This window comes from Suncus etruscus, chromosome 3 (genome assembly GCF_024139225.1).
Source record: "Suncus etruscus isolate mSunEtr1 chromosome 3, mSunEtr1.pri.cur, whole genome shotgun sequence".
Taxonomy (NCBI): Eukaryota; Metazoa; Chordata; class Mammalia; order Eulipotyphla; family Soricidae; genus Suncus; species Suncus etruscus.
This window is the reverse complement of record NC_064850.1, coordinates 59,906,397-60,435,003: the sequence shown is the minus strand read 5'-3', so window position 1 is coordinate 60,435,003 and position 528,607 is coordinate 59,906,397. Positions and strand designations below refer to the sequence as shown.

The window sequence follows — 528,607 nt, the reverse complement described above, 5'->3', positions numbered from 1 at the left end:
CACCTTAGACTCTTACCATTGATTCTTTGTATTTGTATATGAGACACGAAGAAAAGAATCAAAAGAGAGTCCCCTGCAAATAAATCCTGGAATTGCATAATAGAGTAGAATTTACAAAGGATGAATGAGAAGGGGGCTTCCATGTGTAGTATAATTCTTAACTTATAAAAACTTAAAGAACATCAAGACAGCACAGGAAATTAATAAACAAATTTATGCTTAATTACTCTAATTGCTCATATTTCTAACTATCCCTAACATAAGAATGTGTACGTAGCAAACTCCAACATGGAAGTGAAGTAAATAAAATAAATAAGTAAAAAAAATACAGTGATAGTTATCAGCATGCATATGTACTGTTAATATATGCGTTGTTCACTTTTACTTTTTAATTGTAGACATTGGCATTTACAATTTTACAATACTGTCAATGAGAGGGATTTATGCATACAATGCTCCCAAACTCCCCATGTCCATTTCCATCCACCATGGTTCAGGGATTTCCCCTATGGACCCCCCCCCCCACATCTCTCAAACACAGGGATCTTGATCGTTCCTTATTTATGGTTTTTATAGCCATGTTTATACCATTTTACTCTAGAAATGAGAGGTCTCAGTTCAATTCTGAGAACTATATTAAAAAAAAAAAAATTAGTGGCAGAGCCAGGAGTAAGACCTGGTCTCCAGTTGGTGTGCCTTCCAAACAAACAAATAAAAAATGTAGGGTCAAAGAGGTGGTATAGGTTAGGCACTCGCATATGATCGCCTTTTTTCATTTGAATTTTCTTGGCTTTTGGGCAAGATCTGACTGCATTCTGCGCTCAGGGATTTCTCCTGGCAGGGCTCATAGAACCTAATTTGAAGCCCTGGGTCCCATCCTAAGTTGGTAGTGACCAAAGCAAGCTTTCTGCCCGCCATGTTGGAGTTTGCTAAGTACCCATTCTTATGTTAGGGATAGTTAGAAATATGAGCAATTAGAGTAATCAGGCATGAATTTGTTTATTAATTTCCTGTGCTCTTTTGATGTTCTTTAATTAAGTTTTTATAAGTTAAGAATTGGAGAGCTCAGGCTCTCCAATTGATTTTTATAATTTAAGAAAATGCATGTTTTATCCACTAGATGGTGCGAATGCCCCATAAAAAAAATTAAGTAATCGGCCGGCAAATTTCCTGACACCCGCCAAGATTTGTTTTTGTTCTTGTTTTGGGGGTTTGGGAACCACACCTGATAGTGCTCAGGGGCTTTTTCTGGGCACTCAGGGATTAATCCTGTCGGCCTTGGGAGTTCATATGGGGTCTGAGGTCGAACCCCAGTAGTTATCAACAAAGCTAGTGTCCTACCCAATATACTACTGCTTGGGTTCTCTCCAAGTTTTTAATGTTTCTTTTTTTTTTTTTTTTTCTTAAGTTTTGAATTGTTTTCTTCTTTTTTTTTTTTTTCTTTTTATTTAAGCACCATGTTCTAAGTTCATGGATCTAAATAGAAATTTTCTGCTTAAGTAATTGTCACTTTCACAATTTAGAATTCATGGTATCCTGAACATAAAAAATAAATTAAGCCTCATAGGTAAATGCCAACAATGTGTATAAAGAACCATACATATAATAATTTTCCACTAATATATTAACATCTAAATCAACTTTGTTTTATTGTTTTATTCTGTGAGGAAAGTATATTACACTTTCATGTTTATTTATTTTTTATAAAGTTTTTTTTCTTTGCTTGCTTTTATATTTTTGATATTTTTGGGATGATCACAAAGTGTCTTTGCTCTGCACTACTTACTTACACTCCCCTTACTCCTTGCTCTGCACTTAGGGATCCTTTCAGTGGACTCAGGCACCATATGGGGTACAGGGCTTCCAATCTAGTTCTGCCACATACAAGGCTTCCAACTGTACTATTGCTTTGGTCCTTAAATTGTTTTTCTTAAAGAATATCTTGAAAGAAAAAGCAATTTATCCACAAAATATTAAAAGCAAGTAATCTATGTACAAAAAGAAAATTAGCCCATTTGAATGATTGCTTTTGTTTTATTCCAGATTATACATTTATTCCTCTAATTCTGGCCTCAATATTCCCCCTTTGCCTTTGTAGTCCTGTTTTGTTTGAATTTGTCAGAATTTTGAAATTTGTGGTAAATTAGGCCTTTGTGCAAATGAGCTTCCATCTCCCACACTTGTATCTCAGTCTTCTGGTGATTGGCTTAGTTTTAGCTTTCAGGTGCTGCTCAAATGCTCAAATTGAGTCACTGCGTAATTTCTGAAAGCAGCCCAGTCATGTCTCCCTACTCCATTATTATCTCATTTTATTCTTTGGTTCCTACTTTCTTTACTGTGTAGCACATGATTTACAACTGTTTTACTGATTTTTTTATATTTTACTAGGATTTCATCTATTCTCTCAAGATGTCAGCTGCCAAGAACAAGGATTATCTCTGTCTTATATTTTGCTATGTTTGTTGTAACCAGATCCTCTAAATATCCCCGCTTCACATCGGTTCTAATTTTCAGCATTTTAATTACAGGTATATTTACTATCCAATAGAATGCTTCTTTGAAATGTTTTGGGAACTACATTGGTGTAAGAAGGCTGCTACCATTCATTATATTACATTGAAAATATATTTAATATGCCTAGACCACTCCAAAATAAACAAAAAGTATACAAAATGGCACATAAAATCTAAAATACATGAGCACAAAGTGAAGGCCAGAATGATGTAATCATTACCAGGCACAAAGCATTTCTGGGAAAGGGACTTAGTACTCTCTGCTCTGAGTCCAATGGCCTCTGGAACAGCAGCTAATATGAACTCTGCTCTTCAGAAGCAAAAATCATTTTTTTTTTTTTTTTGGTTAGAGAAAATGTAGTATTGCCAGTCTTTTGGTGAAAATGATGTAACGTGACTCAGAGCATACAAAAGCAATAGATACCTTTATTATTAACCTGTGACATACCCGAATGCTTAAAGTAATCACTTACAATATTCTGTTACAGAAAGAATTCAGCACAGTTTGTGATTTGACTTTCAACTGCCCAAACTGACAAAGTTCAGTAACTTACATCCCCAATTATTTCTGACTAGGCAAAATAATTAGCTCACATAGTCAAATTGTTGGTCTGTCTTTAGATCATCAGCTTGAATTAAATTTGGCAGTTCTTGAAGAGGTAAGACAGGGAGCTTATGAAATAAGTAGCATTAAAGTATGTCCAAAAAATTTATAGGCATTTTGTGGGGGGGGGTTCTTTTTAAAAATCAATTAAAAATATCTAGTTCAGGTTCCAAGCTAATTATTAGTTAAGTTTTCTTGTGCCAAAGCCTTCTTGGGTTTACATTTTAAACTTTATCATATATATTTACATGAACACGTAAATGCCGACTAAAATTTAAAATTTTTAAATAGAATGACCTATATAGACATTTTATTATTTGGTCTGTTTTAAGAGTATTTTCTGTTTTAAGTTTTAAGTATTTAAGTGTATTTCCTGTTTTAAGAGTATTGAGCCTATGAAAAGGATCGAGGGGGAGAGGCTTTCTAAAAGACCGGAGAAGAGATGCTGATTTTAGAATGGGGTTGTGGTGTGACGACATATCTACTTTAAAGTAAGGTAAATGAATATTGTGTGCAATCATGTATCTCAATAAAGTAAAATAGTACAGCAGTGAAAAAGTAGAAATGAATTTAAACTATTAGTCAAGAATAGAAATATTTTATTTTAAGTTAAAGGTCAGAGTTTAAAAAACTTGATCAAAGTAAAATAAACATAGTTGATAATATTTTTTAAGAGAGTGTTGTGTGTGTATGTGCCCCCAGCACACAGGGCTGGGAATTGTACTAGAACATCATATAAGCACACACAGTATCAACTCTAGACATTCCTTATACTCAAACTTGATACTTTAATAAGTTTCCCACCTAATTATTACATTTCAAATCTTTGACATACAGCTATTTAATTATTTATTTATTCATTTTTACTTTTTTATTTTTATTTTGACCAAAGTGGATTACAAATCTTTCACAGTAATTTTTTAGGTACACAGTGACATTGAATCAGGGGCATTCCCACCACCAATGTTGTCCTCCCTCTACCCCTGTTCCCAGCATGCATCCCATATCCCCTTCCTTTCACCCCTGGGTTGCTAGTATAAGTGGTCCCCTCTGTGTCTAGCATGTTGTAGATTGGGTATCGATTGTTGTGAGGTGGAACAAGATGGTTCAAATTCTATGGTTCTATTTGAAGGAAAGAAAACAATAAAATAAAATGAGGCAAAAATCAAACAAGCAAAAAATGGGAGTTCTTCTAGAAGCTATACATATCAGATTAAGAGAAGGAAAAAGGGAAGAAAAACATAACAATACTAAAAAAATTTAAAAAATCAAACAAAAATATTTTACATGTCAATATATCTATAAATTTTTCAAAAATATTTTTAAGGGAAAGAAATTGTGATGACATATAAATTTAAGAAAGCCCTGGTATCTGAGAGTACAAGGTTAAGGCACTTGTTTTGCATGTGGCTAGCACTGGTTTGATCCCCTGCACCACATATTGTCCCTCAAGCATGACAAAAGTCAGCTCTGAGCACAAAATTAAGAGTAATCCTTGAACACAAAACCAGGAGTAAGCTCTGAGTACAATCAAGAGTGAACAGTACCACCTACCCCAAAATGTGTAAAATGAAAAATTGTAACATTTAAAATTCCATCATATATCTTGTCACCATATCATAGGTTTGACTTAATAATATAGATTTTGAAAACAGGACTTATTTTAATTTCGAATTTTAAAAACGGAAGTTTTGAAGGAACATTTCTAGAGTCACTTTTTGTCTACTATATTTCTGATTACAAGGTTTATGAAAAACTTCACTCTCAGCTCATATGTCAAAACACAAAAGCTCTAATAAGTTTTTTTTCCCCTTATGTTTTTTATAATTCTTTTGACATTTTTTGTGTTTTCTTTGAGACACTTTTATAACAGTTCTTTCATTTTAAGCTAAAATACATTACCTTTGAAAATCCTATAGTGCCCTTCTTCTGCACTTTTTTGATATTGATGATTATTAAAATAGACGTGGATAAAGAGCACTTCAGTTAAGTGAGCTTGGGATAAATTGGTTTGCAGAGTCTCACAGAATGGTGAAGAAGTTGGGAAGAAGTAGCAAAGACTAGAACATCAAGTATAGGGTATCTCAAGTGGATCTACTTACAAGTAGGCTCAAGCCTTATTGTTACTAACCTGAGCTTCATCTGAAGTTTGGAGTTTCTAAGCTAAGAATAATTTTATTAACACTCGAATAAATAAATTCAGATTTTATATGATTTGCAGTTCAGAAGAGCAATACATTGATTCCCAGATTATGCCTACACTTCAACTATGAGAATTTTGTTTTGACAGACAGTTCCCTCCATGCATTCACCATAGACATTTATTGTACATTCACTGTAGCACTTCATCCATCAGTCGCACTTATGTGAACAACATCATGCAGAATTATGTTGTCCAGCTTGTACACATCATTTCAATTCTACCTCCATCATTAATTTGCTGCTAAGTTATTATCAACTATAATGATTCACAGTGCATTGTAGTGAATAATATTATAGTTAACAGGCCCCAAAGTACATATTTTGGGTACTTAGATTCCACATAAACTTCAGATTGTTTAAATTTATTATATCATTGCAAGAAGCTTCAGAAAAAAAATGAAGACAATTGGGTTCCTCCATAAATTCAAGTCACTTTAGAGTAGTAAATAGCCACAATACTCCATCAAACATATGTGCGTGCATGCGTGCATATGTATGTGTGTGTGTGTGTGTGTGTGTGTATGTGTGTGTATTTTAGTGAAGCAGGGGAACAAAGAATTCTTACTTGTTATCCTGAAAATAAAACATAAAATTTTGGATTATCAATTGCTATCACATTTTTTGTGCATTAGATAATGATATAAAATACATCTAAGGTCTTATAAAAATATAATTCTTATTCATGCACAATTAATATATATTAATATATATACAGTTTTCTTATGGAACAGTTCTTTAGATCATTAATCTCTTATGCATTATTATAGAAACTAAAGGAAATTCTTTTTAAATTTTCCTTTTATTTTTCATTTTGGGCCCACACCAGCTATACTCAAGGATTATTCATTGTTCTTACTAAGGAATTTCTCCTGGGTGGGTTTCAGGGGACCATAAGGGCTGTCAGGGATTGATTATGGATTGGCTAGGTGGAAGGCAAACACCTTACCTGCTGCACTATTGCTTCAATAACTAAAAGACCTTTTTTTGTTGTTGTTTGTTTCTGGGCCACTCCCGGTGACGCTCAGGGGTTACTCCTGGCTATGGGCTCAGAAATTGCTCCTGGCTTTGGGGGACCATATGAGATGCCGTGGATAGAACCCAGGTCTGTCCCAGGTCAGCCACATGCAAGGCAAATGTCCTTCAGATGCCCTATCGCTCCAGCCCTAAAAGACATTTCTGACTCTTTAAATCTTTACAATTAGAAAATATTTATCTCCCCAAGGAAGTTAGTCAATGAGTATGTGGTGGACATGTTTTTGTAGAGTCTGCATGTAACTGAAATTCAAAGAAATACAATTTTTGGTTTGCATTTTAAAAAGCCTATTTGAAACTCCTGATCATTATATATTCTCGAAAGCAGAGATTCTGTGGCAAAATTGAAAATTTGTTATTGAAACTTTGTTCTATATAACTAAATGGATTATTAGAAGCCTGTAGCGACAACCCTAACTATGATCTTTCCCAAAATGGAAACTACAAGTAATGTTTTTCTACTACTAGAAATTTGATTTAGACAAAATATTGCATTAAAATCGTACTACTTGGTCTACAAAATATTTTTTAAAAAGAGGAAAAATAGGGCCTGGAGAGATAGCACAGCGGCGTTTGCCTTGCAAGCAGCCGATCCAGGACTAAAGGTGGTTGGTTCAAATCCCGGTGTCCCATATGGTCCCCCGTGCCTGCCAGGAGCTATTTCTGAGCAGACAGCCAGGAGTAACCCCTGAGCACCACCGGGTGTGGCCCAAATCCCCCCCCCTGAAAAAAAAGAAGAAGAAAAATAAATAATAATTTGGTTTAGAACTTATTTACTTATAGAGAATATTGTATATTTTGAGGAATATTTCATCTCAACAGGGCAGAAACAATTTTTGAAATGCTAAAGTGCCTTATCTATTTGAATAAAACAGTCTATTATGGTATTTCAAACTGTCTTCTCTATTCAAAACATTCAGTACTCATTATTTCTCAACTTTGTAATCCATGCAAAAGAAAAACAGAAAGAAATGGTCATTATATGTAATTTTTTCATTATCGAGGATACTCTATTTAGGAAAATTTGCCTTAACCATGGAAGGTTGATGGAATAGACTGACATTTCAAATTGACTTAATTATTTTAAGTGACGAACACTGGAAATTCAAGCTATTTTTTTTCTCCCAGCTTGTGCACTTAATATAATTTTGAAAAATCATAAGACTGATCCAAGAGTAGACTTGTACTTGATTTTTTTTTGGGGGGGGGGATGTTGTCAAATTTGTACCCATTCTCGCTATAATATGTATAATGATAGTAATGTCTAATTCACCTGCAGAATGGATATCACATTAACATGGATTAAATATGCATGTATTTAACAATGAAATAAAAGAAAAAATAACCAGTTCAGAATCAGGAATCATTTGTATAGACAAGGAACACTATTACTTGCTCTATATTGTATACTTTATAGCACCCAATTGTAACAATAATTTTGATTCTACTTTATAATCACTTAAACCATTAAATTTGTAATTAATTTTTTATTTTTAAATGAGGTAGAAATATAGCATCTTCTTTTCACTACCAACATTAACTACATTAATTTGAAGTGAACAATATGGTTAGTCAAATGTTCTAACCATACTTAAGGAAAGGCAAAGACAATTATATATAAACAAATGTTTGCTATGGTTTGAGCCACCATAAGTATCATTTTGGAGTGTTTTTTATTAATGCAGTACTCTTACCTTTACAAATTAACTATATATATTTATACAGGGAAATGTATAATTGGTTTTAAAGCTACTGGGCATAAGATTGATAGGCTAAAAATCAGGCAATAGTATATTAACTGAAAAAAGACTGTGTCAAACATTCCTAAAGACACTTGAAAAAGCCTTAAAAATATAAGGGATTTAACTTAAAATCTGCCCTTATTTTCTATATTGAAATGCTCTCAAAAACAGATGTTGTGTTATTTAGTCAAACTCCTGAATGCTTAAATATAAAGTATGAAACATAAAAGCAAAATTTACTGAGTTAGTAAATTTATAAGTGATAAGAAATACACTGGGTTGAAAACACCTATGTGATATATATGTGTATGTCATAAGGAGGCTCAATTTTCGTCAAGAAGAAACTTCTTAATTTATTTAAAAAATAAAATATTTAAATTTAATTTAGAATCTAGATTCTTATTGTTATCAGGAAAAAAACGCTGCATTTATATTGTTTTCACATAGCCCATTCTTCTGCATTGTCTCTTATTTACAAATGGAAAATTTCCTTTTCAACAACTTCTAATCCATGAAGAATTCATATATTCATGAAGAATTTGGAAAATTTTATATCTGTACTAGAAGAACATATTATAAGATTTTAAAACTTTTCTTGTTCAATTTATGTTCTGAATGTATCTACATTTGCCTATATTGAAATACCACTACATGGGCCTTTTGTAACCACTTTTGGTTAAAAAGAAAAGTTAATTTTATTTTATGATAATGACAAGAAAATGCATCACTCTGGTTGGCAAAATATTCATTAAAATATTTTTGTTCTTTTACAGTCGATAGTTATTCAAATAAACTACATTTTTAAAAAATTAAGTTTGTCTAAAGCTACATAATTAGCAACAGAACAGTAAATAAGTAGCATTTTCTAGACAAAGTTTGTATTACCACCGTGAAAGGAATCTTAATAACTTTTTTTTTTTTGTAATAGTTATAGGAGGAAAGGCTCTGTGGCACTCTTACCTTCTGCTACACAAACAGTCAACAATAGAAGCCAGACGATCTTTGGTGGTAATTTCATTTTTTGAATCTTTCAGGGCACATTTAATCGCTGATAGTTTTCACACCAGGTCAGATTCTCCTTTGCTAGATCAGGAAAGTACTGGCTCCGAAAGGAAACTGAAGCAGTTTGAGAATTAGAGGGATTACAGGATGCTCCGCCCATTAGAAACTTTAAAAAAAAAAAAAAAAAAACAGAAAAGAAAAGAAAGAAATCTACAGAACCAGGAGCAGTGCCATCGCACTGCCTCTGAAAGTTACTGCAGTGGCCAACTGCCAATTTGTTTGTGTAAACCTAGGCTTGAAGACTTTGAGAATCTGTTAGTTCTTGGGGTGTGAAAGCAAAAGCTGTTGATATTTCACAAACCCTCTGACTATTTAGACCTCTTCCTATCTATTGTGTTCAAACTCAGTACAATAATACAAGTTCTTTGAAAAATTATTTGCATAGCTAGGGGGTTAGGTAAGTCTTTCACAATCCAGACCCAGACAAAGAGAACACACCTTGTTAAGAATGCAGCACTGGCTAATTTGGTGAAAACATTTTCCTGCAGTTCATTCAATGGTCTTGTAAAGACTTAATTGCATAGGGAGTAAAGCAGAATAAAGAATTTCATAATTCAAAGTACCCCTCTCCCATGTAAATGCACATTTAAAATCACCATTGTGATTTAAAATTTTTAAATTTAAGCAAATTGACAGTAGTGTAACCATTGGGATAGTAAAGGGACAAATGAGGAACAGTTGCTGAGAAACTCTGTCCATACACACTGCCTTCCCCGCTATCTTCAACACTCTCTCTCTCTCTCTCTCTCTTCTCCTCTCTTCTCTCTCTCTCTCTCTCTCTCTCTCTCTCTCTCTCTCTCTCTCTCTCTCTCTCTCTCTCTCTCTCCAGGGTGTTACCTTTTTGATCCCTTAGAGTTGGGAATAGATTTATTTGGTTTTCTTCTTTATGAAAATAAAATAATAAGACTCATCACATCTTTAAAATATATAAAGATCAAAAGAATTAACATTTTAGTTGTTACGAACTCTCACTTAAAATTAGATCATTCAACAACACTGATGAGCATAACTCTAGGCTACTAATAACATTGCTGCACAATATTCTTATTTTTGTTTTGTTTAGGGCCCACATCTGTCAGTTCTCAGGGGTTCCTCCTGGCTCTACACTCAGGAATTGCTCCTGGCCAGGTTGAGGAAACTAAATAGGATATCAGGGGTCAAACCTCCACACCTCATAACCACCCTGTGTGCTGAATGCAAGGCAAATGCCCTACCCACTGTGAATCTCTCCAACCATTCCATTATTTTAATAAAGCATATTTTATTTATCTGGAGGTATTTTTACACACAATTGAATGATTTTTGGAGTGAATACAAACATTTCATGAAAATATTTATTAAAGATTTTGATGAACTCTCATTTCTGGTATTTACTAAGGAATAGAATATTAGGCCATAAAATCTAAGTGTCTTTAGGTACATGTATTAGGATATTCTGAATTTTTAGGTATAAGAAAATATTAGGTAGTGTTCTAAAAAATATTATAATAATTGACATTTCCATCAGAATTCTAGGAGTTGCACAATGCTCTTTGCAGGTGAGCACAAATTAGTGAATTTCTGTTTTTTAATATATATTTTCTGTTGCTAGTAAAGTTGAGCAATTTTCAAGTAGGATCTGGCCATTGCCATATCTTTGATGAAGGTATGTATTAAAATCTTTTGTAAATATTTTTTTCTATTAGTTGTCTGCCCTTTCTTTCATTATAGGAGTTTTTTTTTTTTTTTAAATATATCCTAGCTGTGGATACATTCTTGGACAGAAACATGTTTTCTTTTAGCCATAGGATATGTTTTGACTCAGTGTTGTATGTCTTTTAAATAAACAGAATTTCTTAATTTTAAAAATAAATGAGTTTTCCATTTTTGTCTTCTGGGATTAAAACATTATATGTTTTAATTTTAAGTATTTAAGTATTTAAGTATTTAAGTATTCCTGGCCTTGGCCCAAGACACGGTGATAATTCTTCTCTAAAATCTTTGTCTTCCCTTTCACATTTCATACTGAATTCAGCTTTTGTGTATGGTATAATACAGGGCTACATTTAAAAGCATTGAAAAAGATGACAATCAAAAAATCTTGTCCTATTTACTGGAAAAAATAATCATCTTTTTCCCATTGCACAACAACATAGTAGTTTTGGTCATAAATCAGGTGACTGAGTCTATGTCAATTCATTTCACTGACCTCTTCACTGAGCTTGTTGAATCTACTACCAGCAAGTGAAGTAGCCTTCCTATATACTTACTGTCATTCCCACCCTAATCTTACACACAAGAAATGACCCTTGACAGTTTCCAAATATTTAATCCACCCTAGACGTGTACAGGGTATTGCAAATCAGTAATTGTGAGTTTAACATAAATATCAAATTTCTTTTTTTAAGTCCTCCTCCCATCCCACCCTCCACCAGTCAAACTATCAAATTTCAATCAGATGTGCTAAAGCAATGACTGAACTATTTTTTCTTCATTAACTTTAGAAAATATTAAAATTGGAGTATATGAAGAGATATTCAAAACAATAATCAGAATCAATTGAAAAAATAGAGATATCATGTTTGTATCAAATGATTATTATACAAATTAATTTTTTTGTTTTTTATAATGTGCATTAAATTGATGACAACATTTTTATAATAATTTTTATTGTGACCAAAGAGTGAATAACAAATCTTTCACAGTAGTATTTAGGGTACATAGTGACAATAAATCAGAGCCATTCCCACCACCAGGGTTGTCCTCCCTCCCACCACCCCTTTTCCCAGCACATGTCCCATATCTTCCCTTTGTCCCCCAGAGTACTAGTGAAATTGTTCCCCTCTGTATACAGCTTGTTGTAGATAGGATATCAATTCTGTTGTTGACTTTAGGTTTGATTTTTAAGTCGGATCATTTTTTAATTCTACTCAATTTTCATATAGCTGTTTGGTCCTGGTTCATTTTTATTTTCCCCCACAAATATTTATAACATGGGAAAATTTATATATAATTTAAATTAAAATGTTAATAACATCTTTTCAAAACTTATTATTTGTTTTCAATGTTTCTTCTCAAGGAGCTCTGTCCAAAATACCTGGATTTTTTTTTCATTATAAGAGTGTTTGGTTCCAGGCATGTTATATGATCCCCAGTGCCTTCCAGAAGTATGTCCTGAGTGCAGGGCCAGGAGTATCTGTTGAGTACTGCTGGGTGTGTGGTCCAAAAACAAGCAAACAAAATCAGAATACAAATATCTGGCAATGATCAAGATCCATTTTACTATGAAATTTTTGCCGTAAAAATTTTTATGGTCCTAACAACATAGCATAAAGGACAATACTTGAAACCTCTGATGCTGGGGCTGGAGTGGTAGCCCAGCAGCAGGGCTTTTGCTTGCATGTGGACTACCCGGGATAGACCTGGTTAGATCTCTGGTATCCCATATTGTCCTCAAACCTGTCAGGAGTAACTCTGAGTGGAGAAGAAGGAGGAGGAGGAGGAGGAAGAGGAGGAGGAGGAGGAGGAGGAGGAGGAAGAGGAGGAGGAGGAGGAGGAGGAGGAGGAGGGGGGGGAGGAGGAGAACAGCCATATATTTAGAAGAGGAAAGAAGAAAGAAAGAAAGAAAGAAAGAAAGAGAGAGAGAGATAGAGAGAGAGAGAGAAAGACAGAAAGAAAGAAAGAAAGAAAGAAAGAAAGAAAGAAAGAAAGAAAGAAAGAAAGAAAGAAAGAAAGAAAGAAAGAAAGAAAGAAAGAAAGAAAGAAAGAAAGAAAGAAAGAAAGAAAGAAAGAAAGAAAGAAAGAAAGAAAGAAAGAAAGAAAGAAAGAAAGAAAAAAGAAATAAAAAGAAAGAAAGAAAAAGAAAAAAGAATGGAATCTGTGATGTCTTCTAAAACTATAAAAAATTGTTATTTGTTTGAGATGGACTCTCCTAATTTAAGAATTGAAACTTCCTCACAAGTTCTCTTACCATCTTTCCTCTTTGACTACATCAAAAGCCATGTTGAAAGAGCTCAATTTAATTAGAGCCTTCAGTCAAGGTCATCTTTTGGATTTATTTTAGAATATTTCCTCACTTTTATGAAAAGCCCTTTTATTCCATAATTTCTTTTTTTTTTTTTTTTGGTTTTTGGGCCACACCCGGTAACGCTCAGGGGTTACTCCTAGCTATGTGCTCAGAAGTTACTCCTGGCTTGGGGGACCATATGGGACACCGGGGGATCGAACCGCGGTCTGTCCAAGGCTGGCGCAGGCAAGGCAGGCACCTTACCTTTAGCGCCACTGCCCGGCCCCTCCATAATTTCTTTTATTCTCATTAGGAAGCTAGTAGTACTTCCTCCCAAGGGTAGACTGGTAGCATAATCCAATGTAATAATTTTCACAGAAATAAAATATGATTATTGTTCTTAATTCTAAATATTGTGAAGTAATTATAGCAAAGTGAATACACACATGGGTGTCCATTCTTATGTATTGCACATATTTCATTAGGTGCATTTCTAAAATTAGATCTCAAGTTCTTCAAATAATTAGTTCTTTAGAAGTTAGAAAAATGACAAATTTCCTTGATAACCTCTCCACATAACTTTGGTGTACCTACATGTCAAAGGCTTTAAAAAAAAAAACAAAACAAAACAAAAAAAACAGAGAAAATAGGGGCCGGTGAGGTGGCGCTAGAGGTGAGGTGTCTGCCTTGCAAGCGCTAGCCACGGAAGGACCGTGATTCGATCCCCCGGCGTCCCATATGGTCCCCCTAAGCCAGGGGCAATTTCTGAGTGCTTAGCCAGGAGTAACCCCTGAGCATCAAATGGGTGTGGCCCCCCAAAACCCAGAGAAAATAGAAATTTTTCTCTATCTATACAAACTGCCTCTTACTGCCCTCTTTTCTTTCCCAGTAGTTTAACCTTTCCTCTCCTTACTAGCAGTTAATTCCTCCAAAGTTTTCATTTTTCTGTAATTTTCTGATCAGCACCTTTTACTTAACATAATACATTCAGATTCATTCGGTTTTAGATTCATTTATTAAGTCTCTCCTTAATGTTGAGCAGCAGTTTGTTGAATGCTTGTATGATAATTTGTTTATTTATTTGCTTATTGAGAATATCTGAATAATTGTTAACAGTTTTTATTAGGACTTCTGTGCTGAGCTGTATGTATTAGCACCTATCAATCAATGTCCTAAAACAACAACAGCTTATGTAAACTCACTAGCATGTGAATATGTTCTCTAGCATGTAATGTTGTTAGGGAGTTAAAGCATTTTAATTGTTGTAAAAATCACTCTGATTTGCATTTCAAATCACACCATGATTGAAGATATGATTAAAATAAAACATAATTTATATTTATGCGTATATTGATCACTTCTGTTTATTTTCTGTAATGCACATTTATTATTTTGTCCATTTTTTTTCTAGGAGTCTGTACATCTCTGGGTTTTGATTTGCAAGGATTCTTTAAGAAATGACACCAAAAATGTGTACATTTTGTATCTCAGTTTCAATTTTTATCTTTTTGGAATCTTTTAACTTGAAAGTAATTTTAATATAGTTATTAATCTATAATCACAAATTATTTATTAGTACTTTGATAAACATTGTTTAATTTCTCTTTTTTTATTTTTTATTGTTTAACTTTTTTTTTGGTTTTTGGACCACACCCAGTGACGACGCTCAAGGGTTTTTCCTGGCTATGAGCTCTGAAATTGCTCCTGGCTTGGGGGACCATATGAGACAACGGGGTTTGAACCTGGTCCGTCCAGGGTCAGCTGCGTGCAAGGCAAACACTCTATCTCTGTGCTCTCTCTCTCCTTTCTTGTTTTTTTAAATAATTGACCTATATTATCTTTTTCATATTCTACTTTAACTGTAAATAGAATATATTGCTGTGGTAAGGTGAATGTTGGGTATTGTTTTTTTTTTATACTGTATGGAAAAATTCTGCATAAAGTTGAAATTACCTAGTTTTTGAAACTGTGATAAAATTTGTTCTAAAATAACCTGGATCTTGATTCTGTTGTCTGAGGTTTTTAACTACAGACTAAAATTTCTTCTTTATTTTGTCTTTTTCATTTGTTTTGTTTTGTTTTTTGGGGGGGGGTTACACCTGGCATCACTCAGGGATTACCTCTGCCTTTGCACTCAGAAATCGCTCCTGGCATGCTGGAAGGCCCATATTGGGATGCCGGGAATTGAATAGGGTCTGTCCTTTGTTGGCCACTTGCAAAGCAAATGCCCTATCGCTGGGCAACCTTCCCACCAGTACTTCGTATTTATTTATTTATTTATTTATTTATTTATTTATTTATTTGCAGTATCAGGGACTGAACTCAGAACCTCACGCATTCATAACAAGTGTGTTACCACTAAGTCAAATTCAAGCATGTAGAATCAAATTTCTTAATAGTTTTTGGGGAAATTATCAATTTCTTTTTTTTGATTCAGCTTGTCAATTTTGTTTATTTTTATACATTGTGTGTTATTCTTTATTTGCTTAGGTTTTGTGAAAAATAGTTGATCTTTCAAGATCCTTTATAATTTTCCATTATTTCATACCATTTTATTCTTATTTTTTTACTAATTCTTTTTCTACATTGCTTTAGTTCATTCAATTATTATTTAATTTTAGACCGTTTAGGTTGCAATATTTTTCTCAAAATTTAAGTTTTCTTTGTTTTAAATTTTTTAGAGTATAAAATGTATACTGTATTTAAGATATTTTAAAATATTATGGTCATGGAAAACTTTGGCCAGAACACTTTTTGTTGGCATAGAAAGCAAAAAAAGAAAAAAAAAAGGGAGGGCCCTGAGAGATAGCACAGCAGCGTTTGCCTTGCAAGCAGCCGATTCAGGACCAAAGGTGGTTGATTCAAATCCCGGTGTCCCATATGGTTCCCCGTGCCTGCCAGGAGCTATTTCTGAGCAGACAGCCAGGAGTAACCCCTGAGCACCGCCGGGTGTGGCCCAAAAAAAAAAAAAAAAAAAAAAAAAAAAGGGGGGGGGGGAGACATTAAATATGTCCTTTGAACTTTGTTATAAGTAAGACATAAATAACAAAAACGGAACTTGAAAGAGGGTGTTATGAAGCAAATGTTTATTGCTGATATTTTTTACAAGTTTGAAGAGACGAACAAGTTTTATGTTGGGATAGGTCTCTTGCTAATTTATAGTCTCAGTAAGGTCATCCCCTCTGCTTGAATTGATGCTTACCTATGCTTTGGGAAGCTGAAGGCCAGGAGATTGCTTTGCTATTTTAATTGTAAATTGATCACACTCTTGCATGATAATTGGCTTTAAGTCTGGTCATGTGTCATATTTCTGGTCCCTAAACTTTCCGAAGCTCATACTGAGATGCCCTGGAAGTGAAAAGTGGCCCTATGAAGAGGCAAAGGGGAAGTCACAGGGAAGCTAGTTGCCAGCAATGAGAATTTGGCAGCCCTGGGTCTTGCAGGGAGTGTTGACTGTCCATTTGGGGCTCAGGAGGAAGTAGAAAGTTATGTTCTCCACTAAAGACACCCATGCACTGTTGACATTACTTTTTGTGGTGAAAGTACCTTAGTCTAATTGAAGTTAAAGAGTACTATACAAAAAACTAATGAAACACTGGGCTTGACATCTCTGTCCTATGAGGATCATTTATGCTTTACAGAAACTATCTTATTTAAATAATTAGCCAATTGGAAGAAGAGTTCGGTATTTGTTTCTTCTTTTATTCTCTTTTCTTGTTTGAAACTTGATTTCTTAGGATTTAATGTGTCAGTAAAGATTAAGTCCAGGAAACCCCAAAATCTTTACCCGAGTCCCAATAAAAGCAGAATCCCATATGCTTCTCTCCCTTTCTCTGTCTGTCTTTACATCTGTCTCTGTTTCTGTTTTTGTCTCTATCTCTATCTCTTTTTCTTTTCCCTCCCTCTTGTGACCTCACTGTGACCCAAATGAGCAGCTTAATTTTGTGGTCTGGCAAATAATTAATGTCTATTTTTGTCAATTTTTTCCTGATGGTTGTTGTTATGGGCCTCTTGCCATCATCCCCAAAGCCTGAAGGGCAGATCCAATCATCAAATCATAGGCTAAAAAAGATTCAGACAAAACACTGGGCACCAAGCAAAGATCTAAATGCCAGATTTGGGTCCCACAGAGGGTGAAAAGAGTAGAAGAATCTGCTAGTCACTAAAGAAAAGCAAACAGGTCATTTAAAAGAACCATATTGGAAAAATAAAATTCTCATAATAAGATGCTTTAATTTTGTCTGCATTCTCATTTAGTTTACTCTTACATAAAAATCCTTAACATATTAACCAGGACACTTTAAATATGCTGTCTGGTAATTCCAATATTTGTGTCATGTCTGAGAATGGTTTGGACATTTGCTTTGTTCCTTCAAACTGTTTTTTGTTTCCTTTAATGTATTTTTGTCAGCTGTCAGACATGATATAACAGATAATCTCAGACAAAGTAAACAGGTATTATGCCAAGTGTTTATGATCTGATTAGGAGTTGAATTTTGTTTGATATTTTCTGAAATAGAGGTGACAGAGAATTCAAATTACTCTAGTTTTTGTTTCCCTTCTGAGTTTTGATCTTCCAAAAGGAGTTTGTATCCCACAAGGCAAATGCCTTATCTTGTGAATTATTTCTTAGGCCCTACATATTGCTTGAGTGAGATTATCTTTGCCCTTATTATGGGACATCAATTTGTAAAAAACCTTTTCACTAAGAGAGTTGGCTTTTATTACAGGCATATTTCTCAAGGATTCTTCTGCCTACCTTCTCCTAGAGATTAGAGAAGACTTTTCTTGAATCTTTATTGATAGAATCTGGTAATGAAGTAAAATACAAGTCTAGGTGTTCCCTACAAGACCATGGTTTCCAGAAAATTCTCACTTTTGTTTTTGACCATTCTTAGTCTCCAGAAATTTATCAGAATTATCCTAAACATTACAATAGATTATGGCTTTGTGACTATTCTTCAGTTATGAAGATCTATGATATTTTTTTTTTTATTTTAGGTCATACCAGGTGACATTTAGGGTTACTCCTGGCTATGTGCTCAGAAATCGCTCCCGGCTTGGGGGACGATATGGGACACAGAGGTTCATCCTAGGCTAGTGCAGGTAAGGCAGATGCCTTACTGCTTGTGCCACCGCTCCTGTCCCAAAGATCTATAATATTTTTGAATTTTCTGCTCTTGTGAGATCTCAGAATAATGAAAACTGAAAATTCTTCCTGAAATTTCTGTTGGATTTTTTTTTGTTTGTTTGTTTGTTTGAGTCACACTCAGTGGCGCTCAGAGGTTACTCCTAGTTCCTTGCTCAGGAATCGCTTCTTGCAAACTTCGGGGGATGGATCATATGGGATTCTGGGGATCAAATCCCAGTGGGCAACATGCAAAGTAAACACCCTCCCTGTTGTGCTCTGTACTTTAAGCCCCAAAAATCTAGTTCTTAATTGGATTGAAGCAACTTTATCATTTTTAGGGTATCATAATAGCAAAGAGTTAGGTCAGTTTGACTGAACTTAGTCTGAGAAAAATAAAACAAAGAGGCATTTGCCTTTTTTTTTTTAATATCCTGGGGATTGAACCCAGGCCTCACACATTCACACATGCAAAGCAAAGCAAGTACTCTAATTTGAGTTATATTCACAGTGAGAGACAAGACATTTGCTTTATGCCAACCTTCCTAGCATTAAGATTTTTTTCCTCCCGAAGCAGTTGCTTTAGACTTGACCCCAAGAATTCCCATTTCCTTGATTTGGGGAACTTTTCTTTGTTATTCTGTTTAGTTGTTGGGTTACTCCTGTTCAGCTCAGGGAACTATATGGGATGTTGGGGAATGAACCCAGGTTAGCTGTGTGCAATCCTTGCCTGCTGTCCCATCTCTGCACTCCTTTTTGGTAATAAATTATCCATTGTCGAGCTCACCTTCATTTACTGAAACTGATGTAGCCTTTAGCATCAGTCTGTCCTTTGAGAATTGTCATCATACTGAGACTTATAAGTTTATGGCCAATAAGACTATCTATATGCCTATGCCATGAAATCAGGAGCACTCTAAGGCCTGCTTCCAACCAGTTGATATTGAAGACATATAACTGTTAATGGTTTTACAACTGTTCAAGTTTTTTTCTCTCTAAATTGTCTATTTCTCCAATCTATCAGTAACAATTCTAGCAAGTATTTTATTCAGATTTTCAAATATATTAGCTTCATTTTATTTAGAATGCCTAGTTAAAAATCTCTGTAGCAACATTAAGGTACATGCTATTTAACATTGTTTGATTCTGTCTGTTTCCTTTTTAGTTATGAGTAGTCTTGAAAGAGATTTGTCCATTTCAAGGAAAGATTAGTTGTTTTAGAAAAATATCTTCTTGACATTAGTCATCTTTCATTCACAATGACATCATTTTGGGAGAGGCTTCCCAAGCAATGCCCAGGAAGTCAGGAATCCCTCCCAGTGATACTGATCCCAGTCAGACTGGATGGTTCAAACCACTTGCCAAGGCCTTCTGGAGCTCACCAGGGTCACATTGGCAGTGCTATAGTGATGGTAGCATGAGTGATGCACAGATTTGTATATGCAAGTAATGTACCCCTCATAACTGACCTATAGGCTTCATCTCTTTTTGCCATTTTCCTCTTCTATTTTTACTATATTTATTCTGCTGTGTTGAATTTCATAAAACAAATGATTTGGTCAGTATTTATTTTTATAAATGTTTTGCTCTACAATATCAATTTGCATAGATAATATTTATAAGTATAAAGAAGTTTATGTAGAAATCTGTATGAGTAAGGGTTGGTAAATGATAATACAGTAGATAGGACATTTACCTTGCATGGGTTCAATTCCTGTGTTTGGCTATCCATATGTTCCCCTGAGTACCTTCAAGAGAAATTTCTGAGTACAGAGCAAGGAGTAGCCACTGAACTTCTATAGATGTGGTCATAACAAAACAAAACAAAATAACGCAAAGCAAAATAATACCAATTTGTATGATAAATTTTGTGTGTTAACTTGTCTAGGTGAAGAAATGTCCAAATTTTGACTAAATTTATTTCAGAAAGAGTTTGTGAGGATGTTTTGGGGTGAAATTAGCGTTGAATTAGTATGTTATTATTTTGAGGGATTGATTGCACCCAGTGTGCACAGGGCTTACTCCTGGCTGTGTTCAGAGATCACCCCTGGTAATATTTGGGAGACCATATGTGGTGCCAGGGAGTAAACTCAGGTTGGTCGTGTGCAAGTCAAAGCACCTTATCCATTGTACTATCTCTTCCATAATAGAATTAATCTAAATTTTCTACTTGTAAGGGCTAGAAAGCTAGTACAAGAAATAGGGCATTTGCCTTGCATAAAGTTGACTTGGGTTTAATTCCCAGCAGGAGTAATTTCTGAGTTTAGAGTCAGAAGTAACCCCTGATCATTGCCTGGTGTGACTCAAACACACACACACACACACACACATACACACACACACACACACACACACACGACACTCAAACACACTATTTTTATTTTTAAATTCCTATTAGTTAATCATTTTATTATTAATTACTTGCTATTACACATTTTTCTTAGAAAAATATATTTTTTAAATATGGAACACTTCACAAATTTGCATGTCATCCTTGCGCAGGGGCCATGCTAATCTTATCTGTATCGTTCCAATTTTAGTATATGTGCTGCCGAAGCGAGCACCATTTTTCTTAGAAATTGAATAAAGTTTTCTATTTATTGTTCTCATTTTAACTTTCTCAAATCTATTGATCCATTTTATTGGTAATTTGTCTCTTATCTCAGTGTTATTAATTTATACCATAGTGTAAATTAACTTGTAACATCTGTTCAATATTCTTTGTTTTTTATTGTTATCTGTCCTGAAATATTCTAAACTATATTATTCAAGTATTATCTTATTTTTATTTTACATATTTTCTGTCTAGGACAGAGTAAATATATTGTATCATCTCTTTTATGCAGTATTCTCTTTAATTTGAATATTATAAGTTATTTATTCAAAATTATTTATACAGTTGATGATTTTAATATGTGAAATTCTTATATTGAATTTTTTGGTTTTGCTCACTCATTTTTCAAGACAAGATTTGTGTTTGATTATCATAGACAATATCACTTGTGATTGATTATCATAGACAACACTTTCTTGATATGTAGCAATACTGATGATCTACTGATTTTTGTTAAAGGGAAGAATTTCATTTGATTCAGATAGCTTGCAGAAGCTAATTTTCTGACATTACTCATTTTTATATACTTCAATGAGTATGTCTCCTTACTTGCTTAAAATGGTAGGTACAAATAAAATTAACACTCAGAAACCTAAAGTGATATTTTATTTTATTTAAATATATGTAAATGCAAACTAAAACCCAAATGTAACAAATATTTTATATATAATGTACATAATAATTAAACAAAATGTATATTTTGAACATATAACAACTTGTAATTATTTAAATTTTTTTTACATCAATTCTGCATTTATGTGAGGTGGCCATGCCCAGAGGAGTTCTGGGCTTACTCCTGGCTCTCAGAGATCCCTCCTGACTGAACTGTATGAAAATCAGGGGATTAAACCCAGATTGGCTGAGTTCAAGGTGAGTGCCTCACCTGTTGTACTATCCTCTGTCCCTCATGGTTCTGCTCATTTTTAATTTACACTTGGCGGTACTCAGAGTTAGTCCTGGCACTTTGCTTAGGAATCACTCCTGCCACATGCAAGGCAAATGTCTACCCTCTGTCCTATCACGTGTACCTATATATTTAAAAAATATAAATATTTCATACATAAATATAATATTTCATACATAAAAATATATGTATGACAGTACATGTTGTTTTGGCCACAAGATGTCAGTCATCTGAAATCTGGTTATTTACAGGACACAGAGAGGGTCAACTCACAAATAATTTGTTAAAGTTAAATAGTTTTTAAACTTTCTTTTGGAAGCTCAGAAGTCACTTGTGTTTTAGGCCTTTGCTCGCCTGGAGTCTCTTTTCATTACTTCTGGAAGCTGTTAGAGTTAACATATATTGTTTAGTTTTCAATTTTGCATTCAACTTCATAAGTTGATTTCTTTATTTTCCAATTTGAAGCTATCTGTCTAAGAGGATTTTTATTTTTATCATCAGTGCCTTGCAACTGCTTTTTCCTTGATATTGAGAGCTTAATTTTGATTTATTTTTTCACCTTTAATTTTATAGTTGATTTTATAAGACAGGTTCTTGGACTCTATTCCTTGATTCGGTACATGTTTATGAATTTACTTTTTTTATACTAAAATGTCAACTTGACTGCCAATAAAAAAATTTTGAGTCACGTTTCTTTTCCTTAAAGACTTTATAAGTATCAAATTATTTATAACATGATCATGTGAAAGCACCTAATATTATTCATATTTATTTTTGCAAGCTTTGATTACTGTATACACACAAAATTAAAAATTAAAGCTTTATTGTAAATAAAATTTTACATAGGCAAATGGAAGATAATATTAAGTTTATTTCTTTATAAATAATAATATATTGAGAGAAAAATCTTATAAAATTTCAATAATAAAATTTCTATCCAATTGTGTGAACAAATTAAAAATGAACTAAATTTCTTTACTGTGGGAATCAGTTATTTTACTCATGTAGATTTAATGTTGGGCTATTGTTTCATTTCTGTAAGCTTAATTTTTTTAACCTTAAAATCGGCTGCTATAATTGAGGTTAAAGAGATTCTACTTCTGAATTTTTCCATATTTAAGATGATAAAGCCATCATCATTTATGATACTGTACATTTATTATTAATAACATCTTCCATCATGATTTTAGACCCTAGTATTTACTAATAGTGTAAAGATCTTCCTATCTGTAAAGTAACTATCTGCTAATGGGACATATTATTTGTATCCTAATGCTCTGGGATATTCTTGTTATTATTATTTCTTCTGCTCTAATTAGGCCTTATCCCACATTCTTCCTGTTGTATCAAGCATCCTCATATTACTTTTGACTGAACTGCTGCCTTAGTTCTTTCTTCTAACAGACCTCTCTGTGTGATTCTGTTTGATTCATTGCTCCTTATTGTTTGTCACCTGACACTAGCATACTAGTAATGAACTTTTTGCCAGAATTTTTTTAAATTATCTTTATTTAAACACCGTGATAACAAATATGATTGTAATTGTATGATTTCAGTCATGTAAAGAACACCCCCCCCTTCACCAGTGCAACATTACCACCACCAGTGTCCCAAATCTCCCTCCTCCCCACACCAACCACACTTGTGTTGTCTTTCTTAATATAAATTAAATAGTCGTAGGGTTGGTGTGGGGATGGTGAGACCTTTCTGGGCTTGACCCGGCTCCCACAGCCCCTGTGGTCTGGCGGGTCTGAAGGTGGCAGGGTGAGTCAGAGAGATCACAAAGCAGTCAGATGAAGTTGCAGGAGTCAGCCAGCTTTATATCACAGTCCCTACCGCCATGTACACCTCCTCACATGGCCTCCATTCTCAGGCTTTTCCTCGCAGCTACTTCTCTACTCCTACTGGGCTCTCTAGGCCTCTGTTTCCCTTTCAGCTGCTTTTTACGAGGCTTCCTAACTGGCTTCCAGGATGACCAACTCCCTTTGGTGATGTTACTGCTGCTGCTTCCCCGATGATACTGAATTGTTGATGCTGAATCTGATGCTGATGCTGAATCTCTGTAATGATGATGGCTCTCTCTCCTGATACCTCTTCCAATGATGCCTATTTTCTCCTTCTCTCTCTAACTCTACTTCTTATCCTCTCTCTCCCCGCTGCAGACTCCTCTACCTGCCCATTCCAGGTGTGGGCAGTTCTGATCATTCAGGTAGGATAAATAAGAAGTTGGGGGAGGAAATATCCACATTCTCCACCTTTTTTTCTATTATTACAGAAGCATTATTGATAAGTTTATAACAGAGATAAAATTGAGATATAGGTATAAATGTATTATGTAAGATACAGAATATAACATAGCAATTGGGAAACAAGCACCAGGATAACTGAGAACTTTCAAAACTCTAAAATGCACACCGGGAGTGGGCAGGTAGAGGAGTCTGCATGGGGAGAGAAAGGGGATAAAAAGGAGAATTAGAGAGAGAAGTGGGGAAGAGGCATCAGGAGAGAGAGCCATCATCATCAGAGATACAGCAACAGATTCAGCATCAGCAACTCGGTATCATCAGAGAAGCAGCAGCAGGAACATCACCAGAGGGTGTTGGTCAGCCTGGAAGCCAGTTAGGAAGCCTGGTAAAAGCAGCTGAAAGGGAGACAGGCCTAGAGAGCTCAGTAGGAGTAGAGAAGTAGCTGCAAGGAAAAGCCTTAGTATGGAGGCCATATGAGGAGGTGTACATGGTGGCAGGGACTGTGAAATAAAGCTGGCTGACTTCTGCAACTTCATCTGACTGCTTTGTGAATCTCTTTACCCTCACCCTGCCACATTCAGACCTGCCAAATTAAAGGGGCTGTGGGAGCCGGGTCGAGCCCAGTAAGACCTCACACCAACCCTAGGACTATTTAATTTATATTAAGACAACACATTTGTACTCGAGACAGGCTTTCTACTTCCCTCATTCATTTACATTGTTAGGATAGTTTTCAATGTAGTTATTTCTCTAACTGCACTCACCACTCTTCGTGGTGAGCTTCATGTCATGAGCTGCACCTTCCTGCCCTCATCTCTTTTGTCTCTGAGAATTATTGCAAAATGTCTTTTATTTTTCTTAAAACCCATAGATGAGTGAGACTATTCTGTGTCTATCTCATTTTGCCAGAATTTTTAACATCAAGGAAAAACATGAAAGAAAGAAAATTTGACCAGATATTTAAAAACTAAGCTCAGTTATTATATTTGCAATGTGACTCAATTTTGACCCATGTTCTAAGTATTATAAAACCATGAAAAAGGATTTTTGAAATATTACCAGAGTAAAATCTATATGTCATGGAGAAATTGTGGTTATAGACAAGTTGAAACTTACCTCCTAGGAACACAACAGTATTGCTGATTTAGAAAAGTAGTTGAAAACTTCGCTTTGCGGAGTAGGCACCAGGACAGAGGTGAGCACACTGGCCTTCGCTGCTTTCTATACTTCCTCTATGATTTAATTTCCAGCACCACATGGTTTCCTGTGTCTTACTGCTTATAGCTATGAGGTTCTGGACCACAGCAAAGACCTTGATGGTCCCAACCGCAGGTCGAGATTCCTGACAATGTCAAGTCCAGACAACATGATGTTGTTAGGCCAATGCTCTGTGACCTGCCAGGCTGGTTGGTCAAGAATTGCTATTAAGTCTCTGGGGTCCCCTGCGTACATCGTTGGAATACTCCTCATCCACTCCCCTTCCAAATAATCCCTTCCAAAAAGAAAATCCTTTGGTGGTTAGGTCATTAATAAACATAGCATTTAGCTTTTTGATACTATACTGTGTAAATTGGTGATTTTCTTGAGGCTTAAATCCAAGTGGTATCATAGGGATTATAAACATAGAGGAAACAGAGTAACAAAAACAAAATTAGTATTGTTTCTTATGTTTTCTAAATCTAGATGAATGCCTGGTCAAAAATTTGATCCTAGTATTCTTAAATATCATGTATCACATTTTTTACATACTAACTAGTATTCCAGTGTATTTTGTGTTGATATTTGAGTAGGAAGTGGTGAACTTTCCTTTTAATTATTGATTTGGTTGTGACATTTCCAGATTGCTTTTTGCCATATCCTTATTTCTGCAACTGTAAAGTTTGCGTGGACCCAGTGTAAAAATTGCATTACTCATTTAGCTCTGTAGCACATGTTCAGATTGTTGCATCTGAACTCAATATGGTGCATATTTTTTTCCTTAGCATGTGAATATAATTTAAGATGCTGGCTTTATTTTAAATGCTTACATGATTTGGCTTCTAACTAAAGAATATTTAAATACTTTTCTGATTATCCACGTTTATTATTTCCACAGACGTTCAGAAGTGTTATTTATTTCTTTAAACTTACTATATTTATGTTGTTTCATTTGTTCTAAAGGTACATGTTTAATTTATCTCTTAAAAGGTAATCAAAGCTGTTCAGCCAGTTGTGTGAAATTTGAAAACCATAATTAAATTCATTAGTTGCTAAACAGAGAAGATGCGTTTATATTAAGGAAAAAAGTACTAAAAATAGGTATGCCGACATTTTGAAATAATACCAGTCTATGTGGTAGTTACCATTCTAAAATAGTCTGGTAGATTAATATATTTAATTTTCACAAAAGAAACACTAAATTTCCTAACTTATATATGTTGAAATTAATATATAGTGAATTAATTTGTGATCGTGGAGCCAATAAATATATCAGGATTTAAGTCCTAGCCACCAGATTCAGAACTTGAATGCTTGAGCACTATAGAAGATTATTTATCATTTTTCAGGATGGGTGGGCTGGAAACAATATGACATGATATGGGGGGGGTCAAATGATTAGGATGGGTTTTAGGTTAAGTTTGATCCACTTTTGGAACTCAGAGTCTTTACAGTAAAAGATTGCCCAAGATTAGATATGTGTGTGCACACATGTGTGCATGTTTAAGCATGCACCCATACACGAGGCAGAGATAGAGAGAAATTGAATATCAGCTTTTTTCAATTTTTTACTGTAAACATAGAGCACAAGGTCATGAAACAATAGCAAAATGAGATACTTTCTTTTTAAAAAGTGATAGCCACCCTAAAGTAATAAAAATCTCATTTAAAAAGCATTTGTACTTATCTGAGAACTGAAATCAGAATGTTTAACAGAGCTAAATAGTTGCTACCTTAATTTTCTTATTTTTTCTTTCAATTCCTGACATAAGCAGAAGATTCAACACAGGAAGTTTAGAGAAGAGATAGCACAGAGGGTAGGTTTTTTCGCCTTGCATGCGATCTACCTGGGTTCAATTCCTGGCATCCCATATTGTCCCTGAGCCTGTCAGGAGTAATTTCTGAGCTGAATCAAGATTAACACCTATGCTCTCAGCACTACTGAGTATGGCTAAAAACAAACAAACAAACAAACAAAAAGATTCAACATAATCTACATCCTCAATATTTTAATCTTATTTCATATAAAGTTACATTATAATTAATAAATATTATATTAATCATATATGGTATAAAATACACAGTAGTACCCAAAGTTTTAATCATTTGTATGTTTAACTTATATAAATCAAAGTGGTGAAGGGATACGAGACTACTATTTATTATCTTTAAGTGGTAGGTTATTGGAAGTCAGAATACAAATTTGGTAATAAAGGTGGCATTTTAATGTTTTCAATATAACTAAGATGCAAGCTCTATATGAATGGGGTCTGATCAGTCCTGTTTAGATTATAGAATGATGCCTGGGATAAAGTATACAATCAAAATCAAACTTTTTTGAGTTATTTTTATTAAAAATCTGAAAATAGGGCCAGAGCTTTCCTTGCATGTGGTGAAGACCAGTTTAATCACCCTGGCACCATCTATGATTTGCCAACAGTGGCCAGGACTGATCTTTATTTAAGCCTATACCCAGAGGAAGGCCTGAGCACCATTGGGTATGGCCCCACACCCAGAAATATAAAATGAAAAAGAAAATAAGAAGAGGTGAACTGAAAGTTAGTACAGAGAGTAAAATACTAGCCTGTTGAGTCCCTGGCCTTATACCACTTATACCATATATGATTCCACAAGCCCTTCTAGGAGTGATACCCAGTGCAAAGTGAGGAATAAACCTTGGTCACACCAGGGTATGAAAAAAGAACTGTTCACATAATTACCTAGGTTTTCAACTGACATTCTGGAATGTTGAGCTGCACATTGATAGTCTTAAATGTGTAAGTATGTAAACCTTGTGCATTTGTCTTACTTAGCTGAACTAAAAATATTTGAGTGTAATTTTTCCAGAACCTTATATTGAAGTTTAGTAAGCCCATCTTCCAGCAAATTTTTGGGGTTGTTTTCTTTGTTAGTTTTGGGTTTTATATTTGGGTACACATCCAGCAATACTCAGGGCTCACTCCTGGTTTAGAACTCAGAAATCGCTTTTGGTAGGATTTGGGGCATCATCTGTGATACCAGGAATTGAAGCTGATTCTGTCACATATAAGGCAAGTCTTAGTAACAAATAAAATGATTTTATTTACTTTTAAATACTATCATTATTTATCCCTCTATACTTAGACATTTATAAAGATGAAAAATGTGAATCTTGTATTGTTTTCCTAGTTTATTCACAATATATATTATGCAGTTTTTATCTGTTTATTATAGATCATAATCGGGGGCTCCTTAGTTTAAAATGTATGGATTTATAGCCTTTTTATTAGTAGATTAGAAATTTTTTTTGGTTTGTTTGGGTTTTTTTGTTTGTTTGGGGTTTTTTGTGGGGAGCACAACATGCTGTTGCTCAGGGATAACTCCTAGCTTTGCTCTCAACATTAATTCCTGGCAGGCTCAAGGACCCATATGGATGCCAGGAATTGAACTTGTGATGACCATGTGCAAGACAAACACACTACCCACTGTACTATTGCCCATTCTTCTGAGGCCTGAGCCAGGTCTTTATGACAATGTGCAGAGTGTAAGGTCCCTCTGCATTACAAGATTTGTGTGTTCCTATCTCCATTAGATAAGAACTTATTTGTATATATATAATATATTTGCATTTTAATGTGCCTATGCAAAAGAGGAACAATGCCACATGGCATTACTGGTGCATATGGGGACCACTGGAATAAGTCCAACAATCCTCGAAACTTGGTTCTAACATAAGCTCTAAACCAGAATATTCTACCAGAATTTCTTATTGAACAGATCACAAAGAGAAGAACAGACAAAACAGTGGGGGAAATTGTCACTCTATAAGAGAATATTCAGTAAGGATCATAGGTCTTAAGAGAATACATAAGATATTTAAAAGATATATACGATTGACACCTATTTTTTAAAAAATAATAAAACTGGTGATATGATAATTTTTAATAAACTTTTATTGTGAACAAAGTGCATTACAAATCTTTCACAGAATTATTTATGGTACATAATGACAATGATATGATCATTTTTTTAAAACAATAGTGACTAGGTGACTTTGGGTGGAATGGTGAGAAAGTGTTTTTTCTTGAAATGATAATGAAGCAAAGTAGTAGAATAGTAGCAGAGGAGGAAGGAGAATTTAGGGGAAAATAAACAAGGATGAAACATCCTTCAGGGGGAAAGCAAGTCCATTGAGACAGAAAGAGAAATTGATAAAACATTGTTACTAAAATGCTATTTGATAATTTAGGTTACGTTAGTAAATATACATTTTTATTATAACTAGCATTTTGTACTTAAGTGATATTATCTGAACCTATGTTTCCCCATATTTCAAATTTATAACCTTTTTCTCTTTGGTTTTGAGCTATATTCACTCATACACAGGGCTTTCTCCTGGCAGGCTTGAGAGACCATATGGATTGTCAGGGATCAAACCTGAGTTTGTGGTATACTAGGCCCATATTCTACCCACTGTACTATCATTCTGGTCTCATCAAATTTGTGTATCACTTATCTTCAGAATTATTGTAAATCACTTAATACATGAAATCTATTAGTTACATTGCAGTACTAAATGTTTATACTTATGTGTTCTTATATGTGTAATGTAACAAAGATGATACATTAATATCACACATGCAGCTTCTTATTTGACAGTAACTATCTATCTACTGCAAGTTATGGTGTTTCTGAAGCGCTATGTTGGAGCAATTATTACCTGCTCTAATAATTTTTATTATTATTATTTTTATTATTTTTATTATATCTTTATTTAAGCACCATGATTACAAACATGTTTATAGTTGGGTTTCAGTTATAAAAAATGAACACTCCCCTTAACTAGTGCCATCTTCCCACCACCAATGCCCCCATCTTCCTCCTTTCCCACACCCTGCCTGTATTCTAGACAGGCATTCTATTCTATTTCTCTCACTACCATTGTCATGATAGTTGTTAGTGTATTTAATTCTCTAACTGTTGTCACCACTGTCTGTAGTAAGCTTCATACCATGAGCCAGACCTTTCAGCCCTCATCTCTATTGTCTCTCTGTATTATTACAATAATCTTTTTTATTTTTATAAAAATCCATAGATAAGTGAAACGATTCTGTATCTTTCTCCCTCCTACTGACTTATTTCACTCAGCATAATAGTTACCATGTCCATCCATGTAAAGAAAAATTTCATGATTTCATTTTTCTGATGTCTGCGTAGTATTCCATTGTGTATATTCGTTAGCCACTCATCTGTTGTCGGGCATGTGGTTTGTTTCCAGACTCTGGATATTGTAAATAGTGCTGCAATGAATATAAGTATGCAGAAGGCCTTTTTGTATGGTGCTTTTGTGTTCCTAAGGTATAACCCTAAGAGTATTTTAGCTGGATCATATGGGAACTCAATTTCCAGTTTTTTTAAAAAACCTCCATATTGTTTTCCATAAAGGCTGGACTAGACAGCATTCCCACCAGCAGTGGATGAGAGTTCCTTTCTCCCAACATCCCTGCCAGCACTGAATATTCTTATTCTTTGTGATGAGTGACAGTCTCTATGGCATGAGATAGTACCTCATTGTTGTTTTGATTTGTATTTCCCTGATGATTAGTGAGGTGGAGGATTTTTTCAGGTTCCTTTTTGTCATTTGTATTTATGCTTTGAGAAGTGTCTGTTCATTTCTTCTCCCCATTTTTTGATGGGGTTAGGTTATTTTTCTGGTTAAGTTCTGTAAATACATTCTATATCTTAGATATTAGCTTCTTATATAATGGCTATTGAGTGAATAATTTCTCTCATTCTGTGGGTGGTGTTTGTATCCTAGTCACTATTTCCTTTGAGGTGCAGCGTAATATAGTCCATTTCAGCTTAATATAATTCCATTTGTTATCTCTGCTTCCACTTATTTGGACAGTGATGTCTCCTCCTTGAAGATGCCTTAGTCTCAATGTTATGGAGTGTTTTGCCTATGTGTTCTTCTATATACCTGATGGTTCTGGGTCTGAATCAAGGTCTTTAATCCATTTGGATTTAACCATTGTGCAATGTTAGATGGAGTTCCGAGTTCGCATTTTTGAATGTGGCTAACCACATTGAGTATTCAAAGAATGTTCCTCAGACATGCAGTCCATTAATCTTTTATAAAGGGTTAAGAAACACAAAATGGAGCAAGGAAAGCCTCTTCAACAAGTAAAGTTGGGACAACTGCTGTAAAAATTTAAATCTAACAAGGCTCTCTGTAGAGGGATGACCATGAAACAAATCCCCTTGAATATATCAATGAGCATTTTCAACATGAACAATATGAGAATTCAAAATTCTTAATTAGAACTGTATTTTTTCCAAACCCATGAGAGACTTTATCTAAAAGACTATATTTATATAACCTTTACATATATGTTTTTTTACATATATGTTTTAACTAATAGAAAAGTAATATGGGTATAACACCAGAATTGTAGGACAGGTTTCCAGGTTACTGAGCTGTGTTTAGTATCAAATCAATCTTCCTCATGCATAAAACCATAGTGCCAACAATCAAAAAAATAAATCATCTTACTTTTAGCCCTGTACTTTTTCTCCTCAAATACCTTTGAAGGACTTAGGAGCAAATAAGTAGAATTCGGTGCTCTCAATGCGAGAGGTGCTGAAGAAAAGGTGTGTTTAGTGAGAAGAGGGAAGGAGACATGAGAAAGGAGCACATTTTTATTAATATAATTAAATATTGTCTCCTGATAGATTTCTATTACATGATTTGCACATAGAATTTACCACTTAGATAAGTCTAGTTGTTTGTATTACCAAAAACCACTACAAATATTAGATAAATTGCATTAATTATTCATTTAACTCCCACACCTCTCTACACTTTATGTCTTCAAGGCAGCATTTCTGAATAGATACGGTATCAGCTTCTTCATTTTCTTTTTTTATAGTGTTGCTGAAATAAAGATTGTTCTGTTCATGTAGTTGAACATGTTTAAAATATAGGACAGGTTTTGTTAACAATTTTTGTTCCTGTAGAGAGAATACATTTTAGATTGAATCAGGGGTCACAGAATAACACCATTCAAGAGTATAGAGAAATATGTGTCTCTTTACAAGAGTAGAATTCCCCATGGCTTTGCTGCAGTCACTCTGACTCATCCCTAACCCCAGGCTTAGTTTGTGTGCTTGGTCTATGCACATCTCTTCTCTCACAAACCCAAGAATTGGGTGCATTGATCCTTCTTCATCTTTAGCAGTCACTTCTATATTCATGCCTCCCAATTTTGATAATCTGTCAGAATTTGCTTCCAAGTTTGAGATCCATATATTCAAACCATCTTAAATTCTCAATTTGACTTTTGACAAGTAGTACAACATGAAATTGCTTTGCAATTGTACTGAATGTTTTATTCCCATTTTATTAAGCATTTATCAATTTATCTCCAAATTCTGGGAAGTGTCATTGATTTTTCAGTCTTCATTAAATTTTCGAATCTCTCATTTTTTTATGTACTTTCAATACTGTCCTCTAAATTCTCTTTAAATCTGTTTTTTTTTTCACCTTTCCACCTACATTTATTTATTTTCATCTCTACAATTAATCTATTGTACCTAAAATCAATTTTCTCTTTCTTCTGTTCTTGCCTTCTCCACCAACCAGCTCTCACCACAGCTACCTTGGTAGTCACAATCATGAGCTGGGCTTTGGCACTTAAAACAATTCATCATTGTTTTCAATTTGAAACCCAAATTTCTTAGCATGGTAAACATGGTAAGAATGTGCTTAGCTTCCAGATGGCTTCTGTTGAAATGCAGGCAGCGTCTGCTGCCAGTTTTCCTCTTTCACTCTCTTTTTCTCCTCTACCTAAATACACCCTCACCCCCAGCTCAGACTACACAGTACTTCTACATTCATGGGGACTCTGCCATGCTTTTCTCACACATTTTATTTGTTTCTCTATGAGGTTTTTCTGCTTGCTTCACGTAGAGCATAAAAACTTTCAAAAGTTCAAATGACTTATAGCAAAGAAGTCATGATGTGAATTTGTATGGTAAGTTTTATAGCTTTTCTTGTCCTCCAAATTACCTATTCAATAGTACCCAATGAAACTAATTTTCAATAAAACCTAAGTCACACAGTCATGTGGTTAAAAACAGGAATGGGTAAGAAAGTCACTCCTGAATAAAGTAGCTTCTAGAAAGATTCTATTTCTGGGGCCGGGCGGTGGCGCTAAAGGTAAGGTGCCTGCCTTGCCAGCGCTGCCTTGGACGGACCGCGGTTCGATCCCCCGGTGTCCCATATGGTCCCCCAAGCCAGGAGCAACTTCTGAGCACATAGCCAGGAGTAACCCCTGAGCGTTACCGGGTGTGGCCCAAAAACCAAAAAAAAAAAAAAAAGATTCTATTTCTGACTGTTTTGCGTGTTCTATTCATTTTTTTTTTCGATAATTGGTATAACTGTTAGCTCTTCCATAAAATTTTCCCTAATGTTCTAAATCCAGGAAACTTATCAACACTAGTAAATAGCTCTGTAAACTCTCATATGCTAGGTTAGCTATTGATGGTCTTTTTCCTCAGACCTACTTTGTGCAGCACATTTGACTATGAGATGTTCAATCAGGAATAAACACTAAAAAGAAACACATTTCTTTATGTGCTTAATGATACTACCAAAAATGCATTTGGATTTTTTCATTTGGTTACTTCTACACATCTGAGGCATCTCTGAGTTGGGTCACCTAACACATAGAAAGTATACTCTCACTTTCAAAAAAAAAAGTCTAACTTTCAAAAAAAAGGTCTTACTTTCAGATAGGTTTTGTAGGGCTATGGACACTAGCATTAACAATTTAGAAAGACGGTCGAAAGTTTTATATGTAATAGATATTTTGAATGGGGAGTAAAAACTAATTTTTAATTATTCACAAACTATCAATAAATTGTTATTTAGTAAATAAAATCATTCATTACTAGTGGTAAATGGTATTTTTTGTTTAATTACTAGTTTAAAATTTTAATTTATGTATAAATATAATTTGTAATATTTTAAGAATTAATAATTAAAAAGCACATGACCAGCCAGATCACTGAAGCAACAACCGTGACCTACAGAGTTATACCACAGGACCTAAGCATCGAACACGTTTAACCAAACTAACATGCACTTGCTCTTATACCCTCCCTTCTCATTACTTGGTATTTTTGTTGTTGTTGTTGTTGTTTGATTGTTGGTTTGTTTTGTTTTTTCCTACTCTCTCTTCTTGTCTCCCTCTTCCTCCACTTTCTCCTCCTCACTATCATCAACTCAATCTATGTCAAATAAAAATCACCCCCTCTATAGGAAAGGAAAGCTGACATATAGGGCGCTGTGGACAATACTGCAAAGGGTAAACACCTATATAGATAGACCTCACTAACACAACAGTCAGTACTCGAGACACAAAACCTATACATATCCAAAAGTTGAACTATTAGTTTCCTTTTCTTACAAGTACTATACTTACCTATTTTTCTGTACTCAGCGCACCTCTTGCCCTCCTGACCTCTCTACATTAATATACACCTAAGCTAACTTCTATATGTTTATATGTGGGCAGGAGCACACAGAGATAGGAATACTCCTTAAGGAAAAAACCTAAACCACAAACAACTCATACCGATACCGATACCTTATATAACCCCTCCCATATACTATCCCCTCTCCCTCCCCCAGAAATTCGGCTATCCCTTCACCCCTCAATCCCACCCCCGACATCCCCACCACATTATAACTCTCCACCCTAAGTTCTTAATCCATTAGGCATCAAGACCGACCTCCTACCCCAACGAGCCAGTACCCAGTACACAAGTGAAGAGACACCCACCCAAACTCTCATCTCGTTCCTGGCAAGAAAATACAACCAACACCCCGACTGACCCATGCAGTGTGGCCCTCCTAATCACCTCTCCCGAATGTGGACTGTGGCTTGATACTGGAACTAGCTCCAAAGGACCCCCACTGCAAGAACTCTACCTAATACCTCCCTGCCTGGACCCCGCACTTCACAAGGAAATCTCAAAAGACAATGGGGAAGCCTGTACTTTTATCATAAATTATAAACCTATATAACACTACCACTTACCTTTACTTATGTAATCTCCTGTATCACTTTCTCCATTTTTCTTTGTTTTTTTTTCCTTCTCTTTTTTCTTTTTCTTTTTTATCCTTGTTAGTATTTTTCTTGTTTGTTTGTTTTTATTGTTTTAGTTTTTTTTTTTATTTGATTTGTTTTTGTTTCTTTTGGGTCACTCCTGGCGGCACTCGGAGGGTGCTCCTGGCTCTATGCACGGAGATCGACCCTGTTGGCACGTGGGACCATATGGGATGCCGGCATTTGAGCCACCATCCTTCTGCAGGAAGGACAGACGCCTTGTCTCCATGCTATCTCTCCCGGCCCCACTTTACTCCTTTAATTATGTCTTTTATTTAATCATTTTTTAAATAAACTTTTTTCTTTTAGATATGTGTGAGCATATATATTCCTAGTTTTTGTCAGGTGTCTGTTTTCTTCTTTCTCCACCCCCAAATCCACCAGCAGTATAATGTAGCACCACTTCTTCCTGCAAAGACATATTAAACAAAGGGGAAATTTTATGTGTACAAACAAGCTCTTATCTACTAGGGATTAGAACTCATACTTGTTTATAACACAGGGACATCTCCCACCCTGAATGTATGTTGTGTGGAAACAACTTAGACTCCAGGTAACTAGACACCGACCATCCAGCCTTGACTCCTGGACCCCAGACATAGAAACGACGTTGTTCTCCACAACAGCTCCAGGAACCCAATTCCCTAGAGCATGCATAATGCTGCCAACATGTGCCAGTGCTAAATTGATAACCTGACAACGAGGAAATGGGAACAACTTGATTTAAGAGCAAGTTGTCATTCCTCATCAGCCAAAGATAAGATAAAATCAGAAAACATGTCACCCTTTTGATCTGTGCAAAAGCCAAGACAGCTATATACAGATGACTGGATGTTACAACCAGGACGGGACAGTACACATCCAGGGACCAACAACAACAACAATAGCAACAAAAAGCTCTAGCCTAGCTTTTGGTCTACGATCTATTCAACAAACAAGAGCTCCAATTCCAGAGGTCTGACAAAGACAACCACAACTGAACGGGTCTTCCGGAAACATAATGAAAGACTTTATCCCAGGCTACATCCTTGAGCAACATAATGACCAAGACCACCAACTACAGAAGATGGATTAAAATGACACGGAAGAAATAGAACTGCTAGAACCACAAAGAAAGACTTCATTATAAGCTCCATTCCTTGAGCTGCACAGTCACCAAGATCTCTAGATACAGGGGTCTGATTTTACCATCTATGATGAAACAGAAGTCTTCCATACACCACGAAAGGCGAGAGCAAATGATCATGCAAGGAGTCTATAGTTAATTCCATGACAGTACACTTCAGGGGGGAGAAACCCTGTATCTCCTAGGCCAAGGGAATTTTCTCTATAATATCCCCAATAGTTACTGTGCCTATGCAGGGGGAAAAAGAAAAGAAAAAAAAAGCACTAAACAATCATTTTTCCACATATTTGTTTATCAATTGATCATTTTTTGACATCTTTATATTAAAGATTGAAGTTGAGTGAGATTGAAGTTGATGTCTCCAATATTATTTTATTTTATCTTATCTTTCTCTTTCTTTTTGCACTCCAGCATGAGCTGATTTCAGAACAGAGTGCTCGTCTTTATTGCTGTGGTGCTCACTGGATTTTTTTTTTTTTTTGGTTTTTGGGCCACACCCATTTGACTCTCAGGGGTCACTCCAGGCTATGCACTCAGAAATCGCCCCTGGCTTGGGGGGACCATATGGGACGCCGGGGTATCGAACTGCGGTCCCTCCTATGCTAGTGCTTGCAAGGCAGACACCTTACCTCTAGCGCCACCTTCCCTGCCCCAATAACTCACTGGATATTTAATTTGATATTTCTTTTCAGTATTGTGGTAGTGTTTCAATTGCCTTTATCACATCCTCTCTCAAACTGAGGTTGAAACCCTCTGGAAGGACTCTGTCTATTTTCAGCATATTTGACTTTTTTTTTTCTTATTTTGTACCCCAATCTATTGCTTTTCTTTCCTTCAAACAAAGTCATATAACTCGATTTATCTAGCTCCTCTTCTTAAATAGAGGGAGAGACAGGAGAGGGTACCAGGACCAAAGAGATATATGATCACTAATAGTGAGCTGGACAAAGAGGGGACCACCTACTCTAGCAGTTCAGGGGTGGGTGATGGTGGGGTATATGGGTTGCAGAAGGTGAACTGGGATGGGGGGAGGACAAATTTGGTGATGCGTATTCCCCTGATTCAATGTTAATATGTATCTAAAATACTACTGTGAAAGATATGTAAGCCATTATGATCAAAATAATTAAAAAATATAAACTACAAAAAAAAAAAGACGTAAATTGTCTCCAAAAATCTGTAAATATATATAAAGGGAAATGTTACCCTACCCCTATTTTTGTGTAAGCTTATCTACAAGAAAGACCCTCCCATTTTTTGGGGGGGTCTTGGGGAGGTTACAAAAGGTTTGACCTTGGGGGCTGAAGGAGACTTTGCATGGATGCAGGATGGAGGAGGAAGCAGGGGGAGATCTCTGAGGGACATGGTACAATGCAGGGCTGAATAGGAATCCAGCGTAAATGGTTATTATAGACCACACATGCTGGCCAGGGCAAATAAAGCTGGTATTTCCTGAAGCCTGCCTGCATGTGAGTTTTCTACCCACCGTGATCACCTCAGAACTGCCAGCTCAACAGGAGGTGGATACACGTGGTCCTGAACTGGAGAAGAAAGGCCTCCATCACCATCCACCTCCATCTAAGCCCATCTTAAGGGTTTAATGCAACATGGGAACAGAGGTCTTCCAATGATAAAGTTTCCATGTCTATATATTGCTCTATTTTAAGAAGCCCAAGTTAATCCTTTGTTTATTTTTTGGCCACACCTGGCAATGCTCAGGCATTACTCTATGCTATATGCTCATATCATTCTGGCCCAGGACAGTCCTTATTATGGATTACTTTAAACATTTTTCTTAAATTTGTGAGATTTTTTTTAACACCAATTTTTAAGAGAATTGATATGTCAGATAAAGAATGAGTCTTGGGATCGAAGATAGAATCCAGATGATCTCGTGGGCTAGTTAGAGTATTGTGTATCATTTGAGTTCTTCACTGTGAGTCTGTGTTTCTATCAGTTCAGTAGAATTTTATTTATATGTTTATTTTAATGTATTACCTTCCTCCTAAACTGGTATCTGTGAACTAGAAAGCCAATAGGGTAGTCACAAAAGTACAAGATTAGGATTTCAACTTGTGTAAAATGATCTAACTTTTTAGGAGCCTAATACTAGCTTGCTTTTCCACCTTCAATTTTTTTTTTTACAGTGCTTTGTTACTTGGGCTGTTACTAAAGTATAGTTTATATTTCTGACAAATATACAAAGGCAGGTCAATATAATGAATAAAAGAGTAAACTTCATAGCTTTTTTTTAAGTTCCAAAATATTAGCTCGTCTCTTTCTTTCTTCTCTTTCTTTCTATCTTTCTTTCTTTCTTTCTTCTTTCTTTCTTTCTTTCTTTCTTTCTTTCTTTCTTTCTTTCTTTCTTTCTTCTTTCTTTCTTTCTCTTCTTTTCTTTCTTTCCTTTCTTTCTTTCTTTTCTTCTTTCTTTCTTTCTTTCTTTCTTTCTTTCTTTCTTTCCTTTCTTGCTTTCTTTCTTGCTTTCTTTCTTGCTTTCTTTCTTGCTTTCTTTCTTGCTTTCTTTTCTTGCTTTCTTTCTTGCTTTCTTTCTTGCTTTCTTTCTTTCTTGCTTTCTTGCTTTCTTGCTTTCTTGCTTTCTTGCTTTCTTGCTTTCTTGCTTTCTTTCATTCTTTCTTTTTCTTTCTTTTCTTTCTTTCTTTCTTTCTTTCTTTCTTTCTTTCTTTCTTTCTTTCTTTCTTTCTTTCTTTCTTTCTTTCTTTTCTTTCTTTCTTTTTTCTTTCTTTCTTTCTTTTCTTTCTTTCTTTCTTTCTTTCTTTCTTTCTTTCTCTCTTTCGGTTTTTGGGCCACACCCGGCGATGCTCAGGGGTTACTCCTGGCTGTCTGCTCAGAAATAGCTCCGGCAGGCATGGGGAACCATATGGGACACCGGGATTCGAACCAACCACCTTTAGTCCTGGATCCGCTGCTTGCAAAGCAAACACCGCTGTGCTATCTCTCCTGGCCCAGCTCGTCTCTTTCTATCATCAAGTCCCCATACATCAACAATGTAGTTCATACAATTTTCTTATTTGGCAATGTGATTATAAAAATTCATGCAAAAAATTTATCCAAATACAAAACTCTGGATTTAAAAAGTGAAAAAGAATCCTAAATTTAGAAAACTTCACGCATCTTAACATGTTTGTTGAGATTTTGCTATTTTGAAAGCATTGAGTTTGCGAGATAAGCCAAAGGAAGGGAACAGTCCAGAAAAATGTGTAGCTAATCATACAGCAGACCAAAATATAGTAAGCACTGCAAGAAAAATACAGGAGTAAGAATGATTGAGAGAAAGTTCATAACTAATTGCAAGAATTGAAGCAGTTCTTATGCTTCTCAGATAAATCAGGGAAACTGGAACTTCTAGAGCGGTAGTGTAGTACTGGTCTATTCCCTCTGAATTTTTCAGATTGAGACCTCTTTCCATGTTCCATGTTCTTAGCTAATAACTTGTAATAATTTCTGAGAGCACCTCTAACTTTCTGAGTAGTTCTGCCCTATACAACTCACCTATGCCCTAAAATCACCCCCCCCCAAGTCACCTAAATAAGGCACTTAAACTATGGTATTGATTCTACTTGTTTTATTGCTTGCTCCCCCTCCTTCAGGCAGGTTGCAAAGGAATTTTGAGGGCTTAGTTCATTTGCAATGCCTTCTTTGAAACCCTGCCTTGAATACTACTTATGATATTTCTTATTTCCCAATCTCTTCTTTTTCTGTTGTTTAACTACCACATCTCCTAGTGTATCACTTTGATTAGAACCTTGGATCTCCAAACAAAGCACAAGGTTCGCAAGGGCATTGGCCATGACAGTTATCTTTGAGTGCTTCCACCAGCCTATAGTCTCTCAGACATCTGGAGTCTGCCTACATCCTGAAGAAAGCTCTTCTTGGTGGAAGAACAGAATTCAAAACGTACCAGGGCCGCTCTCAATAAACAGCGATAGAAACTAAAAATTGCATTCTGAGCTCAGGTACTCCTGTGACTGTGTGGCCTACTCAGAAAGCCAGCAGCACCAGGGAGCCCACCTGGCTGCTCCTTAGTAGTCACAGTCCAGTCCATTCCTCACTGTGTTTCCGCAACACTGTGTTCTCCCTGTCATCAATCACCTAAAGCCATTTCCCCTTTGCAGCCAGAAGCGGCCCATCTCTCTTCCTTTTGCAGGATCAGAGGTTTGCTACACCAGCGTTTTTCAACCACTGTGCCTCGGAACCCTAGTGTGCCGTGAGATATTGTCTGGTGTGTCGTGGGAAAAATTCCAGTTTCATCCGTCACATGCGGCTTCAGCACACAAATAAACCAAGCATTCGATTATTTAATAATATAGTAATTATAAAAAAATTCTTTGTCTTTATTTGATTCCTATGCAAGAGAATTACTTTATCATATAGTCAATATAGACACAGAGTTAAATTTTTTTAACATTTTCTAATGGTGGTGTGATCGTGATTGTTTTTCATGAAAAAAGTGTGCATTTGCATCAAAAGGTTGAAAAACACTGCGCTACACCTCTGCAGCGTTCACTTTGTGCAAAAGGAAAAGGGGGGGGGGGTGGATAAAAAAAGGACTTTCCTGGGCTGGGAGCGGGGATTCCCTCGGTTGGAATGTGCCATTTGCATTCCGCTCCCTGCGCTTAAGGGGGACTCCACCACGGAGCTTGGTGCCTCCCCGGGAACCCCCGGTGGCCAGGCGGGGTTGCCCCCCCGGCTACGGGGAAAGGAAAGGTCTGCAGCCCGGGACTCCGCTGCTCGCCCCATTGGTCATCCCCGGGACACCTCCGTGCCCGTCACTGCTATGCTAATGAGGGAGCATCCCATTGGCTCGGCCGTGACAGCCGCGGCGATGGACTAAAGCCGGGAGGAGAGTCGGGGCAGCCGGGTGGGTCGCGGAGCGAAGAAGCCCCGCGCGCTCCGCCTGGCTGGGCCCGGGGCTGCGCCCAAGGCTCACTCACCTGCGCGCGCCTCTGGAGCCCCAGCAGCCTTTGCTAAGTGTCCACCGAGGCCGCGCGCCCCGCCACCCTCGCGCCCCTCTTCCTAGGCACCGCGCGTCTTTCCCGGCCAAGTAACTTTTGCATTCCCGCCTCCCCCCCAGTCCCGGGGACCAGAGGCGGTGCCGAGCCTGGGGGCGGTTCCCTGGCATTGCCGATTCCCGGCGGAGCCAGACTTTTTTTGCTCCTGGGCTGGGTTTGCATCATCCCCAGCACACCCTCGGGGGGGACTGAAACTGCCCCCCCCCCACTCTGCAGCCTTAGTTTCCTGCTCCTAGGAGCCCCCTTCCCCTCTTAGGCCCACCATCTCTTGCTATCTATCCCTTGCTCGGTTGCTGCACCCCCCTCATTCCCTTTCCTCATTTCCCACCTATCCCCCACCCCTTTTCTCCCTCCTCTCCTTTTTGTTGATTGATGTATCCCATTCTTTGAGAGAGGATGGTGGATTTGGAGAGCGAAGTGCCCCCTCTGCCTCCCAGGTATAGGTTTCGGGATTTGCTGCTGGGGGATCAAGGATGGCAGAACGACGACAGGTGAGTGAGGGGGTGCAGGCGCTTCCAGAAATAGACTATTGGGAGACCGAACTGGGGGAAAGGAGTTAGGGGAGAAAAAAAAAAGGAGCCCGAGATGGGGTCTCTTAGTGTGGGGGAGGGATGCAAAGGACTCTTGTCTGTCTCTCCATTTTGACTAGAGAGCAATTTTGCAAAATCTCAGCAACTCTTTACCTTTTCACTTTCTTCTCCCTGGCGTGCATTCGTTGCATCTCTTTCGTGCTTGCTCTTTTGTCTCTCTCTGTGTTTTCCTGTGGCGTGTGTGATGCTGGGAGGAGAGGTAGGGCATGTCCAAATGGCACGCTATGACAGTGCCAGATGATTTTCATCCCCCCCCCTCCCGCCTTGGGTGTTGTTAACTAAATTCGAAAATGCATGCAAGTTAATTGAACAAGCACGTAAGAAACTTAAAATCCTCTGCACTTATTTACTTACCTCTTTTCAGTGTGGTTGATTAGATGTTCTGGGAATTTTAGGTTCTTGGAACATTTGGAGTTGCAGGTAGACAGTTGGTTTCAATAAGTAACAGGTAGTTAGGAGAAATAACATTTGCAATTGAAAAGACTTTGAATACATAACTGTCACATCAAATAATGGTGTTTGCATAGCATGAGCCAAACTTCATATTAATGCTTCAGATCCATCTAACTAATATGTGTTTCAAGCCCTGGAATATTTGCTGCTATCATCACTATATCTGTAGCATCATTGCATTGCTTCAACTTTAGAAATTTCTCCAGCTATCTTAATCTCGTTATTAAAAACAATGAACCACTTTGTTTCATTAAATCTAGTATTTTCTGGAACAGTCACATGATACATTTCCTTGTTTTAAAATAATGTATGTATAATAAACAAGGCTTCTAACTCAATTGAAATGTTTCTTTAAAGTTCAACTCTATATTAATGTTCTGCTTTAATTATATAAAAGCTCCATTATTCATTCCAGGAAAAAGATCTTCCCCATTCATAATAGGCTGATACCCTACTTTCCCCTCACTATCTTAAGTTCCCAATACAGATACCTTTATCTAAAACGGGGTTTTTTACCTTGCCATCAATTATGATTTTTTTTTTTTGGTCTTGTATTAGGAATTGAAAGGAGTTCTGGATGTTTTTTGTAGGTCAATATTTTAATTTACTGTTGTCATTTTGGGGAAATATGTATAGTGATTAATGATGATAAAAATAAATACAGATGAATTGTCATCTGTATTTTGTGGAAGTGCATACAAATTTATAAAATATGATAAAAATGAATATTATGTATTAGCTTAGATGACTTATCAAGTGTAGGGTCACACATATAATAATTGAATATAATTTGTTTTCCCAGGACATTGGAGTCATCATACAGAATAGAGATTTTTATTGTAGAAAGCATCTGATGGTTTGAATATATATTTCTATTTTTATAATTTGGTCTTGGTGATGAAAGTTTAAAACTCCTGATTATGATTGGGGGTTATTCCAATGATCTGTAGTAGAAGGACATCAGAACTTTGGTGATGTAACATATATTAAATGGAGGTGTGAAATTGTAACTCTAAAACATATACAATCCTATAAACCAGTAATACTTCAATTAAAAAATGGAAAAAACCCAACAACTTTCATTTAAAACTACCCAAATGACTTATTTCTTATTGAAGAGTATGTACAATGTTTTATTCATGTAATCCCTTATAAATTTGATTAAGGGGCCAGAGGTGTGGTGCTAGCGGTAAGGCCTTGCAAGCACTAGCCTAGTAGGATGGACTGTGGTTCGATCCTGTGGCATCTCATATGGTCCCCCAAGCCAGAAGCTATTTCGAAGTGCATAGCCAGGAGCAACTCCTGAGCATCACCAGGTGTGGCCCAGAAACAAAACAAAAACAAAACAAACAAAACATTTTCTGCTTCGATATTCTCTACCAGAGTGTACATTTATTTCCAAAAGTTTATAATAGCCATGTTTAACTTAAAACTCAGGCCATATTTAATATCAAATAAGTTGCATCCCAATAACTATATATCTGTTTTTTTTTTTAAGATTGACTAATTTTATGGCATCCTGGAAACTTATTATTTTTGGTTCCAGTGTTTTTATAGGATTTATTTGAAAAAAGTCTTTATTGTAGTGGGGACACTAATTTCAATATTTTGCTTATTTATTAGTTGGTGACCATGTTCAAGATATTGAACAATTCTTAGACACCATGAACTTATTTCTGTAAGGAATGCTCTTACACTTATTTGGCACTAAATTCATACTATACTAACCAAGTTCCATGTACCATATATGCATTTGTGTATGTATATATTACAGTAGGTATATACATGTACATAGAGGCATCTATATGTATTAAATGATGCTTTATATTATCACAGTCAGTCCTCATACAACCCTTGAACAGTGAGTGGGTAGTTATTTTTGGAAAAAAGAAACTAAGTTGCTGGCAAATTTAATTCTTGTCTTGTTACTTTATCCTATGGCACTTAAGATCGGTTTGTGACTCATATTTCTCAAGAAGCTTCTAAATCCTTTCTGATTAATTTCTTTGGATTTCTAAGAATAATTTTACAGTATGTAGCACAGTTTGGGTGCTTACCAGTGTCCCCGTTCTTTATATTTTCAATATACATTATTCAATATACAATAAAAAGGTTCAACCTTTTAATTTTCTTCAGAATACCAAATCAATGAGCATAAGTAAGCCATTCCCTTTATCTCTGAATATGGTCACGGGTTCTTTGTTCATTCTTTATTCTAAATATAATGACTCTTCTTCTTCTTCTTCTTCTTCTTCTTCTTCTTCTTCTTCTTCTTCTTCTTTCTTTTCTTCTTCTATTCTACTACTGCTACTACTTCTGCTTCTCTTCCTTCCCTTCCTACTTCTCTTTTTTCTTTTCCTTTCTTCTCTTCCTTCATTCTTTTCTTTTTCTTCTGCTTCTTCTCTTCCTTCTTCCTTCTCTTCATGCTTCTTTCTTTTTTTCTTCTGCTTCTTTCCTTCTCTTCCTATGTATCTTCATTCTTTTCTTCTCTTTTTCCTTCTTTTCTTCTCTGATTCTTCTCTGCCTTCATCCTTATTCTCTTCCTACTTCTCTTCTCTTCTGCTTCTTCTCCTCCTTTTCTTTTTCTTCTTCTTCCTCTTCCTCTTCTGCTTCTTCTCTTCCTACTTCTCTTCTTTCTTCTGCTGCTTCTTCACTTCCTTCTTCTTTTCCTATTTCTCTTCTCTTCCTTTCTTCTTCTGCTTCTTCTCTTTCTTCTTCTTTGTTCTTCCCTTCCTACTTCCCTTCCTTCTTATTTCTTCTTTTCCTCCTCCTCTTCTGTTTCTCTTCCTTCTCTTCCTACTTCTCTTTCTTCTTCTCTTCTTCTGCTTCTTATTTCTTCTTCTCCTCTTCTGCGTCTTCTCTTTCTTCTTTTCCTACTTATCTTCCTTTTGCATCTTCTCTTTCTTTTTTCTTCTTTTCTTTCTTCATCTCTTCCTTCTTTCTCCTTCTTCTTCTTTCTCCTCCTCCTCCTTGTGAATAAACCAGGTAGGGTGTATATTGTAAATTAAAAAAGTTTGTTTTCAGGTTTTATCCATATTCTCTAGGCTGTGGGAACACCCTCTTTCTGTGAGTTGTTTTCCCCCTAGTCCCAGGAGCACACAAGATTATCTTGGAAAATTGCTGCATAGTCACAGAAGTTGTTATAGAAATCTAAGCGTCCCAGATCCATTGTTAGCATCATTGGAAGTCTGTTTAGATTGTCTTATAAGACTAGGTTTAAGTGCCCACAGTGATAACTGGTTCAGTACCACAAACTTATTGACTTTCTTCCTCATTTCATGACTAGCATATTTTCCAAATCAATTTTCAATAAAGTAATAACTGCTTCTTAGGGAATTTGCAGTAAGATAGATTTAAGGTCAACTCTTAGAAACGATGGAAGAATTAGATGATGAAATTCTTAAAGAATTTAAGAATTTTCATTTATATCTTTTTAAGGCCTAGATGAAATAGAATGTGAAAATTTGGCATATAATAAATATTGGAAGAGATGTTTACAGAGGTCTCTTAGGTAGGCTCTCAGAATATAGGAAGTGGGTATTCCATACCTTAGATTTTCCTGTGAACTCAATTCACTTGAATTTATATTGTATGGCTTTTTATGAAAGATATATGCAATCACACAGGATGTACATGTCATATATAGAGTTGATTTATACATTTATACATATGTAGGCACATGAAATATATATGTACAGTATTTCATGTGTGTATGTCACCAGATTATCTTTATTCTCTTTACATAGTTTCCTCTCCTTTGATTTTGTTAGCTTTTCTAAATAGGAAGAGATCATAGCTAAACATAGCAGGACCAATAACTTAGCATATGATTTGCATTAGTTCTGTAAGACCATGAAATAAGTTTGAAAATTGCTAATGGAAATCTGCTTATGCTTTTAGAATGTCTTCTTCATATTTAATACACTTTACTTTTTGGTGTTTAGAATAAAAGAAAACTCTCATTCGAATAGTTAGCATAATATTTCTTTAATAGTCATTTATCCTTTGAGTTAATATTGCAATTAACGCTTTGTTATGAGTGTCATTCTGCTAGCTTTGGGTAGACCAGAAAGAGGAATATGCAATGGTGGTTGGTCAGGAGATAGATGTTCTATGTATAGTTAGAGGTCAATTTCCTTCTTGAATGTTGGTAGTACTGTTTATATTTTATGATGTCCTTGCAGAATTTCCATTTAAGGCTGTCAAGAGGATCTCGTATACCCTCTGCAGAAAGGATTTTGTTTGAAAATGAAGTAGCTGAAGTTATTAGACTAGAGATGACTCAACAAGTCATTATTTTTGTACTTATTATTTAGAATATTTATTGCTTTCCAAATTATGACTGAAATGGATTTCACTGAACTGATTTCATATGGAAGCTAGTCATAACATGTAGAACAGGTCCATTATTTTTAGCCTTAATACTTCTATGATTCATTAAATGTAAAGATTTAGAATACTCCCCTCAGTGTATGATTGAAAAAAATTCAGGTTTTAAGTACCTTCAGAAAGTAAGAACATGCCTGTCTCACCCTTCCTTCATCATGTCTTGAATCTGTGAAATTTAGAACACATGAGCTTTTGAAGGCGAGCTAGCAAAATTGCCCAAGAGAAATGGCCATTTATTTAATTAAAGCCATTACTGTTTTTAAAATCTGATCAGTTGTTTCAAATTCTGTAAATTAAAATAGTTCTTTTATTTTTATCTGTGACAATTAAAAGTAACTTGAGCGAGTTACCTATGCTTTGTAGAACTTAAAAACATTAGTGGATGTGAATAAAGTATATAGTTCAGTAGTTGAGGAGGAACTTATAAAATGGGAAAATCTTACAGTGGCTTTTGGGACTATAAAGTTAGGTATCATAGGATGCAAAAAATTTGGAAATTTTTGTATAACATATTTATTATTTACTAACTTTATCTTCTATTCTAAGTTCCGAATTTTTTTAAAAGGATGCAGTTCATCTAAGTACTTAACCTAACTTTGTAAGTTTAGATCAATAAACAACTTCTGAACTATTTTCAGTGTTATTGAAAAGAAAGAAATGCTATTTTAGTTCTTTAATTATATGGTAGATTTTGCAGTGCATATGCGATATCTATAAAATGATCTAAACTTTGTTAGAAGGAGAATCCAGATAATGCTGGATTTTTTTAAGCATTGTTTATTATTAATGGAAAATATTTAGGAAAATTGCTAATTACTGAAATAATTAAGAGTGCATCAAATGACTTTAGTTATATCTTGTAATATATAAAATTTACAAAAACATATTATTAAATAATTTTTCAATTAAAAATAAAAATGTTGCCATTAGTATTGTATGCAGAAATATGTGATTCATTCCTTTTGATCAGTTTTTATTTAGTTTATTTTCCAGCTTTAAAGAAGTAATTGTTAAGCATTGATGTATAAATAAAATGTATAGCATGATTGGTTTATAAGAATTTGACATTTTGATTCCATTTAGTTTTTCTTTGGTAGACTTACTCATGTGTGGTTATGCTTTACTTATATATAATTTGTATTATTAAACTGTTTTATTTTTCATGGGGAGTCACATTGTGCTCTGCCAGGCACCATTACAGGCAGTGCTGAATGGAGGATCATGTGGTGGAACAGTGGAACAGTGGAACATGGAACAGTGGCTGCAATATACAAAGTCCCAGGCAATCTTGTCCAGCCTTTTAAGACATTTTTCTGGTTGTGTTTTAACTTTTATAGTATATCTGTATGTAATATATTTGGGACCAGGAAAATTAGAATGTAATATTTTCATTTTCACATCATGTTCAGGGGAATAAATGTTCTATTTAACAGCTTCTCCAATATAACTGTAAGTTAGTCTTGAATTAATTTCATCAAAAATGTCTTAATATGCTTTTCTCTTCAGTAGTTCAACTTCTGCAAAGCTAAATTTAAAAGTAGTATGGAGATAATAGAAATGAAGGGAAAACACTATAGCATTCGTTACCATTGTTGGGCTAAACTAAAATTTCAACTGAAAATATAACTAGAAATTTAGCATTCATATGACCCAGAAATACTGCTTATAGGAATATACACTAGAGTCCAAAATACAATGTAAAAGAGGCATTTGCACTTCTACATTTATTGTAGCACTATGTACAATAGGAAGAATATGGAAAGAACCCAAATGTCCAATAACAGATGAGTGGCTAAAGAAACTGTGGGATATCTACACAGTGGAATACTATGCAGCTGTTAGGAAAATGAAGTCATGACATTTTCTTAAACATGGTAGACATGGAGAGTATCATACTGAGTGAAGTGAATTAGAGGGAGTGGGATAGACATGGAACGGGATATAATAGAAACACACTATGGTAATATTATCCAGAGACAGTAGAGACAGCCATGTGGACCATAAGTCCTATTAGGAAACTTGCCACAAGTAGCAGGAGAGTGCCATTAGGGCTGATAAGGGACCACTATGACAATGATACTTGGAAATGATAACTCTGGACAAGAACTGGGTTCTGAAAGGAAATAAATTGATATGCATAAATACCCAACCATAGTGTCTTTAAAAAGGGAGAGAGAGAAGAGAGAGGACAAAAGAGATAAAAAGGGAAAAGACAACAACAGGAGAGAGGATTTAGAGAGAGGAGAGAGAGAGAATGTTTGCCCCAGAGTCAGGTAGGAGTGGGGGGGGGGGGCGGAAACAGGAAACTGATGGCAGGAAATATGCACTGGTGAAGGATATTCTAAATTGTTTGACAGAAACTCAGCCATGAACAACTTTGTAACTGAAATAAAAAACTAAATTGTATTATGAAGAGCCTTGTAATCATTTAAATAAAGTAATTAAAAAGTAAAACTTATATTTACTTATATCATGCACTTGTTGCCAGTCCACATTTTTATTTTTTGCTGTTATTAAATATTTCTATTTTATTTTCATATTTAGTTCATCTTCTTTATTAAATTTTTTCTCATAAATCATTTTGCCATTGATGAGTCATTTGTTTTTATTATCATATTTATTTATTTTCAGTGAAGAGTTATGCACCATGCTTATTTAAGGTAGCTTTAAAAAATGAAGAAAAAAAGAAATATATTTTATAATGCAAGTTGACTTGTTGCTTTATACATTGATATTTTGAAAATTAAATTACCTTGGCTTTTTTTTTTCCTGAGTGTTGTTTAAGACCTTTGCTTTTCCTGAGTATTAAACTACAAGTTTCAGTTTTTTCTTTAAAAAGTCATCAAAACAGTAGATTATGACCCAGAAGACAATGACTTTTTATTCGTTGAAAAATCCTGCCTAGATAGGTATTTTTCTTTGAAAGGATTTTGAACAGTTCTTTTCAGAAATATCGTAGATATCAGTCAGCAATCAAGTTGATATTGAGGCGAAAAATCAACTTGGGGAAGAAGATGACAAGTCCAGGGTATTTCTGGAACACAGGCAAAAATCTGATACCTTGTATGAATTCCAATTTCGCTTTGTAGTGTTGTTACAAACTAAATGGGATGCGAGGTAAATTGGTGTCCCACCTCTCAGATTGTACAGCCAGGAGATAAATATGCTTAAACAGGGCCAGAAACTTCTTTCTGTTATCAGTGGGGGAGAAATGTGAGACTTGTGAAGTTGTAAGTAAATGACCACTTTTTTAGGATCAAATAATAAAAGTATATGCATTTCTATTTGATGTTTGCAGTTAAATTATGAAACATTGTTACGCTGCTACTTAATATAACCCATCTGAAACTGTATATGGAAATGTACCTTTATAAATAATGATGATTTCAAAAGATGTATTTCCTTCTAAATTAAGAAATCCAGAGACTCACCACCTACTAAGTTTACTTTCCCAAGAAAAATCACCTGATTTTTGTTGTCTGAAACAGTCATTATTATTTACAGCTTTCCTATTATGTGTAACATCACTACACTGTACTCTCATTCATTACAGACAAGGATTCCATAGGAGCTGAAGTTCCATTTATGTTCAGTATGGTGGCCTGTCCATTCAACTCTTTTTCATATACATTTAGCATCCTAGTTTGTCCCAGTGTGTGTTTATCCACAAAACTATATAGGTCTCTCCTATATATAGAGAGAGCAGTGACCATATCTGTGCTGTGTTACATAAGTAAAAGTCCCGTTTCCATGATGAAAAGAGCATTGTGTAAGGACTTCAGACTTTTAGTGTCTGATCGACTTAAGCAAAATAGTGAATTAGAAGTTTCTAATTTGGAGGGGGGGGGTATATCTGGATGTGCTCAGGAATCACTTCTGTTGGTTCAGAAGAACCATCTGGGATTCCAGGGATTGAATTTGACTTGGCTTGTGTGCAAGGCAAGTGCCCTGCCCACTATCCTATCATTCCAGTTTCTGATTTGATTTCTCAATAACTAAATGCAGCTAGAACAAAATGAATCTTCACTAAACCAAATATATTGTATAATTTTAACAAGAAGAGGAACATATGTGGAAAACTCATCATTTACATGTAGTAATTTAGTGATTCAGTAGTAATTGTTTTGGTGTTTCTACTTTCACTGGTAAGTGGAGATGTTTTTCGAGTTAGGAAATAAAGGAATCAGTTAAGAGACTGCCATGTTTTAGTTGACTGAGAAACAGGAAAAAATGCTCTGGGTATGGAGAGAGAAGAGGCGCCACAGAAATGAAGACTGAATTCAATGAGATTTCTCTTCATTCATTTTTTTGTGTAGATCATATTCTTTCTCTTTGGTGCCTCCCCTCTTTCATTTATTTATTTTTCTGGACAAATAGAAGCAGTGAAAAAAAAAACAAACTAAAGGACAAACTGTCAAGCTTGGTTGTTCTGTAGGGGACTGTGGTTAGCACCATAACTACCAATTCTTTGACTCTTCTCTTGTTTACAGTTTTAAATGGGCTTCTCTTGGCAACTGTGTTTTAGTCCTCTATGCATTTCTGTAGTTATGCCAAGGCTTTCAAGGGCGAGATTCATTTCCCTCTGTGTATGCATTGCTTGAACTCAATATTGTATTACGTCCAATTTTCACAGTATGTGAATATATGTAAGAAATGGACTTTTGCATGCAAAGCCAAAAAAAAAACAAAAACAAAAAAACCAAAAACGCAACCCAGTGAATCTGAAATAAAGAACTGTTTGTTCTTGGCTTTTTTTGTACTGGACTTTGCATAGAATCATAATGATGAATTGTTACTGCAAGAGCACACTTAACCCATCTTGTAGAACACTGTGTGAATAAGGATAAAAGCAGATTAACACATTTCAACCTCATTTAACTCCCTGTGGGGAAATTTGTAGACTGTCCACATATTGCAAACAACCAGTTATTAACAATGGGGCCAGATGTGTGGATTTAATAATGGACAACCTGCTGTCTTAGGTCCTTCAAACACTGAAATGTCACTTGATCCCCTAGGAGTCAGATAGGGGTGATCAGTTAGCAGCACAAGTACCATCACCCCATTGCTAGGCATTATGACAAAGACTTTAGTTCCTGACACTCCATGTGGTGATTACAATAGCAGATTATAGATGGAAGCTTTCCTATTTGCTACTTTCTTTCTATAAGACTTCATGTGTTATTTCACTGCAACAGAGAAGATGAAGCAAAAATGGATGGTGATATTGAAAATAGTAATTATCATAAAACAGTGAACTTCTAACAATGAGCTTAACCTATGTCATACATTTTTAATCATAAATGTGGATTATTATTTTTAATCTCCATGCCAATTTTGCAGAATTGGGTGGTTTTCCTCTTTTTACAGATGAAATCAAGAGACCTAAATATGATCATGTAATTGGCTTTCCTATATGTCTATGTATATATAAACACACATATATAATTATATAATTTTGGGGGGTTTGTTTTATTTTTGGGACACACCTGGTGGTGGTCAGAGTTTATTCCTGGCTTTGTCCCCTGAAATTACTTCTTGTGAGCTCAGGGGGAACTTTTGGGGTGCTAGAGATCACACCCAGGTTTGCTGCAATTCAAGGCAAATGCTTTTCCCTCTCATCTCCCAGGTCCTCTGGCTTTCCAAAACTTGAACTGTCCACCTACAAACATTTGTCAGTGTTAATCATCTTCTATTTCCCTCCTCATTTTTTAGGAGAAATTAAGGGGTTTCTAACTTAGATCCCACTTTCTAAAGAACTTGTATTGGTGTGAAATCCACTCTCCCCCTTTTTACACTATTATAGAGGTGGTAAGGAAAAAGCTTACTCTTGTTTTTTAAGTAAACTGACATATTGTTTGATGCAGGAATTATTACTTAACCTTACCTCTTAATAAGTGTTACATGTTATAGAGAATTTCATTGCCACACATAATAAACTAAATAAAAAATGACAGAACACACATGATACATGAGAAAATAAAATAAAATAGAATTGGGAGCCAGTCTGAATACTTTGAGTTTGTATGCAGTTACCAGAGATGGGTTATAAAATAAGCCAGAGCAAAAAAAGCCATGATCAGTCTCATGAAATGAGAGATAAAATGGTTCAGCAGAAATAGAGTTTTCTGCGGTATCTAAATTGAAAGGACATTGCTCCAGTATATCTTCATTAGGTTCAGCGTTTTCACCAACTCTCCTCTCAGAGAAGAATAGTAAGTTTCAAAAGAGTTTTATAACATTCTCACTGTCAGAGGCTGATGTAACTAGAGAGAGTTTTTCTTTTAAAGTAGGTCTACAGGAAACACATAAATGTATTTCAGATATATCTCATAGGATAAAAAAGGAACACCCGAGGTTACTGCTAGGATGTGAATTTTTCTTGTAATCTTTCTTAAAATAATTTTTTATATAGATGGGTTTAATTAGTAGGTAGGAATGTAAGGACTCTTGAATTACACCCTTTGTTGTAAACTTCAGGTAAAAATGTAGTTCATAGAGAATAGAATGGTCAATGCTTTATGGAGAATCTACAAGAATTCTAACCAGAACACAAACATAGAGTATGTTTTTTCCTGTCTCTTATAGATATTGGATTAATTCACTCAGTTTCTTTTTCCATACATGTCTAGAATAAAATAATACTATTTAACATTACAATTTGTATCACTAATTTAGGTGTTTAGATAGCCCTATCTATTTCTGTATACATCGATGGAGCTACATATTAAATATGATTATTGTAACTGACTGACTTCTGGTTGCTAAGTAATTGATATAAATAGCCTCAAACTAGAACATCTTTTCAATTTCTCCATCACCAACCAATATAACTCTAGCCTTTCATTTAAAAACTTTACAGTAATTCTGAACTTTTTTAAAGCTTATTATCCTAATTAGTTCTTGATCTTCATTGATTCTTATGTGGTTCTTATGTGATTTTATTTAAATTAGGAATCTTTACTCTACTGCTTCATTTTATAAGTTTTTACTATGCACCCCATCTCCAATAAAACTTCATGGTTAATATATGCTCCATCATCTATATATCTTTATCAGGATGCTCTTAACCCTGATCTCAACAAATAATATTTATATATTAAAAACTTATGCTATATCACTAATGGTTATTATGTGACATAAGTCACTTATTTCAATATTCAGTGTTCTTTATTAATTGATCCTTCTGTCATTCTTTCTAAATGACTGTTTGAAATTTAATCACTGTAGTCCTTTATCTAATTCCCACTCACCTAGCAATCCCATATCTATTCCATTACCTTTGCCAATATGGTGTTATGGTCTGTGGCTGTTCTTATAGTTTTTCTATTTATGTTAATCCTTCAAGATTGGATTCATAGCCAAGATAACTAATTGGCTGTTAAAATTTACAAGGAAATTTAATGTAATATTACATATTGTTTGAGGTAGAACATAACTTTCTAGGAAATAAAAACCATTGCCTTACATTTCATCATGGATTCTCCTACATTCTTTTTGTTGTTGTTTTTTTTTGTTTGTTTGTTGGTTGGTTGGTTGGTTTTTGGGTCACACCCGGCATTGCTCAGGGGTTACTCCTGGCTCTATACTCAGAAATTTCACTTGGCAGGCTCAGGGGGCCATATGGGTTGCCGGGATTCGGACCACTGACCTTCTGCCTGCAAGGCAAATGCTTTACCTCCATGCTATCTCTCCGGCCCCGGATTCTCTACATTCTTTAACATAAGTGGTTTGAGCAACCAGTGCCAAGAGTTTTAATCCTATACTATAAGGAAGATATAGAAATTCATAGCTATGAATATGTGTGTTCCATAATATGTATTATAACAAAGAATATAGGGTCATTTGGAGACTTTCCCCCAAATGGAAACAAAATATTTTTTTAAGAATTTTATTCTCAACCCATTGAGAATTCAAATCATTAAATTTGAAAATGCCTTTATCACATTGAATTTAATATTCAAGAGGTGCTTTCTTTCTGAAAATGGCAAGCAGAATGTGCTTCAGTCCATAATTCATACTGTGACAGTTCAAATGACTGTTAAAGTGAATTCTGGAAATTTACATAGAGAGTTGCTCCTTGGAAGCCATCAGTATGTTTGACAGCCAGCAGTGGCATTGTCTAAGGAATTTGTGGGGTTGCAAGTAATCAGCTGTATCTCTGGCTTAGTTCAGGAGTTTTAGACATACCTAACTGAGATGAACAGAAATTCCTTTTTGGAAGGGTAAAAATGTAGGTAAATGTTTTAAAAATTGATAAACAGTGCTTAAAGTAGTTTTAGATTTTACTTTTTGGAAAACTTTTCCATTAAAGATATTAAAAATTTTCTTTATATTAAATATGTGATTAGGTACCAGTAAACATTTAAACATGTTCCAGTTTTTTTTTTAAAAAGAAAACATCATTCTATGACATGTACTTTACTATTATTATTCTATTTACCAAGGTGCATTCTATCCTTTGTTTTTTCATATAAAGTGATAACTTTTGATAATTTCCTTTTTTTTTTTTGGTTTTTCGGGTCACACCCCTTTGATGCTCAGGGGTTACTCGGCTAAGCGCTCAGAAATTGCCCCTGGCTTGGGGGTACCATATGGGACGCCGGGGGATCGAACCACGGTCTCTCCTTGGCTAGCACTTGCAAGGCAGACACCTTACCTTTAGCACCACCTCACTGGCCTCTTTTGATAACTTTCATGTTTTTTGCTGTGTGTGTGTGTGTGTGTGTGTGTGTGTGTGTGTGTGTGTGTGTGACACCCAGCAGTGTTAAGTGGCTCTATACTCAGAGACCAATCCTAATGGGGCTTGGGGGCAACCATATGTAGTGTTGGAGATTGAACCCAGTTTGGCTCCATGCAACGTAAGCACCCTACTCACTATACTATATTTCTCTGGCCCTATGGGAGTGAATAAACTATTTTTTTGTACCAGGACAGGTAGGAGAGGTACACTATCTAGTCATTTTACTAAGTATATACAGTTAAATATGTGCTAAAACAGGACTAACTTAGATGTTCATTATGACATGTCTGAATTCATTCCTCTGTTAGCATATTATAATGTTTCCTTTTAGTAAACTCATATGATGATGTTAGTGGTTAGTTTCTCTGCACATCCCAAACTGGATTCAGGCTGGATTATGAGGTAGGATCATATTTGAGAATTGCTGAATGATACAATCCACACTCATACATATTGACTTTGATCTGTACTGGAATATAGATGAACAAACAGTAGCTGTCACATAAATTGCAATATGGTACAAAGTTCTGTACTGAAGGAGTAATAGAAATAAGTTCTTTGGAGAGTTCTAAAAAGTAAATGTTAGTTTTGGGATTCATGAATGAGAGGTTAAGATATTATGATAGCTTCCATAAGGCATATTTTTTGGAAGAAATATAGAAAATAAACCATACTGGGAACTATATATGATACATAATGGTCAGTTAGGTTATTAGTATTTTGGAAAGAAGACTGTAGAACTTACTTACCAGTTGAAAGAATTAGATTTTTTCTTTTTTTGGCAGACTATGAGGGTTGTCAGAAATTTAGTGTGAAGAAATGGCATGATCAGAATTATATCTTTAGTGGAGTTATTCTTTTAGGGACATGGAATGGTTTAGAAAAGAAAAACCAGGTAAATTTATTAAGCCATTTTAAGGCACTAAAAATGTAGAGCAGATGAAAATTGGCAAGAAAAATCAGTACAAAAACTTATTAACAAGATGAGAATGAACTGAGGTGAAGAATATCAATGTTGTAAAATGAGAAGACATGAAAAGAGGATTGATTTATGTTAAGCTTGTCATGTTCATTCCATGTGATTTGTGCTTTGTAGTTATAAACTGTAAGGGCAAACATACTTCTTCTTTTTCCTCATTTTTTTTTTAACCACAACTGATGATGCCTAGGGTTTATTCTTTGCACTCAGAAATCACTCTGGCAGTGCCCAGGAGATATTTGGGAAACTTAGGGCTAAGCCCAGGTCTTCTTCCTGCAAGGCAAATGCCCTTTTCACTGTGCTATTGCTTTGGCCCCAGGTCAAAAATTCTTATATCTAATATCTGTAATAGTAGCATCAATAATAATAACAATAATAATTACTCCTGTAAAATAATGTCTTGCAAAACATTCCAGAAAAGAGCTATTTATGATTCAATTATTCAAGGTTGTCTTGCACAGTTCATGTGCATTTACTTAAGTCCTTTAATATTTTAATCTGTCTCCTTAGTCCCCAAATTTTAATTAGGTGGTTTGTCTTTTAGTTGATACTTTACTTAAGTTTTTAAATATGCCACGTATAGTAAACTCTTATCAGAACTCATTGTGTATCTGTTTATTTCCAATGTAATTGTATGTATTTTGGTTTTGTTTTTATTTGATTTTTCTGTATAAAAACTTTTCAGTGCTCTACAACTTTATCTTTTAATCTTAATTTTTCTTTCTTTTGTTGTTAGAGGCTTGTTTCTAAAAGCATTCCTTATGCAAATATCAACAAATATTTTACTTAATTTATATTTTAGATATTTTATAGTTATGGTTCTGAAGTTAAGATTTTTAAATCCATTTTTAATTTATTTCTTTAAAATTTAAGATTTTATAGTACTGTTTTATTTCTTTGCTGTTGCTCTTCAGTGTTTGCAGAATCATTTATTGAAAGACTCACCTTTAATTATTTTATGGTTAGATGGCCAGAGACATAGTATAGGGAATAAGACATTTTCCTTGCATGTGACTGACCACTACAAGGATGAACTCTGGCCCTAGAGTCAGAAATAAGCCCCAGCCATGCTAAGTGTGCCCCTTTAAGTTTCTCTAAAAAAAAGAAGTTTAAAACAGCTCTTCATTTATTGATCTATTTTTATGGAGTTATATTTCATTTCACTTTGAATTTTTTTTTTATTTTTGGGCCACTTCCGATGATGCTCAGGGGATACTCCTGGCTCTGTACTCAGAAATCACTCCTGTTTGGGGAATCATATGGGACGCTGGGGAATAGAACCCGCTCTCGGTCAGCTGCATGCAAATGCCCTACTGCTGTGCCATTGCTCATGCCCCCATTCCACTTTGAATTTTATCTACTTGTTTTTACTATCTTTGAGTTTCATTAATTTTTCCCAGTTGCTTAAATATAAGGGTAAATTGTTTATTTGTGATTTTTCTTTTATAGTTTTGAAATGAAGGCTCCTAATACTAAATTACCTCTTTGTACTGTTCTTACTGAAAATATTCTGATAACTTGATTCCATTTTTTTTCCTCTGATGCTTTATTTTATGCTTTTATTTGGTTGACCTAGTGGTTGCTGAGAATTGTTTAGTATCCATGCACTTGAAATTTTATTAGCTTTTTTCTAGTGTTGATTTCTAGTTTTGTAGCATTGTCATCAGGAAATTTCTTTGCTTGATTACAGTCTTCATAAAATTATTGACACTTGTTTTGTGTCTCAACATATGGTCTCTCCTTGAAAACGTTTTGTGTGCCTTTGGAAAAAAATCAGATAACTCAGATATTTTGGGGTGAAATCTTCTATAAATGTCTATTAATTACATCTACTATTGTTTATAAGTGAAGGCTTTTAAATCTATTTTTATTTAATAGGTCAGACCAATTCTTGTATCTCATGTGGCAAAACCTCTTAAAGATAAACTATTATCAATTTTACTTTTGTATAAATAGTTAATAATGTACTTCAATGCTTTTAATTTTTATATATTAAGTAGTATCTTCTTTTTTTGGGGGGGGGGTTGGGCCACACCTGGCGTTGCTTAGGGGTTACTCCTGGCTGTAGTAGTATCTTCTTAGTAAACACTAAAATTCGAAATTACTCCTTTATACTATTTTTCTGCTATCTGATGTTTGCATTGCTGCACCTGTCCCTTTTTGACTTACCTTTGCTGATGAGATCATATTCCAGTCTTTCACTTAGAGTTTATGTTTGTGTTTGATGATATATTTTTTCCAAAAAGTTGGAAAGGGCAGTACTTCTAAGAAGTGTTCAGGAAATCTAGGGGTTCTACTGGTGATTCTCCTCCAACTGGATCATCTGTTCAGTGTAGTGGACTAAGGGAGCAGGGAGTTCAGGTTCTAATGACCCTAAGATAACTGACCATCACTTTGTGTTGGTGTGTATAGTGCTGAGCTCCTCCATGGCCACAGTAGAGGTGTTTGGGGGCCCTTCAGAGCTGCAGCTGGTAATGCTCCAGGGACCTTGTGGTTCCAGGAGTATAATTTAGATTAAGTGCATGTCCTAACAGCTGAACCAGGGATTTGTTTTCTTGATCCATTCTGTCACTTTTTTAGTTTGTGAGCTTCAGATTAAGATCTTTATATAAAATTATATTATTGGTTTCAGAGAAAGTACAATGAATAAGGAAGGTACTTTTCTTACAACCACCTGATTTAGGTCCCATCTCTGGCATCCCATATGGATGTATGGATCACCACTAGAATTGATTCCCAAGCCAGGAGTAACTCCTGCCTGTTTTCAGGTGTGGTCTCAAAATAAAACTAAACATTACTGAGTTTTTTTTCTATAAGTATTCAGGTAATGGTAGAAATACATACATTTTGTGCCATTTAAAATATTTTTAGATTTGTGATTTTTTATTTCATATTTTGTTCTCTGTACTTTAATATTGTATATTGCATTATAGTTGAATATCTTTATTAGATTCTTTTGGATTTCTTTCATAGATCTATTTTAAAGATATGTTTATGTTTGTATGTAAAGTTCTAGATGGGTTGCCAGTTAGGCGGATTGGTCTTATGTTAATATTTGGTTTTCTATTCATTTATCTTTTGTAGCCCTTTACTAATTTAGATGTATATCAGAGGGTATATAAATACTTGCCAGTGTACTGCTTTTTAGTTTATAAGATACCATTTATTATTAATCCAGGGCCAGTTTGATGGTGATAAATTGCTTTAATTTGTATTTGTTTGAAAAACTGCATCTTTCTTACAACTGTAGATGGTAATCTGTCAGGGTAAGTGTTCACTGTGGAAATATATATTTTTCAGAACTTTGGATATTTTCTGTTCTTCCTTTCTTCAAGTATTCCATAAAACCATTCATGGATAATATTATAGGGATTTCCTTGGATTCACCTTTGTCCAAGATGCTTATAGTATTCTGCATCTATTTTTAGTTCTGAATTCTTTCATTAGTTTTGAAGTGTGTTTGTGCAGGTTTATTTTGCTTAAAATGCTGTGTCTCTTTGGATGTTTAAGTTTCTTTCTAAAAGTTGGAGAAATTTTGGATCTTTCTTCAAATAAGACTTTTATCTCTTTATCTCTTCTACTGGGACCCCTCAAATGTAGAAAACTTTTCTCTTTAGTTGGTGGTGGAGGCATGCCCACCAGTGCTGAGGGATTATTCCTGAAGTGCTCAGGGGACCATATGGGGATCAAACCCTGATTTGGCAAAGTGCATGGCAAGCACCCTTCTTGTTGTATTATCTCTTCAGCCCTGATTGGGTGTTTTCCATTGCCATACTTTCCAACTCACCAATTAATAGCAACAATTTCTTGTTTCCATTAAACACTTTTATTTTTTATTCTCTAGCTGAGCTATGTGAATTAAAAAGATCTGCTATTTAAAGTGCTTTTTTTCTCTGACCTTCTTAGAATTTTCACTTCGTCCATTATTTTTCTTGTTTTATTTAATAATGTTAATACTATTAGAATTCTTGAAGGATAATGAAAACATAGGCCACCCCAGACACTACTAGCATCCAGTTCTAGCAAGATGAAATCTGGACCCTTCTTTATCTTTGTTTTCACAGCCACTTCTGGGTAACAGATTTTAAAGGTCTAGAGTCTGGTCGTACTCCATGGATCCTCCAGCATCTCTTTCCCAGTACTATAACAAGAGAACCATAGAGCAGAATCAAGGATTGTATAGAGCCTGTCTCACAGTGAGAGGTGAACAGGTGAGGGAAATGCTCAAGTTCAGAGTTGCCTTCAATAAAAAAGAGAAGATAAGAAAGTGCTGCCTCTCTTCTAGAGCATTGTAGAGTTTGGGTGTTGCAGACACTGGACAACAGGAAACTCAACAAAGGGGAAGGGTTGACAGTCCCAGTTGTAACCCCAGGCACAGAGGAAGCAGGTCTTTACATAAACTCAGGAATGTCTCTTCTGGGGAGACCATAAAGTACAGCTTCTTTCTTCAGTTCCCCAAGTTCCAGGGCCCTCCCAAAGAAAAGCTTGAACATCCCAAGGTGGCCCTAACCCACTGGGCAGTCTTGACACTAGTAGCTTGCAACTTGACATGAGCATGGTGAGAACGCGTTCTTGGCAGTTACTGCTCAATAGTTGTAGTTTTGTTGTTCATTTCTCTCTCTCATTCTCTCTCACTCACTCTCTCTCAATCAAGAAGGTGCTTCTTGAAATTTTTTAGAAAGGTATGAGGTAAAAGAAAGGGAGAAGTAGACATTTCAAAGAGAACATGGGCTTTTCCAAAGTGCAAATCAGTGAGCAAAGAAATATATAGGCAAATGAAATTTTTTTTCAAGGTAGAATGCGGGATTAAAGGGCAAGCCTAAGTTATTTTAATTATGTTAGAAATTAGGATAACATTTCAGTCTTAAGAAATAAAATGCTGTTAATACTTTTTCCTTGCTTATAACAGAAACATTATTTGGGCAATATTTTAAATATTTGGAAAACTGACTCTGGGTAAAGTTATATATAAAAATATACATACATAAATATTATTAAGAATATGTCCTGAGTGGGGCCTGACTGTGAAAAATTGTGAGTGCTGCCGGTGTGTGTCTGTCTACTATCCTGTTGCGTGAACCTCTTGGGAGTGGGCCAAAAAGAGGCTCCAGCAGAGCACGGCCGCTCCACCTCAATACATGGCCATGAACTCTTTCTAAGAAAAGAACACCATCGTAACAAAAAGAAAAAAATCACACTAAGAACTGTGCTGGATCACAGAAGCCCAGCATTTCTCTCCTGACTGTCATGCTCAGGCCTAAGATTTTATCCTGAGTGAGGCTTCATCCACGGAGGACTCCCCTCCCTTGGAGGCAAGTTGACCCATCCAGAAAGGGCGGAGTCAGAGGAGTGTGATGCCTGTATCATTTAGCCAATGAATACACCACAACACATAGAAAAACCCACAATACAAGTGTGACAATGGGGAAACAACGCAGGCCAGCATCAGGCATAGAGAATGAAGATGACAATTCTGATGACTAGATAATGACCAACCAACTAATCAACCTCTCAGATAGGACTTTAGACTAGCAATATGGAAGATGCTCAACAAACTCAAAGAAACCATGGATCGAGTTGAACAGAACACTAATAAGAACCAAGAAAATATGAAGACAGAAATCACAAAACTCCAAACTGAAATAACATGTCAACTAAAAGGCCTGAAAAAGTCAGTAAACGAAGTGAATGACAAAATAGTTAAGCTCTGGGACAGGGTATCAGAAGCTTAGAATAGACTTGTTGCTGTGGAAGATGAGATACATAACAATTCCATACAGCAGGAGAGATTGGGAAAAAAACTTAAAGCAAATGAACAAACAATGGAAAAATTAGTCAAAGAATGGGAACAGATGAAAATAGAAGTCTATGATAAGCTCAACAGAAACAACTTAAGAATCATTGGAATCACAGAGACCCAGGAAGAAAATTCCAGGAAGAATCAACGGTCAAGAACATCATTAAAGAGAAACTTCCAGAGCTACAGAATATATGTGATCAAATCCTGCATGCTCGAAAAGTACCAACCAAAAGAGACACCAGAGAAACTACCCCAAGACACATCCTAGTCACAATGATGAATCCCACAGATAGAGACAGAATTCAGAAAACAACAAGATCAAAAGGGGAAATTACATTCAAGCGAACATCCTTAAGATTTACAGCAGACCTGTCACCAGAAACACTCAAGGCCAGAAAGCAGTGGTGGGATACTGTAACAAGACTGAATGAAGTGAATGCTTTACCTAGAATACTGTATCCAGCAAAACTCACTTTCCGGTTTGACCCAAAAATACATGGTTTCACAGACAAAAAACAGCTCAGAAACTTTACAGACTCAAAACCAGTCTTAAGAGAAAAACTGAAAGACCTAATTTAAGACAAGACTAACAAAAAGACACACCAAATTTTGATATAAAGATGGCATTAAATCCCAGGACCATTCTTTTTCTCAACGTCAATGGACTAAATGCACCAGTTAAGAGACACAGAGTGGCTATATGGATCAAAAACTCAATCCAACCTTCTGCTGCCTACAAGAAACGCACCTGAATAGCCAGAACAAACATAGACTCAAAATAAAAGGCTGGAGAAAATTATTTAAGCAAACAACACCCATAAAAAAGCTGGAGTGGCCATACTAATATCAGATAATGCAAACTTTATAATCAGGAAGATTGTAAGGGACAAAGATGGACTTTTATATTAATCAAGGGGTATGTAGAGCAGGAAGAAATAACTCTCCTAAACATATATGCACCGAATGAGGGGCCAGCAAAATATTTAATACAACTGTTGATAAATCTGAAAGATAATATCAATAACAACACAATAATTGTTGGGAACCTCAACACGGCTTTGTCAACACTGGATAGGACAACCAGACTGAAATCCAAGAAGAATATACTGGACCTGAAAAGAGAAATGGGAGGAAGAGGCCTAGTGGATATATATAGGACAGTCAATCCCCAGAAACCTGGATACACATTCTTCTCCAATGTACATGGTACATTCTCCAGGATAGACTATATGCTGGCACATAAAACATACCTCCATAATATCAAGCGGATAGATATTTTGCAGACTACCTTCGCTGACCACAAGGCTCTGGAATTATTTGTGAATTCCAAAGGGACTCAGAAGAAAAACTTTAACACCTGGAAGTTAAACAACCTCATACTGAATAACCAGTGGGTCAGAGATGAAATCAAGGAGGGAATCAAAAGGTTCTTGGAAACAAATGACAATAAAGACACAAATTATCAGAATTTATGAGATACAGCAAAAGCAGTACTGAGAGGAAAATTTATAGCTTTGCAAGCACACATCAGGAAGGAAGAACGAGCTTACCTGAGTAGCTTAATGACACAGCTAATAGAACTAGAAAGTGCTCAAATAAAAGGACCCAAAAATAGGTAGACAGAAGGAAATAACAAAGCTGAGAGCAGAAATCAACGCAGTGGAAACCCAAAAAACAATCCGAAAGATCAACGAAAGCAGAAGTTGGTTCTTTGAAAAAATAAACAAGATTGATAGACCATTGGCAAAACTCACATAGCAAAAAAGAGAGAGAAACTTGATAATGCGTATTAGGAATGAAAAAGGAGAGATCACTAATGATATGGTAGAGATTCAAAGGGTAATCAGAAACTACTTTGAGAAACTCTATGCCACTAAAAATGAGTACCTGAAAGAAATGGATAAATTCTTGGACTATTATAATTTTCCACGGTTGAAGGAAGAGGATGTAGCATATCTAAATACTCCCATCACTATTGATGAAATTAAAACGGTAATCAAATGTCTGCCGAAAAACAAAAGCTCAGTCTCAGATGGATTCACTAATGAATTCTTTCAAACTTTCCAAGAGAAACTACTACCAATCCTGGCAAGACTCTTTCATGAAATTGAACAAACGGAAACACTTCCAAATAGCTTTTATGAAGCCAACATCACCTTGATAAATGTTATCCTCAATGGAGAAAAATTAAAAGCCTTCGTTCTAAATTCTGGCACAAGACAAGGCTGTCCTCTCTCACCACTCCTATTCAACATAGCACTGGAAGTACTTGCTATAGCAATTAGGTAAGAAAAAAATATCAAGGGAATCCAGATAGGAAAGGAAGAAGTCAAGCTCTCACTGTTTGCTGATGACATAATACTCTACTTTGAAAACCCTAAAGACTCTACCAAAAAGCTTCTAGAAACAATAGACTCATATAGCAAGGGGGCAGGCTACAAAATTAACACAAAAATAAATGGCCTTTCTATACACCAATAATAATAAAGAAAAAATGGACATTAAGAAAACAACCCCATTCACAATAGTGCCACACAAACTCAAATATCTTGGAATCAACTTGACTAAAAATGTGAAGGACCTATACAAAGAAAACTATAAAACTCTGCTCCAAGAAATAAGAGAGGACACACGGAAATAAAAACACATACCCTTCTCATGGATTGGCAGGATTAACATCATCAAAATGGCAATACTCCCCAAGGCATTATACATATTTAATGCTATCCCTCTAAAGATACCCATGACATTCTTCAAAGAAGTGGATCAGGCACTTTTGAAATTTGTTTGGAATAATAAACATCCTAGAATAGCTAAAGCAATTATTGGGAAAAAGAATATGGGAGGAATTACTTTCCCCAACTTTAAACTTTACTACAAAGCAATAGTTATCAAAACAGCATGGTATTGGAATAAGGACAAGCCCTCAGATCAGTGGAATAGGCTTGAATATTCAGAAAATGTTACCCAGACATACAATCACGTACTTTTTTTTTTATAAAGGAGCAGGAAATCCTAAATGGAACAGGGAAAGCCTCTTCAACAGTTGTGTTGGCACAACTGGCTAGCCATTTGCAAAAATTTGAACTTAGACCCCCAGCTAACATCATGTACGAAGGTAAAATCTAAATGGATTAAAGACCTCGATATCAGACCCGAAACCATATGATATATAGAACAACACATAGGCAAAACACTCCAGGACATTGAGACTACAGGCATATTCAAAGAGGAAACTGCACTCTCTAAGCAAGCAAAAGCAGAGATTAACAGATGGGAATATATTAAGCTGAGAAGCTTCTGCACCTCAAAGGAAATAGTGCCCAGGATACAAGAGCCACCCATTGAGTGGGAGAAACTGTTCACCCAATACCTATCAGATAAGGGGCTAATCTCCAAAATATACAAGGCACTGACAGAAATTTACAAGAAAAAAACATCTAATCCCATCAAAAAATGGGGAGAAGAAATGAACAGACACTTTGACAAAGAAGAAATACAAATGGCCAAAAGACACATGAAAAAGTGCTCCACATCACTAATCATCAGGGATATGCAAATCTAAACAACAATGAGATACCACCTCACACCACAGAGAATGGCACACATCACAAAGAATGAGAATAAACAGTGTTGGCGGGGATGTGGAGAGAAAGGAACTCTTATCCACTGCTGGTGGGAATGCCGTCTTGTTCAACTTTTATGGAAAGCGATATGGAGATTCCTCCCAAAACTGGAAATTGAGCTCCCATAGGATCCAGCTATACCACTCCTAGAAATATACCCTAGGAACACAAAAATACAATACAAAACCCCCTTCCTTACACCTACATTCATTGCAGCACTATTTACCATAGCAAGACTCTGGAAACAACCAAGAAGCCCTTCAACAAATGAATGGCTAAAGAAACTGTGGTACATATACACAATGGAATATTATGAAGCCGTTAGGAGAGATGAAATCATGAAATTTTTGTATACATGGATGTACACGGAATCTATTATGCTGAGTGAAATAGGTCAGAGATAGAGTAAAATGCAGAATGGTCTCACTCATCTATGGGTTTTAAGAAAAATGAAAGACATTCTTGCAATAATAATTTTCAAGCACAAGAGAGAAAAGAGCTGGAAGTTCCAGCTCGCCTCAGGAAGCTCACCACAAAGAGTGATGAGTTTAGTTAGAGAAATAACTACATTTTGAACTGTCCTAATAATGAGAATGTATGAGGGAAAATGAAAGCCTGTTTAGAGTACAGGCGGGTGTAGGGTGGGGAGGAGGGAGATTTGGGGCATTGGTGATGGGAATGTTGCACTGGTGATGGGTGGTGTTCTTTACATGACTGAAACCCAAACACAATCATGTATGTAATCAAGGTGTTTAAATAATATATATATATGAATATGTCCTACATTTCTTGATGTAGCTTGGAAAAATGTAGAATTTTGGTGACATGTGCTATCGTATTTTCATAAGTTTTGGATATTTTAGCAATATTATAGTAATTATGCTTTAGTGAAACAAAATCTGAGTAAAAGCACCATTTCCTTCATTACTTACAAACAAGTCTTTTGTTGCTCTATCAGCATTTATTAAATTCTGCAGTTGAGAGATTAAGGGAAAGACCCATGAAAATTATTTGGCTCTTAATTATAAGATATCATGGATAAAAGTGCATTTTAATCAATTATGGCTCATAAAAAGTATCCCTCATTTTAAAGTTAATAGTTTTCTGTTTCCTCCTGGATATGTAATTTTTGTTTTGTTTTGGGGCCACACTTGATGGCACTGCATGGGTTATTCCTGGCTCTGCACTCAGAAATTACTTCTGGCAGGCTCGGCCCCCCATATGGGAGATCGAATCCAGGTTGGCCACATGCAAGGCAAATGCCCTATCCACTGTGCTATCGCTCTGACACCCTTGGATATGTAATTTTTCTCTATTTTTTCATTTGACTTAAAAATGAAATGAACTAAATTTGTTGGCCATGGTTCTTCAAGTAACATGAAAATTTTATACTATTATTAATGTTTTAAAAAAGAATACTACAAGAAATGTGTTCTTTCTATTATTAACCAACAAAGGTGTCTAAGTTAATTTGTTAATTTCAGATTAGCTTAAACCCCAAGTGACTAAATTCTTAATAAATGATGAGTAATTCTAAAACTTTAAATTAGTCCTTTAAAAATCTTGAAAGACTTTGAACTAAATCGCAAAAGAAAAGTTGAGCACAACAGAGAAGTAAAGGGCTTGATTAATCTGCTTATTTTATAATTAAAATTTGAGGACAGGAGCTGTGGAGCAAGGTGTAAGGCATCTGTCTTGCATGTGCTAGCCTAGGAGGGACCGCTGTTCAATCCTCTGGCATCCCAGATGGTCCCCACGCCAGGGGCTATTTCTGAGCATATAGCCAGGAGTAACCCCTGAGTGTCACTGGGTGTGGCCCAAAAAACAAAAAGAAAAATAAAAAGAAAGAAAATAGAATTTGATATAGTTGGATTCAAATTTAATTTAAAATAATTTATTTGAATTTTATTGTTGTCTAAAGGATGATGTATTTCTGAACATGCTAATGATGTGAAAATAATTTTAAATGTATTTATATTATACTGAGATGGTCTCATTTCTTGGAACTAGAAAAATTAAAAGTCACCACTATTTATTATCCCTATCAAGTTATTGTTGAGGAACATAACACTAAAGCAGTTAAAGTATTAAGCACCTAAAATATAAAGTTCTGAACATCTAAATTATCCATTCAATTTTTATTGTGTGGATTACTAGGAATATGTCCAAGAAATTGAATTCATATATCTAATGACTGAGCAAATGTAAGATCTTTTTTTCTTTCAAGAAGGAAAATAATTTAAAAGTATTCCACTTTCTTTATTGCTGTTATTCATAAGTTGTCAATTAGTTTTGTACTTTTTCTTATGAGCATGATTTTGATTTAGCTTCCTTTTGTCACTAAATTGACTAATCAATATTTTTCATTTGGAAAATTAGCTTATTGGGTCAGATAAAATAATTGAGGAGATTTTCCGAGGTGTTTCCTGACTCAACTTTACAAGAAAACAACTTCACAAGAAAAAGAACTACCACATCAATAATGGGAAGAGATTAATGGAAGAGATAAATAAAAACTTTCTGAAAGAAAAAATATAGAATGGAAAAAGGTACATAAAAAAAGTGCCTATATCAATAATCACAATGTTCTGTTTTTTTTTCCTTCTGCCTGCCTACTTTGGGTTCATTTTGCTGCTCATTTTCCAGTTTCATAAGCTGTGTCATTAAGTTATTAATATTGGAATTATCTTCCTTTCAGATAAATGCTTGAAAAGCTGTAAAGTTTGCTCTTAATACAACTGTTTCTGTATCTCTCATGTTCTTATAAGTTGTCTGCTAAGGCACTCTTAACATTTCTTCTTTTAAAGCTAGTATATCCTTGTTATATTTTAACTTGGTTGATATATAAAGAGGTGACTGAGCGATGCTGAAGTCTCCCATTAGTATTGTGTTGATAATGATGTTTTCCTCAGGTCTATTAGTAGGTATTTTAAGTATTTTGCAGGCACCTCATTAGTTCATATGTTTATGATTGTGATTTAATTCCGATGTTCATATCCCTTGATTATTAAGAAATGGCCTTTTTTATCTTATAACCTTTTAAAGCCTGATCTATGTCAACTAATATTAATATGGCCACCCAGCCTTTTTAAGGGAGTTGTTTGATTGAAGGATTGTCTTCCAACCTTTGAGTTGAGTATATGTTTTCTATGACTATTCCAATGTGTTTCTTGCAGGCCACAAAATGTTTGACTCAGTTTTCTGATCTGTGTGTCTCTTAACTTGTGCATTTAATCCATTGGTGTTGAAAGAGATGATTGTCATTGTGCCATATTTCTCTAAAAGTTTGGTGTGTTTGTGGGATTTGTATTGCCCTACAGTTGACCCTTTAGAATGTCTTTTAAGGTTGGCTTTAAATCTGTAAAATTCCTAAACTATTGTTTATATGAGAAACTATGCATCCTTCCTTCAAAGCTCAAGGAAAATCTGGCTGGGTGAAGTATTTTTAGTGAGGCATTCACGTCATTTTGTTTTTCACTATATCCAATCACTGCCTTGAGCCCTGGAGGATGTTTGTGATAAATCTGCTGTAAATCTTAAGTTTGCCTTGCTGAGTCACTTCATGGGGTGTGGCCATGCTCATACGTGGTGGGTACCCAGAGACAATAGTGGTGAGGATTAGAAGGACCATGAGTCCATGGTAGGAAGCTTGACATAAGAGTGGTGGGTGCAGTCAGAGGAGAGAAGGATCTTCTGTGACAGTGCTAGTTGGAACAGACCACTGGACAAGAACTGGGTGCTGAGAAAGGATAAAGTGACATGCATGGCACCCCTTTCAACAATAGTGCAAACCACAATGTCAAAAAGAAAAGAGAGAGGGACAGAGAGCTAGAGAGAGAAAGAGAGAGAGAGAGAGAGAGAGAGAGAGAGAGAGAGGGAATATGTCTGCCCCAGAGAGAGATGGGGGGTGTTGTTTTCTTTAAATTAGTATTTATAATTTATAAAATAGTGTTGATGCATAATGACTGAATAAATGCATTGAATATTTTAAAGAAAACATTTTCTGATGCTGGCATTATTGTTAGTTTTTGCACATATTTTTTAGGACATAAACTTCAACATTTTTGTAAGGTGCCATTTTTAGACATTTGTAATGTCCATAATTCAGCTGTCATCTGTCAATTTATTATACATTAAATGTAATTTCAGTACGAGATCACCAAAATGAAATATTGTTTCAAAATAAAATGCAGGTCAGAATAATAAAATAAACTGGGGAATTTTATAAAAATACATTAAATATTGTTTGAACATAATTTGGTTTTATATGGGACTTAATTTTTTGTTCAGAAAAATTTTATACGCAAATGGAGGCAAATCACTTCTGACCAAAATACTCCAAGTTCCTCACTCCTGTCTTGAATCCCTGAAATGAGTCAGGGCACTGAATTCCTCAAACTAAATTAGCTTCAAATTCAGTATAAAGCCCTAATTCTAAAAAGAAGCAATATTCATTTCATGTCTCTCATTGTGAGAAAGGATCACAATGAAAATGCAGAAACATTCAAATTATTATATTTTAATTTGGTTAATTTTGAATGTGCCCAGGTCATATATAAAGATAAATTGTTGTACTTAATTCCTCTAAATTTAGTCAGAAAAAAGCTTCTGATAAATATTTTTTGTCTTTTACTTCCTCAGTATCTAGTGAAAACGATCTTCCTCTTAAAATTGAGCTCCTATATGATCCATCTATACCACTTCTAGGGTATATCCTAGGAACACAAAAATACAATTCAAAAATTCCTTCTTCACCCCTATATTTATTGCAGCACTATTTACCATAGCCAGACTCTGGAAACAACTAAGATGTCCTTCAACAAATGAATGGCTAAAGACACTGTGGCACATATACACAATGGAATATTAAGCAGCTGTCAGGAGAGATAAAGTCATGAAATTTTCCTATATGTGGATGTACATGGAATCTAGTATGTTTAGTGAAATAAGTCAGAGAGAGAGAGACACACAGAATAGTCTCAGTGATCTATGGGTTTTAAGAAAAATTAAAGACATTATTGTAATAATTCTCAGACAATACAGATGAGGTCAGAAGGACCGGCTCACCATATGAAGCTCACCTCAAAGAGTAGTGGTGCTGTTAGGGAAATAACTACACTAACAACTATCAGGACAATTTTAATACATAAAAAAAGTAAAATGCCTCTCTCAAATACAGGCAAGGATTGGGAAGAAGGAAGGGCCATTGGTGGTGGGAATGTTGCACTGGTGAAGGTGGGTGCTCTGTTTATGAATGAAACCCAACAACAATCATGCTTGTAATCATAGTGCTTAAATAAAGATTTTCTATATTAAAAACTGTTGTAAAACTCTGGAACCTAAACTAGATTTCCATGTCATGGATTACCATTTATGTGATCCTAGGCTAACGTATCACTAAGGTTTTATATCACTAATAGAACACGAAAAATGATTTTATATTATTTAAAATTAAGAGCATATATGTTCTTGCTTAGATACTTAATATGTTCTAAAATATATGTTCTACAAATAACTGTTTGAATTCTAATTCCTTTACAATAAATGAAGAGTATTTAAAAAGAAGTTTTAGCAAAATATACATGTACATAGTTCAAAAGCAGCTACTATTATAATAGAACACCACAACAAAGAAAACAACTGTACTGTTTCACCAACTTATTAGACCCTCTATAGCCCTTCAGTTTTTTTCAGTTTACTATATGTTATACATATTTCTTTGTTTAATTTTTTTTTAAAGTTTTAGGCTTTGACTTCCTATACTGGAAAGATGAGACAATAACAGTCTTATTATACCAGCATAATACAAACCTATTTCACACAGATATAGCCCAAAACTAGTCTAGATTTTTATGTAGGGAGCATCAAACTTTCTACAACTACGTCACCTTGAGCAGAAGTGGGAGCTACAGGATTGAGATTTAGTTTTTAATTGCTCATTATTATTATATATTATTCTGTCAAAAGTTTTATTTTCATAAAGCAGTTGATACACATATTAGTTACTCTGTTATTACAGGTATTTGCTTGAATGTTTACCTAAAATTGGGAAAAGAAAAAATGGATCACTTTACCAAGAAAGTGCTCTTCTTGGAAGAAATAGCTTAATAAACTTAAAATTTATGCTAGAAGGAAAGGAAATGATCACTGGTTGGAGTTTTTCCTCTCTGAATTTACATTTAGCAAGCTTTAAAACTGAATTGTAAACTAAGTACTACCTAGTGATTTAAATGGTTATAATTGCTGAATAATATAAGCATGTATATTTAAATATAGTCAAGAGTACTTTTCATTCAAGAGGCAGGCAATACAAGAAAATATAATAATAATGTTGAAGAAGTTATTAGTACCAGTTCCCATTTACTTTGTTTTTTAAAATTATATATTTATTCATACTTTGACTAGCAATCCTTACAAATGTTTTCTTGGGGTGGACTTGGGGTAGTGAGCAAGCATTCTAACTAATTCTTTGTAATAATATGTAGTTTATGCTGGTGTACTACTAACTCATATACCAAATGAATTTTAGTTGGAGTATTTTTCTAAAGAGTATAGGTCCTTAAGGAAGAAGAGATTTAAATAGAAAAGCCACTGAAATTTCTGTGATTTCATTGCATAAGCAGTGTAGAATATGTCTCCTTAGATAATTAGTTAAATACTCCAAATGTGTTTTTTTCCTTATAAAATGATAGTAAAGCCAAGAACATTAGCTTTCAAACAGCTATGCCTTGTTGATATTGCTCTCTTTTTCTGTATGCTAGTCTTGAGTTAATTAATCTTGGTGGGATTATAAAATGAGTTAGTTATGTCATTCTTCATTTGTGTTAAGTACTCATTGAAGACATATACGAAAAGATCCCCAAACATTGGCACATTCATTACAAGTAAAATAGTTAGCAACTCTTAGTTTTCAAACCTCGCCAAATTTAAATAACAAAACACAGATTAATAAGCTTTAGATGGTAAATGTATACATTTTAAAAATATTAAGAGCAATACACTTATTAAATTATGATCTACATAGTCATCACACATGTCATAGGCTATATAACTATAGCTTAAAATATTTTAGCATTGTTATTTTTACCTTTATAAATTCAATCAAAATTATCCAAACCAATTAATACTTTGAATAATGGTAGCTATGTTTTTTGGGTAGAGAAATTCTTTAAGGTTAGAGAATTTATAGGTATTATTTAGTTAAGAGATATATTTTCTGTGCACACTTTACTTCTGACTCATTATCCACAAAGCTATTGTGTTTTGTTTGTTTTTAAAAGAATGGTATTAAATAAAAAGGAAAAATATGTAGATACCATCTAGTTAAAATGACAATTACCCAAGCAGGTTATGGTAGGCCCAAGCATTTTGTATTTAAATGATGGTGTGGTGAGGAACTTAAGAGAGCCATCAGTAATTGTATATTGATACCTTATATGGATATTTTCCAAATATTTTATGTACTATACATATACACATAAGACAATATGAGTTTTGGGTGTTTGAAAATCTCTCTTTGATTAATATTTGTTATTTCACCATTTCTTCCATTTTGAAGAATAGCAAATTTCTTCTAGTTAAGCTCTCCTTGTCCTGTGATACCTTGATCAATGATTATGAAAAATGTTTAATGTACTTTTTTATAGTGGGCACTACATAACTTATATACTATGAAGATTGCCATGAGTGGATGAATCTTAAATTTTTTGGAAATTATTAAATATAAAGCATCATGTACTTGTTGAATACTCTGGAAGAAATAAACTGGGATATAACTATCTATCTATCTATCTATTTATCTATCTATCTATCTATCTGGGATATAACTATCTATCTACCTATCTATCTATCATCTATCTGCCTATTAATCATTTAATGAAAACTCTTGGTTTTAACCTGATGCCATCTTTTAAGAAGAAAGAAAAATATTTTTCCATATAGCATGGCTTTAAAATTTAGTATTCCTCAATCATAATTTTATTGATGCTAAAACATTCACATGAACTTTATATAACTGTAATATCTTATAAATTTTTCATATTTTTGGGAGGCCACACCCACTGACACTCTGGGGCTACTCCTGGAAATGCGCTCAGAAATCGCTCCTGGCTTGGGGAACTATATGGGACACGGGGGGATCTAACCACAGTCTGTCCTAGGCTAGTGTAGGCAAGGCAAACACCTTACTGCTCCACCCCACTGCTTTGGTATATATATACTGTATATATATATATGTATATATGTACACACATATATATACACAAATATATACATTATTAGGGATGAAGATAGCTTTGAATATAAGTAGACCAAATTTTTATTTAGATTACTTATTAAATAAATTATTCACAATATTAAAATGCTTATTTTGAGTAAAAGTAAATGATTAATTAATATATGGAGTTCTGCTTGAATTAGAGTCTAATCATAGATCTACTACTCTTATTACTGTACTCTATTAGTATCCAAAATTTCTGCACTTAGCTGATTTTTTTTCTTGTGTGTAGTTTTAAAATATTAAGCTTTCTCTTTTTTCATCTTTTTTTTCTCAGGAACTCTCAGGTTTTCTTGTATGGTCAATGCATTCTTATAAGTTCATAATCCTAGGATATTGTAGTTCTTTAAATGACTAGGAAATTAAGTAAAAGTACCCCATGCAAAAGCCATAAAAGAGAGTTAAAGGAATGAGTGGAGTGTGGAACATTTTAGGATATAAGTTTTTTGAAGGTGGCAGGATCATGTAGAAGGTGAAGGAAACATGTGCAGAGGTGCTGGCTGAGTCAGGAACATTTGAAGAATTGAAAAGAAAAGTTTAGAGAATATCAGGACTAATAATATAAGGTATGTAGTTGACAGATCTTGAAAGTGCTTATTCCTCTGTCAAATTTCTAGATTTTTCTGATTGTGATAAAGGAGAAAGACCAAATTATAGAATAATTCAAAGTGATAAGGGACCTGTCAAGAATTCTTCCTTTTTATGATAAGACATAAAAATTGGAACTAGTAGGGTAGGTTATGAGAGACATGCAAAATGGAGGTAATTTTTTTATTTGGAGTGCAATTTGGAAATTTATTTATGGTCAATGAGTGTTTCATAGAAACAGAAAAAAACACAATTGCCTTACATTTTGAGATTTTTATGAGTATTTTTTAACCCTGTGTGTGTATTTTTGGGGGTTGGAGTTATAGTACAGATTAGGTCAATTGTCTTACACATAGCTTTCTGTGTTTGATCCCAGCATCTTAATGGTTCCATGAGCCTGCTAGGTGTGATGTTTGAGTGTAGAGGTAGGAGTAGGCTCATGTGTGTCCCCAAAATAAAAATAAACAAAAAGAGTGTATATGTTGGTGTATGTAAGATGACATTCAGCAATTAACCCAAAACAAAGGTACTCCTCATCTTCCTCTTTTCTTAAAACCTTTCCTTTTGTTTTGTAAAATTTCACCTGGATTACTTGACTTTCTTTCTCCTACTAAATTGGGAATGGGTTAACAAGAAAGGGTAGTTTTGGCTTGGCACTCTCTGATAACTACAAGGCTAAAGTCACTGACTCCATGGTTCTTTCTTGACTTGCTTGGTTTATTAATCCTTCACCACTATCCTGCTTCTTCAGAACTCTTGTGAACTCTTCTTTAAAACAACTAGAGACGATTTATTTTACAGTTAGATATGTAAGTGTATGCATATCAACTAAACTAGATAAAATTCTGGGAGGAAAAGAGAGTATTCTTAAATCATGGTAAAGATGTGGACAGCCTAGATTAAAATCATTGAAATACAAATTTATAAATTAATTATGTTGCTATAAAAAAGCTTTCACTCATTCAATGAACAATTGTTGAGTTTACTAGATAGCACACATTAAAATAAGAATTATGCACTAAATGCCAGAAAGCAGTGGTGGGATATTGTGACAAGACTGAATGAAATGAATGCTTCACCTAGAATACTGTACCCAGCAAAACTCACTTTCCGGTTTGACGGAAGAATACATGGTTTCACAGACAAAAAACAGCTCAGAAACTTTACAGACTCAAAACCAGTCTTAAGAGAAAAACTGAAAGACCTAATCTAAGACAAGACTGACCAAAAGACACACCAAATTTCGATATAAAGATGGCATTAAATCCCAGGACAATTCTTTCTCTCAACGTCAATGGACTAAATGCACCAGTTAAGAGACACAGAGTGGCTAAATGGATCAAAAAACTCAATCCAACCTTCTGCTGCCTACAAGAAACGCACCTGAATAGTCAGAACAAACATAGACTCAAAATAAAAGGCTGGAGAAAAATTATCCAAGCAAACAACACCCATAAAAAAGCTGGAGTGGCCATACTAATATCAGATAATGCAAACTTTATACTCAGGAAGGTTGTAAGGGACAAAAATGACATTTTATATTAATCAAGGGGTATGTAGAGCAGGAAGAAATAACTCTCCTAAACATATATGCACCAAATGAGGGGCCAGCAAAATATTTAAAACAACTGTTGACAAATCTGAAAAACAATATCAATAACAACACAATAATTGTGGGGGACCTCAACACTGCTTTGTCAACACAGGATAGGTCAACCAGACTGAAACCCAACAAGAATATACTAGACCTGAGGAGAGAAATGGAAGAAAGAGGCCTAGTGGATATATATAGGACACTCCATCCCCAGAAACCTGGATACACATTCTTCTCCAATGTACATGGGACATTCTCCAGGATAGACTACATGCTGGCACATAAAACATACCTCCATAAGATCAAGAGGATAGAAATTTTGCAGACTACCTTCGCTGACCACAAGGCTCTGAAATTATTTGTGAATTCCAAAGGGACTCAGAAGAAAAACTTTAACACCTGGAAGTTAAACAGCCTCATACTCAATAACCAGTGGGTCCGAGATGAAATCAAGAAGGAAATCAAAAAGTTCCTGGAAACAAATGACAATAAAGACACAAACTATCAGAACTTATGGGACACAGCAAAAGCAGTAATGAGAGGAAAATTTATAGCTTTACAAGCACACATCAGGAAGGAAGAAGGAGCTTACCTGAGTAGCTTAATGACACAGCTAATAGAACTAGAAAGTACTCAACAAAAGGACCCAAAAATAGGAAGACAGAAGGAAATAACAAAGCTGAGAGCAGAAATCAACGCAGTGGAAACCCAAAAAACAATCCGAAAGATCAACGAAAGCAGAAGTTGGTTCTTCGAAAAAATAAACAAGATTGATAGACCACTGGCAAACCTAACAAAGAAAGAGAGAGAGAGAAACTTGATAATGCGTATTAGGAATGAAAAAGGAGAGATCACTACTGATATGACAGAGATTCAAAGGGTAATCAGAAACTACTTTGAAAAACTCTATGCCACTAAAAATGAGAACCTGGAAGAAATGGATAAATTCTTGGACTCTTATAATCTTCCACGGTTGAAAGAAGAGGATGTAGCATATCTAAACACCCCCATCACCATTGATGAAATAAAAATGGTAATCAAAAGTCTGCCCAAAAACAAAAGCCCAGGCCCAGATGGATTCACTAATGAATTCTATCAAACTTTCCAAGAGGAACTACTACCAATCCTGGCAAGACTCTTTCATGAAATTGAACAAGTGGAAACACTCCCAAATAGCTTTTATGAAGCCAACATCACCTTGATACCTAAACCAGACAGAGATGCTACGAAAAAAGAAAATTACAGACCAATATCGCTGATGAATGCAGATGCAAAGATCCTCAACAAAATCTTGGCAAATAGGATTCAATACCTCATTAAGAAGATCATCCACTACGATCAAGTAGGTTTCATCCCAGGAATGCAAGGATGGTTTAACATCCGTAAGTCTATCAACATAATACACAACATCAACAACAAGAAAAATAAAAACCACATGATTATATCAATAGATGCAGAGAAAGCATTTGACAAGGTCCAACACCCATTCTTGATCAAAACTCTCAGCAAGATGGGAATGGAAGGAACCTTTCTCAATATAGTTAAGGCCATCTACCACAAGCCAGTGGCAAATATTATCCTCAATGGAGAAAAACTAAAAGCCTTCCCTCTAAATTCTGGCACAAGACAAGGCTGTCCTCTCTCACCACTCCTATTCAACATAGCACTGGAAGTACTTGCTATAGCATTTGGCAAGAAAAAGATATCAAGGGAATCCAGATAGGAAAGGAAGAAGTCAAGCTCTCACTGTTTGCAGATGACATGATGCTCTACTTAGAAAACCCTAAAGACTCTACCAAAAAGCTTCTAGAAACAATAGACTCATATAGCAAGGTGGCAGGCTACAAAATTAACACACAAAAATCAATGGCCATTCTATACACCAATAGTAATAAGGAAGAAATAGACATTAAGAAAACAACCCCATTCACAATAGTGCCACACAAACTCAAATATCTTGGAATCAACTTGACTAAAAATGTGAAAGACCTATACAAAGAAAACTATAAAAGTCTGCTCCAAGAAATAAGAGAGGACACGCGGAAATGGAAACACATACCCTGCTCATGGATTGGCAGGATTAACATCATCAAAATGGCAATACTCCCCAAGGCGTTATACCGATTCAAAGCTATCCCTCTAAAGATACCTATGACATTCTTCAAAGAGGTAGATCAGGCACTTTTGAAATTTGTTTGGAACAATAAACACCCTAGAATAGCTAAAGCAATTATTGGGAAAAAGAATATGGGAGGAATTACTTTCCCCAACTTTAAACTTTACTACAAAGCAATAGTTATCAAAACAGCATGGTATTAGAATAAGGACAGACCCTCAGATCAGTGGAATAGGCTTGAATACTCAGAAAATGTTCCCCAGACATACAATCACCTAATTTTTGATAAAGGAGCAGGAAATCCTAAATGGAGCAAGGAAAGCCTCTTCAACAAGTGGTGTTGGCACAACTGGCTAGCCACTTGCAAAAAATTGAACTTAGACCCCCAGCTAACATCATGTACGAAGGTAAAATCCAAATGGATTAAAGACCTCGATATCCGACCCCAAACCATAAGATATATAGAACAACACATAGGCAAAACTCTCCAGCACATTTGAGACTTCAGGCATCTTCAAGGAGGAAACTGCACTCTCCAAGCAAGTGAAAACAGAGATTAACAGATGGGAATATATTAAGTTGAGAAGCTTCTGCACCTCAAAGGAAATAGTGCCCAGGATTCAAGAGCCACGCACTGAGTGGGAGAATCTATTCACCCAATACCCATCAGACAAAGGGCTAATCTCCAAAAATACAAGGCACTGACAGAAATTTACAAGAAAAAAACATCTAATCCCATCAAAAAATGGGGAGAAGAAATGAACAGACACTTTGACAAAGAAGAAATACAAATGGCCAAAAGACACATGAAGAAATGCTCCACATCACTAATCATCAGAGAGATGCAAATCAAAACAACAATGAGATACCACCTAACACCACAGAGAATGGCACACATCACAAAGAATGAGAACAAACAGTGCTGGCGGGGATGTGGAGAGAAAGGAACCCTTATCCACTGCTGGTGGGAATGCCGTCTAGTTCAACCTTTATGGAAAGCAATATGGAGATTCCTCCAAAAACTGGAAATCGAGCTCCCATACGATCCAGCTATACCACTCCTAGGAATATACCCTAAGAACACAAAAATATTTAGTTAAAATTTAGTTAAAATTTTAGTTAATATTTAGTTAAAATTATTTAGTTAAATAATCTTTTAACAGAAACTTTTTCAGGACTGAAGAGATAGCACAAAGAGCAGGGCACTTGCCTTGCATGCTGCTGACCCAGATTTGATCCCTGCTTTCTATATGGTCCTTCGATCACTGCCAGAAATGATTCCTGAATGCAGAATCAGGTATTGATGAGCATTGTTGATTGTTGCTTGCCAACCAAAAGAGAAAAAAATAATACAATTGATTTGTTTCACTATTTTATCTCTTCCTGAAATTCTTTTCTGACATGGAAAATGACACTCTAGAGATTATAAATAAAAATAATTTTACATTTAAGAAAGTAATTTCAAACAATTTAATAGATGAATATTTTAATTACAATTGTATTAGGTCTTTGACTCGTAAAATAATTCACACTATCTTTAAATAACTAAATACATAGTGGCTAAATGAGACGGACAGTGGGTTGGGGTGGGAAAAAGAAATGGGGAGACATTGGTGGTGGGGGAATAGTCAAGGTTGGTGTACATTCTATGACTGAAACACTAGTATAAATTTTTGTGAGCATGATGATTAAATGAAAAAACTACATAAATATACCCTAGGAACACAAAAATACAATACAAAAACCCCTTCCTTACACCTATATTCATGGCAGCACTATTTACCATAGCAAGACTCTGGAAACAACCAAGATGCCCTTCAACAGACGAATGGCTAAAGAAACTGTGGTACATATACACAATGGAATATTATGCAGCTGTCAGGAGGGATGAAGTCATGAAATTTTCCTATACATGGATGTACACAGAATCTATTATGCTGAGTGAAATAAGTCAGAGAGAGAAAAACGCAGAATGGTCTCACTCATCTATGGGTTTTAAGAAAAATGAAAGACATTCTTGCAATAATAAATTTCAGACACAAAAGAGAAAAGAGCTGGAAGTTCCAGCTCACCTCAGGAAGCTCACCACAAAGAGTGATGAGTTTAGTTAGAGAAATAACTACATTTTGAACTGTCCTAATATTGAGAATGTATGAGGGAAATGTAGAGCCTGTTTAGGGTACAGGAGGGGGTTGGGTGCGGAGGAGGGAGATTTGGGACTTGGGTGATGGGAATGTTGCACTGGTGATGGGTGATGTTCCTTTTATGACTGAAACCCAAACACAATCATGTATGTAATCAAGGTGTTTAAATAAAAAAAAAAGTTTGAGGACCCCTGGGGAAAAAAAATAAGAATTATGGGTACAACAATGAAGGATATACACCCTACTTCTTACAGTTGGCAATAAAATGTATTTCAGTGTCTGTACCATATCACATAAGTGTTGCTAAAATCTGCTTATAAGGCCATGATAATATTGGTTAAAATATTAAATTGAGAAAGTAATAGAATATATGGAATATATGAGACACAGTATTTTAATCTTTGGAATTCTTTTTTATTTTTGGTTTTTGTCACACCCAGCAGTGCTAAGGGGTTACTACTGGCTCTATGCTCAGAAATCACTTCTGGCCAGCTCAGGGGAACATATGGGATACGGGATTTAAACCACCGAACTTCTGTATGCAAGGCAAACACCTTACCTCCATGCTATCTCTCTGGCCCCAACCTTTGTAATTCTGTAATGTTTAAATAGAACACTTTCTGCTGATAGAAAGTGAATTTGGGGCCAGAGAGATAGGCTGTTGTATGTACTTTGCATGTGGTGACCCAGTTTGGATCTCTGGTACCAGATGGTCACTTGAGCACTCCTAGGAGTGACTCATAAACTCAACTCCTATGTCAATTTGAAATAATGGGATTCAAGAAGTACTTCCTATGACAAAACACTAAATATAGCAAACATTCTAGCTTTTCCATTTGCTCTGTTTGGTTAAAATAATTCCTGCCAGTATGGATAAGTTTGGGTTTTTTTTAGTAGACACATTTATTCTAAAGTTTTTCTGGAAAGGAAAAGTCTTCTGATAGTCAAAACAATTTTGAGAAAAACAATGTGGGAGAATTAGTCTTCTCAGTGTTAAGGTTTACTTACTATTTATCTATAGTATTTGTTTCTGGAGGAGGGATAGCCATAGAACTCAATAGAAACCCAGAATTCTACCCACACTTATATGACAAATTAGTCTTTTTAGAAGGAGTAAAAGCAGTCTAAAGGAGGAGGATTTTGTAAATAGCTTTTTCTTTCTTTCCTTTTTTATTACCTTTTTTTTATACTGCTGGAATGATTGGACCTCCATAATTTAAAACAATGAACCTTAAACGAAATCACTTACTTTAACAAAACAACTAAAAATGAGTCATACAATTAAATGCCAAACTTAAAGCACAAAACTATGCAGAAAAAAGCACAGGAGAAAATATTTGGAATCTGGAATAGGAAAATAGTTCTCAGACTGGACACCATATGAAAAATTCCTAAAAGAAACAATAGTGTTGTTCATCTAAATTCAGAACTTTGCTTCTAACTGTAAACATGTTAAAAACTAGTATATTTTCAAATTGTAATTGAACTGTGAACTTAACTTTTGTGTTAAATATAGAAAGGAATCTTAAAAGTCAACATAGAAAAAGAAAAACAATCTATTTAGAATATAAGCAGCACATATATGTCAATATATGCATGCAAATACACAGACTTCATTAAGGAGGATTAATGATGGTAATAACCAGACAACATAACATTAAATAATTTTGACCGTTAGAAAAATATATAATAAAATCATTTTTAAGGCACATTGAAATAACAAAGATATTCATTGGATTTCAAGCATACTATGTTTCAACACCAAGCCCTTCACCAGTGTCCACTTCCCTTTAGTAAGCCCCAAAGAAATATCTTTATACAACCCCCAGACTAACAGAAGTAATAAAAAAAGTGATAAGCTCTGGGGATCATATGGGATGCCAAGAATCAAACCCAGGACTATCTTGGATTGATCACATGCAAGGCAAACACCCTACTGCTGTGCTAACTCTCCAGCTCCAAACTGCTCTTTTTTTAAAAAAATGTATCTTTATTTAAACACCGTGATTGTAGTTGGGTTTCAGTCATAAAAAAGAACATCCGGGGTCAGAGCAGTGGCACAGATGGTAGGGCGCTTGCCTTGCATGCAGTAACATAGGACTGACCTCAGTTTGATCCCCTGGCATCCCATATGGTCCCCCAAGGCAGTGGCGATTTCTGAGCACATAGCCAGGAGTTACCCATGAGCATCACTGGGTGTGGCCCAAAACAAACAAACAAAAAAGAACATCTCCCTTCACCAATGCAAGATTCCCAACAAAGATATTCCCATCTCTCTCCCCCTCCACTTTGCCTATAGCCTGTATTCGAGACAGGCTTTCTACTTCAGTCACTCATTGACATAGTTATGATAGTTCTCAGTGTAGTTATTTCTCTAGCTGTATTCATCACTCTTTGTGGTGAGCTTCATATCATAAGCCAGTTCTTCGACCCTTATCTCTGGGAATTATTTCAATAATGTCTTTTATTTTTTTTAAAAACCATAGATGATTAGACTATCCTGTGTGTGTCTCTCTCTGACTTATTTCACTCAGCATAACAGAATCCATGTACATCCATGTACTGTATAGAAAAATTTCATGACTTCATCTCTTCTGATGGTTGCTGCACAATATGTGCTAAGAAAATGTTGTAACCTACTGTACTATTGCTCTGACCACAATTTTTTGTTTTAATATTGTGTGATAATATATATATATATGTTAGATTTTAATTCTGGATGGAAGACTGAATGAAAATGGACAATATTCAGCTAATCTTATTACTAATGAAAATTTCTATTCAAAACTTTGTAAAAAGACAATTATATGTATTACTGGACATATAGCTAATGCATGGTGTTAGCTGATTCCTGTCCTTCTAATGAAGGACATTTGATTTTAGATCTGATGTAGAATTTTTGAGAAAAAAATCAAACATGTTATTTTTTTTTAAGGCCACGCCTGGCCATGCTCAGAAGTTAGTACTGACTCTACACTCAGAAATTACTCCTGTTGGTGTTTGAGGAACCATACAGAATATCAGGATTGAACATGGGTTGTCCACATATAAATCAAATGCCCTATATGCTATACTGTTGCTTTGTTGCCCCAAACAAACATGTACATGCTGGCATACATATACATGCACAGACATAACTTTAGGAATTTTATTCTTTATCTTTACTGAGTTTTAAAGTTATCCCCCAAATCTTCCTGCTTAGTGTCTTTATTTTATGCTTAAAACTTAGTTATAATGGTCACCTTTTACTATGAAGACTGTCAAGGTTGCTGTTCAGAGTTGATTACAATAGTCTGGATCTCAGGAAAAGAAACATTTGCTTTCTATCCGTCACCTTAGGTCAGATTTGGTCAAGTGTCTATTTGTGCCTTGTGGTAAAGCAAAGCAAATCTCAAAATCTTCAACATTTTCAAAAGACAAAGCTTGCTATAGTTCAACAAATATTTAGTTTCTCAAGTTTCTTTTTCCTTCTTATTTCCATGCTTCTTTTATTTTATATTTCCATCTATCTAATCTGAGACAGTCGGTTTCTTCTCAGTTTATAACACTGTATTGAGTAGAATTTTAGGTTTAAGGTGTCTGAGAAAAAAATGAAACAATCTACACCAATGAACAATTGAAATCAAATGTCAGGCATACTTGTTTATAAATTCCTGCCTCAATTTATATCTCTCTGGACTATATTTGTCACTTATTCTATAAAATGTCATTTTACAAGATTTTAGTAAATTCCTTTTCTTTTTCTTTCTAACTTTTTTTTTGTATTTCATCTTTTTTTGAAAGCTTAAACCTTCCTATGTGAATGTATCATGGCTAACTAAAATTTTAAAACCCTATTTTTGGGGGGACAACATATATTTGGCTATGCTCAGAGCTCACTACTGGGTTTGTGCTCAGGGGCACTTCTTGTGGGGCTCACAAGAAAGACTGTGGATTAAACAAAGTTTGACTGTATATAAAATAAGAACCCTGCCTGCTGTTCTATCTTTGTTACCTAATTTTGGAATAATAACATTCATCCTCCTCAGAAAGAATTTGCATTTTATAATAGTAAATTCTTACCAGCTAACTCAACATTGTGGTAATAGTGACTTACATTGGTTGAAAGTTGGCAAAAGATAATGTTTTCTCACTGATGTTTCTTCTGTAGCCCATTTTGATTTACTCAGTAGTCACTCTTCTAACCTCTTAGAAGACCATTGTCAAAAGACTAAGATTAAGGACAGCTCAGTGGCTTACAAACATCTACCTTGCAAGCATGAGACCATGTGTTCAAACCACAGTACATTAATTTATTCCTGGTGATTCTGCTGTCATGAATTCCTGGTACCATAACAGGGTCTACAGTATCTAACACCTGGCCAGGTATATAGGTGTGTGTGTGAGCACCATACATGACAACTGAGTGATGCCTCACAAACAACTAAAATATGTGGTGTGAGCACTACCCACACCACATTGGAGTGCAATGCCCAGCAAGCATAGAAACGAGTACCAAATAGACCCTTGACAAGCATTGCAAGCAGATGTGCAAGCAACACAGTTAAATGTCTGTGATATCATCCCCTCTCCCCATAGATATGCCTGCAAGCACTGTTACTGAAGTGTGATTCCTGGTGTGTAACATGCCCAAGTGTGCAGATAGGCATCTTTGTACCCCAGTCGTTGCCACAACAGCAACAAAGGGATAGGAGGGGGAAAATACTTCATTTACACACATTGGGTGTTAATGTTGGTTGTGGGTGCTACTAAATGGGAAGAGGTAGCCCAAAACGCACACAGAGGGTACATCTCTTCTCCTGCTTGGTCCACCATAGCAATGCTGACGAAGGGCTGGAGGGGGGTGTCAAAACTCAGTAGCCTCTCATGAACTTGCCCATGGTGCTAACACTGTGCCAGCTCTTCAAAGGGAGCTGTTAAGCTTCATCTGAGAACCCCTTAATGTGCCGGGCAGAAGAGAACTCTATTGTGAATATTTTCAAAGATTGTGGTTAGACTCAGGTGATGTTATGGTTTTCTCAGGTAAAGGAAAACCAGCTCTGACTCCAGCTTAGGTTTCTCTGCTGCATTGCTTATTTTCACAGAAAATGAATTTCAGGTGATACATAGTGATACAGAGCAATTTTATTGGGAAAAAGAGGGAAGAGAGAACTCCATAAAATCTAAAAAGTCATGTTCTCTGGGCGGGAAGCAACCAATCCAGTTGAGTGCCTGAAGCTTTAATAGGCCTTTTCTGAGCTGTTTTGGTTGGACCTTCTGTGCAATAATGGGTCTTTGCTAGGGTATTTCAAGGAAAATATTTTGAATTAGGTGGTCTCTATTCAATCTTTTCAAGGGGCCTTATTTCCTCTATAAAAAATATTTTCTCTCAAGAGGTTCAGCCTGCTCTATTTTGTTTTGGTTTTGGGACCACACAGGGATTACTCAGGGATTACTCCTGATTCCACCCTTAGGAATCATTCTGCATGTTCAGAGAACTAGATGATATAAAGAATCAAACCCAGATGGGTTGTATGCAATGCAATGCCCTATCCACTGTACTATTTCTCTGGCTACTTAGCCTGCTATATTTGGACTGGTTTTATACAGTTTCATTAGCACTTTGTGAAAATTATTTCCAAAGGATTGATTTCTTACTACCAGTTTGGGCTTATAACAAGAACACATAGTATTTGTTTTATGAACTCTCAAAAATCATTGCTAAGACTTTTTAATAATACATGCTTTCATTGTTTAGATCTTCTTTCTTTCCTAGATACTGGGAAGCAGTCTTTTTCATTTGTGCTTATCATTAAGTCTTCACACCAACATGGACCACCTAGTTTGGGCTTTTGTATCTGAAAAGACCTTTCAGGCAGTTTTTCTGAAACATTGAGATAGTCTCTGAGGAGTCTTTGTATCAATTCCCAAGCATGGACAATCCTGGTTTACTTTTGGCTGTGAAATTGATTGTACTCAAAATATTTCTCTGCTATCCCTTCTTCTATAATCATCAAAAGTTGTCATTTTCTCTCTCACTAGAGAAAGAGATTAAAGGGTGAACACCATGTACCATTAACTTCTCAGCAGGACCTCATAGCTTGAAGTGAACTGAGCAGACAATGGAGTAATTTAGACTATTTCATTCATGGTTGGAATACATTATCTCTCAATTTCTGCTGCTCATTAAAAAAAATCTTTTAGGCATATTTTAATATCTGCACAATAAGGGCCATATTTTAGCATAGATGTACATTTCCAACACTATACACCATTTTCATAAAAAAATTAACAGGCTTTACTTTGTAAATTTTCAAGAATACAGATCATCCCTTCATCAACATCTCATTCCATAGGCCTGTTCCTTGAAAAAAAAATTCTGCATCTCTGGCAAAAACAGTTACTAAATCTCTGAAAATCTGATTCTCTAATTTGTAATTTTCTGGATTTGTGCCATTTGAAATCTTAACTTAATAGGCATAAGGACATGGATGACCTACTGATTACAGTTAAGTACTATATAGACAAAGATACTTTTGTCTGTACACTTTTGGAGGGCAATTGACCTGTGTCAATAAAAAAGAAAAAAAGACTCTTGAATATTCAAGACTATATCAAGTAAGACACTAACATTAGGTGGTGATGAGAATGGTTATAATATAGATATCAAATTATAATGATCTATATTTGAAAAAGGTTTTGCTATAAAGCAGTGTTTTACTATATATATCAATTAATTAAAAATAATTAGGACATTTAGTCACAGAAAAACAGATTTTTTGTTTAATTTAAATTTAAAATTTATTTTTTATTAAATTCTCTGATTCTTATGAATAACATATCGTATTGCTTAACTTTTTTATTAACTCTTCCTAGGATTGCTGTTCAAAAAAATAAAATCTCTTCTATCTTCTAAAAAATAGTTGAGGGCCTAGAGTGGTAGTGGAGTGACATCATTTGCAGGCATCATATATGGTCCCCTCTCTCTTCCTCTTATATTCTCCATGACTGATTTCAGAGTATAAGAACCAGTGATAAGTCAGCACAGCAGAGTATGGATCCTAAAACACTTAAGTGAAACGAAGAATTGTTAATTTCCTAGTTCACTGTTTATATAAAATTATTTTATTCAGGAGACTTTTAAAATTCTAACTTGGGCTTGCTGGGCTTCGGTGACTTTTACTTGGTCTTAACTTATTCAGTATTAACTGAAAGATTCCTCTCCTCTATGAGTAACCTTAAACATGATTAACTTGGCTTTTAGATTTCCTTTAATCTTAGCTCCTATCTTCCCCACTCATTGCCCCATAATCAAAATCTGAATTTTTTTTTAGTAGAAGCTTTTAGCAGTGTAAGAAATTACTGTCTTTTAATTTTCCACAAAATTTGGCTAATTTGGGTCAACGTGAACCCCAATGACTTAAGGCTGAATTGGCATCTATAACCCCAGGTCTGCTATTCTCTTCCTTCCCTCTGGGCAGCCCACTTTGCTTCCCTGTTGTTATCCCTTTGAATTAACTTCATTAGCAAAACGAATTCTGGGCCTCTTTTCCTTCTGTACTGTTTGCCATAAATAGCTAAAGCAGTAATTTGTTCCAAATGATCCTGAAAATAATGTTTCACTGGAATATATAAAACAGATTTAGTCAAATATTAAGGTACAGTTTTGTCCTAATGTGGTCACTGACTATTTGATAAATTTATATCTTTCTTAAAAATTCAAAGGATTGCCGTTTAAACACATCTTTATTGTAAAAACAGCATGCCCACTATCAAAGTAATTTGAAAGATAAATGAGAAAACAGGGAGTCATTTTTGAAAAATAGCAGCAGAACTACCAAATGTCAAAACATACATATTTTAAAAAAACACTTTAATTTTACTGTTTTTTTATTCAAAATTGCTGTAAAATTAATGAAACAGTATAGTCGTGAACTGATAGGAATAAGGGCTACAGAAAATTTAATATTTTGCCAGAAAAACTAAAATTTGAAATAAATATTTTAGAAATATAACAGACTACAAAATCAAATAAGTTTGCAAATATTTCAATAACTTAAGGCTTTAATCATAAAAAAACAATATAACTGAAATTATATTTCACTAGGGTAAAATATAAATTAATCTTAGGCAATCAATGAAAAGCAGAAAGTTTATCTCATTTATTCCCATTCTGAACTATCTTGTTATTTATTGGTGGGGGGGGGTGCATATTGGGTCACACAGCAAAATGCAGGGCTTTTTCCTGATTTTCAGGTTAGGGATGGCTTCCAGCAGTGCCTTGGGGGGCCTTATGCAGTGCTGTGGGTCATACTGGCTTAGCTACTTGCAAGGCAAAACCTTTAACCCCCATAATTTCTTTATAAAGTTGGGAGATTATCACAGTGGTATGGTCCAGACTGAGTACTTTGTAATCCAGACTGTCTTTCTGGTTTGTATAGGTTTGTATCTTTCTTTTGGGGGTGTGGGTCATATCCAGCAGCATTCAGGGGCTACTCCTGGCTCTATGCTCAGAAATCGCTCCTGGCAGGCTTGGGAGACCATATGGGATGCCGGGATTCAAACCATTGTCCTTCTGCATGCAAGGCAAGCGCCCTACCTTCATGTTATCTCTCCCGCTCCATAGTTTTATATCTCTTTGACCTACATTCAAGAAATATTTGCTATTAACTTCTATATGCCAAACTCTGGAGAGGAAAAAGAAAGCCTGCTCTAGCATATTATAAAAAACATTTTAATTTGTTTTAAATATGGATTGCGATTTTGTGAGGATTATAAAAGTACAGAGGCAGAATATTCAAACTCATTGTTTAAGGGTAACAAGTTTGAGGTTTGTTGTTTGTTAAAAATGGAGGATGTTTTCTTTGCTCTAATATGAACTCCTAAAAATGTGAATAAATCATAATCACATGAATTGGACCTCATGGCTAAAAGCATTGTTTTATAAATGGACTTAAAGTTCCATTAAAAGGAGGTATGGAAATTGAGAGAGGGTTAAATGTTGCTCAGCAGTTCCTATAATGTTCCCTGATATTCATTTTTCCTACACTTGCCTTTTGAATATCTCTTCACTTTCCTCCTTCATTATCTGATCTTTTAGTGAAGACATAAAATTTTCCAATTTAGATATAAGAAAGACACTTTCACTCAGGAGAGAACTCCCAAGTTCTTATATCTGTATTTAAGAAGCACAAATACAAACTGATGGCTCCTGACACAATTACAAGGTAACCAAACAGGGAGTGATCACAATCTAGACCCAGTCTTTTTCATTTCCTTTACAATCACATTCAGGTTTGTTATAATAATAGAGAACACTTTGAGAAGTTATTGCTTTTTGGGATTCAGTCTTATCATGGAGTTTATAGATACCTACCGTATTTTCCGGCGTATAAGACAACTGGGCGTATAAGACGACCCCCTAATTTTGCAGTTAAAACATAGGTTTAGGCCAATATTCGCTGTATCAGACAGAACGTTCCTGTGCTGCAATTGTATGTACTACAGTGAGCCAATCGCAACAAGCAAAGGTTCAAAGGTTATACTGTAAATAGACTTCCTCTCTGACTCTGGCCAATCTGAGCAGGCTTTTTACAGTGTAGATTCGGGTCCAGAACACTGTCTAATTTGCATGCATAAAAAGCCTGCTTGGATTACCTGAGTTAGAGAGGCGGTTGGAGCAACCTTGCAGTGATTGGTGCAGGATCGAGTTGGAAAATTCGTTTTGTGGCAATATTCAGACAATTTTCGTTGAGAAATTATTTTCAAGCATTCTCAGCAAGTGGAAGAGAGCATGTTACAAAGCAAGTTAAGTTTAAGAAATTTGTTTCCTGTAATTACAAAACTGCTAGAGAGGAAATGAGAATGTAGTTAGACTGTTTTATGGTGGCTGTGTTTATATCTAATTTTATAATTTACTTGTTGAGGAGATAATACAGTGCATCAGAAGCTTGCTTTGCAAATGGCCAATCAGGTTCAATTCCTGAGCGCCCACCAGATCCCATGAAGAAGATCATCAGGACAGCCAGAGATAGTCCACCATCTTCCCATAATTCTATAATTAATACTATGCAGTAGGATTTTTTTTACTAAAAATGATTTATATTATTTATCACATTTTTATTATAATTTTTATTTTGACCTAAGTAGATTAAATTTTTTTCACAGTAGTATTTTAGGTACATATATATATATATATATTGAATCGGGACATTCCCACCACCAATGTTGTCCTCCCTCCACCCCTGTTCCCAGAATGCATTCCATATCGCCCCTCCTGTGTCCCTCGGGCTGCTAGTATAAGTGGTCCCTTCCATGCCTCCTTTGTTGTAGACTGTGTATCGATTCTGTTGTAGTTGGCTTTGGATTTGGTGTTTAAGTCTGATCATTTTTTATTTCTACTCAATGTTCATACAACTGGTCTTTGTGCCCTCCATTATTTCCCCCTCAATTTGTGAGGCAGAACAAGATGGTTCAAGTTATGTGGTTCTGTTTGAAGGTAAGAAGAAAAGGAAAAAAAAAGAGGGGGTAAAAATTCAAACAAGCAAAAATTGGGAGGAGTCTTAGAGACTATAAAAATCAGTTTATGAAAAGAAAGGGAAAAAGGAATGAAAACATAACAATAATACAAAAAAAGAAACAGACCAAAAGAAACCAAAAACATAAAACCAAAAACCAAACCAACCAAACAAAAACCAAAAAGCTTTTTTTTTTTTCCTACTTTTTAAGTGTATGTTTGGGACTACAGCAGGTTGGGTTCTTGCCTTACATAAGGCTGCCCCAGGTTCACTCCCTGCACTCCACATGGTACCCTGAGAGCAGCAGGAATGATTCCTGAGTGCAGAGCTAGGAGTAATCCCTGAGCACTGAGAAATGTGTCCTCACTCTTCAAAATGAAGTAGATATCATATTAACATTGTGGGGGTTTTGTATTATTTATTTATGAATTGTATTATGTATTTTATTTGTGGACTTTCTATATACGTATTTTGCAAAATATTATTTCTAACATTTTAAATATATAGAACCTAGCAACATTTCTCTCTTGTTTTAGAAATAACTTGTAAAGAGCAGAGTACAAAATTTCATAATCTATTTCTGTATTTTCTATATTTTTCCCATAGCAGGTACTCATATTAAGTTGACATCTCTGTATAGCATTCATCTAGCACATTTTGCTATGGTAATAACTTACAATTTTCTTCATATAGTTAGAGAATATCCTTTATTTAGTTTGTGATTTGTCAGTTGGTGCAAGCATGATGAAATTATAAAAATAGTTTATTCATTTTGAAAACCCCCATTTAGATCTTATATTTTCCTTTGTCTATTTTTACATACACTATGTTAGTCTACCTTTATATTATTTCTTATCTGGCCATTGAATTCACTTCTTAAAATGTATGTTTATTTTTTCATCCACTTTGGTTACTCTTTTGTTTCTGTTTTAGGGTCACATCTAGATGTGCTCAAGGCTTATGCTTGACTCTGGGTTTAGGAAACCATATGTGATCCCTGGAATAGAATCTATCAACAACTGTCTATATAATCCAAATGTAATATCTCTCCAGCCTTTTTTGGTTATTCTTGCAAAATTGTTAAATTCCTTTTGATAAATATTATATTAATCACTTGTTTGCTCTTGGAGTACTATTTTTGGGCCACACACCAAATGCTCGGGGGTTATTACTGGCTATGCTCTCAGAAATTGCTCCTGGCTTGGGGAAACCATATGGAACACCAGGGGATCGAACCGCAATCTGTCCTAGGTTAGCCACAGGCAAAGCAAATGCCCTACTGCTTGCACCACTGCTCTGGCCCCTCTTTGGAGTAATTTTGTTTCGTGTTCCCATGTCTATTTCTATAGGGCAAATCTCAACTATGCAAGTCAGCATTTAAAGAATCATCAATTCTTATATCCACAAACTAGAATCATCTCACTCTAATGACTGTGTCCTTGACTATTTTATTATTTGCTGTATAAAAAGACCTTTGTTCATTACTTGAGCTGTATGAAATTTGACCTAAATATAGGGTCCTACTCCTTTGACAATAAAGATCTTTTGACTCAAATTATCAGTTCTTTTGCTGCCTACTCATTTTTATTTCTCTGTTGTGTTTTTTTTTTTTTTTTTAGTCAGTAGTTACTGAGATCCTAATGTGAAGGAAAACAATGTTTTAGTTGTTGGCATAAAACTGTAAACACAGAATCCATTATCTTGAAGTGATTGCATTTCAGACAACACAAATAATTATTAAAAAAAAACAAGCAAAACAATTACCTTGTAACTTTTTGATATCCAGAAACCATTACAGCAAACCAGCCATAGAAATTCTTCACCTGCTGTTGATTAGCAAAAGAATGGTGGTGGCTGGTTGTGGGGCTCTGGGAGAAAATTTGTTATACTCAAAAGAGAATAACAATAGCACAACAGAATTCACCCTTGAATAAATCTAACATTGCCTGCATTTCTCTTTTAGGCAGTTGGGAGGATGAGGAATTTAATGTAGGTTTAGGTTTAAAAGTTTTTGGAAGTTGTGTGGAAAGATATATAGCTTATAATAATCTTGATTTGAAATCCAAGTTTTAGACATTGGAAAGCTTTGAACATTGTGAATATTTGAAGAATCAAGACTCTATTCATTTTTATTTATTTATTCTCCACACACAAGGAAGTTGAAGAGCAAAAGTGAATTTAGATAAAATATATTGCATTCGATTTGTTTCCTGGACTATCGTTAAATTGAAAAGAAAATATTCTGTATATTGAGAAGATATTACAGAGGTAATACACTGGTGTTAACACTCAGGTTTGAATCCTGGCACCACAAATGGTCCCTTGAAGACTATCAGGATTGTTTCCTAAATAATTGCCAGGAGTAAGCCCTGAGCACAACTGGGTGTGGCTCAGAAATCAAAACAAGCAGCTGATCAACAGAAAAGAACCTTGAAGCTCTCATACTTTTTAAACAAGTAAATCTGCTTCTGGGAATCTACTCAAAATAAGAGTTAAGAACTTTGTACATGAAGGTCATCACTATTCACGCTGTTATTATAGTGTAATGTCAGAAATATTCTAAAATTCAAATATAAATATGTAACCTAAATGTTGAAAAATTTATGGGATATAAAAATTAGGTATTGGTGAGAGAGAGAGAAAGAGAGAGAGAGAAAGAGAGAGACAACAACAGAGACAGAGAAAGATAGAGAAAGATAAAGAGTAGAGTCAGTAGGGCTATTGCCTTGCCCACAAAGAGCTGGATTTGATCCCTGGCACCACTTTGATCCCTGAGCTCCTAGTCATAGCTGGATGTGGCCAACCTATCCCTCCCACCAAAAAAAAAAAAAAAAAAGAAAAAGGAAATAACCCAAGTTTTCAATGAGCGATGAATGGATAAATGTTATGTAATCATGGTGTTTAAATAAAGATAATTATAAAAAATATAATATTACTCAGAGATGAGAAAATCTTGTCTTTTGCTACAACATTGATTATGCTAAAGAAAATAGATCATTAGAAAGCTAAATACTGGCTAATTTCACTCTAAGAGGTATGTAAAGAAAAATTAGCAACATAAATCTTTAACAAGAACCAATGCTTAGATTGATCATATAGTTAAGGTTACCTGTAAAGGGGTGCAGAGGAATGGCCAGAGGGATTCTGAAGGATTATGGTGGGGTATAGTTGTAGTATGGTTGTAAATATGATATGATCATATTAATCCTTGAAACATATGAGCAAATATTAGTTTTTTGTAAGCCGTGTTATCTCGAAAACCAAAAACCAAAGCCCTCTAATTTAATGGTTTGACCATTGTTATCATTTGTTTTGGGGCCACATTTGGCCAAGCTCAGGTTTACTCTTGGCTCTGTGCTCAATGATCACTTCTAGCAGTGTTTAAAAGACCATCTGGGATGCCAGGAATCAAATTAGACCCATGCAAGTCAGCTTCCTGCTTGCTGTACTAGGATTGTTCAAACTAAAGAGAATTTTTAGTAAGTCATTCCCACTCCAAGGGAATTAGCTTTTTTGTCTACTTAACTCTTATTTAAGCATGATTTTTATATATATGTATTCATTTGTATGTAGTATTATAGCTCAATATATTATTAGTCTAATATCAAATATTAATGTATTGCCATATTTTATATAGTTGCATATTAAGTTGTTTTATATCTAGATATTTATAAACATATTTTTGTAAACTTAATCAACAAATTAAAAGCTTGCTCATTTAATAAACTTATTTTAGTCTTACTATATTTTCACAAAATAATTAAAAGTAAGTTTCTGCTCTAAAAGAAAACACAACTTAACCATCTAAAATATAAGTTAATAGAAAAATAGAGAATAAGGAAATGAAGATGAATTAATTTAATTTCAGCATTTTATTTTCTTATGCTAAGTCCAGAATTACTTGGTTTTTTTTTTTTCCTGTTTTCCTGGAATATCATTGACCAAGTGCTCGAAGGCATTTGAGATTCTGATAAGTTATACATTATTTGGCTGGTATCTTTGGTTTTAGAAATATTTTCCTTCTCATTGTTTGATAAAAATTGTAGACAAATAAAATGAAAAATAAAAAATGAAACCACAAACTTCATATAACCTAAGACCAATTAAAATTTATAAAATGATTAACTATGGTACTCTGTCTTATTTCTTAATGAAGAACTTGAAATGGAGCTTTACAAATTTAATAATGATATTTATTTTCACCTAGGAATGTATATAAATACTTTTTATGGTTTCTGAGACTCACATTTATTTTTTCTGAAATGACTAGGAAATGGAATGACTGTTGACACTAAAGACATTTTGTTGGTTGAATTCTATTACGATATTTTATAATTGGGAATAAAAATCAATCACTCACTCTATTATAATATCAGCTTGCAGTGAAAGAGTGCTTCTGGAAAGTGTTAGACATTACCCATTTGGCCAGGATGTCAATTTGTAACATTTTGATGACAACAAGGAGATAAAGTATTATAAAGCATTCTTGTATGATGGTGCAATATCTCACATTGGGCTGCTGAGGAAATAATTAGATTGCATTTCCCTTTCTTAAAAATTTTGAGGGTTTTTTTATTAAAAAAAGTCTATTTGGGAACAAAAGATTTATCCTTTATTAAAAAAAGTTTTTTTTATTATATCACTGTTATTTAACAGTTGTTTATAATATAGTTGTTTTAAGCGTTGACTATTCCAACAGCAGTGCCACCCCCAGTGTGACCTTCTCTCTAGCAGTGCCCCCAGTTTCCCACCCACAACCCCAGTCTGCCCCCTTGCAGACATAGAAAAATGTATTTTATGCTGTTGGTTGCAACACAAATGAAAATGAAATTATCCAAACTTAGAACATTAAAATGTCATAAGTGCTATATTGTACAATGACATTACTAAAATCATAGTCTGAGGATTTACTGGGCTAGTTGGTGCCAGTTGAGCCTTGTGTGTAAAATAATTTTCCACACACCATATTTTCAACCCTGGTTTATGGGTCTGATGCAGGGTATTTGCGAAGAATTAATAAATCAATTAATAAATCAAGCCAGTCAGGAGAGAATCATGGAGCTTCTCGCCTCTTGGTCTTTTTCTTTCTCTGTGCTCCAAGCCACACTGAAAATTTTTTATTCTACTAGAACAAATTCAACCAGGAGGAGAAAGGTCAAGTGAGAGATAAAAGTAACTATCCAGGTGGACTTTCACATTTCAAAGGGATAAGTAAAAAGGAAAGAGCAAGTTGTGAGGATGTCTTTGTTTTGGGAAAAAGTTGGGGTGAACTAACAATGGGTGTATTGCTGTTTAAGGCCATTGAGTTTGGTGGTCTTTTATTTAACTTTCCCATTAGGTTTGCTGTGATTCTACTGTGATGGCAGTCCTGTGAAATAGAGATGTCATGCATATGTGGCTGCATAATCTAGGAAATAGACATTTAGAATGATTGGTGGCTTGACAGTTGGTTGTGTGTGTGTGTGTGTGTGTGTGTGTGTGTGTGTGTTTGTTGATGGGTCATTTCTATGTTGGAGAGTGTCTGGAATGGCTGCGATGGCTGCAGGTTTATGTACTTTTAGGCAGAAAGGGAAATCTGCCCACCCTCATTCTGAAAGGCCCTCAAATTGTCAACCCAGCTTAAACTACCTAGGAAAATTCAGAGGCATCATGTTCTTTTCCAGATTAATTACAGAGCTGGACTGTTTTTCTGCTAGCAAGATGGTGTGAGCCAAAGATGTATTTTAAAATAGTAAACGTATAATTTAATGAAAAATAATGTACATAATTATTATCTTACTTTATTAAATTACCTAATCCAGGTCACAAATACTTCAGAAACATTAGAGTTTTAAAGTATCACTCATTTAAATAATTTCTAATTTTCTTTGTGGATACTTCTCATCACATTAGTAAGATTAGATAGAATTATGGTAAGTAAAATGGAATTATTTTGCTTTCTTTGTGTCTGCCAAAACAGATTGTAATTTTTAATATTTTACCCTATTTATTATTTTGTGAAGGTCACATTCCTGCTGTTTATTTATTTATTTTATGACTGTTTAATGAGATACTGTGATTAGCAAAGTTGTTCATAAGGAAATTGTTATAAGTATACAATGTTCAAAACCAACCCCATCACCTGTATCCTTTTCCCTCCACCAATGTTCCCAAGTTCTCTCTCACCCCCTGCAACTTAACCCTTTGGCAGACATGTAACAAGTTTATTTCATATTTTTCGTTACAATATAAGTTAAATGTAGACCAAATAGAATCATCTGAAAATAAATCAATAAAACTCACTGATTGATTACTATATATTTTTAACTTTTCTTAATCTAGTAGAAGACAACCATAACCACCGAGTTTGTTATAACTAGTGCCTCTTGCTGCCTAATTTCTCCTGTCCTTTAAAGGAGCTCCTTTAAGATTTTTACAAAATTAATTTTAAGACTATGATTTTCCTAAGTAGTTAAAGAATCTGTCCATGAAATCTGAAAGACATTCTGGTTGGATAGGGAATCTTGTGGAAGTGTTTATTTCTTTGGAATTTTGTACTATATTCTTACATATTATTTTGGCTGATAAAAGTCTCATTTGATAGATTTGCTGTTCAACTTATGGGTTTGCCTTTGTATAAATTTTTTTGATCATGTTGCTTTCAATATTTTGTCTCTATCTTTGTATTTTGTCATTCTGAATATAATGTGTCTTGACATTTTCCTAATTGGATCTAATTTTACTAGAACTATTTTTACTGGAGCCAGTAATCTTCAACTCTGGGAAATTCTTATTGATGATTTCTTTAACTATTGCTTTATTTTTTCATCACATTTACCTTCCTGTTCATCAGGGTCGCCAATGATTCTTATTTTTTTCTTGAACTTATTCAATAGTTCTCTACTATGCTACTTAATATTTTCCATCTTCTGTTGTTTTCTAGCAGTTTCTTCTTCATCTTGGAACTCTTCAGTCTTTTGCTCTCTTTATGTTACTCTGCTGTTCAGAGCTTCTGTTGAATTTTTTGGGGGGGTCACACCCAACATGCTCAGGGGTTACTCCTGGCTATGCATTCAGAAATCGCTCCTGGCTTGGGGTTCGGGATTATATGACATGCAGGGGTATTGAACTGCAGTCCATCCTAGATCAGACACATGCAAGGCAAATGCCTTACCACTGTGCCACTGCTCTGGCCCCGTATTGACTTATTTTTAATATCACCTACCATGTTCTTCATATCTGATGTAATTTTTTTTTTCCATTTAGACTTTCATGCTTTCTTGTACTTTGCTGACTATCTGTTCTATTGTTTCTTTGAGTTCATTGATAATCTTCACCATGGTGTAACTAAAGACATTGTCTAAGGATTTACTGAACTGGTAGTGTTCAGTGATATTGTTCTCACTCATTGACTTTGATGCACTCCTAAGTGTTTTCCAGATTGCTTCAGTGTTCATGCTGTGTTGGGATGAGTCTTTGTAAATTGGACCCCTGGATTAGGTTGACAGTATCTTTATTTATTTATGGTAAAGTGCAAATAGGTCAGGCAGGAACTTTGATGTGTGAACTTCTTATGGTGCAAGATCAGGTGTGGAGGCTGCTTGGATCCTGGAAGGAATTCCTTGTAGGAGATCTGGTAAGAATAGACTCTGTCTTCCAGTTTTGAATAAGGACAATGATGACAGCTAGAGACAAGCTTCAACTGGGACAGATAAACAGCAAGCAAAAGATCAGACAGAGCCTTTGTTGTGTTAAAGGCAATTCCTGATATGTTTGTTGTTCAGAGGCTGTTCCCAGTAGTGTTCAGGGGATTATGCAATGCTGGGGATTAAATCTGGTCCTCACACATGCAAAACTTGTGCTCAGTTAACTTCCTTACCCTTTCATCTATGTGTGTGTGTATGTGGACACAGAGTGTACTCAGGGTTTACTCCTGGGTTCTGGGACCATCTGTAGTGTGGTGGATTGAACATGCAAGACAAATGTCTCTTTGATCCTCTTACTTAATTTTCATCTTTTTTTCTTTCTCCATACAGAGATCTTGTTCAGTAAACTTTATAACAGGAATATTCACCTGGTTTATGAAAACTTTAATCTTGATTCTTTATCACCAAGTTGCTTGTTACAGTTTTATGAAGATGTTTACTAAGATCATTATATTCCCCAAGAAACGATCTAGGAATGTACTTGTTATGTTTTTACCTAACAATCACCTAAAATAACAATAAGTTGCAAATACTCTTAGAATAACTAAAAATATTATTTTATAATGATAGATATGCAAGCATTATTATTAATTATTATTATTATAGATTATAATAGCATTATCTATCTTTCTAAAACAGAGATGGATTTAACTTTTTAGGCAATATTTGAGGACACGCGGAAAATGCAAATTTATGATTTAAATGATACAACAATAAATTGATTTGCAGGGAAAAATTTGGTAATACCATTTTAAAGTTAGACCATGATCTGTTATCACTGGGGTAAAAATCTATTATTTTTTTTTAAAAAGTTCTATTTTATTATGTAAAGGTGAAAGATTAAAATTGGGTAAAATACCATAGATGATCTGAAAAGCAATGATAGGAATGAAAGTAAAATTAGTAAGAAGTTGAAATTCATTGTATTTATAAATATTTAGTATCTCTAAATGCATAGAAATAAGATATTTTGAAAACAGTGCCCTTTCTTATTCCATTCTGAACTCCCAAATATGTCTTCTATCTTTGCAACAATTAAAAAAGAACAACGATGAAAACAGAGAACTAAGTGAAAATTTCTCTTTATTATATAGAATAATGTGTATGAAAACTATATTTCAAAATCAGCAGATATCTAAACATCTTGGAGAAAGGTTGGATCACCATACTTTTAAAAGCTGATATTGTAGGTTTTATTCCCTCTTTTCAATTACCTATTTCTAAATAGAATCCATAGTGGATCTAGAAATAGATGTAATTAGGAGTGTGCGTCTGTGTGTGTGTGTGTGTGTGTGTGTGTGTGTGTGTGTGTGTGTAAGAGAGAGAGAGAGAAAGAGAGAGAGAGACTTCAGAACAACTCTAGGGTAGTAGAGAAACAAAAGAAATTCCTCATATTTAGGAGTCAGCCTCATCTGAATGAAGCAAATTGGGTTCTTCTCAATAAAACTGCTTTCTTGGGGCTGGAGAGATAGTATGGAGGTAGGGCATTTGCCTTGCATGCAGGAGGTGGTGGTTCTAATCCCGGCATCCCTTATGGTCCCCCTAGCCTGCCAGGAGCGATTTCTGAGCATAGAGCCAGGATTAACCACTGAGTGCTGATGGGTGTGACCCAAAAACCAAAACACACACACACACACACACACAACCCTGCTTTCTTATTTTTAGCACCCTAAAATCCCTAGTCCCCAGACTCCTAGTGACATACTGTCTAGTTTTTATCTAGTTTTACTTTCTGAAAACACTTCCAAATACCAAGAACCTCCAAAAACAAAAACAGCCTTTTTTTGCCTAGTGGATTTATTTAATTGCAAATTGATGAAAATTGCCCAACAGATGTTATGGATTTAAGATGGACTTAATGATCTCAGAGGGCATTTAAGCTTGAGTTAATTCCCATCAACCTTGAAAGTAGTTTAGCATACAATAGGCACTAATAGGGGACAGCTAAGTTTTACTTACCTCCTAAAGGCCTGACTCAGTCTTTTCACTTCTATGACAGCCCCTGGTGCCTGCCCATATAAACAAAGTCCTGTGAATGGAGAAAAAAAGGGACACTGTTGCAAATATCTGAAGTCACAAATCATGGATATAATTAATGGGAAGAGCTTCTTGTTTTGAGGGAAAAAAATATCATTAGGAACATAATCTTCCCTGGGTGCTTTCAGATTTTTCCAGAAATCTACAGGAATTTAATCTGAACAATGTTTCCTTTTTCACATCCTACTCACTTCATTTTTATTTTTTTAAGTCTGCACAACTTTTGATTCAGAGAATAGAAAAGCCATCTACCTGAAGGAAACAGAATCTCATTATAACTAGAAAAGAAATATCAGTGAGAAACAGAGAATGTTCAGGTTTTTGGTATTTGCTGAAGGCTTTATTTTAGTACCTCTCCAAGCAAACTATATTTTGAACCTATTTTTAAGCTCCTGTCCATGGATAAAATATGAATCTGATTATTTAAATTGATAAATGGTGTATATGTTTACACAAGAGATATGTTGCATAGAAAGTGTCGAGTCAAAACGCACTTGATTTTGATTATTTATTATAGGTCATAAAACAGAAGCTTTTTTATACATGATATAGGAATTCATGTTTTCTGACCAGTGATCACAAAATGTATCATGTTTAAAATATCCAGTACATTCTATTTTCTTACACATGGCACTTGAAGTAAAACACTTAAAGGAATCTAGGCAATCCAAATGTTTGATTTTTTCAAATGATTTTGCCAGGCTCTTTTGGGTTTAAATTTTATCTCTCACTCCTACTTGGAAAGTGCATAGATTTTGAAATGTAGTCTATTTGAGCAATGCTTTCTTTCTTCCTTTAAACTGGTAATAAGCATATGGGAGTAGGAATGAATTTGAGACAAGCTGTTGATTTCTAATGAATACTCAAAACATGTAAGGTATAATTTTTAACCATTTAGTGATAGTCTAAAATATATCAAAAGTTCAATAAATAAATATAAAGTCAGGGCTGAAGTAATAGTACAGTGGATAGGGCGCTTGTTTTGCAAGAGGCTAAACTAGCTTCAATCCCCAGCCCCATATATGATGCCCCACACCCTGCAGGAGTAAGCCCTGAGTACAGAGTGCAAGGTAAATCCTTAGTAATGCTGGGTGTAGACCCCCAAGAAAACATAGAAAAAAAAAGAAATATAAAGTCATTCTGATAATGAATTGAAAAGTGATATTGGGGGTATATTTATAATTGGGATTGTTATATTTTACATAGTCAAAGTTATATATTTAAAGAAGCAAACTATGAACCAAATAATGATATTGAATTCTCACAATGGCATAAAAATCTTATACATATTATTTCATCACTGTTTTATAATATTTTGGCTTGCTAACTTTTTGACATATAATTGGTAGTAATGAGTATAGATGCAAAGTACTTTTCATTCTATAGCGTTTACTCTAATATGGGAACCTGCTATCTGAAAGAATATATCTGTTGCTTTTTTATTCACAGGGTTTTTCAAGTGGGAGAAGAGTTTATATATTAAAATGAGAAAACTGGGGCCTGAGCGAAGGCTCACTAGTAGGGCATTTGCCTTGCACATACATGGCTGACCCAGGACGAACTGCTATTCCATCCTCAGGTGCCCCATATGGTCCCCCAAGCCAAGAGCGATTTCTGAGCACATAGTCAGGAATAACCCTTGAGCGTCACTGGGTGTGGCCCAAAAACAAAAACAAAGCCAAACAAACAAACAAAAAAGAAAAACTAGAAAACCATGAAAAGTAAAGAACTTCCATAATTATAAATTTTATTGAGTAATAGAAAAAATTATACTTCATCAGATCATAGACAGAGGAAATGTTTTAAAGAACTAAGACATCTTCCTTAAATGACTCAGTGCAGAGTGTGAAGCAAGTATTAAACTTCCACTGTTTTATTAATTATTAGTTCAATATTATATTTTAGAAATGGTCTAATTATTAAATGAGTAATTTGGTACTATGTCCATCCTTGGTATTTTAAAAAACAAACAAACAAACAAACAAACAAACAAACAGCATTTGTGGACCCACTCTCGACAGACTTAGAACATGCATTTTAGAAGACTATGGCTGTTGAAGAAACAATACTTTATATATTTTCCTGAACTTTAATGAAGAGGAATTTTTATATCCATCTTTTAAACTTAATATAAAATGGTGACTTTTAGTATCAATATATAAAAAACAATATTTTGGAGCTAGAGAGGTGGCTCAAGGAGTAAGGCGCCTGCATTGCCTGCGCTAACCTAAGACCAATTGACGGAGGTTTGATCCCGGGGCATCCCATATGGTCTCCCAAGCCAGGAGTAATTTCTGAAGGCATAGCCAGGAGTAACCCCTAAGGGTCACTGAGTATGGTCCCAAAACAAAAAACAAAACAAACAAACAAAAACAATATTTTAAATTCTTTTGTAAAATTATATATATATGAGAAATAATATGACACAGGGAAAAGCAAATAAGAAAATCCATTCAATAATTCATACATAACATTAACATAAATTCTATATCTATATCATAAACATATGTAGGTACAAATACAAAGATGTATGGGTAAAAAAGATATGAAAACTTTTTATGAAAGTGGAATTGATAGGTTGAAAGCATTAAAAGATATGTTTACAGGGGCCAGAGTGATAGCACAGTGTTAGGACATTTGCCTTGCAAGTGGATAATCCAGGACGGACCTTGGTTTGATCCCTGGCATCCCATATGGTCCCCAAGACAGGGGGGATTTCTCAGTGCATAGCCAGGAATAACCCCTGAGTGTCACGTGGTGTGGCCGCCCCCCAAAAAGAAAGAAAAATATAAGTTTACGAAAGAACGGTGGTTCAAATCCCTGCAACACATATGGTCCCCCGAGTCTGCCAGGAGAGATTTCTGAGAGTACAGCCATGAATAGCCCCTGAGCGCTGCCAGGTGTAACCCAAAAATCAAAAAAAAAAAAAAAAAGAAAAAAATTGAGTCTTCTAAAATGAATAAGCATTCTTAGATGGATATATTTTTAATTTAGCCACCTATTATATGTTCAATGACAAATAATAAAAGTCATATCAACACATTTCTTTAAGTTTTCCACAGTTTTTAAAAAGTGGAAATTTTTCTAATTACATTCTGCTTTGCAACATTTTTTAATAATCATGTAAACTAATTTATTTAGTTAATAGTTTGTACTTACCATAGTATCACTAACTTTAATTAGTAGTATTTTTTTGTATTGTTTTTTGGTTCACACTAGGTGATGCTCAGGGGTTACTCCTGGCTATGCTCTCAGAAATCCCTCCTGGGTTGGGGGACTACATAGGACTCTGGGGATTCGAACAGCGGTCTGTCCTAGGTTAGTGCATGGAAGGCAGATGCCCTACCTCTTGCGCCACCACTACAGTCCCAATTAGTAGTATTCTTAACTTTTTATTTTTATTTGTTTTGTGGACCCCTACTGACAGTGCTCAGGGCTTATTCCTAGTTCTCTTTCAGAAATTATTCCTGCAGGCTTGAAGGACCACATGGCATGCCAGGAATGAAACTTGGGTTAGTTGTATGTATGACAAATGCCTATCTGCTCTACTAACTCTCTCGCCCTTGAACTTTAATTTTGATTAAACTCTTTATTTTTTATTTTATTTTATTTATTTATTTTTTGGTTTTTCGGGCCACACCCATTTGATGCTCAAGGGTTACTCCTGGTTAAGCGCTCAGATGCCCCTGGCTTGGGAGGACCATATGGGACACCGGGGGTGAACCGCAGTCGCGATCTTTCCTTGGCTAGCGCTTGCAAGGCAGACACCTTACCTCTGGCGCCACCTTGCCGACCCCGTGATTAAACTCTTAAGTGCAAAAATGTCATCGAATATTTGTATTGTCTTTATAAAAAGCTAGAATGAGTAGATTTCTCTAATTATTGCATGTTAAAGTTGTTTTTCATCCAAAGTTCACATTACATAATTATAATTATATATTATAATTGCTTTGCTAGTCCTTGTTCTTTACTGCTATAGATAGTGCTGTGCTTCTAGATATTCTTTTCTAATTTTTGTTTGTTTGTTATTGGGCCACACCCAGTGACGCTCAGGTTTTACTCCTGGCTATGCGCTCAGAAATCACCTTTGGCTTGGGGGACCATATGGGATGCCGGGGGAGCGAACTGCTGTCCGTCCTAGACTAGTGCCAGCAAAGCAGATGCCTTACTGCTTTGTGCCACTGCTTCGGCTCCATAGGTATTATTTTCTTTTAATTAAAAAAAATGTAATTTGTTTTTTTGAATCATAATGGTGGTATTCAGTGTTTATTCCTGGCGCCATGTTCAGGGATCACTACTGACAGTGCTTGGGGTACCATATAAAGTACTGAGGGGGCTGGAGAGATAGCATGGAGGTAGGGCATTTGCCTTGCATGCAGAAGGACGATGGTTCAAATCCTGGCATCCCATATGGTCTCTGAGCCTGCCAGGAGCGATTTCTGAGCATAGAGCCGGAGTAACTCCTAAGCACTGCCGGGTGTGACCCAAAACCAAAAATAAAATAAAATAAAATAAAATAAAATAAAATAAAATAAAATAAAATACTGAGGATTGAATCAGTGTCTTCAGTGTGTAAAGCAAGCACCCTGTTCCTTAGCTCCTAAATATTATTTTCTTGGAGAAATCCAATCCTTCTATTTTAAGTATTTCATCCTTTGCTACTTTCCTGATCACAAGTTAAAAAGTCATTCTATGAAATGTAGTACCTTTCTTAGAGTATTTCTTTCTGTTGCTGTCAGCTTATTGTACATCATACACTTTTAATGATTACATTTTATTTTATCACTAATTTTACTTATTTTATTTTTGAGGAACTCTAATCTTTGTGTCCTAATATGTTCATTTTCATTTAAAGTGCTATGTTTTATAATATGTTAATTTATCACCCACTAGAAACTAATATTTGGTTTTTTATACTATCAGTGGCCTTTAAAAATTATTTATAATAGACTAACAGTTGTTTTGAGATATAGCCATAGAATAGAAGCAGATGTGTCTTATGGAACTCTTTAGTTATGCCAAGTGTTCGTCTTTAGGATATCTAAGTGATAAATTGTTTGACTGTTTTTGTTAAAAGACTAATATGTACCCCAAATGACAAATAGAATATTAGGCTCAGGCTTCCAAAATATAGTAATTCTTTTCCTTAAGAATATATGTGAAAGACAAATAAGCTTGTTTAAAATAGGCAAAGAATCTATGATAAAAGATGATCAATAAGAACAATTATTATTTTGTTATTTGTTTATTTGGTGCACCACACCTGTTGGTGTTAAGGACTTACTCCTCACTCTGCACTCAGGAATCACTCTTGGAGGTGCTCGGGGGCGATAGAGATTGCTGGGGATTGAACCTGGGTCTACCACATGCAAAGCAAGTGCCTTTCCCTAGTAGTATCTCTTTGGTCCCTAAGAAAACTATTGGTGAGGATCTCAGGAAGTTAAAATTCTTATTTATTTATGATGGGAATGTAAATGAGTGCAGCTGCATTTGGAAATCATTTGATAATTTCTCGAAAAAGGGAATATAGATTATCACATTACCCAACAAAGCTGCTAGAAGGTACAATGTAGAAAGTTGTACATGGATGTTTATAGTATCAATATTCAAGAAGACAAAAAATTGAAGCAAAACTAGTGTAACAGTGGATGAAATGATGGTAGATCAAGTGCTATATATCTATTCTAAGGAATGTTATTTTGCAATAAAGAAGTTTCAAAAATTGTTATGAGGCAGTACAGATGATTTCTTTTTAAAATTTTTTATTTTGACTAAAGTGAATTACAAATCTTTCACAGTAATATTTTAGGTACATAGTGACATTGAATCAGGGGCCTTCCCACCAACAATGTTGTCCTCCCTCCACCCCTTTGCATGCATCCCATATCTCTCTGGTTTGCTAGTATAAGTGGTCCCCTCTGTGTCTAGCATGTTGTAGATTGGGTTTCTATTCTGTTGTCATTGGCTTTGGATTTGGTGTTTAAGTCTGATCATTTTTTTAATTTCTACTTAATGTTCATATGACTGTTTGGTCTTGGTACCCTCCATTATTTCCTCCTCAGTTTGTGAGGTGAAACAAGATGACTCAAATTATGTGGTTCTGTTTGAAAGAAAGAAAAAAAATAAAATGGGGCAAAATCAAACAAGCATGATTCTTGAAAAGAAGCTATGCAAACAGAACTAGCTACAAAAGATGGCTGCTGGGATTCCATCCATACGCTCTATTAAGAATGAAAGAATCTAGAAAAACTCAAGTATTTCACTAATTGGACTCAGCAAAATGGGTTGCATGGAAAGCCAGCACTAAAAGGTGAATGGCTATTGTGTGTCTTTTGAGTATATAGTGTAATAAACTCTTAAATTGGATGATGGTTTGCACTCTGTTTAATAAGCTTAAAAGATCACTTGCTAAAATAAGTACATTACATGCCATTGAATCAAATAGCTGAATTATATTACAATAAAATTACTAAAAGAAAAAAACCCAAATGGAGTGCAGTCATGTTCCCAGGTTTGTTTTGGCATTCATCAGGCTAAGTAATTTCCTAGCCACATCCTGTTTTTCCAAGGTTGTGACTTGAACTTTCTCTTCCTTGTACTATTTTTATGTCCTTGATGATGTTCCACACACTTCCCCTCAACCCTGTTGATTCATGTCTGGGTAGTGGTGAAAAGCAGAGCCAAGTGGATAAGAGAGTCTTATACTTTTCAGTTTTTTGACAGCAATATAACCATATTCCTTTGTGCTTTTGTTTTATAGACAGTACATAACTATTTTCTCCCTTTCAAAGGCCTGTAGATTTCCAAAACCCTCTTTATGAAGTAAAATTTTATGCCCAGACAAGTTTTTAATGGTCATTGAAATTAGGGATGTGGTAAACATTTCATAAGTCAGAGAAATTATAACTTTTGTTAGGAGCAATAGAATCCATGGGGAAAATAAAAAATGTTATTTGAATCAAAGTACATATTTCCAAACTTACCAGATTTTGGAGAAATTTACTAGTCTTGATAGTTTTTTAAAATCCTTTACTGAGGGAGTAGTTTTCTCCCTTCTGTCCAGAAAAACATTCTGCAAAACTTGTTTAAACCCAAACATTTTATGTTTGTGAAATCAGTTATTATCTTTTGGACAACTGCTCATATTCTGAGAAAAATCACAGTTTTATCTCTTGGGAGACATTACTTCAGCTATAAAACAAATGTGGTAGTGTGTAATGTGACAAACTGCTAAGACTGTCAATGTACTTTAACACTGCTTGGGACATTCTTTCCAGTAAAGTATACCTAAAAACAAATCAAGATGAAAATCTCACTCAATGAAAATGTAAAGAACATATCCAAAAAGTGCTCAAATTATTGTAGTGTTTCTGACATTTAACAACATATGCTTTTAGACTGGTTACTTAGGAAAAATTGCATCCAGTTTCTAAAGAAAGTTCCTTAACTACCCTTTTTGCTTTTCCATATACAATCCAATTCACAAACAACTTACTTCTGTTATTTCCCTGAGTTATTATAATATTTTATATAAGATTTTCTATATATGTGTATGTCAAGACATATAGCAACAAATAATAGTAAATAGTTATATGCAGTCACATAGTATGCAAAATTATGAATAGTTAACAATTAATTAATTTAAAATTTCATGCTTTATACTAAATTATATTTAAACTTGTATTGTAAATTATATTGAAACTTGTATCAATAGAAAGAGAAGTGTAAAGTCAACATCATTTCATATTTCTGCTTTCATGCTGTTCTTGTTTCCAAAGTGAAAGTTAAGTTAGATTTTTTTTGTATATGCTTCAAAAATAGCCTATCAATCTGGAAGAAAAAATAGACATCTAGAAAAATATAAATATATGTATATTTTTTCTCTTTATATAAATGATAGTGACTACATAGGCTATTTTATACATTTTCTCATTTAATAAATTGTCTTTGTGTTATTATAACTTTCTCATTTTTATTTTAGATTTTCAACTGAACTCTTGCGTATGCATGCCTTACCTATTCTAATATTTTGAGGGGCATGCCCCGTGACGTTTAGGAATTACTCCTGCTCTTCACTCAGGAATCTTTTCTCATTGCTTGGGGGGCCATTATGGATACAGAGGAGCAAAGCGAGGTCAGCTATGTGTGAGGCAATTGCCCTATTTGCTGTACAATTGTTTCAAATTCAATGCCATGACCTATTGATATATACGTTTTGCTAAATATTCACGTCCCTGAATTTATCTGAGTGGTTTCATTTAAATAGCTTGCTTTTATTGTTGAAAAGTATTCTATGGAATATATGCACTGTAGTTACACCATATACCTATTGGATGACATCTGCACTGTTTCCATTTTGAGCTTTTACAAATGAACTGCTATGAGTAAGATTTGTTTGCAGCTTTTGTGTCAACATACATTTTCATTTTTCTAATATACTCATGTCATGGATGAAAGATGAATTAGTAGGTTGCACAATGTTCTCTTAATCGAATTTTAAAAAATAGTTTTTATTTTATTTTTTAAATTATTTTGAAATATCTTTAAGTATCACAATTACAAACATGCCACAATTACAAACATGCTTGTGGTGGGGTTTTAGTTATTAAAAAAGATTATCCGGTTTTCCTTAGACAATAAGATTTACAAAAGCTTTTGCCATAATGCTCAGGCATACAGTTTTTTCACCTTTAATTCCAACTCAAGTGATCTAATATTTGCACCAGTGATCCCAAATTTCTTGATACCCCTCAAACTGGGTCCCTGACAGATTCAATTTTAAATTTCTATTATCGTATTTGCCACCATATAAGACGACCCTTCAACCCCATGTTGACTTCCTAAAAGTCGGGAGTCATATTATATGCTGGTATACGGCATGCTAAAACTTGTTCCAGCTTCAGGGACGAGTGATCCGCACCCCTCTTACTTTTAAGAAGTAACTTACTTTTAAGACTTTTAGGAAGTTTTTCATGGGTTGAAGGGTCGTCTTATACGCCTGCAAATACGGTATTTGGGTCTTTGCTTTTAATAGTATTGGATCTGGTTTGGCAACACTGAGCTCAAGGGCCCTGTTCCTTGCCCCTATGCTATTCCCAGACTTTATCTCCTTGCTTCCTACTTTCATTTCTCTCTTTTGACTTCTGTTTTTCTAATCTAGAGCCAATATTTTGCCTTACTCAAATGTTTTTTATTTCCTGGATATGTTATTCTCTATTCCACAGATTAGTGGGATACTTTGTTTAAAAAAAAAAACAGGCAAACATTTTCTGACTCTTTTATTATTTATATTCCCATTAACAACATATAGTTATCCAGTTTTTCTAATTCTTTTTGTTTGTCTGCTTTGGTTTCTCTTGGAGCTACTACAGCAGTGTTCAAGGGTTTCTCCTGACACTTCGTTCAAGAATCGCTTGTAGCAGTGCATGAGGGGCCATATAGGATGCTGGGGATAGAACCTAGGTCAGTTGTGTGCAAAAAAAAAGTCCAGTTTTTCAAATTCTTGTATCACCAGTTACTTTTAAACATTATTGACCACTTTTTGACATGTGATGATTCTTCAAAGAGTGAAAAATTAGAAGTGAAATCAAGATACCTTATACTAATTTTAAAAGGTAGGTAAGGACTTTGTCTAGATTCTGTTCTGTTATTCAATATTTTCTTTTCCATTATAACATTACCATACAGATTTATCTTTGAGACATTAAAATGGTTATAAAAGTGATTTATTTTTGTTTTCCAATTTGACAAAATTTATAGTTCTGTGATTATACCGGAAGGAACTTTTGATAAATAGCACCTCATGAGAAGTTCACAAAGCATTTTACTGAAATTAAGTTTTAGTCTTCTGATTTTAGATTCTTTACAATTGCACTTTGTTCAAATGTTAATTCCTCTAGGATATTGTCAAGAGACAGATGGGAAGATGATCTACATATTAGATATAATTGTTTGGGAGCTACAAATTAAGCCATGAACCATTTATTTTTTAAATGCATAGCTTAACTCTAGATGAATTCCCTTTAAAATTAAAAAGTCAAAAACACTAGAGATAGTAAAATGGGTATAATGTTTGTATTTCACACAGTTGACCTGAATTAGATCCCTGACATCCCATATTGTCTTTCTAGTACTGGAAGGAGTAATTCCTGAGTGCAGAGCCAGTAGTAACTCCTGAGTACAGCACATGTGTCCTCCACAATATTAAAAAACAATATCTTTCAGGCTTACTACCAGGATATGTGTGTGTGTGTGTGTGTGTGTGTGTCTGTGTGTGTGTGTGTGTGTATTTTTGTTGGATATACGCTACACTCAGTGATGCCTTGGGCCTACTTCTGGATTTCTGTGCTCAGGTGTCACTTCTGGCTGTGCTCCGGACCATCTGTGATGTGAGGGATGAATTAAGTTGGTTGTATGTAAAACCATATAGTATTTCCCAGATACTAGAAATGATAATTTAAAAAATACCGCGTTAGGTAGGCATTAGTTCACTGTAAAAATTAGTTAAGCATTGAACATAATTTCAATAATAAATTTTAATATTTTTATAAGTTGCTGTGTGTGTCCCTGGAAACAGTTTTACAGTGGGCTAAAAAGATAGCTTGATGGGTTATAGTACATGCATTGTAGGTAGAATAACTGAGTTTTGTGGGTTTTTTTGCTATGAAAAATTATAAAATTTATTTTTAAAATTAGGAAATAAGCTAGATTTGATGAGTGAACTATTGTTTGACACACTAGGACATAGAATACTAGAAGAGAATGATTAAATTTTTTAAAAAAATAATATCTTTATTTAAGCATGGTTATAAACATGTTTGTAGTTGGATTCCAGTCAAAAATTAAAGCCTCCTTCACCAGTGTAATCTTCCTCCCACCAATGTCCCTAATCTCCCTCCTTCCCTACCTCCTGCCTGTATTCGAGACAGGTATTCTTTTTCTCTGACTCACTACCATTGTCATGATAGTTGTTAGTATACTTATTTTTTTTAACTAAACTCATCACTCTTTGTATTGAGCTTCATATTATGAGCTGGTCCTTCCAACCTTCATCTCTATTGTCTATGGGCATTATTAAGTAACATTTTTTATTTTTCTTAAAACCCATAGATGAGTGACGCTATTCTGTGTCTATCTCCCTCTGACTTATTTCACTGAGCATAATAGTTTCATTGTCCAATCATGTATAGAAAAATTTCATCACAGATGCCACATGTTCTCCTGAGTACCACTGGCATGACCTCTGAGCAGAATCAGGAGTAATCCTTAGCAAAACAAACACTTAAAAGTTTGACAGAGAAAATGATTGTGCTTACAAAACTTTATCACTTTGCATTATAAAGAAAAGTATTTCCTTGAACATTTGAATAGGTAGTATATTTTTATGAAAATAGTCACAGTACTTGTAATGGAATCTTTCACCCAGTCTTTAACCATTTTTATTCAAACACCTAGTCAATAAGCATTTTTTCTTAGTATCATGACATGAACTCCTCTTGTGTGAAATGGATTGAGTGTTCAGTGTATTTTCAGGTAATTTAAACAACTCAATCATAATATTAAATTTGCTTTTAAATGTAATAAAAGAAGTAATGGTAGAAGTATGGATAAATGCAGCAAGATCCAGGGATAAGCAAACATTTCTTATGATCAGACTAGGTAGGAATAATTTTACTATTTGAGTGTTATACTTTCAATTTTTATGACTATTCAATAGCTAAATTGCATAATACATACTATATAGTATCTATATTTTACATATAGTAAATATATACTTAGTATACATATTATATATCATAACACTTACTCATATGTTTTTTATTTGGGGGGCACATGGAATAATTCTAGTATCATTTGAGATACCAGAGATTAAATTGTGCAAGCCACATTAAAGGCAAACACACCATATGATCTCTCTCCAAGCTCTACATACCTTTCTATTTTTTTTCGTTTTGGGGCCACACCCATTGACACTCAGGGGTTACTCCTGACTATGTGCTCAGAAATCACTCCTGGTTTGGGGCACCATATGGGACATCATGGGATCAAACTGAGGTCCATCCTAGGTCAGTGCTTGCAAGGCAAATGCCCTACCACTTGCACCATCACTCTGGCTCCAGGCCCTACATACTTTTATGTAGGTGAGTGACATATTTGATTTTTAAGAAACTTTATATACTTTTTTTAAAAATAATATATTTAAGCACCTTGATTACAGACATGATTGAAATTTGGTTTCAGTCATATAAAGAATATCCCCCTTTATCAGTGCAATGTTCCCATCACCAATGCCCCCAATCTCCCTCCTCCTCCACCTCCTGTATTTGAGAAAGGCATTCTACTTCTCTCATTCATTGGCATTATCACCATAATTGTCAGTGTACCTATTTCTCTAACTGTACTCACCACTCTTTGTGGTGATCTTCATATTATGAGCCAGTCCTTCCAGCCCTCATCTCTATTGTCTCTGGCATTATTATAATATGTCTTTTATTTTTCTAAAAACCCATAGATAAGTGAGACTATTCTGTGTCTATCTCTTTCCCTCTGACTTATTTCACTCAGCATAATAGAGTCAATGTACATCCATGTATAGGAAAATTTCATGACTTCATCTCTCCTGATGGCCGCATAATATTCCATTGTGTATATGTATCAAGTTTCTTTAGCCATTCATCTGTTGAAGGGGATCTTGGTTGTTTTCAGAGCCTGGCTATTGTAAATACTGCTGCATGAATATAAATGTGAGGAAGGGATTTTTGTATTGTGTTTTTTGTGTTCCTAGGATATATCCCTAGGAGTGGTATAGCTGGATCATATGGGAACTCAATTTCCAGTTTTATTGTTTTTCATAAAGGTTGGACTAGATGGCATTCCCACCAGCAGTGAATAAGTGTTCTTTTTTCTTCCTATTCCTGCAGCACTGATTGTTCTTATTCTTTGTGATGTGTGCCAATCTCTTGAAGTGAGATGGTACCTCATTGTTGTTTAGATTTGCATCTCCCTGATGATTAGTGATGTGGAGCATTTTTCATCTGCCTTTTTGCCATTTGTATTTTTTCTTTGAGAACTTGTCTGTTCATTTTTTCTTCCCACTTTTTGATGGTGTTAGATGAAATTTTTTTTTAAGTTCAGTCAATACCTTGTAAATTTTTGATATTAGTCCCTTATCTGATGGGTATTGTGTGAATAGCTATTCTGTAGGTGGCTTTTGGATCCAAGGCACTATTTCCTTTGAAGTGCAGAAGCTTCTCAACTTAATATAGTCCCATCTGTTTATCTGTGTTTCCACTTTTCTGCAGAGTGTTTTCTCCTTGAAGATGCCTTTAGTCTCTGTCATGGAGTATTTTACCTACATATTGTTCTATATACCTGATGGTTCAGGTCTGATATCAAGGTCTTTAATCCATTTAAATTTGACTTTGTGCATAGTGTTGGATGGAGGTCTGCATTCACTTTTTTGCAAGTGGCTGACTTGTTGTCCCAACACCACTTATTGAAAAGACTTTCCTTGCTCCCTTTTGCATTTATTGCCCCTTTATCAAAAATTAATTGATTTCATATCTGGGGCACACTCTTTGAATAATCAAATTTATTCCCCTGATCTGAGGGTCTGTATTTATTCCAGCACCATGCTGTTTTAATGACTTTGGCTTTGTAATACAATTTAAAGTTGAGGAAAGTGATTCCTCCCATATTCCTTTTCCCAAGGGTCACTCTAGCTATTTGTAGGTGTTTATTGTTCCAAACACATTACAGGAGTGTTTGATCCACTTCTTTGAAGAATATCATCTGTATCTTTAAAGGGATTGCATTAAATCTGTACAATGCTTTGGGGAGAATTACCATTTTAATAATGTTTATACTACCAATCCATGAGCAAGGTATGCGTCTCCATTTTTGTGTGTCCTGTTTTATTTCTTTAAGCAAAGTTTTGTAGTTTTCTTTGTAAAAGTTGGCTTCAAGATATTTGAGATTTTGTTACAACAATGTGAATGAGAATATTATTTTAATGTCCATTTCTTCTCTATCATTATTGGGTCCAAGTAGGCCATTGATTTTGCATGTTAATTTTGTGGCTTTCCACTTTACTATATGAATCTATTGTTTTTAACTCTTTGGTAGAGTCTTTAGGGTTTAATAAATATAGTATCATGTCATCTGCAAACAGTGAGCTTGACTTCTTCTTTTTCCTATCTGGATGTCCTTGATATCTTTTTCTTGCCTAATAGCTATGGCAAGAACTTCCAGTACTATGTTGAAGAGGAGTGGTGAGAGAGGGTAGGCTTGTCTTGTGCCAGATTTTAGTGGAAAGGCTTTTAGTTTATCTCCTTTGAGAATAATATTTGTCATTGACTTGTAGTATATGGCCTTGACTATATTGAGAAAAGTTTCTTCCTTTCCCATCTTGATGAGAGTTTTTATCAAGAATGAATGTTGGATCTTATCAAATGCTTTCTCTGCATCTATTGATATGATCATATAGTTTTTATTTTTCTTTTGTTGATGTGGTGTATTATGTCAATTGATTTACATTTGTTAATCTATACTTGCATTCCTGGAATGAAACCTACCTGGTCATTGTGTATGACCTTCTTGATGAAACTTTGATCTTATTTGTTAAAATTTTGTTGAGGTTCTTTGCTTCTGTGTTCATCAGGGATATTGGTCTATAGTTTTCTTTTCCTTTTTCTTTCTTTCTTTCTTTCTTTCTTTCTTTCTTTCTTTCTTTCTTTCTTTCTTTCTTTCTTTCTTTCTTTCTTTCTTTCTTTCTTTCTTTCTTTCTTTCTTTCTTTCTTTCTTTCTTTCTTTCTTTCTTTCTTTCTTTTCTTTCTTTCTTTCTTTCTTTCTTTTCTTTCTTCTTTCTTTCTTTCTTTCTTTCTTTCTTTCTTTCTTTCTTTCTTTCTTTCTTTCTTCTTTCTTTCTTTCTTCTTTCTTTCTTTCTTTCTTTCTTTCTTTCTTTCTTTCTTTCTTTCTTTCTTTCTTTCTCTTTCTTTCTTTCTTTCTTCTTTCTTTCTTTCTTTCTTTCTTTCTTTCTTTCTTTCTTTCTTTCTTTCTTTCTTTCTTTCTTTCTGTCTGTCTGTCTATCTTTCTTTCTTTCTTCTTTCTTTCTTTACTTCTTTCTTTATTTATTTCTTTATTTATTTCTTTCTTTCTTTCTTTCTTTCTTTCTTTCTTTCTTTCTTTCTTTCTTTCTTTCTTTCTTTCTTTCTTTCTTTCTTTCTTTCTTTCTTTCTTTCTTTCTTTCTTTCTTTCTTTCTTTCTTTCTTTCTTTCTTTCTTTCTTTCTTTCTTTCTTTCTTTCTTTCTTTCTTTCTTTCTTTCTTTCTTTCTTTCTTTCTTTCTTTCTTTCTTTCTTTCTTTCTTTCTTTCTTTCTTTCTTTCTTTCTTTCTCAAAACCCCAAGCTATCAAACAAACAAACCAAAACAACAAAAATCTTATAGTTATTTTGAATATTTCCTTCTACTATCTACATTTAAAATATAAAGCCAAATAGGTGGGGGGAAATGATATAGTTGTTGCATAGTAGCTCTTCCTAGCTGAATTTTGTCTTTAGTGACTTTGTTCACATTAAATCATATGATGCAAAAGGACATTATAATCAGAATTATTCCTTTATATCACAGAATCAAAGAAATAGACACAACTCCAGTGGGTGATTTTGAATTGCTTATAGTACTCCCCCATGTTGTAGCTAATTGCCAGTCAAAGTCGAAAGAAAGAAGTTTTTGCTAGTTTTCACAAGGTAGACAGTTTGCTTGTTTGTTGTTCTCTCTTTGAAATGGTTCAATATAGTGACATTAGTATAGTTCTATCAAGTGCCTTTTCCCCTTTTTGCAGCCAACTTACTTTACATTGTTGAAAATTTGTAAGGACCATATTTTGTAGATTTTCAATTTTCTCTTATCTCCAACTTTGGCCCTTTTATCTAATGTTTTTAGAAACATAATGTTCTTTATATTTCTTTAAAATTAAAATATAAGATGAAACTATTCTCTTTATATATCTATTTGTATTTTATTCAGTTTGTAACAGCCTTTTTGGTATCTGCTTGCTTTCTCATTCCTCATCTGATAATCATGGCTGGGCATCGGTATTTCTTCATCAGCTCAAATAATTAGTCTCTGAAGTGTAGCAAATTTTATGTTAATAATCATTCTGTGACTTGCACATATTTATTGCCTGGAGTAAAATTTCAAAATGAGAAACTTTAAAGTAATGTACCTCACCAGTTGTGTACTTTATATGTAGAAATTGTGTCCCTTACAGACAAGATAAGAAATCAGTGCACTCCATAGACCAACAGTCTATTTATATTTTTCAAAGCATAAAATATATTGAAATGCTTGCTACTAGAGTCATTCAGTATTAAAATATGGACAATGATCAGCTACAATAGAAAATGTTTTGACATTTGTGGTTCTCTGAGGTAGTCCCAAGTATCCACCCAGTCTGTCATACTTTCCATTTGCCTGGAACAATTTGAGATTTAAGGATAGATATTAGACATTTTTTCCGAATTTGTAATGAAATATGACTTTCAATTAACAAAATCATATTTTGCAGCTAACCTTTCATGAGTAAAGAAACTCCTTGGTACCTAAAATTTTTACAAGTGGGGAAGTCATTGCTTTATCCTGCCTACTCAGTTTATTTACAATGTCAGTATCTTGGGTTTTTCATTATAGTTTGTATTTAAGTTTACAAATAAAATTAGGGTCTGTGTGGTGGTGCAGGTGGTAGGGCATTTGCTTGTATGCACTAACCTAGGACAGACCTCGGTATGATCCCCTGGTGTCCCATTTGGTCCTCTAAGCCAGAGGCGATTTCTGAGCACATAGCCAGGAGTAACCCGAATGTCACTGGGTATGAACCATAAACCAAAATAAATAAATAAATAATTGGCTTTATAAGTTTTGTGGAACATAGGTAATTTTTTTTGTTCACTGCTTTATAGAAGATGCCAAGATAATAAACTTTTGAATGAATAATAAATAGTCCTCTAAACAATTTGAGATGTCTCTTTCCACATGGATTGATTAAAAAATTGTTATATTTCTGATCTGGGAGTTAGATAGTCAAATCTTATTTGGCAGGTAGGTTGTCCAAGCAATCCTGAAGATGGAGGAATGATAAACATTTTGTTTCTCATTGTTCCTGGGAAATAAACTGCATCAAAAAGGCAAATGCATTTTGTTCTATAGGATTTGGTTCTTACATGTTCATGCTTCTTTCTGTATAACGATATTTTTCTGTTTACTTGATTACTATAGAGACTTAAAGCATTACTGCATTGAACTAGGAACCATGTGCTCTTTTGTAATTGAGATATAACTTTTGTATTTTACTAAGAGCCCTGAAAAGATTGGTAGTAGGTCTGAGCAGTACCTTAGTTGGATTGTGAAGCCTTTAATAATTACTTTAGCCACTAACTTGACAAATTCTTTTCATTTCATTATTTATTTAAACCTAGAAATAAAACAGTCAAATTCAGGTGTGAGATGGAAAGTGGTCTCTATGCATATTGGATATTTGAAAATTCACTTCCTTTTGAAGCTACTAATCTTTAGAGGGGATACATTTTAAATAATCAAAATATATGTTAGAGAAAAAAAAAGGTCCTAAGAGAAGAAGAGACAGTCAATAATCCAGATTCCTTATTTCATCATCATTTTTTTCAATTTCAAATTTATATTTCTCTTTATTTTATTTGATTATTTACATTTTTATTTTGTCACTGCAGTTTACAATGCTGTTAGTGGTAGTGTATCCATAGATCCAGTGTTCTAACACCACCAATAATAGTGTAAAAATAGTATAATAGTATAAAACATCCTTCCTCCACTGTTTGCCTCAAATTCATTCTTCACCCTACTTGGTAAATTCAGTTATTTTAACCATTGATATATAAGAGGAGCTCATTGTTTTGATTATTTGTCAAAACATATGAATAGAGTGATATTTTTACTGTATAAACATCCCCTTACACATGCAAAAGTTTAAACAGGTCTTGTTATACAGTTCAGCCAGAAAATCATTAAATATATTTAAAAGTTGATGGGGATGCATGATTGGAGATCTCATTTATTAATAAGTTTCTCATTTTTTATTTTTTGCTTAACCGATTTTAGATACATGGAACATTCTGGAAGATATGAGAAAACTCTAAAGTGAATGAATAAGAATCATGGACTTCAGGGTTATATGCGTCTTTTGACTTGTTTTTCTTCATATTTTTTCCCCTCTGGTTCATAGGATTCATAATGAGTTAGGTTTTGTGTTTAAACATGAGACTATAGTTGTCAATTCACTGTGTGTTTGGGAAATTTAAATGACGGTCCAAGTACACTGCTTGGATATAATACAAATTACCTTCTTTCCCTGTTTCTTGCTTGGCTACTGCTGGTGTTGATGGGAATTGAGACTGTTTAGTCAGAGTGGTTAGTTCCTGGCAGCATGTTGTGAGCCCAGACTCTGATGTTTTGGAAAGATGTTTCATGGGTTGCAGTAATAAATCAGAACACTTGCTGTTGAGCTTCATTCTCCATCACTGTGAAGTAAATATGAACATGTGACAAAGCATCTCTTTCTTCAGAATGGCAAACAATGGAAACAATCACATTTTGTTAATAAAGATACTCTTACACTGTGAGTAAAGGACGTTTCTTAACACATTTTAATATCTCAATGCAATACTTAATCAGAAAAAAAGTTAGTTCACAGGTAAGCTCAACCATGTACCACCAATCACCTTTTGATAGAACTTTAAAATATGAGGAAATGTTGCTTCAGCAGGCAGTTCTACACAGCTCCCAGCAACCATTTTAGTCAAATTACATTAAATTGCTGACATCAAGACATCTCTGATTACTTCATGGAGAGAGATTTGAGGACTGGCTGGTTAGTGATCCTGCTGAAATAATCACCAGGCTCTTGAGTTATTTTTGTTATTTCAATAAACTTACCACAAATCTATGTTTCTCAGAGGTAATGCTGTGAAGACTGATTGAAATGTGTGCTTGCTTTGTGGTACAATTTTGTTGGAACTTGTGTATCATAATGGTTACCAGAGTACAAGGTTAATAAATGTATAAGAAAAGAACCTCAGATCAACAGGTTTTCACCATGAGTTCTTATGTAGGTGCTTACATGTATTCCCATTTTATTCTCATTACTGTTAGAAGAAGGACTTGCTATCCCCATTTTACATACAGGAATTCAACAGTTACACCACAGTGAGACTCAACAGTTATAAAGCTTGAGTCATCCAGAGTTCTAAATGAAGGTGGTGGGGGTAAGTGTGTGTGTGTGTTTCTCAGTTTGCAGTTTTGCACATTAATGCTGTGTGTGTGTGTGTGTGTGTGTGTGTGTGTGTGTGTGTGTATGTGTGTGTGTCTCAGTTTGCAGTTTTGCAATTGAAGGCTGTGGTGGTGGTGGTGGTGGTGGTGGTGGTGGTGTGTGTGTGTGTGTGTGTATGTGTGTGTGTGTGTGTGTTTGCAGTTTTGCACAAGAAATCAGAGTCAAAAGTGCTTTTTTCAGTCAGGGTTATTGAGCAGCTTCTTGGTTCTTACTGAGTCAGCCAAGCTTTCTTTCCATGCTTCCATGCCACTTTTATTAGCCAGAGTTTAACATAAATCACCTGAGGGTCAGCGTTGATGTAATTAAGGGTACTTGTGCTAATTAACTCAGAAAAAAATGAAAGGCGAAAGTAAAGGGATTTTATGTGTATGATAACAGAAGGCTGTCTAGGAGCTGGGTTTGAAAATATTTGACTTTGATTTTTTTAATCCCCTCAATGTTTTAATCTTTAGAGTCCATCTTCCTATTAGGGTATTTGGCTCTGTGAAGCAGAGGATGGATGTCCTTTCCAAATGATGTTGGGAGAAAGGTGTGGGTCAGCTCGGTAATAAAGAAAATGCTTTTATTTTTGTATTTTTTTTAAATTTTTGTTTTGACCAAAGATTACAAATCTTTCACAGTAATTTTTTAGGTACATAGTGACATTGAATCAGGGGCATTCCCACCACCAATGTTGTCCTCCCTCCACCCCTGTTCCCAGCATGCATCCCATGTCCCCCTCCTTTACCACCCAGGTTGCTAGTATAAGTGGTCCCCTCTGTGTCTAGCATGTCTGATCATTTTTTTATTTCTACTTAATGTTCATACGACTGTCTGGTCTTGGTACCCTCCCTTATTTCCCCCTCAATTTGTGAGGGAAATAAGATGGTTCAAATTATGTGGTTCTGTTTGAAGAAAAGAAAAAAAAATGGGGCAAAAATCAAACAAGCAAAAAATGGGAGGAGACTTTCTAGACTCTGGAGGCTATAAATATCAGTTTAAGAGAAGAGAGGGGAAAAGGGAGAAACATTACAACACTAAAAAAAAAAATCAAACAAAAAACTTGAAAAGAACCACAGCAATAAAGATACCAACCACACCATAACCAAGGTCCTGAAATTAAAACAAAAAAACAAAAAAACAAAAAAACCCAAAAAACAAAAAACAAAACACAAAAGAAAAAACAAACCACACAAAAAAAGAAAACCAATGGGGGGGGGGAACAAACAACAAACAAAAATAATAGCAAAACCAAAAAAAGAAGTTAATTTGTGCTTCTCTCTCTCTCTCTCTCTCTCTCTCTCTCTCTCTCTCTCTCTCTCTCTCTCTCTCTCTCTCTCTCTCTCGCATAGGCTCTGTAAATATTAGGGAAACTAGAAAGGGAGTTCCCTTGGCCTAAGAGATACAGGGTTTCTTCGCCCTTGAAGTATACTGTCATGGGAATAACTACAGGCTCCATACATGTTTTTTTACGCTCCCCTTGGTCCTCTGCTGGTGTCTGGAAACTTTCTGCTCCATCATGGTTGATAAAATGCTTTTTAAGCTCTAAATATCAAAGTTCCTACAATGTATTTGAAGGAATGGAATTAATAACTTTTCCTCCCTCAAATAGTAAAAGTTACATTAGATAATAGGGTTTGTGAGCATTGCATAGGGATAAGGTAAAAAATTTATATCCTGGGGCAGGAGTAATAGCACAGGAGGCAGATCTGGGTTTGATCCCTAGCATCTCATAGGGTTACCCGAGCCTGCTAGAAGTTATTTCTGAGTGCAGAACCAGGAGTATACCCTGAGCTCTGCTGGGTGTGCTCCCCAAACAAACAACAAAAAATAAGAATTTATGTCCTGTCAAATTGATATTTACATAAATATTCGACCTTTTATGTATTTTTTTTTGGGGGTGGTCACATCAGGCAGCACTCAGGGGTTACTCCTGGCTCTATGCTCAGAAATCGCCCCTGGCAGGCACGGGGGGGCGGGGGGGACCATATGGGATGCCGGGATTCGAACTCCTGTCCTTCTGCATTCAAGGCAAATGCCCTACCTCCATACTATCTTTCCAGCCCCATAATGTATTCTTTTAAAGTTCCTTTCTGTACCTAATAAATTACCTGGTGAAGTTGACTGGACACTGGGCCTTAATTGACTGAGCTTACTAGCAAGTAGAAATGAGGACAGATCATAATGTTCCTTGTGGATCCACATTATTTTTAGTTTAGAGATAAGATGTGATTTTCAGCATAGTGTGTTCTAAAATGGCCTAATGTCACTAGAGGATAACTAACTGGATTTTATGACATTCAGAAAATTTTTTGTAAGGAATAGGCATTTGGGTCACCTCAACTGTGGTGTTATGCTTTGTGAAATTGTATCATTTGGTTCAAATGTTGTGTCTTATTTTGTTAGTGTTTTATTTTTATTAGAAAAGTTGTAGTATCTGATCACTTCGGGAAAGGTGGAAAATAATGATTAAATACCACTCAAAATTAAAATAAAATTATTCAGCAATGCTAACAACTTGGTATAAAATGATGAAAACATGCTTTTTAAAATCTATTTTGATATATAAGTATATATAATTATTATATACACAGATTCTCCACAAATACACACACTTATACATATATACTCATATATACATATATAAAATACACACATATATTGACTCTCCAGCAGTAATTAGGCTTCCTCTTGATTCTGTATGCTTGGGTTACTTCTGGTGGTTCTCAGAGGAATATATCTGGTTCTAGATATTAAAATTGGGTGAGCTGTTTGCAGAACAGTTGCCTTACCCATTTTAATCTCTCTCTGATCCCTGATACAAATTTCTTATAGAGCTCATATATTCTATATCTGAGTTACATACCAGAATTATTTTATTTTTAAGCATATAAACTTTACCTAGATAGGCTCAAACCACAGTGGGATTTGCTAACATATATCTTCGTTATTGCTTTTATATTATACATAGCTTGCTTTTCTTTCTATGTGAAAACATACTATTTTATATCTATAGATACTTCCCCCAATTTTTTAAACTTGATTTTTTATTATTTTATTGATTGGCTTTTCATGATTAAAGACTATCATGAATGAAGCTACAAAAATTCTAACTCATAACCCCCATATAATAGCAAATATCTTCCTAGTAACATCATTGTCTTCAATAAGGCAAGATTCATAATTTTGTAAATTAATGAATCATATTCATTTCTTTTCTTTACTACATTCTACAATCCCTGTTATATCTCATAAGAAATATCTTGACATTGTGTCTTTTGACATGTCAGCCATTTTAAAAGACAATATCTTGAAATTAACATTTAGTATGAATATTATTTTATTATATAAAACTTCTTATTTGAAATTTGATCAATCATACATCTCTGAATTATTAGAATTGCATGTTTAGTAGATGTGGTCTCGGTATCATGAGCTGTCCTGAGATAAGGTTCTGATTAAATTGTGTTTTCTAAAATATGCTTTTTATTTTGAGCAACATGCATCCTGACATAAAAAAAGATTCATAAAGATTTTTAGAAGCAAAGAAGAATGTTGTGACAACTTATTTTCTATTAATGAATGCACAGTGCTCTGCAAAATAATCATGTTAACCAGTACACTGGTCTTCCTGTATCATCAACATTTCCTTAATAGTCTGTCAAGCAATGTTGAATCAGAGATAGCATTAAAGAAATTAGAATCAGCTGCTGGAGCTGAAATGTTTACATTTTATAAAATCCTTCCAAAGTAATGGTAAAAACAAAGACTCCATTCTGTTGATCACACAACTGAATGAACAGAGTTTTGGCTTTAAACAAATCTATTTTTCTCCTGAATATCTGAGCAGAAGATCATAATGTCTCCAAAGCTAGTTCCTTGTGGATCCACATTTGTTCCTTTACCACGACTTCAGCCATCAATATCTGATTCACGAAAAAGGTACCGCAGGGTAAGATGTTTTAACACCAAGGGGCTGAATTGATAAAAACAGTGTTCAAATGTCTTTATTGATAGGGTGAAGCTGTTATTTTTTGCTCTTTTCTATTAATCCAAAGTAGTATTTTAGTAGTCCTTTATTTCAATGTATTCTATCTTGCATGTTTTAAATATATTTTCTTTAATGAGTAAAAGTTAGATGTTTCAGACAATTGTCTTAATGATATTTATTTTAGCAAGATTTTTAGATACTTTAGAATATTTTGGTCTAAAAAGTATATTCTACCTGACACGATTATCAAATCACTCTAATTTATATAATATGCCTTTGCTTAAATTATATTTTAAATAGAAGGTATTTGGAATGTCTTGAGCTTAGCATTTATTCTAAGAGAGTATTCACTCATATTAGTTTAAGATGCATATAAAAGCAATATATTTATGAGTTGAGTGCTTGTAAGGGTGAAATAGGAAATATATGGGCAATCTAAGGTCTAGTCATCCCTTACTTTCTGTATTCTACTAACTACAATAGCTTCTATTCATAATATACACTTGATTTCCATTCCTTTTGTTAGTATGTTTTAGGCCAGACTACCAGATGGTTATTACAAACACACTGATGTCACAGTCAAGGGAATACTTCTACCTAATGAGTAACCAGTTTTATTATTGACAGGCAGTTATGAAGCAGAAAGAAAGAAACTCCAACAAAATATAAATCTTTTCCCCATTACATTTTACATTTGTATGACCAACACTTAAAGGTTAAAGTCCTTAATTTTTAAATGGACATTGGTAAAGTAAATGTTTAGATGAATGAAGATTTCTTGCATTGCTTACTGACATTTTTTAATTACACCTTCTTTGGCTTGAACATGATTAGAAAATTAGAAGGTAGTGTAGGCCTTTTACATTGGACAGAAAAAAAAATGGTTACTCTCAGATAAGAGAGGAAAGAATCACATGTATTTTTATTTGATATTGAATTGGCAGTTCAGAATTTGCTGCTGTGCTCAGAGGAAAACAATAGAGTAATAAAACCAGTGGTATCTAAAGAATACTCTCAGCTTTTGTAAACATGTGGACTATAATGTTTAGAGGGTGAGATTTCACATCATCTAATTTTCCAGAAACATATCATACAGAATGTAAAGGATTTTTTGATGGATTAAGGCAGAACAGATGAACTGAACAAATTGAGGAACTGAAAATGGGACATAATATTTTGACATCAAAAACATACTCTGAAAATATGTATCTGTGGCATGGTTCTTCTATGGGATGAATTATGATAATTGTCACACTGTTGCCCATTATTGGTCAATGTCTTGTTCTTTCCCTAGAATGACTAGAAGCTCTTCACTAAAGAAGAGCTAAAATATGTAAATTAAAAGTAGTGGTGAAATACCAAGACAACTTTGTTTCATTAGTAAAAGCCATAATCTAAAAGTGGTTCATAGTTTACTTCAGGCTCTGTTCCTATGTGAGGAAAAAAACCCACCTCACTCCAAAGTACTTCTATACTGTGGGTGTTAGTTTTCTATCTATAAATAAAATTTAGCCATAAAGAATATCTTGTGTAGGAGTCCTTTTACTCATTTCTGTTTATAGCTAGTGTTTGTACATGGTAAAGAAATGGGGAAGTCATTCTTAAAAAGGACATTTTAATTTTTATAAGTTGTACTTTTGTTACATTCTGGCTTTTAGTAGTGACTTGGGAAGGCTTCCTAAGCCTTGTTCATTTGTACTAAAGACGACAATTCAGAATATTTGCAATATAACATTTGAAAAAATTATTTGCTTACCATGTACCAGGCAAATATTAGAATGGCAATATTTAGCTGGTACTTTAGTGGATTGATTAACATAATGTAAATGCATATGGGAAATCAACTTTTTTCCCACTGGTAATTGCAATTAAATTGAACTTTCATTTTTAGGCCACGTCCAGCAGTACTCTTGATATATGCTTGGCTCTGTTCACGGATCGTGACTAGACAGACTTAAGGGATCATAGAGTATGCCTAACATGAAAACAGGGTCAGATGTGTTTAAGCCAATATAACTCCTTGCTGGAATATCATTCTGGCCCCTTTGTCTTGTTTTATTAGTAATTTGGGATAATTTTACCTTTATTTCTTTTGTATCTATTTTTCTCATTTTCCTACTAAATAACTTGCACATCAATAGGACAAAAAGTTGGTGTGTATAATTTTTATAGATGTACAAATGAATACCATGCATGATTCTTGAACATTTTTTCTACCTTGAAATTAGAACTTTTAATCACAGTTGCTGAACCAGACCAATTAGAAAATAGGTTTAACATCTGCAAATTACAGTGAAAAATGAATTCATCTCGATGCCTTGTAGCATATTTTTCTGCATCGGAATTATGTTTCGTTATGTGCACCACCAACTTTGCTTCACATTAAAATAAATTGAAACTTTTTAAACTGGAACTTTACATTTTTATTTAAATGAAACTTTCTGAGTAATTAAGCATATATTTCTCATGCGCTAGAATATGTGCCATTTCAAAGAACACATGCTGTTTCATAAGCAGAATAATGTTTTTCTATTAATATTCTTACCCGTGAAAAAAATTGAAGCGGCTTTTAAAGTACTTGAAACTGTAAAGATAGTGGACTAATTTTTGTGAAATTTGTTAGCTTATTAATATCATTGATTTTTATGTTCCTTGTATTACAAGTAAAGGATAAGTTCTTACATGTGAATAATTCTGAATTTATTGTAGGTAATTTACCCAGCTTGATGATACTTGATATATTTATGTGTTGGCACATTTAAATCCACATTGTAATAACAAAAGGTAGATTTATCTAAACTAATAAACGGCCATCCTAAGTGCTCTGATGTCCACCTTTCCCCCATTAAAATATGACTTTTAGGGGCCGGAGCGGTGGCACAACAGTAGAGCATTTGCCTTGCACTCGCCTCACCTAGGACGGGCTGCGGTTCTATCCCTTGGCGTCCCATATGGTCCCCTAAACCAGGAGCGATTTCTGAGCTCATAACCTAGCCAGGAGTAACCCCTGAGTGTCACCTGAAAACAACAACAACAACAGCAACAACAACAACAACAACAATAAAAACCGCCTTTTAGTTTCTTCGCCAAGAGCTACTTTTTGACTTTAGGTTTATGAACTATCCCTGGCTCTGCTAAGGACTTTTTTTTTTGGCTCTTCACTCAGGAATCTTCTGTGGTGCCAGGGCTTGTACCCAGGACAATTGTGTGCAAGATAAGCACCTTGCCCTTTCTACTATTTGTCTGACCCATTAAGAACCATTGAAGATTGTACTGTAGAGTCATTACACTGAGGTCCAGGTAATAGGCAGTACAATGCAAAAAAGGTCAACATCTTCAGTGCTTTTGTTTTGCAAAACAAACAACAAGTAAGCATATTCTCAATCAGATCATCTAAGTTCTGACCAATAAGCAGATCAAGGGAAAATTTATTTTATATATTTTTAGATACTATATTCACAATTTATAAACATGTGTTAATCTTTGAGTTCTTTGGAGTTATAATTTTGACATGCATTCATATATGCAGTTCGTCCTCATCACAAGGTATCATTTATAAAGTATCTCTATATTCCAAATCAGCACTACCGAGCTGTGTAGGTAGGCAAGTATTAGTTTTCCACATTTCTCTAATCACATATTACCCTAACTGCCTTTTCTTATGTGTTTTTCTGTTTATACATGTCTTATTTAAAACAATGGTGCCAGAGTTACAATTTATGTTAAACTACACTCACATGAATGTATTAGTAATTTGACAAAATTTACAGATAGAAAATCTTTTTAATTAAACATAAATCAAGAAAGTTTTAATATTTTTCTTAATCCTAAAAATATAACTATTGATTTTGTTGGATTTCAGACTTACAACAATATCCCCAATAGCATGACTCTATAACTAAGCAACTTCTCTGCCCTTAAGTTTTTTTGTTTTTGTTTTTGGAGACTGCAGTAGTAGTATAGTAGGTAGAGTGCCTTGCACATAATACAACTTGGGTTTTAATCTGGTCACCCCATATGGATTCTGCAAGGTTGCCAGAAGTAATCTATGAATATAGAGCCAAGAGTAAGCACTGAGAACCACCAGATGTGGCCCCCAAACAAACAAAACATTGTTTTTGTTGGTGATTATTTATGAATTTGAATGTGCGTAGTTTTCCTTCTTTTCCAGAGCTTCATTATGGTCCACAGATGTGAATTTGACATTTTCCAGAGTGAACTCGCATACCGATTAGTGAATTTCTTCTTTCTTTTTCTGGGTGAACACAGAATTTACAGCCACAGCATGTTAAGTCTTCTCTAATATATTTTCTCCTTAAGAAACTTCACAGTATTTCACTTAGGAGTATTAAAGAACACCTCAGCATTGTCCTTGAGTACTATTCTCAATTGTGAAATCAACAAAAATTTGCAAAAGATTCATTATGCTAAGTAGTTCACAGAGAGACTCTTATTTCAAGTATGAGTGCTGAAGCAGAAAGGCCTTCATCTGGTTTAAATTGGTCCAACCTCAGCTGGGTATTTTTTTTTTCATGCATACATAATTGTGAAATCTCATTAGGTATTAACTTGGTCATTTGAAAGAAAGTCCTGCACTATTAATCATTCTTCAGTCACCAAACCAGTGAGTTATCTATATATCTATAATAATTGCTTTCTTGTTACATGATACCTGTAGTTCATGAAATGTATTAAGTGGAAATACAATTATTCTTGGGGTTTTCTGGTGTATTCCATGCCACCAAATTATTTTCTTTATATTCCCAAGTGTTTGTCTTTTCATTAACTCAACACTATCTTTTTCTTGGAGTCTTTGGGGTTTCCTTACATTTAATCTTGTTCTTTTACTATAATCTCTGTATTGATGTGGATTTCCAGAAACCACAAATTAGAAGCCAGGGAGATGTCTCAGTGGATTGGAGCACATTCTTTGTAGATGGAGTGTTGATTTTGATTCTCAGAATTGCCAGGAATTGCATTTGAGCACTCTGCCAGGAATAGGTCCTGAATACTGCCAATGTGGCCACAAAATAAGACATAACAAAAACCCACAAGTCTAACACATAATTCTGCTTAAATGGCTCCTCATGACCTTTTGTTGAAAGTTCACAATTAAACTCCTTAATGTGCATTACAGAGCTTACTTCCTTTTCATTATTGACCTTATCCACTTTCTGAATTCTAACTGTAATAATTAAAATAGATAAAATATGACTAAATTATTCTTAATAAAATATTTGAATATACAAAATTGAAGCCTGCCCTTTTCTAGTTCTCGAGAATCTGTGTTTCTCTTGAGCATAAATTTCTTCTTCTCACCTCACATTTCTCTATGTAAATTTCTTTAAATTCAAGGATTTATTTTAAAATAAAATTGAAATCTATCTTTGAATTAAATTGATTTTTTGTAAGGTAGGACTCAACATACAATTAAATCTAATTTGGTTTCATCTAATTAGTGATATATACATATAATGAAATTTTTGTAGCTAAGAACTACATTAGTAGGCCAATACCCACATATTAAGTGTAATAATTTCAATGTAGAAATGTATGAATGTAAAACTAATTTCAGTTTTAAATATTATTCATGATAATGTTATTGAGAGCAAAAGACCATGGAGATATTGCCTATCATGATAAATGTCATATATATGATTAAATAGTGACTTAATTTATCTACATAATTTAGCACCATATGTCAATAATGCACATTTAAAATACTGACTTTAAAGGATGGTGTTATCCTTTACTAGATATAGCATCTTATAAAATGGGTGTATATGTATATAGCAAGATGTTAGTTACAAGATATTTATTTACTTACCAATGTCTTTTGTGGACAATTTATACTGACAACACTTATTTACTTGTTTTTTTGATAATGTTTCTTTCTTTTTTTCTTGAAAGCCATCTTTTCTTTATCCTCAATGCATTGGTGTTTCTTCTATCAACTACCAAACCAAATCTTAAATTTGAGATTGAAGATGACCCAGGTCAACCCAATCAGAGAACATCATCGACTAATCTGTGTGTTTGGTGACAGATAAATGACATAGTCAAGTTGCCTGAAACCCTGTGAAAGTTTTATTGGAAATATAGTAAAAAAAATTGATTAGCTTGTAGCTCTTTCTTTCTGGACTTAATATGAACAGATGCAATTTCTAGAACAGTTGCAAATATCTTTCAACCTAAAAGAAACTCTGATGAAGTAAGAAAAGGGAAATAGAGAAAAAGAGGATATTAATGATACATTCTTGTTTTAAACCTCACAATCACCCCAATTTGTCACTTTGTATTTATCAGACATAATCCAGTTTTAATTTAAGATTATTTGAACAGGTTCTTTTTCTAGACAGCACATATCAAATAACAGAGACTTCAGGCATTTGCAGGTGATTTTAGAAGTCAAAGGGATAAACATATAAGCTTTAGTAACTTTCTTACTATATATGACTGACTCATGCATTATACCTTATTTTTGGCATGTGTACATCAATTCTTTTTCAGTAATATGGCACCTCTAATGATAATGTTTTTGTGTTCTTTTAGATTTTATAACTAGTTTGTAATAGGCCTGTCATTCACACACAGATAGACAATATAATATTGTTTTTTCACTTGAATATTTTTAAAGCATGTCAATGGATTAAAACAACTTATGGACAAACTAGTACAAAGATGTAGTTTTTAATATGAATGAAAGAATGAAATCTGGAGGGGACAGAGAGATAGTATTGTGGGTAGTACATCTGTGTCTTACATGCAGCTGATCTGGGTTTGATCCCTAGCATATTAAATGGTCTCCTGAGCAGTGCCAGAGAAATTCCTGAGTGCAAGGACTAACCATTGAGCACCAACAGTTGTGACCCCCCCCAAAGAAACATACAAGAAATGAAGTCTTCTTTGAAATAGAGTTGGAAGTACACTTCCAGCATAAACATTAGGTAAATATTTATAGAGGGTTTTTATTGTGGTATAATTTTAAACAAAACTGTAAATACTGGAATTTTTTTTTAAATGAAGGGTAACGGGGCTGGAGTGATAGCACAGCATTAGAGTATTTGCTTTGCATGTGGCTGACCAGAATGGACCTGGGTTCAATCACTGACGTCCCATATGGTCTCCCAAGCCAGGAGCAATTTCTGAGTGTATAGCTAGGAGTAACCCCCGAGCATCACTGGGCGTGGCCCCAAAACAAAACAAATTAAAAAAAATGAGGGGCAATATCAATTATTAGGTGGACAAGTTCTATTGCAATTTATTCTTCATTTTTTTACTCATTCTCTTAGCAGCCAGTCTTTAATTTCATGTCAACTTTCTTCTAATTCTAAGGAATTTTTTTATTAATGGTGAATCAATGCTCATTAATGCCATTAATGTTTATTAATAAAAATAAAATACGTTTATTTTCATAGATAAGTTCTATACAAGTGTGCATACTCTTATATTTTGTAATTGTCTTAAAAATGCAGAATGAAAACATGTTGACAGGAAGCTAGCATCTTTTTATTTAGAGTTGGGAGTTTTATGGTAGAGGTTCAAAGGCAGGACTCTGAGAGAGTAAAGGGGTTAAAGCTCTTCCTTGTCTTGAAGGTGGCAAACCTGGTTTGAGCCTCAGCACCACTTGTAGTTATGTGAGCATTGTCAGTATGTCCCTTAAGCCCAGGTTGAGAAGTAAGCCCTGACTACCACTGATGTGGCCATGAAAATATGAGAGAGAAAGGAAGAAAAAAGAATGAGAAAAAATTAAATAAAGAAAAGAAAGAAAAGCAGAAAGAAGAGAAAGAATTGAAGAAAATAAAGAAAGAGAAAGAAAGAAAAAAAGAAGAAAGAAAAGAAATAAAAAAGAAAGGTAGGAAGAAAAGAGAAAATCAGAAAGAAAGAAAAGGAAGAAAGAAAGAAAGAAAGAAAGAAAGAAAGAAAGAAAGAAAGAAAGAAAGAAAAAGGAAGAAAAAGGGCAAAAGTATGAAAAGAAAAAGAATGAAAGAAAAAAGGAAGAGGGAAAAAGAAAGAGAGAGGGAAAATGAAGAAGTGGCAAATTTTGAGTTCTACCAAAAAGTGTAGATTGTGAGAGTTCATGCTTTTGCTTTTGCTATAGCTGTCAATGATAGAGTAATCTTCTTCATCTCAAAGATGCTATAAAAGCTCTAAAGTAACAGTTCACAGTCCCTCTCCATGAATGGGACAATTATGGTGAATCAGATCTAGACTGTCTTCTCATGTTAAAATTTTAAAACTTCACAAATTTTTTTCCTTAACCAGAGATATAATAAAGCTCATGTTAATTAGATACAAAATCTCTAGATTCTAGAAAGGATAGACTAAGTGATTTATTGTGAGTTTTATTTATTTTTGAGAAAAACCTGATTAAAATTTGTATCCTTTTTGAAAATTTGTAGAAAACTTAAACTTATTTGGACCGAGGGCAATATTCCATGGCTCATTTCAAGGGCAAATTGTTTAATGATGTTTTAATGTTTAAAAATTCCAACAGAAGTAAATAAATAAAATATATTATTTTCTACTTCATGTAAATATAGAGAAGCATTTGTTAGAAACTGAAATATGTAAATTGACATTTAAGTGTTTTACATACAATTATTTTATGTTCAAGAAAATATTTAACTTTTTCACTTAGTATATATATATAATATATATATATTATGATCCTTTAGTTGTATTTATCAGTAATTGGCAAAAAATAAAAAAAAAACACACAATAAAATTTTTGAAAGAATCTTCAAGGAAAAACATTTGGATGGAAAATTTCCAACATAGGAAAAGCAATAATGGTAACTGATATCTTTGAGCGATTATTCAGATGAGACTGAAAAAAAAAACTTCTGGGTAAGAATTCCAAATAAATCTAAATATTAACATTGTAAAATGGAACGATGCAAACTTAGGACAATATTCTGAGAAAATTTATCATACAGCACATAATTTTGAGAGCTAAAAATAAAACAAACAAAAAACCCCACTTTTCTATAAAAAAAACTTGATTTGACATAGTAAATATATTGTACATCGGTAATATGTGTACCTGACACCTTTGTTAGGTTCTGAATACACCATTAGAATGAGCAGATTAGGCAGAATTTTTGCTTTACTAACTTTACAACCAAGAAAGCTATTACTAATAGTTTTGGAAGGACACACAGTCAAAACCATGCCCTTACATCAACTTTTGATGAGGCTTTTAGTCCAATGTTACTAATGATGCATTCCATCTGGTGGCTTCCTGTCTATTTCAGTCTAATTTTGCTCACTATTATTGCAAGGCAGTAGCTAAGCTATTTCTTTGCTCAGTGAGATTCTACTCCCTCAAAATGTAAATACACTACATTTCTGATATTTTTAATTGTGATATATTTTACAGTTGTGTATTTTCTATGAATCGTGGAATTAGTTATTTGATCTCCACTTTAAGAACACAGACCACGAAGGAAGCAATTCTTGGTCTGTAGAGATCATATAGGAGCTATATGAAGTTTTCCGTGCTTGTATTGGATCCCTGTCCCAGCCCTGGCACCTCATGTGAGCCCATGAGCATCTCTGGAGTGATCTCTGAGCATGGGCTATAAGTTGTCTACTGGGTGTGGCCCACCTGTCTAGTTCTGCCATCCCCCAAAGAAGCAATTCTGTTATACTGTGCTAAGTTCTATGATGAAAAGCATAGATATGTATTAAGTAGAGACATGTGCTAAGACTGTGGTAAAGAAGTTTCAGGTGTCATCAAATACAAGATCTAAGGAAGTAGAGCAAAAGCATTTCTAAAAGAAATGTGAAATAAATGCTAGCTTATTTTGAAGTCCTTAATGTCCCTGAGCCTGGCAGATCTTACTCTCCCAGCATTTTTCAGCTACCATGGGGGTAGGCGTGGCTTGGAAAGTTCAATGTGGGTGTCTGATGAAACAGTGCTACTGGGCCATACTGTGGCTAGTCAGCCACAGGTAAGACTTGAACTTTAATTGTATCTTGTATTGTCTCTCTGGCCAATCCTCCCTTCCCTTTTTAAAAAGTCCAGCTGGATCATTTTACTGAAGAGTAATGATCCACAGATTTGAAAGCCGGTAGCTTTTTAAAGAACTGAGTTTGAAGAAATAATGAGGACTTTTTATATGTTAGAGGATTCATATCATCCACAATAAACAAGAAGCCTGCAGTTTCGAATTAACAAATGTGCTCTTCCTTTTTTCAAGCAAGGTTATTTGGGAGTTTCTATTTCCCAGCAGAGATGCCAGATGGCAGGAGCCACAGATTGCCAGCCTTTGTGTGTTGGTCGTTGACAACTTGGGATGCTAACAGGGTGTGAGCAGTAACCACTGCTGAGAAAATTTTAATTTCTTACATATTAGTGAACATTCTTTATATCTTGGTATTGGGAATTTATAAAGAAAGGTTGATGACTACTTCTTAGTTATTGGGTCTTAAGAAAGCTCTAAAATTGGGTGTTGAAAGCTTTATTTTTCTTTAAAACATTTTAATATTTTTATAGAATTTCAGATGCCACCTTTGGAATTAATAGGGAGGTATAGTAGAGGTTCAGGGAAAATCAGCAGGTAGATTGAGTACCTCATTTCTCAGACAAAACGGGATGATGGAAAGAGGAAAGTGGGTGGTTATTTCCTATCCAATATTTTCCTCTGTGCCACTATACATCACTCACTAGGGATTCAATCTGTCAGTTTTTGCAGTTATATTTAATTAAAGGTCATGTCTTAGAATAGAAGACTTTGCACATTGCAGCGCGATCATTGGTGTGAAATATTTTGCAACTATCTTTGAAGATTGATACATGGATAGAGCTTACTTTGGGCTCAATATTTCTATTAATCGCTGCAAGTTTCCCTCACTTTGCTTTTCTGTGTCTTATATTAAAAATAAATTTTACCTTGAAGACATGGTTAAATGTAATTAGGTCATATTACTAATTAGTGGTGACTGAATAGTATTATAAAGAGTTTTCCTTTTCTTTGAATTCTACTAACAATCCTACTATTAGAGGATTCTAGAGAGTAATATTCATATTAAGTTAAATATTTATGCTTAAGTTGAAAGAGGAGTCAGGTAAAACTGCATGATTTTTATCCTGAGTACCAGATAAATGGATTTGATGTCAGTTCAGATTGAGAGAAAAAAGAAAATCAATTTAATTCAAAGATAGATTTCAATTTTATTTTAAAATAAATTTGTAACGTTTCGGTATATTTTATAACTAGAGGAGGAATATAAATCAAACAGGGTTATATCCTACCCCCCCTTACTTATTAAGTCTGTGGTCTCTGGAATTATACCACCTGGTGGTGGATACTCTATATTTCACTGACTATCTGTGTGGCTCTGGGTTAATATCTTTGTTCCCTGACCTACACAATGTAGCTAGATCTATTAATAGTAGCTTAAATGGTTTGTCTTGAAAATTAAATGGAACAGTACTCCTGATAATGTTATTGTCACTGTTTATACTTCTTTCTTTCTATTCAAGTTCTTTTTTTTCTGCCTTATTTCTACTTTTCAATTTTTACATTTATTGTGCTATCAGATGTACTTGCCAGTCACAAGCTATTTCATTCCTTTTTATTCCCTGAATCTACTATATTTTTGTTCATATTCTTTTGCTCCTTATTTGTAACTTTTTTTTTTCTTTTGGATTTTGGTTTTTGGGCCACATTTGGTGATGCTCAGGGATTACTCCTGCCTTGGGGGACCATAGAAGATACTGGGGATCTAAACAAGGTCCATCCTGGGTCAGTCACATGCAAGGCAATCGCTCTTCTGTTGCACTGGCCCCTTATTTGTAACTTTTTACACCAGGAAAAGATTTCCTTGCCCTTTTTTTTGTTGTTTTTCTTACCCAGACATGCCAATCCTATTCTTTAAGGATCCTCTAATTCTCCTTGTCTTAAACATTTAGTTTACTTATTTGGCAAAGCATGAAACATTTTTTTTCTCAGATTACACACTGGATTCCCTCTCATTTCTGTTCTTAAATAATTTTAAGAATTTTATTAAAAAGACTTTTATTATATTTTACTTTATTTTTCTCATTTCTTTTTTATTAATATCTTTAAACATCTTGATTACAAACATGATTGTAGTTGGGTTTCAGTCATGTAAAGAACAACCCCTTCACCTGTGCAACATTCCCACCACCAATGTCCCAAATCTCCCTCCTCCCCACCCCACCCCACCCCCAACTGTACTCTAGATAGGCTTTCCACTTCCCTCATTCATTCACATTGTTATGATAGCTATCTGTGTAGTTATTTCTCTAACTGCACTCACAACTCTTTCTAGTGAGCTTCATGTCGTGAGCTGGACCTTCCAGCCTTTCTCTTTTTGTCTCTGAGGATTATTGCCAAAATGTCTTTTATTTTTCTTAAAACCCATAGATGAGGGAGACGATTCTGTGTCTATCTCTCTCCTTCTGACTTATTTCACTCAACATAATAGATTCCATGTACATCCATGCATAGGAAAATTTTGTCATTTCATTTCTTTCGACAGCTGCATAATATTCCATTGTATATATGTACCACAGTTTCTTTAGTCATTCATCTGTTGAAGGGCATCATATTTAAGAATTTTAAATCCCTCTAGGTACCTAATTGTAGTAACTAGTTTGTGGAACATTCATTAGTTTATTGTGCATAGACTTTAATTTTATTCTTTCATTTCTTAATTTAGCAATAGATTAGTGGTATATTTTGATACTAATAGAAAACTATTAATTGTATTTATATATGGTTATATTTATTCTCATCTCTACCACCCTCACAAAGATTATCAATATCCTATTCTTTTGGTTCCTTCATTTTTAAAAAATATAGTTTAAAAATGTATGTATATCTCTAGTTATTTAGTTTTGAATACTTTTGAATTTGATTTGACAGAAAGTATGTGAATGATGGCATATTTCTATAATGGAAATTGCAGAAAAACTTAACTATGGCCATATGCCACATTCACCATTTCCAAATAAATTAGTATTTTGAGTTATTTTTGGTTTTTCCCTTTGCAGGTTTTTGAAATGCTTTTGTATTGTATCCTTATTATCTGCATAAGTATCTAGTATTTATCTAGAGTGGAATGTTTTACTTAAATTAAAAAAATTACGTTTTTAAAAATTGTTTACAAAAGCTGTTACATCTTTTAAAAACTGCCTCAAAAAATAAAAAAATACTCATGTGATTATCATTCTTTCCAACATTTGCCATTGTTATATTGCTTGTTTTTTCAATGAAATATTTATGAGATATGATGTTACAGTATTCTTATTTCCATATTTGTGTTATTTTGTCAATAATTTATTAACATTTATATATATTAATTTTGTATCAAAATATCTCCTGCCAGTTATGATTTTATTTATCTTTGGATTTAGTTTATCAATTGATCTATAAAATGGTGTTGAGATCATCATTTAAGTTTTAAAGAAGTGATTTATCAGGCAAACATTTTATACTTATTTTATGATTTTTTATGATTTTCTTTTTTTTCTACCTTAGATACCTTTTGACTATTCAAAGGTCTAAAAAATGTGCCCACCATTAATTTTTAGTAAAAGTTTAAAAGCTTTTTATTGTGTCTGGAGATTATTTAAGTAATATAACAATATATAGGTACAATTTCTATTGTATTTTTTTTTAAAATTTTCAATAAAGTTTGTTTAGTGTGTAGTTTGCCTTTTCTTTTCTTCTTCTTCTTCTTTTTTTTTTGAGGGGGGGGTCACACCAGCAGCGCTCAGGGGTTCCTCCTGGCTCTATGCTCAGAAATCGCCCCTGGCAGGCACAGGGGACCATAAGGGATGCTGGGATTCGAACCAATGACCTTCTGTGTGAAAGGCAAACGCCTTACCTCCATGCTATCTCTCCGGCTCTAGTTTGCCTTTTCTGGGGCCAGAAAAATAGGCAGGTAGGATGGTGTATTGCAAGCAGCCAACCCAGATCCATATTATCCCCTGAGCCTACCAAGGAGTACTTTCTGTGCACAGAGCCAGCTTCTTCTCTCCTGCCCCAGTCCCTACACCCAACCTGACTCTATGGCAGACAAATTTCTTCTCTGTCATTCTCTCTCTTTACCCCCTTTTTTTCTCCTTTTAGATTAGTAATAGGATTACTCAATCGGTATTAGCATATGATTATATCTCCTTTCAGCAGCCAGTTCTTGTCCAGAGTGATCATTTCCAACTCTAATTGTCATAATTAGAATAAGACCATAAATACAATAATTGAAGAACAATAAATGATCACATTGTCTATAACTAAAATTATTGAGTCATTGCACCCTGTATCTTTGCTCATCAACATAAAATCATAATAAATATCAGTATTTGTATCTAATATAGTTATATTTGCATTCCAAATATAAACACCTTCATATATATATATATATACATATACTTTTGTATGTACTTATAGTAACTGAGTTTTATTTCCAAAACGAACATTAACAAAAATTTTGTGTTTAAGAAACATAGAGAATGCAATTATAAGTCACCAAAATTAATCTATTTTCTTGTGAAATGTTACTAATGAAAGTATATAAAATGTCAAGCTTGGGGCTGGAGCAGTGGTGCAAGCGGTAAGGTGTTTGCCTTTGCCCGCACTAGCCTACGATGGGCCGAGGTTTAATCCTCAGGCGTCCTGTATGGTCCCCTAAGCCAGGAATGAATTCTGAGTGCATAGCCAGGAGTAACCGCTGAATGTCACCAGGTGTGGTCAAAATATATTAAGCTTAAGTAATTATAAAATTAATTAAATGAATACAAAGAAGTCAGGAAAATGCCTAAGGAGAAACTGTAGAATATTTAGAATGCAGAATCTAATATTTTAAGAGCAGTAGTAGGGTTCCTTTATTCGTTTTATACAGGCGCTATTCAAATTGTTGCTGTGTTGAATAATTTAGTTACCAGAAATTAGGAACTGACTGGAAGTGAAAAGGTACTTAGGTTTAGCTCAATAACCAAAGGGCAGAGATAAATAAACACTCTCTGTGCGGACCTGGTGTTTGCAGAGCTCTTTGGTAATATTTCACAAATGACCCAGAAATTTCCTAATAATTGAAACCCAACTTGATGACAGGAGCAACAGCCAAGTAAAATGCTAAAGGAAGGAAGTGGCTGTCCTCTGGGGAGGGAGTGGTTTATTGTTGATGTTCCCAGGGTTAGATTCATATGCATGAGAAACCAGGATTAAGAGACTTATAAATATTAGAATTTCAATCAATAAAATAAAGTTAGTGGCTGCATTTACCAAATGATAGCAATATTGTCAGTAGTACCTGCTTTTTGTAAGTATTCATTAGATCAGGAGTGGATCTAAATAAATATATTTCTATTGAAAAACATCAAAAACAATATAAACCCTTGGGGTTATGTGCCACAAAGTACAGATATCAAGATGGAATAAGAAAGTCTCTAAGGATTCATCTAACTACAAATTCGTTTTGCATTCTTAAATATTTATAAACTAAGGAAGAAAATGAAGCTGCTTTTATCTTGTCGGATACTTTTGATGCAGTATCATTCCTGTATCAGCTGTATGCAAGGCAAATGCCCTACTGCTGTGCATCTCTCTGGCCCCTGATGCAGAATCCTTAAGAAAATAATTTCAGGCTACACTAACTCTTTATTCAACATCTAACTAGTAATAGTTAACAAGTTCTAAGTAATAAATTAAGATATTAATGTTGGGGGCCAGAGAAATAGCATGGAGGTAAGGCATTTGCCTTTCATGCAGAGGTCATTGGTTCGAATCCTGGCATCCCATATGGTCCCCTGAGCCTGCCAGGAGCGATTTCTGAGCGTGGAGCCAGGAGTAACCCCTGAACACTGCTGGGTGTGACCCAAACCTAAAAAGTAAAATAAAATAAAATAAAATAAAAAATGATGTAAATGTTAACAGTTTAGATCGGTCTCTGAACTAAAGGAGCTTGAATTTTATTTTATTACTGTGACTGAGAATTGCTACTGTCATAGTAGAAAAATATGTGTCTATTTCTTAGGATTACAATAACAATATACTAGGTACCTAATAGATAAAAAGACATTTTTGACTTTCAATTCTGAAGAATAGAATTTTTTCTTTTTCTTTTTTATTTTCCAATTTGAATATCTAACTGGCTTTAAAATTCATTTTAATTTTTGATACTTTGATATTTGAGGAAATATGATTTGCATTACTAATATATTTATGCTTTGGCTACCACAAAAATACCATTATGTTTTCAACATTATACCTCGTTTTTTTTTTTTTTTTCATTATCTCACTCCTCTTAGTTCTGGTAATTCTACCTCTGTCTCTATGAGATCATCTTCACTTTACATCTGTGTCTACATTTTACTTTTATTAAGACTACAGTCATCCTGGACTAAGTGACCATCTTACTTTAGTATAAATTCATATTAAGTAACTATTTCTGCCATGACCCACTCCCAAATAAGTGCATACAATGAGGTATCAGGGCTTAGTACTTAATATTTCTTCTGTGAGATGTATTTCTTTCTATAATAAGTAGAGGAGCAATTTACAAGTGCATGTTACCTTGCAAGTTTTTGTAGATCTAAACCCAAATTAGTTAGTAGTGGAGATGAGTGAGAGTACCTAGGGACAGTTGATGGGAAGCTTATGTACATTCTTTCCTTAATCTTGATGCCAAAGACCCAGTAGGAAGATATTACCATTTCAATGCATTGGCAGAATGTTAGGTAAGAAGCTCTGAGAGATAAAAGTTTTACTAGGATTTGAGTATAAATTTTGCCTTCAAGAAGTAGATTTTCCAAAGGAAAATCAAGATTTAAAAATATAAAATCAAAAAGCTTAACTATATCCACTAGAACTACTCACTGAGTCTGGAATGTGCAGGGAGCTAGTTTCTCTTTGGAGACTCTGTGAGACATGTATAAAATGACAATGACCATATAAAAGACTCATGGGAGGCAGAAATGGAATGGAAGCAACTAGATACATTGAGATTATTTCTCTTAATAAGAACTTGTGGGCCCAGGGAGATAGCACAGCGGTGTTTGCCTTGCAAGCAGCCGATCCAGGACCAAAGGTGGTTGGTTCGAATCCCGGTGTCCCATATGGTCCCCCATGCCTGCCAGGAGCTATTTCTGAGCAGACAGCCAGGAGTAACCCCTGAGCACCGCCGGGTGTGGCCCAAAAACCAAAAAAAAAAAAAAAAAAAAAAAGAACTTGCAGCTTCTTTAAGCTACTATAGAGAATTTGTATAAAAGTTTGACCTCTACACAATGATGGTTAAAAGTAGTTCAGAAAACTTTGATTGTTGCTGAAAGAACTGTGCATTGGAAGTTCAGATCCAAAGTACTGATGGTGTTATTAAATAGTAAGTAAAATAAACATTAAAGTTACTGGATAAAGGAGGGAGATATGGGATACATGCTGGGAACAGGGGTAGAGGGAGGACAACACTGGTGGTGGGAATGCCCCTCATTCATTGTCACTATGTACCATAAATGATGCGAAGAAAAATTTGTAATGCACTTTGATCACAATAAAAGTTAAAAAAAATTTTTTTTTAAAATGGAGATTGAAAGGATAGTGATAAGGCACTTGCCTTGTATGCAGTTGACTCAGGTTTTCCCCCCACCAATATATGGTCTTCTTAATACTGCCAGGAGTAAATCCTGAGTTCAGAGTTAGGAGTAAACCCTGAGTGCTGCTAGTGGTATCCCCCAAAAAACAAACAAAAAAAAATTTAAGAATAAAAGAAACTCAGGCTTTCTGTTACTTATTTTTACTAAGATAAATTTATCATAATGACAGATTTAGAGGACAAAATAATTATGAAAATTAATATCAGGCCAATTATTATTGTTAGGAGAAATTGTGATGCTTTACAACCATAATATTTTTAATATTGTCCCAGAGCTTAGAAAATCTGGAGTTTTAAAATGTGCAATTGAAGATATTATAACAATACCAGGAAGATAGATATCAATCTGTAGTTTTAACTGTAAAAGAAATCTCCTAGAAAATAGAGAAAAATTAATTCAGAAATAAATACCTGAGTGGTTGGCAATTACAAAGATAATTGATCCTAGAATTAAGAAAATAAAAAGCTTAAAAGAAAAATAGCAGATAAATAAATTAAAATAGTAGTGTGCCATCAGCTTGATAGATGTAAGATAGATTTTGATAATACTCAGCATCCTGCATCTGCTGCAATTTTTAGAAAATTATAATATTTCATTCCTGGTGCCAACAATATAATTAATGCGAATGTACAAGAGATCTATTTTTCTAAGAACTCTCACCACAGGGAATCAGATGACAATACAACTGAAAGGCACTTGTTTTGCCTACAGCTGGGCCTCAGTTGAATTCTCAATATATTTGGTTCCTGAATTTTGCTAAGAGTTGCTTCTCAGAACAATCAGGAATGGCTCGTGAGCACTTTTGAGTGTGATCCCTTGTTCCATCCCCATCCCCAAAAGGATGGACCAGCAGGTAAGGTGCTTCCCTTGCCTGTGGCTAAGTGACTGTGTTTGATTCCTGATATCCCATATGGTCTTCTGAGAACTATTATGAATGGTCGGTCCCTAAGCACATATGCTAGGGTAAGTTTTGAACATTGCTGGGTATGGCCAAGTGTGGGCCATATTAAAAAATGTTGACCATTGTTGATTTTTTTTACTTCAAAAAGTACCATCTAATTAGTTTAATGAGAAAAGAAGAATGAATCCAAAAAGAAATATTGGAGCCTTACAAATGACATAGTTATTGAGACAACCCGGTAGACAATCATGAAAGTAAGTAATTGCATATAAAACAATTCAAATTGTTAGTATTTATAATATCAAATAATAATGTTAAAGCTCAAGGCAAGATATTTCTAAGTTGGTAACCAAAACAACAAATTATTTAGAAATGTTTCGCAGGAATATGTCGGACACAATAAAATAAAACATTAAAATACTGACAAACACAAAACAACATTATTAAGCAATGGGAAACCTATAGTAGAGATCACCTAGTAATGATTGCAGTTCCATAGATATTTTTTACCATTAATTGTATTTCTATTATAAGGAAGTAAATATAACTCAATTTTGAAAATTTTCCTTTATTTGGGGGGGGCATGGACTACCTAAACAGTACTTCTCTTAAATATAACTCAATTTTGAAAATTTTCCTTTATTTGGGGGGGCATGGACTACCTAAACAGTACTTCTCTCTCAGTGTTCTCAGTTAACCAAGCTGTGCCAAGGTCTCAGGATGCAGATATGCTTATGCCCTGCAGTTTCAGGACTATGTGGACCATGTCTGTGGTGCTTGGAAATTATTCAGGTCCACGCCCTGTGGTGCTCAAGAGGAATCCCAGGTTGCACCTGGTGCTGAGGCATAGAGCAGAGTTAACTGTTATTTCTCCAGCCTCCTTAAATTTTTCTTGAGTATCTATACAAATAAATAAATACAATAAATAAATAAATACAAATAAATGACATTGTTAATATGTATGTAGAAAGATATGACCTAAAGCATTATGCAAAATATACTGATTCTGTGGTCAAAAAAGATGATTTGAAGTAGAAGATGGAGGTAATTTTAAATAACTTTAAATGGAAGAGAGAAATCAGTTGAAAAGAAGAATGAATTGGAGGAAGAGAGTAAAGGAAGAAAATTGGAGGGAAAGAGACCAGAAAATAAGAAGAAGGTGAAAGAAAGAAAGGAAGGAAGGAATGAAGGAGGAATTAAAGAATAGAACAATAAATTAAATTGAAGGATGAAAGGCCATTTACTTATGGAAAATAATTATTTAAAGGATATTAAAAAAATTGAAAGCTAGAGAACAATATGTGCAACATTATTTTTGGGGGAAAGTTGTCATGATATCTATGACAAATTAAAGAATTTCTGTCCCTTAAGTTCTAAATCTGACACGCACTTCTGTATCAGAGTGAAGCAATATTTGTTTCATTTTTGCCTTAGTTTTTTTTTTTATTTTACCTTTCAATGTTTCGTATTTTCATTGAGATATTATGATTTCCAATACTATTAAAAACAGTTTCATTACATCCAGTGGACCAAGCATTGCAATACCCACCTCCTTCCCTCCCCTCAATAACTTCTACCCCTCTGCCACTGCTTGTTTTACTTTTCTGCTACTTTTTATTTACTCAGTTTTAAAGAACAGTATCCATGCTTTAATATCATTATGTTGATTGGTGATAATATTTGAGTTGTTACTGGATTAGCTATTTATTTATTCTTAGAATATTATAAGTAAAGGAGAATTTCAAATTAATTTTAAGAGTGATTTAACAAAATACAAAATTGTTCCTTCAAAAAATGTGTATTGGGGTGGGGACATGAAACAATTGCCTGCAAATAGTTACTCAACCTTTGGCACAATTTACTTTTTGGATCACAATCCAATTCCTGTTCACGGTGATTTTAGTTCTCAACTTTTTTAAATTCTGAAAATTAGAAAATTATTATGAGTGCTCCAATTTACTTATTTTATTTTCAGGGAGGGATGCTGGGGATTGAAACTAGGATCTCACACGCAGGCAAATGCTCAATCACTGAGCCCATCTCAGACTACTGACGTTTGTTATTGTACATCTTAACTTTCATTTTAAGCTAACAATTTCCGGCTTACTAAATTTGTTCCTAGAATAGGTAATTTATAGATCCTTTGCTATCTTGTACATGGCTTTAGATAATTTTATCTTATTTAAAAAATGCCACCTCTTAGGGCCAGATACTAGTAGCCATTTAAATGTCATGTAGGTGGAGAATCCAGATTCTGTCACTTTCACTCCCCCCACCCCTCCTGCAAATGCATCTGGGCTTATTGAATGCTATATATTATCTTATAAATGTATTCACAGTCTAAGAAAACTTATAGATAGCAAATCTACACAGCCTTTGCTGAATTATTTGGTTAACAGCCTTATGTTTCCTCAAATTTGCATTTGTAGCAATAGACAACTACTAATTTAACTTGGTATTTATTAATATAAAGTATATTACATTCATTTTATTTAAAACAGATTTTTTTTTCATTTGATAAACAAGGAAGACAAATGCAGCTTTGGGGGACCAAACTAGTAGAAACCTCTGTATATGTGTTCAGGTATGAGTGTCTTGGCTTTGGCCTGTGGGATCTTTCCTGGTGGTACTTGGAACCATAAGTGGAGGCAGAGGTTGAATTTATGTTGCATGTTAGGGAAGCATCTTAATACCTGGTCTTGACCTGGAATGTGTAGATTTTTGTATATGTGTGCATGTAGCGAGATATGTGCATACTCTCGTGTTGTTAGGCAATAGCACTGCAACTTTCATAGCTTCTTTCTAGAAAAATTTTCAATAAGTAGAGTATTTTTTTGTCTTTTTCTCCATTCTGCATGTAGCATGAAAATAATCCAGAAGAATAAAAAGAAAGTATATTTAAAAGTAATGTAGAGATTGAAAATATTTATGAATTAGAACCACAAAAGTATTTTGGGGGGGATTCACACTCACCGGTGCTTACTACTCCTCGGTTGGTGCTCAGAGACTATATTATGCTTAGGATCAATCCAGGTCTCCTGCATGAAAAGCATTTAATCCTTTGTTGAACAATTTCCTGGGACTGGAATATTTTATTTATTTTGTCTTTGGGGTGGGCACACCTAATGCTGGATCTGTGCTCAGGGTATACACTTAGAAATGCTTCAAGGGTTTCTCAAAGTAGTCTCTGATTGCCCTTTAAATCTCTGCAATATCTGTAGTGATCTCCCACTTTTCGTTTCTAATACGGGTTATCAAGTTTCTCTCACACTCTTTCTTTGTGAGTTTTGCTGATGATCTATCAATCTTGTTTAATTTTTCGAAGAACCAACTTCTGCTTTTGTTAATCTTTCGGATTGTTTCGGATCTTTTGGGTTTCCACTTCATTGATTTCTGCTCTAAGCTTTGTTATTTTCTTTTGTTTCCTTATTTTTGGTTCCTTTTGTTGATCATTTTCTAATTTTCTAAGCTGCGTCATTAAGCTATACAGGTATGCCCCTTCTTCCTTCCTGATGTGTGCTTGCAAAGCTATAAATTTTCCTCTCAGGACCGCTTTTGCTGTGTCCCATAGATTCTGATAGTTTGTGTCTTCATTGTCATTTGTTTCCTGGAAAGTTTTGATTTCCTCTTTGATTTTATCTCTGACCCACTGGTTGTCCTATTCATGGATGTACATGGAATCTATTAGGCTGAGTGAAATAAGTCAGAGGGAGAGAGATAGACACAGAATAGTATCACTCATCTATGGGTTTTAAGAAAAATAAAAGACATTTTGGCAATAATCCTCAGAGACAGAGAGGAGGGCTGGAAGGTCCAGCTCATGATATGAAGTTCACCACAAAGAGTGGTGAGTGCAGTTAAAGAAATAACTACACTGACAACTAAAAACAATGTGAATGAATGAGGGAAGTAGAAAGCCTGCATCAACTACAGGTGGGTGGAGAAGGAGGTGGAAGATTTGGGGCATTGGTGATGAGAATGTTGCACTGGTGAAGGGGAAAGGAGGGTGTTTTTTTATATGACTGAAACCCAACTACAATCATGTTTGTAATTAAATAATTACAATAATTTTATAAAATACAATTATTAAATACAATTAAATATAAAAACATTTATTAAATACAATTAAATATTAATACAATTAAATATAAATTAAATTATTAAATACAATTAGATAGTTTGTAATTAAATAATTAAATAAGTATATTTAAAAAAATGCTTCAAGGTTCATAGCACAGATACCAAACCAGATTCGAAACCACAGTAGAATGAAGCAACCTCCCTAACCTTTTGGTTCTGACAACTCTTTTGCTCTTTGAGAAGAGTTTAATTTTAAGTTTTATTAATGATTTTAAAAATTATATTAGACTATATATAGATATAGATATAGTAGTCAACATTTCTCTAATGCATGCATGTCTTTTATGTCAGTTGTTCTCTGATTTTATTTTCAATGCATAGTATTGTAATAAGGAACAAAATTACATAGATTAAACTGTCAATTTTTTGGTGACATTACAAAAAATAAAATTAAGTCTTTGTTTCTTTGTTGTTTGTATGAATATGAAAATGTTTTCTTTGTGGTATTCTATCTTATAATAAATGTATTTGAGACTATTTTAAATCTCAAAAGAAGATTATTAAGTAGTCCCCATGAACTAAACAAAATTTTATTCTCACATGGTCATTTGAAAATATTAATTATGACCTGACACTTGAGAGACAACTTTGTAGAATTTGCTAGGAAGCACATGTGGTTATTGGAATGTTACTGTTTTTTAGATTCTTATATTATTTCGTATGTATTAAGTTCATATTATTCAGCTCCATAGTTATTTTGTTTTATTCTAACTTATTTATGGTAATTTTTGCTTCTGCTTGCCATTAGTATTCCTTTACTAGACATGACTCTATTTCTATAGGCTTTTATGAATAAATAATACTATATCCCATTATCTTATGTCCCAATCATATTCTATGTGGAGTGAGGTCTATTGTTAATACTATATGTTTAGGTCTACCCTTTAAGATCATGGTGTAGCATACATTGAATAGATTTCTAATAAGGACTTATTATGTATGTTGGTTCTTATGATGAACAAAATCTAAAAAACACTTTCAAAATTATTTCAAGGACACATATTAAAGCATCTATATATTTGCTACTTTTTATGAGTAACTCATACAAATTTTAAAATTCACTGATAGAGAAAATTAATTGCACATGATAATTGAATTGATCATTTTTAAAAATTATAAAATATTTTCTTCTCTTCCTTCTCCATCTCCTCCTCCTTGTCCTTTATTTCTTTCTTTTCCTTCTCTACCTACTTCTGTTTCTTTCTACCACTTATCTATATACTTCTTTTACTTCTGATAGCACAGATATGATAGTGTTACCTTTTCTAGCTTTTGATGAAATAGTTGCTATTTTCCTCCCAGATGTTTCAATTTTCTTCCCTGTGTTGAGAATTTAAAGCATCTAACACATTAAATTAAATTATTTATTATATAGTCTCTAGACTAATTATGTTTTCTATTTTCAGGGTACAAGTTGAATTCTATATGAATGAAAACACATTTAAAGAGAGACTAAAGTTATTTTTTATCAAAAATCAGAGATCAAGTAAGTAATTTTATGTCTGTCTATATGTTTGTATGTATTTTTTTTTCTTTTTTTCTTTTTTCTTTCTTTTTTTTTTTTTTTTGGTATTTTGGGCCACACCCATTGACACTCAGGGGTTACTCCTGGCTATAAACTCAGAGATCGCTCCTGGCTTGGGGGCCATATGGGACATGGAAGATCGAACTGTTCTCTGTCCTAGGTTAGCCGCATGCATGGCAAACACTGTACTGCTGTGTCACTGCTCCGGCCCTTATTTGTGTGAAACTTTAACTAAAAATTCTGGCTCTACAATCTTTTTAAAAAGTAATTTTTATATGAAAATAGTAAAATGAGTAGGTTTATCTGCCATGTAAAGTTTAAAAAACGTAGATGTCTTATTTAGTAGTGGTAAGTTTTCATGAGTAGCTTGAATTCTCCAAATCATAAATCAATAGGTTCATTGCTGATGGGACACCCTGAAAGGGGAGAAATATGGAGGGAAAAATTAAATAAGTGTTCCCTTATTTTAATTCTGAAGGTCACTTAACATTTGTTTTGAGAAAACTCTGATGATTCTGATTTACCTAGTGGACAATACTTCCCTGATTTAGTGGACAAAAATACATTATTTTCCAATAATTCCTTATAGCAAAAAGTTATCTCAGGCTTTTTGTTTGTATCGTTTGTTTCATTTTTGGGCTACATCTATCCATGCTAGTGTTACTCTTGGCTGTAAAGCCAAGAATTATTTCTAGTGGTGCTCAAGTGACCATATAGGATGTTGGCGATTGGACTTTGGTTAGCTTCATGAACTGCAAGTACCTGCTGTACTAAAACTTTGGCCCAGTTTCTTGGATTTATGAAATCTATAGAGTTTTAACATCCTTGATTGTATATTTTGAACCGAGAAGTACAGTTACATTCAAGGTTTTAACATTCAAATGTTTTTTGTTATCTGACAAATTTTGAAAGCATTGGAAATGATGTGAAATTGATTTAATTGGAGTGGAGAGATGATAAGGGGTAATGTACTTGCCTTGTACATGACTGACCCATAAACAGAGTTCTATTTAAGTACCACATATAGTTCCCAGATTCTTTACAGGAGTTATGAAGTAAACCCTGATTCACAGTTGGTTCTAGCCCAAACACAACAATCAATCAATAAAAAAATATTTGGTATAGTCACTATCTTTGTCAAGTATGAGATGCTAATTTTCTCATTTAGCAAAAGTCCTTCAGCCATATATGCTATTTTAATTTGTTATTTTTTCATACTCAAGGTTTAAAGCTAATAACAATTGACACTTCTCTCACCTGTTTGTTTAGAATTTCAAAGGGAGTCTAACCACTAGATATTGTTGTACCATCTGAATAGACAATTTGCTTCATTTTCAGATTAACAATCAGAAGACAGGTTTGGTTCTCAGCTGTTTTCAGTAGTCAAATTTGAGTAGAAGGTCATTTGAAGAGCTTTGTTCCATAAAACTGGAAATTTCTTTCATGATTTAAAAGACATTAGGGAGAAATGATCCCATAATATGTAGCTAGCATTTTAATATAAAAACCTGGAGAAATATAACACTTAGATTTAATTTCTTCTTTTCTCTTATCTGCATGAAGTTTTTATTGTTAAAAAATATTCCCTCAATGAAGTCATGAAATTTTCCTATACATGGATGTACACGGAATCTATTATGCTGAGTGAAATGAGTCAGAGAGAGAGAGAGAGAGAAAAACGCAGAATGGTCTCACTCATCTATGGGTTTTAAGAAAATTGAAAGACCCCCTTGTAATAATAATTTTCAGACACAAAAGAGAAAAGAGCTGGAAGTTCCAGCTCACCTCAGGAAGCTCACCACAAAGAGTGATGAGTTTAGTTAGGGAAATAACTACATTTTGAACTGTCCTAATAATGAGAATGTATGAGGAAAATGGAGAGCCTGTCTAGAGTACAGGTGGGGGTCGGGTGGGGCGAAAGGAGACTTGGGACATTGGTGATGGGAATGTTGCACTGGTGATGGGTGGTGTTCTTTACATGACTGAAACCCAAACACAATCATGTATGTAATTAAGGTGTTTAAATAAATTAAAAAAAATATTCCCTCAAAAATATTCCCTCTTCATGTACTGATGAGTTAAAAAATGCCATTTCATTTCTAGATTTAACTAAATAGTAATGGTAAGACCTTTCCCCTGCTTCAGGTGATGCCTGATAATTGTAAGAAAAATCTTGTATCCTTTATAGCTTTAGCATAATTTTCTTAGTTTTAATTTTTTTTGAACCACTACTTATGTAGGACAAATTGCATAAACTGTTACTTCTACAGCTTTGAAGGCATATGCAAGGTATTGTGTATGCATGAAACTGCTATTGACAGTATTGTAAATAAAAGTAACAGGGAAGATTAAACAAGTAAAGATGCACACATCACAGTATTAATTGTCACAAAATTTTAAATGTTTCTTCTTTGGTTTTTAACTGGAGTTAGGTGCCTAAATTGAAAAGTGTGTGTGTATTCTGAACATGTACTATTATGATTGCTTGATAATGATGTAATTACTAATGAAATGCATAATGCACAATTACATATCTTACTCTATTTTTTCTATAATTAAATCTACAAATCATTCTGAGGATTCAAAACTTATAATTTTCCAGTCAGTTTGGAAGCAGCTAGATTTTCTAACTAGCTAAACAATTTTATAAATGATTAAATTCCTCAGTATATTTGAATCAGTCTTGAAGAGTCAAGATGGTTGTGGCTTTTAATATTCAAACTCTGAATTACTATTCTTATGTTAAATTTTACTGGCATTTGCCATTTTTGTATTCTGTCAATCTCAGTTTTCTTTTTAAATATTTAGCTGCTTAAAATTCATTTTTTAAAATAATTATATTTTTATGATGTGTTTGTCAACTAATTTCTAGTGGAAACCACATTTTTCTTGTTTCTTAAAGGTCTAAGAATACGTCTGTTCAATTTTTCTCTCAAATTATTAAGCTGCTTATTATATATAATCCGTGTACTACTAGAAAACCCTTCACAAGGAAATGAATGGTAAGTTACCTTTGTCTGACTAATACCCTTTATATTACTTTGAATAGCATTATAACTGTAAGGAATTTTTTTTATTTATTTATCCTGGTAGTTTTCATTGGTTTGTGAAAAATTGATCTGGCTTGCCATAAATACTTGAATATAATCCTTGAGGAGGTTCTATTATGTTTTCTTTCTTGGGGGTGGTAATACCCACAGTGCTGTTACTCTTGTCTCTGTGTTCAGGGATCACTCTTTGCCGTTCTAGGAACTAAGCCTCAAAGAGCATATGCAGTGCATAAGGGATTCTTTTTATACAGTCTATTTTATAGTTTTTCATTGATATATTTTAATTTTCTAAAACAAAAACTGGAATCCACCATAAAACTCTTTTTTAAGTAACTGTATTGGTCAGACTTGAATAATCCAAATGCTTGTCCTTTGGAGTATACATAGTATACTCCAAATAAAGTTTGCTCTACCATATAATACCTTCATTACTACTTTTAGATACTCTAGTGATTATTCTTGACTGAAAAAAATCTGCCTTTGACTGATGTGCATGTTTTCCTTAAATCTTATATTTATCTTATTTGAATCAGATGACATTTTTATATTTTTGCTTATTGTTCATTTTATTTTATATGTTTATATTTATTATAAATTTATTTATACTTATGTTATCAGAATATAAATATTTTATATTGTTTTATGATTAATACATTTTAAAATTATTTTCAAATCAGAAAAAAATAATATGCAACATTTTAAACGATTATTTTTAACTTGAGGTCTATCTTTATAACATAAAAAGAAAAATAAGGGGGCCCGGAGAGATAGCACAGAGGTGTTTGCCTTGCAAGCAGCCGATCCAAAGGTGGTTGGTTCGAATCCTGGTGTCCCATATGGTCCCCCGTGCCTGCCAGGAGCTATTTCTGAGCAGTCAGCCAGAAGTAACCCCTGAGCACCGCCGGGTGTGACCCAAAAAACCCAAAAAAAAACCCCCCAAAACAAAAACAAACAAACAAACAAACAAACAAGAAAGGATTAAAATAGAAAGAAAAGTGAGATGGGATTATGCATTTAAAAATTGGTTTCTTCTAGAGAAATAATGGAGGAATATGGATCAGGGCTTCCATTATAATGTTGATTGGGAGAGTGGTATAGCTATAAAACTAAAACGCAGACTAAATAACACCTAAAAATATGAGCTCTAAGCTGGAACCACCAAACTTTGTAATGTGACTGTTAAGGTGGCAGGCATGGGTATTTAAAGGGTCAGGTTGGAATGATTGAATTAGAGCAGTGGTGATGGTAGATTCACATTGGTGGTGGGATTAGTGTCAAAATATTTTACACCTAAAACTCAACTCTGAGTAACTTGTAAATCATGGTTTAACTCAGTAGAAAAAGATGATTTCTCCATCATGTTTTGTAAAATGATTTCATATGTATTGAAAGGTTTAGAAATGAATAAAAATTCACAAGTGACATATTATTATATTATAATTTGTTATAGTGAAAAACAATTTAGTGCTAAACAGTTATGGATAGCACACAATATCTTCATTCCATATCTGACACATACTAGCTATTTTTTTTAATAACTAAAAGCTATAGCTATAACAAGGAACATTCCCTACATTCTGAGAACTTCTTATAAAATGCTGTGTATTTTGATGCTCTTAATATATTTTAGTATCAGATTAGTTGCTTTTATTTTTTGTATATGTTTCCTTCAACATGCCCTTTATTCTATAATTCCCAATTTATACATAAAGAAACACAGTGCACTCATTTTCCCTCTGTGCTTTGAAACCCTCAAGAATAATACTTTTCACCTTATCTTTTTGTTTACTTCCTTGAAGGCAGTATGCTAAAACCTTCTAATCCCTCTAAATTCTGCTCTACTCTGCAGTTGGCTCCATTATTTACAATTTTACCTGGTTCTATATGCTGCATATGTGCTCTTCCCTCTTTCAATGAATGCCATCACCATGCTACCCACAGGCCCTGTTCTCCTCTCCTTCCACATTTCAGCAGATAACAACTCTTTTCTGATAGTTTTGAGTGCTCCCTTTTGACTTTGGAGTCTTTTTAGCTTATACTTTTCAGCACAATCAAAAACTCCCAGGAGTTCTCCTATTTCTCCTTTCAGACAGAGTACCTACAGTGACTTTTCTTTCATTCTATTTCTTTGGTACTATAATTTTTTATTATATCTTTCTTGCTTAATTTTTGGCCAATTTTATGATAGATCATCTTCTCTCATTGAGTTTGCCTGCTCAGTGAACTCTGTCTCTACTCTCCTTAATTTTTAATGTTTCCCAGTCAGATCTTGGCATGACAGTGCCCTGAATGTCAGAGCATTCTCATGATGTATATGAATTCCTTCTGTTTCTTGTGACTTTATCTTTTATCATTAACCTCCATCCAAATTGCTGTAGCCTCTCTGGGCTGTTTTCTCTGCTTCAGCACCCATCAGGTGCCTTCCTGGCTCCAGGTCTTCAAACCTGCTGTTTTCTCTGTCTGGTGTTTCTTCTGTCACTTTTTCCAGGTAACAGAAGGCACTTCCTCAGTGCTTTACTCGAAATTGTATTTTCAGGGATGCCTTCCTGAAACATTCTGTTTAGGATGATGTCTACACAGAAGATACCTGGGATACTTAAATTATTTTTTCTTTGAGTCTTCTTCATTAATTTCTTTTACAATGTACACATGTTATTTGCTTCTTTTGTTTTCTTTTTCTTTTTCTTTTCTTTTCTTTTATTATTATTATTATTATTATTATTATTATTATTATTATTATTATTATTTTGGTTTTTGGGCCACACCCGGCATTGCTCAGGGGTGACTCCTGGCTGTCTGCTCAGAAATAGCTCCTGGCAGGCACGGGGGACCATATGGGACACCAGGATTCGAACCAACCACCTTTGGTCCTGGATCGGCTGCTTGCAAGGCAAACACCACTGTGCTATCTCTCCGGGCCCTTTTGTTTTCTTTTATATATATATGTGTCTATTATATATGTATTACAAGGAATAAGTACTTTAGGGGAGATTACATTGTCTTCCTGGTCCTCAAAGCATGACACTTTAGGCCCCCAGTAGTTATGAGATGACTTCTGTGAATTCATCTAACATACCAGTTATATTTCAGTCCCAACCTTGGCATATTGCCTTTGATTTTATTGTTGCTTTAACTTCTTTATATATTGTTTATATATCTATAAACGTTTATAATTTTGCACTTATATACTGTTTATATATATATTCATTATATACTGTTTTCATGCCTTTGGCAATGTTTCTGAGGACATAACCAGGAGTAATCCCTAATAACTGCCAAGTGTGACCTAAAAATTAGTAAAATGTGCATGAAGGAGTATTTAAAATCATAAGACAAATTCTGATAAAATTCTTCTAAGGGTAAAGGACATGGGTGGTGAGAGAATAAAATTATATTATTTGAAAACATTAAGATAATAAAGATTCCTACAATTGACTCCTATTCCACATTAATAAAAATATTCACCCACAATTATAGAGGTAGACACTTGAAAAATCAGATTACTGCAATTAAACAACATAACAGATTACTCTGGCTCCATTTTGGATACAATGTTCTCTGTTTAGTTTTCATTGTCTATGCAGGACTGGTTAATGTAAAACAGAAGTAGCCTTAATGGGCACTGGCTCTATTTTAAAATAATGAGACTAATTGAGCAAAGAGATTTATTTAATTAGTGCTTTGACATACAAAAGCAACAGATATTTTGTGTTATTTTTCTTTATTTATTCTTTTAAGTCAACACTGATAAGAAAATGTGTGGTGGGCCCAGAGAGATAGCACAGTGGCGTTTGCCTTGCAAGCAGCCGATCCAGGACCAAAGATGGTTGGTTCGAATCCTGGTATTCCATATGGTCCCCCGTGCCTGCCAAGAGCTATTTCTGAACAAACAGCCAGGAGTAACCCCTGAGCACCGCCGGGTGTGGCCCAAAAACAAAAACAAAAACAAAAAAATAAAATGTGTGGTAAGTACAGACAAAAATATAGAAGAAAGAATTTTCCTTTTAATGTATGAAGACATGCACATGACAGATTCTGATGTCCACTCATTTATAGTAAATGATCCATTCTCAATGAAATCCCACTTCCAGCACAGTATTTATGAATTTTATTGAGAGATGAACCATCAACATTGACTCATTGCCTGTCTGAGCTTGCAGTGTTTCACTGTGAGGCAAATTCATGTGTCCTTATTCTATTTTAAGGATTGGTAAAGTTGGAGCTGAGGAGATAGTACAGCAGTAGGATGCTTGTGTTACATGTGCCTTTCTTGGGTTTGATTCGTGGCATCCCATATGGTTTTCTGAGCATTGGCAGGAGTAATTCCTGAGTGCAGAGCTAGGAGTAAGTCGTGAACACCACTGCGTGTGGTCTAAAATAAAAAAATAAACAAAAATAGTTGTTAGAGTGATTATTAGTTTTTAATATTAAATGATAAAGATCATGATAGATTTTTACTTGAAGTTGTTGCCGATATACTAAAAATATGTTCAGTGACATTTAATGATTAAAGATTTATTCTCCAGCGTAACCAGTATTCAAAAATAAATTGCATTTTGACAGTATCTCTAAAATATTTTAGCATCAATAAGAATGATATGTAATATAATGAAATACAGTACTATAATATAATAATATAATAATATTATATAAATAATTTCTGATGCATCATAGTTATGATATAAAGCAATAATGATCAAGCATGTAATATGAAAAATTAAAAAATACCCACAAACTCATACACCAAGTCAAACATATGTACTATAATATGGTAAGTATAACATTACATATAGGCATGCCATTTTCATTTTTATTGTGCACCTCTTTGCTATCTCAGAATGAGATTCCTGTACAACTAGCTGTGAGGAAGGAAAAGAAAACTTGGCACACTTACTTTTTTGAATTCTTAGTTAACAAATGACAAGTATCACCTTTGCATTTTCCACTCACATCTCATGTGAATTTTAGTCACATTATCATATTTAACACAAAGGCTGAGAGTTGCAGTCTTTGGCTGGCAAGAGGTCTTGCCTCATGTATTTGCCACAGAAGGGAGTGATGGATGCTAGCATAAAGTCACTGATGTCTCAGCCAACATATGCCAGATGGCATAACTCTTTAAGTCCATTCTTCACAAGAGTTTGCTAAGCCTTCTGATTATGACTTAATGGTCTCATTACACACAACAGTTTTCACAATTTTGTGTACTCCTTTTTCTTTCTTTTTTTCTTCATTCATTTATTTAGTTTTAATAATTCCATTCTCACTTTCCTGGAAACAAATGTATTATGATAAGCTATGTCAACTATGTGACACATGGTCTTTAAATAAAGTGACATATATATATATATATATATATATATATATATATATATATATATATTTTTTTTTTTTTTTTTCTGTTTTTGGGCCACACCTGGTGATGCTCAGGCATTACTCCTGGCTATGCACTCAGAAATTGCTCCTTGCTTGGGGGACCATATGGGATGCTGGTGATCCTACCACAATCTATCCTAAGTCAGTGCATGCAATGCAAATGCCCTACCACTTGTGCCACTGCTCTGGCCCAAGTGACTTATATTTTTAAAGGTTCATGCTTTCAAAGAATCAATGTATAGTTCTCTCTGCAGTACCACTTATTGGTCTAACCTGGTTGTAGTAATATCCATTGTTTTCAAATTATTCAGTCATTAAACAATCACCCTAGCAACATTAAGACTCCTCTCTATCCCATTTCTGATATCAAGACCAAGTTTTGTGCATTCCTGAAATGAAGTATTCCTTTTGAAGCATTATTGGGCTCAGTTCTCACTACTTGTTATGTCTCTACATTCAAGAGTCATTCTTGAGGATCACTAAAGGTGCAGGAAATAGTCCAGTTCAGCCTCTTGCAAGGCAAGTGCTTTGCCTAATATATTATTGTTCTGGCCCCTAGTGAGGGCACTAATAACACACTTTCCTGGCTGGACCTTGTGCCATTGCTAATCTCAGTGAAATACTGATATCAATCTTTGTTTGCAACTTGAGTTAATAACCCAAGGTCCTATTTTATGAATTGTATCCTCTCACACTGACACTATTACTTTCACATTTTGAGATATGAAAGTTTTATTCTTATGCTATATGTATTCACCCCTGACCTCACCTTACTTGCTAAGGTAGATCTAAGAGCTGTAGGTATACTATTAGGACATCACTAAGTGAATATGTTGTAAGAAGTGGCCAAGACTGCATGTCATCAACTTTCTATATTTTTATTCTGCCCTTTCTTCCATTGTTGAATATGGCTTTTTTAGACACTATAGTGAAGCTTTAAATAAAATTTTGTTTTGGTTCTGTGGATCAGACATCTTCCCTCTCCAGCCTGAACCACTTTCCTGACTTCGTCATAAAATTTATTTAATAAAAAAATCACATGTAAAATAACTCAAACATAACAGTTTTATTTTAATGTTTTATCTTGTTACTTTGAAAAACATCACATTATTTTTTCTCTAAATAATGACTTTTACATTATGAGTACATGTGGCAAGAATAAAAACAATGAGGATTAAATGAAATTGCAATACCTGAAAATAAATATTTTGAGTATTTGGCCAGCAACTTTAAAATCTTAATCTCTATATATAAGACAAAAAACATATATCTATATATTCAACTATAAGCCAACCCCAATGTTACCCTTAAAACTGGAAAAATGTAGTGACTGGCGTAAAAGCCAAGGTTGAAAATGCAGCAGCCACTGGTAAATTTCAAAATAAAAATATATACCCCAAACAATTACAATAGTTGAGGAATCAGTAGGTTAAATGTTTTTCAATATCCATTGCTAAAGAAAAATGGTAAACTAACAACAATAACTTTAAAACTTTAAATAAAGTGCAGAAAACCATAACAGAACAGGTAATCAAGTTAAATCACAAAGGTTAAAATCCTTTAAAACTGGATTTCTTCTCCTCCCCATCTGTATGCCCAAACAGAGTTTCAGCTGTATCTGATGTGAGGGTATCAGCTTAGACATTGTCATCATCACTGATTTTGCAGATATCATCATCACTGCTGTCGGTCTCATACAAAGCACAGAATATTGTGGGTGAAATAGTTCAATGGCATACAGTTCAGTTCAGCCGCCTACCTCTTCAGCTCAGCTGCTATTTGTGAACTGAGCTGAAGCACTGCCCGCTCCAGCAGACAGCAGAAGACAACATGCATTTGAATCCATGCCAGTGCACTTAGTCAAATAAACTGTATGACCAGAGTATAAGCCGAGTTCGGGTTTTTCCAGCACAAAATTTGTGCTTATACTCGAGTATATACTTCAATAACTTATTTAGAGAGATAGAAAAGGGAGATATATATTATTACAAGTAGTGTGTGTGTGTGTGTGTGTGTGTGTGTGTGTGTGTGTGTGAGACAAGGGGATGTTGTTTCTGGGCCACACCCAGTGGCACTCAGGGGTTACTCATATCCTGCATTCAGAAATCACTCCTCGTAGGATCTAGGTACCATATTATGGGGATGCTGGGATCAAACCCAGGTGGACCGTGTGCAAGGCAAATGCCTTAGTTGCTGTACTTTCGCTTTGGCCCCACAATGACAGTTTTCATGGCTTATTCTAGAGGACCTGCACTCAGGGATCATTTCTTATAGTATTTGTGGGACCATTTTCAGTGTCATGGATGGAATCCAAGTCTAAGCAAGCACCATAACCACTGTCATATCTCTCTGCCTCCATATATTTTTAAAATAGTTTTTAAAATAAAAAATTTTAAGTTACTTAACTTTTTAATTAAAATTTAGAATTAAAAAAAATTTTTTTAGTTTTTGGGCCACACCCAGTGACACTAAGGGGTTACTCCTGGCTATGCTCTCAAAAAATTGCTTTTGGCTTGGGTGGAGCATATAGGATGCTGGGGTTCGAACCAAGATCTTTCTTGGATCAGCCACGAGCAAGGCAAATGCCCTACCAATGTGCTATCGCTCTAGCCCCTAATATTTAATTATAAGGTTTCTGATGATGTATGATAATATTGATAGTATCAATATTTCTGCTTAATGCTTGCAATGCCATGGTACTCTTTACACTACCTAGAACTAATATGTCTCTACGACTGCTGAGAGGTCTCATCTCTATACACCTCTTTACAGCCTCTGTTTTCAGCTCTCATGGCAATATCTCCATGTTTGTTTCCATTGCTATTGCATATTTCCTTGATTTTTTCCCTTTATACTCCACATATGAGAGAAATTATTTAGTATTTGGTATTTTCCTTTGGACAACACCATCTAGTTCCATTTAAGTTAAAGTGAAATACAAAGTTTCAGTTTGTATTTCATTGAGCATATATCAGAATTTCCTTATGAATTTATCTGTTGTTGGTACTTGAAACATTTCCAGATCCTGGTTATTCTATACAGCACTGCAATGAACATAGAGCACACATTCATTTATCAGCTAAGTCTTTTGTGTTCTTGAGATAAACACCTAATTTAGGATTAATGGGTTATCTTGGTTACATATTGAAGTTTTTGAGGATCCTTCATATTATTTTCCATAAAGATTAAACCAGACGATAGTCTTATTAGGGCGGGTGAGGTGGCACTAGAGGTAAGGTGTCTGCCTTGCAAGTGCTAGCCAAGGAAGGACCGTGGTTAAATCCCCCGGCGTCCCATATGGTCCCCCCAAGCCAGGGGCAATTTCTGAGTGCTTAGCCAGGAGTAACCCCTGAGCAACAAATGGGTGTGGCCCAAAAAGAACAAAAAAACAAGACAGTCTTATTAATGTGAATAAAGGCTCCATTTCTACCACATATCTGCTGCACTGTTTTGGAGCTTTCTAATACAGATAATTTTTACTAATGTGAGCTGATATCACATAGGTTTTTTTTTTTGTTTGTTTTTGTTTTTGTTTTTGTTTTTGGGCCACACCCGGCGGTGCTCAGGGGTTACTCCTGGCTGTCTGCTCAGAAATAGCTCCTGGCAGATACAGGGGACCATATGGGGCACCAGGATTCGAACCAACCACCTTTGGTGCTGGATTGGCTGCTTGGAAGGCAAACGCCGCTGTGCTATCTCTCCGGACCCACATAGTTGTTTTTTAATAAAAATAACTTTTATTGTCTGTGATTTAACAAGTGACTTATACAGTTTTTCTGGCATTTAATGTTCCAATAGCAATCCTACCACCAGTCTCACTTTCCTTCCACTAGTGTTCCTAGTTTCTCACCCTTATTGTTACAACACAAAGACAAATGGAATTCTCAAAACTTAAATCAGTGTTAGTTTTATAAGAATTGTTCTATCTATTAATAGTGTTATTAAAGTCATTGTCTAAGGATTTACTGGACTATGATTGGTGCTAATTGATCCTTTTGTGTTTCTCTTTGGGCTCATTGAACTTGTTTATCTGCTATATAACTTTCCAATTAGACTTGCTGTGATCCTATGGGGATGATACTACTATTGCAATTTTGGGGCATCGCGTGGCTGCAAGGTCCAAGATCTATAAATCTGGAACAAATTTGGTGACTCTGTAGTATAATAACTTTAAATTGTCAGAGTGTTGGGTTGGATGTGGGCTACTGTGGTTTCACACAGAAAGGGAAATGCCGCCTGCCCCCATTCTAAGAAGACTCCAAAGTTTTGAGCCCAGACCAAATTGGATGATTGCTACCTGGCAGTCATCATTTTATTTGGATCTGAGTATCATTGTTATTTTGAGATGACTTTCTCTGATAATGAGTGATGATAAATACTTTTTTATTTATCTATTAACTATGTGTATATTTTTGAAGAAATGTCTATTCAACTATACTTTTAGGTGGAGTTGTTTGATGTTGTTATTTGTTACTGCTAATCTTGGATATTAGCCCTTTGTCAGATGTATCATGTGCAAATATTTCCTCCTTTCAGTAGTGTGCCTTTTGGTTTTAGCCAATGTTTCTTTTAGAAGCTATTTAATTTCGATATAATCCCATATGCTTATTTCAGTTCTTGTTTTGTTTTGCCAATGAGGTTGTCTCGCTAAAGATTTCTCTCATGTCAATATGGAGAGTTCTGCTAGTTTTTCTTGATAAATTTTATTTTTGGATTTCTATTTAATATGAAGGCCTTTAATCTATTTTAAAGTAACTTTATGTGTAAATGTGTATATATATATACATGTATATATGCATATTTGCATAAAATTAGACACCAGATTTTCTAGTGTGATTTATTGAAGAGGCTTTCTGTACTTCATTTGATGAAATATAACTTGTTGAAAATCAACCATCTTTGCATATGAGGGTTTGCCTATAAAATCTCATTTCTTTTCCATTGTTCTAAGGATCTGTTACAGATTCATACACATCATTTTTGTTAATGCCTTTAATCCCATTTATGGTATATTTTGTGGTTAATGAAAGTAATGCTATTTTAATTCTCTTAAGCAAGGTATTTAGTTATCTGCTATTTACTGATTTTAGAGAAATAATGTTGTAATATGTCTTCTTTGCACACGTTTTTTGTCCCTTTAAAACTCATTATAATCCATGGAATTGGAACTAAACACAACCTCTTTGCTTTGGACTTTAGAGTGATGCAGCTCAGACTCAGCATTCTTTTTTTATGATAATTTAATTTTATGATGGAGGTATATTAGCTTTGTGCTACAATTAATATGCTTTGTTCAATGTATTTATACAGTTTGGTGCTTACTAAATAGGTGAAGATGATGACCCTCAGTGGAGATATCACTTCCCATTAAAATTTATATAAGGAGTTTTGTAGCAAAGTTATAAGGGTTAGGAAGCCCAATTCATCTTTGTCTCCCTAAATTGTTTATTAAATTTTTATTTAAGTTTAAATATTCTTCTGTTTCAAGTACTGTATCTCAGACCTCAGACAGGGCAATAGTATTTTTTTTGGAATAACCGGCTTTTAATAAGTTAATATTAATGATCAAATTTCTCTTGAAATTGCTCAACCAGAGGCTGACTAGATAGGACAGCAAGTAAGGTACTTGTTTGTATGCAGGTGAACTGGGTTCCAGCTCTCCCACCCCACATACTATATATCTCCTGAGCAATATCAGGAATTATTCTTAAATGCAGAGCCAGGAGAAACTGCTAAGTATTGTTGGGTGTGCTTTTCCTACAAAATAAAATACAATAAAATAAATACAATAAAATACTCACAATTTTCTGATCTACTATTTATTTTTATATTTTCCATTTGCTATTACTTAATTATTTAGTAATTCAATACTATAAAAACTTTGCTATTTTTATTTATTTGTCAATGTACAAATCTCTATCACTCTACACTCTACAAATTCTATTTTGGGAGTTTTCTCAATGTCACTCATAATAGAAAAGGTATGTTTGAAAAGAATAGCTTTGCTAAACTCAGTAGCTATCTCTGCTTTTACTGATAGCATTCATTTGTTGTGACTAAATGTCTAGCCTAAATATGTGTACTCCAAAAAATTTGGAGTACCCTGGTGAGCACAGTAGACCTACTATTTTATCTTATAGAACTTGCTGCTTAGTGAGGATATAGATTTTGGAGAAGCATACTTGCAAACAAATATAAGGTGACGTGAAGAGAATGTGATAAAGAAAATTGATCTAAGAAATTTTCTCAGGAAAGAACCTAATACTAATGTTATGGACTCAGTTTATTTTCTTCCTGGACTTAAGTATTCTCTGAATGCCATGTTTAAAAGTGTGGTCTTTATCATAACAAAAGTGCAGTACCAGTGCACAGTGGGAGAGTGGAATCTAGAAGCAGTTAGAAATAATTGGGAAAATTTTGATTTGGAGAAAAAAATATAACAAAGGAGGTACAAGATGTCAGTTGCTCAATATTTGTAAATCCCAATGTGGACAAATTGTACTTCAACTTAAATTGGTTGTGTAAAAATATTATACCTATTTTTGAAATATAACAAAAAAGTTTGATTTATTAATGAATGAATTAATTGCAAAATAAAATTAGGACAGTATTTAAGATGGGTAAGCCAACAATGAAATTTTGAGCTAAAACATGGAATATCTGACAGAGCTCAGTTTCACCCAAAAAAAAAGTTAGTTGTTTTGGAATAATGAAATTTATTTAATCTTTAATCTTTCACATTAAATTACATTTTGTAATTATAGATTGTTGGGTATCTTATCTCTCTATCCAGATACTTTCTTTCAGGAGTCTTTAAAGTTTACAAGAATTTTTAAAACAAAAATTTTTTGAATTTTTTCCTCTTTATTATTTTTTAACATGCTACCAAAAAGAAAATGCCTTGAAGGTTTAAAAATATGCTTAATATTTTATGGGACGCCTCTCATATTTCATCACTCTGAAGATGAGTAGGTTTTGTACTGTTCTTTTTGTTTCTATGTTTCCTTATTTGCATTTCTGGCCCCCCCATGTCCACTATTTCTATCTTTTCCCTAGAATATATTGCTGTGAATGAATCTCATTTGAATAAAACGTACAACAAATTATGTAGATAAGAATAGGCTTTTAAGAATATAAAAGTATAACAGATACTTCTTTAGCATCTAAAAGAACAAGATTTTACAGCATTCATGTCTTGTTGCATAAATTTTTGTAACCTGTACTATAGGTATTTGGATAGTTTATTAACTATTTTATAAAAATTAAAATCTAAATAATCAGTTGCATAATAACATGAGTTATTAATGTTACCCCATATTATTTACATTTTTTGAAATTGTATATTATCACAATTTAAGAGCTCTAATGATAGTTACACAATAAAATTAAGAAAGAGTCCTTAGGTAAGTTTTCAATGGAGAATTGAAAGGATTTGCATTTTTCTAATCTGCCATTATCACTTTAAATTTTATTTATTATTAACATGATATTAAAATATGATTTACAGTTTTTATTTATAATAGATCAATTATAACTGGTTTTATAAAAATATCATCTGAAATAACATACTTTTGACTATTTTAATTTAAATTTCTATGTTAGAATTATTTATTTTAAATGTCAATAAAAATTTGAAATTTATCATTGCAGGAAATGAACACTGATGATGAGATTACTATTAGAACATTGTATGACTGAAACTCAACTATTAACTTTTCAACTCTACCTTATAGTGATATAATTAAAAAACTAAAATTTATGCACTTTTCATACTCTAAAAATTAATATCTTATCTTTTCATAGGTCTCATATCTTTTGGGGTGAATAGAAGTCTACCCTTATGGGGCTTACAGGTTAAGTACATTTTAATTTATCCTGTATATTTTGACTTATTCATATTTCACAAATAAGGCGGATAGAAACAATTGATATTAAAATAAGCTTTTTTAGTACTAAATAATCATGATATACATCTTGGTTAAATTTTTATTTTTTATTTGAGCCTTCGTTTTTCTTATGCATAGCTTCATTTATTTTTATTTTATTAATTTAGTCATCATGACTCTCTTTCCTTTTTTAATTTTGGTTATTCATTTGTTTGCTTAGTTTATGGGTCACACCTGGCTGTGCTCAGGGATTACTCCTAGCTCTGCCTCAGAAATTGCTCCAGGCAGACTCAGACATGCAATTCAAACATGCTACCTGCTGTGTTATTGCTCTGGCCCCAAGTCATTTGACTTTATATGCTGTTAATCCTAATATTTCAGACATATCCTGTTACTGTAACATACTCACCACCAGCATTTTTCCACCACTTTCCCTCTCACTTCCTGTCCCTCTTTAGCAAACTCAATCTGAACTCTACATTTTATCTTTTAATAATTTTCTCTTGATTGGGGCTAAATTTCACAAGGCTTTCAGGGTGTGCAGAAAGTCAAAATAAATTAATATTTTAAAGTATCACAAGTTCCCCAAACAACTCTCAGCATTTCTATTATATAATATTTGAAGATTAAAAACCCTCATGGCCATGCTTACTTATTTATCTTATTTTCTTAATGTTTGGACCATGGTAAAATCATGTATTATAATGTTCAAATGAATGAATGGCTCATACTACCAACAGTAAAAGTTTGGTCCTTAAGGAAATGCAGCTTTGTCAATATAGCAATAATTATGCCTGGCATCAAAAGTTTTGAGTAAAGATTCAAAAGATAGAGGAAGAGTAGACTATTTGAATAGGTTTTCCCCAGAGTCCTCTGCATCTGTTCTTTGTTCTTTCCTATAAATTTTCTATCTCACAAACTTTCTACAATTTCCCTTTCTCTTTTACTTTTATCTCCCACTGACAGGTACTTTGTATTTTCTATTATTTTTCTAAAGCATGTGAAGAATAGTGTCTTTTGATATAAAAATTACAATTTTAAATCTAGTTGAGATCAGAAGACAAGGAAAGACTCTGAAACTCAAAATGTAACTTAAAATACCTTGAGATGAAAGATTCTCTTCATATTTAAAATTATTATAATAGAAAATCTGTATATTGCACGCATCATATGGAATTATTTCAATTATGCATGTATTATTATTCCATCAGGAGTAAGATTTTATTCAGAATATTTTTATTTTATGAGTCAATTATAGTTTATGCTTTGATTTAAAGACTTAAATTCTGGAGCTGGATTGGTAGCACAGTGATAGGGCATTTGCCTTGCTCGCTGCTGACCCAGAATGGACACCGGTTCGATTCCCAGTATCCCATATGGTCCCCGAGCCAGGAGAGATTTCTAAGGCGCAAAGCCAGGAGTAACCCCTGAGCGCTCTGGGTGTGGCCCAAAGGACCCTCGCCCCGAAAAGATTTAAGTGCTATTTAACTGCAGTATTTTATTTTAATTTTGGGGTGTCTTTTCTGTCATACCCAGAAGTGCTCAGGGCTACTCATGGCAGTTCTTAGGGGACCATGAGGTTCTATAATAGAACTTAGGGCTCCATGTGCAGGGTATGTAGTTCACTGAGCTATCATTTTAGCTCACAAATCCAGCCTTTTAAGCTTTATACTATACGTATATATTATCTTTAAATGTGATATACAAATTAAAGGTATTATTCTGAATAGTTACATATTACCTTAAATACATATTTTAGTCTACTCAAGTTGTAGTTTATTTTGTCTAATAGTGATCATTAAAATTAATGATAATATTTTCAAGTAAGATTTTATGTAGTCTACAAATCAATTGTATCTGTAGAAAAACAAAGGTGATTTCAATTTAGTGGTCATGGAGAAAAGATGAAGAGATATGTAATTTTCCATCATAAAGCTTTCCTGCTTTTTATAGTTATAAACTTTATTTATATTTTTATATAATTGCATCTTGTTCTTAAATTTGAATATCTACTTAGATCAAAGTTTCCAGTTCTTCTAAGATAAATAAAAATATTCAAATTATAGTCTGTATGGCTTTATATTGTTTCAATCTGAAGAAATATTTGCAACTAATCGTACAGATTATCTGAGAGTTACTTCTTGTTTATATTAAGTTGTGTTTTTATGATCATACCCAGCAATGCTTAGGTATTAAGTACCTGAACTGGTACTTAGTAATTGCTCTGCAAGTGATCGAGGGACTAAGGAGTGTCAGGCACTGAACTTTGGCCTCTTGCACACAAAATATGTGCTTAGCCCTTTGAGCATCTCCCTGGATTGCTGATTTTAATTCTATTAATCTATGTAGAAGTTTTTAAATACTGAAAGTAAAATAATTTGGATATTTTTTCTAGTTGCAAGCAGTCTAATTATTCTAATACCACATATACATTTGAGGTCATAAATAAAATGTTTATTCAAGGTATATAAGAAACTATAAAAATCAAAGTCTGGAATCAAGGCAACTCTAAATAGAAGGTTTTTTATTTGTTTAGTTTGAATTGTTTTGGTCAGCACCTGGCTGTGCTCAGGGGTTATTTCTGGCTCTATTCAATTATGACTCTTTATGAGGTTTGGAAACCATATGTGGTGCCAGGGATTGAACCTAAACTGGCTACATGCAACTTGCTATAGTATCTCTTCATCTTTTTATTTTATTTTATTTTTTTGTTTTTGGTTACACTTGGCCATGTTTAGCTATTATTCCTGGATCTTCCCTCAGGAATCACTCTGCTGGGTTTGAGAGTCGAGATGGTTACCAGAGATCAAACCCTGATTGTTCACGTGTGAAGCAAATGCCCTACCCATTATACTATTGCTCCAGCTTTCTCTTCAACTTTTTAAATAAAGTTTGAAATGCACATAACACTTCTTATGTCATATATGTTTGTAGTACATGTCTATGTACTGACATGTACACACATAAGTATTCACATACATATGTAGTTAATATATTATCAATATATACTTGATATAATTTTTTTTAATATTCTTTATTATTCTTATTCTATAGTTATAACACTACTATTTTTTATTTTTAATTAAGATATGATTTATATTTTAGGTTTCAGTGGCACTGATAAGTCTGTTTGAAACAATTCTACTTGGTTATCTGAGTTATAAGGTAAGTTATTCTAATTAGAAATTTTCTGCTGATAAAACATATTACTATTATTTACTCAGTGTTATTCTATTTGTAATTTATATCCAAGGATAGTATAAACTCTTTTTTAAACTTGTTTACTTATTTTGGCCCTCTCTAAAGCTTTAGTAATGTAGTAATATTTTCCTTATGCTTTAAAAATACTTTATGTATTTCTATGAGGGAATTTGCCCATTATATGCATGCTTTTATAAAACAAGCAAATAAGACTGTCTTAATTCTGATTTTTCTTAATCTGTTTTATTGATTTGTAAAGAAAATTAAAGGCGAAAAATCTTGTCTTAGAAAATAGAAAGTATTTTAATTAATCCTCTTAGATTTGTTGAACTTTTGCTGGCTAACACAACTTAGTAAATATTTATTGAGCTCCTATTCAGTGAAGGATTCCACATTATACCCTGTATTTTTCTCAACAAATTAACAATCAGTGAGAATGTTAGGCAGGAAAAATTATAAAGATAACAGTTATAGCTTATTTGGTAAATAAATAATTAAACATAATAAATAATTTTAAAACTTTTGTTTTGAGCCACACACAGGATCTTAGGTTATAATCTTGGATTTTTACTCAAGGATCATTGCTTGTGGGACTCAGATCATATAGGATGCTGGGGATTGAACTCAGGTTGGCCACATGCAATGCAAATGCTCTACTGCTATCTTGTTTCAGCTCTTTGAAAACAGTTTGAGACAGTATCGTGAGTATCTATGTTTAGCAACAGAAAATGAAAAGTTTATGGAAGATATAAAACTTTAGATATTCTACTTTAGTTTAATCATAATTAGACTTTAGAAGTTTGGATTCAGGCTGTATATATAATGCAGGCTAAAGAAATATATTAAAGGCCATATATTTCATTATCACAGAATTTGCAATAGTAAAGGAAAACTGAGACAGATTTTCACTGAATTAAAGGTTTGGCTTAAGATAAATCATGAAGGTATAAACTAAAGAAATCAGTGGACAGACTAAGCTAGATGAGGGATAGAGAAAAATCTCAAATATCATTTTAGGTTTTTTTTTATTTAAACATATTGATTACATACATGATTGTGTTTGGGTTTCAGTCATGTAAAGAACACCACCCATCAACAGTGCAACATTCCCATCACCAATGTCCCAACTCTCCCTCCTCCCCACCCGACCCCCGCCTGTACTCTAAACAGGCTCTCCATTTCCCTCATACATTTTCATTATTAGGAAAGGTCAAAATGTAGTTATTTCTCTAACTAAACTCATCACTCTTTGTGGTGAGCTTCCTGTGGTGAGCTGGAAGTTCCAGCTCTTTTCTCTTTCGTGTCTGAAAATTATTATTCCAAGAATGTCTTTCATTTTTCTTAAAACCCATAGATGAGTGAGACCATTCTGCGTTTTTCTCTCTCTCTCTGACTTATTTTACTCAGCATAATAGATTCCATGTACATCCATGTATAGGAAAATTTCATGACTTCATCTCTCCTGACAGCTGCATAATATTCCATTGTGTATATGTACCACAGTTTCTTTAGCCATTCATTGTTGAAGGGCATCTTGGTTTTTTCCAGAGTCTTGCTATGGTAAATAGTGCTGCAATGAATATAGCTGTAAGGAAGGGGTTTTTGTACTGTATTTTTGTGTTCCTAGGGTATATTCCTAAGAGTGGTATAGATGGATCATATGGGAGCTCGATTTCCAGTTTTTGGAGGAATCTCCATATCGCTTTCCATAAAGGTTGAACTAGACGGCATTCCCACCAGCAGTGGATAAGACTTCCTTTTTCTCCACATCCCCGCCAACACTGTTTATTCTCATTCTTTGTGATGTGTGCCATTCTCTGTGGTGTGAGGTGGTATCTCATCGTTGTTTTGATTTGCATCTCCCTGATGATTAGTGATGTGGAGCACTTTTTCATGTGTCTTTTGGCCATTTGTATTTCCTCTTTGTCTAAGTGTCTGTTCATTTCTTCTCCCCATTTTTTGATGGGATTAGATGTTTTTTTCTTGTAAAGTTCTGTCAGTGCCTTGTATATTTTGGAGATAAGCCCCTTATCTGATGGGTATTGGGTGAATAGTTTCTCCCACTCAGTGGGTGGCTCTTGTATCCTGGGCACTATTTCCTTTGAGGTGCAGAAGCTTCTCAGCTTAATATATTCCCATCTGTTAATCTCTGCTTTCACTTGCTTGGAGAGTGCAGTTTCCTCCTTGAAGATGCCTTTAATGTCCTGTAGTGTCTTGCCTATGTGCTGTTCTATATATCTTATGGTTTTGGGGCTAATATCGAGGTCTTTAATCCATTTGGATTTTACCTTCGTACATGATGATAGCTGGGGGTCTAAGTTCAATTGTTTGCAAGCGGCTATCTAATTGTGCCAACACCACTTGTTGAAGAGGCTTTCCCTGCTCCATTTAGGGTTTCCTGCTCCTTTATCAAAAATTAGTTGATTGTATGTCTGGGGAACATTTTCTGAGTATTCAAGCCTATTCCACTGATTTGAGGGCCTGTCCTTATTCCAATACCATGCTGTTTTGATAACTATTGCTTTGTAGTACAGTTTAAAGTTGGGGGAAGTAATTCCTCCCATATTCTTTTTCCCAATGATTGCTTTTCGAGGGTGTTTATTGTTCCAAATGAATTTCAAAAGTGCCTGATCCACTTCTTTGAAGAATGTCATGGGTATCTTTAGAGGGATAGCATTAAATCTGTATAATGCCTTGGGGAGTATTGCCATTTTGATGATGTTAATCCTGCCAATCCACGAGCAGGGTATGCGTTTCCATTTCCACGTGTCCTCTCTTATTTCTTGAAGCAGAGTTTTATAGTTTTCTTTGTATAGGTCCTTCACATTTTTAGTCAAGTTGATTCCAAGATATTTGAGTTTGTGTGGCACTATTGTGAATGGGGTTGTTTTCTTAATGTCCATTTCTTCCTTATTACTATTGATGTATAGAAAGGCCATTGATTTTTGTGTGTTAATTTTGTAGCCTGCCACCTTGCTATATGAGTCTATTGTTTCTAGAAGCTTTTCCATAGAGTCTTTAGAGTTTTCTAAGTAGAGTATCATGTCATCTGCAAACAGTGAGAGCTTGATTTCTTCCTTTCCTACCTGGATTCTCTTGATAACTTTTTCTTGCCTAATCGCTATAGCAAGTACTTCCAGTGCTATGTTGAATAGGAGTGGTGAGAGAGGACAGCCTTTTCTTGTACCAGAATTTAGAGGGAAGGCTTTTAGTTTTTCTCCGTTGAGGATAATATTTGCCATTGGCTTGTGGTAGATGGCTTCAACTAGATTGAGAAAGGTTCCTTCCATTAGCATCTTGCTGAGAGTTTTGATCAAGAATGGGTGTTGGACCTTATCAAATGCTTTCTCTGCATCTTTTGATATGATCATGTGGTTTTTATTTTTCTTGTTATTGATGTTGTGTATGATGTTGATAGATTTACGGATGTTAAACCATCCTTGCATTCCTGGGATGAAACCTACTTGATTGTAGTGGATGATCTTCTTAATGAGGCATTGAATCCTATTTGCCAGGATTTTGTTGAGGATCTTTGCATCTGCATTCATCAGCGATATTGGTCTGTAATTTTCTTTTTTTGTAGCATCTCTGTCTGGTTTAGGTATCAAGGTGATGTTGGCTTCATAAAAGCTATTTGGAAGTGTTTCCGTTTGTTCAATTTTATGAAAGAGTTTTGCCAGGATTGGTAGTAGTTCCTCTTGGAAAGTTTGAAAGAATTCATTAGTGAATCCATCTGGGCCTGGGCTTTTCTTTTTCGGCAGACCTTTGATTACCATTTTAATTTCATCAATGGTGATGGGGGTGTTTAGATATGCTACATCCTCTTCCTTCAACCGTGGAAGATTATAAGAGTCCAAGAATTTATCCATTTCTTCCAGGTTCTCATTTTTAGTGGCGTAGAGTTTCTCAAAGTAGTTTCTGATGACACTTTGAATCTCTGTCATATCAGTAGTGATCTCTCCTTTTTCATTCCTAATACGAGTTATCAAGTTTCTCTCTCTCTCTCTTTCTTTGTTAGGTTTGCCAGTGGTTTATCAATCTTGTTTATTTTTTCAAAGAACCAACTTCTGCTTTCGTTGATCTTTCGGATTCTTTTTTGGGTTTCCACTTCATTGATTTCTGCTCTCAGCTTTGTTATTTTCTTCTGTCTCCCTATTTTTGGGTCCTTTTGTTGAGTACTTTCTAGTTCTATTAGCTGTGTCATTAAGCTATTTAGGTAAGCTCCTTCTTCCTTCCTTATGTGTGCTTCCAAATCTATAAATTTTCCTCTCATTACTGCTTTGGCTGTGTCCCATACGTTCTGATAGTTTGTGTCTTTATTGTCATTTGTCTCCAAGAACCTTTTGATTTCCTCCTTGATTTCATCTCGGACCCACTGGTTATTGAGTATGAGGCTGTTTAACTTCCAGGTGTTAAGGTTTTTCTTCTGAGTCCTTTTGGAATTCACAAATAATTTCAGAGCCTTGTGGTCAGCAAAGGTAGTCTGCAAAATTTCTATCCTCTTGATGTTATGGAGGTATGTTTTATGTGTCAGCATGTAGTCTATCCTGGAGAATGTCCCATGTACATTGGAGAAGAATGTGTATCCAGATTTCTGGGGATGGAGTGTCCTGTACATATCCACTAGGCCTCTTTCTTCCATTTTTCTCCTCAGGTCTAGTATATTTTTGTTGGGTTTCAGCCTGGTTGACCTATCTAGTGTTGACAAAGCCGTGTTAAGGTCCCCCACAATTATTGTGTTGTTATTGATATTGTTTTTCAGATTTGTCAACAGTTGTATTAAATATTTTGCTGGCCCCTTATTCAGTGCATATATGTTTAGGAGAGTTATTTCTTCCTGCTCTACATACCCCTTGATTAATATAAAATGTCCATCTTTGTCCCTTACAACCTTCCTGAGTATAAAGTTTGCATTATCTGATATTAGTATGGCCACTCCAGCTTTTTTATGGGTGTTGTTTGCTTGGATAATTTTTCTCCAGCCTTTTATTTTGAGTCTATGTTTGTTCTGACTATTCAGGTGCATTTCTTGTAGGCAGCAGAAGGTTGGATTGAGTTTTTTGATCCATTTAGCCACTCTGTGTCTCTTGACTGTTGCATTTAGTCCATTGACGTTGAGAGAAAGAATGGTCCTGGGATTTAATGCCATCTTTATATAGAAATTTGGTGTGTCTTTTGGTTGGTCTTGTCTTAAATTATGTCTTTCAGTTTTTCTCTTAAGACTGATTTTGTGTCTGTAAAGTTTCTGAGCTTCTTTTTGTCTGTGAAACCATGTATTCTTCCGTCAAACCGGAAAGTGAGTTTTGCTGGGTATAGTATTCTAGGTGAAGCATTCATTTCATTCAGTCTTATCACATTTTTCCACCACTGCTTTCTGGCATTGAGTGTTTCTGGTGACAGGTCTGCTGTAAATCTCAAGGATGTTTGCTTGAATGTAATTTCCCCTTTTGATCTTGCTGTTTTCAGAATTCTGTCTCTATCTGTGGGATTTGTCATTGTGACTAGGATGTGTCTCGGGGTGTTTATTCTGTGGTCTCTTTTGTTTGGTACTCTTTGAGCATGCAGGATTTGATCACCTATATTCTTTAGCTCTGGGAGTTTCTCTTTAATGATGTTCTTGACCGTTGATTCTTCCTGGGAATTTTCTTCCTGGGTCTCTGGGACTCCAATGATTCTTAAGTTGTTTCTGTTGATCTTCTAATAGACTTCTATTTTCATCTGTTCCCATTTTTTGACTAATTTTTCCATTGTCTGCTCATTTGCTTTAAGTTTTTTTTTCCAATCTCTCCTGCTGTATGGAATTGTTATGTATCTCATCTTCCACAGCACCAAGTCTATTCTCAGCTTCTGATACCCTGTCCCAGAGCTTATCCATTTTGTCATTCACTTCGTTTACTGACTTTTTCAGGCCTGTTAGTTGACATGTTATTTCAGTTTGGAGTTTTGTGATTTCTGTCTTCATATTTTCTTGGTTCTTATTAGTGTTCTGTTCAACTCGATCCATGGTTTCTTTGAGTTTGTTGAGCATCTTCCATATTGCTAGTCTAAAGTCCTATCTGAGAGGTTGATTAGTTGGTTGGTCATTATCTGGTCCTCAGAATTGTCATCTTCATTCTCTATGTCTGATGCTGGCCTGTGTTGTTTCCCCATTGTCACACTTGTATTGTGGGCTTTTCTACGTGTTGTGGTGGTATTCATTGGCTATATGATGTAGGCAGCACACTCCTCTGGCTCCTCCCTTCTGGATGGGCTGACTTGCCTCTGAGGGAGGGGAGTCCTCCATGGATGAAGCCTCACACTGGATCAAATCTTAGGCCTGAGCATGCAACAGAGAAGACAGTCCGGAGAGAAATGCTTGCTTCTGTGATATAGCACAGTTCTTAGTGTGATTTTTTCTTCTTCTTGTGATGGTGTTCTTTTCTTAGAAAGAGCGCACGGCTGCATATCGAAGCAGAGCGGCCATGCTCTGCTGGAGCCTCTTTTGCCCCACTCCCAAGGGTTTCACGCAAGAGGACAGTAGACAGACATTTACAGGTAGCACTCACAGTTGGGCCCCACTGGGCGGGTGTAGGTTCGTGGCTTTTTCCCACCTGATGTCCCAAACAGGGTAACCGGCTTCTGCGACAGTCTGCTGTTTTTTATGTTCTGGAGTCCTGCCCTGGAAATGGCCTACAAGAGAGCAAGTTTCTGGAGCCTCTTTTGCCCCACTCCCAAGATTTTCACGCAAGAGGACAGTAGACAGACATTTACAGGTAGCACTCACAGTTGGGCCCCACTGGGTGGGAGTAGATTCGTGGCTTTTCCCCGCCTGATGTCCCAAACAGGGCACCTGGCTTCTGCGACAGTCTGCCTCCTCATTTTAGGTTTTTTAGACTTTAAATAGTGGAGTATAAGGATAAAAATACGAAAACAACTGTTCCTATACAAAAAAAAGTAGCACAAATTAATTTTTTTTGTAATTGTTGTTGGTTTTTTTCCCTTTACTTTGCCTTTTTTTCTTTCTTTAATTTTTCCTGTGCTTTGATTCATCTTTATTTCGGGACCGTGGTTAGTGTTTGGTTGTTGTCTTTATTGCTTCAATGAATATGCTTTTATATTCTTTTCAGGATATTTTTGTTTTTGCTTTTGTTTTGGGTTTGATTTTTTGTATTATTTTTATGTTTTCCTTCCCTTTTCCCTTTCTTTTCTTAAACTGATTTTTATAGTCTACCGAAGGACTCCTCTTGTTTCTTGCTTGTTTGAATTTTTGCTCCTCCTTTTTTTTTCTTACCTTCAAACAGAACCACATAACTTGAACCATCTCATTCTGCCTCACAAATTGAGGGAAAAAATAATGGAGGGCAGTAAGACCAAACAGTCTTATGAACATTGAGTAGAAATAAAAAATGATCAGATTACACACCAAATTCAAAGCCAACTACAACAGAATTAATACCCAATCGACAACAAGCTAAACACAAAAGGGACCACTTGTACTAGCAGCCCGCAGGACAGAGGGGCATTATGGGATGCATGCTTGGAAGAAGGATGGAGGGAGGACAACACTGGTGGTAGGAATGCCCCTGATTCAATGTCACTATGTACCTAAAATACTACTGTGAAAGATTTGTAATCCACTTTGGTCAAAATAAAAATTATTATTAAAAATAATATACTCTTTTTTCACTAAGATAAATAAATAAAGATTTGATAAATGAATGAATAAAATAAATAAGAAAACTTATCAAAAATCAAATGGAGTCAATATAGATGACATAAAAATAATCTTGGAAATGCTTGTGGATAAACAGGAAGACACAGCACACAGACAATGAAAAGCTATAGATTGGAAGAAAGGCTCAAAGTGTTGGCATCATTTCACAGTGGTGAACAAAGGCTGTAAATTCATTAAGAATGGGCTAATGACCCAGGGAAAAGCTAGGATTCATGTTCATAAAGATACATTGAAGTGGGAGTTGTGAGTCTCACCAGTAAAGAAAGCAGTGTACCTCCAGAAGTGGTTTATATATCATGGGAAGTGAGAGAAGATAGTTTCAAGCAGGACACCTACTGCTTCACTCTCTACCCACCCAGGTCACCTTGGGCAGTGGAAATCTGATTCGATCTGATGAGAGTCTCTGTGGATCCACTGCATGGTACAGGCCTTGCTATCACCAGTCCCATGAGGCAATGGTAAAACTACATTTGGGTACCACTTGTTCTGCCTGACATGGGAAATGATCCCTGCAACAGATTTCTTAGGCATCTGTGGAACCCAGTTTGGAGAGTGGACTTGCTCTTTGTAGTAAAGTGAGCTCTAAATCTGACCAGATTCTTCGGGCCCACTGCCTTTTCTTATAGAAAACAATTGTAAATAGAGACAGGTAACGTAGTTAAAGACATTTATTAGGGAAAAGAGAGAGTGATGCATGCTCAAGGGACAGTATGGGATTCTGCAGTGTAAATTTTAATCAAAATTTACATCACAAGCAGGGATGCACAGGTGCATAATCCTATCCAGCATATCCAGAAGTAAGATGGCCTTTATTTCAGCATTGGGGCCTCTCCTCCCAGGGTAGCTCTGGATCTAGGATTCAACCTCTGAACAGTTTTCTGGATCAGGCTCTTTAAATGGATCAGTTGGCTCAAATGATTACACTGGTTTAAGTTCCAGACAATGTTCTTATCAGTATACAATACCAAGTCCTTTATCTCTGCAGGGAAGACATAAATAGGTAAAAAGAATGAAGAATCACGGCTTTTAGAAAAAATGAAATGATGAAATTTGCTGCCATGTGCATAGAACTGGGAAATATCTTTCTGAGTAATGTTATTCAGAAGGAGAGGAGTTTCTATCCTATGGGGTACAAATAAACAGAATAGGGGGATAACAGATGTCCAAAGGCAACAGAAATTGAGGAATTGTAATCAGTAGGAATTTAAGGTGGGCACAGGGAGGAGCTAGGCACCCTGGACAATGGTGGAGGGAAGAAGACAACTTGGAGGAGGATGTGGAGCTTGAATATTTCATGTATGAAATCCCACCACTAATAGTTTTTAAACCACAATACCCCAAAATTAAAAAAATGGGAAGTTACTAATTTCTATTTTACAAGTTATAAATTGTAGCAAATGTTATATTTTAGCAAAGTCTATATTTTGGAGGAACTCTTTTAACACAGTGATATGTTTGTGATTTTATTTATTATTTATTTTCATTATTCTTTTCTTTTTCTTGTTTTGAGGATTTTCCGAGCAATGCGTTAGGGTTGCACTTGGATCGGCACTCAGGAATTAGTCCTGGCAGTGCTCAGGGGGCCATCTGGGATTCCAGGGATTGAACCTGCATCTGCTGCTTGCAAAGCAAGCATCCTACCTACAGCAAAAAAGGGGATTAGAGTGATAGTAAGTAGGTAGGGATTTGAGAGAACTCTCATTAGGCTACTTTTAATCCTAAATATGATACAAAATCTCAATACAAGTGTGAAGTTCTTTACAAAAGATAATATCATTATCGAATAAAAATAATGTTAATGTTTTTTAAAGTTAGTAACATGAATAAACAAATGGCAAACTATAGAAATAAATGTAGGGGAGTTTTGAATATGCATGTACATTTTGTGTTTGTGAATTATGATGTTTCAAATATCTAAGTTAAAGGATGCCATGTGGATATATGTGAAGTATGTCAAGTTTAGTAAGAAACCAGAAAAGACCATTGAGATTAAAATTTAAGAGGTCATTTGCTATTTACCTGTAAGATTCCAGTTTCAAAGGGATCCAATTGGGAGTCAAAGGTGTTAACTGAAAAATATTGATTGACTGGGACATGTGTATGTGTATTAGAAATAAAATGAGATAGGGGAATTATCTTCTTGAGGAAAACATATGCATTGTGTGCAAAAGAAAGAAGAGAGAAAATCATGACTGAAGAAAGGATTATAGGATGTAAGTATAAACTGCAATAAAATTAAAGTTGAGGTTTGTTGATTAATTATGGACATATTCAACTCTCTTACAAGAGCATGGAACAGAAATGGCACCAGAAACAGTAATTTGAATTTAGAGAAATTCAAGGAGTGTAAAGAGAGGGAGTTGTTTATCTCTATACTATCCAGAAAGTATTAATTAGCTAAGTGGAAAACAGTATAGAGAACAAATGAAAATAAGATATATTTATATCTCATACATCTTAGTTCAAGTTTCCTGATATTCAAGTATATAATAACAATTAAATATGATTAAAATTATGTACTCAAAAATTAGACATATATATGTATGCATAAATGTCTTCCTCTAGTACAAAATATATAATGTAGTCAAAGTATTAATCTCCGTTTTTATGGTATTTGCTCCAAATTCTGATAAAAAGTAATGTAAAATCAACTTGATGCCTTGCTAATAGAATACTTAACCTTAGTTTAAAAATAATCTAAATGCCAATAATATGATAGATATTGCATTGCAATCAGTCTGACATGTATAAATACATTCTTCAATTTATAAAATGAAAGCAACAATACCCAGTAGAAAGAGCTATTCAAGTTAACAAATAAATATAATATAAAATAATGAATAGATAATATAGTTATTTCTTCATGATATTATTATTATGATCATCATAAATATTAGTGGTTCACTTAGATGAAGGACAGGTGAATGGTAGCTAAGTAGTAGGTGCTATAGAGAACAGAAAAGACAACTAGGATTTGCATAACACTGAAAGATTATGCTACTATTAATTACATACCTTTTTTCCTCATAATTAGTGAATATTTCTGAGAAATTCAACACATGGGAAAATAAAGATATTTAAATCACTAAATTAAAAGGTAATTAGTATAATCTATAAATAAGAAAATTTTGATAGCAGGACCTCAAATGAGCTTCTTTCTTTATGTTATATATAGTTTGCTTTTGGGGGCCACACCTGGTGACACTCAGGGGTTACCCTTGTTATGCATTTAGAAATAACTCCTGACTTGGGGGACCATATGGGATGCTGGGGGATCAAACCGTGGTCCATCCTAGGCTAGTGCAGGCGAGGTGGACACCTTACCGCTCTGTGCCACCCCTCTGGCCCTTCTTCATGTTATATTTTAAAATTATTTAAAAATATTTAAGCATTTATTAGTCTTTTATTTGTTTTAAATTATACATTTGATTTTAAATTTATTTCTATATAGAGATACATATATATTTATAGTCAATATCTAATATTAATATACTATATTATAAATATTTTCTAATTCTTGAGTTAACTATTCTAACCATTAAAATTAATTCTGACATTAAAATGAATCTTTAACAATAAGTATTTAAAATGTCAGGGAAAACTGAAGTTTTTTGAAAAGAAAAGGACATAAAGGCAAAACAACAAAAACTCCTTAAAATGTGCATGAAGTTAGCAAATCATTACTAAAAAATCTCTGACATTAGCTTTTTATCTTCTGCCATACCAGTAGTCGAGATCTGAACTTAAAGTCAACTTTCCATTCATGTTTATAGTCAAAGCAACCACAGTAATTGTCCATAACTATCTTTCTTTGCCATTAGGAATAGAACTCTATTTATATTCATACTGTCGGTAAATTGAAAAGAAACAAACTCTATTTTAACTCCAAGCCTCTACAACACAAAACAACTAACTTAGACTTTTTAAAATTTCCAATTCTTTTTCTTAGAATCACAAAAAGGAAAATAACAGGTTATTTAGATTTTTAATACCAGATGGGTTTATTTGGGGAAAGAACAAGGAGTGTGTGGTACGGAATTTTAGTTCTCCCATCTGGGCCAATGCCCTGAAAAACGGCAAATTTAGCAATGGTTTGAGATTCTATTTAGCAGTACAAGTAAGACTGCTAGCTGCTGTAACAATATCCTACATCCTTTGCCTGGCTCACAAATTCAAGGTTTTATCTCGAAGTGCTCATATGGCCAATACACACAGAAACTCAGGGGTACTCAAGGAACATTGAAACTCCCCAAATTCTTCATGGTCTTCAGTGATCTGACTTGCAATCCAGGTCTCCTGAGATCCACCTTCTGTGGAGATTCCATTTTCTCTTGAGGTAACCCCCTTGAGAATAAACTTCTATGCAAATACCATAGAGCTTCTTCTTAGGGTAGGCATCTTATTCGCTGAATACAATCAGTATTGTTATATCATATCATGTCTCATCCCTTTTCTTTAGTCCTCTCATTTTCAGTATGATTTAGGAATTTTCCAAATGCAACCTTTGTATTTGAGCCCAGATTCTTTTGGGCACCTTCTCTGACAGCCAGACTGGGAGATGAGAGAATCTCCCTATGAACAAATATTTTAGAATTACTTCCATTTATTCCCTTTTGCTCCACTCTCAACCAGGAAGGAGATGGAATCAAAAATAATCTACATGCCCATATATTTTAGCAACCCGGCAGAAGTTGTTTTCAACTTTGCATTGTAATGTTCTACATAATTAATATTTTAAACCTTTGGGATTTCAAGTAAAATGTAGCTTTCTCATTTAATATCTAGTAGTAAAGTAAAATAATTACAAAAGGATATGTGTGTGGTGGCAGATTTGCCTTTGATGTGAAGATCTAATAGAAGGAATTAGGTTTATTAGGAAGTTCATTGGTTCTTTTTCACTGGAAAACACAGAAGAAATTGTGACGTTTGGGGCCAGAGTGATGACGCAGCGGTAGAGCATGTTGCCTGTGTACGTGGGCTGATGCAGGATGAATTGCGGGTTTGATCCCGGCAATCCCTTATGATCCCCCAACCTAGGAGTGATTTCTGAGCACATAGGCAGTAGTAACACATGAACGTCACCAGGTGTGCCCCCCCAAAAAATTCAAAAATCAAAGAAATCCAAAGGAAGGAAGGAAGGAAGGAAGGAAGGAAGGAAGGAAGGAAGGAAGGAAGGAAGGAAGGAAGGAAGGAAGGAAGGAAGGAAGGAAGGAAGGAAGGGGAGGGAGGGAGGGAGGGAAGGGAGGGAGGGAGGGAGGGAGGAAGGAAGAATGAAGGAAGGAAGGAAGGAAGGAAGGAAGAATGAGAGGGCGGGAGGGAGGAGGAGGGAGGGATGGAAGGAAGGAAGGAAGGAAGGAGGAAGGAAGGAAGGAGGGAGGGAGGAAGGAAGAAAGGGAGGGAGGGAGGAAGGAAGGAGGGAGGGAAGGAAAGAAAGAAAGAAAGAAAGAAAGAAAGAAAGAAAGAAAGAAAAAGAAAGAAAGAGAAAAAGAAAAAAAAGAAAAGAAAGAAAGAAAGAAAGAAAGAAAGAGAAAAGAAGAAAAGAAAAGAAAGAAGAAAGAAAAAAAAGAAAAAGAAAGAAAGAAAAGAAGAAAAGAAGAAAGAAGAAAAAGGAAAGAAAGAAAGAAAGAAGAAAGAAGAGAAAGAAAGAAAAAGAAAGAGAAAGAAAGAAGAGAAAAAGAGAAAGAAAGAAAGAAAGAAAGAAAAAGAAAAGAAAGAAAGAAAGAAAAGAAAGAAAGAAGAAAGAAAGAAAGAAAGAAGAAAGAAAGAAAGAAAAAAGAAAGAAAGAAAGAAGAAGAAAGAAAGAAGAAAGAAGAAAGAAAGAAGAAAAGAGAAAGAAAGAAGAAAGAAAAGGAAAGAAGAAGAGAAAGAAAGAAGAAGAAAGAAAGAAAGAAAAAGAAAGAAAGAAGAAAGAAAAAGAAAGAAAAGAAAAAGAGAAGAGAAAGAAGGAAAAGAAAGAAAGAAAGAAAGAAGAAGAAAGAGAAGAAAATAAAATGTTGACGCTCTATTAATAGTAGGTTTAGGTCTGGTTTCCTGGTTGAGTGATCTCTCAGTTGTGTCAGTTGAGTCTGCACTTAATTTAAGTTTCTGATTTATTAGTAATCATATGCCACTGTAATAAACTTTCTGAAGTTAGTACTATTTTGTTAGAAATAAACTATTTTCATTTTCACACAAGACTACTGTATCTGGAATACCGTATCTGCATGGTGGGGGGGTCTAAGACCTGTTACCCAGTAGATTTCAGAGACCTCCTGGGCTACACATAGCAACTTCTGGGAGTACCAAATGGTGCTCAGTTTTGAACTGAGGCTACATGCACTTTCACTTAGTACTATCACCTCAATCTCTAAAGAAATATTACCTAAAAGTCAATAATAAACTTGTGATTTTGTATTTTTATATGTAAACTTATTTTAGTAACTTGCTAATGTGTACTTTTCTGCTAGATTATATATGACTCTTGCCTGTCTCTGGGTAATGTAATTCTGTAAAACTGACTTTCATTTTATCAATTCTTTCTTTAAAGGGAACATCTGGGAACAGATATTACGAATACCTTCATCTTGGAAATAATTAATTGCAGGTCCCTTTCATTATCTCAGTAAAGTCTTATGAGAATCTTCTTAATTTTAATAGACTCAATAAGGATTTAGTATCTAAATACTAATAATTAACAAAATTAATAAATTTTGACCATCTAGAATTATGGTAATAATATGTTAAGTATGTGAAATTAGATGATAATTGAATTGCAAAATGTTATAAATAGAAAGGATTTGAATATAATGACCAAAATAAAACTTTTTATAAATATATTTTTGAGGATTATGTTTACTGAGCATTGTCAGTATGATCTAAAACGACTAAAACATAAGCACTTTAATCTTCTTTTTTGAGGTGTGTAGACACCCTGTTTACTCAGGGATTAACCCTGGTTCTGTGCAAAGGAATTATTCCTGATGGGGGTCCAGAAACCATATTCAATTCTAGGATTGAATCTAGGTTTGGATTGCATGCAATGGAAGAGGGCCCGTCTACTGTACTGTTGCTTTGACTCCTAAATCACTCTATTCTTTGTCTAATTTGCAAATATTAAATAACAGGAAGCAAGTATTTAAAAGTTTCTCATAATGAGAATTTATCTTGTTTAACCATGCAATTTAATAATTTAAATCTCTCTTAAGAAAGGTTTTTCAACAGTCAATAGCAATTTGTTTCTTTATCTAAGTGTCATGGACTATAAATTTCACCATATTCATCTGCCATTTCATATGTAAGCAGCTAACCATTTTTGCATTGCAAAATTAGGTTTTAATTTTGATTGATATCATTCTCACAATGTATTTTGGGATTGTGTTTTCTGACAAGTTTAGGGTTTTCTTTTTAATTTTGAGACTAAGTGGAAACAAACTTTTTCTTCTTACAGTTAGTTTAATTTGCATGATTTATGTGGAAGAGCAAATTGGATTGGATTTAATGATATATTAAACATACTTCTAATTGAATGTAATTTTCCAATCTCACTGATAATATTTGAATCTCTAATAAAAAAGTAATTGATTATGCTATAAAAAGGCAAAAATCTTCTCTCCTTATCTATTCTGCTTCTCTAAGTTGCAGACAGATCATGGCTTTTTTAAACTGTCATATTATAAAAGTAATGATATAATTAGCAGTTAGGGTATATCAAAATGTAATGAAACATATTTTTCTGTATCTAACATTTTGTTATGTATTAATAAGTTAATAAAAAGATGTATATGGTTCTTGCATCTTCTTAATAAAATGAATATTAAGTACCTGGTCCCATTTTAAATCAGTATTTTATCTTTATTAACATTTTAATATTTTTTATTTCTTTTCAATTGGTTGATATTATTTCCTACTATTTTTTATTGAGGGAGTGGTTGGGCCACACCTGTTGGTGCTCAGGGATTATTTTTGGCTGGTGTACTCAGAAAATTGCTCAGGGGACCATCTGGATGCTGGGGGAATCAAACCAGGTTCAGTCCCAGGACGGCTGCATGCAAGGAAAACAACCTTATCTACTGTGCTATCAACTCCACTCACCCTATTTCCTACTTTGAAGTCAAAGTTCAGTTTCTATTTTGTTTTTCAGATATTCTGGCCTTCCTTAAGGAATTTGTTTGTCCTGTCTTCTTAATACTGTTGGCTTGCTAAAACATGCACTTGGAAAATATGATTGTAAGTATTAAAGTGAAATGTCAATGTATAAATACTTTTTAAATCCTTCATTATTTCTTATTTTTTTAAATTTTAGATTTAAAAAGAGAGAAAAAGATGGCTTGAGGTCTTAGTCACAATTCTTTTACTTTGATTTTTTTCCTACAAATATAACTCATTCTCTTGGAAATTTGACATAAATTTGTAAGTTCTTTTTTTTATAAACTCAAACTACATATAGTACCTTATTAAGCAGTTTTATTGCAATTCTGTTAAAATAAAAAAGAACTTTGTAAAATATTTTCAAAATGAATTGCTATTGAGTTTTTAATGCCTACATTAATTGATATGAAGTGGACAATCAGTTATATCCAAAATAAGAATGAAAAATTTTATTATTAAAAAGTCCATATTGCTGGAATAATATCTTTGTGAAGACTAATGAATTAATAAAACAGAATTAATAAATGAATTAAACAAATTAAATTAATAAATTAATAAAACAAAATGATTTAGATTTCTAAATATCACTAAACCAATGATGACTTTTATATTCATTGGTCAAATATAAAGTCTATTTTCATTTTATCATTAAAATAATATTTCCTTGGGGCCAGAGCAATGGTGCAGTGGTAGGGCATTTGCCTTGCATGCAGCTGAATAGGATAGACTGCAGTTCGATCTCTTGGCCTCTAGCACTTAATATGGTCTGCTAACTAATATCTTGAGTACATAAGCCTTGAGCAATTCCCAGATATGACCCACTCCCCATATAAATAAAATAAATATATAAAAATTCATTTTGAATTTATTTAAAAGAAAGAGGAACATACTTATACTTTCAATATTTTCAAAGTATTAGTGAGTCTAAAAATCATAACTTCCCGGAGAGGGCGATAGCACAGTGCTTGCCTTGCATGTGGCTGACCTAGGGTGGACCTGGGTTTGATCTCCAGAGTCCAATGTGGTCCTCCAAGCCAGGAATGATTTCTGAGCATTTAATCAGGAGTAACCCTTGAGGGTCACCACATGTGGCCCAAAAATTTCAAAAAAAATTCTTTCCTTGAAGGGACAGTGTTTGGCATAGTGGGTTGCAGGGTTTAAAGGATTTAGAAAGCAATCTTGACCATTGTTCTTAACTGTAGGTTGTCTCTTGTATCATATATATGAATCTCTAATATTTTGTAATGAAAAATCCCTGGTTTAAGATCATCCTTTTTATATTTAAGTGGATTGGTTGAGAGCAGGATAGTGGGGAGAAAGGGAATTGGAAAAGATACAGAAAGTCACCACAGTTGGGTCCGTTAATACAGCTGTTATGATACTTGCCTTTCATGCAACCAACCTGGGTTTAATCCCTGGCACACTATTTAACCCAAAGAGACTGCCAGATATGAGACAACATTATTACTTTTAGTATACTGATAAAATTGTTCTAGGTTCCAAATTTGTTTTAGCTTTAGATGATATATAAACAAAAATCATGGCAAATGCTTGACCAACATGAATATTTTTCCAAGAGTTGAATATGTTCAATACTCAGTATAACTTTTAAAAATTAACCAAATGAAATTTATCATCTAGAACTCCAATATTTTTGTGCTTATTTTTATAAACAGTATAATTTCATTAAATAAAATAATAAAGTTTCATTATTAAAACTACTTGATCCAAAATGGCTAAATTTTGCCTAATAAAAGCATGCTAAGGGGCCGGAGCAGTGGGACAAGCAGTAAGGTGTCTGCCTTGTGCGTGCTAGCGTAGGATGCATGGCGGTTCAATCCCCGGGCATTCCATATGGTCCCCAAACCCAGGACCGATATCTGAGTGCATAGCTAGCAGTAGCCCCTGACCGTCATCGGGTGTGGCTCCCCCCAAAATCACGTTTAAATTATCTGGTATCTATATAAATGACAGACTTATAGAAATGATTTAATGCTTAGGACTTTACTTACTATAACTATTATATGACAAAAATCAACAGTATAAAATTGAATCTAAATTATGCATTATTTGTGATCTAAATCCAGTGATCTAAATCTATGTTTAGATTTGTATATTTTCTAATGTTTTACTTTATTGATTCCTGTTCATTTCAAATTTTATTTAAAGCTTTAAGTTTCAACAGTAGAGCATGAGCTAAATAAGTTATCTTATTAACACTGAATCTCAATAAACCATTTATTTTTCTTCCTCTACATATAACCTTACCTACAACAAACTTTAAAAGTAAACTGATTAAAATTTCACCTGTCATTTCTTTATTTTTTATGACAAGTGTTTAGGGAGCAAAAATGTAACTGCTTAGTCACCAGTGAAAGAAGGACAAATAAATATAGAAATAATAGAAAAAAGGATTGTACATTAATATTGCAAGACACTAATTTTTCTCTAATTATTTTCATGGTTAGGAATTTATTCCAATAACTATAGCACGAATTAGCAGAGTTTAGCAAAGTAGGTCATCTAGGTTTTATGAGGTTTGAGATAGTTGGTACATTCCAGTATCTATGCAAATACACATATCACACTCCCCATCCTTTGGTCATCTGAAATTCTATTCGTGATTTTACTTAAATGTTTAGAAACATTCATTTACTTGGAAATTAGAATGAGACACTTAGAATTTAAACTATATTACAATATTGCTTACCAGAAATTTACAACAAATTGCATCAGAATTATGTTTTGAATGATCATTATCTGGGTTTTAATTGCTGGTTGTAAAGGTAAAAAGGATATAGAGAATCAACATTTTTTTATGTCAATGAGACTGAAGTTTTGACACTTGGCTCTGTCAAAATATAAAAACATAAGATTACATCTATCTTATTTATACATAGTAGATATACAGGGATTAGTTGATATTTATACATAGTAAGCTATGCAATGAATTTATTATGTATATTTAGTTCTCTCCAAAAATTTAAATATATGTTTATTGTATTATTTTAGAATGATCTACATAGAGCCATTCAGCGTACACAGTCTGCAATGTTTAACCAAGTTTTGATTTTGATATCAACGTTACTATGCCTTATCTTCACCTGGTAAGATTTTTTTTACAGCACTTTTACTATGTTTAATTTATTCATAGTTCCTAAGAGAAGCAGTATAATGAACTTCTTAAATTAATAGCTCACTAAAATAAATGAATCAATAAAAATTTGACTAGAATATAATGGATCACCCAGAGACATACAAGTGAAATCCTTCCTTCAGGCTTAACAAAAAAATAAAAAAAGAATTTACCGCTGAAAGCACACACATTGTTTGGTTTGGATATTTATTGCTTCCCTGACATTTTCCCAAATGCTGTAAACAAACAAATGACAAAATTGGTACTGCATGCCACAGTTGTCAAACAAGAAGTTTCCTTCAAGGCCCTGACACTGAGGTGACCTTATCTATTACAATCTTCAAATCAGAGACACCTTCCAGAAAGCTGTCATTTCTTCACCACCTCTCTGCTTTCTCCTTTCCTGTGCAGTCAGGCAGAAAGCAAGGGCAGCTCTCCTGACAGAGCAAGGCATTATCAGGCACTTTGCTTTATCACAGAAAATGCTTAGTTCCTCTTTCAAAAGGTTCCTTTTGACACTTACAAAGCAATCCAGTATGAAATGATACACTGTGCAGATTTTTGTAGATATTTAATTTGAGAAAAAGAGGCAAAAATACTAAACTCTGGTAGAATAGAAGATGCTTTATTTTTTGCTTAAGTCTGAAATAGTATGCATATTTGTGCTTTGACCTGGATTCGATATATTGTGAAAGAGAAAAGCTAATTAGGAAGTAATAAAATAAGAAAACTGCACCCATATATTAGCACCAGAGTGTGGTATAAATACAGCTATAGTTATAAGTATATATAAATATAGATTTGGATACAGAAGGTTGACTTTGCTTGAGTAGTATGACTAGTATTTCTAATAAGTGCATTCAGATAGTCTTAATATATACTTTTATATTTTAAAAAAGAACATACATTTAGAGATTTAATGTATTTAATTATGTATTTTTACAATTGAATTCATGATATTTTATCATTTGAATTGATTCACTTTCCATGTAGGTTTTATTGTCCATCTTGTAAAATGCCTGGTGATAAAGTAAAAAAAAAATGTTAACGTTATTTAAAGTCACTGAGAAGTCTTCATTTTAAATTATGACCTTGAATACTTAGAATTTTCTTCATTATATGATGGGAAAGTCTTTAAATTCCCTATATGAATTTTATATGGTTATATTTCAATTGCTGGAAATATTAAGCAAAATTAATAATTTCTGAATATTATGGAGAGCATTGAGTTAATTTTTGTAAAGAAGCTAAATATGGTCTATTTTTAGAAGACTTATAAGATAACATTTAATATCAAGATTATATTTAGTAGCTTATAAGATAACATTTAATAGTAGTTTATAGGATTAGTAAGCATTTATTTTATAGGCATACTCAAAATGCATCGTTTGAAGTAGGCTGTCCTTTTGCTACTACTTTCTGTCTCTGGACTTATTTCTTGGGTAGCTTAAATTTTGTTTTCAAAAGGAACAACTGGATACATTTCAGTACTCCTTATGCCAAAGGATGTGATAGAGCTAGAGAAAGATTTCTTATTCTTCAAAATGTATTTTCCTTTATTCAATATCTTCATTATTTTAATAATTAGCTTGACTATCTTAATTATTGTCTTTCTTACTTTTGTTATATTTCAATATAACATAAATATAATTCTCTAGAGACAATTGTATGGCACTTTTGACAGGAGTTAGGTGACATTGCAATTGCTACCAACATGTCTATTGAATTGATCTCTTAGCATGCAATTACTGCAATAGTAATATTTAGTTGTACAAGAGTAATATTTAGCTGTATAAAAGGTTACCATTTTAATCGTCTGTATACTAATAAATGTACATTAGTGTTTCAAAGTTAAATTAAGAATAGACAAAATGAGCTCTGATCTTTGTAGTTTGTTTAGTGCTAAATCATAAATCTAGAATGACCACCATAAATTTTTATCATGGTAAAAGGTAGATTAAGTTTTAGTCTAATTCACTACTAAAATGTCATTTGTATAGTGAGTCAGGGATTATGCATGCCTAGTAAACTCCCAATCTGGGTTTGATCCTTGGTGCCAAACTGTCTCTCTCACAAGCATTGGTTGTAGCCCTGGTTTTAGTTGTGACTGGATCCCTGGATACTGCTGTTGTGACTTAAGTAATTCCCAGCATCACAGAACCTAAACAGCACAGCATCCTTGAGTCCTCACTTTGACTCACTCATTCAGGCCCCCCAGAGCTCCTGGGAACCTCCTTGGCTTCCACTTCACACCATTTTTCTTAGACAATGTTATATTAGTTATAATATAAAAAGTATTTACAACAAGCTATATACAAAGAATACCTGTTACACTAGCAGTCTAGGGGGCAAAGGAGATAGGTATGTGCTGGAAACAGGGGTGGTGTGAGGACAACACTGGCTGTGGGAATGTCCCTAATTCACCGTCACTATGTACATTAAATATAACTGTGAAAGAGTCACAATAAAATCATTAAAATGAACTTTTTCAAGAATTATTTTCTATTCTGTAAAATATAAGCGTATGCAAAGGTATAATTATGTTATAAAGAGAGATGTCTAGGCCTATTAAATTTGTGCTATATAGTAAGAAAGTAAGGGGCACACACACGTATTTTTTTTTGCCATTTTCAAAACACATTTTCTATGTCCTAGTTTAAGATGCCTGCTATAGAGTTGCAACACTAGCCTCAAAGAAGCAAGATAAGACACAAAGCAAAATTTGCTTGAATAATTTCAAATGGAATTTGATCATGAATTTCCACATATCTGCATATGGGCTCTGTAGAAATGTTGGTTAACTGGTCATTAATAAGCATGTGCAGATATGGTACTTCATGGAAAAGGGAACTCTGGATATTGGGGGATAATAAGTACAATGATAATTTACTTGTACTGAGAAGTAAAAGTACATTTTAAAACTTAGCTGATGCCTTCTAAAATGTTTTTTAGTGAGTCGTTGATTTATAATATGTCTGGCAAAGGGCAAGACACTTAGTGTGATCTCTTCAAAATATTACTTTATTGATACTTCAAATTCTTATTTATATAATAAAATGTCTAGTTTTTTATAAAATATCTAGTTATAGTAACCTACCAACTATATGTAAATGTGCGTGCATATATTAATACATGCGTATAGATATACATACACTCTATACAGTTACATGTATATAGGTGTTATAAATTATGGCAAGATCAGTCTCAATTAATTGCTGTTATGTCATATCTTAGAGCAGTAAGTATTAATTTTTCTCCAAATTAAATTTTAATATGCACATTATAATTTAAGATCCTAATGATTCAGGAACTAATATTTGCTGAATTGCCTTTGTTATTCATGAATTTTGCAATCTTAAAATGATCTGTTTTGGGAAACTGCTATATCGTTTTAAAATGTATCTTCTCTTCATCATTATTAACATTACAAAGAGCTATCATTAAGCATCTGTCTTCAAAGACACATGCTCACTGCCAAACTGAAATAAATATTAAGCTGCTGACCCACGCTCTGTAGAGAATGTGCTCAGAATTGTTTTTCCTGTCATTGTAACGGAATTGGACCAATCTTTCAACACATTGGCTGTGTACCCCTCCTGATCAATAAAGCAGACTTCCAGGACAGCTGGGAATTGTGATTCAGCCTGTGTCTCTGTAACAAAGCAGAGTGAATGGGAACATCCGGGAATTAAGTATATGACTTTAAGTTAATTATTAACATAATCTAACCAATAGTAAGTACTTTAATTTATAATGCATTTGGTGCTTCTAATTTTACACTAGTAGACTTAGTTCACACATACTTAGTTTTAAACTTTTCATTTAACTTGATTGAATTTATATATATGCATATTTATTATCTGGATGTTTGATTTGTTTGGTTTGGTACCAGTTTTTCAGTCTATATGATAACTGAAGATTAGAAAGGCCAGAAAGATAATAGAGAGGGTATGGCACATTTTTTTAATGTTGCTGATCCAGATTCGCTGTTCTGTCATCTAATGTGGTCTTTTGAACACTGCCAGGAATGATCCTTGAACAAAGAGCCAAGAGTAAGCCCTAGCACCTCCAGTATGCCCCAAAAGAAAAGAAAAAAACAAAACAAAACAAAACCCCAAAGAAACTAAAAAAAGAACCAAAGTAATAGAGATAAAAACAGTAGCAGCTTTATTTGAAGAAATGACAACGAATAGTCTCTAGGCTCGAATTAGATTAGCACAAGTTGAAAAACAATTTGTTCTCATTACATTTTACATTAACTGGGTAGTCAGATTTTACATAGTGAAGTACATTCAGTTGAGAAAGAGAAATACTTATTTAAACAATAAATAATACTATTACACAAAAAATGGAGACATGTTGAACTAAAATTTGCTACCAAAATAGCTGTTTTGAAACGCAACAAAAGTGCACAGCTATTTTAAAACATGCAAATACTAACCTCAATCATTTTTTATTAATAATTTTTATTTTGACCAAAATGGATTACAAATTTTTCGCAGTAGTATTTTAGGTACATAGTGACATTGAATCAGGGGCATTCCCACCACCAATGTTGTCCTCCCTCCACCCGTTCCAAGAATGCATCCCATTATAGCCCCTCCTTTGCCCCCCATGGGATGCTAGTATAAGTGATCCCTTCTGAGTCTAGCTTGTTGTAGATTGGGTATCAATTCTATTTTAGTTGGCTTTGTATTTGGTGTTTAAGTTAATTTTTTTTTGTTTTTGTTTTTGTTTTTTTTGTTTTTGGGCCACACCGGCATTGCTCAGGGGTGACTCCTGGCTCTCTGCTCAGAAATAGCTCCTGGCAGGCACAGGGGACCATATGGGACACCGGGATTCGAACCAACCACATTAGGTTCTAGATTGGCTGCTTGCAAGGCAAACACCGCTGTGCTATCTCTCCGGGCCCTTAAGTTAAATTTTTATTTCTACTCAATGTTTATACGACTGTTTGGTCTTTGTGCCCTCCATTATTTCCCCCTCAATTTATGAGGCAGGACAAGATGGTTCAAGTTATGTGAGTCTATTTGAAGGTAAGGGAAAAAAAAAGAAAAAAGGAGGAGCAAAAATTCAAACAAGCAAAAAATTGGAGGAGTCCTTCTAGAAACTATATAAGTCAGTTTAAGAAAAGAAAGGGAAAAGGAAGGAAAACATAAAAATAATACAAAAAATCAACCCCCCACAAAACAAACAAAAAAACAAAGAGACAAAAAAACCCTGAAAAGTACCATAGCAATAAAGACAACAACCAAACACTAACCACTGTCCCAAAATAAAGGCGAATCAAAGCACAGTGGGAAAAAAAAAAAGGAAAAGAAAAAAAAAAACAAGCAACAACAATTACCAAAAAAATATTAATCTGTGTTATTTTTTTGCATAGGCACCGCAATATTTTTTCTATATTTATGTCATATGAATGTTTTGAATTGGGGCTGGAGTTATAATACAGCAGTAGGGCATTTGCCTTGCATGTGAATGACCCAGGACAGACTGGATTAGATGCCCAGTATCCTATATGGTTCTCCAATTCTGCTAGGAGTGACTTCTAAGCAGTAATCCATGAGCACCACCATGTAAAGGATGTTTTGAACACTTTATATCCATTAAGTAATTTAGTATTTAACAACCTATAGGTCAAATTCTAATAAATCATTCACTTTATTGCTGAAGAAGTTCATGATACAATATTTAAGAATATTACAATATTGGGCCCAGAGAGATAGCACAGCGGCATTTGCCTTGCAAGCAGCTGATCCAGTACCTAAGGTGGTTGGTTCGAATCCCGGTGTCCCATATGGTTCCCCGTGCTTACCAGGAGCTATTTCTGAGCAGGCAGCCAGGAGTCACCCCTGAGCACTGCTGGGTGTGGCCCAAAAACAAAACAAAAAAAAATTACAATATTACAAGGGGGCCAGATAATTAATTTTCAGGTAAATTTAGCAGATGAATCTTGCATGTTCCCAACCTTGGATTGTTTCTTGGAAGCCTATAGGGTCCACTAAACACTCATAAGTGAACCATAAGCAATTATAGATACAGTCTCCAAACAATAACAGGCAGCAACAACTAAAAGAACAACTAATTATGTCTTCTAAAAGAAATAAATATACTATCTACAAATGTTTAAGAATCTTATATATACATTCTCATGTAGATAAATAATTTCTGGAATATTATTCTTACATAACCAAAGAAAATATGTTTAAAATTTAAAATTTGTCAAATTCAAGCCAGCTCTGAATTATGAGGGTTATCTAGAATAATTTTAAGATATATAAAAGCCCAAACATATTATTAAGGATATATTATAAAAATAGTATAAAAATAAAGGGAAATAGTGGTTATTTGAAACTATAGTATATGCAATGGAAATCCATTTAATATGTCACTGGGAAATCTGCAGATATTTTCCAGTATTTTATTAGATGTATCCCTGCAAAGTTCAAAGACATACTCTTATTTTCTGTTACTCAGAAACCTTGGCACAGCTTTCCAATCTGTGGCAGGATGAAGGAGTGAGAAAGCTGAATAGATCCAATGACTTCTAACTTTTTTTGAAAGTTCTGGGAAAGTCTCTGTGACATTAAAGCAGTCAGTACAGTGAGACAAGTATAAATGCGATCAATTGACAATATTAAAATGAAAGCACTGAGAGACTGTCACTACCGAATATGTTTAATTGAAAATATTACTCTATGGCAATTAGGCCAATTCAGAATTAAAACTTAGGGAAAAAAGAATATGATAAGGGATGAGAAGAGATTATTCAGTGTAATTGTGACTCATATTCTCTGCTTCTTAAGAAATTATAATGTCCTAACAAGAATAATTCCTAATGCTTATTTCATATTTACCATCATTACCAAGCATTTTTATATTTTGTTAATTGTATTGATCGTTCAGTTTTGCAGTAGAAACCTTGTATGGCAGATACTGTTTTTCTTTTCAGAAGCAAATTGCTATGAAAAGTATAAACAAACAAAATATAATTTAACTAAAATGTACAACTAGTAAGAAGTAAAGCTCATATGGAAAATTGAATCTAAAGGCCACAGACTTAAACATTTTAGTGTAATTTGCTTGATTTTGAAGGACTTATTAACCTAGTTTATAAAAAATAATTAAAAATCAAATAAAGTTATAATGCTCACATTACAATTGTGAAATTTTAAAAGATGATTTAAAATAGGATTACAGGGGCTGGAGAGGTGACGCTAGAGGTAAGGTGTCTGCCTTGTACGTGCTAGCCAAGGAAGGACCGCAGTTCAATCCCTCGGTGTCCCATATGGTTCCCCCAAGCCTGGGGCAATTTCTGAGCGCTTAGCCAGGAGTAACCCCTGAGCATCAAATGGGTGTGGCCCAAAAACAAAAAAACAAAACAAAACTAAAATAGAATTACAGCTTAAAAATACAATAGGACAACTTTTTAATTTTATTGATATTATATAACTATAGAATATATTAGCAATTATAAAATAGATCATTTTGAAAGTTTATAGTTTTCATTTTTTATTTTTTGCAAAATTAAAAGAACATAAGTAAAATTACCACATACACATGAATTTAAATATTCAATTTATGTTCATTTTATCAACATTTCTATAACTTATTTATTTATAAACATGTACATGAGACAATTTCTTGTGTCAATTTGAATATAGTTTTTATGTTTGATTTATACCAACTTGCTGTGTCGTTTCAAATTTTATAATGTATATCTATTTTTGTGAGTTCTACAAGCATTACTCAGGAGACTGGGCATTACTACTGGCTATGTGGGCTGGAAAGGTTCAGAGATGTGACGGACTGTGGGTTAATGGTTGGACTAGTGGTACTGGGGAACAATACTAGGACCATGGTGCAAGAAAGTGAACCCTTTTTTGCAAGTGGCTAACCAGTTGTGCCAACACCACTTGCTGAAGAGTCTTTTCTTGCTCCATTTAAGATTTCTTGCTCCTTCATCAAAAACTAGGTGATTGTTTGGGAAACATTCTCTGTGTACTCAAGCCTATTCCACTCATCTGAGGGTTCGCCTTTATTCCAATACCATGCTGTTTTGATAACTATTGCTTGTAATACAGTTTAAAATTGGGGAAAGTAATGCCTCCCATAATCCTTTCCCCAAGGATTGCTTTAGCTATTCGAGGGTGTTTATTGTTTCAAATAAATTTTAGAAGTGTTTGATCCACTTCTTTGAAGAATGTCATGGGTATCTTTAGAGGGATCGCATTAAATCTGTATAATGCTTTGCGGAGTATTTTCATTTTAATATGTTAATCCTGCCAATCCATTGATCAGGGTATGTGTTTCCATTTCCCTTGTCCTCTCATTTCAGGGAGCAGGGTTTTATAGTTTTCTTTGTATAGGTCTTTCATGTCTTTAGTCAGGTTGACTCCAAAATATTTGAGTTTGTGTGGCACTAATGTGAATGGGGTTGTTTTCTGAATGTTCATTCCTTTCCTATCATTATTGGTCTATAAAAAGGCCATTAATTTCATGTGTTAATTTTGTAGCCTGCCACATTGCTATTTGAACCTATTGTTTCTAGAAGCTTTTTGGTAGAGCCTTTAGGATTTTCTAAGTAGAGTATCATGTCATCTGCAAACAATGAGAGCTTGACTTCTTCCTTTTCTATCTGGATACTCTTGATATCTTTTTCTTACCTAATTGCTATAGCAAGTACTTCAGATCCCTAGCTAACACCATGTATCAAGGTAAAATCCAAATGTATCATATCTGAAACCATAAGGTATATAAAACAACACGTAGGTAAAACACTCCATGACATTGAGTCTAAAGGCATCTTTAAGGAAGAAACAGCACTCTCCAAACTAGTGAAAGCAGAAATAAACAGATGGGACTATATTAAACTGAGAAGCTTCTGCACCTCAAAGGAAATAGTGCCCAGAATACAAGAGCCACCCACTGAATGGGAGAAACTATTCACCCAATACCCATCAGATAAGGGACTAATATCCAAATATACAAGGCGCTGGCGGAACTTTACAAGAAAAAAATTAACAGTCACTTTGTAAAAGAAGAAAAACAAATGTCCAAAAGTCACTTGAAAAGGTACTCTGCATCACTAATCATCAGGGAGATGCAAGTCAAAACAACTATGAGGTACCATCTCACGCCACTGAGATTGGCGCACATCACAAAGAATGTGAAAAAGCAGTGATGCGGGGGATGTGGAAAGATAGGAACTCTTATACACTGCTGGTGAGAATGCCATTTAGTCCAACTTTTATGGAAAGCTATATGAAGAATCCTCCAAAAACTGGAAATTGATCTCCCATACGATCCAGCTAGGGATATACCCTAGGAACACAAAAATACAATACAAAAATCCCTTCCTCACACCTATATTCATTGCAGCACTATTTACAATAGCTAGACTCTGGAAACAACCAAGATGTCCTTCAACAGATGAATGGCTAAAGAAAATGTGGTACATATACACAATGGAATATTATGCAGCCATCAGGAAAGATGAAGTCATGAAATTTCCCTATACATGGATGTACATGGAATCTAATATGCTGAGTGAAATAAGTCATAGGGCGAGAGATAGATGCAGACTAGTCTCACTCATCTATGGGTTTTAAGAAAAATGAAAGACATTTTTGCAATATTTTTCAGAGACAAAAGGGAGGAGGGCTGGTGACATGCAGCTCACCACAAAAAGTGATGAGTGCTGTTAGAGGAATAACTGCACTGAGAACTCCCCTAACAATGTGAATGAATGAGGGAAGTAGAAATCCTGTTTTGAATACAGGCAGGGGTGGGGTGGAGAGGAGGGAGATTTGGGACATTGGTGATGGGACTGTTGCATTGGTGAAGGGGCTGTTCTTTATATGACTGTAATCCAACTACAATCATATTTGTAATCATGTTGTTTAAATAAAGATGTTAATAAAAATGAAAATGAACTCAGGAATTTCTTAGTGCCAGATATGTGCTCCAGTCCTTTGAGCTATCTTCCCTTCTAAAAAACATGTATTACTCTAAAACAAAAAAAAAAGGAGTAGTGGAAGTTATTGTATGTACAGGAGATAAGATTAAATATTATTTAAGACAATGTGAAACATAATACATTGTATGTGCTTCTTGAAATTAATTTTTCAATCAAGTGATTGCCATGTTTTCTTTATCATTTTTATTGATATAAAATGATGCACTGATACTTTTTATGTAAAGACTGTTAATTGTTCTTTGATGCATGCATTATTCTAATGTCACACCCATAAGTGTGCCCACTTCCCTCCAGGGTACATAATAACAAGTCTTATCACCAAAGCGCAGGACACAATGAGGATAAGAATTGTCATTATGTACCCTGCTCCTAAGGAATCTCTTGAGGAATTAGGATAAATGTTTCTCTTTTCATTTCTTCTGGATTCTCACTCAGTGAAAGGATGTAAAGATGTACTCAGTGTGAGATGTGTCTATGTAAAGCTGTTGTGCAGTCACGTAAGTAATCCATTATGTGGTTTAAGGTACAAGCTGCATCAAGCAGAATATAGGCATGTGATGTGAATGGACACCTACAGACACAGCAGATGTTGCTTATGAAGGCTGCCAGGACCCCAGGTGAAAGAAAAATCAATCTTCTCTTGGGTTTAAAAAGACCCAAGAGGGCCGGAGAGATAGCATGGAGGTAAGGTGTTTGCCTTTCATGCAGGAGGTCATCGGTTCGAATCCCGGCGTCCCATATGGTCCCCAGTGCCTGCCAGGAGCAATTTCTGAGCCTGGAGCCAGGAATAACCCCTGAGCACTGCCGGGTGTGACCCAAAAACCACAAAAAAAAAAAAAAAGACCCAAGAGATATCATCCAGGAGATCAACTTCACCCTTCAAATGAACAAGCAAAATCTGTTGTTTGAAAGTGGGTCTGCAGAGAAGGCAGCCATAATGTAAAAACTTGAAGTTTTTGAAAAATCTAAATTCCCTTTCTTTTTTCTTCTATCTAATCTGTAAATATCAATTTCTAGATTACAGCTTTTCCATAAAATTTTGTCAATAGCTGTCTGGGTGTCTATGTTTTAGGCTTTTCAGTGTTTAAAGATTGTGATATACATAATTTACTCGATTTCTTTTCATGTTTTTGTTAGACTTTCATGAATATACAAACAAAAATTCAGGTTTTCTTTCCATTTTTTGTTTTTATGTCCAGCATCTTTTATAGAAAATGTTAGGTCTGAAAAATGTTTGCAATTGATAGAACATTCTAGAATAATAGTCCTATCAGTTGAAGATAAGTATATTCTAAGCTGAGCATGTTCAAGACATATATTTTAATAATGTTCCTTTAAATATCTCTCACAGTTAACTTTGGTGTGACATCACTGAAGGAACCTTTATAATCATAAGCTTCTATGCCAGAGTGTAATTTTAAGAGAACACTTGCTTCTGCCAGAGAAATAACTAGGCACTAAAATTTTACTGCATTTAAATTAAAAAGTCATACTACTTGAAATAATTTTATGAATCACATACACATACCACATATATAAGAACTTTCAGACAATCTTGGTTATAATTTTATCTCCATGTACTTAATTTATGCCTTGAATAATTTTCAGAATTTAATTTTAGAATTTATAAAAGGAGAACAATGATAATAAAATTATTGAATGGATCACTTCCTGTTTTGAGCTCAGAAACAATTTCAGTAACTACTAGAGAGAATACACATGCTATCAAGCATCCCCACCCCCATTTTGTTTTATTTTTGGGTCACACCCGGCCATCGTTCCAGCCCCTCTTCCCATCATTTTTTTTACTGTGTATTGCAGTTTGTTGTGTTGTCATCAGCTTCTGTATTTTCACTTTAGCTTCTTTTATTGAAAAAAATCCCTGAAAATTATGCTCATCATCTATTATTTTGAAGTAAAGAAAACATACACATGTATGTCAGGTTAGAAAAAAGTATGTCACTTTTGAGAAGTGGTAAATAGCAATTTATGTTGTTGCATACTCATAGTTTATGTTACAAATTGTTTTGCATAGCTAAAAGAATAATGCCAGGAAAATTAAATCTATCTTTAAAAAATATGAATAAAAAATCTTTTAAAAATATGAACTTCTTTAGCCTCTGGGCATAGAAATGAGATTAACAAGGTTGGGAGTAAGGCTTTGGAATGAGTTGATTAGAGGATTAAATGGGCAGTGATGTGGAGAGGAATATTGACACTTGTTGGTGGTCATAGTTTGATAAAAAAATATAATGCTCACACATTTTTACATGTATACTCTTGTAAACCAGTATTACTTCAATAAAATAGGTGAATAATGTATTATTGCTTCAAATCAGAATTTTTTTAAAAAAAATGTTAAATATCAATACAAACACCTAAAATTCAACTTTGTTAAATACAAAGTTACATGAGAACATTGGGTTTCAGGAAGATACTTTACAGGAAATGAAAATGATTATTTGGAAAAATTTAATTGATATTTATTCAATAAATACCAAAGTGCAAGTTACAGGGTGATTGGAATGCTAATGTCTGAATTACAAGCATGAAATCAAAGTGTTAGATGCTCTCAGCACAGAATGACATTACTAATTAAATTTTTCAAGTAACTGTGTACAGCAATGGGATTCAGAGGGAGTTCATAGATATTTAAGATTATTTATTTCTTCAATGTGAATTTTTTATTCTCTGAAACATTTTGTTCTACAAATCAGCATTTACCAGGTGGTGAAAGTTTAGTCTCAATATTTCTTTCATTCAAATTAATGTTTTTCTTATAAACCTTGCCAAAGCTTACAAAAACTTGAATAGCTAAATATGTAGTTAACATTTTAAAAGGATCAAAAATTAAAAGCACAGAGAAATTATTGATTAAAATGATGAAGAAATGGTTTTGTTAGCATACATAGAATCAGTTTAAATAAGAAAGTCAGTTATGATTTTTCAGGTTTTTTGTTTGGAGAGAAAAATGAATGTTTATATTTTAAATCATAAGTAAATGTTGATATTTTAGAAATGTTTTGGAATTGAGTAAGACTGAAATGATAATACTTAGCAATATTTTATAAAGAAACAACAAGCTTCACATCAAATCTTAACTGGAGTCCAACATTCTGTAGGATGTTATCTTTAAACTTAAAAAAATAGGGTGCTGAAAAGATATCACAATGGTAGGGTGTTTTCCTTGCACGCAAAAGATTCAGGACAGACAGTGGTTCAAATTCCGGCATCACATATGATCTCCCAAGCCTAACAGGGGCCATTTCTGAGCAAAGATCCAGGAGTGATCCCTGATCAGCACCAGGTGAGACCCAAAAAATAAAACAAAACAAATAAAAAACGACATTAAATATATACATATATTTAAAAATGTCTTTATTTAAGAACTGTGACTAAAAACATATTTGTAGTTGGATTTTAGTTATAAAAAAGAACAGCACAGTGCAACATTCATGCTGGCCCCATAAAATAGATATTTAAGTTAACATTTACTCTGTAAATTTAACATTTAAACTTTTTAAAAACTTACTATAAAGAGAGTATTTTAAAATCTTCATCTGCCCTCAATTGTTTTTCTATACAATTCACATCCACTGACTTTGGTAATCTTTTAGTATGTCATTATGAATTTCTTCAGTTTCTATGTTAATGACAATTATTGTCACCCCAAAGTAATTAAAAAGTTGCCTTTTTCTATAACTTTAAGAAGTTTATGGTCTTAAAATGATGGTAAAGTTATAAATTAGAATTATGAAATCCAGCATTGTATTCAGCATTTCTCATGAATTATTTTAATAACCAAATGTTCTATTACTTATTAAACATGAAAAAAAATTTAACTATATAGCTCTTATGAGAAGTGTTCATACTTTAAGAAAAAAGTCAAGCAGAGAGGATGCATTTGAGGTTTGTCTTTGGGAAAACTAAATAAGAGTGATATGTACAGGTCCAAGACAATCTGGAAAAGAACATGAAGCTTAAGAAATAGTCCATAAATTAACATCTAAGTGGAGATGCTGCATTCTTTAATATTTGGTTGTAATAGGCCAGAACTCGAAGTGGGATTGGGACTAGGCTCATATATTGTTAATTGAAAAAAATATGGCTGATTTTTAAAGGCAGGCAGTGTATTAGAAGGATGTCCCAGGAATAAACAATGTGTAATTTCAGAATAAAAATAAAGCTAAAAAAATATTAATGAAGCCACATAAGAACAATGGCACAATTCATTAGGAGACTAAATCTCTGTTTCACCTTTGTTTAGAATAGGTGGTAGACATGTAAAATAAAACCTAGTGTAAGTGCAAGGATTTGCTAAGAATATAACTGTATTTGAAGACTTTAATAAGGAATCATGTTACTAAAACATATCTAAGAATACTTTCTTTATGTTCTACTTCTCCCTCCATAGCACTTTCTATACCATCCTACCCAGATGGTTGTCTATTTTAAACAAGTCAATGTGAAAGTTTTTATAGTACTTTTTCTTTATAATGAATTATTTAGTTTTTTGGTTTTGGGGCCACACCCGGTGACACTTAGGGGTTACCCCTGACTATGCCCTCAGAATTTGCTTCTGGCTTGGAGGGCCATATGGGATGCCGGGGTATTTAACCACGGTCTGTCCTAGGTTAGTGCAGGCAAGGCAGACGCTCCACTTGCACCACCGCTCCAGCCCCACATAATAAATGATTTTAATCATGCTATCAAATCTATATTAAATTCATGTATCCTAAAACTCCACAAATGATATTGTTCTTTTCAGAAATTCCTTTTTTTTATAGTTTCGCAAACCATTATTATTGCCACAAAAGAAAATTCTCTAAATCATTCCATTTTATTATAATTTACCCCCTTTCTTGCCCCTATTTTTTACAAATGCATTTTAAACTGTTTTGATTCAATGGCTTAAATTTCATATTATCATTGTCTCCTTCAACACATTCATTGCTTAAATTAATGCTATATCTTACCCTAGGGTTATATTAACTTTCACCAACATTTTGTTATGCAAATATATAGAAAAATTTTATTATACTTAATAAGCTAGGTTCATTTACTTATTTAATATCTTCTTTATAGTTCTTGTTAACCCATAGGACTATATTTGCTATAAATTTTTGTTATAGCTTTACATGTGTTTTTGGTTTTTATTTTTAGATTCTTGGTTTGCTAGCAAACTGATTTTAGGATGTTCTAAATATCTCATTTGAATTTCATATGAGCCTGTTTCCTCTAGTGAGCTGACTGTGAAGGTGAAAAACTTCTTTCAATCCCCTGCTTTATAATTATCTTTTATATTGACAATTTAAGCACACTGTCTTCTTTCCTTCAAGCCAGATATCGCCCAAGTGCTTTAACTTTTTACCCTAGGATTTTCTGATTCATTTGTTTGCCTTTTGCTAAACCTTTTCTGTTCCCTAATTATAAATTCAAATAATCCCAGTGCTGAATAGCCACAAAGATTAAGTTAATGTATGTGATGACATTTTGTATATTACAAAGTACTATAAAACCAAGTATATTTCTTTTGCTGTTGTAGTGATTTGGAGGGGGCTTATTTCTAGCTTAGAAAAGATAAAATTCATCTGTTTGAACTTTATTTCTCACAGAACATATGCATATACAAGATTTTAGGGAGATTGGCAGTTAAAACAAATCTATTGGATTGAAAGATATCTTGGTTGTATAATGTAATTGCCATGTTAATTTAGTAAATTTGTAGCATTCTGAGTTTTATTTTGCTCATGTATAAAGTGGCAATAGAAAAAATATAATCTCAGAAAATGGTTTGGAGCAGCTTTTAAAAAGTATATAAATCTAGGTCATTATAAAAGAAATAAATGAAGTAATTAAATAGATATAAAATTAAAACTGCATATTAAATCTTAAGGAAGTGCTTATTCTGATTTGGGCTCTCTATGTTTTCCTTACCTTATATCTCCACTTACCTAGCTTAATTTTGTCAGCTCAGACAATACATTTATAATAAAAATTTTGTTGAAATTCAATCAAACATCCTTATCATTCTATTACAAATTTTATAATATTTTAGTTAGACTAATGTTATCAGGCATTTTTTGCCGTTATCAAGAAACTAGTGATTTTTTTACTTATCTAGAATAACCATGAAATAAATGGTATTTGTCTGAATAATTAATTGAAAATATGAAATGTTTAAAAATGATTGTGATTCACATATTCTAAAGGATGAACAATAATGATTCTTTACAGATTTATTTTCTCCTATACTAGCAGCACAAATCTTATATCAAAAAATTGTAGATGTTTACATTTCAGATAGGTCATAGTAAAAAACATTGATACATAAAAGAACCTTTGTCTCTTTATATTTCATAAGTAACTACAAATTTTTCACTTAAGAAAGCCAGTTTACATCAAATGAATAGAAAGGGAAGATATGTTTAATTAAGTAAGCTAAAAGAATAAATGCAGGATAGTATTCCTTATATGTGCTATTTAGAATAACTGTGTGAAGGAATACACTGGTTTAAATGTATTGTGAAGAACACTCTTGGCAAAAAAAAAATTAGTGGAAGAGGAAAAAGAGAAATATAAAATAATGGACATAGGGACCAAGAGAACACTTAGGTGCATTGGTGGTGTTAAGGGCAGAACTAAATATCCAAATCATGAAATCAACAACACTGAAATCTTGAGTCCCAAAAACTTTAACAGCCACAGTTACGATGGTGTCTGTTATGCTGGCAGGCTGCAGTGAGTTGAGGTGGTATTGGAAAGATTATAGGAATACTGGATAGGGAGGTTGAACATTGGTGGTGGGATTGGTGCTGAAAACCCAACTGTGAATACTTTGTTTTTTTTTTTTTTTTTTTTTTTTTGTGTGTGTGTGTGTTTTTGTGTTTTTTTTTTGTGTGTGTGTGAATACTTTGTAACTCACAATTTTTTAAATTAAAAAAATAATTAAAATCAACAATAAAACAACAAAACAGTTTATTCTAGATCTGGCTCCTCTTTTGTGAGACATTCATCCTAGCTAATGATAGATAATTTGCAACTTTTTCTCTGCCTTGTCAATTTGAGTTCCTTTTGCTACAGAGAAGGATTTAGAATACAGTGCCCAAATAAAGTTCTTCAAGATAACTGATTTATTTTCTTTCTTTTCTGTTTTAAAAGAAAACATCCATAATTTGAAAGTTTTTGTAAGAAGATTCACATTATTTGACTGAATGAAGTTGAGAGGCTAGGAAAAAAAGAAACAGAAAAGAAAGCAATTTTACAGAACCTGATATTTAGTTCAGTGGTAGAATACTTACCTTACATGTGTGGGCCTCCCCACATAATTAAATATACTATAACACACACACACACACACACACACATACTCACAAACACACACACATAACCCTTTATTGTTGCTGTCTTTTATGAGTAGTTTGATCTCTTCATCTAATTTTAACTCTTCCTCTCTTCTTTTTTGTTTCTTATTTTTTCCTTTTTTTTAATGAGAGGAGAGAGAGAGAGAAAGAGAGACAGAGAGAGAGACAGAGAGACAGAGAGACATCTCTGAGCAGGGAAGGAGAGAATCTAATTTTAATTCTTACTCTCTTAAACTTTTCCTTCAGAGATAAAAAAATTGCACCATATCTGCTTTTTTTCAACCAGTTTGTTATGCTTCTCTGTTCACCTAGAACTTTCCCAGAAGTGTTATCAAAACAGGATATTGGTTCATAGTCACTAAGAATGAGGATAAATACTAATTAGGATAATGTTTGTTAAATTAGGTTTTTAGCTGAATGGGTCTCTTGATGAATATAGGAAATAGCTTTCTTATATATTGCATTCTAAAAGTGCTAGATTTTTAGTAATACAAAATAAAAATTATTGGAAGGTGATATATTAATTTCAATACTCTAATCAGTGCATTAATAATCTGATATAGAAAGACTCTTATAATTATATAAATTGAAGGTATAGGAAAAAATGCTCTTGGGGTCATTGTAAATGCATATTAAGTTTTTGAGTCAGGAAAGAACTTGAGTTTTGAATGTGTCACTGACCTCCTGAAACTGCTCTTTGAACAGTATCATTGATCTGAAAACAGTTGTAATTTCCAATGAAAGAGGATTATTTACTGAGGATATAATTCTACAAAGATTCTCCAATAGTTGTCATCAGCATACAAGTAGTTAAATTCCCTATAATAGATAGATTTTTATAATGATCAATTAGACTAGTGCTAGAATACAATGGTAGAGTGCTTGCCTTGCATGTGGCTGACCAGGATTTGATCCCTTGCGTCCTCTATTGTCCCTGAGCATGGTCACATATCATTTTTAAATGCAGAGCCAGAAGTAAGCCCTGATTACATTCAGGAATGACCCCCAAACAAAAAGGTTCCAACTATATATCTCTCAGAGCATTAAAATATATGGATATATTTAGATATTACAAAATCCTAATTTATTAGTATGCTATATGAAAATAATAGTTCATTTAAATATCTTTTTAAAAATTTTTTGAATAAATTTTAATAGATTACATATAATGAAGGTAAATGTGCTATGATGACAATTTTAGCTCTGATGAGATAAAAGTTGTATCATTCCTTATTTGTATTCCATTTAAAACTGGGTTCAAGAAAGGGAGAAATAGCTGAAGAGATATAATTTGAGCAGAGTAACACTGGCTATAATCCCCAGCACTGCAGGTTTTCCTATATATTGAGCACTGTTGAGTGTAACCCCCAAAGTAAAAGAAAAATTGATTCAAGAAAATGATCTCATAGACTAAAAGTTTTATTATGAGAGTAATTGTTGCTGCTTACAATATAAAGTAGCATTTTGAGCACTATTAACATTTTTTTTGTTTGTTTTAAAGGCTAGTTAACTTTTCTTGTTTTGTTTTTGGGCCACACCTGGTGATGTTCAGGGTTTACTTCTGGCTATGCACTCAAAAATCACTCCTGGCTTGGGTGACCTATGGAGCGCCAAGAGATTGAACAGTGGTCTGTCCTAGACTAGCCTGGGCAAGGCAGACGCCATACCACTTGTGCCACTGCTCAGGCCCCAAGACTAGTTAACTTTATATAAATTTAGATAAAATGAAATCAAAGCTTTGTATTGTTTTTTACTTGATTTCCATACACTTTAGCTACATGCAGAATATTGGGGATTGGAAGTTATAAGTAAGATATTCTGATGCAAATAAAGTAGATAAGATAAGTATAAATTATCTTAAATTAATTCTCCTTTTATATCTTTTGTGCAAGGAACTGGATCCTTATTTTAATATATTCTTGCTCTCAAAATATTGTTTTTAATATAATAAATTAATTTTATACATATTTTACTCTTTATATCTTCATATCTTTAAATTTGTTCACTTCACTTTTAAGAACTGTATTGGGAAAATGAAATAAAATTAAAGCAAAAGAGTAAATTGCAGAGAGACAAAGGTTTATAAATTAAAAAATATTTTAGATTGAATTCAGTATTAGTAGCTTCTCTATGTTCATTTTTTCTTCTACTCAGTTTTAATTTCACTTGAATAATTTGCATAAATGAGCACCTTAAAGTTCCTTTTGTTTTCCAGTTTTGAGACTAAGATACTAATGTTAATGTAGTTTCTAATTGAGGAAGTAGTGAATTTTTAGGGTATCAACATAATTTTATTTATGAACTCAATGCTACTCAGTTTTCTTATGATTCATTCATTTTGCTGATGTGCATTTATTTATGTCTGCATGGTCCTCAGAAATATATAATTTCCTTGGTAATATATATATAAACTTATTTACAATTTATTCTTGTTTTTTTCTTTAGTTTGCTCTTTTTCCTTGCCTCTCTCCAAAGGTTGCTATATTTATAATGCTCTGTGGTAATACCTATTGTAGATGAGTTTTTTTTCCTTAATGTTAAATTATACTATATTTTATTTGCAACAAGTAGAAGTTAATTTGAACTGCTCATAATTTAATTCTGCTGCTGCTGAGATTGCCTCTTTTGTAAAGACAAAGTAAACTAATTTTCATTTTAGTAAATGAAAATATATAGGCAAGCAGTTTGGGGCTACACTACCTTTAGAGTTTGGATAGAACTGAGATCTTCTGCTTACAAAGCATGTGCATGGTCCATTGATTTATCTCTCCAGCCCATCCTTCATTTTTTTTGAAAATAAAAGCATACAAAGGGCACCTACATTCATGAAACTTATTCTAGTATTCTAATAGTAGGAAAGAAGCAAAGATATACATACTTGGGGTTATTGATATTATAAACTGATTAAGGCCAAAATAACCCACTCCCAGTATTAATGCCAGAAAAATTGTCTGAGAAATGATTTCTCTGTATAAAGATGTTATGAGCATATCTATAGGTAGGTGGAACATACCTGCAGATCTTCACATACAAAGCATGTATACACACATATGCTGTAAGCATATCTTTTTCTATAGCATATCGTTTTTATAGTTTATTAGTGATTTTTGATTTTTAATTGTTTTCCTCTAGTCATATTTATTAGCTCAATTTTCTGCAATCATTAATATTTAGAAAAACATTGCATATGCATCTTTTCCAAATTGAAATTCACAATGACTAATAAATTTGTAAAGGATTCAAATCACTAAATTGCTGGTTTTAAGAATCAAGATCTGTGTCAAAATCTGTAAGTGGGGCTAGAAATATTTTTCAAGAGATGTAGAAAGGAAAAATAATTTTTTTTGTTGTTTGTATGGTTGAATTTAAAAAATATTGTCAACAGGAACTTAACCCTTTTTGGAAATGTGGTTTTTAAGTCTTGAGTCTCCTTTAAGGTTATTTTTACTCTAATTTTATTTTTACTTAACTAGTGTTAGTCCCCTGAATTCTTCAGTGAATATTGCATTTTTATGTTTTTATATTTTCCTTGGAATTAGTCTTTCTTGCTCTATTTGCTGGCAGTACAGAAAAAAAAAACCTTTTTGATTTACAAAACGGATTAATAAGCATGTTATGTACAGAATTCAGTTTAAAATTTTTTTATGATACATCTTATGGTAGACAGAGATAAGCCTGATGTTTCAATGTTTCCTTCTCACGCTGTACAAGATTTTTAACCATTTTATTTTATTTTATTTTTAATTATATCCTTTATTTATAATGTACTCATTGTATCCTTAACATCTCCTATTCTGTTATATACCAAACAATGAATGAATCCTATAGATGTTGTCTCTTCTGGGTGATAAGTGAATTTATCAGGAGTGCTATTGGAGATGTTAGCACAGTAGGGAGGACACTTGCCTTGCGTGCAGCTGACCTAAGTTTGATCTCCAGCAGCTCACGAGGTTTTTGAGTGCACCAAGAGTAATTTCTGAGCAGAGCCAGGAGTAAGCTCCTGAGCACCGCTGAGTGGTTCAAAATTCCCCACACCAACCAAGTAAGAATTTATTAGGAGAGAAATGGTTTACGCAGAGTAAAGTAAGCTTGTTTGTTTAGTCAACCAACTAATTAATTATATTTATGGTAGTTCTCAGGGCACACTCCTGTGCTGCGCCCAGGGATAACTCCTGGTGGGGCTTGGGGAAAATATGCATAGCTGGGTCTCTAACCTGTGTTCTGACATGCAGGGCAAGCACCTTAGCCACTCACTGCACTATCTCTGAAGCCCAATTTTACCAAGAGTAAACTGGGCAGAGTGACACAAGCAGAGAGTAAGGCAAACAAAGGCAGACAGAGACAGATGGAGAGAGAGAGAGAGAGAGAGAGAGAGAGAGAGAGAGAGAGAGAGAGAGAGAGAGAGAGAGAGAGAGAGAGAAGAGAGTCTGACAGGCAAAAATATAGCAGAGAGCCTTAGCATTCTTTGGTGGAGAGAGAGAGAGAGAGAGAGAGAGAGAGAGAGAGAGAGAGAGAGAGAGAGAGAGAGAGAGAGAGAGAGAGAGAGAAGAGAGTCTGACAGGCAAAAATATAGCAGAGAGCCTTAGCATTCTTTGGTGGAGAGAGAGAGAGAGAGAGAGAGAGAGAGAGAGAGAGAGAGAGAGAGAGAGAGAGAGAGAGAGAGAGAGAGAAGAGAGTCTGACAGGCAAAAATATAGCAGAGAGCCTTAGCATTCTTTGGTGGAGTCTTTTGTGTGTGTCTGTGTCCTGCATAGGTTTGAAGTTTCTTCTTTCTCTGTCTGAACTCATAACTTATTCGGAGAGTGGATGAACATATTTGTAGCTAATGCAGGCAATTGAGCTGCAGAATTAAATGACAGTGGGGCCTCATCTATCTCCTGGGACAGTGATGTAGGTTTCTCTCAGTGGACTGTGCTAGCAGGAAGGTCTCTCCCTGTCGGGACTGTGAAATAGGCACATTAGTGAAGCCTGTTTTTTTTTAAATTATTATTTTGTTTTGTTTTGCTAGGGGGGTTTGCTAGTTGACATCAAACACCTCACTCATCACAACTACCTTAATTCCATCACTGCCAGGATTCTTGAAATTGTTTACCTTCTGCAATCCTTACTCCTTTGCAAGCCATCATCTCATGACAAGAAGGGAGACATGTGAAATGTAAATATGGGCACAGCACCACTTGCTTAATTGCTTAATGTTTGTTCAAGTTCTTTCATTTGACATGGTCTGTGAACACAGAGCTTCTTAGTGTGCTCCTCTGTTCCTGATCAAGCTGAAGATTTTTCCATTGTGTCAGTTCTCAACTCACATCTCTGATTTCTCCTGTACCTGGGAAACCTGTTTCTTTATCACAGTAACTCTTTTCCTCCCTACAGTGCTTTATTTTTGCTTCTCTGAAGAATCAAATCTTAGATTCATCTATATTTCTTTATCCTGTGTCCTGAATATTGTCACATTTTTATTGACACCTGACCCATCTGAAATTAAATTTCATTATGGGAAATCAGAGTACTGGGCTGGGATAGAATGGCGGTGACAGAACTCTCCTTTCCATATTTTTATAAGATGTGTTTATCAGATATCACTTTTAATCGTTGCATTAGACTCTCAGTTTTATCAAGGGGCCAGTGTGGTGACACAAAGGGTAAGGGCCTTGCCTTGCTGGCACTAGCCTAGGACAAACTGCGGTTCCATCTCCTGGAGTCTCTTATGGTCCCCCAAGCCTGGAGTGATTTCTGAGCTCATGGCCACGAATAACCCCTAAGCGTCACTGGTTGTGGCCCCAATCCCCCTCCAAATGCAGTTACACATTTTTTTTTAAATTCTATTGTTCCCCAAGTTAAAAAAATGTACATAGAATTATTGCACTTTACACTGGAACAGTTCTTAAGTAGGTTAACTAATAAGTATAATAAAAATGCTTTCTAAGTTCAACAGAATAAAAATATTATTACAGTCGTTTTAACTGAAGGTTCAAGAGAGGAAAAGCTTTAACAGTTTTCTAGAGAACAAGTATTAATAAATAAAAACATTTTCACCTTAAAAGAAATATAGATGATTAAGTGCCACATTATCTTGATAGCCACTGGTATCTCCACATTATTGTGTTTTAAATATATATAAATAACTACAATAGTGCTTCAACTGGTCATACTGATCTCTATTTTTCCCATATAGATTTAATTACTTAATACTTGAGTCTCCTAAAAAATGAACAATTATATTTTTGGCCACACCCTGTGACAATCAGAGGTTAATTCTGGCTATGTGCTAAGAAATCTCTCCTGACTTGTGGGACCATATGGGATGCCAGGGGATCGAACTGTGGTTGGTCCTAGGCTAGAGCGGGCAAGGCAGACACCTTACTATTTGAGCCTCCGCTCCAGCTCCTAAAAATGAACATTTATTGAACAAATTTATCATAGTATTTTTTGGGGGAAGGGTTAGGTCACACCCACGGCACTCAGGGTTTACGCCTGGCTCTGTGCCCAGAAATTGCCTCTGGCAGGCACGGGGGACCATACAGGATGCTGGGATTCAAACCACTGTCTGTCCTGGTTTGCCTACATGCAAGACAAATTTCCTACCACTGTGCATCTCTCAGGCCCCTATGATAGTATTTGATTCTCGACAATTCCATGTTATTAACTTTGACCAATATAAAAGTTTCCATCTTTTTGTTCATGGTTTAATTTATTCTAATTATTAATTAACCAACTCCATTATTGTTATTTATCCCAATTAACCACTTTATTTACGAGTTAATTTATTCTAATATAGTCTATCATCCTATTGCTTATTAATCTATGTTCCTCACAAATCACAGTGGGAAATATATTTACATTGAGACTCGATGCCTATTTATTAAAAATTATTTTGTATGAATACAAATTTATCACAGTACAATATATAACCTGAGGAATACAAGCAAAACAAAGCACTACAAGATTATATAGTTTATTAACTCTACTATAAAAAATAGCTGACTACATTTGCATACATTATTATAGAAATGGCCCATAGGCTGCTGAGTTTTAGTCATTTACAAAGTATTGTGTTTATGTAGTTAATGATAATAATATAAGAAATACAGGGCTGGAGCAATACCACAGTGGCAGGGCATTTGCCTTGCACATGGCCAATCCTGGACTGACCTGGGATCAATCTCCTGCATTCCATATGGACTCTTCAGTCTGCCAGGAGCAATTTCTGAGTGTAGATACAGGAGTAACCCCTCAGCGTTGCTGGGTGTGATCCAAAAAGAAAGAAAAATATATTAATATAATATTAAATATATTAAACTGATATCAGTGTAACTTTCTTCTCGTTGTTGCTTCTGTTTTTGGTGGCTTTCAGGGCTTACTCCTGGCTTTGAGCTCATAAATCATTCCTGGCAGCCTCTGGGAACCATATGGGATCAAACCCTGTTCTATTGCATGTGCAAGAAAAATGCCCTACCACTGTTCTATACCTATGGTCCCAGTGTAACTTCCTTAAGTGGACACAAATGGAATTTATTTAAATGAATTGTATAATGTGAGAAAAAAGCATTTATGTTTTAGGATTAGCTAATTCTATTACATTTCTTTTTTTTTTTTTAAATTTGTGGGGCACATCTGGATGTGCTCAAGAATTACTCTTGTCACTGCACTCAGAAATAACTCCTAGCAGGCTTTCAGGATCATAAAGTATTTCAAAGATGTAACCCTAGTTGGCTACTTGGTAGGATACCCACTGTATTATCTCTCTGGCACTAATTTAGACCATTTCTATTTCTATCTCTTATCTTAGAATATGTGCTGCCGAAGGCGAGCACATTTTCTATCTCTTATCTTGTTGAACCATCTTTTTTTTTTTTACTAATTTAGTGAAATGGAAAATAAGCAGAATTAAAAAAAATATAGTCAAGGTGGTAGCTTTTTGAATGGAGGTATATTAGTTAAAATTAAACTAAAGAATCAATACTTGTATTAAAGTATTTTTACCCTCAGAATTACTAAACATTAACTGCACTGTGTATTTATTACAAAATGGGTCAAAATCCTATTTTACTTCATTTGTGTATCTTTTTTACATTGGTGGTTAGTTTTTTGTCATTTATAATTATCTTTACTAGTAGTTACAGTATGTAAGTTAACAGATTAAAATAATTCTTAGTTTTTCTAAATAAAACTTGATATTCTCATTTCCATATGTTTGGTGTATTTGGTGAACTATGCTTCAAAATATAGTATGCTTAGTAGTATGCTTAGGAAAGAAAATATGACCTACTCTCTTAACTTCTTTATATTCAGGCTGATGAAGCTGCTTCTCTAATAATCATTAGGTCCTTTGAGAGTCTGCATTTTTAAACTGTGCTTTGTCAAAAATACTTGAAGTTCAGCTTTGTAGAAAGTCAATAAAGACCAAAGAATCATGAGTGAGGCATATGATGCTTGGACATCTATAAAAGTAAAGTATGCTAGGTCATGCCAAATTGGTATTTTCTGTCTTTAAAGCAGTAGTTAATTGAAATAAAGAATAGAGGTAGAGCACTTTAATTTTTTGCATTTGAAAATTTTTTGATCTGATCTCCAACAAAAAGCAAAAGAAAACTTTAAAGTTCCTCAATTCTTTCTAGGAGCAGGTAAACCGACACAATATAATTCAAATCACAAAGATGAAAAGCCATCCAAATCATTTCATCTTTCATTTAAACTGTAATTCTGAAATACTCAAAACATACACTGTCAGATAATAATTTTATATTTTAATCAACAAACCTCTAGTATTTGAGATAATCTGTCAAAATTAAAATGTTTGTAATATAGGTTTGGTTAATCAAATAGAAATTATTTCAAACTGCATTATTCCTACTGAATATGAACTCTTCGTATTGGGTTATTTATTTTACCCAAAACAAAGATCATTCCTGGTTTCTTTCATTTTCTGTTTGTTAACAACTTGTTTTCACCCTAAACAAAGATTGTCTTATATGTAAATTTACATTTTCTTATAAATTTACATTCTTATAAATTTACATTATCTTATATGTAAACAGAATCAGTCTCAGACCACCTTAAAGTGATGTCTATCCTTAATAAAACCTGGTAGTAGGTAAAAGGCTGCCAGACTACATGTGTTTCACCCTCAACCTCATTTGGATTATTTTATCCATGACCTTGATTTAGAGTCATTCACCTGGGCTAGTGAAATGGTGTGGGGGGTGATTTTATACTTTGAGAGTATCTAACAATTCCTGTGCTAGATAAAATATCCCCACAAAATGTCTCCATATATATTTTGTTGCAGAATGCTATGTACTTAATGTTTATTACCAAATAGAATATTTTAAGAATCATAAGCTGGTAGAAGCAGAGAAATACAGACCAAGATCACTTTAATAAATGACTGCTAAGATCCTATTATAATAAATTGCTAAGCTAAAATCAAAATGCATTTAAATGGAAAATGAAAGCAAAGCAAAACACTACCAACAAGTAAAAGAACACTAATTAAACATTAATTACCCCAAGGGTGGATGAAAGTGGGGTGACTTCTTATTTACATCGATTATTTGTCTTCTAATTGTAAGCTGATTAGTTTTTTGGATAGAAATTATTAGAACTGTAAAATGTATGCCATTAAATAGAGCTTAACTGAGTATAACAATGGTGTTTTATAAAACTCAAGTACATAATTCTGAAGGATTGTATAAGGATAATAATTCAACATGTTCAAAAATGGAAATTACTGTATCCACTTTACCTGCATTTTTATGTTATTCCTTACTTTGTAATTTTTTGAATAATTATTTTTTGTTTTTATTTTTTTTCTTTATTTTTTTCTTTATTTTTACTTTGTAATTTTGACTCTCTTGTGTCTATAGATTTTATTAGAAACAATGTTGAGGGCCCGGAGAGATAGCACAGCGGCGTTTGCCTTGCAAGCAGCCAATCCAGGACCAAAGGTGGTTGGTTCGAATCCTGGTGTCCCATATGGTCCCCCGTGCCTGCCAGGAGCTATTTCTGAGCAGACAGCCAGGAGTAACCCTGAGCACCGCCGGGTGTGGCCCAAAAACCAAAAAAAAAAAAAAAAGAAACAATGTTGATTGAAAAATTAGACAAAAATAATAAATGCCCCAGGACGAGAGATAATAGAAGAGAGAATAATAAGGTACTTGCCTTGCATGAGGCCTAACTGAGTTCAATCTCTGGTATTTCACATAGTCCCCTGAAAATGCCAGAAGTGATTCCTGAGTGCAGAGCCAGGAGTAACTTTTGAGCACTTCTGGCTGGGTATGACCCCAAACCCCACACTCCAAAATTAGAAGTCTCCAGATCTATATTTGGCTCATTAAGTTTTAATACTATAGTAAATTTCTTACATCCTTTGACTGTGAAAGTGTTTGGTGATATAAAATTCTCAAGGGTTTTCTCTGTTTCTAGAGTCTGTGTTGTTAGTAATTAGATCACCATGAGATATTTAGGGACATAATTTGGCTTATGCCACTGTTTGCTGTGTTCTGCATTGTATTCTGCATTTTATTTATTTATTTATTTATTTATTTTTAATTTTTTATTTTAATCAAAATATGGATTACATATCTTTCATTTTTAATCATATTTTAGATAACATGAATATAGTACTATAAAACTTACAGTATTTTTGTATACACGTTGCTATACTCCACCACCACTAAATTGCTTGTGAACCTCTACCACAGTTTTTGTCCTCTCTGATATAATTTTTATTCCTGCCACATTTAACCCCACTGTTTGTTAATTTGTTTTGTAATGCAAGGCCAGTGGTTTGTCCCTCTCTATTCCATAGATGAATGAAATCACTTGATGTTCATTCTTCTCTCTCTGAATTTTTTCTCTTTACCTGACCGCCTTTTATCAAGGTTGAAGGAAACTGTGAGGTTTTTGCATGGTTTTATTGGATACCTACTTTGATTTAGCAAAATTTGCCAATGTACTGTGCTATAAAATTCTTCAAGGGTTTTTATTCTGTAGCAATGACTTTAAAATAGGCATCTATAAATGAATATTCTTATAAAACTAAGTTTCATTAAGGAAGGAATGACTATAGGTCTGTTTTGAGAATTCAGTTTAAGTTCATTAACATATGACTATAATTATGCAAAAATACAAACGTTTGCACAGCATTGGTTGTTTCCTAGAGTGCAGTTATTTCTAAAAACTTATTAAAGCTATATAATATGTAAAATTTACAAGTTCCGAGAAATAAATACCTCCTTAGTAACATTAGTGGTATTTAGTATATTAAAAAATTAAAATCTATTTTAAAATTAATATTTACATCTGAAAATATTAAATTTTAATAATCAAGCTATGAGTTGTCATATAGATTAAGTCATTACAAAAATTATAAGTTAAATATCTTCATTCAAGTAATTTTAGTAACAAATGTTAAGTATTTAAATAAGTCAGCAACCTGATATTGACATTCTGGCCTAGAAATAGTGCTTGATCTTTGATCTTTAACTTCCTTTCTTTTTCTTTTTTTTTTTTTTTCAAGCCTTACTACATGACCAGGAAATAGCTGTTAGTTTCTGGAAATGACAACAGTGAACCTTCCAAAGGTCGACTCCTATCAGCAGGACTGTGCTTAGCTAAGGGATGGGTTGGGTTTGCCAATTGCCAAACTTTTCTTTCTGAAGTCCTCCAGGATTGCCCATATTTCTAGTTTTAATGCACTTGAAACTTGCAGGATCAAGAAAGGATTTGACAAAATTTGACTTATCAATTAAAGAATTATTTTTATACTTAATAACTTGGTTAGCAAATCCATAGCAAGGTGAAATGCCATTGTTTTACTAATTGACTTGTTTTTCTCTATTTCCTTGTGAGTTGTGTTTATAAACTTGTTTCTCAAATGAAATGTGAAGATTTTGTAAAATACAATCTATGCATCTCTTTCATCTTCATATTAGTATTATTTTCCCTTATCTTTTTTATTTGCCATCTCAATCTTATTTATGTGTCTGATTCTGTATTGTTATTTGCATCATAGTCAAACTTTTATTATTTTTCTTTTTCTAGTTTTTTTATTTTTAAAGATTTTATCTCAAAGTTCTTTCTACTACCCTTATGGTCGTGGCAAATTCCATTAGCTTTATTTTTATTTTATTTGAATAATAATTTTGCATGATAAATAATTATTAGTTGATGGGGCTCAAGATAAAAAATAACTAAAAATACAAAGTATTATTGACTGGAAGTTTTTAACCCCTAAGAACTGCAAATATATTATTACCTTACCTCCTAGTTTTGTTGTTTCTACTACAAATTTAATGATTGCCCAAGTTGGGATGCCATTGTACATTACAAAATTTTTCCTAGATATCTTTATGATTTTTCTTTACATTAACTTTCAATAATATTTTTATTTTATTTTTTAAATATCTTTATTTAAACAAATTCATTATAAATATAATTGTAGCTAGGTTTCAGTCATGCAAAGAATACCTCCCTTCACTAGTGCAACATTCCCATCACCAATGCTCAAATGTCCCTGCTCATCACCCCCACCCCCACTTGTACCTGAGACAGGCTTTCTACTTCTTCATTCATTCACATTGTTATGATAGTTGTCAGTGTAGTTATTTCTCTAACTGCACTCACCACTCTTTTTGGTGAGCTTTATATTATGAGCTGGACCTTCCAGCCCTGATCTATGTTGTCTCTGATATTTATTGCAAAAATGTCTTTTATTTTTCTTAAAACCCATAGATGAATGAGACTATTCTGCGTCTATCTCTCTCCCTCTGACTTATTTCACTCAGCATAATAAATTCCATGTACATCCATGTATAGGAAAATTTCATGACTTCTGATGACTGTTTAATATTCCATTTTGTATATGTACCACAGTTTGTTTAAACATTCATCTGTTGAAGGACATCTTGGTTGTTTCCAGAGTCTGGCTATTGTAAATAGTGCTGCAATGAATATAGGTTTAAGGCAGGGATTTTTGTATTGTATTTTTGTGTTCCAAGGGTATTTCCCTAGGAGTGGTATAGCTGGATCGAATGAGAGTTCAATTTCCAGTTCTTAGAGGAATCTTCATATCGCTTTCCATATAGGTTGGACTAGATGGCATTCTCACCAGCAGTATGAGTTCCTTTCTCTCCACATCCCCACCAGCACTGCTTGTTCTCATTCTTTGTGATGTGCACCAATCTCCATGGTGTGAGATGGTATCTCATAGTTGTTTTGATTTGCATCTCCCTGATGATTAGTGATGTTGAGCATTTTTTCATGTGCCTTTGGCCATTTGTATTTCTTCTTTGACGAATTGTCTGTTCAATTCTTCTCCCCATTTTTGTGATGGGATTAGATATTTTTCCTTGTAAAGTTCTGTCAATGCCTTGTATATTTTGGATATTAGCCCCTTATCTGATGTATATTGGGTGAATAGTTTCTCCCACACAGTGGGTGGCTCTTGTATCCTGGGCACTGCTCATGAATTGGCAGGATTAACATCATTAAAATGACAATTCTCCCCAAAGCATTGTACAGATTTAATGTAATCCCCCTAAAGATACCCATCATATTATTCAAAGAAGTGGATCAAACACTTCTGAAATTTATTTGGAACAATAAACACACACTAATAGCTAAAGTAATCCTTGGGAAAAGAAATATGAGAGGCCTTACTTTTCCTGATTTTAAACTGAACTACAAAGCAATGGTTATCAAAATGGCATAGTATTGGAATAAACACAGACCCTCAGATCAGTAAAATAGGCTTGAGTACTCAGAGAATGTTCCCAAGACATACAATCACCTAATTTTTGAAAAAATGGGCAAAAAGTCTTTAATGGAGCAAGGAAAACATCTTCAACAAGTGGTGTTGTCACAACTGGTTAGCCACTTGCAAAAAAGTGAACTCAGACCCCCAGCTAATACCATGTATGAAGTTAAAATCCAAATGGATTCAAAACCTTGATATCATTTCTAAAACCATAAGGTATGTAGAACAACATGTAGGTAAAACACTTCATGGCATTGAGACTAAAGGCATCTTTAAGGAGAAAACAGCACCCTCCAAACAAGTGGAAGTCAAGATAAATATATTCAAATATATTAAGCTGAGAAACTTCTGCACCTCAAAGAAACTTTCAATAATCTTATAATAGTAAATTATTGAATATATATACATATGTATATTGCATTTAGAAATGTGGGTATCCTACATGTTTTCTATATTTCTAAGGTTAGTTCTTTTCTTCAGTTTGAAAAGTTCTCAATTAATATTTCTTGAATAAGCACTTTGCTCCATGCTCTCTCTTTACCTCTGGTAGAACCATTAGTTTTGTGTTTCCTCTTCTAATGGAGTCTAATAATTCTCTTGAGGTTCCTTCATTTTCCCTAATTTATTTTTTCTCTTTTTCACATTAGTCATTAATAAAATTTTATCTTTTTTATTTTCACTTCTTTCCTTTGTAATATCGATACTATTAGCTATACTTTTTGTGAAGGTTTCATGTCATTGGTTTTCATAATCAGTAATTTCTGGGATATATTTCTAACTTTAATTTTTGGAGAACTCTTATCCTTCATTTTCTTATTTCATTTCAGTCTTAAGTGTATTATTGTACATTTAGTGTATCTGATTTATTTTCTCAGAATAGTAATTACAAATGTATTATCTATTATAATCTCAGTATATGTAGCATTAAATATTGGGGGTGTGATTTACAAGTATAATATGTTACATATGTGAGTTCCTCTGTTTTATCCCTGGCATGTATATTTCTATATTGTTTATAACTTTATTGTAACCTTATATTTACCATAAGTATGAGCAATTTCCTTATTTATTCTATTGCTAGATCTAATATTTTTAGCATTTTGCTTTAATTTTCTAATATGAGTTATTATGATTTAGATTTCAAGTTCTGTTCTGTTTTGTTTTTCTCTCTGTCTTGTTTTGAGGCCACATATGGCAGCAATATGGGGTTACTACTGGGTATGCACTCAGGAATTACTCCTTACTTGGTTAGGAACTACATGGGATACCAATAGTTAAACTCAGGTTGGCCATGTGCAATGCAAACTTGCTACCTAAATATTATTGCTGCAGCTCCCCCTTTCTGTTTTTTTTTTTCTTTATTTCTAGTGGGTGTGAAAAAGAAGAAAGGTATATTTGGCAGCTGTTATGTTTCAATCTCTACATCTAATGGGGCATCTTAGCTTAAGTTTGCAGTTCCTTTTTTCTGTATTAATATATATATATGTATATATGTGTATATATATAATCACTCTGTTCTCCATATCTATCTAACTGACTGTCCCTTTTCTACTAATTCATATCTATGACTGTTATTCTACATTACAAATATGACTGGCTCTCTCTATATGTACATTATGGTTGTTCCTTTATATCCACACCTGTTCTAGATCCACACCTGGTGTTCTAGATCTTTCTAGACTCAGCCATGGTTTCCTGCTGCCTCTGGATGACTATGGTAATGATCTTCACTAGAATTTCTGTGCTGTTTCTCACCTCACCTCACCTCACTGAACTGTGACACAGGCACCTGGAGGTGTAGGGAAGGATTGCAGTCACTTCCCCAAAATCAAAGCAAATATGCTGACAGAACTGGGGCTCAAGTCTAATCCCAATTTCCCATCTTGGTCTGGAACATGAATACTTCTTTATTCCATTACAAACTTGCTGGTAATCGTAATCTGAATTTTACTTGCCCAGCTTGGAATTCTGTTCTGCTGACAGAGCTGTTGGCTGTTGGCCAGCTGATGAACCCTGATCTCACAGTGGAGAAATCAAATAGAGGCTCAGCCTGATTTTCTCTGCTAATGTATAGTAATTAAACCTATGTCGTAAAAACCCAAATCACCTTTCCACCTTAGGGAGGAAGCTTACTGGGATCTTGTTCTTAGTGCCCTCAGAGTTTGACAGCCCCAGCTTTCAGAACAAAAGCAGTTTTGAAATTCGTTACTTATGGGGCCAGCGAGGTGGCACTAGAAGTAAGGTGTCTAACTGCAAGCGCTAGCCGAGGAAGGACTACGGTTTGATCCCCTGGCATCCCATATAGTCCCCCCAAGCCAGGGACAATTTCTAAGTGCTTAGCCAGGAGCAACCTCTGAGCATCAAATTGGTGTGGCCAAAAACAAACAAACAAAAAACAAAAAAAATGAAATTATTTACTTATAGTTACTGGATTTCCCATTTTTCTTGACGTCACCAGGAGCTTTGGGATATCCACCTTTGAGGACAGAAAAAATATGGATTGGTCAGCGATAAAGGACTAGAATTGATTGGAGGCATATCTTCTCGAAAGAATGATTCCTTGTCATATCCTATTATTCTTTGTTCTATATCCACATTACAAACTTTTGCAAATGTGACTGTCAGTCACAATACAATATTAAATTTGTTTACAAATAACAAAGATAACTATACATTTCCAACTAATGATTTTTGAAAAACAATTGCATTATTTTTTTCTCCTACTCTATTCAAGGTATAAGTTAAATATTTCAACTTGACTTGATATTTGACTAAAAGAAATTTTAAAAAATAGTTAGGAAAATATAACATGTTGATTATGAATGTATTATATTTGAGCATGTTCTTGGATTTACTTTACCAGATAAACTAAATTAAATGACATCTGAATATAAACACAAATAACAGTGAACTAAAATTCATCTATTATTTTGAAAAAAAAGGAGGCATTTTTGTGTAATAATGAATCTAAAGATAATTGTGCATGAAAGAAAATACAATCTATATTAAATTAGTTAATATCAAACTCAGATGCCAGCACCCCTATCTGCCTGTCTTCTGTGCTGTGCTCTATTTTCGGCCTGATTTCATCCTGTGTGTGGCTCATCTGAGGATGGCTCGCATTCCCTGGAGCCTTTCCTGGAGGCGAGTTTATAAGCCCAGAAAGGGTGGAGCCAGAGGAGCACTGCCAGCCGCACTGCTTCGCTTCCGGGCCATGCACATCATTTAGCCAATGAATACAACAACAACAGCACGTAGACAAACCCACAACACAAGTGTGACAATGGGGAAACAACGCAGGCCAGCGCCAGACATAGAGAATGAAGATGGCAACTCTGATGACTTGAACATGACCAACCAACTAGTCAGTCTCTCAGATAAGGAGTTTAGAGTCACAATATGGAAGATGTTCAAAGAACTCAAAGAAAGTATAGAAGAGAAGAGAAAGACAGTATATAAGAATTAAGAGAATATGAACATAGAAATCAGAAAACTCCAAACTGAAATTTCAGGTTAAACAACAGGACTGAAAAACTCAGTAGATGAATTGAAGAAAACATGGTTGAGCTTTCCCATGGGTTAACAGAGCTGAGGATAGAATTAGTACACTGGAAGATGAGTTGAATAACAATTCCATACAGCAGAAGAAATTGGAAAAAAGCCTCAAAGCAAATGATCAAACAATGGAAAAATTACTCAAAGAATGGGAACAGATGAAAATAGAAGTCTATGATAAGCTCAACAGAAACAACTTAAGAATCATTGGAGTCCCAGAGACCCAGGAAGAAAATCTCCAGGAAGAATCAACAGTCAAGAACATCATTAAAGAGAAACTACCAGAGCTAAAGAATACATGCGATCAAATCCTGCATGCCTGAAGAATACTAACTAAAAGAGACCACAGAAAAAACATCCCAAGACACATCCTAGTCACAATGATGAAACCCACAGATAGAGACAGAATTCTGAAAGCTGCAAGATCGAAAAGAGAAATTACATTCAAGGGAACATTCTTGATATTTACTGCAGACCTGTCACCGGAAACACTCAAGGCCAGAAGGCAGTGGTGGGACATAGTGACAAAACTCAATGAAATAAATGCTTCACCTAGAATACTGCACCCAGCAAAACTCACTTTCAGGTTTGAAGGAACAATACATGGTTTCACAGACAAACAACAGTTCAGAAACGTTACAGACTCAAAACCATTCTTAAAAGAAAAACTGAATGGCCTACTTTAAGACAAGACTGACCAACAGACACACCAAACTTCGATTTAAAGATGGCACTAACTCCCAGGACAATTCTTTCTCTCAATGTCAATGGACTAAATGCACCAGTTAAGAGACACAGAATGGCTAAATGAATCAAAAAACTCAATCCAACCTTCTGCTGCCTACAAGAAACGCACCTGAATAGTCAGAACAAACATAGACTCAAAATAAAAGGCTGGAGGAAAATCATCTAAGCAAACAACACACATAAAAAAGCTGGAGTGGCCATACTAATATCAGATGATGCAAACTTTATACTTAGGAAAGTGGTAAGGGACAAAGATGGACATTCTGTATTAATCAAGGGATACGTACAGCAGGAAGAAATCACTCTCCTAAACTTATATGAACTGAATGAGGGGCCAGCAAAATATTTAATAAAATTGTTGACAAATCTGAAAAATAATAGCAATAACAGCACAATAATTGTGGGAGACCTCAACACGGCATTGTCAACACTTGACAGGTCAACCAGACTGAAACCCAACAAGAATATACTAGACATGAAAAGAGAAATGGAAGAAAGAGGCCTAGTAGATATATACACAACACTCCACCCCCAGAAGCCCAGATACACAATCTTCTCTAATGTACATGGGACATTCTCCAGGATAGACTACATGCTAGCACATAAAACATACCTCCATAATATCGAGAGGATAAAAATTTTGCAGGCTACCTTCACTAACACAAGGCCCTGAAATTATATGTGAAGAACAAAGGGACACAGAAGAAAAACTTTAATACCTGGAAGTTAAACAGCCTCATACTGAATAACCAGTGGGTCCGAGATGAAATGAAAAGAGGAAATCAAAACCTTCCTAGAAAAAAATGACAATGGAGACACAAACTATCAGAACCTATGGGACACAGTAATAGCGGTACTGAGAGGTAAATTTATAGCTTTGCAAGCACATATCAGGAAAGAAGAAGGGGCATACTTGAATAGCTTAATGATGCAGCTCATATAATTAGAAAGTACTCAACAAAAGGACCCAAAAAATAGGGAGACAGAAGGAAATAACAAAGCTGAGAGCAGAAATTCATGAAGTGGAAACCCAAAAAACCATCCAAAAGATCAACGAAACCAGAAGTTGGTTCTTTGAAAAAATAAACAAGATTGATAGACCACTGGCAAAACTAACAAAGAAAGAGAGAGATAAACTTGATAACTCGTATTAGGAATAAAAAAGGAGAGATCACTACTGATATGGTAGAGATCCAAAGGGTAATCAGAAACTACTTTGAGAAACTCTATGCCACTAAAAATAAAAACCTGGAAGAAATGGATAAATTTTTGGACTCTTATAATCATTCACGGTTGAATGAAGAGGATGTAACATATCTAAACACACATCACTATTGAGGAAATTAAGAAAGTAATCAAATGTCTGCCCAAAAACAAAAGTCCAGGCCCAGATGGATTTACTAATGAATTCTTTTAAACCTTTCAAGAGGAACTTCTACCAATCATGGCAAGGCTCTTTCATGAAAATGAAAAAACAGGAACACTTCCAAATAAGCTTTTATGAAGCTAACATCACCTTTATACCTAAACCAGACAGAGATGTTACCAAAAAAGAAAATTAAAGACCAATATCCCTGATGAATACAGATGCAAAGATCCTTAACAAAATCCTGGCAAATAGGATTCAATGCCTCATTAAGATCATCCACTACAATCAAGTAGGTTTCATTCCAGGAATGCAAGGCTGGTTTAACATCTGAAAATCTATCAACAACATACATAACATCACATAATCATATCAATAGACACAGAGAAAGCATTCGATCAGGTTCAACACCCATTCTTGATCAAAACTCTCAGCAAGATGGGAATGGAAGGAACCTTTCTCAATATAGTTAAGGCCATCTACCACAATCCAGAGGCAAATATTGTCCTCAATGGAGAAAAACTGAAAGCCTTTCCTCTAAATTCTGGCACAAGACAAGGCTGTCCTCTCTCACCACTCCTATTCAACATAACACTGGAAGTTCTTGCTATAGCGATTAGGCAAGGAAAAGATATCAAAGTAATCCAGATAGGAATGGAAGAAGTCAAGCTCTCTCTGTTTGTAGATGACATGATACTCTACCTAGAAAACCCTAAAGTCTCTATGAAAAAGCTTCTAGAAACAATAGACTCATATAGCAAGGTGGCAGTCTATAAAATTAACACACAAAAATCAATGGCCTTTCTATACACCAATAGTAATAAGGAAGAAGTGGACATTATGAAAACAACCCCATTCACAATAGTGCCACACAAACTCCAATATCTTGGAATCAACTTGACTAAAAATGTGAAGGACCTATACAAAGAAAACTATAAAACTCTGCTCCAAAAAATAAGAGAGGACACACGAAATCGAAGCACATACCCTGCTCATGGATTGGCAGGATTAATATCATTAAAATGGCAGTAGTCCCCAAAGCATTGTACAGATTTAATGCTATCCCTCTAAAGATACCCATGACATTCTTCAAAGAAGTGGCTCAGGCACTTTTGAAATTCATATGGAACAATAAACACCCTAGAATAGCTATAGCAATCATTGGGAAAAAGAATATGGGAGGAATTACTTTCCCCAACTTTAAACTGTATTACAAAGCAATAGTTATCAAAACAGCATGGAATTGGAATAAAGAAGGCCCTCAGATCCGTGGAATAGGCTTGAACACTCAGAGAACATTCCCCAGACATACAATCACCTAATTTTTGATAAACGAGCAGGAAATCCTAAATGGAGCAGGGAAAGCCTCTTCAACAAGTGGTGTTGGCACAACTGGCTAGCTACTTGCAAAAAATTGAACTTAGACCCCCAACTAACTTCATGTACGAAGGTTAAATCCAAATGGATGAAAGACCTTGATATCAGACCTGAGACCTTATGATACATAGAACAACACGTAGATAAAACACGTTTAGACATTGAGGCTAAAATCATCTTCAAAGAGGAAACTTAACTCTCCAGCAAGTGAAAGCAGAGATTAACAGATGGGACTATATTAAACTGAGAAGCTTCTGCACCTCAAAAGAAATAGCACCCAGGATACAAGAGCCCTCCAACAGAGTGGGAGAAACTATTCACGCCATACCCATCAGACAAGGGGCTAATCTCCAAAATATACAAGGCATTGACAAAAATTTACATCTAATCCCATCAAAAAATGGGGAGAAGAATTGGACAGACACTTTGACAAAGAAGAAATACAGATGGTCAAAAGACACATGAAAACATGCTCGACATCACTAATCATCAGGGAGTGCAAATCAAAACAACTATGAGGTCACACCTCACACCACAGAGATTGATACACATCACAAAGAATGAGAACAAGCAGTTGTTTTCGGGGATGTGGAGAGAAAGGAACTCTTATACACTGCTGGTGGAAATGCCATCTAGTTCAACCTTTATGGAAAGCAATATGGAGATTCCTCCAAAAACTGGAAATCAAGCTCCCATACGACCCATCTATACCACTCCTAGGAATATACCTTAGGAACACAAAAATTCAATACAAAAATCCCTTCTTTACACCTATATTCATTGCATCACTATTTACCATAGCAAGACTCTGGAAACAGCCAAGATACCCTTCAACAGATGAATGGCTAAAGAAACTGTGGTACATATACATAATGGAATATTATGCAGCTGTCAGGAGAGATAAAAGTCTCTGCTGGCTTCAGTTTTTTTTGTATATTTTCCTACACATGGATGTACATGGAATCTATTATGCTGAGTAAAATAAGTCAGAGAGAGATAGAAAGATGCAGAATGGTCTCACTCATCTATGGGTTTTAAGAAAAATGAAAGACATTCTTGCAATAATAAATTTCAGACATGAAAGAGAGAAGACCTGGAAATTACAGCTCACCTCATGAAGCTCACCACAAACAGGGATGAGTTTAGTTTGAGAAATAACTACGTTTTTAACTATCCTAATAATGAGAATGTACAAGGGAAATAGAAAGCCTGTCTAGAGTACAGGCAGGGGTTGGGTGGGGAGGAGGGAGATTTGGGACATTGGTGATGGGAGTGTTGCACTGGTGTGGGTGGTGTTCTTTACATGACTGAAACCCAAACACAATGATGTATGTAATAAAGTTGTTTAAATAAAAAAATTAAAAAAATTAGTTAATATCTTATTAGCCTATCTTGATGCCGCAATTTTCATTTTCCTTCATCAAAGAAACAATTGTTTTTTGGATATATAGATTATAAAAAACAATCTGAAAATGTATTCAGTTCTAATGGCTAAAGAATAACTTAACATTTTATATCTTTATATCGATAGTATTGAAGTTGCTTTGTTTATAACAAAAATTAAATACAGTAAATAGTACTCAACATTCTTTTTATCCTGTAATAGACATTCTATAGTTATGATCAGGAAATGATGTTATGTCCATTAGTGTGAATCATCATAGTATAATCATTTTCTTTTCTTCAACTTTTCCATTCATATAATTGTACTTCTGCAGAGTGGAAGGACGACATAAGTCATTGTCCAACGGACTTTTAAGTTTAATTTTCTGTGTCAGTGAAGTACTTTTAAAGTCTCATTTTTGCTTACATGTATAAATATTCTAAGTTTACAATGAAACCTATAAGTACACGTTGCTGTAAGATTACTTTCTAAACCATTTTGACCTTTTAGGAATGTGATTATGTACTGAAATGTAAAACAGAAATAGAGGCAGAGGTTAATGTGAAAGTAACAAGCATCCAAAATCTAGAGTTATTATAGACAAGTATGTAGTACTGAGAGTCATTTGGGGAAGGCCTTCCCAAAGAATGCTTGGGAGACCCCAGTTTGCTTCTATTAATTCTTCAAATGTATCTGTGGTCCAGTGTGAGCACTGAGCAATAAAGAACTGATCACTCTGCGGTGCCTGGGATTTCCTTAGTTCCAGTGATGGTCTGGGGCCTCTCAGGTTGTACTGGAGGTATTCAGGGCATCCAGGGCTAAGGCAGTGGTGCTCAAGAAATTATACAGTGGTAGGGTTTGAATGATCGTTATCCAGAGCACTTCTACTATCTTTCTGGTCCCAAGAGTAATTTTTTCCTCCTAAAATATAGCAAGACACTTCAGAAGCTAGAGTCTTTAAAACAATTATATATTCTGTTTAACTAAACTTAGCATTGAGTATGTGACATTTCCTAACAGTGACATGACAGCATTTTATAAAAAAGCATTTTAAATAAAGAAATGCAATATATTTAATTTAGAAGTTCAATTTTAAAATGTGTTAATGCTATAAAAATATAGATATGAGACTAAATGTCTTATATATATTTAGATATTTATTTGATAGCATTGAATAAAAATTTTCAAGTAATTTACCTTGAATAATATATAAACAGGATTTTAATAATTGTGCCAATGAATTTCAGAACTCTAGATTTGACACTTACCATATTTAAGTATTACCGACTGAAGCAAATGCAGAGTTTATAATTACTAATTATTTGTTAGAGTAAAGCCTAATTTTTTATCGTATTTTAATATTTTGAGTAATATTGATTAAAGTATGGTGGAAAGTCAGCAAATTTATTGAGCATTATAGCCTTTTTGTTTTATTTATTTTTAATTTTTTTTTTTGGTTCTTTTTGGGCCACACCCGGTGGCGCTCAGGGGTTACTCCTGGCTATCTGCTCAGAAATAGCTCCTGGCAGGCACGGGGGACCATATGGGATGCCGGGATTCAAACCAACCACCTTTGGATTCTGGGTTGGCTGCTTGCAAGGCAAACACCACTGTGATATCTCTGTCCCCAGCCCTTTTGTTTTAGAAAGGAGTATCTCAACTTGTCAATTATTATAGATACCAGGGATATGGCAATTAATGGTTTTCTAGTTTTCCCTTTTTTCTTTCATAATTTAGTTTTATCTAAACAGCTAAAAAATGTGATAGTTTATATATGAGCTCTTTATATTTTGACCCTCGTTTATTCATTAAAATTATTTTTATGATAAAAATCATTTTTATGTGCTTAACAGCATTTTAGTGATATGGCAACATGAAGAGGAAAGTACTTTATTTTTACAGTGATTTCTGACAATGGGTCACAAATGAATTGAAAACAAATATAACCATATTTTTAAAGTTAAACAGCATTAAACAATTAAAGTGCCTACATTTCTCTATCTTTTTATTGTAAAGACAAGAATAATTCTTGAATGAATAATGAGGTAGCTATGAGGATATGTAGGGCAATTGGGTTCTTGAAAGAGGTGCATTCCCGGCATGTTGGTCACACTGAAAGAATGTCAGCAAAAGTACAGCCAAGTGAACTATAATAAAGAGTAAAAATAAGTTGTAGGGATATAGAAAACAGCCTGGGCAGTTTCTGTAAGGAAATCAAAGAAAAGTAGCTTTTGGTAGTGAAATAGTGACTCAGAAACTGTAGTTGAGAAATAGCATGACCTGACTTATTTTTTCACTGTGTAACTGGTATGTTTACTGTGGAGGCAGGAGTGACCATATTTATTGCAGTGTAGAGGCAAGTTGTGGAAAAAATAAAGATGACATGATTGGAGGCAAAATTAGAAATAATGAGTGTTAATTGAAGGTTCTGTTTCTATTTTGAAGCTAATAACTATTTTACTATTAATTTAACAGTACTATGAATTAAAATCAACTCATATAATTGACCATTGAAGCACATCCCCTGCTTTAAGAAAATAGCTTTTTAATAAAATAATTAATAAATCGTTTTTACATTTCTAATTATTTTGCCTAGGCTCTCTCATGTATAACTAAGCATTCAACCATTGAGTTATATCCAAACCCTACAATACAATTACTAGGGTTTGGATGTGGATTGTAAAATAAGAGATGAGTCAGAGTTAATGCCAGGATTGTGCCTTCATCATGAGGAAAGTTTTCTTTGGCATAACCAAATATTAAAGAATTTGGAAGGAAAAAAATGCAGGATAAAGGCTAGAATTAAATTTGGGCATGTTGATTTTGAGATTTCTATTAGAAATTCAAGGAAAAAATGGAGAAAGTTTTTGAGTGATGCTTGAAAGCTGATAGGTAATCTTAAAAGAAAAATCAGAACTCAAGGATTTTGTATTTTAGTAGGAACCAGATTATTTATACTGAGAATTATTAAACGGGAAGAACAAAATTTGACCTACAATTTCAAAGAATGCCTCTTTTCTTGTACTTTATATTTAAATATTCTCTTCCTTTCTGATGGGTGGAAGTAACAAAATGTAATGATTGTTTAAAATATTTTTTATTTAAATTGTGCGTATGAGAGTGGATGCTCAGCCCACTGTGGGATGCTTAAAAGATTCAAGGGAGTGTGAATAGCCTTGGGTCTAAGTAGAGGTGCTTTCTGTTTGATTAAAGAAGGGAAATTGCATGGAGATGTTGATTGATGTTTTTCTGAAAAGGGAGCAATTAGCCAAATAAGTTCCAGGATCTCTGAGTTAGAAGATAATGTGCTAATGTCAAGTATCTAAGCTATATTACAAAATTTTTCTCCATGATGGTGATTTAATGAGAAACCATTATGGTAGAACTATTAAACATCTGAGAATTCTAAATTCAGCACATTCACCTTCATTAGTCTCTTAAAAAAAACCTCTAAAAATTCTATGTGTAAATCGACCATGTAAGTTTGTGTAGAAGTCATTATTTTTTATTGAGTTAGAGAGCATTAGATTATACCTCACACTTTAGCTGTGATATCCATAAATATTTGAAAACACATAATTTACCATATCAAGTAGCATGGCATTTTACAAAAGGATTATAAAAATTGATTCTACATATTGATTCAACAATAGCTAGATCAGAGAACATCAATTTTTACAGACAATAGCATTGGTAGCATAATCATTTATATAATTTAGTAGACTTAGTAGATTGGCCACTCATATTGGACTCGACATAATTCTATGTATCCCAAATATCTTTTGCTATTTAATACTGCTCCCTCAGTGAAGGCTAGGAGGTGACCTAAAATCAATGATGTAAAAGAGAATTTTTATTATGTCCCCCCTATCTCTCATCTTGATAATTCAGGATATTCTCTGCTGGTTTCTTCTATATACTCTTTTGTCTCAGTCATATAGTGATCTGTCAAGAGTTGAGATGCCAAGGTGGCCTCCGTCTTATGTCCTGCACTCAGTATTGGGTGTACATTTGTTTTCCTTCAGTATAACTTGTCATTCTCCACTGACTGCAGAGTTGCAGAGCAGTTTTAAAGCACTAAGAGATTGAGAACAACATCTTCAGGCCTTGGCTTTTTAGCCCTCTCAGCATCACTTTTGTAATATAGTATAGGTCAATATATATCCTTCAGCCAAATGAGGGTCAAGACTACAAAGAAACTTACTTCACTTAGGAGCACATAAGAGCACTTCATTTACTTCACTTATTTCATGTCACATAACACAGAAAATTGTTACAAATGGGCCTGAGCATAGGAAGACATGTGTATTAGCAAGAATTAAAATAAACTTTCATACTCTGATTTAGAATTTTCTTAGTAATAATTCAATGACTTTTGTGAACCTGACATTGGTATATTTAGAATGTACTGAGACTATAAAAAGGGTCCTTTTGATTTTGTTTTATTAAAAGAAGAAATTAAAAAGGATATAGCACAATTGAAGACTTTACTAATGCTAAGTTGATATACATTTGAGCAAGGAAATGTACATCTTATCTGTGAACAGGGATTTACTTTTAATATATAGTTATGCAAACTAGTTAGCCTTCACATAATATTTGAGTCTTTAAAATGCATTCTTATTCTTCTTTACTCATATTTTCTATTGCAATACAAATTAATGCATAAATAATTTACATCTTCCAATAAATTTTATTTTAAAGAAAATGAAAAATTTCTTTCAAAGACAGGTCTATTGTTATCAAACAGTTATGTTCCGGGTTACATAAAGGTCCATCTGAATAGTCTTCTAACTAACTTGGCTGTTATAATACATAGGACCAGCTGCACAAACAAACTCATTTGAGTCAATTCATATGACCTGGCAGCTCACCCAAAATTCCTAATCATAGGGTGAGGGTAATTTTGTAGAAACATTTTTGAGACCTGAGGTTAAGAAAACAAGAAATAGAAACAAAGAGTAATATTTGCCTCAGAATATAATAATACAATTTGACTTATTGTTTTCTTTCTGAATATGTTACCTATCCTTTGACTTATACTCTGCCCTAAATGTTTTTTTTTAATTTTTTTTTTTTTATTTTTTTTTGGTTTTTGGGCCATACCAGGCGTTGCTCAGGGGTTACTCCTGGCTGTCTGCTCAGAAATAGCTCCTGGCAGGCACGGGGGACCATATGGGACATCGGGATTTGAACCAACCACCTTTGGTCCTGGATCAGCTGCTTGCAAGGCAAACACCGCTGTGCTATCTCTCCGGGCCCTGCCCAAAATATTTTTTAAAAAGTTCAGTATTAATATCTTGTAAGTTAAAAATCTAAGAACTAAGTATACCATCTTTAAAAATGTACAAAGAAATTTCTGAAATTAAATTTTATACTGTTTAACACTCTTCTTAATTAAACTGAATGTTTGTTGCCTGTAAAAGTTGGAATGATGCAACCCTCGGTGAGGGACCTCTGACCCGCGGGGGTGTGGGAATGAGGGTCACTAGTAATTTGTGGATTCACTCAAGTAGATCCGATCTGTGAAATAAACTTGAGAGGTTAGTAAGAAAGACCCTTAAGGCAACTCATGCTGTTCAAAAGGGGTTTATTGCCCGGGAGATCAGCTTTTAAAGGCAAAATATGTCATGGGGGGTGTTACAAGTTTCCACCAATTACAATTGCAAGCACTCATTAGCATAAGCTGGGGGTAGGTAATAGGGAGGGGTAAAGAGGTAGACCTGAGCACATGTTTGTACTGAAAGCATGAGTTTATACTGAAAGCACAAGATCCAAACAGGGTCTTATAAATTTTACTCAGCAAGCATAAATAAAACATCAGCTGTAAACACATTAATCTTTTGCTAACACAAAGGCAAGTTGCTCTATATGGGTAATTTTCTCTCTGGCTGGGTGTATTGGGCTGCTTTGAATTATTATAGTGTTTGTCTATTTCCTTTGTCCTCAGGGCATGGTGCCTCTGGTCACGTGGGTAACAAGGTCAGGGATTTCTGAGACACCCTTTTGTTTTAGGTTCCATCAGCTCGGCTCCCCACAGAATGAGTGTCCAAACTATAGTTATTCTGACATCTTTAAAGTATTCTAATTTATACTTCATAAAGTTTACTCATTTTATTTATGAATTCTAGTCCATTTTTAAATACCTGTAACATAGTCTTCTTTAGTCATCAGCAAAATCAAGTTTAGAATATTTATCATCCCATTATTAGTTCCTGGAACTAATTCTTCCTATTTTTTCTGAGCATTTTCTTTAAACAGAATTATGTAATATGAAGTAACTTACATATAACGTCCTTTACTCTTTATGCCATTTGTATGGTAACATGCATCATTACGGTTTTCTTTTTCTTACTAAGTAGAATTCTATTCGAAATTAATTTTATATGATATCTAGTATTCTTCCAATATTGTACTATATGTGTATTTTTATATTTATACTTTTTAAAATAGTAGTTGTAGTACTATGTTGGTTTTTGGAGGGCATACTCAGCAGTGTTCAGGGGTTACTCCAGTGATACACTCAGAATTTACTTATGAAAAACTCAGAAAACCATATGGGATTCCAGGGATCAAACACTGGATGGCTGCATGCAAGGCAAACAACCTATTCAGTGTACTATTGCTCTTGTCTTGTAGTGCTATTTTAACAACTATCTTGTGGACATATGTAAATTTTTATATTGTTATTTTATCAGACTTACAGTTTACTAAGGATAATTACTACACTTAGAGACTTTTGAGTCTTGGCAATTTTTAATCCCAACTCTATAATGTATGTGTGAAACACACATACATATGAAATATACACTTTATGTATATCTGTTTCTATTTATCCTTTTTGTAAGATTCCCCTTTTTTGCCTAGAGATATTATTTGAAAGGAAACCACTTAGAAATTTCTAATCTTTGTTTTTGGATGTGTATTCATAATATTGTATAAGTGACCTATGAAATGCAGTCTGTTCATTTTGAATGATGTTAAAATGGTCTTTAAGATTTTGTCTATAGTAATTGTCTATGATTTTTTCTAATAATAAAAATAACAGTATGTATGGTTGTTATAGAAACTTCTTAAAATAAACATTATACTTTACATTAAATATATCGCAAAGTAGCTTATTTCAGTTATTGAATGAATTTATAAAATGTGCTTTTGCCTTAAAAAAGACAAAGGGTAAGTACCATGAAAGGTCTAATATTAATGTACATTCATTTTATAGCATTTGTGGAATTCAACATCTGGAACGGATTGGAAAGAAGCTGAATCTCTTTGACTCCCTTTATTTCTGCATTGTGACCTTTTCTACTGTGGGTTTTGGGGATGTCACTCCTGAGACGTGGCCCTCTAAGCTTTTCGTAGTTGCTATGATTTGTGTTGCTCTTGTAGTTCTACCTATACAGGTAAACATAACCATATTCGATGCTATGTGTGTCTTATAAAATCAGAATTTCTATTTTTTATATAAATCAAATTATGGGGAGTTTTAATAAAGGACCAATATACTAACATAAGCTATTAATATATTGAATTATGTTATTAAAATTATCTCAGAAATATCCTTTCTTTCTAAACACTGCTATTTTTCCCATTTGTACTATAGCTCCTAGTTTATTTCATATTTTCAGGATATTTTTTAAACATAGATGTTTAAATATGTCACTTGTTTAATTATAGGAAATTAAAGCATAGAATTATAGATTAAGAAAGTAATTTTTAAAGTTGTATTTCATTCACTTTGAAAATAACTAAAAATTGGAAAGTGTGATAAAAAAATGAATACCCATTTTGGCCCACTGGAACAAGCAAAAAAATTGTGATACATTATGCATCATTTTGGAAAGTAAAGAGCTTCTGAAGGGACACATGAAATTTATTTAAAAATAAAAGTTATAGTTTTAGTTTTCTTATAATGACTTGTGTGCAAACAAAAACAATATGTTTAATACAAATGAAATTAGTATATTCCACTGTATATCATTTGACTACCATCTATCTACTTTTTATGGTCATACACATTCTCTTATTATCTAATTATGCCTACATTCCTTCATAACATACTTCCCAAATATCTTACACATCACTTGCATTTCAGCTACTATACAAATAGAATGTGACTTTATGTGTTGTGTGTTTCTTGTGTTGTATTGTTTGTTGTTGAACTTGACAGAAGCATGTGGAAGAAATGCCAAAAAGGGTTTTTTCTTTGACTCAGCACATGATATATTATAATGATATATTCCACTGTACATAGAAAAGCACAACTTTATCAGTTCTTATAATAATATAATAGGAAAATCATATTAATGTATTATCTAAGAGATTGAAACCCCTGGAAGGCATTATCATCAGCAGCAGCAATTTTATGAAAAGTCTAATGTAAAAGAGAACACAGATAAGTGTCCAGTAGTTTCCTCTAAGGATGAATATATGAAAGAATCAATTAATGTTTTGCATTGATTTTTATTTTCATGTCCAATGATTTTCATTTATATATGAAAAATGCATTTCAGTTTGAACAGCTGGCCTATTTATGGATGGAGAGACAGAAGTCAGGTGGAAATTACAGTCGTCACAGAGCTCAAACTGAAAAACACGTTGTTCTCTGTGTCAGCTCATTGAAAATTGATTTGCTTATGGATTTCTTAAATGAATTCTATGCTCACCCAAGACTACAGGTACATCTAAATAACATTATTCTATGTGCTGAATTCTTCCTGCTGATGTAGTTAGTTTCAATGTCAGCTAAATGATGGTGCAGCCTGTATTTTGGAGGATTTTTCTTTATTCATTCAGATTTAGAAAGAGTAAATGAAGAACTACAAATATAACCAGGAACATAGGAAAAATGCTGAAAGAATACGCAGTATTTTAAGTTTCCTTCTGGGTCTATGCAAAAAGACAGATGGAATTATGTGAATGCTACAAAGAGAGGTTTTCTTTGAATTAAGAGGATTACACTTTCTTCCCTCGGGTAAAGCATAAGTGGTATTTTTATGCAACAGTGGGATTTAACATAAGATAGAATAAAACAATATAAAAGTCACTTCAATATCATCTGCATAGTTCAGTTGCATAGTTCATTTATCCTTGCATTGTTCAGTTTTTTCAATATTGTTGATAAAAATATAGAATTCAGCAAGTTACATTTTTTCCTTTGGTTTCCTGGAGTATAACTAGGTCTTATTTTTAATAGCAATAAATAATTAAAAATTGGACAATAACTAAATAGAGAACATAAATTTAGAAAAATCTCTTCAGCTGACTATAAAGAGAAATTGCACTTATAATTAAATTCTCTTCTCTTGGTACTATGCTGATATATATTCATGTAGACTTCTACCTAAAACTTAAAATCTAGTCCAAACAGTAAAGAATTATTTTACTGTCTTGTAATTTTTACTTTTATAAATTTGTGTGAAGCTGGGGCCAGAATGATAGAACAACAATTAGAGTATTTGCCTTGTTCTCAGCTGACATGGGTTTGATCACCGGCATCCCATATGGTCCCCTAGCCTACCAGGAGTGATTTCTCAGGAGTAACCATTTAACAACACTGGGTATGGCTCAAAAAGCAAAACAAAGCAAATTTGTGTGAAGTTTGATGATATTGAGATCAAGATGGTACTAAATATGTTTAATGAACTTTTCTTTGTAATGATACTTTTATGAATGAATTTAGTATCATTAAAAAACTACACTAAAATTCCTATTTTAAATACTTGCATAATGCACTATTGCATTTTTTGCAGATTAATTTGAAAGTTTTAGTAACTCCATATTTGAAAAACATGATAGGGGTGGGGTTGTTCCACATCCAGTAGTGCTTAGGATTTATTCCTGATTCTATATTTATGGATCACTGTTGATGGTATTGGCAGACCATATGGGGTGCCAAAGATTGAACCAAATTTGGTCATATGCAAGGTAAGTGCCCTACTATTTCTCTCTCTCTCTCTCTCTCTCTCTCTCTCTCTCTCTCCTGCATTGTCTCCATAATATTTTTTAGTTTTATAAAAGGTTATTTCTCCTAAGTCATTTTTGATGTGCTCACTGTAATGCAAAAAGAAAATCTGTTAAAGTAAGTCTATATTTTAAACCCTAAATTTGACCTCTCAGTAATTTAAGTTGTCTAACATTAATATAGAGGATTATTAAAGTTCAAAAATTCCCAATATTTAAAAAATAATATTTTCTTTGGAAAGTGCCAAGGATAGATTTTGAAGAGAACTACAATAGGGTTTCCTCCTGGCTCTACGCTCACACATAACTCTGTGTCATGCAACCATATGCAGTAGCAAGGATCAAACTGGGGTGGCTCCATAAAAGGTATAGGCTTTATCACCTGAACTCTGGCCTAGATATATTTTAAAGTGAAAAAGTGATCAATGTGTATGAGAGACTATTAAGTTTTGTATAGGGAAGCACATTTGGCAGTAAATAAGGCTGACTCTTGGCACTGCATTCAGAGATCATTCCTGAAGGGGCTGGGGGCCAGATGGTATGCTGAAGGTTGAACCTGATTCAGTGGTTTTGAGAGGCAGTGCCCTACTATCACTCCAGCCCTGATTTTAGATATTTGATCTCTAACAGATACCTTATTATTTTTCCTCAAAGGAACACTATATTAAACTTTTTTGATATCATTTACATTTTTGCCAATATTTTAGATCTCATTCAGATATCCATCTGAAAAATTTTAGTTTCCTGTTTATAATGTTAGCTAAGATGTAAATGACCACTGTAATTTTATTCTAAAAGTAACACAATTAGGGGCTGGACTTGTGTTTCAAGGGACAGAACACGTGTCATGCATATGAGAAAACCTGTGTTTGGCTAATTATGACATGGCCTCCTTCTTCTATGTCCATCACTGTTGTATGTGGTTCTACTGTACCACTGGGCCAACCAACACTGGACCAAGCATTGCCAGAAGTGATTCTGCAATTAAAAAAAAATCAAATGGGGCCGGTGAGGTGGCGCTAGAGGTAAGGTGTCTGCCTTGCAAGTGCTAGCCAAGGAAGGACCGCGGTTCAATCCCCCGGCGTCCCATATGATCCACCCAAGCCAGGGGCGATTTCTGAGCGCTTAGCCAGGAGTAACCCCTGAGCATCAAACGGTGTGGCCCCCCCCAAAAAAACCAAACAAACAAAAAAATCAAACAAGTGAATAAACGTAACAAATTTAAGTATGAAATAACTTATATACTTTGCTCTAGAATGCAGTATTTTAGAAAATCTAAATTGTACTTGAAAACTTCCTTTGTAATTCTTAACTTGCTTAGTGGAAGTACTAATTACCCTTGCTTTATGGCACTAAAAAATACTGAGACAGGTCAAGAAAAAAGTATTAATATATGAAAGTGTCTGAGTCCCTCAGTTATGCATAGTACTGTCTACTAAGATTTAACATTGCTCAAGTTTTGAATGCAAGCTTTTATTTAGTAATAAGAACCTTTCAAGTTATTATATTTTGAAATGTCCATAAACATCTGCTTACACAACGTTAAACAAAGCTTGTTTTTGTGTCATTGCCCACTTTGTTTTGAAAAGGATTATTATGTAGTGATATTATGTCCAACGGAAATGGATGTGCAAGTTCGAAGGGTGCTACAGATTCCAATGTGGTCACAACGAGTTATCTACCTTCAAGGCTCAGCTCTTAAAGATCAGGATCTGCTGAGAGCCAAGTAGGTATCCCTCTCCATTTGTCTATCTTGCAATGCTTTGCATAATCTTACTTCCATCAAATTTGGCAATTTTCATTGTTGTAATATAAGTTTCAGTATTTTTCAATACAGCATTTTTGCCTAAGTCCTACTATTGGTTCAATTGAAAGGTTAAAACTATAGAATTAGTGTCTTTCTTCCTCTTTCTCCATGTGGTGCTGTGCAGCAGACCGTGTCCACAGCACACCAGAAGTATGACATGGTATAATTATTTCAAGCATTCACAGATGATTTATCCATTGTTAGAGTCTAAATCCCTGAATATTGTCTCCATGTCCCAAATAAAAATTCTTAACTTAAGCATGATATGAGATACTACAGAAGTTTGAATCTGGGTCAAAATTTTGAGGAATCTGTCTTTAACACTGTGTTATCTGTGGTCAGAGATGACAGAATCCTTGATGGACACATTGATCAGAAAGTTGGCCCATCATATTCTGATGCTCTCCTGTTGTTTATCTGTCGAGCAAGAAACTGAGAAGAGCTTTACTCTGCATCATTTGTGTTGCCCAGGAAGTATTCCATAAGAACAGAGGAAAATTGTGTTTGGAATGCTTAGGGATACCAGGGTATCAGGGCAATAGAAAATTATCCAGAGTTGTAGAAGCTAGACTAGAACCTAAGCAGAGATGGCTTTGTGACATGTTATTGATTGCTTTTAAAGACTTCTATGTGACTTCATGTATAGATTGAGTTGTCTTACATGCTTTGCTAGATTTTGAAATTTCCACTAAATTTCCCATTCCATCTTTTGTTGTTGTTGTTGTTGTTGTTTGTTTTGTTTTGTTTCTGGATAATGTGTGTATGTGTGTGTGGGAAGGATTTGGTTTGTCTCTGTATTTTTATGCGTTTTAGACATGCATTGCAGAAAACTGATTACAGAAAGAAGAAAACTCCAATTCCTTTGTGCTGCTTGATTCTGCAAGTAATGACAATTACTTGCAATAATTGTGCAAGTAATGACAATTATCCCATAAAAAGAAACTCTTGTCTTTGCTTTTGATTTATGTATAATTGGACAGTTTAGCTGAGACTTTTTCAATGATTTAACAAATTCTGAAACAAAAAGTCAAGAGGAATATTAGGATACTAAACAAGGAACAGAATTGGAATATTCAGTTGTTTAAGGACGATACCAGTATTTTGGTAGATGAAATACATAAGAAATGCCACTATATACATACATACATACATATAAGTTTAATGATAATATTTTTTCAGTATCTTAGTTTTGGGTGTTTGCTATTTTTTCCCCTCTACTCATGTTTAGAAGGGATAAAGAAATAGTGTTTCTGATATTTTTCAAGTTCAAGGTTATTGCCTTGCACATGGAAGACTCCAAATGAGTACTCCAAGAACTGATAGGAATGATCTGTGACATAGAGCCAAGATCAAGATCTTAGCATTTCTTGGTATTATTGTTTCCCTAACCAAACAACAAGAATTATTTCTTAGAATTTGGATTTATATGTTGCTTTATATGGGTCAGTTGTATACTTAATTTGTTGTGTAAGAATTTAATTCTTGACATATAGGAGTGAATAATGTTCATTTTATGTTCCACATAATTGATATAAGAAAGGTATTTTATCTAATTTGTCTAATATTAGTACTTAGCTATATATTATTTGGATTGATAACACTCACTAAAATATTAATAAAGTTTCATAGCAAAATAAATGACATGTAAAAAAGCATTCTTACATAGTAATGAAAAGCAAATTAGAGTGCGAAATTATAGAACAGAGGATAGGATGTTTGCCTTGTCAGTGCTCAACCAACTAAAATTTGATACCAGAATCACATATAATTGCCTTAATACCATACTTAAGCATGGTTAAGTGTGTCCTTAAAAACAATAAAACAGAGAAACAAACAAAAAAAAGCAATTGAATGAGAATGAGTGAGGGGAATAAGGAAATTATAATTTCAAAAACTGAGTAAAAATGTTTGAATGACAGAATCCATTTTACTGTTCATATCTTATCCTAACACTATACATCACATTAGAATTCAATATTAACAATACATTCTTCAGCACCATTACCCATACAAGCAGTAAGAACTACAGATTTGTTTCAAAGGTCAGTTTCATAAGTTTTGAACTGCTTGTGGGGGATGATGTTTAGATAATGTTATGCAATACTTACTATCTTAATAGCTGTGGTTCACATTTTTCAGTTATTTAATTTGGTCTACTTCCGTGGAATTTTAACTTTCATATCCATAGAATTGTAGGTATATTTAATAAGATTTAACTTATTATAATGAGCCAGAATGTTAAATAAATCAATTTTAAAATGTACATTTAAAATTTTTAGAACATTATTTAATCTGGCACCGATACATCTTTCCATATCACAATATCTAATATAGTTGAACTTTATCACAAGAGATAGAGATTTGTAACAGGATGCTATATCACCTCAAGAATGAAAGTATAGTAGAGATAACTTACCAGCCTGCATCCTCTGAATAACTGAAGCATTACAGTTAAACAAGTAATCAGTTATAATATAAAGAACAATTTAGGGATCCAATTAAACAATGCAAGTGAAGAGACACATTTTGACTTAACATTTTACTTCTGCCATTATCAAATATTGAATTATATAACTAACTTCAGGGCAAAAGATTATTTTATAGTCAACCAGTAATGATCTGCCAAAAATCTATGATTTTTTTTTTAAAGTTTGAAGTTACTTTGCCTGCATTGGACTAATCACTGGCTTTCTGTCTTTCCAACACAGCAACGATATTATAACATATGATTATTTTCTGCATTTTTAATTTGTATTTAGGATGGATGATGCTGAGGCCTGTTTCATTTTGAGCAGTCGTTGTGAAGTTGATAGAACATCATCTGTAAGTTTCTCAAATCTTTTTTTAATGATATAAAAAATAAATTGTCTCAGGTCTTTTAAATCTAAGATAAAATATTGTTGAACTTGAAATTTTGTTAAAAAGGAATAAAACCTTCTAAGTGATATTTGCCTTAAGATAAGAATAGCTGTATCATTGACTCTTATCCTCAAGTATTTTTTAAGTAATTTCTACTAATCCTTATGTTTGTATAAAAGGAACAAAATCAATGTAATCACTTACGTTACATAATTTTGTTAAAATTAACACAATTTTCTCGTCAAAAACAATGCAAATAGATAAAGCAGTTTGCCTTTCAATTACTTAGAGAATTAGTTAAATGATACGCACTTGTTTTGAGAAAATGTACAGTGGAATTGGATATCTGTGTATTCCAAAAGCATTGCCAAGTGATTCCTAAACAGATTTCAATTTGTTTATATGTTATTTATTTTATTCCAAGCCTAAAGTTCTAAAAATTATAAATAAGTTTTACAATTTATTAAATTATAAACTCTTATTTTTATAAAGTTTTGAAAATTGGAATGTTTTTAGTTTATTGGATTTCCTGTTCTGTTTGTATTTGAGGTGTTAGGCGTGGCATGTTCCAGCAGGCCTTGGGTGGTGGTGGTGGTAGGGGAATAGGGGGAAATTGGCTGGCTGGGTCATAGGTGGGAGAGATTAAACTGCAACATCATATATACTTCATATGCTCTGGTGTGGTTCTGGAATTATGTCCATAAGACATAATTTATACTATTAATAAAGCAGTATAAAAACATGGGTTCTGTCACTGAGCCCCATTCCTGCTTTTTAAAATAGCTTTTAAAAGTATTATTTTAACATCAACTAAGGTCATGTTATGAAGTACTCAAACTGCTAGAAACAGGTTGAAGTTTTTTGACTACACAAAAATAATCCAGCCTATCTCTCAGATTTTAGATATTCCAGCTCTCAAAATGTAATATGTTTCTGCTTAGCAGATTGGGTTGTCATGGTTGCCATTAGTTCTTGGGAAAACATTTTTAGGGGTCGGAGTGATAGTATAGCACCAATGTGCTTGTGATGCATACTTCTTGCCCAGGTTTGATCCCCAGCACCCTATACATCCCCCTACTCTACAGGTAGTTATACCTGAGCACAGAGCCCATAGTCAACTGTTGGTGTGTGTGGTGTGTGGTCCATACAAAACAAAACAAAAAAAAAAAAAAAGGAAAAGGGAAAAAATAGCATTTCCAGACCCCACAGTTCTCCATCAAATCATCTCAGATAGGCAGCTTCCCCTGTAGGGTGGATAAAGAAACTTGTGTATTTGGTACCTTAATTAATGAAAGTAGTGCCCAGTTTTCTAGGTGGGGATATAGACTGGAGCATGCCTGGTTTTTCAGGACATTTTCAGGAGAGGGTTTGGATGGAATTCATGGTGAGTGTTGACACAATGGCCAGGCAGACTATTGTTTGGTACTCGATCCTACACTATCTAAACCCTAAATCTAATAGAGTATACTCACCGGTTTTCCCATCGTGATGTGATCTCTGAAAGGGTCCTCGCTGTTGGGGCTCAGCAAGTGTCCTGCTTGGGGAGGCGGGGCAAACAGAGTGCTATGAGTAAAATATTTTCATCTGTTTTAACTAAAAAGCATAAGTCTTGAAAACATCAATCTGGTTTAACACAAACATCATTCTATCACAAAGATCACTGTTATAAAACATATTTACTCTCCACTACACTGCTATTTCATTACTCCATGTGTGCCTGAGCTGGAGCCCTTTTAGTCCCTTGGCTATTATCAGAAATTCATTACAGTCATCTTTTACCCTTTTCTGGAGTATCAATTAAAAATTATGTGTTAAAGGTCTTTGCCTTATTTGCACTCAAATTTACTGTGAATACCAGATTTTAAAACCAGATTTCCCAACTTTCTTTTAAGGAGACTGCTTAATTGTTCACCCACAAAACTCCAAAGTGTTTCTAGCACTAAAATACCTCACAGCATGACCTAATTGATAGTCTTAACAGAGGCTACTGGACATCAATCTAATAGGAGAGTTTACTTTATGCAAAGGCAGTATTTGGCCACAGATATTCAGAATAAGGCCAATTATAAGCCAGGGAACTAAGAAGCCTTGAACATTCCTTTTTCTGGCAGGCATTCTAGAACTTTAATTTTAGATTTCTTGTTGTCTAAGATTGCAAGACAATAAATTTAAAACAAATCTCCCAGATTGTAGTACATTTTTTCTGCAGTCCTAGCAAATGACTGATTTTGCAACTTGGCTGTCCAGCAGGATCTGCAATACAAGGTATGTACCTGTTGGGTGAACATTATTTAGAAAGATGCAGTGTCATTTAGAATCCCCTTTACAATATGAATTTGCAAACCTGAAAATTCAATTAATTAATCAAACTGCATACTCAATTAATTAATCAAACTGCATATTCAATTACCCTTTGAATCTCTGCAATATCTGTGGTGATCTCCTTTTTATTTCTAATTCAGTTTATCAAGTTTCTCTCTCTTCCTTTCTTTCTGAGTTTTGCCAGAGGTTTATCAATCTTGTTTATTTTTTCAAAAATCAGCTTTTGCTTTCATTTATCTTTTGGATTGATTTTTGGCTTTCCACTTCATTGATTTCTGCTCTAAACTTTGTTATTCCCTTCTGTCTACTTATATTCGTTCCTTTTGTTAATTATTTTCTAATTTTTATAAGCTGTGTCATTAAGCTATTCACATAGGTCCCTTTTTCCTTCCTGATGTGTGCTTGCAAAGCTATAAATTTTCCTCTTAGTACCGCTTTTACTATGTCCCATAAATTCTAATGATTTGTATCTTCATTGTCATTTGTTTGCAAGAATGTTTTGATTTCCTCTTTGATTTCATCTCTACCTACTGGTTGTTCAGTAGTAACTTATTTAATTTCCAGGTGTTAAAGTTTTTTTTCTGTGTCCCTTTGTAGTTCATGTTTAATTTCAGTGCCTTGTGATCAGAAAATGTAGTCTGCATGATTTCTATCCTTTTGATTTTATGGAGGTATGTTTTATGGTCCAACATGTGGTCTAACTTATGGTCCAACATGTGATCTATCCTGGAGAATGAACCATGTCCATTAGAATAGAATATATATCCAGGTTTCTGGAGATGGAGTGCCCTATATATCTACTAGTCCACTTTGTTCCATTTCTCTTTTCAGAGCTAGTACATTTCTGTTGGCTTTCAGTCCTGTTGACCTACCTAGGGGTGACAGGGAAGTGTTGAGGTCTCCCACTATTATTGTGTTGCTATTCATATCCTCTTTCAGATTTATCAACAATTGTATTAAATATTTTGTTGGTCCCTCATTGGGTACATACATGTTTAGGAGTGTGATTTCTTCCTGCTGTACATATCCCTTCATTAGTACAAAATGTCCATCATTGTCCCATACAACTTTTCTGAGTGTAAAGTTTGTGTCATCTGATATTAATATGGCCACCCCAGCTTTTTTAAGGGTGTGTTTGCTTGGACGGCTTCCTCCCGCCTTTAATTTTGAGTCCATATTTGTTCTGGCTATTCAGGTGTGTTTATTGTAAACAGCAGAAGGTTGGATTCATTTTTTTGATCCATTTAACCACCCTGTGTCTCTTAACTGGTGCGTTTAGCCCTATGACATTGAGAGAGATAATTTTCATGGGAATTAGTGCCATCTTTGTGTATAAGTTGGTGACTCTGTTTGTTGGTCTTGTCTTAAAGTAAACCTTTCAGCTTTTCTTTGAATGCTGAAATATATTGGAGTCCACTTAACGAAAGAGGTGAGGTACATATACAAAGAAAACTACAAAAGTCTCCTTCAAGGAATAAGAGTGTACACAAGAAAATGGAGACACATACCCTGCTCTTGGATTGGCAGGATTAATATCATTTAAACAGCAATACTCCAAAAAGCATTGTACAGAATTAATGCAATACCTCTAAAGATACCCATGACATTCTTAAAAGAAGTAGATTAAATACTCCTGAAATTCATAAGAACAATGAACATCCAGAGATAGATAAAGCAATACTTGGGAAAAGAAATATGGAGACATTGCTTTCCCCAATTTTAGATTGTATTACAAAGAAAAAGTTATTAAAACAGCATGGTATGGGGCCGGAGAGGTGGCAATAAAGGTAAGGTGTCTGCCTTGCAAGTGCTAGCCAAGGAAGGACCACAGTTTGATCCCCAGGCGTCCCATATGGTGCCCCCAAGCCAGGAACAATTTCTGAGCACTTAGCCGGGAGTAACACTGAGCATCAAACGGGTGTGCCCCCCCCCCAGAAAAACAAAATAAAACAGCATGGTATTGGAATAAAGACAGATCCTCAGATCAGTGGAATAGACTTGAGAATTCAGAGAATGTTCACCAGACATACAATCAACTAATCTTTGATAAAAGAGAAAGAAATCCTAAATGGAGCAAGGAAAGCCTCTTCAACAAGTGATGTTGGCACAACTGGTTAGCCACTTGCAAAAAAGCAAACTCAGACCCCCATCTAACACCATGCACAAAGGTCAAATCCAAATGTATTAAAAACCTAAAATCAGGCCTGAAGGTATATAGAACAACACATAGGTAAAACACTCCATGACATTGAGACTAAAGGCATCTTTAAGGAGGAAACAGCACTCTCCAAACAAGTGGAAGCAGAGATAAACAGATGGGAATATATTAAGTTGAGAAGCTTCTGCATCTCAACAAAAATAGTGCCTAGGATAGAAAAGCCACCCACAGAGTGGGAGAAACTATTCACCCAATACCCATCAGATAAGGGGTTAACATCTACAAAGTCCTGACAGAATTTAACAAGGAAAAAACCTAACCCCATCAAAAAATGGGGAGAATTAAAAAGTCATTTAATCAAAGGAGAAAGACAAATGGCCAAAAGGCACATAAAAAAATGCTCCACAATACTAATCATCAGGGAGATGCAAATCAAAACAACAATGAGGTACTGTCTCACAATAAAGGACTAGTACACGTCACAAAGAACAAGAACAATCAGTGATGGTGGGGATATGTAGAGAAAGGAACTCTTATTCACTGCTGATGGGAATACCACCTAGTCCAGCCTTTAAGGAAACAACCCCTTTCTCACACCTATATTCATAAGCAGAGCTATTTACAATAGCCAGACTCTGGAAACAACCAGATGCCCTTCAACAGGTGAATGTCTAAACAAACTATGGTATATATACACAATGGAGTATTAAGCAGCAGTCAGGAAAGATGAAGTCATAAAATTTTTCTATATGTTTTATACATTGAATTTATTATGCTAAGTGAAATAAATTAGAGGGTGAGAGATAAACAGAAATAGTCTCACTCATCTTTGGTTTTTAAGAAAAATTAAAGACATTATTGTAATAATTCCCTGAGACAATAGAAATGAGGCCTGGAAGGACCACTTACAATATGAAGCTCACCATAGAGGGTGGTGAGTGCAGTTAGGGAAATAATTACACTAACAATTGTTATGAAAATCTTAATGAATGAGAGAATTAGACATCCTGTCTTGAATACAGGCAGGAATTAGGAAGGAGGGTGGGGAGCATTGGTGGTAGAAATGTTTTACTGGTGAAGGTGTGTGTTCTGTTTATGACTGAAACCCAATACAATTATGCTTGTAATTATGGTGCTTAAATGAAGATTTTATATAAAAAAGAACAAAAATAACTGTACATTCTTCAATATAAGTTGACATATAGTGTTGAAACCACTATTAGATCAAGAGAATCAACAGGGAGGGTCAATTGGACTGACAATACTGACAATTGGACTGACAAAAAACAAAGGAGTTTTCCTTTGCTTAAAAGAGTGAATAAAAGGGGCCTGAGAGATAGCATGGAGATAGGGCGCTTGCCTTGCATACTGAAGGATGGTGGTTCTAACCTGGAATCCCATATGGTCCCCAAGCCTGCCAGGAGCGATTTCTGAGTACAGAGCCTGGAGTAACCCCTGAGCACTTCCAGGTGTGACCCAAAAATAAAAATAAAATAAAAAAATAAAAAAAAGAGCGAACAAAATTTTAAATTCAATTAATATAAACCCCCACATTGAATAAATAAGATTGGACACATTTACTTCTTTCCTTCCCATTAATTCCATGTGTAATTCTGAAAGTAATGCATAAATATTTTTTGATTTTCTAAGTACAAAATATTTTAGAATGCTTCTATTATAAATGTTTATTTAAGAAGAAGCATTTCAAGAATAATTTTCATTATTAAGCTTCATCTTGCAACATATTATGGCTATATCTATGCATACTTAAATCAAGATGATTTCTCATATGGAAACATAATTGTTTTAAAGCCTGCCTGGTTCAATTTTTTACAATTAGGTATGCTTTAAAATAAGTTTTTCAAAGTGTGGCTCTAAATCATTTTGTTAGATTTTGAAAAGGTTCCTTTGTATTATTTTCTTTGACAGTTAAATATTTAAATTTTTTGATTGCTCACTCTTTTGAACAATGCGTTTTTATCTATTAGTGCTGATGATGCAAAATAAAATAAATGGATTCCTTTGTTATTTTAATGACAGTTTTATAACCAGTCAAAATGCCACCACGCTGAGCTGTAGTTTGTGTACTCTCTTCCGGATTGTAGAGAAAGTGGGAGTTGTGAATAACAGCCAGATGAAACAGTAATAGGTATTTCAAGGGATTTTCTTTGGACTTAGTAATATTTTAAAAATAAATGCATTCTCCCATAAAATTTCATGTAATTTATTAAAGAATGGCGTGGTGTTCATGGATTTGAAAGTGCCACTTAGTACACTTTTTTATTCTTTATATTGAATGACCAAAATCATTTTGAAACCTCACTAAGTATAGATTCACTGAGCTCATAAATCATTTTCTAATGATTATAGACAAATTTTAATTAAAAAGAATGAAGCTTGGAATGCGTGATTTTTTAAAGAGAATACCCATTTATTCCCTTAAAATCACATTAGAATTATAATAGGGTAATAATAATAGTCCATAAATATGTTGAACTTTTATTTATATAGAAGATTTTAATCAATTTCTTACTGTTGGTATGCAAATTTTAGCTTGAAATTTAAAGTTGAATAAAAACAAAAAAAAAGGTAATCCAATGTTTTTGACATTCTGTGAATAGTTCACAGAGTCAAGTGTTTTGTGCATGTTTTGTTCTTTAATACAAGGCACCATTATTTTATAGAGGAGAAATACAAAGTTAGAGTTGTTATTAGATTTCTCAGAGTGGTAGATTCTGGATTTTATTCAGGTCACTCCAATTTCCACATGGTTTCTTTTGCATAAAAATGCTTCCCATCATGATGAAACCTTACTCTTCAGATGGGTCACAATTTGCAAATAAAAGTGTTTCTACTTGGTGAGCTTATCAAAATAAAATATTTGTATGTGTGTGTTTGACCATGAATTTTTTGTTCTACTATTTTATATCCAAGGTATGTTCCTTAAAATATACAATTTATGTCAAATCCATTAAATTACGTAGGATCTGTTTGTGATTTCAATTGGTGGGAAAATACTTTGTATTTCTCTCTTTCATCAGCCCTCCTGTACAATTTTACAGGATCAAAATTTGCCTTTTCGGGCCAAGGATGTGGCTTCCTAGTAAAGTTCCCATCTTGGATACATAAGATCATATGACATTTTTTTTTTGCAGAAGGAAATTTTGTCTAATTATATGTCTGTATACGTAGAAAGTTGAAAATGACCTGTAATCAAGATTTAAAAACACACCAAATGAGAAACTAAAAATATTTACTGAAACCAGCAAAAAGCAGGAAAAGAGGAATAAGAAAAAATGGGTGCATTGGAAAACAAATATCAAGATTAGTAGGGTCAAAGCCAACTATTTTGATAATATTAATTAAGAATGGATCAAAATAAATAACTAAAAGGCAAGGACCTTCATTCCAATGTAAGTAAAAGAAAAATTAAAAGAACAGAAATTAAAAGAGCAAATAATTTGTTGAAAGTCAGTTAATGACAAACTGATGAAATATTAATGTTTATTAAATGATACTTGGATTTACTCTGTTAAGGTGCAAAAGAAAATTTAAAAGAGAAGAACTGTTCATATTTTGGTACTTTTATAAGGATAAACCCATTAAGGAGGTAGTACTATTCTAAACTTTTTACCTTATAACAAAATATTAATTCTTTCAAGTATAAAATGAAAGACTAGAAGAATGTGAAAAAGGTACCATTGCTAGAAATTTTATTCTTTTTCTTTGAATAATTAATAGATTAAATTAAAATTAAAAATGGTATTAAAACTTGAATACCTTTTCAAAAACCAGATCAAGTTACTTTAATAATGTTAATACTGTTAGAATGCACATTCTTTTAAAATTTATGGTACACTCACAGAAATTGAATAGATTTTGAAGACAAAAATATAAAGAATTCAAAATTAATTAGAATAATTAAAATTATTTTCTGATTGTAGCAGAACTTAATCAGAAATCAAGACTATACATAATGTAACTATCTTACAACAAAAATGTTATATATAAAACAAACAAAATTCAGATATAGGAAATTACCCAAATATGACACCTATATACATATAAATTTATATAAATTGTATTTACTAGAGAAATTTCCATTTGTAAATATAACACCATTAACTCTGGCTTAAGAGGTAATGGATGCCTAAGTCAGAAACTTTTTTTTTTGGTTGTATTGACTCAACTTCTGGTAAAAGGCATTTCAGACTTATGTACTTAGTGATTCTTTAGAAGACGACTAATATTAAAGGGCCAGTGAAAGAATTTTTTTGTTTTGTTTTGTTTTGTTTTGGGGCCACACCCTTGACACTCAGGGGTTACTTTTGGCTTTGTGCTCAGAAATTGTTCCTGGCTTGGGGACCATATGGGACACCACCCTATTGCTGAGCTATCGCACTGGCCCTATAAGTCAGAAACTCTTAATGAAGCAAGCATTGGACTTAGATCTACTGACCAGCCTTCCTTTGCTTTTCCAGATAATATCCCAAAGCTGATCACCTTCTGTCTCATCATCTTCTTTTTTTGTTAGGTAAAAATGAACCTTGTTTTGATAGCTTGAGTCATTTTAGAGAGCTTTGTTTTTCCCCTAGAATCTCCTCTATACATGAATATATGAATTACTGTTTTTTTTTTAATCTTATGATAGTGTGGAGAGATCTCAGCTATTGAGCATAGCAGTAGATAGTGAAATATTTTTTTAATGTACAGTTGTAAAGATTTTTTTTTGCAGCTTTTTCTCATGCTGCTTCAAAGTTGACATGAAGAAATTACTGTCCAAGTGTTCAATGCTTGTTTGTATACTAAAGATTTCATATGTTCAAAAATGAATGATATAATCAAGAAGGAAATGAATGTTCTTGATATTTAAGTGAAAAATCAGTGGCATGGTAGAAATTTTCTCTAAGAGCTACAACATATAGATAAAGTCAAATGGACAAAATGGCTTTAGATTTTCCTTCAGTTTGATTTCATGTTAGGTTTCTTTGTAACTACTGGTTGTTATCACTTTTTCCATAGGCTAATGATTATAGACAACATTAATTAAAAATTTTTTTTACCAGGGGCTGAAGTGATAGCGAAGTGGTAGAACTTTTGCTTTGCGATGCGGCTGACTCAGGACAAACCTAGGTTCAATCCCAGGCATCCCATATGGTTCCCCAAGCCAGGCACGATTTCTGAGTGCATAGCCAGGAGTAGTAACCTCTGAGCATCACTAGGTGTGGCCCAAAAACCAAACCCCCCCAAAAATATTCTTTCCTTGTCCCTTTAATATTAGTCTTCTAAAGAATCACTAAGTATAAAAGTCTGAAATGCCCTTTTCCAGGACTTGGGCCCATCCTTTAGGTCACAGCAGTTAGCACATCTGTCTCTGTTTTCTATGCAACAGGGGTATCTGCTTTTAATAGGCAATTGGCAAAAGACAACCTTCTCAACTCATCCAGCTTTATTCTTCTCAGAATTAAAATTCTTCCAAATGTTTGTATCTGAGGAGTTGACTTCAAACTTTCTCTAGTAACAGTTTTAATTAATGTTCTCCCTAATTATTTAATTCTGTCTAGGCGAATTTTGAATTTGTCATGACACAGAATAAGGTGTGTAAGCCTATGGACTAGATATTTTTATTTAACATTAATTAAAATGATTAAATAATCTTAATTAATGTGTAATCTGTATTTAATAGTCATTGCCTTACAGGATTTTTGTGAGATGTCACATGTATGTGCTTACTAAAATTTATACTTTACCTATAATTGATTTTAGTTGTTACTAATAGTATTCTTATTTATCTTTTATTAAATATTTTTTATTTCATTTCCAAGAATTGTAAGAAAGCTTCAGGAGCAAAGAAAAATATTCAAGTTTTTGCAGAAATAGGTTGTAATATAGAAATTCATGTACTTAAATTTTCATCATTGCAAAATTTAACATCCAGAATGTAAATATCACAAGAGAAGCTTAGCTTTCAACAAGTCTTTAAGAGCACATCTTATGGTAGAGTGAAACATTTCTGTTATTTTATTTGCAAATAAAATGTCTCTAATGCATTTAGGCTTTGCTGTTTTCTTTTTAGTCTTTTTAATGATGGTTACTAACTAGTTCTAAAATCATCTTCTGTTTTAGTTTGTGCACCACAGCATTATGCCCAGCAGTGCCTGGGTTTTACTCAGGAATCACCCCTGTCCAGGCTCAGGGAAATTTAATATAGTAGGTTATGTGCAAGGAAAGAAAGTGCTTTAACCCCTATACTATCTTTCTGACTCTAATACTTACTTTTTATTTAATCCAGAAATATAATTTAGTAAATGCTTTACTGGTCATCTCTGGCCTCAGTTCATTATTTTCAAGAAAACTTGGTCCTTTTCCAAATCATTCCCTTTAGTATGCATTTGGATTTCTTAGTCAGTTTCCTATAGTAGTCAAATAAATAGAAAAACAATTGTTAAAAGAGAAGGAACCACAATGACAATAAGAGTTGGAAATGGTCACTCTGGCTAAGAACTGAGTGCTGAAAGGAAGTAGTTATCTGCATGATACCCCTTCAGTAATAGTATTGGAAACTACAGTGCTAAAATAGATAAATGGAAAAAGAGAGACAGACAGACAAAGAGAGTGTCTGTCATACAGACAACAGAGAGGTGCGAAGTGAGGAGAGGGCAAGAGGGAAACTGGGTACATTGGTGGTATGAAATATGCACTGGTAAAGGGAATGGGTGTTTGAACATTGAATAATAAACTCAATCATAGTGTTGTAACTATCTCATGATGATTCAATTATAATTTTATTAATTAAAAATTACCTATGAAACTATAAAATATAGATTAAAATGTTATTTTTGTATTCGCCTAAATCTTCATTTCTGATTGCTTTGATTCCTGAAGTATTAGCTTTAACCCTATTATTTGCCTTTGGCTGTAAGAAGTTTCTTTGCCTTCTAGTTATAGTATTATTTTCCTTGAAGGACATTTTTCTTAGATTTCATTGTATGAGAAGTTCATTGAAGAATTTGGTCTCAAATATTTCTTCTCTTTCTTATTTGAAAGTATAAGATGCTAATCCATTCTCACCTCATTTCTAGGATTTCTGATGAGTCTTTAGCTGTTTCCAAGTGAAAGCATTTAACTCAAGCTTTCAATAATTTAACTATGTTGTGCATATTTGGCATTTTTTATGCAGTGTAGGATTTGCTGAGTCTGTGGAACTTACAAATGTATTTGCTTTATAAACTGAGGGGTTAGTGTCAGAGAGATCATAAAGAGCTTAAAGGGCAGACCATACAAGTGTTGATCCTTGACTTACTGGTCATGCATGCAGTATTGCATGCATTTCAGGTGCAGTGCCAGAGAACCTGAGCCTGATAGGTTTGGCCCTGAAGGTATTCTAGCCCTGCCAATGTGCCCCTAGAGTTCCTTGAGTATCACCAGGGTGTCCTGAGTAACCCCTGCATTGTGGAGCTAGAGCAGCACTACCTCCTGTTTTCATGCATTGAACTGCTACCAGGTCATCTGAGAGTCTTCCTGGACAGGGCTACAATTTGAGAAGTCTCTGGTTATTATTCTTCCACTCATTTCTGTCCTATATTCTCTTTTATCTTTTTGAACATGTAATTGCATTACACAAGGCCTTTTTGTATTGTTTTTAAAGCCCCTGAACTTTGTTCCTCTCTCAATTCTTTTTATCTTTGTTTTACAAATTGGTTAAATCCATCTGATCTATGACCATGTTCATGACTTCTCTCCTGAATAATTTCTCTTTCAAAGTCAATGTAGATCTTTCCCCTCAGATGTTTCATTTAAAAAAATGAAAAATCTGTTACTCAAGTTTTATCATTAGCATGTTTTTATCTCATTGCATAAATAAAGCCATTGCTTTTAGTTCTAGTCTGCTAGTTGACTATTTAGATTAACTAGATGAGTGTCTCTCAGAGGGACGATACTAAAGTATTGCTTGGTATCAGAATTATCCAGGGAGAGTTGACAATATTAGCCTGATATATAATTGGGGATCCTTTTTTCCCCTTCAATAAAATACACATTTAGGGGGTTAGGGGGATGGAGGATGCCAAGTGGTTTCTTTTCCTGAAAGAAAATGGTTGTCTATGTTAGTCACAGAACATCTGATAGAAACTAATATCTACTGGAATCCATTTCCTGAAATTTTCTCCATTGAGCAATGTTGGAATTACTTATAGATATTATGTTAGGTTCTGCCTTCTTGCACTCTATTGTATTCTTCAAAGACCATAGATGCTCTCAAGTAGGTATACTTTGGATTGACTCAAGTGCCAATTCTATCAGGTGTGAGTGATTCACATTGCATTGAGATTTCTTTCTTTTTTTTTCCTGCCCCAAGCACATATATATAGCTTATGTTTCTAGTTTTGTTTCAATGGTGGTCTATAGGAATCTTTAAAGACTGTTAGCTCAGAGGTCACTGGGACCACACAAAGAGGTGGTGCTCAAGGGAACCAAGTGGTAGTGGAGATGGAACTTGGAAGCTTGGGCATAGTATGTGCTCTCCAATTTCTGTGGGGTCTCTGGCTCCCGCTTTGCAAATTTGTACACAAATGTTTTATTTCTCTTCTCTGCCTATCCCTTTTCAGGGTTTTGCCATTTTCCCAGAAAGATATTTAACACCCGTGCCTCAGTCATGATAACTTTTAAAATTAACCTTGTTGTGATTGGTGAGCCGGTAGGCAAACCTCACCTTCTTTAGGAATTTTGGTCTACTATTTGTTAACTTCCAAAGGACTTGACACTTATGAGCCATGAACATAAGCTTCTTTTTACCTTCGTATAAAGAGTAACTTGTATCTGCTTGTATGATTTAATCATTTTTCTTCTTTCCCTAACAGCATTTTGAAATAGAACTTCCTGTATTGATGTCAACATCTTATTGTCCACTTGAAATGAATCCAGTGTAACTAGGGAACTGAATTTAGATCATTATAGTTGAAGCAGATTTTAGAGCCACATATGAGTAATGACTGCTATATAAGAAGTGCTACTCTAGAATATGCATTGTTAGTTAATTGTGACCTATTTCCCTAATGATTTGCTTTATTTTTTAGTAATATAAGTATTTATTCAGGAACATTGTGTACAGTATTGCATGTTAAGCAGGGTTATCATTTCTTCTCAATTTTAGCATTATTTATTAAACATCCTTGATTTTATTTTACTGAAAATGATTGATCCCTTCAATGTGCACACACATCAAAATGCTTGCTGTTACTGCTATGTAAAATAGTAAATGTATTCTTTACTTGCACATTCACTTCAATCATTCCCTTTTACCAATATTAAATACTATATTAAAATTATTTTAAGGATCAATTTTTTTAAAGGAAAAGTCTGATTGTTGGGGTCAGAGAGGTGGCACTAGCCATAAGACATCAGTTTTGCATGAACTAGCCTATGATGGACCGTGGTTCGATCACCTGGTGTTCTTTATGGCCCCCCAAACCAGGAGCGATTTCTGAATGCATAGCCAGGAGTAATCCCTGAGCATCAGCAGCTGTGGCACAATAACCAGAAAAAAATAAAGTTTGATAACTATTTTAATAGTAAGTTATTGCAAACATATTTGTTTATACTGAAATTTTATGTCTTCTAACCAACAATAGTTTAATATGGAAATTATTTTTAAGCTTATCAAGAGATTTAATCTTCACCAGTGCAACATTCCCATCACCAATATCCCAAGTGATTTCTCTCTCTCTCTCTCTATATATATATATAAATCAAAAAAATAAGAAAAGATAAGACCTCCCAATGATTACCACAGGCTGTGTTCTTTACACTGACTATATGGAAAGAGGAGGTATAGTAAATGCACCCCATATACACCTCAACCCAGGCCCTTTGCCGGGTATGTATAGTGAATGGGGGGATAAAAAAAAAGAGACTTAATATTAACCTTTGGGTAGGTTTCTATATGCTAATAATTATCCTGTATGCTGATAATTGTCACTGACTGAACAAGATATGTTCTGACTGAACAAGATATTTCAAGATATTATTTGTAGAAATAATAAACACCTTTAAGCATAAGTTCTCACTTTGTATTTTTGTGTGCTTGATATTACAAGGTGAATGTGAATGTGACCATTTAAAAAACAAATTATTTATACTATGAATATTATAGATTTTTTAATTTATTTTGTGATACTGTGGTTTTGTTTTTATTATTTCAGGACCATCAAACAATTTTGAGAGCCTGGGCAGTAAAAGATTTTGCTCCAAATTGCCCTTTGTATGTCCAGATCTTAAAGCCTGAAAATAAATTCCATATCAAATTTGCTGGTAAGTTGCTGGCATGAAATACTGTGCCTCAAAAAATTCATTATGAGCATCATGTCTCTGAAATTAGTGCCAACATAATAATTTGTCACTGAATCTATCAAACTCAACATTTTTCTTTTTATTGGTTCTTGTAGAGTTTAATCACTTAAAAATAGAACAAGATAATGCTTGCTCATGAATTCAACTTTTTTTGTTGTTTGTTGCTTTTTGGGTCACACCCTTCAGTGCACAGGGATTACTCCTAGCTCTATGCTCAGAAGTTGCTCCTGGCAGGCTTGGGGGACCACATGGGATGCGGGATTCAAACTACGGTTTGTCCTGTGTTGGCCACTTTCAAAGCAAATGGTCTACCACTGTGCTCTCGCTCTGTCCCTGAGTTTAACTTTTTATATTATAAGGTGGTTTTATCAAATGAAGTTATGAGTAATTTAGGAAATCTAAATAAATGATCATTGCTAATGTCATGCTTTTTACAGATCCAGTACTTAAGTACTACATGCATATTTCTTTAAACTCATGTTTGTAAAACATGAATAATGCTTGTTACTGGTCAAAGCACATACAGCCTGTCATCCCATTCTTGAATTGCCTGCATTTCAGTTCTGGCTACATAATTTTTCTTCCTTTACTTTATGGGATTATCTCTTTTGTTCTCCACTCTTATGTTTCCTAAATAAAATGATTTAATTCAAAATAAATAAAACTCATTTAAAGTATGCAGGAAAACAACATAGTAAATGCATTAAAGTGTTTTAAATATATATAATTTGGGAGTAAGTTTTGAGAATTTGAAAAGAATATGGATGATTTTTTTTCCACAGAGGCAATGATTTTAAAGTAAATTATTCACAGGAGTTTTGGGTAACTGTTATGAAATTGAACAATAAAGAATATTTTGTTCTTTTTGCTGCTTTTCTCTTTGTTTTTCTTAAATGCTTTTGTAGAAATTGATTTTGATATAGACAGTAATTTATATATTTTTTCAAACATAGCAACTTTGTTTTCCATATTGTATTCTTCCAATATAGTTGAAGATTCAAAAGTCATTAAAATGTAATATAGTTTAACTGCATTAAAATTTAGCAAAGTATTTTCCTTCAGAGATGTTTTAAATGCATGTTTACTAAATTATATTGAATTAAAAATTATAAACATTCAAAATGTTAAAATAATTATGATATAATTATCACTTAATTTTCTCTTTATTGTTTGGCTTTGTTATTGATATTAGTGCTTTAAAATATATCAAAAAGTTATTGTAGGGGGCCAGAGTGATAGCACAGCTGGTAGTGCATTTGCCTTGCACGCCTCTGATCCATGTTTGATCTCTGTCATCCCGTTTGGTCCCAAAGCTCACCAGCAGTGATTTCTGAGTGTAGAACCAGGAGTAACCACTGAGTACTGCTGGGTGTGGCCCCCCAAAACAAACAACTTACTGTAATGACTCTGGTTAATTTTTATTATTTTCCAAATATATTAAAATTCTAATAATAAGCCTCTGATGTAACCCTATACTATGCCTTCAAAGAAGAATAAAATTAAGAAATACTTTAATTTCTTTAAAATGCCAGTGATATATTTGATATAGTTAATAATAGATTCAGCTCACTGAAATAGTTCACTTTCACTGCCAACAATTGCAAACTAAGTTTTGTATTCTTTCTCAATTTTTTTGCTATTAATAATTCTTTGAAGGAAAGAATACTTAAATATTTTAAACCGGGGCCGGGCGGTGGCGCTGGAGGTAAGGTGCCTGCCTTGCCTTCGCTAGCCTAGGACGGACCGCGGTTCGATCCCCCGGCGCCCCATATGGTCCCCCAAGAAGCCAGGAGCAACTTCTGAGCGCATAGCCAGGAGTAACCCCTGAGCGTCACAGGGTGTGGCCCAAAAACCAAAAAAAAAAAATATTTTAAACCAACAATTTACCTCACATGTCTTATTTATGGCACCTGCTGAAATTCCTTTTAATAATTTTCATAATCTTTTTATGGTTGAGAGTAAAAGCATCTCCAAGGAGCACTTCTTATATTATGAATAGTTGAAAGCATCCTTGTTTCATTAAAATCCCATATACTACAGTTTGTAATGATATGTGAGACTCAAAAAGTATAATATAATTTGAATTTCCGCATCAGATTAAATGTGCATAGGGAGTATATTGAAATGTCATTTAGTATGTGTGGCAAATTATCAAAATAATGGTTTCCACATAACCATGTGTATGTGTTTGTTAGTCTCTTTATATACCTTTTATAGTTTATTTCATGAAAATGTGAAATCTACTGCCCTATCTTTAAATACCGTGGCTTGACCAATGAATGTAATAAAATTTATATTGTATAGTCTTAGAAGCTATAAAATGAAACCCATAGTTTTAAAACATGAAAAAAACACCTAAAAATTTGATTTATAAATATGTAAAATATTTGAAAACAAAAACAATGTAGCACTATTACTTTATGTAAACTTATTATTTTTGAATTATTTCAAATGAAATGGCATAAGGCATTGTTAAAGTGTAAATGAATTGGTACCCTATTGTTTGAATTAATTATTATATGATCAGTTATAATTAAAATAGTCTTTTACGAATTGATCAGACTCGACTCACAGAATATCCATATGGACTAACATATGCTGTTATTCATATCCCCCAAAGAGGAAAGTAAAATTAGTAAACCTAGAACTAGATAGAAATAATGAAATCCTCAATAAAAACATACAATAAATAATGCCTGTGGGGCAAAAGTGGTAGCACAGTAGTAGGAATTTGCCTAGCACATGGATGACCCAGGAGAGATGTGAGTTCAACTTCCAGCATCCCATATGGGGCCCTGAGCCAGGAGCAATTTCTATTTTGAATAGTATCTTTATTTAAACACTATGATTACAAATATGATTGTATTTAGGTTTCAGTCATAAAAAAACCATTCCTTCACCATTGTAACATTCCCATCACCAATGCCCATCAACTCCATCCTACCCCAGCTCCTACCTATGTTTGAAACATGCTTTCTACTTCTCTCACTCATTGACATTGTCATCATAGTTGTCAGTGTTCCATATTTTCTGGCGTATAAGACGACCCTTCAACCCATAAAAACTTCCTAAAAGTCGGGAGTCATTTTATATGCCGATATACGGAATTCTGAAACTTATTCAGAGACTAGTGATCCGCCCTCCTCTTACTTTTAAGAATTAACTTACATTTAAGACTTTTAGGAAGTTATTCAGGGGTTTAAGGGTCATCTTATAAGCTGGAAAATACGGGTTATTTCTCTAACTGCACTCACCACTCTTTGTGGTGAGATTCATATCGTGAGCCAGCCTTCCAGCCCTCATCTCTATTGTCTTTGGGCATTATTACAATAATGTCTATTATTTTTGTTAAAATCCATAAATGAGTGAGAGTATTCTATCTCTCTCCCTCTGACTTATTTTAGTTCCCATGACCATACATGTATAGGAAAATTTTATGACTTTATCTTTCCTGATGGCTTCATAATATTTCATTGTGTATATACCACAGTTTCTTTAGCCAATCATCTGTTGAAGGCCGTCTTTTTTTTTCCCTTCAGATTCTGGCTATGTAAATAGCTCTGCAATGAATATAGGTTTTAGGAAGGGATTCTTGAATCGTAATTTTGTGTTCCTAGGGTATATTCCTAGGAGTGGTATAGCTAGATCATATAGGAGCTAAATTTCTAGTATTTTTGAGGAATCTCCATATTGTTTTTCATAAAGACTGGACTAGATGGCATTCCTACCAGCAGTGAATGAGAGTTCCTTTCTCTCAGGAGCAATTTCTGCATGCAGAGCCACGAGTAACCTTTGAGAGCTGCCGGGTGTGGCCCCAAAAACCAAAATAAGAAAAAAAAAAAAGAAAAAAGCCTGATATATAAACCCAAGTATACTGTAAATTAATGGGAGTCTAGTCAAATAAAAATATACTTCACAGTATAAAGTAAATTTAATTTTATAATAAGAAGCTAATTCCAAAATGATACTGCTCTCTCTCAAAGCTTCATTCTGTTATATATGAATTCTGTGGCTAGGCTAATTTACAATCTCTAAAGTTAAGTTTTTCAGTATAGAAAATGAGATAAGAGAAGGAATCACAATCACAATATTACACTGTTATAAATATAAACAGAATACCAGTAATTAGTATCTGTAAAGTTGGTGATTATTAATCTTGAGTGACTTATCCTATTTCTAACAAACCTGTATTATCTTTGTTTCTGAGAAATTGAGGTTATCCATAATTTTTTGCACATACTTTATTATATAAATAGTTTGTAGACATTTTCCAGAGAATTGAAAATAACAGTTTTTCTTTATTTATTTTATGGAACAAACATAAACTTGATAGAAAATATATTAATGATTGTATAATAAGTAATCATTAGAGGTCAAATTAAATAAAATAACTAAAAACAGGTATATTAGAATTATTCAGATAATGCATTTTAAAGATAATATATCTTCAAACTAAAATATTCCCAAGAAACATATGGATGGTCAACAGGAATATGAAGAAAATGCTAATAAAACAACATTGAAAGATCATTCATTTCTCACCAGTGAGAATTGCATATATAAAAAGTCTGTAAATTGCCAGTTTTAGTAGGTTTGTGGTGAGAAAGAAACCACATCCACTATTTGGGGGAATGTCCTCAGTTTTCATCATTAAATAGAGAAAATAGAATATAGAAATAACTCATAAATTTATTACCATATTTAGTACACTATTCAGGATATGTAAACACCCCAGATGGCCAACTACAAATGACTGGATCAGATCTTAGTTTATAGAAATATACAATAGAATACTCTGGCATTTTAAGAAAGAGCAAAATTATGCAGTTTGCTGCACCACGAATAGATCTAGAGGATATCATATTGATATCAGAAAGGGATAGATAGATTGATCTCTCTCATATTATATGTGAGATTTAAAGATGCATTGAAAGAATTAACAAGGGGCCAAAGACAACACAATGGGAAAACTGATCCACACCATTGAGTTAATGTTGTTTTTGGTTTGGGGGATTTGGAAGAGAGGTCTTTGATAAACAAAGAAGGTACACTGGTTATGGGTATGGTGATTGAATGATGTGCATAAGTAAACATTAACAGGATTGCAAATCATACTGGATATAGGATGTTCCTTAGTGTGGAATCAACTTTATAAGTTTACTATTGCTTTAGGTTCTAAGCTGCTTGTAATACTCTATATCAATGCATTGATTGTCACAACATATTTATTTGAAAATTGACTCTATTATGGATAACCACCTTTCAATTTAAAGGTCCCTTGTAGAGCTGAGTTTTCAAATTACTGTGCAATATTATTTTTTGTATGTTGCCATTAGTAATATGTCCCAAAACCAAAAGTAGATTATTGAATGAAGAAAATATCACCATTTAATGCAGATAAAAGAGACAAATTGGCACTGAGAGCTATCCAGTGGTCGGCAACCTTTTTTTTCAACTGAGCCAAATCTCGTCAAAACCATGATTGAAATTTATTTTGAGAGCTACACAGGGCGCGCACTGACAGAGGCTAGGAGCGGAGTCCTGACTCTTGGAGCTGCTGCCCGGCACACAGAAGAGCCAAATTAAAAGTGTGAGGAGCCAAATGTGGCTCGTCAGCCGCTGGTTGCCGATCACTTATCCTAAGACACTTCAGTTACTCATGACTGACCCAGGTTTGACTGCTATATGTCATATCCTTATATGACATCAATCATATATGTTTCCCTGAACCATCCAGGAATTAGTCAGTGGTGATCCCTAAGCATCACCAGATCTAGCTAACCACCCTTCTTCCAAAAGAGGAGGAAGAAAAAAAAAAGTTTGCTTTTGGGCCACACCCAGTGGTGCTCAGGGATGACTTGACTCTGAGTTTAGAGATCAAATCCAGCAGTGCATAAAACAAGAGCTCTAACCTCACTGCTATTGCTCCAACATCTCATTCAAATTTTTTATAAAGCTTCTTAACCTCTGACAAGTATTTACAGCCTAAACAAAAATATAACCTAAACAAAATATAATACTTATAACCAGAGAATTAGTAGAGAGATTAAGGTGCTTGTTTGCAAACCCTGTTTCTTTTCCTGGCTCTACTTATGATTCCCTGAGCAGAGCCAAGAGAGATCCTGAGCACAGTCAGGAATAAGCTCTGAGTATCACAAAGAAAAATGAAATATATGATTTACTAGAAGGTAAAATAGTTTATTAAAAATCATGACTAAATTTTACAGAATAAAAAGTTCTCCAATTAATCTATTGAATCTAAACAAGTTTTTGTTTATCTTCTGGAAGATGGAATTACTCAGAAAGTCAATAGAAAATTGAATCTGTGTTAGAAGATAAATTAATATCTGAATTCAGATCAATGTTTTATCATAACCACCACAAATTAAAGTGCTATATCATCTTTACTATTCTGTCTCTTTTTCTTTATTAACTAATATTCTTTCAATTATTATGTACTCTGAAAAAATGAGTTATTTTAACAGATATAAGGAGATATAAATTCAATTAAATTTTACCAATATAGGAATAAAGAATGTAAAAGTAAACTTGTAATGAATTTATCAATTTTATGAATTTTATTTTTCATGTTAGAATATATTTCCTGGGCCCGGAGAGATAGTACAGTGGCATTTGCGTTGCAAGCAGCCAATCCAGGACCTAAGGTGATTGGTTCGAATCCCGGTGTCCTATATGGTCCCCCGTGCCTGCCAGAGTAACTCCTGAGCACCTCCGGATGTGGCCCAAAAAAAACAAAACAAAACAAAACAAAAAGAATATATTTCCTAAGAATTGTAACTGCAAGTGAATTTGCATTACAATTCATGAATGAAAGCAAGAAACTAACTACTTCATAGTGAAATGTTAACTGAATGAAACACTTTCTCTTTCGCAATTGAAACATGCTGAGAAGAATGAATCATTCTAGAACAGTAGGAGTTAGTTTGGAGAATTTAAAAATATTTCAATTGTAATGCAAGTTACAATTGGTACAATATAGGTAGAAATAAATATGTGTCAACAGTTATTATTGATAATATTATCTAAAAATGGATTTTTATTCTATGCTTAATCATCATTAGGAAAAGAATTTTAAGATACATAATATCTTGGAGAAATTATTGATGAAAAGAATTTAAACAGGACTTATCTCAGTTTAACTATCAGGCATACATTTACTGGAATACCAAAATTCCTTTATTCTACTCCAAAACAAGAGTAGAGAATATTTTGAGTTTTATAAATATTGGAAATTATGTTAGCTGTTTTTAAATAACATATGTATGTGCAAGGTTTGAATTTCACCAAATGGCAAGATGTGAGTTTTCATGTTGAATAATCTCATTTACCATGTAATACCACCAAAGAAATCCTTTTAAATTTTATTCTAACTTAAGAACAGAAGGCTCCAAATGTCTGTTTTCTAAAGATAAAATGCCAAAATTAAAAAAAAAATCACCTTTTTTTAGATGGAAATCTTTCTTTTTGATTTTTCTTGTGGTGATCATCCAAAACCACCTAACAGAGGTAGCACAAATTGGAGAGTCTTCATGCCTGCTTTGGGACTGGGGAGTTTAATTAAGGGTCATAGCTAACTACCTAGCCTGACCCTTGGGAACATTGCTGGAAGTAGACCCTACAATAAACAACGACAACAACATAACCTTTTTTCTCACTTTTTTTTAATTTCAGAAAAATATCAAATGCAGACAATTTTAAAAATTATACAACGAAAATTGTATCCCATTTACATCCCACAGTTGTTACCATTTTCTCCATATTTATATAGTCATATCTGTATACCTCTAGAATCATTGCCATTTTCTGGAAAGTTACCTGCAGTAAATTAAAGGTTTCCAGGCTTCTGCAGGTTACTGCATTAAGCTGCAAGTCTGCCTGCGATTCAGCTGATGTTTGGCTGTAAGCCCCCCCCCCCCCCCCGAGACTGCCAGGTTCATGTGCTGCAAGCTGCAGGGGTCCAAGGCTACCGTGCCAGTGCCCAGTGCTGCAAGGCTTGCATAAGTCAATGGTGCCTGGTTGCCAGGTTGGGCTAAGACCCCACCCAGATGCACCAATTTGTAGCATTTGCCTGCTGGGACTGGTTGGGGAGATAGAAACAAAACCTTTTTATTCCTCCTGGAGTCTGGGCCTGCAACTTGTGGGTATTCTGAGACAGAGAAACAAAAATGAAAAAAAAATGAAAAAAAAATCACCAACTTGAGATGGCAGGGGGAAGGTAATAGTTCTGGGGATCAATAGAGAGAAATAGAGGGTTAGATACAAAGCAGGCAGTACCTCACCAATGCTTTATCTCCACTCCCCCTCCCTGCATGGACTGGACCAGAATGCACTTCTCTGGTTATTAACCTGTGCCCCCTTTCAAAGGTTCAAGTTTCCATTTTTATAAATGGCATGACAGGGGAATATGTCTAACGGTTTATCCAAGGGATGTGTCCAATTCCAACTGCCATTAAAAAACTAATATCTGTACACAAATACATTTCAGAATGCTTTCCTCAAGAAAGGATAATCTATATGCAACAAAACATTTTCCCTTGAAGAGGACTAAAATGATTCAATTGGCCCAGTATATAGACAAATGGCAATTGATCGAAGAATATTCATAAATGTATTTTGGAGTTTGTATTGAATAGTATTGAATCAAATAGTACTGAGTCAAAAATGTTTTTGCAATGTAATATATGTTAAAATTATTAAAATCAAATAAAATGGTATAATAAAAGGAGAAATATGATGATAAACTTTATGAGCATAACTTAATATATATACACATATGAATCATTATGTTTGTACATGTGAAACTATTATAAATTACCTCAGAAGATTTTTTTTAATTTTTTATTTTATTTTTTATTTTTTTATTTTTTTTTGGTTTTTTGGGTCACACCCGGCGGTGCTCAGGGGTTACTCCTGGCTGTCTGCTCAGAAATAGCTCCTGGCAGGCTCAGGGGACCATATGGGACACCGGGATTCGAACCAAACACCTTTGGTCCTGGATCGGCTGCTTGCAAGGCAAACACCGCTGTGCTATCTCTCCGGACCCAATTTTTTATTTTTAATTATGAGAACAAAGATGCAAAGAAAGAGGGCAAGGTAAAGTTACAGTGGTAGGACAATCACCCATAAACAGAATTCTCAGAAATCCCCTTGCTGATATCTGAACTTTGAACTTTCAGCCAAAGAACATTAAGAAAAATAAAACAGAACCCATGTACAATTACTTTGTTCCTCAAGTCCCCAGATTGTAATACATAATATTTCTTAGCAGCACACAAAGCAATCTAAAGCCATAAAACTTATGTAACTCCTTAAACATTGAAGGCAAAGTACTATTTTACATTTCTATGCACATGCATATTAGTTTAAGTTAACCTCAAAAGTTTAAGTGGGTTGTTTCTCTTAAGCATTAGAGTCAAAGGAGCACAGTAAAAACGGTGTTAGAGTGGCAATTATTGTTTGCAAAGGCCCATCAAAATATGAGGGACATGTAAAGGAAAAGCCTTGGCCTAAATACAAGGAAACCATATCCCTGAAGTTTCCTGACATAAGACCAACTCTAGGCTCCAGGCAAACTAGTTTGTCCAATCCAAGTCATTGGCTGTAATGCCATTACACTTTTATTTTTCACACAATTTCTGTTGTTGGTAGCATGTTTCTGTATTAAAGATCCTGGAATCTACATATCCTATATTGCAGTCAGGATGGTGCAGAGCGTCCTCTCGTTTCACCTCACAATTAAAGGGCAATGCAGAGAGCCCTGTTCTGTAAGCAGGTTGTTGTTGTTGTCAAGTCTTCTTAGTGTTAAGGAAAGTCTCTTTTGAGCAGGTCAATGTCAGAGCAGTGGTAGGGTCTTCCCTGGTAAAGGACTGCTTCCAGGTGTTGTTATATAAAACCTTGGATGTTTCATAGATAGCTTCCCTGGTTCAGGGGTGAATGGAGGATGCCCTTTCTTCTGAGGTCTGTGCCAGGTCATTATATCAATGTTCAGGGTGTAAGGTCCCATTGCACTACAAGATTTGTGTGTTCCGATCTCTATTAGATAAGAACTAATGTGCCTATGCAAACAAGGAACAATGCCACGTGGCATTATCAGCGCATGTGGGGGCCATAAGAACAAGTCCAACAATCCCCATGATATGGTTCAATCATAAGCATTAAACTGAGGGACTCTTTCACCAAAATTCCTTATTGAATAGCTCACAAAGAGAAGAAAAGATAAAAAGTGGGTAGAATCGTTATGTAAAAGAATACTTAGTAAGAGTTATAGCTGTCAAAGAAAATACACATAAAATATTCAAAAGACATATGTGTCCATTTTATGTCTTTTGAAATAGTTGGGGGTAGTTAAGTCCAATGCATGACTTTGGTCTGTGATTAGGACTGTGCAATACTGAAGTTAAAAAGAGTAAGTGTGGGGTACTGATGGTTGGGGGTGAGAGAGTTAAGGAGTAACAATGAGCTTTGTAGGGGTGTGCAAAAGTGCAGAATCTGTTGGGGCAGGAGGTCGGTCTTGGTGCCTAACAAGTTAAGAACTGAGCATAAAGAGGTTTAATTAAGGGGAAGATAATGAATCCAGATTGGGAGATGAGGGCGTAAAAGGGGCTCTGGTATGGGGGAGGGGCAATATATGAGAGGGGCTATATACATTGTATAGATGAATTGTTTATGAATTAGGCTTGGCCGTCAGAGAGGACCACTGTATAGGAAGTCACGTCTACATAAACACTGATTTTAGAGACCTATTTGAATGTTATCCTCCAAATCTAGGGCATTCCATTTTTTCTTTGTTTTTGTTTTGGGCCACATCCGTTTGACGCTCAGGGGTTACTCCTGGCTATGCACTCAGAAATTGCCCCTGGCTTGGAGGGACCATATGGGATGCCAGGGGATTGAACCGCGTCAGTCCTACGCTAGCGCTTGCAAGGCAGACACCTTACTTCTAGCACCACCTTCCTGACCCCCATTTCATTTTTTTTCCTAGAAACAATCAAGAATTAAGAACTTTTTTGGGTTAAGTTAAAAAGTATATATGTCGTGCAGGCACATTTGTGCTCACGCGCTTTTGAAAATGAATATTAGTAAGATAAGAACCCCTGAATATGAATATGCATATGACAGGAGTTTGTTTCCCCAACCCTCCCCCCAGGGCCTGATTTACCAGGCCTGGCCCTGAAGACCAGTCTTGAGTGGGGGGAATCCCCTGGAATAAGTGGTCAGCCCAGGGGGCCTATGGCTAACTGTCCTGCCCAGAGCCCCCAACATACCAGCTGAAGAGACACAGAAGTCCTGGCATGTGGAGTGTTCTGAGTGCAGCCCCTGCCTCTGTAGTTTGTGTATGCATAGGGAAGGGGTTTCTCTCCCCCACCCTACCCCCAAGGTCCAATTTACCAAGCTTGGCCCTGAAGACTAGTCTGGCTTGAGGGGGGGGGATCTCGGTCTCCTGGACTAAGTGGTCAGCCCAGGGGGCCTATGGCTTACTTACCTCAGATTTTTTTAAGCAAAATTACTTTTAAAATGTCTACGAATTTTTGAAATTTACTTCATAAATTTTAAGATTTATTGAAGTATAGTGAAACAAAAATATAAAGTTCTTACATAATGCTTAAATTATAGTTTCCAAGATATTATTATTATTATTATGTATATTTATAGTGACATTTAGCAAAAATGAGAACATTGATATCATTGTGTATTTTTTAAAGAGAAATGTATTTCCAAATTTTACACCCCCTAACAAAACACTCGTATTCTAACTTTCTGTTGTTGCAGCATTTAAACTTTTAATGAGTCTATTAAATAGCCAAAATGCTTTTTTGTTTATTCTTATGGCAGTTATTTCAATTGCCACTGAACATTAGGTATTTCAAGTCATTTTGCATGTTTAATGAACTTCAGGCATCTTTATGTTATTCTCCATTAATTTTATTATAAGTTGCATATTTTAACTCTATTTTATGATTTGGAAAACTAGAGCAGAACACTTCTTTGTAAAGTGTTTTATATATTATATCAATCTTAGATCAATGGTGTTTCATGTGTAAAGCAGTTTCTTGAGAACAGTGTTAGAAAGAAGACCAGAAATATCCTAAACTATGCTTATTTACTCATTTAAATATTTTATTGAATCCTATTGTGAGCAATTTGTTGCTTCGGCATGGGAATATAAAGATGAAAAAATGCACTGGTTGTTTATTTTAATGGCATAGTATCAGGTTTTCTCATTTTCTACCTCTATTATTAAAGGAATTCTTTACCTTTAATAACCAGTGAACCACAGGTTTTGATTTTCTGAACAAGAAAATGACTCCAATAGAGCCTGTTCATTTTACATTGAGCTTCAGTTGTAACATGATATAATCCACTTCAGCTACACTTCTCACTTTCATCTCTATTAAAACTCATGTTTGCAATAATAATTTAGTGTCACCAGATTTTACTTGGTAAATTCATCAGTTTAATTGCCCTATTTGAACATGTTCCTGATAAAATAGTCCTATCTCTGGATTTTTAATTTGGAAAAGTCTAATATCTTTTAATAATACAATTTTTTGGAAGCTAGGTAGTTTTATTTGAAATTTATTTAGCAATTTATTTGGCAATTTGTAGAGTTACAGCCCTTATGATGGGCTTTGATGGTGCTGGACACATGGAGGGACCTTTCTCTGCCATCCCAGGCCATGTGGCTCTGCAACCCCGGTTGCCAGTGGGTATCTGGGTTCAGCTGGGTTCAGGAAATCGGCGGGTATAGAACTCACTCACAGGCAGGCTTCCAGAGAGATAACATCATTATTGGCCCTGGCCATCACGTGTGTGGCCTATATCATAAACCTATTTAAGCATTTGCCATTCTTAGCTTGCTCTGCATCTTAACGTCTTTCATCCATGTCTCCTCCAACCTCCATGCTGGCTAATCCTCCCTTCAGTCAAAGGCCTTATATAACCTTCCCAAGACCACTAACAGGAATGGGCGGGTCTTGCAGGTAGTTACGTGTAAATCTGGGGTGGAGTCACAGCAATTTATTTAGAAATTTATTTAGCAAGTGAGATAGAAGTTTAAGGGAGAGTACAGACTTGACCAAGCCAGTATTACAGTTTTCACCCCAGAAGAATCCTACTAAAATAGGATGGTTAGCAAGTGGAGATGGCATATATTCTAATGGGATGATTATCTAAATAAGACATTATAAATGTGTTCTTGGAGTTTCTGTAGAGATCTAGAGGATTTTACTACTCTATGATGCAATTGAGAGGTGCTTTTTATTGGTTAAGATAAGGAAGATAGTTTTCCAGTGAAGACACGGACTGGTTTTGTTTTTCTAAAAAGAAAAGACCAAATATGTTTGGGAATCTTTGGTATACACTAAAACCACCTAAAATTATAATGGATAGAATTCTGTATTGAGTTCTGTCATTGTGAATTAACTTATATTAAAGCATTAGGATGTTATTGGAGAAGTGTTGCTATTAATGAATGGTATAGTGGATATATATAATTTTTAGAATATAATATGAGAACTGTAAGACAGAAAAGAGGGCTCTAAAATGACATCACAGTGTAATTATTTTGAAGCTACTGGAGTGTTCATATGAGGGATACTGAAAGATTGAATTAGAGTGGTGATAATGGAAACAGAGAGTGCAACATTTTCGTGCAGTCTGGACTTAATAATAAAAAGACTATGGGAAGTAAAGAATGTTGAAAAATCATTTAACCCCTGTAACTTTTATCTCTTTTGTATTTTTTCATTTACATGTGAGTTTTTTCACATTAGCTAATTAATTTCATTTTGTTTTCTTATAATAACTATCAAAGTCTAGTTTTTACCCAATGTTACTCACTAGACCTATTTTATCAAAATTTTAAAATATAGCAAATGTTTTTTAATATCTAATTTCTTTTTTAAGAAAATCAATGTTTTGCAAAATAATTTGTTACTTCGTTTTTCCATAGATTTACATTACATAATAATAAAAATCAGCCTATTTTATTCTTTTCTAAGGACATTTTATACACCTTAGGATTATTTCCAGTGTCAAAAAAGTTTGTACTTAGTGAGTATATAAACTACCAGATTTTAACTTATTTTCTTACTTTGAATATGTTCATGAGAAATTTTATTGGAGTTGAGTTGGGTGCTTGTTATGAGAAATTTGAGAATGACAGTAAGCAAGTACTTAGCAAGAAAAAAATGTATGGTTCAATTGCCTTAGGTATGTTGAAATAGTATACAATAGACCAAAAGTTTGCTTTGCACATGGCTAACCCTTGTTTGATCCCCAACACAATACATGATTTCTTGAGTACTGCCAGGACTCTGCATAGAATCAAGAGTAATCCCCAGGCATCTCTGGTGTGGACCCCATCCATAAATTATAAATATAATACATCATTCTCATTTTTCATTGTAAAAATTCAGAACCTAAGGAAACCAAATGCTAGAGAAGGATCTATAAATTAATAAACCATAATATAGAATAGTGAATTAAGGCGTCTAAAATTTTACTGGAGTACTTCACAAGCTCATGATTCAATCTCTCTTAGAGGGAAGCTCTTGATCAAGGCAGCTCTTGAGTAAATTTTTTTTTGGGGGGGGGAACATCCTGTGATGCTCAGGGGTTACTCCTGCCTATGAACTCATAAATTGCTCCTGGTTGGGGCACCATATGGGATGCCAGGATATCTAACTGTAATCTGTTCTAGGTTAGCATGTGCAAGCAAATGCCCGACTGCTTGTGCCACCATTTTGGACCCTTGAGTCAATTTTTGATCTTATATAAAACTTAGTAATTCTTAATCCTGTTTTGAGACATTTGAAAAAAAAAAAAGAATGATCATAGTGTAAATTCCTCTTGGTATCTTACTCTTACGACATGTTTTTAATTTTCAACTTTTAATACAGTATGTCTTGCATTACCTCTCTGTCTGGTGTCTCTGTCTGTTTGTCTGCTTGTCTCTCTCTTATCCAAATAACTTGATAAATAAGTACATATTAAGGCAAAGTTTTTTATTTATGTGAGACTTTGGAAAGTAAAGAATGAAAAATCAAAAGTGTGCCCTAAAGGTCTAATTAAATAGACAGGTAAGAACTCCTTCACAATATTATTGAAAGTTATGCTGATGCCTAAACTAGCTGCCATTGACTATGTCTAATGTCTATAAATGTGGCCATGTGTTCCCATTGTCTAGACAAATCGGGAAATTGCACTATCATTTCCTTATTAGGAAAGCAAACATGTAACTTATATAAGTGAAAAAAATTTGAGTTATTACCTATTCTGTAAAAGAAAATAAAACAACTTTGCCTTGAGACTATTGTAGCACACTGTCCTATTTTTCCAACACAAAGTTTAGAATTTTTACAAGTGGATATTAGTAATAAAATCCTGTATAAATGAGTTTCATTTTTTTCCTACTTAAACTCTATTGGTGTGGCAGAAAAATCACTCAATGGGCAAATTGTCACCCTAACTCATGTTTAAGTACCTCAAAATGGCCTTGATTAGAGTGACATTTTTTTTAATCAAAGCTCTCTTTTACTTTAATAGTTACAATTTGACATTTTTCTCATATCTTACTTCTTATATATGGGAAGCTAGGATGTTAAAATTTTCTGAAACATCTTTGTATTTATCTATTCACTAATTTATCCAAAAAATGGATATATTTTCCTTATCCTATTTTACTTTTAATAAAATTTCTCTACATACTAGCTTCACCTTCAACTAAAATTTCTTATTTGCCCTATGGTTTTAACAGTACTAATTTGCAAATGATTTTCTTTACTCCCCCAGGCCTGATCCCTCTTATAGCACCCACCTACACTTAACTTCCTTTATTCATCACAGTACTTTTATACTATTAATAAATTTAATGATCTTTCAAAACACCTTTGACTTTGTGACATAAATCATGTTAGTACAGCTAAACAATATGTGTATAAGTGACTTAAAAGTAATAAAATTGAGTTAATTTTACTCTATTCTCCCCAAACTCTTTCAGAGAAAATAATTTTCAAGCATTAGTTTAATTTGTAATTATATCAATCATTTACCTAGGTAGAAACAAAGTGTAAACCTAACGAGTTAAAGGAGAGAGAAAAGTCATTCATTTAAAAAAATGCATATGTAATACACAATAATGTACATGTATACATATATATAATTTAACATAAGAATTAAATATCATGATCTATAGATATATCACAGATGTAGGGTGTTTGCCTTGCATGCAGCCAACCCAGGACCAACTTGGATTTGATCCTCAGCATCCCATGTGATCCTCTGAGCCTGCTAGGAGCAATTTCTGAGCACAGAGCCAGGAGCAGTCCCTGAGCAATGCCGGATGTGGCCCAAAAAACAAACAAAAAAGAGTTAAATATAATTGTAATTACAATTTTACAAAGGAAATCCAGTAATTAAGCATAAACTGTCAGGAATTGGTATAGAAATAATATTTTTGGTGAGAACTTTAAAAAATTAGTTTTGAGGAAATGGTTTTCTGAAATTATTCAATAATACTATTCCTCATTACTATTCATTATTGTTACTTTTCACTATTATTATTATTATTATTAATAATGCTATGTTTTTCTGACTTGTTTAAAAGAAAGGAAGAATAGTTAAAATTTATTTTGTTTTAGCATGCAGAAAGCTTGATTTACATTTTTTGGATATTTAATAGCATTATAGGTTTCTTGGGGTGAGAAGGGAGTGTTTCTAAATAAATGATTCGGCTGGAAAACCCAGGATTCTCCTTCAATCTGGCTGTGCTTGTATTGCTACATATTTTTTAATAGTCTGAGCTAAATTCTGTGTATTTCACATACATTTTTATATTAAGAGATTCTATGAAATAGCAAAAGTTTCTGGTAAAGGCGCCACATGCAGAAAACCATACACAAACACGCACACATTCAGCTATCGGTTATTCTACTGATTAAAGAAGCAAGGTCAGCCTAATTTGACTTTAGATATTATCTTTTTATTCTTAAGAAAAGAAAAAGAAAGTTTTCTTAGCCATCAACATACTCACACTTCTAATCTAATCTAATATACAAATGTGTGATATTTTATAAAGCAATTTGTTCAGTCTATGCAATAAATTTATCCCCATAATTTTTTTTAATTTGCCCTAGTTTATATTTATGTTCAAAAACTCTTTCCTGCAAATATCTGATCTCTTTCAGTCAAAGAGAACGGGGACTAGATTGGTTTGGTGCACTTTCCAGGGTTGTTTATTGCTTTTCCATGAGCTGTTACCTAGCAACAGAATGGAAGAAGCTTGCTAGTACTTTAAAGCATACACAAGCTCAGAAAAATACCACGAGGCAGATTTTCAAAAATGTCTGACTTGATAAAATATAATTAACAATGCTACCTTTCATAATGTAAAAAGAACTTGAAAATATGAACTAATCTACCTATAGATTTTTTCTTGGATTATATAATATGCTTATCTTAAAATGATAAGAATAACAATAAAGGAAAGGGAAAGAAAAAGAAAATGAGAGGGAGGGAAGGAAAGAAGGAGGGAAGGAAGGAAGGAAGGAAGGAAGGAAGGAAGGAAGGAAGGAAGGAAGGAAGGAAGGAAGGAAGGAAGGAAGGAAGGAAGGAAGGAAGGAAGGAAGGAAGGAAGGAAGATAGTACAACAGTAAGGTGTTCATTCACTTTGTGTGCCCTGAATATTTGCTTGGACACTACCAGGAGAGTCAACATTTTCTTTGAGTTGGTCTTGGAGGTAATATTTAGGACTGGTGGCTGTCAATAGGGAACCATATGAGATGCTAGGGATGGGTTAACCAGTTTTGACCACATGAAGACAAGACTTTTAACACCTAGGCTATTTATTTGGCCCTTATTTACATTTTAAGTATAAAAATAAGCACGTTTGGAGCCAGCAAGTTAGTACAGCAGCTAAGTTGCTTCTTTTGCACACAGGCCTCCCTTGGTAATGATCCCTGGCACTTTATATGATTTCCCTTATGATTTTCACAAGGACTGATCCCTGAGCACAGAGATGAGATATGCCCTGAGCACCACCAACCATAAACTTCAAACTAAAAAATTAAAACTGAAAATAAATGTAAGACCAGTGAGACTGAGCTGTAAGAAATCTTTCATAGCCAGGGACATTCTGTTTAGTGCCAGTTGAACTTATGTCTTTATCAGTAAGCACAGAAAAGACAAATCTAAATCAAAAGGAGAAGACAGAATATTCAAAAGGACAAGAAGAAAATACAAGATGTCACAAATTTAATTTGGAAAAAGAAAATGCTGCCCTCAACAAGGGACGGCAATTGGAGGCTATAAAGAAATCATGGACAGATTTGATATTTGTCGCAGAGTTATCATTGTCCCTGTGTTCTTGCAACAATAAAAGAAGAAGCAGGAATGCATTTGGAAACAATTTTGGTTTACAAAAACACTTCAACGTTGACTAAAATTTAGTCATGTGATGGTATGCCTTGCACGTGACTAACAGAGGACTGAAAGCAGTTCAAATCTCAGCATCTCATATGGTTCCCCAAGCCTGCTGCCAGGGGTGATTACTTCTCAGGGGTGATTTCTGAGCTGAGCGTCATTGGATGTGACCCCCCAGAAAAAAACTAGGAACTGTCATTTGTATCCAGAAAGCCATGCAGTCAGATGAAACTTGGGCATGAATGGGGGAATCTAATAAACAGTTAGGATCTCTAGCTCCACATGAAGGTATTCATTCAATAAAATAAAAAATACTTCCAAAATACACTAGAAACAGACTTTTAAAATGCATTTAGATCGAAAACCAGAATATCTGGATAATTCAATATCACTAGTTATCTGGCAACACTCATTAATACATGGGGGCTAGAGGTAGTCAAGAAAATACGGTACTTGCCTTGCTTGCATGGAGTTTGCCCTGGTATAATCTCTAGCACCGCTGATGGCCCCCCAAGTACTAACAACTGGTTGTGTCCCAGGAACAAAAAATAAGAATTATGTATATCCCATATATAAATGTTATAGTCAAAACTGATAAGTATAATATTATGTTTTCAGGAGAAATGTGGAATGGGAGACTTAGGGCCTATAGGAGCCAGGGCAGGAATGGACTCCTGTGAGTTGTGCATTGTAAAGTCCCTGAAGTAAATTCTTTGATTTGAACCAAATACTGCAGAAGACAGTGCTTTGGTATCTTCTGGAACTGGAATCTTGAAGAGAACATTTGGACTTTATTGACCTGGTTGAGATGTCTTCCTGGGAGATTTATAAGGTCTCTGAATGATATCCTGCTATTTAGGGTACAGTTCACATTTTGGTATCACAATGTTCCTGATTCTTAGATTTTTTATTTATATAGGGCTTTAAGAATGCAATGTGCATGACCTCAGTTTACTCCCCATTACCACATAATCCCCTGAGCATTGCCATGAGGGATCCCAGGTGTAGCACCTGAACACTTCTGAGTGTGAACCAAAGAGAGAATATTAATTGAAAGCCAGTAGTGAGAATGGAAATAGGGAATGGAAGTGGGTTAAAGAGAGGACATTTTTTGTGCTACAATCATTAAACTTTGGCAGTTAAATTTCATCAGGAAGTTGAATGGCATATAAGTATGAAAGAACAATCTTGTTTAAATTCAGATTAGAGAATAGTGATTTGTTTCAAGATAAATTCTAGAAGGTAAATGGATTTGGGTTAGAGAGAAGAAATGTAAAACTATGATCAATTCTCCATTGGACATGGGTTTCAGTTTTCTGTAATGAATGCAAAAGAACTTTATTGTGTAGAATTTTCTATTGTATTCCTTTCCTGATGACAGTCAACCAGTGATCAATTAACCATATGTCCAATCATTTATCAACCATCCACTTCTTAAATATATATTTTCTGGGACTGGAATAATATACAGCAGATAGGGTTCTTGCCTTGCATATGATAAGCTGGGTATGATGCCCAGCATCTCATATGGTACTTCAGCCAGGAGTGATTCCTAAGTATAGAGCCAAAGAAACTCTTGAGCATGATAGTTTGATCTAAAAAAATAACAAAGTATACATTTGTTTTTCTTCTTGATAGAATTCCCAATAATCTTTGCAAAATGTATTGTCATTTCTCTAAGATTTCAATCTGAGCTAATTTCTTGTTGTACAATAAATATTTGTTAAAATAACAGAATCTTGTAATGAAACTCACAATAAATACAGCCATCTGTACATATACACTTAAAAATTAATATAATATTCTAATGGTAATAGTACAAGGAAGCAGAAAGAAAAACATATATTAAATATACCTGTATTTTAAGACATAGGTATTCATGTATAAATGCACATTAATACACAATGGAAAGAGAACACTAGTTACATATATTGCATATATACATATATTGCATATATTGCATATATATTGCATATATATATTGCATATATATATTGCATATTTTCAAAATTTCTGGTGCACATTTGACTTTAAAATATTCTAACCTTTGGTGTAAGTAAAAACATATTTTTTCTTAGATTATTTGTTTGGACCTTTGTCTTGAAATTAATGGTGCCCATATGTATTATTGTTATCTGATGATAGATAAAGCACTAACATTCTGTCCTGTTACTAAATTTTCACACACTGATCATACATTATCAAATTTCATTTTAAGAAATGCTGAGGCAATACTATTTTGGAAATACTTTGCATATTTCTCTACATAAAAAATTGGAATTAGAATTTTATTGCTTTTCCTGTGAAATATTAACTATTAAAATGAAGTATTTAAACATCCCTTAAAACCTTTGGGTGCATGGCTTGAATGTGCAAAGCCCTAAGCTCATATGCAGCAACACATGACCTCAGCATAGTTTGTAGTCTACCCTTGGAAGTCTCCAAGTAGGGATAGTTGATGCTCCCTAGCACGATTGAGCCTCAGGTAGCCCCATGTTGCCAGGCCCAAGGGCTAACTAGGTAGATTTAGTTTCATGGGAGTGGGGCCCCAGGCCCATGAGTATCAATTAGGAGTTCTCTACTTAAAAAAATGTTGTACAGGGGCCAGCGAGGTGGCGCTAGAGGTAAGGTATCTGCCTTGCAAGCACTAGCCAAGGAAAGGACCACGGTTCGATCCCCCAGCGTCCCATATGGTTCCCCCCAAGCCAGGGGCAATTTCTGAGCGCGTAGCCAGGAGTAACCCCTGAGCATCAAACGGGTGTGGCCCGAAAAACCAAAAAAAAAAATGTTGTACAAGACAAAATATTGGAAATGTTGAGACATTATATGCAGACTGTTGATTGATTTATTTTTAGTATGTCCTGAGATGTAATTATGGCATACACTGTTTTTTATAATGGTAAAAAATTTCAGGAAAAGAGAGAGAGAAAAAGTCATATTCAGATTCAAAATTTCAAAATAGCAGTAAGGTAAATAATTGTCAGAGACATTTACTGAACCACTTCCTGAGTACCCTTTCTATTTGTTTTTCACAAATTACATGGTGTTTGTTTTCATTTTATGGAGCTAGCTCATTTATAAATTTAACTTCTTTCTGAATTGTTTTGTGGCCAAGAATATTTATATTCATAGAAGTTTAAACATAGAAGTCTTTATTTCTGAGTCCAGCTATGTGTTTACTTGTGAAGGAAGGGTCTTTTCCAAAATAAAAAATATTTGAGTCACTTATTTAAATATAAATTTTGTTGACAGATGAATATTTGGCACAGGCTCCTTCTTTTCTATACACAATAATATATTTTATCAGAGTAAGATCTTTAGACAAGACCTGCACCCTGGTCTGTCAGCTCTCTAGTGTTCTAAACTATTGAATTTGATTTGCCTTTTATGTCTTTCCTGGTTAGACATGATCATTTTTTGAGCTTTAGGTCGTGAGATTAATAAATAATTAAAATTTAAGTTTATGGTGATCATAATTCCTATTGTTTGAAATTGTACTTGTTTGGGTTGGACAAATATCATCTACATCTTTTAACAATTTCTAAGACATAGAAAATTTAAATTCATAGAAATCTCATTAAGTCAGTGCTGTTTTAAATCAATATTATATTTCATATTCTAAACTTTTAGAACTAAACAATACTTCATATAGTCTGATTTATTTTTTAGGTTTCACTTAAAAACTCCTTACGTCTCACCTCATAATGATGAAACATAGAAAACTGAAATATTTTGCCAAAGGCTCCATTTTTTTGAAGCAAGAATTAGACACCCCCTTACACACATCCCCCTTTACCAACCACTCAACTCATAACTAATTTTATCTACTATAATAAAATTTATTCAGGCTAAAATACATGTGTTAAAATAGCTCAAAAGTGAATCTTGGGGCCAGAGAGAGAGCATGGAGGTAATGCCTTTGCCATGCATGCAGAAGGACGATGGTTTGAATTCCAGCATCCTGGAGTCTGCCAGGAGCAAATTCTGAGCGTAGACCCAGGAGTAACCCCTGAGTGCTGCCGGGTGTGACCCCCCCCCAATATGAGTAGATTGAATAGTTAATAATTTTCTTCTGTATTGAAATCAGTAATTTTCTTTATGTTTTGTTTTATTTTAAAATATCATTATTCCAAGGTAAATTGTTCTAATTTACCTATTTTATTTCCAACAGATCATGTTGTTTGTGAAGAAGAGTTTAAATATGCCATGTTAGCTTTAAACTGTATATGCCCCGCAACCTCTACACTTATTACATTACTGGTTCATACATCTAGAGGACAGTAAGTATATATTTTCTTTAATATAATACATTTGAATTATTAAAAAATAAGTGCACTCATATAATTTTAGAATATCTGCATGAGAGGATGCAGTGGTTTAAAGGCAGTTGCCTAGATTACTATTGCCTCAAAGTTTAATGATGAGAAGAAAAGAAATAGAGTGGGAAGGGAGAAAGACAAAATTGGGTGCAGTAGTTAAGTGGATTTAGGGACAGTGTTAGTATTAAGGAAGAACAGCGCCAAATTTGAAGGTCATTTATTTTATCTTTAAGTTTAAGTGTCTATGTCATTCTAGTAGTAGAGTGTATCACTCTGGAATTGTGGTTTCTATTTTTAGAATGCATTTCTAGCACCCACAACTTAAAAAATATTGTAGGGTGATAATTTTTAGTTTAAAATTATAAACAAATTTTTATCTTGGGTTTTTAACTTTAAAGCTTTATGTATGCACTTAATCAAAAATAATAGTGCTATTATAGAATGGTACATGTAATGTGCAAATCAGTCAATGTTGTATTGAAAATGTTTTAAAGTGTACATTAGAAGAAACTGATATCACCAAAACCTTTGGATTGTATTTGTCTTGACCAGGTTTTATAAATTTATAGGATGTTTATATTTGATCATGAAAACAAGTAAATATTGATACCACTCCTGTTTAACACCACAAATAATGACTTTAACATTATTTAAACATTATGATTTTAAAAGTTATTTGTAAATAATGCCTTTTATGGTTTTTACTTGGCAGTTACACAAAATGTACATCTTCAAAGCAAAGTCCACTTTGCTTTGTTTGAAAATCAAACCTAGTGAGGCTCAATCCCTGCACTCAGAAATTACTTTTCTATATGATAGGGGACCACCGTCAATGCTAGGAATTGAACCTGGGTTAGCTGTATACTATGTGCAAGGCAAGCACCACCTTATTTTACTCTCACTTGGCCAATAGGTTTACTTTTTATTACCATTTAAATTTAATAAATCAGTGACAATTATTTAAATGGGGGTGACAAATACAGTATAAAAGGAAAAGAAATTCTCTTTAAGTTAAATAATATTTGGAGTAAGTTTTAAGTGAGAAATAATAAATGCTTGGTAGTACTTAAAATACTTTTTACTATCTGCCTTCTGAGTATGTTTTTGCTCTTTGGAGATAGAATTTCCCAGTAAAAATTTGTTGAATTTTATAAATAAAATTATATTTTGTTATGTATCTTTATTAATGTAGTAGGATCACAAAAATTGTCTTTCTTTGAAGAAATATTTGGATTAGTAATAAAATTAAATGATATACTTATACAACTATATGAGAATTATTAGACACAACTCCAAGAAATTATCACATTTATAGTTGGTAAAGAAGCATAAGGCTTTTGTTCTGAGTATTATGGATTTGTTGTTGTACAAATGATATAATAGACTTATCAACATGAATACAAGTTATTAATCATAGACAAATTACTTTATCTAGCACCTAATTAACTTAACTTTTAATATTTTTTACTTGTATTTAATCTATTGAATCCTTTTAAGTTGCTGAATATGAGAATCTAAGACAAATATCTTAGATTGGGGAGTGTCTTCCCACTCTCCTCTTGTCTAAGATTTATGCAATTTAGATATATTTCTCTTTAGGCTCTCCCATAATTCCATAATGCTTTATTTTATCTTTTACTTTTTTTCATTTTTTATTCTTTTTGGATAATTTCATGCATTTTTGTCTTCTAGTACAGTAAAACATTCTTCTAGTTATGTGATTCTGTTGTTTGTTTTTTAATTTTGTTTTTAGTTCCCATAAAAACTCTATAGATCAGCAATATTTGATTGTAGCATCTTCAGACTTTCTCATTTCTTATTTGTTTTGACATGTTTTGACTACACTTTGTCCTCTGGTATTACCCCTGACTTGGTGCTCAGGAATGATTCCTTTTAAAAGTTGGGGCACCTTATCCAGTGCTCAGGATCAAACCCAGATTGGCTGTCTTCAAGGCAAGCACTTTACCTACATGTAAATGGCAATGCATTTTTAATAGTATACTTTATTGACTTGTATACTTTATTGACCTAATTAAGTTAGATGAATTTCAAACAATAATATATTCCAAAATTTCAATTCAAAAAAGTTTTATGTGTTTTGTTTAAATTAATAAAATGCAAACATGTTCTTTTATTCATTTATTATCTATTTATTGACTACATAGTGCATGATAAATTTATTGCATGTATTTTTGCAAGAACACTAATAGACAAACTCATACTATTATTATACTTTTATTATTCTGGGTAGACATCTAATATAACAATACAAAATAAGTAAAATATATAATATCCAAAGTATAATAATATCTGAAAATGAAAAGAGAGAGCTCTTTATGATACAAGGATATTAATGGTGATTTCTATTCATTGATACAGTCATACGTATCTTCAAAAAGGAATTAATATTTGAGCAATGACCTGCTACAGATAAGGGTTAGTAGATTTTTTTAGAAATTTTTTTGGCAGACGAATAAGCAAAGACTGAGTCTCAAGATCATTTGATGGTTTGATGAATAGCAAATAAACCAGTATAGTTAGAGCAGAGGCAAGGGAAAAATAGTAAAAAGGAAGAGCTGAGATAAAAGAAGCAACTGGGTTATGTAAGCTGTTTTAGGTAGTTAGATAGTTTGACTATCATTTTATATGAACATCATTAAAACACTTCGAGAAGAAGTGTAATGAAGTCTGAATAATGAGAGAAACAAACATATTAAATTGTTATTTAAACATAGGAAAGAAAACTACTCACTAAGAGTATAGAATAAATCTAGGCCAAAATTTAAGTTATGTTTTTGCAATTAAAATCATAAGATATATTGCATTGATAGATACACATTTTGAGACCATTGTTGTCAAGTTTGTTGAATTTTTGAATATGGGATAAATTTAAGTCAATTTTCAATAATTACATTGCAAAACCACAGAATATGATTTTGATTTACTACAAATAAAAACTACAGATATCTACAGAAAACTACATATATCTGGGTTATTTTAGCAATGGTTTCTTAACCTTATGACTAAGAATTAAAATGTAAAATTCTTGATATCTTCAAATTTTGTCCAAAATACAATCTAGATGTCTTTATTAAAAATGTAAATTTGCTTTGCTTTGACATATAAACACTATTTAAAAGCCACAAACCTGGATAAAGTTATCCCATGCTAGTGTTTTAAGGATTGCATCTTTTATACTAGATCAGTGGTCAGCAACCTTTCTTTTCAACTGAGCCAAATCTCGCCAAAACCACGATTGAAATTTATTTTGAGAGCCACACAGGGCGTGCACCGACAGAGGCTAGGAGCAGTCTTGACTTCTGGAGCGGCCACCAGGCACACAGAAGAGCCAAATCACAAGTGTAAAGAACCACATGTGGCTCGCGAGCCGCAGGTTGCCGACCACTGTGTAACTAGATCAACATGGGTAGACGATAGATCTCTCATTTCTATATAACTTTATATTAATTGAATAATATTCTATGCACATAAAATACATTTGCTTTTAGTTTATGTAAGAGACAATTTTCAGGTATCAGAATAGATTATTTGAAGATAAAGCAGATGGTACTGGAAAGATAGAACAGCGAGTAGTGTATGCACTTGGCTGTGTTCAATCCTGGCATCCCATCCTGAGCCTCCTAGGAGTAATTCTTGAGAGAAGAGCCAGGAATAATATTTGATCATTGCTTAGTGGGGTTTCCCCCATCACAAAAATAGTCAAAACATGCACCTGGAACAATACATTGTATTTATGATTAAATAGAAAAATCACACTGATGTTCCAGATCGATAGCAAATTAAAAATAAAAGCCTCCCTTACTGTAAAATATTATGTTTTACTTTGTTTGAATGTATTTAAATAAAATAACATATGTGTATTTCCAAAGCAATAAAATGTGAAGTGTATATATTTTCTATGACTAATTTTTGAATAATTTTAAAATACAGAATGGAATATATTTTAAAATTAATCTAATACATAAAATGCCAGACATTTCACTATCAAGATCTAGTCATAAAATATTTTAAAGGTAAAAAAAAAGTGTTAAAGGCGATCGAAAATATCATTTGTCTACATTAAAGTCTCATCTGACAATTCCAATGCAGAAACTATCATAAAAATGATGCAAATAGGGGCCCGAGTGGTGGCACAAGCCGTAGTGTCTGCCTTGCCCGTGCTAGCCTAGGACAGACCACAGTTGTTAACATATTCAAAAATTGAAAGTACATAATTACTATATGTTCAAATATTATTTCTGGTTTTCAAACCAAAAGAGCTTCAGTGTAAAATAATTGATTTATAACATACAGACATATTTTAAGAAACTTAGGGGAATGAAAAAACATCTGAGACTTGACAGTGCTACATTCTGTAAGTTCATTTTAGAAGTAAGGGAGATGCAAAGTTGCTTTTACATTCTAGCAGCATCAATTTTAAAAAGTTGTAATTTGGGAAATATGTTCCTCAGGGGTGGTTGTTTCATAAGAAGCCCTTTATTAACTTACTGGGAAAGTATGTTATTTTCATCAATGGGCTCTGGAAACTACACATCTGGGCACTTCTGCAATGCCTTTTGCAAAATGAAAATGAACTTATGAGCACTCACTCGTTTGTACCTTTGTTTCAGAGTAATTGGTATCTTTAAAAATAGAATATCTTTATTCAAGGTTGATGCCCTAACTTGCAAAATGTTATCATTGTTTTTACCAAGTAAGAAAGATCTGTAAAATATAGAAAGATAGTCTAATTCAGCTTTTCAAATGAACTTTATAATTGGGTATTTAAACTGAAATGAAATTTAGTTTCAAAGAATTTTTTCATGAAAGGCTGCTAAATAGTTTTGTGAAATCTGCAATACATCAATAAAAATGCAATAAGTAAAATTGTTGTGTGATTAATTTGGATGCCGGCTATGTAAACAGTGGTTCTGCCATTTTATGCAGTTTCCAAATTTGTATACTAAGATACAATTAATAATGCTTTGTGAATGAATGGCATTGCTTTTTCTGGAGATCAAATTATATACTCAAGTTGGGAAACTTTGGATTGAATATTATTGTAATGATCTGACTTTAAACAATCTTTAACTTAAAACTAAGTTTAGGCTTCATAAAAGTTATGAAATTAGTAGTAGTGTTCTCACATTTATTTTATATTTTAAACAGTCACTAAGAAATTACAGTTATTCTTGTCTGCATTTTAGGTACACAATGTCTTAATTCCAATCCCTTCATGGTCCACTTTTCTCCAGCAATACCCCTCTATTATTTGCTTTCAAACAGTATGCTTGTATACATAAAAAAAAAATGTTTGCAGTGTGATTTAAAATACTGTATGGATTTCCTACATACTACCTACCTTTCAGCACCACTTCTTTCTCCAAAGTCATTTCCCCTCTATCATCCCTTGTAGTATTCTCCAGCCATCTCAATGGTCTTGTTTCCTACTGAACAGTAGTTCTCATTTCTTTCTTTTCATTGTCCTTGTTTAGTCAGTTATTTCATCATTATTTTTCCTTATATTCTACATATAGAAGAGATCATTCTCTGGGTTCCTTCAATAAAGCAAATTTCATGGAATTAGCTTTTCTTGTTTTAATTTTTCTTTTATTAATTTATATTTTTATTTAAACACCATTCACGGGGCTGGCAAGGTGGTGCTAGAGGTAAGAGCGCCTTGCAAGCGCTAGCCAAGGAAGGACCCCGGTTCTATCCCCCAGGAGTAATCCCTGAGCATCAAACGGGTGTGGCCCGAAAAACCAAAAACCAAAACAAAACAAAAAACCATTGTTACAAGGTTTTTCATGCCATAGTTTTTTACACAGATAAATTTTTATTATTGGGTTAAAGTCAAAAATGTATAACAATTTCACCATTGCACATTTCCCGCCAAAAATAAAGTTTCCCCTCTTACCCTCCCTGATGCCCTTTTCTCTCGCCCCCCTTTCCCACCTACTTCTGAGGAAGGCATTTTACTTCTCTCTCTTTTCTTTTTTGACATTGTGGTTTGCACTATTGCTAATGAAGGGGTGCCATGAATGCACTCAGAAATCGCCTCCGGCTTTAGGGAACCATATGGCGTGCTGGGGATTGAACTGAAGTCTGTCCTAGGTCAGATGCGTGCAAGGCAAACAACCTATCTCTGTGCTATTGCTCTGGCTCCAGATTTAGTTTAAATTTCAGAAAACCAACTCTTGCTTTCCTCAATTTTTCAGATTTTTTTGAGTTTCTAGTTAATTTCTGCTCTGAGCATCATTTCCTTCTGTCTGTCTATTTTTTGGTTAATTTTGTTGATCATTTTCTAATTTTTTAAACTATGCCAGGCTCTTTAGGAGGACAAATTTGGTGGTGGGAATGCCCCTGATTCAATGTCACTATGTACCTAAAATACTACTGTGAATAATTTGTAGCCCACTTTGGTCAAAATAAAAAATTATTAAAATAAAAAATAAAAATAAAGTTAAAAGGATTGCAAAGCTGCAAGTTTTCCTCTTAATACTATTTTTGCTGTGTTCCAGAAATTCTGATAATTTGTGTCTTTATTCTCATTAATTTCCAAAAATCTTTTGATTTTTCTCTTCTATTTCATCTGCACCCCACTTGGTGTTCAATAGTGAGTTGTTTAATTTCCAGATGTTAACATACTTTCTCTGTGTCTATTTGTAATTCAATTCTGATTTTGATGCATTATGGCCTGAGAAAGTAGTTGATATAATTCCTATCCTCTTGATTTTATGTAGGTATGTTTTGTGACCAAGCTTAGGTCTATTTGAGAATGCCCCATGTGCAGTGGAGAAGAAGGTTTATTCAGCTTTTGGGGTAGAGCCCTTCTCTACACACACACACACACACACACACACACACACACACACACACACACACACACACACACACACACACATTTACCTATATATGTGTATGCATCTCAGGCCACTCTCTTTAATTTCTTTTTTCAGAACCGGTATATCCTTATTCAGTAATAGCCTGGTTCACCTTCAAGAGGTGACAGGATAGTATTGAAGTCAACAATATTATTGTGTTGTTTTTATCGTCTTTCTTCAAATCTATCAGCAATTGTTTTAAAAGTTTTACTGGTACCTCGATGGGTACATATATGTTTAGAAGTATAATTTCTTCTTGTTGTATATATCCCTTGATTATTAAGAAATGTGCATCCTTATATCTTACACATTTTTAAGCTTAATTTCTATGTTGTCTGATACTAGTATCACCACCCCAGCCTTTTTAAGGTAGTTGTTTGCTCAAATTATTGTCTTTCAAACTTTGACTTTGAGTCATTATTTGTTCTGACAATTTAGATGTGGTTTTTGCATGCAGAAAAATATCTAATTTATCATTTTGATCCATTTTGCTACTATATGTCTCTTAATTGGTGCATTTAGTTAATTGACGTTGAGAGAGATGAATGTCATGGAATTAAGTGTCATCTTTCTAAAGAAGTTTGGTGTGTTTGTTGAGACTGCCTTGCCTTAGAGTAGACCCTTCTGCTTATCTTTTAAAGTTGGTTTGAGTCTGTAAAGTTTTTAAGTTATTGTTTATCTGTGAAGCTGTGTATTCTTCCTTCAAACATAATGAAGATCTGGCTGGATGAAGTAATCCCTGGTGAAGTATTCATTTCATTGAGTTTTGTCTCTACATTCCATCAGTGAATTAAAGTCTTGAGATTTGCTTGTGATAAATCGGCTGTGAATCTTAATGATGCCTCTTTTTATAAACTTCCCTTTTTTATTGTGGTGCTTTCAATATTTTAATCTTTATCTGTGGTTTTCATCATAGCTACTTGTATGTATGTGCTTTTTTGTGCTTTTGATCTTTTAGCTGATACACTTCGGGCATCCAGAATATGGTTGCATGCGCTCTTTAGTTCTGAGTATTTCTCAGCATGATATTCTTGACTGTTGATTCTTCATTGGGATTTTCTTCCTGGGTCTCTATTGGTGTTCTATTGTCATATGTTCACTTTTTTTTGAGGATATTTTTTTCCAGCCTCTTCTGTTGTATGTATATGTTATACAGCTCATTTTCCACATCACTGATTCTGTCCTCACAGCTGTTTATCCACTAGTGAGACTTTCTAGTGATGTTTTCATTTCATATACCATGTTTTTTTTATTTTTTTTTATTTTTTTATTTTTTTTGGGGTCACACCCGGCAGTGCTCAGGGGTTATTCCTGGCTCCATGCTCAGAAATTGCTCCTGGCAGGCACAGGGGACCATATGGGACGGCGGGATTTGAACTGATGACCTTCTGCATGAAAGGCAAATGCCTTACCACCATGCTATCTCTCCGGCCCCCCATATACCACGTTTTTTAGCCATGATATTCTTATTTAAAATTTTCACATTTCTACTATCATATCTTGAGTCTTCTGAGCTGTTTGTTCCATCGTTTTTTTTATGTTCTTTAAACATCTGTAACATTTCATTTCTAAAGACCTGATCAGAGATTTTATGCAGGTGTTAGGTGTTTTATTGGCTTTCAGACTATAACAAGGTATGATGGCTATCTGCATAGTTTTCCCATAGTGAACTTTGTGTTATGGTACTATTATTAAGTGTTGTGATAAAGCTTCTTGACTGGAAGAAATATTTAAATGCAGAGCACAGAGCAGCTGCACTCTTATTGGCCTGGCTTTACTTTTTCTTATGATCGAGTAATATTCCACAATCACACATGCACCATAATTTCTTTATTTAGTCCTTTATTCTTGGATACATGGGTTGTTTTCAGATTTTGTTCATTGTGCATAGTGCTGCAAAAGACATAGTTGTACGATTATCTTTTTGTTTTTTTGATCCATGAGATAGATTCAGGAAGTGGACTTGGTCAAATGCAGGCTATATTTTAATATAGTTTTGGAATGTCAATCTGTTTTTTTTTTTTTCAGAAAGGAAAGATTTATCTACAGTCCTACCAGCAATGAATGAATTTCTTTCTCCCCACATCCACACTTAGAACTTGCTGTTTCTGTTTTTTTTTTAATGTGTGTCAATGAGACTTCATCTTATTGTTTGATTTGCAGCTTCCTGACGATTTTTGATGCAGAGCATTTTTTCATGTACCATTTTACCATTTGTATTTCCTCTTTAAAGAAGACTCTGTTCATCTCTTCTCAACACTTTTTGATAGTAACATAAAACTAAGTTCACTATGGAAAAACTACGCAGTTTTTTTTATATAAATTTCTACCAGTTCCTTATATATCTTTGATTTTAACCCCATATCAATTGAGGATGAAAAATTTTTCTCGATCTGTGAGCTGTCTGTGTCTCAGTCATTGTTTCCTTTGAGATGCAGAAGTTTCTTAATTTAATGAGCTCCATTTGTTTATCTTTGCTTCATATTGCTTGCTCAGTGGTGTTTCATTTTTCTCTATGTACCTTGTAAACTCAGATCTGATATCCAAATTTTTAATCTATTTTGATTTGTGTGTGGTATTAGTAGAGTTTAAGTCTCTTTTTTTTTTTGCATATGGATGACCAGTTTTCCCACTACCCTTATTAGAGAGGGTTTCCTTTCTTCAATTCATAATTTTTTCTTTTGTTGATGTTTTACTTATCATATACTTGAGGATCTCATTGGGGATATTACTCTGATGTGAGAGGGTTTATATTCATTCAAATACCATGGTGTTTTAATTACTATTGTTTTGTAATAAACTTTGAAGTTGGGTAAAGTGATGCCTCCCATCTTCTTTTTCACAGGATTTTTTTTTTATTTTTGGGTCACACCCGGTGACACTCAGGGGTTACTCCTGGATATGCGCTCAGAAATTGCTCCTGGCTTGAAGGAGCATATGGGACTCTGGGGGATTGAATCACAGTCGTCTTGGGTCAGCCACATGCAAGGCAAAAGGCCTACCACTACACCATCGTTCTGGCCCCTCACAAGAATATTTTTAAATGTTTGTGGGCTGAAAGGTCCTTTGTTTCAAATGAATTTCAAGAGTGTTTGATCTATTTCTTTGAAGAGTAGCATGAGCATCATTATAGGGACTACATTGATCTGTACAATGCCTTGGTGATATTTCCATTTTGGTAATATTAATCTTCCCAATGCATGATCATGGTGTTTACATTTCTGTCCTATTTTGTTTCTTGAATTACTATTTTTGTAATTTTCTTTGTATATGTTTTTACCTCTTTAGTTGATTTGAAGGTAATTTAAATACCGTCAACTTTTACTTACTAATTTTGTAGACTACCACTTTACTATACAAATCTATTATTTATGAGAGCTATTTTTGTAGTGTTTCAGATTTTCTAAATACAGTATTATGTCATCTGCAAGCTGTGAGTGAGAGTTTGACTTTTTGTCTTTTTTTTCTGGATGCCCATGGTACCTTTGTCTTGACTGATTGCTATGACAAGTATTTTCTACACTGAATAGAAGTGCTGAGAGTGGGCAGCCTTTTCTTGTGCCTGATCCTAGAGAGACAATTTTTAGTTCTTTTTCCAATTGAGTTCTTTCCTATTGCTATAGGATCATAGTATTTGGTCTTCCTCTGAAGTTCTTAAAAAAGAGGTTCTGTAGAATGTAGCTGGTTAACTCTGGATAGATCTTCAGGGCTACCATCTTTGCACACTAAATATTTTGTTGTCTCGTGTTGTCTTCACATTGTAACTTTTTCAGTCTGGAAGTATTTCTTACATGTTGTAGTGTGGCTTAGTAAATAAAGATAGAATGTTTCTGTATGCTCACAATGAGGTATAAAGAGATTATGTGCAGTTGCATACTATAGCATGCTGCCATACTCTTTTTAGGCTTTGTAGCCTGGTAACGAAATGGTGCTCTTGAGTCACAATGAAGACTTCTTAATACTCTGCCTCAGTTTCTTGGAGTGATACTTGGATGGGCCTCAGGTTTCCCAATTCTATCCATATAATCTTTCCCAATATTTTTATCTTCTGTAAACAAAATATAATTATTAAAATTAGGTATTAACAATGGTACAATAGTTGAATATCATTGGCTTTATTTGAATCTCACTGTTTTATTTTTTCTTAATTTGGCTTTCTTATTGGATTGTCTCCAAGATTTTTTATTGTATTTAGTTGTTATTTTTCTGAGGCCTTCTCCAATTATAGATCTTCCCATTGGTAAGATTAAAATTATTATAAATTAGATATTTTTATGAATATAGTCAAAAGATCAATATTGAAGGCTGATTATTTCTTAGTATATATGCATATAATTTTTATCTTTGCATCAAAAGTCGAGAAGCATTGAGAGGTCAGTAACAGTGATTACAGTTAAGTTTAAGTTATTATTGCTAAATTTTATTCTCTAATAAAAGAAGGGAGTTTTAGAGTTCGGTTGACTTCAAGACTAGGAGAAAATAAAGAGGTGTTCAAAGACTAAGGGGATTCTGTCAAAATATCTTAATCATTTTCCTGAAGGAAATCTTTATAAACTAAAATGAAATAATTTGAGATTCATAATAACTATAAGAGCAGACTGTAACCCATCAAATCAAAAGCTAACCATGATACGATATGGAATATAAACATATAAAATATTAAGACCTATAACAAATACACAATAGAATAAAAGGAGAAAAAGATATAACTGTTTTTCACTAAATTTTAATACATGTAGAAAGTACTAGAAAGCCATGCTTAGGTAAACACTGCAGAGGTTACTATTATAAACAAGACTACTCTCTGGAATAATAACAGTAACTGAAATGTTGAGATTGACCAGGAATTTTGTATGATCTCTAAAAGGCTATCCATAGTATTTAAAATATAAAGGGAAACCAAGTTATAACTTGCAAATAAAGAAATCTGAAAGAAATAAATTATCTTAGCCAATAAATTAAGGAAACATTAAAAGAGGTGTTGACATCATGAAAAATCTATGTAGCACTACAATAAAATAAAATATCTGTGATATACTTGCTCACCTGTCAGATCATAAAAAAGTAACAGCCACAACGCATATTGAGCTTAACAGCAAAATAACTACAACACTTCAAAATATCAAGGTGCTGAAACACAAAAAGGAAATCAAAGTGTATCTTTAATTGTACTCATCTTTATTTGAGAGAATTTTGAAATTTTCATAGTTTGTTTTTTATTTTTACTGTGGTACACGGGATTCACTGAGGGATGAATACCTGCAAGACAAGTGCTTAGTTACATCCCCACCTTTATATAGAATTTAATGTATGAGTTCTTCAAGCACCTTTTTAAAATTTAGGTCACCATAATTTGCAAAGTTGTTCATAATAAAGTTTCAAGTATCCTGTCCCAACACCAATTGCACCCAGAAAAAAATTTAAAAAATATTTTTTGGAAAACAAGCTAAAAATATCTAATGTCAGGAAATAATATATTTTGAGTTGAATCACAGCCATAACTCTAAGGTACTGAGCTAGACCATGCAATCATTTCCATTTGCTCCAATCATTAATTCAGTGATCTCCAATGCATTTTAGCTGTGAGATGAGACCCACTTTGTTATTTTTAAGTTTTGGTATACTCAGAGTCATGTTTTATAAAAAGAAATTGGAAACTATTTGCCTTTATCATCACCATGAAAAAGTTGGGAACAAAGAAGTTAAGCAATGGAGGGGAGCAAGAAAGAAAGGGAGAGTTAATATTGAGTTGATCACAGAAAATTCTGGAATCATAGGAAAGAAAAGAGGAAACAAAAATTTCTTAAGATTAAAAGCAATTTTTAATTGCCACTTCGAAAGAAGAGAAAACCGTGGGGACAGGCATGAGCTCTCAGGTGAGCTATCTTTATCTTGGTTGGAAATTTTACACACTGAAACTGTAACAGAGGATTTTCTTTTGTAACCTGTCCAACTTAATTCAGCATCTAGATTCTGTACGTGGAGAAAATAAAGAGAGTGCCCTCGAGAACAAGAGACAATGGGTTTCCCTTTCAAGTAGAACCCGTTTTGTTTAAGTGTTGATATCTTTGATTGCTGTATTTCAACTGAGTTATATTGAACAGAACATTTTGTTTGGGTGCCCTGTAGTGTTCAGGACTTCCTGCTAGTTCTGAGCTCAGGGAACACACTCACGGTGCTCAGGGGACAAGTGCCATTAAATCACTACTTCTAGTGATTTAACAGGCATCAAATGTACGCAAGAAAAGCATCTTAACTCAGAATTATCTTTCCAACTCCTATTTGGTAGAATTTTTGTGAACATGGCCCCCTCCCATTTCCACTCATATATTAAAGTGTATATTTTCAGTCAAATTTGAGTGTGTTAACTTGGATTTTTAAAATAAATTATTAGCTTTCTTCTCCACGTTTTTAACCTATTGACTGTCTCTAGTAGAATGGAAGACTGTCCAAAGTTATTACTGACTGCATGATTGCTCTATGTTTTCATTGGTCTCATCCACTTCCTAGGCAGATTGTACAGTGCTCTGCTCTTCAAATGCTGAGTATAGCTGATATCATTCACTGGTTATCTTCATGGCAAAGCTTACACCCAAACCTCTCTGCTCTGATGCAGAGATTTGCCCCCACCAGCCCACAGAACTTTCTGGAGATGAAAATCTATTTTAATCAACACTAGCAGGATATTTTGTGACATCATTCTATTGTCTGTAGACTTTCCCCAAATAGTTTTGGGGTTTACATATTAAGTCAATAATAGGCCCGGGACAGTTTCTAGGCTTGTTTTCTGTTCTAGTAATTTCATCAACTTGCTTTCATGGTATGTCATGTTTAGTAGAGTCTGATGTTCAGTTAATTCATTCCTGGAAAAGAATGATGAACTTTATTCTCTTCAGACTATCAAATGCCTGAAAAAGAACCTTTTTCATGCTTTCCTTTGGGTATCCTTTCCATTCTGTCTATTCTTTTCTTTTCTATTCTTTCTATTCTATTCTCACTACAGATATTACATTACAATAGAAAGATTAGTTCTTACTTGTTTTCCTATAACTCTGACTACAAGATTCTGAACATTGCTAATTCTCCAGGCCACTGTTTTAGTTTGCAAATGCCTCCATAAAAAAATGAGACTGTTCAATTTTTTCACTAAGGGCTAGAAATCAAAATTCAGTTGCTGTGTTAGTTTTTTCTATAAATGCTATTTTTTTTATTTGGAAATCATATACCGTGTCTCTGTGTTGAAATTTCTTCAAGAAGAGAGTGGTCTTATTGGAGAAGAGCTCATGTTTATGGTCTCATTTTAACTTAATCATTTTTTTAAAATTTTGTTTTGAAATAAAGTCTTATTGCTAAGCATCAGGCTTAATTAGAACTTGAACATATATATGGGTGGTGGGCTGGATATATTGCATCCATAAAAGCCATGGAACTGAGGGACATCATGGGTTTTGCTGGAGCACATTTATGAGTTTTATTGTTTTTTTGCTGTGTGCAAAGTTCTGCTGAAGTTCCATCTGAAGATGGAAATGAAAAAGATGATATTTATAGTGTGTTCATTGTATTTCTCTATCCATTTCTACAATGACAAAAAAAAGTCTTAAAAATCCAGATTGGAGAAAGGAATGGAAATACAAATGTTCCAAACAAGAAAGAAAATTAAAATCTCTCTGAAAGTCACTCTAAATCTATCTCATATATACTAATACATAGTGGCATACCACAAGAGTAGTTTATTAAATGGCTTTGAAATCTTTTGATTAATTATTTGAGAATATTTTTCCTAATCATATCTATTATAAATATATTATAAGGTCAACTTAAATGACATTTTATTTTATTGGAAGAAATCTGGATACTGTGCAAGTCTAGCAGTTTCCTGTTTGAAATGTCTTTCATAGCTCATCATTTATTATCAAGTTAGATCCAAATATGTCTGCTTTATTTATGTGAAGTCTTCTTTCTCTAGTCCTAATTTATTTTTATATTCTCTCCCCCATGATTCTTATAGTCATATATTATGCTCTTCAAATAGGATGAGTCTAAATATACTTGGTGGTTTCCGCCTTCGACATCTTTTTTTTTAATGTTCCCTCTGTGTTGATTTTTTTTTTTTTGCCTTTCTAGAAGACTGCTAATTCAGGAATTTCTGTCTTCTGAATATTTTTAAATCCTGCAATTTAATGTGATATATCTCTTATATGAACTCACATTAAGTCTCATTATATTTTGTTAAGCATGCATTCTAGTCCTCTTTTGTATTTATTTTTTTGCTGCTTAGCCGGCTGACTTTTCATTGAAGATCAGAGAAATGTCTTATTCATTCATGTATATTTGTTTTCCTCAGCATGGATGCTCAACAGACATTAGTGAAATACAGGAAGCAATAAAGATGATTCATTGAGAACTCTAGCTTAAATTATTTTATGAACCATTTTCTTTATGTGCTTTCTCTTGAGACTTTACTGAAATGATGACAAAGGAACACATCAGGTTAGGGGACTTGCTTTACATGCGACCTATTCCAATTAAATCCAGAGCACCACATATGGTTCACCAAATCCTTGACTAGTGATGAGCACAGATCAGAGTAAACTTTGAACACTGTTGGGTATGGCTAAAAGCAACAACATTAAAAACAATCATAGGCTTAATTCAATGAAAAAGAAATTAAAGAGGTAATAGACTCTGTGGAACTACTAAGAGATAGAAAGTCGATAAAGGAATGCATTCAAATAAACCCCTATTGAAGAAAAGGGGCAGATGATACAGCAGGACAAAATGCTGGGCTCCAGTGAGGTTTTAGGCTAAAAGGTTTAAAAATAAATTGGGAAAAATAAATTGAATTTCTGTAAACAAAACATGTCACACTCATTCTGTATATCACAATAATCAATTCTCTACAATGAAATTTACTCAGACTTTTATCATAGGAAAAAAATCTGAAGATTTCCTAAGGGAATAAAGTAAGTCTGAATTATATGATAATGCTATTGGGGGGCCAGGATTCAACTTTGTTTCATCTGACAGTTGGAGATGAAACTACATAGCTGGATTTCTCTCGCTTATTAGAATGTGTAATCGGCCACTTAACAAATCATATTAACAGATAAAGAAATCCATTTTCTATTCTTGTATCCTAGACTCAGAATTTCAATATGGGACTCTTGTTGTTTTCTGTCTATCAGCAGGCAGTAAAATGAGGTGAATAAATCTATTCAGATGGAGAACAACTTCCTCAGGTACTGTTTTACTATAGGCCAAAAATCTTTATATTTGAAAAAAGCTTCAAATCTATATTTGAGACAAGGAGAGTCTCAGTAAATGAGACATAAAGGACTTTAAAAGAAAACTACATTGCCAGTCTGAGTATAACTGAAATTCATACCAGACACTCTAAAGCACTGCTTGGGAGACCCATCCTCACTAAAAAATAGAAAATGAAATTAATCTTTGAAAAGTATGGAAGTATATATAGTAGTTCTTAAGAATATTAAAATTTCTTGTTTTTGTTTTTGATTTGGGCCACACCCTACAGCGCTTAGGCTTTATTCCTGTCAATGCACTCAAAAATTTCTCATGGCAGCCTTTGGGGGAACCATATGGGATGCTGGTGATTGTATCAGGTCAGCTGCCTGCAAGGCAAATGCTTTACTCACTTTGCTATTGCTCCAGCCCAGTAAAGTATGGTAAATTAAAATTTATGGTAAATTAAAGTATGGTAATTTTTTCAAGTAAATAACATTTTCTGTAAACTTTTTGGAGACTTACATCTTCAAATTATATAATTCTAGTTGGTTAGGATTCTGAACACTCTGATTTTTTCCCCCAATAATATGAAGAAGGTCACAAAGAGCACATAAATCCAGAATGGCAAAAATGTAATCAGATAGATTAAAAAAGAAAGGTGTTATTGTGAAGAATTAGAATGCAAAATAGGCCTTTAAAAATTAACAGTGTTTGCTGAATTGAGGGTCAATAAAACCTTGGCAAATGATATACTATGCGTGTTGAGGATGTCATATAAAAATGTAAGATAGGATGCATATAAATAAGAATTCACAATACAGGAGACAAATTCAGATGAAATAATGTAGGAAATAAGTAGGAGTTCTAGAAACAGGGGAGAAAGTAAAAGAATTTAAAACTGAGGGAAATTGAAATACTTAAGTTGAGATTCTGCTTGTAAATGATAGAAATGAAAACTAGCCAACAATGGAGAAAGTACATTTGTAAATTATGAGATAAAGAAAAATATGTTAAATTGTAAAAGGAGGAAAAATTTAGTATCTCAGTTCTTCTTTTATCTTTAAAGAGAATGGTAGAGAAATATGAATAACTCACAGAACAAGAAATCAGCCTCCTTGAAGTTAACTCTGGTTGATTCTCATCATACCACACAAATCTGCACCAAATCTTGGTCACCCCAGTCTTAGATTTTTGTTACCTCCATATCCATTCTTTGCAGAAATTAGAGGCCTGATCTTTCATTTTTGATAACTTACAAAATAAATATCTTAATTTCTTATTGTCTGTTTCAAGGAGTTTAGGTGATTTTTAGTAGCACAGCTAAAATCAAACATTATTAAGTTGTGTCAAGGTATGAAAAGATAGACAATGAGGCATCAAGGGTTTGAAACATCAAAAGTAATATATACAATGGGATATGGCAAAAGGGCATCATTTTTTCTCTTTTAGCATGAAGATTAAATCATCATAAACTCCAGAGAATGGAAAACAAACTGTAATGAAGTAAAAGAAAATATACTAAACACTAGATTGTAAGTAAAAAGAAAAATTGGAAAATTTCCCTTGAAGAGCTCAGGGAACTATAGAGAAGGTTATACAACAATAGGATTCCACTTAACATTGAAGTAAACAGTGCTGCATACAATAAGCAATCATCATGCACAATTTTCTTCCCCCATCCCCACAGCTTTATGAAGATTTGATGGACATATAGCTCTGTGTAACTTTAAGGTGACCAGCTAGTTCTCTTCCTGTTTAATCATAAACTATTGCTTTCTGTATACCTAATGATCAAGTAGGCATAGTCACAATTTCAATCATGTAAAAAAAATACACATCAGAAAAAGTGTGGGAAATGTGGCAAGGAAGAAGAACATCTATAGCTTCAACTTTCAGCTAGAAAAATCACATGAGGTCTGTAGTTAGTGGCTCACAGTTTCAATTGCTTTGAAGTGAAAAGGTAACCACTGATCTGAGGTTGCACCCTAAGAGGCAATAGATAAATTTTCTTTGGCCACCAGACTCATGTAAATATTTTTTTCTTTTGAACTGTTTTATTTGGATTGCTTTGCTGTGAGTGAGCAGTAACTAACTCAGTGCAAGCTGGCGCACTCCCCACTGGCTTGCATCTGGACTGATTCATATACTTACTTAACTAAACTTGCTCTCTCAAACTGAATTTTCAGAGTAACTCCAAAAGGAGAATTTTCAGAGTAACTCTAAAAAGGAGAATTTATTTTCTAAAGAAATGTTAACATGGTCATATATAATTATACAAACAGTTTGGGGGAATTCTCTGGTAATTTTCCCCCTTACATCTCAGATAAAGGAAGATAATATGTAATGCCTATAATGATATATTAATTTTTGTAATACGTTTTTATTAAGAGATACCTCTGAAATATTTGAATTAAGATGAATATGTAATAGCTTATTTTTGATCAAAATTTAAATGGTGACTGAAGATGCTAAATATAGAATTGAATAGATTTTGAATATTGTTCTGGCTTGCTCTTTCTGGGCTTTCATTTCTGAATAAGTAGCAATCATGTGCATAAATACAGTGTAAGACACTCACTTTAGGAATTTAGAATATGCAAACATAGATATTCTAATCACAAATTATTTTCTTAGTATTTCATATTACTGCTTTTACTTTTCTTTCCCGATAAAAGCATTATCGACAACTGAAACTAGCAACTATTTTGAAACAAAAGTGAATACACACCTATATAGAAAGGATTAATTGTCATTCTATTTTTATCAGGCTTGATAGAATAGTCTCAGCAGGAAATAAAACATAGACAGTACTATTTCACAGGGTAGGATATACTTTGAATTTAACAGAGCACAAAATCTCCCCATCTGATTAGTGTAAAATATTTCTACTCTTTATTAAGTCAATATTTATAATTTTCAATAAGCTTTCCATTCTTTGCTATTTGTCCTGAATATTTTTAAGCTACTATCAGTTAGACTCATTTCATGGCCATTAATGGAGTGATTTCCCTCTAATTTTAATAGCAAATTCATCATAGGGAAAGTAATTTGTTAGACCTAAAAGTGATTTTGGTGAAGGAGAAAGGAATTATATAATTAGAAAAGCAGAACATTTAGTAATTGAGCATGAAGAACATCGGTAGATGATGCTTTGTTCATTTAGCAAAACATTTATTAAGCACTTACATTATGACAGAATATATGGCAGGGCCTGGAGATCCTGTGGTAAACAAGACATGATCCCTTTTCTCGTGAAGCTAATTTTACAAGGAAGCAAGAAATTAAGTATGACAGTATAATTTAATGTTACAGTATTATGGAAAAAGACCACAAGTGCATAGTTCCCAAATAATGATAAGGTGCAAGTCGTGACTGAGAGGATACAGAAGAGGAGTAACATGGTGAGAACATGGATCTAAAAACAGTCTATTTCAGGAAAAATTATAGAAAGCTCATGGCTGGCAAACAGAAGAAAAAGAGCAAATCTGAAAGAGAGGTAAAGAAGAGATTGGGAGGGTTTTATAATGATTAGAAAGCATCTTTTCAAAATGAAAGCATAGTCCTGTAAACATTTCATTAAGAGACTGGCAAGCAGTGACTTAAGATTTTAAAATTAACGCTTATTCCAGGATTGTGAATGAACTTTTATTGTGTGTGTGTGTATTTCTAAGCAGGTTTGATAAAGGGGGATCCCACTGTGATCCCATGGTTCTGAGGCTATTACTGGCTCAGTGTTTGAGTCCACTCCTGCTGGTTCTTTTTGAGGTACCATGCTCTTGGGTGTTCAGTATTGAACCCTTATAGCCTATGTACCTGCATACAAATCATATATCCAGTCTTTTGGCCTATCTTTTCAGCCAGTGAATGAATTTTGAAAGGTCAGTAGTGGAGGAGGGCAGGCAAGAGAATGGATTAAGATTATTTTAACAGTAAGAAAAATAAAGAAATACAAATGGCCAAAAGGCACATGAAAAAAAGCTTCTCATCACTAATCATCAGGGAGATGCAAATCAAAACAACGATGAGATACCACCTTACACCGCAGAGATTGGCGAACATCACAAAGAATGAGAACAATCAGTGCAGGCGGGGGATGTGGAAAGTAACTCTTATCCACTGCTGGTGGGAATGCCGTCTAGTCCAACCTCTATGGAAAATGATATGGAGATTCCTCCAAAATCTGGAAATTGAGCTCTCATTCGACCCAGCTAATCCACTCCTAGGGATATACCCTAAGAACACAAGAACACAATACAAAAACCCCATCCTCACACCTATAATTATTGCAGCACTACTCATAATAGCCAGGCTCTGGAAACAACCAAGATGCCCTTCACCAGACAAATGGCTAAAGAAACTGTGGTACATATGCACAATGGAATATTATGCAGCCGTCAGGAGAGATGAAGTCATGAAATTTTCCTATACATGGATGTACATGGAATCTATCATGCTGAGTGAAATAAGTCAGAGAGAGAGAGAGAGAGAGAGAGAGAGAGAGAGAGAGAGAGAGAGAATGAGAGAGAGAGACGCAGAATAGTCTCACTCATCTATGGATTTTAAGAAAAATAAAAGTCATTTTTGTAACAATCCTCAGAGACAATGAGAGGAGGGCTGGAACTTCCAGCTCACTTTATGAAGCTCACCACAAAGAGTGGTGAGTGCAGTTGTAGAAATAACTACACAGAGAACTACCATAATCATGTGAATGAATGAGGGAACTGGAAAGCCTGTCTGGAGTACAGGTGGGGGTGGGGTGAGATGGAGGGAGATTTGGGACATTGGTGGTGAGAATGTTGCACTGGTGAAGGGGGTGTTCTTTACATGACTGAAACCTAATCACAATCATATATGTAATCAAGATGTTTAAATAAAGAAAAAAAAAAAGAATTGGTGCTACAGAATGATATGTAGTGAGTTCATGGATCATAGAATTAAAGAGGCCCTGGACTATTTCGCCTATTTTTAAATTTTATTTATTCTCATTAAAAGTATATAAAGGGCTGAAGTATTAGTACAGGGATAAGGCTTTTGCCTCCTACATGGCAAAGATAGCCCAAACAATGATAAGAATGAACCCTGAGCATAGAGTTAGGAGTAAGGCCTGAATATGTCCAGTTGTCTTCCAAAAATAAAAAAAAATAGAAACAAACTTTAAAGAAAAAGTCATTTAATTAAGATTCTATGCATGTACAATTGAGACACAGAAAATTAGGGTAAGAAAGAAAGTGAATGATCAGCATTGCTTTTTGTTTTATATATTTGCAATACATACAGTGACCTGCATTTTAGCTTATTGAGATGTTTATTTAGTTGAGTATTAAAATTTATATGATGCAGCATTAGTACCAGAGGTTATATCTATGTATACATTGAAAAGTCACAACTATAAATATTATTACCCATTATTACTATAAATGACTACAGATTTTTCTTATGATGAGAAACTTTCCAATATACAATGTTATTATTCACTCTAGTCATCATACTATAGTGGTAGACTTATGTATTTTTCTGACTGAAAGTTTGTGATTTTGGCCATCACCCAGCTGGCTACTGGGAACCACCAGCTAAATTCCCTTTATATTTTGCTGTTGTTGTTATTGTTTCTTTCTGTGTATTTCACCTATATGGAGACCATAAAAATACTAATTGCAATGTTTGATATTTGCTTACCATAGTGCTCACAAAATTAATTTATTCTCTTGAAGTTTCCTTTTTATGGCTGAATAATATTTTATTGTGTTTGTACACTAAATTTCCTATCATTTACTTTCTATTCACATTTATTTTGTCATTTAAATTGCTACCATACTTAGACATTATAAACAATACTGAAACAGGGGTACAGATAACTTTATATATCTAATATATATCAGCTTTCATTTTATATGGATAAATACCAAGAATTAGAACTTCTGAATCAAACAGTAGTTTAAAATAAAATATGTACTTTACAAAGATTGAGAAAAGCCCATAGTGGGTTTTTTTTTTTTGTGTGTGTGTGTAGGGGAGGCACACCCGGTGATGCTCAGGGGTACTCCTGACTATGCACTCAGAAATCGCTCCTGGCCTGAGGGACAACATGGGATGATCACATGGGAGATCAAACTGTGGTCCAACCTAGGCTAGCACGGGCAATGCAGATGCCTTACCACTTGCGCCATTGCTCCAGTACTCCATAGTGTTTTCAATGCACCAGTATTCATCCCATAGAAAGATTTACAAGGGAATTCTTTTCTCCAAATTTGATTTTTTTGGGGAAAAAGTCAGTTTAGATTATCTGTCAATTTCAAAGTTGGATTGCTTGATACATATGTATACATGAACATAAAGCTATTCAGTTTTATCAGAAATATATACAAAAATATCATCCTAGAATAATTACTTCTAATATAGCATATTATCAAATATTATCTCTCATTCAGTACATGCTCTTTAATTTTGATGATGGCATTCCTGGGTGGGGAGAACTTTTATGGGTTTGATATAATCTTATTTGCCTAATTTGCTTTTGTGACCCTTGTTTTGTTGTCAGACAAAATAGATATGGTTAAAACACTGTTGAAATACCACCACCATTTTCTTCAGTAACTTTATTCTTTCAAATCTTATGTTTAAGTTGTACTTCATTTTGAGTTAATTCTTATATTTGATGTGAGATGTTCTAGTTTTATTCTTTACACAAAGAATCTAGTTTTCCTGGCACCTTTTATTGATGTGTGTCCTTTTCTTATATTGTACTCTTGCCTTATTGTTATAAACTAATTCACTATATAGTTTGGGTTTATTTTATGCTCTTTGATCTATTCCATTAATGTACATATCTATTTGTTTGCATTTGTTATTATAGTTTTTAATAAAGGGGAGAATAGTTGTTCTTCTATTCCTAGCAGCCATAAAATTAATCTAGGACTTTTTCTGGCATATATTAGCTTCTCAGTAAGTATTTCATGTTGGGTCTCATAGATAGACATATCAATGACTGTTAAATAGAACTACTAGTTGAAAATATGTATGAAACAGTTGGCATGAACTGAAGTGAAACATTTATACATTTATAATTAGCTGTAATAATAGATTGTTGATTGCCTATTATAGATTTTAGAGGAAATCATAAAAAGATATTCCCTGGAGTGAAGGTTAACAATATAAAACAAGAGAATAAGAAAACAAGAGAGTCCTTTTAAAAAACCTCATTTTGACTGTCCTTGTCTAACCTCCTTCTTTTCTGTTCCCTTCTAGGCTAACACATTGTAATACTATTTCGGTCTCTGAAATTAGTTTCATTATTCTCTTGAATAACTTTTAGTACCCTATGTGATAAGCATTTGACCCCATGCTGGTTTTCTAATTCCCAAAATAATTGTGACAAATGATCAGCGATTGCTTTTATTTCTCTGACCCTTCGAGGGGTTTAGCCAAATATGATCTTACATAATTGCAGTAAAAAAACATAGCAAAGCTCATTTTATTTTTTATGCTAAAGGCAAAGTTTTTCTACCAATAATAGACATTCCTAGGAAATCTAACCTAGTCATAACCATATGTATATGAAACCATGTTTTGTTTTAATTTATTATTTTCAGAATATTTTAATTGTATGAAGAAAATGTAGACGTTTCCAGAGCATTAGTCTTGTAGGTTGACCGTAGAGGCTAAAAGTGGCTCCACACTTTAGAAGAGGAAGATATACTAGCAAAATCAAACGAAAACTAATAATTTCTGAATCATTATTATGATTCCAACATGTGCTAAGTTATTTATTTCGATTACCTCATTTTATTCAAGCCAATACAATTAATATTGTTTTGTACAGAAGCAGAAACAAATCACTTTGCAAAGATTTTACTCAGGATTTATTTTCTTAATGTATTTTTAAAAGTATATTTGGTTATAAACCATACTCTTAGGATTCAAATCATGCCAACAGACCCCAAATCCAGGCACTTGACTTTGAAGCCTATTTAGGAAGAAATGAAGTAAAAATTAAACACACCTGCAGTTTATGACTTTTTTGTTTGTTTGTTTTTTGTTTTGGGCCACACCTAGTAATGCTCAGGGGTTACTGGCTATTCACTCATAAACTGCTCCTGACTTGGGGAACTATATGGGATGCTGGGGATCAAACCCAGGCCCATCCTGGGTCAGCCATATGCAAGACAAACATCCTGCTGCTGTGTTATCACTCCAGCCCTGGAAGTTTATGATTTTTAGACTCGCTAATACTTTGAAAATATGGATAAGTATAAGTATGTCCATCTAATTCTTTAGAATGAGTTTAAAATGGATTTTTATTTATTTGGGGAGTGGGTCATACCTGGAAACTGCTCTGTACTCAAAATACTATTAGCAGATCATATTAAGTACTAGGGTTCTATATAAAAGGCAAGTGCCCTAAATCCTATACTACGTCTAAGAACCCTAAAATGGCTTTGAAATTCTACTCTGGTAGATAGGACATATCATCTGCTTTTTCCCATTAGATCGACAAAATAATGATGAAATATTTTTATGTACATATAGCTTTCACAACCCTCCTACAATGTGCATTTATTGTGCTTATCGGATACATCTTTCTTATTCATCAAAATTACATGACATCTCTATTTTACAAAATAGGGTGTAAAGCATTGATCTATTAATATCTGATAAATGCTTTGTAGTTGAATTTTCTATGTAATTTTCAAGATATTTTATGTATTTTCAGACCAAAGGAGACTGTACTTTCTGTAATAAAGATATTCAAAAATACATTTGGATCATTTACTTTTATGTCAAAGTATCTTTTTCTTTTAAGGGGAGAGGGGCTTTGAACACATCTGGCAATACTCAGAGCCTATTTTGGTTCTGTACTCAGAAGTCAACTCTGCACTTGACTGGTATTCCCTGGGATAGAACCTGAATATGCAGCAAGCAAAGCAAGAGCCTTATTTCTCTACTACTTCTGCAGCCCCATGGTCTTTTTTAAATTGCTTCACAAATGGAAGACATCCATCACAATGATATGGGTATAAGTTAAGAGTAAATTTTTAATAAAATAAAATTTATAAATGGGTCTATATACATCTATAATTATAAGTTTAGGCACAATTATCACTCTGTAGGGGTCAAGCAGGTATCGTAAATGAGATGAAGTGGATTTTATTACTGAGATTGGTAAATAAGGGTTATATATTGAAATGTATATCATGGGCAAGAGACATAAACAAAAACTAAAAATCAAATAGTGTAACTAAATTTTATGGTCAGAATAACTGCTTTTATTAATTGAATGATTGAGAAGTACCATTTTCTAACAGTCTACCATTTCTCAGCATATAAATAGTAATCATTTTAGAAATCTTTGTAGCATTGCATTGTAAGGACTTCAAATAATGTCCCTTAGAACTCCACACAGATACTCGCTTTAAACTGTGCTTGTCAATTCTAACAAGTAAGAGACTCTAGATTTTATGAAACTGCTGTTTGATAAAGCACATTCATTATGTTTTGTCTGTTTTTATGTGTGTGTGCTTTTGTTGCAGAGAAGGCCAACAATCACCAGAACAATGGCAGAAGACATATGGTAGATGCTCTGGGAATGAAGTATATCACATTGTTTTGGAAGAAAGTACATTTTTTGCTGAGTATGAAGGGAAAAGTTTTACATATGCCTCATTCCATGCACACAAAAAGTATGTTTCTGCTTCCTTTTTGAATTTAAAATATAAATTAGGTCTGGAAAAATAGCTGAAAGAGTTGGAGCTCTTTCTGGTAACATATGGCCTACTGAACAACTCTAGTGGGAACCCCTATCAATAATAATAGTATAAAAATAAAACATTAATCGGGGGCCGGAGAGATAGCATGGAGGTAAGGCGTTTGCCTTTCATGTAGGAGGTCATCGATTCGAATCCCGGTGCCCCATATGGTCCCCTGTGCCTGCCAGGAGCAATTTCTGAGCTTGGAGCCAGAAATAACCCCTGAGCACTGCCGGGCGTGACCCAAAAACCACAAAAAAAAAAAAATAAAAAAATAAAACATTAATCATATAATTAAAATACCTTTTTATAAGAAAAATTCTGAATAACCTCTTGAATATGTCTTATATAAAGACACTAATGGGCCATGTTTAATGATAGAGTCCCTTAGAGTCTGATGACAAATTTGAGATCACCAAAGTGAGAAAAAGGTAAAGTTCCCCTGGACTGTGTTGGATTTGGTGGAGTAATATTTGTGTCTGCTATAGTGAAAATGCATAAGAAAAATTATAAACTAGTATAGAGTTTTGTGTTTTGGGGGGGGAGTGGGGGCTTATTATAGGATCACACACTGGTGCTAAGGGCTTATTCTTGGTCTTGCACTCAGGGATCACTTATGGCCACTGATAAAGCCCTTTTGTTTATGTGGTGCCAGAGGTCAGATCTGGGTCAGCCAGATGCAAAACTAGTGCTGGAATATCTGTCTGATTCCTCCTGCTGAATATTTCTCTGCTCCTTTTCTTTTGCTGTTTTTGTTTTTGTTCATACCCATCAGAACTTTGGGGCTACACATGGCTCATTGCTCAGTGGTAGTGCTCAGAGATGTTCAAGAGACAATGTGCATCTTGTCAGTGATTCAACCTGCTCTAACCTATTATTTTGCCCCCTTTAGTTTTATTATTTTTTATTTTTCCCTTTAGTTTTAATAGCCACATTGTTATGAACAAATGTTACCACAGTAAAATATTAAATAAAAAATTAAAGACATTAAATATTTGATATGAGATTTGGGGAAAAACAGTTTTATGAGGTACCACCAGATATAACTTATAATTTATGAGAAAAACTTACTTTAGTAACTTTTTGATGTTTATAAATTATTGCCATTCATTAAGAATTAAAAGTAAATGAAAAGAAGTATTTCATACAGATCTAAGCATTTTGATAAAGATTTAACAAAGGGTCTTGAAGTGTGAGAACTGGATTCTTTCACTGGTACCATAGAGAAATTGAACATGGCCTGGTTTGGCTGTGGTTTCCACCCTACTACCAAGCACAAAAATTGCTGGGAGTGATCTTTCCAAATGATTGAACAAGGTCATGAAAAGATATATAAAATCTGAACATTAAAAAAGCTTTCTAGGGGTCAGAGCAGTGGCACAGGGCATAAGTGCCTGCCTTGCATGCACTAGCCTAGGATGGACTGCAGTTCCATCTCCAGGCATCCCATATAGTCCCCCAAGCCAGGGGTGATTTCTGAGCATATAGACAGGAGTAACCCCTGAGCAATACTGGGTGTACTCCCCAAAACAAACAAACAAAAATTTTCTATAAATATAACCAGAGAAATTATGTTTAAATGATGGTACTTTCTAATTCAAACACTAAATATTACATGTTTTATTTTTGACAAAAGAATATTTACTTAGATATTTGTGCATGATTGCCATGAAAATAATGTATTATTTTACATTTACATACATGAAAATAATGTATTATTAATACATAAATATAACATTTTAGAATATGTATTTAATATATTTCCCTGATATATATATGGCATTCCACTTTAAATCTCAGTATGGTTTTATAAGAACATATATACATTTTCTATTTAAAAATATTTGAATTAGACAATTTATCACTATCAGCATATAAATATACCGGTATATTTTTTGGGGGAGTCAAACCTGGTGGAGCTCAGGGGTTACTCCTAGCTCTGCACTCAGAAATGGCTACTGGCAGGCTCAGGGACAATGTGGGATATTGGCAATCGAACAAAGGTCCACCCTGTGTTGACTGCATACAAGGCAAATAACCTACTACTGTGCTTTCACTCCGGCTCCCACTTTCAGCATATTGAAATAAAAATAGTCAAATAAAGATAAATTATCTTTGAATACATAACCTTAGAATGTACATAAGAAAATTTTAGGTAATATCTCTTACTTTTAAAGATTTTCATTTCTTCTCATTAAATTTGACAAATTGTCCCTAAAATTCAGAATGAAAGAAATATAGTAAAACAGAACAAAAAAAAATTTAGGATCATCATTAGCTAAGATTTTTCTTCCTATTTTGGCCATTTTACTTTGTTCATTATTAGATAAAGATCTTTATTCATAAATCTATCTCAATTGCATTTATTTTCCAAGAAAATATAAACAAGATATTTTTCTTTAAATAATAATTTATAACTTCTCAGGCTTTTCTGTATATATTTTGTCTGTTTGTTTACTTTGTTGTTTTGGGGGGATGGCACAACTAGCAACACATTCAAGAAATGCTCCACATTCAAGAAACCATCCTGGGGTGCTCAAGTAACCACATGGATGAACATTATTTTACTTTATTTTATTTTTTAATTTGTCATACAATTGTTACTAATTTTGTTATATATGCAAACAAACTCACCAAGATGTTTGATGAATTACAACCATTAAACTCTTTTGTTTTCTTTTTTTAAATTAAGGTTTGGTGTCTGCTTGATTGGTGTTAGGAGGGAGGATAATAAAAACATTTTACTGAATCCAGGTCCTCGATATATTATGAATGCTACAGATATATGTTTTTATATTAATATTACCAAAGAAGAGAATTCAGCATTTAAAAATCAAGACATGCAGAAGAAATGTAACATGCCAAGGTCATTTTATCATGGAGCTTCTAGATTACCCGTGCACAGCATCATTGCCAGCATGGGTAAGTATTCTTTAATTGGAAATGGTATTAGTTTTTTCTATTTTCTAAAAATATATAGATAATCCATTTTAATTTTTAAAGGTTAAATTTATTTGTTTGTGTTTTGGTTTTGGTTTTGGGGACCACACCAAAAGTCAGGGATTACTCCTGACTCCACATGCTGGGATCACTCCTACAGGGGAGGAGTTCTTTTGTAGAGAATATGGGAATTTGGGGATTGAGCCAGGTTAGAAGCGTGCAAGTGCCCTACCCACTATTCTATTATTTTAACCCATTTAGCCCAGAATCACAATTTTAAAATACCAGCATTAGTAAACTACTTCTCATCTGTAAGAAAGGACAAAATTTGCAGTGTCCTATATTTTAGATGAAACTGGATAAGGATATTTTAGGGAAGAAGTCAGAGGAATAAGTCAACATAAGGACACATACCAGATGGTCTGAGCATTGTGATAGACAGAAAAATAAAGCAAGAGAATGGCGAGTATCAAATGGTGATAAATCTTTGACCTTGGGCTATAAAATACAGATTCCAAGGCCATAGCTGAAGGCTGTAGTGCGGGAAGGCCACTAATAGTTGAACTAGGCCTGAAAGTGAAGATTAATAATTTTGTTTATCACAACCATAAATGTCAACAGTATTGTTATCATGTTGTCTAATAAATGTGTACTACAATACACATTTTTAAAGTGTCAACACTATTGTGAAAATAGATATTTCATAAGTAAGAGAATATTCATAAAAAGTTTTGGAGACAAAAGATACTTTATATGATATTTAATATATTCCTGTTAGAAAAGGGACTTCTGAGAACTTCTTCAGGCAAAGGAATGTTTTATTAAGGGTCTATGTCAAGTTTCTATATATGTTTATATTTCTGCTTAAAATATAATCACCTAATACTTATTTTTTGGTAAGATTTTATCTATATATCACAAAGACTACTTCAAATTAACTTTTTTGTGTTCTGTTTACAACACCCAACAGTACTCAGGGCTTATTCCAAACTCTGTATTCTTGGCTACCATATGGGGAGCTAAGGATTCAACACCCATGCTTTGCATGTGGCTTCCCCATAGTATTCTCTGATAGTCCCTCTTTATTGTTTTCTCAAAATTCTCCCTCTTTTTCATCTCATTCTCACCATTGAACTTATGGTATATGAGTTACATGCATGTATATATATGGATAAAGACAATGATTTAATTTTCTTAAAATTTTGTTCTCTTTCTATCACAGTGAAAACCTCTTTTAACTGCTTTTATTTATGCAAGGGAACCATTTCTTTTTTCTCCTTGAGGTCTCTCTAATTTTACCTGCTTCTAATTATTTCCTAAATAACCAAATGCATTCCTTATTTTGTCCCTTTACTTTTCTATATGTATTTCTATATATACATATAGAACCCAGTGTGTGTATATCTCCACACACATATAATATACTCCTGAACACCATGCCATTATATCTCCACAGATAAATTTCTTGAAATACTGTCTGATGACTGGCTTAGCATCATTTTATTCTTGCCACTATTCTTCCTGTTCACTCTGACATCTGCAGTCATTACATCACTAAAACTACTCTGGCAAGGTCACACCTTTGGCACTAAATCTGGCTGACATCTTCTCAAAAAGAGAATATTTATTGTGTTGTTCTTAAAACACACCAGTGCATTATGGACATTCATTTTCCTTGAGAAATCAGATCTTCTCTTACAGGTTTAATTTTTCTAATAAACTGATGACTCTCCTCCTTAACAAAGCATATTATTCTTTTCTTCACAATGATATATTCTACTATCTGCTGGCTGTTTCTATTTTCAAGTCTTGCAGGAAAAAACATTACATGGTGAACTAATCTTTCTGTCCTTATTTGAAACTACCTCATTCTCCACTTATTTTTTAATAAAACAGAATAAAAAATCATTAACCTCCAGTTCGGTTGTTTAGTCACAATTCTGACATATAACCTACTTAATAACATCTAAAGTGCTATTAATATGATCAGTAATCCCCCAAATTTTCTTATTTTCCCAGCTCTGTATCATGATAATCTAAGCCTCCATCACCTTTTCCTTTAACTGCAAGATCCATCCTCTTATTTTTACTCCACACCTTTAATCTTGCCGTCTAAATTCTTTTCACACTACGAAAATAATAATTTTACATATTTTATTTATTTATTTTTAATTTTACATATTTTAATAAGTTCATTTTATATTTCATTTTGATTACCTTATTACTAATAAGGGGAAGAATTAGTCTAATTTATCATGTAGCTTATATTAGGAGAACCAAAATTCCAGTTGCATGTGGCAACACCAGATATTTATTGAGCACATTATGACTGTCAGGACTTCTGTTAAACTTTGTGACCAATTAGAAATGTGTCTGTGTTGGGAAGAAAATAATTAAAAGAAAATTGTAGGGATGTGAGAGAAAATATAAGAAGATAGTAGAATGAAAAGATGATTCCTTATGGTGGAAATAATCTCAAATGGAGTGCAAGTTAGCTTCACTTAAAGCGAATTACACCTGGTTGCTTCAAACAAAAGTAATATTCAATTAGGCCAGACCAATTAGTACAGTGAGCAGGGCGCTCGCTCTTCCTACAAGAGAAAAGGCATCCTATTTTCTAAAATCAGTGCCTCCTTCTTAAATTCTGATGACACCTCAAAGGAGGCATTCTAAGGAAACACTGTGCTCTATCCCAGTTCAATCTTAAAACTCCTCTTGCATGGTGCCTGTGACAATGATGACATCATGCACCAAGTCGACTATGTTTTTGTTTTGGTTCTTTCTTTGCGGGTCTCACCCAGCAGTTCTGAGGGTTTACTCGTGCTTGTCTCTGTATTGAGAAGTCATTCCTGCAGTGCTTGAGAAGGGTGTGATATTGGAACCAGGTTGCTATGCACAAGGCAAGCATCTTACATGCTTTTTTATATTACATTGGTCCCATTTAAAGTTTTTGCAACAGACAATGTATACAGGAGTCTAAAGCAATATTAGCTTACTATTTTCCTTTCATTTCACAGTATCCATCCAACCATCTAATGAAAAAGGCCTTACTTTTCCTGTTCTGCATTCAATTATTTGTTATTTTTCTAGTTGTTGGTTTTTTTTTTTTTTTTTTTTTTTTTTTTTTTTGCTCAGAGGCATTATGATCAAAATGGTGTTGGGGCCTGGGTAGGCAGTGTAAAGTGCTAGTGCACATGCTTTGCTGATGGAGATCTGGGTTTATTTGCAACATACGAAGATAGTTTGAGTCCTGCCAGGAGTAACTCCCAAGCTTAGAGTCAGCAGAAAAAAATTCTCAAACTTTTTCCCTTACAGCCCATAATGAAATAAAGGAAGTCTATTATGTTTGAGTATTTTAAACTCCATATGTGTAGTCTTGTTTTACTGGTTGTCTGCATATCTAAGTGTCCAAATTAGTTTGGGTCTTGTCATAGTTGCTTAATAAGTATTTGTTCAACATAAAAAATCGCCATAAATCAATAAGAGAAAGTTAATTTAATAATGAGCAGGATGATTTATATAGCAAAAAAATGTATAAGAGTGAATGTTTTTGCCGACTTAAAGTTCTCTTCTCTGAAGCCAGAGCTATAGCACAGCAATGGGGGGGGAGTTATTTACCTTGCACACTTTGATCTGAGTTTGAACCCGGCATCCCATATGAACCCCAGAACCTATTAGAAGTAATTTCTGTGTTCAGAGCCAGAAGTAATCCCCAAGCAGAACTGAGTGTGCCCCCCAAAGAACCAAACAAAATAATAAGCTAAAATAGTAATGGATGTTTGTTTACCTTTAAATTATTAATATTTTCAGCATTTCACAAATATGTTTTTTATAACTGATCTAAACTCACAAATTTACTCTTTTCACAATTTCAGATTTATTCAGTCTAGAGAACAGAAATGCCCATTTAAAAAATAAATAAGTAACCTTTGGGATGAAAGGATAAGCTATAATATATTTTCTTCTTTTTATAATTTCTATAATTCAGTTTGACCAGTAAGGAATTTCTATGCCATTTTGGTGAAAAAATATCTTTGAAACATTTTCATCTTTCTTTGCTCTAGGGACGGTAGCTATTGACTTGCAAGATACCAGCTGTAGGTCAACCAGTGGCCCCACTCTGGCTCTTCCTGTAGAAGGAAGCAAAGAAGTTAGAAGACCCAGCATTGCTCCAGTTTTAGAGGTTGCAGATACTTCATCTATTCAAACATGTGATCTTCTAAGTGATCAATCAGAAGATGAGGCTACACCGGATGAAGTAATTTCCTCAAATTTAGAGTAAGTTCACCTCTCTGGGTATATGATTTCATGATATGGAGATTTGCCAACAAGAGCTACTCTCTTTATGTTTTGGAAAACCTAGAAACTTTCTTGCATAATTTCTCCAAAATACCCTTCCAGGTATAAAAATACACTCCTGATTATGAAGCCGATACATTTTTTACTCAAAGGCACCTTAAATTCTGTTTCTGGTTTTAATATAGATTTAAGTATTTTTAGTGCTTTATTTTTATTTCTCAAGCAAAGAAAGATAACTCATTAATTTTTGGATATAAGCTATTAAATATTTTAAAAAAGAAATAGATCTTTGACTGAATTCACAAAGAGCTCAAGATGTACATCATTCAGCATGTGTTAGGCCTGAACTTGTTCCCTGGTACCTAATGGTTTCCAAATAACACCAGGTAAAGCCAGAAAAAAACCAACTATATATATATATATTATATATTATGTTATATATATGTTATATATATATATATTATATATATTATGTTTTGGGGCCACATCCAGAGGCATTCAAGGATTATTCCTGGATCTGTGCTCAGAAATCACTCCTGGCAGGATCAAGGACCATGTGGGACGCTGGGAATCAAACCTGGTTCCTTCTTAGGTTGGCCACATGCAAGGGAAATGCCTTACTGTTGTTCAATTGCTCCCCAATATTTTTAAGTATATAGTTAGATTTTTGTTTGGGCTCACATCATATGGTATTCAGGGACTATTTTGAAGTGGTCAGAGTCATTCTTAGCTGTGCTCAGGGTACCATGAGTTGATGAGGATTAAACCCAGTTTTCTCATAAGCAAAGCATTTCTCCAGTCATATGAAAAATGTCTTTGATCCAGTCCCTTCAAAGTTGAATTTATTTTCTCTCACAAAACTTAATTATTGAGTCAGTATTACCTACTATAGCTTCCTACAAGCAGATAAATGTATTATATTTGTTTCCACACTATACATCAATGATAACTTTAATAAGTTAATTAGCACTCATATAATTTTCTAACTTCATAGTACATAGTATCAATGTCTGTTATTTATTGTATTCTAATTTTTTTATTTTTTGCACATTAGACAACAATCTTAATAACTTGGCTACACAAATTTTGCCTTATACTGATTGTATAAAAGTAAATTCTATGACAATCTGGTGCACAATTTCTGTAGATGTAAGATGAATATAATAACAATCTGATATTTTTTCTACAAAGCTATTCTGAGGTTGCTTACAGAAGTCAAAGGACATGCATGATACTCTTTAATAACCAACCACATGATACCCTTTAATAGCAAACCATAGTGTCTAAAAGGAGGGATAGAGAGATATTGAAAGTGTGAGAAAGAGAGTGCGAGGAAAGAACCTGGGGACATTGAAGGCAGGAAATTTACACTTGAGAATGGGTGGGTGTTAAATATTGTATGATTAAAACTCAAACATCAAAATCTCTTAATAGTAAAATGAAAAATTATGAGTTTGTTTAATTAAACAAAGCTTTTTTAAAATCCTAAAAATAATCATTTGAAATGGAGGAAATGTACTTAGACTATAATTGGTACAAAGTAAGCACTTATTGATTATTAATTGCTATTCAGGGAACTATTCATTAATTGTGGCAACAATTATACCATTTTAGCACTTCTTCCACTGTCTTTCATAGAACTGATAGTCAATTAAGGTTGGGAATTTAACCTAAATAAAATTGCAACCAAAATTTAAAGCCACTTCACACTTAAAAAATTGACTGCAAGAGACTTTGACATATCCTCAGAATACAATTACCACCAAAAGAAATTAATACTATTCAAGTATATTTATAAAATATTGAATAAAAGGAGAGGCTTGACTAGAATTGAAATTTTACAAATGGTAGAATGTGATGAAATTCTTTACTATTATTATTAGGTACATTGTTTTTATTTTTTACAAAAATGTGCTCTTTGTTACATTCTGAGCTAATAATTTATGGTAAATAGTTTCACTTGGGTTTGAGATATTTTTGTTTTGTACCTTTATCCAAAAAAAATTTATATATTGGATACAGAAATTTTCACGCACTGCATTTTAATTAATATTTTTAAATTCATGCGTCTACTTTCTAATAGTTTAATCTTAAAAATGTAATAGTGCCAAAATGTGCAGGTGGTTATTTTTATAAGTCAGCAAACAAGCTGGATATCTTTAATAATATTTTAAGTATAGTTTCAACAAAAACTCTTGTGGGAGTTTAAATGAATAATCAGCTCAATCACTTCCTTCCCTTTTATTTTACATTTATGACTAATGAATATTGATGCAGTGAGTCATTTTAATAGATATGTCTTTAAATATGTTTTGTTAAAATAATTCTACATATTTACACTCAGTCTTTTAGAATGAGGCTTGATAAACCTTTTTGGGAAAAAATCATTTAGCATTTTACACCTGTTGTTAAATACATAAATTTTATTGGCCTTTCCTGTGACAATTGCTGTAAATTTTAAGGCATTAATATGCCCATATGACGAATAACATCATAAAAATAAGTGCATAAACTTACTAAGTATAACTGTTCTAAAATACTTGGAAATTTGAATTTTAACAAGTTATCATTTGATATGAAGTATTATATTAATTATTTTTTCTTTTTCTTTTTTTATTTGCTTTTTGGGCCACACCCAGTGATGCTCAGTGGTTACTCCTGACTTGGGGGACCAGATGAGATGCCAGGGGATCTAACCACAGTCTATCCTAGTTTAGCACATGCAAGCAACACCTTACCACTTGCTCCACTGCTCCGGCCCCTATTTTTTCTTCTTAACTGTAAATATATATAGAAATTGTTCTTAATTCACAAAACCAGGCGAAAGGCCAAAGATATATTACAAAGGATAGAATATTAGTATTGCATGACATTGACCTAGTTTTGGTCCCTAGCATAGCACATAATCCCCCAGCACCATCAGTAGTTATCTCTGAGCACAAAACCAGAAGAAAGCCCTGAGAATTTCTGAGAGACCTAAAACAAGTACACTAATGGAACTTCACAAAATCAAGTAATGGGATAGATTTGTTTCACAAACCTTAGTTTGCCTATCATTAAGCTATTTATTTATCAAAATATAATCACTACATAAATAATATATGCATCTAATTTAACAAAATTAAAGAATCCTGGTCATGCCCAGTGTTTCATCCTTATTCAAGGTAATTACATTTATCTTATTTTTACAGATATGCTAAAGGATACCCACCCTATTCTCCATATATAGGAAGTTCACCCACTTTTTGTCATCTCCTTCATGAAAAAGTGCCATTTTGCTGCTTAAGGTTAGACAAGGTAAGAACTGTTCTATTTTTTTAATCCAAAGAACAAAACTATGAGTTTAAATTGTACTTATTTAAATAATTTTATAGGTATTTTGCACTAATTATTGCCTGACCACATCATTCCTCTACTGAATTTTCAAAAGAATTAATCAGGCTTTTAAAATAAAGTTGTATTACTTTATCCTTGATTTATTACAGCATATAATATGGAATAAAGTTCATATATGTATATTTGCTTTATTCTCCTATCACTAGATTCTTTTTTTTTTTTTTGGTTTGTTTGTTTTTATTTTTGGGCCACACCCAATGGTGTTCAGAATTGACTCCTGACTGTGTGCTCAGAAATTAGTCTTGTTGGGGCTATTTTTGGAGTGAGTACGGGCACTTTCCCAAGTATCTCCCTTCCTTTGGGAATGCCTGGCAATTGTCACCACACCCACAGACACAGTCACCTTGTTTGAACCAGGCCTTCTCCAGGAGGACCTGCAGCAGAGTATATGACCCTAAAATCTGTAGTATCATAGCTTTGATTTTCTGAAAAACTTTATTTTGGATGTCGTCATCACTGAAGGAACATTTCAATTGAACACACAGGACATATAACAAGAGCTTACTGAACCTTTTGTCATTGTTTTTGTTGTTGTTGTTTTTGTTTGTTTGTTTGGGGGCCACACCCACCAGCAGTGGTGGCAGCAGCAGCACTTGAGTTACTCCTGGCTCTTCGCTTAGAAATAGTTCCTGGCATGGTTGGGAGAGCATATAGAATGCCAGGAATTGAACCAGTTCCATCCTGGGTTGGCTGTGTGCAAGGCAAATGCCTTACCCCTATTGCCATTCCACTGTGAGTTCCATTGCTTCAACCCATTTCTTCTACCCTCATTCTCTTTCAGTCTTTTTCCATCATATATTTTCAGTGTCTAAAATATTTTTTGTTTGTGCAAGTTCAGTTTATTTGGTTATTTGTATTCTACATATTTGGTTGTTCATATCCATCCATCCATTAATTGTTTTACACTTTCGGTGAATTATGTTTTAAAAAGGAAAATAAAGGTCAGAATTATCTATCTACAAATATTCAACATCCACAGTCCCCCAAAATCCCTTTGTATTTTTTCTTACAGGATATTTTTAGCTTCAAATTTCTATATGAAATTTCCAAACATTATGAACTAATACTAGTCTGTATGTTAGTAGAAAGGACTGACTATGGAGTAGATTGGAAGCGAATATCATTCCTGTCCTTAATATCTCCTTTTCTGAGTTGCAAAAAAATTTAGCTACTGTTTAGATGTTTGATAAACCATCCAAAATAAGATATCAAGCCTTTTTCTTTAATTAGGGTATAGGTAATAAAGAAGGTAGGGTGTTTCCCTTGCATACAACCAACCCAGATTTAAAGTCTGATGCTACATATGGGCCCCAAGTAGCCAAGAGAGAGAGGAGTAAGTTATGAGAAATTCTAGGTGTGAGCCCCCCACACAAAACAAAACATTAACTTTGACAACTATTAAGCATTACTTCTCTGGGGGATTATCAAACCCTACTCACCATCCCTAGAAAATAAACTGTGAAGTGTGATTGAAATGATTTCCTTTCATGTAGATCTGAAAACATTGAAAGGTCAAATTTCAAAGGATTGCTTCTTTGATTTTAAATTTAGCAGATAATTAGTTAAAATCTCAGCTCATAATTTGCAAATTGCACATTTGGGAAAAATTCACCTTAATATTTTAGTTTCTATGTCTAAAAGATGAATATCATTTTACCATGAAGTTCACAGGTTTCTCAGAGGATTATATAAATCAGTGGCAGCAGTAGGTTTAAATACAGTGCCAGGAAATTAATAAATGAGTCAATATGCTTGCAGCTATTGTAGTTATATGGTAAGCAAAATGAAGCTCTGTTATTACTATTTCTCTTGATGAAGAATGATAAAATATTGGGAAATTTGTGTCTTTATCATCCTGGATTTGTTTGATGAATCTTTGACATTTGAATATTTGTCTCAGCTATTAAAGGGAATATTTCCATCTTTCAAATTTAAATATTTATTTATTTTTATTTTTATTTGTGGGCCACACCCGATGAATCTCAAGGATTACTCCAGGCTATGATCTCAGAAATTGCTCCTGACTTGGGGGTCCTTATGGGAAGCCCAGGGATCGAATGTGGTCCATCCTAGGTCAGCAGCATGCAAGGCAAACACCCTACCACTGTGCCATAATTCCAGTCCCTACTTAAAATTTTTGAATTATTATTTTACTTTACTCTTCAACAGCATTTGATACTGCTGCCTAGATGTATATTTTTGCTAACATTAATGAATGTGTTTTGTTTGTTTCTTTGGGTTTGTTTTTTTTTTTTTTTTTTGATTGATTTTTGGGCCACACCTGGTGATGCTCAGGGATTACTCCTAGCTCTGATCTCAAAAATCGCTCCTGGCTTGGGGGACCATATGGGGCTGTGGTCCATCCTGGATCAGCCTCATGTTAGGCAAATGCCTTACCGCTGCGCCACCGCTCTGGCCCCAACATTAATTGAATGTTAAGCTTCAAGGCCCTTCTCTTCATCAGATATTTCTATTTCTTAACTAAATTTTGCAGACTATATGAGCATTGAATTCTCAAAACCCTGAATTTACTTCTGGTGCATTTTACTTTTTTAATAGACAGTTAAAGCGAAATAAAATGTTGAGATCAAAGTGAGAACTTTATAAAGCTAAAAATCTGAACTTTCAGAGGTGAAACTCAATAAAAGTACAATCATGAACTTTAGAAAACCCAAAGACTATGACATACATACTTGACATACAAAAACATAGTTTTTGAGATTTTTGGACTGTGACCTCTGCTGGTAACATCTAGAATTCCTGGTAACATTTTGTTTTGTAGAAAAGAGCCCCATGTAGGTTTAAGAGATAGGACTGTGCTGCAAATCCTATTCTATTTGTTAAATGTGTGAGTCAGGTTTGTATTACTAAAACCACTAAGCATCAACTTTAGTTGTCTCTCACCTTAGCCAAAGTTTATTCACTCTCTAATCCCTGATGTCTCCTCCTTTTGTTGTAATTTTTATAATAATAGAGCCACTTTTATTTATTACACTTAAATTTTAATTAATTTTTTGTTCCAACTTTAATATTGGGATTCATAATCCCAACACTGACCATTTAGAAATTCTTTGTTAGTGGATATAGCCTTTCTCTGTGGTTTCAGTTTCTGCTTACGTGAGTAAAACACAGAAATCAGTCTTCCAATGAAGTATGGACCCTTCATCATTTTCTTTATTCTTTATACCTTAAAAATTATTTCAAAAATCACTTTCCACTCTCTTAATTATTGCTTTTCAAAATTCAGGTCACCTGTTTCTGTTGGTGATTAATTTTTTTCATCCTTAGTTTCAGTAAGATTTCCTTATTTTGTCCTCCTTGGAATACAGTTTGGAGGGTGTCCAATTTCATCCTGAAATTGCTGTTGATAAGTTAGCCACCATTTTAATTTATATTCCTTCTGGAGAGTTTGGATGAACTTAAAAAAGACTTCAAGATGGATATGATTGTTATATAGGTTCTATATTTCTTTATTTTTATCTTTAAGTTCTTTGTTTTGTTTTTGTTACACGTCAGTTTCTAGGTAAATATATTTGGTTTTTAATTTTTAGGGTTTCCTAAATTTTTCAGTAAATACTTACTTGAATATGCTTTCTTTTTGATTCTCTATGTTTTTAGGTATTTTAAAATTTATGTTAGATGGTCTTATTGCTCTTTTTAAAATATCATTTTCCAAATATTTTTATTTGCTTTTATATCTCTTTTCCCCTCCGAATTTTATTCTAGATTATTACTTCAATTCTACCCTATTGATTTTGTCATCAGTTTTGGATGGGTGTTTTTCCAGGAAGTAAGGACTAGTGAAGTCTGTAGGACCTTGTGCATGGGATTGACAGTGTGGTCTCCAGACTCAATAAACCAGTCTTAAGGCTTCATCTGAAGTCATTTGAACTTATTGGCTTGTGAGATCATCCTTGCCACTCTGATTATGCAAAATGTGTACATCTCATTCTGAGAAAGTCTTTGATTTTTTTGTCTCAAAAGTAGAAACAATCCCAAAGTTCATACAAATCCAGGGCCTTTATCTTAGTGGCAGAAAATAATTTATGGAGAAGAACCATAAAGTAAAATGAGAACGAGATATTTTCCAGAGACAGGAGAGAACAAGAATGAGAACAAGAGCAAGAAAGCTAGAGAGAGCAAGAGCGAGAGCGAGCTAAAGAGAGATTAGAAAAAAAAAATTTTTGTGGGGGGAATCATTACACTCAGTCCCAAGTGCAGTGACTTCAATTTATTTGGGAAGCTGGAACTTTTTCAAGTTCTCTCAGCTTTCCATGCTCTTATAATGCCCTGATAGATAAGCTTCATTTTTCAGGGCATTAATATCTATCTATGAAAAGGTTTTGAACTCTGGTGGTCTCTTTCTTGGGTGGTGGGGCAGGACAGGATATTGTGCATACCCAAATATGCTCAACATTAATCCTGGGGTTTCTCAGAGGACTGTATAAGTTACAAGGTATCAAACCTGTGTCAGCCATATGCAATAAGCGTCCAACCAACTGTGCTTTCTTCAGACCTAGTTTGTATCTTTCTTCTCCCAAGCCCATATAGGTCTTTTTAGCCCACTTCAGAAAGGACCTGCTGGACTTACACTTGAACTGGCAGCAGGATTATGTCTTTTAAGATTCTGCTTGTTTACCTACAGGGTTCTTGGTTTATGTCATCCTAAATTTAACTCAAAGGGGCCTCCTACTCACTAATCTCAGAACATGGGATTTAAAGCGTCTTTTAAATTAATATTTCACATTTTTATATATATTTTCTGAACACTATACGTGTAACTTTTCAATAATTTACCAGGTTAATGTCTTGTTCTTTCTTCTTTAATTGTACAATTTTACTCTTAAATATAGTAAATATGTACTCATTGTACATTCTGAATTAACAATCAAATGATTAAAAAAATTGTTGTCTGTGTGAGATTAATTCTAATATTCTTTATTTTGACTAACTCTTGGTACCTGTTCTCATCAAAGTTTTGTAAATTTTTCTTTTTTAAGTAAATGCAGAGAATATTTTAGAATTGTTGGGGCTGGAGAGATAGCATGGAGGTAAAGCGTTTGCCTTTCATGCAAGAGGTCATCGGTTCGAATCCCAGCGTCCCATATGGTCCCCTGTGCCTGCCAGGAGCAATTTCTGAGCATGGAGCCAGGAGTAACCCCTGAGCACTGCCGGGTGTGACCCAAAAACCACAAAAAAAAAAAAATTTAAGTAAATGCAGAGAATATTTTAGAATTGATAAGGTCGGGGCCGGGTAGGTGGCGCTGGAGGTAAGGTGTCTGCCTTGCAAGCGCTAGCCAAGGAAGGACCGCGGTTCGATCCCCCGGCGTCCCATATGGTCCCCCCAAGCCAGGGGCGATTTCTGAGCGCTTAGCCAGGAGTAACCCCTGAGCGTCAAACGGGTGTGGCCCAAAAACCAAAAAAAAAAAAAAAAAGAATTGATAAGGTCAATTTTCAACAAACTAATGTCTACCTGAATAAATATGCATATTTTATTTAAGAATTTTATAAAGATTAAAAAGCCTGTTATCTCTCCAAAAATCAGTTTAAGTAATGTATAAACAAAACCCTTCATATTTTAGTCCCTTAGTATATTTAGAACTAATAATATTTAAAGTTATTTTATTATTTTTCCACAAATGAAAGGGGTAGATGATTGTTTCCAGCTTTTTGAACTATTGTCGGGAAAGTATATGTATTTATGGACTTTAATGTATTTTTATATTTTCACATATAAATATTTTGATCTACATATGCATTGTCATAATTTTAAAATATATATACCCAGATATCATCTAACAATAAATTTCAGTTTTCAGTAGAATATATGTGAACACATATCACAAATTTTTTCTTCCCTGCATCAAGATATCTCATTTCCTTTCTCTCTCATCTCTTTAGTTTTTCTTTGAATTTTCTATTTTTTAAATCATGTTGCTTTTGGTCTTCTTGAAACAATTGTATTATGATCAGTTATGTCAACTATGTGATGCATTTTCATCAATAACTAAAAAAATATTATAACAAAAAAGAGGTATTCTCTGCACAGGCCAAAACTACTCTTGGAGGCCCATCTAACCTAGAGTCCATTTTTTCAGTCTTCTAAAAGCATGTAATTGCAGGTATTCTATTTTTTATTAAAGTTCTAGGCTGGTATCTAAAAAAGAATGTATCTCATTTCAATTGTTTTATCTTTTTCATACATACTTTTCTTTTTTAAGTAAGCTGGACATTTAGTTACAGAAAATTGTAACTATTTTAAACTTTTTAGAAACTAAGGTGAGATTATTTCCATATATCCTAAAATTTGTCAACAAAGCTTGGTGAAGTATAAAAATAGTTTTTCTTTGTATAATTTTTCTTCTCCAGAGTTGCCAGCATAACTACTATGAGGATGCAAAAGCTTATGGATTCAAAAATAAGCTAATTATAGTTGCAGCTGAAACAGCTGGAAATGGATTGTATAATTTTATTGTTCCTCTCAGGGCATATTATAGACCAAAGAAAGAACTTAATCCCATAGTACTGCTGTTGGATAATCCGTAAGTATATTTTGAAATACACAAATACTACAAAGGGTATTTAACTTTATATGTAGAAAAACTTCAAATTATTTGCATTACTTTATATCAGATACATTATGGCACAGATTTGTCAGAAAATAAATTCAATGCTATGGTACAAAATAAATATGTCAAGAGATGCATTTTGTGCCATGTGCAAAACAATCATTGATTACAGTGATACTTCACAAGTACTACTTAAAACATCACTGGAATACTCCCAGGTCTTTATTTTAAACTATTTTGTAAGTGGTCATCTATTTAATCACCCATGGAAACATGCCACTGAAATAATTACAGTAATTTTCTTTAAATTAATCAACTAGCCTGGAAAAATCTCTGCCAAAGCCGGACACTTTTGTTGGCCTCCTACATAACAATTAACTCTAAGATAACCATATTCATATCAATGATCTATTTTCTAGCTTATCCCATACAACATTTTCATAAGCTGTGTTGATTATTTCGCCCTTTCAAAATACATTCTCTAACATAGCATGCATAAGTAATGTGTTATCATGTTTATTTATCTTGAAAATGTTTGGTTGTTCTATTTTTGTAAAACATGAATACTTATTATTCCAAAAATTGTATACAGATATAAATATAAGCCAATTAATTTTCTGATCAATTCCATTGTATCCTAAAATTGTTATATTCTCTGTTATTTTAAATGAGCAGTAAGTAATCTATGGGTTACTATATTTTAGGATCAAACCACTCTTCTCAAAAATTTCAAAGAAAAGGAAATTTTGGGAAAGAATAAATAAAGCAAAAGCCTTGTCTCTGTCTCTAAAATATATCAAGGGCCAGGGAGATGATTCAAATGCCTGAAGTTTATATGTTAGCCCCAGGCTGAATCCCTGATACTTCTTGGTCCTCTGCATGTAGCCAGATGTGGCCAAAATAAACAAATAATAAAATTTTCCTGAAGAAGTTTTACCAAACAAAATTATTTTTCTAGTGTAATATTGAATTTACTTTTCTCTGCAAATTATAATGATACTCATTGCTGTATGCCTTCTCTCTTATTATTGCAATGACAATAAACTCTAAAGTTTGAATGTTACTGGAAAAGAATATTCTAGTAGGAGACTTACTTGTAGTGTTATATCATTTTGGCATATTTTACAGAAGGTGAATCAATTTAGATGTGGGCAAGGAAAAACTTAGATCCTCTGTCAAAGAAAGCAAAAGATTGTGACAAATTTTATGGGGATAAAAACCTGGTTATGAAATGGTAACAGCAATTGAATTTTTATATATGTTCGACTAGGTTCTGCTTAGTACCAAGACCTCATTTTTCTTTGAACATAGCTTCATGATGAGATTTCACAGGTAGAAGGAATCTGTAAGGAAAAGGTTACTCAATGAATGACATAAATGGATGCACATAAGGCAGTTTTGTGCTTTCTGTTTATGGTGTGAACACTTCTCTGGATGTAAAAGATGATAAATCAGGGTCATGTTCAGTCTAATAGTCTGAAATCCATCTTTTATGACTTAATACAAGTAGACCCTCTCACATTCAGATTACACAAATATAAGGATAAGTCTTGAAAATAATAAAGTGGAATCATGTTTAGAAGACTTATTTTTTACAGCTAAGGATAATAAGCACACTTTGCTCTGATTTCCATGATTTTAACATAGAAATGTACTCCCTATTAGTATAAGTCCCCTTCAAACACTATCTTTTAATTGGAAGTAGATTACTCTACGGAACTGAGAACATTTTCCATCTCAGTTTCACTTAATGATCTCAGCAAACAGTTGTTAGCAGCTAAAGTGTCCTTCACAGATGTACTATCTGCATATTATAAAATCACTCTATATAGTTTAGGCCCTTTATATATATATATATATATATATATATAATTTTGAAAGAAAACTTGCTAATATGACATATTATTAATGGTTAATTGGTTTTCTCAGAATTAGAAATTCACTGTCTCTTCCACAGTTAACTCATCTGCAGTTGATTCCTCAACTGATTAGTTATAGAAAAAATGGAAGACTTTATTTTAAATACTGAAAACTCATTTATATTTATGTTATATATGTAGCTTCTTGTTTATTTGCTTGTTTGTTTATTTGGGGGCCTACTTGAAGGTATTTCTCCTGACTCTTCTCAGGGATCAATTCTGGCAGGGTTCAGGGGATCTCATAGGTTTCTGGGAAATGAACCCAGGTTGGTTACATGTGAGGCTAGTGCCTTCCCTGCCAATCTATCTCTCCAAATATCTATCAAAATATATATTTTATTTGAATGAGGCCATATAGATTAATTAAATGAAGATAGTTATCTCCCCAGTTTAAAACTGTTGAGAGTTATTCTCAGAAATTAACTTCATATTTTTTCTTCTTATTCTCATAAGAAGTATCTTCAAACCATATAGTGATGACTTATCCTCAGAAATGTATTTAAAAATCCCTATAACTCAAATCTTAGTAGTTATATTGTTATAATTTAGATAAACCAAAGTCTGTCTGATTTTGTAATAACATCATATCTTATTTATAACCCAGAGAAATAAATCTAAAGAAATGTAATGATTTTTTTTCATATTTATTGGATTAGGACCTCTTACAAAATTTATAATTCATTGATCATTTATTCTATTGTATCTAATTTATAGATGATAAACAAAAACTACATATATATTTAATTTTTTGGAACTAAATATACTTTCAACTATGAAATATTTTAATTATAAAATGTTTTGCTTTCGGGGCCGGAGAGATAGCATGGAGGTAAGGCGTTTACCTTTCATGCAGAATGTCATCGGTTCGAATCCCGGTGTCCCATATGGTCCCCCGTGCCTGCCAGGAGCGATTTCTGAGCATGGAGCCAGGAAAAACCCCTGAGCACTGCCAGGTGTGACCCAAAAACCACAAAAAAAAGTTTTGCTTTCATAATTATTCACATTTTGAAATGAGGTATTCATGTAACATTGTTTGATTATTTGATGGGACAAGATATTTTTAAATCATGTAGGTTATAAAAACAATTACTGTAATAATCGGTTAGTTACACGCATACTTCCCAAAAAGCATTCAGTATTTTTATTTGTTGTTCTCTGATCCTTGGGTCAAGAATGAGGAAATAAAAACTAAATACATAATGTTCCAGAAGTTTTAGGCAATCCACTTTGATTTTAAGCAATAAAAAAAAAAAACAAAAACAGTGGTGCTGTTATGGCTAATATTTAAAAATCTATTCTACATTGTTATAGTGAAATGCAATGTTATCTTCAATTTTATTACATCATAAAATTTTTGTACACTGTGCTCTTCTAAATTATTAGTTCATTAGGAGGTACATGGACTTTATTTTATTTTTTGCTTGTTAATCTATTTGTTTTGAGGGCTTCACATTCAGCAATGCTCAGGGCTTGCTCTAGCCTTTGTGCTCAAGGATCTATTTTAAGGGTTTTTAGAGGACCATATAATGTGCCAGGGACAGAACCTATGTTAGCCCATCTAAAACAAAGACCCACCATGCAATTTCTCAAGCCATCAGTTAATTTTATATGCACAAGCATTGCAGAAAATAACATTCAATTAAATGATAGCTAAGACATTTTACTGAAAGGCTAATTAATTCAAGCATAATTGTGCTGAGTAATAATAACAAATGTCACAAGTAAGAAACTTTTAAAATGTAATTTAATTAACCTTACTATTTTATACCCATAATATGTCAAAATAAATGTTCTTAATATTTCCAAACAGAAAATCTTTAAGAACTTATATGGGTAATTAAAGAAAAATTAGCCACATTGGAAAGCATCTTTTACTTGGACTTGGTTCATTAGAGTTACTCAGTACTAACTGGTTGGCAATTTGTTCTATTTGATCTGCTGTTGCACCATATTTATTTAAATGTTTTGATTACCATCACAGCCGTAAAGGACATCAAGTCATCAAGAGATGCCTTTTAATGAAAAATGAGAAAGATATTTTAAAGTTTTGAAATATATTACACAAAATTGTAAGAGCTAACTTTACCTTCCAAATTTTACTTGCATCTTGTCTATACTATTTTTTATTGAAATCAACCTTTTCACATATGGTATCAAATAAAAATTAGTTCAGCTCATCTCACATGCAGTGATGGAATTTATTGTAACAATGTATTGTTGTTATGCTAGAGTAATACCAGCATTTTTATTAAAGTTATTTGTTGTTTATACAGCTCTGAGAAATGGTCTATGGTATTTTTCTAGAAAAGGTTGAGTGCTCTTTTTTGCTAGCCTTCTCATTGGTAAAATGAGTAGAACATTTGTCTTAAGTTATTTTGAACTATACATGATGTATATGTAGTATTGATTGACTCATCAAAGGTAACTGGGAAATGGACATTTCCCTTTTTCCATTAGGAAGAAAATCGCATCCCTATTCAAACCAAGAGTGAATTTCTATGAAACCCTATCAACAATAATACAAAATTTATTTTAACTAGTTGAGATTAAATGACATAGAACCAGAGAGATAGAGTAACAGATGGAGCACATACTATTCATGCAGAAAGCCTTAGTTTAATCCCTGCCACTGTACGGTTCCTGAGTATTATCAGCACAAACCTGAAAACACAGAGCCAGGAGTAGCAGCAAGTGCTTCTGGTTATGACCCACAAACAAAAAAAAAAAACTCTGATCTATATATGTACCTATATATGTGTATACACATAAATTTCTAAGAAAATAAAAATATAAAGGCCTTTTAAATTCATATCTTCAATCTGACGTAAAGAAATTGTTAGTTATTTAAAATAATTTTACAATTTTTTGTAAATCCACAAAACTCCACTTCTTAGCAATTTATGGTAATTAAATAATTGCAAGCAGCGACAATTTTATAAAGGATACAAATTTTATACCTTCTGAGGATATTCATTTAGACATATGAATAGATTTTTTATAAATAAATTTGCAATTTAGAATACTAATCAATGTTGAACTCATTTTTCTTCTGTTTACTAACATCAACTACTTTTATGATAATTTAATTTTTATTTCACTTGATACGAGTAATCAAGTCTCTTTTGTTTAATCAATGAATATTTACTGTTTTCTAAATCAATTTTATCATGTTTATATCTCTTTGTAATATCTGTTTAGATATCAAATACATTTTATTTATTAAATACAAGATATTTTATCAAGATATTTAAGCATGTTATGATGAATTTTAAAGCTAAATATCAATTATTTTCACCACTTTTCTTTAATGTAGTACACAAGCTTTCTTTAATAGTCAAGAAATAATGACTTATATTGCATTCAATTTTATTGATGCAAATTGTGTTATGTTATATCTTTCAGTACTTTGGGTTTATAACATAAGAATAAGACATATACTTAATGTGTGCTATTACTCAATATTATCCCATAATAGCACTTTGCCAATTTAAAGTTTATATTTGCTAATTAACTGTCTCTTGCTAATTAGAAAAACAAATGATCAAGTAAGAGCCTATAAAATGGGACTAATATGTTGCTTAACAGAAGAGGGTATGCCATGCATATGTGTGGCCCTAGGTTTGATCACTTAGACCTCTAAAAGAAGAGGAAAGGAGCATATGTTAAAATTTATGTTACTTTTTACTTACTAAGTATTTAGTGCCACAAGTGTGTGCCCATTTATTTTATGAAGCAATGTGATATTCGTGAATGTTCAACCTACTTTATTTTTTCATATTTTAAAGCACATTTATTAATAGAACTATGAATATTATGTTACGTAAATTAATTTTTCCAAAGAATATGGTCTGCTAGTCTCCTGAGATTAAATATTTTTATGGAGATTACCTGTTTACCAGGTTACAGTAAACTGATTTACCTTATAACTGAATTAAATCCACATAAGGTTGAAATATAAACCATATAAGGATAGATTATAAAGAACATACATTTAAGTAATATCTGAGGTTTGGGAAAATTTCTTTGACATTACCCACCAGTAACTGTGGCATAACTACATGTATGTAACATTTGAGCTTCCTAAAACAAGGCAATAGGTTTGATATCCAGGAGTCTTTAATGATTTTACTAATTGTGATCTCTATTTGAAATTCATCAAGCTATGCTGGCAGCAACATAGGTTTTACATTGTACCAAGGGACCACAGTGCCCCAATTATACAAAATAGTATCAATAACTTTTATTAAATTTAATTATTCAATAATACTAGTTCTGATCCAAAACTAGATTGTATAGCCAAAGAACTAAATTGATAAGATAGCATTAATAAATTAAAGTGTAGATAGGTAGTACAGGTGTAAAGCCCTGGACTATAATGTGGTCAACAGAGTTTCAAACTGGCACCCTATATGATCATCTGAGGCCCACCAGGTATTATATATGAATAGAGACAGAAGTGAGCCCACAGCAGATTGAAGTGTCTCCTACAATACACTTCAGAAAGAAGAGGAGAAGATTAAGAAATTAGAATGTGAATTTGAAAGAATGAGATTCAAAATGAATTACCTTAGGGTACATATCTCTGATTAACTGAGGGATTATGGACTCAAACCTGTGGGATATATTATTGAAAGGTAAAAGATATCAGCAAGCCACCAAATCTCTTTACTGTCCCCAGTCTTGTGACATTTCCTCACAGTTTTATTTTTCTGGTCTAGGGAGAGAAGTGGAGGAACCAGAACACAGGTTGCATCAGGACTTCTGGCTATTTTAATCTCCAGCATTATGCGGTCATTTGAACATTATTATGATAAACCTTAAGTACTTATCTTAGAAGCCCCAATCTTCAACTAAAATATATATTCAAAAAATTAAATAGATAAAAGAATTTTAGGGGCCAGTGAGGTGGCACTAGAGGTAAGGTGTCTGCCTTGCAAGCGCTAGCCAAGGAAGGACAGCAGCTCGATTCCCCCAGCGTCCCATCTGGTCCCCCCAAGCCAGGGGCAATTTCTGAATGCTTAGCCAGGAGTAACCCCCGAGCATCAAACGGGTGTGGCCCCCCCCAAAAAAAAAAAACCAAAAAAAAAAGAAGTTTAGAAAGAAAAGAGTGGAAGAAAGAGAGGAAGGAAAGAAGAAAGAAAGAAAGAAAGAAAGAAAGAAAGAAAGAAAGAAAGAAAGAAAGAAAGAAAGAAAGAAGAAAAAGAAAGAAAGAAAGAAAGAAAGAAGAGAAAGAAAGAAAAGAAAGAAAGAGGGAAGGAAAGGAGGGAGGAAGGAAGGGAGGAAGGAAGAGAGAGAGAGAGAGAGAGAAAGAAGAAAGAAAGAAGAAAGAAAGAAAGAAAGAAAAGAAGAAAGAAAGAAAAAGAAAGAAAAGAAAGAAAAGAAGAAAGAAAGAAAGAGAAGAAAGAAAAGAAAGAAAGAAAGATGAAAGTGAGAAAGAAAGAAAAAAAAGAAAGAAAGAGGGGAGAAAGAGAGGAAGGGAGGAAGGAAAAAGAAAGGAAGAAAGAAAGATGAAAGTGAGAAAGAAAGAAAAAAAAGAAAGAAAAAAAAGAAAGAAAGAAGAAAAGAAAGAAAGAAAGAAAAGAAAGAAAGAAAAAAAGAAAGAAAGAAAGAAAGAAAGGAGGGAGGGAGGGAGGGAGGGAGGAGGGAGGGAGGAAGGAAGGAAGGAAGGAAGGAAGGAAAGAAAGAAAGAAAGAAAGAAAGAAAGAAAGAAAGAAAGAAAAGAAAGAAAGAAGAAAGAAGAAAGAAAGAAAGAAAGAAAGAAAGAAAGAAAGAAAGAAAGAAAGAAAGAAAGAAAGAAAGAAAGAAAGGGAGGAAGGAAGGAAGGGAGGAAGGAAGGAAGGAAGGAAGGAAGGAAGGAAGGAAGGAAGGAAGGAAGGAAGGAAGGAAGGAAGGAAGGAAGGAAGGAAGGAAGGAAGCAAGGAAGCAAGGAAGCAAGGAAGCAAGGAAGCAAGGAACGAAGGTTGGTTTTCACCTTCAGTGCTCAAGGCTTCCTGGGTCAGGGTTTACTCTTGGTGCTGCTCTTCAAGCTACTTCTCATAAATCAAAACACAGTCAACCAGGTGCATAGCAAGTGCCTTAATCACTGTGCTGCCTTTCTGGCCCTCGTTTTCCTCTTTTCAAGAAGACAATCAGGAATTAAAGGGGGAAGGAGAGGAAAAAAAAAAAAGAAGACAATGCCCAAAGTTGCTACTAGGAATGTATATTGTTGCAGTATTTGTTGAAAATTACCTTTAAATGCTTTTAAAATATGAATGATCTATGAGTCACCAATAAACCTTCTATGGATATCTTGGATAAAATTATAAAAATGAATGTTAGGAATTTTTTAAAGATTTCTTTATCACTTATAATATTAGCATTTTGAAAATAAATTGCAATTATATTATTAATTATCATCGTTAATAACAAAGGGGAAAGGTTCATAAAATGAATAACAGAGATTTTGTAAAATTTTATGAAATGACTTGATTTAGCCTTCAAAATTAAGTGATTATTTAAAATAGCTACAAAGAAATTTATGGATGAGAGGAATTCCATCTATTTATAATGTTTCTATAAAATATATCTTAAGTTTAGTATATTGAAAATTCTTTTAAAGCTAAACGGATAAAAGAATGATTAATAGCAATAGAATAAATGACGGATAAAAATACTTCATTTAGTAGGAATATATATCTGAAATATCTTTTTACCAAAAATTTCCCTCTCTTTTAAACTGGATAAACTCCCACTCATTGCTCAACCAACATCAAATTAAATAGTATTTCTGTTAAATATTCTCCAATTCTGCATCCTGAGTGCAATCATTTTACTTTTAGATGAAATATTTAATGTGGTGTGTGCTTTTGTATGTGAATTACAAAAAAGTATTTTTAAATGAAGTTTATATGATATTCATTTTGGCATATTCCTGAGCATATTAAAATGTCTGTATTAAATATGTGGGATGCACATGTGCATAGCAAATAGATACAGAAACATTAATAATTTTATAAAGGGAACAAAATGATTGAGAGATTTCTAAAGAAGTTTTCAGACTCATGATACTTTACTGCAATACATCCATTAAGTGAAAATCTTAGTTGTGGGGCTGAACCATAGCAGATGGTAGGGGCCTTACACGACCAACCAGAGTTGGATCCCCAGCATCCTATATGGTCCCCCAAGCATGCCAGGAGTAATTTCTGAACATAGAGCCAAGAGTAACCCCTAAGCATCACTGGGTGTGAACCCTTCCCCCAAAAGAAAGAAAATGTTAGCTGTAACCAATATTTGTTCAATAACATGTATTTAGTAAATCAATATAATGTAAGATGAATTTTAAATGTATACAATGAACATTTATGTTGGTATACATGCTGTATCTATTTGTATGTTTCCAAAGAAATTCTATATATTCCTCGAAACAAATGCTATTATTTGACATGTTAGTTTGACTTTCAACGCTGTGAGTCACCTGAGAAAAAATGATTACTTTCTCGTTACTCAACAGGAGTCACTTTTAAATTCATTCATAATGTATTTTAATTATAATCAAAAGTAGCATTTGAGTATTTTGTATGAAATTATGCCATAATGTTTCTGATTTAGACAGCAGATATACAGCCTAGTTGTTACTCTCTTTTATAATTTTGAGTATGTTGTATGATTCGTAGCAATTGAAGATGCATTTTCTCATGACTGTTAAGAAATAAAAAAAGGCACGTCATAGTGTTTAGTTTTGAAAATGCAAACTAAGACAACTTACTTCCTTTCCCCAGAAGCGCTACCGCTGTTGTGACATTGTGTTTCATTTTGTAACCCATCTGCTACTTAGGCCAGATATGCATTTTCTGGATGCAATCTGTTGGTTTCCAATGGTTTACTACATGGTGGGCTCTATTGACAAGTAGGTGACAAAATCTTTGGTGCACTAAATAGTGTGGTGTCCTGTGGTTTGTCATGTGCTGTGCTCCTTTGTTGCATGAAGAGTGTTATTTGCCCTCGTAGTATTGCAAATATGATAGTATGCATGCGGAGCTTATGTCCTTGTGTGATATATCTTGTATTTAAACTTTCTAAAAGTAATGTGTTTAATTAAAACAAATCTTGCTGCATGTCAATAATGTCTATTCTGTTCAAATTTTAGAAACTTAATTCCGTTCTGTGTTGTTTATAGTAAAAATGTGATTATGATTTCAATAATGTCTGAGGACACCCAAAAGTTCAGCTTTGTAAATTGCCTTCATATAATTATCATCACTTCTGGAAAGTTTCCAAATCATTGAGAAATGTTTATTTTTAATTCATAGTTTTAAATTAAAGCATTTCTTTAAGAGATTATTTTAATCTTTTAATATGTCACTCACTTCTGTAATCTGTTCATGAAAGTCAAGAGCGTGCAATTTTCTAGAGTTAAAATGTAAGTTACTTTATGCGCATCAAGAATTATACAATGTTTAACTACAGATCAATTTCAGTTATACAGGCAAATTTAAAACTAGAAATAATCAAAAATGCTTCTGCTGTTGGTTTTCCATTTAAACATATGTCAGACAGAGCCTTCAAAATAAAATATAAAAATATTAATTGGGCTGGGGCCGGGCGGTGGCGCTAAAGGTAAGGTGCCTGCCTTACCTGCGCTAGCCTAGGACGGACCGAGGTTCGATCCCCCGGCGTCCCATATGGTCCCCCAAGCCAGGAGTGACTTCTGAGTGCATAGCCAGGAGTAACCCCTGAGCGTCACGGGGTGTGGCCCAAAAAACCAAAAAAAAAAAAAATTAATTGGGAACTCTCATGATTATATTTTATCACATGTAAGATGTAAACAGAGAGTTTTGTAACTTTGAAAATATTTACTTACTGTGTGTTACACACACAGAAAATGAGACACACTAATATATATTTAGCCTCCCTTCTACATTAATATGACAGGGTATCTGTCTTCATAGTACTAAACATAGAGCTAGAAAGATAAAGAATAAACCTCCTGTCTACATTTTCTCATGGAAAATTTGAAATGAATGTTTCCTCTGTAAAATATGGTAAAGAATTGAAATTATCATGTTCTTAGAGGTGGAAAAGATTGGTTACACTATTGAAGCTAGGTAATTGGTGCAGATTCACTATGCTGTTCTTTTCTTTTGCTTATGTTTGAAATTTCCCTTACAAGCAAAATAAAACAAAGCCTGTGAATGCATTGAATTTACAAACACTTCCTCATACTAATACCATATACACATCATTGGAAAAGGAAGTCAGAAGTTTAGGAGGGCGTTTCCAGAAAGAGCCTGAAGCACTTGTATCTGTGATGAATTTTTTTGTAGGTAGCCATCTGGTGGGCAAAATGTGTAAAACAATGACCTGACTGAAAAAATAGGATGTGACTGTGACGTTGTGGGAGAAATTATATAGTTATGGAATTAAAAGATTAACTTGGTTATCTAATTTTATAAAATTGAAAGAAGTACCAAAATTAAAGAGAATAAATAATAAAAGATAGATCAAATTAAACTATGATGAACATAAATGTTTCAACCTAGAAATATCATTGTAAATGACATTCTATTTTTCTGCACATTTATATACATTATTAGTAAAATTTGATAGAGTACTTATAAAATACAATAGCCTAAATTTTAATATGAATTAACATATGTATAAGTGGGAGGTAGATGCTAACTGGACCCTCAGTGAAGTTGTTGGCAAGTATTAATTCAACTTCATTATTATTGATGAAATATTTATTGTTCTTATTATAATTTCTACTCATGTAAGCTTTTTTCAGAAATTTTACTTCTTACCACCTCACTTCCCTATTTTAAGTATAGATGTTACTATGTAGTAATTTTTATTGGGATTATAAAATAAGTTTTAAAATATAAGAAACATTACATTATGATAAAGTGAATTGAAAAACTAGGACTCAGACATTTTTATGGTCTATAAAGTGCTGTATCATATTTATTTTACAATTCCACTTTATTTTTTATTAAAAACATGTATTTTAGTTGTTATAAGAATGATTATAATGGATTTCCTAGATCAAAAAAAAAAAAAAAAACACCCAAGTATCTCTTGAGATTTAAACTTAGTCACATATTGGTTGGAAGTTATGGTCCAAGCCCCTCTCACCATAAGAAATTTATCTGGAATAACATTCTGTTTCCACAGTTTTAGCCATAAAATCTCTGCCACAGAACATTGTTCCTGATTCAAGCAAAATATTTTTTCTGGACTACTCCTGGGGATCTTGGACTCAAAGCTTTGGTAATACTCTCTTGCCTTATAACAGAGAAAAACCTTCTTCCAACCTTCCTATAAAGGAAAGTTATTTCTTCTCACATGTCATGGCTAATTATCCATTCAATCATGCTCTTGGACGAGATCCTCAGGTACTGCCTATATTATTTAAGAATATAAATGGAAATAAATCTAAATGGGACCCTTTTTAAAAAAAAAGTTTTGAACTTCTTTTAAAACAAAAGCTGTGCTAATCAGTTCTCATAATTCTTGGATTCTTCAGTCAACTCTGTGCATGAAACATTATTTTGCTGGTCAAATTTACTTTCTCTTACTCAGATCTAAATGTTTTAGTGTATATGAAATGAAGACAGTAAGAATAATGATGCATCTGATTCAGCCCAGTGCTGACATTTTCTTTAAATTCAGTGGAGGAATGTCAGGCCAACTTTCCATCAGTTATTGAAAAGTCTCCATATGGCACAATACATAGGAATTTGTATGCTTTTTAGCACTTACTTTATGCACACACAAAAAAAACAGCTTATTCAATCATTTATTCAAAAACTTATATTGGCTAAACAGTTACTCAGCTTGACTACAACTGATGTTTCTCTATTTTACATGCTCTTGGCAGTCTATAACCAATGAGAAGGGTATAACTTTTTTTACATACACAAAAGAGACATTTTCAAATAAATATTTTATGGATTTATACACTTTATTTTATATTAGATCTGGTCAACTAAATTAAGAGTAATATCCATTTATCCTCTACCAAAAAATTCACCCAACGTACTAAAGTACATAAGTGCTGTGTCTTTGAAATAGGATGCTCACTATAAAAGCAAAGTCCTAACAAACTATTTTAATGAGATTTCAAAATAGTGTTTTATTTACATAATCAAAATATTAAAAATAATATTTCATCATAGAATTTTGAAACAGTTGATATCTAAAAGAATTAGAAAGAATCCCACAATAGAAATTATGGCATGAGATGAGAGTATTTTCTCAATAATTCCTATAAATATCTAGTGGTGTCCATATACTCTATGAACACCACAAATAAGGGCAACATATACTCTGGGGACAAGCAGGTCTTAGCATCTATCCTACCACTGTGATTTATGAAGGCCAATTCTGTCTGTTGATTTTTATCAAAGTCTAGATGATCTACTCAGGTGTGGAGTGACATTTGCTGCCAACATGGTGGTCGTGGACAAAGAGAGCACCATGAGTGCCGAGGAAGACTACATGGCAGATGCCAAAACAATTGTGAACGTGCAGACCCTTTTCAGGTAAATGTCTGAAGAATTGGTCTTGTCCTTTACTTGGTGCTCAGCAGACTGAATCTATTTGTCTGTGTGTCTAGGAAAAGAGTATGAAATTCACTAAATTGACGTTCACTTATGTACTTAATACATAACAGTTTAACACCTTCTATGGGACTTATTTTGAATCCAAAACAATAATAAATTTTGTTCTTACTGACAGGTGCAAAACTTTAATTAACAGTTTAAAACCAACTAACAGACCATGATTGCTAATAGCAGAAACACAAATGGGAAATTGCAGAGGAACTTTTTCCTGACTTCCTGGTTGAGAGGGAACCCACATGTGGGTAAAATGAATGGATAAATGAGTTTGGATTCCCTAACCTACCCAGGGTTACATAAAGTTACCTCTCAGCAAATTTCAGCATTGCACAGTTTCTATGTACATCCATTTTGCACAAGGAGAATTTTAAGAAGAGCTATTGCATGTCCAGAATATATTTATGGTCTCACCTCTCCCCAGCCCATGCTCTATAAAGGCATTATCATTATGTCACCACTTACAAATCATTTTTAGGGAATACATTTCTATGAACTATTAAGCAGTAATTCTAGATATTTGTGCCTGAAAAATTAGTTCAGGATGGCGAAGTGATGGCATAGCTGGTAGGGAGTTTACCTAACATGTGGCAGACCCAGGTTTGATCCCATATGGTCTCCCCGAGCCTGCAAGAAGTGATTTCTGACTAAGCTCAGAGCCAGGAGAAACCACTGAAGGCCGCCGTGTGTGCCCTCCCAAAACAAACAAACAAAAATAAATAAATTTACAAGTGAAACCCATTTCACCATTCAAGGCCGGAGCAATAGCACAGTGGTAGTGTGCACGTGGCAGACCCAGGAGGGACCCCGGTTCTATTCACACTACCCTACAGAGTTCCCCTGAGCCTGCCAGAAATTCCCCGACCCCGCTCAGAGCAATTTCTAAGCTCACAGCCAGGAGTAACCCCTGACCGCCTCTGGGTGTGTCCCAAATCTCCAATCAGTTAAGTCTATCCAATTAAATGCAAAAAAATCCTAGGTCCCTAAAATATATGAGAGATCATTTATATAAGCAAATGGCCAATGCATCTACACTATATAAAGTTATTTATATTAAATGTATAGTTATATTAATGGTTTATAATCAGAAATTGTCCACATTCATTTATTATTTTTCTGTGTAAATATAAATTTTTCTGGCCTTTATTTTACTATAATTTCTTTTTTGATTTTTTTGGGCCACACCCGTTTGATTTTCAGGGGTTACTCCTGGCTACACGCTCAAAATTCGCCCCTGGCTTGGGGGAACCATATGGGATGCTGGGGGATAGAACCGTGGTCCGTTCCTTGGCTAGCGCTTGCAAGGCGCTTACCTCTAGCGCCACCTCGCCGGCCCCTGTTTTACTATAATTTTTGATGATTAAAAAAAATCCTACATAGATGATGCATTCAATATGTACTTTAAATAAGGTATTATAATGGTCATAGCTTTTAACTTGATCTATCACCAATTTTAACCTCTATATTCTTATTCTCTCAATACTACCTTTCACTTAATTTCTAACTCCCATTTCATAATATGCTTTCAACTGAACAATTCTTTGGTCTTAGAACCTGCTTCCATTACTTATTCAAATTTCCACTGCCTTCCTTGAAGAGAACTTTTCTTACAGTTTTATCAGAATTAAATTTCAAGATCATTTTAACCAACATGGTCCTGAAAATCTAAACAGAGATTTGTCAATTACTATTCTAAACTAATTAGAGTTTACTCTAATCTAATGAAATTAAGTTTTACTCTAATCTCAGCTCTTTTTCTCCCTTACTTCCGTTTACTCCAAGTTCTTGTTCTTTTAGGCTACCTACTACCACTATGCATGAAATTCCCTAGAGGTAGATGAACAAATTGCAGATATAGGATCCAACTACCCTTATATGTATTTCCACCTCACAAAAACAAGCAGAAATTCTTTCGTCATAAGTTGGACCCTAGATTACTTAATTTTAAAGGATAGCATCCTATCGCTAAGTGACCTAGATCTATATAAGAGCAAATTGTTTTAAACATGAATTTAAAAATCAAATTAGGTAAACAAACAAACTTCAGCACTTTAAAAAAATGCAATCTTCATTCCACAGGGTCCAAGTAGAAGCAAAATTGTATGAACAACAGGCATATTTATTCAAAAAGGATAAAGAAAAAGAAAGTGAGCTGGAGAAATAGTAGAATGGGTAAAACACTTGCCTTACATACTGTTGACCCAATTTCATACCCTGGCACTCCATCTAGTCATTTGAGTACCTCCAGAAGTGATTCCTGAGTGTAAAGCCAGGAGCATACTTTAACTACTAGCAAGTGTGCCCCAAATCACTCCCCTCCCACATAACACACACAAGGAAAATGAATAATGATCATAGAGCAGAGAACATAGTTTGAAATTTGGCTGCTGACTGACTTAAACTGTCTTTCTGGTGAATGAGGAACATTTACATAAACACCAAATTACCTAACCTTGTATTTGTTGATGTGGCATCTGAGGCAGCTATGGTGCATCTTGTGTTAACAATTTATTTCAGCAAAAATATGTGAAAATTATCACAGCTAATCCTCATGTCCTCATGACAATATTATCTTCTTTACATGGGAGTAAACTTCTAATAGAACTAAAGGTAACAAAAGCAGTTTTAATTATTTAATGTTTCAGTTATGATTAAAATAAAACTGAGTCACCCTGGGTGGTTAAGTAGTAGGTTAGCTGCACCCAGAGTTTGTCTGCAACCCTCACTTACACCTAATGCCTTGTTTATGCTGAAGTATTGTAAAATAAGTCAGAGATAGCAAGATGGCATTGGGATTATAGCCAGAAGAGCTCAAAGTATAATGTCTACTTTAATCTAGGCAGTCTGAACATGCATTAACATCGCCTCTTCCCATCAAGGTTACTGCAATGACTAAGTTGTTTTCTGAGAATCACTCCAAGAAGTGGCTCAGACAGATGATCACTAGCTGCTACCACTTTTGAAAAGAACAAGCCCTCACATTGTATTAAGAAAATACATTGGCCACAAACATGGCTAAGCAAACATCATGAACTCTTTATGGGAATATTTGACAGGAAGTTATTTTATTTGTAGGGGAAAATTAATCATGGGATCTTACTAAGAATCAGTATGTATTGGGCAAATAAAGATCACAGTTTGGTGTTATTTTACATGAAGATATGCTGTTTTATTTTAGCATTTGTAAGTGACTGTGTAGCTATTTGAGCCCTTGCCATTTTAGCTTGATTGTTTTGACATTCCATTTTTGTATAGAACATTTGACTTCTACATTTGCAGAGTTTAAATTTATGAGATAATATCTTAGAAAACCTTCAATATTTGTTGACTTTCAAGCTCATGAGAAAGAATGAGAAAGAAAGTGGAAGAGGGCTTTGGTGATGCATACACAAGCAATGCATATAACTGATCTGACCTCTTTTGCCAGTGAGTAATATGGCTGATTATTCAGAAGCTCATGATGGTTGTTTTGAACCCTTAATTAGATTTCCCAATATTTCTGCTTTGTTAATAAACTTCTATTCTTCATTAATTTAATGATCCTGTGGTCTATCCAGCATCAAAAATAGCAAATTCAAGACCAAAGAATCTCTATTCACTAGTTGTGTGTATGTGTAATAGATGGAGGTGGTGGATGTAGGTGTCCTCAAAATATTTTGAATAGGTTTCAACAAGGTGTACCCTATTGCATATGTATTATTTAGCATTGGAGCACAGATCTTGATGCTCATAAAATACATTTATGATTCACTCAACACCTAGAAGAATGAAAAGTGGGGCTATCAACTCAAATTAGGGCATTATTACAGGTTGGAATAAATGGCTGATCCAAGAAGTAGTTCTCCTGGTTGAGTAGTGAAATATTGCAAACTGTCATCCTAGTGCATCAACTAATACTGTAGGTGACTTGGGTGAAGTGGATAGTGAGATCAGAAGTATCTTGCAAAGAGCATGAGTGTTGTTGCACCTTCCTGATCCAACCCCCTCTGTCACTGGGGGAAGTGCATGGAGGTTATGATTGGTCAAATTCACACAAGTTCTTGCACAGTGTAGATAACTAAGTCTCACAAGAAACACTGAGCAGCCATCAAGCTTGACCTCAGCTGTACATGATCGTTAAGAACTCTACTTGAGTTCTTAAGAAGTATAACCTCAGGTTGGAGCAAGGACTGTTCCTTTCAGGAAAGGGAATCCAATTCTGTGGCCATGTGGCCAGGCCAATTAGGTTCCACAATCTCTCCCCTATTTTCACAAAAAATTAATTTAGGAAGAAATTATTTTAAAGTATTACTCAGGAAGCATGAGATAAGAGAAAAGTATTCTGAGAGAACTTGAACTCTCCAGAGCAGAGATTTACCCAAATGAGGGAATGCCCACCTCAAAGATGAGGTATGGTGATATATTGAAATGGAACTTGTGTGTCTCTCTTTCTCAAAGATTACTTTATAGGCTTGATCCAATCTGCTCACATTTGGTACTTTAATATTTATCCCACTTTGTTACTAAGGTATTGTCAAGAGAATTGCTTAGACTACTTATGCTCTTCTTTGATGTTCTTATTCTTGTTTGGTTTCTAATGCAATTTTTCCTCTCTTTAGGGGCCCCAGATATGCTTTGTGACTCAATATTTGCATGCTCATAGGTTTCCAGATTTCATGCATTAGGGCTATTGTGGGTTGGTATTATATTGATTTCTGTAATCCATATTGTTAGGACATCCCTGTTTTTCTGATTGAGACAGAATTGAAAAAAATAACTTTTTTTATTAGAGAAATCATCTATACAGCAGAGTAACCATGTCATAAATAAGCATCTGGGCTTCATCATGAATTATCTTCTCTTTTTCATGTTACTCACCATCCTTCTTGAAGCCTGCATAATTCCTTATCTCAGATATGTCTATCCTATTGTTTGCTAGAAATGAAAGCCTTATTTTCTGTGTAGCATCCATATAAGTAAATATATATGTATATAATGAAACTGATTTCTTCTCCTGCTCATCTGTCTGTCTGGTGCTTTTTAAATTATTTAATCAATCCAAAAGAAACCTGAAGCAATAAAGGGAAACTTACCGACTGAACCAAGAGAGGCCAGCAGAGATCAGAAGAGAATTAAAGCCATTGAGGAGAAGCTACATTTGCAATTTTAATACTGCTTTCTAATCAAGGTGAAAACAGTTCAGTGTGTCTTTATTCATTGTGGCAATTTTGCATTTACTAGTTTGCTCTTGTTCAATTCTTCCAAAGAATCTGTCCAGTGAGAGATTCATATACATTATTTGAAATCTAGAATAGGAATATAAAAATCTTTGGGACATTTGGTGAGTGCTCCTGAAGTACTACAAAAGATATAACTCCAGCTCCAGCCTTGAGTTGTGCCTGAGAATGTAAGCATAGCCTTGCAGTGATCATTTACTTAAATTTGTATTTTGCCTCAAGGCTACTTTTTCTTTTTGGGTTCTCAAGAAAAATGTTCCAGCAGTGTTGCCAATGGTGGCCTCCACCCCCAGGAACAGAGAAGCAGTAGCTGTGTGAAGTGGGGAGGACAGAGGTGGCAGTCTTGAGAAGGGTGTCTACCATTTTTCTCTCTCTCCACCTTCATCAATACGGAAATGCCTCAGAAATTTGGAACTGAAGAATAAACTACTCCCTAGAACAGAGATTCACATATTACAGTACCATGAGATACTCATTAAACTCTAATAAACTCCATTTGTTCTGCCTGGTGTGGTGTGGAAAAATATCCCTAACATTTGATTCTTGGGAGCTGTGGACTCAGGTTGGGAAGCAAAATTATTCCTTACAGGAAAGGAAAGTTTTTAAATTCTTCCTGAGCTTTTTAAGGTTTGTTGTCTCTCATCACAGAAGTGATTTCAGCAGTGAAGTAAAACAAATTTATTGGGCAAATAATGGAGGGGAAGAAAGAGGTAGATTAATGAACACAGCTTTTCCAGAAAGGAAAAGGCAAAAGTATACACTCTAAGCATGGGAAATTGTGCCCTAAATATGAAAGTCCACATTTCAAGAGAGGATATTGGGCAGCATATGTGTGCCACTTCCTCTGCCAAGTTATTTTACATGCTGTTTTCCCAAACTGCCCCTCTGCCTGTTTGTTGCTATGGTGGTTGCCAAGGAGGAGAGCTGGGAGCAGTTGATAGTCTTCTCTTGATTTTCTTTGTGCAGCCTTTGTTCCACTAGTGAAGCCTTATTTCCTCCCAGGGGGGATCCAACCATTTGTTCTCTCCAAAAGCCTCCATACACTTGACCTGGAATTATTTATCTCACTGGTTTCCAGGGCCCAGGAGAAGGATATTTTGTATGAAGGCCTTTATAACTTCCAGCTGGTTTAGCTTTTGGACAAGTACCCCAACATACATTACCAGGCACCCCTACCTTTGTCCCTACAATAGCAACAAACATCATTTAGAATAAAAGAATATCCCAGAGGTTCACTATCACTTCAGGTTAAGATGATTTCCACTCTCCTACTTAAAAATATTTCTTGGGTATTTTGCAATTTAGACCTTTTCAAAAAAGTTAAGAGTTTTGTAGTGAAGATTTTGTCTGGTCATTCTGCTAAATCTTTTTCCTCGGTTTGCTTTATAATCTACTCAGCACAAAAAGTCAGCTACAATGAGAATTTTGATTTCCAGTTTGAAAAAAAGTAGGTTTGCATTTTCCAGTTTCTTCTTATTCAAGTTTTACCAACGAAGGCCCTTTTGTGATACTAGAATGCATTGGATATTTTTTATAATTTTATGAACTCAGAGCTAATATCTAAAGTTGATTAGGTAACTCAAAATTTAAAATAAATTCATTTTAGAACAATACCATGGTGATTAAATAAAATAAAACAACTAATTCAAACTATTCTATCAAACTGACATAACAAAATGCCTTATTTGGGAAATATTTGGCATTTTAATGACATCTATCATTATTCTCTTTTAATTAAAAGAAAGAAATGTTTCCCTTTATTTGGTAGAAGAGGATGGCAGAGATGGGATTCATGCCTAACTTTGTATGAGAAGACAGGGAGCCTGAGAAAGCCCAAAGGGTGAAATGAACTTTTTTCATAAGTGCAAGAAAAGTAGTATTTAGTACAGAGGGTACAGAACTAAATATTTTTAGTATAAAATCAAAAAATTTTATAATCAATTTAGAAGTTTATTTGTGCAAGTCAAGTCAAATCATGCAACAACACACTAGAAATGACTAGGAAGCCATCCAACCATGGAAACCAAGGGAAATGTTGATGGAAAAGAGGAAGAAAAAAAAAAAAACAAAGGGATCATTATACTGGCTCGAGGATAAGTAGTTAAAATATTTATACAAATTGTGTGTCTATTTGTGATGGGTTGTTTTTTTGCTCATATTTTTTAACTTGAATCATTTATGTTGAGGTTTGGTATGGTTTTCTAAAATAGGCAGATAAGGTATTGTAGCTACCTAAGGACTACTAGACTTGAAGTTTAATGAATTTTAGTTTAATTTGTTTTGTAAAAGTCCAGAAATGATTGAAAAAATCTTTTTCTTTTTCTTGAATTGGTTTGTTTTATAATGAAGGTTTTTTTCCCTTTATATTGTAAAATTTAGCTGACCAGACTGGAAAGAGAATAATTCAATAATAAGAGAAATATTTGATATGCAAAATTATAAAATGCACATGTCATCATAGATTGTATTCTTTTTTGACTGGAGATTTCTACCTTATCTTGGTCTGGAGGACCTCAGCAATGACTTACTGCTATATTGTAATTATGCATATCAATGATGAAGTGGAAGAGCCAGAGCATGCACTCTTAAGTCCCATGGCTACATATTCTTGAGTGTCCCTCAAAAAGGATATGATGAAATATATAAATAAATTTGTATAAAGCTTTTTATTGATTAATCGAGTGATTGATTGATTGATTGCTTTTTGGGCCACATGTGATATTTCTCAGGGCTTAATCCTGGCTTGTCACTCAGGACTTTCTCCTGGTACTTTTCTGTGTACCATATGGGGTGCCAAGGATTGAACCCACTTTGGGTGTGTTCAAGGCAAATACCTTTCTTACCCATTGTATTATTGCTTTGGCCCCAATTATAATATTATTGAGCAAAATTTGGCAATGGAACTGGTACAGTGGTTAGCCTTAGGTACTGTTGAGTTCCTCTAAACTTCACCACGTAGAGACTTAGGACCACTGAAGCTCCACCCACATAGTGGTTGCCTCTATTCTAGGGAACTTGGTAGTCTCAGGCCTTAGCATTGGACCTCACCTAATGGTCCCTTGGTCTTCTTAGCTCCACATGGGCTATTTTCTGCCCCCCCCCCCAAAAAAAAAACAAATAAAAGTGAACAAAATCCATGTATAAAAACCATAAGATCAACCACTTTCATTAAGATAGCTAAATTGGAAAACATCCTATTCAACAAGTAGAAAGCAATTTTAAGTACAGTATTTTTTGACTCAGCTATAAGGTTATTTTAATTTTTAAAATTTTATCAAAGAACTGTGATGTGATGTACAAAGTTACTAATAGTTAAGTTTAAAACATAAATTGTTCTAGTACCAAACCCCTTCAACTAGTGCCAACCTCTCTCCACCAGATTCCCAGATTCCCTCCTCCTGCCCCAGCCTATCAACATGACAGGCACACTATAAAGTTTGGTTGTAAAGTCTGGGTCTTGTTTGTAGTAATGTTGACTCTGGTTTTATAGTAAGAAAAAAGAGGGTACAAGGTTTCATACAAAAAGACAATTATTCCCAGCTAAGGTACTCAGGCATAGGAAATATTGGTCCATGGGCCACATAAGTACTAGCACAGGTACAGAAGTGGGAAGACATATGCTTCTCCTAGGCTTGTCTGCATGTGCTAGAGGACTGCAAATGATTTAAGCATCCTGATGGTTGTTGACAGGAAAAGGAAGTTCTGTTCCAGTGACACCTCTACCCATGATGCAAGCCCATCAAAGTAACCTTTTGTAACCATGTTATACTAAATAAAAATTACAAGAAGCAATACAAATAGAATAAGTTATATTATTTTTTGTTCTTTTAGGGAATTTCAAAGAGATCATGAGTAGAGTAGCCCAACAGTATTTGGAGTATACTGCATGCAAAGCCTATATTCCACCCATTGACTTATCTCTCCAAGGCCCCTGATTAATTTTAATTGCAATATTACTTTACTAAAATATTAATACCTTAAGGAAAAAGGCATGTCATATTTTAAATGCCCTGCATTCAAATTGTAATTAGTAGTAGATTGATAGTATCGGTACTTTACAGATGAAACATTATTAAACACATTTTAAATATTGAACTATTTTGAGCTATTACAATTGTTTTGAATTTTTAACTGTTATAATACTTATAATTCCTAATAAGTTAAAGGACTCTACAAAACTGCATTTCATTATTTTTTACTTCTAAATTTTCACTAGGTGGCAGACTTGGATAATGTATTAAGTTTCTCAGTTTAAAACATTTATGGTGCAGTTGTTTTCCACAAAACAGAAATGGTGTATCACATAAGATTTTGATTTAGAAAATTCCAAAGCTATGTGTTGCTTAAATTAAATGACCAGGACACTTCAATACTTAATTTATACACTCTTATTAATACATCAGATACATTTAAGTACATGTGTGTATTTCTCCTTGATAGCATGTTTTTGTTTGTTTGTTTGTTTTTTTAAAGCAATCTAGGACTGGAACAATAGTACAGCTGGTAGGCTGGTAGAGTGCTAACTTAAATGATACTGACTTAGGTTCCATTCCTGGTGCCCTGAAACCTGCTAGGTGTGACCACTGAGCACAGATGAAGACTAAGTCACGAGTAGTGCTTGTGTGCTCCCTGCTACCAAAAAGAAAAAAAAGAAAAAGAATTACAAACAGAAGAATCCAAATAAATACAGTTTTAACCAGAATTATAAATATATAGAAGATAAAATTCTGATTTTTAACTGATGAAAATTTTCCCCCAAAATGTAATCATTTATAAATGTTTATAGCTGTTTTTTTCTAGTAAATCACTTCTCTGACTTTTTATTATCTTCTAGTTATTTGTTCCATGCTATTCATTCACTAATGTCTTTGTGCATCTAGTCTGTAACCAGTCAGTTCATTTACTATATATGAAATAATTATGCATGACCTTCAGTTATTAAATTTTTACTATTATGTTGCAAATTGTACTTTAAAGGCACATTATACTTCTTTTAAATCTCTATAAATCAAAGTTTTAAGTAACAAAGACTAATTATTTGTTGAATTGATATTAAATATTATTCACTAAATAATAATTTGGTACAATGTAATCCCTACTGTTTAGAGGCATAAAAACTATATATTGAAAAATATTAAAGTGAAATTAAAATTTAATATATAAAAGTCCAGCATGCTGTTAGATATTCTTTTTATTTATTTATTTATTTATCTATTTATCTATTTATTTATTTATTTTTTATTTTGGTTTTTGGTTTGGGGGCTACAAACAGTGACGCTCTGGGGTTACTCCTGGCTATGCACTCAGAAATTGCTCCTAGTTTAGAGGACCATATGGGACACTGGGTATCGAACTGAGGTCCGTCCTGGATCAGCCGTATGAAAGGCAAATTCCCTACCACTGTGCTATTGCTCCGGCCCTAGATATTCTTAATAATTTATAAATTTCATTTGGTCACTGGACTTCCAGTTTAGATATTCTATTTATTAAGCTAATGGAAAAAAAGTCATTCCACTGAGTAAACCTATATTCTATCATTTACTACAGTGTAATTGGAACATATTTGGCTTTTCTGCCTCAGCTTTCTCATTTCCTTTTTAGAGAATTTGAGCATGAATATGAAACTTGATGTTCAAATAATTTTATGTAGCTTTATATTCATTGCTTTAATTTGCCACAGTTAATATTGCCAAGTATTATCTGTTCCATGTTGAGATGTATATCTTTAGTGTAAATAAGTTTTATTTAAAAATATCTCTTAGACCAAAACTTAGTATAGTGTATAGACACTTGTTTTGCACTCAGGCAAATGGGAGTCAATTCTCAGCACCACATAAGGACCCCTGAGCACAGAGCCACAAGTAACTCCAGAGCACTGCTGGGTGTAACTCAAAAATAAATTAATCCAAAAAAACAGAAATAAAACTTTTAAAATCTCAAGATTTTATTATTTATGAGCTCTTAGTATTTACTAGGTTTACCAGGGAAATTTGTGCAAATAATTGGTATTTTTACATCAAACCAATCTAATTTTTTTAAAGTTTGTGATAGAATGAACCTCATTTTGTAAACTCTTATGTCTCTAATTACTCTTCAGAGAATCAAACATCTAAAAAAGAAACCATGAAGGTCACATATTTTTCGTATTTCTCTATAAACTATTCTATATAAATTATAATGTTATTCATCTATATTTCACTAAGCCATAAATTAATAAACAAGAATTTAGCTTACTATCACAGAAGATTATTAAATTAAAGAATTTAGGTACAGCCCAGGCTCTGCTAAGGAAATATTATCTGTCTAACAGTTGTCCTTTCACAATAAAGTGAAAGCATAGATAAAATCCACCCAGGTTCAGTGGATGGCACAGTACAATAAATGGTGTAAATCTCGTGCAAGGGATTTAACATGGAAAAAAATGGCTCTCATTTTAAATCTTTTCACTTAAATTTGAGAACTTTTATTAGTTAGGGTTTTCACATTTATAAAATGAATAGAAAAGTGAAGAAGAAAGTCCATTTTTTTTTTGGTTTTTGGGTCACACCTGGCAGTGCTCAGGGGCTACTCCTGGTTCTACATTCAGAAATTGCCTCCAGAAGCCTAGGGGGCCCATATGGGATGCTGGAGTTCAAACCACCTTCCTTCTGCATGCAATGCAAACACCTTAGCTCCATGCTATCTCTCCAGACCCAAGAAAGTACATTTTAAATGGATATAACAACACCAGACAACAAGAGAATGGTAACACCATCACAACTAAGAAGTGGGAGCTAAAATGTACAGACTCAATATTTTCATAAATCAAATCTCATTGCCAATACCTCCTTTCCAAAACCAATGATAATAAAGTTTCTATAATTCATTAAGGGTAACAGTGACTGAAAACAAATATCAACTCCAGAAGTAAAATAAAATAGTGTCAGTTACTTGGAGGGGGTGAGTTGAGTTTGGGATGACACCCAGCTAAGGAGTGATCTCGAGCAGTGCTTGGGGGACCAAGTGTAGTGTTTGAGATAGAACAGGGATTAACTTCATGCAAGCCTTAATCGTCTATGATATCTATCATGTTAGTTTCACTAGTTTTAGTGCTAAAAAGGGACGTTTATTGTTAATTTGTTGGCAATTTTTAGGTATATTTAAATTTTCTAGATATTCATATGCAAAAATACTTGCTCTCAAATTATACATGAAGGAATATCTTACTTATATTTCTCATGGTTACAAAGAATGTTTATCACAGAAAACTTGATATATTTTGCAAAATGTTTAAATAGGTTAGGCTCACAACTAATAACAGTAAACTAAGAAAACATAACATTTTCACAGATAACGCTAAAAGAAAGTTGTGTTTTTGTGGTTTTGAATTTTGACACTATGCCCAGAAAAGCTTAGGGGATACTCCTTGCTCATCATGGGATGCCATGTAATAACCTGGGTCAGTCCTGTGCAAGGCAAATGTGCTCTATCGGTAGTGCTATTGTTCTTGTCCCCCCAAAAAGTATGAAGTATGAAAAGAAATTGATTTTAATATCTTATCAGGATGGTGACAAAGTCTCCTGAGATAGACCAGTAATCAGGATGTTGAGGCCACAGCAATAACACACCTCTTATTATGTGGAGACTCTGTCCCTCAAAGAATGGTATATTCTTAACAAATTGGCATGGGTACTTGAGGGCATAGAATGTTATAAACTCATCTTTAGAATTTTTTGATTACAAGGACTATCCCCTATCATCTGGGCTCTTAGACTGGGATATGAATCAAAGCATCAGGCAGGTCAAAAAAGGCCACATCAAATTTAAATGAAAATTAGGGCACACCTGGGATTCATATCTTTTATGAGGGGATATCTCAGGGAAAGATTGTACAAAGAGAGGTATTGTTTCATTCTACTCTGAGAGTAAAATCATGAATTTCTCAGAGAGAAGTCATGTTTATCAATGAAAAATTATCTGCCTGGTATTCTCAAGACTATATTTTCTAGGGGCCAGACTAGTGGCACAGGGTGTAAGGTGTCTGCCTTGTGCAGCTAGTCTAGGACGGACCAAGGTTCGATCCCATGGCGTCCCATAGGGTTCCCCAAGCCAAGAGCGATTTCTGAGCATATAGCCAGGAGTAACCTCTTAGTATTACAGGGTGTGGCTCAAAACAAAATATATTTATATTTTTTTCTGAATTTATAAGGTTCTCTAAACCTTCAAAAACTCTAAATTTTAGAAACATTCTCTAAACCTTTTAAATCTAAAGCTTTATAGATGAAGTTTGTATAGACCTTTTTATAGGGTTTTGTAGCAGCTGTTTCTAAAACTAGATGGAAGTTCAAATGCTTGAGATTAGACTTCTAGTGCCTTTATGCTCTTCATTTACTTTACTTAACAATATTGTATTCCTAGTAGTGTTGTAACATCATTCTGGGGTGCTTAGTGACTAAATAAACCCAAAGCATCCTGTTTTAAGTTGTCACTTATCAGAAGAGGATTACTTGGGCAACTTGAGACAGGCATGGCTGAGCCTTTCAAGATGATTTTTCCTATAGCACTTAACTTAATTCTCCCATCTGAAAAGGTGTGGTTCTCTGTCAGGCACCAGATGAGATGTCTGTCCAATGGAGACTCGATGATCTCCTTACTGAGATTCGCATAGGAGAAAAATTTATTTCTTAAGATCAGCTCCAGGAACTGATTTGATTTTGAGTCACTTATAGGGTAATAGATGTCCTGTATAATTCCAGTCATTGTAGAGCCTGTGTTCCAATGATAGGAAATGTGAGCAGTCTTAGCTCATCTAAAGGTCATTTTAAGAGGAATCAAGTTGATCATCTCATGCTTCAGATAATCTCAAAACAGCTGAAACATAAAAGCTATCCACAGGTATATAGAAACTGATAGGAATCAGACCATAAATCAGAGCAGAAATTGGAAAAATAATATCGCCAGGTTTTGGGGCTTTTTGGGCACAGTTTCTCTGGATAAAAATTTTGTTTGAATGTGTATAGTTTGTGTGTGTGTTTGTGTATTTGTTTTCAGGATGGAAGGAGGCAAATGAGAAGAAAAGTAAAGCAAGCTATGGGAAATGACATTTCTCCAGGTCCTTTGAGCTCAACTTTGAGAGTTGAGTATTGGCCTCAATTATTGCAATGAAATGCTATTTCAATTCAAAGATTTACTCATCTCATGTTTATTGCAATGAGTGCTGACATTTAAAATTGCATATTTTGAGAAGGTGGTGCTGTAGATCAAATTATCTCATTAGAGGAAGGACATTTATCATGTAAAATTTTCCAATCAAGTTGTGTTATTTTCCAAAAATTAATGTTTTAACCTGTTAAATCAAATTTGAGTTTTTTACCATGCTATATTATAAATTTAAGGAAGAACAGTATAATAAATTGCTACTTTAGGGGGATGGAAGTAATAGAACAGTGAGTAGGGCCTTATATGTGCCTTGTATGTGGCTGACCATTGTTTAATCCACCACATCCCAAATGGTGCCGAGAGCCTACCAAGAATGATTTCTGACCTTAGAAACAGACCCCTGAGTACTGCTGGGTGTGGCAAAGTAAAAGAAAGAAGAAAGGATGAAAGGAAAGAAGGATGGAAGAAAGGGAGGGAGGGAGGGTGGAAGGAAGGAAAGAAGGAAGGAAGGAAGGAAGGAAGGAAGGAAGGAAGGAAGGAAGGAAGGAAGGAAGGAAGGAAGGAAGGAAGGAAGGAAGGAAGGAAGGAAGGAAGGAAGGAAGGAAGGAAGGAAGGAAGGAAGGAAGAAAAAAAAACAAAAAAAAGAAAGTGCTGGTTCAAGCAAGTTTAGCATTATAGCACAGTGGATTAGTTATTTGCCTCCAATGCAGATGACTCATGTTCAATATCTGGCAGATATATGGTTTGCTCAGCACTGTCAGTATAAACTCTGAGCACAGTGTCGGTATTCTGTCTCAATGAGCCTACCAGATAAGGCCTAAAAGCCAAAAAAAAATTGGTTAAAATATTGTTTATAAAATAGCATGTAATTTTTCTTTCATGGTGCAGAACATTTTATGTGACACTGCCTGCTGTTGTAATTGTATGTGGTTTTATGCCTAAGGCTAGGAATCAGTCACTTGTAAATATGTTGTTATAAGAATACTGTATTGTATTGTAAATGTAATGCGTAGTTTTTCTGAAATGTAGGTTGTTTTCCAGTCTCAGTATTATCACAGAGCTCACTCACCCAGCCAACATGAGATTCATGCAGTTCAGAGCCAAAGACTGTTACTCTCTTGCTCTTTCAAAACTGGAAAAGGTAAGAATCCACATTCTTTAAGTAAGTTGAATTTGATTCTTTTGATTGAAATAAAAACTCTGAAAATTATTGATTATAGAAAAATGATGCCATGGGGCCAGAGAGATACACTAACAGGTAGGACATTTTCCTTGCACATGGCTGACCTGAGTTCAATCTCTGTAATCCCACGTGGTTCCCTAAAGCACCATCACCGTAATTTGTGAGAGCAGAGTCAGAAATAGCCCCTAGTATTGCCAAGTGAGACCCAGCAACGAAACAAGAAAGAAAACCAATGCCAAAAACAATAAAAAAGAAAAAAAGAATGGCTATAGAAAAAGAAAAGTGCTGGCTGTGAGAACCATTCTTTCAACATGGGTACTTGAGTAGGTTTGAGAAAGGATCAGAATAATTTGTATACTTGTATTGGACTGGAATTGGAGTCATGCCATGTGAACAGAAAACTGGTTGCTATTCTCTACACTGAGTATAGAAATAATAAATATTTGAATTCATTGTTTACTGGATATAAGAGAGATTTGATATTATCTTGGTTGATTTATTTTTTTGGTTTCATCTTTCAAAACGAAAGCTTCTAAGCCTCTCTTATCTGACTAGAGGTTATAAAAGGTTTTGTTTACCTTTGTATTTTTTGCCTGTGGGCCACACCCAGCAATGCTTAGGTTCTGGACTCAGAAAGGGTCTTGGAGAACATCTATGGCTCCTTAGATAAAACATGGCTACTTGCACAATATACTAAGGCTCTACTCCAGGGAAATTAATTTATTTTGAAAACCATGCTATCTTGAATCTTCTTGATGGTGACAAGGCAAAATATTTAATATATTTTCTAATTATTAAGAGAAGGAGTGCTAGAGTGGAGTTGAATCAACCAATGGTTTGGAAGTTATATAATCATGGAAAATTCTTTTATTTTTTTTTGTTTTTGGGCCATACCCGGTGACATTCAGGGTTTACTCCTGGCTATGCACTCAGAAATCGCTCCTGGCTTGGGGAACTACATGGAACGCCTGGAAATCGAACCATGGCCCTTCCTTGGTTAGCTGCATGCAAGGCAAATGCCCTACCACTGCACCACTGCTCTGGCACAATGAAAAATTCTTAATTAATTTCTTTCCATTTTATTCACTAAAACAGCCATTTTCTCACACCAAAGCTTTTAGGAATTTTGTATTGAAGTGTATTGATTTATGACTCTTTCTGGATTGTTCTTCATTTTCCACCTCTCCAAAATATTTGGAATTCTAACAGTCCTGTAATCTTATTTGGATAAAGAATCTTTCATCAAAGTAACTAAGTTAAAGTAGACCTTTGGGATGGTGTCTAATCCACTATGAATGAGTGAGTGAGTAGGTAGGTCAGTTCTTCCCTTCCATTCCTCAGAAAGAGCAAAGTGTCTACCATCTACCACTGCATTTCTCCTTTGTCAGCCACCCAAATTTATAAATTTTTGAAATAACAACTCAATCAAACATTGTTAGAAAAAACTCTTTCTTTCCAAGCAAATTAATATTGCTAGTACAAAAATGTAATTTTTATAGTTCTTAAAGTAATTATTTTTTAAATTTGTATTTGATATCCAGAGGAATTTTTGATTAAGAAGCTGATCTTGGGGCCGGTGAGGTGGCGCTAGAGGTAAGGTGTCTGCCTTGCAAGGAAGGACTGCGGTTTGATCCCCCGGCATCCCATATGGTCCTCCCAAGCCAGGGGCAATTTCTGAGTGCTTAGCCAGGAGTAAACCCTGAGATCAAAAGGATGTGCTCCCCGCCAAAATAAGAAGCTGGTCTATATTTTAATGTTTTAAATACATTGTAAAGAACATTTTCTAGAATTAGTTTTTAATAAAAAATTAGTGGATTCTTATTTTTCTAAACATGATTATTCGTATCATTGTATTGTGTCTACAAATGCACTTGTACTTTCACAAATGAGACCTTCAACTTTAGAAACACAGACAAGGTTTGAAATTAGATGCAAGCCATCTCTCAGACTTAAGAGATGAGCTTTTTAAGGGCATTATGGTGTTTCAAGGTTAGACTGCATTGACCTTGGTGGTTTTATAAGTGTGGTAATTAAATTGAGATATTATCCAGTAGCCCTTTTTTGCCAAGTGCATCAGTTTACCAGTGGTAATAGAATTTTAAGTCTTTCCAACTAGGTAGCTAATGTCTACATAGAAAATATGATAAACTGGTGAATCTGATTTCATCTTTATTTATTTCTCTCCATATCTGTGGACACTACCTTGAGATCACTGAGAGAGCAAAGCTTATTTGGAATTCCATTGTTAATGGCGTTTTCCAGCCTTTTATTCTGTTTGGTTAACTAATTTAAAAATACAATGATTTTCGTAAAAAATAGAAATATCTTCAGCACTGAGCTCTATATTTGTTACAAGCATAATGTGAAACTCATTCATGCCCAGGCCAGCATCTTCAACTGAAAGGAGCAGAAATGAACATTTCTGTGGACCAAGTAAGGGTTCAGTACATAATACTTTCAAACCTTCAGGGAAGATAGAGACAAGTTGGCCATGTGCCTATGAAGAACAGGGTGTGGCTTTTTGATGGACATCAAAATTTTCTCACAATACAGTCTATTACATGATTTTTCTTCATAATTGAAGAACTTATTAAAGCATATCAGAAATTGCATTATTTACACATATTTTGCTTTTTATTTGGTATTTTAAGAGAAAAACCTTTTAATATATAAACATTAGGTTTTTCCTTTCCTTTCTACACTGTCTGTTGTTGTTTGATGGTTAGAAATCCACATCTAGTTTAAATGCTCACAAAATGAGTTGTTGTATTCCTTGGGGGGTTCACATCTGTGGTTGCAGTATCTGGATACTCACTTGTGCTACATTCTGAGCATCATACACACTTATCTACAGTACTGGAACATACATAGTTTCTGGGCTTATGAAGCCAAACACTGTTGTGGTGTCTGGGAGGCCATGAGAAATATAGTAGGCATATGAAGTAAAGTCAGGGGCGTAACCACAGCCTCTGTTAGCACAGCAGCATCTTCCAACTGAGCTATTCCTTGGCCTCCTTTTCTGAACTTTTTCAGATGTTGTGTGCTAATGCTGCATTTTTTAAAGTATTTTATTTTTACATTATCACTGAATATTACTATGTTTCCCTATAGTATTCCCCAAGTTTGGTCACTAGTCCTATTGGATCACCATTACTCCTACAAAAATAAGCACATCAAACATCCAAAAAAGCCCAAGAGCTATTTTTAGATGGAGAAAAGATAACGATAAAACAAACAGCAGAGGATGACAAAGGGACAAAAAGAGAAATTTTCATCTCTTTCCTTTTCTTTTACTTACCCTGATTTGATAAATTTCACTTTAAAACAATATTTCATTTGTGCTTATGCACAGTTTATTTCAAAACCACTTCTTTTAAAATTGCTGTTGAAACTATCAGCATTCCCCAACGATGATCATAATTATACTTTAGCAATCATACGGTAATTGCACACTGATGGAAGAAGCAAAGTGATGAAAATGTGAGAGGAATCATGTGTTATAACAAACAAATATATTTAGGATTTTTTTCCTGGCTTCTGACACAGAGCTTAAAGAAGCCTTGGGATTTCCTGAATATAGGAATGTATTGGTTATTCAGACCTCTCAACTATTCTTGGTTTTTTGTTGTTGTTAACAGGATAGCTAATAGTAGGGAACTGGTTAGTTTCAGCATGAAAGCTAGTTTGTTACCAGATAAATTACCTGTATAAGAGCAGAAGGTAAGCACAAGTCATTGAGTTTAATCATGTGCCTAATGATTTAATTAATCTTAGCTATGCCTTAAGCCTTGATTAAAACTCTGAAAATAAGCATTAGAGAGCTTCCAGGTTGGTGCAGATATAGGTGGCCCAGGAGGCTGGCACATGCCGTTTTAAGGTCCCTAATCCTTACAAATTTGCCTGTGTATCTTTCCAAGTGCTATTCATTTTATTCACAGGGTTCAAAAATTATTTTTGTTAATAAAAACCCTTTTATTAGTTCTTTGAGCACTGCAAAATATTGTCAGAATAAAAGAAGTATTAGGAAGTTCCCATTTTTAATTTTAATTTTTATTTATTTAATTTGGTCACACCAGAAATATTTAGGGCTTACTCCTGGCTCTGAATTCAGGGATCAGAAATGGTAGGCTTAGCAGACCATATGTGCTGCTAGAGATCTACATGGGTCAGCTGCATGCAAGGTAAATTCTCTATATTATGTATTATTTCTTCAGCCCAGAAGTCCTAATTTGTAATTGGCTGAAAAGAACCATAATTAGAAGCTGCAATCAGAACAGGTGTCAGAAATGAAGCATTTTTGTGGGACTTGGTCCATTAAACCCTACGCTGTAAACCAACTCAATTTAATTCAAACCAGCATTAAGATGAATTTCAGACCTTCATTGTCAGATAATTGTTTTCAGAATGGAAATAACCATTCCTGATATTACTGTTTTTAGTCACCAGTACAGACAAATTATTATTTTTGGACTACACCAGTGGTGCTGAGCAATCATGCCTGGCTCTGTGCTCAGGAATTCTCCTAGCAGTCTTAGGAGACTATATGGGAAGGCTATTCCCATCTTGATGGGAGCTTTTATCTAGAATGAGTGTTAGAACTAATCAAATGCTTTCTCTGCATCTATTGATATGATCGTGTGGTTTTGAGTTTGCTTTTTGCGGATATGATGTATTATGTTGATAGATTTATGTATGTTAAACCATCTTTGTTTTCCTGGACCTACTTGTTCCTGGTGTATGACCTTCTTGATGAGGCATTGAATCCTATTTGCCAGGATTTTGTTGAGGATCTTTGTATATGTGTTCATCAGGGATATTGGTCTGTAATGTTCTTTATTTGCAGCATCAGTCAGGTTTTGGTATTAGGGTGATGTTAGTTTCATGGAAACTCTTTGGGAGTATTCCTGTTACTTCAACTTCATAAAAGAGCCTGAAAAGTATTGGTAGTATTTCCTCTTAAAAGGTTTGAAATAATTCATTAGTGAATCACCTGGACCTGTGCATTTTGGGGGGGGGGAAGACTTTTGATGACCATTTTAATTTTCTCAGTAATGATGGGTTAGTTTAGATATGCTAGATCATCCTGGTTTAATTGTGGAAGGTTATGAGTCCAAAAACATCCATTTCTTCCAGGTTCTCATGTTTCATGACATAGAGTTTCACAAAGTAGTCTCTAATTACCCTTTGAATCTCTGTAGTATCTGTAGTGATCTCCCCCTTTTCATTTTCTTATCCTGTTTATTAAATTTCTCTCTCCCCTTTTCTTTGTGAGTTTTGCTAAAGGTTTGTCAATCTTGTTTATTTTTGAAGGAACCAACATCTGCTTTCATTGAACTTTTTATTTATTTTGTTCTGTTCAGTGATTTCTGCTCTAAGCTTTGTTATTTCCTTCTGCCTTCCTATTTTTGATTCCTTTTGCTGATCATTTTCTAATTTTATAAACTGTGTCATTAAGCTATTTATGTAGGATGCTTCTTTCTTCCCAATTGTACTTGCAAAGCTATAAATTTTCCTCTTCCAATTTTGCTGTGTCCCATAAATTCTGATAATTTGTGTCTCCATTGGCATTTGTTTCCAAGAATGGTTTGATTTTCTCTTTGATTTCATCTCTGACCCGCTGGTTGTTCAGTAGTAAGCTGTTTAATTTTCAGGTGTTAAAGTTTTTCTTCTGTGTCTCTTTGTACTTCACTTCTAATTTCAGTGCATTGTGATCTGAAAAGGTAGTCTTTACATTTTCCATTCTCTTGATTTTATGAAGATATGCTTTATGGGTTAGCATGTGGTTTATCCTGGAGAATGACCGATGAGCATTGGAGAAGAATGTGTATTCATTTTTTGGGAATGGAGTACCCTATATATACCTACTAGGCCACTTTCTTCCATTATTTTTTTCAGAGCTAGTATATTCTTGTTGGGTTTCAGCCTGGTTGACCTACAAGGGTCACAGGATAGTGTTGAAGCCTCCCACTATTATTGTGTTACAATTGATGTCTTCTATCAGATTTGTCAACAATTGTATTAAATATTTTGCTGGTCCCTCATTGGGTGCATGTATGTTTAGGAGTGTGATTTTTTCCTGTTGTACCTTGATTATTACAAAATGTCCATCTTTGTCCCTTATAACTTTCCTGAGTCTAAAGTTTATATCATTTGATATTAATATGGCCACTCTATCTTCTTTAAAAGAAAACTGTTTTCTTGGATGCTTTTTATCCAACTCTGATTTTGAGTCTTTGTTCTCTTATATGTGTTTCTTGTAGGCAGCAGAATGTTGGATTCAGCATTTTGATCCATTTTGCCACTCATGTGTCTCTTAACTGGTGCATTTAGTCCATTGACATTGAGAGAAATAATTGTCATGGGATTTAAAGTCATTTTTGTGTAGAAGTTTGGTGTGTCTGTTGGTCTGTCTTGTCTTAAAGTAGACCTTTCTTTTTTTTTTCTTTTAAGGCTGGTTTCAAGTCTGTAAAGTTTCTGAGCTGTTGTTTATTCATGAAGCTATGTATACTTCCTTAAAACCTGAAAGTAAGTCTGAGTGGGTACAGTATTCTAGGTGAAGCACTCATTTAATTGAGTTTTGTCACTATATCCTTCCACTGACTTCTGACCTTGAGGATTTCTTGCGACAGGTCTGCTGTAAATCTTAAAGATGCTCCTTTGAATGTAATTTCCATTTTTTATTTTCCTTCTTTCAGTATTCTATCCCTATCTGTGGGTTTCATCATTGTGACTATGATTTGTCTTGGGTGCTTTTCTTTGGGTTTCTTTAGCTGGAACTCTTCACACATGCAGGATTTGGTAGTCTGTATTAAATCTTTAGCTCTGGGAGTTTTTTTGTAATAATGTCCTTGACTGTTGATTTTGCTGGGGATTTCTTTCCGGGGTCTCTGGAATTCCAATGATTCTTAAGTATTTTTTTCTGTTGAGTATATCAAAGATTCCTATTTTCATCTGTTCACATTCTTTGAATATTATTTCCATTGTCTGATTGCTTGTTTTAATCTCTTTTCCAATCTCTTCTGTTGTATGGAGTTGTTTTGGATTTCATCTTCCAATTCACTAAATCTGTCCTCAGCTGTGTTACTCTGTTGAAGAGGCTTTTCATTGAGGTTTTAATGTCATCTACTGAGTTTTTTAGACCTGTAGTTTCAGTTTGGTGTTTTCTGATTTCTCTTTGTGGTCTGTTAAGCTAGATCTATGCTTTCTTTGATTTTTTTCCACTAAACTTTGTTTGTTTGTTTGTTTTGGGTCATATCCAGGGGTGATCAGGGGTTACTCCTAGCTCTCTATTCAAAAATCACTCCTGGCAGGCATCATATATAATGTAGGATGCTGAAATTTAAACCACCATCTGTCATGGATTGGCTGAGTGCAAGGCAAATGCCCTACTGCTGTGCTAACTCTCTGGCCCCTCTCTCAACTCATTTGAGAAGCTACCTAGGTGGTTGGCACTTTTCGGGTCATTAGAGCTGCCATCTTCCTTTTCTATGCATGGTGTTGGCCTGTGTTGTTCCCCCTTTGTCACGCTTGTAGTGTGGTCTTTTCTATGTGTTACGGTTGGTTTCATAACCGTTAGAAGATGTTTGTGGCCTCAAAGTGGAGTGGCTGTTTCTCTCTGATTTCCCCCTTCATAGGCAGAGACCACCTACCTTGATGATATGGATGGAGACATTTTTCACTGGGAGCTTTTATAGCTGCATTGTGGAGGCAGGCATGGAACAGGAAACTAAGCAGGCACAAAGCAAGCAACAGGCCATTTTAAAAATGTCTCCTTTTGACAAAGCACATGGCAGGAATCAGGCTCCCCACTGCATGGGCAGAGACTGCCTACCTTGATGACATAGATGGAGATATTTTTTCACTAGGGTTTTTCATGGTTGCAGGGCAGAGGCAGACAGGGAACAGGTAACCAAGAAGGCACAAAGCAAGCGGTGGTTATTTTTAAAATGTCTCCTTTTATTTTAGAGCCTTTTTGTTTTTTGTTTATATTTAGCACAATCATTAGTGGGTTGGAAATAACAATAAAATTCCATATGTAGCTCATGAGACAGGATATAGGCAATTTAATGATGAGAAAACTGTATACAACTGGCAAGCAGCATCATTAAACTCAATGCATTTTATGTGTAGCATTCAGCCTCCAAATTATTCCAAATTAATTTGTCTGTTGTATTAATTTAAGAAAAGCATGAGATTAACTTTACACAGAGGTTAGCATTTATGGCTGGAGTTTAGATAAGATGTGAAAGCATCCTATTAATTAGAAATCTCAGGTTAGATATTTAAAACAAAAATATTGATGTTTATTTATGGAAAAGATGACTGGATTTTGAATTCTGTTACAATTACTAATTCCTGGCTTTTCTTAAAATGAGTCTTATTTTTGAAGTGTTTGATCTCATGTCAACTACTACATTTCCTGAGCTCTTTAGTTTCCTGTTTCTGCCACTGAGTTTCCTACATAAACCTACATACCATCTTAGAAGATCCTCCTACACCTCGTAACTACAACTACAATATAAGCACTACTACTCTCTGAGCCTAAATATGTGCAATTAAATTCCCATATTAGTTCTTCTGAAGTTAAGATTAGCATCAAAGAAAAAGAACAAAATTTAATAGCAAACTAAGGCAAGAGGAGAGAAGTCAAAAACATAGATTTCTATTTGGGTGGGGTTATTTCGGACACCCAGTGATGCTCAGGAGTTACTCCTGACTAGGCACTCAGAAGTCACTCCTGGCTTGGGAGACCATATGGGATGCTCGGGGATTGAACCGTGGCCCGACCTAGGTCAGCCATGTGCAAGGCAAATGCCCTACTACTGTGCCACCTCTCAGCCCCAAACGTATAGATATTTTTTCATTGTTTTCGGTGTCCCCTGTTAACCAGAAGAAGAAGCATTTGTAGGGATGATAATCCTTGAGATCCTTGAAGGACAAGATCTGGCTTAAGTGATAATCAGCTAACAAAGCATTAGAAAAGAAGATGGACCTAGCTATGTGCTGTCATCACCTACCATCCTGCTCTTTTCTCATCCATATCACAGATATTCAACCTTGGATTTTAGAAATTTCATTATTTTAGTGTAGCTATTTATGTCCACTGATGCTTAAGAGATTATGAATTTGGCTTCTCCAGCATGCTTATCACCTTTAAGAACTGTATTTGCCCTCAAACTCACAGAAAAACCTGTTTACATCTACAATGAGAATAACTAATTTAAGGGCCTTGAAAAAGAGCATCAAGGATAATGTGCTTTCTTTGCACACAGCCAACCCTGACCTTATCTATTGCATTATAGGTCTTTAAAACATACCATGAGTGATCAATGGGCTCAGAATCAGAAATACAATCTCTGAGTACAATTGCGTGTGCCCCTGCCAAAAGAAAAGAAAAAAAAAAGCAACATATTTTAGTCTTTTTTAAGCCACCTTAAATGTATTTTGGGAGTATAAAACATACATATAGGCCGTTTTTTATATGATAATATTTTATACATTTTTGTTTGTTTTTGGGTCACACCTGGCAGCGCTCAGGGGTTACTCCTGGCTCTGCACTCAGAAATCCCCCCTGGCAGGCACGGGGGACCATATGGGATGCCAGGATTCGAACCATCATCCTTCTGCATGGAAGGCAAATGCCTTACCTACATACTATCTCTCTGGCCCAATATTTTATATATTTTATAGAAAATAAACATGGCACTTGTTTCTAAATGTGAATATATACTGTGATGTAATAGATAAACTTGAAATACATTTTGTCTGCACTTTTGAAACCCATTCCCATCATCAAATGAGGCTTTTCTTTCACCTCAGTAGTCTCAATCAAACACCATCAATGTGGTAGTTAGTCCTTTGGTTCCTTAAAAAACACTACTGTAGAGCCTAGGCCTCATCTTTTTCAGGGAAGTAAGAGGTAAAGTTAATCCCCAGCAGCAGCAGCAGTAAAGTCAGACTCTTGGTTCATCTTCAAGACTCTCTTCTAATAGTGTCACTCATTTTATTCTTAACATGGGTTCAGGGGCTTTCCTCATCCTGGAGATCATGCTAATAGCCTTAACAGAAAACAGGGTCTTGCAAGTGAGGACAAATGTTTTTATTTTCTTAGTTTTGTCTGTCTTTCTTAATATATAAAAAATCTGGCAATTTAGGAAATTAGTTCTTTGTCACTTAAGTGCAAATTTAACCTAAATTCCTGAGAAACTTCTTTCTATTAAGAAAAAGTAATAAAAATGTAAGTTTTTTTTCTTTTTCTTTTTTTTTATTTAAAAAATGAAATTCATACACCGTAGTACATTTTCATTAGAACATATAGCATACAATGCTTTTTTTTTTTTTTTGTGGCAACTAATGTGGCTAGTGTAACTTAAAAGGCCAATAGAAAGCACAGAATCCTTAAATTTACTGATACTATTCCAGAGAATAATCAAAAGGTTTTTCTAGTTGCTTTATTAAATTTTGTGGCATTTATTTTTTTCAACTTGATTAAATGATTTATTGTCTTTGTATCTTTTATCCTGTCACCACAAATTATTTTTAGAAATATGTATAAGAAATAACAAAATTTCTGTATGAATAGGTTAAACTTCCTTCCACTTTGTGTATTTTAATAGATCAAGAAACATTGGAGTTAGAGTGGTAGCACAGCAGTAGGGCGTTTGCCTTCCATATGGCTTATCCAGGACAAGCGCGGGTTCCATCCCGGGCACCCCATATGTTCCCCAGAGCCAGTAGAAATTTCTGAGCACAGAGCCAAGAGTAATCACTGACACTGCCAGGTGTGCCCCCCCCCCAAAGAAAAGGAAAGAAAAGAAAAGGAAAAAAAAAGAAAAGAAATGTGATCATGAAAAGTAAAGAGATACATCATGTATAGAATTAAAAAAATTGTGTTCACAAATTAAGAACTACATTATAAGCATTAATTTTTTCCTATTTTGGAAAGACAGACTTAACATATGACATAAAACATTGATCACTCAGAGTTCAAGTTCAAGTGGGAGACATGTCTAGCATGTGCTAGTTCCTAAATTTAGTTTCTGATACCACATAGCACTCAAGCACTTCTAGGTGTAGCCCCTGTAGTCCCTCAGCATTGCAGGTGTGACCCCTATTAAAAAAATAAAATCTATGACACTCACAGTTTTTATTTCCAATTTTGAATAGAAAGAACGAGAGCGAGGGTCTAACTTGGCCTTTATGTTTCGACTGCCTTTTGCTGCTGGGAGGGTTTTTAGCATCAGCATGTTGGACACGCTTCTCTATCAGGTATGCTGTATTCCATTTTCTCTCTCCCATACTGTTACTGCATTAAGATTTTATTAGTGGCATAAAACACCAAGTATTTCTCGTGAGACTCAAATAAATATTACTCTGCAAGTAATTCACTTTTTTAGTTCAGATATTTAATAAAATGTGTCTATGAAATGTTTGTAAAAACCCTATAATTATCTAGAATAATAAAAATAATAATTATACAAAATAACATGAATTATTTTAGGCATTTTTTGAAACCAATGTCATCTAATTCTTATGTGACATTGTAATATATAAAATTTTTTTTCTAAGCACATTACAAGATTTAAAACTAAGCTAAGAAAAAAAACATACTAAATGGAAATAAAAAGATAGCACTCTAAATAGATTTTTGCTCTAGGTTTAAAATATGATATAAAAATCAAGGTTAGTAAAGTGATAAACAAGGGACATTTAGCATCTACTAATTCTTCTCTAATTTAAAAAATAGTTTAAAAATTTATAACTATGAGCATTTATATTTTTGTGTATTTAAGTGGCATTGCCATTTTATCAGTTAAAAATTTAATGGAGATTTTATTTTATAAAATGCATTTAAATATTTCTTTCAAGCTCTGCCAGAACCTGGTTGACAATAATATTTCATATTTTCAGATTCAAGTCATTACACAGTTTTTAAGTATTTCCATTTAAAACAAAAATGTACTTACTCATAGAGCTTTAGAGTATTGGGAATGTTAATCTCAATTTAAGCATTTGAATATATTGTGGTGCCTTTTTTTCCTCTTTTACATTATGTATTTTATGTACCCTCTTCTATCATGCTTGACTAAATAAGCTACTTCAAACAGAGTTAAAGCATTCCTACTGGCCTTTGGGCTAATTATGCCCCTGAGTTTGCCTCTAGCAATGTCAGGGACCATCTGCTCATGTCAGATGAGTGTAGGAACAAACAAGCAAAAGAGAATAAACACTGCTGTTGGCTCCAAAGTTCCCAGACACATTATCTGAATGCTTCATGAGGCAGGTTTCTACCCCCAAAACCAGAACCCACATAGAACCTGCTGATCCCTCAGAAGATCTGGAGGTGGAGTCTTGTTTGAAGAGCAGTGTTTAAACTGAAAACGTTTATATTAGTAGCATTTGATACCATTATGTACCAATGAATTTTAGACTCCCTATGTTTATAGTACAGAAAGATGCCATATGTTTGAATAAATTTCCATAAGAATAATATATAAGCTAAAGTATGAGGAAACTGTTCTGTAGTGTATAATTAGGGAAAGAGAAAATAGATTGGATAGAGCATTAGCCTTGATGTGGCCAAGCAGTGTTGATCTTCAACTCTTTCTTTGGTCCCTTGAGCTCCCCAAGAGTTATCTGGAATACATAGCTAGGAATAATCCCTGAGAACTACCAGGTAGGTCAAAAAACAATATTTTTAAAGTGTAAAGCAATATATTTTTTTCTCTATTTCTGTTCTATGTTTTTTGTAATAGAGATACAGGAATTTGTCCATAGCTACCACAATAATTTTAAACTAGAACAGCTTTCAAAACTACAATTCTCTATATAGTTTTTCCTGGATTCAGCTGTTGCACTTTATCAAGTCCAATTATGGGGTTAAATATTTACAATTTAGAACACTCCAAATTTTTACTATGGCATAACAAACATTCTTACAATATACTAAATAGAAAATTTGTTAACTCCTATTGCCCAGGAGTTAGCTCAAAGAACTAAAGAACTCTGTGGGAGGCCTTGGTATGATCTCCAGCACATTTCCCTGCCAACGTACTAGGTTTGACTGCTGAGTCCTAAACTATGTTGCAGGAATCCCAAAACAAAAAGTAAAATGTGTTGAAATGTTTCATTATAAAATTTATTTTTAAATATATTTTCTATTGTGTTTTGCTCATGCTTGACAATACAAAATCTCAAAGTGTTTTATCATGTCTAATAGAATCCATAAAATTTTATCTGAGTATATATTCTAGACTATAATTATATTCCTATTTCCTTATGAACAGCTTGAATCTTTGGTGTATTAGAAACTGGGAAAATCAGTTTTTATTTTATTTTTTACGGTCATATTACTATTTTATGAAAAGTAACCTTTTAGAAGTCATAAAATAGTCTGATATCTATATGTTGTTCTTATCCCATACACATAATAAATAGATATTTTTTTATGTTGCAGTCATTTGTGAAGGATTATATGATATCTATTACCAGACTTCTGCTGGGATTGGATACAACACCTGGATCTGGGTTTCTTTGTTCCGTAAGTAATAGAGTGGAATTGTTTGTTTGGTTTGGTTTGGTAACATTTTTCTTTTTGTTTTGTGAACCACAAATTAGCAGTTCTCTGGGCTTGTACCTGACTCTATGCTCAGGGACCAACCACTCCAGGCAGGTCTCAGGAGGCCATATATGGTGCTGGAGATTAAACCATGGTCAGCTGCTTGCAAGGTAAGTGCACTGCCCACTATACTACTTATTGTTCCAGCCCCTGGAGTGTAATATTGTGTGATAGAAAATCTAAAATTATTCAATAGTTAATGAGCTTTTAGGAATTGACTCTGACACATGCATTTTTAATATATGCTCAAAAATAGTACCTTGTTTTTTTATTTTTTTATATATTTTATTTTATTTAAACACCTTGATTACATATATGATTGTGTTTGGGTTTCAGTCATGTAAAGAACACCACCCATCACCAGTGCAACATTCCCATCACCAATGTCCCAAATCTCCCTCCTCCCCATCCAACCCCTACCCTGTACTCTAGACAGGCTTTCCATTTCCCTCATACATTCTCATTATTAGGACAGTTCAGAATGTAGTTATTTCTCTATCTAAACTCATCCCTGTTTGTGTGAGCTTCATGAGGTGAGCTGGAACTTCCAGCTCTTTTCTCTTTTGTGTCTGAAAATTATTATTGCAAGAATGTCTTTCACTTTTCTTAAAACACATAGATGAGTGAGACCATTCTGTGTTTTTCTCTCTCTCTGACTTATTTCACTCAGCATAAGAGACTCCATGTACATCCATGTATAGGAAAATTTCATGACTTCATTTTCCTGACAGCTGCATAATATTCCATTGTGTATATGTACCACAGTTTCTTTAGCTATTCATCTGTTGAAGGGCATCTTGGTTGTTTCCAGAGTCTTGCTATGGTAAATAGTGCTGCAATGAATATAGGTGTAAGGAAGGGATTTTTGTATTGTATTTTTGTGTTCCTAGGGTATATTCCTAGGAGTGGTATAGCTGGATCATATGGGAGCTTGATTTCCAGTTTTTGGAGGAATCTCCATATCACTTTCCATAAAGGTTGAACTAGGCAGCATTCCCACCAGCAGTGAATAAGAGTTCTTTTCTCTCCACATCCTCGCCAACACTGCTTGTTCTCATTCTTTGTGATGTGTGCCAATCTCTGCGGTGTGAGGTGGTATCTCATCGTTGTTTTGATTTGCATCTCCCTGATGATTAGTGATGTGCAGCATTTTTTCATGTGTCTTTTGGCCATTTGTATTTTTTCTTTGTCAAAGTGTCTGTCCATTACTTCTCCCCATTTTTTATGGGATTAGATGTTTTATTCTTGTAAAGTTCTGTCAGTGTCTTGTATATTTTGGAGATTAGCCCTTTATCTGATGGGTATTGGGTGAATAGTTTCTCCCACTCAGTGGGTGCTCTTGTATCCTGGGCACTATTTCCTTTGAGGTGCAGAAGCTTCTCAGCTTAATATATTTCCATCTGTTAATCTCTGTTTTCACTTGCTTGGAGAGTGCAGTTTTTTCCTTGAATATGCCTGTAGTCTCAATGTCCTGGAATGTTTTGCCTACGTGTTGCTCTATATATCTTATGGTTTTGGGTATGATATCGAGGTCTTTAATCCATTTGAATTTTACCTTCGTACATGATGTTAGCTGGGGGTCTAAGTTCAATTTTTTGCAAGTGGCTAGCCAGTTGTGCCAACATCACTTGTTGAAGAGGCTTTCTTTGCTCCATTTAGGATTTCTTGCTCCTTTATCAAAAATTAGGTGATTGTATGTCTGGGGAACATTCTCTGAGTATTCAAGCCTATTCCACTGATCTGAGGGCCTGTCTTTATTCCAATACCATGCTGTTTTGTTAACTATTGCTTTGTAGTAAAGTTTAAAGTTGGGGAAAGTAATTCCTCCCATATTCTTTTTCTAATGATTGCTTTAGCTATTCTAGGGTGTTTATTGTTCCAAATGAATTTCAAAAGTGCCTGATCCACTTCTTTGAAGAATGTCACAGGTATCTTTAGAGGGATCACATTAAATCTGTACAATGCCTTGGGGAGTATAATGATTTAGAACTGCTGACTTATAGCATTAAAAGTCATACTACTCACAAAACATCAATTTTCCAGTGTGTTCCTATTTGTTAAGAAATATGTATACTTTGTCCCAGTTTATTTACTGAAGTGATTTACTAACACTTCAAACATTTGAGTTGCAGAAGGGAAGAAATAATTTTACCACTTGTCTCTTAGTTCTAGTCTGATTCTGCTCCATTTCTTTCTCAGTATGGCTGTTACTAGAACTTCATTTGGAGCAAACTCTTAGGTGTTGCATAGTGCTTCATACTTTCAGATATTGTGCATAGGCTATTCATGTTCTTTAATTACCTGGTGAAACTGTTAACATTCAAAAGTCACCCCTTTTCCAAGTAGATCAGCCAGTTTTAGTGATTATTCCTGATGCTGTTTAGCTAATACCACTTCATGCGACTCCAAATTGACTAGTTAATTGTTTAAGTATGGGAGACTAAGATGCATAAGAATGAGATGCAATATATAATTTTAATATATAAATAAGCACTTAGGAAATTCTACTTTGAGGGCCCCAGGAATAGCTCCCTGTGTTGGACTGCATACTTTGCATGAAGGAGGCCTGGGTTCTGACCCTTGCACCACATAATCTAAGCACCACCACAGAATGACCCCAAGTGTCAAGCTTGAAGTATCCCAAAGCACCATTAGGTGAGACAGTGAAAGTGAAGAATAAGGACTGTACTTTTTAGTTCTAAAATTTAACGTGTTGAAATTTCTATGTGTTGCAGATGAAAATCACTGAGGATGATTTATGGATCAGAACATATGCCAGACTTTATCAGAAGTTGTGTTCCTCAACTGGAGATGTGCCCATTGGAATCTACAGGACTGAGTCTCAGAAACTTGCTACATCTGAGGTTTGGAAATAGCAAAATATTCTGATTTAATGTTTAATCTGATGAAATGCCTATCCTCATGTTAAAAACTAATTCCTTAAAAAATTATATAAGTAAAAAACTTATTGATGCTTAATGGCAATTCCCTGAAGCCAACAACCATAATATTTGTTTTAGTAAACAATAGTCAAAATTTCATAAAACATAGATGTTTAAGCTATTTTCCTAGAGTCTGTGCACAGGCTTTGGTCTCTGCCCTTTGTAGATCTAGAATTTTCCATTTCTGGAAGATTATACAGAAGTAAATTATTTCTAAGTGCTTTTATGATCCATCAGAAAAATTCTCAGGCAAAACAAATTAGTCTTCTACAATGCTCCTCAGCTTTACAGTAAGACAGTGAGGATAAACCTCATGATTAGAGGAGGAAAAATGGGTGGTACCAAGACCAAACAGTCGTATGATCTTTTGGTGGAAATAAAAAAATGATCAGACTCGAACACTAAAACAGAAATGATACCCAATCTACAACAAGATGTACAAGTGGGAAACAGTTTCACTAGCATTACAGGGCTAAAGGAGGGAGATATGGGATGCATACTGGGAACAGGGCTGGAGGGAAGACAACACTGGTGATGGGATTGCCCTTTATTCACTGTCACTATGTGCCTTCAATATTACTGTGAAAGATTTGTAATTCACTTTTACCACAATAAAAATTAAAAAAAGAGAGGTTAAAAACAAGATAGTTAGCATTGAAATTCACAGTTCTAAAACTCTGAATGAAAAGCAACTCTGAAAGCCATAAATAACCCCATTTGCAAAGGCAGACCTTCCCAGAAGAAAACAGTAAAGCAAGCAAGAAGTTTTAGCATGAAACAGAATTACTTTTCATAAGGGAGAAAATCACATTGGTTTTTTGTTACATTATTTGGTTCTAAATAGATTCTGCATCCTTAATTTATTTTTTAAAAAAGCCACCACTTAAATTATAAAATGTGAAAATAAATCTCCTGCCCTATGACTATAATATGCATTATTTATTACAGATTATAAATATAATTTATATTCTTGAAATTCTTTTCTTCAGATATTGGTAGAGATTCAAAATTTTGGTAAGCCACTTGCCTTTTTCCTCAAATCTACAAAATGAGGACAACTTTGCCATTTATGTGTATTTTAGGTGTCTGTCTAATCAAACTAATTTGAGATGAAATCAAGTGAAGCCATTTATACAAATAAAAGGAGAGAAGCAGATTTTTATTGTTAAAAATTTTAGTTTAACATTTAAATCAATAGTAATGAAGACAGTAGGAAATAGCTCTATTATTCTGAGCTAGTTGGTGGTGATTTCGCTGTAGCTTCAGGAGAAGAGAGATTCTTGCTTTCTCTGTTACTTCCAGCCTGGCTAGAGTTCCTATGGTTTCCACCACAAATAGCAGAACCCAGTCTGGTCTGGAGGGACTATGGAAGAAATTAAGACTTTTTAACTATGTGACACAGTTTGACCAGATACTATGATTTTGGCTACAATGAAAAAACAAGGGTGATCTTCATTGAACTTACAAAGATTTTCAGAAAACCTAATATTATAGTCTTTTATATTGGATATTGAACATAGTTAAATCTGCCTTGGGTTAAGTCCTCTCTAAGGCAGTCACTGTGTATTATTAGGAGCTTTGTTTTATGCTGCTGTTAGTGTAAGTAGAGAAAGGATAATCGAATATTTTATTGTCAGAATGGAACATCTAACATTGCATTTTGTTCAAATTTTTAACACAAACGTTAATTTAGTAAAATGCTTCTATATCTCCAACTTTACCCTATATGAAGGAAAAAAAACATTGGGGTTATAGGGATTGTACAATGAATATGGTACTATATAGGAATTAAATGACACCTATATCCCCAGCTTATCTAATGTACAAGTTTTTCTTAATTCTAAAATTTCCCAGATTTTTTCCTAAACCACCTATTTGGATATGTGGAGAATTTGTTAGTATAATAGATGGGGGGAATAATCACTCTTTGATAAGAGTAAGTAGTCAGTAAACAACAAAAACTAAAAGTCAGATAATAAATAACAAGCATGGGGCTGGAGTGGTGGCACAGTGGTAGGAGGTTTGCCTTGCATGCAGCTGATCTAGGACAGGTCTCGTTCGACCCCCAGGCACCCCATATGGTCCCCCAAGCCAGGAGTGATTTCTGAGTGCATAGCCAGGAGTAACTCCTAAGTATCACCAGGTGTGGCACAAAAAACAAAAAAAAAAATAAAGAAAAGAAAAGAAAAAGAAATAACAAGAATCTACATAAAGAACAACATACACAGCTAAGAAAAAAGTAATTTCATACCACTAGGGAAATAATAGTCGTCGCAGGAGTTTTTGTTTTTCTCAACATACCATATTGACATAAGTCTTCATAAGTTGTGTATTTATATTTATACAAATTAAGAAATAATAGATTAATAGCCATAAAATAATTATTTAGACTAATTTACCTATAAATTATTCACTTGATACTTTCATGTGCTAAATCCAGTCTTTTTAAAAAGTTTTAAAATTAAATGTTATTTTTCTGTACAAGAATGCAATAGAGATAAATGAACATAAAATATCTAGACTGTTTCTTTTTTATTAAATAGAAATAAAACATTAATTGGAGAGGGTGATACCACATAATTATAGCCTTTCCTTAGTGGTTTCCCATGTTCTGTGAGAGATAGAAATCACTGACTCTGTTCACAACTTTTTATCCACATTGTGAATAAACCTCTTTGCTAAAATTTCTTTGGTGACTAAAACTTACGTGAATGGTCAGATTACTTACAATGATTATGTTTTCCTCTGAATGTAAATATTCCATAATTTCCATAGGAAAAATTCATACTATAAAATATTACCAGAAATGAATCTACCCTTCTATATAATTTATCTTTTCAAACATGAATAATTGCAAATTAACGAATATATTTTCTAGAATTTGTGGTAGAGAAACTAAAAAAATCACATTTGCTTCAACTAAATATGTTGAAAATTGAACTAGATAATAAAATATATTTTATAGTGTACTGGAATATCAACATCTTTATAATATAGACAACAAATTTAGCATTATGTTACTCTGAGATTAATTACTATAGTTAGCAAATACTGTGGATTTAAAAATGTGCATATTGCAATGATTTTTAATAACTTGAAAGGTATCAATATAGAATCCTACTAAATTATTTTAATAAGGATTTAGAGTTTTGAAACAAATCATTTTGTTATATTACTTTAATAATATTTGGTTCATGGTCATTTTTTAAGAATCCTGAGACATGGTCCGGAGAGATAGCACAGCGGCGTTTGCCTTGCAAGCAGCCGATCCAGGACCAAAGGTGGTTGGTTAGAATCCCGGTGTCCCATATGGTCCCCCGTGCCTGCCAGGAGCTATTTCTGAGCAGATAGCCAGGAGTAACCCCTGAGCGCCGCTGGGTGTGGCCCAAAAACCAAAACCAAAAAAAAAAAAAAAGAATCCTGAGACAGTTTCAAAAGGAATTATGATAAAATGCCTGTTATACATTTTAAATATTACAACAACCATGAAAACCCTAGATAAAAAATTATATTTGGGTTATACCAAAGACAATTATAAATTTTATTTAACCCTTGAAAAGTGAATATAATATTCCTTAGAACTAAGAAAAAATCATGATCTTTGTTACACCTGAATTATTAAGGTATGATTGCTTTCTTGATGGGTTTATTTTGAGATCCAACAGCTAATGTGAATTTTGTTGAATATTTCTACCAAATTAACAAAATAATACATAGGCTTAATACATAATATTTATTAAACTATCTTGTTCAAAGTATTATACAGATATTACAGTAATACAGTTATTAAAAGCAATACAGATGATTGCAACTTATTAATCATGGTTAATAGCTTTTTTGAAACAGAGTTTCTTAAGTTCCTGTGTGTTTTATTAGTCCTCCTGTTTGTTTGTTTGTCTGTTTGCTTTTCACTTTCTGCCAAAACTAGCATGGCAGTTTTACCAAAAAGAAAGCTTGCCTAACAAGAAAAATTTACTGGTAAAATTTTAAAATGATACCTTATTTTTGCCTACTTTCATATAAAATTTCTAGGACAAAAATTGAACACATTATTAGTTTGTATGTGTTATTCATCTGTCATAGTTTGTCCTTGATGACTGTCTTGTACATAGTCTAGTTGTTTAAATGGTATTTTATGTGTTTCTTTCTCCATCCCTTTGTGTCTGTCAGTCTCGAGAAATAGCATCACAAGTAAGTATTTTGATTGTCTCCTTTCTATCCAATGACTATATGTGAATTTAGATATGATTTAAAAATTTAAAATTCTTATTTTATATTTTAAAATAAATCAGACTCAAAATAAATGCTTTATTTTCTAGATGGCTTAGTTTTGTTATTTTTCTGATATGGTTACAAGTTGTTGATTTTTTAACTTGTTTATCCTAATTTCATGTGTATATAGTTAAAATATATTAGTAACAGTCCAATTTCATGTTTTGCTGTTTATTCGTATGACTATCTTAAATTGCCAAACCTTCAAATGAGTCGGCTAGGATACAAAGAGATGTGGTTACATGGACTATAAAAAACCCTTCAGTTTACTTAATTGCAGTCTGGTCCCCTAAAAAGGTCACGAAGACCATCAAGATTCATGATAGATTCATCTAGCACACTTTATATTTTAAATATTTCTCAATTAAATTTTTGCAGCTTATAAATGAGAAACAAGTACCATAGGGATGAGCCACATTTCTGGCTATATTTAATTTAACATCTATTTTAATAGCCTTAATCTATCATTATGAAAAGTTATCAATTTAGTCCCTGATTTAAATTATGACAATAATTTATTTAATACAATTAAAATAATAATTTTAATAATGTCAATGTATTATCAATTTCTTATATTCATAAAGCCTTTATTTTACTTTGTGTCATTTGCTTAAATTCTTACATGTTTGAATTACTTAAATTTTTAACTTTTATTTAAACTCTAAAAAATGATTTTATTATAATTTTAGTAATGAATATAAAATCCAAGCATTAATTTTGTCAAGCCACTGAAAATATAGTATATTTTAACTTTAAATATAGCATTTTGAAGAAAAAGTAATGATATATTTCAAACATTATGTATAAAGTTTATGTGTCAAAATTACCATCAAAAAGTCCAAGCTTATATCTTTAAACTAGCTGAATTTGAAGAAAAATTGTATATAATTATAATAACTTGGTGTTTTTTTCTGTTTGATTTGTTTGGGCCAGCACACCTGGTGAAACTCAGGGGTTACTACTGGCTATGAGCTCAGAAATCGCTCCTGGCAAGGGGGACCATATGGAATACCATGGGATCAAACTGTGGTCCATCCTAGGCTAATACATACTATGCACTTGAGCCACTGCTTCTGCCCCTATATCTTGGTGTTTTTATATGATTTTTACTATTTTACTAATTTTAATTCATATAGTGGATGCGTAATTTTGACCATCTTTGTTTTATTGCTGTACATGTATTTTAAATGATAGTTTCCCTATATATTGAAAAAATTCTATATCTTCTTTGGCATTTACTAAACATTCATCAAAATAGTTTACTTTGTATTGTATAAGAAATGTGTTTTAACCGTGGTTTCTAATTTTTTTGAGATTGTGGTACAATATATACAAAACATGGTGCAGTTAGCTTTTAGTTGCTCAGGGTTTTCTAGTAACATGGTTGCCTTCAGATTGAGTTAAAATTCAGTTCAGTGCACATATTTCTGGCATATACAGGATTTAAAAAATTATATTAGAGATCTTGTGACTGCTTTGCTTTTGCTACTTTGGGAAAGAGGGAGATATCTCAAGAATTTCTCAAAACAGTCCACACCAGCAATTTTTTTCCTGGTAAAATGGCAGTTCTGTATAAGAACCTGGGGATGTCATTCTGGAGCTTTGTTGTGCATTGGTCCTGGGGTCTCCATGGCCACAGCTGGTGATACTCAGAGCCTCCAGTGACACTCCCAGCATTGCTCTAGAAGGTCATGTCGGTATAGATATAGAAAAAAATATAGATATAGACATAGATATAATAAATGTATATAGAATCATAAGATCAAAATTCATACCACTGCTTGGTCTGACTTGATGCCTTGAAGTAGCACAGAATTTTTCAGTGAGTACTTTACTAATATGCTACAATAATCTTGTTTTCATATTATTTTATTATCTTTTATATTTTGGGAGCCATACCCAGTAGTACTCAGAATTTTTCCTGGCTCTGTGATCAGGGATCATTATGTCAAAACTCAAAAATTATATAGGTCTTGTGGATTGAACCCAGTTGACTGAATGCAAGCAAACTTCCTACTGTATCAGTTTGTTACACATTATTTATCTTTCTTAAAGGAATTCTCAGGCATGAGTTCAAAACTGCAGGAATACTGGAGATCACACAGTATTCCAGAGAGAACAAAGTTTTAATGTGTCTATAATGTTATAATGGTATGTTTGAAGTTAGTGTGAAACTTTTACTGTTGTTTTGGGCTCATACTGTATGGTGTTCAAGTTACTCCTGGAATTACTTGCAAGATTTTGAGGTACCTGGGATCAAACTCATGCACAGAATTTATTCAATCCATTGAGCCTTCTCTGGTCCTGAAGTAAAACTTTATTATTGTAAATTTTGGTTGTGTTTTAATTATATATACATTCATGTGATCTGAATTACATTTTATTATTTTATTTAGCCCATATCATTTCTCTCATCACTTTCAATATGGAAACACAGAGAATCTATTTATGTATGGAAATGGCAGGCAACTTGCAATTGACAAATACTTCTTGTACTTTTATACTTTTGTCTTCTTTCCCATAGCCCATAGCCATTATTCTAGGATTCAGTTTAATCTCATCAATTCTCTTAATAAATTTCTTACCTCCAATTAACATGGAAAATTTAGTCTTTAAGAGCCGGAGCAATAATAAAGTGGATAGGGTGCTTGCCTTGATTCTTTCATGTAGCCAAGAGGGGTTTGATCCCTGGCATCACAGATGTTCCCTTCAAGGATTGACAGGTGTAATTTTTTAGCAGAGAGCCCGGAGTAACTGCTGAGCACTGCTGTGTGTGGTCTAAAAATAAAAAAAACTTCTCATAAATGTATTATAAATAAAATAACAGTTAGAGTTTTAGACAAACATTTTAGATAAATAACATAAAATAACAGTTTTGATAAAGTAACAGTAACATTTAGAAAATGTCTTTTAGTATTCATAAGTTAATAACTTCAAATGCATTCCAAACTATCTCCCCACAAATTATATCAGGAGACTGAGCTAATTTATAATTGTTTATTTTATTTTCTCTAATACAAATTTTTACTCCAGGATTTTTTCTCACTGCTTTATAGTCCTTATTTATGATATTTACTATTTCCGCTGTTTCCTAACTTGTTAATTTCCATCCCAAGGACATATTTTTTGCTTGCTTTAAATAAAAAACTCTCGTGGCCACATTTATTCGTAGAGCTATTTAAATAAATCCAATCTCTTTGATCTAATTTAACTATGTAACCATGGCTATCTGCCCACTTAACATCTTAAATTGTGTGGAAATTATTCTTTCACTTTGTGCTGCCATGAGAAGTAAATTAAACCTTTATCTGCAGCTCCTTGTGATGGTTACTTTGAATATACAAAAAAGGGATAGATGAAAAATTGTAAAGTTGAAGCAAGTCTTCTGGATCTTCATAAGTATTTGATGGCTCAGACAATACTTAAGAGAACGTTGGATCAAAGATGTAATAGCACAAGTAAGGCACTTCTTTGCATGTAGTCTAGGTGTGTTTGATCTCTATCACCACACGTTTCCCCAACATCCACCAGAAGTGATCCCTAAGCAAAAAGCTCGAACTAAGTCCTGAGAAGAGTCAGTCATGTCCCTCAAAGCCCCAACAAACAAATATTACAAATTTTACCTCTTGGTATCTAAGGATTAATATGACAGAAGTTTTCCCAATTGTGTTGACCCCTGGATTCTATACCTTTTCTACTGAAGGGGTCAACATTGCTATTCTCTATCAAGTTCCATCAGAATAGTGGTGGTGTTGCAATACAAACACAGTTTTCTCAATTCATCTCAGAAGCATAGAAATACAAAGTGACAAGGTCACATCATAGTCTTTGATCCAATAGAATCGTTATGACAGAATTATTCTCTCTTTAAGACTAAGACCTCAGAGCCAAAAGGCTGTGAAAGCAAAATATAAAATTTCTGCTAAGTAGTTGATCCAGAAAATATAACAGCAACTATTTTCATGCCTGTTTTCACGCTTTTCTTCCAAAGACTCATAGATTCTCGTTAAGAGAAAATTCAACACCTTATGTTTAAGGCAGACTTGTAGAAAATCTTGTGCCAACTCTGCAAGTTATTTCTATCAAAGTGGTATTTTAACTATGTCGTCTAAAGTCATATGTCCACTCTGTCAAGTCAGCTGTTCCATATTGTGGGAATCATAGTAAATCCAGCAAATATTATGAAAATGAGCTAATCATCACTCAAGTTTTTTTTTCACACAAGGCCATCAGTATGGTCTGGTGAATGAATTAGTGTGGGAGGAGTAGGGACCATGCACAGTTGGTCTTTTCATAATTTACTTGTGTCTTCAAAGCCTCATTGGGCCTCAGCATAAAAAAATCATTTCCATGTTGTGATGGCATGCTGTTGTGCATGCTAGATATTACAGGTAGGTGGAATCCAAAACACCAATTTACATCTATCTGATATATCATCATGACTATGTGCCCACTTTGATTGGAAGTACAGATGTATATGGTTGAGCACTCCACCTGTTACCAAGTTGAGAGGCCAGGCTAGTTTTTAAAGGAAAAGTGAGCTACAGAAAATGACAAGACTTTGCTGCAAAACACAAAGGTCTGATTAAACTCAGGAACTCATATAAAAACTCTAAAAGCTTTCACCAATGACATTTGAAGCAATATTAGATATGCAACAGTCAATAATTCAATTGACAGAGCAGTTTGCATAGTATTCTAAGCCTTTTGCATTGCTTTTTCTTGCCTGGACTTTAAGTCTGTAGTTTGAGGATCACTCTGTAAATGAGTCAGACCTACATATTCAAATAAAGAATAGGTACTTTTGAAATCCAAATTATTTTAGAGGAGCTACTAGGTCCAGTTGTGTCTCATCTCTTTATTTGTTTAGAAAAAAAGAGATGGAGCAACTTATCCTTTACCTTAGAAAGAATGTACCTTAGTATTTAACACTTCACCATGAGTGAATGCCAATTCCTTTTAATAAAATTCATTTTTAATCCTCTAATATGCAAATATCAGTTTCAAGTTTAGGCTCAGTTGCTAATTTTTGCTTACAATGTATAATCAGTGTAAAGTCATTGTATATAATGACCAAACTATTGTACTATCTCATATCTGAAAACTAAATGATGACATGGAACTGGAGATTTCATCTATCATGTGTGAAGTTTGTATTCATAGACTAGTTGATAAAATTAAAAAGATACTTAAAATAAATAGATATCTAAAATAATGTCCAAATTAAACTAATTTCATTTTCCACCAAGTGATTAGCTTTAGTAATATTTTTAATTTAAACCTGACTTCTCACTTTTAATTTTAATTCTAATATTTTGGCTTCAGAATGTGTTAAAATTTTGCCACTAAGTTCTTTTATTTTATTCATTTATATAAAAGCTAAAACCAGAGTTATTATCACATCTGGACAAAATTCAATGTATTCAAATTCAGATATATTTTTCCAAAGTTATTAAAACAGTATCTTAGACATTGATTGTAAACTCAGTATTTTTAGATACTGCACTGTTTTTACTCTCCTGTGATTCTAAAATTGTATTAAAAACTACAATGAAATATAATTTAAATAGTTTCTATCTTTCCTTATAATATGCACTAATTTTGGGGCCGGAGAGATAGCATGGAGGTAAGGCGTTTGCCTTTCATGCAGAAGGACGGTGGTTTGAATCCCGGCATCCCATATGGTCCCCTGTGCCTGCCAGGGGCGATTTCTGAGCATAGAGCCAGAAGTAATCCCTGAGAGCTGCCAGATGTGACCCAAAAACCAAAAAAAAAATTATTTAAAAAAATATGCACTAATTTTATTAAGCTAAAACATTATATAAAAAGGACATATTTCAATAAAAATGTTAGGTGCAGATTGAAATTAAATTTAATCTGTGAGCAGTGCACTTTACAACTGAGACATTTTCACTGAACACAATGGATTTATTTTTTAATAAAAAGAAATTTCTGTGGGATTCCAAGTCCCTAGTCATGAGGTATATACATTTAATTTTATATGATCTCTCATGTATTATGATCATGTATTTTGTTGTATAATATAATTAATAAGTGATTTCTTTTTTAAAATGTTAAACTTACATTTTAAATTAACACACTTTTGGTCTTAGTTTAACAAATATTACATTCTTTTGCTTTCTTTATCATCAATGTGAAATATATTTAATCATAAATTAAATAAGCCCATTTGAGTCTATTATAAGAACTATAAAACTATTCTTAAGGGAGTAATGAATCTAGATCACAACATTCACTTTCAAACCATGTGGTGAATTGATTTATTTTAAAATGCCTTTTGTTCCACAAATGCTCAATAACCTATGATATGAATAACTGTTCAATAAAAATTGAATTGAGTCACTTTCTTGTGCATTCAAAAAACATTTGCTATACTTTGCAAATCTCATACTTTTACTCTGTAAATAACAACAAATCTATATTAAGTGTAAGAAATATTTATCATTTATAAAATTTTCAAGTTCTTGTATAGAACTATTTTCAACCTTTTCAAACCTTGTGAAGTAATATAATTATGTGAATATGTTTTATATTTCCATGAAAATTATAGAAGTAGCATATAAATATTAATTACAAAATGATCAATATAAATAAATCCCAGAAGTATTTAGTTAGTTTTAAATTTGTCTTAAATATATTCTGGCATTAATATATATATATATATATATATATATATATATTGGCATTTTTAACAAATTACCACAGACTAGATAGTTTATAAACAACAGTCATTTATTGTGTCTTTGTTGTTGTTTATGTCTATGTGTTAATGTTTGGGAATCATATTTGTTAGTCATTAGGGTCAATTTATGACTGTGTTTCAGCAAACACAGATACTTGGGGGACCATATTGGTTATCAGGGAACAAACTAAGATCAACTGAATTCAGTGCAATGCAAGTACCTAACCTCCAGTTCTGGAAGCTAGATATCTGCGCTCAGTGTGATAATGTGGTAATTATGGCCTTATATTGTTGCATAATTCTTCTTATATCCTACTTGGCCAAAGGGAATTGGAACTAAATGGGATCACATTTAGAAGACCACTAAGTATATTCATGAGAAAGAATCCAAACACCTCTCAACAAAACAACATATTAACTACCATTTTATCTATAGTTTATGATGTCAACATATGAATTTTAAGGTAATACAGTATACAGCTTGCAGTGGTCCTCAAACTATGGCCTGCGGGCCATATATTGTATTTGTATCTGTTTTGTTTCTTTATTGCAAAATAAGATATATGCAGAGTGCATAAGAATTCGTTCATAAGTTTTGTTTTTACTATAGTCAGACCCTCCAAATGGTCTGAGGGACAGTGAACTGGCCCCCTGTTTAAAAAGTTTGAGGACCCCTGCCTTAGAGCATAGTAATAAATATCTTTTTCCTCATAAAAACTAATACTAAATCTTTATTTTTTAAAAAGCAGAAATTATAATCAGCCTAACTTCAAAAGTATGAGATACACAATACTGCTTATTATTGCTACTACTATCATAAATGCTTTCTATATTACTCAATATTATTACTAGAGTACTACCACTATAGTTACAGAAGCTTTTATTGCAGTAACATAAAATGTTTTCACCTAAATAGTATTTCACCAGATACACTAAATTTTAACTAAATAATCTTTATCACCCAGGATTTGTTTCAAGTATCTTAATTTTTTGTGGAATGGAGTTATTGTGAGAGAAACTGTGCCAAAAATTGAGTCATTCATAATAACTTTTCAATTTTTATAGTTTTCCTTTCACCCTTTTATTTTCTTTTCATAAAAGATTATGACTCAATATAAATTAATATTTATTGAGTGCTTACTGAGACAGGCACTATATTATGAACATCTCATGCATTATCTCTAAGATTTACTCAGAAAAACACTCTTGGCAAAGTAATGATATAATTAGCATATCTCAGACAGGGAAATGAGGATCATCTGAGAGTCTAAATTATAAAGCTCAGAATACAAAGCTTGTGTAAGTGGTGAAACTTGAATTTAAACTTGGGTCAATCTGATGCCAGAACACTTGCTTGAAGTCACTCTATCATTCTGTCTTTGAGTTCAGGAAAAGGTTTTGCCATAAAGGCATTTTTGTGTCTTCCAGCACTAAATTGTTTTCATTATATCATGAGGTCATTCTCAAAGCACAGTACAATTGCTCCCAGAGAATGAAATGATAGCATGAATGTGTATTCATAAGTGAACATTCGTTATAAAAACCACAGGCATGTAGACACTTAGATACACACATACACATTACCAATGAATTTATATTGTGGCTAGTCATTACTGCCTATCTTATTAATATTATATATAGAAATTCTTAGTTGAGAAATTTGTATTGCACATATAGTATATAAATTTATAGAGAGCCTCCATGAGGTAGATTAGATAAATTAGACTCCTTTTACATAGTTTAAGTAGTTTATATAAAATGACACAGCTAAGAAATAAATATCATTTAAAATTGTGTATAACTTAATACATAAAGTACTTTTAGAATGTCACATTTAAGTGAAGAAAGAAAGCCTATATTTTCTAAATATAGAAAAATTATGTAAAACCCACATAAAGTATTTTGTCTGGACAATTCACTTTTCTTTTAAAGGTATGGCAATGTGGTGCTACTTGAGTGACACTGGGGACTACCAGTGTGACAGGGTCTCTACAACCAGACATGTGCTTTAATCTTTGAGCTATCTTCCTGTGTCTATTAAAATTTCTTAAAATGAATTTCAAAAGCAATAGTTAAGGCGACATCTACAAAAAAAATTGTTTCTGATAATACAGAAATACTGACAAAGAGGCCTTGTGATTCCTATGTATTCTATGGATGTCATGACATTACATTCCTTAGAGAACATAGAAAAGTGAAGAACAGGGCATTTTGTACTGTTTACTCGCTATAGAGAGTTTAGAATCATATTTTATATAATTCCTCACATTACAAAGACAAAGTACGTATTTATATCATTTCTCACATTACAAAGTACAAAGGCAAATAGTATTTTATTTCCTTTTTAGAAAAGTAATTTTTTTTTGTTTTTTCGGGCCACACCCATTTGATGCTCAGGGGTTACTCCTGGTTAAGCACTCAGAAATTGCCCCTGGCATGGGGGGACTATGTGGGATGCCGGGGGATCAAACCACGATCTGTCCTTGGCTAGCGCTTGCAAGGCAGACACCTTACCCCTAGTGCCACCTCGCCGGCCCCTAGAAAAGTAATTTTTAACTCTCTCCTTTTAAATATTTATTACAGACCAGAGAATTAGTACTTGGATATAAGGTGCATGTGGCCAACCCCAATTTGTTACCTGGTTTTTAATATAACAAATGTGCTCTGAGTGACCTCTAAGCACGGAATCAACAGTAAATCCTGGATACCACCAAATATAACTCAGCTTTTCTTCAACCAATATTTATTAGCTTATGTTTATAGTTTTAGTTTTAAGTTACATTATATGAAAATAATATCTTGACCATATCTAACTTTATTTCATTAGATAAATATTCCCATATTTTATTTTGCAAATTCTTGCACATGGATATGTATGGCATGAAAAATTATGCCAAATAAAATTAAGATTGTGAACAAAGTATCTCAGATGCAGAGACTTAAATGCAAGTGTAATATCATTTTAAAACTTTTTTTAAAGTGCATGTAACCAGAGCTCCTGGGACAGGCCAGAGTGAGTGCAGGAGGTTGCCGACTGGAGATGGTGGAAGGTGGCCATTCAAGGGAAGCTTGAGCTCCCGAAAAGGCCAGAGTGAATGCAGGAGGTGGCCAACTGGAGTGGGTGGAAGGCGGTCATTCAAGGGAACCTTGAGCTCCCAGGACAGGCCAGAGTGAGTGCAGAAGGTTGCGGACTGGAGCGGGTAGAAGGTGGCCATTCAAGGGAACCTTGAGCTCCCGGGACAGGCCAGAGAGTGAACCTACACTGTCTGGCAGGAAGGGAGTGGCGATTGACCAGACTTGACTAGAGGACAAGGGAAGGTCCAAAACTCAGTGACATCACCCAACATACTCACGTAGAGCCACACCCCAGAAGGGACCCAGCCTCACTTCACAGGTGGTAAAAGCTAGCTGAAACCTGAAGGCACTGCACTTTAAGCCAAGCCAATAAATGCAAAGAAAGACGGGTAAACCAAGGAAAACATTAACAACAGGGGAGATGGAGAGAAATCAGAACAAGTTTCCAAGTCCACCAAAATGCAGACCCAAGAGAGGAAGACCTAAAAGCAGCCATGAAAATAGAATTCCAAGCCATGCTAGAAGAAATGAAAGACACACTGGCCAGAGATTATAATAAATCAATAGATGAACAAATGAACCAATTTAAACAAGAATTCCTACAAGATATGAAAGACTCCATACAAACAGAATTAAAAGAAATTCATAAAACTGTAGAAAGCCAGAAGCACAGAAGTGCACAGCTCGAGAATCACATAGAACAACTCAAAGATAAATTGCAAACGAAAGACAACAAAGAAGCAACACAGAAATAGAAGGTAAAGCATTGAAAGTAAAAGTCCAGTATTAAATGAACAAAGACAAAAGAAACCATCTAAGAATTGTAGGTATACCAGAAAGGAAGGAAACAGGAAAAGGGGAAGAACAATTACTCAGGGAGATAATAGCGGAAAATTTTTCCACCTTCTGGAGAGACGCATCTGAGCAAATCCAGGAGGTGAAAAGAGCCTCCAACAAAATAGACCCTAACAAAACAACTCCAAGACACATAGTAATTCAAATGGTAAGAAACAAAGAGAAAGGCGACCTACTTAAAGCACTAAGGAGAAAAAATTCCTCGCATACAAAGGAAGGAACCTTAGAATCAAACCAGATCTCCCATATGAAATACTTCAAGCAAGAAGACAGTGGAATGACATATTTAAACAACTGAATGAAAGAAATTTTCAACCTAGAGTCCACTATCCAGCAAAACTCTCTTTCATATGGGAGGGAAGACTAAAATCATTCTCAAACAAAAATGAACACGCACTATTTGTACAAACAAAACTGACCCTAAATGACCTACTCAGAGACGAAATATACAATCCAAACCCCTGATTGTAACAACCACCCTAAACAACACAACTGCACAACAGCCCTCTCTGTCAATAATCTCCTGAAATGTTAATGGACTAAACTCTTCAATTAAAAGACACATAATAGAGAACTGGATTAGAAACCATAAACCAGATTTTTGCTGCCTACAAGAAACACACCTACGAGTACAAGATAGACACAGACTTAGAATAAAAGGATGGAAATCAATTATCTAGGCCAATGAAAATAAAAAAAGAAGCAGGGACGTCCATTCTTATATCAGACCAAATTGCATTCAACCTCAAGAAAGTTATCAGAGATGAAGAGGGTACTACTTACTGATCAGGGGAACACTAGACCAAGTAGTGCTAACACTGGTTATTATCTACGCACATAATGCAGAGCCAGCACAATTTGTACCGCAACTGCTTGTAAAACTGGAGAAACACATGAAAGGAAATGTGATAGTAGTAGGAGATCTTAATACTCCACTATCACCACTGGACAGATCCACCAGACAGAAAACTAACAAAGAAATAAGAGCCCTAAATGAAAAATTAGAAGAACTAGGGCTAATAGACTTATATAGGGCCCTCCACCTCCAGAAAGAAGAATACACATTTTTCTCAAGTCCACATGGAACCTTCTCCAAAATAGACCATGCCTTAGGATATAAATCTAACCTGCATAAAATCACAAAGGTAAGGATCATTAGAAGCACCCTGTCAGATCACTATGCAACAGAGGTCAAAATTGACTGTAAAAAGAAACAATGGAGAAAATCTAACACCTGGAGATTAAACAGCATGCTGCTCAAAAACAGCTGGATCAAAGAGGTACTCAAGGAAGAAATAAAGTACATGTAACCTGAACAGAGGCTGAAATTATTTATGGTAGATGTAACTTAAGCATCTGTACATTTTATTTTCACAGAATTTCTCTATACTAACAAGTTGGTAAAATCAGAATAAGTTAAGAACTATATAAAAGTAATATGTATTATAGCAAAATACTTATATTAAAATTCTTAATATTTTAAATTAAATAATTTAATTATTTAAATTCTTAAAGCTAAATATTTCCTAAATTTTCTCAGAAACATTATCTTATAAATATATAAAATTAATTTTATATCATTTGCATATTTATATTTTGTAACAAATGTAAATCTTCATTTAACTATAAAATAATTTCATAAATTGAAAGAAAATATAAGGTATTGACTGAGATTTCATCATTTATATTCACTTTTAAAGGATTTTATTGGCTCTTCCTCCTGAATTTACTCAAATTGGTAACTTACATTTCATTACTTTGAAAGCCAGTATCACATGCATGTTATAGATGAAGTTTAAAATTCCACCCGTAGAAGGGAAAGACAGTTTATTTATGGATGTGACTATTGTTATAGAGAAATTAATGAAGCTGTTTGCATGTGCATGCTTTAAGCAAGTAAGAATTTATGATTTGATCATTGTTGCATTTCATATGATGTTCTGCTATGAAAAGCAACAATTTTAAAACAGGAAGATTTTCTTTATTAAGTGTCAACAATCAAATGAGACCTTCTTCAAAATCAAATTTAGTAGTAAGAGAGTATATCAAAATAGACTTTTTGAGTTCGTAAAAAAATAGACTAATTTAAATTGTATTGGTTATTTTAAAATAATATATGTAAAACTTATTTTATGTAGGATACTGATACCAGTTCTTGAACTGTGTGTTCTAATATTTTAATCAGCAAACTCATTAAATAATAGCTGAATAATAATGCATGAATAAAAATGTATCTTTGTAGTTTTTGTATTATATGAGGAACTAATATTATATTTTGTGAAGTTCATTTCATTGCCATTGTTAGAAAGAGCAATACCTTAAACACTATTGAAATTATTATTTCAAAAAAGTAATTTTTATAAGTGCCAGAGAAATAGGATAGCTGATAAGTCACTTGCCTTGCATGTGACTACCCTGGATTCAATCTCTCACATCCTATATGGTCCTGGTGTGCCAAAAGGCATTATCCTTAAAAACAGCAAGTAAGTGTGACCCTGCAGAATTTATATAAATATATATACATATATACTCATATATATAAATTTTTACATAAATTTCAAGTGAAATATTTGTAGTAGACTTAGAAAAGTTTCTGGGCTTTATATGAAGAATATTTTAAAATACTTGTTTGAAGTTTCCAACCACTCAATCCTGGAATTCATGATAATTCTAGAATATAAAAAAGTAATGCTTGGGGCAGAGCCATAGTACATTAGATAAGGCATTTGTCTTTCATGCAGCCAACCCAGATTTGAACCCCAGCATCCTATATGGTCTCCCAAGCACATAAGGTGTATTTTCTGAATGAAGAGCCAGGAGTAACCCCTCAGTACCACAGGTTATAACCCATAAAAACAAATTAGGTAGATATATAGATAGATATATTAGATAAGTAATAGATAGATGATAGATGGATAATAAAAGCTACAAAAATATTTTGCATATATTTAGAAAAGAAAATAAATGTCCATGAGTACAATTTTGCTCTTTCTCTGAAAGTTGTCATGAATAAATATATAATTACGCAAAGGTATTTTTAACAAATGTTGATTCAGTGTAGTGTAGTGGTATTCTTAATATAACTAACCTAATTATCTGTTTCCTTAAAGTCTCAAATATCCATCAGCGTAGAAGAGTGGGAAGACACCAAAGACTCCAAAGAACAAGGGCACCATCGAAGTAACCACCGTAACTCCACGTCCAGCGACCAGTCAGACCATCCCTTGCTGCGGAGAAAGAGCATGCAGTGGGCCCGCAGACTGAGTCGGAAAGGTCCCAAACACTCTGGAAAAGCAGCTGAGAAAATCACCCAGCAACGACTAAACCTCTACAGGAGGTCGGAGAGACAAGAGCTTGCTGAACTTGTGAAAAATAGAATGAAACACTTGGGTCTTTCTACCGTGGGCTACGGTACGCACTTTCAAAGTATTGTATGAGACTGATTTGTGATTTCTTGGGGTGGTGTTCTTGGCTCTAATTGAATGAAGGACAGTTTCATTTTGCATGCATAATGAAATTGTTTGAATTGTTTGAATGAACAAATAATATTCATATAAACTTCTAAAGAACATAGAAATGATAAAAAAAAAAGTCAGGCATAAACCATTTAACAAATTAGCTCAGTTGTCTAGTTAGGTGAACCAAACTTTACCTGTAAAATGGTGTAATTTCTTGTGGTTTCAAAACAAAAAATCTTCCAAAATTGTATTCAATCCTCCAAAAGCATTTGACTTCATATAATACAGATCTTAAAAATGTTAGGCTCTGATGTTGTTCTTGTTCTTATAGGAACAACACAATATGGTTCCAATAAATAATACAAAGATAATTATCATTATTCTTTACTACTAGAGATTTTTAAAATGTATTTATCTTAAGTGGCCCAAAGTTGGTACAGTGATTAAGACTCTTGAATGAGATTGACCTGAGCTCAATACCAGCCACCACAAATAGAGTCCCCTGAACACCACCAGGAATGATCCCTAAGCATAAGGTCAGGTGTAAACCCTAAGCAAAAACAAAACAAAACAAAAAAAACCCAAATATGCCCACATTTATATAATTAAGTTAACCTTAGAGAATAACTGTAATGCAAGGTTTGCGACAAAGTTGATTAGCAAGAACACCATTTGTTCCTTGCTAATTCTCCAATGTTGCTTATGTCATATTGCTACTGTCATATTTGTTACTGCCATTGTCATATTGTTACTGACTACATTGCTTCCAGCACTAGCCTGATACACAATGTTTTATAAAATAGTAACTGGCACTTGATGACTAATAGTAATTATCAGTTAATAATTTCACTTTTTTTCCTCTTTTTCTTTTTTGTTTTTTGAGCTACACCCTGTGGTGCACAGAGGTTACTCTGGCTCTGCGCTCAGAAATCACTTTCTATAGTCTCTGGGGAACACATGGAATGCCAGGGATCAAACCAAGGTCAACCACGTGCAAGGCAAATGACTTACCTGCTGTGCTATCAGTCAATAATTTCTTCTTACACTATTGAACATAGTAGGATGCTTACTATAAAATATATTCACATAAAGTAACACTGACTCCATGTCATTCCCACAGTCTCCTTTCTTCTGGCATCCTGATCATAAACTTTGTGGTTACTCATCCATCTCTTTCTTTTTATGGAGTAGAGGTTGCCAAACTGTCCTTACGGGGACCTTGATTCCACTCCCAATATTGCTAAGTCTAACTGTGTAGGCTGATAGCTTAATACTTGGCTATAGGAATATGGTACAATTTGGGTTTGACCGTATTGAGGTTACCATGATCAATTCACTGAGAAAGAATACATGTCAGCTCTCTGAGTTATTTTCCTAAATCACAGTCTTCCACTTCTTAAAATAAATAGTAAAATACAGATGGTAGAAGTATATTAATATGTCCAATATTTTTTGATTTCTATTTAAGTAAATATTATGATTTCCTTCATTGTGATTTAATAAAATACAAACAATATTATATCTAACAGTATAATTTAGTTATTGACCAAATGTCTTTCTTATCTGTGCTTAATTTTTCATTTTAACCAGGGAAGTGTTTAAGAATCTATTGTTCTAAATTTTTGCCAGCAGAATATATGTAAAATTTTTGGATGTTATGCCAAGCCAACATTTTTTAAATGAAATCTCAAAATATTTTCTTTAGTTGAGATAGAGTATCTTCTTATATGAGTAGTTCCGTACAGTGAATTGATTATATTTTTCCTGAATAGATATTAGATTCATTCTTGGTCTTTTTATATTTTTAGAAGCTGCTATTATAGTAGGTATACTAGAATGATGCACATTATTATTTAATTTTCTTCTTTATTAAATAAGACATAATTCTGCACTATTGAGTTATTGCATTACACATTCGAATATATTCAAATACATTTTATATATAATATGAATAAATATAAATAACAGAATAACAAATAAAATATAATGTAAATGTAATATATAATCAAATAACTATAATAACATAATACAAATACAAAATATATACATAAAATATATACATATATATTTTTTGGTTTTTGGGCCACACCCGGTGATGCTCAGGGGTTATTCCTGGCTATGCTTTCAGAAATGTCTCCTGGCTTGGGGGAACACATGGGATGTTGGGGATTGAACCAAGGAGTCCTGGTTCAGCTGCGTGCAAGACAAATGCCCTACTGCTGTGCTATCTCTCTGGCCATAAATAATATATTTTAATATAGCGTTTAACATATATTTTAATAATAGTTTAGCTACGGTAAGTAATAGTAAATTTTATACCTTCTCTTAATTTAGAGAGAAATTCTATCTTCTTATCATGTTTTCTTTCAATAATTACTTGGTTTCACATTTTACATTTAAATATTCAATCTAAAGGAATACATTTATATTTTTCTGAATATTCTGTGTATTTGGCTTAAAAATAATGAAGTAAACATTTCTTTCCAATGTTTCCATTGATTTATTTTTGATCTTTGTATTTGGGTTCTCAGTTCTCAGGGTTTACTCCTGGCTCTGTGCTCTGGGATCAATCTTAGTGGCATTGCAAGCACCCTACCCACTGTACTATCCAAGGAACTATCTGTGATTTTAGATTCTGCTTTTATCAGATCGAAAAGTAGACATACTAATGAGCCATTCAGACAGTATTATCATGTTACCATGAGTCTGTCTACCTTTCCAGACAAAATAACCACTGTTTTATTTGCTGGTTTTTTTTAGCATATCTAATATCTGATAATGCATGGCTATTTTTTTAGCATTATTTGGATATTTTTTGAATATACTATACATTTGACTTATTCGTTCTCAAGGAGAAAATGATTCTTTTCCCATATTTTTCATACTCTCTGGGTCCTTCCAAACTAAATCTTGTCATCTGCCCTATGAATAATTTAATTTATTTTTTAAGTAATTAGAGTCTGCTTCCTATTCAAACAGAAACACAGATATATACAAGTATGCATGTGATCTCATGTGTTTCATGAAGTACTGGTCTTTAACACTTTTATTTCTTTTATTAAACTAAGTATATTCCATGTCATCATGCTATCAGCTCAATTTACTTTTCATAGAACACTATTAAAAACAACTGATCCTTATTTCTCTTGATTTATCGATAATGCTATTTCCTTCTTCTGTATTTGTTTTGTTTGATGACTGTACCTGCTAGGACTCAAAATCAGACTTAATATTAGTTTCTCAACATGTATATGAAAATTAACTCAAAGTTGTCGATGTTTGGAAAAATGCTGCTTTATAAATAATGTTAAAAATATACTTTATACCTTCTAAAGGATAGGAGGTGGGAAAATATTTGAAATAAAAGATAAATTATAAGCGTAACTGATAGCTGAACTAATTATTATTTCTAATGCTGACTTTTGACCTAAATTAATTTTTATGAAAAAATCAATAAAATTAATTGGAAAATATTGTTATTCCCACTCAAGCCTATGAATAGATATGGTGGTAATGGTGATGATAGTAAAATAACAGTAGTAGTAATGGTAGTTATAGTTGGAAGTCCATTAACTCCAGATATTCAGAGTCTTTTATAAACCACTGTTCATTTTTATACCTTATTTATTTTTATTTAATGTTTTACTTTTAGACACCAAGATTAAAAATAAATAGCTCTTCAGGCATACAGTGTTCCAACCCCACTTCATATATTGGAGTAAATCCCCATGCCAATTCACTCCTTTTTTTCCCACCATGATAAGATATTTTCTACAGATTAATTCTTAGGCTCTGGTGCTTTGTTATTCCCATTCTATATTTCTTTATATCATACAGATGAGCAGTCAATATGTGTCTTAATATTTTAAATAAAATATTTCTCATAAAAAGTACCTTTTATGAATTCATCACAATTTTAGCCTAAATTGTATTTCCAAAAGGGAAAAGACATCATAGTTCATTAATTCTACTAGAATGTTTCATATGCACTGAAGAAATGAGATAGAACATTTGATTTGTATGCAGCCAACATTGATTTGATCAGCAGCATCCAATTAGGTTTCCTGAACACCACCAGGAGTAGTAAGTCCTGAGTATGGAACCAGAAGTAATCTGAACATTGCAGGGTATGGCCACAAACAAAAAAATGTTTGAATGTTTCATAACTTTTTATATGTAGGAGGAATAAAGTATATATTTCATACCACAATAAATGACATAGACATTTATTTTATTATATTTTCACACTGAATTTTAATTCACTTAGAAGTGCTATTTACCTTTTTCTAATACAATTAAGTACAAAACAATAATATTTATAATCAACATATGTCTCAATATATATTCAGAGAAAATGGGATAAATTATGTCATTCTCTATTTTGGAAGTGCTCCATTTTCATATGGATGTAGTCAGAAACCCAGGGATATATGCCCGAGTGTTTAAAATTTATCTCATTTTTTCCCTTATTATCTTAATAGTAAAAATTGGTTTTTCTTAATAGATAAATTAACGATGCTTTCAAAAGGGCTAATTTCTGAACTGATAATAATTAGTAACTAATGAAAATATTTAGGTGATAAATTTTCCATATATGCCAAACCAAAAACCACAAAGATTTAAATCATATCTTCCCAGAACATTGATTTGTGTGATATCAATATTTTTACATAATTAACACTGTAGTTAGTTAATCACAATTACATATACATTTATTTTATTTGCATGACTATAAATTTTGTATTATGTCTTGACATATGTATGTAAAAATATGGCCAATTTAATTACATTATTTTATTATTGAGGATACTAATTAATAATTACTTAAATGAAATTTCCAACATGTGTTATTGTTTGTACAAAACAGTTAATGAGTATAAGTAATGAGCATTATAAATTGTTAAAACAACAAGAACTTCCAATCCATAATTATTTATGCTCTGAAATAACTAGAAAATATGTAAATCAATAGTGTGCAGAAATTTGTTTTCTGAAGGAAATATTAAAAAGTGAATTAAAACTGATCTAAGCTTAACATGAGGTAAAATTAATGAACATAAAAATATCTGTATTGGTAGAAAAATCAGTTAATAAAGGTGTATTCAAAATACAAAGATATTAAGTAGCTGTTATGTTATTCTTTATATATTTGAGATGATAGGAGTATGCTGTTTCCATAGCATAGCAGCGATTATGTTTGTCTCACAAGCAGGTAGAGAACAAGAGCAGGCAATGATAAGTAAATGAGGCATGAACAAACTGCACCTCCCAAAGGTTCCAAATTCATTCACTTATTTATTTATTGGCTTTGGGGACATAGACAGTGGTGCTCAGGGCTTACTCCCGACTCTGTGCTCAGGAATCACTCCTGGTGGGGCTGAGGAGCCACAGGGGATGCCAGGGATCAAACTCAGGTCAGCTACATGGAGGGCAAGAACCCTACCACACTGTGCTGTCATTATGGTCCCAAAGTTCATAATTTATTTATAACTCACTGTTCAAATGTATAATGAATGTCTACTGAATGAAGCTTGCATCAGCATCATTATTACAGGCTATTTTCGTAAACATAAAGTCATAGGAGCTGACAGCAAAATTTAAAAGAGGAAATAAACTTGAAACACTAGAGTGTGATTTTTGGTAGATTCATAACAATTAGTTATATGATTCTAGTCTTCAATGAAGAGAAGGGAATGGATAGAAGAAGAATTAATAATTAATTCTAATTATTAACTAATAATTTCAAAGTTTAATGGGGTCTTATTGATGAGAAATTCAGTTCAACTTAAGCAATAACAATATAACACTAATCTGTATTTTTCCTCTAGCTCCTTCTGAGGTGTTTTATTATCAGCTTTTAGTGATTTCCTATATTGTGTCTTGTCATTAGTTTCTGTGTTATAGAGATGAAGACCAAGATGCACAAAAGAGAACAGAATTGTGAAAAATAGCAAAGCAAACCAAAAAGGAACATCTGAAATTGACATAAATGAAATAAACGGTTAGCATAAGAGTAAATTTAAAATATGAGCCTCTATTTTTATAATTTTGTTCGAAGATAACTTGCTGTTTATAGTAAACATTGTGCAGCTTCTAGCATGTTAGTAGAAATGTATACAATATCAACTGAAGAAAAATAAATGTGAAATAGTCAAATTTTAATACTACATTTTAATACAACTGTTTAAGAATAGATATGGGAAAGTTAAAGCTTTATCATAAAGCAATAGACAGTACTACAGCAAATGATTTTGTTTAAAGTAAAAATGTTCTTGCTTATACATTGCAAATTTATTTTTACTTTAGAATATAAAAATTTAAATGGTTCTGAGCTGGAGCAATAGAACAACAGATAGGTTTGCTTTGCATGCAGCTTACCTGGTTTTGATCCCCAGAATTCCACATGGTTGCTGACGCTGCCAGGAGTGATTTTTGAATGCAGAACAAGGAGTATCCATTAAGTGTTGTTGAGTATGGCTTCAAAACCAATAGATAGATTGACAGACAGACAGACAGGCAGGCAGGCAGGCAAGCAGGCAGACAGACAAACAGCATCATTAGGTGGTATATCACTATGTTGTGCTATATTAATATAACAAATTTATAATTAAAATTTTTTCATACAATAACAAGGATACATGATAAAAACATGCAAAGAGGAAAAGGTTTATAGAACAACTTCTCAAAAGTTACTTCTTAAAACATTCATTTCTAGGACTCATGTGAGAAAGGAGAATTGACTATAAAGTGGCTCAAAAAGACTTTTGGCATTTCAGAAATAATCTGTTATAATTAGAGCAGAAGCTACATTTGTCAAATCTCTGAATGAACAAGTTATTGAATTTTTACCAAGCCAATAAGAAACACAACAATAGTAGAATCCACAAGTAATTCAAAGTAATTATTACCATATAAAAACTTTGTGAATAATATTGATAACACTACTATTTTGAAGAGTATATTAATTGTATAATTATTGTGTAGTTGTATAATATACTCAAAAGTCACTATAATGACTTAAAGAGAATTGATTTTGCCTCTCCTGTTCATTGCTCCTACTCCTGTTTAAAATTATGTGTGGCTCTAGTTTTATCTGGACAGAATTAAGTGACTAACTTGAAGAACAAAATAGTGTGATATTGTGTGACAAATTATAATAGCTAACTAGTAATAAAATGACTCTTAAGCCATGAAAGTACTATAGATAGCCATAAATTGAAAAATGATATGAACTTTTAAATTGTTCAAATAAAAACACCCAATATAAAGTACTTGGGAAAGTACTTTTTGTTAGTTTAATTTGTCTAAAAATTTTATAAATTTTTAGATTTTCTATTATTATTTCAATTTTTTGTTTGAAGCATAACTTTATTTAAGTAAGGTGACGAAATATTTATTTAAATTTTGTGCAAAATAAATGCCTTTTGATTTTGCTAAGCCGGAAATTACTGTAAAACAGATCGTGAATGTCATCACAACAGATTCTTTAGCAAATATTATTTCTGGATCAAATGTAGCATATGATTCTGTTTTATGAGTTAGCTTTTTCAAAGGAAATAAAAATTATTCACTAAATATATTAGGTTTCTTTGAAATGGTTTTATTCGATTTTTTTTGTTTTTGTTTTTGTTGGTTTGGACCACACTTGTTGGTGCTCAGAGGTTACTCTTGGCTCTGCACTCAAGGATCACTCTTGGAGGTGCACAGAGGACCTTATGTAGTGCCAGAAATGGAACGTATTGTGGTTGTATGCAAGGCAAGCACCTACCATTTAAATTATTGCTCCAGCCTTGCTATTTAATTCTTTTATGTCTATGCAAACATAAATGATGTAATTAGGATAGTCTTAAAGATTCAGAATCCCTTTATTTAAAAATAACTTAAAATCTTTTAAACTTAAATCATTAATAGAGAAAAAATAATAGACATTTTACTGGTAAAATTATTGTTGAATTGTGCTTTATATGTGGTCACTGTTTCTCAAAGACTAGTTTGAGAAAGTGAGTAAATAATAAAATCTTGGAAAAGAACAATCAGACTAAAATAACTGTAAAGCAACACAGACATGAAAAAAAAAGTGAGACTGACTGACCTGGAGCTCAGCCATATTTTAATTAAGTGGAGATATAAATTACTCTTTACTGGTTTGATAGAGTGTTGTATAGAATAATATAAATTTCATTGCATAAAATTGCTTATCAGAAATTTCTCTATATTTTTGGAAAGAAATTTAATTTTTGAAGCTTTTTTTTTAGTATTGAAATATATCTATCAGTACATTCTTAGATTTTTATTTAACTGCAAACTAGTACATCTTTCATAAGCTACCTCTGTTGACAACTGGAATGACTAGAAGGATATTATGGTTCTAGACCATGAGTTTTTTGTTTTATTTTGTTTTGTTTTGTTCGATTTTTATGGCCTACTCAAAAATGTTCAAAGGCTATCCCCAACGTAGTCTCAGGACTCACTCAAAGTGGTAATCCATGGACCAGGCATTGCCAAGGATCTAATTCAGGCCTGACACACACAATACATGTGTACTAACGCTTTGAGATTTTTCAGCCCTAAAGTAGAGTTTTAAAGACTGGCCTCATAGCTTTAAACCTCTACACCTTTAGAAAATGTAACCTTTAGAAAATGGATGTTAATTGAAATGTTTGCCAACATGGTTTGCTGTTTAATCTTGTTTTCAATGAGTTTTTCAGCATAGACTTCCTAGCGGGATAACTGAGATTTCAATGTCTTGTTTTCTTTTCTGTATTGTACTTCATACTAAGTCACCATCAAATAATTAAATTAAAATTATAATTTGAAAAGTTTAAGACTTAATATTTTGTTTTGAAAACATTGCTTAGGGGCCATAGATAAAATCCAAGTCATTGAACACATATCTTGTATATGGGTTGGCCTAAGTTTTATCCCTGGCACCTTATTTTTTCTTATATCATGAAATAGTTCTCTGGAGTGGTGCTTACAACTAAAAAAAAAATAAAGCATTTTTTTTCAGAGGAAAACTAAATGATTTAGATCAGTTGACTTTAAAACTTATTTCTATCATCATGTTACTGGCATTCTGAAGAAATATCATAATGATTTATATAAGACATATCATTTAATAGAGTCAAACTATTTTGGTCCAAAAGTTGCTTAAAGGTTTTTGTGATGTTTCTTAAATGCAATATCATTAAATGACTTCAAATAATGACCCATTACAGATATCTTTTTGGATAGTATCTAAAACCACAATTATGTCTTTTATTAGTAAGATCTAATAAATAAAATATGCCCAGTATCTAATCATTGTGAATAAGAATAATGTTCAGTCCTGTATATAACAGGTTAAACTACAAGCTTGGTCATTCTAAATGTAATTAAGTACTTAATTTTTATTATTTATTGCCAAATGATATATTGCCAGAAATGAGTGCCTCTTAGATTTATCTGTCATAATAGAATTTAAAAATAGGTAAACCCACAGTGATACTGTGGGCAAAACTCATTCAAAATTAATTTCAGCAATGTAGTTTGAACATAAGATGCTTTACAAGGACCCATGACCTTTTCTGAAAATATTATAACAAACTTGTTATTTCTTTATTTTCCAGATGAAATGAATGATCAACAAAGTACCCTCTCTTACATTCTGATTAACCCATCTCCAGATACCAGACTTGAGCTAAATGATGTTGTGTAAGTTGATATCTATGTCTATAAGACATTTATTTTAGGAAGTCAGTAGTCATATATTGCATATTTTTGTGTTTGACATTATTCAATATTTTAAAGCTAAAATATTTTAAAATTTAAATTTATTTGTGTCCAGAAATAAATTTACATCTTTTTGAGAGTGATGCATTTTTAAAAGAGCTGTAATAGTGCAGTAGAGTAAATGAAGGAAGGAAAGCTTAATTCTGTATTCTGTGAACTATTCTCTAGAAAAGCAGGAGAAAATATATGTAACATTAAAAAGAAGAGTCAAATATAACCAGAAATATCCCACAGGATTTACTTCAAAATAATTTAGAGCTCCAAAAAAGCTGAAGTAAAATGGATAGAAGTATTTAAAAGGGAGAGGCTGACTGCAGTAATTTTATTCATGGAATAATATGAATTGTTCATGTGCACTTATACTAGAGCTGGCTTAACATATTGGTGGCAGAGCTAGAATTTGTCTTTACCATCTTATGTTTTCATTAATAATTTGTTGAATTGCGCCAAGATAAAGATTGGTCTGACATTTTGACAACAGCTATTTTTTTGTTTGTTTGTGTGTGTGTGTTTGTTTTGGCCACACCCATTGATGCTCAGGGATTATTCCTGGGTATGGGCTCAGAAATAGCCCCTGGATTTGTGGGATTCTAAGGATCTAACCGAAGTCAGCTGCATGGAAGGCAAAATGCCCTATGGCTGTGCTACTGCTCCAGCCCAACAAGAGATATGTTTTTAGTATAGGTTGTCCAATGGGACATCCCAAGCATGAGCCATTAGTGGTACTCAATGGCATCAGCATATTAAATTGGGAGATAGATATAGATCAATACATCTTTATAATAGAATATAACACAATATAATTATAATATATTATAATATAATATAATAAATATATTAATCTTTATAATATAAAGTGCTTAGATTTTAATTAACACACTACAATGATAATAAGTTAGTAGTCCTTTGCACTATTATGTAGGTTTTGCACTATTATGTAGGTTTGTTTTGTTTTTGTTTGGGTTTTTTTGGACACAACTGGCAGCACTCAGAAAACACTCCTGGCTCAGGGGACCATATGTGATGCTGTGGTTGGAACCATCTTCCATCCTGGGTCAGAAGTGTGCAAGGCAAATGCCCTAACAACTGTGCTAACACTTTGTCCCTGTACTATAATGTTATCAATAATATATGAAGCATCTATTGACTATGACAAATTTTTTCAGTGTTTTACTGAATTCAAAGTAGAAGACACTGTGTTAATTTGAGTTAATTTTGAATTAATTTCAGAGAAAGTTGGATTTGAACTAGTCTCCAAAATAGAGATAATTTGTGCAATTAGATAACAGAACAGTTGGAATTGCCAGGTTGACTAGATTAAAAGAATTTGTACTTATCTAATAAATTAATAATGGAAAATACCATATTTGACTCTAGAATCTTCAAAACACCTTTGAAAATCAAATACAATGCCAAATATAATTTTTGATAACAAAATTTTAAATTAAACCTTATAGACAATGGGAAGTCCTTATATGTAAATAAAAGTAGCAATGATTTAGAAAAGGTATTTTGACCATATTTGGTATTTTGAATGTATTTTGAAGAGAATAATTCCTAATCGAAATTTGTCCTCAAAACACATATCCCCGAGGCTGAACTGGCTTAATCCAGAGATTGATTATGAAGAGGTGCAAACTGCACAAGTAACATATAGGATTGCCAAATATTCAAATGTCTTGGTCTTATGTCTGAAAAACTTCTTTGTATCTAAATCAGTAAGGTCAGAGATTTCAGGAATTAAAAAAAAAAAACAATATGCTAAGAGCATAAAATAATTCCACATAAGTGGTTTTGAACAAAAGCTAGGACTATGTCAAAACATAAGAATCCAATTTCTTTTTTGCCAGCTTGTGAGGGTGGTGAGGGTACAAACTTAAGAAATAGAATTACCAGAAATTATTAAGATTGAGATGGCATAAACATAGGGAAAGCAGTACCAAAGAGACTGCATAGTGGGTAGGGCACTTGCCTTGTTCAATCCCTAGAACCAAACAGTCTTTCCTGAGTCCCTCCAGGCATGACCCCTGAGCAGAGAGTTAGGAAAAAGCCCTGAAAACCTCCAGTTGTGGCCCTAAAACAAAACAAATCCAGTTATTAAACCAGTTAAATAACTATTATGTAGGGTGAAGGAAAGCAGACACTTCATTGTGACAGGATAATGGACACATTTATAACATTTCTATATGAAAAATTTATGAAGGCAAAATGTAATATTTGGCTATTGAAGTGGAAAGAGTAAAAAAAATCTAAATGATCAAGCATCAGTGGCTTTAAAGTTCTATGTAAATGGAAAAAGAAACAGCTTGCTAATAGCTGAAACAAATTAGAGTAGGAAAGCAATTTTTCAAGTAGGAAGGTTAAGTTGTTGACTGGGAAGAAAAAAGAGATCATGTAGCTAGAGTTAAGGTACATTGTTCAAAGTTCTAAGTGGTAATATCAAGAAACTAGATAGAAATCCAGTACAAAAGATTTGAAGATAAGGTTTAGCTATATAGGATATATTTAGCTTTTGTCTTTTAGACAAATAAAACTAACATAGTTTTCTCTAAGAAAAAATACAAAAAAATAGTAAAATAAGTGGATACTATATAGTAAGATGAGTTACATTTTAGGACAGAAAAATTAATGTCTTTAAAAGATATCTTAGAAAAAACAAATCATCGGGACTAACATTGGCCCAAATAAATGTGAAGCTTCTTCTATAATTAACCTCAGATACAACTAGGAAGTATATTAATAAGATGAATGATGATTTCAGCTGCTAGATTTAGACACATATTGTAAAACAATGTATCCAGTAGCGATATTGAATGTCTCAAGGGCGTTATGTTAGATGAAAATCTCTTACTTATGGTGCACCTAACATGCAACTTCTTATTCAAGACATTACATTTAATGTATTACTACTAAAAAACAAAATTGGGCTGATTTTTTGCATCGTGCTTATATATAACTTCTATTAATTAATATTAAGGATTCTAAAAGTTATTTTTATTTTTTAAATTTATATTAATGTTATCCATGATAATAATTTTATTAATTTTCTAGATTCTCTGCCAAACCAAACATATAACACATCTTCAAATTAAAGTTGCGTTAATTAGTGTAGCTTTGAAAGTTTTGTTTCCCTGTCTCTTAATAAATTGCAGATTTCTTGAGCCAATTTAATTATTTTGCTTGATTAGTTTTAATGAGATTAAAAGCTATTGTTAACTTTTAAGGTCTATGAATATATCTCTCTATAAATCATTGTTTATAACTTGATGGGGCTAGAGAGATATCACAGTGGTAGGGTATTTGCCTTGCATGTGACCAGCCAGGACAGACCAGGGTTCTATTCCTGGAATCCTATACAGTTCTTCAAGCCTGCCAGGAGCATTTTCTGAATGCAAAGCCAAGCGTGACCCCTGAACACTGTTGGGTATGCCCCCCATATATATGTGTGTGTGTGTGTGTGTGTGTGTGTGTGTGTGTGTGTGTGTGTGTGTGTGTGTGTGTGTATGAAATGACTGGAAATTTTTATTTTCTGTGTATGTCTACTTCAGAAGGGCATGGCCAATGGTGCTGGGAGGTGGGGAGATAAAGGGCATTCTCAGCAACGCTCAGCCCACTCATGAAGACCTGATGGCTCCATATTCAGACACAGATGCGCAATGATGGGAGGATATGTTGTACTGAGGTCACACATACTTGGGCTTTACGAATTGAATTACAGCTTCCCTCAGAAGCCTTCTTCACAAGTTTTAATGAATAAAATATCTATTTTATAGTGCATACAAGATAAATAAATCAGACATTTCCTGCCTTTTAAATACTTTTACTTTTTATAAGCTTAAAATTTATAATATTTTTTCAGTTTCAGGCTATGGTAACAACCTCTATTGCATTAAGATCATTAAATTTTAGTGTAACTTTGGCCAATAACTTTCATGGAAGAAAAAAAAACGGCCAGTATGATAAATGGTATTTTAAAACACTCGAAAGAAATCATTTTATTAGGCTCATAATTTAGTAAAAATGATAATAGGAAAGGGGACTTTATTGCTTTGATAAATTAATTTTAAAAGAAAGGATAACATTAATTTGCTTCAAAGAATAATAAATTATTACGTGATGGCACATTAAAAACCTTAATGTGCACTATTAGCTTCATTGATCAAAAATGCTATTGATATTTAAAGTAATTATAAAGCAGTGTGCATGGATAATAAAATTCAGTTTATAGATTTGAGGACAATAATCTTCACTATTTTTTAGCAAAAAATAAGACTCTTTTATATTGCCTTTTCTCATTTTCACTAAGGGGTGTGTTGCATGAATATTTTTCTTTGATTTTTAACAGTAAAACTCTTCACTAGTGTTTTAAAAATTTTGTTACTTTTGTTTATTTTTTTTTGATACTTGGTTTTGCTTATTGGATTGTCTCTGTCTTAGTCTTGGTTCTACACTCAGAAATCACTCCTGACACTGTTTGGGGGGTGGTCCTTATGAGGTAATAGGAACAGAATTTAGGTAAGACTCTTGAAAGGAAATAGGCTTATTGCTGTACAACTCTCTGAACACATAATCACTTTTAAAGTACTTTCTCTGTTCATATATCTCCTAAATGAATATAAAACTATAATACAAAGTGAACTGTTCCTTTAAACAAGATTTTTTAGATTTCAGCATTTTTTATTCTCTTATAAGCATTGTCTTTGCAATAAGAGTCTGAAAGTACTTATCCTGCAATCAAAAGTCCTTTATTAGATATTTCCTATTTTTATTCCAGCATTTACCACTATTTTCCACTTTCCACTTTTTTTTTTTGTTTGTATTTGTTTTTGTTTTTGGGCCACACCCGGCAGGGCTCAGGGGTTACTCCTGGCTATCTGCTCAGAAATAGCTCCTGGCAGGCACTGGGGACCATATGGGACACCGGGATTCCAACCAACCACTTTAGGTCCTGGTTCGGCTGCTTGCAAGGCAAACACCACTGTGCTATCTCTCAGGGCCCTCCACTCTTATTATTTATATTTCTTAGGTGTCCTCTATTGTTGATGTTTGGAATTAACATTTTGTTATTTCCAAATCCAGTTAAGTTCAACCCCACCCAAATGGAGTATTCTCTAATTCTTTCTGTTCTTTTTGTTCTTATGTAATTAGAATTTATTTTTCTTCTTTGTATGTGCCTCATAGAGTAAATGATATTAATCTTTGGGACAAGGGACAAGGTTTTTAATACTTAGCATTCTTGATCCATACATCACATTCTAGAGGTATTCAAGAAAATTATGCTAACTTTTATTTCAGACATCCTTTATAAGCAAAATTTAATGCTATTGAAATGTTTGGGTTTGTTTATGAATGATAAGAAATAAACCTCAAGGCAATTAATCCATCCTGCCCATTGGCCTCATTCTTGATCTGCAGTCCCCTGAGTTCCTTTTCTATCTGTGGCCCTCCTGAAATATGCAAGAGGACCTATTGCTATCCAGAGAACCCACAGGTTGAGAAATACTGATTGAATAATCTGCAATCTACAATCTTTGAAATATTTATTTGAAATAGCATTCTTAAAGGTTAGTGTGAATTAAGCTGTCTTTGTTTATGACTTAATTACTTGCTTTGTTTTTTCTTTATTAGGTATATAATTAGACCAGATCCTTTGGCATACCTTCCAAACCATGAGCCCAGTAGGAAAAACAGCATCTGCAATGCCACTGTTCCAGATTCTCGAGAGGAAACTCAACTTTGATATAAGAAAATAAAACTATGTTGTTTGAGATCATTTCAAAAAGTAGGCAAAGAAAGTATTGCTGGCATGACTAAAATAGATAAGAATATAGTCAATTATTACATATTTTAAAATATCTATCCTCATAGAAGTATAGATTACTTGGGGACTTAATGTATTTTTATTGGAATTACTATTAATTTTTGAAAGAGTTATGGAATGATTGTAAAAGCTAACATGAAGTTTAAATAATTAAATTTGATATTTATTTATTTGACAGGAATCCAAATTCTGTGAAGATATTTTTCAAGGTAGTAAGTTTTTTTATGAAAGAGCTAAACAGTACTATCTTTGGTGCACTGAAATCTATTTAGAAGATTGTTCCTTCTCTTAAAAATTAAATATATATATTATATTCTTTAAACTAGATGTTTTATAGAGATGATAATAATATCTAGTTTTCTCTACACAGAGATTAACAGACATGTAATTAATGCTTGTGTAAGAATTATGTTTGCTTTAAATTAAATATTTGTCATTTTAATTTTTGTTATTATGTCCTACCATATTTATTTTGTAACCTGACATGTTCATGGCATGTTTCATTATACTAAAGAAACCAAAACCAAAAGAAATATCAAGTATCTGAATTTGTGATAACTCTCTTTCTGAAACATATTATATGCCAAGAACACTCTGCTAAAGAACAAATGAGTATTGTTCTCTTAAAAAGCTACCAACAGATAAAATGGCATAACTGTGAATAAGAACTGAATCTAATAATTGATGCATTAACATAAATGTGATAATTATTTGGCTAAACTCATTAGAAATAGATTTAAATTGAAACAAAGCTCCATGATTTTTGTGAATACAAACATATTTAAAGCCTATAAAGCCTCCTTTAGAATTTTAGTATTGAAATGATCACACAAAAATGTTTTTATCTTCATGGAGAAAACTAATCTATAGAAGTTATTTTGAAATTATATAAAAATATACATCATTATGATAGATAGTTTTGCCCTTTCAATTTAACATGAATTTTGACAGGTTTGATAGTTATCACTTAAATTTATTTTGGTGGTAACAATGCCATTGTTCATATTGCTGTGTTTATCTTCAGAAACAGATTAAAAACTACAAACATGTTTGCTAGTTAGTTGGAATGTAAGTAAGTATTTATAGAGGAAAGATTGGTAAATTCAAAACTTTTTTTCCTCAAATTTTTATTTTCCTTTATTTCTACATTTTTACATGGTGGTGCCATTATTCTTTCTGTTCATAAAAAAGTAGATAATTTTTTAAAAAATAAATTTAATAGAAATAGAACTGGCATTTAATGGTGAATTTAATGTATTATATGATAAGCATGTTCATATTCAATGATGAACAACCTGATATTTTTACAATGTCTTCATGCATTACTTCAATAAAAACATAAGTTAAGTAAATATAGCAAAATAATTTTAATATACCCCCAACCAATTATTTGAAAGGACAACTGAAAATGAAAAGTAAATTTTGTACTGTTATATAATTTGATTTAGAGAATATCAATGTTGTTATCACTGTTGTTAACATTGTCTTTGAGCATTTTGCATTACTCTCATTTGAATAAATGGGACACCAAGAATTACTCTTAAAGTATATCTTTAATCTTATTCAGAAAAATAAACTGATTTATAAAAATTTCCTAAAATTAAACATACCTAAAATTTGTATGCATTTTATATGTGTATATTAAAATCACAAAATATATTTGGCAATATACTCACATGCAAATTGTTCAAACTTAAGGCAGATTAAGCTAATATCTGTAATGGAGAACAATACTCATTTAATGTTTAACATCAATATTCAAGTTGAAGTTTCTTTGAATTGCCATGTCTTTAATCAATTATAACTATTTTTAGGAATAAATGAGAGATTTTATGATTCTTCTATTTCCCCCAAAAAGCTCAAGTTTGGTATTTTTGCATAATGACAGTTGTTAAGACTAGGATTTTAAGCTAGGAGATAACTATATTTCCAGTAAAACTGAAAATGCGTTTAATGAATTTTACAATACTTATTTTTTAATTATGAACACTAGTCTAAATTCAATATTTGAAACAATACATATTAGCTTGCTATAATAATTGTAGTTTTACTAGTCATCTATTTAAAAAATAAAACATGCTATTAAAAGCCTTTTAAAATTGTTGCCTTTTAAAAATAATTGCTCTTGCATATGAAAATAAAGCAGAAGGTCAATAATTGTCCTTGTGTAACCCTTGGGAATTAGTTTTGTTTATTGTCAATGTACCATTTTGCTACAAGTTATATTTAATTGATTTAAAACAAATAATAAAATAATTTCTGATGAAGAAAACCTGCTGTTTCTCTTGACAAAACTTTGTTTAGCCACTGTACACTTTGAAAGCATATGATTTGTCAGTTTTGCTGCTCAAACACAAAATAAATACTAACATGATATGATTAGAAAACAGTCATAAATAAAATGTCAGTAAATTATTTCTTAATGTAATAGATTCTTAATAGATTATATTATAAGTAAAGATAAAATCAAAGGGGGAATAGGAAAGGATAGAGCAGGCCGAGATAGAGAAACATAATGAATAAATGGGAGGTAAATGGGAAAAATGGAAAATTAACTAGTAAGAAAAATCTTTATGCGTGCGTGCATGTGCGCGCACGTGTGTTTGTGTGTGTGTGTGTGTGAATATATTGCTAGCTAGATTTAGAGATACCTTTCACAAAACAGAATAATATCCCAATAATCATTTAAACAAAATAAAACATAAGGTAAAGTAGACTTTTGGTAGCAAGAAAATGGAGATGACACATTTTCTCATTATTTTTGGGAAGTTAATCAAAAAGCCTGATATACATAAGAAGCAATAAACAGACTAAAATTTTTTAGAGAATGAAGAAATAGGGTTGTTTAACATGACAGATTTTTCCAGTTCTTTTTCCATCCTCCTATGGAGAAGTTCGAAAGACAGTGTCCTTTGTTCATCTGCTCCTTTCTTGCAGCTCGTTTTTTTTTTCTTTTCTTTACCTTCCCCCGGCCCCCCCCCAACCCCTCCCCCCCCCGTGCTTTGATTCTTCTTTATTTCAGGACCGTGGTTAGTGTTTGGTTGTGGTGCTTTTTAGGATTTTGTTTGTTTGTTTGTTTGTTTTTGTTTCTTAGGGTTGTTGTTTTTTGTATTATTTTTATGTTTTCTTTTCTTTTTCCCTTTCTTAAGATGATTTTTATAGTCTCTCTTTTTTTTTTGCTTGTTTAAATTTTTGCCCCCCCCCTTTTATTAATTTTTTTTCTTTTCTTACCCTCAAAAAGAAACACATAACCTGAACCATCTTGTTCTGCCTCACAAATTGATGGGGAAATAATGGAGGGCACCAAGACCAAACAGTCATATGAACATTGAGTAGAAATAAAAAATGATCGGACTTAAACACCAAAACCAAAGCCAACTATAACAGAATCGATACCAAATCTACAACAAGCTAGACACAGAAGGGACCACTTGTAGGAGCAGCCGGGAAGGGGGCGGGGCAAAGGAGGGGTGATATGGGATGCATGCTGGGAAAGGGGTGGAGGGAGGACAACATTGGTGATGGGAATGCCCCTGATTCAATGTCACTATGTACCTAAAATACTACTGTGAGTGATTTGTAATCCACTTTGACCAAAAAATTATTAATAATAATAAAAAATAAATAACAAGAAAGTTTTGTTAAATCAAAAAAAAAAAAAAAAAGTCCTGTAACATCTTTTTCTAGAGAACCTGAAACAAACTGATGATGTTCTTGCTGTACAGGTGATTCTCCCGGGAATGGCTCCAAAATATATAGCCCGTCAACCTTCCCAGTGACCAGAAACTTCCTTCAACACTCCTTTAGATGTGTGTAGTCATGTGTCCCATGAGACACTGCCCCATTGACTTTCCCCAGAATGTTGGCAGGTTCTATGAAAACAGCAGCACCAGTATCCTATCTGTACAAAGTCAGGACCCTTATTGTGTCTGTCTTAACGGGGCCTAGATTTCAGTTCAGAGGCACTTCACTTTAGTTGAAAAGTTAATGCATCCCTTTAGAGCTGCTGAATCTGTCATTTTTGAGTTCTTAATTATCAACCAACCTGAATTACTCTGAATTTCTGCCACAGATCAAAACAGTGAGCTCCTTCAAGGCACAAGCCCAGGTTTAAATAGGATGAAGTTACCTGGCTGAGGTCAGAGCAATAGAACTGTGAGTTGGGCATTTCCCTTGCATGCTGCTGGCCCAGGTTCTATTAAGACACCACTAACTGGAATCCATTTCCAGATGAATGGTTCTGAGAAGGGTACCTAGAAGATCAAGACAAGACAGACATAGGAGAAAAAAGCATGAGGTCAAAGAACTTCCAACCTAGTGGTCTGATTGCTGACTGTCTTCCCAGTAAGATTTTTATTGCTCAACCTCAATCCACATGGGAGGAAGCACAGAAATTGTTAACAGATCAAAGTACCTATCTAATGCTAATTAATCCTGGGAGGATCTCTAATCAAGCCCAGGTTGGTCTTTACATCTTAAAAGGAATATTGTTAGGGAAGAGAAAGCTAGGGCAAAATCTGTTTTAGGAGAAAGTAGGGTGTGTTCTCTGTGTGGTTAGCTATAGGTTTGATCCTCCAAAATGGATATAGTCCACCAAGCCTTCCAAGATTAAGCCCTGAGCACAATCAGATATGGCTTCCAAACAGAATTACCTAAATGGAAGTCCTCTTTCATTATTTTCTGCCCTTTGTCATCAGTTCTCTATTTTAACTGGCTACTTTTTCAGCAGGATTGAAAATGACCAATGAAATTATGTCACCTACTGCCTCTTCCAGCTTCTGCAATTAACAGTTCTAACAACAACAACAAAAAATACTTGGCTAATGAAGATCTTGAACTAATTGACCTGCATTTTACTAAAATATCTAAAAGGTTTAGGTGGGACAGGAAAGTGGAGGTGTGGTTGGATAGAGTAAAGTGCATGTTTTATATGTTGGAGGTCCATGTTTGATCTCTAATACTACATGGGATCCCAAAACTACCATGAGCAAACCCTAACCTGTGTGCTGTAAATAATCCTAAACATTGCCAGATGTTGCCCTGAATTCATATAAAATAAATTTTAGTAGAAACATTATCTTAAGTTTTACTGGTTGTCACAGTTCAAAATAATTTTCCCTTTTATCAAGGAGAGGATGCCAATGGTGTGTGTGTGTGTGTGTGTGTGTGTGTGTGTGTGTGTGTGTGTGTGTACTTTAAACCTGCCTGTGCCTTGTGCCATTTACTCTGTCTTTGTTATGAGAGTGGGAGCCCTACCTGTCTTTACCCATCTTCAGAACAGTTCTTTGTTGTTGGAAAGAACAGTGCTGAACCAGAAAGATAGTACAATGGATAGGTCAATTTTCCTGCATGCAGCCAATCAATATTAGATACCAGCACCTCAAATAATAACCCTGAAACATGGCCAAGATTAATCTGAGCACAGAACCAGGAAAAAGACCTGAGAACCTCTGCTTGTAACCCCCAAACCAAATCAAAACAAATAAGAAAAGGTGGCTGTGTTTTTTATAGCTGATTCATTCTGATCAAGCTCTTCTTTCAATAGTGTGGCTCTGTTGGCCACATTTGTCAGTGTCATTTACTGAATTATATTGAGGTCAATAATTGTCCAAAATTTTAAGTTTTGCTTCCTTCTTTGATTAGAAATTCAACTATACATACTTCTCTCTTCTCCTATTTTACTATAAGCAATAAGAATTCCAGATTTCAAACTTTTCCTTAGCTTCTCAGCTATAAATAACTAATTTTCATCTCCTGAAAATTCTTCCTTATAAAACACCACAAAATGTTTGCCACCTCTGACAAGGATGGATTGCTTTTCCTCTTGTTTCAATAACATGTTCCTCTTTTCACTCTAAGATGTCCTTAAAAAGTTTCTCTACACTCTGTTTGTGCCCCCTTAGGTATTCTCTAAGGAGATTAACCTTCTATTTGTTTCTCTATCTTTTTTCTTTTTCTTGAACTGTCACAAGTATACTTTAACAGTATACTCAAAGCAACGTGCGATTTGTTTTTATTTGTTTTGTTTAGTTTTTTTGTTGATGTGCAACTCCCAGTGATGTTCAGGACTTACTCTTGGCTCTGAACTCAGAAACCAGCCCTGGTGGGTTCAGGAGAACATATTGGATTCAGCAGAGAGAATCTAGGTCTATTTCATGCAAGGCAAATGTCCAACTCATTGTCTTATCACTCCAGCCCTCAATGATGGGCTTTATGAAATATCTAAGAATTCTTCCAGCATCTATGCATTATCTAGTTCCAAAGTGACTTCTGTAATTTTTGCAGATTTGTTACAGCAGCAAGCACTTCTCATTACTAATTTCTATTTTACTCTATTGAGAATGCTGTAAAAAAATCTGCTGAGTTACTTAAACAAAACACATTTATTTTTTACAATTACTGAAACTAGAAGTGCTTAGAAGTCCAGCTGATTTGGTTGTTTGAGAGTTCCTATTTCATGAATTATGGTTAACTCTCTTTTAGTATAGAAATAGATTAGAGAGAAAGAAGCAAGTATTCTTGGTTTTCTTACAGGAGTATTTATACCATCTAAAAAGGTTTATCTTCAAGAGTTCTTCTAATTATTTTTAAAATTCCATCTTCCTGCACTTTGGAGAGTAGAATCTTAACAAAATGTAATTGAGGTGAACTCAAATATTAAGTCCATGTAATCATGAGATATTATTAGGAAACTGGTAATATAAAAAATATTTTCATCAAGAAAGTTTCATCTATGAAGCAATAACGGATATAAATTTGGCTATGTAAAAGAAGGGAAAAATATATTCTGTTATCTAGAAAGAGAATAATTGCAGTAACTTGTATGAAAGATTATACATAAAGGGTATAAATATGCACTCTTAGAAATTATATAATTCACCTTATTAGAAGAATATAAATATAAAAAATATAGTTTGGGGACTTATTGGGTAACACCCAGGGTGTTTAGGATGATCTCAGAGGGATTATATGGGATGCTGGTGATCAAACTCAGTTGGCCACATGAAATGTAAACACCCTTCCTGCTGTAATATTTCTCTCGTATCCTAAATGAAATAAAATTCTAAATTCTTACTTTATAATTTAGTTTATTTGTAAGATGGCATTGCAATGTTGATAATTGGACTGATAACAACCCTATGAAAGTGTGATGATGTAAATCCATAATCTATGAAAATAAATACTTTAAAAATATGACAAAACTTAAGGGACTTAAATTTAAATTTAAATATTAAGAAAATAATTCTTGAAAAAATTATATTTTAAATACTCTTGGACCAAATAGTTAACAGATATCTTATCTATGAAGATAGAAAATCTTGCTAATGCTTTCTATGATAGATAATTGATTTTCTTATAGTTTTATGAAAAGCCTGCTGAGAAATAGCTGTAATTTCTAATATTTCTACTGAAAAATAAAGTTGCTAAAATATAGCTGTGCTTAATTTCTTATCTTTAACCAATGAACAGAGTTCTTTATCTTAAAATTCTCTATGTCATCCCAGTCATAAGTGAGCAAATTGCATTTCTTTTTTTTTTTAATGCATAATTTTTTTTATTTAAACACCTTGATTACATACATGATTGTGTTTGGGTTTCAGTCATAAAAGGAGCACCACCCATCACCAGTGCAACATTCCCATCACCCAAGTCCCAAATCTCCCTCCTCCCCACCCAACCCCCGCCTGTACCCTAAACAGGCTCTACATTTCCCTCATACATTCTCAATATTAGGACAGTTCAAAATGTAGTTATTTCTCTAACTAAACTCATCACTCTTTGTGGTGAGCTTCCTGAGGTGAGCTGGAACTTCCAGGTCTTTTCTCTTTTGTGTCTGAAAATTATTATTACAAGGGTGTCTTTCATTTTTCTTAAAACCCATAGATGAGTGAGACCATTCTGCGTTTTTCTCTCTCTCTGACTTATTTCACTCAGCATAATAGATTCCATGTACATCCATGTATAGGAAAATTTCATGACTTCATCTCTCCTGACAGCTGCATAATATTCCATTGTGTATATGTACCACAGTTTCTTTAGCCATTCATCTGTTGAAGGGCATCTTGGTTGTTTCCAGAGTCTTGCTATGGTAAATAGAGCTGCAATGAATATAGGTGTAAGAAAGGGGTTTTTGTATTGTATTTTTGTGTTCCTAGGGTATATTCCTAGGAGTGGTATAGTTGGATCGTATGGGAGCTCGATTTCCAGTTTTTGGAGGAATCTCCATATCGCTTTCCATAAAGGTTGAACTAGACAGCATTCCCACCAGCAGTGGATAAGAGTTCCTTTCTCTCCACATCCCCGCCAACACTGTTTATTCTCATTCTTTGTGATGTGTGCCATTCTCTGGGGTGTGAGGTGGTATCTCATCATTGTTTTGATTTGCATCTCCCTGATGATTAGTGATGTGGAACATTTTTTCATGTGTCTTTTGGCCATGTGTATTTCTTCTTTGTCAAAGTGTCTGTTCATTTCTTCTCCCCATTTTTTGATGGGGTTAGATGTTTTTTTCTTGTAAAGTTCTGTCAGTGCCTTGTATATTTTGGAGATTAGCCCCTTATCTGATGGGTATTGGGTGAATAGTTTCTCCCACTCAGTGGGTGGCTCTTGTATCCTGGGCACTATTTCCTTTGAGGTGCAGAAGCTTCTCAGCTTAATATATTCCCATCTGTTAATCTCTGCTTTCACTTGCTTGGAGAGTGCAGTTTCCTCCTTGAAGATGCCTGTAATGTCCTGGAGTGTTTTGCCTATGTGCTGTTCTATATATCTTATGGTTTTGGGGCTGATATCGAGGTCTTTAATCCATTTGGATTTTACCTTTGTACATGATGTTAGCTGGGGGTCTAAGTTTAATTTTTTGCAAGTGGCTATCCAATTGTGCCAACACCACTTGTTGAAGAGGCTTTCCCTGCTCCATTTAGGATTTCCTGCTCCTTTATCAAAAATTAGATGGTTGTATCTCTGGGGAACATTTTCTGAGTATTCAAGCCTATTCCACTGATCTGAGGACCTATCCTTATTCCAATACCATGCTGTTTTGATAACTGTTGCTTTGTAGTACAGTTTAAAGTTGGGAAAAGTAATTCCTCCCATATTCTTTTTCCCAATGATTGCTTTAGCTATTCGAGGGTGTTTATTGTTCCAAATGAATTTCAAAAGTGTCTGATCCACTTCTTTGAAGAATGTCATGGGTATCTTTAGAGGGATGGCATTAAATCTGTATAATGCCTTGGGGAGTATTGACATTTTGATGATGTTAATCCTGCCAATCCATGAGCAGGGTATGCGTTTCCATTTCCATGTGTCCTCTCTTATTTCTTGGAGCAGAGTTTTATAGTTTTCTATGTATAGGTCCTTCACATTTTTAGTCAAGTTGATTCCAAGATATTTGAGTTTGTGTGGCACTATTGTGAATGGGGTTGTTTTCTTAATGTCCATTTCATCCTTATTACTATTGGTATATAGAAATGCCATTGATTTTTGTGTGTTAATTTTGTAGCCTGCCACCTTGCTATATGAGTCTATTGTTTCTAGAAGCTTTTTGATAGAGTCTTTAGGGTTTTCTAAGTAGAGTATCATGTCATCTGCAAACAGTGAGAGCTTGACTTCTTCCTTTCCTATCTGGATTCCCTTGATATCCTTTTCTTGCCTAATCGCTATAGCAAGTACTTCCAGTGCTATGTTGAATAGGAGTGGTGAGAGAGGACAGCCTTGTCTTGTGCCAGAATTTAGAGGGAAGGCTTTCAGTTTTTCTCCATTGAGGATAATATTTGCCATTGGCTTGTGGTAGGTGGCCTTCACTATATTGAGAAAGGTTCCCTCCATTCCCATCTTGCTGAGAGTTTTGATCAAGAATGGGGGTTGGACCTTATCAAATGCTTTCTCTGCATCTATTGATATGATCATGTGGTTTTTATTTTTCTTGTTATTGATGTTGTGTATTATGTTGATAGATTTACGGATGTTAAACCAGCCTTGCATTCCTGGGATGAAACCTACTTGATCGTAGTGGATGATCTTCTTAACGAGGCATTGAATCCTATTTGCCAGGATTTTGTTGAGGATCTTTGCATCTGCATTCATCAGTGATATTGGTCTGTAATTTTCTTTTTTGGTAGCGTCTCTGTCTGGTTTAGGTATCAAGGTGATGTTGGCTTCATAAAAGCTATTTGGAAGTGTTTCTGTTTGTTCAATTTCATGAAAGAGTCTTGCCAAGATTGGCAGTAGTTCCTCTTGGAAAGTTTGATAGAATTCATTAGTGAATCCATCTGGACCTGGGCTTTTGTTTTTCGGCAGACATTTGATTACTTTTTAATTTCATCAATGGTGATGGGGGTGTTTAGATATGCTACATCCTCTTCCTTCAACCGTGGAAGATTATAGGAGTCCAAGAATTTATCCATTTCTTCCAGGTTCTCATTTTTAGTGGCGTAGAGTTTTTCAAAGTAGTTTCTGATTACCCTTTGAATCTCTGTCATATCAGTAGTGATCTCTCCTTTTTCATTCCTGATACGAGTTATCAAGTTTCTCTCTCTCTCTTTCTTTGTTAGGTTTGCCAGTGGTCTATCAATCTTGTTTATTTTTTCAAAGAACCAACTTCTGCTTTCATTGATCTTTCGGATTGTTTTTTGAGTTTCCACTTCGTTGATTTCTGCTCTCAGCTTTGTTATTTCCTTCTGTCTTCCTATTCTTGGGTCCTTTTGTTGAGCATTTTCTAGTTCTATTAGCTGTGTCATTAAGCTACTCAGGTAAGCTCCTTCTTCCTTCCTGATGTGTGCTTGCAAAGCTATAAATTTTCCTCTCAGTACTGCTTTTGCTGTGTCCCATAAGTTCTGAGAGTTTGTGTCTTTATTGTCATTTGTTTCCAGGAACCTTTTTATTTCCTCCTTGATTTCATCTCGGACCCACTGGTTATTGAGCATGAGGCTGTTTAACTTCCAGGTGTTAAAGTGTTTCTTCTGAGTCCCTTTGGAGTTCACAAATAATTTCAGAGCCTTGTGGTCAGCGAAGGTAGTCTGCAAAATTTCTATCCTCTTGATCTTATGGAGGTATGTTTTATGTGCCAGCATGTAGTCTATCCTGGAGAATGTCCCATGTACATTGGAGAAGAATGTGTATCCAGGTTTCTGGGGATGGAGTGTCCTATATATATCCACTAGGCCTCTTTCTTCCATTTCTCTCCTCAGGTCTAGTATATTCTTGTTGGGTTTCAGTCTGGTTGACCTGTCCAGTGTTGACAAAGCCATGTTAAGGTCCCCCACAATTATTGTGTTGTTGTTGATATTATTTTTCAGATTTGTCAACAGTTGTATTAAATATTTTGCTGGCCCCTCATTCGGTGCATATATGTTTAGGAGAGTGAATTCTTCCTGCTCTACGTACCCCTTTATTAATATAAAATGTCCGTCTTTGTCCCTTACAACCTTCCTGAGTATAAAGTTTGCATTATCTGATATTAGTATGGCCACTCCAGCTTTTTTATGGGTGTTGTTTGCTTGGATAACTTTTCTCCAGCCTTTTATTTTGAGTCTATGTTTGTTCTGACTATTCAGGTGCGTTTCTTGTAGGCAGCAGAAGGTTGGATTGAGTTTTTTGATCCATTTAGCCACTCTGTGTCTCTTAACTGGTGCATTTAGTCCATTGACGTTGAGAGAAAGAATTGTCCTGGGATTTAACGCCATCTTTATTTCAAAATTTGGTGTGTCTTTTGGGTAGTCTTGTCTTAGATTAGGTCTTTCAGTTTTTCTCTTAAGACTGGTTTTGTGTCTGTGAAGTTTCTGAGCTGTTTTTTGTCTGTGAAACCATGTATTCTTCCATCAAACCGGAAAGTGAGTTTTGCTGGGTATAGTATTCTGGGTGAAGCATTCATTTCATTCAGTCTTGTCACAATATCCCACCACTGCTTTCTGGCATTGAGTGTTTCTGGTGACAGGTCTGCTGTAAATCTCAGGGATGCTTGCTTGAACATGATTTCCCCTTTTGATCTTGCTGTTTTCAGAATTCTGTCTCTATCTGTGGGATTTGTCATTGTGACTAGGATGTGTCTTGGGGTGGTTTTTCTGGGGTCTCTTTTGGTTGGTACTCTTCGGGCATGCAGGATTTGATCACATATATTCTTTAGCTCTGGAAGTTTCTCTTTAATGATGTTCTTGACCATTGATTCTTCCTGGAAATTTTCTTCCTGGGTCTCTGGGACTCCAATGATTCTTAAGTTGTTTCTGTTGATCTTATCATAGACTTCTATTTTCGTCTGTTCCCATTCTTTGACTAATTTTTCCATTGTCTGCTCATTTGCTTTAAGTTTTTTGTCCAATCTCTCCTGCTGTATGGAATTGTTATGTATCTCATTTTCCACAGCACCAAGTCTATTCTCAGCTTCTGATACCCTGTCCCAGAGCTTATCCATTTTGTCATTCACTTCGTTTACTGACTTTTTCAGTCCTGTTAGTTGACATGTTATTTCAGTTTGGAGTTTTGTCATTTCTGCCTTCATATTTTCTTGGTTCTTATTAGTGTTCTGTTCAACTCGATCCATGGTTTCTTGGAGTCTGTTGAGCACCTTCCATATTGCTAGTCTAAAGTCCTTATCTGAGAGGTTGATTAGTTGTTCAGTCGTTATCTGGTCCTCAGAATTGTCATCTTCATTCTCTATGTCTGATGCTGGCCTGCGTTGTTTCCCCATTGTCACACTTGTATTGTGGGTTTTTCTACGTGTTGTGGTGGTATTCATTGTCTATATGATGTAGGCAGCACACTCCTCTGGCTCCTCCCTTTCTGGATGGGCTGACTTGCCTCTAAGGGAGCGGAGTCCTCCGTGGATGAAGCCTCACACTGGGTCAAATCTTAGGCCCGAGCATGCAACAGAGAAGACAGTCCAGAGAGAAATGTTTGCTTCTGTGATATAGCGCCGTTCTTAGTGTGATTTTTCCTTCTTATTGCAATGGAGTTCTTTCTTTAGAAAGAGTGCACGGCCGCGTAGCGAAGCAGAGCAGCCGTGCTCCTCTGAGCCTCTTTTTTCCCCACTCGCATGAGTTTCACGCAAGAGGACAGTAGACAGACACAGACAGGTCACACTCACAGTCTTTCACAGTTGAGCCCCACTGGGCCGGTGTACTTTCGCGGATTTTCCCCGCCTGGTGTCACACACAGGGAGCCAGCTTTTGCAAAGCTTAGCCGGTTTTTATGCTCTGAAGTCCCTCCCTGAAAATGGCGTCTGGGCTGCAAATTGCATTTCTTACTTTAGAAAATTTAATATTTTCTAGGGCATATTTCTAGGAGTGGTATAGCTGGATCATATGGAAGCTCAATTTTCAAAAACACAATAAAAAATATGCCCCCTGTCTGCCTATGTTTATTGCAGCTCTATTTACCATAGCCAGAATCTGAAAACAACCCAGATGCCCAACAACAGATGTGTGTCAAAAGAAACTGTGGTACATATACACAATGAAATACTATGCATCTGTCAGAAAAAGGGAATTCATGAAATATTTCCATACCTGGATGGGCTTCGAAACCTATTATGCTGAGTGAAATGCGTCAGAGGGAGAGAGATAGAGAATATTCTCACTCATCTATGAGATTTAAGCAAAATAAAAGATAGTGTCGTAATAATACCTGTTGTTTTATTATATTAATTAAAGAGTCCTAGAGTTGGTGTGATTGTGAGGCCTTTTAGGGCTCGACCCATCTCCTGCAGTCCCTACAGCCTGGCAGGTCTGAAGGTTGCAGGGTGAGGACTGAGACAAAGCAGTCAGATGAAGTTCCAGGAGTCTTCCAGCTTTATTTCACAGTCCCTACCACCATGTACACTTCCTCACATGGCCTCTATACTAAGCCGTTTCCTAGCAGCAACTTCTCTATTCCTTCTGGCTCTCTCAGCCTCTGTCTCCTTTACAGCTTCTTTTTCCAGGCTTCCTAACTGGCTTCCAGACTCATTAACTCCCTTTGTTGATGCTAACTGCTGCTGAATTTGTTGCTGAATTGCTGATACTGAATCTCTCTGTTGAATCTCGCTGTTGATTCTCACTTCTGTCTATCCTCACTTCTGCTTCTAACTCTCCTTTCTTTCTCCCTCTCTCCCCTCTCCAAGTCAGCCTCCTTTACCTGCATATTCCAGGTGTGGGCAGTTCTGATCATTCAGGTGGGATAAATAAGTTGGGGGAGGGGATACCAACAATACCCAGAGATAATAAAGATGAGGTTTGAAAGGACCAGCCATGATATGAAGCTACCACAAAGATTGGTGAGCCCAGTTAGAGAAATAACCAACTAATATGATAATGGTAGTGAGTGGGAGATATAGAATGCCTGTCTCGAAAACAGGGGGAGGAAGTGAATGGGGGGCATTGGTGGAAGGAAGGTTGCACTTATGACAGGGTATACTTTTTTATGACTGAAACCCAGCTATAAACATGTTATCGCTCCTGGCTTTGGGGGACCATATGGGACGCCAGGGATTGAACCCAGGTCCTTACTGGGTGAGCCGCATGCAAGGCAAATGCCTTACAGTTGGGCTATCCCTCCAGCCCCTACAAACATGTTTTTAATCATGGTGCTTAAATAATAATTTTAAAAAATAAATAAAAATAAAATATATAGATATAAATATAAAATATTGTTATAAATAAAAAAGCTATATGGAAACTAAAAATTTTTATTATTTTATAATTTATATTTTTTAAAATGAAAACTATTGAAAAATCAATAAAACATCTCTCTGAAAAATAAATTCTCCAAAGGATATAACAGAAAATAAAAATATTAATATTTATCCTTGTATTAAGAAACATGTTGCATACCAATTTGAAGAAATAGAGTAGTTACCTTCGAGTCAATGTTTCAAACTCAAAAGCCTTTATTAGCAGGAAAGATGATTTCCTGATCACTTTGAAATGCAAATATTTTCAAAAGTAAGTCTGTTGAAAACTTGTTATTCCCAAGTACCAACATAATTATATTATTTGTTAGCATTTCTTAGAATTTATTATTATTGAAATTAATAAATAAATTGTTTTTATTTTGTTATCATTTTGAGAACATGTTATTTTTTTCTTGAATTTGCTGAAAACTTGAGACCTATATCCTATAAATAACAAACTACTAAAAGTGTGTTATCAAGAATTTGAGATAAAAACTATGAGTATTTTTTTAATTATTTTTAATTATGAGAACAAAGATGCAAAGAAAGAAGACAAGGTAAAGTTACAGTGGAAGGACAATCACCCATAAATAGAATTCTCAGAAACCCCCTTGCTGATATCTGAACCTTGAACTTTCAGCCAAAGGAAATAACAAAACTATGAGTATTTTAATGAGAACCTGTAATATTCCTATTAAAAGCCATCACCAAAAAATGAACAAAATCTGCCTTGCCACCAAATAATTTGGGCTTTCAACAATTTCCAGCAGTGAATAAAAAATATTTCATGACATCATTCAAAATTCCTTGACATCCTCCTTTTGTTTATATTTTATACATAAAACAGTCACCTAACAAATTACGAAATTCAAATAATGAAGGGAACTAAATAAGGATATGGGTTTTTTTGTATTATAGATAGAAAACAGTTTTCACGAATGGATCTGAAATCAATAGTTTGTTTTGTAACTCTTTCAATATCATCATAGGAAAACTTGCAGGATACAGATAATGATCAATGGTAAGTAATTTGTTTTGTATATATATTGATGACTTTGCCAGACTTATCTAGATGGTAATTGCCACATATTGCATCCTGCTATAGATCATTTCAGTTTATTTTCACAGAGGCAGCTACTCAAACCTCGAGCATGTAGAAGGTAAATATTAGGGAATTATGACTATGCTGAAAAGTGGTTAATCAATCAGCGGGTCTTATAAAATGGTTACCTGAGGTATTTTCTCCCCTTTTAAAGGAAGGAACACAAAACTATTCAGAATCTCTGAATGATGCTTTTTCCTTGTTTAGATCATATTCTCACATGCTACATTCTTTAAATCAGGAAAACTCTCACCCAAATTCTTACTCACCTAGAATATGAATAGATTTGTTTGTTTTTTTTTTCTGAATTCATACTACATCTGTGTCTTTCTTTGAAAGGTTTTTTTGTTTGTTTGTTTTGTTGGTTGGTTGATTGGTTTCAGTTTTTGTCTGGTTTTTGTTGTGCTATGGAAATCAATCCCCAGGCCTCATATATGCAAGAGAAGTATTGTCTACCAGAACCCCTTTATTCAGAACCTAAAATTTTACCTTGTTTGCAAATAAGTTCCTGCAGATGTAATCGATTTATGATGAAGCCACCCTGCACTGAGGTAGAATCAGTTCATTATAAAGGACATCCATCTAGGAAGAGTCAGATTAGAACAGAAGCACAATGAAAACACCAAGGAGGTGGCATTTGGTGTGATGTGTCTAGGAGTCAAGGAATGGGCAGAACTGCAAACAGGAAATTCTAGGAATAAACATGCAAATTGACTCCACTTCAGCTTCCTAATGTATTGGACTTTGCTATTAATTTGATTTTAAATTTTCTGGTTTCCACATTATGAGAGAATAAATGAGTTTCTGCTGTAAATAGTTAAATTTGTGGTGATTTGTTGCTGAAACTTTAGAGAAGGAAAACAATGCCCATCTTCATTATTTTATTCTCAAGTCTCTGAGTTAGAGAACAAAAATATCAAGGAATATCAAGAAGTTGTTAGAAGGTAGAAAGGATTTAGAATAATTGTAAATATTGGACTTTAATCTATAACTGTATTTGAAGCAGGTATTATGAGGGAAATAAATATTCAACAGTTTTTGATTTTCACTGTGCTAATAATGAGTGGCTTATGTGGATGAGTGAAAATTCCATTTACCAACTGAATCTCAGAGTGATAACAGTGACATTTCTAAAGGGAACTTATGCCTCTCCCTTATTCAAGCAATTGTTGGTGATATTATTCTCTTCAGGTTGGAAATGGAAGTATTGTCAAAACACTCTGGTTTCTTGACTCAAGTTCTGCAAATCATTTAAATTTTGCTTGATTACTCATAAATTTTATTTCTAGGAATTAAGGTTTAACTTATCTTCTAGTTAAATTTAATTATTTTTTAAACATACACAGTGATATTCAAAGGCTATTTATATAATGCATTGGTGGGATCTATGATACTGGGGGGCAAACCAGGTGAGCTACATCATGCAGGCCAGGCCTCTTTACACATGACCACTTCCTAGCTGAGGATCATAACCTCAATCCTAATATATTTGAATATAATCCTAGCAACGTTAACTGAGATTTTATGAGCTAATATTGAACCTTGCAAACTTGAGCTTCCTCTGATCTCTGCTGAAATTACTGAATTTTCAGGCTTCCTAAGCTTAGAAAAAATTGTAATAAAGGACTAATAGATCTTTGATTCTAAATTATCTGGTGATATAAGTGCACTGTAAACCTGATGGTTCCATCCTTATTGTCAGTTAAAATTGCCAGAGGCCATTTAAAAAGAATCGATGCATAGGCCCCATTCAAAATCAAGTAGATCAGAATTGCTAAAGGTAGTAAGTACCTAGGCACAGAATTTTTTTTTTTTTTTGTGGTTTTTGGGTCACACCCGGCTGTGCTCAGGGGTTATTCCTGGTTTCCAGGCTCAGAAATTGCTCCCGGCAGGAACGGGGGACCATATAGGACGCTGGGATTTGAACCGATGACCTCCTGCATGAAAGGCAAACGTCTTACCTCCATGCTATCTCTCCAGCCCCTAGGCACGGAAATTTTATGCAGTTTTTGACCCATTTCAACATATAGTCAGCATCACTACCCCAAGTTAGTGTTAACATCAGAACTGTCTGAAATGTATAATTTATTTTTTAGTACACTAATGCTCATTGATATGTGAATATATGAGCTCCTGTTAAGGAATTAGTGAGATCAGGACAAATGTCACCAAAATGTCTTCTATGTATCTTGTCACCATAGGAATATTCAGATAAGTTTTCCAATTATCCTATAATTTGTTTGTGACCTTGACTTGTAGAACTCTCTGACATCTAATAAGATTGATTATGTCCTTGACAATAGCAAACTTCTCTTTATATTCTCATCATGACTTTGCTTTTAAGTATCTTATTCAAGCTGGGAAGTGGCTCTATGGGAGAGACTTGCTTTGTATACATGAAAAATTGATTTTTTGCCAATGAAAGGAGGCAATAATAAAAAGGGAGTCACAATTTTAGAGAAAATTAGGCATTTACCTTCATTGTTGTTGACTATTTTAACTGAAAAGAGAATCACCAGCACTGACACTACCAGATTGGTTCAAAAACAAACAAACAAACAAACAAAAAGCAAAAAAAAAAAAAAAAACCCCAAACAGAATTGAAGCCAATCATATGTTAAAAATCATTTTGTTCCTAAATTATTAAGAAACCAAAAACACTGGTGCCAAATCAATAGTACAATGGCTAGGGTATTTGCCTTACACCTAGCTGACCTAGGTTTGATCCCTGGCATCCCATATGGTCCTTTGAGCCTGCCAGATTGATTTCTGAGTGCAGAACAAGGAGTAACCTCTGGCAACACCAGGTGTGGCTCACAAACAAACAAACAAATAAATAAAATAAGCAAAAATAAAAGACAAAAAAGAAAAAATTAAGTGAAGAAAAAAGAAAAAGAAAGAAGAAATAAAGTTGTTTAAAAAACAAAATACATCATTAAATAGATTAAAGAATTGATTGCATGTATTTAAAAAATGGAATAAAAGAAAAACCAGTTTTTCCATAGAGACAGGAGATAATTTGCACATGGATATTTTATTTTATATCAATCAGCCTTTTCTTTACCCTATCTTTTTATAAAAGCATCATTTATAGTCATGTATACCTTGACTCAACCACTAAACAGCCCAGAAATATCAACTACTGGATCAAATTGTAATCAAAATGATAGATTCCTTAGAGATAATAGTGTATATTTTATAAAAACTGGGTTTGTAAATCAAATTTTCAGAAGCACGTGCTTGCAAAAGTTAGAACTAGCTTTGAGTGGCTTGGGGACATGAGCAACAATGTTCAGGGGTTACTCTTGGCTCTAAACTCAGGAATAATTCTGGTAGTTCTTGGGTACAAAATGAAATGCAAGGACCTGAACCTATTCTCCTCTGAGCAAGACAAGTAATTTACCCATTGTAGTATTATATGTAAAATGCAAAAGTATAGCACCTTGATGACAAATGGGGGAGGGTTACTAGAAGAACTTTGGTTTGGCATGTTTTTAAATAAAAAGATGATAGACTGAACTTTATTTTATTTAAATTTTTAAGTTCTCTCTTTTTTTTTATTTTAATTATGACAACAAAGATGCAAAGAAAGAGGACAGGGTAAAATTACAGTGGAAGCCCAATCACCCATAAACAAAATTCACGGTATTCCCATCGATGATATCCCAGCCTTGAACTTTCAGCCAAAAAGTTCTCATCTGTAAAAATATAACATGAAAGAGAATTGTTTTAAAATAGAAAATATTTGTAAAACAATAGGCATAGCTGACAAATAACTAATTTCACTGAAAAATAAGAAAAATCCCTTAGAACTTAGAAATAAGAAAAAAGCAAACTAGGACCGGAGTGGTGGTGCAGCAGTAGGGCGTTTGCCTTGCATACGGCTGTCCAAAGATGGACCGTGGTTCAATATCCAGCTTCCCATATGGTCCCCTAAGCCAGGAGCAATTCCTGAGCACATAGCCAAGAGTAACCCCTGAGCGCCACCAGGTGTGCCCCCCACTACCAAAAAAAAAAAAGAGAAAAGAGAGAAGCAAACTAATAGGGAAATAATAGAATAAAGTTGCCTTAGTAGAGATTTCTTTCTCAACTAGACATGGGGAAATAAATGTGACAATAGCACCAGGAAAAATAAAAATCCAACTGATATGCTACCATATCTTTATAGAATGATTAGAATCTGTACTATTGGCAGCACCAAATGCTAGTGAGAATGTATTGCAAGAAAAACTCTCAGCCATAACTTCTGCAAAATGGCTGGATTCTGCTATATTTTAAACATGTGGTACAATGCTATTAACAGTGCAGGCATTCAATAATTAGTATTACTCAATGGACACTATTTTTTTCTTTTGGTGATCCTAATATTTATGGAATACCAACTATTCTAGTTAGGTATTAACCTATTTGTAACTACTATAATATTTATATTATAAACATAATAAGCACTTAGGAAGGTGACAATTGCCAATAGTAAACACATTCATTTAAGTAAACAATAATCTATTATTATAAATTTCCCCCAAATACCCCCATTAATATTCCCCCAAATTGAAATGCAAGCCTACAAAATAAAAATATATAATTGAAATACTTCAGAATTATTGATTTAAAAATTCTTATTTTATGGTAGATTTTATTGAACTTTACTTCAAAGACAATCAGCACTCTAAAATTTTATGTACTATTTATTTTACCTTACAAAAGTAAATTTTTGTACTGACAAATAAGTATGCAATAAATTTTAATAAATCCTGTTCACTTAACACTTCTTGCAAAGTAAGAAATCAAATCATATCTTTATTTTGGTTCTGCTTTCTTATACTTTCCCTTAGAATTTTGAAATTATTCTTGGTGACTGTTATTTGTATTTATTTATTTATTTTATGTATTTATTTTTGGGTTTATGGGTCACACCTGGCATCACTCAGGGATTACTCCTGGTTCTGCACTCAGAAATTGCTCCTGGCAGGCAAAGGGGACCATATGTATGGGATGCTGGGATACGAGCCACCATCTGTCCGGGATTGTCTGTGTGCAAGGCAAATGCCCTACCATTGTGCTGTCTCTTCGTCCCATATCTTGGTGACTTTTAAGAAGTAATATGCTAGGCCCAGAGAGATAGCACAATGGCGTTTGCCTTGCAAGCAGCCGATCCAGGACCAAAAGTGATTGGTTCGAATCCCGGTGTCCCATATGGTCCCTCGTGCCTGCCAGGAGCTATTTCTGAGCAGACAGCCAGGAATAACCCCTGAGCACCGCCGGGTGTGGCCCGCCCCCCCCCCCAAAAAAAAAGAAGAAGAAGAAGTAATATGCTGGGGCCAGAGTGATAACAGAGCAGTAGAATGCTTACCAGCACACAGCTGACCCAGGAAAAATCTACTTTAGATTCTGGCTTCCCATATGATCCCTTGAGCAAGGTGTGATTTCTGATTGCAGAGCCAGGAGTAATCCCTGAGCATCACTGGGTGTGCCCCCAAAAGTAATATGTCATATATAAGAAAATATATAGTGCATAATGCATGTACTTGCTATTAAACTTTTTACTTTGTCTTCCAAGGACAATTGCATATACACTTTTGAAAATTCTAGTATACATCTAAGATTAAATAAAAACAGAAAAATATAAAGCAGACACAATTTAAAAATACTTAATATATACTGCAGGCATCATTCACCCATAACTTGTCTAGATTACTTATTTTTCTTTCTACTGAAGTTTTCAGAAACAGATCATCAGAAGCTGAAGCTGACTTTATTGTACATATAAATATATATAATACACCATACGAATTTCACTTAATATGCTATTTTGAAATTGAATAAGCAGTATACACAAAAAAGACATTTTATAAAACTTAAAAAAGTAGTACAAATTATATGTGAGTTATTAACATTAAGAAGATTTAGAAAATACATTACAAACTCACATACATGCAGGCATATATGCACACACATACACACACCTTAAAATAGTTCTACTCAATTCCAAGACTTGTCTAAACAAAGGAGACCTTCCAACAGCTTGATAAAAATTGTTTTAAAGATTTATTATTTAATTGAAGAATTGCAGTTTATAGTTATAGGTTTACAACATTTTTTGAATAAAAACTATAAAAGTTAATATGTTTTAAACATCGAAAAAGACAGCTAACTTTGTGGAGAATATATTTTCAACACATCAGATAAATAGGACATACAAAGTATGTATAAGATGTATATGATAGCTAGGACATACAAAATACTCACAAAAATTAACCACCCCAAATATATATAAAAAAAATACAAATCAAAAGTGAAAAGGAACAACAGATAGCCAAAACAGACACATGTTGAAACTGTTCATCGTCTCTTAATCATTAGTAAAATTCAAATCAAGATGACAATGAGATATCACCATACATCAGTGAAAATGGTGCATATCGAAAAATATTGGGAACAATTGGCATTGGTGGGGATATGTTGAAAAAGGAGCTCTTATCCACTATTGGTGGGAATGATATCTAATTCACCCTTTATCAAAATTAGTATGGAGGGTTCTCAATAAACTCAGAACTGAGCTGTCATATAACCTAGCAGTTCCAATTTGGGGTATCTATCCCTAGGACAGAAAAAACATTCATTCAAAAGGATATTGCACATCATTTTTACTAAAACACAATGGTATAATAGCTAAAAGTCAGAATCATGAGGCCAGAGAGAAAATACAAAGGGTAGGGCTTTTGCCTTGGCATGCAGGTAACCCAGGTTCAATCTGTGGCATCTCATATGGTCCCCAAACCAGCTAGGAGTAAGTAACTCCTGAGTGCAGAGCCAGGAGTAACCTCTGAGTGCAGAGCTAGGATCAACACCTGAGTGAGATGGATGTTGCCCCAAAACAAAAACAAGCAAACAAAAGTCAGAATCAACCTAAATATCCAACAACCAGTGAGTGGATCCTGAAGATAGGATATATACTATGTAATACTACATAGCTTTAAGAAATTATGTAATCATGGAATTTGCTACAGCATGAATGGACTGGAAGATATTATGTTAATTGAAATAAGCCAAGAAAAGAAGGATGAATATGGGATGATATCATTTTCACATGATATTTAGAATAAATACATGAGGGAATGCAAAGCTTAAATGGGGTTGTCTAGAACACTGTTCATTCTAGAGTATAATGAGAAAAACAATATTTTTAAAATAATATCTTTATTTAAGCATCATGATTACAAACATGTTTTTAGTTGGGTTTCAATTAGGAATACCCCTCTTCACCAGTGCAATATTCCCACCACCAATGCCTTCGTTTTCCTCCTTCTCCATCTTTAGCCATTATTTGAGATAGGTATTCTACTTATCTCACTCATTAATGTTGTCATGATAGTTGTTAGTGTAATTTCTCTAATTGCATTCACCACTTTTTGTGGTGAGCTTTATATCATGAGCCAGTCCTTCCAGCCCTCATCTCTATTGTCTTTTATTTTTTTTTGTTAAAACCATAGATGAATGAGACTATTCTGTGTCTATCTATTTCCCTCTGACTTATTTCACTCAGCATAATAGTTCCCATGTATCTAAAAATGCCATTACTTCATCTCTCCTGATGGCTGCATAACATTCCACTGTGTATATGTACTACAGTTTCTTTAGCCATTCTTCTGTTGAAGGGCATCTTGGTTGTTTCCAGAGGTTAAATAGCTCTGCAATGAATATAGGTGTGCAGAAAAATTTTTGCATTGTGTTTTTGTGTTCCCAAAGTATATCCCCCAGGAGTGGTATGGCTGGATCATCTGAGAACTCAATTTCCAGCTTTTTGAGGAATCTCCATATTGTTTTCATAAAAGCTGGACTAGATGGCACTTCCACCAACAGTGAACGAAAGTTCCTTTCTCTCCACATCCCCGACAGCACAGTTCGTTTTTGTTCTTTGTCATGTGTGATAGTTCCTCATTGAAGATGCCTTTAGTCTCAATGTCAAGAAAAAAATAATTGGAGGTGGAAAGAGTAATGTGAAATAATAGAGTACAGGGGCTAAAAGATTCAGGTGAATTGGTTGTGTTAAGAAAGGTCAAAACTAAATATCCAAATAACGAAGCTGACAATAATAAAACATGAGACCTAAAGTCTTACAACCCAACTTAAAAAGGTGCCTGTTTTGATGACAGACTGGGGTGGGGGTGTGGTATGGGATGGATCTGGGAACACTAGTGGTGAGAAGTTGACATTGGTGATGGCAGTGGTGCTGAAACATTGTGTGTCTAAAACTTAACTATAAATAGCTTTGTAAATTGCTATGTTTTACATAAAAAATTATAATAATAAACTCTGAGCTGAAAGTACAACTATACAAATGCACACAGAAAAAGTAGAAAAGAGGATCTTAATTTGATTTGTTTATTTGTGTTTTTTTTGTTTTGTTTTAACTTTTAGCTCACTCCTGTTGAAGCGTAAGTGTGTACTTCTAACTTTGTGCTAAAGGATCCGACCTAAAATTCTATGCATTCTATATTTAGGGTCAGAGATTGAGCCAAGTTCTGTTGTACACAAAACAAGTGCCTTGACCTTATATCTCCTGCCTGGCTGGCATATTTTAAATAAAATATTCACAAGAAGTAAAAGCACAACATATATTGATTAATTTGAGAAATAATGGGTTTTGTTAATAACTGCACTTTTAATTAAATAGCCATGGTTTACAGTTATTGCGAGTTGGACTTTAGGTATATAATGTTTCGTCGCCAATTCCACCACCAGAGTCAAGTTTCCTCACCAGTGTTTCCATTCTCCTTTTCAGACCTCCCTCTCCCTACCCACCTTGACAGGCACATTTCAAAGTTCTGTGTTGTAAATTATTCTTCTTTCATACAAGATAAGACCTGCCACTGAGGTTCACTATCATTATAATCCTGCTCTTTCACTTAATTCCACAAAATGTCTCTCTCTTTATTGGCAAAATGACTGTTAAATGTTACCTAACCAAATCTCTGACTTCATATGAGATATAAATGAGATCATGCTCCTGAAATTGCTTTTGTAAATGAAAAGTGCTATGCAAATATACTTTATTTAATAGCAGTAAATGATCTATAACAGCTCTGTTCCTTACTTGAATTGTAATTTATTATTCAGTATTCATAAAATCAACTGTTTTATTCTTCTTAAAATTACCCTCCTCAAAAATGAGATAAATAAAATAAAATAAATAAGATAAAGGATTATCTCACATAACCATTTGTAACTTCTATTCCTATTCATTGCATTTATTATAAGGACAATTTTATTCTACTTATTTAATCGAATATGTAAAAATGTTACTTTACCCAACAAAAGAGGGACAAAAATAAGCTATTGTGCTTCAAATAAGAAAATTCTCATTTTATCTTGTATCCTCCTTGGATGAAGAGTAAGCATATTTAAAAGTTAAAATTAAAAAGTGGGATTTCATAAACTTATCATTTTATTGCTGTTTAACATGCTTTGGTTTAATTTTGAATTTTAATCTAGATTTTGTGTTAGGAGACTTTGTAAACTTTATCAAAATGTGATTAAGAGTATTGATTCTGAAATCAGATTGCCTAGTATATATTCTGTCCTTTGCCCACAATTTACTAAGTAACCTAATAATCTAACTTACTTAACCTAATTTACTTAACCTTAATGACCTAATTATGCACAACCTAGCTTGGTGTCTAATCTCTACCCAATGCTGTGGTTATATAAAGCTATGTACTTCATATGGTTGTAAGATTTTGGAGCTTAAGTACAGTGGGTAAGTGTGCTCGCCTTGTACACAGCCACCCTAGTTCAGTCCCAAGCATAATATATGAGTCCCAGATCTGCCAGGAGTGATCCCTGTATGCAGAGATAGGTATAATCCTTGAGCAATGCCAGGTATAGCCCATAATTTAAAAATTATGTATGCATATATGTAAGATATATGAATTTTTAGGTATAAGTGACCAGTTCTTATATTCCACAATTATATATGAAGGCAACTATAGTCCTCTTTATAGATATAAGACAGACCATTTCAACATTATTCAACAGTGGTGTGAAAATAAACAATCATTTTTAAACAGCAATAATAAAATATGCATGATATTCAAAGTGTGTAATAATTTTGAAATAGACTAGGAAAATTCCCCAAGTCTGAATCCACAAATTAGAAGAATGTTCAAAAGGCAGACTATTATAAATAGAGGCAAGCATGAAACAATTTTGTAATAAATAAGACAACCCTGAGGGGGTATTTTGGTAGGAGAAATAAATACATATGAAAAAGGGAATAAGGGAAGAAAAAAGTCAGACTGGGTTCAAATATATAGATACTTCTGAGGATACAAAGTCTGTACCTCTTTAAAGGGTGGAGATAAAGCTAAAAATGAATAGAACAAACTTCTTGAGGGAAAAATTCACCCCTCAATAGTGTTTGATATGTAAATAATAAATATCCTGAGTAAGTTTGGAGACAGGCAACAAATTACAATGTGTGACAATATGCAATAGATGGTTAATGCTGTTAATTGGTTTTTATATATTTATGTTATGGGTGCTAATATACTTTGATGCCCTTTACTCAGCAATGTTGCTCTTTAAACTTCTTGCCATCCACACCTGTTTCAGCTTCAGAGATAAAATAGATGTTCAGGAAACCATTAGATATTTGTTTGCTTTTTTGTTTGGGTCATGCTTTGGTAGTGTTCACATCTTACCTCTTTCTCTACACCTAGAGATCATTCCTGGTGTATACTGGGGCCATATGGGGTGCTGGGGATTGAACATGGATTGGCTGTGTGCAAAACGAACTTTCTATCTGCTGTATTTTTGCCATGTCCCTAAAACAGTTTTATCTCCCTGGACTCACTCCACAGGGTTAGACACCAATCCAATCATTGCTAGAGACACTCAGAGCCTATATGTACACCAAGAACAGTGGGACCTTCTTCAAGAATTCTACAGCACCTCCAAAGATGTTCCGATTTGTATAACCTTGACTTGTAGAAAAATGTAATGTGACTGTGCAATTCTTTTCATTTATAGAACCAGAGTTTACTGAAAAAAAAAACATTCTACTTAGGATATTTCCAAACATTACTAATTGTTGACAAGAATATGCTTTCATATGACTAAGTTACTATTTATAAAGATATTTATAGAAGTTATATCTTAAATACTAAGATATATTTATTGTATATTATTGACTTTAGTTTGTCAGTTCTGAACTTCCTAGGAACAAATACAGTGTGTTACACAATACTTGATTTGCAACACCTATGAAAGATTGGCAGTTGAAATAATGAAAAATTAAATAATGAGAAAATTGAAATGAATTAGTGTAGGTTTGAAACTAAAAAGATTATATAGTATATATATTTATATTTATATATTTAAATATATATATTTATTTTAGTATAAATTTGGCAAACTTAATTTTTAAAGTTACTTTTTGAATGCACTACAAATTTCCATTAACTTTAGATATGAATAATATGCAAATCCAAAAAATATCAATATTTATATTAAAAATCTTCATGCTACTCTCTTTTAAATTATGATTGCTTAAAATCATGCATATGCATGTAATATTTTAGCTATTATTCTAGATATTTTGTGAAAAAATCCCTACTAATTATTAAAACATAATTGCAACTTGTATTGAATTTTATCTGTTATTCTAAGTCGAGTACTTGAACTTTGAAAAGTTAAGAAACTTCTCTGTTTAAATCCTGTATCTTCGAAAATGCCTCTGCATAAAAGACACAAACTGAAAATGTGCCACTTATAAGACTTCTGTGGAATTAAAGATGCATATATGCTCCAGAGAATGGTGATGCCTTTACACTCACTTTGCCCTGAGAGTAATCATATCTCCTTTTATGCCTCACCACACTGCCTTCATTTCTACACTTTATAGTAAGGAGGAAATTAGGAATTGTGAGTTTTCCAACTTTGTCTCCTCATGATTGTTTAGTTTTTCTGGCTCTTTGCATTAGTTTATTCAGTACTGAAAAACATCATCTAATATTTTAATTGGGTTGCATTTCAATAAACATTCATTTGTAGAGTGATGACATTTAAAAATAATATTACTAGAGAGATAGCTCACAGATTTGGGCCCCATGCTTGGAACAAACAGGGCAGTAGGTTTGATTTGCAGCACTGCAGGGATAACCACTAGCCCCCTATGGAGATTCCAATTCAAATATATCTTAATTCCTAAAATACAGACTTAATTTATCTTTTAATTTATTCAAGCCTTCTTTAATTGTTTTCATCAATGTTTTGTAGTTCTGGTGTCTTACATTTCTTTTATGGCTAAGCATGGAATCCACTTGCTTTTGTAATCAAAGGTTAATGGAACTCATCTCGTCAGTCATTTCGTACTGCTTTTGTTATGATCAAAGCGCGCAACAGAAAATGCCCCCCCCCCCCTTTTTTTGTTTGTTAGTTTGTTTGGTTGGTTGGTTGGTTTTGGGCCACATCTGGTGACGCTCAGGGGTTACTCCAGGCAATGGGCTCAGAAATCGCTCCTTGGGGGACCATTTGGGACGCCAGGGGATCAAACAGTAGTCCGTCCTAGGTTATTGCATAGCAAGCCAAACGCCCTAACCCTGTCTTCAATATTTTGAGAAATTTAATTTTTCACTGTAAAGTTACAATTAAGCACACTTAATGCCCAGATAACTTCTTGAAAAATATGAGCATTAACCTCTGCATTTTTACTATAGTTTATTCTGTGCTTTAGAAAACCTTCACATCATTATTCCCAAAATGACCAACTGAGGGTTTAAAGGCCTTCTAGAACAAATTTCATGCAAATTCACATAGTAAGATCCTGACAGCATTTTAGTCTTATAAAAGAGTAACAGCCCATTTGAAGCAGGAGCACAAAATACACTATGAAAGGATTTTGGAACTGTGCTTCCTTAAATTTACTCTAATTTTTGAGAAGGTTTTTAATTCTATTTCTGCTGGCTTGGAAGCCTTTGAGCCTATGAGGATGTAGGTGGTCAAAGAACCTAGTTCATCCCATGAAGTTACTCTTGTAATTGTTTGCTGCTATTCTATTTGCTTGCTTGGAGAGCATGACATTCATTGTCACTATAGCTAATGGAAAAGAAAGTATTTTAAGTTCAAAAATAATAATACATATTCTAAAAATATTTAAATTTGAACTCATTATTTAAAGATATTTGAAGTGTCAGGAAAGTAGAAATGATGCCTTTGAGGACTAATTAGTAATAAATATGGGTATCAAAAGATGTTAGAAGTGTTAAATTGGACTTTGAAGCATAGAAAAATGTGGAAAAGTCATTGACTGATGAGAATTTAAGGCATTCATGTTTGTCTCCAAAAGAAAGAAGCAACTTAAAGTTGTAATATAATTTTTTGCTATTTTTGAATTGTTTTATAATAGCACCATCTTGTGGCAAAATGTAAAATAGTTTTCATTGCAAAGCAGCTCTGCAATTCTATCATGGTAATTTAGAACTAAATAGCACTGCCACCTTTATTGATTCTATCATTTTAAGACCTTGCCTTGTGTTACTTAAAAACAGAATTTTTGAAAAAGTATTAAAAGAAATCTTATTGAATTCTTCAAGCTTAATAAATACAATTTCTTGAGAGGTTCAAGTGGGGTGCACAGTTATCCCTGAGCAGGGTTTACTCCTGTCTCTGCAGTCAGGAATCTCGCCTGGTGGACTTGAGAAGCCAGGCTTGGGATCATGTAGCGAACTAGTTTTGGCTGAGTGCAAAGTAAGCACCTTACCAGCTGTTCTATCACTCCAACCTGAAATGAATACTTGGGAAAAATAAAAGTTGTCAATCATTTATATATGAGCTTATTCCTCAATGAGAAGATTTTAAAAAGCCATTGGCCATGCAAACACCTCATAAAATATAGTAATTATTTTGCTGAAAACTATTGTTAAAAATGCAAACATTTGGTGCCGGAACAGGGGTGCAGAGTGGCAAGGCATCTGCCTTGCCAGTGTTAGCCTAGGATAGAACATGATTAGATCTCCTGGCATCCCATATGGTCCCCCAAGCCAGGAGCTATTTCTGAGCGCATAGCCAGGAGAAACCCCTGAGCATCACTGGGTGTTCCCCTCCAAAGCAAACATTTCATAAAATAGGTGCTTATTTTAATAAAAAAATTAAGTCATATAATTTTAGTGTGAGTGGCGGATTTTATTTATATCTATCCTGATCTCAGGCATTACAAGAAGCTTCTTATCCTTCAAACTGAAATATGGAGACCATTCATATTTCATGAGATACTAAACAGCAGACAATTTAAACAATGCCAACAAACAGTTTTTTGTACACCTAGTGGAGTTGAAGCTTTAGGGTGGGAGGGTTAATAATTTGCATTTTTTTTTTTTTTGCTGCTAAGCCAATTCCATTTAGAGATTTAATTTCCCAGAGTTCAGCTAGCTCACACACTAGCACAGCAGGTACCTTTCTTTTGTGGGCTTTGGCAGACAGTCCATTCTTCTTATTCTAGTTAAAAAAATATAAAATGCAAATTCTGACATAACTTTCCCAAGGTGAACAGATCATAGTCACCTTTAAACAAAACTAAAGGCATAAAGGACAGAAGGTTTGAATGATTTTGCTCTTGCCTACCTCTGTGTTTTGTTTTCGTTTTCTCATTTCAGCTAAATTGCTAGTTCCATCACAATAAATTAGGTCTACTATTAGATGCTCTCAAAAACTGAAGTACTTGTCAGAAATCATTTGAATTATTCAATTAATCAGATACTCTGTTGGATTTCTGTGTCCTACAATATTCTAAGTTCCAAGAATGCAAGCACCATGTTCATTGCTTATGTTATCATTCAGGCATTAAATATAGTGCCCATAAGTTAAACAAAATGAAAATAAAAGATTTTAAAGACTGATTGAGGCACTAGAAATCTGGTTTGGTGATGTGATACAAAAGCTTCAGTTAATGGCAAAGTAGTAATTTCCTTGCCACATTCACTTTGCATAAATTTACCTCAAGAAACTTTAAAGAAACTTGCCAATGAAGAACATTTGTTTGTTCTGCAGGAAAACAGTTTCACAAGTTAGAATTAATTGCATCCCATTCATCACTATTACTTAAACATTTTACTTATTTTTTCCATTCTATGTAACTTTCATACTAAAAATTTAAGATCCTTTTCAATAAACCAAAGTCAATGTTTTAGAAATAAATAGGGATACCTTAGAATGTTTTTTTTAGTTTTTTCATAAACAAATTTAAAAAATGGTAATATTTATGTACATTTGAATTCAAATAGGCTCATTGCAGAACATTTTATCTTGTCCAAAACCGCTGTTTTGTTATATGATTCATTAAGCTATACTTCTTTATTTTTCTGTTATATGTTTTATTATTTTTAATGTTATGTGGGGTTATAGGTTGTTTTATAGATAGAAGAAGTTGCAGGAGCCTGAGCGTTAGTCAGAGGTATGGCATTTGCCTTGCACAGGGCTGACCTAGGATGGGCATGTGTCTGAGTCCCAGTGTCCCATATGGTCCCCCAAGCCAGGAGAGATTTCTGAGCGCATAGCCAAGAGTAACCCCTGAGCATCACCAGGTGTGGCCTAAAAAAAAAAGGATAGAACAAGATGCATCTTAGACTGAAATGAATGAGCAATTCAAGCATGCTCTTGAGAATTAGCTTAATATTCAATCTATATCCAAACCAAAGGTATACCACTGAAGCAAATAATAAACTAAAACAGAGACTTAAGCACATACACAAATTTTGCAGACATGGTATTCAGTAATTGTCATTTATTTTTAGCATCTGAGTAGCTAATTCAGCTTTAGTATACTTATAAATCCATAAAAATGTTAATTTTCTACCTTACATGTAGAATTTCAAATCATCTTATATCACCTCACCTCAGTTAAATGGAAAATTTTTTTTTTCAGTTAGAAAAGTAGAAGATATTTTACTTGTCCTTAAAAACAAATGCTGCCCTCTATTTAAGCAATCAGTTTAAGTGTAACATAATTGTATTGTTAGCTTTGATTGCTTTATTTCAGTAAACTTTGGAAAGATGATAAATATTTTAGGAGTGGGCATTTTACTCTTTATCTTCTTCTTTTGTACTCTGAGCCAGAATTCCATTGGTCTACTTAAAGGATCTTATAGTCCATGCTTGGGTTGAAGAAAGAGTCTATTGAAGCTGAAAACAGTGAACAGTTCATTTCCAAGAATTCTTCTACTTAAATTTGTCATTTTGGTGAGTTCTGGGAGGTGCACCTATTTAAGCTGTTACTCCTTTCTGGGAACAAGTGGGGGTCGTGGAAAAACATTTTCTGTTGGGCTCAGGTAACAGTTCCTGCAGCACCAGGTGTATAGAATATGCTGGCAGTAGAGGCATTTGTGAGGAGCTATCAAGAAAAATGAAAGTAATATTGGTGCAAGTTCTAAGTAAAATAGTAAGTAAGTATATTTATTTTAAAATATTTATTTATTTTAAAATGCTTCTTTACTAAGTTTTTAAGTTATTACTTAGAAAAAGTTGGGGGCCACAATTGGCAGTACTCAGGGTTTTCATATATACACATCCTGCTAAAGGCCTGTACATTTCTATTTGACAAAGAAGAAAGAACATTATTTATTTGAGCCAATAAACTGGGACATTGTTGAGTGGCATGAATAATACTAATCATAGATGCAACTCATGAATAGAAACCATTCCATAGGTTGGGTTCTTAAACAATCTGTTTTCCTTTCAAGAGTTTTTATATATTATTTTATTTATATATTTTTATTATATACAGATATTTAAAAATCAAAAGATTAAAAATATCTTATGAGGAATTTGCAAATGAATGGAGGTCATTATTCTAATAAAATAAAAGCAGTTTTCAAAAGTCTGCATAACAGTAAAATTGCTATCAGATACTTAGTAAAATTGGGGCTTCTGATGAGAGCAACATTTGGAATGGATAGATTCAGCTAAATTAATCGTAGTAGCAATAAGGTACACTTGATGGAATAAATAGATATTGTTTTAGAGGAGATGGAGAGGAGAAATTTAGGTGATGAACTTGAGATTTGAATGCTAAAGACAGGAGAGTTCTATTGATATTTTGAAGAGCCATTACTGAAGTCAGTACAAGGACTTTTAGTCAATCCTAAAGCTAATTAATTGGCCAAGCAAGTTATGAAAATTCTATTTTAGTAAACCTATTGTAAATAGTTTTATGAAGATTTTCTCCATGTGAAATATAAGATTTCTAGTGTGTGGTGTATCTCATTTCATTATTCTTGCTGCCAGATTCACTTTATTACTGCATAAAATGGTAACACCTTGTGTTATTGCGTTAGTTTTCTCTTTGTAAATAACTCTAGCACTTTCCTCTGATAGGAGATTTTGATTATTACTTATGAGAGCCATCACACTGCAGATGCATTTAGCTGCATTGAAAATAAAATATCCATTGCCTTGTGATTCATAATATGTCCAGAAAGTTTAAATATTTTAGTGTGTATAATATATTTTGTCACTGTAAGTCACTTTCACAACTGACTGTGCAAAAAGTTATTAGCTTTTTGCCAATATATTCTCAACTTTGAATTTACCTGCATGTCATTTGCCAGTTTCTGAGCTTCAATAACCTAGAGAGATTGCTATAAAATGTGTAAGAATGGAAGAAATACTGAATGCTATCTACAACTGAAATGAAACATGCTTGTAGTTGTGTCTCTTTTGCTATACGCTATTACAGCCATGACATATAAATATAACGATGTCACACTTATCTATCATCTTAATAAGATTCATTTATTTCTCCATAATGAACATGAAATGGTGGGATATGAGATGGCAGAAGGAAACTCTTAGATCTTGTGAGAGTGATAGAGAATTTTAATCTTTAAGGCAAAGATCTCTGCCCAACATTATTTCAGTCCCATTGTTGAGGTAGAAAATGTTCTGTTTATTATCCAAAAAAAAAATCAATTTAACTACCAAGTTTACTGTTTTTCTACTAGTGCCTTAAAACAAAAGTGATACAAGTTTATTGGCTTAAAACAGCACAAATATATTATCATATAATTTGAAATTTAGAAGGTCAGTAAAAGAGTGTAAGGAGGTTAAATCAAGCTGTATGTCTTTCTCTTCAGGATCCAGGAAAGAACATATTTCTTATTTTTTATGGGACTATACGCTATGTACAATCCTGCAATTATGAATTTTCCTTTCATCATCAAGTTATCAAGTATTGCATCCCAGTCTCTATTCTATTCACATAAATCCAATCTCAATTTTAATAAAATGTTTTTGTTTACATAGGCTCTGTCTGATAATTTGGAATCATCTCGTTATCACGCATTTAATAAAAAAAATCAAGTCCCTTTTTCCATTGATGGTAACAATCACTAGTTCCAGGAATAAATTTGTAGACATATTTGTAGACATATTTGGAGGCTTTTATTTTGCTGTCAAGCTAGGAAAGATTTGATTCCTCAGATATTTTCCTATCAAAGCAAAACAAATATTTTCTGGAATTCCTTCTTCTTAGTAGGTATTTTTCCAGCATTTACTTTGACCTCAGGTAGCTTATAATCAAGCCCATTAGGTCAAGTATAATGAATAATTCAATCACTTGAATAGATTGTGATTAATAGGGAAGATATTTCAACTTAATATATGTCTTTGAAAAGTTTTTAAGAGGAAGAAACATGAAAAGACACTTTGAAGGAAGAGATAGTTAAGTTGCATGTTGTATCCTTGAGAAGAAAGGAAGACAGATGAAATCAGTACTCGAAATTCAAATGCCCATCTAATTTTAGACCCCACCTGGCTCTATATTCATAATTGCAGCTTTATTTTAACTTTCCTTCTATTCTTTATATCATCATTCACCTTCCAAAAATCTTAAATTTATTTTGTCATCATTATAAGCAGTAGTTTTGCATTCATTCACAATACTTCATCTCTTCAGTATTTTAGCCAAATCCACAACATACCGATTCATTTCAAATCTTTGACATTTCTGAATCTGAAGTTGAGCTACTTATTGAGACAGGAAAAAGGCACAAACTTGCATCTACTGGCTAATTATTTAAGATAAATTCATAACCTTAAATTTAAAGCGAAGTTTTCATGCCCCCATCCTTATGCCAGAAATCTTTTTTTAGGGTTATTTCATATCATTATTTGTTCATATAAATACCAGCAACTCTTATCATCTGATGATTGTGTCTTCCTTCTCATTTTAAATCATTTAAGATCACCAGATTTTCCCATTTATATTTAACACACCAGATTTCCCCATTTATATTTAAACATTAAAACGTTGAAAATATTAAAAATTTCAATAATAAAATGTTGAAAAATATTTTTTACCCATAGGCAAGCTACTTGCATATCTAAGATCTGAATTCTCTCTCATGTACACATTCCCATACATATTTTACCTTCTCCAGAATATAATTTTACTAGATGATCTGCCCAGAAAATTTCTCTACTGAATTGATAAATTCCCTTACAAGCACGATGTTATTTCTGTCCTACAAATGAAATCTGTATCTTGATTTAACATTGTTTGCTGAGTCTTAATTCATGTTCCTGCTTTTTTTTAAGTTAATATACTTAAAATGAAATCATATACTCTTTTTCTTCCCTTAACATTTTTCCAAGTTGAGTTTTATTTCCAATACTTAAGCTAAAGGGCTTAAGTAAAATCATTATTAAAGATAACTCACACTAGGACTAAACTATTTGAGACACTTGATTTGATCATTTGGCAGTTCATTTAATCCTCTCAAAAGCTGCATTAATAGTAATAAGAAATGAAAGTTTGAATGAATTTAAGCCAGATGCCCATAGAAATATTTATAAATAAAATTCACTATATTACATTTATAATTTACACATAATCTTCATATTGCTAAATCTAATTATCAATCATTGATCTGCATCTACTTTAACTTTTCAGCTGCATATAACAAATGGTTATTCATTCCCTTTCTTTGACAATCTGTCTTCCATTCCCTTTTGGGAATCCATGGTTGTCCAATTTACTTTTTCTACCACATTGTAGGTAGTTCTCAAGAGAAACAGAGCAGATAAACATATGCAAAACATCTGGTTCTTTGCCCTGAAGAATTGGATAGCAGGTTATTCAAGAGTTAGTTATCAGTGAGCAAACAATCTCTCTACAATATTTTAGAGTATGGTGTTTCAAGGTTTGTGGTATTTAGAGTGGGAATTTATTGTATCTTGGATAAGTGTGACCATTTTCAGTGAACAGTACTGTTCTATTATATACATAGGAGGCAGCCAGATTAAGAAAGTACTTTCAATATATTTTCAAGGAGAATAGACAGTAGAGAAAAACTGATAGATGCCTAAAAAGTAAAAAAAGTAAAATAAAATTACTTTGTGTGCTATTGAGATTGAATTACTATTTCTGAAAATTAGGTTAAATTGACAAAAGAAAAAGCCATGTGTGACAATAATGCTTTCAACCACTTTTTAACCACAAACTTTAGATTCACATAGCATGCTTTAAATAAATGTTGTGACCCAACTCAAAACTTCACAGTGATCCTGGTTGATTTTTTTCTTTTTTTATTAAATATTTATTTATTATTTTTTAAATAATTCCTTTATTTAAACACCATGGTTACAAAATGTTTGTATTTGGGTTTTAGTCATCAAATGAATGCACACACACTTCACCAGTGTAAGGTAGGAATTTAGTACTGACATTTTTTTTCCAGGTAAGTCTTATGTGCAGTGAGAGTATAGAATCATTGAACAAAACAGTGGAAAGTTTGAGTTAGGAATAGTGTCTGGAGACCAGGTAAGGCCCAAAGGGAAAGTACATTTTTCTTTGTTTGGTTATTTGTTTTGTTTTTGGTTCGTACTCAGAGATGCTCAGGTTACTACTGAGCATCCTCTGCACCCAGGAATTAATTCTGGTGATGATAGAGGGATTAGTTGGGATACCCCCGGTCTAACCCAGGTAGGTTGGCTAAGTAAAATGCCCTCTCTCTTTATTATAGCTTCAGCCCTAGAAAGTTTTTTGTTCCTGGTTTGAGTCACACCTTATGTGCCAAGGCTTTCTCCTGTTTCTGTATTCAAGGATCACTTCTGGCAAGCTCAGTGAGTGATGTGGGGTTCTGGGCATTGAACCTAGGTTGTTTAGTTTCATGCTAGGCAAACACCCAACCTCCCAGAACTTTGAACCCTTTGTGAGGAGTTTGAATCTTACAATATAAACAAAAGAAGAGGAAACATATTTTGTAGGCATGAATATGATATGAAAAGAATCAATGGCCTTAGAACAAAAATAACTACAAAAATATGAGGTTGACAAAATAAAAATAATTATGCCAATATAGACTTGGTTTTTAATTCTCTCCAAACTGCTTTATTGTCTGGCTCCTTTGACTATTTATTCAATAAGGAAGAGATTTAGAATGCAAAATGTAATTAATTTAATGATTTTGGGACAGTTGTTGAGAGTCTAGTCCTTACACAGCTTTATTGGTTTTTAATGGTTATTTTTATTTATTTTTGTATTTAAACTTGTGGTTACAAGTTTGCTCATAGTAGTTTAATATCCACAGATAAAGTTGTTCATGATTTAGTTACAGATATACAATGAACAAAAACTTTCACCAGTGTACTGTACCCACCACTAACGTCCCCAATTTCTTTCTCATCTCCTTCATCCCCTCTTCTTTCCACCCTCCTCACCTGTTTATGGGGCTGGCATTTTACTTTACTTTCTAAATTTCTCTCTCTCTCTTTTCTTTTTTGACATTATGGTTTGAGCTACCATTAATAAAAGGGTGCAATGCATGCCACATTATCTCCTTTTAGCATACAATTTCTGTCTACTTCCAGTTCTTGTCTAATTCCAACAAATATTACTTTTGTAGTTGACCCTTCTCTACTCTCACAATCTTTGTTTCGTTTGTTTGTTTTTGTTTTTGTTTTTATGGCAATTATAGACTAGTCCTCCTAATCTGTATCTATATTGTCTCTGGATAGCTTCCCACACACCATATTTTAATTTCCTTATACCTTACAGATGAGTGAGATTATTCTATGATTATCCCTCTTCTTCTGACTCATTTCACTCAGCATAATAAGCTCTATGTCAATCCATGTATAAGCAAAATTCATAAATTCATTTTCCTACGGTTGCATAGTAATCCATTACATAGACTTACCATGAGTTTCTTTAGCCACTCATCTCTTGTTAGGCATATGGTTTACTTCCAGATTCTCACCATTATAAAGAGTGCTGTGATAAACATAAAAAGCACATGAAAAAACACTGTACATCACTAATCACCAGAGAGATGCAAATCAAAACAACAATGAAGTATCCTCTTTACCACAAAAAGTGGCACTCATCACAGAAACAAGAACAACCAGTTGCTGGCATGAGTGTGCTAAGAAAGAGACTCTCATCACTGCTGGTGGGAATACCTTCTAGTCCAGCCTGTCTAGAAAACAATATGTTTATTTCTGAAAAACAAAACAAAACAAAAATGAACAAACTTGAAAATTAAACTTCCTTATGATCCCGCAATAACACTCCTAAGGAGTTTTGAATTTGTAGTTGTTCCTTAAAAATTTGTTTTAAACTAAAATTAATACACATTTCTGAGTAGTCTGAAAAATTTAATTCTTGTCATTAAGAATTGCAGGACTTTCTCTACATGGAAAATATGTCTCACCCTTATGTTTTATGAAGCCATACACAATCATAGTTTGAAAGGCTGATTAAATCTAGGAATAGTATTTAAGGATATTGTCAAAAAAGGATATAAGATAGTCTTAGTAGCTTCCTGATGAGATGAGATGAGAGAAAAGATCATTGAGGTGACATTTTTTTTCATTTAAATGCTATCCCAATTCATTCTGCATTGATCCTTCTGTGTTTCTCAAAGAGCACCCAGATTCTCAACTGTGAATTTTACTTCTGTTTCTTGTTTTTTATTTTGTGTATGTGTGTGTATTATTTTTGGGGGGCACACCTGACTGTTCTCAGGGATTACCCCTTACTTTGAGTTCTGAGATAATTTCTGGTGGTTTTCAAAAGAAAAATGGGATTCTGGGGCTTGAACCCAATCTTAAGTATGCAAAGCAAGTGACCTAGCCACTGATGATTTCTCAGGAACTCTCTTTTTTTTTTTGTTTTGAGAACTTCTATCAATTTTTTGGCACAATATTCTTTCTCTCTTCATTCCAAATTTCTGTTCATATATGACACAATTATAAGAGTTTTTTAAATTTCAAACTACACACCCACTCCCTCAATCACTTACCTCATTTCATCACTTTCTCTCTTATCCTGATGGCCACTGCTACTACTTATGTCTCAATTATACTTAGAGATTAAATCATAGACAAATTAACATGTGAAATGAATGAAGAGAGGTAGAAAAGAATTTTAGCAATAATGTTAGTCTCATAAACAATAATTATTTTTATTGTGAAATCCTCAAGTCCATACTGTGATGTGGATGTTATGATCTTAACTCTCAATAGAATCAAAGTAGAAAATAAACAAAATGAACTTGTCATTCCATGCACATACTAATTCTATCTTAAGAAGAATAGAAGTAAATGGTTTCATAAATGTTTATAATTTTCATATAAATAAATGTGTATACTATAGTTTATAATATAAATCAACTTATAGTTGATTCTGATAATATCAACATAGGCTCAGTTCTTATTCTGTAGACATTTTATTTGAGATAGAATTTACCTATCAGAAAAGAAAGTTAGAGAGTGAGAAAAAGATAGGAAAGAGTTGCATACATATGTCTAATACATTTAAGAAGACAAAATTTTTTATTTTTAGGCTCTTGTGAAATAAAGATATGGAAAATATGATTCCTCTACATTGTATCATTTAGCTGCCACTATTTGCATGGTTTTAATGATCAAGTAACATTTACCCTTCCTTGAATCATTTGACCCTCATGTTAAAGAGAAATGACTGTATTTGAGGTATTACCTTATCTCACTGACATATTTTAGTCCTTTAAGAACATACTTAATAATTGGGCTATTTCTGCCTATTTTGAAACAGTGCTTCTTTACAACACAACGTCAACTTACAAATTTTATATTCTACATACCTGCTTGTATTTCATTAAAATACAATATACTTGATATTAGTTACATTTACAAAAACTAATTTTCTCTATCAAATGATGCATGAAAATGTGAATTACCACAATTTACTTAGATAGAATTCCTAATGACACTATCTTTCAAAAACAGTAAAGATCACCATAAAGTTGGGTTTATCTTTAGAGTCAACATCTGTTTTTCTTTGAAATTGGCTAAGTCAAGCTACCAAGCCAATTTTCTTCATTTGTGTTAATTTTTTTGCGCACCTAACTTTTTTCATTTTCCATGCCATAATTTTCACACTTCTCTTCAAGCATTCATCTTAAGGTTTTTTTTTTTATATATATAACACTTCAGTTCTGATCTTTTTGATATGTGGTTATGGTCTTTCAACGGATATGATGTGAGCCCTGAGCACAGGGACAGAGGTAGCCCTGAACACTAACAGGTATGGTCAAAAAGCTACTGCCCTTCAACAAAATGAGTTGAAATTCTTCAAAATCTGTTTATTTAAGACTTTCCCTCTGTTTTGGGCCCTGAAAATGAAGGAGCTCAGGTCATTTCTTTCTGTTACTCCATGTCCTATTCCAACAATTTCTCTCTATTTTTACCAACATTATCATTGTCCCGTCAGAACTGAACTACAAGGTAGGAAATGAAATAAATTAATTGATTGGTACTATTGTGATCAGATAACATTTACCAGTCTGGACAGAACATATATAATTTTGTTTTCTTTGTTTCCTTTATGGTATTTTATTAACTTACTTTGACTTTATTTGTTCTCGTATCTTTGAAAAGAAAAGGAGTTTTCCCTATAAGTTCTCTTTTAATTGAAGCTATGCTTTAAGTTTTAAGTTCTTCAGAAAAACTCTCAGTGACTCTGCTCTGGCTGTTAAAGGCAGAGTCACAAGCCAATGACAACAAAAGACAAGTGATCTCCAGAGGAGAAGGTACCCCTACCTCCTAATCTTAAGAGTTCTTGTTTTGAATGTGAAAACCTCAGGTCAGCGCAAAGAAAGATAAAGTCCTGACCCTGCTCTAGCTGTAGGGAGGGCCATATACCCCCAACTTACTCAAGGCCTGTTTTTCTTTAAGTTCCGGGTAAGCTAGCCACCCCCCCCACATGTAGCGTAGGAATGAGGCCCTAGATGTAATGTTTACCTTACATGATACAGGATGTAACCACCTCCCTTAGGTTTATGACCCACTGTTAACTTTTGTGGTTGTCTCTCTGTTGTGATAAATGTTCCTTTCTCCTAAGTGAGTTAGGATGCCTAAATTAAATTTTCTAAGATAAAGACCACAGCTGTAAAATGAGGGATGGTGACGCTGTACCTTTGCTGTATAAAACTTGTGAAAATTGTGTTTCAGAGTCTTTTCTCTGGGGTTCATCCCTTAGCACTGGCCCTGGTGTCACCCTGGCACCAGAAATAAATAAATAATAATTTTTACAAATTTGCAAGAAAATAAAATGTTTCTTTGAGGAAGGTATTATACTTATTTATTTAATCATGACCTATTTTTTCCATTGGAAGTTTTATTCAGTGAGATTCAACTCATCCTATTTTATGTAATACCACCATGTACTAATATCAAGCATTCAGTACAAAGGGTGTGTGATCAGTGAAGTTAGTATGGACAGCTTTTATGGTGTCAATATTGCAATTCAGAATGTGCCTATAAGTTTTTTACTTGATTTAATATTAAAATAATTCACATCTATTTTCTTAAGTATAACTTTATTGTTAACAAATATAAATGCTTATCTAGTTATTAACAAAATTTGTGGCTGCTGTTGCAGTGTTAGCTTTAACCAAGTCTAGAATTTACTTGAATATGAGGGCAAGTCTTGCTCTAAGAATAAGAGAGAAGTCACACAGCTAAATAGATGCTTTCTCTCATTCAGTTGTAGTCCAAATTTACATATATTTTTATACATATAAACTGGGACAATTTCAAAGAACATTTATAGGCTCTCAGAGGTAATCTTCAAGTTGTTCTATTTCTCCAAGATGTCATCATTTCTTTTTAATCAGGCCTTGTTCTTCACAACTTTGTTTTTAGGAAGAATCCTGTGATAGTTAAGAGTCTGTTGGACAGGTTCCATGAGCACTGTATATATAGAATTCTCACAGGCTTTCACCAAGACCGTTTATCTTTTTCTTAAGGAGCAAATATAGTGGCACTAATTTTTCAAAAATTTCTATCAATTACAATAGATAACAATAACAGGAAAGATAGAAAACTAACACTAATAACCTGAACCTGAAAAATGTTTTAAGATGCCTCTAGCTACCTAGGAGCCTTTGTGTGTACATTTTTTTCATAAAATATGTAAAATCATCAAAAATCTATCAGGATAAATAACTTTGACTTTAAAACCAAAATGAAATGATGCTAATTGCACTCTGTTTAGTCAAACAAGGAAGAAATTATAATTTGTATAAATATTTTATTTAAACTAGAAGAATTTATTAATGGAAAAAAAAAGAATTTTAACCATGATTCTGGGTTATTACCAGAATAAATAAAAGGAAACCAAAAGTTAGACTGGCATTCTTATGCTAAATAGGTGCTTTTGTTTACTTAAAGTACTTAAGTATTTAGTTACTAAATACTTTCTTAGATAAGATTTGTTTATATGTGTTGGGAAAATAATCTCTTTCTGCTAATATGCATTTCAAATATTATTTTTTAAATATATAAGATTTTAATTCTTTGTACAAAATATTTAACATATGTGTTATTATGGCCACATTTTAAAATATATTTTATAATGTATATATATTTTTAATTAATATAAAAAGTTCTCATTTGTTGGAGGCCCTTTAACTAGAGAGCAAAATGGAGTCTCTGATGCCTGAGAAGACAAAAAGTCTGTGTACGTGATAGGTTACTGGTGGCGCTTCCCCCATGAACCTAAAAAGAAAAAGCTGACCATAAAAAAAGCTTTTACCAGAGGTAATTGGATAAAGAACAAACATGCTATGTAAAGGCTACAAGTTGAGATTAGATCTGTAGCATTGTTAACAGAACAGAGCATCCCAGGATCACTTATAGTAAATGTATAACAGGACTACTTATAGTAAATGTATAACTCACTAATAACCCCCCTGAAAATATGTGATGTATGGGAATGTTATGATGGAAAATTACTGAACCACCTCTTCCCCTCTTTTGTCTGAAAACGTTCTCAGGCTTGCTATAAAAACTAGCCCCCTTTTCAATAAACTTGGGACTCTTGATCGGAACCTTTCGCCTTGAGTCTCTTTACCTCCCAGCCCTCTTTTATTTTCCAGGTCGGAATTCTCTTCGTGACTCACGAATAACTTCGTGACCCTCATCCACCCTGCGGGCCGGGGTCCCCGGGGGTCGCACTCATTGTGGGGCCAAAGAGATTACCAACAAGATGTCAGTTGCTTTACATGTTCAATCTGTGCTCAATCTCCAATATCTCATATCCCTCATGTGGTCCCACAAGCACAATCAGGAATGATCCCTCAGTATGGAATCTGGAGTAAGCCCTGAATAATGCCAGGAATTGAACACTCCCCCAACACACAAATAACTAAATTAAAAAGTGTTAATTATTTCCAATATCTTAAATTCACTCTCTGTTTCTATAACATAAATTTAAATTACTTAGCAATAATTTTTGAGGACTTCTCCCAAGCAATGCTCTGTCCCCGTTCCTGTGATCCTTGAACAAACAAGAAGGTGGTTCAATGCAAGGGTCTCAAGGATATGGTACTGCTTGGGCCCTGCAGTGCTGGGAATAAACTGGATCACTGTGGAGATACTTTGAAGATGTTGTGGCTTCATTAAGTGGTTCTGAGGAGCCTCTAAGGCTTTATAAGACAATGCTTGGGGGATATATTGTGGTGGGTGAGTGGCATGAAACTACCATGAGCCATATGAAAGGAATGTTCCTTACTTGACTCCATATTATATATTTGGACCCTACATTCATTTCTGATTTATATTATTTAGTATATGAATAAGATAATAATTTGTGTTTTTTTCACATGAACATTATAACTTATATAAATGCAAGCATCTATTCATGCATGTACTTCTCTGTGAACATGTTTATATATATTACAAGTTCATCTTTTTGTCACTATTTTTAGAACTCTTCTGTCACATCCCAGGACATATTTTAAAATCAATTCAATTGTCTATTCTTACCAAATTTAGAAACATATGTGATAGAAAGATTTGTCCCCTTGTTTATTCTTCATAATTTTCTGATTCATAACTTGCTTTTTATTTTCCCTATAATTTTTCAATAGTTTACCAAATTTTTCTCAAAGGTTTTATGCAATATTTTTGTTAGAATTACATTGAATTCACTACATATCCTATAAACTGATAAAAATAAGCAGTTTTTTTTTTATTTATTCCCCTTCCCCCAGTTTTGCTTTTATTTTTAACCACACCAGGCACACTTATGAATTACTTCTGACCCTGAATTCAGAATTTGCTCCTGGCATTACACTGGGTTGTAATGGAAACAGTCTATCAAATGCAAGGCAAGAGCCTTTGCACTTTACTATCTGCCACACATACATAAAATTTTAGGGGAACTCAGCCCACCTGATGTATCCTCAGATTTTCTTGGTGGGGAGAATTGAAATTACCCCCATGGGGTTCCTCAAAAGGCCCACTGTGAATGCCTTTTTTCCCTGTATGAATGGTTGAGGAATTTCTGAAGAGATGCTTGACATTACATTTTCGGTCATTATTTGGCTTCTCTTTTTTGCAAATCTCAGACAAAATTGTGGCCTCTATCAAATAATTTGGAATTAATTATTAATAATTAGAAATTTCAGCACCAAAAATTGCTAAGAGAACCCTTTTTCTGGATAATATTTAGAACCTATAAGTTAAGACAATATTTTTTCTCTTTTTTAAATATGTCCTTTTGTAGCTGCAGTTTCTGGTAATCAAGGGTGAAGCCAGAGAGCAGACCCCCTGGCTATTGGCTCTTTCCTTTATTTGACCTCTAAAACAATAGAGTCCAGCCCAGGAAGATCAAGTTTCTAGATATTTCCTACTTCCTCCTAATTCTGATTTTGCATTTGAAGTAAGCTTGCAAAGAGTTGCCTTGAATGTAACCTTCTCTCTTATAACTTAGAATTTTTACAGTCACACCCATAGCTTAGGTATTGTTACTGTTGTATTTTGCTTTGTGATTATAATTATTCTTCATATGTGACTGCTTACCTCTATAAAGTTTCCTGTTTGGAAAATAAACTTGTCCCACTCCTGCCAGAAAAACATGTTGACCCCACATTCTCTGTGTGTGGTTTCATTATTTTATACTTCTTATTTCGCCGTCTGTGCAACCCACTCTCCCTAAAGTGAATTCACCGGAATTTTGCTGATGGCTGTAGGACAGAAGCCTCCTACAGCAACTACCACACTGCTCCAGGAGTCTATCTTTTTGTCTCTATATTATAACCACATTATAAGTTATTTTTATAAGCTACATGCAACTATAGGCATTTTATTAGTTAAAAAGGCTGTGTTTTGCTAAAGAGTTTTGTAAGTGTTTTGCTAAAGGTTGGGACATATGCATTCCCAGTCCTTGATACATGTCTTTTTCCAGGAATGTTTTCATAAAAAACATATAAATTTTACAGCAGGCTTTTAAGGAAAAAAAAGTGCAAGAAGCAAGTGCCCTCTTTGAGGTGAGGTGAAGCATTTACTGAAGACAGAAAAGCATGCAGGACACAGGAATGAGCTACCAAAGGTGGATTTCTGCTGCCTTTGCAAACTTGGTGCTTTCAGAATATTTGGCTCTCTTATACCTTCCATAATCTTCTACACCTCCTACACCTCCTATACTTCTTTTACTTCTATACCCATCATAATTGTCCAATGGGTGATGGTAAGAATGGGATCACAGACACTTACTTCCATATGATGCCATGATAAATGTCAACTGTTGAGGCACTGTGGGACATACTTTTTGCTATGTGGTCTTGGTGATTGTTTATATGTTAAAGGAAAACCGAGCTCCTACAATGAGTTCAAAGTTTACTCTGGGGTTACTTGGAATTGACCTGTGTCTGCTCTCACCAGTTGGAACAAAAAAGGACATTCTGTTGTTGTTTTTGTGCCACATGCAGCAGTGCTCAGGCCTGACTCCTGGATTGAGAACAGAGATCTCTCTTGCAAGGTTTAAGGGAACCTATGGGGTGCCAGGGATGAAATCTGGGTTGATGTCATGCCAGCAAGTGTTCTACCTGCTGGACCATTGTCCAGTTCTCCAAAGAGAAAATCTTACGATGTGCATAAAGATATGCTGATGTTTTTTACTACTAGAAATGAGAGGTGTGAACTCAGGCAGGTACATTTGCTAAACATTATTGACTTCTCCCTTGTTATCTAGAGATCTCCTTATTTCACCCATTTGCTATCTAACTTCCTAACAGTAACACACTCATCACCTTGGTTTAAATAGTTTATTTTCCCAAACACTTTTCTGTCATTCATATAGAACTAATATTTTGGGATACTTTCTAAATACACTAATCACTATTATTGCATCTATTATTTTATCAACGCACTCTCATTTTCAGTTTGTTTTTAAGAACATTCACTGAAATTTTAGATTATTTTCACATTAGAAATTGAATTCAGAAGGATTTTATGGCTATAGCTAGTATCTTCAGTGATCATGCTGTATTATCCTAATCTTATGCGATCACTCCTTTCTTCTCTGATATACTGTTTCACAGGCAGTTTGATAAAAAAAAAAAAGACTGTAACTAAATCTATAAATGCCATAAAATTACTTCATTAGTAAATTCAAGGTTAATATTTGTTGGGAACTGACTTGTTTGAGGACATTTTGCTGTTCTTTCTGCCATAGCCCAGCTTTTCACCTAAAAGCAATATGCAGTCTTGCTGTAAATTTTTGAGCTAAGAGAAAAGAATGTGCAGCTGCAGGACATAATTAAGCTCTATGCCCGGAGGAGAGTAAAAACTGCCTGGTACAGTTATCAGAAACTAGGCCCCATTCCTTAAGACCACATTCCGGAGTAATTTAGGCTGTTATCAATAAGTATATGCTATATTGTCTGTTCAAGATCACTTAGGCAAGCACATATTGCACCATTTCCTGATAGTCAAGCAATTAGGAATGCAGCTAGAAGGACACTAGAAGTTTCCATTGAAACAGCACGTTCAGCATAGCTTGAAGGTCATCCAGCCCCTAGCTCACTGCCCACTCCTTATGAGCCTTCGCGCCAAAAGTATGATTGACAGCACCTTTGTACTGCCCCCTTCTCCTTCACTATAAAAGAAGGAGTTGTATTTCAATAAACGCCTTTGAACAGTGAAATATTGTCTTAGGCCATTTATTATTAACCTCTCTTAAATTTCTTACAGTATGGTTGTGCTTCTACTCAGCAAAATAGAAGTGCGGTCGTCTGAGAAGCCTTCCCAGCTAATTCCTGCTGGCCGGGCCCCCCTGGGGGGCTTCTGGACCCTGCATTTTGGCGCCCAACGCTGGGCTCGAAGATCACCGCCACACTCCGAACGACTACAGGTCGGCGAGTCTAGAGCTCCTTCGTAAATCGCGGAAATTACCTCATCAGGGTAAGCGTTGAAACGAGTTAGCCTTAATCAAATATTTAAACTGCAGTTTTTCCAGTCGTTCCGATCGCCGCCCCTGATTGGCTTTTGGGGCTTAACCCATAGGATACGCTACCATGGGTAATTCTTTGAGTACTGAACTTAAATTCATTAAATATATACAGTCTGAGTTGAAAGCCAGACATATAGAGGTTACCAAAAAAGATATTTGTAATTTTTTAATATTTGTTCATGATGTTTGCCAGAAATCTAGTGTTCCTGGGCTCCCTCTCGCTCTGACTCTGTCTCTCAGTTTTCTTCCTCTTCTGACCCTTCATCTTTACTTCTGCCGCTGCACCCTCTGTGCAAAATCCTAAACAGCCCTTCACTTCCCTAGTCTCAGCTCCGTCCCTGTTCCACCAAAACCTTTACTCCCCTCACCACCCTCCCCTCCTTAGCCAGCAATTGCAACAATACAAAGCCTTTAATTAAAAAAGCCACACAGCTGTTTCAAGCCGAGTGACCCCAGCCCCTTACACGCTCTCCTGCTTGAAATCTATTGGGGGCAGCGCTGTCTCCCCCGCTGAAAAGCTGAACTCTTGCAAAATTAACTTTTTCTCCGCAGTAAAATCTTTCCTTCCAGCAAGCAAGCACAGATTCTAATCTCTGAGCTCATCGCTGGCTTCACCTTAAAGGGACAGCGCCCATTTTCCAAATCCCAGCTTAAACCCGGTTCCACACGTGGCAACAAACTTTTGCTACTCCCCCCCCCCTCTTGGCCATGCGGCCGCTTCAGCAAAATCCAGCGAGCAGGGCGAAAACCTCCCATCCCTTACTATACAAATGCCTATCTTCCCTCAGGCTTTTATAATTGTCTCTCTGGTGCTACAAATGTTCCTTTTTACTGAGTTGGGATGCCTAAGTTGAAATGTTTTTCTAAATATAAAGGCCACAGTTGGTAAAATTAAATGTGTTACAAAATGTCATAAATATAAAGTTTGTAAAGTGGTTCAGGTCATGGGCATTTTTTAATAGTTTAAGCTCCTTAATCTGCGTTTAAATAACATTTTGTAACATTTTTAACTTTGTTTTTGAGGAATAATTTGTAAATATAACACAGGTGTCTTTCTTACCTCTGCATTGGGAAAAAAAAAAAGCAAAACTCCTTTGTTAAAATTACTGCACATGTTTAGAAAGTTAATTTTTTAAGAACTAAAATAATACAAGTGAGCAAAATAAGTTGGTCAGCTTTCCTTAACAATAATGTGTAAACATTCCAAAACTCTAAGCTAAGCCTAAGCTCTTTTGAATGCATATAAATATAGGAAAATAGCATTGCCATTTAAAAAACTTAAACCAAATAATCTGAACCTTTAAAGTGGGTAGGCAGTTCAAACAGTGGCATAAAAGCCATTTCAATAACAAAAACAATATAATAACTAATTAAATAAATTTGTTCATAAATTATTGTTCATAAACTTAAACCTTAAGTAGCTTTATTTCTTTTCTTAATTTCAAGCTTAATTTTAAACTCAAAGGTAAGTACAAATAATTTTGCATTTTCCAAGTTTAATCTTAAGTTGTCTCTATTCATGTTGTGGTTAGCCCTTTTTAAAATAATATTGTTAATTAGTATCATAAAAGTAACTAAATTTTATAAGCAAATTAACAAGTATTAAAAATAATTTTGGTCTTAAGCTCTAGGTGTGTAAATGCATCAAATGCCTTTAACTATATTTTATAATGTCTAAACATCTTGTTAATTTGGTATCTAATATTTTTTACAAATTATTCACTTTAAGTCTTCAAAGTAAAAACAGTTGTTTTTTAAAGTCAGTTTTTTATACCTTTAATAATCATAGTTCATGCTCTTGTGTTTAATCATAAAAATTTTAACACTTTATTACAGCTGTTTTACTATTCTACTGTAAAACCAATTTATAACAAACCTGTTCCTTTACAGCAAATATCATACTTCAAAGTAAAAACTCCTTCTACAGCGCTCATTTTTTAACTGCTAACATTTTCCTTCATGATTTAAACTTCAAATTAAAATTGTTTTAAAAATGTTTTGTGTTAAAGCTAAACCTTAAAATTTATTTTTAGCAGTTCCACTCCAGCTACGTTAACAATTTTTTTACAAACATGCCGGCTAAATATTTAATAGCGCTTGTTAATTTTTCCAATGCATTTTTTGAATAAATCCTCTTGTCTGTTCATGTGTGTGTGTTATGCGTGAAAGTGGCCACAATGTTGTGTTTCGTGTTTGTTCTGTCTGTCTATTTGTTATTCTTGCATTTCATATAAATACAATTTTTAAAGCCTTATCCATTTTTAAAATTTCAATTAATTTTTTTTTTTTAACCTGGCTTAGTCTGGTCATCTAACAAACTGTGAAATCCTGCTAAAAAATTCTGTGCTAAGCTAGCTTTGTTCTATCAGCATGGCAAAAAAGGTAGGGGATGGTAAACCCCAAAAATTTCTCAAATGGCCATCAGGAATAATTTTTCCCTGGAGAATTTTTGGACTTTGCAATCCCCAGTTTTTCTGCTATGTGTAGTTAAGGCCAATAGAATAAGGCCAAATTTGGCTAGAGAAAGAAGCATCTAGCTTTAAAATAATAACTATAAGTTTAACAAAAATCATTTAAGTTCAGTTTAAAGGCTTTTGAACAATTGGCTATCATTAATTATAAGATTTTTTAAAAGTGCTAAAGTCTGGCAAAAGTCAGAAGGCATTCCTGTGGCATTCAAAAATAATCATTTTACCTCCTGCCAAGTTGTTTTCTTATAGACCTCCTACAGCTTCCTGCAGTCCTGTCCTCATTCACTTCAAAAAAGCCTGCCACCCCACCTGCTAGCTGCCATTACTGCGAACCTGTTTCTGACTGACTCCACCTTTGACAATGCTGAATTTGGTACTCTGCCTGGCTGCCTCCAACCACCCCCTTCGCACCAAGGCTTCATTAATTTGTTTGCTCTACTTGACTCTCCCTTGCAAGACGATGACAACACCTCTGGTTCCTTCCCTTCCCCTTTTATGGTGCCGGATACATAGCCAACCCCCTCCCACTCATCCCCTGACCCATCCTGGAAGTAGCCCTTTGTGCCCTCGCCATGGGTGCTGAGGAAAAGTGAGCCACCCCCAATCAATTTTTGCCACAACCTGGCCCATTCACCCATTCCCCAGAACACACTGGCTATGTCAGCTCAACCTCTCCCATGCCCTGAGCTCTTCAGGACTCTGCCTGCTTCCCCACCCTTCCAGCCCACGCGGTCTTCCGGACCCCCCTCCTCTTCTCAGCTCATCCTTGTCATGATCAACGCTTCCGCCCTCCGCCCAGATGCAAACGCCTTCGGTACCTGCTATTCACCCACCTCAAACCTCATCCTACAGCTGGTCAACGCCTCCACCATCACCGACCCTGCCTGCTTTGGCAACCTCCTGCCTGTCTCTAACCCCTTCGCTCTGCGATCCAGCCCCAAGCCTCACTTCAGCATCACCTTCAAACAGGTGGTGAAACTTGAACTTTGCCTTTTGGTACCCAATATAATTCCCCCTATTGAAAATTGTAATCAAATTCTTGTCATTAATTCCTCCTTTCAGTTCATAATTGCCCCCAATTTAACGTTTCTTGCCTGTTTTACTGGTTTATCTCCCCACATTGTTTCACATTTGTTTTTTCAGTCTTAGAACTACTGTGTTTTAGTTGTTTTAATGCCTAAATTAACTGTTACACCTGAAACTAATTTATTACCCCTTAAAAATAACTCTGTGTCTCTCTCCCTCCGCAGGAAATAGCCAGTTACTGCTCTTACCCTTGCCTTATTAATGGGCCTGGGTATTATTGGTGCTGGCACAATAATTTATTCATTAATTCATACTCTAAAATCTGTCAATGCCTTAAGTATAACTGTTGTTAATAATGTTTACAAACTTAAACTAAGTTTACAACACTTAAAGCACATTGTTAAATCCCTAGCAAAGATAGTGCAGCAAAACCACCATGCTTTAATTTGGTTTCCTTTTTTTTGAAGAAAGGGGGAGTCTGTGTAGCCCTTAAGGAACAATGTTGTATTTTTAAAGACAAAACAGGTTTAGTTAGAGATAGCGTTCAACATATTGGTGATGGTATAAAAGATTTTCAAAAACATTTCGATGAAGAACAAGGTTGGTACCAGGATTGGTTTTTCTCTTCCCCTTGGCTCCACACAATCTTGTCCACTATTTTGGGCCCTCTTATTAGCCTCATGCTGCTCTTTTCTCTTGGCCCATGGATTTTCCGCAAAATCACTGCCTTTATTAAGAATCAGGTAAATGAAACAGCAAAAACCTCTATTCAGGTCAACTACCAGCGTCTAACCCCGCGTGACTCCTGTGAAAACTTGGCTTTAGTCACCAAGCCGCCTTTCCAGCCACTAAGTTTCCAGGAGATAGAGCGCATAGCTAACAGACGGAGCTCGCTCCGGCACTTGTGCTCTCGGCTGTGGAGACACCTACGACGGGATTAGCAAGGTCCCAGTTAGGGCACGGCCCAAAAAGGCTACAACGCATAATTCGGATCTCTGCGCGCACCCACGGCGCTTGTAGCCACCTTTTAAATGCGGCTTTGGCCGTGTCCGACCTGGTCAAACCTTGTATGCCTAAGACACGGTTCTTCCACCCGCTCACGACTTTCCTTTTTTATTAGAAGAGAAAGGGGGAGATGTTGGGAACTGACTTGTTTGAGGACATTTTGCTGTTCTTTCTGCCATAGCCCAGCTTTTCACCTAAAAGCAATATGCAGTCTTGCTGTAAATTTTTGAGCTAAGAGAAAAGAATGTGCAGCTGCAGGACATAATTAAGCTCTATGCCCGGAGGAGAGTAAAAACTGCCTGGTACAGTTATCAGAAACTAGGCCCCATTCCTTAAAACCACATTCCGGAGTAATTTAGGCTGTTATCAATAAGTATATGCTATATTGTCTGTTCAAGATCACTTAGGCAAGCACATATTGCACCATTTCCTGATAGTCAAGCAATTAGGAATGCAGCTAGAAGGACACTAGAAGTTTCCATTGAAACAGCACGTTCAGCATAGCTTGAAGGTCATCCAGCCCCTAGCTCACTGCCCACTTCCTTATGAGCCTTCGCGCCAAAAGTATGATTGACAGCACCTTTGTACTGCCCCCTTCTCCTTCACTATAAAAGAAGGAGTTGTATTTCAATAAACGCCTTTGAACAGTGAAATATTGTCTTAGGCCATTTATTATTAACCTCTCTTAAATTTCTTACAGTATGGTTGTGCTTCTACTCAGCAAAATAGAAGTGCGGTCGTCTGAGAAGCCTTCCCAGCTAATTCCTGCTGGCCGGGCCCCCCTGGGGGGCTTCTGGACCCTGCAAATATTAAATGCATTTTGGGGGGAAATGGAGTTTTACCTGACAGTGTTCAGTGGTTACTCCTGGCTCTGCACTCAGGAATCACTCTTGTTGGGCTCAGGGGACTAAATGCAATGCAGAGGAATGAACTTGGGTCAGATATGTGCATGGCAAGTGCCCTATCCATGGTTCTATAGTTCTGATTCCTATTTTGGTTTGTTTGGGGCCCATAGTTGACTGTGCTCAGAATTTACTACTGACTCTGCACTCAGGGATAACTCTTGGCAGGTTCTGAACACATAAGTGGTACTAGGAGTCAAAGTTGGGTCTGAAATAAATGTTTCAGACCTGTACACGACCTGCTGTTCTGTAGCTCAGTCCTCTCAAATGCATTTATATTACTTTACTTACAAATGAATTCAACTAAAATATAGTAGTTTAAATCAAGACTAAAAACAATGTTTCTGAATGTTGGAAGTTAAATTATGGGAGTTCAGTTGAGTTATTCTCGCTCATGATGTGGCAGTCAAGATATTGGCAACAACTGCAATTATCTAAAGCACTATTTCTGCTATTATTACTACATGTATTTCTTCTAGCCAGCTATATTCATGCTTTTGGCAGGAGGCCTTCATTTTATTCCAATTATTCATGAAAGACTTCTCTTACTCTGTCTTTGAACCCCTAAGAAGCATGTTTGGGTACACTCTCAGATGACAATATACTTTTCCAAGAGCAATGACAAGTGCATATAAAAGCCAAAATCCAAAATCTGTTCTGACTTATACTTTATTATTATGATTATCATTTTTCACTATCCTCTTGATAACAGAACTTTTCAGAATGATTTTATGGAGACCTAACGGCTAAGAGACGAGACATATAGGGGTCATTTTGAAGGTGGATGACAATATGTGGCATCCTTTTAATGATATCACTGATGACTTGTGATGATTTGAAGTAATAGTAAAATGCCTCATATGTGGCTGACCAAGGGTGGATTCCCAGCATCACAATATATAGTCTCCATGCATAGCCAGAAATGGTTCCCTGAGTGCAGAGGCAATCAAAAGGCATTTACACAGTCAGGTATGATTCCAAATCACAGAGAAAAACAAAAACCTACACAGAAACCAAATTTAAATAAAACAACAAATTTCTCACAAAAATATTAGGAAAATATTTGGGAGGCATATATCAATACACTATACCATTACATAGCTTGAATCTTTAGTAACAAAATTAGTTCAACTGATATTTTGCCACTTGTGATAAATTAAAACTCATGCATCTAAAAAGGGTCTATTTTTGTTCCAAAGTGTTTGTCTTTATTGTCATGTTATCACAATCTGATGTTTTTTTTAACAGTACTCAGTATAAAATTTCTAAAATTAGTTCTCATTAAACTGTATGCTCCAATTTAGAAAATATTTTTTCCTCTTCTACTCACACTTAGAAATGAATAGTTAAACCATTTGTCTTTTTTTTAATATATAAAAGTTTAATAATTTAAAAATAGAATAACTTTTAATTTTCCAGGTTGTGTCTTGCCTTAAGTGTGGAACATAAAAGTAGATGGATACAAAGTCCCATGTATGTAATGTACCCTCCACTTCATACACAAACACATTAATGGCATAAATTTTCCCCCACTCAGGTTTAAGATCACAACCAGGGTTAAAAAAATTAACTAAATATTAGTATTAACTATATATATCATCTATGCCTATGCTTGGGGCCACACCCAACTAGGTGCTTAGGGGCTGCTCCTAGAGGATTACAGTCCATCAGGAAGCAACCCAAGTATCCAACTAGATGTGACCCCAAAACTAAAAGAAACAGATGAGATCTATTCAGCAACCCTCAGGGCTAATTCCTTGTTTCACACTCAGAAATTACTCCTGGTGGTGCTCAGGGGACCATGAAATGCTAAGGATTGAACCCATAAGTAGGCAAGTGCCCAAAAGGTTATCCTTGCATGCTACAGGTTGTCATTGTCCATTTCTTTTCCATAGCAGTTTCATGTTGGTCCCCAATGCAAAAAAATATACCTTTGCATTTTATGCAGCCTTTTTTTCTTAGAAGTCTGCATCCAGACTGTCTTTTTCTTTAAACAAATTTTCTATTTAACAGTGTAAATAGAATACTTTTCTAAAGTAATTTAATTAATGCTGTTTAGAAAATTATATACATTTTTTTTTGGTTTTTGTGTCACACCTGGTAGTACTCAGGGGTTATTCCTGGCTCTACGCTCAGAAATTGCCCCCGGCAGGCTCGGAGGACCATGTGGGATGCTGGGATTCGAACCATCATCCTTCTGCATGCATTACTGCTGTGCTATCTCTCCAGCCCCAAAATTATATACATTTCTGGTGCACACTATAATAGTTTTACATTTCTAAGTACTACAGTTTGGTTATCAGAGTCCTAATATCCACTTATTATCATTTCATCTATTGTTCAGTTTATATACTTCACTCACTCTCCAAATGCCAATCCCTGAAGTATGATCTGTTTTCTGTATCTAAGAGAAACAATCTGTTTGCTTTTGTTTTTCTTTTTTCTTTTTTATTTTCACTTATTAGTAAAATTATATAGAAATCATATTTTATTCACATAAGAAACTTTATTCTCAAAAATATTCATTTTTAATGTATATTTAAAGCACCGTGATGTACTACAAGTTTTGTTAATGGTAGAGATTTATGTACTCAAATTTCCAATACCATATTTTACACCAGAATACTATCATTTAAAAGTTCATTGTCAGCAGGTCAGGTCCAGAGTACATAGAGTAGGTTGTTTGCTTTGCACATGGCCGACCCAGGTTCGATCCCTGGCATTCTATATGCTCCACTGAACTTGCCAGGAATGATTGCTGTGTGTAGAGATAGTAGTAACCCCTGAGCACCACCAGGTATCATCCAAAAGCAAACAAGCCAAAAAAATTCACTTTTAGGCCTTTGATAGACTCATCCTGTGCTGCATGGTTAATCTTTGTCTATATTTTGATCATCTTGATAGCTTTTCTAAATCTCATAATTGGATTCAATTAAAAATAATGCAAACTATTTATATTACATGGCTGGAAACCTCCAGTGTTTTAACATTCCCCAACACTTAAACATCATATTATTTTATGATTAAAATAGATATTTTATTATTTTGATGATCAGTTTTATGATTAACATTATGATTTAAAATAGATAATAAAAATCTCATATTTCCTTGTGATTTGAGATATTTTTAAATGTTTATTAAAATATTTAATTCCTAAAATTTTACTGAAATTTCATTAAAGTTTTAATGAAGCAATGACATGTATGTATTATAATCATATTATACTTTGTGTTGGCATATTTTCTCATAAGAAAACAAGATTTAACATCTAGATGTAATTTTGTCCATAAAATTGGAAAAATTTTAAATACATAATGATCACTTTTAAATATCTTCATTTTTAAGCCTTTTGTTCCCCTTTTCCTAAAGCAAAATTTAGAATTCAGACTGAAAAATGCAGTTCAAGATATTATGACATACCTTGCTCAAGTGTCTACATTGCTAAAATCTACTATAATTTTTTGGTGGTTTGGGGCCACTCTGAACTACACTCAGGGTTTACTCCTGGCGTGCATTTAAAAATTACTGCTGGCAGGTTCAGGGGACCATATGGGATGCAGGGTTTGAACACAGGTCAGCCATGTGGAAGGCAATGCCCTACCTAATATGCTCTTGCTCTGGCTCCAGAAAAGGTATATTAATGTTCCTTCTTAGCTTCTTTATGACTTAATATTGAAACATAATTGTTTGCATCTTATTTCTGTGTGAATAAAATACAATGTAAATTTAAAATGCTGTTTTATTTTAATCTTGATAAAAAGCTCACATTTAGAGATCAAAACATTATTTAATTGATTTATGAATGACAAATGAATTTTAAATCTTCCTGCCAAAGGAGTCAATCACTAAATTCCTTGAAAAAAATAAACTATTTATGATTATTCTGCTCACAGATGAAGTAGCAAGGGTAAAATCCTGTGCCAATGAAATACCTGACATATTGCAGATTGGCTGTTTCTTTTTCCTTCTAATGAAACTGAATGATCAGCTAGAACTACAAGCCAGATATTAATGCATTTTTTCATTTACTATGTCCAATAAGGTTTTATTCTTGCAATGGGTAATTTTTCTAGCTGTTGTTAGATAGCAGACAATTTATACAAATAGAAGCAGTGGCAGATAAGTGAAATTGAACTAAATCAACAGTACTGCATTAAAAAGAATTATGTCAAGGATGGTTAAAGGAGAAAACCTTTAATTACATCCCCAGAAGAATAATTGTAGCAGATAATATATATATGTATATAAACTATGAATAAATACATTAAGTTACATATCACATGCATGTATACATAGAATTACATGTTTTACTAATTTAGAAATAGATTTTGTAAGTAAAACATGTTGAGCTGATTGTGCAATATTTGTCCAAATATAACTCTACTTCTCTTTGCCTTGCTTGATAGTTGAGCAGAAACTGCAACTCACAATTTAGCTTTACCAGTTCTTTCCCTATTTTAAATGCTACCACTGGAACTCATTCCTCATTTCTTTAGTTTGATTCTTTGAACCTCAACCTGGAGAGCTATTGTCAGAGAAGCACCTGGAAGAAACGCCTTCTGTTGGCAATATTTTCATTCAAATTTGGAGTTTTTCCATACAAAAAAAGCTGGACAAATTTCTTCAGAAACACCTGTCATTAAGCGGTTTGAGCAAACCAGCCAGCAGCATGCCCTTCATTGATGTCAGCATTTTAGTAAGTGCTGGCCTTTGTCCCAGTTTTCGAGGTTGAATAAATCCAGCCTTTTCCTATCACATGTGCTAACTATTTTGTGCTACAGTGCCCTCCATGATAATCTGCATCTCTGACCTTTCACTTACCAAGCTAATAACATAACATCCTGTAAATTTGTGGGTTTTGTTTTGTTTATGGGGGACACATTATGTGGTGCTCAGGACTTTACTATTTGGTGCTTCTGGTAATGCTCAAAGGATTAAATGTTAGGGATCAAATCTTGGTTTTCTATGCACAAATCATATGTTCTAGTCTTTTTACTATATTCATAGCCCCATTTTTAAAACGTTAATATTTTATTAAAATAGTTTAACTTATCTTCCTGAACATGTACAGATATTACTCAGAAAACACTTAAATTTTAGAGCAAAATTATTTGATAGTCAGTTGGTAAATGCAATTATAGTGCACATGTAGAAAAGAAATCTCTTTTAAAACTCTCATTTTCCTGAAATGATTTAACTTATTAGAATGTAGGAAAGAAAAGGTTTCTATGAGAGGATTGTTTGCATTAGTCTGAAAGTACTGTTCAAAAACCTAATAAAATTAAACCTTACTATAAGCTTTTCCAACCTCTAATCTTCAACTGAATGTTAACTTCTACATTTACTAGTAACTATACATTGAATTAAATGTGAATACATGAAATTGACAATTCTTGCATTTTTTCCATCCTTTTGTACTTTGCTTTTTTCTCACTATATTATACTTGAGTTTTTCCTTTATTGTGATGATGATGACTTTGGTCTGGGCAGTGCTCAGGACTTACCCCTGGCTCTGTGCTCAAGATTCACTCTTGATGGGCTCTGGGGATCATGTGGGGTTCTGGCAAATCAAATCCAGGTCTGTCACAAGCAGGATAAGGGCCCTACTCACTGTAGTATCTCTGCCCTTTTCTTGCTTTACTTTATTCTTAAAGTAAAGATCCTTAAAGGTCCTTTCTCAGCACCCAACCTCCCATTCTCCAGAATCTTTTGCTTTGGACTTTTGCATTTTTATTATATATAAGGAATCATATCCTTACCTCTTTCCAGAATGCTTTCATACCCTTTCCCTTTAAGAAAAATATAGTTCTTTCTTTTGAAGATGACATTTCATAGAAGATCTCAGAATTGGAGAATTCTCGGTGCCCAAAATCTTTATCCAGGCAATTTGATTGTCTCCAATTCTGTGTGCAATAAATTTCTTATGTACCTCTATATGAGTCTCATGTTCCTTAAGCCTAGGGCTATTTTATGTTCTTGTTTTTCAAAGCCATTTCCAGGCTGTTTAAATAATGGACTGATGGCAAAGGCTCTCAGGTCATCGATGACCTTGTTCTGACTTCTCACTTTTAATGCCACATGATCTCTTGATGCCACCAATTTGGTGCCACTTTGATTCACTTTTCAGGATGAACTGAAGTGATCAGTTTCTTCCTATTATACCTAAATTTTCCTGTCACTTAACTCAAATTTTTACTGTACCCTTCAGGGGTCTTTAATGGAACAAACTTTCATTTCTTTCTCCAGCCTCTTATTTCAGAAAATCACATTCACATTTGATGTGGAACTTTGGCTTAACACTACTTAAAAATTCTGACAATGAAAAAAAATTTTTTACTTGCAATTCTTAATTAAATCTGTTTTTTTTTTTTAGCTAAGCTAGAACATATTTTTCATCTTTAATTAATGCCTCTTTTTATTTTCTGGTTAAGTTTTAATTATCAGAATTCACCCTCAATAATAATTTCCTAATTTTCCTATTCTGGATTTGGTAATTTCTCATGTGCTCCTACATATTGTTATGTAGAACAAATTAATCATTTATCATTCTGTATAGTTCTCTTCCAACAAATCTATAACTCATTAATGGAAAAATAATGGTAAAGTTTTTTTTATAAATAACCCCTAGCTAAATATGAATAATCAAAGTATATTTGAAGTTATTCTGTATAAATTGATCCACAGTAGAGATTAAACATTTCATTTCCTGTTTAAAATTGAATTCAAAAAGTAGTATGAATATTCAGAGATTATGAACCAACTACAATATATTCCATCTGTCATGGTCATTAGTCATGAGTAGAGAAAGCATTCACATTGTCAACTGCCTGTTTCAAATAATAATGTCCGGATTTACCAAAAAATCAAGCAAAAGATTAAGCAATATTTTATTTCTTGTACAGTTTTATTTTCTAATATGTACTATACATAACCAGGAAGTTAAATAGAGAGGCTATTCTTAATAGTTCTAGCTTTTTGATAACATTCAATTTTCATTCACTTTAGTCCACAATCTATAATACCACTTGTATGTCAAAAAGCTCTGTCTGTCTGTCTGTCTCTATAGATAATGTTCACTTTCTCTATATTTATTTATATAAGTGTGTGTTTTCTATATGTGGTAAATCATAAAACATCCACTTATTTGTTAACCAATATGTCCAAAGCACACACATTTTCACATTTACCTATAATGTATGCAATTTCTAAAAACTTTTATTTACCTTAACCTAATTAAGATATGCGGGTGACATTAACTTATATTTCCCAGTCTTAAAAAAATTATCATCTTGTAGATTGATATTTGATTCTATATTGCTTTTCTCTCATTTATACTATTTTGAAAAGTGTCTTTTGTCTGTGTGAATGTTCCTATGTACATTGTTTTGCTCCTGGAGGTAAAATAATATGTCTAAACAATTTCTTTCAATCATTTAGTTCAGTCTTTTATCTAATATCTCAGTGATTCACAAAATTATATGACAAACATGCATATTTTCCATCAGTTTTTATTATATGTAAATTGCAAATCAATATAACTAGAAGAAATCAGTAGTACGCTTTTTTAAAAACAGATTTCTTTTTTGTTGTTGTTGTCTGTTTTGTTTTGTTTTGGAGCTACACTCAGCGGTGGTCAGGGGTTATTCCTGGCTCTGCACTCAGAAATCACACCTGGCAGGCTCAGGGGACCATATTGGATGCCTTGAATAAAACACGGGTCTGTCCCAGGTCTGCTGTGTGCAAAGCAAACACCCTACCGCTATGTTATCTCCCCAACCCCTGAAACAGATTCCTTATTTTCAGATCTAAAGAAAAATATTAATTTTTACTAATATTGACCTTTACTTACTTGGTTACTTTTCACAACAGAAAACTTTTAATGCTTACTCCCAAATTATAAAACTAAACAACAAACACTGCAGGACATTATTGATGACATTTGTTGACTCATCAACTTGGACAAAGAAATTATTGTTTATCAGGTTATAATGCAAAGCTTCTTCAACATCATCTGACATATTATCAATACATTAACTTAATATAGTTTATGAGAGTAGAATCTTTTCATTTCTTCCTACATCTTGACTTAGCATTATTTCCTATAGAAATTTTATTTTACCAACAATGGATTATTTCTAGACAATAACTTCTAAATAATTTGCTTCTTAAAACTTTTATCTAATTATTTAAAGACATACTTCTAGTTTTTTGGTTTTACTTATTTTTGTTTGAGATCAAACACCTAGTGATGCTCAGTGCTTACTCTTTGATATGCACTCAGGTATCACTCCCGTTGGTGCTCTGGGGAAAATATGGGAGGCCAGGGATTAATCCAGTGTAGGCCACATCTCAGGCAAGCAAATTACCCTTAGCACTATCTCTCAAGTTCCAACATTTTCTTAAAAAGTGTTTTCATAGACAGTTTTTCTCCCCATTGAAGCCATTGCAATAGTTGAATTGTTTGCCATGGTGACACACAATGAAACAGGAAGGAAAGACCCCACTGTATTTCACAACATGTTTAATTGTGACAAAATTTTTATTTTGTGTCGCGTTGAGCTAATGCAGTGAATGATATTTAATATAGTAACTCTTTTTTAAAAAAAGTCACCATATTATATTATAAAAATTCTTAGACTTTTATAATAATCCTTTTTCTGTATATACTGTCAGTGTTAAGCTTATCACTCCAATTTTACTTGGAGTGGTCCTATTTAACTTCTTCAGTGACTAGAGAGATAATACAGCAGGCAGGGCACTTTGCTTGCAGTTGACTAGGGTTTGATCCTGGCTTTCTAGGTTAGCGCTTGCAAGGCAAACATCTTACTTCTTGCATCACCGCTCTGGCCCATTATTTATTGTAAACTATGACAGTTTACACTATTAATATAAATACTTTTGTAACAGATAAAATAAAATAATTTAGAACTGGAATTAAGGAGAAGAATATTCCAAGTTTAAAAGACAAGTTCTGAGTTATAGGGTATTAAAAGTGTTACTGGAGGGGCCGGCGAGGTGGCGCTAGAGGTAAGGTATCTGCCTTGCAAGTGCTAGCCAAGGAAGGACCATGGTTCGATCCCCTGGTGTCCCATATTTGCCCCCCAAGCCAGGGGAAATTTCTGAGCGCTTAGCCAGGAGTAACCCCTGAGCATCAAATGTGTGTGGGCCGAAAAACAAAAAAAAAAGTGTTACTGGAGGAGAACTCGAGCATTCCACTTGGTTTTAGACAGTACTCCAATGAATATTTTCATAAGGAGAATAGGGGTCATAAAATATTTGAAGAATAAAATATTTACTTCAATCTCTAAGACAACCCAAAATCATGAAGATGTAAATCATTTCAATATGATTTACATATGAATGACCAATAATTATTATTGAACAATATAACATGTGATTTATTTGTACTCATATAAATGCTTTGCTGGCACTTACTTGAGTTTAGAGAGTTCAAAATTGAGAAAAATAAAAATAGGCAGGGATTCATAATTTAAAACAATTATTTTGAAAAATTTCAGGCACATTGAAAAGTTTTTAAAATGATACAAAAACAAAATCCCACCCAAATGAATAAAATGAGATTCTCCCAAAGCTACAGATTTAGCTCATTTATTTAAATTTTTCACTAAATGTACATGAGTAAGCTTGCTTTCGGCTTTTTATATTTGATGGTCACTTGTAGACCTGAGGATTTATTTGTAAATCTTTTCATGTATATGCTCTCCATTTGGTAAAATGCAGGGATTATATGGTTCCTATACACTGCTGGGAGGGGAGTGATCACTGAATACAGTCAGAAGAATTGAGCCCTGAGCACAGCGAATTGTGATCCAACAAACAAAAATGAAATCAAAACAGACCTGGAATCTGTTTAGTTGTGATAATCTTCTATCTCCTTATTCCTTTTTGTTTTCTTGACTTGTATGGACGTTACAATGCCATTGTCCATGAAGGTCTTTTTTCTGGGTTTCTTATACTTTCCTCAGGGCTATAGTAAGCCAACACACTTTTGATAATCATAATTACTGTCCATAATTTTTTATTTGCGTTAGAGAGAAATCAACATTTTCCCTTCCCCCCAAAATGACCATAGTTTAAAGACACATGAATTAGGAAGTCATCCAGTAATGGCATTATCCAAATTTTCGTATGTTATGAAATTTCTAACCTTATTTTTATTTCTAAATTTTGTATATATGAGACAATTTTATTAATGGTGGATAAATACTACATTGTACTGTACTACATCTGTATATATGGTTTATATATACATAAATGCCAAATTTGTATATAAAATATACATGTATCAGTATTTATGGTTACATGTATATACAATTTTACAGAAATATTTCAATTTATAATAATATATTTATTCTTGGTGTTATACTCTTTCATTAGAATATTTGTCCTGACTTATAGTAAGCGTAAATCTTTGGATAAATAAAGTATTTTTTCTAGTACTTTCTAAATTATTTGATGATCATGGGGCCAGAGCAGTGGCCCAAGCGGTAAGGCATTTTCTGTGCACATGCTAACCTAGGATGGAATGCTGTTCGATTCCCCGGCATCCCAGGGGCAATTTCTGAGTGCATAGCCAAGAGTAACCCTTGAGCTTTACCTGTGTAGCCAAACAAACAAAAATAAAATTATTTGATGGTCATAGAATATAATAATCTAATTGTATCCCTTTAGGGAAGAAGTTAGTGTATAATTATGTAAATATATACTGTGTACTTTTATTAAAATTCCAATAAAAGTCTATGACTTTATAAATCAATAGCTCACACACCAGCAAAAGTCATATTGACTTATTCAATAGTAATTGTTAACATATCATTTCTCAGTAAGTGAAGTGAAAATTGCCATGTCTCCCATAAAAAATACTGAACCATTTTTTTTCTCTTTATTTGGATATCTTGATTACATAAATGATTGTGATAAGGTTTCAGTCCTATAAAGATCACCCCTCTTCACCAGTGCAACATTCCAGCCACCAAAGTCCCAAATCTCCCTCCATCCCACCCCACCCCCACCTGTACTCCAGACAGGCTTTCCAGTTCCCTCATTCATTCACTTGATTATGGTAGTTCTCAGTGTAGTTATTTCTATAACTGTGCTCACCACTCTTGTGGTGAGCTTCATGGAGTGAGCTGGTGTTCCAGCTCTCCTCTAATTGTCTCTGAGGATTGTTACAAAAATGACTTTTATTTTTCTTAAAACCCATAGATGAGTGAGACTATTCTGCGTCTCTCTCTCTCCCTCTGACTTATTTCACTGAGCATGATAGATTCCATGTACATCCATGTATAGGAAAATTTCATGACTTCATTTCTCCTGACGGCTGCATAATATTCCATTGTGTATATGTACCACAATTTCTTTAGCCATTCGTCTGTTGAAGGGCATCTTGGTTGTTTCCAGAGCCTGGCTATTGTGAATAGTGCTGCAATAAATATAGGTGTGAGGAAGGGGTTTTTGTATTGTATTCTTGTGCTCCTAGGGTATATCCCTAGGAGTGGAATAGCTGGGTCGAATGGGAGCTCAATTTCCAGTTTTTGAAGAAACCTCCATATCGCTTTCCATAGAGGCTGTACTAGACGGCATTCCCACCAGCAGTGGATAAGAGTTCCTTTCTCTCCACATCCCCGCCAGCACTGATTGTTCTCATTCTTTGTGATGTGCGCCAATCTCTGTGGTGTGAGGTGGTATCTCATCGTTGTTTTGATTTGCATCTCTCTGATGATTAGTGACGAGGAGCATTTTTTCATGTGTCTTTTGGCCATTTGTATTTCTTTTTTATCAAAGTGTCTGTTCATTTCTTCTCCCCATTTTTTGATGGGATTAGATGTTTTTTTTTTGTAAAGTTCTGTCAGTGCCCTGTATATTTTGGATATTAGCCCCTTATCTGAAGGATGTTGGGTGAATAGTTTCTCCCACTCAGTGGGTGACTCTTGTATCCTGGGCACTATTTCTTTTGAGGTGCAGAAGCTTTTCAGTTTAATGTATTCCCATCTGTTAATCTCTGCTTCCACTTGTTTGGAAAGTGCAGTTTCCTCCTTGAAGATACCTTTAGTCTCAATGTCATGGAGTGTTTTACCGACATGTTGTTCTATATACCTTATGGTATCTGGTCTGATATCAAGGTCTTTAATCCATTTGGATTTTACCTTCGTACATGATGTTAACTGGGGGTCTATGTTCGCTTTTTTGCAAGTGGCTAACCAGTTCTGCCAGCACCACTTGTTGAAGAGATTTTCTCTGCTCCACTTAGGATTTCTTGCTCCTTTGTCAAAAATTAGGTAATTGTATGCCTGGGGAATGTTCTCTGAGAACTCAAGCCTATTCCACTGATCTGAGGGTCTGTCTTTATTCCAATACCATGCTGTTTTAATAACTATTGCTTTGTAGTACAGTTTAAAGTTGGGGAAAGTAATGCCTCCCATTTTCCTTTTCCCTAGGAGTGCTTTAGCTATTCGAGGATGTTTATTGTTCCAGATGAACTTCATAAGTGTTTGATCCACTTCTTTGAAGAATGTCATGGGTATTTTTAAGGGGATCGCATTAAATCTGTATAATGCTTTGGGGAGTATTGCCGTTTTAATGATGTTAATCCTGCCAAGCCATGAGCAGGGTAAGTGTTTCCATTTCCGTGTGTCCTCTCTTATTTCTTGGAGCAGGGCTTTATAGTTTTCTTTGTATAGGTCCTTCACGTCTTTGGTCAAGTTGACTCCAAGATATTTGAGTTTGTGTGGCACTATTGTGAATGGGATTGCTTTCCTGACTTCCATCTCCTCCCTATTATTATTGGTGTATAAAAAAGCCATTGATTTCTGTAGGTTGATTTTGTAGCCTGCCACCTTGCTATATGAATCTATTATTTCTAGAAGCTTTTTGGTAGAGTCTTTAGGTTTTTCTAAGTAGAGTATCATATCATCTGCAAACAATGAGAGTTTGACTTCTTCCTTTCCTATCTGAATTCCCTTGATATCTTTTTCTTGCCTGATTGTTATAGCAAGAACTTCCAGTACTATATTGAAGAGGAGTGGTGAGAGAGGACAGCCTTGTCTTGTACCCGAATTTAGAGGAAAGGCTTTTAGTTTTTCTCCATTGAGGATAATATTTGCCATTGGCTTGTGGTAGATGGCTTCAACTAGATTGAGAAAGGTTCCTTCCATTCCCATCTTGCTGAGAGTTTTGATCAAGAATGGGTGTTGGACCTTATCAAATGCTTTCTCTGCATCTATTGATATGATCATGTGATTTTTATTTTTCTTGTTGTTGATGTTGTGTATGATGTTAATAGATTTACGGATGTTAAACCATCCTTGCATTCCTGGGATGAAGCCTACTTGGTCGTAGTGTATGATCTTCTTGATGATGCATTGGATCCTATTTGCCAGGATTTTGTTGAAGATCTTTGCATCAGCATTCATCAGGGATATTGGTCTGTAATTTTCTTTTTTGGCAGCATCTCTGTCTGGTTTTGGTATCAAGGTAATGTTGGCTTCATAAAAGCTGTTTGGGAGAGTTCCCTTTTTTTCAATTTCATGGAAGAGTCTGGCTAGGATTGGTAGTAGCTCCTCTTGAAAGATTTGAAAAAATTCATTAGGAAAACCATCTGGGCCTGGGCTTTTCTTTTTTGGTAGATGTTTGATTACAGTTTCAATTTCCTCAGTAGTGATGGGGGTGTTTAGATATGCTACATCCTCCTTACTTAAATGTGGAAGGTTATAAGTGTCCAAGAATTTTTCCATTTCTTCTAGGTTCTCATGTTTTGTAGCTGAACCATTTTTTGAGAGAGAGGCTAATAAAATTTAGAAATAGTTTGATAGGTTCTTTTTAGCGTTTCAGTTATCAAGGACTTCTATGTTGATGGGGAACAGAAAGGAGACACTGCAGTTGCAAGTTTCATAGCTGGCATATTCATAACTAATCACTTTTTTGCAGATAGTGAAATTTCATTCTGGGTCAGTCATAAGCTACACCTGCCTATGTTATATTAATATATTAAAATATATACATATATTTTTGTTGCCAAGCTAACAGCTTACATAATAATTTTTTATTCTTCCCTTCAGATTCAGCTCTCACTTGTATCTTTTGTGTTATACTATCATATCTCAGTTATAATAATGTTGTTTGCTATTATAATAGATCTTTATAAAATGTTTATCAGTATCTCAAAAATTAAAAAAATATGTTAAAGGGTCTTTGTAAATATTCACTGTATGGACTAACCTCTTACCATAGTCTCAGTATAAGCCTGTTGTCCTCTCAGATATATGCATAGTTGATTGTAAATTTTTGTGTTTCATTTCTATAGTTGAACCAAGAGCCTCATGCATATGAGACATACTATTGATCCTTAATTGTTAATGTTAAGCTAAACCAGCAAGTACCAGGTAGCTTTCTTTATATCTGTTCTTAATTGTTTATGGTGTCTGGCACTAAACATGAACTAATTTTTATTTTGCACTGGAACAGTTTTCAAAATTCTACAAACTCCACTTCCTTTAAAAGTACTAAAACCTTCAGGATAACTATGGAGATAATGTGAATTAAGTTGTATGTGTAACACAAACACTTCTTGAAGAACTACTGATAGTGAATATCATTATGCTATCAACATTATTGTTTTATGTTATCTATAATCCTGCAATTTATTTTTTGGTTTTGGGGCCACAGCCAGTGAAGCTCAGGGGTTACTCCTTGATATGAGCTCAGAAAAAGCTTCTGGCTTGGGGGACCATATGGAATACTGGGGGAATCGAACCGCAGGGGATGGAACTGCGGGGGGATGGAACCTCGCTCCAGAGTAGGTCAGCCAAGTGCAAGGCAAATGCCCTACAGTTACGCCACTGGTCCGGCCCCAATCCTGCATATTATTATTATTATTATTTTTTGTTGATTTTGTATGTCACGCATCAGTGCTCAGAGCATACCCAACTCTGTGCTCTGGCTCTTCCCTTAGGGGTCACTACTGCCTGGGTTTGGAGGACCTTATATGGTGTGAGGTTCAAATCTGCATTGGAGTGTGCAATGCAAACGCCTTACTTGTTGTACTATCTCTCCTGACCTATTCATTTTTTAATTCTTACTTCTTATATATACACAGTAATTTTTATTTTCTACAAGGACTCCAGAAGTATTTTCCTATTTATATATTTTTTCCATCAAGAAATAACATTAACAATTTTTTCTACTTTCTCACCTATAAATGTATGTGTGCCTTCAAGCATTATTTCATATTCAGTTTTGCATTCATGATTGTTCAATTTTATCCCATGAAAATATTGATTATTGTATTCAAAACTCTATGGTATGGTGTTATTTGTGTATAATTAAATCATGTATTATATTATTTAAATTTTTGTTGCCCAATTTCATTCCAGATGGTTAGCAGATTCAGGGAATACATATCTTAAGGCATCCAACAATTTCACATGCTAAAAATTCAATAAATATTTATGTAACAAATTATGTAACAAATTATATTTTACAAAACTCTCTGCTTCAGTAGCTCCCTTCAAATATTCTTATGCATTGTGTGACTGACTTTGCCTTCATACATTCTTTGGAGTCTGATCAGAAATTGTCATTCTGGTATATTTAATAGAATGGAAGTAATTTTCTCCAGATATAAATAACTGGCAGCATTTTTGTTGTTGTTGTTTCTTAGATTATTCTCTCTTCTCTTAAATTCTTGAGAGTGTGTGTGTTTCTGTTTGTACTTCAGTTAGCATAATTTTAGTCCATCAATCTATATTTGTTTGCTTTTAATTTGTTGGTGGTTTACAATATTTTACAATACTTTGGTTTACAAAATTTTACAAGACTTTCTGATATATATATATATTCATAAGAATATTTACATTCTATTAATCACAGTATTCAAAGCATGGAATCAAGCTAGTGACCACTGATGACTAGAAAATGCATCTGGGGTACATTTTCTAGTCATCAGTGGTCACTAGCTTGATTGCATGCTTTGAATACTGTGATAATGGAATGTAAATATTCTTATAAATTAGTGTTTAATATCCTTCACAAAAATGCAACTGAGAGGAATTGCTGGACACATGGGATTTCCATTTAAAGAAAAATTAAGGGAGTAGTATAATGATTTATGTGTGCCTGCATCAAGTTACATTCTCACCAATAGTTTAACAGGATTTACACATCTACAGCAGCAGGATTGTTTGATCTTAACAACTTTGCTTTAAATCTATTTTATATTTCTGGGACTTGAACCAGAATCCTACATCTTTGAGGCATGCATTCCACCACAAATTTGTTCTGCTGACCCATTTTAAATACTTTTATATAGGCTATTCATATTATTGAGATTTTGATACTCATTTCCTTCATGACAGATAATAAATTTTTTTCAAGTGTGCCTGAATCTTCATGTCTTTTCTGGAGAATTGTTTATTAAATGTTTTGTTCTTTTTTGATTGATTTTATTTGCTTTTTATGTTTTGAGATCTTTATACATTATCTTTATACCAAACCCTTGTTAGATGTATAATATGCAAATGTTATCTCCCAAGAGAAATGTTGCCTTTTTGCTTTTGCAGTGATTTTATTTTCTGTGTAAAAGCACAATAATTTGTTATAGTAACACTTTTTGTTTTTCTTGTCAATGAAGTTAATTCTTCAAATATGTTTTTGATTTTGAGTTCTTATATATATACACATATAGGTTTCTTCTAGGTATTATATAGTTTTATAACTAATATTTAAGTTTTTAATCTAATTTTGAGTTAATATTTTGCATGATATAAAATATCAGCCCAATTTTATTCTTTGGTATGTGACTGTTGTAATTTTTCCTGAACATCATATATAATTTTCTTTTAGGAACCAGTGCAGGCCTACTAGTGCTTGGGGATTTACAGAATCACAATCTCTGATGTATAAGGGTCCAGGAATCAAAAATAGGTGCTTTAGCCCAGTGACTTGCACATGGAATTTAAAGTGCTCTACCACTAGCACCACTATGTTTTTTAGAGGCTCTGCTTTTTCCATTTTGTTATAAATGAACTGTCCACTAATCTGATGCTATGTTTCTTGGTACACAATTCTATTGTGCTTTTTTTTTTCTGTATGTTGGTCTTTATTTAAATTCAACATTTATTTTAGAATGCTATTTAAGATGTTTAAATTGCAAATTAAATTTGAATCATTTGTTTTATTTCCTTGAGGAATGTAATATATATTTTGAAATAGGATGTGTTAGTGGGTAGGTTATTATCTATAAGATGCTCTTTTACCAGTTGTACTCTTGAATTCATAAACATAAATGTTCTATTATTTCCTTGTAATTTTTAATCTATGAATGAATGACTTATAGTTTCTAGTGTATAGTTTATTAACAGTCTTTAATGAGTTATTCTGAGTTTTTCTCTCTTCTATGGTAGAACTATAAATTAGATTATTTTCTTAATTTTTTTAACATAAGCTACAGCTTACATATAAAATGCTATAGATTTTATGTATATTTATTTTGAACATGGTCATATTCTTGAATAAGTGATTTACATTTTTCTGGATCAGTCTAAAGATTCCTTATATTTTCCATGCATATGATTATGCCATCCAGAATTAATGATAATTTACTTTGCTTTCCAGTTTATATTGCTTCTATTTTTTTGTTTAGTTTCCCAAGGACTCATAAATCAATATTGAAAAATAGTGACAAGAATTGACACCTTTTTTTCCCAGCTCTTAAGGGAAATATCAAAAAACAAAACTTTATCATTGAGTCAATGTTAATTATAAGTTTGTCACAATAGGCCTTTATTGTGTTGAGGTATGATTCTCCTGCTCCCAATTTATTGCTTTTATTTTTTAAATCATAAATAGATTGTGAGTCTTTTCAAATATTTTTCCAAAATTTATTGATATGACCATGAAATTGTATATATTTTTTGTTTGTTTTTTGGGCCACACCCGGCAGTGCTCAGGGGTTTTTCCTGGCTGTCTGCTCAGAAATAGCTCTTGGCAGGCACGGGGGACCATATGGGACACAGGGATTTGAACCAACCAACTTTGGTGCTGGATTGGCTGCTTGCAAGGCAAACGCCGCTGTGCTATCTCTCTTGGCCTGAAATTGTATACTTTTTATATTGATCTGGATATATTCCATAATTGGTCTTGCATAGAGACAGCAATACTGATTCTGTTTGGGGTGCTGTTTTATTCAGTAGACAATTACAAAAATTGTTTTAATCATTATAAAGCAAAAAGTGAAATGACAAATAAAATGTACTGAGCCCTGTTAAACTTTTAAAAATATTTGCTTTCTTTAAAGTATATTTCACACAATACCTTCAGAGGTACTTTATTTCCTATGTGATATAAGTATCAGTGCTTTCTTAAATTCACTTAAGCTCAAATTCATCTTTAAAAAAATACTGTTAAAATATGAAACAATATTGTTTTTATCACATACTTACAAACATTTTGCATTCAAAATAATATTTGCTAGTATATGATGTTGCAGATATTAAATTTCTGGAATGGAGTCTCAAAAATAAAAATTTTACTTGACAAGAAAAACTGCCTGTGTAATTTTACCAGTTACCTTCAGAGTTACCAGTTTATCAGTTAGTTACCTTCAGAGCATTTAAAATTGCTTTCTAAACCTACAAAATAGAGGTCAAAATTGCATACTTCAAAATCAATAAAAAATATTACAAAATGTTCATTAACAACAAAATAAATACAATTTCCTGCATCCCATAAAGGCTCGGGTAGAGCCTGCCCGAAGAGATTTCTGAGTGCACTACCAGGAGTCACCCCTGAGCATCACCTGTTTGGCCACAAAACCAAAAATCAATCAATCAATAAGTGAGTACATTGACATATATTAACAATTTTTCTTTGTGGGAGATTATTATTCCATTTATTGGAAAATATATAACATTTAATTATTCAATTTTATAAATTCACCTTACTTATTTCTTCTTTCTTCAATTTAAGATTACATTATGAATTTTATAGTTTTGTTATCTGACTCTAAAAGTCTATTCAGCCTTAAATAAGAAACTGAAATATAAAATATTTTAAAGTAGAAAATGTACATAGCAATGTTCAATCTATACTGTTACTTAGAAACATACACATTCTGAATTGAACAATTGAAGAAAGTTAATTTTTAACCTTTTGTATTAGTATCATTTAACACCATGTATTACACACCAAAATATCATCTCACTTTACATGTATTCCATGTAATACTTTTCTTAGTATATATCAGGACAAAAAAGTGAAAACCATAATTTTCTCTGCTCTGACATTTTCAAAATGTCATAGTTTATAAGGACATAACGAAAACACATATGGCAGAACAGTCTGACCTTTATCCCAAAGATTGATATGAGTTCTTGGGCAAGCTATGTAAAGAAACAGAGGAAAAATTCAGTTACTAATAAGAAATTGAGGATTTCAAAGGTCACAGCTCTAACAATATTTTAGTCTACATTATAGGGCATGGGATAAATGTATTTTTCAATAATCATTCTTTTACCCTAATGTTATTTTAAAGGCATCAGATTTATGTAGATAGCTTTTTTCCCTAGGTGTTTTTGGTATATTTTTCATTAAATCAATCAATGTTTGCTTTAATTTTAGTTCATTTACTGCTTGGTGGCATATATCTTTATAATTGTTATATTCTGTCACTAGGTATTTTTAATGCTAGTAATATTTGTCATTTGAGTCAATTTTTGCACAACAGTCAAAGTTGTTTGAATGTAACTGAGTTTAAATTTAGCAAAATTAAGAGGCAGGGGTAGGATTGGTGGTGGTGCTGGTAATTCTGAAGTCCTAATGCCCTGTAGAAGAAAACTCTAACAGAGAAATGAGAGAAATGGAATTGTCTGCTTTTGGTTATTGCAATTTGGCCACTTGAGTTTGAAAGTGGTAGAGAATGATCTAGATTTACACAACAGTTTCTTTCTTTTCTAGATATTTTTTGAATGCCAAGTGAGAATACAGTAGATAGGGAATTTACCTTGTATGTGTATGACTCAGAGCTGATCCCTGGAGCATTTTAACATGTGATACCTGAATGCAGAGCCAGAAGTAAGCCCTGAATATAGTGGAATGTAGAAAAACCAACCAACCAAAAAACTAAAAGCAAAGCAAAGCAGCAGCAGCAGCAATAAAAACACTCCCAAAATAACAGAAAAAAAAGTACAAAAAATGTTATAAAATTTTAAAATCCTTTCAGTTCCCTTCTTGTAATAGTTGAAATTTTTGTTCTTTTTCTAATCTCCAATAAAATATTATTTTAAAAATTAGACTAGCAAAACATAGGATAATAAATGTCATTTATCTGAAAGAACACTTTTACCTATTAATTATCTTAGGGCCACCTGAATGCATTTTGCTGCAATTGATTTGAGATTAATTGATTATAATGCTCTGGGCAACTGATAGTCATTAATTTTGCTCAAAGACAAATGTAAATTCATATCAAGTCACTGTAGTACAAGAGCTTCCATTTTAAAATATGAGCACATAAAACTACACTTTATATACTTCCTGAATAATAATATATCTCAATATTTAAAATATGGACAACAGGTATTTTTAGCACGTATGATAAAATCAGAGAAAAGTCATTTTTATTTTCAAATACCTTAATATACAAATATTATTCTTTTACTCTGCTTTTCTTCAGAGGTTTTATTTTTAACATAAAATCAAAATTGTTGCATATCTGACTATACCATAATCTTCAGAGAAAGAAAGCAGAGGTAATGTGCTTTAATTAAAATGCAGTCTTAAAATATTGTTGCCAATAAATTTATTATTTACATAATAATAACTTCAATATTTATTGTTTTGTGTTATGTACATGAATGTAAAAGTGTAGTGTTAAATAATTTGGGGAATAATAATTTAATTAACATTGAAATCTATTCTTTATTGTATGAGTATATAAGTAACTTTTTAAGTCAGGGTAATTTCAGGAATCTAAAGGTAGTAAATTAGAGAGGTAGACTGAATTTTAATTTTTTAGCTATATTTTTCTGCACAAATTATAGTACAGTTATCAGAAATAATTAAAATAGTCACGGGATTTGAGTAATAAAAATATAGAAATGTATTGCTTTATGGTAGTTTAGATACTAGGTTTTTGTATCTTGTTTAATTATTACTATTTGGAAGGGCAGTGGTCTTATCTGCTGGTGCTCAGAATTGACTCTTAGTCCATTGTCCAGAGTGTTTGACCTCATAAATAGTGGGCACAGGTTAATCTCTGTCACTCTCAGGAAAGATCCTTGAGCATAGAGTAAGGTCTGAGCATACTGGGTGTGGCCCAAATCACCCTATCCCTAAGAAATGTATGACCTTTGTTACCTTTGTTTCAAAATAACACAGCAAATATTGGGGAAAATACACTTAGCCAAAAAAAAAACAAAACAAAACAAAAAAAAAAAACTACCAATGAAAGCATCCTGTCTTAAGACCAACTTTAGGCTCAGGCATACTAATTGTCCAAACCCAAGGTCTTTCTGTATGGTCTCAGGAAAAGTTCTAATTATGATTGTCACAGTCAGGCTTTTGTAATTAGAGATATTGGTTTTTGCACATATCCTGTCAAAGCTAGGGTGTCATGGGACGTCTTCTGATTTAATCTCACTGTTAGGTGGCAAGGTGTTGTTTCCTAGTCATCAGTGTGTCATATGAGCTCACCCTGGAGCAAGTAGGTGCCAGGGTGACATTAGGGCCTCCCCCTGTGGAAATTTGATTCCTGGTGCTGTTGCAGAAAACTGTGCTTGTTCTAAGGATGGGAACCAAGGTTTGGGCTGAGTCAGTAGAAGTCTGACCAACTGAGGCCTAAATTAAATCACTTGGACAAAAATTTTAGCTTTGTAAGTAAACAATTTTCTATATTTATTAGATACCATAGAATATATATATATACATATATATGTATATATATGTATATATATATATATATATTTATATTCTTCCTATCCTTCATAGCTGTGATAGATACTTAGGATTTTAGTTGAAAATTAGTTTTAAGATAAAATTTGATCAGATTATTTAGATGTTAATAATTTTTTATTTATTATGATGAGAAAGTCTACAAATTAAGAGACTATCTCCCTATATTTATTACTTTTCTGCTAGTAAGTAAAGTGGGAATTTGAATGTTTGTCTGTATTCTGGTATCTATTCCTCTAGCCTTCTATATGAGTAAAGGTGGTTCTGGTAGTTATCAGCATCCATGTCATATATTTTTGTGTTCTTTAATTCTCAAGGAAATTGGTTTTCATGAATCATCATTATTAGTGAAGTCTAAATAATGACTCTGGTGTGTTTGTTTGCTCATGGAATTGTTTCAAGATGCCTTCAATCTTTGCAATAATTGTAAAACCTAGATTTCCTTCATTCCTCTCTTATGCTTTAGCAATTCAGGAACAGTGAATTTTATGGCATGGGTAGGGAAATAGGAGACCCCATCTACTGCTGATAGAAATGTTAACTGGTTCAACCTTTTTGAAATCTATATACACAGTTTTCAAAAACCTAAGAATTGAGTTTCCCAAAGAAATCTCACTTTATGAATCTATCCTAATGTTCCAAGGGTTTACTCTGAAAGACATGTGTGCTTCTGTGTTCATTACAGTGCTATTGTATTCACTGCAAAACAGTTATGCTTTTTTGTTATTGCAGCACAGTATCAAAAATAGGAGAACCACTCAAATGCCCAAGAATAGATGACTGGATGAGAAAATTGAGTGTACATATATATACATATATGTATATATACACACACATACATACACAGTGGAACACTACTTGGAAAGTTAAAGACAAGTTTATGCAATTTGCCATTAAATGTTTGGAAATGAAAGGTATCATACTCAATGAAGTTATCCTGAAGAAAAAAGAAACAAAAACAGAATGACTTCTTTCATATGTGTGTTATACAACTATCCACAGTACGGGAACAACAAATGGTCCAAAGCAGCAGAATCTAAGATCTGGTTTATAAAACAATGGTTTTATAAACAATATAAATGAATACATATCAATTAATAAGTATAATTGGTTTTATGAAACAATGGTTTATAGTGAGAATGGTGGAGAGTGATGAGTTAGCAGAGGGTGATAATGGAATGACAAGACCATGAGACAAGGGTGGGGGGAAAGGGATGTTACTGTTGTGGGTCTGTAATTGGAATGTTGTATGCATAAATCATTATTATTAACACAAATTAACTAAATTAATGGGTAAATAAAAGTCAAATATTATTTTCAAACCCCAGAAAACTAAAAACAAATTTTAGTTAATATAACATTCAGTTCAATTGCAATGTTGTTATTTCTTTTTTTTTTTTTTTTTTTTTTTTTTTTTTTTTTTTTTTTGTGGTTTTTGGGTCACACCCGGCAGTGCTCAGGGGTTATTCCTGGCTCCAGGCTCAGAAATTGCTCCTGGCAGGCACGGGGGACCATATGGGACGCCGGGATTCGAACCAATGACCTCCTGCATGAAAGGCAAACACCTTACATCCATGCTATCTCTCCGGCCCCGCAATGTTGTTATTTCTAACACACTGTTTATCTAATGTCAATTAAGAATTAGGGTAAAATTTAAATAGTTAACATAGTCTAAAACTCTTTTCATTGAAAATTTTTGAGTATTGAGCAATCAAATACCTTGTATTTATTTTATAAGTTACTCCATAGTATTTTATGCCTGATTTGCTTGTCTGCGGTTATAATATCAAGTGATGTATTGTTAATCACTTTATAGTTAATATCAAGGAACATTACTTTGAATGGTTCCCCTTACAAAATGGTTCCTCTTACAAAACCAGTAAACCAGTGTTTTCCTCCATTGTTCCCACTCTTGATTATTCTATCCAAAATCTTATTTTTATAATTATGAAAGTATAAAACAAACTGCTGGCAAACTAGTAGTTGTATTTTGTGGACCACCTTATTTATTTATCATGTCACTCTTTTTCTTGGGGGAGGAGTTTGGGCCACACCCAGCTATGCGCTCAGAAATTGTTTCTGGCAGGGATACCAGGGATTGAAGCCAGGTTTGTCCCTGTGTAGCCCGGGTATACAAGGCTAATGTCCTAACACCATGCTATTGCTCTGGCCCTGTGATGCCACTCTTTAGGGTCATTATAATTATTATAATTATATATACTTATATATTATATATAAGTATATATATTATAACTATATAATTATAGTTATTAGATTTTGCTTCAGCTTTACATTGGATATTGGGATGCATTTAATTTGAATAGTCAAATATTTGTTTAATTTGTACTATGAAGAGTAATGGTAGAGATGAGCAAAAGAGACATAGAATTAGTCTAATTAAAATTAAATCTAGAAGAAATGATGGACATAAAACAACTAAATATCCAATGAACAACTTGTTCAATTGTTGCAAAAAAAAACCCCAAAATATATATTACTGAGAAAATATAAAATGGGGAACAGCTGCATCTCAGACATTAGAGAAAACCACTTTACGAGGAAACTTTAAGCTGAAAATTTAAGCAGAAACAGGTTGAGTGAGTGGGACGAGAGCTTGTTTAAACAAATAGAGTAATATGATATGTGACATAAAGATTAATATTAGAAGTAGTATGTCAATTTTAACTAAAATAATTTAATAGCTATTGAAGACAATATCTATTTATTAAATGACCCAGGTAGAAATATCAATGGAAATCTATTGAGGTTTCAAGGAGTGATGTGATATGATCATATTTTGATGTTTGAGTAAAAGCTGTGAATGCAATATTGCTTCAAAGAAACTCTAGGAAGACTGCTATGAGTCTAATTTGTTAGTCAAAATAAAAGATAATGCAAATTCATATTAGGGTATTAACTGCATATGCTGAAAGAGGCTGGAGAATTTTTGAAAAATTTTTTCATAGTTTTATTACTCTGTAAATTGGAACTTGAATAACTGACATCAAAATCATGTGTGCATGTATGTGTATGTGTGTGTAGCAAGATAAATTTTATTGAAATTTATTTAGGAAAATGTGAGGGGAGATTAAGTGAGAAGTATATTTTTGAGAGAAAACAAGATTCTTCAGAGTGAAAATAGCAAGCAAATGGTTATCAAATCAAGTAATGTATGAAAAGTATGTGTTTCAGGTAGAAGACAGGCATGAAAGATCCTATATTACATTTAATAAATTATTATAATGTATGTTACATTTTAACAAATAAGCAGCTGATTTATGATTGTTGATCCAACTTTGAACTTTGTTAAAAATTCCCATGATTATGTCGTTAGAGAATAAAGATGGTGTTAAAAAAAAAAGGCTTAACAAAAATAAGGGCAGATGGTGTAGTCATGAGTCTTCTTCAACTCTGAAGCATCATGGCTCGTTTGTGCTATGTGCAGGGGGAAATGCTGCCAACAGCCACACTCAAACTTTTCTGATTTTATTTATTTATTTTTTGACTCTTGAAATATACCAAGCTGGATTAAGACTGTCGAAAGCCTCAGGTGTCTCGGAAGTGTGTATTGTTGCGTGGAGACTGCTTGTCAGATGTCTCAATGCACTGAAAGGTAACATGAGCGTGACAAAAATGGTACTTGTTGATATTTATTATGCTCCTGGGACTAGCTGTCGAATGCAAATACACTGCACAATTCCCTCCCTGTTAAAATTGTAACTAACATCAATGCTTTCTGGAAATTTGGCACTTCTTTATTGCAGTTGTTTTCTAAAGTTCTTTTAACTTCACAATTAGTAAAAAAAAAACTATTGTAAAAATAAATATCTATGCTCCAGGAAGGGAGAGAGACCCTCCCAAGCCCGAAGGATAGGGATTTAAGCCCCACCCTAGGCCAGTCTCCGGACAGACCCGGCCTGGGAGTGGGGAAAACCCAGGGTGCCCTGTCAACTCCTTCCAGGAACCCACCTGGAGATCCGGAGGAATGGGGGAGAGGGGGTCGGGTAAAATAAAGTCTTTTTTTTTGGGGGGGGGCCACACCCGGTAACGCTCAGGGGTTACTCCTGGCTATGTGCTCAGAAGTTGCTCCTGGCTTAGGGGACCATCTGGGACACTGGGGGATCGAACCACGGTCCGTCCAAGGATAGCGCTGGCAAGGCAGGCACCTTACCTTTACGGGTGGGCAGCTGGCAGGCCTCCGCATGTGCCAGCGGCCTGTTGGCCCGGACCAGGGTAGGGGGGCCCGGACCTGGGTCACCCGACCCCCCTCTCCCCCATTCCTCCGGATCTCCAGGTGGGTTCCTGGAAGGAGTTGACGGGGCACCCTGGGTTTTCCCCACTCCCTGGCCGGGTCTGTCCAGAGACTGGCCTAGGGTGGGGCTGAGGGGGTGGAGTTTGATCTGGTGGGTGGCAGATAGCTGCTCAGCTATACTCAGGCTGTCACTGGCAATTTCATACCGGTCTACATTTTGCAAACCGCCGTGCGAACATATGCTCCTCCCAACCATCAGTACCCCAGATTTACCCTTCTTAACTTCAGTAACACACAGTTCTAATCTCTGACCTAAGACATACAGTAGATCTAACAAATCCTAGAACTATTTAGAAGGACACAAATTGAACACATATTGAACTCATATATCTTTTGTATATGTTATGGGTATTTTCTTTAACTGATATAACTCTCTATATATATTCTTCTACCATGATGTTTCTATTCAATTTTCATCTTGTCTTTTCTTTGTAAGCTGTTCAGTAAGGATTGTTGTTGGAACTGTCCCTCAGTTTGATGCTTATGATTGAACTATGTCATGGAAATTGCTGGTCTTGTTCCTATTGCTTCCAGATGCACCAATAACGCTTCATGGCATTGATCCTTGTTTGCATAGACATTAAAATGGGAAAACACCATACATACAGATAAGTTCTTATCTAATAAATCTCAGTACAATGTACCTTACACCCTGAACATTGATATAATGACCTGGCACAGGCCTCAGAAGAATGGGCATCCTCCATTCACGCCAGAACCAGGCAAGCTATCTACGAAACATCCAAGGTCTTATATAGCAACAGCTGGAAGCAGTCCTCTACCAGGAAAGACACTACCAAGGGTCTGAGATCGACCTCCTAAAAAGAGACTTCCGTTTACACTGAGAAGACTTGACAACAACAATGACCTGCTCTACAGGACATGGTTCTCTCTAGTGCCCCTTAAGTGTGAGGGGAAACGAGAGGATGCTCTGCACCATCCTGACTGCAATATGGGATATGCAGACTCCAGGATCTTTAATACAGAAGCATGATACCAACAACAGAGACTATGTGAGGAATGGAGGTGTATTGCCACTACAGACGATGACTTGAATTGGACAAACTAGTTTGCCTGGAGCCTAGAGTCAGTCCTGTGCCAGGACACTTCAGGGGTAGGGTCTTCTTGTATTTAGACCATAATTTGTCTTTCCATGTCCCTTATGTTTTGGTGGGCCTATGCAAACAAATGCCACTTTAATACCGTTTTTTTTACTATGTTCCCTTGACTCCAATCCTTAAGAAAAACAACCCACTAAAACTTTTGAGGTTAACTTAAACTAGTAAGCATGTGCATGGAACTAGAGAAATGTACTTTGCCCTCAATGTTTAAGGAGTTACATAAGTCTAATGTCTTTAGATTATATTGTGTGCTGCTAAGAATTAGTATGTACTACAACTGGGGATTTGAGGGACAAAGTAATTGTATTGTACATGGGTTCAGTTTTGTTTTTCTTAATGTTCTTTGGCTGAAAGTTCAAGGCTGGGATATCATCGATGGGACTACCGAGAATTCTGTTTATGGGTGATTGGGCTTCCACTGTAACTTTACCCTGTCCTCTTTCTTTGCATCTTTGTTGTCATAATTAAAATAAAATTAAAAAAATAAATATCTATGCATATTTGTATATTATTAGTACTTTTACCTTAAGGAAATCATTAAATTATGCCTGTTTTAGACCACATTTTAAATTTATTTAAAAGAAACTTATAATTTCTGCATTCTCATATTGAAATTGTTATTTACATCTTTGCAACAGATATTTATGTAGCTTACTCTCACTCCCATAGTTTATAGTTTATACTTTACTGAAAGAAAATTGCTAAAACTTTTAAATACATTGATTACATGAACAACTTGAAATATCACCCACAAGAATGGATCCCCTTCAGACAAGTAGGGAATATGGGTTAATTTGCTTGTTGGTTGTTTTATTTGGTGGTTTCAGGCTATACTTTCAGTCATGCTCAGGGATTATTTAGGAATTACTCTGGCCATGTTTGAGACCATATAAGATTCCTGGAACTGACTCCAGGTTGGTTGTGGGCAAGGCAAACACACTATGCTCTTGCCTTGGTAATTATAATGTAAAAATATTTATTAGAATATGAAAGGAACATAAATCCAAGGCTGTGATAATATACAGATTAATTTTTATTAAGCAGAGAACTGTAGGTCAAGATAGTTTGAAGAAATTGTGGGTAACTTTCTCCCAAAAAAATTTCTTTGTTTTTATTCTTATGAAGAATCTTGTGTTCTCATTTGTTTTTCTCTCTTTTCTCTTTAAGTAAATTCCTTTTCATAAAAATTAAAAAAAGAAATGAAGAAAGACAAAGAGAGAAAAAAAGAAAGAAAAGAAAGTGATAAAAATGGGAAAGGACAATGGGGTGGAGGAAGAGAGGTAGAGAACATAAAAGAAATAAAAAAAGAAATAGATAAAAAAGAAAAATAAAGTAAAGAAAAATTGTATGATAGAAAGTAATTGGTAGAAAAAAGAGAAAGACAAAAATAAAGAAATATAGATAGCAAGAAAAAACAATGATAGAAAAAAGAAAACAAAGAATAATTGATAAGAGAAAAGAATTATTGAATTACAAGAAAGAAGCAAAGTAAAAGAAGGGAACAAATGAAGATAGAGTGATAGAAAAGAAGACAAATGAAAAAGAACTCTATATAAAAAGAAAAAATGTAAGATGTAAAAAAGTGAATAACTAATAGGAAGAAAAATGAGTAAAAAAAGAAGCAAAGAAAAAATATAGGAAAGAAAGAAGGAAAAAGAAAGAAGGGCTTTCTTTTCCAGAGGCTAGCTCTAGCTGGCATGGGGTCTGGGGAGTCCCCAGACCGAAGGCTCTCTCCCTAGCTTAGGCGTGCTGGGAGCTTTGATAGGTCCCAGCCGTCCCCTCTCCTGCCCCCCCCCCCCCCGGCCTCCAGGCCTTCCTGGGCTGGCAGCCCAGGCGGCCAGACAAGGTGGGTGTTGGGTGGTCCCTCCTGGAGGGGGTCCCAAGCTTTCCCCGCCCTTCCCTCAGTGAAGGGGGGGAGGGCACAGGGAGGAGGGCAGGTAGATCCTGGCTTCCGGTTCTCTACCGAATTCTTTCTTGAACTGGAGGCTAGCTCTAGCACAATTTCTTCCCAGTCTACGTGTTCAAAACCATGCCCGCGCACACCTTATATAAGAATAGTATATCCTATCCTTATGTTATGTTTTGTGTATGTAGAATGTCCATCTTGTATTCACTGTCCTAATCACACACCAAAGTGGTGCACTGGATTTAACAACCCCAAACTATTTTAAAAGACTTAAAATGGACACGTATGGCTTTTGAATATTTTATGTCTATTTTCTTTGACAGCTATAACTCTTACTAAATATTCCCTTATATAGTGAAGATTTTCCCCACTTTTTATCTTTTCTTCTCTCTGTGAGCTGTTCAATATGGAATATTCTGTGAAGGAGTCCCTCAGTTTAATGGTTATGTTTAACCATGGCCTGGTGATTTTTGGACTTGTTCTTGTAGCCCCCATATGGGCCTATAATGCCATGTGGCATTGTTCCTTGTTTGCATAGGCACATTAAAATGGGAAAATACTATACATACAAATAAGTTCTTATCTAATAGATGTAAAAACACAGGAATCTTGTAGAGCAATGGGTTCTTACACCCTGAACATTGACATAATGACCTGGCACAGGCCTCAGAAGTATGGGCATTCTCCATTCACCCCTGAACCAGGGAAGCTAACTACGAAACCTCCATGGTCATTTATAACATCATCTGGAAGCAATCCTCTACCAGGGAAGACCCTACCGCTGCTCTGACATTGACCTGCTCAAAAGAGACTTCCCTCAACACTAAGAAGACTTGACAACAATGACCTGCTTACAGGACAGAGCTCTCTGCATTACCCTTTAATTGTGAGGTGAAATGAGAGGATGCTCTACACACCATCCTGACTTCAATTTAGGATATGCAGATTCCAGGATCTTTACTACAGAAACATGATGCCATCAGCAGAGACTGTGTGAAAAATAAAAGTGTATTGGCATTACAGACAATAACTTGGATTGGACAAACTAGTTTGCCTGGAGACTAGAGTTGGTCTTCTGCTAGGAAACTTCAGGGGTAGGGTCTCCTTGTATTTAGGCCAAGGCTTTTCCTTTCCACGTCCCTCATATTTTGTTGGGCCTATGCAAACAAAAACTGTAACTCTAACACTGTTTTTACGGTGCTCCTTTGACTCTAATCCTTAAAAAAAAACCATTTAAACATTTGAGGTTAACTTAAACTAATATGCATATGCATATGCAAGAAAATGTAAGAAAATACTATGCCTTCAAAGTTTAAGGAGATACATAAGTTTTATGGCCATAGATTGCTTTGTGTACTGCTAAGAAATGTTATAATGTACTACAACCTGGGGACTTGAGAGACAAAGTAATTGTACATGGGTTCTATTTTACTTTTCTTAATGTTCTTTGGCTGAAAGTTCAAATTAAGGTATCAGCAAGGGGTTTTCTTCTAAGAATTCTGTTTATGGATGATTGTCCTTCCACTGTAACTTTACCTTGTCCTCTTTCTTTGCATCTTTGTTCTCACAATTAAAAATAAATTTATTAAAAATAAAAAAGGAAAAAAAAAGAAAGAAGGAAGGAAGGAAAGGTGGAATGGAGGGTGGAAGGAAGGGAGGAAGGAAGGAAGGAAGGAAAAAAGGAAGGCAGGAAAGAAGGAAGGAAGGAAAGTAGGAAGTAAGAAGGAAGGAAGGAGGAAAAGTAAAGATTTTATTTGGTTTATATGGACATCAGTGGTATTAAGGGGCAATTAAGAAAGTTAAAGATTAGATGTCATAAACAAAGAGTAGGACCTTTAAGCTTAAGGGTATTTTAAGATTTAAAAAGCAAATATTTACTTTTTATTAGATTCTTTTTTAATATATATCCTTTTATCTTTTTTAAAAACATAATTTGTATTGAGACCAATTTGAATTATAAATCTTTCACAGTTATATTTTTAAAGATAATTTTTGAAACTTTTTTCTTTATTTAAACATCTTGATTACATATATGATTGTAATTAGGTTTCAGTCATGTAAAGAACACCCCCTTCACCAGTGCAACATTCCCACCACCAATGTCCCAAATCTCCCTCCATCCCACCCCACCCCTACCTGTACTCTAGACAGGCTTTCCAGTTCCCTCATTCCTTCACATGATTATGGTAGTTCTCTGTGTTACCTAATTTTTGACAAAGGAGCAAGAAATCCTAAGTGGAGCAGGAAATACATATCCTTATTTAAAAACCATGTTTACAAATATGTTTGTAGTTGGGTTTCAGTTATATAATTACAAAAAAAGAACACCTCCCCCCAACTTCACCAGTACAATACTGCCACCACCAAAGTCCTCCATCTCCCTCTTTCCCAATCTCTTGCCAGAATTCAAGACAGGTATTCTATTTCTCTCACTCACTACCATTGTCATGGTAGTTGTCAATGTAGTCACTTCTCCAACTGAACTTCATATTGTGGACCGGACCTTCCAGCCCTCGTTTTTATTGTCTGTGTATTATTACTATATATATATATATATATATATATATATATTTCACTTTTCTTAAAACCCATAAATAAGAGAGACTATTCTGTGTCTATCTCTCTCTTTATGACTTATTTCACTCAGCATAATAAATCCCATGGTCATCCACACATAGGAAAATTTCAAGACCTCATCTCTTCTGATGGCTGCATAATATCCCATTGTGTATGTGTACCATATTTTCTTTATCCATTTATATGTTGGGCATTTGGGTTGTTTCCAGATTCTAGCTATTGAAAATAGCACTGCAATGAATATAGGTGTGCAGAAGGCAATTTTGTGTTGTATTTTGTTTTCCTAGTATATATTCCTATGAGTGGTATTGCTGGATCATATGGGAAAAGCAAATTTTTACTTTTAGAAAATATTTAGAAATAGTAAGTTTTAAATTCAAATTTACTTGGATTTGTAAATGTACAGGCAATATAATTAAAACAAAATCAGACTAAAACCAGTTAATATATTTTAATTAATTTACTTAAAAATAATCTTTTATCCAAAGAAAATGAAAGTAAGACTTTAGTACAAGTGCTTATAGCATCTTCAATTGGAATAGTGAAAAGATTTTAACCCAAAGTGACAACAAATGATTAAACTTGTGACTTAGTCCCAGAATGTAAAAAATATAAACAACTTAGCAACATAAAAATTAACTTTTTTTGTTTGTTTTTTTGTGTCACACCCGGCTGCGCTCAGGGGTTACTCCTGGCTCTACTCTCAGAAATTCCTCCTGGCAGGCTTGAGGGACCATATGGGATGTCGGGATTTGAACCACCATTCTTCTGCATGCAAGGCAAATGCCTTACCTCCATGCTTTCTCTCTGGCCTCAAAAAATTAACTATTAAAATAAAAATTATTTAAGTGAATTTTAGGATTATTGTGTCAAATAAAAGAAACCAGATTAAAAACATTTTGTATAAACAATTCACATAAATATTTAGCAATGCATTTACCTTTTGTGGCAGAAACTGTGCTTGCCTGACAATGATGGAGAGAACTTTTAAAGGGATGGGAAAATTGTGAATTTCATATATATGTTTATCAAGATGGTCATGTCAAAATTTTATTTTATTGTTATGTGTTTAAAATATGCAATTTGTTATATGCTAATTATTTCTCATAAAGTAGTTATATAAAAATAATCACAGGCCACATAGGTAGTAGCTGCAGAGAATGAGTGCAAGTTTAGTATGTAGGAGTCCTAGGTTGGATTCCCAGCATCATATAAACCTCTGAGCACCACTAATAGTGGTTTCTAGCACAGAGCCAAGAGACTTCTGAGCACTTTATGATGGTTGGCTCAAAAAATTAAACCAAAAATAGCAATGCAATGATTGGTCACTATGTTGAAAATAATATAGCTTTCAGAAGTTTGATCTTCCTTTCAAAGATCAGTAACATCACCCTAATATAAGATTTTAAAATTATTTATACAAATAAATGTATTTTATGGAAGTACATAGGTTATTAATTCTTCCCCAGATAGACCTTTTTTAACCCCACCCCAGGCTCCCAGATAGACCTTCTTATTGCAACTAATCTTCCTGAAATAATTTTTCTCAAGTTATTCCAATCATAATAACCATTTTCACAGATATAAGTGCAGAAAAACTGTGACCTGGACTTCTACAGTCCAGAAAATCAATGCTAAACACATTGATAAAATCTTGGTCTCGTAGTTTTTAGTTCAAGTTTTATTTAATTATATTTTTCAGGAAAGTATCATGTGTAGGGAATTCTTTTTTCTTCTCTGATTAGAATTGTGAGGAAGGATATGAAATTTCCACATGTGACATACAAAACCAGTGGAGATGTGATGGGCCAGTGCCATGAGGGGTGAGCAGGAATGTGAAATCTTTCAGTGTCTCTTTGTTTTGTGAAGAGGAAAGTCAGCTGTCAACTTAAGTAAAATGTCAGAATTATATGGTAATTTAACTTTGCATAGCCATTTTAGTTGAGTGAGGACTTCTGTGGAAACAAGCTATGTGTCAATAAATATGAGCATATGAGAAGTGGACCTTGGGTCAAGGCCAATCAAACTTTAAACTCAAATTCTGCCAGTTCTACATAGAAATGGCCCTGCCTAAGAGAATTGTCTGCAAAAATATGTGTGTGCTTAAACATGTGTGATGTGTGTGAGTACATGTGTGCTTAAAACATCTCTTATTTCCTTTGCTGGCAGTTTATAGAAAAATAAATTTTCCTATTCATAATATAGAAGATAAGCATAAAAGATAATTAGGCCAGAGAGATCATACAGATGCTGAAGTTTTTACAGACCCTGGCACTGTTAGGAGTGAACTTTTAACACAGAGCCAGGAGTAACCCCTAACCACCAATAGTGTGACCAAATTCTGCCCCACCCCCAATATCTTTCTAAGAGAGCTTAGGTAATATTTAACTTCTAAGTTAAAATCATGGTTTTATCAGGTGGATAATTTGATTTTAAAACATAACTATTGGTGCCAGAGAGATAGCATGGAGGTAAGGCATTTGCCTTGCACGCAGAAGGACAGTGGTTCGAATTTCCAGCATCCCTGATGGTCCTCCGAGCCTGCCAAGGGCGATTTCTGAGCATAGAGCCAGGAGTAACCCCTAAGATCTGTCAGGTGTGACCCAAAAACCAAAATAAATAAATAAATAAAACAAAACTATTATTAAATATACATTTTGAAATACTATTGATTCTTAATATAACAATATTTAATGTTTAATTACTTATTACCATAACATAGCAATAACATTGTTCTACTGAATAGAATTTGTAATCAGTGTATTTTTTAAAACATACATTAGAATCTATTTTTAACTCACATTTTACATATGAGGTAATAATTATTCTGTTTTCAGTAGATACTTTGTAGGGAACACATTTGGGAAGGTAGAAAATGTAGTGATATATCTTTATTATTACTCATGATAGAATCATGTAAGATAGTTCAATAAGAGGTTGTTGATTCAATGGTCTGTGGAATTTCATCAGCTTTTCTATTTCATGTGATGTTAATATCTTGCCAAGATGAATCACAGAAGAAGCCATGCACATGATTTTAAGTCTCTCATTTTAGTTCTGAGCCAAAGTTATGAAACATTATTAAGTCAATTTCACCACTAGCATTATGGTAAATGTTGGCTAGAAAATGAAATGAAAAAGTTAGTCTAATTAATTTTAAAAATTATAATGTACACTATAGTATATTGCTTTAATTAATCATACTGTATGCCACTCAATGCAAAAACATGTTTCACTTCAAATACATTAAAATTTTAAAAAAGAAAATGCCAGATAATTTTATGTTGCTTATTCACACAAATATTTCTGTAACCATTTATTTTTAAGTGATAATAACATTGAAAGTTTTAGCAGTTTTAGTAAACACTTATTTTAGGGAAACATAAAAATCTTATGAGAAATATTTTATTGCTTTAATTTAGTAGAAAAGAAATCTAAGTGTTCTGCTTTAATAATTTAATCATTTAAATAGGTGAGAAATAATTACAGTTTTTATTTTCTCTATCCAAATTATATATGTGACTCTGCCACTATTGGTAAGTATTCTTTGTGTTAAAGGAGGGTAAATGAGAATCAAGTTATAGCATAAATCAGGACTAATTGATATTTTACAGCAAAAAGCCCATAACATAAGAAATAGTTTATTAGAAGAAAAAATGTTATTGTTGCTATGTTGAACAAGAAGAAAGCAAAGGGCAAGAAAACTTCACCAAACAGAAAATTGGAGAGGCTGGAGAGATATGAGTAGACTCTTACCTTGCACAAGTCCAACCTCAGTTTGATTCTAGGCATCCTATATGACCTCCAGATCCCTGCCAGGATTCAATTCTGTAAAGAGCCAAGTGCAAAAAGCAAGGTATGACTCAAAAAAAAAGGTGGTGGGGGGAGAGAAAATTGGAAATTCACGTTTTGTTTGTTTTATTTTATTTCTGGGCCAAAACTGGTGGTACTTGGGGCTTATTCACGACTCTGCGTTAAGGGATCACTCCTGGCTGTACTTGGAGGCCCTGTGAGATGCTGGGGATTTGCCACATAAAAGGATGACACCCCCTGGTTTTATTATTGAAAATATAACTGTCATAAGTTCATAGTAGCACTGAACTTGGATAGTTAGTAGTTTAGCATTCTCACCTACTTGCTCTTCCTACCTTGGCAATAACTCTGAAGATAGATTACTGATATATCTAAATGTACTAACTTAGTTTAGTCATATTCTATGACATATTGCTCCAAAGAAGGAGGTGGATTATCATGTACTACATTCATTTTTTATAATTATCTTTCTTTAAACACCATGATTACAAACATGATTATAGTTGTATGATTACAGTCATGTAAAGAACACCCCCCCTTCACCAGTGCAACATTCCCACCACCAATTTCCCAGAGCTCCCTCCTCCCCACCCCCCCACCTGTACTCGAGACAGGCTTTCTACTTCCCTCATTCATTCACATTGTTATGATAGTTTTCAGTGTAGTCATCTCTCCAACAGCACTCATCACTCTATGTGATGAGCTTCATGTCATGAGCTGCACCTACCAGCCCTCATCTCTCTTGTCTCTGAGATACTGTTAAAAATGTCTTTCATTTTTCTTAAAGCCCATAGATGAGTGAAACCATTCTGTGTCCTTCTCTCTCCCTCTGACTTAGTTCACTCAGCATAATAGATTCCATGTACATCCATGTATAGGAAAATTTCATGACTTCATCTCTCCTGACAGCTGCATAGTATTCCATTGTGCATATGTACCATAGTTTCTTTAGCCACTCATCTGTTGAAGGGCATCTTGGTTGTTTCCAGAGTCTGGCTATTGTAAATAGCGCTGCAATGAATATAGGAGTAAGGAAGGGATTTTTGTATTGTATTTTTGTGTTCCTAGGGTATATTCCTAGGAGTGGTATAGCTGGATCTTATAGAAGCTCAATTTCCAGTTTGTGAAGGAATCTCCATATCGCTTTCCATAAAGGTTGTACTAGACGGCATTCCCACTAGCAGTGAAAAAGAGTTCCTTTCTCTCCACATCCCCGCCAGCACTGCTTGTTTTCCTTTTTTGTGATGTGTGCCAATCTCAGTGGCGTGAGGTAGTACCTCATAGTAGTTTTGATTTGCATCTCCCTGACGATTAGTGATGTTGAGTATCTTTTCATGTGCCTTTTGGCCATTTGCCTTTCTTCTTTTCCAAAGTGTCTGTTCATTTCTTCTCCCCATTTTTTGATGAGGTTAGTTGTTTTTTTTTTCTTGTATAGTTCTGTCAGTACCTTGTAAATTTTGGATATTAGCCCTTTATCTGATGAGTATTGGGTGAATAATTTCTTCCACTCAGTGGGTGGCTTTTGTATTCTGGGCACTATTTCCTTTGAGATGCAGAAGCTTCTCAGCTTAATATAGTCCCATCTGTTTATCTATTTATAACTTCTTTTTAAAAGTAGAATTTTGTGACAAATATTCTAAAAATGGTTATATATATATATATATATATATTCGAATATGGCCAGTATTGCATTATATACTCTACTCCAGTCTTTAGATGTAATACATGTATTTTTACTTCATTATTGTTATCTTTTTTTTTTTTTTTTTTTTTTTTGGTTTGGGTCACATCCGGCAGTGCTCAGGGGTACTCCTGGCTCTATGCTCAGATATTGCTCCTGGCAGGCTCAGGGGACCATATGGGGTGCCAGGATTCAAACCACTGACCTTCTGCATGAAAGGTAAATGCCTTACCTCCATACTATCTCTCCAGCCCCTCATTATTTTTCTCAAGAAAACATACATTAACTCATCTCCTTGTTACAGAAAGTCAGTTGTTATTCATATTTTATAAGCTTATACCTGACTGTGGGAAACAGATTAATAAAAAATATACTTGGCTGAATAAATATTATTAGAGATTCTATTTAAGTGATACCTAATTTTATAAAAGCATACAAAAATTGTGTAATTTTTTAATATAATTACCTGATTCCCTGATCAGTTACCTAATTTGAAAAATGATAGGAGGTTGAAACAAGGCTTGAATATTTATTTATTTAACAAAAATGAAATATTCACAGAGAGATATGATAGAAGATTGAGGAGGATCAAAGGGAACACATCATTGAATGGTTGTGGAACCAACATTTGTAAAAGGCTTATTAGAAGTATAGAACAAAAAACATCGGCTGCTTATGATTTGACATGTATGATAGGGACATGTGAAGGATTTATCAAAATATGGCTAGTTATTAAAAGTGTGAGATTAGATTTAACTTCAGATGTCATCATTCACATTTGGAATAAATAAAAAACTAGAAATGGGTCAGAATTGAAAATATAATTTTAAGCATGTGGAAGAGATAGTGACTTCTTGGAAGCTTAAGGAGCTTGAATACTTAGAGAAGCAACAATAATTAGGGAGAAATTTAAAGCTAGAATTTTAATATCTGGTAACATTTTAGTTGTTTTTACATTCAAAATAGTAACCCAGCAATGTGGCACATTGTACCAATTATATTGTACCAATCTGTTGCTTGTACAATGAATGAAGTATTCATAATGAATTATATATGCTAAATGAATTAGAGTAAGAATTACTGTAAGATACTTTTATTACAATTATAAACAAATAAAATGCTATAAAATTTATAATTATAAATATATAATAATATAATATATGATCATATATTATTATTTATTATATTAATCAAGGCATACAGAGGTTTGGATTTTTGTCTGACAATCAGTAATTGGTAAAACTAAGATCTATTTCCAGAAGCTTATTTCTGTATTAATAGTTTTTTATATGGTTCTGATGGTATAGCATTTTACCTCTTAATAGAGCATGCTTGCATGCCTCATGCTTTCCTTTTCCACAAGATTTATAATATCTTTTATATTAAAGCAATTTCCTAATTCTTTTAACTATAATAAATATTTTGCTTGTTACATAAATGAGCCAAAAACGTCCCCCCTAATTTTGATCTATATTTGCTTTTTATAGCAAGCTGGGATTGCTTCTTTAAAACTTATTGGTACCAGGGACCGGAGCAGTGGCACTAGAGATAAGGCGTCTGCTTTGCCCGTGCTAGCCTAGGACTGACTGCAGTTTAATTCTCAGGCGTCTTATATGGTTCCCCAAGCCCAGAGGGATTTCTGAGCACATAGCCAGGAGTAAGCCCTAAGCATCACTACGTGTGGCCCAAAAACAAAACAAAACAAATAAAATAAAATAATAAAATAAAATAAAACAAAACTTATTGGTATCAAACTCAAATTTTCATGCATCTAATTACTCTAAGACTATCCTAAACAAACAGAGTTTTAGTTTTAGAGCTTATCTGTTTGCAGATCATACTAAAAACTCTCATCTCATCTGCTGGTCATTGTTAAGATAAAAAACTGTAACTAAAAGACCCATACTATTAGTCCTAATAGAGTTCTCTTTCCTATATCTCCTAACCAAATAATAGAGATATTACCAAGAAGAAATCTCATTTTTCATTGTCCTCCCTATGTTATTCCTCTGCCTCTATCTTTTGGGTATCTTCATTAATCAGATTTGTTATTGGAGGCAAATGGTTATAGTGAATAGGAAAAATAGACCACTAGTTGCAATTGGAACAGAAAACATTTCTCACCATCACAAAGGTTATTCATAGGGATAAGATTGCATATTATGCTTTATAATATCCTACCATTGACTTTGAAATAAAGTTTTTAATTTGACTTTCTGAGTATCCTGTTAGTAATATTTGTTGAATACAATCTCTGGAATTTCCATAAATAAAATTGATATATATTGACAAAATTCTGTTTATATGATGACACTAGTTAATATCATCTTTGGGATGGTCAGGTTGATAGTACAGTGGATAAGGCACTTGCCTTGTGCATTCTTTTTTTAATATTTTTTCTTTAAACACCTTGGTTACAAACACGATTCTGGTTAGGTTTCAGTCATATCAGATGACACCCTCCCATCACCAGTGCAACATTCCCATCACCAGTGACCCAAATATCCCTCGTCCCCTCCCCACCCTACCTGTACTCTAGACAGGCTTTCCACTTCCCTCATATATTCTCATTGTTAGGATAGTTCGCAATGTGGTTATTTCTCTAACTAAACTCATCACTCTTTGTGCTGAGATTCATTAGTCAGCTGTAACATCCAGCCCTCCTCTCTTTTGTCTCTGAAAATTGTTAAGGAATGTCTTTCATTTTTATTAAAACCCATAGATGAGTGAGACCATTCTCCATCTTTCTTTTTCACTCTGACTTATTTTCACTCAGCATAATAGATTCCATGTACATCCATGTATAAGAAAATTTCATGACTTCATCTCTCCTGACGGCTGCATAATATTCCATTGTGTATATGTACCACAATTTCCTTAGCCATTAATCTGTTGAAGGGCATCTTGGTTGTTTTCAGAGCCTTGCTATGGTAAATAGTGCTGCAATAAATATAGGTGTAAGGAAGGGGTTTTTGTATTGTATTTTGTGTTCCTAGGGTATATTCTTAGGAGTGGTATAGCTGGATCATATGGAGGCTCAATTTCCAGTTTTCGGAGGAATCTCCATATCGCTCTCTAGAAAGGTTGAACTAGGCAGTATTCCCACCAGCAGTGGATAAGATTTCCTGTCTCACCGCATCCTCGCCAACACTGCTTGTTCTCATTCTTTGTGATGTGTGCCAGTCTCTGTGGTGTGAGACAACCTCATAGTTGTTTTGATTTGCATCTCCCTGATGATTAGTGATGTGAAGCATTTTTTCATGTGCCTTTTGGCCATTTTTGTTTCTTCTTTATCAAAGTGTCTGTCCATTTCTTCTCCCCATTTTTTGATGGGATTAGATTTTTTTTCTTGTACAGTTCTGTCAGTGCCCTGTATATTTTGGATATTAGCCCCTTTTTCTGATGGATATTGGGTGAATAGTTTCTCCAAATCAGTGGGTGGATCTTGTATCCTGGGAACTATTTTCTTTGAGGTGCAGAAGCTTCTCAGCTTAATATAATCTCATCTGTTAATCTCTGCTTTCACTTGCTTGGAGACTGAAGTTTCCTGCTTGAAGATGCATTTAGTCTCAATGTCATGGAGTGTTATACCTACGTGCTATTCTATATATCTTATAATTTCAGGTCTGATATGAGGTCTTTAATCCATTGGATTTTACCTTCGTTCATGATGTTAGCTGGGGGTCTAAGTGCGCTTTTTTTTGCAATAGCAAGGTGGCAGGCTACAAAATTCACACACAAAAAACAATGGCCTTTCTATACACCAATAATAATAGGGAAGAAATGGACATTAAGAAAACAACCCCATTCACATTAGTGCCACACAAACTCAAATATCTTGGAATCAACTTGACTAAAGATGTGAAGGACCTATACAAAGAAAACTATAAAACTGCTCCAAAAAATAAGAGAGGACACATGCAAATGGAAACACAAACCCTGCTCATGGATTGGTAGGATTAACATCATTAAAATGGCAATACTCCCCAAAGCATTGTACTGATTTAATGCGATCCCTCTAAAGATACCCATGACATTCTTCAAAGAAGTAATCAGGCACTTTTGAAATTCATTTGGGACAATAAACGCCCTCAAATAGACAAGACAATTATTGGGAAAAAGAATATGGGAGGCATTATGTTCCCCAACTTCAAACTGTATTACAAAGCAATAGTTATCAAAACAGCTTGGTATTGAAATAAAGACAGACTCTCAAATCAGTGGAATAGACTTGAGTACTCAGAAAATGCCCCCCAGACATACAATCATCTATTCTTTGATAAAGGAGCAAGAAGTCCTAAATGTAGCAAAGAAAGCCTCTTCAATAAGTGGTGTTGGCACAACTGGCTAGCCACTTGCAAAAAAGCATTGTGCATTCTTGCCTCCCAGAGCACAGATTCAGGAGAAATTCCACAGTATCAATAAGTTTAGCCCACAAAACAAATAATAAATAACAAATTATCAAACATAGGATGGTACAGCACGAACTATATTGACATGCTTATCTTTTTGTCAAGAAAGAGACAAAACACAGATGTAAAATCATCTACTGCCAGCACAGATCTGTGATTTAACCCTGAGAATTGCCAAATAGAAGAGTCAATTTGTTCCCCTAAGCTTCAATAATATTTTTGCATCATCTCTTTTTAGGTCCTATAGTGAAACAAAGTTAGAGGGTGGCAGATGAGGATGGGCATTGTTTCAGGTAATGTTCAGTGTTGAGCTTGTTTATTTAATACCAGGAGGCAGACTGAACGTGGTTCAAACCTTCCTTTGATTGACTGGGAAGGGGGAATAAACTATGTGAATGGATCTTATGTTGGGAAACTGTTTGTGGTCCTATGTGAGCTTTTTCACACTTATATATGCAAATTATGGCTTTTTAGTTTTTTTTACTTTTGGTTTGGGTAAGAGCTCCTGGCTTTGTACACAGGAAATATTCCTGAAAATGCTCACAGTTCTATGGGATATGGAGGATTGTACCAGGGTTGCTCTGCCACCAATTATGACTTTTGTGATGTAGATATGCACACCAGCAGGACTTCCAATGTCTCTATTGGTGATCTCATTTGTCTTGAACTTACATATATTGAGCAGTAATAATCTCATTGGAATGTGTATTTAATGGAATAAGGACTCTGGGAAGAATTTTTAAGTTGTTGAAAGAAAATTTTTCTCTAAGTTTTTTCAATAGACCTTAAGTTCCCATTATCTCTGGTATTACTTCAGGCTCTGCACTCAAGAATTACTCCTGGCAGGCCTGGGGGACCATATGGGATGCCAGGGTCAAAACCTTGTTGGCCATGTGCAAGGCAAACTCCCTCCCCGCTGTACAATTGCTTTCACCCCAAACAATATTAACTTCTAAGGTCTCAATGTTAAGCAATATTAATTACCAAGAGAGCTTTAAGCTTATGTCAGATCCATGGCCCAAGAAAACCCTCCCACACAGCTTAATCTAAGGAAAAATGCAATGCTCGATGGTACCAAGTCAAATCTGCATAGAGCCTTAGTCACAGAAACATGTAAGATGGCTAATTTAACCACAAGTTATCTTGCTTCCGCCAACATCATTTTAGTACTTCACAGAGAATAATATCTCTCTCCTGCAAGCTTACCAAGAAGAATTCATTCCCTAATGACTTCAAGCAATGTCCAGATATTAATCTCATCCAAATATGTGGACAATAATAAGCTAACCTTATAACCAATTTAATTAAATAAAGTGCTGAATGCAAGACTGATAACATGCAAGCTTATTTCACTATAACATTAGGTGTTTCTATTAATGCCACCTAGAATTAAGATACACAAATTAAATTTTATCACTATCCAGTGAATGCAGATAACTAAAGGAGGTTGATGGGCTCTTGAGGGAATCATATAGTTTCCAGTGTGCATATCTTATTGGATCATGGTTAACTTTAGATCAAAAGTTTTCTTGACTTTTTTACTCAGCAGTTGAATTCTGTCCTGCTGCTGATGTTCTTTCCCCCATAAACTTTACTAGCCACAAGTCCCCAACATACAAATTAGTTTTCTTAATAGTCCTCCTGATATCACTGACCCTTGAATTATTAACTTGAGACCTGTATTGTACAACACCCAGCAATATTAGGAAACTCAAATATTTTTAAAAAGTATTCCACTTAAATTAATCAAATGGTCTCACAGTGGAATACTATAGCTGTACCCCTCTAGTCTTTATTGTCTGAGATGTTATATTTTTCTTAAATACTAGATTCTTTAGGATGATATTGAGGTGGGAGTATATAACTCACTAAATATATGCTATATGGGCAGATAACTCTAAATTAAATCAAGAGGTAGGACCTTGATTGCAAGGGAGTAAATATAATCTTTCAAAAGGAACTGGTTACCCTAAAGACTCCTTTTATCAGTAATTTTCCAACCTCTACTTCATTATAAGATTCAACTAGTAACAGAAGGGCTTTATAGTCCTAGATTATGCTCCTTTGGAATTCTGTGTTTTGAAGATGTTTATTATATCTCAAAATTCAGACATATTATTATGAAAAATAATAGGCAGTTTAGATTTCCAAAGCAAAGAAAGAGGGCATGGATTTCTAAACAAATGAACTAAAGTTGACCTTTGCATCTTTACCTCTTTTTGTTTACCCTTCAAGCAAGCTGGGACTCATTAGCTCAGAAGACCTCTGGCTCTGTTCTCAAATTTTGCATACCTGATTGTAGCCCCAATACATTGATTTTTATAAGTTGCTGCTCTGATACCTTGGAAAATTATTTTCTTTGAAGCTAGGTAAGAATCCAAAAGGTGGTTTCCCTAACAGTTCTCACACCCAAAAACTCCTCCCGGTGCTGCTAAGGGCCTGTTCCTCCTTGGCATTCTAAAACCCTCTTTTTCTATGTCATAGCCTAAAAAGGTGATGTCTTAGGTTGTGAGAGTCCTTCCGTCTATACAAATATGTCAATGTGTTGCCCAAACAGAGCTCATTTAATGCCCTTAACAACTCTTCACTTTGCTTTTATTTTATTTTACTTTACTTTTGGGGAGTGACTCTTAGGTGTTTCTCCAGCTAGGCGCTCAGAAATTGCTCCTGGCTTGGGGGACTATTTGGAACTTTGGGGATTAAACCGAGGTTCTTTCTGGGTCAGCCTCGTGCAAAGCAAATGCCCTACTGATTCGACCCCTGCCTTGATGAAACTCCAAATTCTTTTGCTCTTGAGCTACAGAGAAATCAAATAAATAGACCTATTAAGGGACCTATAAATGGGATCTGTTTAATGAACAGTGTGCCTTAACCTCAGAATAAAGGGTGAATTTAGTCTGGTGGGTCTAAAAGGCTCTAATTATCCTAGAAAAAAAGTTTTGAGATTTGGAAAGAAACAAATTCAAACATCATTCTAGTACTTCTGTCATCTCAAATAAAAGTATATTAAAAATAAAAAATAGCTTTAAAATAAATTTCTAATTATTTAGAATCTACACCCATCTATGCTCAGGTTTACTCTTTCTTAATGTCTGACAGGACTCAGGAAACCATTTGAAGTCCTGGAGATTGGACCCTGGTAGAAAAATGTAATGCAAGCATATTACTCTCCTTTCTCTCTGGACACATACAAAATATTTTTTCTAGACTGAAGGAAATTTCCTAAGATAACCCTCAAGGTAAATAAGTTTATGAGTTTGTTTGTTTTTTTTGAAAGCTTTACTAAAGCTTTCATTACAAATTTATTTTATATTCAATTAATTTTTATATATAGTGTAAAGGAGTGGTCTAGTTTTGTTACTTTGATTGTGTCCGTTAATTTTCAAGCATTATTTATTGGAAACATTCTTGACTTTATATACTTGACTTCTTGCTGTCAAAATTTAGTTTTTCAGAGCCTGGAGCTATATTAGAGCTGGTTGGACATTTACCTTGCTTGCAGCAGACCCAACTTTTATCACTATCATTCCATATGGTTCTTTGAGCATTTCCATGAGTGATTGCTAAGGGCAGAGTAAAGAGCACAAACAACATGAGCACCATGTGTGCTATCCAAAAACGAAAAAACTAATGTAGTCATCCAAATATATAAGATTTTATTTTTGAGTTCCAGTTTTATTTCATCAGTTTGTATACATTTCAATATAATAATATTTGAAATCTATAAACTAGGGTTTAAATTTAGGGAGTAAAATGCCCCACTAATTCTCCTTAAGGCAGTTTTACTTTTCTAGATCTTTTGTGATTCCTTTTTTTAAATTTTTTAATTTTTTTGTTTTTATTAATTTTTTATTTTTAATTATGAGAACAAAGATGCAAAGAAAGAGGACAAGGTAAAGTTACAGTGGAAGTACAATCACCCATAAACAGAATTCTCAGTAGTCCTATTGCTGATATCTTAACTTTGAACTTTCAGCCAAAGAACATTAAGAAAAATAAAACTGAACCTATGTACAATTGCTTTGTCCCTCAAGTCCCCAGATTGTAATATATAATATTTCTTAGCAGCACACAAAGTAATCTAACGACAACACTTATGTAATTCCTTAAACAGTGAAGGCAAAGTACTTTTTTACATTTCCATGCACATGCATATTAGTTTAAGTTAACCTCAAAAGTTTAAGTGGTTTGTTTCTCTTAAGGATTAGAGTCAAAGGAGCACAGTAAAAACGGTGTTAGAGTGGCAATTATTGTTTGCATAGGCCCACCAAAATGTGAGGGGCATGGAACGGAAAAGCTTTGGCCTAAATACAAGGAGACCCTACCCCTGAAGTTTCTTGGCATAAGACCAACTGTAGGCTCCAGGCAAACTAGTTTTTCCAATCCAGGTCATTGTCTGTAGTGCCAATACACTTTTATTTTTCACACAGTCCCTGTTGTTGGTATCATGTTTCTGTATTAAATATCCTGGAATCTGCATATCCTATATTGCAGTCAGGATGGTGCAGAACATCCTCTCGTTTCACCTCACAATTAAAGGGCAATGCAGAAAACCCTGTCCTGTAAGCAGGTCGTTGTTGTCGTCAAGTCTTCTTAGTGTTAAGGGAAGTCTCTTTTGAGCAGGTCGATGTCAGAGCTGTGGTAGTGTCTTCCTTGTAGAGGATTGCTTCCAGGTGTTGTTACAAAAAACCTTGGATGTTTTGTAGATACCTTCCCTGGTTCAGGGGTGAATGGAGGATGCCCATTCTTCTGAGGCCTGTGTCAGGTCATTATATCAATGTTCAGGGTGTAAGGCCCCATTGCACTATGAGATTTGTGTGTTCCAATCTCTAATAGATAAGAACTTATTTGTATGTATAGTATTTTCCCATTTTAATGTGCCTATGCAAACAAGGAACAATGCCACGTGGTGTTGTTCGCTCATATTGGGGCCATAAGAACAAGTCCAACAATCCCCATGACATGGTTTAATCATAAGCATTAAACTGAGGGACTCTTCCACCAAAATTCCTTATTGAACAAATCACAAAGAGAAGACAAGTTAAACAGTGGATAGAATTGACACGGTAAAAGAATATTTAGACAGCTGTTAAAGAAAATACACAAGGGCAGAATCTGTTGGAGAAGAAGGTCTGTCTTGGTGCCTAACAAATTAAAGAACTAAGGGTGAAGAGGGTTAATTAAGGGGAAGATAACAAATCCGGATTGGGATATGAGGGAGTAGAAGGGGCTCTGTGTGGAGAAGGGGAAATATATCAGAGGGGTTATATACATTGTAGAGATTAATTGTTTATAGTCAGGCTTGGCAGTCAGAGAGGACCACTGTATAGGAAATCATGTCTACATATACACTGATTTTAGAGATCTATTTGAATATTATCCTCCAAATCTAGGGAATTCCATTTTTTTTCCTAAAACAGTCAAGAATTAAGAATATTTTGGGGTGTTGTTAAAATGTATATGTTGTGCGGGCACATTTGAAAATGAATAATAGTAAGAAGAGAAATCCTGAATGGGGTTTGTTTGTGGATGCATAGGGAGGAATTTCTCTCCCTCCCCACCCTCCAGGGCCCGATTAAACAGGCGCGACCCTGAAGACCCACCTGGTATGGGTGGGATCTCAGTCCCCTGGACTAAGTGGTCATCCCAGGGGGTCTATGGCTAGCTGTCCTGCCCAGAGCCCCCAACATAACAGCTGAAGAGACACAGAAGAACTGGCATGTGGAGTCTTCCGGGTGCAGCCCTGCCTCTGTAGTTTGTGGATGCATAGGGAGGAATTTCTCTCCCTCCATACCCCCAGGGCCCGATTAACCAAGCATGGCTTTGAAGACCTGCCTGGTGTGGGGGGATCTCAGTCCCCTGGACTAAGTTGTCAGCCCAGGGGAACTATGGCTAGCTGTCCTGCCCAGAACCTCCAACATACCAGCTGAAGGGACACAGAAGAACTGGCATGTGGAGTCTTTCGGGTGCATCCCTGCCTCTGTCGATCTTTTGTGATTCTATGCTTGGAATTTTTAAGTTTATTTCTGTAAAGAATTACATAAGAATATTAATGTAATTGCATTAAATTTCTATTGTTTTATATAAAAATATCATTTTGCATTGTTTGAATTCCCAACCATGAGCACAGGATGCATTTGTTTGTTTCTTCATCATTTTGGCTAAGCTGCAATGTTCAGTTTTGATTATTGGTAGTTATTTGCTTGAATAAAATTATTGCCATTTTACTATTTTTATATTATTTTGTTTTTAGTTTTTAGTAGAATCTTTATCTAAGCACCATGATTACAAGCATTATTGTAATTGGGTTTAGGCATAAACATAATACCCCTCTTCAACAGTAAAACATTCCCACCTTCAATGATCCCCCCTGCCTTTATTTGAGATAAGCATCCTACTTCTCTCACTCATTAACATTGTCATGCCTGTTTTAAGTGTAGTTATTTCTTTAAATGCACTTACCACTCTTCATATTGTGAGCTTCATGTTGTGAGTCGGTCCTTCTGGCCTTCATGTCTATTTTACTCTTTTTTTTGGTGGGGGAGTTGGGTTTTTGGGTCACACCCAGCAGTGCTCAGGGATTTGATACTCCTGGCTCTGCACTCAGAAATTGCCCCTGGCAGGCACAGGGGACCATATGGGATGCCGGGATTTGAACCACCATCCTTCTGCATGAAAGGTAAACACTCTACCTCTATGCTATTTCTCTGGCCCCTATTTTACTCTTTTTAAATAGACTTCTTAGTGGTAGTTTTCTGTGTTACTCTTTTGAGAGTTCCATTATTTTGTCTGTCAAAATGTAAATGATTTTTTGTATATTAACATCAAAATACAAAAGATACAGGCTGATAAAAGCAACTTTGTTGAAAGAATTGAAGAATTCAAAGACAAAACAATAGTCAAGAGAGTATGTTATTATGTCAAATGCTTTTAAGTAAAAAAGATCAAACATTTTATATTGAGTCTATTGAGTAGGAAAGCTCCAAGGAAATATCTGAACTCTTATGATGTCGAATGAGAAGTTAATAAAATTTTTACTTCATAGAATTTTTAATGTCCAACATACATTATAACAAGAAAAATCAATATCCTGAAACAGCCTGGTGAAGTTTTAAACTTGTCATTAGATTATCATTATTTGCCCATACATTCAAATCTTCCACTAGTATTTAATAATTCAGAGTCTAATGTTTAATATTTCTGAGTCTCTTTTTGTAATAAATAATACTAAGAGCTTCTGTACAAGGTAGTTTGGTAACCAGGAACAGATGAGTGTGTAATTTAGACCAAAGGTATCCTGGATCATATTAATTATATAATTATTAGTTTTCTCAACTATGAATGTTGCAAGATTGAGTTTATATTTGGTCCATAATTAATCTTCAGATAAATATATTATTTGGTAATGTTTATATAAATATCATTTGAATTGTATGTTGACCTGATAATTCTGGTTTGAAATCATTGCAGAAAAAATGATAGAAAAATGTGTATAAGCAACAGCATATACTAAGGAAGAATACTAGCAAGAAATGGCAAGTTTTACTTAACATAAAGGTTATTTAGAAAATATATTAGCCTTTTGTTGCTTAATTAAGTTATCAGAAACTAGATTTTCATTGAAAAAAGGCTTTTTTATTATAATTCAACTTTCAAATTTTATTAGACGCATAATGCATTAGTATGAATAGAAATATATTAAAATTTAATCAAAAGTAAAAATAGTTGCTTCCATTAAAGAAAGCATATTTATAATTTAAATTTGAGTTATAAATTAGACATAAAATCAAACAACCAGAGTAAAAATATTCAATATTACAAGATTAAATAGTTCTATTCTGGTATTCTTAATAAATTGAATATTGTTTTCACTACATTTTTTTTGTGTGTGAAGGAACGAACAGAAGAACCTCATAGCAGGAGTTAATAAGATTTTTAATTTCCTTGTTTCTGTGTGTCTACTAAAGATGGTCTATCAGTTTAACAAGTGGCTTAAAACTGACTCTTGCCTTTCTGTCTAATGGACACTAGCAATTTGTTATGTGATATAGAGCATAAAATAAAACAAAAACTGTGTCTTTTGGGAAAGTAATTCAGACAGGGTAAGTGGGACAGAGCTCGCTGCATAAGTGAAATTCACAGTATTTCTGAAATTTATTATTCATTTATATTAGACCCATATTTTTAACTACTAGAATAGAAATGTACCAAGAATGTTTTTTAGCTATATAAAATGTATGAATTGAATAAAGTTATCAATCAGGAAAAAATTGAAATAATCCATATTTTGCCTTTGCAGTGTCATAAATAGAGCTACTGTTGAATTTGTTGAACACAGATTTTATATTGCTTATTTGCCTATGAATAAAATAGAAAAAATATATGTCATCATGTAAAAGAATTTAATATTTAAAAGAAAATATAAAGTTAATGATGCCTTTTTATATAAAAACACTACATATTTTTTCATGCCAAAACTCACTTTAATAATAACCTATATTACTTTTGTTATTGGTGATGGTTTTTTTGGGCCAAACAAAGCAGTGCTCAGGGATTACTCATGGATCTTTACTCAAAAATTATTCCTGGCAGCTTGGAGGTACCATATGGGATCTCTCTGACTCCTAATAACATTATTTAAAGGCAATGAACATGTAGAATCTCATTAATGTGAACATGCTATTTTGAGGAATTAAACATGGATTAAGGAATGAGAATGTTCCATGAAAAGGGAGGAATAAGGAACAATACTTCTGAAGGCAGTAGTAAGACTGACTGCAGGCTATCGTGAGTCCCCAAAATAATGTAAATATAATTAGAAAGTATAATGTAACAGAGTGTGGGCCATTTGCAGAGGTAAGGAAAGAGGGCAGTAATTGAGAAAATAAGGCTTATTGTTCACATCCTCTTCTTCACTGTTATTTGCTTTCCCAGTAAGTGGAAGAGGAAGGCCAAGGAGTATAGTATTTAAAGGTAATTTGGAACAGATGTACTTGGAAGTACCATTAATGTAATTATTTTATATTTTTATTAAAGACTTGTAAAAAGTAAAATAATAGTATCTACAGCTTTATATATTTTAGTTAATACAGTAATGCATTTAAGATTCTTCTGAAAAAAAAAAGATTTTTCTGAAAAAAATACAGTGCATGGTAATCATCTAAAAGTAATGATGAAAATAATGGGGGACTAAAGTTAGAAAAATTGACTGATTTTGAAATAATTTTGATAGAGAAATATTAATTTTAAATAGTATTGCATATTTAAATTGAGTATTGATTTCAATATATAAATTGGAACTATGGAACTAGCTCAAAAGTTTAGTGCATATAGTTTGTTGAGGCCCAGAATTTTATTCCCTAGAACCTCGTGGCTTCCTGATCACTGCTGGGTATAGAACTGGTGGTTTCAGGGAATTTCTGGGTTCCTCTCAGCACTACTGATCTAAACAGTGTGGAGACTGAAGCGAAAGGGACCTTAAGGAGAGTCAAAGATTTGACTTAGGGCCAAAAGAAGAGGAGAAATGTGGAGCCTATAGCAGAAGGGACTCAATTTTGTTGATTTAAGGCTAACAAAGCTAAGTTTCCATTTGGAAAAATCACAGGGTTTTCACACAGTTCTGCTCTTAAGAAACTATACCACCTCACACCTCAGAGAATGGCACACATCACAAAGAATGAGAATAAACAGTGTTGGCGGGGATGTGGAGAGAAAGGAACTCTTATCCACTGCTGGTGGGAATGCCGTCTAGTTCAACCTTTATGGAAAGCGATATGGAGATTCCTCCAAAAACTTGAAATCAAGCTCCCATATGATCCAGCTATACCACTCCTAGGAATATACCCTAGGAACACAAAAATACAGTACAAAAACCCCTTCCTTACACCTATATTCATTGCAGCACTATTTACCATAGCAAGACTCTGGAAACAACCAAGATGCCCTTCAACAGATGAATGGCTAAAGAAACTGTGGTACATATACACAATGGAATATTATGCAGCTGTCAGGAAAGATGAAGTCATGAAATTTTCCAATACATGGATGTATATGGAATCTATTATGCTGAATGAAATAAGTCAGAGAGAGAGAGAAAAACGCAGAATGGTCTCACTCATCTATGGGTTTTAAGAAAAATGAAAGACATTCTTGCAATAATAATTTCCAGACACAAAAGTGAGAAGAGCTGGATGTTCCAGCTCACCATAGGAAGCTCACCACAAAGAGTGATGAGTTTAGTTAGAGAAATAACTACATTTTGAACTTTCCTTTTAATGAGAATGTATGAGGGAAATGGAGAGCCTGTTTAGAGTACAGGCGGGGTCGGGTGGGTAGGAGGGAGACTTGGACATTGGTGATGGGAATGTTGCACTGGTGATGGGTGGTGTTCTTTACATGACTGAAACCCAAAAACAATCATGTATGTAATCAAGGTGTTTAAATAAAAAAAATGTTAAAAAAAAAAAGACAACATGATGATTTATGCCACATTCCAGTCAGTAGTTGAAGATCTTTCAAACCATTGGAGTTGAGCAAAAAGTTGGAATGAGGAAGTAGGGTTTTTTTAGTGACAACCCCAAGTGGTGCTAAGGGGGCTGGGGCCTTCCCTACCAATGCTCACTCAGCCCATGGTATGGGCCTGATTATTAAGCACAGAGGTACTGAGAAGAGGAACCACCAGGGAAATAGTGGCAGTGCTGGGGGCAGGGAAGGAGTGTATACATGCAGTAGTGTGAACCCAACTCATGGCTAATGCTGACAAGGCAAATGCTCTTCCACATGAGTGACCTCCCTGACCATAAGAACTGAAACGTGAAAGAAAGCAAGCCTGCTGGCCATTCCATTGAACAATATTTAAACACACTTAAATCTGCTTGACCTACTATATCTGCTAAAACCATATTCCAATATACCTAGTGATATGCATGTCAATCTTAGCAATATAAAGAGTACCAGTCTGAACAATTTCTCCTCCATTCCTCCTGATAATGAGAGTTTGACAGAGAAATGGTGACCTGTGGCATTTTGAGAAATGTGGGGTAGAGCTCCCACAGTAGTTGGATTGCTGATTATCCTGGGCCTCTGTCACTGAATTGGCCTATGGACTCACAAAAGTTAAAAGAGAATGTGGAAACCACTTCAGTCATCTCTGTGCAGCCTCCTGGAACAGGTCTGCTTATTCTAGGCCCAGGGAAAGATTTCTGAGTAAGTGTTACTCTTCTCACTCAACTACAGCAGTATAGAGACAGAATTTGCAAACAAACAAACAAAAAAGTCTACAAATCTTTTATTCTGGATTTATGTCAAACTTTTTTTTGTCAACACCAAAATTCAAATAATAAATAATACCTACCACCTCCAAAAAAAAAAAAAAAAAAAGAAAAGAAACTATAAATACCTCCTGGGATACCTGCCCATAGCAGATATCATTTTAGGGTTAAGATAGCAGAACCCAGATGCCATACCAGATGCCAACCTATTAGTTTCAAGGTCAGCAAGCTGGAACAGTTCTTGCATATAACCTATATAAACTTGCTTGTAGTCCCCGGGGTGGGGAAGTGTTGGCCTCTGTGGAAGGCGGCCCTAACCAGCCACCTTGGGGCCTGCTGGTAGAAATTTTTTTCAATTGTGTGGTCTCATCCTTTGACTCCAAACCCTAACAAACATCACTATATTACTGGGTCTGGTCATCAACGGTCAGGCCTTGGCCACAGCTGAGAAATAGTATATGCAAACATGAGACTCCTTATGATAATTAACAAAAACAGAGTCCCATTTGGTTTATAAAATAAACGATAAGAGTTAACTTTTGTCAATAATAAAGAAACAGATGTATCTTTCAGATGCTATTGATGATGACAAGTCCTTGAGTTTGCTTGTAGATCTGAGATTATCAAGCAGTGGGGAGATGGAGAATTGGGAGGAAAAGACAGACTAAAAATGACAAAAGGGAACGTGCGGGGATATTGGTTGTGATGCAGGTGAAGAAAATACAAAAATATTGCAAAAGTTAACAACATCTACAGTTAAAAAAATTGTAAGAAATATGTCCTTATATTTTCAGATCTTATTCCCTATTCTTGTGTTTCACTGGATCTGACAGTTCTTATGATTTTTCCCATTTTTAATTGGTCTCCTTGGTGACAAGTTCCATATGTTTATTCATTTAGTGTAATTTTTATGAACTTAATGCCATATTTGAATGTTAAGTTATCTACTTTTTAAATCTTGATGAGTCTTCTTTTCAAATACATAGATATTACAAAAATCTTATTCTTTTCAGAAACTACTATCATTTTTAGACTTGTTTTGCAAATTTTTTAAAAATATTTTTCATAGAAAAGTACAAGATCAGCATCTGTAACAAAGACTAAATATTTGATTTACTGCTCCATTTGAAATTTTTTGAATTGCAGTGTGTAAAATATATACAATTCAATTTTTTTATGTTAAACATAGTTTTCTGTCAAAAGTAATAAACACAAATTCCTATGATTAATATTATTGTAAATCATGGTGACCAAAATAAACATTTAAAAATATAATGAAATAAACAAAGCAGAACACAGTGTATCAATATAAATTTAGTTTAGTTTGCAGTTCTATTTTTACTTTATAGTTCTTATTTTCAATATTTTTATCTAGATATATCAAGCAAGTATTATTTTCTATGCCATGTCACTGAAAAACAGCCTGAGCTTGGATATTATAAAATAAACAAAGGATCAAAACTGATCCAATTGTGATATTTCAGATAATGGCTTTAGCCTTTAACACTTAAAAATAGGCATAGGCTCTGTAGCTTTATGCAATTAATTTATAAATTAAAATGTTTTAGTATGGTAGTTGATATCTAAGTTGTAAAGCCACAGCATGAAAGTGTTCAAAATAACAAATTGAATTTAGGAAGCAAATGAATTAGTGTACGTGTCTTGCATAATATTGTTCCTGGTTTGATCCCCAGCACCATGGTTGGGTGCAGCCCTGAAATCCATCAGCATTGCTGGATGGAGGTGGCAAGGAAGGCCCTGAGCATCACTTTAGTGCTCAGTAGTGTTTCAGACAATCCTTGAATGATATGCATGCAGCAATACAAATTTGGGCCCTCCACACCAGCTCAGTTGTCCAAGACAGCAAGAAAAGAACTCTAAATCTCCTAAGCATTGCTGAGGACCTTCAATCAGAAAAAAATTTAAAAATGTGTTCATCCCATTTTAGTCATCTAACAATGATACCACAAGTGCTATCATTGTGTGAACAATCTAGTGGTGTTTCAAGTTAACATTCCTTTTTTATTACATTGTTGTGTGCTATGTGTTATATTACATATGTATGTATCTATTATATTTTATGTTATATGTGTTACAACTTGGATTTTCTGATTTGATTTTGTTGTGGTGATCATATCTGGTAATACTCACATGTTTTTTTAGTTGAAACAATGAACAGGCTTGACTTTGCTCTGCAACAGAAATTTAATTTACACATTTCTTACAATCTGAGCTCCCCTCTCTCTGTTTAGTGTAAAGCTCTGGGCTGGAGAGATGGTGCAGTAGGCAGGGGTCTCACTTATCTTGTGCATTGCTTGTTAAATCTCTGGCACTTTCAAAGGTCTTCTGAGCCCCAACAGAAGTGATCTCAGAGCAAGAGAACCAGGAGTAATCCTTGAGCTTGGCCCCTGGGTGTGACCCCCAAACAAAGCAAGCGCACATAAAAATTTAGGTTGTTGGGAAGTTCTATGCATTCACATTTGGGAGATTGGTAAGTTATTTCTTAAAAATTCAATGATTATAAATAAATATAATGCTACAAAAAATGGAGAAATATTAAAGACTAGATCATAAGTTCAAAGATGGCAACTTATAAATACCAGTGAACAGAGCAAAAACTCAAGAGAGAAAGCATTGATTACGATACAGATCAGAACAGAATTTCACTTTATAACATTATGGAAGTGTTTTACCATGTAAAGATGGGAATGGACATTTTTTTGGGGGGGGGGTATGAGGCTTTATTCTTTTGGCAGATCCTCTCAGTCATTATATTGCTGCACTGTTAATAAAAAATATATGGGAATGGAGACTTGTTTTCTGCAAGCAGGTTTTCATTTCAGAATATCAGTTCATATATATATATATTTCAATATAGCAAAATATATTTTCTATACAACTTTAATTTAAAAAAAAATCATGAAGATGTTCTTTTACTGTGAAATTAGAATCTCCAGCCCAACATAGCAATTTGCTGTCAAGACATGTAGAGTGCCCAGAAATTTCTAATGTTCTAAAGTCCAGAAATCTAGAAAAGTGTAGGAATTGGAAACACTAGATTTATGTTATATCACATTAGATTTGTACTTGTTCATAATTTATGTGACTATATGAATAAATATCATTAGAATTTTTAAATTTGAAATAAAAAATAATCTTTCTTTGGCAACAATCTAAATTTCTTAACCACAGTTAACTTTTCTGATATATCACATAAACTCTTCCAACATTAAGGGAACATTAAGGGAAAGATCCTATCATTAAGGAAAAATTTCTCATTTAAGAATCTAGGTTTTTATTATCTTTTCAATCCATTTAAGTTGCTTTTATGTCATTATATTGTGTTATTTATTTGTGTAAATTTATGTGAATCTTAATTTCTATTCTTATTTTTGTGAATTTGGGTCAAACTTCATGCTGCTCAGGGCTGACTCCTATCTCTGTGCTCACACATTATACCTCTTGCTGCTCAGAAAATCATAAAAGGTGCCAAAGTTTGACCAGAAATGATCACAGATAAGTCAAGTATCTTAACCCCTATACAGGAACTTTTAGTAACACTAAAGAACTTTTTTATTCTTTAATATATATAGTAGTATTTGTGGCAAAGGAAAGCATAAAGAATACATGTATTCTTTAATATATGTAGTAGTGTCTGCGGCAAAGGAAAGCATAAAGACAATATAGTTTGCCTCAAAGTTACACTCTTTATCAATGGAAGAAATTAAAGCGACTTTCAAAATTTGTCAAAATTCTATGATAATGGTGGGAATACATAAAATAATTGTCAATGCAGATAGATGGTGCAAGAAACTAGAATATATTTCTTGCTTTTTTTTTTTTTTTTTTTGACCACATCTGTTTGATGCTCAGGGGTTACTCCTGGCTAAAAGCTCAGATATTGCCCCTGGCTTGGGGGGACCATATGGGACGCTGGGGATGGAACCATGGTCCTTCCTTGGCTAGAGCTTGCAAGGCAGACATCTTACCTCTAGCGCCACCTCACCAGCCCCTAGAATATATTTCTTCTGTAAAACCTACATTGAGACATAGAAGGGTTGGTCTGAATACAACTTTTTATCTTTAGTATAATTTAACCTTTTTTTGAGCTCCCTGGCTTTAGATTAATAAACTTGTTTTAAAAGTTAGAGTAATTAAGTGATAATTATTCTATGTGCAGGGTCAAAAATAGAATACAGTTATGATTTTTATAATCAAATTAAAATTATTTTCTACTTAGTGTTCTTTTAGTAAACTTTTTGATATTTTATTATGAAAAATAATTTTACTTGGTTAAGTAGTTTAAGAATGCCTTCCCTTACCTCCTGTACTTGAAAGACTTGAATAAAGATTAATTTTGTAATTACTAAGATTGTCATTTTATAACTTCCATTAATTCAGTGAAAGATTGTTGATGACTTTGTTAAGAGAGAAAAGAGTTTTTTCGTGTGTTCTGATTTGTTAATGTGTCCACAAACCATCACATTTAACTGAAAGTATTTAACAAGGGAAAATGATATTGCCAAATATCTTTTATTCAGTAAGAAATATTACTTTCTTTGTTGATATCTACCATGTAGTAGTGAGGCAATTTAAAAGTTAAAGTAGATCCCTGGATGTATATATGAGATCTTAAAAATTAGTGTTAGTGTAAATTATATAAAATATTTCAGAAAAATATAATAAGAACATATTTTAATGATAAGTAATTTATTTAGTATTTAGGTACTAAATTAAGAAAAAGTGTATATTAAATTACTAATGTATTAAATATTAGCTCCAATCCTAATTATAAATAATAGCTTTATAAAATTTTTGACATATTTTAAAATAAATTTTATTTTTGATACAGTTTTCTAACTTTATGTGAATACTTTTGATGTATATTAATGATTCTGAATAATGTGTGTTTAACAAAATGCATTCTTCTCATCTTCTATTAATCAAACCACAAATGTAAAAATATTAGTACTCTGATAAAATATTATCTTTGAATTAAGTTGAAATAATTTAATTTCTAGTTGAAAATAAAAATCATTATGTAATGGAAAAATATGAATTCTTATTTATCAATTGAATTGATGCTATATAATTTTTACAGTCATTGCTATGTCAAAAATATTTAAAATCACAGATTACATTTTAAAAATAATTTCAAATGTAAGCTTAAAATTTTATTAGAGCCTTTCACAAAATTGATTACTTATATTTTGTTTGTTTCTATACAACCCTTTATATTGGTTTAGCATTTATTAAATTAAAAAATCAATTAAAAGAACAACCTGGGGCCTAAAGTAATATAATACAGTAGGTACTATTTTGCTTTGAATGCAGCCAACCTGAGTTTAATACCACAAATGGTCTCTTTCTCCTACCAGGAGTTGTCTCTAAATACAGAGGCAGGTATAAGCCCTGTAAACCTACATATGCAAAAATGAAACAACAAAACAAAACATTTTACTGATTTATATATGGCAAAGGTGCTTCACACATAAATAATCATGCAAATACATTGTTAGACTTTAGATAATCCTCTAGCATGTATGAAATAACTAATCATAATTGTTTGAATTTTATTTATTTATATATTTTATTCTTTTTTTCAATTTTCTTTTGACAGTAATTTTTTTTTATTTAAACACCATAGTTAACAAAAATGTTAGTAGTTGGGTTTCAGTCATCAAATGTACAGTACTCTTCACCTGTAAATTTCCAGCAACAATGATCCCAATTTTAATTGGAGTTTAATTTTTCAGGCTAGCAGATCAATGTCACTTCATTGAAACTGTAGAATGTACCCACATCTTTGACACTTAGTGTATTAAGTTATGCCTATTAATATTTAGGGATAGTTTTTTGAATAGGAGTTGTTTTTAGAAGTTAACTATTCTGCAATATAATTTATCAACTATAAAGAAAACCATATATCTTGTAATTATTAAAACCAACATATTTTGTGGATTTTGAGTTTTCTAGAAAATGATTGCCAGTAATAAGTTGAATTAAAAATATGCTCTTTTCTCACCCAAGTATACTTTTTCAATATCTAACAGAGAAACATCTATTTCAACCAATTAGGTAACTGGTTGCTATGAACAGCAGGAAACTTGCAGTTCATAATTTGGGCTTATAGAGAAGCCCTCCTTACTGATGTGAATGACCACGAAGGGTTTCTTGAAGGGTCAGACTACACAGTCTCCAAGGAAAATACAGTAACAATCACAGTAGGGACAAGTGAGACTTGATATTTGATCAAAAAGGGAGGAGGGGGGTTTAAGAATTGCAAAAACCTTTCCAAATTAAAAAATAATTAGGAAAACAATAGATAAAACACAGTTTTCCCTAAAATTCCCTGTTTATGGAAAATGTATACTTCCTTTTATATAAATTATTAGTGAGAAGTATGAATTTTTGTGATTTTTTGCATTAGAACTGTGAATTTAATTTTTTCTGTTATTTTATGTTATCTAAACTACCCTTTTGGTGTTGATACAGTTATCCTTTACTTCCTCAGTTTTTATTCAATTAATTTGATCATTTTCTCACCCCCTTTGACATTTAACTTTTCTTTCAAAGGCAAAATATTCAGTATATATAAATTCTATCTAACCTCCATACTTATCAATATAATATTAAACTGTGATTTTAGAGTATTTGTATTTTATTAATTTACTTAGCATAGTAATTTTCATTATTTTAATTCAATGAACACTACATTTATAAGGTTACTTATATTTTTTTCAAAAAGTTAAGCAATGGCTTCCTCACCTAAGTAGAATTAAAGGTAATCTTACCATGTGCACTACTAAGAAAACTTTGATTTAAATGTTTCTCTTTTATGATTATGAAAAATTAAACTTTTAGAGTGATTGATAGATATTTTAAAATTCACTAATTGCGACATAATCCATATCTCCATTCTTATTTGAATTATTTATTATTATTTTATTTACTTATCAGAAATGAGCATATATATGAATTATAAAACTAAGATGCATACAGAAAAAATTTTGAGCTATCCCCAGAGTCAACAAAGATTTAGTGAATTTTCTTATTTCGGTTTTCCTCTCCAACTCATTCATCAAGTGACTATGAAAACTGCCGTTTTGAGTTAGATCAAGACTAAGAGAAGGATCTACATTAGAATTGAGTGACTATATTACAGTCTTCTCTGAAGGCATAGAAAATGTATGATGCAATTTGAAGACTTAGAGAATGACGCGATCTCTGGTAGCAAATAACAACCTAATTATAGATACATTGGGACTCAGTTTAGTCTGATTTCTGGCAAAGCTTTCTGCATAACTACTGTTATTTTAAGAAATAACATTGGTTTCATACTGGGGTGTTTTTTGTTTTTGTTTTTGTGTTTGGTTTTTGGGCCACACCCGGTGACACTCAGGGTTTACTCCTGGCTATGCGCTCATAATCGCTCCTGGCTTGGGGGACCATATGGGACGCAGGAGAATCTAACTGTGGTCTTCTAGGCTAGCATGGGTAAGGCAAATGCCCTACCACTTGCACCACCACTCTGGCCCCACATATTGGGTTCAAACTTGATTATGTAAGGAAAAAGTTACCATGAAATCTGAATGTGATATTCTGTGATCCAATAAGCCATACAATTGGCTATGCACATTAGCATTACAAAAACTAGTGGCAAGTGTTTGATTCACCTTGACAGGTCGTGAAAGCACAGCAGGTTTTCTCTCATCAGTCTTTTGTCTAAGAGAATGTTGGAGGCATAGGAAATAAAATATCATGTATTTTATAGTTCGTACATATTGGCATCTATTCTGTGGGCTCACTTCTTTGATAGGAGGCAATTATCAGATTTGTAATGTAATATCTTCAATGATGGCTTACTTTAGCTTCTCCTTGGGGACATGTATATGCATTGTTTGTTTTAAAAGATGTTGATCATTGATGCAAGTTTGCAAAATCAAAATCAGCAGTAGTAAGAATTAACATAGGCTTTAGTCTGTTTTTCTTTCTTCTAGCTTGTGTTTTTGGATTTCTGAATGTCATTTTGTGAACTCCAAGTTCTAACATTAGACAAAGATATAGTAAAGTCTTAGCTAATTTTTTGGTGTCTGATATTAGATCTTGTAGTACACAAGATATGAAAAGAACCTGGATAGATGTATTCACATTTGACCTTTTTGTTTTGTTTAGAGACCACATGTGATTCTGATCAGTGCTTCTTGCTGGTGAATCTCAGGATTTCCTCCTGAGAATCAGTAAGGAGACCAGATGTAGTGTCAGGGGTTGGATCCTGGTTGGCTGCTTGCAAGACAAGTGTCCACCACTGCAATTTTTCAGCTCTGAAGTTGACATTTGAACATATGCAGAAAGGAGTGATGTGTTCTAACTAGTTACAAATTCATGGGTAATTTTAACTCCCTCTAAATTTAGTTAATACAGGTCTGTTTATCAGGAGTCTTCATAAAACAAAAATTGATTAACATATTTCGTATACTATATGCATCGTGTTCTGTATTCCTAAAATAACTTAAACTAGAAGAAAGTGAATGTTAAGAAAATAACCAAGAAATGAAAATATACTTACAGTTACTTACTGGAACATGTTTATCTATACTGTTATGGCTTATTTACAAGTAGGTTTTTATTTATGTAGGTCACCAGAGTTCAAACCCACATTATCAGTGGTCACTATAATTTCCTAATAGTTCTGCTGCTTTTGTTTAACCTATGCTGAATTACAGCATTGTTTTGTTTTCTGAGAAGAAATAGTAATATTTCCTTAAATACATAGAATAAATAGTATAGTGTATTTAATTTTCCTTAATTTTCTTCAAGGTCCAAAGTTATATCATTATTTTCATCAAAAATCAGTATAGCATCGAAACCTGAATATTGCTTTCCTATTCTAATAACATTTTTTAAAATAGAGAAAACAATAAGTAGGGGGAAAGAAGTGACACCAAAAAAATCTACAAAGTGAATTGTTAGTGACTGAAAGAAATTACATATTATTTTCTCTTTTAAAATAATATTAGCTTCCAGCCACAGAGAGGTGCTCTGACACTTGTTTCTACAATATTTGCAAAGCACTATAGTTCTAAAAACACTATAATTGTCTACAAGTATAGAAATCAAAATAAGGTAATTTCACTTAAAAATTGTTACATATTAAATCTGAAAACAAATAATTCTATATTCTTTTTTTTTCCAGGTTTTATTTATTTATTTTTTTTAATATAATTTTTATTTTGATCATAGTGGCTTACATATTGTTGACAATAATATTTTAGGTACATATTTACATAAAATCAGGGGGGATTCCCATCCCCAAATTGTCCTCCCTACACCCCCGTTTCTGTCTTACCTCCCATTTCCTCTTCCCTCACCCCCAGGGCGGCTAGAATATGTGGTCCCCTCTGTCTCTAACCAACTACTTAGTAGTCTTGCATCAGTTTGGTCTTGATGCCTCCCTTATTTCCCCCTCTAAGTAGGGGCAGGGGTAGCTAGTTCAAGTTGCGTGGTTTTGCCTGAAAAAGAGAAAATAAATAAACCGGGGTAAGAGTTTAATACCCCGAAAATGGGCAGAATCCTTCTAGAGGTTCTCATCATCGATTTGGGAAATGAAGGAGAAAAAGAAGTTGAAACACTCCACCAGTACCAAAAGAAGTGTCAAATATCCAGTGAGGACTCCAGCTATAACGATAAGCACCACAAAAAAAACAGATAAAAAACAAACCAAAACAAACTAAAAACAAACACAAACAAACAAAAAACACGCCGTGGTCTTGAAATAAGAAACATGGCGTAGCACATAACGAAAGAAAAGAAAGGAAGAGAAAGAAAAGAAAAAAAAAAAAAGAATAATTGGGGCCAACAATTTCAATAATCACATCCAAACTGAGGAATCGACCAAAATAGCTAGGTAAATAAAAATAATAATAACAATAATAAATGAAGGTAAGATATATATATATATATATATATATATATATATATATATATAAATAACCAAGGTTTTGTGTTTTTTGTATTTTTTTTTCCCTCCTGCCCTGGCACAGTAAATATTGGGGTCATTCGAAAAGGAATTCTATATTCTTAAAAAGTACTCTGCCTGAGATTAACTCATATTTTCTCTTCATTTGATCAGTTGCATTAAAGAAATGATAATACTCAGCATAAAAAGTTCTCAATAATATTTCAAAATAATAGTTCTGTGCACACTCAGTTGGGTTTGACATCATTTTAGGAATTGTAAACATCCTGAAACCAATTGTTTATACCCTGGATTATTCTCTTTCTGAAATGATAGACTTTTTCATTTTTAAGTTATTATTGTTAAAATAATATTATCCTTGTAAGTTTCTGTTTTTTTTTTCTCAAACACTGTGTAAAATTTTTATATTTTTGCCACAGAGACAGTACTGCAGGCAGGGGCATGCCTTGCATACAGTCAACCTGGGTTCCATCCCCTGTATCCTATATGGTCCTCTGACCACCACCAGGAGTAATTCCTGAGCACAGAGCAAGGATTAGATTGTAAGATTAGCCAGGTTCCCCCCCAAAAAATTATTTTTTTCTTTGACCATTTTTTGACAAGGTATATGGCATTATAATTAGATAGAGATACAAGGACTACTACTTAGGTCAGTGTTGAATTTTGTTTCTCACTCATTCTTCTGCTAGCATCCTAATGTTTTCATGCATCCTTCCTCTAATTTCTTTTTTTTCTCTTTCTTTTCTTTTTTTTTTGGGGGGGGGGGTGTCCACAACCGGCAGTGCTCAGGGGTTACTCTGGCTCTATGCTCTGAAATCGCTCCTGGAAGACTCAGGGGACCATATGGGATGCCGGAATTCGAACAACTGTCCTTCTGTATGCAAGGCGAATGCCCTACCTCCATGCTATCTCTCAGGCCCCTACTTTCTTTTTTTTTAAGCAGAATTGGAAAAAGGAAAGTTCATTAGCAGATATATTTGTGACAATTATTGTATCACCAATACAATATTAACAATGCTAACCAATTAAAAATATTGTACAATAGCAGAAACTTTAGTATTCCCTTTTTTTTTCCAGGAAGTAGATGGACTAGAAAAAAGAAAGGTGTGTGTGTGTGTGTGTGTGTGTGTGCGTGTGAATGTGTGTGTGTATGTGTGTAGCAGTTGTTGTTTGCACAGGCACAGCAAAATATGCCTTCCTCTAATTTCTAAACTGAGATAGTAATAAAATACTGACCCAAGATGTATTATAGAAAAAATTAGCACATTATTGTGTGTTCTTTAAATAATTTCTTGCTTATGGTAACTACCAAATTCGTCACTGTTATACTATCTTCTGTGATTGTTAATAAATAATTAAAATCTGAACTAATTGGCAGAAAAATAAAGAGCTTAGATAAGAAAAGTAAAATTTTGAAGTCAGAGTGATAATGCAGCAGTAGAGCATTTGCCTTGCACATGACTGACCCAGGACAGACCTGGGTTCTATCCTGGGCATCCCATACAGTCCCACAAGCAGGAGTCAGAAGTAACCCCTGAGCATCACTGATATGGCCCAAAAACAAACAAACAAACAAACAAACAAGCAAAAACAAAAATAAAGTAAAATTTTAAATATAGGTCTTTTAACAGATATATTACAGAAATAGAAAAAACCAAAACAATAGATGTATGTAGTTGTATAATCACTGGCCATTAGACTATTAATACTATGTAACTTTCAGGTAAAACTAAAGTAGAAATAATTTCTCTCCCTAGTTTTACCAGATTACCTTTAAATTGTGCAGGACTGATAAATAAATCTAAGCACTGTTTGATAATACTACTCTTCAAAATTACCTCATACAATTACCTCAGCATGGTATTTCTTTTTTGGTAATTGCAGATAAATTGATAACAATATCCCAACTTTTAGGAAAGCACAGTATCGATTGCAATTTACTAGTCTATAAGAAAAAGTGATTTTTCTCTCAAGTTTTAATATAAGTACTTATTTTATTTTATGCCCAATATAGATCTTCTCATACCAGCAATTTAGAGACTTCTTAAAAAACCACATAATCCTCAAGATTGACTCATATATTATTGCAAGTATTTGTCTGGTCAATATTCTCCTGTTGAGAAACTACTTTAAATTATGTTTTCCATCTCATTTGTTCATTACACCAATACATTTCATAAGAGCACAAACTTTAAAACTTCCTAAAAGCATATAGTTTAAAGAAAGGAAAGCATGAAAAGTAGTCACAGTACTTTTTTTTCATTATTTTTTAAATTTTTTTAATTATCTTTATTTAAACACCATGAATACAAATATAATTGTACTTGTATGATTACAGTCATGTAAAGAACACCCCCCTTCACCAGTGCAGGATTCACACCACCAATTTCCCAGATCTACCTACTCCCCACCCCACCCACACCTGTACTCGAGACAGGCTTTCTTTTTCCCTCTTTCATTCACATTGTTATGATAATTTTCAGTGTAGTTATTTCTCTAACTGCACTTATCATTCTATGTGGTGAGCTTCATGTCATTAGCTGCACCTACATGGGAGGATAGGGGGAAGTAAGGGTTGGGACTGAGGCAGTAAAATATTAAATGAGCTTTGTAGGGCAGTATCAAGGTCCCAATACAAGATGGATATTATGGATATATAGAATATATGCACACAATAATATCAATATGAAAAAAAAGAGAAAAAGTTTCCACTGACTGTCCCAATATAAACCAGTGCTAGAACAGCCTGCCCTCCTCCCAGAGCGCATTCCCATTAGTGTAGGGAGAGATAGGGGGAAAGCCTGTTGACCCCTATAGAGTCCACCTAGACCGGTGCCCAGGGAAAGACTGAAGTCCAGGGGAGAAAAACCCTATACCTGGCAAGAGCTGGTCTCCAGAATTAAGGACGAAATCAGAAGCCAGATGACTGCCCGCCCTTCACCCCATGCACCACCCCCCTGGAGTACGGAGGGAGGGGGGAACCTGAGGACCACTAAGAGTCCACCTGAACCCACTTCTGGCCATCTGAGCTGGCACCCAGGGAAGATCTGGAGTCAGGGGAAAAAGACAAGGACGGCTGGGGCCTGCCAAGCCTCCCAGCACTCCCCATGTTAGGGAGAAAGGCTCTGGTATGGGGCCTCCCCAAACCCCATACCTGGCAAGAGCTGGTCTCCAGAATCAAAGAGGAAACCGGAAGCCAGATGTCTGCCCGCCCTCCTCTCCATGCACCTCCCCCCTGGAGTAGGATGGAGGGGGGACCCTGAGGACCACTAAGAGTCCACCTGAACCCACTTCTGGCCATCTGAGCTGGCACCCAGGGAAGGCCTGGAGTCAGGGGAAAAACACAAGGACAGCTGGGGGCTTGCCAAGCCTCCCAGCACTCCTCAGGCTAGGAATAAGTGTCCCAGTAAGCTCAGTTTTTCTTATCTGTTAGTTCAGTGTGAAAATTTCTAATTTCAGTTGACAAAACTTCTTGATGCTTAATTTTGCTCCAGTCAAGTTTATCGATGCTTTTTTTTTTTTTTTGAGCTCCTTGACCATTTTCCATAATTCTACTCTAAACTTCTTGAGAGGATACCTATTTGTTTCCTACTTTTTAGATTATTGGAGGAGCCATCTTAATTTTTGTAAATATGGGGTTGTACTGCCAAATTACTCCATTGGCAAAGCTGTAGATTACTTCTTAAAATGTACAAAAATGGAATTCAGGGGTTACAAGATAAGCGTGGCCACGAAGCGAAGCAGAGCGGCAGCCTTTCGGGTGTGGGTCCTGAAGAGGCTATAGTCCTTGGATGTAGGTAGGCTCAGCAGAGAAAAGCTTTTTTTCATTATTTTTAACTGTATACATTCATGCACTTCTCTGTTAATTTTGGTTTTATTGACATAAATTCTCCTTTAAGAAAATTTGATTAAATTTGGTTCCTTCAAAGATGCTATGTAGTGCATTAATTTTAATTGTGACTGTACTGTTTGGTCACTACATTGAATTCTGACTGACTTTACAGTTTTGAATTTTTCTTGAATTGATCTCAAAGGAAATGCGTTGCATTTATAGTTCATTTGTTACTGATAGTTATCAGGAATATAATAGCATGCAATCCATTTAACTCTAATTATTACTTGGTTTACTAAACAAAAGCACTCTGTTTCCACTGATTATAGTGTTTTAGGATTGATTGCAAATGAATACTATATCAAAATGATAGCATGTGGTGAAACTCAATTAATATGAGAGGATATTGAGGCTTTATACCTTGAAGAATGAAACTTGGCCAGTAGTGACATGGCTTATTGACAATATCAGGATGGAATGAGACCTCTGTGGCATGACACCAATAGTACCCAACACTTCAGCTGGTTGGGAAGGTGTGTGAACTCTTGAGAAATGGCCAGTTTTACTCACAACTGAATATTATCTTCTAAATTCTAGTTCATTCTACAGTAGAACCCTGCTAAGTGAGTCTCCACAAGTACAGAAAAGAATTACTTGGGGCAAAGAAAAGACATTTTAATTTATTGGAACTATACCTCAAATATAATTTTTTTAGAAATAGCACATTTGATTTTCAAATTAGTTGGTAATTTTTATATACATATTGGCATACTTGAATTTTTCTAGATAAATAAATATAAGAAAACATGATGGTAAAGGTTATGGAGCAGTTCTGGACAGAAACCGCAATTAATCAAGTATAAAAATTATATATAGCATTATTCAAGCTTCTGCCTAATCTGCACTTCATCCATCTCCATGGAAGCAAATGCAGGCATAATGTTCATTTACAAAATTGTTAACTACATAACTGTAACCCAGTGAAAAAATGTATATGAGAGGCAGATATAGTAAATTACAACATTCATGCAATGTCTTTACACATCATTTAAAATATAAAATTTTGAACAAATTTAGATAAACTGTCCAAAAATATTGTTCAGAATGTTCCCTTATTTAACCTAGTATCTTGCCCTTTCTCAATCTACTGGAAGATAACATTCCAATGCATATTAGCTCATTAAAGTTATTTCCTAAAGCCTGAGGAATGAAATGCAATATTGATTTAAAATGCTGTTTCATGAAATATAGTTTTAAATATCCATCACTCTAGATAATCTGAATGAAATTTCTATGCTTGGGGAGTTTAGAAAACATTTTATCTTTACTTTCCTCCCAGAGTAAAAAGAGCCAAGGACTACATTATCTGTGACTCTAGCTTGGCTGGTCATGAATTAAATGAATTACGCTTCTCCTGTGGGAGGTGGCACAGCAGGGGGAGAAGGTGAAGACAAAATGTGGAGACAAGTAAATGGAGGCCCAGATATCTAGTCCTGCAACTCAAATCAGTCTACCTACACGCAAATCATAACAATTACTTCTCAAATAACTGGAAATTGAGTTTTCAATCTATCAGGGGTTGACAATCTTTAAGACATAAAGAGTCCAAGACTTGGAATTCTTTCCGAAGGAAAAAAAATCCTGGGAGCTGCAAAACCATGGAGACATTTAAAACAAATATAGCACTGCATATATTGTTTCTTATTTTAATGCTATATACAGGATCGTGAAGTTAGCTGTCGATCTCAAGAAAAATAAACCTTTTTTTCACTTAACAGTGTAAAACATATATTTGTATAAATTAATACCAATTAAAATATTTAAGTGATGTAGCTCCTTGTCCCCTGCCATTAGCTCTGCTGTTTGAGCTGTGGCAAAGCTTCAAAAAGGCCACATGAGGCTCTGGAGCACAGATTGCCAAATTCTGGCCTTTAACAACTTCGGGATATATCATAGATATACAAAAAACACTATACAAAAATGCCTTAGCACACCTATATTCATTGCAGCACTATTTACTGTAGTCAAAATCTGGAAACAACCGAGATGCCTGACAACAGATGATTGGCTAAAGAAACTGAGGTTTATATATACCTGAAGTATATATATATGCAATGGAATACTATTCAGCCATCAGGAAAAATGAAGTCAAGATAAATAAAAGACATTATTGTAATAATACCCACAGAGAATAGAAGTGAGGACTGGATGGACCGGCCCATAATATGAAGCTTATCACAAAAAGAGTTCAGTGCAATTAGAGAAATAACTACACTAACTATCATGACTATGATAGTGAGAAAAATAGAATGCCTAGTCTTGAATACAGGAAGGGGTTGGGAGAAGGAGGGGATTGGTGGTGGGAATGTTGCATTGGTGAAGAAGGGTGTTCTTTTTTAATAACTGAAACTCAACTACAAACATGTTTTTAATCATGTTGCTTAAATAAAGATGTCATTACTTAAAAAAAGAAAATTACTTGAAAGACTTCGGTCTGTATTGCCATGTCATCTTTTAGACAGAATGGAGTATATGGATAGTATCTTTCCTCAAGGAACTGATCCTGTGAACGAAGAATCCTTTCCCCATTTGCTCTTCAAGTCCCTATTATCCTTTGTAATCATAACTCACTTGCTTTTCTCTATGTCTTGCTTCGCCTTCATGCTGGTTATTTTAATCACGTCCTTTCTCTTGAGCATTCCTGTCCTTCTGCCCTAGCTCCATTTTATATTTATTTATAAGATTTGTTAATAAAAAACTTCTACACACAAAAAATAAATAAAAGAAAAATTAAAAAGGATTCCCCCCTCCATCCAAACATAAGCAGCAACTAGAACTGGGGACATAAATGCATTTACTGTTTTCCAGATATGACCTGCAGGCAGTTATTTCTTACCATACTTTATGTTCACAAGACAGTGTTCATCATTGTCAGTACCCTTTGCCCTAGAAACAGAGAATTGATGGCTCAGTAGCATTCTATTGTTGCCAAGACCTCTGCCCCAGATATCTTGTAATTTGAGGAAAACCTTTCTCCCTGGCCACTAGTAAAACAAGATAGGGTCAAAAATATTTGACATGTGTCCTGTCTTAATTGAAGCCTAAGTGAAGTGTGAAATTTTCAATGAAAAGACTTGCAATGCTGAAAGCAAAGATGTTAGAAATTAATAGTTCTCTCCCTTCATCCTCCCACTCTAACTATTTTCTCTTTGCTTCTGTTGCAAGAAAAAGATGGCATATATGATGCCTGCTAGCATCACTTTCAGACTAGCCTATTTTTTTTTTTGAGCCACACCCGGCGGTGCTCAGGGTTTACTCCTGGCTGTCTGCTCAGAAATAGCTCCTGGCAGGCACGGGGGACCATATGGAACACCGGGATTCGAACCAACCACCTTTGGTCCTGGATCGGCTGCTTGCAAGGCAAACGCCACTCCGGGCCCCAGACTAGCCTATTCTAATGATGGTATTATCATTATTATCTAGTGATGACCTATGGTGCAATGTTGGATCAGAGCTTTCATTAATCCAATATGCAATGATATAATTGGTGAACAATTGTCTTACTATATGAACATATACTTAGATGTAGAATATAATTCTGGATATTTTTTCTCGAGAAAGAACCAAACACTACTGCATCAGTAATTCCCACAAATTCAAACTAATTGTTTTGAGTGGTAGGGTCAGCCCTAGTCTTCTTTTCAATATAAGCTCTCATTTTGTTGGAGAATTTTGAGAGAAAGTAAAAAACTCATGAATAGATAAAAATTAAAGATGCTATCTTTTATAGAAACAAGTCAGACACTTACATATTGTCCATTCTCAACTGACGACCAATTTCAATTTTATCCTTGAAATAATTTGATAATTGCTAGCAGTCCAACTTTTTTCTTTAAAAATCAGAATTCAGTAAGACCAAATCAAGCTCTTTTTTTTCCACAAAGGTAGTCAAAGTAAGCCATCTGAGTGGGTATTTGGAATGTATTGTCATATTTTATGGAAAGAAAAGTAGCTTCTACTCCTTTTAATTGGACCTCAAAGAACCTCAAAAAACTCTTCCTAAAAGTATTCTTGTCTAAATAATGATGCTTATTGCTTTTGTAGATTAAATTCTTAAGATGCTTGCTTTTTAAAAGTTTACTTTTTACTCCATTTCAAATCATGGAATCAAAATTCAATTTGCAATTGAGTACTGCTTATGTCTGCTGTGTCTATGACAACCTAAATTGAGATAGAAATAGCAAGATAAGGGACTGGAGTGGTGGTGCAAGCGGTAGGGCATTTGCCTTGCACTTGCTGACCTAGAATGGACCGTGGTTCAATCTCCTGGCAACCCAATCTCCTGGCATCAGCCAGGAGCAACCCCTGAACATCACTGGGTATGGCCCAAAACCCCCCCAAAAAGATATTGCAAGATAAAATATGAAAATAAGTTTTTCTTTTATATATGACTTTTAGAGAATCACTAATTTTTTATCTATCACCAATTTGCTACTGTAAAACAGTGATTTAATCAATTAAACTAGTTATTTATGGCAATGTAAAAATTTATAACTGTGTTACTCATGATAATACAAACTGAATATATTTAAACTTATTTTAATATTGAAGGGATCTAGGATATATTAAAATTAGTGAAAATTGGCAACTTTGGCTGAAAAGAGAGTATATTAAGTAAGGCACTTGCCTTGCACATAGCTGACACAAGTTCAGTTCCCAATGTGGTTCTTCAAGCTTTACCAGGAGTGAGCCATGAGCACAGCCAGTGTAGCTCAAACCTTCACAACTGATATATTATATATAAACATTTAAATGGCAGGATAAAAATATTTAAAATAGCAATGCGATGTGATGCTAGTTAATACTTTATCAGAGAAATAAAACTAAATAAATAAACTTTACAATGGGTGGGGTAATAATTTTTTGGTTAAAGTAAATGTTTTTGAAGAATTGAGACCAAAAGTTAGAAACAGAGCAATAGAAACTGAAGTGAAATTAGATCAGACATTCAGGCAGAGGAAGAAACAGAAAAAAAAAGCTGAATGGAGTAAGGCTCAGCCTGAGTTTTTTCATTAATTATAGCAGGCAAATACAATGGTTAAACTATGAAACTTGACAGGAAGTAATAATAATATGAAAATGAATAAAATGTAAAAGCATTTCTAATAGTGAAAAGTGCCTGCTCATACACCTTTCATTTATTCTAACAGTGTTAAGTAGGTACTACCAATAACTCAATGGGAGTGGGCTCAAAGAGGAAAACGTATTAATTAAAGTGTTAGAGAGGTTTTATTTGAACCCAGACAGTGTGGCACCACAACTCTTATTTATAATAAATTTATAAATGTTCCCACACAGCTGAATTAGAGTCATGGAGGACCTACTACCAATTGAAAAATGTTTTTACTTTCTTCTAAGAGAAACAAAATCATTGGCAGGTTGTAAAGTACAATGTGAGCAAATGTGACTGGTAAAATGTTCATTTGTTTTGAAATATGAGGACCGATTGGATAACAGAATAGACATATTTGTGATATTTCAAAAATTTTCTATAAATTTGGGTAATATAGTGCTATCTGAATTTGAGTCATGTTAACATTGATGTAAAAATATGATGTAAAATATTTTCAAGAATGATTTGGGATGTGCATGAGAGGATACAATATGCAGATACAAATGGAGGCACCAAGAACTACTACTCGGTTATTGTATTATCCAGTTGAATTTGGCTCATGCAGTAAAGTGCAAATAGTAGGAATTGGAGTTATGACTCCAGATGTATGGTTTGCATGCATAAGGTTTTAGGCTCAATTCCATGCACTATAAGTGCTAACTTGAGCACCATCAGGTATGGCTTTATTGACCCCCAGTGTTGTAGTGGCCTCAATGACAACTGGAAAAAGGGGGTATGTTGAATAAGAAATATATTGAAACATAAATGGTGATTTTAGTTATTTTGAGTTAATTTCAGTTTTTCCATATATGAATATTTACTAACCATGTCTAGCACAACAATATACGATGACATTTAAAGGAATAATGGATCAGGTGTAGAGTGAAAACAAGTTGTGGTTAAAATCCAAAGAAAGTATGGCAGATAATGGACTATCTTATATTCAATAAATGGTACCACATATGGTTCTTTGAGAGTTTCCATTAGCGATATCTTAATTACTTGAGTGATTACTTGAACATAGAAGCAGAAGTAACAGCTGAGAAGGGCAGGGTGTGCCCCACCAAAAATAAATGAGAGACAATGCTTTTAGTGCTCTAGTATTTAGTATGCTGGATCAGAAATTTTTTGTTTTGTTTTGAACAAATAAAAGAGAAATTATTAGGCAAGAAGTTTTGGATAAAAAAAAGAATACAAGAGAAGTGTAATATAAGGAAAATATGTGATACCAAGAACGAACATTACAATGGCAAGTTACCATTCACAACAGGAAGAGATAATTATTTTACTTTCCTTTAAAAGTTACCATTCACAACAGGAAGAGATAGATGGTCATTTTACTTTCCTTTAAGAGTAAAGAACAGCCAGAGTGTTGAACTTTGTTAAAATGTCAAGGAGTTTAGCAAAATAATCTCATGGTTCTTGGTGTCAGAACCTATGAAACCAGTTGTTATAGACTGATATGAGTTGAGATAAAAAATGAAGGATTTAAGCAATAATATCATTCAGTCTATTTCTATTTATCAATAGTGCTTATTGCATACTAATGTGTAAACATGTTATCAATGTAATAGAATTTAATTATTTCATGTCCAGTTGAATATTGACCATCAAAAAATATAAGCAGAAGAGAGATTACATTTAACTGAAATGATTTTTACACTTAATAATTTAGTAATCTAACCTCATTCAAATGTTAGTAAATAAATGAACAAATACATGCACAAGGGAAGAAAGCAATGAAAAAAGAAACAATAGCAGATAATTGCTTTCATACATTTTAAAATTTGCAGCATATATGGTGAGTTCAAATTGGTTAAATAGAATGGAGGTTGCTGCATCTAACCACTTAAGGAAGAACTGCCAGAATCAAGTTATATGAAGCAAGGAATAAAACACTGTCAGAAGACAGAAGACAATAAAATGGAGTTTTACGAGTCTGATTTCCCTTTCTTCTCTCACTGCTGGACTGAGGGGAATCAGAACATTTCTTTTATTTGAGAAATTTCTCAAAATTGGTAGTTTTGGTATTTGATAACGATTTCAAATGATGCTAAATATAAAAAATGATCCACAGATTTGCTGATGTATTTCCACATGAAAGGTCTACCTTCACCTCAAAGAAGTGATGCCTTTTAGGCTATTTCCTCTTACCTCCCCATTTATTCCCTTTATAAAGCCAAGTCTCACA

General features: G+C 34.1%; 2 protein-coding genes and 2 non-coding genes across 4 annotated transcripts in view; 2 read left to right on the top strand and 2 right to left on the bottom strand.

The window, feature by feature from the left end:
- CFH (complement factor H) overlaps nucleotides 1-9,208 on the bottom strand; it is a 66,311-nt gene extending 57,103 nt beyond the window's left edge. The window contains exon 1 of the mRNA XM_049769749.1: nucleotides 9,054-9,208. Within this exon, the coding sequence (XP_049625706.1) occupies nucleotides 9,054-9,111 (58 nt within the window). The 5' untranslated portion in view covers nucleotides 9,112-9,208. The remainder of the gene's footprint in view (nucleotides 1-9,053) is intronic.
- An 11,517-nt stretch (nucleotides 9,209-20,725) lies between these two features.
- LOC126005679 (U6 spliceosomal RNA) lies at nucleotides 20,726-20,832 on the bottom strand. The gene has a single exon (XR_007494720.1). It is a non-coding gene; the product is annotated as a U6 spliceosomal RNA (small nuclear RNA).
- A 21,053-nt stretch (nucleotides 20,833-41,885) lies between these two features.
- Nucleotides 41,886-401,460, top strand: KCNT2 (potassium sodium-activated channel subfamily T member 2). Its single transcript, XM_049769750.1, is given in 33 exon segments — nucleotides 41,886-42,027; nucleotides 148,454-148,533; nucleotides 151,475-151,574; nucleotides 164,802-164,817; nucleotides 164,819-164,851; nucleotides 167,990-168,049; nucleotide 169,713; nucleotides 182,326-182,355; nucleotides 182,358-182,380; nucleotides 182,383-182,400; nucleotides 183,919-183,987; nucleotides 183,990-184,004; nucleotides 186,939-187,033; nucleotides 233,815-233,995; nucleotides 235,106-235,270; nucleotides 238,145-238,281; nucleotides 241,122-241,185; nucleotides 255,901-256,009; nucleotides 278,661-278,769; nucleotides 304,466-304,615; nucleotides 307,374-307,603; nucleotides 311,686-311,899; nucleotides 315,112-315,217; nucleotides 321,686-321,858; nucleotides 331,621-331,692; nucleotides 335,192-335,326; nucleotides 350,785-350,896; nucleotides 362,105-362,206; nucleotides 364,395-364,478; nucleotides 367,292-367,420; nucleotides 385,514-385,814; nucleotides 395,470-395,554; nucleotides 401,261-401,460. Coding segments are annotated over 33 exon segments (3,405 nt in total). The 5' UTR covers nucleotides 41,886-41,932; the 3' UTR covers nucleotides 401,373-401,460.
- Nucleotides 255,470-255,602, top strand: LOC126005112 (small nucleolar RNA SNORA51). The gene has a single exon (XR_007494289.1). It is a non-coding gene; the product is annotated as a small nucleolar RNA SNORA51 (small nucleolar RNA).
- Nucleotides 401,461-528,607: the final 127,147 nt, after the last annotated feature.